We start from the raw sequence: 503,899 nt of genomic DNA on the forward strand, positions 1-503,899 counted from the left end.
GAGGGTTCAGTCTCTCAGGGCTGTCAATCTGTCATCTTACACACACAGAGAGAACAGGTTTTGCCTTTTAAAAGAAAGAACACTGTGAACAGAAACTCATCATTAATCAAGGCTTATTTCTCCATGTGAAGGAAAAAAAAGCAAAGTCAAGTCACCATCTCCACATTTGGAGCTCTATTCCACTTCACAAGCTGTGGATAAAGAATATAAAGTAGAACCAGAAAGTTTGTCCTTAGAGAGAGGAAAAAGAAACACTTAGGTCTCTGTGTGGGATATGCTGGTCTGTGGAAGTTGAATAAACTTGTACAATACACAATGCGATGACTCACAGAGCTTGATGGAGGAGCACTGTATGCTATCCATCAAACATTTGCTTCAAGACAATCCTTGAAACTTTGAACACAGCAGGGTGAGTAGATCACAAACCTCTCTGTAATCCCTGCATGCTGCTAGGCACTCTACCTGCCTTATAGCAACAGTGGTTATAAAAAACCCTCCATGTGCCAACCTGAAATAAATTAATGAGACTAGTTATAATTTATGACTGGATAGGTAGGCTTCCACTTTGCGATCCCAAAGAGTTGCTGGAGTAATCGTTGTAAGCATAAACCAATAGAAAAACCCATCTCCTCCAGGTGTTAGAATTGCAGATTTCATTGTAAATCAGGCATGACTCAAATCCCTGACAGTTGATGATTAAAAAATTACAGTAAAAATAATTTTAAGTCCTTTTTAACAATATACTCTTATTAGTTTTATTACTGACAACCCTCTCTGAGATCTATTGTACATAGATAAAACAGTAATTAGTGTAGGCAAAAGCAAAGACTAATTTAGAGAGAGATTAGCAAGAGCAATTTTTGGAACTTAAAGGTTGAAACATTTTCAAAATTAAGTTTATTAGTCAATGAAAACTATTACAAGGCAAAGTGTTGGTTAAAGACTTAGACTCCATGAAAAATAAAGACTGAATGCTTCTTCAGGCCTTTAACTTAGCTGAACACAAGTGTGGTCATTTAAAAGAGGGTATCATTGGATGACACCACTACTGATACTCTTACACATAAAGCACACAAATGATCCATTCTATTGGCCTTAAAAACTAAATTTTGAAATCTCAACAATTTTTACCATTTTTAGTGATTTAATATATATTTTTCTCTCGGTGTATTTTGAAAATGCCCTCAGGAAGGGTGCAGGGGAAAGCAGGGAGGCAGGGCAGAGAGTTATGAGATCTGGCCCAGTCTAGCAAACTATTATCATAAGGCATGATGAAGGAGGCTCTGGTTTCAGTGGGACTGTTCACAGTACCACGTGGAGAACCTCTGTTGCTGGACAGAGCTCTCATTGATTATATAACAACCAAATAACCAGACCTGAAGTGCTACAAAATGCATCATCTGAGTGCATTGAAAAATAAAGGGAACATATTCTCTAATCTTTATACTTGTAGATGTTACTTGCAACCTCAAATGCAAAAATGTAGGCAGAAGTGAGATTTTAAGCAGACTATACTGCTTAATAAATGAAATATTTAGCACTCTGGAATTAACAATTCTAATCCTAAATGCCAGGCAACCACTTTTGAACTGCTACCATAGCTAATTACTCCAGTGGGAAAGGAAACAGCAGAAAGGGCATTTCAGCTGTGCAAGGACAGGTTCTCTCTGAATTTATATTTTGTCCAAATAAAACCTGTAGTTAGATGGAGTTCATGGGAATCTTAACCCTTCCTTCTTAGGAACTGAAGGGTTTCTGATAACTGTCTTTTTCTTCCTACTGAATAAGCAAGTGATTTTCTCTAAGACTAAGATAATTTATATTTATAGTTTTCTTTTTTCATTTTATCATTGTCTATTATCTCCTCTGGGAAAATGATTTAATGATATTGTTGTCTCAGTGGTGTTATAACTAGTGCTATGATTATAGTGGTGCCACATGGTGAATAGTCATTAAGTGCTGGCACTCAGGTGGGCACTGGAAAAACAGTAAACAACCAGCTACCTCTTCTCACTGGTACACCAAATGAGAGAAACATGCCAAACTATTGTAAACAGGACCTTAGAGGTATTATGTCATTTCCTGGAGGCTGAAATATTCCTGACTGAGAAAACCTGAAGATGAGGTCCACTAGAAGTTACTATGAAACATTTTTTGGGGCTCAGATTCATTCATAATACCTCCTTTGAGGTGTCTGAGACTAACAGACTACTTCTTTGAGTATGAGCAGCCAAGAGGGGGGACAAATAGACTAGAATGTGGAGAAAACCAGGCTGAGATACTACAGACTCCCTCAGGTCTCCCAGACCGGTTTTGAGCTAGGAAGATAATAAACCACCCAAACCCAAGCTGAGGGTGAAAAATGGCCAATCCTTCATACAGAAACACCACCTTGCAAACTGTATCAGTGTTACTTCTGCCATCAGTACTGTAAAGATGTAAGATTCCTGTTTGCATCCTAAATGTCCCTGCCTAGAAGAGATGGCAGCTCGAGGACAGGATGGGATAATGCAGAGTGCAACAGTAAAATGTATTGATCCAGCTGTCGAACCTGGAGAAATGATTTTCGTGTAGGCCAAAGGAAGATCCACAAGCACATTTCAATCTGCAAATATTGCTGAGAACCTGAGGACTGTGTTTTTTTCAAGGGAAGGGGCATCTGCAAGGAGTTAGGTAAAACAAAGGATGTGGGCTTATTTACAACACATAAAAGGAAGGTAATGTAATACAGTATATTTGTCACAGAGGATGAAGGTTGACATGGCACTTGCCATAGGTATTCTTGAACTATTCTACTGTCCTCTAGTCTGTCATTGTTGAGATAAAACGGACAGTAATACAACTCAGCTGAGTAAGTGAAAGCCGTGATAATAAATAATCATCCCAGCACAGACAGGAAAAAAAGCATCCAAGTTCATTATAAAATCTGCCAGATTATTCTACATAAAGTGAAAAGTCATTTTCCTTTGATCTTCATTGAAAGGAAGAGAGTTCAGAATCCAGTGGAGGTACATTTTTAAAACTAAAATAATCAATTGGACCGGGTAAAATAATGCTCTCACAGAAATGCCTGAATGAACCTTTTTTTTAGAAAACAACAAATTCTATGACAAGCTTCCAGGTAAACCCTACTTTCTGTTCTACAAATTTTTTACTTTTCAACACTCTCCAGACTCAAATAAAATTATCATTAAATGTATTACAGTATCCTGTTTCAGGTAGCACTGTCTTCCTCAATGCTTTTCTCTCCAACTTCTCTGATTTGTTCCTATAAAGTTGTTCTAGAGAAGGGAGAAATCTTCCAGGTATTACACAACTAAAGCTGGATATAAGAAATGTAAGTTTTAAATTTAGGACTTAAAAAAAAAAGAAAAAAAAGAGAGAGAGAGAGAAGAATAGAACAACTTTACACACAGCTTCAACCTCCTGACATACAGTAATTCAGAGTGAGTCACCTTCCATCCAGCAAAGAGAGAGTATGGTAATTCAACTGCCGATAAACTCTTTGGGCAGAAGGTAGCCTATTTTGGATAAAATATATACACATCTATTCTTGGAGTAGATAGCCTTTTCCATTTTAGTAGCTTATTTTAAAAACTGAGAATTGAAAACTTCATCTCTAAAATGAAGGGATAAAAGTGGAAACTCAGGGCTTTATGGTAGATATCTGAAATCTCGGAGTTAAAGTACACAAAACTGAGGTAGTAATATTCTAAGAACAACCATAAAATAGCTGTCAGACCCCAGAGACAAAGTCTTTATGAGTTTGTGAGATTTATCTGATGAGACTTTCCACTTTTGAAGAGAAGTTTAGTAGCAGACTTATGAAAGACTATTCTAATAGGAAAGCTTTTGTGGAGTGACATGAACAATCACTATACCACATGTCAGTTATGACTTGTGAGTCTGCTGAGTATGTATTAATGTGGCTTGATTAATTTCCCTTGGGGATGAAATCTTCCTAAAACTATAGACAAGATGGCAACCATGATTTTTTGGCAATTCTTTCTGCAAAAGTATTTTCCGAGCATTAACATTTCCTCAGGTTTATATGAGATGAAGAAATAATTCAATATCTATTCCTCCTTCTTTGAGAGGTCGTATATCCCTACCCCAGCTGACAAACTTACATCATTGGCTGAAGAAGAGAGGGCTATATTTTGTTTAGCATCTTTCCCTTCCTAGGTCTCCTTTTCCCTGCAGGTAATATCAGTAAACCTCTACCAGGTATGAACTTTCCTTTTCTAGTGGGCTGTCACTGATCAGCAGTGTAGCCACAGATATGAAGTGCATATAGCTGGGACCCAGTTTAGCTTTCAATTGGAAGGCAGTGAGATTGCAAAAATAAATGTGAGTGTAGTCCTGGACTTTAAATATCTTTAATCATATTCCTGTTCCCTTGAGTACAGACTGAGTGATTGCAGATTCCAATTCTTATTTCTGGCTATCATTAAAATTTGTGAGGGTAAGGTTGAATCATATACTGGGCTCCTTCAGTCTCTTTCTTATTCAAATCATAGCCATCTTTTGGGTAACAGCAAGAACCTGAATACATTCCTTTATAATGGATAAATGTGCCAGAGCACTGGCTAATATTTTTTATATTGTCACTTACTCATGGTTGTTTATGCTCAGGGTTGTTTTCTTTAGACCATTTTATATTCAGGCAGACTTCTCAACACCCTCATATGTATCAATTTCCAATTAACAAGAAGACGTGGAAACAAAAATTTGGATCTCATGGAAGTTTGGGACACACCACTGTAACACCAACAGTTATTACAGGGGGACTAATTTTTCTCCTAAAAGTCAAGCCTAGTTTTCTTTCATTTTGGTAACAGGTTTTACAGTAGTCTACATAGGACATTTATGCCTGGATAAGCCAAACAAAGTCCCTACCTATCCCATCACACCTGCTCAACACTACTGAGTTCTGCATTACTTAAAAGTCATTTGTGATTGATAAGCTTTATTTATTTCACTTCAAAGTTTTCTGATACAGGTCTTCCTTCAGATAAGGGTCCTACAATATGTGCTGTTGAGGATCTAATGGTAATCTCAAGAACAGTATATCTGTTAAGGGAAGGAAGACTGAATTCTCAATCTATTGTACTTCTAAATAATTAATTTGCCTTCAAGCCCCCTTAATAAACTAATCACTGGATGTAGCACAACTGGACATAGCAGCACTGTGAGAGATCTTGAGGCTACAGATGACTTGCATGTCATTACTACCCCTAGATAAATCACACCATTCAAATGAAGTTGTTGAAATTTTGTCAGTAAAGGGGCCCATGGTTTGACATTTACAAATGCATTTCAGATGTCTCTTTTCTATGAGATGTCTCCTCTGCAACTTCTGAATCTTTTAAACTTTGGGGAAAAAAGCCTAGAAAAAGAGATATCATAGAATCATAGAAAGGATCTTCAAGATCATCCAGTTCCAACCACCCTCCCCCAGGCAGGGATGTCATCCACTAGACCAGGTTGATCAGGGCCCCATCCAACCTGGTCTTGAACACTTCCAGGGATGGGTCATCCACAGTTTCTCTGGGTGACCAGTTCCAGCACCTCATCACCATCACAGTAAAGAATTTCTTCCTAGTATCTAATTTAAACCTACTTTCCTTCAATTTAAAGCCATTCCTGTCACTACACGTTCTTGTAATTAGTCTCTCTTCATCTTTCATGTGTACTCTCCTCCCGTAATAGAAGGCCACAATTAGGTCACTCCAAAGCCTTCTCTTTTCCAGGCTGAACAAACACAATTTTTTTAGCTTGTCCTCATAGGAGAGTTCTTCAACCCTCTAAACAACTTGGTGACCTCCTCTGGATTTGCTCCAACAGGTCCATGTCCTTTCTGTGCTGGGGATCCAGAGCTGGATGCAGCACTGCAGGTTTCACAGGAGCAGAGCAGAGGGGCAAATCCCCTCCTTTGCCCTGCTGGCCACACTGTTTTGGATGCAGCCCAGGATACACTTGGCTTTCTGGGCTGTGAGTGCATGTTGCTAGGTTATGTACAGCCTCTCATCCACCAGCACCCCCAAAATAGTATTTAAGTGTTTCAAGGCCTATCATTTGACAATTCACAAACTGCATGCTCTTTACAGGTTCTCAAGACAAAATTATCCAGTTCTGCACTTCTTTATATGTACAAAATGTCTCCATGTTGCTTCTGCTAATCACAACATGCTAAGCCTGGGTTAAAGGTGGAGGAAAAGTGTAACTTTATTTTGCATCATGTTGATTTTAAGTTCATTTCTTTCACCCATTAACTTTTTACGAACATTTTACTCGCTGAATTTTAAGTGTTCATGTTTACTCAATTAAGCCACAAGTATATGCAGGTTTTCCTAATAAGGAAACAGAAGCAATACTGTGTGATTTATCCTTCTGATCACAGACAACCATTTAGCCCCCAAAAGCTGCTGCTAAAGTGGTAACTCTAGAAAACCCATTTTTGTGTTTTCCTTTTATATTAATTTTTCTATCAGCTTTTTGTTTTCACTGCATCACATTAACACCTGCAAGACCTCATTCAACTCAACCATTCTCTACTGTTGGATCTCTTGGTCTACTGCACTTCAGTGGCAACAATTGCTCTAAGGCCATCTGTCCATTTTTCTTCACAGTTTCTCATGAATCTTTGCAGAGCACATTGAGTGTCTTTTTGGAGTTGTTCCAAAACCTGAGCAAACACCTTCAACTGAGTTCAAGCTCAGCTTTAGTGCTGTGGACTTTAAAGCTGTACCTGCTTTCAAACCACTGCAAGCAGCAGGTGCAGGTACAGGTACAACAATCTAAAAAAAATTGGCCAATCAGTACAGCAGTGAAATGTACTTTTGCAAGTCCTCAGAAACTTTCAAAGTCTTTTTGGTGTCTTCCCCAATGGCACAAAATAATGTTTCCTCCTATGTTTCTGATGAGGAGTATGAGTATGAATCTGTGATGAATGGCATGGGGATAGAAGTCGACTGGTAAAAGGCTTGTAGGTAATGTGGAAAGGTGCATTTGCTTAAACACATACATACAGAAAATGTGTTGCGAGAACTTGTTCAAAACCAAGCAGTTCTGAGGAATTTAATGCCTTCATAATCACCAATCAATGAATCACTCAGTTATTCTGAGTTTCATCTGTTAGCTGTCTCCCAGAGACCAGCTCTCAGTGTCCCTTGCTTTAGCCAAAGAGTGCCTTACAGAACAAGACCCTACTAAAACAGAGACTTTTACAGAACTTGATATTTAGACAAACTCAGGGACCAGTTTCTTTCTGGGCTGGATCTCAGCATGAGGAATGCAGAGTACAATGTAATTTTGAAGAGATGAAATTCAGTAAAACAATTTATTTCAGAACAAGGCCATGCCTCACTCCTTCTTGAAGGCTATTGCCATGCTATATTTCAATTGTCAACTATTTTGTCTGCTCAAAGAAAAAATAGACAGTATTTGGTTAATAACAGGAAATGTGCTCTTTTTAAAAAATCACAGGCTATTTTATCAAAACTGCAGAAATGACAAGCAGAACCAAGTAATACCCCATCTCTGGATAGATGGTGGAAAGTTCTACCCTGGAAGGTGGACATTGCCGAGAATGGTGGTCAAGTGAGAATGGGAGGCTCAGGATGGGAAATTATAGGATGATAAAATAGACTAATAGAATCGTTAAGGTTGAAAAAGACTTCCAAAATCACAGCGCCCACCCTTTGACCGAACAAAATGCCACACAGTAATCTCTGTAGCCAGTCAAGCCTGTCACTAGCTTTGATGACAGGGGGCTGAAGAATGTGAGCAAGAGCTGCAGATACTCTGTCACCGGGCAGTTCGCCTGTCGCATGTCCTGGTCTCACCATGAACCACAAGTATCTCGGTGAATGTGGGCTGCTCATATTTGGAAGTTATTATCCAGGTCCACCTGTGCACACATGATATACATCAGTGAATCCTCATCCTTTTCAGAGCTTCTGACTGCCCCACATTTGCTTCCAAAAAGCAGCTGTATGAGGGGAAGCTGTTGAAAGGCATCAGTAAGACTCTCAGCATTGTCTCTTCCTCTTCAGTCCACGTGTTCATGGTTTCTTAAAACAAGAGTGTTGGCTGCTGATTCTCTGTGAAATTAGCATACTCTCAAAAAGTCTCTGTGAGTTCTAGGCATTAAAACAACACATGTAATTGAAATTTGAAGTATATTTCATAGAGGTATTCTTTTCAGAAGTCAAAATACAATGAAACCCCTGCCACAGGTATTGTTGGATAAGGAAACCTCAATCAATAGAATTCTCAATATTCTTTAGGATCTCCAACCTCGAAGAGCTGGAACTTCAAGGCCTTGGATCTTGCTAAGGCTCACAAAATAAATGAGCAGATTTTCTCAAAGGAAGCAAATGTGCAGAGGGGTGGAAAGTTGGATGGTAGCAGCAGGATAATGAGAATACTTGACTATCTTTTTTTTGAAAAATTTCATTTAAATCTCTCCAAATCCCCTTGTGCTCTAGGAGAATGGTTAAAGGTTTCTTTAAAAAAAAAAGAAGGAAGAGGGAAATATTTTTCCTGGTTAGGAATATGTAATTTACTATAAGATATCTAGACTTTACTTACTGTTCAAATACCATAGGAACATACCATGTTAGATGTGGATTCTATCTTAGAGCACTGGAGTATTGCTAATTTAAGATATTTTGCTGTGAGATGATATATTGTGCTAGACATCTGTCAGTCACTATAGATATAATTAAGTGATAGCCTGTGTTAAAAAATATGTTATGGTGGGCCTAGCAACACCCAGAAGTATAATGGGAAGGTTTTAAGCAGGAATGCAAAGAGGGTAGAGGCATCTAGTAGAGTTTCAGAACCAGTTTCTTGAAACTGACAGATTTATTTGACACTTTATTTAGGTGTTGTAATTATTAAGATAAAGACTGCACCTTCCCTAAGTTCCAAATAGCCCTCGGGCTGGAGGGAAGGGTGTTATTGTGGGGTGTCTCCATTTTTCTGGTATTACATTAGACTCGCATTTAGTATACAAGTTGTTAGTTCAGACACTTTTTAAAAGACCTGCAACAGGTAATATAGATTTGCTTGCTCGTAACTGAAACACAAAAATGGGTAAAACATTTAGAGCTCTAAAAATGTAAAAGCTGGAGAAAAATAAATCCATTCCTGTCATATAGCATAAAAAATACCTCAAACCTGAAGTGTAAGTATTTGTCAGGATGTCAAGTACGGTAGAAGGACACATAGAGCAAACTACACATAATAGTTCAACAGATGCAGACACACAGAGGGAAAAGTGGAATTGTATGCACACCTCACCTCTACCTCTCAAGCTTGAACTCACTAGTCACAGAAAGAATAGCAATCAAAATCCTTTTTGTTGCTTTTTAATAGCAATGGAATACTGAGAAAGGATGAAATCTCAGGGGACTCCTACTGGAACATATGTAAGCTATCTGGATAAAGCCCAGATGATTGTTCATCATCAGTAGGATCCATCAGCTCAGACCAATGAAATAAGCAGCAACCTGGAGCTGCACGTTCACCATCACCTAACCACCTCTCCCACTCCAGACAATCTGCAGTGCTGACCACTGGAGATAGCTGCAAGCCTGTCATGGAGGTAAAAGGGAAGGAAACATTGGTCTTCCTCTCCTCTGCCCTCCCAAACAACTCCCGAGTTATTTGGCTTGAAGCCACTTTTACAGTGTTAGTTGCATAGCTCCCAGCATGAAGGCAGGCATCAGATACCCACGTACTCCCTCACACCAATATGACTTGGTACATCTTTTTCATTAACAACAGAAATGGTGGTGTATCCCCAGGCATCAGAAGCTGGGCTGGCACATTTTTTTTGTTCACCTTCCTCAGAACAATTTCCCATCTGGTACGTGGCCCATCCTTCCTGAAATACTGGGTGTCATGAGATCATCTCACACAGCTCCCATTCTTCTTGAAGTTTGAACAAAGAGCCAGTGTTCACTGAAGCACATCATTTTATAGTTCATGGTAAGCATGCAATCTGATTTTCAGCCACTCCACCCAAATGAAGGACAGGGTTTTCCAGGTGTAGAGTTTTTTTAGTGTTGGGCATGTGTGAACTACACATTATTTTGTATAACACATTGTGGTTCACTTTTTTTTTTTTTTTGCTGTGAAAACTTGAGGGCTTGTGGGGCTTAAAGGCAAACCTATCAATTGCCAGACAACGGCTGGAAAGGATTTTGAATCACAGCAAACCTTTGATGAACCTGTATTGAATTTCGAATTTGCAATAAAACCTGTGAGTTTCCAGTGGTTTCAGGTTCAGTTGTAATCATTATACAACATCTCTAATTACAAATTGCCACGCAAAAAAAGAAAATCTAATAAAAAATAAGTTAAAATAATTGGAGTAAATTATGTTTATTTAAACATAAATTCCAGCACTGGTGACTTTATCTGTTATTCCAAATGATTTTTGGAGTACTAAGCTCTGGCAGTGTATGTACCTGCAGTGCTTTTAGAAACAGAGAATGAGGCCTTTATTATAGGGCATACCTGGGGTCTGGATCAGGAGAGAGTATCCTTTGTCGCAACCCCGGGTGTCAGAGTCGCACAGCTGCACACAGACCTGTCTGAAAGGTCAGATAGTGATCACACGTGGAAATGATAGGATAATGGCAATACTGTTTATTACCGTTCCAGTTGCGAACAATGAACCTTTACTGGCGTTAGGAGCCAGACAAGTGTTGCCAAAGAAAGCAAAAACACGAATTCTGACTCGAGGATACAGCCAGGCTGTTTGATGCGCGCTGATAATACCACGCTCGCCACCCGATCTATACCGCGTTTCCAAGAGCGGGATGAGCCAACAGATCCCACCCGAGGCGCAGGGACTTTCCCCCGCAACCAGCGCCCGAGACCCGCCGCCCCCGGCCGCGCTCCCTGCCCCGACCTCCCGCCCCGCCAGCTCAGCCGGCGCCCTCTCCCTTCCGCCCCTCTCCTCCTTCTCCTCTAGAAGCGGCAGGTTCCCCTCAGGCTGGAGGTTGAGAGCAGGGGGCTCGCACAGCCGCCTGTAGCAGCTCCGGTGCCGTGCTGAGTCGAGCCGAGCCGAGCGGAGCCGCACCGAGCCAGGCTGCGCCGTGCCGGAGAGGGCGGAGAAAAGCCGAGCCAGCCGATCCGAGCCGAGCCGTGCCGAGCCGCGCCGCGCCAGGGACGGCCGATCCGAGGGGAGCGGAGCCGATCCGGGCAGCGCCGATCCGAGACGGTGCTGCCCCCGCGCCTGCAGCAGGAGGCGCTGCCGGGCGCCGCTGCGCCCGCGCCGGGCTGCGGGCCGGAGTCCCACATTCCCCGTGCCAAGTGCCGGGGAGCGGGGGTTGGACGTGAGCGCTCGGCTCCTCCCTCCCGCCCCACTCGCCCAGCAGCAAAGTAACTCCGGAGTACGAGGGGAATCGGTGCCACCGCCGCCGCGTTCGTCGCGCCGCAGACGGCTGCCCCAGCGGGCGGCCCCAGGGCCAGCGGGCGCCCCTCGGCGCGGGGGTCTCCTGGCGAGGCGCCGCGGCGAGAGGGGAGGTCGAGCTGCGCTCCGCCCGCCGCCGCGGGCCGGGGCAGCCCCGGCCTCTTTCAGAAACTTCTCCGCAAGTCGGTATGGGCAGGGGGGCCGGCGCCGCCGCCTCGCTGCCGCTGCTGGCGGCGCTCGCCCTGCTGGCCGGCAGCTCGCCCGCCCTGCTCGGGGCGGCCCGGGCCCAGCTCTCGGCAGGTGAGTTCTTGCTCGGCGCCCAGGTAAGGGCGGGCGGCGCGCCGGGGTCTTGTCGTGCCCGGACTGCCTGCCGGGAAAGGGAGGGGAAGGAAGGGGAGAGGGTTGGGAAGGGTCGCACTGCTCCGGGGCCCGGCTCCCGCCCCGAGGACCGGCGGTGGGGCTGCAGAGGGGCTGCCCCACACCCCCACCGCCTCCGCTCTGCGGGGCGCGTTGGGCGACCCACGCGTGTGCGCAGGCTGCTGGTGCGGGGCTCGCAGGGGCGGGCGAGCGCGGGCTTCGAGCGCCTCACAAACTCCCTTTCCTCACCTCCTCCTCCTTCTCTCCCCCGGCCAGCCTCCCAGGTGCCGGCGGGGCTGGAGCTGTTGTCGCCCCTTCCCCCGCTCAAACTTTTCCCGGCGTTTCCCTGCCCGGCGCGGAGGGCGCAGCCCGGCCGCTCCCCTCGCCCCGAGGCGTGGGGCGGGGAGACACGGGGGCCACTGGGATCCCCCCTCCCCACACTAAAAAAAGAGTGGTGGGTGAGAAACAGGACGGAAAGCACCGATAGGGTCGGCGTCTGTTTTGTGTGAAAGATGCGAATTTCTCGCCCCTTCCTCCCCGGCCGCCCAACGCCACGGGGTTTTGCGGAATTAAAGCCCGCGGGGCCGGGCGGTGGGAGCTGCGGCCGGCGCGGTGGTGAGTTGTTGGCCCCGGGGGAGCCTCGGGGCAGAGAGTCCGGGGCTGGAGCGGCCGCTCCGGGAAGAGGGGGCAGCATCTCCCGTGCTGCGCCGGGGCGATGCGGGGCACTGGGGACTCTTGCGCCGGACCGTCACCCCCACCTGCTCCGCTATAGTTTATGAAGCACCCTTCGTTTGCTTGGGGTGAAGCTTTATCGTGAACGTGTTCTTATTTTTCGCGGCGTGAAGTGTTACGCGAAGGACTGGCTGAAATAGAATTAAGGCTCTTGTTTTTCTTTCTTCCCTCCCCCACTTTCTTTTGAATAGTACTTGCGAATGCATCGGGTGCATCAGTTGGACAGGCATTTGAGATCTTTATCATAGGCTACTGATTTGAAAACTGCCGTTAATAAAAGTATCTACACTCTTGAGACTTTAAAGGACTGATGTGTGATGTGACTTTAAAGGGGCTTTTCTTCTTTTCCTCCTGGTCCTCCTATAAATTAGTTTTTAATTGAGACATTTGAAATGTCATCGATTAAGAAATACGCTGAAGCAGTGCTGGTCTGAACAGATTATATCCATCCTTGTGTGTCTGACTTTGGTGTGTATAATTTAACGTCTCTGTGTCAGAATTGTAAAATTACATAAGCGCCTACGAGCCCTTTACCCGGGAAGGGAAATGTACCATATACACAGCTGGTAGGTTGTAGAAACAGCTAAAATAAAATATTCCCAAGCGTAATATCTTTTCATTCAAAACCATAGTTAAGTCAGACCAGTGATTTTGCTTTACTCTTAACTCATCAGACTAATGTTAACACCAAAGGTAACACTTACGTAAAGATTTTTTTATAAGCTCGTTCACTGGTGTAAGGAGAGTAGGAAGTTCTGATAACTTATATGGTCTGTGGTATTTTATGCTAAAAATGTGGCATGCAGCCCATTTTGGAATTGCAAGTTCAAGGAGTCGGGTTGGTACTGTAGGGTATGTGTTAGGTAAGTGGAAAAGAACGTTCAATATCCTTCTGACCAGAGTAGGTGAAGCTTGTCATGGAGTTGAACAATTGTATCTAGGAAACACAAGATTAATTTTTGTGTGTGTGTGTGTGTATAGCATGTCAGTAGCTAGAGACTTTAGTTTCTACTGCCAAGTATCAAGAATACTGATGTATTGAGCCAGCCGGAGGTTTATTAATCGGAGACACTCAGACTTTTTTGAAGGTTTAGCAAAATAGAGTTGTTAGTAGCTGGTTCTATCATTGTACTCAGTTTAAGGTATGGTTCTTAGGCTCTTATTAAATGCATTTGATATCCACAAGTAGAGCTATGCCCTACAGAATTTGGTAACTGCCACAAACTTTGTTTCGTTATTCTAAGTCAGTCCCTGGAGTGTGTGTGTGTGTGTTTGTGATTCTGTTGATGAGACTTCTTTATCCTGGTGTTAGTGGATGCACACGAAGGTTTGGGTTCGTATGGCTGTTCCAGTGAGAGCCTTTCTGTAGCTTATAACGAGAAGTTTCTCTGGTGCACACTGGAGCATCTGTTTTATACCTAGTCATCTCCACTGTTCAACATAGGTACTGTTTTACAATCATCTTTCATTGACTGCCTTCCACCGTCCTCACCATAATATAACAGCCTGTACTTTTCCAAGTTAAACTAAACCTAGCTGATTCTTAGCTCCCTTTTTATTAGTATTCTTCTTGTCTGAGCTGCAAGAATTGAAAACTGTTAATTTTCCTTTGTCATTAATGAAGGTATTAAATCAGTCTGGACCTTTCACAAATCTCTCTCTCATTGTAATTTGATTTTTATTTCCTTTTTATGATGCTCTGTACTACTCCTGAGCATGAACGATAGCAAGATCCAGAATTCTTCATAAAAACTTTGACGTGTTTATTAAGGGTCTAATCAAATTAGTATGAATTTTTTGAAAGTTGGCCTTCTTTGGGAACTGCGTGTGATGATTTGCCGTCTGTTCTTCCTCCTAACATATTCCATGAAAGCAAATGAGAAGGAGCAGCAGCAACTTAGGAAAAAGAACAAGATACATTTTGTAATTTGTTGCTGTCTTAGAAATTGTGTATATCTTCTCCGCCCCCTTCGTGCATAATCGAGACATTGTATCTTTTGTTTTTCTCCCCAGATTTCAAATGAAAAAGCCCCCAAGCAAACAAAACCCCAAGCAGCTTCTCTCTGCTCTTCTCCCCCGCCCCCTTCCCCCCAACACAGCCATAATCCGCAGTGTAATGTTTTCTGGTCTCTGTAGATTGTTTCTTTACACCGCTGCTTTCCATGACCCTTCAACTTGGGTGCGTGCCTGTCAGAATCTAGGCCAAAATGTTTTGGCAGTGTGTTCTCTGTTGAAGTCTAGCTATTCCTTATATAGCACCTCCTTTCATCTGCAACTCCTACAGTTTGATAAAGAACAAGTTCAGCTTGTTTTCACAACTCAATCACTTTAAACTTATATTTTTTGAATATTATTTTTAGCAATTTGCATATTTTCAAATTTGAAAAAAAAAGAGGAATATTTAAAAAAAAAATTTGGAAGAATGTTGCCAGCTTGTCAACTAGCTGATAGAAATATGCATTGCACTGCCTCTGATGGTGTCTGTGCAAGTGTGTGGGGTTTTTAATTACTAAATAAAAGATATGAGGATAAAAATTCTATGTGCATAAGCTTACCTGAAGGTATTTAACTGTGGTATTTCAGACCACAGGTTTTTTAAGCATAAAAAGCACTGAATGTTTTGTGAGTTCAAGTAATTTATTAAAATAGTTATTCCTTAGATTTTTGCATGCAAAATAGTTAGTGTCACAAATGAACATGCAAGAGTAAATATTTCTAAGTTAATCATTTTCCCTTCCCCTGATAAAATAGTTATAGTCTGTTTTTGGGAGTGAATCTAATTCAGAAATTTGATATGATAAAATAGAAGATATTATTTGTTTAATAACATTTTTTTCCATTAAATATACTTACAGAGAATAATATGAAGATTGTAACCAGCATATCTCTTGTTTGTAATCATATAGTAGAAGACACTGAGAGCTCTTTGAAAATGTTGAAAAATACTTTAAAGTAATCAAACTCAAATTAGCTCTTTGCCACCAGAACAGCAAAAGGTTCTTCAGTCACATTTTACCTTGAATGTGCTACAATTTGCATATATACGAGATATACAAGAGACACTGGTGCAGGTAGGCGTCTATGTATAAGAGACTTATCAGTAGCTTTTTTATTTCCCATCAAGCTGTTAAAATGTATTGACAAATTATATGGAAAATGAGTGAAATTGGAAGTGAAATTATTTTCTCGCTTTCATCACCTCCTTCTCAAATGTTTTCTTCTCTTTATATATTCAGTTCCTTCCATGGCACTGTTGGTTCACAGATTACTTGTCTATCTGTATTTTCAAGTGCCATATTACACTTATACAATGGATATAAATTTTCTAGTTGGAATTTAACTGATTCATGCGAAATTGAAAGCACCCACAACACAATGACCCCGGAAGTCCTGTTTAGTCCCTTTTTTCTGAGAAATTACAATACTGCTCGATTAGTGTGGTAGTGATGTACATAGTGCACCTTAAAACAAGGAAGAGGTCTTGCTCTTATTTAAGATCTAGTTATGATAATTAATAAAAATTTAAAAATCCCAAGGAGGGAGGATCTGCACACGATGGGGTGGGAGGTCCACCTAGTCCAGTCTCAGATGGTGGGCACTTGGGGAGAGGGATTTTTGTCAAGGTGAGTGACTTCCTCTGATTATTGTCTATCCACAGTGACAAAGTGTTAGTATTTTGTACTGTAAGTGGACTTTGTAACCATGATTGTGCCTGATGACATTTTCAGCCTGTATTGCTTTTAGCATTTGCCTTGCTTTCTGGTAAGGAATCTATGAGTTGTATGGGAAAAGCTGTGGTCCTTTGTTTTTTGAAATAGCTAGTTGTATTTCATATATCCTAGCTCTTGTATTAAAAGATGAATAATAATTTATCCCATTTTGCCTTCTTCATGCTACACAGAGTTTTTTCACTCTATCTCAACTGTTCTTTTTCTAGTCAGAAAAGTCCAGTTGTAGCCATCTTCTATGAAGCTACAATTCCATATCTTCTTTTTATCCTCTATCAGCCTTCTCTTTCTGTTCCAGTTCTACATTGCTCAGAGCATCTGTGAGACAGCTGCCCAATGGGTTTATACAGCCCTTAATAATGATTTCTGCTCTGTTTCTTATCTATAGTGTGATCATTCCTGTCATTTCCTTGGCTTTTTTGACCATTTGTCTCACTCCTGGTTGTGAGCTGAAACATCTGTGGAACTATTGCATTACTGAAGAGCTGAGATATTGCATTAAATGATGGTCTGTGATGTGGCTGTGACAGTGGACAGCAGAATTCTTGGGAAGGAGAGAGTCTTTAACCAGCCCTTTTGGAGGAAGGAGAGATTTTAAGCAAGGCTCTTGAAGGACCTGTGACATCATGTTGGGTGTTTGGGAGAGTTTAATGCTTACCGCAGTAGTTTGTCTCTTTCTCTTTCTTGAGATGCTCTTGTTAATACAAGTAAGTTAAAAAGAGTTTATCCTCTTACATGTAAAGATTCACAGTGTCTGGATTAACATGCAGAGAGATCTGCAGCCTTGCTGTGGTGCTGCTTCCTGCTCTTGAGTCCTTACGAGGTCTTTGTATGATCTCTGTTGGGTAGACCTCTAGGTCATCTCACCTCTCAGGAGATGGTATGTGACTGAGCGTCAGCATCTGTTTTGGTGAAATCTCTACTCTTTCTTTTGCAACACAGATCCTGTTGAATGTGTAATAAAAAAATTACTTCAGTTCTGTTAGCTGAGTCAGTTAGGATATACCTTGTGTTTTCAGGTGCTGATGGAATGCCTTCTGTCATAGCTTATCATGGTCATGAAAAGATGCCTTTGTAGTGCTGCTCTCAGAAGTGTGTGCTCAGATTTGGAGCTTCATTTGCAATCTGCCTATGCTGTTAAACTAATCTAAATTACTGCCGCCACAGAGGGGGGCATTTCTATCACTTGAGTAGCTCTCGGGTCTTTGCCTGTGCTAGGTCTGGCCATCAAGTGGCCTGTGGGTGAGTTGGTTTAGCTTTATGCCAATCTCCTTGAAGGGAGGATGGGGCTTGGAATTAGTTCCCTATTGGTTCACTGATGTTTGGGAGGATGAGGGCTGATGGTGGGAAGGCTCAGTTTGACAGCTGTAATTGCAGTGCAGCTCATGTGAGGTGAACCTGGAACTGTTTTGAGTCACACTGGATCTACACTCTACTCACCATGCCAGCTGAGGAAGTACAAGCAGGGGCCAGGAGGGCACAGACTGAGGTGGGAAGAGAGGCCTGGTGCTCCCTCTGGAGCTGGAGGGGTTAGACTGGGTAAAGGCGTTTGAGGCTGCGTTCTGGCTGACTGCACACCAACTGATGACAGCGTTATGCTAGTGTTTCTGACATGCAGCTCTGAGTAAAATGGGCTTAAATGTGTTCTTTTGTTCTAATAGGTAGCTAAGGCATTTATTATATAATTGTATAAGCAAGGAGTGGCCTATTCATGGCACTTAGTAGAGAGCAATTGTGATGTCAAGCAACAGAGGACTTGATGGAGCTGACACCTAGGTACAAGGCTAGAATTAAAGGATGTTGTGACACCCAGTTTGGGGCACAGCAGGAACTGGTTTACAGCTGTTTTCTGTGGTTCCCACATTTTTCCATGCATGATCTATCCTTGCCCATACTCTGGGGTTTTTAAATAGGATTGCTCATGAGATGTGGATGTGGGTAGAAGAGGAAAAATGGCCATGGTTTCTAAAGGCCAGAGTGAGCCATTTGGGCAGTGGTAAATGGCACTGGTGAAAAATTTGCATCATCTGGTTGAGCATAAAGTCCTTCTACACCTAATTTTGTAGGTCAGAGAGGTCATTACCTTGTGCTGTTTCCTGGTAAGCCTTGACTACAGGTGGCTTTAAACTAGTTGTTTAAAATTGTGCAAACTACCCAGCTGAAGTCACCTATAGTGCATACCTGCTATGTATTTGCAAGCCACTTAGTCTGCTCTTACTAGGAGGCCATGTAGTTGAAAGCTGTGTTTGCATTTTCAGTAAAAGATCTGAGGGATTAAATTTCTTGAGGATTGGTGCTGTGGAAAAGTTCAATTCTTTGTCCAGTACTAAGGTAATATGAGGTTATTTTTGTTAGCCAGTGTATGAAAGATTGGACCTTTCAGTTTGTCAGAAAGTCATTTACTTCTGTTGCCACTTACTAAAAACATGTGATTATATTTATTAATTGAGTAGGAAAAGAAGCCATTTCTCAACTACCGTGTCATGAAATTAATTCTACTGACTTATGAGACACTGTTGAATACTTTCAATCCAAGTTCTGTTGCAATGAAATTATGCTATGTTCATTCTAATTATTACACACTGGTTACTCAATTTATTTTGAGGTGGAGTTGTATGCTCTTCTTTTGTGTGTAAACACTTGTTCTGTAACAGTAAAAACGACTGATGAATATTAACCAGAAGAGAAAAATGCTATGAAGAAGAATTGTGGCTGTAATTCAAGTTAATTCAAAACTGCTCAGAGTTCAATTTTTGACTGGATAACTGACTTCTTGAACTGTTTTTTGTATTACTATTTCTGAATAGATGTTGTGCTTTGTGAGTACTATAGTGTGGTTTATGATATTTGTTGTTTTTAAATGATTTATGGTTTTAAGTAAAAAAGAAAAAAGACTATTAAAGCTCTGAAATTTTAGGCTGTTTTTGCCTTCTTCACTACAGTGAAAAATAAAAATACGAGACCTGGCAGAGAGTTGCCCTGTCGCTATTAATTAGAAAAATGCTCTGATTTTGTATTTTGACACCTCATTGTATCTGTATCACAGCTCTGTGACATTAGGCTAGAGTAAGATCAAAATTGTCTCGGTTCTCCTAGTGTCATCCTATTTGCCTGTTCTTTGTAAATGTGAAAGCACTTATCAGCCATGAGAGTGCTGAAGAAATGTGACTGAGTTCATGACTAGATAAGTTGTCAGTGCTGACTGCCGTCACTCTGTTTAAAATACTTTAAAGGGACACTTTCTTATAAAAATAAAGGCAGTATTATGTTTTGTTCAACTTCTGATTCCTTAGAAGAAATGCATTTTTACAATTGCAGAATGTACTTTCTCAGACATCTCTCCAATTAGTATGCTTGAGTCTGAGTGCTGCATGCATTGTAAGTAGACAATACATATCAAAACACTGTTGTGTTAACTTCAGTGCTATTTGTCATAAGTTTTACAGAGGAAATAATGGTGTTGGCTTAAGAATGTTAAGTAAACAGAAGACACCAGTCCAGTTTCGGAATTACTGAATGATTGGTCCCATAATCCCTTCCCCCATACCTGAAATAAGAAGTGGACTGTCATTTTCCCTGCTGGTCTCACACTCCTTGTCCCTGTGGTGGTGCATCTGCCTCCCACCTTCCCCAGGCCAGTGTTTTCTTTAAGTGACCTTAGACACTTGTGACAGCCCCCTCTGCCCCTTTTTTTTAACCTCCTTGGCTGTCCTTGTTTTTTGTTGGAAGAGTTTAATGTTTTGTGCCATAAGTGAAGGGAGGTAAGGTAGATGAGATTCCTTACTCAGAATGGTTAGGTATAAATAAATAGTTGAGTATAAATATAATTTGACTTTTCGTGAAATTTTTGTGTGCTCCTTTGCTTAACTGGTTAGCTGTATCTGTCTTTGTTTATGCGACAATGTGGTTTGGTGCATTCCATGTTCACTTTCCAGGCTAGAAAATTTCCAGTTAAAGAGGCTTTCCACTCTTGCACAGCAGAATTGTAATAAAATTATCTTTTCAGTCTTTTCCTTAGCCAATTCAGAAAAGCCAAACAAATATTCTCCTTGCAGTTAGTTTTTACCAGTAATCAGTCCTGACTCAATTTGTGAGTATATTAGAAATTGAAAACTCATTCCACAGGCTGGCCAACTCTTCAGCATATGAATACTTTGTGTGTGTGGTCTTGTTTAGTGCAAAAGGTCTGTTTATGTTAAGTTTCTTGCATTTGTAAATCTCTGAGGGGCTGGCTTTTCTTCCTTGCTACCTTTTCTTTCAGATAGCATAACAAACTATTCACAACCCCCACCACAAAGAAAACCCTTTGTCTCCTTGCTTTACTTACTTGTAAGAATGTAAGTAGATATGTAAGTGTGAATTAAAGAAAGATAATTTCCAGGTAAGAGCAAAACCCTTGGCCTGTAATGATTTGGATTTCTGAATCAGTTGAAACGAGGCTTGGTAATGAAAGGGATTATAATTTTCCTGGTAGACACAGGCTAAATAGATGGGTGTAATGTCACAGCATGTAAAGGTTTAAAGGTGGGGTTTTTTTCTGACTGAGGTGGCTGAAACCTGGAAGTGAGAAGTTGTTAATCAAATTGGTTTTTGTTTTAACTTTTAATATTTTTGAACCACTTCTGTTAGTAGTTACTGACTTTAGATGCTGTTATTGGCCACTGTGGCTGACTTTTTCCTTTGATAAAGTTAGTTTAATGGTTTAATGCTTTGATTCTTCTTACATAAGCGGGAAGGTGTTGCATTCCTAGGTGGTGTGTTATTCCCAGTACTTTTTTTCCTCTCCCGTTTTTTTTCCCCTTCTTTTTCCTTTCATTTGAAATACCTGTAAGCTGATTTGGTTAAGTACTGTAGGGTAGGTTAACAGCTCCTTCTGAGTCATGTTGAAGGCATGAAGTGCTTCCAGGTCTGTAGTTCTTTCCAGGGATGAGCAAGTTCCTGGCCAGTTTGTGTACCCTGTTGTCTGCACAGCAGCAGTTAACTACCAGACTCAGTTTATAGGTTGTTTTAAAGGCATTGAAATGGATATACTAAACAGCTTTTTGGGGGGTGGTGACTGTTCTCTCTGGCTCACTTATCTGCATTTTTTGAGCTTATACTCCAAATGCTCAACTCTTTTGGTGATTTATTGGTGTTTCTGTCAAATGTTGAACAAGGAGTTGCATTAAATGACCAGCATTTTGGAAGGGCAGGATTATGCTCTCATTTAGAGAGGCTGCACAGATGTTCTTTACGAGCATTCAAAAGAGGGGAGTCTGTACATTGCTTTAAGGTTGACAGAAACCATGTATTTTAAAATCCTTGGTCTGAGCTTTATGGGCTATGTGACAAGGCTGTGAACCTGAAAGAGTAGCATTTGTGATTAATAATGACATTTGCAGACCCTAGGAATACTGGAATATCTGTTGGATTGCTTTGCTTTCATAGTGATAGTATCCAGATGCTAAGCATAAACATCTCTCTCTGTTTGCTTAAGCATGGAAATGGAAATGAAAACAAGTACCAGATAATTTGAGTTTCTGGGAAATAATTTTGGCCATCCATCTCTTTAAACAGCTACTCTTGCCACCTGAAAGCAACCTTAAGTAATTAATGGGCCAGTCCTTTTCTATGATGAAGAAGTTGAAAGAATTAGAATAATTATCTTTTAGTGGAAGTGAATATGTGATTAAACAAACAACAAAAAAACCCCACTGCTCTTGAATGTGAAGCATTTGCATCGTGAACCTAAACCTAAACAAATACCATCATTAGCAAGTGAAGCAAAAGGCAAAGAAAATACTCAAATTTACTGAGTTTCTCTATTAGGCAGACCCCAGAGGACACAGGAACAAGTGAATGAAGTTGGTAAATGTTTATTTATTTCCCTAATAAAATAACAAATTTATTCACTTTTGAAGTGCACAACAGTACTGATGTCAATTACCTAATAGGCAGTTTATTAAGTTCTTACCAAGTACTGTTTCCTGGGCACTGCTTGTGTAGTACTTGCAACAAAGCTGTAGTGGAAAGTAGTTTTGGAGAATTTCTTGTCTTGAATAATACTTTGAAAACGGGTAAGCAACATAATCTTACTTTGATTTATGAAGAATAGGGGAGGCATAAGTGCACTACTCCTTTGTCTTTGAAGGAAAAGCAACTGGTTGCATATTTATTGGAGGACAAAATTAAGTATTGGGATCCCAATTTTGTAATAACTAAGTCCTTAAACCATAAAGATCCCAAGTCCCCTTACATGTTCTTCCACATCAGTTATTGTCTTGTGGTTGAGGATCAAGTCTTGTGATGGTGGCAGCATTTTAGCTGTGCTAACAAAATAGAAGATTTGAAAAAGAGTAGCGTAAAATTAAGAAGTGGTAGAAGGGATCTGTAAATCTATTGCAGAAATCTTGAAGCGGATGAATTTCTTCAGTACTGTGCCATGAATGAGAAGGATGCCTTTTTTTCTCTATAAGACACAAAATGTGGACTGAGAATGAAAGAAGTTAAGCCCATCATTGTTGCTGCTCTTCAGCTTTTGGTACTTTAGGAATAACTTGTATTTTATCATCATCTTGTTACACTGACAGGTTTGTGGGCAGTAATACATAAAATTCTAAACAGCTCTATTCGTGCTGTATGTTGAGTGTATTGCCAGGTGAAAGAGGTCAGAAAAACAAACTAGCCTACCAGCCTGTGGGATGAATACCTTCTTAGTTAAGACTGAACTACGGGTAGGTAGGGGGTTTTGATCACTTTCTTGATAATTCTCCAGTTTTTTCCATGTGTCTGCTCAGCTTTTGTTTTATTGGTGTGGGGTTTTTTAAACTCCCAGATTAGGGTACCTTTATCTTCCAGTTTACTATATTAAAAAGGCCTTGTCAAGGTGGAATCCAGGTAAAACTGGTTTCTATTTATTTCCTAATCCTTTTTTGAGACATTCTGCATTAAAGATGACTGTGTATGGTTTATCATGGTATTCTTCCTGTCCATCTTTTACATTCTCTCTTATCTGCTTGTTTACTGCATCTCTCAACTGTAGCAATTAAGTATCTGATTAAATTTACATTCCTTTGGGTAAGAATTAAGAAAGAGCAGGCAGTATTTGACCTCAGTATTTAAGCAAAATGGGTCCTTCTTATATAAAAGATTATTTTGTCTATGTTTAGGTCCAGAGAAGTTGCTATCTCCTTATACTTTTGCAGTTCAGAACACAACTTAGGAAAAGAGTGGGATTGAACTTTAGGATTTCTGTAATCTGTCAGGGGAAAAAGCAGAGAAAGTATAGCAACATTAAGAACATTAGAGTTGCACATATTAAAAACTTCTGTCTAAATAAGTTGTAATTAAGAGGATTTGCCTTTAGCAGTATAAAAGATAAACTACCAATGATTGTATCTTCTATGTAAATGTTCAGTAATTGATGTATAGCTCATAAATGGACCCAGTGGCTGTTTGATGAATGTGTTTATACATGATAAAATATATAAATACTTCTAAGTCCCTGGAGTATTTTTGCTTTCTTTCACATATGATTGATCAGTTTACCTAAGACACAGAGTAGTTTGTTCTCAGACGCAGTTTACAGATTCTGGCATGATGAAATGTTATAATAGCAAGAGATAAAATGCACGGGCAAAGAAGATATTCTTAATGGGGGACTGTAATCAGTGTTTGAAAACTGGCTAATGGATTGCAGAAGATAGCAGCCTAACAGACAGACAGCAATAAAGACCATGTATGAAAATGCAAATACATGGTAAAATTAAATGAAGTCAAAGCTTGGCTAAATGTTCTGTATTTCAGTTTGCTTTCCAAAAACTTTGGAATGAAAGGCTTGGATAACTAGGAAGTCATCCTTTTTTAATTTAAACTGTTAATGTTGAATGTCTGTGAATAGAAACATTAAAAAAAATAATTTCCAAAGGCAAAATAAAGTTATGTTTGGGTAGAGCTGTCTGCATACTTAGCTGCACTGTATTTTGGTCTTGGAAACTTATGAATTGCTCCAGAAAGAAATTAGAAGGATCTTGCCAGTTTTATCTGTGATGCTAGTACCTCTCAGGGCAATTCTTTTTTTGTGTCTTAGAAGGACTATGGCCGTATCTGCATTGGCAAGCAATCTAGTGCAACAGATGCTGGTTGCAGAATTGAAGCATTACAGAAAGTGAGGCACTTGGAACCATTGCATGTGGTGTAGTCAGGCAGGGTTACCTCAGATTTCACAGTCTCTTTCCTGTAGGCTCATTTTTTTCTGGTGTCTTGGATTCCTAAGGATCTCATGGTACATAGTCCACTAACTTTGAATCAAGCTTCCTTGAGAAGTCTTGGAGCATTTCAGATGTGGATCTTCTGGTGTGCTCGTCTCTGACTGTGGTGGTGAAGTTCACCCGTATGAGAACTGTGCTGAGAAACAAACTAATGGTAAATGGCAATCAAGGCATTTATTTTCCTTCTCTTTTGAACCAAATTCCCAACACAGGTACGACTTATTTTAAAAAACCAAACAAAATAACCCCCAAAACTATAGGACACTAGACAGGCTCCCTGCTAGAGAGTGTATAAAAATCAGCAGGACAAAAAACTGAAGAGGAACATGCTCTGAAAAAGTAACAATATTTTTGAAATTATGTCTCTTCCCCTTTTCACGAACATGCATCTCTACTGTGGTTTTAAGTGTTTGGCTAGTAGGCTTTTCAAGTGGTGAGCAAATAAGAGATGAAGATGATGATGTCTTAATTTAGTGATGAGTGTTTTCAAGGCCAAGAAGATAACCTGGCAGGAAAAACTGAAAGCTTGTTTAGATAGTGAAATTAAATACTGTATTCATACAATGATCTTTATTTGGGTGGGAAGAGCAAAGATTGGCCTCAAAATGTTTGAGGCAGATATCATGCAGGCTGTAGATCTCTGGTTCTGTTTTCCTCTCTGAGATTCTGTTGCCCCTTGCGATACTCATAGTTGAGAGACCTGAAGTACTTTAGTCTCATGTTCCTGTGATTTCTGTTGTACTATACCCCTCATTTAGCACCAAGACTTGACTCAATCAGAGTGTACAATGTGGCATTATGCTTTAATTTCTTATGTTCTAAATGATGTCCTAGTTTGTTACCTAGGTGCGGGGTTATCCCATCCTGCAACAGGTAAGTGAAATTTTATATGAAGCAAGACTGCACAAAATTATACCCCACTGAGAGAACTAGTCCTTAATAAGGCAAGCATGTCAGTGTGTTTGCAAGTAGCGTTGATGGTAATAACACTTATTTGTAAAGACACCAATAACGTCTCAGCCTGGCAATAACATCAGTAACACCTACAATGATTTTGAGGGAAATGGTTGGTAAATGGGGCCAAACTAGTAGTTTTCCTGTGAAAATCTCTGAAAAGAGGTAGGGGAGGGAGAGAGAAGAGTTGTTAATAAAAATGAAGTAGAATATATTAAACTTGAAAATGGAATATAAATCATAGGAAATTGGAGTTAAAATAAGAATTGACCAGGAGCAGGGGGGAAGCTGCATGCTAAGACCAGCTGAGATGTCTGCCCCTATAGAGTTTAATATCTCACTATGTGTGAAGAGTGTGATCTGGAAATGAGATTAAAACAGGAGTTGACCAGAACCAGGAGATGAACCATTGCAACTTCATGGAGGTGTCCACCCCCAAGGAAATTAATATCGCACAGACTAAGGAAAATGTGATTTGCAAAGAAGATATACATGCATTCTCTGTCTCAAGGAGATCATCTTATAGGACTTGGATAGGAAGTAACCTTGACTTTCTATCAGAGACTAATGTTCTGTTGTCAAATAGATTCTTCCAAGGCCATTTGAACATTTTACTTTAGCAGATTTAGCAACAAAACTACTATTGAATGTTTTATTAATGTTGCAAAGCATATTGTGGCAAGTTCACTCTTCTCATATTTAATCCTCTTCCTTGCACAGTAACTAATAAGCAGATCAGATTTCTGATTAAGCAATGGAGGATCAATGTCATTATTAACATACGAGACAGTTTTTTTTTCTACCTCTGTTAGTGCAACAGCTCCCAAAAGCATGGAGTGTCAGAGATGAGATTGTTCTTTAGAAGGAGGGAAATGCAAATTTTTCGTAGTTTATCTGTTAGAAAACAGTGGAATATGTTTTTTTTATTTTATGGTTTAGTTAAATGCTGTATTTAACACTTTAGTTGCCCTGCTTTTTCTTGAGTTCTCCTAGTAAATGTTTTCACAGAAGTCAGGGAAGTATATAAAACTAGTTATCTCAAAATACAATTCCAGATGAGATATATTTGGTTGCACACTGAGTATATCTGATGATAAAGAAAAATTTTCGAATCTTCCCCTGCATCCCCAAGTTTTAGCATCAAATCTTTCAGGCATATAAGTTTCCTTTGGCTAGAAGTCATGCGGATGTCAGCTATCAAAGTTGTGTGTTTCACTAGGCACTCAAAAGAAAAGCATAATTGTAATTCATGTTATAGTAACAATACCTACACTACCACTTATTGCTGTCTTTCCATTTTCAATGCTAGTTTTCTAATGGAGGGTGACCAGTGCTCCTGGTTCTGTTGGCTGTCGTTGAAATAGAATGATTTACGGAGTAAGTTGTGGTGTCTCTTTCTTCTGCTGTGTTAATCAGGACACATGGGATGTTACTGCGAGCCAGAACAGTTTGGGGTTGATGATTTAATTTTGAGTGGATTTGTGAACGGCGTCTGGACCAAGAACATTAGTGCATGGGCCAATCCTGGCAGCAGGAATACCTGTGGGTGCAGGCTGGATAGTGGCTGGGTGATGCCCTGCGAGAAAGGGGTCTGTGGTTCATTGCTGGCTGGGTATGCGTGTGAGGTTTTTTTGTTTGTTTGTTTGTTTGCTTCCGTGGGGCTTTTAGTTAATTTTTTATTTTAGTGAGCAAAATGAATTACATACTGGACTGCGCTGAGAGGATTGTAGCTGGCAGATTGTGGCAAGCTGCTGTCCCCCACTACTCAGTGCTGGTGACTTATGTCTGGAGTATTTTGTTGGGAACTGTGGCTCTTGCCCTCTCCCAGGTCACAAAGGATGTGGGGAAGCTGAAGCCTCTTGGGAAGTTACTGAGGTTGGGGCCTAGATGGTGTGACCTAGATGGTGTGATCTCCAAGGGGCACCTGAAGGGAGCTGGGCTTGTTTAGTCTCAAGATGAAGAGTAAGGGGATAATGTTAACAGGAGGTTGCAAGAACTTGAAGGGTGGTTATGAAGATGACAGAAACCATCTCTTTGATAGCAGCAAATAATACAGTAAGGGGCAGTAGACTCAAATTGCAGCTTGGGAGGCTCAGCTTGAGTACTATAAAACATTGCTCGTGTGTAGGAGGGTGGTAGAGCAGAACAGACTGCCCAGGGCAACCCCTGTCCATTGAGGCTTTCAGTCCTCAGCTAGACAAAGCTGTGGCTAATGTTATAGTCTTGGTGATAATTCTGCTTTGAAGGGGATATTTGGCCTAAATGGCCTCCAGAGGTGTCTTACAAGCAACACTTCTTTGATTCTAGTAGAACTGTACCCTGCAATTTCATGGGGCGTGGGAACAGGTCGATGCAGGTTGAAAGTGCAGGCTCCAGCCTGGCAGAATGGCTGGCTGGTCTCTGCTCCAGAGAGACATTTTGATAACCTTTGCTCCTTCGCTGAGCAGTCAGACTAGATTTTTCTTTTTTTTTATTTTTTTTTGTGAAATGATGATACATTCACATCTAACCCAGGAACGGGTTTGCAGAAACACATGGACTTCTTTGCTTTTTTTCTTCCCCCCCCCCCTCCCCCCCAACTCTGTGAGTTGGGCAAAATTTATGCTTCTTCATGCAAACTCATTTATAAACTTGATTCACTCTGCAAATCAAGCATGAAGACAGCAAGGGTTTGGAGTTTGACTTCTTGCTTCTGTTATATGGAAAGCATAGCTCTCCTAGTAAGAGGATGTCTGGAAGTTCTTCCATGTGATTTCCATTGTTCCACGAAAGAGGCACCTTACAGTTGTATTCAACACTTGCTGAGGTAAAACCTCTCATGCCTGTTTAACCCTTGGCTTTTTGAAGGAGGTGGTGGAATGAAAAACTCCCTTTCCAACACAGAGCACACCTTATGTGAAGTTTTCTGCCTGTCACAGACATGTGTGTAAATACACTTCTCTCTGTTGCCAGACCTTTTCTCAAAACATGCGTGAAGGTGATGTGTCCATATGTGACAATAAGGTCACATTCAAATTAAAAATTAATTTAAAACGTTTTAGTTGAATCATGTTAAAATTCTGTGTGGATTGCTTTCATTCAGTATTAAAATGTTGTATTAAAATTCAGTTTAGTGTAATTCACCTTAGGAATGGATTAGGTTAAATTGGATTAAAGTAGACTAGTTCTGGAAAAAGAGGCTCCACAAGTTTTTCAAAGTGAAGTAAAATGACTTTAGAGATAATTTAGACTAATTTTCATTGTTCCAATATGTCATCCTATGGTACATAAACACTTTTGTCAAGATTAAAATAAGGTAGGTATATGATTCAGCTCTTCCTTGCTCTGCTGAGGATAAATGTCAAATCTCTGTTTTTTTAATGTTGAGCCCTTGTTTTATCCTTCTCTTTTGGGAAGTCTCTGAAGGCCCTGTTGAGCCTTCTTCCTCAGTGTATCAGGAAGGTATATTTTTCAGGTTCTCCAACAAAGTTACTTGAGAAGAAGTGTGAACTCAGATGATATATTATGCTTATTCAAGTTGAGCTGTGCAAATTGCGTAGCTTTTAGTACAAGGCTATTTTTAAAGTTATCAATAAGGAAATGTGTAGGAAGGGGTGTCCCCTACAAAACACCAGGCACTTAACTAAAAGTATGGCATTAAGGTCTGTCAGCAAGACTGATTTATCATTTGTGTAGTGCTTTCTTTGAGACTTGGTTGGCTTTAGCCTCAGAAGTATTTCAGATAACTAAGGTCCCCGAGGCATCTAGTGATCTGTTTTGGGGCAATTTAAGGAATTGTGATCCATGACCATCTGCTCTAATAATCCCGGTCAGAGCTTGAAGATGCAGATCATGGAGAGGGAAGTGTGTTTACTCCTTTGTGACCACAGTGGATGGCCGTGCTTCTGCTTAGCAAAGGGGGCCTTAACTCCTTCAGCCGCTTTAACCAATCCAGTGGCAGTTCGAGCAGTGAGCACGCTGTGTTGGCAGATTCTGAAAGGGATTAAAGTCTCCTTGAAGCTGTGTGCTCTAAAGTTGTTACAGGCAACCTTCTCATGGTTAAAAATCAAGAAACAAGCTGCTGCTTACCAAGGAAAATGTGCCCCCTCTGCCAAACCCTCAAATTCAAACAGCCCACAGAATAACACCTTTGTGCATGATGTGTTTGATGTGATGTATACTAGTATTTGTGAAACAAGCTTTTTCATATTGTCAAAACTTTTTGAGCTAATATATTCAGGCTATTTTGTATTTGGGAAAAGTAGTTACCTCTTCGTATTTGTTTTAATATATGATAAATTAAGTGATGACTTTGTTGTGAATTTAGAATTTGAAATGGAAGCAGTCTTTCATTCCAGAAGTACAGACACTTTTGTTTTGTAGAAGATCAGTGCAAAATTTTGTAGTAATTTTCTGTAGGTTCAATGTAAATTATTAATATCCAAGTGAGTAATTTTGATTGGCTATTGTGCTTCTTGGTGCTTAACTACAAGATTAAAAGAGTGGATTGAGTTCTGTTTCGTTTAGCTAGCACAGAATTCTTCAGCCATTTCTGTGGGCAAAATGCCTTCTGTTATGGGATCTGTGCTACCTGCAAAGATCATTCGATGTCATTTAGTTAATACCACATTTGCTATATTTGAAGGAAGAGTCCTTCACTTAAAGTGCATTCAGTTTGGGGTTACATAACACTAACCTTGGAGACTGTTGTGATTGTAGGATTTTGCTTCCACTTCTATATCCCATGTATGTATTACTGAGTACTGTCCTGTCACTTCTGTTCCTCTTTTGCATGCTATAATTTCAGTAATTTGCATGCTGTAAATTCAGTCTGATGAAGAGTTTGATGCACACTCTGGAAAACTGCACATGGCTAGCAGCCTGTTGTCATGAAAATAGACACTGAGGGCAAATATGCAGATAATCAAAAAATGTTTGCTTTAAAATTCTGATTTGAGAAAGATCAGGAGCTTAAGTTGCTTTAGATGGGGGGAAAAACCCTCTCTCCCACTGGTTGCTGGTAACATTTCCCATTGGAATGATAGTGCTCTTGACCCACATATGTTTTTTTTTTTCTTTTTTTTTTCTTTTTTTTTTTTTTGGTACAGTACATCATTGTTGATGACTCCTTGCCATTCAGAAATTCAGCAATAATGATGATTCAAATGCTTTTTAAATAGGAAATCCCATAATATTGATGAAAATGAGAAAAAAATGAGAAGCTGACAAACAGTTGAAGCACCAAAACCAGAAGACTGTGTTTAATAGGATATTTGTCTTCATTTTTTTTTATTATTCTGTATTTTTCCCCACTCTGTGATTTAAAAGAAGTATGAAGAAAATGTTAAATCACTACTTATTGGCCTAGACTTTGGATCCCATTCTTAAATACTGCCAGTATTGCATCTTATTGAACGTCCTTGAAATATTTGGTATTATATGATTGGAATTTTAATTTCCTGGAATTTCTGGGAAAATGCTTAAACTCTAAAGGGTTTTTCTTGATTATTCTTTTTAAATTGACTGTGCTTAGGAAAGTTAAGCAACCCCATTCAGAGAATACTCCAGGACTGCCCAAAGCAATTAGCATAAACTTTGTGGTTTCCAGTTAAAACTTCTCATTCACAAGAAAAATCTATCCCATTTTTGGCTTGTTAGTTTGAATAAAAGAAAAACTTTTAGGCTTTCAAGCCTGCATTTGTAAAATAATTTCAAATCTAGTGTGTAGGCTTCCAAATTGCTAGTTGAAGACTGGTTTGTTTAAAATATGTCAACACCAATTAAATTTAAATTCTGTTTGGTTTCATGTATTGGAAGTTGTTCTTTGTATGATCTGGAGCTTTCCTTGGATTCCGTAGTGGTAATGTGTGCTGCTTGAATGAGTTAACACTGCTGGCAGTTCAAGTAGAAAGAAAAAACCTGAGGAGAAATTATGTTCAAGTGGGTAGCCACTTGCAATATGATACCAGTCTTGAAATTCCTAGAGCCAGATTAGTATGATCTGGTTTATTCCTACAAATACGGACCTTGGGGCTTTCTTCATTGTCAAGTGAGTACGTTGAAGTCACAGTTCACTGCGGAGCCATGTGTATTATGGATATTACATACTTCTAGCTTGAACAAGGAGGGAAAGAAATGAGAAGTGTGAATGTTTTTGTTTTCAGGCTAGTTTCTAATGTAGGGAGAGAGGCAATTTTATAGAGCATTTGGCATTCTTAGAAGAAAAACTAAAAAAAACCCCTAAAATCTGCTTACATTCAGGAAGATTGGTATTTTATTTATTTCCCCTTCTGTGTTTCTAAGAACATCTTAATTAAACAAGAAATCTTTCAAGCATTGCTGAAGCAATGCTACAAAATTGTTATACCTGTTTTCTCCAAAACTATGATGCCTGTAGCAAATTCGTGAATTAAAAATGTCTCACTCTCCACTTTTTACCTGAGACAAGGAACATTTAAAGGTTCTCAATAAGGTGCATGTATGCATCCTTATGTAATTTTAACTTTTCTGCATGTTAGTTTATTATTATTACCCCTCATCTGTTTTGTGTTCTAATTATTGAGCACTTGTTCCAATTGCTTTTACTAATGCAAACAGAAGGAAAACCAGGAGAGAAACCATGAGTCAACTGAAATAATTATTTTTCATGATGGCAAGTTGAAATTGATTTATTCAGGTGCTATGTTTCTGCATTTTTCTAGGATTATCAACTGCAAGTTTGATTCCATCATGGGGTTATAGATTTGTCTGGCCTAATGTATAATTTGGAGCTGATTTTTACAGTGCATTTTTGGGATTTGTTGGAGGGTTGCTTCCAGCCTGCCTCCAGCATCTGGAGGCAGGTGCTTAGGATCTTGGAGCTCCTCTGAAACAGAAACTTTGGCTGGTACGAGATTGCCCTGGCACCAGGATTTTGTCATTCAAATCTTTAGTATTTCTGTGACCTTTCTGCTCAGCCACCTCTGAGGATGGTAACAAACTTCCCTGTGAAGACACTGGAAGGAAAGCTGGAAGAGACTGGCTGAAGCCTGACTTGTCGGCTGTGGAAGTCAGTATTACTCATGGTAGCTTTAGGCTGTCATGAGACTTTGGGCTGAACTTTACATACAGGTTTTAGTGCTCTGGAAAGTAAGTGGTTATGGTAATTGTGTCTTCAATCCTACTTCATTTCTACGAATGGAGTGTGGAAGCAAGGGACTTTTTAACTTCTCCCCAAGCTTGAGTAGATTTTGACTGCTGTCTAAAAAACTTAAAAATGTTAATGCATCTAGGTTAACACGACAAGCAGTTTTTCTTTTCCTGGTTTTCCATGAGATAAGGTTAGGAGCAGGTTCCTTGGCAGCTGACCTGAATTGGTGCTTCTCTTGGTGCCTCTCTCTTCCTCTTTCCTTGGCATGAAACTCCCTGTTCCGGGTTTGCCAGTCCAGCCTGATAATCCAGCAGGAACCTATTCCTTGAGGTGCTACTTAGGTGGAAGGGTGGGCCAGGAGCAATGCTGTTGCCGCAGGGAGGCAGCGGGGCCAGCAGCGATCCTGGGAGTGCAGGGTCAATTCCCGATCTGAGAGAGCTCCAGATCCTTGGCTTTGTGGCTCAGGTGAGCATGAGTCCAGGCACAAAGGGTGGAGGCCATAGTTGGTGTGCCACTAGGTAAGAGTGATGAATATTAATCATGCCCCTAGGCGTTCCCTTCATCTGTTAACCTGTTTACTGGCAAACCTTTCAATTTTTTCCCCATCAGACATGTCTGGATAGCTTTCTAGGGCTTCAGAGTTAAGGCTGAGTGTTTTTCTTTAACTTGGGTTGACTGCCTGCTGTCGGCTAGGAAGGATGAAGTGCCCACTCCATTTCCCCGGGCTCCTCGCAGTTACAGCTGCAGCTAAAAGGTTGGAAATTCTCCAGAATTCTCCATCCACTTCTGGGAGAAGGATGCAATTTATTTCATTCTGAAGCACTGTGCAATGCTTGTTGCCGCTAGTCCTAGATGAAAACCAAAAAATTGTGCACTCTAATTTTCAGCCATATGTTGGTTTAACCAACTCAAATGCCAGTATTCTCTGTAAGCCTCCTCTATGTAAACCTCCTCATGCCTCCTGTGTTATGTCTCCTGTGGCCTCTTTGACACTTTATTAATATCTGTTTTCAACTGCTCGAAAAGGTTACAATGTTACTTTAAAGGGTTTTGCGTTTTTGTCATTGTGATGTTATTTTTCTCCTGCGATTTCAAGTGGTAAAAGGTCAGAATTGGTAATCAAATCTTACTGGACTGAACTTAGAATATATGCTTCCCCTTTTACCAATTATTTTGTGTCAGTCTGTTTGTAACTTTCCTCGGATAGCATGTGGAAAACTTTTATAAGCATGAGCGTGCTATAGTTAGTATGCCAGCATGGTGGAAACATTTTTCAGGTTGTATTTTTTTTTTCCTAAGTAGTCCTCCTTTAGGGTTAGACAAATAGGGAAGCAGTCTGTTAATGACATTACTAATTTCATATGGGAAGACTTGAAAAGGACAGGCTAATGAGAGAGTTGAAGTGAAACGATTTCATGTTTTTTATTCAAGGTAACTTTGCGATCCTTCTGGGTGACATTAGTCCTGTCTGAAGGTTTCTGTAGTGATTCATAAATTTGAAACCAGAGAGTATTTTTGTAAAAGCAAATATGTAGTTTGGCATAGTAGCTTAGTAAGTCCTTTTTCATAAAAGACTGAAAGTGCTACCTCTTCTAGATGAATCATCCTAATTATATCTTTCCACTGTAATTGCACGTGCAGTATTATTAGGTGGCATTAAAGATGTAAATGATAAACATTGCAGATTTATTCTTCAGATTGTGGTTTCAGGGCTCTCTTTCCTGCTTTCTTGGTCTTGACAATGTTGCATGGAGGTAAAGTCTGCTGCTTCTAATCACACTTTTATTTTATGAGTTCCATGTACCATTTGGTGCAAACCAGGTTGTAACTGTAACTCTTTGAACAGATGAATCTTTTTTCTTGGACTGATCGTGGAGGGATAGTGTTTTGCAGCTAAAACCCCAGAGTTTATTAATGGCACAGTACAGAAATTGCGACTCTCTCTAGGACTTTTGTATGTGGCTTTCTGGGTTTTTGAAGGTGTCTGAAGTGGACAAGTGATAGCAATTAAGGTAATTTTGATAGTCTGATTAACAGAAATATGTGGTCAGGGACTTCTCTGCTCAGCCACTCTGTGTTACCAGCACTGGTGTTACCATTAACCTGTTACCACATTTGCATTTACTACAGCTGAGGGTGTTTTGCTGTTAGTGATTCTATTTATATATTTATTTATTTATTAAATAAAAAAGAATCTTGCCAGTGACTGCTATGGTCTTAAAAGTTTACTTTGTAGAAAATTAGACAGGAAACTTGTGTCATACTCAGTACTGACCTTGAGCATGTAAATACACAAGCATCTGATTTTACAGACTCCTCTTAGAAAACATTACTTTTAAAAATATCTTTTCCTGGCTTAATGACCTGAATTTTTAGCATTGTGTTCTCCTAGGCCTAAACTTTGAGTCAGATTTTATAGTTCAGCAGCATTTAGGGCAGAATCCCTGTATTGAAACTCCATGATGATCACATTGTGAACAGGAAAAGTGGATTTGAATGTACAGATTTGAAACTCCTTGCTCTCTTTGGTTTTGTTTGAGTAGGTTTGGATATATCTAGGAGAAACGATAGAAAGATTTGTACTATCGTTCTCTATTGTGCAGGCAAACTAGAACCTGTGCTGTCGACTTAACTCATGGTTGAGTCATTCATGTCCAGTTTGGGAAGTAAAGGGGTTCTCTGGGAAGAGACAAACTTAACCTAGAGAGGTTGCTGTACTTGTCAGTACAGTCTGGATTTTGTCCCTCTTTATTGGAGGGACAGAGAGCACTGTGATGCATCTGAGAGGTGTTTGTTGAGTTTGTGACAACCTAATTAAAATTGGCAATATTCATTAATGTTAAATTCTGTTGTTAAATACCAAAGTTCATTTTGTTGTTAAATACCAAAATTCATTAATGTTAAATATGTAATGTTAAAAATTGTTTTGCCCATAATTGTTCAAATCAACATTTTTCTTATTTAGTCCTTATAATATGCACTGGAGACTAACTCAGAGTTAGCTATCTCAGTGTTAATTGGAGCATTAACTGTTCTACCAGTCAGACTCCTAAAAAAATGGAATCTCTGATCTTCAGCAGTGGATGTAAAGGGTCTGTGAAGAAGGTGAGGGTAATGCCTGGGTAGATATAGTAGCATGCCTTTTGAATATGGCATTCTTAACTAATAACTTTGCTACAAAATTACAATTTTAGACTGTCCTCATCTGGAATCTTGTTGTAAGGTTAAAGCTGGTCCAAGATCTTTTAAGAGACAGGTTTTACAATGTTGTCCACTAGTGCTAAGTAAGGCATTATTTTAATGCTTCTGGGACACGTCAGAATAGATGCTTCCATTTTCTCACCCGTCCTGTTTAATTAATTTTTGTTGGTCATTAATTCTATGTCAATCCCTTTGTTCAAGAGATGGAAGGAGGACAAGACCAGTAGGATTTATTTAAATTACTTATAATGTTCCCATGGCCATTAATATAATAGCTGAATGCTTTATGAAAGCTATGAAATTTGATGCAATAACTTCCCTGTTTTTAAAGATTGTGGGATTTAATACTTTCTCTCAGAGAATGTCTGCAAATGAGTAGCTGAATGCATGACAGAAAAAGAGGAATAGTGTTGAGAATAACGCAGAGTAATGCATTTTGCAATCTCTCATGTTACAAGTGCAAAGTGTCTGTTGGAGGTAATAGAAAACATGAAATTGTAGGTGCTTACAAGCTGTAGTTACAAACTTTGAAGTTTAGGGGAGTGGCAATTTATCTTTTTTTGAAAAGTAGCCACTTTAAAATACCTAATTCTGATTAATTGTCTGGTACTGTGCTTCATTGCAGACAGTTATTCTCTCTTTTGGGTCTGCAGTGGGAAAACCTCTAGCTGAGAGTGCTGAAGAAGTAATCTTCCTCTTCACTGACTGCTACATTTTATCTTTGGAAGAAACCCTTTGAGAACATGCTTTTATATGGTGCTCTTGATTTTTTTGTACCCTTTCACTCTTCCATTTGACTTTTGTTCTTGTTGGTAAGGAGTAAAGTTTGGAAGTTACCAAGTTTCATAACTTCTGAGCACCAGTACAAAGTCTGAGGACTTCTGCCGTGAGCGGTGGTCAAAGTAAAGAGTGAACCTTAACTATGTAACTATTAAGTTTTGGCACACATTTAAACCTGGAACTTGTTTGAACTTTCAAATATTTCTAACAGAGCATTTTGTGAGGGAGTTTGTGGGCATGCTTTTGTTGTTTCTGTAGAGCTGTAAATGTGAATAATATTTCCTGCACAAAAAAAAGTGTGTGATTTCCCTTCTCTAAAAAGCATATGAACTGAAACACCAGAGAAGCTGTGGAGCAGTAGCTTAAATCAAGGAGGTAAAAGAATGAGCAGGGAAAAAAAGTATAATCTGCATCTGAGTTGAGATGAAATTCCTTATTTTATTCTCAGATTTTAAAAGTACTTTTAATCAAAACTTAGTAGAAAACCTTTACCTGCCTATTTTAAGTAGCAATTTTTATGGGAAACAGGAAAGCTGGACATAGAGCAGGCTATGAGCACATAATTTACGATCCAGTGTGCAAGCACATATGAATGGGATAACATAAATTAGTAGAGGAGGCAAAAGTGCCATTTTTCATAGAGATTGAATCTACAGGACAGCATTAACGTTGTAAACATTTTAGAGGAGGTCAGTGTTAGCCCAGCAGTGATTTATAGAGAATGGCATAATTTTTTTTTTGGTCAACACACAAAGTAAAGTTTAATTTCCATCTGTATTTCCTTATTGCTTGCTGGTGTTTCTTCCACTCCCTCCTGGTCTCTCACCCCTCCCCTCACCAGACAAGCATTCCAAAGATAGCCCAGAAATACTCTTGGGTAAAATCAACTTGAAGGCTCTGGAGTGCTTGTTGTAAGGAAGAGATTAGATTTGTTTGGACAGGAATGTAGAGTTGAGTTGCTCATAGCATGGTGTCACGCAAGTGCATGTAAATTGTTCTAGCAAACAAAGTTGAATACATTTTATTTTACATGTGATGCTGTTACAAGATCTGTTTCTGTAAGTAGCCTATGTTGAAGACAGCAGGAAGCATCAATTTCAGATGCTTGTAAGCCAGTTTATAAATTATGAAAGTTGTGTGTGTGGCTTATTTTGTTTGTTTGTTTTCTTTTGGGTTTTTTCCCCCCTTTTATTTTTGTTTAGAGAATCGTGGTTAATTTTTAAAAAAAAAAAAATCTGTGTAATTATATGTGAACTAATTATAAATGCAACATTAACCTGACAACCACAAAATCAATATGTTTTGCCAGATGTTTAAGTAGTGTGATTTTTGCAGGCACTGCACATGTGAGCTCTATCTTTTTTTCTGTTGACATAGAGTCTTGGGTGGTAGTCTTGGGTACGACCACAAGAAATGCACCAAACCCAAGAAAATAATTTTTCTGATACATACACATACACTTTCATGTATTAATTTTCTGACTGGACTTTAATTTCTCTTGGAATTTCAAGCTTCATACATGCAGCAATTTCCTTTAAAGCTGCGTCCAACTTATTTGCAGAAGGAAATCCCTTTTGTCAGTAACAAGTAACCAGGAAGTAAAATGAAAAAAAAGCATTGGAAAAGAAACTTTAAGAAAAGATTTGAGATGAACGCTTTGTTTCTCCCTGTCTTGCACAAAAGTCTCTTTTTCTTCTCAAGCCATTTAATTGTGGGCATGAAGGGATTTTTGTTGTTCCCAGGTTGTTTTTCCAACTAGCTTGGAACTATCTGAATGTTGGATGGGGGACGCCTTGCCTGTTGCAGTGAGGTTTAAACTTTCTGCTGGAAGAGCTTCGTGTAGCCACGAAGCTGACTGAAAGCTGTAGGTGTTGGCTGTGTATGGTGTCTCCTTCTGGTACTGCAACCCAGGAAGACCCTCTTGGGCGGGGTCTCCAGGAAGACAGGTGACATGAAGAGAAAATGGATGGATAAATATCCAGGTGAGCTCTCCTCAGTTTTCAGGCTCTCAGGGTTGTTGTAGAGTAGGAATTTTGTAGGTACTTGATGGATTATTTTTTGACTGAGGCAGATCTGCTTAATTTTTTCCCATTTCAGTAAAAAACTAATACTCTCTGGGGGAAGCTGTTGTTGGGAGTCAGCTGGCTTGAGCCTGTCATACTCTGGTTTTGTGTCTCCTCAGTTATTTGGTTTCTCCTTCTGCCTTGATCCACCCTTTTTTTCCTCTTTTGGTTTGGGGGAAGCAATAGAAGCTTTAAAAAAAAAAAAACAAAGCTCGAATTCCCTTCCCCCTCTCTCCCCCCCACCCCCCCGGTTTGTTTTATTTGTAGATTTTTGGGGTATTTTTGTTTGTTTGTTTGTTTGTTTGTTTTGTTTTGTTTTCGTTTTCTCTGCCAGTGAGTTTCTCTCAAGACCACCTCTAGCAACTCCCCCTCTTCCCGCTTTCCGAGCATCTTCCCGGAGCCGTTCCGGGCTCTGCAGGCCGGGAGGGGCCAGGAGGTGGCGGTAGAGAACACGCCGGAGCCGCGGGCGCTGGCGCGGCTCGTCCCCCGCGGCCGCGGAGCGGCGGCCGGAGCGCGGTCCCCGGCCCTGTGCCAGCAGAGGGGTCCGCGCCCTCCCGCCCACTGTGGGAGCCCGTGTTGGAAACGCCGCGTGTAACGAGAGGTTTTTGGGTTGGCTGGCTTTTTGTTTGGTTTTTAATTTTTTTTTTTTATTTTTGAGATTTTACTAGCCCGAACTAGGGAGAAGAGAGGTAACATAGCAATGCGTGCATCTACATTTTAATAAACATGTTCCTCCAAACCCAGAGTACAGCATAGACAGTGACTGGCTTATTTAAGGTTGTGTGAACTTTTCCTCTCCTAAATTCCCGATCTGTCCTCATCTATTCCTTATCTTGCAAAATTGGAATATCTTGGATTTTGTTTAACCAGACGTCCTCTTTTCCCACAGGTTTGTAGAAATTCATGAGCTGGAGGTGTGAAACTGGAGGAATGTTAAAAGTTAAGGAAAGCCCATTAGCTTTATTGGAAAGCTGAAACAGTTGGGAGTTTGAATGAGCAATCGTAGCAGTGAAGTACCTCCTCTCCTCCCACTTCTGTCTTCATGCTGTCACGAAAATGTAAATTTTATTTGACCAATTTAGAAGCCTGTGCAACTAAGTTGTGCCATATGAGTACTAGTTCTCACACCCTGTCTTTCCCAAGCCCACAGCCTTCTTGGCAAGGGCCATTCTGCACGCTGTGGTGCAGGTTGACGTCCCTTGGCTGGTACATCAGGCGTGTGCCTGGTAACAGAGAGCACCACGCTGTCCTGCTGTTTTTGAGTTCTGTTGCCAGTCTAGAGATGGGGACAGGGAATGAGACATTGGTGGTGTAGGACTGCTGTTGTCTGCGGACAGGATGCCCACAGCCTTTCCAAGGGCTGGTGTGCCCCTACACCTCCGAAATGTGGGGAGGCTGGAGCTGACCTCCTCAGCTTTTGGTGGGTAAACTCCAAGGAGATCCCCTCTGGCTGTCCAGATGCTTATTAACTATCTTAACTCTATGGGGCCACCTACACTAAATTTTAGGACATTTTACTTATCAAATTGTATGATTCAGTATTTTACAGTCTATTCAAAAAACAGTGTAAACAAACAGTAACTTCAATGCTAACTTGAATAGAAGTGTTAGTTGTGTATGTTAAGCCATCTCCTGTTTCGCTCCTGAGACTTTGGAAATAGCTTCCTATTCAAAATTATAATTAGTGTAACTTGTTATTATTTAATAATTGTGATGCCTTATGTTTTCTGTCATCCATATCTAGTGTTGAATTGCTTCCACAGAAGAACAAAGAAGTTCCGTTTTTGTAGTTTCTCTTTTCTGCTCCCTTCCCTCCATTTTGAAGTTCTGAAATGCTCTAAAAGGCTCTCCTGGAAAATCAATTTGCTGTTTATGTTGGTTTAATGCTTAACACTCCCTGCATGTCCTTTGTACCCACAGCTGTGGAATGCTCTGCTGCAGTTGAATTTGTGCATTTTCTGACACGCAAAATACAGTGAGAAACTTCCTTATGAGAGGAAGGGCTTTAGGTTCATTTTCAGTGTTTAATTTTTTTAAAAGAACATCAGGAGTAACAATTCAGTGCACAAAGATTTATGTCCAATCTTGTACAAGTGTTCTGATATTGCAGTTTGATAATTAATTTTATATTCTGCTTAGTAAGCTTGTAACCACTTTGGATTTTAGAACAGGAGTGCTACTGCATTTAAACTGCTACCTGCCCCCTGTGTTAAGGGGAAATCTAAAGTAGGAAGGAATAGAAGTTGGAGTGTGCTAAGTATTGTAAAAGTTAAGTGATATAGTTTCTTTTCTTGTTATTTCTGCTGTTTGTTTTCCACACTGTAGGGAAGAGTGATTTATCATCCCAAAATCAGTTAATTAATACTTGTTGTACTTCGTGTGATATAGCAAGACTGGAAAGCCTTTTTGTGAACTTACTGTTTATCTCTAACACGTCTTTTTAGGTGACTTGCTCATGTAGAATTTACTTTGTCAGAAGGAGAAAAGGAAGCTCAGGGATGCAGTGGGATTATTGCATAGATATTTTGAGCTGCAGTCACTATTTAGGATAAAAAAATCTCCTAAGATTTTCTGGGGGCTTTTTTCCCCCCCATTAAACTTGTTTCAGAAAACAGAGAAATGATCTAACAGCTAACTTTTTTTTTTTTACTGTCGTTTCCAAACTTCCAAGTTTCTAGCAGTTTCTATATATGAACCTTGCTGATGATTTCACAAGGACCATCAGCTACTTTGAAGTAGTTACTGTCCTTTTGAAATCCATACCAGAAATAGCAATAAGCTAGGAGACAACAGGAGAAGGAAACCTTGTAGTTGTTTGCATGTATCTCGGGATTAGCTGAGTATGTAACTGTGAGGAACAAATGCCTAGTGGCAAGGCTTTGAAGAATATTGTAAGAGACGTTAGTTAATTTAAATTGGAATTTAATTTGGCAATTGATAAGGGACATTTGCAACATGTTTATAATGAAGAAAACAAGCTTTCTTTACAAGTATGCCAAATTGCAAGTGGGGAAATTAAAATTAGTTTAAAAAAAGTGAGAAAAAACAGAATACTAACCGTGATTCTAGTTGTAAATCCTTTAATGGATTTAGTGAAGTTGCTAAAAATGGGAGTCATGCATTTAAGCTATGGGAAAGAATTCTGTGGGTCAGAGAAAGTCTCCTGAGTGCTCCTAGGCACTATGAAACTTAGAGGGTAGAAGTGAAGTCCATGATGGCAATACTGCCTCGTAGAGAAGTCTTACCAGTGACAAATTTTGAACTGAGGACTGTTATCAGCTGCTAACAAAAAGGAAGAGTTTGCTTTTGAGATAAGACTGGAAAATTTCCAAAAACTCAGGTTGTGGAAGAGTGCGTGTGTGTGTCTGTGTATAAATGTACCGTAGACATTAGTTGGTTTCAGTACCAGCTGTTGTCATCAAAATGAGCAATTTATGAAATGATTTTTTTTCTCTTGATGCTGGTACTTACTGTCTTTTTCAAGGGTTATATCAGGAGAGGATTTCACCCAGTGCATGCAAGAGGTCGTAGGGTATAAACAGAACAAATGTGTGGTATTGAGACACAGAGCTGCATGCTAATCAGGGCAAGCCTGGACTTTGAAGGACTGTGTTTGTGACCTCTGATGTGCCTGCAGGGAGTCACTACACAGACTTGTGCAGTGTTTCGAACTAATCAGGTCTGTGCAATGATACCTCTAAAGCATTACATTGTTGGAGTGAGCCTGCCAGGATGTTTCAGTCCACAAATACCTCGTCAGCATTGTCTAGTGGTGCTCTGGAGAAAAACAGGTTCTGGCTGACAGCAATTATAATATAGTTAACGAGGAGGGTGCAGCTCAAACTCAGACCTTGAGGGTAGAGTCCACTGTAATAGGATTTTCAAAGTATGTCAGAAGATATGAGATAAAAAGATATGCTATTGATAGAGGCTTTCATAGCAGCTAATCAAAGGAGGTAGTTACCATGAAGAGCAGCTGCTTATCCAGAGTGCTTTCAAAGACAAATGGAGAGGTCGAACTGTGCAGTGAAGGGCAGTTCTGCACTACCCTTTAAGAGGGGGAGGTGACTCTAACACGATAACAGTCCTTCTGGGGTCAGAGAGTGAAGAAAAGGTATTAAACCAAGGATGGCCTACTTTAGTAATTTTCACTATATTCACATGCCACGCAGTTCTGAGACTTTGAGGTGTATTGGCTACCAGATAGCTGGGTAACATTGTACTGGAGACACACTCCATAAAGTGCAAGGAGCAAAATACTTACCATGTTTTCATTTATTCAGATTTGGAATACCCTTAGAAGTGCTTTGATAATATGGGGAGAGGAGAGAAGGAGCAACTCAGGTTATCTTTGTGTATTCAATCATTTTATTTTTTTGACATGACATGGATAACGTTTTGTTTTGTTTTTAAAAGGTTTTATGATAGGTCCCACCTTTTTGATTCCTGTAAGCTGACTTGACAGAGTCTCTCCTCATTATTAGTGAGATGCGTCTCAGTCTGACAACTGAATATGAGAAAGTTTTGTTTCCCATAAACCTGGGGACAGCGTGTAGTTATTAGACTCACACATCTGTGTGTTTCAAAGCCTTACCAGCAAAGTGACTGACTTCGAGGAGGGGGACACTGAAAGACTTTTAACCCCTGCAGGGAGATTTTGTGGCACCATTTGCTGTGCTGCTGGTCCTCTTGTAGTCACCAGTGCTATCTTCAAGTCTGCTGAAAACAGGTTGCACTAATTTTAATGAGACATAAGTTAAATGGGCCAAAGTTATACCTGAAACCAGTTGTGGAACACTTGTAGATCTGTCCCCAGTCTCCTAGAAAATTAAGTTTACAGCACTTGTAGAGCATTCTTTTACTGTGGTGCCTGCAGTCCCAAAGGAGTCATAGTTTGGAGCTACATTTTTAAGTGAAATATGGTTGCAGATCTTGTTAACCATTGGAGTTCAGCTGTGCAGCAACAATGAGAAGAAGCAATTGGTGATGGTGTCCAGAGCAATGATAACTTGACACCTCTGAGGAGAAAGGCCCAGAGCAGGGAGGTGCAGTGCAGTCCTAGAAGAGTTACCGTTTGTACATTTGATGGCAGGGTGTCCATATATCTGTCACTTCAACTACTCTTTCAGTACAAAAAAAGTAGTTTGTTGCTCTTGAGAAAATATTTTCAACCTAGCTACAAAATTATTGCCACTAGGATGACTCTGTAGGTGAAAGCCTTGACTGCCTAAATCAGGCTTTAATTTCTGGGGTATCTACTGTTTAACTCACCAAATATATCCAAGGGAGTGTATGTTGAAGTTTATAATGCAGTCTCCGTAACGCAGAATTAATCTATTCTGTGACTGGTCGTGTTGTGTCCTTCTGTGGTTAGGACAGTGTCTGCATTTGTGGAGTGTGCTGTCTAGTTGGTTTTCTTCAAAGGAGAAGAAAGCAATGGAATTAGGAGGGAAACGGTAGCCTTCTTCAGATAAGAATTTCTTACAAGAATTTCTTTCAGATGCTTGTTTAACATAGCAGAACATGTTAACAGATGGAAATACCAGGCCCATTTCAATGGTGGCTGATAGCATGCCTCAGCATAAGAAATTCTTGAAATTCTTCTGTTAGTCACTGTGAAAATATAAAAAAAGGTGGTGCTTAGTAGCCAAGAAACATAAAGTTGACCTTCTGTTATTTATACTTTGACGTGTTACATAAACCGCTTGATTGTACTAGGAAATGAAGTAAAGTTTTTTAAAAATTAATCCCAGAGAGACTAGACATGTTCCAAAGACAATCTTTAAGGACTGTCAGCAATATTTGTGTTTGTCACCTGATGTAGGAAGCAATATAATGAAATAGCTGAAAACTCTGTATCTTTTCTGTGATCTGTTATGTCTCAGACCATGGAAATATCAAGAGATTTGTGTTAATGTTACTACCCTTTGAAAAGGGCAAGTGATCTACTTAAACTTTAAAACATTGAGCCTACAATATTTTTGAACTTGGACCAAGAATCATGTGCAGTTGACACTCTAATGCATAGGAGATACTTTCCTGTCTACAAACTAATAGAAAATATGAATGATTGGTTTTTTTTTTTCAGTAAATAAAAATTTCGTATATTGCACAGTACAGCAAAACATGGTACAAACTAGGAAACATTTCATTGTGATTTACAGGAGATGATTTTTTTGTCCGTTTTAAGTATATGGAAATGTAGAGGTTTGCAATAAGCTGTATGCACCCTGGAATTGAAAGACCTTCGTTAGACAGTTCAGACACCAGTTACTTTTGCATTTGATAGGAGACCTTCCATTTGCAGCTTTTAACCATTTTTAAAATGCAAATGAAATGGGAATGAATAGAAAATTTGATGATTGACCGAATACTACTTTATAATATTATGGCGTGCTAATGTTAGGATCTTAGGTGCTCAGTTTTTGGGTACTGCAGAGATTGCTTGTTACCTGAGAGGTGAAACAGGTGACTGAATAACTAATGTAAGTGTCATGCTATATTTTCAAGGCAAGACAAAAAGAGGGGAGAAAGCTAATTAGCAAAATTTAAAAAAAAATTAACAGTTTGATTTCACAGCAAGCAAGCATACAAAGCCCAACAAACCTACTGTGGCCTTATTCAGTCACTTCCTCTGAACAATTTATTTTAGATTCATTATTCAAGAGCTGAAATCTGATATACCTCTAGATAGGGAAATTTGGGGTCATATTGGAAGACTCACTAAAAAGTTCATCCAACCTAGGAAAATTTTTGTCTTCGGGAAATAACTTTGTGTTCTGTATTTGAGTACTACTTATTATAACTTGTCATGTACTTTTCTACCCTGAATGTATCAGTCAAACATTTTTGGAAGTACATTGGAACAGACTGCAGCATTTTTTAAAGCTGAGCTTTAAATTGTTGATTTAAGTTTTATCTCTGAACAGATTTTGTTTTTTCTTCATCTTTAGAACAAAACAAAAAACTCCAAACCCTATATGAATTCAACCACCTCAACAATTATGTTTATCACCGTAGACTGTACATCTTTACCATCTTCAGATACGTAGATGTTAAGCTAGGAAAATGACATTCTCTTGGTACTTTTGTTTAGTAAAATCCCCTTTTTTCCCTCATGCTTACCCTTGCCCCTTGCTCGGCCCCTCCCCCAAATTGGTTTCTATTCATTAAGGTAATATGTAGAATTAGTCACTGTATGCAGATTTGCAGAGAGCATTCTGCTTGTGATGAAGCAGTGGACATTATTCATGTAGAAAAAAGCAAAGGAAGAGGACACCTGGAAAGAAATTTACTTTCGGTTTTAAAATCAAGTTTTATATTCAAGTCATCTTCAAACTGGGTTGATGTTCTTAATCGTTCTCTCTGAATTTTATTTAATTATGTTAATCAAGGAATAGCTGAAGAGTAGCTAACTATTAAGCTATTCCTAATGGCTATTCTATTAATAGATAAGGGCTAACATAGCAGTTAGCTCACTGATTTCTTTTTTCCTTGACAAACTATGTCTCTTTTCCCTTGCTTCTCTTGCACTGTACACAGCTGATCCCACTGACTGAAGACGGTAACAGGGAGTAAAGCATTCCCACCAGTTATTCATAACACTGGTATAATGATATATTTGTTTTATGCAATATGCTTCTAGCTATGTTTAACTTTCCCCTATTTTTAGAGATAGTGCTTAGAACATTTTAAATGAGCTTAGAATCAGATTTCTTCCTCTAACACTGTGTAACTGAACCCTTTAAAATTAGCAGAATATGTTCCAATAGAATTGAAACACCTGTGGCAATTGCCTGAGTGTGTAGACATATTTATCTCCCTCTAACTACAAAAGATGTGGGTTAGAAATGTACTTAAATACACCGTGTCCATGATTCATGTGCCTGTTATAAAATGGAGAAAACTGACAAATGTTGTTGCTTGTCCTCTCAAATAATGGATTTTCTCTTATTTTTCAGTCTTTTGTTACCTTGTTGTTTAGTGGGTCAGATTCTTTTTTTCTGCTCAAGCTAAAATCTTAGGAGGTTGAAGAATAATCTCTCAGTATGCCATTAATGGTCTTGTCCTTGGTAAGGATGCTTTAAAAATGCATTTTTAAAATTCATGGAATCTTAAATACAGCATTGCTGCTGTTGAACTCATCTTTAGCAGGAGTTAGGGAACTTCACACATTCTGTCACCTGTGCAGTTAAGCCTTTTTATACTTGGCTTATCTGAGCAAGGAAGTTGTCTGTTTCCATTTGTAAAATAGCTGTGACTAAAGGGGGTCTTTTGGGAAAAGGTTAGAAGTTCCTTGCATTACAAAGTGTGGCATCCTTCCACACAGATGTAATATTTGCTGAAAGGAATTAATATGTGCTTCTGGTGGAATCCTCAGCTAGGCTGGTCTACCTATTCTCATGATGGATTAAAAAAGAGCCAGGGAGACTAGCCTGGCTGTTACTTATCACAGTTGGGTGAATACAATCTCCAGCTGTTAGTTCCACCTTTCAACTCTCAAATCCTTTAGTTTTACCTGTCTGCTCTTTCACTAAGCCTGTATATATAGATTAAAAAAAATAGTTAGCCTGTTTTATTTTTTGAAAAGAAAATCTGGCATAGGGAGCACTCACACTTTTCTTGTTCTTGTTGCATAGATTTGGAAATGGGATTTAAGTGCTTTAAGGGCCAGTGATGAAAGCAGGATGGGCAGTCTACAATGCAGGTGTAGAGTATGGGGAGACAAGTATGCTGAGGTCAGGCCACCTTTCTCACTATCTCTTCTTCGAGACATCTACTCCCAGTGTTCATAATCTGGATGATTTTGCTGTTCCGTACTTGTCTCTACAGGACTTGTGTTTTTTCCTTAATGAAGAACATGAAAGAACTTGTAGGGCTACAAAAGGAAAGATTTGTATTGTTTTAAGTAGATCTTTCCTCTTTATGATGTCAACAAACCCAACACAGGAAGTTTTATGGGAGTAGGAAATTTACTGGGGACACGGTGGTACTGGTGGAGAGGGATCCTGAAGGATGTTTTCAGTTCTTGTTGTGTACTAAAAACTTGTTGTTTGTACATACTGTATATTGCTGCCAGAGGGGGAGGTTTTGACTTCTGTTCTACTCATTTGTGTAGTTTCTCTGATGCCAGTGGAAGGATGAGTGGGCCCTGTCCTCAGACAACTTTTCAGGGACAGCATCTGCTTATGCTCACTGACTTCACCAGAACTAATGCAGCTTTAGCATAGATCTTGACAGGCTTGAATGCTTGTCAGTGTTGTTTTCCTTTTATTCAAATTTGGCACCTAATGCATTCAAAGACATGCTGGCAGATCACCTAATTGAGAGTTTTGTATTTGCTTGGTTAGAAAGATTTGCTGAAATAGGATATGCTTGACAGATTGGTTGCAGACCTCCTAGGGGGAGAGATGCCATTATTAGTGGTTTAAGTGCCAAGTTGTAGGAGTGCATAGCATAGTTGTAAATATGGATATATTTCCATCACATCTCAGAATAAAACCAATTTAACCTGTGATCTCAGAAACTAAAAAATAAGATATTGGCACTTTTCTGATAAAATGGGCTACGTAATTATTTAGATGTGTAGTCATTGTTAAGTTTAACCTGTGTTATTTCCATTAGGGCATTTTGTGGTCTGGGTAAGTATTGTGAACTGTGAATCAGAAGTTATAGATGTAAGGATTCTAATGAGTTTATTCATGGTCTGCTGGCACACAAAATGTTATCTAAATTTATCTGATTGCTTCTTAGTTTTGTGGCTTCAAGGAAGTTGAGTTGATTGAGGAATAAGGCAAGTACTCTGGGAAAGTACCTTTGTAAGGTGAACCTGCTATTTGTGCAGACTGCAGGTATTTCACTTTTGCTACATAGTCTCAAAGGAGAATTGGTGTGTGATGCTCAGCTTGACAGCCAATTATATGCTCTTGTGTGACTGCTAAGTGAAACTGGCTAATTGATAATGAGTCTATTTATTCTTGCTTGTACTTCACAGTTTCTTTGTAATAACTATTGCAAGAGGTTTAGGACATGTCATAGTCTTAATGAATGTAGATAAATAAAAAAGTACTTGCAGTCTTGCCTTGGCTTCAGGAAGTAATTTTTCATCAGTCATGATGTAGGAACAGGGTGTAGAAAGCTACTTTGTAGAAGTCTGAGACATATTTTTAATAAACAAAAACAACTAGACAAAACTATTGTGAGTTTCTGTGAAATTTGCTTGCAGTAAATTATCATGAAGGCTTTATTTCTGTGATTCAGGTAATGAGATATTGGGCTTTTTAGTCTGAGGTCACAAGTGCTTTTATGGTCCTGGTTCAGTAGTCAGAACAGTGACACATGATGGGGAGAATGAGACAACGCAACATCCCGGAATGGTTAATCCAAGTTTATGTTCAATTGCAAAAGAATGAAAGAACAAATACACAAAGAGAGGCTGAATCATTATCTTGGTTTTGTAAATAACCCTTTCCCAGAAGCCATATTAACATGGTCACACATGAGGCTTTTGTGTTGGAGTTCCCATGTTGTTTTAGATTTTAAGGGATAAGTGAATGAATCTTGCTGTCACCTTCATGACTGGGAGTACTAAATTATAAATAAAAATGCTGCTTGCATGAACAAAACCATTTGCATGCTAGTGGATAATGAGATGTCCAACATTTATAATAAACTTTTATCATAGATTAAATCAATATTCAAATACATATTAGATTTTTCATATGCCACCTACCATGAACTATTAAAACCTGATGGTTCTCCTGTAGTTTTCTCCACTTTGAGCCTAGAAGGAGGAAACAATTAATGATCATGTGGTGTCAAAAAGTCCAAGGCAGTTGCAGAACAGTTATCTGTGCACATATTTAGAGAGTGAAGAGTAGCTAGTGTTGACTCACAGATAGCATAATTGCCTCACACATAGCATAATTTCCCTTCCTTTTTTATTCCCTCAGGCCTTGCGAAATTGTTTTGTATCCTGAAACATGTTTAATGGAGCTATTAAGAAGTAATGCCTTATGTTTAGGAGCTGCACTGCTATCATGGGGTACCACCAATGAACCAAAATCACTGAGATCACAGTACAGTTCTGAATATTTAAAAACAACTTCTAAGAGCATATTTTTTTTAATTGAGATGATTTAATATACAGGAGATCTTATTGTGACAAAATGTCAGTTTGAGACTTCCTGGATTTATTCAGGCTGTTGAAATCACAGATTTTTGAATTTTAAAGTATTCTGGCTGTCATCATTGAATTAATACTTCAGTTATTACAAGTGATTAGACCTAATAAACTGTGGTGGTAGTACTAGATACAGTGTCCTTCATTGTTTATGCCATTTTAGAAGATGAAAAGAAATCCTGAATATTTACGTCTTAAGAAAAAAAGGCTACAGTGGGATACATTTGATGTGCAACTGTTCCTCTAGAAATGACAGAATATGAGTGGGTTAGGCTGTGTGTGATATGTTTAAAATTTAATGGTGATTTCTGTTTTGGAGGGTTTGTGTTGTCCTGACTGAGTTTGCTTTCAGTACCCAGGCTGGGAAGTACAGGTCAGCAGAGTTTTTCTTTCTATGTAGGCTTGGATGAAAAACATGTAAGGCTTTCTACCCATTTTTTTTGTGGTCTGAAGGGCTAAGAGGTGGTGCAGTGCCAGAGGGCCATGACCCTGCATTCTTCTATGCTTTTCTCAGATGAAATGAGAAGTAAAGTAAGGGGTTTTATCCTCTTCCTTCTTAGCAGCGGTTTGTGTCCAACTTCCCTGTATAGCAGAAGGTGTAGGTATTTGAGCAAGTTGTCACAGGCTGAGGTAGGGCATGAACTTCAAGCCTGCTGTTGGCTGTAGCAATTTTATACCCTGTGTATCCTGTGGTGCATGTGGAAAGATACTAGTGCCTAAGTTATGTTGAAACAGGATTTAAGGGATAGTCAATGAAGCCGGAAGAGAAGGACTGGCAACTGTTTCTTTGTAATGTAGCACGAGGTTGAAGCAGACCTACTGAGTACCAGCAGCAGGGGGTGAGTGATTGTGCTTGTTGTTCCTGATTCTGAGTAGTGGGTAGTATCTGTACCCCCAATTACTTCTGCTGTGAGCTAAACTGCAGGTTATTTGAAATTTGTTTTAAAACCAGGACACTTTGGACCCTTCCATAATCAAATACAAAATGATATTGCCTTTGCAGTCTACTAAAGAAATGGTTTGGAGGTCTGTAATGCAGAAAAACCTGGATAAAATATCTTTAAAGTTCTCTGGGATGCATTGGATACAGGGGGAGAAAAATAGTTTGAATTTGTGATAGTTATAAGTGTCTATAAAAAGACTTATGACTGCGTTCTTGTACTGAAAATATGCAGACATGAGGTGTTTTTTAGATTACAAGAGTGACTTGCAGAACAGTGAGAAAAGAATCAAGAGATCACACATGTAGTTCCTAGATGCCTGTAATCTGCCCTGTAACTGGTCAATGTGTTTGGAAAAGCTAACTCTAGGAGCTCTGCTTCCTCATATGTAAGAAAATGCAAGTTGTGGAGAAATAAGCGTGGTGGTGGTAGCAGAAATGTGTGACTTAAAAAATAAAAACCAGACTCATGAGCAACCTGTAACATGTATGAAAAGTTTGGTGTTAGAGCCTCTTGGTACAGCTATATTTGTGATGTAAATTCAAACCTCTTAGAAGGTAATTTAAAATGGCCTCTATCTGGACAGTGTTTCATTTGGGGATCTGTTTTCAGCGTGTAAATTCAAATATTTTTGTCATGCTTCTCATGCTATTTTTCCATCAGGTTATTGAAAGATGATTTTTTTTCTTGGAAGAGTCTACACTGTGCTTAGCTGGCATGATTTTTTTTTCTTGTTTTGTTTTCCCCCCGATTGACAGTTTAATCTTTCAGAACAGTTAAAGACAAACTTTTCAGGGGACCTTTCTGAGCCATGATGAGTTACTAGATTAGTTTGACTGCCATCAGGTACCAAATCTGTTTCAGCAGGGTGTGTACACTTGAATGTTGTAAGAAAAATCCGGTTTATTTTCTTCAGAAGGTCTTTTAATACTTAGGAGTTATGGTAATGCTGCCAGTAGGAAAAGTTTAGAAAACGGTTTTTCTACATAGAAACCTAACCCAGCTTCAGAGAACAATAGCAAATTGAATGATTTTTTTATTGCCATTTGTTAACAATGTCATCCTCCCCTTCTTTACTGATCTCCAGTCAGTTTTATGTTGCCTATGTGAAGTCGGTGCCTTCTGCTTTGTCTTAGTTGACACTTTACTAGAACTAATGACTAGCAGCTGACTGTTGTTTTCCAGTCATGAAAATCTAATGGGATATGCATTTGTATAATAAGTGTTTGAATTCTGCTGAGGACTTGTGAAATTTGGAGAGTGTTCCCCTGTTTTTCCTTGAACCTACAGTTGATTATGGCATCTGTTGTGAAAGGACTATTTCTGAATGATTTGGGGACGTGCTAGCAGGCAGATAGTGAGTGAAAATTTGCCATTGAAATGGTCAGAAGTTTAGTTTATGTGCAGGATCCTGAAAAGCATCAAGACTTACAATGCTTTGACTTGCTGGTATACTTCTCTACTTTTCTGCTTTCTGGTTCTTTACAGTTGAAATATTTTGTGCGCTTTGAGTCTACATTTCTGTTTTAAAAAATTTCAAATGTTAGTGGATACTTTCACACTTCAGAAGTGCAACATTAGGTGCTGTATCTGATGCAATGGTACTATGTGCCAGAGAGGTAATGAAATACTAAAGAGGTGCTCAGCATTCCATATATATTTACCTAATCTGACTGTATGACTGCCAGATGTTTCAAGGGAGTCATCTGTCTGAAGTCTGACTCCCCCAGTGAGCTTTTGGGGTGAGGGAAATGGTCTATGTCATTAACCTTTGATTGTATGTATTGCACTTGACATAACAAGACAATTAAGTTATTGACAATGCTTTTTTAATGTCAAAGTTGTATGCTACTCAGAAACAAACCCTCTTTGTTTGGGGATATAGATATGTTTCTTTGCAAACTATTCAAGACTGGCAGTACACAGACCTATTCTGTCTGTGGGAACTTAGGGAAATCCTGGAGGGTGCATGCTGGCATTATTCTGCACTTGGCCAACAGGAGGTAAATAACAGTTAGAAGGAAGAGTGGTTTCATAGTCATAAAAAGCAGTGGTGGTAATTTTCATGCTATGTGTAACAGAAGGTGTTTAATTAGGTTGCAAGTTTGCAGTGGGGTTTTTTGGCCATTTGTTTCTCATCAAGTCATAAATCCCTTTCTTCACGTAAAACCAAAGCTATTTTTGTTTGTGGCTCAATGAGCTACAGTTTATGCAACAACAAACCCATCTTGGTTCACTTATATCTGAATGACAGTATAGAATTTTTTCCATCCACCCTGGATTACCAGTATTGGGATACCTGATTTATACCAGGTGTATATTGAGGTACAGGAGTTGTGTGTGGACTGTTTGTGTAAGCAGATAAGTGGCACATACCGGGAAGGTGCATTGTTGCAGGGACCTGCCTCTTAAGCAAACACAGCTCTTACTTTACTAGTAAAATACAGATATTTTGTTTACATTCACATTTTAAGCACAAAGATATGTGTTATAAATAAAGCTAAGGGAAGGTGATAGGTTGGTTAGTAGAATTTCTCTTATGTTATGGAACGCACTTGTTTTTGCAAAATTTATTGTCTTTCAGTTGGGGTTTTTCTGGCAAAATTTTCAGCTTTTTGGTATCAAAGTGACTTTGGAAAGGAAAAAGAATTGATGAAGTGCTTTTTTGCAGATTGTACTTTCTGTTTTATGACTTAAGTTAATGGATTACCTTGTTAATAAAGTTACCTAGTGACTTACCCTGGCCTTGCTGTTGACTGTGAGTGGGAAGGGAACTGGTTAAGTGACAGCCGTCGTTCGAGATCCTCTGCTCCATGGGCCAGTGTTGATGTTTGGTACTTTTCCATTAGCTGGAAGCACAGATACGGCTGTCATAGCACTGAATGCTTGACTCTACATTTTTATCTCCATGATAGTAAAGTGCCTGAGAGAATAGAAACAAGTACAGTGCTTCATGAAGTGTGTCTTGCACAGTGTATCCCTGACCTTATTGTGTAGGAGTCCCTGAATCTGAGCCAGCCCACTCCTGGGATGGTTTCCCTGAGCTGTGGCTGTACTAAGGTTTGCTCTGTATAAGGCGGGATTTGAGTGAGGCACTACTTAGTAGTGGGATGAAATCTGGATGGTTTTGACTAAGTGCTTAACATTTCTCTACTCACAGTTACCTGATTTAGGTAACTTTTTTTTGGAGTGGGTTTTTTCTTCTTTTAAATTTTGTATTATCTTGCTCCTCTTCTGAGTAGCTTTGTCACTAAAAAGGTCAGGAGAAATACAGTGATGAAAATTTTCTAATTTCTGTATGCAATGTGAAGAATAGCAGTGTACTTTGTTTCTAAGTTTGAAATTATAAGCAAAGATATAAGCTAGTATTTTAGGAAAGAAAGGATATGGTAGATTTATTTTGCTCAGTATCCTATTCACATCTCCTGGTGTTCATTTTTGTTGTGAGCCAAGGGCAGAGATATTGACTGTAATCAATTCCCCTTCTCTTATTTCTTCTCCTCTGTGTCACAGTTTTTTCCCTGTGACCTGTGCCTTTACAGTTCTATAGATGAATGTAAATATCTTATGGAGCAATCTCTGTAAGATGAAGTATTCCCATATTTCAGCTCTTTCCTTTACAGCTTCCACCATGCCTTGTTAAAAAAAGAGAAGAGATAAAACCCAAGCCTGTGACACAGAGCAGAAACATGAATCTATAAATAACTGTTAATAAATGTCTCTGGCTGAGAATGCAAAATTATGTTAAATGTCAAAGGATTTTTCCTTTCACCTTTGGTGTAATCTTAGTGCTTATCTGTAGCAAGCATTTTTTTTCCCATTGAAAACAGTTTCTAAACTGGAATGTGTCAGTTTATAGGGGCTTTGTATCACCTCATTAGAAAAGCAGGCATTCTTCTGAGGGGGAAAGGAAATATGAAGAATCCCAGATGCAGTCAAAGCTAGGAACAAGTTTTCTAACTTTAAGAGATATGGAAGAGAATGCTTACAAGTTGCAAGGATGCAGAGAAGTGTTCCCTTCCTGCTGAAGCTTTGCTGGCTGAAGAGGCTGATGCTTGTAGCTGCTTGTAACTGCTGCCATGCAGGGGTGATGCCCTTGTGACCTCTGCCTCCCCTCGCTGCACATTCACTCTTGCCCATTTGTCCAAATCAATTGTGTAAACGGGGTTTGCCCCTCAAAGTCACTGCTTTATTTTTAGTTGGTAACTCACTTATGTAAGGAATTCAAAACGGCATTTTTTCATAAATGGTCTGCCTTATTTAAAGGGTTGTGGGAAGGAAGAAAAAGAGAAGGATTTAGGGATCTTGTGATGATCAGCATGTCAGCATGTGTGGCCCATACTGGGTAGTGTGGAGTACAGCTGCCAGTTAATGTGCCGTCTCTAGTCCTGTTGGATGGGATAGGATGTAATTGCTTTGGAGAGGCGGAGGGGGTGTCGTTCTATTTTTCGAATATTGGAGAAATCCTTCTTTTTAGTGCAAGGCTGTGTATTTCCTGGTTTCCCAAGGAAGGCTCTAGCTTGAGATTTGGTGATTTCTGACCACTGTGAAGAGAGGCAGCTCACTTGATACCACGAGGAGTAGATGCATAGATTCTGCCTCCTTCTTTGTGTGTGCGCCTGTGATTGATGTTTTTCATTGCTGATCCTGACAAGTGGCACCATTGTACTGAGGTGAGGTAGAGAGAAATTGTCAGATTGCTTAAATCCCTGTGAAGGCTGACAGCAGAGCTGTGGTGGAGGAAGAGGGAATACAAATAACTGTGAGGCTGATTTCCACCCCCTCACCCCCTTCCTTCTGCCCAGCCCATGTCTTTTTGAGTATGAGGGTAACACAAGGCAGTTCCACGTGGGAAAGTTAAGGAATTAATGTGCCGTATCTCAGTGTTACTGTACTGGGGCTAAACAGATGGTGTAATTAGCCTACAGCGGTGAAGAGCTATTTTTCTGATAAGATAAAAGGAAGTAGTTGTAGGTGGTAGAAGAAGAGTCTCTTAAATTGGCAGGGCTCACAATGTTTTTATACAAATGTATGAAGTCTATGGGTCTTATAGGTCCTTTCCAACTGCAGTTATTTTTTCTTTATATTTTTGTTTGTTGAGTGGCTTATAAGGGAAAAATATTTTCAACACTTTTACCAAGCTCATCTGGAAGAGTGAAGGAATCAAAACCAGACGTTCTCTTCTCTTGGTTAATGGTGATTGTATATCTTTGAAGTGATGGTGAAAAAAATCTTCCTTCCTTGACGAGGGCTTGGGAGGCTGTTGGAGGATGACGAGGGTCTGTAGGAGGTCTGTTCTTGACTGACCCCCACGTGTTCTGGGTTTTGAACTTGTTTGCTTTTCATCTCTGTTTCTGGCTTATTTTTCTGGGATATTTTAAAAAGACAGGAGCAATTATAAATAAAATTTAGAAGAAATAAACAAGAATAAATATGGCTTGCACAATTTGAAAAAGAAAGCATCTAAATGAGAACAGTGGAAAAATGAAAAAATGGCATCAGGAAGAGAGGAAAAATGGCTATATTGGGAGAAATACATCCACAACTGGAACAAGATTCAGTTTTTTTTCATTAGTTTGTAAGTCCGTTGAATTACTTTTGCTTGCTTATGAAAAGAAAACAGGCATACTTGCTTTTTAATCCCAGGTCTTCATGTTTTAACCCTAAATCAGTAGGATCTCTTCTATCAATGACTTAGTCATTCTGATTTCTTGATAGTTTGGTTAAGAATGGCTTCTTAGATATATTTCATAAAAGACCTGGCATTGGTGAGTAGAAAAAATGGCAAAAACATTTGCATTGAAGTTTTTTTTTTTTTTTTCTGATATTTTTCTTGCTTTTTCCCAGGAAGCAGTTAGGCTTGGTACATTGGTTTTATTTGCCTTTGCTGATAGAGGCTGCTTTCTGTTGTGCAGTGGTAGCTTCTGCCTGTGTTCAGAGGATCTAATTTCTCTGTTTAGTTGAAGGGGAGAGTATATAAAGCTTCCCAATATGCTGGGATCTTTTCCTTTTCATCAAAAAGACTCCAAACATCCCTCAAATCTAAATTTGAGCCTTATTTCACAAACCTTGTTTTTGCATCCTCTTTCCTGGGAGAGGAGGTGTTTGGGGAGGGCTGTGTTTTGGTGGTTGTCTGTATTAAAATACTTCTTCAGGAATATCCACTGGACTCTGCCCCCCACTACTCTCCCCAACACCACCACCCTTGCCCCAGCTTGTATTTTGAAGGACACCAGAAGGTAACAATAATCTACAAGGTGACTTATACACTTCCTTCAAAGAATGTACCTACATCCAAAGGAAAGTGGAACAGGAGGGGGAGGATAAAAATATTAAAGGAATGCAAAAGGCTTATCCTAAACATTGTGTAGTTGTTAATGAAACCATTAGGGCACTAGTTTATACAGTGAGGCTTTTGGTTGTTTGTTTTTGGGTTTGTTTTTTTGGGGGTGGGGGGATGTTGGTTGCTTTTTCTAAAAAGATTTAGTAGATTTTCCATTAAAAGTGTTGAGAAAGCATGGTGATAAGTGATTTTCATGAAGTCCCTACATGATGAACATCAGTTGGGTGTCCATTTTGTGAATGTGGGTCATAATTTCTTTTAGGTGACTGATGCTGTTACAGAGCTTCCCACTGTCATAATCTCATTTCCTCTTGCAGCCATGGGGAATGAGCACACCTGAGTGGATACAACCTCTCAGCACCACTTACTAAGAATGTTTCATCTGGTCCTGAGTGCTCCCGAACAGGCAAAGGGGCCAAAGAATCCCAGCAGCAGCGTTCAGGTTGAACTGCAGCCCCTCGCTCTCACTGGTGCCAGCTGCCTACTTCCCTTGGCTTGGTTGTGTTCCCTGAGCACTTTGCTCCTTGGCAGGTGTGGCAGGTTAGAGCACTCAAAGGAAATGGAAGAAGATTTTTAAATTTACCATTTGTCTATACTTTGACTCCATTATTCCTTCAAAAAGGACTATGGATTAAACAAACTGAGGAGGGGAAAAGGATAAGAATGGTATTTCAGGAGGGGAAAAAAAAAGCACATTTTCAAGGAATTATATATAAGGTAATAGTATGTTAAGGATATTTTTGAAAGTTCACTTAATTCCTGCCTTTCAAAAAGGTTTTAACACTGTAGCTGACATTTAGGTACCTAGTTTTAATCAAAGGGAGAGATGGTTGGATTTAGATTAAATATCATTCCTGTCAGCTCCTCTTTTGGTTTAACAAGAATCCGTGTGTGTGCATAAATACAGATGTGGGTGCATATCTATTTTTTTAATATACATACTTGTGCTCTGTGTGTTGTATATATAAAAATAATTTTATGTGAATACAAATCAGGTGTGGGAGGATGTAAATTTCTTCTACCTTTCTTTTGTGAGGATAGAAACTTGAAATACAGTGATTATGTTCACTTTTATTTGTAAAAAGTCTACTGGAGGATTAAGAGATATATTTATTACATCTTGTTCTGGCATTGAGAAGGATGAATAGCAGAATTGTTCCCTGTCAGGTATTATCCTAAGAAGTTATGGTGAATTTCAGTCAGTTTATCTGTGCCCCCAACTTCATCAGTGTTGGAAACACTCTGTTCTTAAACTACGGAACAAATTCAGAATGTTTTTTTTTTTCCTGGATATGTATTAGTTTATAAAAATTTGTGTCCCTCTTTCAGCTATTGAATTTAATTTTCTACTGCTCAATGTGTGCAATTGTTTTGAGTGAAGATTTTTATGAATAAAAATGTGTTTTTAATTGACAAGACTGTCAGTTTTGAATCCCTTTTAGATTGGAGAAAGAAGGTATTTTTGAGTTTGAATTCTCCGATATTCAGATGTACAGGAAGATGCTTAATGGCATTGCTTTTCCTGCTTGAAAGTGTATTGACTAGAAGCTTACCTTGTTGCAGGCACATACACTTTGTGGACCAGAGTAGGTCCTCTGCAACTGTGTAGCACTCCTAATTTTGAATTATGGTGCTTTCCCCACCACTGCTTGTTGAACAAGGCCGAATAAGGTTATGGAAGTTGTTGTATGTGTTGAGTTAATGAGCTCAGTGAGAGGCAAAATGCATAGGCTGAAGAGATCACGAATCAATCCTTGGCTATTGATTAAACACACCTTGCAAACCCATCTGAACTTAATCGAATCTCTTGATTTAAACACTATATAACTATTGTATTTTTTTCTTAGTTCAGTAAAAGATCCAGATGTCTGCTTTGACAGACTGAAAAAAATTTAGGCAAATTTTCAAGGTTGAAGTGCTGTCCTGAAGTTGATCTGTTCTGCATTTTGTCATGCCATGATCTTTGCCCTGGCACAAATGTGAAACCAGCTTGTGGGGAACAAACACCCTGGCTGTCTTTTGCAAAAGACAAATCCATCACTTTGCAAATAAAACAATGTAACATGAGTTTAGAGATACTGAAGGGCAATTCCAGAGTCGTTTTTATTTAATCTCTTTTTTTATCTTTAAATACAGGGATTGTTTTGGGGAGCGTGTGTGTGAGATAACTACTGGAAGCATTCACTGAACCTCTGTATTAGCCCATTGCTTAAGACAATGCATTTCCTTTTTAGTAGCTATTGCTTGCTCTTAAATATGTGTACAAACTAGTTTGGGGCAAATATTTCTGTTTAATTAGTTTTGATGCATTCACTGTGCTTAGTTTCTCTACTTACTGTGTCTTCCCTCCCACTCCTCTTTATGTGAGGACAAAATTACAGTCACGATAGCAACTTTCTAGTTAAATTTATTTGCCTGTGGAGGAAGTGATTTAAATTAAGTGTGATGCTTGGCATAGTTCACAGAAATCGCTGTGTCCTTGTGCAGCTTTGCTCGGGTTAGCTAAGCTGTGTTTGAAGGCCAGGGCAGCCACAGAAAGTTGGAGGTCCTCTACTGCAGCTGGCAGGTTTGCACATGATTTTGCCAGTATTATACAGCATCCTTACATCAGCATATGAAGAGCTGAAAATGTTTAGGAGGCTTCAATTTACAGATGTCCTCATTCTAGAAATCCACCAGAATTATCCACTTTGGCAGAAATTCCTCAGTAGTCTGGGAATAACTGTACAAGAGATAATTTAAGGTGCTTTTAAGAGACTTGTGATAAATCTCTCATATCTTTAGAATGTAGTTCAGACTTAAAGTGAATGCTGATCTTTTAGGGGTATATAACTTACATTCTCATTTACTCTTAAAGGTGTATCTCAGAAGAAAAAACGGGGAAGCTTTGCTGCTATTATGTCTCAAATAAGCTGAAGACTCTGCTCTCTGTTGTCCTCCGACAAAATATTTTAGGAATTTTGAGTAGTCGGCTTTGATTCACTCAATATACTGTGCTTGTAAACTTCTGGGATTATTTTATTTCAAAAGGATAACAGGGATGGTGTTGTGTTAATGTGGAACCATTCCTTTTATCTAAAGCAATGCAGTAGTTCTCATTTTGGGGAGCTGTCAATGCTATGTGCTGTTCTCTTGTCTGGAGACCTACAACAATGCAAGAGAATGGGAAAGGGTAATAGAGTTCTTGCAAAAATGTGGAAGAGACCAGCTGCTTGTGATCTTAGGTAGAAGTCTGAAAAAACCTACAAGGTCCAAATAGCCAGAGCCACTTGATTTGTCCTGATTTTAAAACACAAAATAGGTTTAGGAGGTTGGGTTTCTTTTCTGTTTTAGAACTACTTCATGTTTTCTAAATAGAGTGTTCTTTTAATCCAAAATCCCTCTACTGTAGTCATTTTAGTACATCAGGGAAAAATCAAAACCAGAAAGCCAGACCAGGTGTGTTGATGCCCTTCTTTCATCCTTGGCATTGGCACTTTCTTTGGTACACAAATGTTACATAGCCTTTCAGTGCAACATCTGGCCTGTTTAAAAGATATGCAGTTGGGTCAGCTGTAGGGTAAAGAAATTAATTCTTAGTCATAGTTTAAAAACATTTTAATTACAATGATGATGATGATGATGGTGTAGTTTTTTAACTCTGCATGTACTGAAAGTAGTTGGGAGTGATCTCGTTCTTCATGAGTCATGTTGAATTCTTCTTTCTACCCCCATCTCTTTGTGCGTGACATGTTGAGAAACACTGCTGAGGGAGTGGGTTGGAGTGAATGGTTGTGCCACAGGACACCTGCATATCCCAATCCTTCATTCTAATTAGGTTTTAAAGTGTCCATACATTGAATTTCATAAATTAAAAACAACTGATGGATGGCAAGGAAAGTGTGTGATGAGGCAGTGCATGTACTTTTTTATGCCTTGAGGAAATGGAATGGGAATGTTACACTTTGGGCAGACCCCAGCTAGATTTGTGGACAACTGGGGTAAGAAAATTTTTTGAGACAGAAATAAAGAGAGAATGATTCATAGGCAAGGGTGTCTGGAATAGAGAACAAGGAAGGATGAGTCAGCAGGAAAAAGAAAAGCGATGAGGTTTACAGAGATCACAGCTTTAAAGTGAATATAAAAGGGATTACAAAGAAGTTTGGGCTGGGAGGGAGAAGTCATATAAAAATGTCAGGTATACAGCATTGACTGCCAAGTGAAACTGTAAGAAACCAATCTGGCCTTGCAAGCACTCAGGGTGAAGTACTGCCTAGTTTTCTAACACAGAAAAGTAAGTAAGCATTTCCCCCCACCTCTTGCTCTTGCTCCCCTCACTGCCCCTTCTCCCTTTGCACACTGAGCTTCCAGTCATCCTTAGTCACTGGCAGGATGTCAGTATTTCCTTAGGACCTTTAATAGCAATTTCATAGTGTCTTGAAAGTGGGTATATCTATTCATGGAAAACTTAAAATAGTCTCAGGTCTTGACAAAGGGAAGTTTGTCATTTAATTTATGTGTGTTAGCTTCAGGCTGAACAAACAATAAAGTACTTTAACCTTGCATGTGCTCACTTGGTACTAATAGGCTTTCTTGAACAACGGTTTAATGTGTGAACCAAGTCCACTTTAAACCTGTGGAAGTATCTGTGGAGATTAAATTTATTTAAGATTTGTCTTTGGAATTATGCATTTCTTTTTCCAAATGTTTTGTGTTGGAGCAGCTTGATGGGTGGGTAGAGTATAGTAATCATGGTTTGAATGGCTGTAGTTTACAGTGATGTTCTTGCTATTCTTGGCTGTAGGCAGATTTCTGTAAGAGTGGCTTAAAAGCACAACATTGCACATGTTCACATTTTGAATGCTTTTTTGCATTTTTCATATTCTTTTTATATCATATCCTATCTTGCAAAACCAAATGCTTTTGCCCTTTACCAGAGTACGTAAAAAACTATTTTTAAAACTTCTTTTCCATCTGTTGGTTTCACTTATTAACAGAGAAGAAAGACAGTGAAGGAGGTGGAAAGGAATACAGCAGTGCAATCTGGTATTTAACAAACCAGAGCACATTTAAAATTATATTTATGTAGCTGTTTCATTCAAAATTCTCCTTAAGAAAATCTTCCTTCTGTTTTGAAGGGCCTAAAATTGTCTAAGCACGTCAGTGGAGTAATCTTGACTTACATTAGTGTTTGTTAAAATAAGAGGTGAGACTACCCTACTGGTGATTCTTCCTCCCCTTCTCCCTCTCTGTGAGGAACATGGAAACAAAACTGTTCCTAAATCTTCAGGATTTTTCTTCTTAAAAAAGTGCTCTTAAACAACATTTCATAACAATTTAAATTGAATTAATAGCAAACATGTTGAATGTTCATCTCTATGCATTTCCTGGCAGAATTTCAGAGGACTGTTTAGAACCAGGGTGGAAGTAAGTCGCTAAACCTTTCCAGTCAGAATTGGTTCACACTGATTTCTCTACCTCTTAAGCCAACATGTGTGCTCATATAAGGAGGAAGCAGTATTTGTGTTTTCACTAGTTCTCTTCAGTGATGGACTTAATTAAGTGACTCAGATTTCAGTGAGCTCAGCCACTTCAGCCTTGTTTTAAATTTGAATTAATGGTGGAAAAAGGAATTGCGTGCTTGCAGCTGTATGCTTGTTTTCTCTGTGCCCCACCAACAGCGTTTCTTATCATTAATGCTAGTCTGCTGATTTTTTTGCCTACCCAGGGGGAGAAACAGTCTTCTTCACTATCTGGTTACCATTGTTTCCTGATATATTTGTGAGTCAATATGTTTGCTTATTTTTAGAGAAATGGAAGGAAACAGGGGAGGCCCAGGAAGTTGACAGAAACTGCAGGGAAAATAGTTTGCAGTGAGAGATTCACCTTTCCTGCAGTGGGTGGCAGTGGGTTAGCCTTTCCCCCCTCTCCTCTGCAGGGTTCAATGGCAGGAATCACATTGCTTGCTTTTGAGCTGCTGTAGACAAGGGGTATTATTGGCAGGCATGATGATGACTGAGGAAAATTCTTTGTGTGAAGATGGGGTAGGAAGGTGTTGGGTTTAAACGGCCTTGGGTCTAGCCAGGCCTTTTATCTCTGGTTACTGAAAGATTGTGTATCTCAGAGTACATCTGTGATGTGTTGCTAGTCAAGCAGTGTATATGAACTCCAATCCTTAAATTAGGGTAAGAAAATAATTATACATTTCGTAATAAATGATGCTAAATGGTAGAATTTGGCAAATTCCATTCTGTTTCGAGAGTCACTTAAAAATCATAGTGTTTTATTGCCCTTGTATAATGTCTGAGAACCTTGATAAGGAGGTCACAAGTGGGTGTGCAGTTGGGCATGTTTTCTTTTTTTCCCCCAGTGATGTGAACTTAGTCAAAATATTTGTTAGAAACACTGAGTTTAAAATTATATGGCTCTCTCCAAAGTGGTGAAGAAATGTTTACATGTGCTGCTATCAGGAACACATATAATTTTAATTATATTTCCTGCCTGCCCTCAATTTTGAATAGCACAGCTGGGAGGTAACTGGAAAGAGGACAGATGAGAGCAAGATGATTGTGTCAGAAAAGTTTGAGAACTCTGTCCTGAAACTCTTTTTTAGAATGCTTCACTTTAATAGCAGCAGTTGAAAACTTTTCTCGTGTTTGAGGTCCTGCACCCTTTATCCTTCCTATGGTAATGGAGAACAGATTCATGACTGAGGAAAGCTGCTTCCTAGGCAAGGGCTTCTTCCATGTTCAACTGTGTGCCCCCAGATATTCCTACTCCAAGTGGTATATATTCTGGCACCAGGCTAACCCCTACCCTAACAGAACTCTCTTCAGGCACTGCCAGAGCAGTGTTTTGTTGTGACTAAGCCATGGCACTATCAGCTTTCTTATTATCCCTTGAGCTTTATCTAATTCACTTTGGATGCCTTCATATGCCTTCATGTAATTCTGGATTACTAACTGTCCAACTCAGTCCTTGACAATAGGCCAAAACAGTGTATTTCTTCACACTGGAAAGACAATTTTATGAAATGATGAAGTCAAATGTCTTCATGCCAACCCCATGCCCACCATCCCAGTTTTGTTTCACTCTTTTTCTTTCTCATGTGTTTTTGAAAACAAAGTGTAAAAAAAGGACCAGCAGAGAGGATGTTCACAGAGTAGCAATATAGAGGCTGTGGAGGACGACTCATCCAGGTCAGGTCACTTTGCAGTACAGATTATGGAAGCAGAGTGAATCTGTTTGGGACCGTGTGCTCTCACAAACTTCAGGTTAGCGCAATATAACTAAAAGTGAATGTGTGATGAACCCCTTCATTTACAATACCGTGTAGCATTTTTTTGCATAGAGCATCACTTTAATGGGGTGAACAAGCTGAGTGAGAGATTAGTGTTCAGTGAAGATGAAGGTTGTGAAACACCTGCTCTCCTCTGCCAGCCCTGTTGATGCTTTTGTTGTCATTTGATCTATTCTGTCTGGCCTAAGATTGCTCTTCTAGAACTCTGTTTGGAAAGCATTTACATCACACAGCTTCCTCTTTTGCAGTCAGTATACTTGAAGTAAAAAATTTTGTAACAGCGATTGTGGAAGATGGAATGTGCAAATCTAGTAATTTGAAGTCATATGGAAAATCTTCCACCAAATTTGTGTGATTCAGATTCTACAATCTGAATGTAGAATAGATTCCTGTATGTTAAGTAAAACAAGGCTTCTCTTAAAGATCTTACTGGACTTCTTACCCTTGGTTTGCCTTTGCTCATTTACAAGTTGAGCCAAGTATTAAAGGTGATGGGGAGAAGTGAAGGCATAACTTGAGATCGTGAGATGTGGTTCATTTCAAACCATGTAATTCAGTTTAATTTGAAATTTTACCTCATTTAAATAGATGGGCTGCCAATTTATTTTCTAATGCAGGCATGCCAGCCTCCTGCTACTAATTGTCTGTATTAAAGCCTTCTCAATGCTTGAGTTCGTCAGATTGCGCATGACTGGCGTAGTGCAACATTGCATGGTTACAGCCTCTCTTCTCATTTGCAGCTCTGTAAAGTATTCTATGCACATTCAGTAACTTGGAATTTGGGCTTCTCTAGGATTAATCATCATAGATAAAATCCAGGCCTGCACATGATTTGCTTTCTCTGCCAGCTTGTGTAGGGTGGCAGTCCCTTGTGAAGGAAAGGCTACATAAGGATGGTGGAGGGTGCGGCTGAGGATAGGCCAGTGGCATGTTGCGCACTCACAGCTGCCTTCCCTGGTACAGAGGCATCTAGAAAGCCTTTGGGAAGTCCAGATTACAAATTGGTACTACAGCAGCAGAAGAGGCTGTTGAAACCTTCTGGCTTGGTTTTTCTGGGTAGTTAGGAATTGTGGATTCCCCTTTTCAGCTCAAGTCTGGTCTGGTCACCTGGCAAGACTATGGAGGGCTCTGTAGCTGTTACCAGCATTTCTGCATGAGTTTTTGTTGGCACAGCTCCAGCGCTTGCAACTTTAGACCAGGGTGTCTCCCCAAAAATGGTATTAAAAATTACAAGTGTCCAGTGGGTATTGGTGCTCACCCTCCGTAGAGCTCCATGGTCATTGGGAAGGAAATGTGAAGCAAACTGTTACCCTAGATCATGTTGATGTACAAGAAGCTCTCTGTAGGAGAGGGAGTGGTTCATCATGCAGAAAAACTGTTTTCTTAAGAGTCAATATGCTTAGATTCCACATAGTGTTTATCCTTGTTTCAGGGCTCCGTCCTCCCTTAAATTTAATCTCTTACTCTGTAAAGACAAATAGGAGGGCACTTTCAGAACAAAGGTGATTTACTAAATGAAGAAATATACTATTTAAATTTCTTAGTATAGAAAAACAATTTCTTTTCTTGTACTTAATATTCTCTCAAGAACACCTGCCTATTGCACTTTGGCAGTTCCTGTTCCTTCTAGTTGATTTTTGGATTAAAAAAATATATGTTCAGATATATTACAAATCAGAATGAAAAAATTCTTATGCCTTCTAGCTTAATATTTGAATTCACTGGAAGAGTGAAAATTACCTTTGCTGCCTCTGTGTTACACACTGTATTCTTGCAGTATTTTCTAATAGACATGAAGCTATGGTGAGCTTTTAAAATAATTTTGAGTGGCTAGTAATCTTGTCTAAAAATGCAAAAGTTTAGGTGTACCCTGTTGGTATGAATGTTCTAAGTGTTATTTTTTTTCCCCACATACAAAAATAAGGATGCCTTCTTTGGGCTTAGCTTGTGAGCTCTAAGATCCATATTAGGTATGTGGTTCTTTTTTTTCAATTGAGCATTTTTTTCAATTGAGCAGACTTGGACTAAACAACAGTCCTGATTTTACATAGACTGCAAACTTCTGAGATCCACCACCGCCCCCTTTCTCCCTTCCTTTGTCCAAATTGGCAATAATGGCTTCACTCTGCTCCCTGTAACGAAGATAGTCTTTTCAGTACTTTGTGCTGTTTCCCTGTATTTCCTCCCATTGCCTTCACACTTGTGTAATTTTTTCTGTCCCGTACTACTTTCTCAAATTATCCTCTTTGCTTGTCTGTTCCTATACTGTTTTATACTAGAGTAGCAACCTCTAATACGTCTCTCTTTTAGTCTGTTCTAAATGAAATACATTGTGTTACATAGTTGCACTTGCCATTTAATGGGGGTTATTTTTTATATTTATGTACAAAGAAAAACACTCCAAGGAATGTTATGTTCATTTGGATTGTGAGGGATGCAACCCTTGCATGGATGTGCTCATTTGCAGTTTATGGCTTGCCCCTTCTGACTTTAAAGACATTCTTCTCAGGTTTGAATAGGTGTAGGTGTTTAATGAATGTTAAACCTGTACAAATGAAAGATGAAGAAATGTGCCTGATGATATGAGTCCTTAATTCAAATTTCAGCTTAGGGGAGCTTTGTATAGGCCCTTGAGAAATTTGTTACTTGCTATTATGCCTAATGTGAGTACAACAGATTTTAAATAGCTTCCTTTGTCTGTTCTTCCATGACCTGCTCACTGCAATATGGAAAGCAGATACATAGCTGTCCAAGTCTGATTTGGAGTTAATCATATCTATCTTAACTTCATCCTGAGTCTTAAAGATAGGACTCTTTGTTTAACTGTCATGTGGACTCAGTTGTCTAACTGGAAAAGGGAGTCTGTCATGTCTTGTATCTTTTACCAGTGAGTTAAGGATGATGTTTTTCTAGGTGTGCTTCTAGTTCCTCTTTGCTTTTATCAACTGGGGACTTGCTTTTCTTCCCTAGTTAAACTTCTTTAATTGAGAATCGTGGCGCCTTCTTCAGTAAACAAGGCAGCAACTGTTATTAAGTCTTTTTTTCTCCAATAGTAAGCTCTCCCTTAATTGTTTTTGTAATTTATTTTTTAATGATTTCTACTGGATGGAGTCCTTTGACAGGGCTCTCTTTGCTGGTCTGCTGCAAAGAGACAGTCTAATCTGTGAGAACCTAGTTATGAACAGAAATTGTTGGGAAGGTTTCCATGCTTTTAAGGGGATTTGTGGATAGTCTTCCAACGAACTTTCAATTGACAGTTAATATTCTTAGAGACAATAGGCTGGCTTAAATGCACCTTCATTTTTCTTCATTGGTCTTCAGAGCTAAGTGTAAATGTTGAATGTTAATTATTCAACCACAGAAACAAATGATGTGGTTGATTGACTTCCAGGTGCAAATGCTATTATCAGGCTCATATGAGTGTATGTGAGGTGTTATTGTGTGGCCATGGTGGTGTCTTTTGGGTTAGAGTATTCCACAATGTCAATACTAAGTATGCTGCTGAGCTGCTGCCATCCTTGCTGGGTGAGGAGGCACTGGAAGTTGGGTTGAAAACGTGCCACAGGAAACCTTGAGGCTGTGGTAGGAATCCCTGTAAGGCTGTAAGGAATCTGCTGGGTTTTTTGCTTTATTTCCCATTCTAATGTAGTCTTCAGGCCCCTCACACAGCAAATGTCACCACTGGGACCATATGTACAGTGCCTGTACTTCAGAGCTTTTTCCAGAAAGGTGGACAGCAACCCTTACCCCCACACTGTGCTGTTCCTTGGGCCCAAAAGAGAAAGGACACAATCACAGCTGGGGGCCTGAGGGGCAGGGGTTTGAGAAAGCAGTGCTGTATGCAGCTGTGCAGCACTGCAAATCCTCATTATCCTCTACCTCCTGAATCACACTACTACTGTGGTATTGATGTATAATCACCCATAGCGCGGGAAGCAGTGTTAATGTTTATTGGCTTTGTCTTTACCCTGCTTGTTCATGCCAATTCTCATCTATAATAGAGCTTGCATAAAGACATATAAATGCATAATGAATACTGAACATCTGTACGTAGTACTGTTGAGCACTTTTTTGGTAAAAGTGTTTGGAATGCTGGCTGACTATTTAAACACCCACAAAGGAATCTTGTGATCTCACTGTGTTTTATAAAACTTGTCCTAAATATTTAAAGACAATTTTGGGATTTCAAAAATAGCTTTATCGGGTGTTAGTGCAGCTCTTGAGTTTGAATTGTGCTTTTTCAGTAGGCATGTGTTTAAAAGAGAAAAGTAACCCAAAATTATTAGATCTAAACTGTATGTAGTAAAATAAACCTTGACTATGTAACATGTTCAGTATTTTTCCTATTGATGCTCACTTGAATTTCAATACCCTCCACAAAAGTTCTTTTTTTTTTCCTTTTTTTTTTTTTTAAATTCCAGTTAGCCATTAGGCTTGCAGATCGTTATTTAATGGATAGTGTATTAATGGACTTCCCAACCTAATTACTAAAATGAGTGCATCACAAATGCACTAGTCAATCAATGACTGAATGTGTGTGTTGGATCTTGAACGCTCTTCTTTTTCACTCAATTGCCTCAGATATCCTGAGAGTTTGTCTTCTGAATTTTAGTCACACCTCAGTAATATTTAGAGATACAAGCTGTAAACATTTTGTCATTGAACTCAATGCTATTCATGAAGTGTTCTTTTTGACTGTAATTGGAGGTGGTGATTTTGTTGAATGAGTAGAACCTTGTTTGGTTCTGCCGCACAGCTCTTGGAGTTCTATTAGTGATGATAAAGCGTGAGTTGGAAATGTGAATGCGTGTTTATCGATACCCATCTGTCAGTTAGATACATATAAAGGCACTCATATATAGGCTTATGTATATTTAAGGCTCTGGCCCTTATTGTTCTTATGTTGCTTTAATGTAAAATACTTACTTTAGACTCAAGATATGCAACTCAGCAATAATACATTGGATTTATATGAAGGTTCAAACTGCAGAATGGTTTGTGAAGCTATTTTATTGAAACCAGTCAAAAGATGCATGCTATGAGCAGTAGCAATAAGACATGATCAGGGCTGTTTTCCATGTGCTGTTCTTCTCCTAATTACTTAGGATATATTCCAGAGACCAGGCTAAAAACTCTCTTCCAGGAATGGAAACCAAGAAAATGAAATCTCATTGAAGAACTTGAAATTCAGTAAGAGGATTAGTACTGTGACTGTGACTGTAAACAACAATAACCACAACAAAGTTACTTAAGCAACCTGTGCCATTTGACTCTATGAACCAAAGCTGTTTTCTTTTTCCAGGTGCATCCTAAGGTATGGGCAGTGGGAGGTGGTTGTTTACACACTGCCTGCTGTGAGCCTATTTGGCTCATTTGTCTTCTAGGTCAGGTGTCTGGCCAGAGAACCCCAGAGTGCTGAGGTGAATCAAAGAAAAAAATGATCTGTTTTAAGTTGAAATTATTCAGTGATAGAACACTGTGAATGTAATAAACTTGCTGTTGAAAATGCAGGGAGCTGGTAAAGCCTAGTTTTTACCTGCATCCTAACTGCTGGGCCAGTGGCCACACAGGCAGCTAAAGAGGTTTTGTGTAGAGAGTTGCATGTTAAGTTGCTGAACACTTGCTTGCTGCTTTTTTTTTTTTTCGGTCATTACTAAGAATGTTATGAATTGTTGCTAAGAGTTACGAAAAAAACCCTCAACAATTCCAGGTCAAATAGACTTGAAAGAAGATCGCTGGCTACAGTACAAGGCTCGATTGACAATAGTGCAGTAAGGCAGTATAATCCTATTTCAAAAGACATCTTTCAAAAGACATCCATTTTCTTCCCCTCTCATGTGGATTGTTCTGGAAGTGCTGAATAGCTTCTTAATGAGTCATAGGTTGCAACCCAGTCTGTGCCGTGTGTGTAACCCTCTTTCCCCCTTTGGTCAGTTTATCACAGAGCTGACACAACACAACTCTTTCAACATAGCTTCCAGTCAATTATTTTGAGGCCTTGGAGTCAGCCAGTATTAAGAGCTACTGATAAGAGTGCAGGTTTTGCAAAAATGTTAATGGAAGATAGGGAATGCATTTTTATCCCTCCAGGCAATCTGTCTCCTTGAACCACGGCTGTCCCCTGCTAGGAAGAGAAAATGACCTTCATAGTATGACAGCTTTTTGTTACTAAAGTTATACCTACTTCTATATTTCATTTTTTAGACAAGCCTTTGAATTCAGAAGTAAGCATTCTGGTGTTTCACAAGAAGACTTCAAAGAGTGTGTTGGTTTTAGAAATGAGGTTTTTCCAATGTTTGCATCTTCTGAATGAATCATTGAGTTTATTTGCTAAAATGAGAATAAACATTCTACCGTGGCCCAGCCATAGACAGACTAGATGCACCTATCAACAACTTCTGAATTTTTAATTTTTTTTTTTTTGAGGAAGACATTAAAGTAGATGTGTCACTCGTTTTTCGTGTGTTCTAAAGTTTTATTTTCAGAATGGCAATATCCAAGAGCACTGGAGACAGTGTTTGCTATCTCTTTAATATTACTGAGAAGTTATATCTCTGTAACCCTAAGTAAATGTGATAACCACTTTCAGTGACTTAGGCTAGTTAAAAAAAGCATGTTATGTTACAGACTAAAGAGATGATGCATATAGCTACACACCCCAAATAAGTATGAAAGGAACTGTTGGTGTTGTAGCAAGCAATCAGTTATTGGTTCACTGGCTTCTTGTAGTTTCAAAATCCAGAGTTTGTATATATGAACGCAGCAGATCTGCACTGAGGATTTGAAACTATTGTACAATCCATTGTGTATTTTGAAAAACCTGTAGGAGAAAATACCTAGTAAGTCAAGCTTTTGGACTTTATATGAATGTTGTCTTTCACTTAAATGATGTGAAACATGGATATAAATCTGAAATATGTTTGTGTATATATAAAGCAAGCAGATTAATTCAAGATGAATTTTGTGGAGGGAGATAAACTTCTGATGTGAATACAGAGAACGATGCCAGGATGAAGCAGAATTTGACAGAACTGTAGTACAAATCTGTTGTGATTCCAGGTTGAACGTTTTTTTTTTTTTGTGAACCTCTTTCCATGGCTGCTGACTTCTGCTGTAATTTTGCTTCTGGTCAGATTTTATGTTTGTGATACTGGCAATGCTGTTGTATGATCATTTAACTCTGAACTCCAACTGCTTTTGGAAGTAGTTTCATATACCACCAGCAATATAGTAGATGTTAATCATGTAAATGGTGCACAGCTAAAATGTAGAGACGTGCCATGCTAAAGTGATTATGGTTTCAGAATGTTACTTAACCTCTGAAGGCTACCTTTCCTAATTTTTTTCATGGCTTAATCTGAATCTTTCTCATTTGATTCCTTCACTTATATGAAGTAAGTCTGGTTTATGCAGAAATGGAAGTAGTAAGGAAGGGTTTCAACCTAGTAGAAGGCAATGTACTCGTATTTAGAAAAGTTTAGCCATGTAACTATGAAGACAAAGATGTAGTGGACCTTGATTATGGCCTAATGCACTAATTAAATATTTGAAGTGTGTTTTGATTTTCTGCATTCTTTTTTTTTTTTCTCTGTATCATTCAAGTGATGTCATGGCCATAAAAATGCTTCAGCTTTCTGAAATTTGATTAGCTGCTGTAAAAGTAGTCTTTAATTTGAAAGAATCTGCTGTGAGATACGTAGTGACAGTAAGTTGAACAAGAGACTGTGAGCTGTGCAGACTACACTCTAAAAACTGTTTCTTAGGTGCTGCAGTTCTAGGCATGTTATTTAAGACATGTTAGAAAAACTATGCAAAGGAAGTTTTTAAAACCATGGGGAAGTCCAAACATTGTATGTTTCAGAATTTTCTGTTGTCAACAGGGCATTATTACTCTGTTAATTAAAAGTTTCAGTGTAAAAAGCTGTCAATCATACCCTGCCCTATCTCTCCCCAACCCCACATCCCCACAGATAAATGCTTATTTTCACACATAGAAGTTACATTTACTGTTAAAAAATGAAATATATTTTTCCGGTGTTCAGGTATAGTTTTATTTCTCTATGCTTTATCTGTTTTATGGTAACTTTTCCAATGAAGTTTTACAGGTTCATTAATTTTTGTCATTGTTGGTTATTAAAATCTTTTGTCTCCTTATATTCATGGCATAAATCCAGCAGGGCTGGATTTAAGATTATCTGGCTGGTGCCAATAGAAGCAGCAGTTTGAATATCACTGTTTAATTTCCTCTTAAAATGCATCATGTTGCCTTTGGGGCTCTATACACTGGAAATATTCTAACCTGTTTTAAAACTGGTTGGAACACTTGTATAGATCATGGTCTCTTCTGCAAACAGCGCTGGTTTGTCTGACCTGTTTTCTCTTGAAATAACTCAATAAAATGACCCCAGACTGCAGTGTTAATATGCTGCTTATTGCTCTTTAAACACATTGGGAACCTCTTGTTCTACTTAGAACTGCTCCTATACAACTCTAGATTCAAAATCACTTTGCTTTTGTTTCTTCTTTTTTCAGGACTATGTTGTCAAGCTTGCCTTCTAAAAGGTCAAGAGGATTTGTAGATGTGAGCACAAATTTAAGAGTGCTAATTAGGGAAACCAATGTAGAAGATACCTATTTGAGGCTTTTATCTCCTACTAAATGGAGTTTGAATTGTCTTGATTTGTGCATAAATTTGGGTCAGACCTGGAAAACTGTTCTCACAAAAGATTTGTTCATAAATCCGCTATTTAGCTGATAGCACAGTGCTCTGTATTAGGACGTCAGGGTTCACTTCACTGTTATTATTGTTAATGTAAATCTGGCCATTTCTCTGTGTTATGTTGTCTTTTTGCTCCTGTGAGACTCATTTTTTTTCTGAAGTGGCAAACTACATCAGAATGCTTTATAACTGAACAAAATGTTTTAAGGTCTTTTCTCCTGCTGGTGTGGGGGAAAATGTACTATTAAGTCCTCACAGCAAGGAAGCATCACAGCTTTTTGTTTGGGGCTTCTCAACTTCTTCCCTATGGAAAACAAATCCCAAAAAAAAGTCACCACAAACAGAAACATTTTTGTCTGGACTGTGATATAAAACTATTGTTATTTACTGGCTTTACAACTTTATCTTAAGCACTGAAAGTTGTCTTGTTTTGATAAGAGTGTTTAAATTATTGAATCCCAACTGAACTTTTTTTCTTCTTTAATTTCTAGTATAAGCTGTTATGGCCTTTTTCCAGAAGCTCTCTGCTGCATTTTTTTCCACACAGATGACTAATACTGGGTATGACCATAGAGTGTTTTGCATCAGATATGTCTGAGCATGCTCCAAGCCTGAGGAGCATCATGTCAGCTCTTATCCAGGGGTTGTGTTGATCCAATGCAAAGCTCAGGCCAGGCTAGTGTGATTTTTTTTCCAGTCTGGGCTCTTTAGTTCAGGCTGGCCACCATGTTAACACAGCTTCAAAGCTTTCCAGTGGCTCAGAGTGCTGGCAGGGCAAACTTGCTTCTGCTGTAGAACTGGGGCAGAGCAAGTCCCTGTCTGCCCAGTGCTGACTGTATTTAGTGAGCCTAACAAATCACTGCTTTCCATAACCTGCTGTCCTGTGGTTGCACCAAATGGCAGACCTTGGAGGAGCACCTGCAGGGAGGCCTTAGGGCTGTGGGCACATGGCTGAAGTGACAACTGCACTTTCATCCCTTTAATAGGTAGGTAGTGAGGAGCCCACCTACTTTTGGAGCAGCATGGATTAATTTTGTGTGTGTTACTTAGGATGCTCTAACTGCAACACTTACTTGGTAATGGGAACACAGCTTTTGTTATTAGAAAAGGGAATCTTTTATGTTTGTGCTTGTTAAGGGAGATTTCACTGTTCCTCTTGGACTTGGCTTTGTCTCTTCAATAAAAAAAGACTGTGGATTTTGGTAATTAGTGAGATTTGCACATCTATACAAGAGTAGATGGTTTTCAGGTGGTGGTGACAAACCTTTAGTTGCATATACATTGTCTTTAATAAAGGACATAATTAGGCTTGGCATTCTTTACTCCATTAGCCAAGTTCCTAGCCTTAGAAACCAAAATGGCTAAGCTGTTCAAATGGTCTCATTCCCTAATCATTGACTGTCAGAGACAAAATGTAATAAACCATAGCTGCAGTTCTTGTACTGGGCACTTTTATTCTTGTTGCCTTTACATTTAGAATTTTTTTTTTTTCCTGGCAGATTTTTAGAACATCCCCTCCTCTCCTGCATACAACACCAAAAAATCCCCACTTCACTAAAACACTAAAATTGTTATACTTTACTTTTCCTGTTGTAAAGTACTAACATGATGTAGCTGAAAGACTGAACTTGGTTTTCATCACAGGACAAAGCACAAAAATATCTGCTGGAGAGGAGGGATAAACATGACCAAATATTTTTATAGCTCACAAGAAATCTTGAAAAACATCTTGTAGATCTTATTTTTTTTGTCATACATGAGAACTCTTGCACATTGCTATTTTTAACATTAGGTCAATATATCTTCACTTCTAGGTTGAATCTATACTGACCTTTTAATCAAAAGCTAGTGCTGCTGCTGATATCCTCTAGGATGAAAAACTGCTGTTCTGTGTGCCCATATTTTGCTTGCAGGGCAGAACATACCACTATTCTCTGTTTTGTACTTTTTGCATTTATTTGCTGCTATTTAAGAATGAATTATAGAAATAAAATTACAATTCTTAGTATGCAGACAGATAAGATGGAAGACAATCACACGAGCTACATTTGAAAGAAAAGCCAGACTGGAGAGAAATCTGTGAGAGGGATTTGTGTGCTATCAAAGCAATTTGGTCCCCTGTCAGCTCGTGCATTATGGAGGAAAAATTATGGAACCTTCATAGAAAGTAATTCTTATTCCCTGTAGCACAGTTCCCTTCTAAATTTTTGCTTTCCTCTCTCTGCTTTGTAAGCAAGAAGGAAGTGCTAAATATAGAGTAAATGGAGTTGGAGTCATTTAATGACCATTCAGTTGCTTTCATTTACTAACCAGAAGAGTGGGTGGTCAAGTAGGTGGTTCTATCAAAGCTCCTGTATGTAGTGGAAGCTTCATGTTCTTTCTCGCTTTCTTCCAATAAAGTTTTGTACTGGTGACAAAATAATGAAGCATACTAAGAATCTAGAATATATAAATGAATTTTGTATAGTTTGATGAACGTTTCAACAACAACAGCAAAAGGTCCTGTTTTCTGTCAATTTTCTGCTCTTTTCTCACTTAGCAAGTTGTGAAGCTATAATGAAGGACTGATGCATAGCCAAAAGCATGGTAGTGACCATCATCTCTGGAAGCTTCATGTTCTGACACTCTAGAAAAGCTAATTAGGAACAGCAGTGGCCCAGCAAGGAACTGTTGAAGTAGTTTGTTATCAAACCTCAAGATCTATTGTGGGCTCCGAGATGAACTGAAAAAAACCTGATTGTTTAGGAATTGTTAATCCACCCTGTCTTTAGAGATGCCTCAGAAAGCAGATACTACCTTCTAATCTCTCAAGAGATAATTTGAAAACAAATGAATCTGTAAGAATAACTTTGGATTTTTTAAGCACAGTGTTATATGTTTGCAGAAATACAAATGTGGTACAGGTAGTTCTTAATAAAAGCTAAAACTGTTCTAGTTTTTACAGGACTTGGTTCTCACAAAAATAGAGTAGAAATAATTGGAACAGAGTATTTCAAATGGGATAGGTGAAAACCTCCAAGCCTTTTACAATAAAGCTATATTGAGTAATGCTCTATTGAACCAAGGCAATAGCTGCCTCTGTCTGATCATCAGCCTTCTATGTCAGTGCAAGGGGAGTGAAACATAGAGCAAAAGTGTCTTACTGCCAGTGCCCCCTGGTAAATTCCATTTTATTAAGAATGTTAGTTGTAAGCATATTTTTGTTCATTCTGATATTACATATTTGATTGAAAGTAAAAATGCAGAAACTTTACCACTATTTGATCCCTGTTTATACTAAGAGGATATATAAAGCATTTTTTTTCTACACAACAGTACCTAAAGAATTACTTGTATAAACGAGTGGACCTAAACTTGACTAAAGCTACTTGTTACTTATGTAATTGGTATCTTTAGGCACTGACTGACTTAAGACTTGCTCATTTAATTGAGAGTTTGACATTTATTGTGATAATTTGTCATGAAGTAATTAACAACAGTGATTCTAAGTAGAAATATTTTTATTGAGTTTTCTTCCAATTATTCATTTTGTTTGAATTGTATTGATGACATATAAAAAGAATTCAGTATCAAGTATTTTTTTCTTGGAAAAAATAAAGCATAACATCTAATGCTTATTCACTGTTGACCTTCTCTTTCACATTTTAATACTTTGTTTCTTTCCTTTCACCTTACCCATTTAAAGTAAGATGCTGCTGATAAAGAGGAGCAACTCTCCTCCTACCCATTCCTGTCTATTTTTGACAGCCTGAGTTGAAGAAGGCTGCTATATCAGAAGCATTACCGTGTGTGTAAATAGCCCCTGTATGCATAACATCTCAACTCAAAATCTGTGTTAAAAAGTTCTTGTAAATTTAGCATCAATCTGCGCTTACGTACTCCTACTATATTTAATCCTGAGTACCAGCAAAGGCTTACTTCACATATACATATTTCAGGCACAGCTGACGAGAGGACTCTTTGGCAGGTTATGTCCTCGGGCAGAACCGTGTCACTCCAGTGCTGCTCCTCATCTTCTTTCTCTTCTTGAACTGACACTTTCTTCTTCTTGAATTCTTTACATCAGCAGCAATGTTCACTGGTCCCTCCCACAGGCCAACCAGTGTATTTGTATATCCAGTATATCCAAAACTCTGACTACTTTCTGTCAGCTAGTTGCTTGCAGATTAAAGCACCGGTGTTTGTATCTTGTAGAAATGTAAGAGCATTTAATTTTCATGATTTTACTCTTCAGAGGAAAGAAAGATGAATCTGAAGCAATTAGTCTAGCATATGAATTGGTAGCAGGAGGTTTAAAGGTGACCTGAAAATGTTGATTGAATAAACTCAATTCATTTATGGCTGTATAATTTAAAACTAATTCAAATTAGATCTTCCTCTGCTTGCTTTCTGAAATTAGAGTTGTGAATTTCTGGTTTGCAAGACCTAAAAGCAGCAAAGAATTAAATTACTGTATCTAAGAATGAAGACGTCCACTTGTTCCTGATGGCAAAAAAAGACAAGATTTTGAACCCTCTTCAGAGTAGCGTTCATATAAAAACTCTCTGGCCTAAGGAAAAAAGGTCTTTAGTTCTTCTTGTCTTCTGCTGTCTGAGCTGTTTCTAATTGTCTTTCAATATTTCTAAAGAAGTATGATTGGTTTTGGTGATGTAGAGTTCATGTATTCTTTTATATTTTCTCTCTACAATGTACAGATGCAAGGATGATGGGGTGAGGTGATGAAATTGCCTTGCTTTATCAGTGTGGTGAAAGATCCTTTTCTTAAAACCCACTGTATCCTGATAGTGCTATTCCTACTCTGGCAAAGGAGACTTGAGGAATAGGTAGGATCCTGGCTTTTCATGGTTTTTATTTGCTATTTAATTCAGAGTTAGTGAAGATTCTAGAAGTATTAATTGCAGAGCTATTATGTGGTAGGTAGTCATTTGTCTTGAATAATATTTGAGAACACTTATCTTGCCTAACGTTTTCTTCACGAAGTATGAGAAGGGATTTGGACCTGCATGCCTTTTTGTAACTGAATGCTGAAGGAATTAAATTTTTTTTTGACAGTCAGTCTCCTTCATGTTGGGTTGCCTGTTTGCTAAGAAATTAATTTATTTCTAGCACTTTTCCTCTTTAATATTTTCTAATTCTCTAATTTATAGATTGATTGTAGTAGTACTGAGTGGGTTGAAGTAGATGGATTAGAAGGGAGGTAGCAAAATATTTCTGGTAATCAACTTTCAGATTTCATTACTGCTGCTGTTGATGTATGTGTAAAAACCAAACTACAGCAGTTTTTGGTAATGGAATTTCTTGCATTAGCCTGTGACTGCTCTGGGTTAAAGCCTGTGCTCTGTGAGTTTGTTGCTCGCCATATTTGCATGCAGATGTGCTCCGCCCAGCTGTAATGCAGCTGGGTCCCACGCTGCCTGCTTGCACCGAGGGATTCTCTGGCCACCACACAGGTGCTTTGGAAGCATCCTGAAGTAGCAAGGCTGAGTGAAACCTTGTTCCTGTGTGGTTTCTTATCCTCTGCTAGTGAGCTGCCACTGACAAGCTGTGATGTGACAAAGCTGGCAGTAATAAAAAACGTGATGTTTGACACCAAAACAGATCTGAGTACAATAAGTCAGATGAGCTTTCAATCTTTGTGACTGTTTTAGCAAATGTGTATTCAAAGTGAGCAAATGGCAGAGCAGTGTGACTCAGTAGTGGCAGCTGGGGTAGTGATGCCATCTGTAGTCTGAAATGACACTCAGAGTAGCGTGGAGTTGCACGACAGCTACGTGTAAGGTAGGTGGGCCCAGACTGATACAGGATATTCAGGCTGTGGAGTAGCAGCACTGAAGAGCAGATGTCCAAAGAGTATGAGGGATCCCTGGGAAGATCCAATATTGCTGCTGTGTAGACTATTACTGTGATTTTTGGGCTTAGAGGGAGGGTGCTGCATCCAATTTTATCAGGTGGCCATAGGAAGTCAGAGACCTACTGAGAATGTTGCTGAAAGAGAACAGATGTGAATTGTTTTGTTAGAGCTCTTTTTTGGAAATGCTCTGCTACTGACTTGCAAAAGCATTACTAGAGATGGAAAATATGCCAACTGCAGTACCAAGCACTCTGCAATTGCCAATTTGCAATTCCTGCTTCCCTGAGGATTAAAAAGGATTGACAGTAGCTATCAACAGAAGTCATCAGCATAGATAACTACTTTATGGATTGAAGGGTAACACTGATTAGAGCTTTGAAAATGTGGGGCGCTACTCCTCATACCCACTCTTGTGGTCTGTTCAGTTGAGCTGTTCTTGTAGAGTCTGAAAACAGTTGCTGGTGTTGCAGAGTAGGAACAGATCACTTAGGGACTGTTCTGGGTAGGTTTGTTAGTGGACTGTCTCAGTGTACCTTCTCAATGGCATCAGTCATCAGCATTTTCTGCTATAAATCTACAAAATGGTGTGTCTAATTTACGACCTCAGAACACAGCCAATGCTAAAAATCAGCTCTGCCATCTTGACTAGTCTGTGAGATGGATTATTGGAGAGCCTTGCAGCAAATTCTGAGTGATGATTTAGTTCTACAAAATGTAACTCAATATAACTGATCTTGGGTGTCCCTGAAAATTAATTTTTAAAAATTTTTTTGTTATTTAAAGGGAAAGTGTTAAGAGAATGGAGCTAGTCTCTTCTCAGTAGTATTGCTCTCAGCTGAGCAATACAACCAGAGACAATGGCAGAAACTGATGAACAGTTTCTGAACTGAAAATGAGGAATGACTTCTTTACTTTGTGGGTGACCATGCATTGCAACAGGTTGCCCAGAGAGGTTGTGGACTCTCCCGCACGGGAGATATGGAAGAACTGTCTGGACAGAATTCTGAGTAAGGTGCTCTAGGATGATCCTACTTGAGCAGGGAGGTTGAACCAGATGACCCACTGTGGTCCCTTCCAACGTGCCCCATTCTGTGATTTATCCTGATTTGAAGGTGATACTTCTCTTTAGTGAGAGGGCTATAGACAAGCAAGATATTGAGCTAATGGGATCAAAATGGTGTTGATATGCCTCAGCTTTCTCCTAACCCCTGCAGCATACCTGCCTTCCCGGATCACAAAAATGAAGACTATATCTAAATGCTTGAAGCTGTAGTGATGAGTCTACCAAGTTAACTCTAGCTGATACTAATTTGGGCTGGAAAATGAGGAGTGTTTTCCATATAACTAGTCTGTATAAAGATCAAGACAAAAGCATAATGGTGTGTGGGTCACTAGTCACTACAGAAAAGGTGCTGACAATGTCTCTCTTTTCTTTGGCTAGTAAACAATGTGTTAGCAAAGTCAGTCATTTTCAATTCTCCTTGCTCTGTAGGTGGTATGAGATTCAAGCAGAATAATGCTATTGGCCTCTCAGTCTGGTTCTCAGCTTTGAGCTGCACTAGCACTTCTTCATTCTCAACTTCAGAGATGGTATCAGGGCAGCTATTACTACAATATCTTAAAAAAACTCTGAAAGCTTGCATTTTGTTAGCTGTCCACAACACATGTCCCTTTGCCAGGTTGACTATTCTGACTCTTAAACAGATGTTGTTGGCAACGTAGATGAGTAGGATGGTATGATTTCCTCTCACCCCTTTTGGACACCTGTGAGCAACTAAAAGGAGGAAACACAGCCAACCAAAGGGTTTGCTTGCCTAAGCCTCCATGCCTTCTCATCTCCCTCTAAACACAACTGCCTTATTTCTTATACTAGCAATGGAGTCTTGTAATCTTTTTTTTTTCTTTTGGTGCTTATTTAACCCCTCATACTCTCTTTCCCTCTAACCCTTTGGGTTGTTTTAACTGTCTAAACCAGTGGAAAGCAAATCCAAAAACAACAACAGAGGAATGGGTTTCCGCCAGTTGCTGCCATGAGTTTTGTTGAGTTGAATTGGCTGGCTTTCTGTAAGGGGGCATAAACAGTGAAAGGTAACAAAAATAAAGTTTGTTCTTTGAAAATGGAGAGAGAGGAAGTGAAAGTGGAATGCAGCCAAAGTGATGGGCTATAAAGAGAGTATTTTCAGCAGTGCTGTGAATAGATAAGAGTGGGAGAAGACTCATTTGTCAAGGGCAGAGAGGAGATGCCAAGGTGATTGGGTTAAGGGGAGATGAAGGCTGGAAGAGAGTGTGGCTCAGAGAAGCTTTTTAGTTATCCTTCAAAAACTGAGTATAGCAGGAGTGAGGACACATGAAGAGGCTTGAAGGAAGATGTGAGTGTTGAACGATGATACCTGTAATACTTGAGAAAAGAAGTGCTGACCTGAGATCAAGTGTGTAGTGAAAGAGTAAAAGGGTGGTAGTAACTTGTGCTGCCCTACTCCAAGGTTGTCCTAAAGGCAGGCTGAGGTTCAGTTTAGACAGAAGGAGACCACTTTAGATCAGTGTTATGATGAGGTCAACCCCACAGAAAAAGGGTTTGTAAATGCATTTGTAGATGAGGGCACCCAGAGATGAGATGCAAACAAAAAGACATGGAGTCTGTCTTTGTTCTTTCGAAGTGTATGCAAGGAGGGGACAGAACCTCACTGTGCTGGTGGGTGACATGGATTTGTACTTGAACTTAAAACAGCCATTTGTAATAGTCTGTACCTGTCACTTCTTTTTTCTTAACAAATTGTGATATGAACAAAACATATCTGTTTTTTCATTGTCTCATACTTTTTTGGGGTGGACTGTGATATGGCAAAAAATAAGGGAGGAAACTTCTGGTCACACTTTGATGCTGTTTTATTACAAATTTCTTATATTCCTCTGGTACTAAAGTGTTTCAATTCAAAATCAGCAAAATTTTTATTGTGCTTGCTGCTTTATTCATTGCATCCAGATTATGTGTTGGTTATTAAGTATTGATTTTTCTATTGCATAAAAATTGTTATGCTTTCTTGGGCTTTGGTCTCTATGAATTATTTTCTTCTGAATGTATTGCTCTGCATTATGTTCTGTATTTTAACCTTTAAATGATAACTTGGTAGTGCAGATCCAATTTTGAGCTTTCTTTAAATTATAATAGAGAAAAATTAGGAAACAGAGAACAATATTGGTTTTGTGGAGAAGCTAGAGTTTTTATTTTAATTTTTAATTTTTTAAAAAATTATTTATGGTGACAAGTGATGCAAGCATTAGGACACACATTGTCCACTGAAACAGTTCACATTTTTTCTTCAGGCTTTAAGAAAACAAAACAAACCCCAAATGCAAAGCTCTCCAAATATTTTCTCCTTATACAAGATTTTTGTTCTCAGATGAGATATAGTAGGAATTTTGAAAATTATTCTTTTTAGCAGCTTATCCTGCTGCAGCCTTTCTTTCCTTCCCCTAGAAAATTGCATGCTGTTTTAGGTAATGGCAGACCAAAAAATGAATGCTTTGTCGTATACACCTTTGTGAATATAGTTCCAAAGGATAACTGAAAAGATATTGTGAAAACATGGGCATGTAATACTGGTATAAGTTCTAGTTGAATATGTAAGTGCCTTGTCTAATTTGAAAAAAAGAGAAGCTAGTGCAAAAGCGAAGTGTGAGACTTTTATTCCTTTTTTTTCCCTTTTAAATGTTCTCTAAGCCTTTATTATTTCTATTATAACCCTTAGGAGATGGAAAACTAGAACCACACAGATTTCTGGGTGTGGCTTATAATTTTGTAAAGAAATGTTCAGTATTCTTTTATAAATTTTCTCCCTTTTAACTCTTGAATCACCTTTTGGCTATTATTTAGCATCAAGCTGATGTTTTCATGAGAATATTTAATTCAGTCTTAAACTCTAAAGGCTGAGTGGTGAATTTATGCTCTGACTAGTACTGGCACCCTATCAGTGCCTACCGGGACAGTTTTCAGCCACAGGTTTTTTTGCACTTAACTTCTGTGCAATGTGCAACATAAAGGGATATGTTTTCACTTGTGTGCTGGAGTGGTAAGATTGTCAGCATAGTGCTTCTCTGTTCTCCTTGCTGTGCTTTGGGCAGTCTGCCTTCAGGACACGGACGGATGATTGGCTTCAAAAAGCTACGACTTCAATGCACAGCATAAAGCAGGTTTTATCCAACCTTCAGGCTTACACTATTTTAAAAAGCCGACCCAGTGAGAATGTTTCTCCATTTAAGAAATGGAGAGATTAAACACAACTTGAATCTGCTTGAAAAATACTATAATATAGTTAAGTATTCTTGTAATAGTTAGTTTTAGTGAAACTCAAGCGCAGATTTTCAGATAAAAACACAAGTTTAAAGTTCTTGAGTTCAATTCCCTGGGAAGCCATAAAATAATGTTATCTTTGTTTTTTAAATGGTAGTATTACTACTGTTCTGATTGTAAATATTTTTAATCTAAAATAGTGATTTCTTGCTAGAAGTTTATACGCCTATTGCAATTTCTCTGTTGAGAGTTTTTTTAATTGCACAAGTAAAGCCAAGTTTGATGGCATATCAGTAAGTTTTGTGCAAAATGGTGTGCTGATTTGTGCTGTTTGTTCACCAGATGTCTTGCTGAGGACCAAATCTGATGAGAGAAGAGATACATTATTTTCTTACATGCACGATTTATATTTTAAATCAGTTCAACAGCAAGTAGTGATTTGGCTACAAGATGTAAAGGAAGAAAGTGAGTTGTTAGCATAATGTGGGTTTCTCTGAGCGTTAAAGAGCTTTGCTGTCAGATTACTCTCTCCCAATGTAATTTACCTAAAATATTTTCCTCATAGTTAGAAAATATTTTGATAAATCTTACTTTGCTGAAGAATGAAGTAACAACTGATACAAAGAGTAGTGTGTGAAATGAATCATCCATTTGACATTCATTTGATTCTGTAGGGCACATGTAAGGGAAGACTCAGATTTGTAAGTCCAAAAAGGAAAGGTAGAAGACAGAAGATAAAAGGCAAATCTCTTATTTCTTTGTGTTTGCTGTTCTCAGCTTGTTCAATATGAAAAGTTCTCATATAATTCTTGTTTTTATCTTAGATTTTCTGTGATACTTTAGTCCATCTTTAAGCATAACATCGCAAAGGACAATGTTATACTTGTCTTTGTGATTGAATAAAAGGTGTTAAAACCAGTAAGGAAGTGCAAAACTTCATTTTGATACCAGGGAATGTATGAAGCATTGCTGAGGAAAGCTTAAGATAAGACATCATTTTAATAGGAGATTATGCAAGGAGAGCCCAGGAAAGGATGGGCTGCTCCATATAACCTTGATTCTGGGAAGGTGATGGAACAGCTTGTGCTTGAAGCCATTTCCAGATATGTGAAGGACATCAGCAAATACTTTCTGCTTGGACATCAGTGGACACTGTCTTCCAAACAGGGAAGGTCCCACTGAGCACCAGGAAACACTAATACATTAACGTGGGGTTTTTTTGTTTTGGTGGTGTTTTTTTGTTTTGTGGTTTGTTGTTAGTTTTTGGTTTTTTGTTTGGTTGATTGGTGTTTTGGTTGTTTTTTCTTTTAACAGTGTGGATTACTGAGCACCGGCACAGGTTGCCTAGGGAAACTGTGGAATCTCCATCCGTGGAGATGTGGTCTGGACATGGTCCTAGGCACCTAGCCTCTAGATGGCTCTGCTTGAGCAGAGGGGTTGGACCAGATGGCCTGCAGTAGCCCTCCCACACTCAACCGTTCTCTGATTCTGTAGATTGGGGCCCAGTATATCTTGAATTTGTTATTTGTTGGTCTGTATCTCATCCAGTCTTTCACTAAATTTGGAAGTTTGGCTGTCTCCTGTTGGTGTAGAAACCTTCACTGCTTTCAAAATACTTTTATACTGTTCTTCTTTCTAACCTTCCTTTCATCTTGCTGGATTGTATGAAAAGATATGCAAGATATTAAAGTACTTACCACTTTTCTTACTACAAAATCAGAAACTAGAGCAGTATCTGCACTTCTGACACAAAAGTATTTGGCTCTTAGTTTGGCAGCGCCTGTGTGTGTGAAGGTATATTTTTAAACTCAGTATGTACTGCTCATGGCCCTCCTATTTATGTGCCAAGGTTTGGTGATTCACTGCTAACTCAATTCTTTGTGTACCTTGACGTTGTTTCTTGAAAGATCTCTTCTGAGAGGTTCTTGTCATCCTCTTGAGGCTCTGGATTTATACAATGACCGAACTCTTCAATCATCTCTCTACCTTCTTGTTCTTATCTCCTTCTGAGGCTTCAGAAATGATCTTTTGTTACAGCTTCTGTTATTTTCAACATCAGAGCTCTTCTATTTTCTTGCATTTAATTTGATCTTCCTTTTTGCATGACCATTTAATATTTTATGCACTATCTTATGCTCACTTCCCCTTAGGAAGTCCTCAGCTTTCATGTTGGCCACATTCATTTTGAGCTCTGTGCCCCCATGTACCTTGAGCTTCTTTTAAACTTCAGTCTGCATAACTTACGTAGTCTTGTTTCATTTACTCATTTGTCTGGCTTCTGCACTGATGCTGTGGGAATTTGTGTTTGTTGTTCTCAAAGAGGAAACTTTTTTTTTGTTGAATATTTGCTCCTATTGCCTAGCTGGAAGCTTTTGTTTTTGTCTTTTGAATGAAGTTTTAATAACTGATAGAAAAAGAGATGGGTTCTAGAACAAACTTTAAATAACTTATATTGTCCCCTGTCACCCTACTTTATGGCTAAACTGTCAAAATTGTAATAGGGTGGCACTGAAAAGCAGCGTCATGGAAAGGGACCTGGGGGTCCTGGTTGGCAGAATGCTGAATATAAGTCAGCAGTGCTCTGGCATCCAGGAGTGCCAGCCCTCTCCTGGGGTGCATCAGGCACAGCATCGCCAGCCGATCAAGGGAGGGGATTGTCCCACTCTGCTCTGCACTGGGGAGGCCTCACCTCAAGTGCTGGGGGCAGTTCTGGGTGCCACAATATAAAAAAGAGATGAAATTATTAGAAAGTGTCCAAAGGAGGGCCACAAGGATGGAGAATGACCTAGAGGGGAAGCTGTAAGAGGAGTGGCTGAGGTCACTTGGTCTGTTCAGCCTGAAGAAGAGGAGACTGAGGGGAGACCTCATTGCAGTTACAACTTCCTCGTGAGGGGAAGAGGAGGGGCAGGCACTGATCTCTTTTCTCTGGTGACCAGTAATAGGACCCAAGGGAATGGTCTGGAGTTGTGTCAGGCGAGGTTTAGGTTGGATATCAGGAAAAGGTTCTTCACCCTGGGGGTGGTTGGGCACTGGACAGGCTCCCCAGGGAAGTGGTCACAGCACCAAGCCTGACAGAGTTCAAGAAGCATTTGGACAATGCTCTCAGGCACATGGTGTGACTCTTGGGGATGTTCTGTGCCCAGGAGTTGGGCTCGATGATCCTGATGGGTCCCTTCCCACTCAGCATATTCTGTGATTTTGTGATGTGTAGTTGTTAGGCCTGCTTTTGCAGTTGAGTTGGTGGCATGATTAGTAGAGATAGAAGTTGAGCTGTGAACTTATTTCTTCCAAGTCCTTATTTAATCTTTTTTTTTTCCCTTAGAGAGTAGGTTACAAAATAACCTAGCAGTCAATCTGCAGAAAATTTTGTGATTTCATGTACTGTTAGTAGGGCTATCTTCATTTAACACTCCTGCTGAGTTTAATCTTATTCTTATCCATTGCTTTTTAACAGCATATTGTAAGAATGTTTAGGAGAAATGCCAGAGCCTGTGATATCTATATAAGATTTTTCTATAGATAAGCACTATCAGTGTCTTGGAAAAGGTATTGTTTTTAGAAGCCGCATTGTAAGACGGAATATCCATAAAAAATAATCAAAGTGAATAATTTATTTTTAGAACCCTCAATTGTGTTCTTGAAGTCAGAGAACTTGCTTGCTGTCATTTTATTATTGGTATAGGTATGAAAATATTTATTAATTTCAAGTACATGATTCCACCCCTCAATACCCCAATTTTTTATATTCAAATGGTATAACTTCTTGTCACCAGTGCAATTGGTCAGAAGTTTGCTCAGTGTACTGCAGGAATACTGAAGCTTGCAGCCTATAAGCTGAAATATTAAATAGCTTTGGTGTTCTGTGGATGTTTTAACTTACCTATTGATGAAAATCTACACATAATTTCATGAAACTGTTGATTCTTCTCATGGTTTCAGAAATGTCTTGTGAACTGAAATGGAAATGGTCTTGGTAGCTTCAGTTATAGAAAGTGATCTGCGTATGTAGGGCTGTTTGCTCTCCACTGCCTTTCCCATCCCAAGGAAGGATGAAAAAGACATTAAGCAACTGAGACTTTTCACAGCTACCTCCTATCACCTCTCCAGTAAAGAACAGAAGAACTTCTTTTCCCTGGAGAATAAGAGGAAATTTAAAGACACTTTTGTTTAGATTATGTTTTGTTTCGTTTGGAAACTGAAGGACAGAGAATGTAATAGAGGCTGATCTTTTGAAGAAAAAGAGACCTTTGTCTCTTTCCTTTTTCTATCCAGTTCACTGCTGGTAAAGCATGGAAAAGATTCTTCTTGGCAGTGAATGTGAAGATTTTTGAAATTCGAAATATACGAGGCTTTTCCAGGCTGGGTATAGAGAGAGAGAGAGAGGCTAATTTAATGGAAGAAATTTAATAAATGGCATGGCCAGGTAGACCACATCTAATTGTGAATCTTCATGCTCTGCCAATATTTGAGGTTAGGCTAAATGCTGCCATTAATAGTGATATGTTACTCTGAAGAGTACAGGAAAGGATGTCCACCTGAGGCTTCTTGCATTCTCAATAACTGGCACCTAATAATTATCAAGTTCCCATCTTTCCTTTCTAAAATTAGCTATGATTAAATTAGCTATTTATTAATAAGGAATATGGAAGGCAGAAAATGAAAAGAAATATGCATAGATCAGACTTGATTGTAAGCTGTTTAGCTTTTTTTCCCCCTACTCTTCTCCTTTGTTATTGCACTACTTAATGACTTTTGGAGGGTGGGATTGGTTCTAATTTCACAGTGATTTATAGCAAATACTGATTTAGGAGAGGTTTGTCCAATTCCTTGTCAGAAAAAAATGTATTTATAGGGATGTTTAGATTATTTGACTGTTACACAGCACCAACAAAAGCCCTACAACTAAAATATAATAACGTTAATTTAGGAATAAATTACAATATTTCCTATTTTGTTGTTGGAGTTTATATTCCATTGGTGCTATTGAATGAGACTTGGAGTCCCATGTTCAAGTTACTAAGCTAAGAGGGTGATTAAAACTTCCTGATATTAAGAACAAGTTTAGAAAAAATTAAAAAACTTTTGCAGGTAGTTGAATTTACTTGGCTTTTACTGCTGTTACTTGAAATCAGTTGTTTTGTATAATGAATTCTAGTACTACAGAATAAGATACCACTCTAAGGAAGATAAATATTCTTAGTATTTAGTATGACTTCTCCTTGTAACAGAGAATCTGTAATTCTCCTTAAGTGCAGCTCTTTTCATGGTTATTTTTTTAACATTAAATAGTGCCTCTGATCTTCTGCCTTTTTAGATGCCATAGGTTAATTAAGGTTGTTTCAGTGTTAATTTCAGTAGATAATACTTAACATAAGCATTTTAACACAAGTCATTAAAATTTATTCTCAAACTGCATTTACATCAATTCTTAGTATAGTCTCAATAGGTGTTTGAATGCTCTGCAGTCAAGGTGTTTTAAAATGCTCATTACAGAAATAATGTAGTGCCTTTAGGAGATGAAAACATCCTGTGCTTCAAGGTGTGCTATAATATGAACAGGTAAATTAATGTGGTAGGTGGGTGATTTTTAAAAGCAGAACTTGTACCTGTATGTATATGACTGAAAAGAGACCTGCTATAGCTCCTTTATACTCTTCAACCTTTGAATTCACCACTCAATGGGAGAAGAAAAAAGTAAATTTTCACAGGACTTTTACCTGACATCACAGATCAACATAATTTTGTACTGGGTTCTTGCCATGGAGCTATCTACTTTGATAGATTTAGAGCTATTCATTATGATTTTACATCAGGTGGTGGAGAAAAATAAAAGTGTGCTCTCAAACAGAAGGAGCAGATTGTTCCACTAGTCATTTGAGCTGAATGAGAAAAGAGTATTTCATCCCTGATGCGACACCTTCATACATGGAAGTCCCAAAAGAAACCATTGGTAACTGAGCCCTGTGTACAGGAGAAATTGTGCTGACAAAACTTTGTTTTGTGCCTCTAGTAGATCTCTTCTCTTATGCTGTTGGTTTGCTGTTTCCTTCTCCTCCTGGTCTGCTTGTTCCTAGTGGATGAGTTTCCTCGCTCACAACCAGCTCCTTAAAAGGGAGGGGCATGAACTTTGAGATATTACTAGTGTGTTTTGCATTCTGCATAACACCAGAAGTGGTTAGATGAAAAACAGATCTCAGAACTAAACTGTTAACTCGGATTCTTTCAACTGTCTTTCAATACATGCCATTCTGTGCCTGAAAAAAATCCTTTGCCATGCTGATAGGTTATAGTACTAAGTAACGGAGAACACTTCCAAAATCTAAATATTAAAACTGCCATACAGAATATTTACATGCTATTTGGGAATAGCATCTTTTAGCTAGAAGTCAGTAGATCTCCAGTGCACCATCCTTATAGTGCTATTAATAATAAATGTTATGAGTATCTTAAATTTAATTTAATGTTGTTGTGCAACTGCCTGTTTCTATTCTATATAGTAGAAGTGCATAATCTCTAGGAAGTGCAGTGAGAACATTGGAATTGTTAGATAAAGATCAGTTATTCAAATTCAGAATCAGTTTTTTCTTTTTGTCCTGAGCTGATGAGCTGGGAGGCCACAGTAAAGTTGTACTGGGCATCCATTTATCAGTGGGAGTTATTGACACGTCCTTCTTCTAGTCTTAAGCTTATTTTTATTTTAACCTGGTGGAAAAAAGATCTGTTTAGCTCTTCTTTCCTGGGTTGTGATAAGAGGAGGTAGGATAAATCCAAATCACAGGGCAATGTCAGTGCCAAGTGTTGCTGCTAAGGAATTATCATTATGATTTTAAAACTGTGCAATTGATTTTTAAATTTAAATAAATAAATAAGTATTTAAAAATAGCTTTTTATAGGTATTTTGGATTTGTGTGGCGAAGTTTTGGTGGCTGGGGGGGTTACAGGGGTGGCTTCTGTTAAGAACTGCCAGAAGCTTCCCCTGTATCTGTCAGAGCCAGTGCCAAGCTCCAAGACAGACCCTGGCTGAGCCTGTCAGAGACAGTGGTAATGCCTCTGGCATAACAGATTTAAGGGGAAAAATTTTCTGTGTGGCAAAAGGGTTTTTAAGATTTGATATTATTTTTCATTACCCTACTCTGATTTGATTGGTAATAAATTGAGTGTGGTTTGCCCATGATAGTAATTGGTGGGTGACCCACAGGTATTTCAAAATATTTTTCTCTCCCCTGAGGAGGGGATTGATAGAGCAGCTTTGGTGGGCACATGGTGTCTAGCCTGGGTCAATCCCCCAAAATAGATGATGCGTCAGTTTTGACTATAATGTCTTTACTAAAACTTCATTAAATTTTGGTTGATTTTGGATATTTTATGATTAATTTTGAGATTAAATTTAGGTTAATCTTGATGACCTTGTTATTAAGCAGAGCTTTAATTTATTTTCTGAGAGTTCAGTGTGGGATATTAATCTTTCTTTTTATAATGAACATTTAAGATTCTTTATCTTTCATAGATGAAAATGGACATGTAGGCAGGAAATTTTTTGAGGCTAGCATGATTTATCACTTATCTTTTAGAAGGACGTTGAAGGGGAGTGTGTGTTCTCGGTCTGTTTAAGCTGAAGTTGATAACGTAGTGAAGCTTACGAAAAAAGATAATGGATACAGTGAATTGTTGTTTTTCTTGGTTTCTGTGAAAGGTAAATGTTTCCCAAATACTTCACAAGCAACTGAGCAAATTTGATTGATCCAAAATACAATTAGTAGTTTGACAAAATAATCAGAGATATTTAAAATTCTGTCTTCTTATCTATCTATTCCAGCTGTTGGTGGGGTGTTTGTTCCCGATGGACAACCTGTGTTTTTCTTTTTGCTTGTCTTTGATTGTTGAGGGTGACTTGATTGCTGCTGCCACCTCCGCAGGTGTGGCAAGTCATGACTCTGGTTGATGCTGTCCCATCCAGCTCTTCTGGGCCACGTCCTGAGGGCAGTGTTGTTTGAAGAGAGGAGATTCTACTTATTGCCTTCCAACCCAGTCCCTTGACCCACATCAGGCTGCTGAGGTCAGACCAGTCTGGTGTATTACTCTGATCACTGCTGCTGCTGCCATCTTTTTCAGAAGCATGATAATAGAAATATAAGATAAATATGGATTTAGGTACTGCAAGATCCAAGAACATTTGAATGTCAGCACTGTGTACTTCCAGCTGGGAGATTGAGCAGATGTGCACAAATCACAGTGGTAGGATATGTGTGCTGGTAGGTATGGACAAATTCCAGTGGCAGGGTAGTATTGAAGAAAAATTGTAAGTTATGCATCAGTGGTAGCTAAAGGAATGTGGTGGTGATAGGTAATGGGACAGTGGTTGGTAGTGAAGTACCATTTTATTGAGTTTTGGAGGAAGTTACAAATGTCTTAGTAGGAGATTTCTGACTTATCTTCTGTAGGATATTAGCGGACTGTTGTCAAAGTGTTAGGCAACAAATGTGAATGGCTATTTGAGTTCAGCTGCTGAACTTCATTGGAAGGTAGTGAATGTTCATCAAGCTGATCCACTGTCTTCCCTGAGCAATGCTGTTGCATTATTGTGGACAGTGGCCCAGTAGCTGAATTAGGGTGCTAATAAGTCCTGGCCTACTGTGTGCTTTTGTCAGATGTGGTTTTATGTTTGAGTGGTTTAAGATTTGATTTAAAATGTATACAGTTTTGAACAAATGACTGGGAACAAAATATATCACTCCAGGTTTCACCCACCCACCACCTCTTCTCCCTGTGTTTTCCACACAGCATGTTGCACCAGGTTTGTCTCTTTCTGCCTGGAATTACTGAAATAGCGTGCAGGCAATTGACTGTTAAAAGAGAGAAGGAGAGGTCTATATTTGCTCATGTTTTAAATCTTAAGGAGTAGTCTGCAGGGGGTTTGAAATGCTTGGCCTGTCCTGTGTAGTACTGGATAAAACACTCCAGAATTAGTTGTTTACCTGCCTTGAAAAGTCTCAGTATGTTGGTAAGAGGTAAGGTGGCAGTGTGCTCCATGAGAGGAAGCCATTGGTTCAAGCAGTTGTTACAGGGTTGATTTTGTAGTGGGTTGATAATCTGCCCTGATAAACTTTGCTCATATGTATATGATAAACGCACACTTGCTTGTTCTGTGGGTGCAGCCATGAGGTTGGGATTGCTTGCTGTCTATTAAAAGGCGAGTTGTTATTGCTAATCAGAACCCTGATAACTAAAATTAATAGTGGGTACAAAGACAAGCAATTAAGGACATTCATCTTCTAAATGAGACTAAAAGATTCATTGGTGGTTTAAATTTATATACTGAGGGCACTTAAACCATTAAAAAGGGTAATGGGTGCCCTGCAGGCATGTGCTTCAAAGCCATATGTCATTTCAGTGCTGGGACAGGAGACTGATAACTTCCCTTTAAGGGAAACTGCTATTCATTTATCAATAAACTGTTGAAGGAAATGTACATTTTTTTGCTGTAGAGTGCTCATAGAGGTGTAATGTAAGTTAAATCAAAATGCAAGATTTATGTTCTAAGTATTTTTGGTGTTTTCATAATAGATTTTAATTAGAAAAGTCTCTCACTGGTAACAGAGGGCACTGGATTTGGGATTTTAAAAAGTATAAATATTTCTCTGACACACAAATATTTCTCTCGTGCCTTGCAGTCTTTGACAGTGACACTGATGTAGTAACCAACAGGGAATAAGATGTTGGGGCTTTTTTGTTGCTGCTGTTGATGCTCTGCTCATGTTTCACAGGGTGATGTTTGAGCAAGTTTTGTTAATACAGAGATGAATATGACATTTTAAGGGTTTATGGTACAAGGATTTAGCACAAATTTTGCTTCAGTGTAGAATTTTCTTTCTTTGTCCTCGCCAGCTGAAACATTGGTTAACAGGTAATTCTGGGGGTGCCTGGGTATGTATCTGGCAATGGGTTTTGGTGAGGTAGGATTATCTAAAACTTGGTTTTGTCATTCATTCAAAATTACAAATACTTTTGCAGATTTTTGGGAACTATTTGAGTTATCCCGCAAGATAAAAGATCTCTTGGTGTGGGACACAGTACAGATTTGTTTATGGAATTTAGTAAAAGGAAATTACTCTTCCCTAAATATGAACACTGTTTTTGCAAACTCTCTGCCTGTTACCTGATACTTGAATATTCTGTTTTGGGTAGGTTAAAAGCATTTTCATTCTCAATTTGGTGACATACATGCCCATTCCTCCTTTCCTTTTTCTCTGGCCTTTCTGAGTTCTATACCATGTATGTCTTGTACAGGGGGCAGGAATGAGCACAGGCTGTAGTTCTTGATGGTCCTGAATCTCCCCTTTCCCACCTCCAGCCCATTTGCCTCTGGGGTGTATGTGAGCTGGTGAGACCCAGGCAGGCATGGAAGAGTGTTGGCTGTTTGTGCTGTGATGGTGACTCATCAGAGGGCAACACTGGACTTTATTGTAATAACGGGTTTTTGTTTGTTCTCAAAGTACTTGTCCCATATTTTGTATTTAAAAGTCAGACAACAAAGTTAATACAAACACCCTGTTATTCTAGAAGTGTCTTAGCAAAAGGAACTTTTGTTGTGATAAGTGTTGTTATTTGGATTGATGTGCCTGAATTACTGAGGACAGGAAGAAGTGGATTCAAGAAATATCTCCACTGACTTCCAAAAATGGTCTATAGTCTAGTTCTTGGGTTCTTATATAAACTTCTCTGGATTAAAAAATACCGCCTAAATCATAACGAATGCAGTGTGTTTTCTCTTTCACTCTCTCCTGGTATTGCCTTTTGTTTTTGAGCAGGAGGAGCAAACTCTAGGGCTGTGTGCCATGAATAGAGAGAACAGCTCATGCAGAATTGTATGCATGACATCTGTATTTTCTTGCCTTTATGCTCTGCTTTTTCCTTTGACCAGGCTCTTTTGATTCCTTTGTTTCTTCCTTCTCAAACTTTGATCTTTTTCTGTGATTGTCATGCTTTCTTCTCTTTTTCCCAGACTATTTAATGGCCTTGAGTTAATAATGGACTAAAAAAGTTTCTGAATGAGACAGGGCAGATATTACTGTTCTGCATGGGAATTCTGTCCTTTTTTTTTGCCTCCCATCCTTTACATTCCTCCCATTTTTCTTTCTCTCTGTCACTTCTCCTCAGAACTTCTGTTGTAAGGTTTTGATATCTGTTGTTTTTGTGACCCTGAAAAAATGCCTTGCTATGTTATGCTAGACTGATTTAGTAAATCAAGATTACCAAATTCATTCTGCAGCAATTATTTAATTTCTAAGTAATTTTAATTAATTTTTCTGACTGTTTTGGGCGCAGTATTTATCCTTGTTGTCAGTGTTTGGACTGCTTATGTTTTCAATGCATCAGAGTTTTTGATTTTCGTCTTTGACCTTGGTCCATTATTTTCAGCTGCCCCTGTGGTTTAGATAGCATGTTGCTTTTTGTCATGCAGATAGGTTTCACTTGGATTGGTGACTTCAGGCTATGATTTGCTTGGAAAGAAGGTGCTCTTGGGGGAAATTGGTTGTGTGGAGTAGCGATGTTTTTACCAAAGAGAGTGGAACACTGATGGGTGAGTTGTTTGCAGGCTTTAGCTTTGTAAAAGCAAGCCTGTGAACTGTGGTACAAGGCTGTGCAGGCACTGCAGTTGTGGTGGGCCCCTGAGAAACACTTCTGCTTGACTCTTGAAAGATCTCTGCTTTTAAATAAACTAATAACAAGTTTCTTCTCTAGGAGGATGCACATTTGATGATGGTCCTGGGCCCTGTGACTACCACCAAGACCTGTATGATGATTTCGACTGGGTGCATGTCAGTGCTCAAGAGCCTCACTATTTGCCACCTGAAATGCCTCAAGGTGAGAAACCTCATAGATATTGAAGGATAAGTTTCTTTATAAATTTGGAGCCTCACTGAATATGGCCTCAAGGCCATGCTCTGAGATCCCCATTCTAACCTTGATAAGGGAGGTAATAAAAAGAAACAAAACTAATAAATGTAACAGTCTTGGTAATTGAGAAGCCTTCTTAGATCAAATCCCCCTGTAAAGCTGGAATGAGGCGTAGGGAAGGGAGAAAGGAAGCCACAATTTCCTCTTTATTCTGTGTGGAATTCCTCTTGACTTTAAGTCAAATTCTGTGTTTTATATGACAGCTAATGTATCGATTCAATTATTCAGGTAGGCACTAGAAGAAATGGTGAAAAAGGGATACATGCAAAAACCCTATACACTGATTCCTTCCCTCCCCTCCCCCCAACCTCCTATCATCCGAAGGTAATCAGAAAAGCTTTGATTTATGGAAATATTGCTGTTGTTAATTACTATTTAGGACAGGTAATGAATAACTGAAGAGGCACAGCCTACATGACCTTGCCTGCTCACCTTTGATGAACAGCTTAATCGGCGCTTCCCAGACAGCATGATATGCTGAGAGAATGAAGGCATTTGAAATTCAGCTACATTTTCCAATTAATAATACATTAAGTAATTAATCATGCAGAGGAGGAAAAAAGGTCATGGCTATTTTATTTGTATCTAAAAGGTTTTGTGAAGTGAGGTGTGTGTGGAGAAGGAGTGGGAAATGTTGCCACACAGAAGTAACCTCACCTCTGCACCATTCTTTCCCCTGCTTTTTCATACTGTTGTGAATTATTAATGGTGGTTGATCTATATAATTTTACTTAACTGCTACCTAGCTGGGTTACCCCTGCTTTGGAGTCATCAATACGAGCAGGTGTTACCATGCCCAATAACTTGCAAAATAGTTTAATTAAGCAAGACCCACAGTTTATTTAATGGACTTCTTGGTGCTTCAGTTTTGCATAAGGAAGAATAAATTTAAAGCCTGAAGCCTCAACATTTGTGATGGTCTTATATTAAAAAAAGCTCAAAACAATATCTCCCCTAGTAAGGCTGAAATTAATTACTATTCTGTTTGCATTTTTCAGAATCTACATGTTTTTTTTATAAAGGTTGGAGGTATCTTAATTGTGATGGAAGCACTATTTTGGGAAATTTTGGTATTTTCAGACTTTTGGCACACCTTGTCTAGGAAGAAGAGCAATTTGAGGAATTTTATTTTGAATGAACCTAAATGACGAGATAGCTTCTTGCTTACCCCAAATAACATACCTGTCATCCTTAGGCAGTTTTCAGTGTTAAATGACACAGTGCTCTCTGGTATGTGATTTCTGTTCAATTCTGCTACAGACTCTTTTTTTCTCTGAGTGTAGCACATGGATTCTTTCAGAGGAAGTTCTTATTTTTGCATCTGTATGCAAAATTGTGGCTGCTCAATAAAATCTATCAGAATAAAGGAATTTTTCAGGGATAGTCCAAAACAGATACAGCAGAAGCTCTGGTTATTATTATTTTCTTTCTTTGGTCAAAATGCTAGGCTTCTTGTTAAAATGCTAGGCCAAGCTTGATGTTTGGTGACTGAGATGTGGACTAAAACTAAGCCTCAAATCTGTTCTGGTCTGATGAGCTTTCCCTTAAGAAGTTCAGAGTCTTCAGATTCTGAAGATGCATGCCATATCTAAATATTTAAGTTCATTTGTGTTTGAAATAGCATAATTTTAAATTAAGTCTAAAAAGTTAGCCTGGTTCTAACATGAGTGCTGAATTCTTCTGATGGATCTGCAGGAAATGGAACAGCAAGAGGTTCAGGCAAAAGCAGAAGGAAAATAATTGTGCAGTCATCTGCTGTGCAGTGTTTTAACATTGGTGACCCTTCCTGATTACTGTTGAAACTGTAGGCTTGAAAGCATTCTACTATTCATGAAGAAGTTATCCAAGCAGAATAAGATATGCTAATGAAAGTATAGATAAAATTAAACTACTGCAGTTTTCAATTTGAAAAATGATATGTTTTCTAATCTGTAGAAGCTAGGAATCTCTTAGGCTCCACTGTTTCCTGTTCAGTCAGTGAAAGAGAGCAGAGAAGGGAAGGAGTACCTAGAAAAAACTAAGTAGCAAAGAAAACGAAGTCCTAGGGTAGGGGCTGTTTTCTTTCCATCTCTTCTTCTCAGGCTCTATAATCCTTCACCTCGGCACAAAGCTCCTTGATTGACACCTCCTCTGTATGGACACCCTTTGCAGTGTTTGGAAACCTTGACTTTCACATCTCTTTGGAATACAATAAAATGGGGGCTCCAGGCATAGATTTGTCTCAGGAGGAGCACTGTTTTACCACTGTGATAAGAAGGTAATACCCTTACAGTGAGTATGCAGCTTTCAGGGCTCTAACTTTACCAGGTTCACATGGAATCATTGTAGTTATAGAGGCTTTTACTCAATTTTCAAATGATAATTTTTAGTCTTCAGTGTCTTCAGTACTTCTTCAGAAAGACTTATTAAAAAAAACCCCAAAAAACAAAACTCCCCAAAATAAAGAGTGCAAGAGAGAATAGGATACGTAAAAAAATAGTAAAAGGGAAAAAACTGACAATTGTTAATGTTATAGCAATTGCTAAATTGACAAGGGCCAATGTTTTACTTTTGATTCAAGGGGGGTGGTGGTTTAAATCAATGTTGTGCTTTGGAGAGCGATGATGAATCATGAGAAATTTCAGACCTAATGGCATGTGCTTCAGAGTGCTATGAAAATATGAAAACTTCTCCTAATGGAAAACATTTTACAAGTGTAGCAATAGTAAATGCTATTGGTAAAGCAAGTATAATTACCTCTGACTAATTAATGCAACTTCAGATATTTTTTTAGACTGACCTACATTGTGTTTCTCAAGCTGTGAGCAGAGGCAAAAGCCACTTACCTCCTGTTATGGGAAAAATAAATGCAGCAATAATGATTAATTTAAAAATAAAGTGAGCACTTAAAGCAGGTGCTTGAGTACATGTTTAAATACCAACTTGTAAATTGTCCAAACTGCAGCTTACATGATAAAATCTTTGGATTACTTAGTAAGACCTGGAAAAACATCTGATTTCCAACATTAGCTTTCTGAGAGCAGTGAAAGCAACTGTGCTAGATCAAGCTAAAGACCTGCTGATGTTGAGTGTAGCCATTAGCAGTTGCCTAGGCAAGAAAGTAGAGGTAGGACAAATAAGTGCTGATCGACGCCCTGGCTGCTCTCCTACTTTCCAGCTGTTTGGCATTTAGGAATGTTCTCAACTAGAAACAGTCTTTATTAGTAATATTCTCAAGGAGTCTACTGTTTTGCCCTGTCAGCCTTGTCTTACTGTGTGCAGGCTCCTTGAAGGCTTCAGGTATCTGCTATGGGCTAAAACAGAGTGCCAGGTTTTGTTATGGAACATGGGGAAATGCAGCTCTTCTTGCTTGTTTTGGACTTGCACGTGACTTCTCTGCTAAATATGTTGGTCTTACATACAGGAAGTGTGCACAGCTGAGTACTAATCCTCACCTCCCACCCACTCATTTTTTTTTAAATACCTCTTTAATAAAATAGACACTTTTCTCTGGACCATAATTCCTAGGTCAAATGGTCCAAGACTACTGAAATGTTCCATAAGTGGAAATGGTTCTGCAACTGTACGTTTGCATTTTGTGGGAGGCAGGGCTGCTAAGCAGGTGTTGTATTTTTGTAGACATGGTGACAAAAAGTGAAGTCCAAGTATTTACCTTGTGGTCTTTGTCCCTCTAAAGAAAGATATCTTCTAGATGTTAAAGCAAACCCTTTAGAGCACATATTATGTTTTCATGTGTGTTATTTTTATACATCATGCTAAACAAGATAGAAATTGGAGAATGCTCTTAAGCTGAAATCCAATTTTGTCTGTGGATATTTTCCAGTTATTTTAGGGAATTATTCATTGTGTGTGGGTAACTTAATTTTGCAGAATACAAGAGTAAATAATAGTGCTTTCTTATACCACTGGAGATGTGCAAAGGGAGATTTTATCTATATTAATAATACATTTACTGATGGTTTTACTCCTAGATAGATAGTTTATTTACCCTGTTTGCTTTGCCTGTTAAAAGCAGCATTACTCTGGGGCTATGCAAGGTCAGGGCATGAGAGCCTGTAATGGGCTGTGCGATGGGAGCCCCTTAATGAAGTGCCTTTTTAATGTAAGAGCTATTACCCTCCTGGTTACAAATGCATTTTGAAGAATGTCTAAATTATAGTGGACAATACTGACGTGCTGAGATGGACATCTTTTTTCTGATCTCTCAGATGGATAATGTTCCTGGATTGGATGTGTGCTAATTTTTTAAAATTGGTTTTATAGAAATCTGAGAAAACTAAATTAACAGCAGTGGGGGTGGTCCTTAGCTGCACTTGTCATCTGCCATGACTAAAGAAAAACAAATTAAATCTTTAAAGGTATTCCTTAGTATTATAGAGTTTTGCAAATGCAAATGTTATTTGTTACAATGAAGAGTATTGCAGAAATAATTTTGTCACTTTACAGAAATTGTATATAACCTGTTATGCTGCCTTGTTAACGAATAAAACTAAATTCACTACTCTGAAAAAAAGGAAAAGAAACAAAACAATCCTGAAAAGTAAAACATTAACATATTCTGGTTTAGGTGGATATTTTGGGGGAAGATTACAGAGTTATTTCAGAATGGAGAATGTATATGGTGAAAGGTATTGGAGGAAATCTGTCGACAAATAATCTTAGGCTCTACTTTCATGGTTCTTTTTTATGGTTTTTAGGTAGAATGTCTGACTGCTCATTACCACATCCTGTCATGCCCAGAGGCATTCTCATGTTTCTGCCTTATCCCAGTTGTTTTGATGCGCATGTGGTTGTCTACTTGTGTGGATTGGAAATAAAAAAAGAAAGTATGGAGCATGGGTCAGTTTGTTAGCCCAGTTAGCTCATTGTGCATCTTTAAAAAGATTTGCCATGCTTGTGCAGCTGATGAGGAGCATATTAGCTCTTGGCATGAGTGGGTGCAGGGCTTGTGTAAACCTCTAGGGCACCTGAAAGAAATATGAAAATTACATCCTTAGATTTGCGTGCAACTTAAATATTACTGTACAAATAGTGTTGAATATTTGTTGTGATCCGAAAGGTCAGTTGTTCTCTATTTAAGTTCTGCCTTGTACAGAAAGGAAATAACTTTTGTGTCACCTGCATGACCCAAAATGAATTTCAGCGCAGGACCAATGTCAGTGTTTATGAAATGTATAACTGAGAGAGGGCAGCCAAAAGGTCATGAAATTTGTGTTTTAATATAGATTTCATATGGATGTAGCTCAGGAAGGAAAGCTGTAATGTGAATGTCATATAGATGAGACTTCTGGCCTTTTACTTCACTTAAACCTGAATTTTTCTCCTGTAAAAATGAATCCACCAACCCATGAATAAATTTAAATTATGTGGAAGTGTAAGGGTATAGTCAGACGAAAGCTAACTGGGAAGCAGTGTCTAGTGAAAAAAGATGCATTTCTTGAGGCATGGAAAAGATTGAGAGCTCGGCAGTGGGAGAACCCTCACCATGTCCTGGGTTACAGAGCTCTTGCACAGTGATGCTGCTCCACACGTGAAGTGGCAACTTGCTGTTTTGTGCTACAGAAGGGTGAACATCAAACAGGGTCTCTTTCTGGGTCTCTTTATTTTAAGAGAGGCGAAAAAAGTTTACTAGTCCACTGAGCAACTAAGAACTGAATTTTCAAGATCTTGCTGCTCTAGGACTTGCTTTGTTGGTGTAAAAATCAGAGAAACTGTGCGTGAAGGAATTTGTTGACTAGTCCATAGATTGGAAAATGCAATCCCAGAATGTAGTGGTTCTAAAATTTGATAATTGAAAGCTTATCTGGGTCACTCATAATGTTATGAAGTAAATTGCAAAAGCTTGGGTCATCTGTTTGGAGCTGGTAAGAAATTCTGGTTGTCTTTCCCCCCTTTTACATTTCTTTATGTGATAGGATGGATATGTTTTATTTAAGGTGGCTGAATTTTTTTCATTGGATGCTTAAGTCTTCATATTCTCCTTCACCCCAAAAGCTGACTGGCATTTATTTCCTGCTTAGCTTGTCAATGCACTGCAGAGCTGAATTTATTTGAAGTACTTCTTTGATCAGAAAAACATATTTTCCTGCCTTTCTTGTTCAGTAAACCTTGTGCTTTTTTTTTTTTTTTTTTTGTCTGTGTTATTTGGTAGTAGCATCTTTAACAGAAAGAAGCCTACCTTGTTAGTCCAGTGCAATTAATGTCTGCCTAAGGAATGTGTGTAAACATCCTGATCCTATTTGGCTCATTCAGTACAGTGCACTATCAATCTATTGACTAATTCCAAGGATTCCCTGTTGTTCTCAAATACATCTGACTTGGTATAAAGTGAACAGCAGAGGGGCACAGGGAAGGCTTTATAGATATTGCACAATGTATCAGTGCTTTTGTACAATTAGATAATCTGTTTTTTGTCAAGAAATTTAGGTGTGAGTTTAGTAAAATTTTTGTACTAATAGTAACAGCTTTGGCATATGAGTAACAAATGTCTTGGGTTTTTATTCATTGACACAGACTTCTTACTGAATTTGCACAAAATTACTTCACCTTCAAGGCCAGCTGCTACATCCGCTTATCTACACTGATTTGGTTGGTTTTGCTTTTTGTTTTCCTCTTCTAAGTTATAATACTATTTTGTTCAGCCTTATCCCTTCTATCCAGTGTAAGCTGTATAAAATGCAGCCTTCTGAGAAACTGCTCCTTTTTCCTTGTACTTTTTTTTTTTTTTCCTAGTTCAATATTTGAAGTATGTTTGTATGTTGTACTGAATCTGAAGTACTAAATTAAAACAAAGGGAGAAACCTGTTTGTTATAGATAGAGTTTCAAAGTAGTAGGTCAACCTTGGACAAATCCACCTTTGCCATCCTGATACCATCAGAGCATTTGTAACAGTATTCTTGCTTGTGACAGAGCCTTCTGTCGAGTGGTGCAGCTTTCTGGCTTCTGGTATCTGTATCTCAAGGAGTTCAAACGGTATTGGTCAGCACTGTGAGCAGGGAGAAATGACCAGTTCTGGTCAACTCTTGCCACTCTTGGTCAGAAGCCTGGGCTGTAAGTGGAAGTGTTTCATTGCTTGCATAAAGTCAGCTGCTGCTTCGGGAATTGTGAATGTCAGTAAGAGGCATTACCTGCAACTGCTATTTTGGTAGCATTGTGAAGGGTGAACAAAAAGCAAAATGGTGCTGTGCTGGCCTTTCAGAATTGAAGGGAAAACAGGGTTGAAAAGCACCTTGGTAGCCTGGAAGGTGTTACAGATTATTTGAGGCATTTAGAGGCATTCAGAGTGGGCAAGGCTAGAAGTCCAAAGCACAGCAAGGAGCAGTGTTTGTTTGGTTTCTCACAGTTTACCTGCATGGAGAGGAGCAAGCCAGCCTGGCTTTTGAGTAGTGTATCTGCCTGTTGTGCCATTGTCCTACCATCATTTTCACTCTCACTTTCTGCTTGTGTGTGTTTATATGTATTTATTATTTTCTCCTGAAGATAACAGTTGCCTTGCCTTCAAATTTTCTGGGCTATTTTGGAGTACACTGGAGGGTCAGACCTGAATTAATGTAGCGCTGCTTCTCACGTGGCTTCATTTGGCTCAGAGCACGGGCAGAGCTCGTGTCCTCCTGCTCACAGTGCAAGGCACAGGGTCAGCACATCTGGTAACCTGGAACCCTCTGTTTGGCACCCTTTGGCTGGACCCTCTCATAGAAAAGATCAAAAGCAGACAACTAGTGTATGTGAAGTTATTTTATGTTTGCATGGCTGCTTCAGCTTGCTGTAAGTGTAGGTGGCATTCTTCCCTGTCCCTGTCTACATCTGCTCCTACTCTTTAGCTTTACATTTCTGTAGGAAAACTCAGTGCTCTGCTTTCTGTTCCCACTCACCTGTGTGCAATTTTTAGCAGTAATAAAATCACATCTTGTCATGTAGGAGATGGAGAAGAAGTGAGATTAGAAGTAGGGGAAAAAAGTAAACTAATTTTACTATTTGGAAGAGGATAAATAAAAACAGCACCTAGGAACAATTTGGGGAGGAGAGTGAAGGAAAAATATTGTGATGTATGAAAAAGATTGGTGTTCAGACAAGATGGAAAAAAGCCCTGTAATAGAATGAGTAATGTATAGTGGTTGCTAATGCAGGTTATTGCTTCTGAAGCGGTAAACTTCAGAAAGATATGCCACGTATTTCTGTGGCTAGGGTGTTATGGTAACCCTTTGTGCATGGGTATGTCCCCTTCCCTGGGCTAACTTCTGACTTTGGCCACAGCAGATATGAAGCCTCTTAATGGAAGTGAAGCTGTGAGATACTTTGAATTCACTGCAGAGTAAAAGCATCCCCAATTTAGTACGGGACCTGTTATGCAACTGTAAACTAATATCTGAATTACCTACAAATCTATGGCCTGAGCAATGACAACCCCAACAACAGAAGCAGCAATGCCCATAAAAATAAAAACCTTTAAGTAAGATGAGATAAAATTCAGTAAGCCATATAATAGCAAAAAAACCAAAGGGAAGTGATGCTTTCCTTCATGTTTTCAATGTACAGTGCCTGAAATTTTCCTGTCTGCTTAAATATTGATTTCTGAGGTCTAACCCTTTTGCTGCTCAGCATGTAATTTATGTTCCCTTGTGCTTTTGCTGCAGATCTGTGCTGATGCAGCAGTCATTGATGTTTGTTAATAGTGACTACAGCTGCAGTATTAATAAAATTACTATTTTATAGAGCAGATTTTGAATCAGCTGAGAAGGTTCAAACTTTTCATAACTTGTGGTGAGCTAATGAAACAATTACAGTCAGAAAACTGCAAAATATTTAATTTGGGTGTTTTTATCATTACTTACTATTGCTATTTGTTCAATTTGTTTTTATTGAGCTAGTTAGTAAGGTTTATTTAATCTCTCTTTCCCTCTTTTCTTTCTTCCCTGTCACTTTCCTCCACACCCAAACCTCTTTGCTGGGATTATTTTGTTCCCTTTCCCACCTTGCTACACATAAATACTTTGAAAAGGCAAATCTGTCTTATGATGGTTACACAGATTTCATTTCTGAGCATGTAGGCTGTGAAGAGGCAACTGCCGAGGTGGTGCTTATTAGGGAAAGAGCAGGTTTGTGTCAGGTACAGGAACAGATTCAGTTCCTTTGCTTTGCTTTACCTTGTATGTGATGTTTGTGTTTGTTTCTGAATCTTGTTTAATCATTAGCATGTGTAATGTTATTTCCACACACACACTGACATTCGAAGATATCTTTTTTATTTTTTGTCTCATCTCCTCCTGGGCTTGAAAGAGTAACTTTGTTAAAGTCTGTTTTAGAGTAGATTTTAGAATATTATTAAGAAATTAAATGCATTGAGGACATGACCCACTAGAAAAATACTACTCTTAAAATGCAATACATTATTTCTCTCCAAAACATGTTGCTTCTGTCCAAAGGTGAGTGGGCTTTTATCAGATTTAAACTATAGTTAAAATTAGCAAACAGGAAAACCTGAATTAGATCATACATTTTAAATTTGTTTGGCATTTTACATACTGTCTATATTGCAGAGGAAAAAAGCATATTTTCCCCTACCCCTCTAGGGCCCCCCACCCCCATACTCTCAGCAGACTTGAAAAAGCACCAGTCTTCTATCAGGACCCTACTTTGTATGGAAAGGTATAATTAAGTAATACTCTGAACTAATAAAAGCCCAAGGGTGGGATTTTTTTTTTTTTTTTGGGGGGTTGAGTGATTATGCTTTTTATTTCCTGAAGAAAAGAGGCATTTGATACATATTTGTTTCAGGGGAAATAGCTTTTAGAGCTCCCAGTCTATTCTGCAGTATAATCACACAGAAAAAAAAAAGAATAAACATATGGAACTTAGAGGTAAACTTACAATGCACAGTGCTGGACTATCCAGAGGTACTCCAGTTAACCTCGTGTTCCTGAGGAGGGAGAGATGACCTAGCTCTCCACCCATTGCTGAGTTAGCAAAACCCCCAAACTTCCTTGTGTTCTTCTGTCTTTTTAAAGAACAGTTCTCAGGATTTAACAGCTATTTACTCTGTTTGGGATCAAACTATTTTTAGCTTCAAAAACCTAGCCTTGTATAAACATGAACCAGACATACTGTACTCTTTTAGAGAAAGTCAACAAACAGTATGAACTAAGCATCTTTCTCGTGCATTTGTGTTCTCTTAACTTATTCTCGTGAATGAGGGATCAGTAAGCACATGGCATACAAACAGAAGCAGCTGTTGTCATTAATTTTTCCTCTTTGGTATAGCTGACATCTGCTAACATAGCCTTTACCTTTCTCAGCTTCTCCACTGTGTGTGCCAGGCTCATGGCTGGCTTTGAAATCTCCCAACTTGTGGACTTTCTTAAAAGAAATAAAGAAAACATGCAGCTGAGTGAGATTTGCAGTGACATTAGGAAGTATCCCTTGCACTAGCAATAGAGACGGCTTCCTGCATCTGTTGGTTACAGTGCTTGGGAGCAGGTTGCCTTGGCTCCAGGCTTTGTAGGTGGTCTCTTATCACTTTCCTCCAGACTGACGGTAAGAGCTCTGCTTTCTAATTAGACTGCAGTTGCAGGTAGATATTAAGCCAGTATAAGTTTCCAATTAGGTTGCAGCTTCACAGGTCACAGTGAGCCAGCCTAATACCTTACTGTTGAGTAAAGGGATTATTCTGCTCATTTTACTCCCTCTCCTCCCTGGCCTTCATGTTTCATCTAACTTCCTTAGCTAGTTTTAGTCATCAGTGATCACTGAGAACTGATATAGCTCATTATCCCTGAGAAAATGTTGTTGTTTTTCTGGATTCATCTGACTTAGGAAATTGACTTGACTCGAGTCTGACAAGCATCATAGCTAGCAGCACAAGGGAACGAAGGAGCTGAAAGGACAAGGGGCATAAAAACAAGAGGAGAGGCAGGCACAGGGAGTTGTTAGGTCATGCCACCTGTAAGCTGGAAACAGCAGTTTGTGTTTTGAATTTTGTGATAAATATAATCTTAATTTCCACCCTGTCAGCCCCAGGTTTTTCATTGCATGGTCCTGCTAATGCCTTTGTATTGGATCTTGTCTGAAGCCAAGAGATGAGTCTGTTCATCTTGTGAGTAAGACAATGGATATTCACATTTGTGTGTAAGTTCTTTCTCCAAATGTGGAAAACCATGTAAGCAACTTATTTGGAGGATTCAGACAGGTATGTACTTTTGAGTATGTTGATTGCACATTGTTGGAAAACATTCTCCACTGGAACTCATTGAGTGTATAAGGAGGAGGAGGAGGTTACCACCAAGTGAAAAATGTTGGTCACCTGGAAGCAGGTGACTGCACAAAGACAGCTGCTGCATGAAGCAAATATGGCCTATTCGACAAATAGGTGTTTGTACAATGGCTTAAAGAAAACATGGGTAAAAGTGGACAATGAACTTCTTAGATAAAAATGTCTGGTGTTTTCCTCTAGACTAAATAAATTTCGCAATCCAACCAGCTGACCTAGTATGAAAAAACCTCAAAATTACTATGTAAATTTGCTTACATTGTATGAAATCCATGTTACTCACAAGGTACACAATTTATTTTTCATATATAATTTATATTTATATAAAATTATATTCATGTAATATTCATGTGGAATTTATATGAAGATTTTGATTAAGGAATGTGAAAGAAGCAAAGCGGCAAAGCAGTGTATATAGATTGTGGGTAAGGATCAGAGAATAAATCAGCACAGGTGATATTGCTGTGTGTGTCTGCTACAGCCTATCAAGAGCAGGAAACAGATGAAGCCTTCTTTATGCAGTTGGTGAAAGTGTCACAGCCAGAGACTCCCAGAGATGCTGCCTTCACAAACAAGGAAGAGCTGTTTGAGTATGGTTAAGGGCAGCATCAGCCGAAATGATCATGAGCCTTGAGTTTGAGATCCTGAGAAGAGTCCCCAAGGCTAACAGCAGAATTACAGACTTGAATTTTGAAGAGCAGATTTTGACCTCTTCAGGGACTTGCTTGGCAGGATCCCATTGGGAGGTACCCTGAAGGGCAAAGGGGTTCAAGAGACTTGGTGGATCAAGGACAGCCTCTTGGAGCACAGGGATGGACTGTTGCCTTGTGCAGAGAGTTAAGCAGGTGTGGCAGAGTGGCATTATGGATGAATAGAGCCTGTGCACTAAAAGAATTCACAGAGAGAGAAGCAGGGAGAGGCTACTTAGAAAGGTATGGAGACATTGCATGCTCATAATAGGGACAGAGTCAAGAAAGCCAAAGCTCACCTGGAATTCAAGGTAGAAAAGGAGCTGGAGTACAACAGGAAAGGTTTCCTCCATAAGTGCTCTGGCAGCAAGAGGGAGGCTAAGGAGAGAGTGAGCCCATTGCTTAGTGAGATTAGGGACCCAGGGACAAAGGAAAGAGGATGTACTTGATGCCTTCTTTGCTTCAGTTTTCAGAGGTAAGGACTTATCCCCAAACCTCTCAAGGGCTGTGAGAGTGAGACTACCTGAGGAGATGTGGACAGAGGGATCACTTAACCACTTGGGCATGCACTAGTCTGTGGGACTAGCTGGAATGCATCCAAGGGTTGGCAGATATTGTGAGGCTGCTTTCTCTATCTTCAAGTTCTTGGCACTTGGGGGAAGGTTTGCAGGACTGGGACTGTCAGGGGAAGGTTTGCAGGACTGTCACACCAGTTCTTAAAATGGATTAGAAAATGGGTACAGGGAAGTACAGATCATTATAGAAACAGTTTCCAAACACGTGAAAGGGAAGAAAGGGGTTGGTGGGAACAGCCAACATGGGTATGAAAAGGGTATGGGTATGAAAATCATACCTGATGACTCTTACTGCTTTCTGTAGTACGAGGTGAGCAAGGTATCATGTGTCCCATAACTTGGCTTTAGTAGGCCTGTAACACAGTTTTTCATAGCTTAGTTTTCACTGAACTGGGGAGATACGAGCTCTGCAAATAGATGATGAGAGGAAAATTGGCTGAACTCCCAGACTCAAAGCTGTGATCAGGGGTGCAAGTCCTGCTGGTGGTCAGTTTAATGTCTTTAGTGTGCTGGAGGGCAGGGCTGTGCTTGAAGGATCATGGACAGGTTGCAGAAGTAGACTGACAGGAACTTCAAGAAGATTAACAAAGGGAGATGGAAGGTCATGGCCCTGGGGAGGACCAGCAGCCTCATGCAGTAGCACAGGCTGGGGCCAGCTAGCTGAACAATGGTTTTGCAGAACCTGGGAGTCCTGGTGGAGCACGAACCAGCAGTGCTTCTTTGCAACAAGAGTGGCTGATAGCCTCTTGAGGCTGCTGGAGTACACACAGACCATCCTTCCTTCCTGCTTAGCACTGGAGAGACACATATGAAGTGATGTTCCTGGTTCTGGGCTCTCCACAACAAGAAAGGCACGGGCATGCTGGAATGAGTCCAGCAAAAGGCTGCCAAGCTGGTCTGAGAGTGGACCACAGGATATTCAAGGAGAGACTGAGAGAGCTAGGTGTGTTCAGCCTGCAGAAAAGAAGGCTCAAAGGAGACCTTATTTGTGGTCTAGAAATGCCTGATTGGAAGATACAGGAAAGATAGAGCCATGTGCTTTTCTCATGGTGGTGGGATGAGGGGCAGTGGACACAAATTGGAATATGGAAAATTTTGGTTTGTGTTTTTTTAATGAGTGGTAAAATCAGAGCAGATGCCCAGAGGCGTGATAGGCCTGCTGTGTGGTTTAACCTGATCTGAGTAATGTGTTGGACTAGAATGGCCTCCGGAAGTACCTTCTAACCTGAACCACTCTATGACTTCATTACAACAGGTATATGAGCATGTTGGCTAAGAATTAATATAAATTAAGGACTAGAAAATTAAGATGATGAAAACTAAATAGAAAAAATAGATTAGTGAGTTGAACAAGATGGAGAATGGTGTGGGTTTTTGCCTGCCACGAATTGGTATTAGGCAGTAGTAGTACAGATCTGAGGGAGCTGAGAGTTGTGCTCAGGAATAGACATTGTGCAATAATCCTTATTCTGGTAATAATGTATTGGCTTTGGGTAATGTACTTGCTTCTCCTACTGGTAATGATGATATCAAATGGCAACAGCTGAAAAAGAAATACATGTTAAATCTGTAGGACAGGGCACTATCCATGCAGGACCTTTTGAATGAAACCCTTGATTCCAGATTTTTTCAAGTCATTTAAGATGACCTAGATTTTTTTTCTTAAAGACTGTAGATTATTCTAAGTTTTTGTGCTTTTCTCATTTCAATGTGATGATGAACTTGTTGATGCGATGTTGTCATTGTATGAGCTGGGATTTTTTTGAAGACCAGAAATTATCCAAAACTTTTGGTTCTTTTTAAAATAATCCGCTTGGGTAACAGTTGATATGGTATTGACTGCAGAGCAGTATCAAGGGAAGAATGAGGCTTAAAGGTGGTAGCATAAGTAGATTTTTTTGTTGCTGTTTTATGAAGGTAGTGTTTTATTCACAGAGTATTCTTTGTTTTGGTACTTGTACTCAGTCAGCCCTTTATGACTACTTCTGTTTGTGGGACTGCAGCTCCAAAAGCAATGACTCAAGAGGTCTCAGGAGTGACAGGAGATTTTACAACCATGTATGGATATATGTACAGTTGGGATATAAATTGTTTGTGGGCAGATGTAATTGCATCTGCAGTGAGCATTTGCCCCTGTGATGTTGTCTATTTCAAAACCAGATGCTGAGAAATGGAAAAGAACAGAGAACAGAACAGTCAACCATGTTTAGTGTTTGGAAAGCACCTCTTGGTGAGACTGAAGAGTGACTGCCTCTTGAGTCAGTCTGGAGGAAATTTCAGCTCTTGTGAGAAGGGCCAGAGAATGGCTGCATAAGGAAAAGGTTTAATTGGTGATGACTATTTAACCTAGCCACCAAAGACACTGGGTATAGCAACTGCAAGCAGAAGTGATATAAAATCTTCGCTGCTCTATTTTAAACATTTCTGTTCTCAGTGAGGGAAGTTAACATTAAAACAATTCGGGTTACTTTAGATTTTTTGTTGCTTGTTTTGTCACTTTTTCATTTTCAGTGACTGTAACTGGCCTACTTCAGATCTTGGTTTTGTAGCTTGTTTATGTATTTATTAGTTTCCACAAGTGCAACTAAAAAAGAACTATTTATCCAGTCTGAAGTGGAAAGGTGATTGCATGGATGTGTGTTATGAAGGTGCAAAATGAGTATGAGCTGGAATGCAAACCCTTGAAGGCAGCTAGGCCTGTCTCTTGGGAAGAATGTAGTTTATTCAGCTGGGAAGTTGTTGGGTAGAAAGATTTATTTACTTATTAGGTTTTATAATTTCAGTGTGTGGCAGCATTTTAAAGTTTGTACCATGGATTGCCAAAATTTTCAGATTTGTAAATTGGGAAATTGTGGCATGTCCAAGAGTTCAGCACCTTCTCCCTGGATCAGGATCACCCCTCACCAGCCCAGAGATCCTTCAGTCTGCTAACCTGTTCACCCCATCTTCTAAAACCAACCATCTTCTCTGTCTTCTTCCCCCACTACCTTGAGACAGTTTCCTTTTGCTTCAAGCTCATTCAGGTCTGAGATCTCAGGGGGTGACCTCACCTGCTCTGTGTATCAGCAAGCAGGTCTGAGGAGTGGAGCTGGGACCTAGTACCATGGCTGTGGTCACTCTTGAAACCATGTGTATCTTGAAACTTTGTTCTTCTTTTGCCTCTTTCTCCTTGATCCAGCATAGGTGGATCCATTGATCCATTGCAGGTGCGATCCCCAGATGTGAGAGGTCACAGCACTGCTGGAGAGTCATATGAAAGCCTCCTTGAGGGACCTGCATTATTTGTATATTATTACATATTTTTTATATAACATTCATCTATTTAAAGAAGGCTTCAATAAGATTTTCCTAAATAAACATCACATACAAAGCTGTCCAAACCAAACCTCCAGCTCCTTGGTTGTGAAGCTTTGTGTACTATTTAGAGCTTGTTTTAGAGGTAGCAATATTTTACAATTTCAGGCTTTTAAGAAAGAGGAGCAAAAGAGTGTTTGTCATCATGACAGCTGTGGCAGGTGTGTATTTACTGAACAGGCCCTTGTTAAGCCAGCAATTTGAACAGATACCTCAGGTAGGCTCCCTGATGTCAGCTAATTGGTTACAAGATAGCAAGTGAAAATTAGAGATTAGTGAGAGTTTTAACTTTTCCTTGAGTAAATCCGAAATAGTGGTGTTTTGGGGGGAGAACACGTCCAAATACTTCATTCAATGTATTCTGCTTAACTTGAGCACCAAGTTCCCTTACCGAGAGGAGGAAAGTGGTATTCATCCAGATCTGTGCTAAGTGTTTCCTATTGACTTTTGGAAAGGGAATGCTTTGCTGCTCCTTTTTGAGTCATACGCTGACTGTTTCTGGATTGCTTGCAGACTTTAGCTGACTTTGCTTCTAGGAGAGACTTTCAAATATATCTGACTTAAATAGATGAACATTTATCTTCCATGTGCTTTGATAGCTTCTCCTAAAACATTTCCTGTTAACAAAGATATTTGCGTGTAAATGTTTATCTCTTGCATTCCATCTGCTCCATCTCTTTCATCCTTAACTCAAATCCTAATTATGGTAGCATTTATGATTTTTCCGCAAGGAAACTGTGATATCACTTATATAGGATGTAACATCTCTATAGCAATATTTGAAAAGATAAATTTGAAATTTTACTTGATTCTTATCTTAATAAAAATTTGATAAGTACAGGGAATCAAATCTCGTGGTTAAGAGTGTAAAAGGGGGAATCAAAAAGTGTTTTTCACCGTTACTCAGTAGTGTTTTACTGAACTGGAGAGAGACGCAACACAATTGATTGTTGCCATAATGCAGAGGCATTGAGTTTAACAGATGAATGATGTTTATTTACTATAAATCTCAATGTTGTTCAAGTGTGCAGTAGGCTTTATTGTTTTTTATTTTATTCAGGTGTCCTGCATTTAGCTTTTATTTAGACAGTTAAATAAAGCAGAAAAAAATTTGTTGTAAAAATAACAGAGAAAATAATTTGTGTCTTGGGCTAAATTAATGTCTGGATGCTGGAATCTTGTGGAACTAAAGCTTATGATACTCTTAAAATATCCTAGTAAATTCCTCTTTAAAGATTTGCATCAAGGTTTTTATTATTTACCTACCCATAATCCTGTAGATAACTGCTTAGGATACTGCAGTGTGTTTGCAGAAGAGATCATTATAAAACATAATTCACTGTGTTAGTCCAGTTGCAGATGGACAGTTATGAAGACAACCATCCCTAAGTTGCGAAACAGCTGCTTTGTGGGTGTGGAGAGCGCCACATCCCCATCACCTGTTTATCCTCCTTCACTTTGAGAGTCAGCATGACTTGTTGGAAATGTATTGAAATCTTTTGTGGGTAGCTGAGCATTACAATTGAGAAAACTGACTTAAAGGGAAAAAACCACTTAAGTGTCAGCTGAAAAAAAGATCTGTTGTGTCCTTCCATCCCTTCCTCCAAACATAAACTGTAAATGTGGGACTACAGACTCTGTCTCGTGATTTGATTCTCTTTAAAATTCTATAATTGTACAGTTACAGAGAAAAAGAAAATCCAGTATTAATATAAAGCTGAAAGTTGTAGTCAAGGAAGTTTATTGACCAAAGTATAAGGCTGTAAGCTAATGGACTTATTGCTTAAATTATTTGGCAGGTTTCATAAATATTTTATGATTTTGTCTAAATGTTCATATTTTGAAGTAAAGTTTGAGAAATAAAACAAAAGCATGATCTAATCTAAAATGTAAGTATTTTTTAATGTAGACTACTATACCAGTCTGCTTTCAGATAATTTCAAAAATATTATGGAATGTTTCATGGTAAACATAAACCTAATGTTGCTTTTAATTCATCATTTACCACAGCAAAGTCTCTGTTCCGTAATATCATCAGCATATTAGTTCTCCATAAGATCTAAACCACTATAGATCTTGGGAAAACAAACTTTGATCAAAGATCTGAACTTGAAATACATGTATTAATTCTTCCCTTAGGCTTGGTAGGATAGTGAATATTTTTTTGTGTTCAATAAGAAAGTTAATTTTAGTATTATTAAAAACCTACAGTAATCTGCATGGTTCCCTGATGCCTTTGTACTTGATTGAAATTTATAGCAGGAAGAAAAATTATACATAATGATATTTGTCTTTGACCTTACATGTTGATTAGAACCAGAGATAGTTACCATTTTATTTAATTGCCTAAAATGATGAAAAACATTGATTTTGTACTTTGTCATTTCATAGCTATCCCTTCCCCTTTTTGCTCTGACTTATCTTCATCCCTCTCCCACTCTCCTGAAATGCGCTTAGCTACCCTTTCATAGATAGGCACAAGGTCATACAATAAAAGGACATCTGAAGCTGCAGCAACATGACTTCGGTGTTTCACAATCAGTTTGTTTGCTTACATTAATACATATGCACAAAATGTTAAGGATTCTGCTATTCCTTTCATTTCTTTCCCTCCCCCAAGTACCTTCCTATGTGCTAAATGAGAGTAAGTGATGCACCAAGGAAGCCTGAGGCAAAAGAACTAGCATTTTTCATACATATTTGCACTGCTTATCAAAAAAAATTAATGACTCGAGTTTTAATCTTCTCTCAATCTGATGAGATGCAAGCTGTTTGCAGAATTCTTAATTGACCTTTGAAATATAATCACGGAGTTATTCACTAAATTAATTCTTCTGAAAAGAAGGTCTGAAGACTAAACCCTTCTAGAGTAGGTGGGTATATTGGAACGCAATGTAAACAAGGAGCAAGTAAAATGACCTGGGGTTTGCAGGATGATTTGTTTGCTTTTTATTTACAGAAGGCTGGCTTAACATATAATGTTTAGGGAATTGTTCTTTTTGCTTTACAAGCTAGGGTGTATAGAGAGTTAACATTGCCATAGTAAATGGCAAAATTTAGGTCAAATGTATTTGATTTGCAATTTGAGGTTCTGTCATAACGAGGGAGAAGAGACAGTGAATGGCTTTGATTTACATTTTGTTATGGTAAAATTGATGTGATGAAGGCCAAGTTATTGATGCTGTGAGCTTCATAAAATGACAGCCAATCTACTACTTCTGAAGGCAATAAAAGTCTAGATCACCAATGAGAATAATCAGGTATTTTTATGGAAAACTGATATTTTAAGCATTCCTTTGCCCAAGTGTTTTCTTTTGAAGACCTGCTTAAGTATACAGTTCTTACAGGATTCTTCATTTTCACTTGTGAGCTTGCTTTCATCCAGTGGGCTCCCTACCTGACACTAGCACAATGGCACTTATAAATCTGACCAAATGTGCAATCTTGCACACCAGATGCAGGAAACTGGGAAATCTTATCAACGTGACTGAGAGAGTGTAACGAAGACTGGGCCAGGCTATTCTCAGAGGTGCCCAGTGACAGGACAGGAGCCAATGGGCACAAACTGAAACAAAGGAGATTCCTTCTGAACATCCGGAAACACTGCTTTACTATGAGGGTGACTGAGCACTGGCACAGGTTGCTCAGGGAAGTTGTGGAGTCTCCAGCCTTGGAGATACTCAGAAACTGCTGTGCACATAGTCCTGGGTAAGCGCCTCTAAGTCACCCTGCTTGAGCAGGAAGTTTGAACTGAATGACCTGCAGAGGTCCCTTCCAACCTCAACCTTTTCTTTTTCTGTGAAATCTTTGAATTTTGTTTTCTTATTTTCTGTAAGTGTAAAATACTTCTATTAAGATTTAATGCTTCTGAATAGCAAGACAAAAGAGCTTTCTAGCTCTGAAAGTACTGTCCATCTCTTTTATTGTTGTGTTCTGTACACATGAAAGCAGATTTGATTTTGTCTACAGTTCTGTTAGGAGCAAACTAGAATTTCATTGGAAAAAACATTTCCTTTTGAGTGTTGCACCGCTCTTATGATTCCTCTGTTACTTTTTCCGTCTGATACTGGCACCGGTGCTCAGAGTAGGTTTTAACTTAAGCACAACATCTTCACCTTATGCTGCTTTAGTATTTTTAATAATAACAATTTTAGCTTGATTTTTCTGATGGATTTCTTGTGTTGGCAGTGTTAATTTATATACAGTTTCCTGGGGCAACACAGACAGTTTTATTACTGTTATGGCTTTTCATTATAATGAAAATTCCACAAATAAGTGACATGGATGTCAATATTAGAGATCTATGAGAGAGAGAGGAGGCAAGAGTAGATTTGCTCAAATTTTCATCAAGCTTTTTCTGAGTTTTTTTTTTAAATAAAAAAACCTATGTAAAATAAACAGTTTCGTTTTTTATTAATTCATTTTAATTAATATTTTTATAAATTATTAATTTAACAATAAATTTTATTAATTTCATAAATTTAATTTTTAATTAATAATTTATATTTTAAAAATAAACATTTAATCTACTTGGAGATAGTACAAGTTTGTAAAATTGCAGAAGGTAGTTATAATTTTCTTTTAATGTTTTTCAAGTTTGATGTTTATGACTTGCCATGTGGTATTAAGCGTATGCATAAATTGCAGTTCATTGTGCCCCTAACTGGTGCGATATAGTAATTTTAAATCTTTAACCACTCCATTAAAGGATAGAGATTTTGGAGATTTTTTGCTATCTAAGAGAAGAGAGCATAATTAAAGGAGGTGCAAACCCACATTTATAAGATATATGGCACATCTGGCAGCTTGTGTGAAGATGTTTGTTTGGCAGTGGGAATGCCTGCAATTTTATCTGCCAATATGACACAGTAGGAGTTTAGCTAATGAGGTTGCTTAGCAAAAAGTGCATCAGGAGGAAGTCAGGGTTAAAAATAAGCATACATATGAAGAGGGAGCAAAAGATTTATAATGGATATAGAACTGTTCCAAGTTGTTATGGCAACTAACATTTTAGACCCATAATTACCTGTTAACAATGCTGCCAATCCTACACAAGATTGCATTTTAGTTACGTGTTTTTCTTCAATATTTTTTTAAAATCTTGGCATATTGCCCAAAATAGTCAGTCTTTTAAAGATGTCAATGATGAAGGAAAGTCCGTATATTTTCATTTTTTTTGTACAGCTACATTGAATAAAACCCCAAAACTTAATGGAATAAACTAAAAGAAAACCAAGAAAAACCCAAGGAAACTCTGTCTGATTTTGTTACTGAAGCATTTTTTTCCCCCTAAAACCTGAAACACAGATGTTAAGATATAAATCCTAGTATTACTTGTTGCTCAGGCTTAAATAATGAACTTTTTGAACATTTTAAAATCAAGATAATAATGCTGTTTACTTTCTCTATGACGATTTGTGGGAAAAACATTGAAAATATATAGACATAATCAATTAACAACCAGAAGGCATAATTTAATTATTTGCCCTAATTGTCCCACAATGGTGAATAAATTTAATTTTTTTTTGCCACCCCTTGAAGTCAGCTTTTTTTCATCTGCGTAGTAGACGTTATGACAACACTTCATAAACTTAAGGGTGTAAGCTCTTCCAAGAGAGAAGAAGAATTTTAAGTACGGGCTTTTTACTTAGCAGGGTTTTCTTGTCTCTGAGGACTTACTGTGCCACAGCACTGTTGGAAGATTTGGTATAAACATAAGTTTGATCAAATCAAAATAAAATTATAGCGACATACACACATTTATTAGTTACAAGCTGCCTTGGAGTTGTCATAATGTGACATGTAGTTTGCCTTGAGATTGGTCTCATTTTAGGCTTTTTTTTTTTAATTTGAAGAGAGAAAAAGTCTACCTTTTTTTTTTTTTCTTTCCCTTTCCTGTACTTCCTGCATTATCTGTGCAAGAAGGATGAGACAAATAAGAAGAAATAGTTGTAATCTAGAACTTGCCATTTTTCTAATCAAGGGGGCCTGGAGTAACGTCAGTTTTTCGAAAAAAGTGTGAAATTTTGAAGACAACTCAAGGAAAATAGACTTCTCCAAAGATGTGTTTAGGTACAACCCTCTAAATTTCTTTCAGGTGGAGCTGTGGCAAGGCACTGGATATTTAAGGACTGTGTTTTTCTGCTCATCTCAAAAACTGAAATTGTCATCCCTATTAATTCAGTGTTTTTGTGAGCACCTCCTTGCTAACTGGCTGACAAGTTTTTCTTGACTAAGAAACAACCAATTCGAGTATAGTTGATTCTTCTTCCAGATCAGATAACTCCATGGTGAGGTGTCTTTAGCTTTTTAACCCTTCAGTTTTTCACATGTGTGCAAAGACTGTGTTGCTTAGGTAGCTTGGAAAACCAGTGTACCTTAAATTTGTCAGGTGTTGCATAAAGTTCTTGTAGTGTTGAAGAAGACTGGGTTGTGTTCTCCTATGTTTTTTGAAGGTCATCACTAATGTCACTGAATGGTTGGATTTGTATTCCTACTATGACAAGGATAAGCAATTGTTTAACACCCCTGAGTTCGAGTGTGTGAGTATTATTTAGCATAATGTAGTAGAACCTCTTTCCTCTTGTGCATTTCTAATAAGGGCATATTTGCAATAAAATGAAGACACTTGCTGTTGGTAAGTGCGGTGTTTGATATATTGATATATTGATATATTGATATATTGATATATTGATATTTGATGTGTGCACAAAACGGTGACATCACGTTTTCTGGCCATTTGGAAAGTAGGGAACTAAGCTCGAAAGAAAGCTGGCAGCCTGAGCTGGGAATGCAAGCTTTGTCAGCCATAATTAAAGAATGAGGTTCCCAGAAATGCTCAAGATTTTATTTTTTTTATCAAATGTATTGGGAGTGTGAACTATGTATCAATGAGGAAAACAGGAAAGAATACAAAGCCTGAAACATTAAATACAATTCTTCAAACACATCTGTCCATGACAGAATTTTAGTAGGAACTTGCTAAAAGCTTAGAATTTAGTTCAAACCCCAACCTTTTTGTGAGATGTTAGAAGCTAAGAGCTTGGAGGGGTCTGTTGAGGACAACAAATATTGAAGGATTAAAAAGAAAATTCCAGGTCATCTTATTACAGGGAAGATGAACGAGTTATTTTAAATGCATGTACACAGTAGAGGAGTTTTTGTATAAGAACATCTATGGCTGTGTTTACAGGAAGCCCTCAGGTACTGTCCACTGCAAGGAATCACTGGCAGCAGGGAATAATATTCCAGGAATTCAAAAGAAACTGGAGCTGTGAAATTGTGGAAGTATTATTCTGACCATTGCTGACACCTGAAAGTGCAAAAGCCTGGTGCCATCTTTTGCAAAGGGCTGGAGTAGGAAGGAGGACAAATAGAGTCATCACAGTGGGAAAAGTTACCAGTAGGATTTTCACAATATATTCTGTGACCTTTGCTGTTCCATGTCAGAAATGTTTTGTGAAAGGAGGTAAATTCTGGGACTAAAGGTTTCTATGTAAAATAAAATTAATTACGATGATTACACTTGCATCATATTCCAGAGAGCTGCAGAAAAATCTTATTGAGTTTCTGGATGACAGCAAAATATTAAAGTATGTGAAGCACAATGCACCAGTTGTGCTTCAATTTACTTATTCAAACTTTGGAGAAATTCTTTGCTTACTGCAAGAAGTGCCTGGCAAATAATCAAATACTGAGTTGCCGTGGAACTTATTGAATGGGAAAATGGAAAGCATTCATAGGCTGCAAGAAAACTGCACTCTTGTCCTGCATGTAGATGCTACAGAGAGACTGGTTTTATTAGGACTTACTTTGCTAAATTGAAGAGGGAAAACACCAACAATTAGTGGTGCTTCCTTGTCCTAGGCAATTTTAGGTAATTCTATGCAATCAACCTGCTGGTGGTTGATGCTTGTGCAGGTGACATAATCTTCCAGTCCAACTCAGTTTTAATAGCACTGCCTCTGCAGATCTACGTTGCCATTCTGGTACAAATATGTTAAATCTCTTTTCACTAATTTGTAGTGCTGTTGTAAGCACTCAGGAGGTGTATTATGTGGTTAAAGAGAGCGTGGTCAAATTGTGGGCTTGGGTTGATGGAATCTTCTTTACCAATGGTGCTTTCATGCCTTCACATGATCAGAGCTGGGCTGAGTATTATCAGAAAGGATATAGAAAATTTAAAAAGATAAAGAAGCAGAATAAAGAATAAGGGATAAAGAATGATGGCTCTTTTTACCTTTACTTGAAGATGATGAATTTTGAAAAACAGCATGTAGTGTAGAGGAGCTTGAGCAAGAGAAGTCAGACATTGTGTGCTTTCAGACATTACACATAACCATAAACCAAACAGTATATATGAATACAGAATAGTTTTTCTTAGAATACCTTTAGTAGGGTGAGACAATAAAAACAAACAGCACAACATAATGAAGGATGATATGTATGTTTGAGTGTAATAAATTGTTTTGACAGATGAAAGTGCTGGATGAACTAGTGAATGGTAGGACTTTTAGTATGAGAGTTTGGTAATACACAGTGGCTTATGACATTTCTGTCTTGCTTGCTGGAAGAATGAACACAGGAGAAAATTAGACCTTTTCTTGTGCTGTTCCTTAAACATCCCAAATGCCCAGGGCCACAAATATTATTATTTTAATATTTAGTGATATAATGTAACAGATTATTTCAGAAGCTCCTGCCTACTGCTTTCTCCAGCTCTATCCTGGCATGACTTGGAGAGAAAGTGGCTGCTTGTACACTACCTTTGAGAAGCAGGGACATTGGCATGACAGTTTAGTATTCAAATTTTGAAGGAGGTGGACCTGTTTTGAAGACGTCCACAAATAGATCCAAGGGTATTAAAAATAGCTATGAAGTGGCTTGTGAAGCTGGCCTTCTAAGTACCTTCCTGAAAGTCTGACCCTTTTCCAAACAATAGGGATGAAAATTACTGTAAAACTCAGATTGTTTCTGTGGTGGGTAATAACAGGACCTGGATATTCTCAGTTTCATGCTGCAAGACTTGGTGACAGCTGGAAGAGGTGTGCTGGGAACTAGCTTGTAGTCGTGGATGTTGCTTAAAAGATTGGCTTTTACATTTAAGCAAGGAGAATTGGCTCATATTCTCCTCTTTTGAGAAAACATGACTTTTTGCAGCACTGTTGTTGTTTGGTTACACTTTCTGAAAGGTGTGGGGCCTTTTTGCATTTAGTAACTCTTTAATTTATGTAACAACTTCAGCATCTTGGATTAGGGATTCTTGAAGCAGAGGCAGCTCAGGAGGAACTCTGAGTCTGCATTCATTTGATGGAACAACCTGGTTGTTTTGTTGTTGTTGTTTTTGAGTGGTATGTTATGTAGTTCTGTGGTGTCTTGAAGCTGGAAGAAGCCTTGTTGAGTAATCAGAAAAGTATGAATCACTGATTAGTTTATTTATATAGTCAAGAGTACTGTTTTCTGCCGAGAAGTGAATAAAAATATACTTTAATGGTAATAGAGTATAACTGAAACAAAAAATAATTAATTTTTAAAGTTAATTTAAAAGCCTTCTCTTTTCGCCTTTCCTTCCTTTTCTACACTGGAAAGCATGAAAGCAGCATTCAACTTTGGTTTTCATTCATTTAAGGTGTGAATTTTGGTTCAGATAAAAATATTCTATTAAAAATACCCAAACCAAACACAAGTGTTGACAAGCTGTGAACAGACAGCTGTTCCAGACAACCATGTTTTTGCATTCCTTTCTACTACACAGAAGATTTGATTTGATAATCTCATAAAGAGTTTATGCGGGAAAACTCTGGTTGTTGTTTTTTTGCCCATATCTTCTCCTTCTTGTTGAAAATTTAGACAGCAACAGACAGCTCCTGAAATTGGGAATGCCAGAGGGGGATGCATCTTCAGTCTCACCATTGTTAGTGGTAGAGTGGTAGCAAGGGAGATGAGTCTGATAGCCAGATTCTAGAAAGCTGTGCATGACAGTTGGCTCATTTATGTATCCTAGGCATCTGCCTTTCTTTATAAGCTTCCAAAAATGGTGAGGTCTTTTGTGTATATGGTACTTATTCTTTTGCACTGAGAAAATAAAAAAGGAAGCAAATAGTGTCTCCCTAAAGAATGTTTTTATCTCTTTGTTTCTGTGCATGTTTTTCCCATTACTGTGTTTCTCCTGAAATTTAGACTGTAGTTTTTTTAGGTTAAGGATCAAGTTTATCCATACCAAAGTAGCATATCCACTCAGTGTCTCATGTAATTCACTTTTGTAAATAAATATTTTTAAGCTGAGTTGCATGGACTGGACAGGATGTCTGATTGAAATGTGGGAAACTGCTAGTAAGTGTCTAAAGCGTAGAACTAGCGAGCTACACGTAACTCATTGGAGATGATTCTCTAGTAGGTCTCTGCAGGAACATCTAAATTCAAGCAGCTTTTAGATATGAGCATATATGTTAGAAGGACTTTTCTCATTTCTTAAGTTATTAAAACATATTGGTCAATGGGAAGTATTAAATTGTATGAAAAAGTGAAATAAAAAAACCAACATTGCTTTTTGCATTCAGTGAATACTTGAAAAACTTAAGCATTACCATTCCTTGCCATTTGTAGTAATCTAGAGGGTGTTCATGCTAGACAAGAATTGTTTTTTTACAAGTGTTCATTTCACAGGTTCTTAGTTTCTGCTGTTTTTGCAGGAAGATTTTATCCAGTAATAAAGTTAAGTGGTAATCTGTTCTCTATTAGATTCAAAGGTTTTATAGACTTGATCAATGGTGAGTGTCATGAAATACACACTGAAATTGTTTTCGGTGCATTGTCGCCAGCCCCTGTTGGTGTCATTCTGCTCCCACTTCCTAGGGAGGTGAAATTTCTTAGATATTCTTGAGATTAGTAAATTCTTAACTATTTTTCAGAAGGACTTGAAATTCAGAGGGGAGTCCAGGTTAGGAAAAACAGCTTAGTTTAATGTAAGTAGTCTTTTATACATTATATGGCTAGGAGGGACAGGGGATAATTTTTTTTTAGTTTTCTGTGAAACACATTTTCCCAGAGATTTTAGTGATTTGATTTATTTCAGGTTAATGTGTAGGGCCCAGTTTAGTGCCATGTTGCATTTGCCTGCCTAAGGGAAGCACTGCGTATTACGTAGGTTGAATTAGGGAAGCAGTGTGCATGGACAAAATGTTTCTGGGGGAGACCCAGAATTCATATGAACCAGAAAGAGCCTCTGGTAGGTTGAATCATTTCAACAGTGAGGCAAAACCTTGCTTGACAGAAGACACACCACAGTACACATGCTGGAGAGCAAGAAGATGAAAGATAAATCTGACACTTTGTCAGAGGTGGAAGAGATTACATCTTTGTCTCACAAAAAATTAGTCTGGGAGTAAGTGGGAGAGGTTGCATGAAGAGCCAGAGGTCTGATGACACACGGAATTAAGGGATCCAGGGCTGTGTTTGCTGCACTGTCCATTTCTCCAACTGTAGTTCTCAGGTATTGTGCTGTTAGTGCTGGTCTCATGGTTGCTGAGAATTGGGGTTTTTTTTTGGTAGGAGGTAAATAATATATTTTAAAAGGTTGGTAGTGGTTCAATATGACTGTTTGATGTTGGAGGAATGAAAAATGAGTTTTCATCACCTCCACCCTCATCCAGAGCTTGATATGGGGATTTGTTATGACTGTGGGTTAGGTATGAGGCATATTTTATTTGGAGAAGTTGGAACAAACAACCCCCATCGTTCCCCTAATACCCCTGCCCCCGAACGCAGTAAGTGAAAGTAGTTCCTCAGAATCTGATTTATTATAGGGTCTTATATCAAGAATTTAAAATTGCCTGGTTTTGAGGAAAATAGTCATCATAGAGAAGCATACAATTTTCTTTATACCATTTGCTTAATACTGAACATTACTGCTGCATCAAATATGTGAGAAAAGGGGGGTTTTGCTGGTGTTATTTTCCATTGGCACTTAGTCTTTCTGAAATCTGAAAATTATTATTAATCCCCCTAATAGGCAGAATTATTTTTGAACGAAGTAACAATTTAAACAATTTATCTTCAACTATCCAGTTAACTCTTGTTCTCTGTCCTCTCTTCTAGCCAGTTCTCCTTGCTAGACATAATTTTCTTTTCTCTGCCCCTCTACATTTTGAACTTACAGTTTTATTTTGTATGATTCTCATATATTAGTAAGGGAAATAAGACACTTAAGAGTGTCCTTGTGATTTTATTTCAACAATTTTAAACCCTTTATACTTCCCCTAGTCCTTTGAAAAATATCCATACCATCATTCATTTTTATACTCTATAGAATCATAGAATGATGGAATGGTGTGAGTTGGAAAATACTTTAGAAAAACTAAAGTTTTTTCCAGCTCTAGTTCCAAACTCCTCTACCATGGGCACGGACACCTTCACTAGACCAGGTTTTTCAAAGCCCTGTCCAACCTGGCCTTGAGCACTTCCAGGAATGGAGCATCCACAACTTCTCTGGGAAGTCTGGTCCAGTGTCTCACCATACCTGAGCCCTTTTAAGATATATATAACAACATCAATTAGTATGAAAGATAGAAAATTATTTGGGGTTTTTTTTCCTAAAACGGAGCTAGATGTGCAATAAGTAATAAAATTTTTCAGTTGCACTTGTGCCTCTGAAATAAATCTACATGGATGTTACAGACTTTACTTGTCTGTACCTGAACAAGCACATAAGAAAAAAAAACTAAAAAAAAAAAAGTCTTGAAATGAGATGTTTCAAAGCAGCCCTCTAGTAGTTGCCTCCACAGCCTTTTTGCAAAGACTCAGAGAGGGACAGAGCTTTAGAAAACCTGCATTGATCTCAATGTGTTCTTTCTGCTTCATTCAGTCCCTCTTTGGGAAAGGTTGAGGAGAGCCCTGAGCAGGCTTTGTTTGGGTGTTTTAAGGCTATTTTTATTGCTTACAAAATATTTGAAGTTTTTTGTAGTCTGGAGGACTAATTATCCAGCTATCCACAGACGAGGACTGGAAGAGTTCCCAGTTTAGGCTTCTCTGTTACTTGTGTGCCTATTTAGTTGAAACAAAACCCTTAAGTACTTTGTTTTTATTGTTTATTTGCTTAATCTTGTCTATGAAATTCAAATAATAGAGAGGTTTTTGTGAAGCAGATACTGGCCTTAAGCATACTGAAGTCACTAAATTCATGCTATCTTCTGAAGAATTGCGTTACCAGATATTTACTAACAGCAATCTTGTTTTTGAATTGGTAGCCTAAAAGTGGAAGGTTTTGCTTTTTAAACATGGGCAAGACCTGTGTACAAGAAAGGCATATCCTGGAACTCCTGAAATATAATATTACAAGAGAGTTGCTTTGGGAAAAAGATCCCCCCTGGTTTAATGTACAAAATAATTTAGTTAAAGCTCTGTTTTAAGAGGACTTTAAGAGGTTCATTTCTCAACCTCCCATACTGTGCTGCTGGACTTGGTCAGGCTGCACACTGCTTATCTTTATTTAACCTATTGCTATCTTTCTCTTGAACTCCTCTCCTCCTGCTTGTCTGTCTTTTCAGCTTTCAGTCTTGCATCTAAAGTCATTCTGTGTGTTACAATTGTGTTTCACCCTTTACCCTCCTTTCCTTTAATACTCCTTTGTTTGTAATCCCATTGTTTGCCATTACTTTGAGATGTCTCACAGCCTTGTATCACAAGCTGTGTTGCAGAACATTACTGCTTTTTTGTACTGCAATGTATTCTAGAGGTGGTCCTGTGGAACTCTGTCCTTAACTTTTCTGCAGCCTCGTGGTTGCCTTTTACCAAGTGTTTGTGTGTGTTCTTTTTTTTTTTTGTGTATGTCTAGCTATGCTTTCCTTTCACTTATATTAATTTTCATCTCTGCTGTTCCATCTGGTTTTGTGATATGTTTTTTCCACCAGCATATTTGATGTGATTATTTTTATGTGGAATTTCAGGGAGATGAAATCCATATATATATTGTATTCTATTGAATTTTCCCTTTGGTTTTTGTCTGTTTTTTGATTGTTTTGGGGGTTTTTTTGTGGGTTTTTCTTGGAGTTTTTTGTGTGTTTTTTTTTTTAAATTTCTTCCCCCTTATATTTAGTTTTTCCTGGACAATAAGGTTCTTGCCATAGGAGTATGAACTAGGCAGCGGAACAGAGCTTCAAAGTGAAGAAGAATGTTTTTGCCTACTTATCTCCTAGTGATGAGTGGTCTTGAGTAGAAATTAATAAACCTAAAAGAGAATTGTGTAGTATTAAATGTGTCTATTGGCTAACTCTCAGAAGTAATTCAGAGTAATATTGAGGTGTCTGACAATGTAATTAGGCTTGCATGTTATTGTCTTGTTCCTTCCTCAGCTTAATTATACACCACCCAAAATAATTAATGAAAGGCGAAGATGTTTTCTGTTGAATCCAATGGAACGATTACATTTCTGGAGGTGATGCAGGAGTACTCCAGTGCTTTTCACTACTTTGGGTACCACAGGTTCATGTGTGTCCAGTTTGAAATGAAAGGGTGGAATGGAAATTTTCCAGTATGTTGCTTAAAGTGAGTCTCTCTGGCACAGCAGCACTTTCAATAGTGTTATGATTTATCAGTATAGAATTCTCTTTCCATACCAATGTGATGCCCCTGTCAGTTTAGAGTAAGTTATCCAATTTTTAAGGCTTTGAATGGAGGTGAAACTTCATAACCATCCCTTCTTTGAAGACAGGAGCAATGTTTCTAATTGTTAGAAATGATAAATTGCTGTCTAAGTAATTGTGCCTTATAAAGACAGTGAGGCACTGATCACTCACAGTAGCAAATGTGCTTGCTGACCTTTGAATTAAAGGAGAAATTGTGGCAGATATTAAAAATTATGGCCTGTTGGTAGTTTTTCTTCCCAAAAGTTACACCTGTCTGAGATTTTGAACTTCAGCAGCATGGTTTACATAATACTGTCATTCTTTTTTTTCATGGAAACTATTGATTCATTGGATATCATATGATATGAAAGCATTAGCATTCTCAAGGAAATGCTAATTTGCAAAAAAATTAATATATACTCTGAATATAAATTGCAAAAAATAAACTGTGACAATTTGTTGCTATGATACAGAACTGAGTTCTGGCAAAAGAGAAGTGTAAAATTAAGGGCAGAGTGGAGTAATTGTTTTAGCTAGGCTACAGGTGTCTGGCATTACATAGATGTAAATATTATGTGTATTTGATACATGCTTTTATTTGCTTCTCTTGGCTTCACCCTCCTGTATCCCTGTACACCCACAATGTCTGAAGGTGCCTTTTGTGTAGAACAATTGAGCCTTGCAGGAGAGAGGCATTTCTCCTGATGATTCTAGCAATATGCATCATTCTATGTACTGATTTTATCACACACTGTTCAAATTAGTCCATTAAAATTAAACATCACTGAATACTTCCATAGCCACCTGCGCTGTCTTAATTCCTGTTTTGCTAAATAACTGAACCATATGGCTGCTTCAGGCCTTGCCTCGCCCTTGCTGTGTTGAATGTTACAAAAATGCTTGATAATATTAAAGGAAAAAAGTGCTTCTTTCAAAATAGGTCTTACATCTTTCAAGGTATTATTTTTATTCTGTTACCTTTCTTAGTAAATTTACAACTAAAATCATAATTTGTACCTGGCATTAAAAGAAATTAATGGGTTTTATTAGCTGTATAGACTTTAAAATTATTTTCAGCTTTTGAAGGTATTTATTTGGTTTTTTGTTTTGCATTTTCTTCAGATGAAACAGCAGCTTACTTGTTCCTGCGGGTCTGTGAATCCGTTTATTTAGATGTTTATGTGTCTTTTATGTAATAATGAGAACACTGGAGAAAGGAATGTGAGATGGCAGTGGTATAGAGCCAGAATGCCTTCTTGCAATGATAACTGATGGATTTCTTTTCCACCTTGCCACTATCTGCAATCAAGTACTTGGCTATTCACAGCTTTCCCAAAACCAGCAAGCCAAAAAAGCCCCCAACCCAAACAATTGATTCCTATGTAATTATGTGAACATGTCTAACTAATTTCTATTGTTAGTGTCTAATTTTTGCTTGATGAATTAATACTCAAAATGAAATTGCTGTGTCACGGGTAACTTTGCTTTAATAGGGGCAAAGATTTCCCAGAGCTGTGAGTTTCTTTGCTTGCACACCACTGTAGTTTAAGAAGGTGCATCTAAAGAAAGCCTGATATGTTTACTGGGTGATCTCATCATTCCCTCATGTCCCCTGGTTGTGCAGCCCCTCCATGCTGGCCTGGTGTTACCTGATGTCCAAGCTCTCGGGGTGCAGTTCTGGACACTGCTCGGCTGCCAGTACGCATGCTATGCTGTCTTCCAGTTTATGCCTTGTGTTGTCCACCAGTGTTCCAGCATGTCTTTTCCTTCCAAAAGTCTACCCTGTGGTAGCTGTCAATGGCCTTGTCATTGTACTGCAGAAGCTGCCGAACTGTGGTCCTCTCGCCCCCCCTTTCCCAGTTCCACCATTTTGAACTAAGAAAGGACGGAGGGTCATGTGAAAGGACAGTTTCAGAGCTGTGCAGGGGACACACAGGACTCAAGGGTGTGGGAGGCTGTGGGCCAGTCTGGATGGCCTGAATGGAGTTACCTGTGAGTGCCTGGGGCCAGGGAATAGCTGCTCTTGCTGCTGACCTGGCCATTTTAGGAGCAGGCATTGAAATGAAGTGTCTTCTGTCCGCCAGAACTGATGATCTTCAGCTCCATAACCATGTCTTGACAGTATATTTAAAGGGGTAGTGAGCCAAGGTACAGATACAGGAGAGTACCAAGAAGGAAGTTCTATAATGTTTAATGAAGTGCAAATTTATTTCTCTAAATATATAAGGAGAAGAGAGTGACGCAGTAGATACCACACCTCTTAGCCTGTGAGGCTTACTTCATTAAGCTTAGGAAAGAAACATTTGATGAAACTGAAAAGGTTTTATGGCAGATGAAAAGCTGCTTGGAAAACACTGATAGCATCCAGTCTTTCTTATTGTTTTTGTTAGTGCCATGGATGATGAAATAACAAATGTTCTTTGGCTGAGGCTATTCAGGTTATACCTGTGAGCCTATTTGAGGGTAATCTGGGGTTCAAAAATTATTATGGTGCACTGGGGTAGTACTCATCAAGAAGAATTGAAAAATAATGAAGAAGAAATTATTTGGTGAAACTGTGCAGGCTTATTACTCCATTGTGAAAAAGGCAGACAGAATTGGTTTGTAAGCAGTGTTCTGTGTAAACATATATTAAATAATCTTTTCAGGGTTTTTTTTTTCTTAGTGCAGTTAGAAGAATAGGTATTTTTATTCAGTTTGGAGTATGGAAGGAAAATGCCTGTTCTGGGAAATCTCAGAGGAAAGCAGCAGAAATGACAGAGGGATGAACAGCAGCCTTTCCTCTGTGCAAAGTCCAAAGAAAATTAGGATTGTTTCTTCTACTGGAGAGAAAAAGGAAATGGAAACTTTCAAAAAGTTAAGGGTTGGTGCAAAGACGGAGGTAACCTAAACTTCATTTTGGCTGGTGATAGGTTAAGCAGTAATAATCTTAAATTGCAGTAAGAGAGATTCAGGTTGATGATTAGAGATAATGTTAATTGAATTCTGGGATTGAGTGCTTAATAACTGTCTCTTACCAGAGTCATAAGTGTTCTGCTAACTACTGTCACAGTCTTTTGTCCTGAAGTGTTGCTATGTGCATAAATACCAGGAACAGTTTTGTCTTCTCTTTATGAGAAAAAAACATACACAGAATCTATTGCCTATTTTTATCTCTTTCTGTTGGAAAGAGTCAAAATCCCTTTTCTTTCCCCTAAGTGCTGTGCATTTCCATTCTGTATAGGGAAGATTCTGATTAGTCCTTGGTTAGTCTCAAGAGGGTTGATAGGTAAAACATAACAGGAAATAAATATTTGATCTTTTTTAAAAATAACCTATTTTAGTAACTACTCTCTCATTATTAACAGCTGTACTTGTTTTCTAAATTTGTTTGATATTCCCTTCACAGAGATTTTTCTTGTTTTTAGAATAGTTTAGTGTTAAAAGACAATACCATAATACTATCGCTCTTCTTTTCTGAGATGCTACTTGACTTCTGAGTATTTGATTTGGACATTCAACACATTTGAAGGCAGTGTTATGATTCATGGTTGTTAACAACTTTAGTTTTCCTCTATGGTTTCAGCAAATTCTAATTTTGAAAGGGAAGTTTCAGGGACTGAAATTATACTCTTAGTTCAGGATAAGTTATACATTCCCTTAGGAAGTACAGCTGCAAAACCTTTGTTTAAAAGCCTAATTGCAGCTGAAAAAAGAAAAGAAAATAGCTTCCTGGATGACTTGGTACTCTGATATCTGTATGGTTCCACTGGAGAAAACAAAAGTGGGAAATAAATCACAGAATATATTTGCATTAAATTACCTTTGGAACATGACTTCAATGTCCTAGTAGTCCTAATAATTAATTACAATGTTTGGCTAATGAATATTAGTGTTAAAAGTTCACAAATTGTCTGAAATGGAGGCAAGGTTCTCATCCTTCATATGGTACATATTTGGGTAGATTTATCAGGTTTTTTGTACTTTTCAGAAGTCTAGGTTAATCATATTACTTGCTGCCAAGAAATTGTTCCATGTGCATGAAGTTACCAGCTATATATTATGGGCTTGGATGCATATGTTTAGTATTTTGCTGGCATTGTGAACTTCAGTATTCAAAATAGAGGAGGTATTAAATAGGATTAGCATGTATAAACTCACTATTTGGAAGCAAAAAGCTGTTTCAAATGTTCATGAATTGGAAAATGTGGTATCAGGAGGAAAGACGCGAATCTTTATAAACTGAGATGTGTTCTGAGATGAAAACAAAACTCCCCCAAACAAGAAAAATGACCAAACCCCATTAATAGCTGTTGAACTTCAAGTTTTGTCTGAAACAGCAGTCCTAGTTCATATGCAGTCTTTCCCCTTGCTGTTCTCCTATTGCTGGACACTGAGTCCGATTATTTCTTTCAAAACACTATAAAAAATGCTACTGTGCTAGCATGAGTGGTTTTTATAATAAATATGGTTGTTTCCATCCATTTCAGAAGTATTTCCCTGTAGAAGAAAGATGGTGTGTACTAGAGTGTAAGACCAGTCGAGCTGCTAATATAATTTGAAGGGCAAGGGTTTTATAAGGAGAGTTTATTCATTTATTTTAAAACAACTAATTCGGATGGAAAACATAATGACCTCTCAGGCATCCTGGGCTCCATCATGGCTGATGGAGATGCAGCAGGCATCAAACTAGGTGTAGGTTATAGCCATGACTCTGGGTGTAATGTCTTAATGCTAATCAGTTAAAGTGTTTGGGAGAGAAGAGTTGATGTCTGGGAGTGGAGGGATGTTAGCAAGTGGTGAAGCATGACGAGAGTTGTCACACACCATATATCCCATGTCTCTGTCTTGACTGCGAGCTCCAGCATCTAGGAGAGCAAGGAATTCTAACTCCTGAACTTAGGGTTTTAATGTATTTTGTAAGCCTTCCTAGGTATCAAGACAAATGTTTTAACCGTGTTTTGGGTGGGGGGTTTTTGTCCATTTTTTAAAATTTTCACAGTCTGTATGAATTCTTTCTGGTGTGCAACATGTATTTGGGGTTTTTAATCTTGTTTCTGTGGTAATTAATATAGTGTTGTACGAATCTCCATACTCTTGGGGCAGTGCATTCCTTAGTGTGTTTTTTGCATATGCATGATTCATGGATTTTGACTGTTCTCTTTAGGTATTGTTAAATTATTTATTATAATTATCATAGAGATATGCACTATAGGATTGCTTGCACTTGCAAGATCAACATTACCATCAGTAACTGGAAAATCAAAATAAATTCCAGAACTAACTGTCTGTATATGATCCTTTTTTAAGCCTCTTCCTTTCCATCTATGTAATATTCAGCTCTTTATGGGGCATTCAGTGTCAACACACCACGCTTGTTAAATTGCTCAAGATTTTATTTTACAAATATGCATAACCATGTGTTGATGGTCTGGAAGACAGATGGAAGACTTCCTTGGAAGCTAATAAATTTCAAGGTTTCCAGCTTTTTTCCTTAAGCAAGTACTTGAGTTCATTAGAGAGTACTGCAGTTGTATTCTCAAAGGCTTGACTTCTGGTTGTTTCTCATCTTGAGCGTGAGTCACTACGAAGTGAAGTATGTACTTCAGAGGGGAGTTCAGATAATATTTTGAAGAACAGCAAAAAAATTGCTATTAAATCTGTCTTCTGAATGAATATTTTTTCCACTATTTAAGTATTGTTTTATATTGTTTTTCAGAACTCCTATCAGTGGTAGTCCTTCTCAGCAGTTGGTTCTTAATTCATGTTGTGCATTTAACCAAGGAATATACAACTCCTTAAGTGTAGGTCCTACACCTGTAAAAGCAACAAAACCTGGAAATAACAAAGACTCTTCAGGTCACTGTTGCATAAAACAATGTTCTGAGAAAAATTGATTTCATAACAGGAAACATAACTATTTGGTGCCAAGAAAAAGTGGTTGAAAATAAAGGAATGAATATTCTTCCTGTTACCAAAAAACCCCTAAAAAACCCAGTGAAAATATTTTACAAACCTCCCATGCTTTAAATAAATTCTTAGACTACTATAAAAAAAATAGGACGTTTAATTTCCTCTTCTGAAGGTCTGTAATAGCAGTTGTAATCCACTGTCACATATGACAATGAGCCTTTATTTAACTGTTGGTGATGCTTGGGAGTAGTATTCTCAGCAGATTGTTAATTCTTATTTTCTCCTGTCACGTGCTTATCCAGGGAATGACCAGTTTTGTTTCTGTTTTCAGTTTCAGTGTTTTAAGCTGATAGGAGTAAATATCTTCTCAATGCACTTTTAATACTGTTGCTTTTGGAAGAATGACTAGTGTGTTAAAGACGCTCTGAGTGTGAATGTGCATCCAAAAATTATATTTTCCTATTCAGTTAAAATCTAAATGCCACTTAGAAGGAGAAAAAAGCCTAGAGTGTTTGCAGAGTATTTTTTAGCTGGCAATGAAAAAAAAACAGTCCTAAAGACTCCTTTTGAGTCGCCTTTCTCTAAATAATTTCAAGATAATTGCAAGAAGTTACTTGTAACTATTTTTTTTAATGGGGAGTATCCCACTTGTCTATCTGTGTTACAACTTCTGTTTCCTCTCTTATCTTGATGTGGCTCTGGTTCTTGGGCTTTTCCAGGGGTCAGTTCATTTCCCTCACCTAGGAAGAAATCAAACTTTTCTGTCTCAAGAGGAGGGCACAGGAGACCTAGGTCATTTATTACTGGATTTGTGTGCTGCTTTGCAAGGGTCTGATGAACATAGATGGAGGAGGGCACAAGGTAGGAGTAAAAGTCCTGTGAATTTCAGTGGTTGTGAGCTTTTAGGTCACCTTGACTGACATTTGTGAATTTTTTGTGACCTTTTTTTGTGAAGTTTTTTTGTGCACTGCAGCAAACACACAGCAGCACACCAAAGACTTAAGCAAGCGCTCAGCACTGACATTTTCTATAAGACTGTCTGCCCTAGAATACTTTAATAGCTTCATATATCACTTTAATTTCTTTTCAAATAAATAATACTCCACAGAAATAGATAATTTGATCTCCATCTCTTGTAACATTCTCAGTAAAGCATGTCTCTTTTATCAGCATCTGAAAAATCTAAATGCTGAATGTTCAGTGGTGGTGGTGATATGGCGGCATCCTAGACCTGTAGGTGGATACAGAATGGCCAACACTGGTCTTTCATCCTGGAGGGTCTGTCAAAAAATGGGTGGAAAAAAGCCAACACAGAGGGAGATGTCTGTTTGTACCTTACTGACTGCATTATTCAGTCAAGTAATATCAGAGCAGCTTACAGGAATGGTGAAGTAAAATGGATTTAAGCACTTCCGTACATGTTTTTCACACAGTGAAGTTGTTGCAAGTGTTCGTAGGTGTTGGTGTCTTCATGGGACTGAAATTTTCCCAGGAGGTGCAGGAGTGCCTTGGGGTTTGGCAACTTTAGCTGCTGCTCTGGGAACTGCAGATTAAAACATCTGACTGGTGCTGGGCTGTGCAGGCACAAATGGTACCCAGTTATTTGATATCCCAAGTGGAAGGCTTCATCCTGAGTTGATAGTAATCTAGAGTTGGAAGTTTCTTGGAAATTTTGCATAGAAAAGACATTTTCTTCCAGAAGGAAAGCTGGCCAATGAATGAAGAAAAGCTGTCTCCTCTTTGGGCAGCCAGATCAGCCCCTGGGTGACTGAGAAGCATCCTGGAGTCACTGTGCCACCATGTCTGGGTTATTTGTGGGTTTGCAGCAGAAATTCAGACAGTTCAGAGCTGTTGTTACTTTTGTCTTAGCCATCCATTCACGGACTCCGATGTTAAAAATTCATGACAGAGTGCCTCGCTTAATCCCTAAATAAGTATGAAACTATTCCATGTGCCTTTTGGTTACTGAAATGCAGCTTACTGTTCCGTAACGCTGTCCTTCCATAAGCTTGCCTGATGCACTATATCAAATGTCATTTTCTGACTGCTTTGTTGGAAGAGGCAGTTCAGAGCAGCACAACACAACATGTATGCTCTCTTGTACAGACTCTACAAGATGCATTGCAAATTTCAGTTGCTGGAATTTTTCTGTCTCAAGTTTTGGAGTGCTTAAAGTCTACATATTAGCTAAAGGTCCATCACGTGAAAAAAGAGGGAGAAAATTATCATACCTCAGAAACTGGTATGTCATCATGGCCTATTTTCTCTGCATCAGTATGAACAAATCCATGGGATGTTGGTGTTATGTATGAGAAAACTACAAATTCCAACACTTCCAAAATGTGTATTTTTTGTATTTATTCATTTGTAAAATGTTAGTATGGAGAACAAAACTTTTGTAGCTACATCTAGCCCAAGGAACAACTTTTAGTCAGAAGTTCATAATGAACTTTGTTACAAATACTGCAGGCCTTTGAAACGTAGAGGTTTTTCCTTTCTCTTTTTCTCTTTTAATTGCAAACATTTTCCTGTTCTCATGGAATTGAACAAGTCATGAATGATATTAGTATCATGACAGTAGAATCATAGGTGTAAATACAGGTAAAGTGTTGTAGTGCCCATGATATTAATTCTGTGGCTGATCTGGTGCTGTTTTCATTTGTCTTGCCTGGGTCAGTCTTGTGCTGCGCTGTCTTGTCAGGCTGCGTCCCTGTTGCTTGACCTCCGTGGGTGTGGTTAATGGGGGAATCCCAGTTGCATGACCTTGCTGGTAGAGCAGGGCTTTTGGCATCAATGACTACAGCCTGGAGGGCAGGACACCTTTTCTCCTTCTGTGAAATTGCAATACCAGCGTGAAATTGATGAATTGATGAGCTCTTGCAGTCCATGAGGCTGAGTTTCTGTTCAAATTGAGAAAGTGCTCTGCTTTTATTTATACAATGTAGCTTAATAACCTGCCTTGGCTTGGTTCTTTTAATAATTCTCCTTCTCTGCAGGAAGTAGGAAACCCCAAAAAGATTTGCATTCTCCAGAAAAATTTCCCCTGCCTGTATGGTGTATTTTTGTTGTTATTTTAAATCTCTGTATTAAATTGAGTGTCTTATCTTGACTTGCATTTGACTTGTGGTGCTTTGAAACTGGGCTAGGTAATGAAGTTGAAATTCATGATCCTGAGTAACCCCCTACTTTCACTTTGACAATATATAAAGAAATTGAAACAAGCCTTCAACAATATGAGTCTTGCATAGGGAATGATATTGTAAACAAGTGAAGTAAATGGAAAAATACCTCTGAGTTATAGCCATCTAAAGAAATTTTGTAGAAATTTTGTGTTGTTTACACCAATAACATTATTTTTGAATTTTTTAAGACGAAAAGAGGTAAAATCAGGATATAATTATATTGAATGTTTCAAGTGTGTATCAAGTAATGTATCTTAAGTGGGACTATAGTGTTACAAAGTAACATTTTTCTCCAGACACACTCCTTAAGGAGTATCCTTAACTGATGGTGCAGGGCCCTAAAACTAAAAACCCTAACAATGTCTGTAGTTTTCTTCATAATTTCCTTGGGTTTTTTGCTTTTTTTTTCTTTTCCCCCTATCCTAGGGCTGCAGACATTTACTGTATGTTAGGTAATCAAGGGCAAAAGAGAACAAAAAGGCTATAATAGTTTGAGGTTTTATTAAACCCAAGCACATGGAGGTTTACCTGGAGTATATTTAACATATTCATAGGCTTTGTCTTTTTTCTTTTGAAAAGAATATGCTTCCTGCAGGAAGAAAAATTTAGGAGCTTTTGACTTTTTTCCATTAGCCTTTATTTTTTCCTTTCTTGCAAATTACAAAAAAGAAATACAAGTAGAGGACTTTCTCAAATTGTCACAGGGGAGACACTCTCCAAAGAACAAAATAGGCATAAATACTATTGGGTGTGAAATAATTCTGTGAATTAATATCGATGGTTTTGAACTTCTCTTCGCAGCCTGCTTCCAGTTGCAAGCCTATTTCTCTGTTTTAGTGCCTGTTCATTGCCTGCAGTCTCTCATAAATGTTGCGTAAAACATAATCAGGGACTATGTTACACAGTCATTATCAAAAGACAAAAAGGTCACGGAGTCTCGAGCTTTAGGATAAGGCACATAAGTGCCTGGACCCTCCATTTCATGTAGTTGACATTGCCATGAAGTGAAGAAAACCCATTCTTCTAATTTTATGGGGAAGACTTCTTTTCAGCTGATCTTTTTCTGTGAATCTATTTAAGCATCTTCACATTATGCTCTACCAAAAGGGGATGTATATAGTCAGGTTTTTTCTCCCCCACCAGCAAACCACAAAATTGAATCTACTTCTGTACTTTTAAATCTAGTTGCATATGAAATTTGTAATGTTCTGAACTATTTTTTTCCCACCTGAAGCTGAAAGTCCTAGTAACTGAAGGAGCACATTCACAGGCAGAGAAATTACCACAGTATGTCCCTAAAATGGAGATGGTTTGATGGTTAGTTCTTGTTTGGAGGAAAGCGGATTTGCAGGAGCTGAAGACCAGCCTGCTGAAAATTACAAGTTTCACACTTCAAATACAAACCCGTTTTTCAGGAAGCAAGGAAGTGAGAGAAAATAATTTGATTGGGAAACTGCTCTGTCACATTGGTACCTTACAGAAGGCAAATTTTATTTTATTTAAGGATTTTTTTTTTAATCTTAGCATGAGTTCTTACCTTCAGTTAACTGCTGGATGATAAGAGAGCTTGGTTTTCAGTAGGGGATAAAAACTAAGACTTTTCACAATCAATTAGTTAAAGAATTCATTTATTCTGAAATGATCTGTCCTTGCCACTGAACTAGGGCATCAAGTTTAGTGCTTATCAAAATAAATAAAAGACAGTGAAATCTATGAGGTATATACAGCTGTGTTTAATAACATGGCTCAGGGAAAGTCTAGTAGCTCTTATTCCATAGCCGTGTAGATGCCCTTTAGCAAGTTCATGAATTTAATGACGAATAGGCATCAAAATCTTCCTGAAAGACTGATCCTAAAGCTGAACTGTTTGCATGAACTGGATCAAAGCTTAGGAGGCAGTGCCATTTAGCTGTTTCATAGTCTGTTGTTTCCATTTTGTGTAGGAGAGAATTGGATTGACCTTTTACATCAGGAATAACATTAGAAGCTATTAACTGGCAAATAGATAGAAGGCACTTCAGAGAAGAAAAGCTAAATGAGAGGATTGAGTTTGATTTGGAGAAATCTAAACTACATTCAAGTAGGAAAAATTAACACTTGAGCTTCTTGGGAGAAAGAGAACATATAACTCTTAAAGATTGTACATTTGCAAGAATGAAGAAGATTCTTCTGGGAATTACTGAAAGAACAATGAAACAAAATCACTGTCAAACCACAAGAAAAAATTTCAAGAAAAATGTTACTGATGAGTTGTGTGCCTTTTGTAATGGCTCTAACTGCCAGAGGAACTAAAGACGACATACTGGAGCATGGTGAAATAATAGGGAGTGAAAGGAATATTTAAGAACGATGGGTATTTGTCCAGGCATAAATGATGACTTTGGATACTTCTTACATTTTTTTGCAGCATCATCCAAAGTTGAAATTCACCCTTTCTGTCTTGTAAGAAGAAACAATGAACTTCTGCTCTTTCATGTTAAGTTTTTCTTTCTCCATTGCCCCAAATATGTTGGTTTGGTTTTGTTTATTTTTTAAAATTTTCTTGAATTTTTCTTTTTTAACCGTTTTGGTATTTAATGGAGTAACTCACTTGCAACTGACTTTCTTCTTGTAAAACCTTAGTGGAAACAGAACACAGAGTAGTGTTTTTTCTTCCTTGTTTTCAAGGGAAATAGGTGTACGTAGCATTTTACATCTGCTTGTGCCTGACCTTGCTAGGCCAGTAACAACGGGGGAAAAAAAATCACAGAGCCTGGCTCTACTGGGATTTAATAACACACTTAGTACTAACACTAACTGCTGCTCTTTACCTTTCTGGCATTTGTGGTGTGTTGACCTTGGCTAGCCCCTCACCCTGCCCTTTTTTGGTCCTTTCCTCAGCAGCACAAGGGGGAAAATAGGGTGGGCAAGCTCATGGGTTGAGAAAACGACAGGGAGATCACATATTTTGTAAATCATCAGTTACTGTCACAGACAAAAACAGATTCACCTTGGGGGAAAACTAACCCCAGGCACAGGGGGATTGGAACTGGGGGCTGCAGTCAATCCATTGCACTTGGTGTCTGCTGCTCCTTCCTTCTCACCCTATGTCCCTGCTCCAGCCTGTAGCACCACCGTGAATAGTGAGCTGTAACATTTGCTCTAATCTCTCACTGAAAATCTCAAACAATTAGTTAATCTCAGGAATTAATGAGATTGTGAGCAGTTCCATTGTTTATACTTTGCATTTCTGCCAAGTCCAGTAATATCTTAAGATATCATGAAGATTTTACAATAATATAATTATTAATAATTAATATTATGGTATTGCAAGCATATATAAATGAGGCAAAACTACTAACTCTTTCAAACATATTGTATTTCTTTACAAGTAAAGAATGACTTTCTTATGAAAGGTGTAAGAAAGTATTTTGTATGTTTTCCAAAGATATCATTTTGCTGTATAGTTTGCTCTGGCATTGGCTTCTGATTTTCTTGGAGTAGGTAGATGACTGAGAAAGGAGCAGAATTCTGTACAGTTGCATAATACAGCTGCTTAAGTTTAAAAAAAGGAGGAGAAGGAAAGTAGTTTTTAAGATGCTGAACAGATGCCTTGGCTTTGTGATAAATGGTCTATGAGTGCTGTCTGGAGCATTTCATGAAGTGCTGTAGGACTAACATGTAGATAGATGTATGCAAATTCATTGCTAAGTATTTTTAAATGATGAAAAATGAGACTGAGAAAGTGGAGTACTATAAAATATGTTGATATGCTAAAAAATGTATGTTGAAGCTTCCAAAGGCTATAGCAGATTCCCCTACTTTAGAAACAAGATCTTTAAATACTTCTAGTTTATTTGTTATAATTTGAATTTGATTTTCTTTTCCTTCCAGTGGTTTTAAGAGAAGTTGGGAGAAACATTTTAAAAATCTGCAAAGGTTGATTCTGCAAAGGTTATATTCTGTTTCTTCCTTTCCCCCCCAGACTGACTTCAGAAAATGTTGGCGGGTTTATCTTCTTCTGTATCTTAGCTTTAGAAATATTAGAAGTAAATGGGGATTTTTTAGTGGTTTTTTTTTTTTTTTTGGGGTGGTTTTTTTTTTGGTAGGAAAGACTTGAGTTGCTTTTTGTGTATTGCTTTAAAATATTTGCAAAACACAAGTAAGAAAGGCAAAGAGGCAATTTAGATGTCCATGGATAATCAGTGCTAACAGTGTGGGAAGCAATCTGTCATTTTTCACCGACCCTTTTCAGTTTTCTAACTCTTATGTAGAAGGAAAAAACCCCAAATTACTGATGTACAGCCTCCCCCTGCCACATTCATAGTATTTAGTAACAAAACTTTTGAAAATCTTATTGTCTAGTCTGATGATCAGGTGCTTGTAAGAACATATATATTACTAAAATAGAGATTACAAACTAGCATATTACTAAGTTTATTCTAGAGGCAGGGGGCATAAAAATTACACACCAGTGGATGTGGTTTACAAACACTTTCTCAGGCAATCATCAACTGATTCTAGACCATAATCTTTAAAGATTTAAAGTAACAGCAAATCTAAATAATATAATATGATTCTTTTGTGTCTTTATAAATGGGTATTAATGATGAAGAAATAATCAGGAGTTGCTATTTTACCAAATTCTCTAACAAAAAATAAATAAAATAATGGATTCTGTATATAATTCTTAATATGAACTACTTGCTTATGTTACATTATAGTAATTTTCTTTAAACCCTTTCTTTAAGATGACTACTAAAAATATAGATTTCAATGCACTGTGCTTTAATAAGAGCAGCTTTCCTTCTAAAATATTTCTTTCTCACTTTTTTTCCTAAATTTTTTAGCACAGACTTGCTTTACAGGCTAGTAAAGATGCTAAATTAGCCCCTCACACAGATGATTTAATTCCATGTACATAAATTTTCATCTTTTCCTGAGCAACAGCTTGTGAACAATTTTCAGAATGCCTAATACAACTGTTTAGGACATACTAGAACACAATAGTTCCTTGTTGTCTAAAACTCAAAGGATAACATTTGACGTACAAAATGGTAATAATTTATATGACTATACTTCAGAGAAGATTTTTTACCAGTATTCATGCACATACTCCCAGGACTTCTGCAAGACTACTCATTTGGGCAAATGCTCACATATCCATTACTTTTTTAACTTTAGGTTAAATTTTTTCTCTATTTTTGATGGATTTAACCTGAACTTTCCTCACGAGGAAAGGCTCTTTATTGTGATGCCCTTTAGGACTGAAAAGAAAAGGAAAATCCATCAACAGGAAGGTTCTGGAATCATTAAGCAGATATGAAGGTAAATTTTGGTTAAGAAATTTTCCTGTAGCAATGATTTAGATCATATGTTGAATTGGATTTTCTCACTTGGTTGGAAAGTTTGGCCTGGCATGCCCTATCTAGCAAGTTTTTTTCTCTGAGGTTCATTAACCAGGTAGTGCCTGGTATGGAGCTGTCCCTCTTGAAGAAATGGATCAGCTCTGGGCTAGGTTAGATGGCAGCCTGTCTTTACCATCCATTCTGAAGGACAGCAGGACAGACTGATTCATCATTATTGCCTGTATAACCCGCTGAAACATATGATTTCCTCTTTCTGCCTTTGTAGCTAGACAGGCACAGCCTGTTTTACTTTGTGTATATTTGTAACACACATTTACAAGGTGGACACTCTTCTAGCTATAGAAACTTCTGTTATCCCCTTAAATCCGTTGGAAAATGGAGGAGCAAACAAAACTTTTCCAAACAAGTTCAGCTTGGTGTCCTAAGTCAGCTATTTCCACTGCTAATATATCTCAGATTCGAGTCTGCCTCTTTTTTGGGGGGTAGAAAAAGGTGTGATAAAGCTGCATTGAGGAATGTGAACCTTATTTTTCGTTTTATTTTCAGAAAATCTGCAGAGCAAGGTGAGAGTATTTTGGCCTCAATGACCTCAGAATAATGATTATGCTTTTCTTCTCTTGTTATTTTTTCCCCTGTCCATCTGTGATACTATTTCCAATTATCTGATCCTAAAACGAGAGAAAAGTTTGTAGGTGGAGGCATCTAGATAGGTACTCAGAGGTATGTGATATCTTCTGTAGATACTGCTTCAGTCATGTTTTAAGCCATTTTATAGCTTGCTGGATTTCATTTTGATGTTTCTGGGATAAGAAAACCTATGCATTTCATCATTTTTCACAGTGAATAATCAGTTTCTTAGTATTTATCTTTTTCCTTACTACCACCTTTATTTTCCCTCTTTCCCCCTCTCCCCTCCCTTAGGATCATATATGATAGTGATTTCCTCAGACCATGACCCTGGAGAAAAGACTCGACTTCAGCTTCCAACAATGAAAGAAAACGATACTCACTGCATCGATTTCAGCTACCTTCTGTACAGCAAGAATGGAGGAAACCCAGGCACTTTGAATATCCTCGTTAGGGTGAACAAAGGACCACTGGCTAATCCCATCTGGAATGTCACTGGCTCCACTGGCAAAGACTGGCTTCGAGCAGAGTTGGCTGTCAGCACTTTCTGGCCGAATGAGTATCAGGTAAACTTGCCATAAATTCACGCCACTTTATAATATTTACTGCAAGGTCCTATTCACTTTGTGTTGTTTTAGTCTGTTCTGATGGAGTATTCCCCCAATGTCCTGAAATGAAGTGTTCCATTCAGTATAAATAATTATGTGGGAATGGATATTTTTTATAGCGGGTGAATGTTCATAGTTATCTATTACTGTATAATAGGAAAAAAAAATAGCTGGAAAAAAGCCTTGTTAAAAGAAATGGTAAGGTTGAAGTCCAGGAGCATCAAAAATTATAAACTCCCAGAAATAAATTGCCTGTGCAACTGTAATTTGTACTTGTCGTCCCTCCTCTTTTGTATATGCCTGTGTTACCATGTCTAATTACATGACTGTAAACTATGGTTTTTTCCACATGACATTTGCTTCATTTGCTGTGCAGGCAGAATGGTGCTCACCTAATGAGCAGCTGTTCAGGATGTGGTTTTTTCCCTGTTTGTTTGCTATGGGACAAAACCACCCGCAGTGTAGACCTGTTGTTTGGAGGGAAAATTTGTTTTGTTATTACTAGATGCTGTTATTTGATTTGTTTGATTAACCTAAGAAAGTACCTGCAGCTGTTTTACTCAGTGGGTATTTGATGTGAAGGATAAATCTCATACATGGGCATTTTTGTTCTGGCGTGTAGGTGTGGGAAGAGTTGGATTACATGTGCTCATCTGAGTTGTTACACCATGAGGTGTTACACCACAATGTGCTTACAGGCCCCTATCTAAATATTCTTCATCAGTGCTCTTTCAAAGAGTTTGGATCTCCAGAGTAGTTATTAAATGACAGAAAGTGGCTGCTTTATTAATGGTTTTGTTGAATAGTGGTACTGTAGGATTGCTTCTTAAAAGTGCCTTTATCTAAAGTTTGTTGCAATTGCCCACTATCAAAATAACATCCATGAATAAGCTTCAGTGCAAGCAGCCTTACTTATACAGTGAAAATTATGTAACTTACTATCATTTTATGGGATTTTTTGGGGGTTTTGTTTCCGTGGTTTTAATGATTTTATTTATAAAGAAATTTCGTCTATAAAGAAATTTTATTGATAAAGAAATTTCAGTGGCATTGAAACTGGGTAAAATTTGATTTAAAGGTCTGAAGCCTGGTTCCAGAAAACTTGGCTTTTGAAGAGGTGTTTTATTAACCCTTTTTATGTTGCTAGAAAGTACCATTTGGTGTCCTTAAACAAACCTCGGGAGCCTTTTATAACAGTACAGTAGTGATCAAGTATAGCAGCATTATATGCAGTAAATCAGTTTTCTGCTCACAGATGGCCAGGCTTGACAATGAGATTGGTGGTTGGAGCCTTATCTTAGCAACACGGCCATTTTTCACTTACGTTACAGCCTCCACATTATCTCTCCACAGACTCTGCTTAAATTCATTCTTTCCTTTGCTTGGTCGTCCAACAGAATATTGAAATCATGTGTAACCCAGTTTATTTTTAAATTAAAAATAAGCCTGGAGTAGAACTGGAGGACTGTTAATGCAACCTGCTGTGATTTGTGTCCAACTTGCACAATTGCTTTTATGAACAGGAGGGGAAATCTGCATGCTATCTGTGCACAACTGCTTGTTTGCACGAACAGGGTTGGTATTTTTGTGGTTTTGGTTCTTTCAACTCTCAAGGTTCAGGTTCAACATTGCTCTTGGTAGATTTTAGTTTGTTTGTTTGTTTCTAGTTTGTTCCTTAGTTTTGAGTTGAGTTATGCTTTGGAATGGAAATATTTTTTTCATTTTGCTTGTTAGAGTTCCATGCTGTACAGTTGTACCTTGTGATTTTGGCACTTTTATCTACCTGTTGGTCAGTGAGTTTAGCTAGTACTGAGGAAAATAAGCACTGGTTTCTATAACAAGATGGAAGTGGTTCTTTACTAATCTGGGAATTGGATCCCTGCCTGTACAAGCAAGGTCACTGCTAAAGATCACTGCTGAGCACAATTGTTTGCATGTACTTTGTTACAATCAGGTCAACTTCACTGCCCTTTCCTTCACTTTTAAGTGAAGGAGGAGAGTAGAGATTATCAGGGGCTGAATAGCACAGGTTCACTCTAAGGAAGTCTCATGTGGTGACTTGGAATTTAGCAGCCTGGCCAAGTTAGTTGTAGTAACAGTGCTGCACCTTGGCTAATTAGCTCCTAAAGAGCATTTCTGTCCTCTGCTGTGCTCTGTTGAAGCTTCATTGCCTGCTGCTCAAACTAGCACAGTGTTTTTACATGTCACTCTAGTATAAAAAAGAAATTAGTCTTATGCATTTTTGGATGGATTTAACACCTCCTTTTACTCACAGGAATATATTTTTTAAAAAAATCAAATTCCTTAACTTTCTTTAACTATATTCTGCTGGGCAATTATTTATATATTTATTTTCTGACAAACACAGTACAGTTTATTATAGTAGCTTTACTGGATAAAACTTTTTACCTAGTTTTGTACCCTGTCTCTGCTGGCAGATAGGAGTGGAAGTTTGTAGAAGAGTTCAGGAACAGGACAAACTCATACCTCCCCCAGAACACACTTCCAGCCTTGAACATATATGTGTTTCAAGAACTTTGAGTTAAGAACATAAGTGGTGCTTTTCTGTATTCCTGTTAGTACTTTTTTTTTTTTTTTTTTTTTTTGGCAATGATTTAAGCTTCTAGTGTTTACAATATATATGACAAGGAATTCCAATGTTAATTCCATGTTAGGACTATTCCTGGGGGTTTCTCCAAGCCTGGGGCCTGTAATTCTTCACTTGTCGTATTTTGCACTCGCGGAGTTTCAGAAGTCCTGTAATGATCTGTCTTCTGTCTCCTGCTAGCAAGACATCTGCAGCTTCTATTCTGCTTGTTTAACATGAGGATGAACTCTTGAAGAAAAGGGCTTGATTAGAGAATCCCTTGGGATCAAGTTGATTTCATTTTGGTCCTTGCTGGTTCTGGAATCTTTTTTTTGTCACCCTGTTGGATATATGCCACATTTGACCTGACTCAAGTTTGCTTCAAAGGAAAAATATTTTGTGATTTTTATTGTTTAAACTTTGTAACTGACTAGGAGTTTTGTCACTTTGTTTTCTTTGTTGGTTATTACTGTAATTAATTTATTTTGGTTGAGATGTTTATTCCTGTCTGGATGAGTTGTTTTGTCTAGTGCTTCTGTTCAGTTCCCCAAGTTCTCTCCTCCTTTGCACAGTAGGGATTATCCCACTGCTGAGGCCTTTCTGCTTCTGCCACAGTCATTTTTCCACTTCCCTTGCTACCTATGTCATTCCTTTTTACTTTGATTTTGTTTGTTTGTGGTTTGTTAGTTTTTTTGTACGCAGTCTCCCAAAAGTCTCTGTTTTGCAAATTTGTTTTGCTTCCACAGGATCACGTCTGTGCTCGGTCACATATGAGGTCCATTTTGCAATGTGAACCATGGGCTTTCCATTTTTGGTTTTACAAACCTGATGTTTATATCAGAAACTGGTAAAGAAACTCTTGACTTGGAACCATAAATTTCAAACTTGTAAAAAACTAATTACTTTGTTTCTTTATGGTTCTTTAAAAATTCACTATACAGTAATGGCGTTCTGCAGTTTAGCAAACATGCTGGCTGGGATACTGACTTCATAGGCGTGATGTTGCACCTGGAAGTATAGCTAGCAAAGTAAAAATACTGAACTGCACTGAGCAAAAGGTCTTTTATCAGCTCAAAAATACTGCAGGAAAACTCTGGAAAGCCAAATAATTCTCTTGCAGGATTGTGAATCCTGATTTGGATAATTAATTTGTTCTTTATTATAGTACTGATGATTTATAGGATTTGCAAAAGTTTAAATTGCTCAAAGATCTTGGAAAATTACTTTCCTTCATCATCTTGAAAGGTCTCAAAACTGTAATAGAAGTATAACGGGGAATGGTAGACTGAAGATTAAGTAATGGTGTGTACTGTTGGGCCATATGCCACATAAGGTAGGAAACAGATTTCTTGTGAAATATGAGAATTTTTCCCTTTTGGATATCAGATCACTATTCCAAACTCGTAGACATGTGAGACTGTAAACAAGCTGTATGCAGAAAAGTTTGGGAAGACAGGGAGTTAGAAGAGATTTAGTCATTAATTATAGCTAAGGAAGGAAAGCCACAAGTGAAATGGAAAGCACCTGCGTGAACTGCATAGAACTGAGTTATAGGCTAACTTTAGAAGAAACCCACCCTCCCAAACTCCAACTTCCTATTTATAAGGCAAATGTCCTTTTTTATATATGGACTTTAACCTTGAGATACTCTCTAACATCAAGAAAATACAAAAATCATTAAAAAAAAAAATCAGCAACATTCTAAAAGACTGATGTATTCATAGGCCTTTATTTAAAATATTTTGGAACACAGAAAATTACTGATAATAATACCAAAGACAAACTTTATAAATAAACTTGGAGCTAGTGTAACTTTTTTGACTAGGTAGGAAAAAATAATGTAATGCAGAAAGCGCTTTATTTGAAAATTTTGAGCAACACTGATAAGCAGCCAGCCAGTTACTGTTACAGCTCTCTGTGTAAGTCTTGGATGTTGAGTTGCAAGACAGTGAAAATTGTCTGATGGAAATCTCAGCATGAGGAGGAGTTCAGGGGCAGAGGAGAGCAGTCTGTAACCATGTGTGAGAGGCAGTGCTGAAATACGCTAAGTTATCTGGCTTGGGAAAAGACCTAATTTAGACAAATATGATAGAGTTCTGCAAAACCCTCACTAATATAAAGGAGACTCCACTTGCAGTTCAAGAATTACGGGCCTTTTTGGTCTGGTGGGTAAACCAGACGGAAAAAAGTGAATGGAGGTTGGTCACACTGCAGGCTTTAGACCCATGAATGTGCCTGACAGCAATAGCTGTTGTGGATGCCCAGCCCCTTCCACCCCTCAAGAGTATGTGTGCTTAGCTTTTTCTCTGGATTCCTAAATGTAATTTATATTTTTTATTCTGTGGTTGTTTAAATCAGTTTGGTCATATTTTGTGTAAGTTTTTGCCTGGCTGTAGAAATAAAAGCTATCTTTGTCTGCCACTACTATTCCTACACCCATTTCTCTTGGCTCTTTTCCTCTGGGGTAACATAATATTTTAGACGTTTCTAAATTGAAATTTAAAATTAAGCCTTTTAAATTCTTCCAGTTTCTAAGGGTGCTCAGAAATAAAATATGAATTAGAACATTTTTGGAGGGGTGGTTGGTTTCATTCTAGCAGAGATATAAAAATTGTTTCCTAAAATATGTTAGTAAAATATGGGTTAGCTGTATAATTAAAGAAATCTAAGATAGTAGTTAATAAACTGAGAGATTTTTTTTTTCCTAAACTTGGAATAGCTCTTGTTTGTAGGTAGTATAAATCACTGAATTGTTCCTTGTATAGGTGCATCATTCTTTATCATTCCTTTTGAGGAATAACTCCCTTGAGAATACTTTGTGTCTTTTAAGAATTTAAGGTGATTGTCAATAAACTATTTTTTTCTAGTTCATTAATGCACAATGAAATGGCTTATACATTTGTTTGTCTCCTTTGTTTTCCTTCTTTCTTTTATAGTTTTCACCAAATGAAAGCACTTTTAACTGCCTCACTGCTTACCACTATCTCTAATGTTTGAAAATATCTCCAAAGAGGAATGATGTTGCTTTCTCATCAGAAATTTTCTAAACCCCTAAGTGTTCTCCTGACTATTACTTGCTAGGCAGCACTTAATCAGAAAACTTCTTCTTTATACAGTTAATTGAAGAGTTACTCAGAGGGAGACTTTTTAAATAATGAACTTTCTTATTGCTTTTCCAAGCCTTGCTAGTACAAAAACAACAGCAGCTTTTTTAACTGCTAGGATAAACATGAATACATGCAAGCAAATCTGTCACATTTCTGTCTCATTTCTTCCAAGATATTTATTGATTTGGTGAGGACAAAAAAAGGCGTAATTTCCAATAGAGTGATTACCAGAACCATTTTAATAATTTAGTTCTGCAGATCACAAAGCACTCACAGCCCTCAAAGGACTTGTACAAATACTGACTCATTCCAGTATTCAAACTGGGAAATCATAGTGCAGGGAGTGAAAGTGAGCATTGCCCAAACAAGCCTCATCACAGCTGAAGTGCCAGCATCTAGGTTTTCAATAACACCATAAGTATTGGAGACTTCTTGGAAACTCCTTATTTTTTCTTAGAAATGACCAGCAGGCTTTGACTGTTAGTTCAGGTCTGTGGCGTTGTTTCAGCAGGGTATGTTCTGCAGGCCAGCCACAACGTGCTTTCTTTCTGTCTAGAATTAGCTCATTTATGAGCACAGGAGCTTCCTGAGGGACAAGGGAATGACGGTAGTGGGAAAGCACATAAATAATGATAATATATGCTGTTGGCCTCTCCCCCACCTATTGTGTTGTCTCCTCCTGCCCACCACATTTTTTTTTTTTTATTTAGGAACTTTAAAATTGCCTTAAGGAGATGTATGTAATAGCTTTCCTAGCTTGGTGGGTTTGATTTTTGTTAGCCTATCAAAATAGATGAGACCTAATTTATTTTGGGGTCTGCTGCATTAAAAAAGGGCTAAGCTGATAAATTAGTATCAAAGAATTTTTACAATTAAAAATAGCAGAAATTATTGTTAATCAAGTGAAATGTGTCAGCCGTGTCTAAGTCACTGATCCAAGCTGTACTTCACCATTGCAAGCAGAGATGGCTCTGCCTCCACAAAACACCTAAAACTCCATTCCAGCAGGGGTGTAGAAGAAACTACTTTGGATAGGCTAAGGAACTGTGGAATCTGAGCAATTGCTTCTGTTACTCTATTCTTAGTCCTGAGTTGAAAAAAAATTGAATTTACAGAATTCTGAAGCTAAAGAGTTTATGTGCTGAAAAAAGAAACGTTAGCAGCTTACTGCCTCCCTTTTCCTTTGTTTAAAATTTTCAGTAGTCTTTTCCACTGCTTTTCTTTGTTATATTAAAATTTGTGTGTAGGTTTCTTTTGTTCTACTGTGCTCTGGGTTTCCTGTGCTATATGTATGATCTGAACTGAAAGGAGAGTAGAAATATTATACTTGGAGTACTGAAGTATTGTAAGGAATTGCATGGCTCTACATACAAGACTCTTCAATTCTCTTTCCATCAAATAATGCAGTGCCAATGAGGCTGATGAAGATTTTGACCTTTTTTCACCGTTCATGCAAAATAGTGATTATCTTCAGGGTGCAGTGATGAAAATTTAGTAGATGCTTGATGTTTTCCAAGGCAGTGAAAGATTTGGATGTTAGTATTACCTTGATAATTACCTAAAAATCTTAAGTGGAACACTACTGGTTGTAAACTCATGAGGGCTTACTTTGAGATAAATACATAATACTTTTAGCCAGTGCCTCATTTCTGGGGAGATATATGTGACTTTAACCTCAGCACTCTTCCAGGAAACATTCCTCGCATCTGCAAGGTGGTATGCAAATTTTGTTTTAACCTTGATTACCAAGATTATGAAAAGCCTGTAGCATTCTCCTCCCTATCGTACTGCAAGCACTGTCAGGCAGTGAAGTGGAAAACACACTATTGCTAATCAGCCATCTTGGAGTGCCTGATTAATTTTTTTCAGAAATACAAGATTGACTTAAATCATCATGTGTAAATAAAGAAGTTCTGGATATGGTTCCTTTTGTCGAGATCATTCTTTTTTAGGATTTTAGTCTGTAGTTGAAAAGCATAATTACTTGTTACATAAGAAGCTCAGATTTTGAAATATTTTTATCAGCTTCTGCAAGATCATATCCCTTTCTAAGAAAAATTGTGAATATCACACTATGAAGGAGCTGCAATGATATACTCTTCCACTTGGCTCTTTTATTCACATGAAAAGTGAAATGAATGAAAGGGGATTATGGCAGAAATCAGTGATATATGCTTGAAGTAGATGGTTAAAAGAAAGCAGAAACTGATAATACTTTCATTTCATTATATGGGTTCTGAAAAGATTGAGTAATGAATTGTGCTCTGCTAGGGGTTTCCAGTCTACCCCTAAGTGAAAGAGAATAAAAGAAAAAATATAATAGTGCAGTATTGAATCATTATCAAAAAGTTCACTAAAATCTCTGCACTTCAAAATTGGAAACCAATCAGTCTCCAAATTCATGGGCCTTGAAGTATCAGGGTTTTCAGTTTAAAAGTCTGAACTCATCAATTCAACACTGATAAGATACTGTGTTAGGTAATTTTTGCTATGAAGCATTGTATGCTGTCCGACGTCTGGATTTTGCCTGACCACCCCCAACCCCCAGTGCCTCTTTGGTGTTGTGGTTTAACCCCAGTTGGCAATGAAGCCTCACACAGTCCCTTCCTCACTTCCTTCCGCCTCCCTGGTGGGATGGGGAAGAGAATTGGAAGGGCAAAAGCAAGAAAATTTTTAAATTGAGATAAAGACAGATTAATAGGTAAAGCAAAAGCTGTGAGTGCAAGCAAAGCAAAACAAGGAATTAATTCACCACTGCCCATGGGCAGGCAGGTGTTCAGCTGTCTCCAGGACAGCAGGGCTCCATCACATGTAACAGGGCTTGGGAAGACAAATGCCATCAGTCCGAATGACTCCCCTTTTTCTTTCTTCTCCCATCTTGATATGCTGAGTATGATGCCATAAGGTGTGGGGTATCCCTTTGGTCACTGGTGTGCTTGTGGAGTCAGATGTCCTGGCTATGCCCCCTCTCAACCTGTGCATCCTCAGCCTACTCACTGGAGGGGTGGTGTGAGAAGCAGAACAGCCCTTGGCTCTGTGCAAGCATTGCCCAGCAGTAACAAAAACATCCCTGTGTTATCAACACTGTTTCCAGCACAAATCTAAAGCATTGCCACATGCCAGCTACTATGAAAAAAATGAACTCTACCCCAGCCAAAACCAATACAGCTGGAAAAAAAATTATACTGAGAATTATGCAGCTACTTAACTTTTCTTTTGTCCTTTTCTGACTTTTGTTATTAAGTGCAAGATGAAATGCTCAGGAAGAATTTTTTGAGTATGTGCACACCATGCTATAATGTATTGGTTGTTTTGATGGTTTTATTTAAAATATTTTCTCTTTTTCTGATGCTAAATGATGAACAAGCCCGAGGCTTGGAGTAAAGTCAAAAGCTGTTCTTCATCCAGACTAATACGTAATAGGAATCCCATGTTGACTGGTGATATGACCTCCTCAGAGAGAAATAAGTACCTCATATCTTTATAATTCTCTCTACCCTGTATGTGTTTCTTTTCTGAAGTTTAGACTTTGTTTGAGGTGACATTGAAAAAACAACTGAGATAGTTGCTCTGAAGGAGAAAATAATCAAAATTCAAAGATGAGGGGGCAGTGTATCAATTAATTTGCACTAGAATCAAATTCTGATCAAATGTACAAGGTCGGTGTATTTAAAGAAATAAACAAACAAGTATTGTTGAATTTTCTGCTTTGCCCAAAAGATATTACAAAGCATTTTAAAGTCACCCCCACCCTCCTTGCCCTATCTTACCAGAGTGAAGTAAATTATACCCCTATTCTGGAAGTTCTGAAACACTATCTGAAGTAGAACAATTTTCTGGTGCTAAGATAGTGATGGGAAGTTTGTGAACTGGTAATTGCCCAGTGGGAGATAAAGTGATGGCACAGTCAGGCAGATAGTTCTCTGGGCTCCAAGCCAGGGATAGTTGCATTGCTGTCTTTACAGACACGTTATTTTCCTCTTAGAGAGTTCTTCCCCTTTTCCTAGTCAGTTATGGAGCTCCTTCACTATTTTCTTTAAATGTCTTTATGTGCAGCTCCTAGAAGATTTAAAGAATTGGTATAAAACTTTTTGGAGTGGATTTCTTCTGTGAAGTACCTTGACTACATAAAAGTGCATCCTAAGCTGTTTTTTTCCTGATGTTTTTTCGTTTGATTTGTTTTATTGTGGTCTCGGTGTCTTCTGGAGCCTTTTGTATGTTATCCATGAGATCTTTGAATGTACTATTCATTTGCGGGAATGGGTCCTGTAACTGGAAACCTTTGTGATTTTGTTGATGCCCGTGCCAGGATTACTGCATCTCACCTTGAGTCGCAAACAAGCAACAGCAAACGGAAGCCCAACAGTGCTGCTAGTGCTAGACAACTGCAAGGCAGAGCAAAGACATGTTTTCCATGCTCATGGAAGGTACAGATTGTGTGGGCACCCCTGCTAATGCAGAGCAGGGGAGTTAATGGGGTTGTTGCAGTGTCACTTTACTGACCTGCTGTGGTGTGAACAGCATATTTACCGGGGGTGGTTGTGTGTGCCTGCTTGCTGCTTGTGTGTGACTTACCTTTAGAAATTTCATAATGTAGATTTTTAGTCTAGAGTCAACTTTTTGGCTTGGCTTACACTTTTGCCATAATTGTCAATTTTGCTCTCTTTACTATGTTCTCCAGGCAATGAATGTGTCTCACAGGTTGTGAATTATTCAGTAGGTGGTGTCCGTTGGAAGAAAATAACTCTCACCTGGAAATAGTAGTTGCAGTTTGCTGCTATTTATGGAATGAAATTACTTACAAGAAAGGAAAGCATATTTGTTCAATGTGAATAACTGTGATAAGCCTTTAAAAAAATTAAATAGCACAAGTCCTGTAATTCCAGTCTTCCTAGTGCATTGTTGAGTTACTGAAAGAGAAATCAAATATTAGGGAATTTCTGGTAGCATTCATCTTGAGGTACTAGACAGAACAAGAGGTATGGGTTTCTGGGGGTATCATCCTGCCACTGATTTTTTGTGGAAGGAAGAAGAAACAGCAGCTGTGCCAGATTCAACAGCAGACACCTAAAGGATGTGCTTGCCCAGGGCATTTCTAGTGCACTTTGCAAGGAATAGAAAACAAGGAGAATGGAATGAGTGATGATACTGCATCTTCCAGCTGTCAAGCTTCAGCAGTAAAACACTTTTTATCTAGTGTATGTGGCTGCCCTTTGGGTGTGCATTATGCTCATATCATGTAACTTTTCTAGGTTTGATCATTAGTTGATTTGGTTGTACCTGATTAGCTTCAGGTGTTGCAGTTGACTGGTTAACTTCACAAGTAGATTTCATCTGAAAATGAAAAAAAAAACTTCCCAGCAATAAACAAACAAACCCAACAACCAAAAGTTCAAAAATGAAAATCTGCTGTGGACTTCTAGGCAGGAATGGAGACAGATAATCTTCATTTAGTCTGATTTTTTTTTTTTTTTCTTCTATCTTTGTGAAATCTTAAAGGCACACATGCTCAGGTCCACACTCTCTCACTTGATTGAAGCCCTGTTTCTCACCCTCTTCTTTTCTACCATGCTTAAGGGATTACTGTAAACTTTCAAACCTCCAATAAATGAGTTAAGAAAGAGTTACAACCTGCACCATCTGTCTTTCCACCCCCCCTTCTTTCTTTTGTGTTAACTTTTGTATTCAGTATAAGTGTTTTGTTGTATGTCTGCACTTGCAACTTGTTCTTTCATTCAGAGGTTTAGTGGTTGAAAGAAAATCAGCCACTGATATCCCTGAAACGCCATGTTTAACTCTGATGAATTGAAAGTTGGTATTTCCCTAATTCTGTTCCCTTCTTCCCACTCCTGCTATACCCAGAGCTGTAGGCAAGAGGGTTGTAATGCTGTTTTTCCCCCTGCCACTGTCCATTTTCCAGCTTTCCTTGGAAAGGGCTGCTGCCCTTGGAAGGGATGTAGAGGAAGCTGGTGTTGGTCTTCCCTCTGCACTGCCATAGGTCCTGCTGTGAAATTACTTCCAGGATGCTATTTGGCCTTCTTTGATAGGGTGAATATGTGCTGCCCTTGATGCTATGCTTGTACTTGTAAAGAACACACAAACATAACGCCCACCATGTTTTTTTAAAAAATAAATAAAACAATACTTATTAATGGTGAATAATAATACCACCACCAAAGAAAACCCCTTTACCTAACCCTTCCCTTTTTCCATAATGGTAAACCAAGTGGATTACAAGTTCTTGTTACTATATTTCTAATGTTTTTTAATGTAAATCTTAAATGCAGAGAAACAATATGTTTTTCCATGGGAGAGAGACAAACCCTGCACATCGATCCAAATTTATTTCCTATATGAACTGAATTATTAAACTATTTGTACTGTACTGGAAGTTGTGATAAGTTATCAAAACATGGTTATGCTTTTTTGATACAGGTTGAAATATCAAGTAGCTTGCAATGCATTTCCAGGTTGCTAACCAATGTTTTCTGTCATAGCCAGATGACCAGTTGTTCATTGTGTGACAGAGAAATCAGAACAAAGCCAAAATTTGCTTGGTTAGCACATTTCTCTTTTAAATAAAAATGGTACATGCAATGGGACTTGTGCGTATATGAGCGAGCATGTGTTTGCATGTGCCTAGGTTTTTTACTTTTGTTTTTTATAAAGATAAAAATGAACCTTAAAGTAAAGCATCATCTTTGTCCCCGGACTTAATTACGAGGTCTTAACAGCATGTATTTGGACAATGACATGGAAATTAGCAGCAGCTGTCTGGTCTTCCAAAAAGAGCTGGAACATCAGATGTACTTATCTTGGTAGCATTGAATTCAATCTGAATTTCACTTCTGGGTGTTGATTTACTACTATTTGTCCAAAGTATAATGTGTAGCATAACCAATATTTTTCAAAACGCTATGCAAGTAGTTTCGGTTTTGTTTGTCTTGTTTCAGAAATCCTACTGAAATGGAACATGGCATGTGTTTTAATGTATTATTTGTTTACATACGTTAGATAAATGTGGCATAGCGCCTTGAAACAGAAAAATGTGTTAAGTGGGTATTTTGTCACAACAAAACAGTTAAATCAGACGCATAAGCTTTCTTTGGCTGTAGCTTTACAGAACCATTGGTTAGGTTCAACACATTGGATTAAAGAACTGCACCCCAAATTAGAAAGGTTTCCCCCCCCCCTCCCCCCCCTCCTTTTTTTTTTTTAAATCCCTTCCAACCCTGTAAGAGTTTAAACCTTTAATTTTTCTGGAACTCACTTCCCCCTCACCGCTTTCTTTTTTCCTTCCTCCCTTCTCCCCCTTGTTAAGGGTATTCTGTGTGATAAGATAGTACTGAAAAGTGTGGGTGCTTCAGAACCTTGTTGGTTGTGGTCAGATCTGTAATGGCAAAGAGTGATGAAATACAGGTGTCTTCACTTCTGAAGTTAGAGAGAATTTTATTTTGAGCAAGTGTATGTCTTATTCTGGAAAAGGGGTGACAGGATCAGTAGCAGAGACAATAAACTTAGTTTCATTTACGGATATTCTTAATAATCACAGAGAGGGTTATAATTTTGCTCAGAAGTGAAGTCATAACAAAGCTAAGTAATTTTATTATCCATCTTAGTTAGATTGTTAATTAAATTGGGAAAACTAATGTCTTCATTTTAAAATCCAGAATAGTCCAAAAGTCTACTGTAAAGTTAAACCGGTTCTGCGAGTGCTGCGTATGGCTGAAATTCAAGAGCAGTTTCCCTGCTGTGAAAGACCTTCAACCCAAACTCTGCAGAAAGTGGTCTTGGTAACTAATATATTCCAAATTCTTGTACTTTTTCAACAATCTTTTCTGACAAGTTTGAGGGGAGAATACTTTAATTTGGGCCAGGATGGGAGCAAAGCACAGCACATGAAAAACAAGTTAATTGTGCCATTTTGCAAATGCAGCCTCGTCCCCTCCATGCAATTTAGCTTCCTTTCTGAGCAGGTTTGTGCTGTATCAGTAAAAAATTAAATAAATTACATACTAAAAAATTGCAAGCTCTGCAAAGCAAAGCTTAAGTACACCACACAGCAAAAAACAAGTCTTTCCATTCTGGGCTTATAAGTAGCCTAAGTTTCCTGAAGAGTGTGATGCTTCTCTGCTGGGTGTAGTGGGCAGGGTTGCATAGCCAGAGCAGGAGGGGGATGCAAGGGAGTGGTTTGGGGATCAGGAGGCTCCTACACTTTTTAGCCTATGGCTCAGCACGGTACTGCTTTTGATGCTGAGACCTGTGTTTGCTTAACCTGGGCTGTGTCAAAACTACCTGGGACTTCTAACTTGCTGCACTGAGCAAACCAGTCCTTATTGATTTTTGGGAAAAAAAAGGTTGTATTTCCATTTAAGATCTGGGAGGTTGTTTTCTCAGGGCTGATTGGGACAAAAGCTTGCTCCAGTGCTGTTTGGAGACATGGATTTACTTTAGGCAGGTTTGTAGCCTTTGTGTTTGGGAAAGGAAGTTTCTGAACCCATGGCAAAAGCAAAATACTTGTAGGGCTTTTGTCTCAGAAATCTGCAGCTGATCAGGAAGGGATAAATCACAGGTAAGGCTCCAGAGCACAAGCTGCTGGAACAGTCAGCACCAGAGGGTAAAGGTGGGGAAGACAATGGAAAGTTGTCTCTTGAGCTTCAACTTCCTAGAACTGGGACATCAGTACAAGGCAAAAGATCTTTCTGGAGGCATCCTTTAAGGGCCAGTTAAGTTGCCTCTCGAGAACTGATGGTGACAAGAGTGAATGCCAGGAGTATTTCTAGGGAGATTTTATTTTTGACAAAAAATATCAATTATTGAATATTTGCTTTCAGAAAATACATGTCAAAGTGATAGTAGGATCTGCTTCCTTAAATGTAATCAACAGGTTTAATGTGTTTATTTGCAAAACAAAACAAAACCCAAAGTAATTAATATTTTTTTAAATTGGAAAAAAAAATCAAGCGCAGTTTTTGTAAAAATGTAAAACCAAAACCTGATCAATTTCAAGCCATATACACTGTGAACTGTAGTAATTCCAGTATTGTTTGGTAAAGTCAATTAATTCCAGAGTGAGAATAGGGATAGATACTTGATGCCTCCAAAGATCACACAGAGGAGGTGTGCCGCTGCAAATGGTACTCATTTGGGTAGAAACTCCAAGCTGAAATTACTTTTTTTATAACACTTCTCTGAAAGTGTTAGATGAAGCTAAATCTGTATCTGAAAAATGATCCAGGAAAATTTATCAAATCACAGAAACTGGACCTCTGATTTTTCATAGGTATCGTTCATGTAGTTTCAAATCGGATTAGTTAATTAAAGAAAATGGCACAGTTTGTGTTTACTCTAAAATGTGGTTTCATTTGACTGCTTCAGTTTTAACAGTTAAATTACTGTAATTTTAAATGTAGTGATTTTTCATGGTGTACAAAGGGACCCTATAGCAGATCTTAATTCCTTTTCTAAATTCTTTATTTTCATGTAAATATTATGAATTTGAGTTGATGAGTAATTTTTACCCTCACTTTTTAATGTTGAAATTTTTACAGGTGTGTCCTCCTCTAGTTCCAGAGTGATGATATTTAACGTATAATTAAACATTTAGAGCTATAGAACTTGTATCTCTGCTCTAATACAGTTACAAAGTTAAATTTGCTATGTAGAGAATAGGAATAAAATTTGGTTGCAAAACTGATAAACTGCAGAAATATGCTAAGTATTCAGGAAAGAAAGTTTTCTAGAGCTTTTTGTATACAATACATAAAAGAGTGCTAAATAAATCAGTATTCTACATGCTAGAATGGCGTAAAATTTTTCAGGGAGGGGTTGATATTCTTCTGAAATTCTCCAGGGAGAATTTTCACACACCCTAGTTGAAATAAAACTTGGATCTGTAGGTTTTACTGGTAAATCTGGATGTGGTTATTAGTGGTCTTTAGTATGTTTTTACTTATTGTTGTTTCTTGTGGTTGCTAATGTACCTAAGCTTTGGTTTTCTTAATATTAAGAAGATGTATCAGGTGGCTGCCATTGGAGACAAGTTCCCACATAATGGTGGGAATAGTGTTTCCTTTTTACTTGCTCTTATTGCCATGGCAGATAGCAGTAATTAAAGGCAACTTTAAATATGACGTTTTAGTTTCTCTTTCAGGTTTTCTTTCTCAAGCCAATTAAAATGAAAAATACCCCCCTATTCTCCATCCCCTGATTGTGTGTTGCTGTATTATCTCTTCATTTCCACAGAGTCTGTTGGCAGCTTCATATAGGCAGCATAAAGCACCAAATTACCTAAGATTCAAACCTCTGACAGCTTTTTTTCTCCCTTGTCTTCCATCATCACCTTCTACCTAATTTGCAAATTCATCACCCATATTACAGCATTTGGTATTTTAATTTTATAAATGAATCTTTGCTATTTTTCTCAGAGGAGTAATTTGCTCCTTCATGGTTGTTTCCTTTCCTGTAAATGAGTTGTTGGTATTGTGCTGGCTGTAAGCTGCCTTTTCTAAGGGTGATTGATGTTGAGCCGGCATGCTAAGGCATGGTGCAGGCCAAGGGAAACATTGGACCTGAAAACAAGTAACAACTCAGTTTGAACATGAATTGGTCCGTCTCTTCTGATTAGCTGCAACATCTCAGTACATGCATTTCCTGAAGTGGAATGTAAACAGTTTTTAAGAACTGATAATTGATACAGATATTTTGTGCACCACTAATCTTTGTCATGTCTTGCAGGCATGTATCCATCATTGAAATCAGCCTCTTCAGAGTTTTCGGTAATGCAGATTCAGTATCTATATGAGTCACTGTGTCAGCTCCAGGTTGTCAGTGTTATACAGAAAAGAGGCTGAGGTCTGTTAACTGAGCAGTGTACTATAGTTAAAGATGATTTGCATGGGGCATTTTAAAAAATGGTCTATTGGTTCATTGCCAGTGAAATCAAAGTGGGCAACTTAGGTGTGTAGAAGTCCAAATCAGCAATAAAACACAGCCAGAATACAGTACGGTGTGATCGCTGACAGACAACTAACACCATGCACTGGAACTACAAGTTCGAGAAATCCCCAAGGAAGGTCCACTGTGCTAACTGGCTTCAGCCTCTCACATTCAGATTTGTAACACAATCACCAGGTCCAGTTTGCCTGGCATTACAGTGGAGATGGAGGCACAGTACATGCTGGGCTCATCTTAGTCCTTCCAAGGACACAAATAAAGATGTAGTGAGAGCAATGTGCAGCTGGAGAATAAAGTGATTATTCATTTTACAGTCAGTCTGCATGAGGAAGATTTGTGATGAACACAATGTTAGCTTAGCATGCATTTTCATACAGTAAGTATTGAGAATTAAGGAGATGTCCTACTCGAAAATGGCACAATGACTATATTTTGTATGTTTAACTTCTATATGGACCTGGGGAACAAAGCCAATACTGCTGGATCTAATGTCAGTTAGCAGTCCTGAGGCTTAACATTTTTTGGTATCTTCAGTGATTATTTCTAATATAAGGATTAAAAAGGAAGTTCAATTATAAAAGCTTGTATTTCTCTACTACTATAATTTCTCCAGTTACAAACACTTGAGACAAATTTTATTCACACTTAACAGGTATATGCTGTAAACCAACATAGCCTCATATTCCTGTGTGTCTTTTGAACATGCACATGTTGAAAAGAGCCTCCTGGCCCAGGTAAGGCATTTCTGGGCTGCTCTCAGAAGAAGCTGATTTGGTGAGTCAGGCCCATATTGACTTGCTTCTACTTGTGGTGAGTCTGCCTTAGCAGTGCCCTGTGTCACGTTGGTTTTGTTGTTCTTGCAGAACAGTTCAATTTCAGGGGAAAACTGAAAACCAGGCAATTTCAGGGGAGAACTAAAAAATTCTCGCAAGGCTGCAATTGACCTCTTTTATCTTTAAATCACTTCCATCAGAAATAAAAGATGATTATTTCCCATGTATAGTTACTATCATGTCATCTTAGTTCAGGTTATTTTCACTTACTCAAGAGGCAAGGTGGGAAGAATCTGGGATGACAGTGGTGCTAAGCTGAGCTCATCAAAGCTTCCAAGGTTTTAGAGTTTGTGTGCCAAAGAGGCAACCGAACTGCAGTGAAAAAGCAGTTAAATTACTCAAGATAAAAGAACCTTTTGATAGATGTGTGGTTTAATTTAACTTCCTAAATTAATATGAAACATAACAGTAAAAAGCTTCTGCATCTGTCCATGTAGCTACACTTGCTCGACATGAAATTTCTTCCTCTCCCTCTGATTTCTGAAGGACAAGGCCATGCTGGCACATTCTGCACTGTGTAGATAGTGCTGTGCAAGTAAGTAGACCATATTGTGATGAATTGTGGGGATTGCTTTATCTTTAGTTATTCATATGCACCTGCTGTTGAATAGTTCTTTATTTGGCTATTCTTATTTTAAAATATTGTACTTCTGTTCACTCTTAGAGACTGGTTCTGCCAGTATGCCCTCACCTTGAACTTGTTCATGAACAGCTGTACTGAGTAACTGCATGTAGACAAGACTGTAATCTTTCGTGATGAGTACAAATACATGTTTATCCAAGTAGCTGAAACTGTTAACAGATGGCAGATGGAAGTAAAAACATATTGTGTGCACTGCTCCTTCTTTCTGTGTTCTTCTCCCTCCTGTATTTGGAGAAACCAGAGAGAGAATTATCATGTGTTCTTGAAAAGTTGTTGTAACTACTCTGCCAATGAACTTTCAAACACTCAGCTTCCAACAAAAGAGTTTTAATGTTCTCATGTCTTTGCAAAGTTGGAAAATGTCAAATACCAGTTCTGAGAAAAACATCACAGAAACTCCTTGTCATCTATTTAGAGCAGAACACAGATATTTGCAAGACAGAATGTCAGTCAGGATTTGAAGTGGTGGTTTTTTGTCCATTTGAATGGAGAAGTACTGAGTTCTGTTGAAGTTATAAAATCTTAAAATACTTAACTTACTGTTCAGAACACTGATTTTCAAAATGATTTGCAGGAACATACAGAATCTTGAACCTGTATTTTTTGTAAAAAGGGAAAACATTTCTTCCTCGAAGTGTATTGAGCAATATGACTTCTCCTTAGTCACGTTGATCAAAGGGTCACTTTTTTCTGTACCTTACAGCAGTTAAATAAAATCCCCTACAATTTTGGAAGCTTGCTTGCCTTTTTTTTCCCCCATTGTCATATCTATCCCAGAAAAGAACTAGGGAAATACTTTTTTTTTGTTTTTGAAGTATGTCTAAGGCTGTTGGTCATTTCGAAGTGTAAGTTCTTTTTTAATAAGAAACATTTGGAAGGGACTGATAGTGGCAGGAAGTTGAACGGACAAAGAGTTCTGATGTTTATTGCCATCTTGTTAAATTAGTTTTTGCTGCAGTTAATCAAGTTACATGGGTTAGCTGTCAGAAGTGAAGTTTGAGAACCCTGTGGCTTCCATGTGGTTTTTGTTTTTCTACTGCACTGAGGGATTTGTTTGCTTTCTCTGAAGTGTTTCAGTTTCATATTACCTTGTTATTCTCTCCCCATGATAACTTTTTCTTTTAACTTGAAGTTAAGCTTAACATTGGGTTTATGATACGATACTGGATAAAAATGGTAGGAAATATTCTGTGATTTCTCTGCTCATCTTGTTGCCTGAATTACAGCACCTTCAGAGAACTGACTATTTTTTCCATGGGAAGGCTTCATTCACCCACTTTTCCAATCTAAAGAGCAGGAAACCTGGTGGGCAGGTTTTACAAGCGAGCAGTACAGACAGATTAAAACTGTCAGAAGACTGACAGTTGAAAATTCGAGGAACTGCAGCTTGACTGTAGCTTTACTTACTGAAGGCGTAGGAACATCCTTGGGGCACGATTGTAAAAGGAGGCAGTTAAGTCTGACTGCATTTTCACATGAGATTAGGAACATATTTCTTTCCCCACCATCCCCAGTGTGGGTCAGCCAGTGTCTGCTTGACCCCACACAGCTTTCCAGGATTTAGTAGGGGAAGCACTACCTGGCCACAGGAAAGTATGGGGCTGCTTCATCTGTGATTTCAGTTTTTTTATTGAAAAATAAACAGAAAAGCTGTTACAATTCTAATATATTGAAATTGTTTCCTTCCTGTTTGTGGTAGTACAGCGCCACTGCTCCCACTCTTCATGCTTTGGGATTCGTTGGACCAACCCACTGGTTAAACCACTTAGCCTGGCAGAAAAACTAACCCTGAAATAAAAGTCAGCAGAATTTTTCTTTGGCCTGTGGAAGGAGGGGCTTTGATGCTGTTAAAAGGCAGCACTGAGCAGCCAGGAGCAGTGAGACTAAGAAGGAAACCAGCCCTTGCTGATAGGAAAGTGCTAATAATGTCAGCTGCTTGTTAAAATGTTGCCAAAATGATCCCAATTTCAGAAAAACAATTTTTTTTTTTATCTATTAAGTTTTTTTGTTTATGATTTATTAGTTCATTTAAGATGCTTACTTGTGTTTACATATCTGTGAATCCCTAGTGTTTCTTAATGTGCTCAAAAGCTGAAAATTACAAATTGCTGCAGTACAGACATTTGTTTGGGATCTGAAAGTAATCCTATGAATACCATCTCGATTTTAGTATTTTTTTACCCCTGTTTTCTGAACAAACAGGGATCTATTATTGAGGTTGTGAAATAAAAAGAAATTTTTATGTGTTTATATATAAAAATAGAGCATTCTGTGTTACCTTTGAAAAAAAAGTCACTTGTTATATGTGCTGTATTACAGAGATCCCTTTCATGAGTCAGAGTCAGTCACTATTTATCTCAGAGTGCTCACTTTTAAAATTTTGTTCACAGTTTAAATGGGCTTTATAAAGCAGTTTTGTTACTTAAAAAAAATTAAGTCTGCTGGGTCAAAATGTTACCAAATTATATTTATTGGTCTGAAATAGTAATTTTTGCTGTATCTTTCTAAACATAGTCTTCACTTTCTACTGTGACACTCAGATTATCATTACCCCCTAGTAGCTACTCTAATAGTAATCATGACTATCTAAATATTGTTATTTAAAAAATGATGTATGTAAAATTATTTTTAAGAACCTGAAAACCCTTAAGAGCATTTGAAAGTAGCAGTTGCAATGTAGTAAAGATGGGAAAGCTGATATGGAATAAGCTATAATTAACAGCTGCTTCTGTTTTCAAAAGACAGCTTTAAGTATGTTTTTCATATTAGAATTTAAAGAGATAACTCCCACTGCTGGAGCCAATTTGTTAAATATGGAGAAATTGAATCCTTTGAAGGCTACTGGAAAGATTGAAAACTGGAGTTTTGCACTAGACAGCTGTTTTGTCTGGCTTCTGGTAGATGAGATGTCAAGCCCATACTTTAGCTTAATCTTCACTTGTGATTCAAGGAATGTTAGAGAATAAAAAACTTAAAAGCAGCTTCTTTTGGGACCCTTCAGAGAAACTAATTATTATTAGTGACAGTATCTAATGACCTTTTCTCGTTGTGGCCTGTTATGATACCTTCTCCAGTGCACAGCAGTTTTTATTTTGCTTCCAATCATATTAATTATAATAATTTTTGTCATAGCAACCAAGTCTTACAATGTTTTGTTGCTAAGGGGTTTGTTAAAATGAAGATAAAGTATACTTAATTGGGGATTTTTTTTTATTGTTAAAATGAAAGCAAAGTACACTTAATTGGGTATTTTTTTAAAAATTAGTGTGATTTTAAATGAGAGTGGGTTTTTTCCAAGCCTTCTGACAAGCTTGGAATCTTCTATTCTGCTAAATATGTAGGTTCATTACTACTTTTTATTTCCTTTAATAAAGGGTAAGACATGCAGAAGAAAGAAGAAAAAAAAAATTAAATCTATGAGAAATACTCCACTATTATTCTCTCTATCATTATGGAGATATTGGAAGGATCCTTTGCTCCTAAGCAAACAGCTCATTTAAAGAGCCTCTTCAAAATAGAGTCAGCCCCACAAAAACATGGAAAATATGATTTTTCAGAGAAACCCTGTGAAAAAGTGGAATGCTGTGAACAGCTATGCTATGACGGTTAGGACTGTCCTTCAACTCTTATCCGAGAACTGTACTCCCAACCTGGCTGGGTTGGTTACTGTTAATGGGATGTACTAAGCCAGTAATATAGGTTGGTGGGGTAAATGTTAAGATGCAATGTGGAGAGTAAGGCTTCACTTCTCTGAATGGTTATTTCTTGAGGTAATTAGTTAGGAAACCTACCTAAGAGGAAACTTCTGTCTAGCCCCGGAAAAAAACAAATTATTATTATTATTATTATTATTATCTCTATAGCTATTTCTTAGGAATCATCCTGTTGCATTCCATAGGAGCAGTCTCACAGGAGTGAGATTTTTCTGTGGCAAAACCAAAAATACATCAAAAGGAACAGCTGAAAGGTTAAAGCACTTTCAGCTAACATGGACTGACCATCCTGCGTAAGAGGGGTCTGGAAGAATAAGTGTTAAGAGGGCCAAGAATATCCCAACAGCAATGAACCCAAAAGCCATTGTGATTTAAGACCAGAGAAAAGGTGACTATTACAAGGAGGAGGCAATCTTTTAAACAGTGCGAGTCATGCCCTAATGACAGTAATAAAAAAAGGGAGTTAGAATGTAAAAGAGTAACACACCAGGCCTAGAGCACTAATGGCTGAAATAAAAACAAAACCACTTCCCCCTGCCCCTATCCCATCCCCCCCACCCTGTTCTCTCCCTTCCTCCTTCTTTCCCCCAGCTTTTATTGATGAGCACAGCACAATATGACATGGGATGTCCCTCTGGCCAGTTGTGGCCGCAACTGTCCTGCTCGTGCCCCCTCCAAACCTGCTGCCCACCTGCAGCCTCCTTGCTGGTGGGGCAGCATGGAAGCAAAGCCTTGATGCTGCGCAAGCACTGCTCAGCAATAGCTAAAACATCCCTGTGTTGTCAGCACTGTTTTGGTCAAATCCAAAATGCAGCACCATATGAAGAAAATTACCTCCATCCTCTCTAAAACCAGCACAAATAGCTAATGCAGGAATAAATGTACAAAATGGAGTATAAAGAGATCTCCATCCTGTTCATGCAAATAAATTGTTCCTCTTAGACCTCTGAGCTAATGGAAAAGAATTATGTGAGGACAAGCATAAGGATGATTCAGTTGATATTTTTTAAGATTCAATAAGAAAAGTTTTGACTACAGGTTTAAATTTTCTTGTGAAAAATATCTATAAAAAGAAAACTTGCAGTTCATTTGCCTATAAAAAAAAAGAAATTATGGGTAGGAGTAAAATTTGTGGTCATAGATTAGGACGCTGAGAGAAAATCCAATACTGGATTTTCAAAAAGAAGTCTTCTGGAAGGTATGCATCCTCACAAATGAAATAAAAAATTGATGGTTAAGTGAGAGGTAATTTTTTCCAGATCATTCAAGATTGTTTTGGATAGCCAAAGCTAAAATTGCCTATGAAAGGATGCAAAAGCGATACAAGAGTGAGCCAAATAAATTTAATGATAAAAATATTACAGAATAAATGATGTGTTTGAGAAGAAATTTCAATTATTAATTTGTATCACATGGTGATCACAGATGATGGCAAAGAAACGGCTGCCAGGAGGAAAAAGCTATTGGAAAGATTCTGGATAATTCCGTGAAATATCATGGCTCAAAAAGGTAATCATAAAGAAAAATAGAACATTAAGACTTTCAAAGAGAGAATTAATACATAAAGAATGGAGGAGAAGAGTTCTAATAGCATTAGGTTTTGACTGTTCTAAAATGGTGCCTGCCATACAGCCAGGTAAACTGTGGTTAAATAAAAGAAAAAGGCAGTTTTAAAAAAGAAAAACAACTCCCTAAATTTTCAGGATAGGCAATGAGCCTTAAAGAGCAGGAAATGTGGTGAATATATGTTTTCATGACATATTTCACACCAAGTGGAGAAAAGGGTATTTTCTTGCCATTTATGGTACATCATGTAAATACTCCTGTAAATATTTTTCGGTGTAGTATTAAACAATGTAGAACAATCTGATTCAAGTTTTTTCTGTTTCATATCTGATAACTTTAACAGTGTCGTAGGTTTATGAATAAATGTAAAGTTGGTCAAAGTGTGAAGAGCAATTTTAGAGTTATATTTAATTTTGGAACTCACATTTTGGCAGTGAAAATGATGGTTTGGGTCAAGTAAAAAGTACAAGAATTTTGGAGCTTCTGCTTTGGAGAGTACATAATAGGATACCTTGTATAAACTTTTGGCATTCTTACAGAGGCAAGAGAGACCAATACTATTGGTGGTCAAATGGTACAAGTCAGATTAGTTTAGTGTACTTTTTTGGCTTTAAGACATTTAGAGGAAAGGTAAAATTGTCTACTCTCAACCTATTCAACTTTCATATACTTCAGAAGTTCTAATCGAAAGGGTCCTTCAGACATGAAATGCTATCCGTGTTGCTAAGTGTCATCTTCATTTCCTGATGTTTCTCTTTAGTACAATAAAGAAGATGTCTTCTTGAGGGCTATAGCTTTTGGTCTTCCATTTTAACCATCTTTGGTCCTGAAAGGGCAAACAATAAAATGGAAGTTCCTATTATTTAGTGTCCTGTAAGTCATCATTTCCAAGAAGGAAAAAAATATATAATTATAATCATCTTTCTCACCGTCCTCTTGTTGACAGCATTTTCTCACTAAGGAAACATACATCTCATCAGCTAGGAGATAAAAATCACTAAACTGCTGCTTAAAAGGGCACATGGCATTAAAGAATTTTTAGAGCTTGGGATCTCTCCTCCTAATAATCAGAAACCTCTGGATAAAAAGTTTCCTTTTCTGTATGGGTAGAATCAGATTCTGATGCTTTCCTCTGCTTTCTCTGACTGGCATTCACGAATTGTATGTGTATGTGAAGAAGCATATAGATATATAGCCTATTTTTCAAAAGTATGTGGAAAAGCAAAGCCAAAGAAATAAAACTATCTAAGTTCCTAGTGTGGACTTTGAATCTACTGCCTAGAAGATGTTCAAGAGAAGACAGAACTACTCATCTGAGGCATGTACAACAAAAAGATAAGAGGCAACAGTTACAAGTCTCTGACTTGATGTAGGGGGAAAAATGAGTAATTAAGCACCACTGTTATTATTCAGGCCAACATTTGTATATTTAGCTTTATTAATTTCCCTGTCTGCGCTTTGCACACCATCCTGACTATGGATGGAGTACATCACTGGTATGTATTTCATAAGCACTTGTCCTGTGAAATCAAGAGCCAACTCTTGACATGTGGGCAAAACCAGCTACTCTTAGTTGCAGAGGAAGGACTTGCAGCTTTCAAAGAAAAAGGAATTAATGCATTCCTCACTGGCATGATGGACTGAAATATAGTCAGGCAGGAGCAAAATAATGAAGGCTAAACCTCTCTCTATGTACAGAATGAAAAATTTGAAAAAGATGTGCAAAGCACTTGCTGACTCCTAAAAAGCAGAAGTTTACAATAAATATGTGTGAAATGATCACCATATGAGGTTGCATAGTATAAGCTGTGTGTGATCTTCATGGGTGGGCTGAAAACATAACTGCTAGGCTGTGCTCTGCACAGTCATTGACATATGATGGCTCTTTGATTTGTATAAAATATATTTATATTTTATTGATTCATAGCAAGCACATTGTTATAGCAGCAAGCAGCTTATTTACAAAGGCAAAATATGTAATGTAAATGACAGTGAATCAAAAGAGCGTTTCAGAAATGTGAGCAGTGTGATATGCCAGTAAAATAAACACTTGTTTGTTTGTTTTCAGTATGTGCTGAAGCATATGCATTGAACCTTCTTAGGTAAGGAGAAATAATTCTAGGTAAGTGGTACTCCAGACAGGTTATTAACTACTCTTTAAAGAAAACAGCAAGAGAAAAACCAGAAACTGAACGACTGAACGGACTTCAGTCACTTAACTGATAATGTTAATATACATTATATACTTTTGTGTATTTATAGCCCCGTAAAAAGTAGATCACTTACAAGTAAATGTTCCCAGGTAAAATAATTGCTCTCTTAGATGCAGGCATTTTGAATTCATTTATGATAAAAATATTCTTTGTTTTCAAGAATAATTATGGAGTTTTGGTAAGGCTCCATGGTCCATGAATACAGTAAGTTTCATGTTTCCTAGCATCGATCATGTACATTCTCTATATCTGGGGGCAAAGCAGCAGACCTGCTCCTTTCACAAGTCTTGCCCCACCTATCAGCAGCAGTGTAAGAGGCTACATTTTCAAACCTTAGCTTGCAAACTTCTTCCTGTCCTGCTGAGACAGTCAGATTTCAGACCTCTCTTAAGAAGCATTATCATATTTGTTGGATATAAGCGTGAAAAACAGATGCAAAATCAGAACAGGTAGAAAAGTCCTGTATGTACAAAACTGTGTAGTTCCAGAAGGTAGGACTAGGAAACAAACCAGTGATGGTTGCAGATCTACCCAGGACATGGGCAAAGGATCCTAAGATTTGACTGTAAATGGAGCTGTTCAATAAGTGACTGTGGAACACTGAGGATGAAGGGGAGAATGTGGCCATTTTTCTGTCATGTCAACAGGTGACACACAACAGGCAGAGTAAGGGAAGGATAAAACCTGATTTCAAATCCTTTGAGACTTTGCTGTAGTTGGACAAGATTTTTATGCTTAGCAAGAGGCTTCTATTAACTGCACAGAGAAATGGCTTGCCTGCTGTTCAGAAATACTGTGTGAACACGGCTTTTTGTTTCACATATGTTTTATTTTGTCTTTCAGAAGTTAATTTAGTGCTTTGTTCTTAGAGAAGTATGTAACTGCTGGATTTGCTGAAGTCAGTTATTGGATTGGTCAAATTTGCCCAGTAAACACTGAAGACTTTTTGTTTCTGTGGAGTATTTAGCCACATGTGTCTTTGAAAAGTGGCTTTCAGGTAAATTGGTCTTGCTGGTTGGATCAAAGCAAGCATATGCTTCGCTGGCAGAGACAACCACAAAATGAGATGAGTTAAAAGACTTTCCCCCCTCTCAGGGAGAAAATAGCATAGAGGAGTTAAGAAGCAAGATTTCAGGCTTCTTTTTTTAGCTAAGATGCTTAACTTTTATACACAGGTTCCTGCATGAGTGAATTAAAAGGACATCGACAGGTATTTTCAGATAAGCATGTGAATAAAGAGTGGTTGGACTTGATGACCTTAAGGTCTTTTCAATCCTAAATGATTCCATGATTCTATTAATTTATTTTTGCTTTAAGTAATTAAAATTTCTGTTCCAGACTTGAGCTGCCAGCTGTGGGACATTGTCAACTTCTGGCTTTATTTTTACTATACTACTTCACAAATGAAGATATTGTTTATGTAGGAAGCTTTCAGGTGTCTGTTTGAAAAATATATTAATATCCTTGAATAAAAGTCTCATGGGTTTGCATGAATGAAGTGGAGCACTTTAAATGAAAAGAATCAAATTACTATCCTTGAAACTCATTTCAGAGGATAGCAAAAGATACTTTATCCTTTGCAGAAAGGTCAAGAAAGAGTGAGAGAGGAGATGGTCAGGGAGATTGGAGGGGAAAAAATAAGGAAATGATGGTTTGGGAAGTAATTTTTTTTGAAAAAAAAAAAAAATTGTACATCTCTCTTTATGTGTACTCTGACTTGATGAATTGAGCAAACTTACAAATAAAGACATTATCTTTCATACAGTGGTTGGTTTCCTTTTGTTAATGGAATGTCTTTTCATGAAGTGACTTCCTACAACTGGTTTTGGCTACTAATCTATGAAAAGAAATGCCACTCTTTGGTTTGTCAGTGAAAAACATTTTGACTTGACCTGATTTTATTGTCAAATCTATTAATTAATGGCCTAGATGGGGAGGTTGGGGTTGGTTTGGGGATTTTTTTCCACTTTAGTCTTACTGATCAAAAAACCAGCTAAGTCAAAAGAGACAATAAATTAAGTATGGTATGAATTCAGTATAAAAAATGTTCATTTTTAAGTCTGTTAGATTTTATTTAAATTTCAAAGGAAATTTTTGTCGTTACTTTCATGTAGTTTAGGTATAAAAATACTTGTATTGGCCTGTGAAGGTAGCCCTTGTTATAAACAGGGCTGTTAAAATGGTGTTTTTCCCAACTTTTACATGGAAAGAAAAGTTTGTGTATGAAGTATGGCAAGTGCTTGTCTAGCTACTCCTGTGTGACACCTAAGTAACAGTCTTCCTCACATGCAAATATTGGAATACAGCCTTCACTGGTTAGTTTTCAGAGAGGACATGAGACTTTCTATAGGTACAGTATTCCATTCCTTATTTTCCCTTTCCTCAGGCTACGTGCACTAAGAAACTTGATTTCAGCCAACTGCTGTGAGCCTAATTTCACATTGCATCAATTTTAGGAACTGCAGCGACAATTTTTATTTAACCTCTTTTTTCTTTTCTTCAGTAAAAACATTGCTGGAAAATGGAAAAATGTAAAACCAACCAAACTCAAACCCCGATTTTTTTTTTCTGTCTTACCCTTTGATTGGTTCCTCCACTGTTCACTGGGTAGAAGAAGAGTTTGAAAGTAAATAAGAATTGAACAACTGAGACAACATAGTAAATATTTACAGTTTTTGATGTATGGATGTGTAAGTGCATGGAGGAAGTACCTCAAAGAGCATCTTCAGAATGAATGAGCTCGGTTTTTGTGTGGTAGTTAATGTAATGGTTTCTGTTAGAGCTCTGTAAGCTGGTAAAAGCATGAGGTGCTGTAGTGACTTAATCACACAGAGGCACAAGGGTCTGCTGAGGATAACTGCATGGAAATAAGCATGCTGTGTCATTCCCTTCAATGGTACTTCTGGCTTTCCCCCCTTGGAAATTAAAACGTTTGATAATTAAAAAGTAGTTGGTTTTGTATTTCATACGTATTTCTACTTCAGTTAAGGACTGTTCTACTATTGCAGACTTGTGGTGAGGATATGTTTGGTTATTTCTTTCAAAATTATCTAAAATAGCCTTTTAACCTATGTTCAGCTTATCTATTTTTGTATTCGTTTAACTCATAATGGTAGCAGGATGGTATTTGAGGCACAGTGAGAGATGCTGCTGAATGTCTGGGCTTTTTACTTCGTAGAATTGTGCTTTAAAGCTCTGGAACTTAATGACTTTTTTCCTTGTTATTAACTGTGTACCTCAGTCTTCTGGCACTCATCAAAAATTCACTTTGGATACAAGATATAAAGTTTTTTCTAAGTTGAAATCAGACATGTCTAAATATCTAAACTATAAATAAACCAGCTTGAATATTACATACCATCTGTTCCTGTTTCCCTATACTCAAAGTTAATCGTTATGATAATAGAATACTTTCTTTTCTCCTCTGGACCTTCATATAGTGTGTGGATGAAGTTTCTACAACAAACAGAAGTTTGTATTGAAGCTCTCTTACAGTGTCTTGAAATCTTTTATGCTTCTAGAGAGAGTGGCAATAAAACAGTAAGGGGAAAAAACCCCTGTGTGCAAATGCATGCATATGTTAATACCCTGACGTGTCCATAAAAAATTGCTTTGCTCACAATGAAAGCATTTTGTCCTCATAAGTCCATCCTGGATGTAAGACTTGAGGCATTCAACACTTTATGGTGAAATAATATAAGATGAAGAGGAAGGAGGAAAAGAAATCATGACTGTTAGTAAGGGATTGTTCTCCATATCTCTCAGACACAAGATGAATAGTACCTGAGTTCCCTAGATATTCTGACATCCACTGAATTTATTGTTCTACAAATACCTTGAATTTTTTCACATCCAGAGACCTGTTTACAGCGCAGAGATGGATCACACAGGTTTTTTTCTTTAGTTTGTATTGTCCTTATTCATCACTTATTTTTGTCAGGGCTGTGATGTTTGACTTTGGTTTTGTGCACAGGATTGACTAAGTTTATGCCAAGGATAGCCGGATATGCCAAAGGACAAAATGACTATTACTCAATTTGTCGTATTTGCCATTATTAAACAGTAATCACTGTAAGGGAGGGGAATAGAAATGCTTTGAATAGCCCTGTCCTGTCACTGCTAACCTTGATTGAAATGAAAGTCTGCTTTGCCAAGGTACACTGTTTATTTCCCATTCCGATTGCAGAGGAGAAGCCATCCGCTGCAATATCAGTCATTGTTGCTATCAGTAAATGCTGGTAAATTAAAGGTGATCTTTGAATATTTTGTAGTATTTTGGTGTGTCAGTTAATGAAACATTTTCTCTTTACTGCCTGTAAAGGAGCTAGCCGTAAAAGTTATGGAATCATATTTATGGTTCTCTAAGCAAGGTGTGCAAAAGTAATTTTAGCAAATGTTAAGAAATAAATTTAAAAGGATAGGTTTTGTGTGGTGTTTGTTTTAAAATAATTAAATCTGGGTAAAGCTTCTGTGCTCAAATGTCAGGAGTTGAGGTGTAAAGTAAACATGGGCATGGAGTTAAAGTTACTGTTCAGGTTTGCAGTTTCAGCTTGCTTTTCAGAAGTAATAGTCTTGCTGCTTTAGCTGATACACGACTGACTGAACCTCTCTGGGGCATTACACCACCATGAGACAAGATCTAATCACACCAGTTTTCTTAAATCTTGCAAGTGCTTCTTATTTAATATTGTATAAATATTTGGTTACTCTTCATATTATTTATGTGTCCTTAGCCAAAGTATAACTTACCTGACTGAGCAATTAAATACAGAATATAATGATTGTCATTTCAGGCCAGGATAGCTGACGAGAAAGTGCAGTGCAGGAGACAGCATACTTTTTATGTGTCTGTGTATGTTCTTGTATCTAGTTTCCAATAACAGAAACTTTATCAACTTCCTGCGATTGGCACATCTCAAGCTCTGGTTATTGACAGGATGGGGATTGCCTGAACGCGGCCGACACACTCCACTGAGAGACTATAATTGTTGGTGCTGTATGAACGCTTTGGGGAGATTAGATCTGTTTGAAACTCTGGAATCCAAAGAGCTGGGTGTTGTAACTGGAAAGCCTTGAAACTTCAGGCTGAGGTTGGGCTGACATGGTTGGCATATCTGGTTTGAAACTGTAAGGAGAGAGGGTCTGAAATGCATGGCTGAGGTACTTGGAAGCAAAGCAATATCCTGTTTATCAAATTGTTTTTACATATTTCTCTGTCATGTTAAGTTTTGCCTTCACAGACATATGGTCTGTTCATATCAAGCAAGAGTAGAATTTGCCTTTCCTATATACAGTGTGAAGTCTGTGTGTGTATGTGAGAGCACAATTTATACCTCTGTATGGAATGGAAACGGGCAGAATAACTCAGAAAGGTACTATCAGCTGAGAAACTGTTAGAGAAGCAGCAGCAAAAGAAAGTACAGCACTCCAATTTCCAAACTGATAAGAGACAGATTATTGGAATAAAATCTGAAGAATGTGAACAATACAAATAACTCATGAAATCTGTGACTATTTTATTTCCAAAATTCTTTAGGCACTGGCTCTTGTATTACTAGATGTTTTGGAAGTGAGGTAAAATCTAGGACTATCTGTAGGGTGATCTAGGAATATTATGTATGTGTTTTCTCCTCCCTATTTGGTGATGCCCATTTTCATGACAGCAGTGGGCACCAACAGACATGCCCATGACCCCAGATGTGCCAAAGTGATCAGCTGGAGTTTGGAATTGGTGCCAACTGAGTATTACTTTGGTCTCTTTGTTGTCTTGTGATGACTTGGTGTTTGTGTTTCCAGTCTCATTGTTTCATTTATTTTATTTGTGCACTGTCCTTTCACTCAGCTGTCTTAGATGGAAAAAGTTTGCTTACCTCAATGGAAGTTTCCCTACTATTTTAGCTTTGTATTTCAAAAGTAATAGAAATTAATTTTAATTTATAACTATTTTAGTGTTCAAGGGTGTCAGCAATGAGGAAGCAGAGAATGAGACTTAGGCTTAGTGTAAAGTTCCTGTGAAATCCCAGTGCTTACAGGAACAAGAGAAGCCTCAGATGACATCTAAATAGAAGACCTAAAAGAAAATTGTGCTATGGAAGCTAAGTGCACTCAATTTTTGGAGAGAGGACAGTAAGACAGCATGTCAGGCAAGGATGGAGATGAATCTTAGCTTTATTGAGGGATATATTTTGATGGTGGTACTTTTGTTTTGAAAGATGAACCAAGGAAATGGCGTAGTGAAATTATTTTTTTGGAGATGCCAGCATGGAAAAGAGAGACAGAGAATTAAGGAAGATGGAGCTGTAGCTGCAGGAAGCCTTGCTTTCACATTGCAAATTGAGTGTATTCTCTTGGGAAGGAGAGAGGGGAACAAGATAGGCAAGGTGGCAAATGAGGGAGAGTCTGGAACACACAAAGCTGTCAAGAAATGCCTGATAGAAGGGAATGTTGTGTTGAGGAAAGGAAAAATGAGGAGAAATGAAGTTTGCATACAGAGAATGTTACATGTTAATTTTCCCCTGAAATTATTTTTATTTTCTAAGAAGGGTGTTGCAAAGTCTGACATTGAACAAAAACATTGAAAGTTGTTTTAGGATCTCCATGTTTGTTTTGGTAGTGTTGTACAAGTTACCTTCAAGTTAAGGGACTGTTTCTTTTACAGAGTTAAGACAAGAGCTTATTCAGTGTTGTATGTCAGGTGCAGGTATCACACATTGCAATCAGTACCATGAATTCAAAGCTGCCAGGAGATGTGGGAAGGAGAACGTAAAAGTTACATGGAAAAGAGCTGGGTCTGTTTTAAGCAAAGGAAAGCGGAGAGGAATCTGGTAACTCCGCGTGGATCAGTTGGATTTATAAGAATATCTGAAAATGTTGCTAACTAAAAATGGCATCAAGAGTCTGACAGTTTATCAGCAATCTTTGGATAAACATCGTTCATATTTGCTGAGACTCAGTGCGCTGTTCATTGTGTGTAATCAATACCTTGTCCAAATTCAAAGTGTGTATTGTCACATGTAAACACATTCACGCATGCATCTCTATATCAATTAATAAATGCAGAAATATTTTAATATGCTATAATTGGATAGCTTGTTCTCCTCTAGTATCTCTAGTATCTCCTCTAGAAGTTGTGTGTATATATAACCAGATGTTAAAAATATATATAGTTGAACCTTGTGCTACATTTAGGCTTGAAATTTTATTTAAAAGATTTTTGAGAATTGATATCCAGAAGAAGTAGTGTAAACAGATCAAGGCCTATAGTTTTTAACACAGAAATGGATTTGGAATAATTTTTGTGGCTCAAAGAACTGTGAAAATAAATATTAATGCATTTAAAATGTGAACATAAAGTAAATGCATATTCTATGGTGAACTTTGCTAATTTAAATCTACATGGATTTTCCATTAGGAAACAATAGAGAAACTGACAGATACTGGCACTGCCTTCAGTATTTATTGTGGTGGAGCAATATAGTCTTGGCTTTTGCCCATATTCATCTGTGGTTGTTAAAGCTGTGTTTTAATGTTGGGAATTTCTTGTGGCCTGTGGTGTTTTGCAAACCTTTGTGAACTGAACATGATGATAATCACCTGTGACTACAGAAGCCTGAATCTGGTGAAGAGAGAAATCATCATTCCAATCTCAAACCCTAATTTGCTCCCACTTAAGAATTGCCTATGTCATCTCTTATAAAATGTCATGTAAGTGAAAAGCACTGTGTTGAACATAATGAGAAGTGCTGTGATACAGATATCAACTGGATCCACTGGTGGGATAATGCCCCTGCCCCCTCACTGGAAAAAAAGGGCAGTTTAAATATAGGTTTTGACTTTCCTTTAATAGCCAGTGGCACAATCTTTAATAACTTACAATGGCTTACAATAATGAACAATGAACCTTGAGAACAGAGATTGTAAAATGTGTTTGTCTTGGGCTTGAAGTTTATCTTAACCTATCTGCAGGTTACTAGTAAGGATGTCCTTCTCTCTTATCTGCTCATCATAGATAAAAATTGTCATTTTATGAGGTGAAAGGTTAGTACTCATTATGCAATCTTTTTCTGCCATTTAATAATCCATTTGTTCGAAAATTATTTTATAGGCACGCTAAAAATATGTTTCAAATTAAAAGAAGCTGTGGTAAGTTTGCTCTGCTCATTATAAAACCTAAGCTGTTTCAAGAACAGTAATTGCTTGGTGTTTCACAGCTATTTTTCTGAACAATTTCAAAAAACCAAGTTGGTGCATTATCCTGAAGAAGTTCAAAGGATGTGATTATGAATGGTTCTTGGTTATTTCTGTCTTTCAGGAGACAATATTCATTTGGAATTATTTTTGCCTTCCTTTTTCTGTGGAGAAAAATGATACATTTATGTGCAGTACCAGAGACCAGGAACATTACTCATTTTGAGGCAAAATTGCTGAAATAACTTACGTGGTACACCTATAGAAGAAACAAAAAAGGTCTGCTCAGTATTAATCTTCAGCACTTAAAAAAATGGATTGTTTTGAGAACAGAGAGACCCTTTTCTCTTGAATTTAGGATTCATCATTCCTTTGTTTGGTTTTTCAGTTTAGCTTGTTTGTTTAAAGGCTAGTCAAAGTATCAGATGTGTTTGCAGATTGATAATAGAGGGAAGGTGGAAAGGAAAACAACTAATAGGACTTTAGTGGATATATTAAAGTTAAGGGTTTTAAGGGGGGCAGAGGACGTTCTTTGCCCCCAAGTCTCTGTCTTGTTAATTTTTATCTTTGTGTGGTGTGCTTGACTTGACTTGTCAGTAACTTGTCCTCTCTGTTCTGATCCAGTTTCATTTGTTGAGCTCCTTAAGAACTCTTTCATAATTCTCCCTGCAAACTGAGAATATAAGCTGAATAGTGCTAGCCTTCTACTCCAAATAAATGGAAGAAACTACAAAGATTCTGTATTTAATTCTTTTACTGTTAATGATACAATTCCTGAAAGCTCTAAAATTATTCCAGAAAAATATACCTGGAGAATCCCTTCTGAGTTAACATATTGGTCATGGCCTGTGGTGGGGTAATCTAGATCTGGTATCATTCCTGCCTGATGTTTATCTACTTAATATCACAGACAGATTCCACAGCTATTACTTTTGCTGCTTCATCATCTTTACTACCTATTTCTGATGTAGAAGTGCCCTGAAAAATAGATATTTCACCGTGACAATCTGAAATGCAAGTTTCTGCTTTAAGTATGAAATTAGGGAATTAATCTGACTTGTCTGATTTCATTAAGCAAGGCATGTGATATTATGTGTAACCAAGTAGTAGTGACAGTTTAAATGGTTTCAATGTTACTGGTCTAATGCTTTCAGAAGTAGGAAGATAATTTTCAGAAAGACTTGTTGAAATTGCATCTTAGTATCTGGAGGCATGGCATATCTGGTGTGTTTAGGGACCTTTTCAAGGACTTTGTCTTTGTAGCTCACTGGGTAGTCTAACTGAAGGCAAAATCACCAAAACCTGGTCCTGAGTGTACACCCTAGACATGACATGTAAAAGGATGTCAGTTAATATACTTTGAAAGATTCGGTTAGTGCTTTTTGTTTGTTTGGGTTTTTTGGGGTGTTTCTGGTTTTGTGCTTGGTTTTTGTGTTTTGCTCTTTTTTTGTTTTACTTTACAAAATTAAATTTTAAGAGTGAAAAACTGTGGATACCATTGTGTATCTATGGAGGTGTATTCTGATTCTCTTTTTAAAGGTGTATCAGTTTATGGAGACAGAAGCAAAACTTTAAGCTCTTTCTTCTTTAATTTCATTTTTAATGCATCACGTTCTTGAGGACCACCTGGTTCTTTTGCTTTTTCATTCACAAATGTGAATTTGATAGGCTTTGCTGTCACTTTACCAGCCATGAGAAATTAATGTCTTTCAGTTGTAGCAGGAAAAGAAAAAGGGAGTTGAACCAGTTATTAGGTGTGGCTTGGGGTTGATCTTCTATCCTAACCCTATGTGGAAATTTTGCTGTTTACACTAAAGTAAGGGTGTAGCCTGTCAAACTGATTTGTTCAAAGCTACTGTGGAGCAATGAATTAATGGTTAACAAAGTTTAGCTTGCATTCCATTGCTTCACTGTGACAAAAGCCATTTTATACTTGATTTCTTTGCTGTAACGTGCTTCTGGAGAACTTGCTTGTGTTGCCTTTTCCATGCAATTGTTTTACCTGTAAATTAAGGCCCTATGATTATCTTTGATAAATATATGGATTTGCTGGGTCTGTAGTTACTGCTGATAAACTGTCATCACCAAAAAGGCAGTAATAACTGCCCTCTTAAACTTCTGGTTCATTAAACCAAAACACAGAAAAGCTTTGAGATGAAAAAAAAGAAAAAGAAGGAAAAATATGAAAAAAGCATACAAGATAAATTAGGAGTTACTGTGAGTCTGCTCCATAGTCCAGGGCAGTATGATCATTTAGGCTTGGATTCTCACATGGAAATACAGGAATTAGCACAATAGATTTGGGCTTTGGGTTATAAAAAACCTTGCTTATTCAGATGTCAGCATTTGACAATGATGTATCTGTGAGCTCACCCTACAAGAGCAGATGTAGGGCAAGGCTGCTGGAAGCACATTGCGTTGTCCCTTGAATGTGTCTGTGCTTCTCTGTGGCTATGGATAGCATTTTTCATGGCTAAAAATGATTGCTGGAGAACCTTTTATTGATGAATGATATTTTATATATATATATATAATATTATGTATATTATATTATTTTATACTATAAAATATTTTATATTTTTACTAGGTTTTTAGTGGAAGTGGATAGCAAACCTTTCCAGGTGACTTAAACAAATAGTGCTTCCATCATCCCACAAATGATTCATAGGCAGGAATCATCACAAAACAGGCAGGTGTTAGTTGGTAGCCAGCATTCTGGCGGGATACATCTAGTAAATATTAGTCGTTGTGAAATGCATACATGAAAATTTTCAATTAACACTTTCTAAAGTGAAAAGGATTATATTTAATCCAAGCCATAGTGAGTGTCTGGAAGATAGATAGTGAGAAGTGAACTTAAGCCCTTCTGTTTAGTATAAGTGAAATAAAACTATTTTGTGGGACAACAGTTTCAGAAAATCAGAATGGTCATAGCTGAAAGGCACCTTTGTGGGTTATCTGGTCCTGCTCAAAATTTTTCCACATGATAGGGAATTCCCAAAGGTCTTTGAAAGTCAAAAAGGACCTACCTCTATTCCAGATTTGGAGAAGTGGCATTATGCCAGGCTTTGTTTTGTATTGCTGCATTTTCAGGTAGCTACCCATGTTCAAAAGGACTGCTTCTGTGCCACTGGGAAGAGTTTCCTTAATATTTTAGTCTATCACAAAAACAAACAAAGCATAGAGTATTTCATATGGATTCTTAACTTTAACTGCTACTCTCCCAATTTTAGCCTTCCAATATCATGATTTACAGTGCTACCAATGTTTTGTTGCCCATGGTTAAAAGTCATGCCTTTGTATGTGGTGTTACTGTTATTTTTAAATCTCAATCATTTAAGAGATTTCACCTTTAAACAAATGTTTTGGTTTATTGAAGATCTGGTGTTCATAGGCTATATAAGGATATTTTTTCTTCAAGTTCTTCAGTCAGTTAAGAGCAGGGTGGGTTTTTATAAAACTGTAAGTGTTCCTGCATGACAAACTACTACTGCTCCAAAGCCAGAGCAGCTGTAACTCATCCGTGTGTGGTGCTCCATCCAGACATTTTCTAGGCAGAAGTCTGGAAACATTTGGCATAAGCAACTTAAGAGAAGTAAACAAAGATAAGTGCTGAGATGTAGAGATGTGGGGTTTTTTTTTTTTCTGATGTTCCTTATAACACAGTTGTTTCCAGGGTCAGTGGGTCTAATTTCTAGCTTTTCCTGCCATTGTGTGACTGTCATATATGTCCTTTCAGAGGCTTGTTGTGCTTCATATTAATTGTGTTTTGCTGGAACATGTATCTTGTTTGTGGAGGTAAAATATTGTTATTAACTGTCCTCATGTCTGAATTGTTTAACTCACCAAAACCTCACCTACAGTTCTTGCTTTCATGTGAAGAGATGATTTTATATTTGTGTCGTGGATTTGGTTTTTGTTTGTTTTGATTTTTTTCCCCAAAAAAACCTCCTACTGAGTAGGTAGCTAGGTCACTTACCACTAATAAATTGACTAAAAGATCACCCTTTATTACCCTTTGTAGGCATGTTTTTTGTGTATGATTCTTCACCAGAGAGCACGAACTGAGATGAATCTTGGAGTACAGATTTCCCTATGCCAAGTGAAGCTTAAATATAACGTTAGGGATGAGAGGAGATGTGATTCCCTTGAAGTCCTTGTCGGTGACTCTGAGATGGCTGGAGAATCTGACATGACAAGCTCAGCTAGATACCAGTGAGAAGATAGCCTTAACTCCTTTGGTTTTCAATGTCAGGAGGTGTTACTGAGGATAAAAGAAGTAGTAGGGTGTTAGCTGACTTGGCAGAGTTGAGATCCCAAAGTTTTCACCCAAGTGTTTGATTTGCTGTGCTGAAGTTCTCTTGGGTCACGTCAGCTGCAAAGGCTGCCTCACAGCATTACTTGAGCATTCAAATGGAATTAATTATGTTTTCATGATTTCTAGATTAGTTCAGCAAAATTGTCTGTAACTTTGGCAAGGGAAACACTTTTTATTATGTTAACAAAATTTTTTTATGTTAGATAAAATTTCTTTAGCTATCCCTTTCAACTAGTTTCCATTAAGTGTTTCTTTTGTAACATGACACTGTTTTAATGTTTATATTAATTTTTAGTTTCTTGGTAATGAAAACCTTTGATTCAGTGTTTTAAGATGCCTTTAACACTGTAAAAGCATTGAATAGGGCTAGAAACTTGTCAGTGAATAGGATTTGTTACTATTTTATATATAATCGGTCTTGCTGTGCATGGCTTTTCATCTGCAGAGATTATTTTACTGCAAGACAAACTTTCTTCTATGTGCTGTTTAACCTTTAACAATTTTATTGCAAGTACTAGGTTTAAGTATATTTGGAATCACCCTACCGTGCTGTTACAAAACTGAAAAGTAATCAATGAAAGAGGTGTGTACGAAGGAGGAAAAAAATAACATTTTCTTTTTATGTTCTTATGAAAGACTAAAGTTTCGTATCTGTGAGGCTAATATAACTCACATGTGGTGAAGTTAGTATAACTTCACTGCTTCTTTTGGTTTGAATTTTGCTTTGGTTTCTTCTTTGTTTGGTTTTGTGGGTTTTTTGTAGTTTGTTTTTCAGTGGTTTTGGTTTTTTTTTTTTTTTTTTTTTTTTTGTGTTGTACTGTGGTTTTACTGTGGGTTATCACAGACATGATAACTTCTGTCTGCACACAGGTCTCTAGTACCTTTCCATGAAGCACTGGAATTAATCTATGTACAAGTTTGATTTCAGATTATCCAGCTAGTAGAAGCCCTACAATGCCAGAACAAAAATATGTTGTAGGTTGAATGCTTCATGGAAATTACAGTACCTAGGTTTTTCCTTTTAAAATCTTTTTTATATTTTCATCTCCAATTCTTCACCTCTCTCTAATTATTAGATCCTAGGAGGAAAATATTGTCAATGAAACACTACATTTTTGCTGTAACTAAACCTTTTAATGCTCACTTTTATCTCACTGAGACATTGCTTTCTATATATGATGATGTGGCAGGACTGCTGCCAAAACTGAGAGATTGTGCCTCCTTCACTACCATGACTGGTCAGAACCAGTCAAGAGGAGAAAGGACAAGGAAGGTCTCCAAATTATACTGAAAATACCCTTCTTGGTAGTGGTGGTGTACTGCTTACAAGAAAACAGTTTTTACAAGACCTAGGAATAATTGTATCCTTGAAGGTAGGCTTTGGGCTACAGAGGTGTTTTCCCTCTTTCGTGAACTACATTTTGCACTTAATTGACTAGGTACGTTCTGGGAGTGCTTATTTTGATCAGTGCCTCAAATGAGCTAATGATGATGACACCTAAGCTTTTGGATCCTGGCAAGAGTTAAAAATTCAGTGAGGCCAGTCCTTAAGAAGCACATTTCTTATATTCCTGCTAGTGCAGACTTAGCCTTCGTGATGATTACAGGATGCATTGTTAAGGCTGTGAAGCAATATGACAGTTTGAGTATTTCTTAAGCATTAAACTTCAGTAACTAAACACCTGTAGGAGTCTCTGCTGTAATAATTACTACTTTTTCCATTGCATTCAAACACTGTTGAGTATTTAAATTGGTCAAAATATTTATTGCTGGAAGAATATTAGATGAATAGTGATTTTAGAGCTGTGATTTTGGATTTTAGAGCTGGGATGTGAAAAGGTATGTGGTATTTTACAGTGCCTAAATCAAAACAACTTTTTATTTATTTATTTATTTTATATTTTGCGGCACATCATACACCTAATTTTCATTTTGGAGCCCTTTGCAAGCTGACAAGTATATAGGTAAGAGTGATGAGATTGACAGAATCTAGTTAGGTTTCCAAATGTCCCTCTGCACAAGCTTAGAGTGAAGCTGAGCTGCCATTCAATGAAATACTTCCTTAGATACAGAATTGTTTCATCATGTTCATATGGGACCAGAGTGGGTGCCAAAAAACAGTGCAAGCACAGAAATTGTTAGGTAAAAGCTACATTGGAATAGCAAGGACAGTACATAATTGTGAGGTCCTGCAGAATGACTCATCAACTGTGAGTGATTGAGAAATAAAATGACAGGCAGATTTCAGTGTCGATAATGAGATATAAAATAATGCACACTACATAAAATCTAAGTTTCACACACAGAATGATGGACTCAGCTGAAGCTTGCCATTGCCACTCTGCAGCAAGATCATGAGGTTCATAAAAACATCAGCATATAGCCCTGGGATGGTCAAAAAAAGCAAATGAAGTGTTGAGAATGGTTGAAGAAGTTCAGTATAAATTAGGTAATGATGTTAGGCTGTTGAATAAATTATGACTCACCCATATTTTGATTACTGTGCGCCAGCTCTGCTCTCATTATCTTCAAAGAATATAGTGCTGTTAGAAAGAGCTTTAGAGAGAAGGATGAGCATAATCAAAGACAAGGGAATGGCTTTTATATGAGATTGGCTGAACAATCTGGGACTCTTCAAATTTGAGACAAAATTACTTTTACCTTTACATTTGGGACATATACTAGAGGTTTACAAAGTTGTGAATAATATAAAAGGATGGCTGGGATCAATCTGTCAGTGATTTGGGTCATTAAAGGAAGTCTGGTATAAACCATACAAATGGAAAGGTCTCTTAGTGCTGTCAATAGTAAACCCATGGATTTTTCCAAATGACACTGCATTCACTAAAAGCTTGCATGCTCATAGGGGAGAAAATGGCCCAATATATGGACAAGAGATACATTAAGAATGGCTAAATATGTAGGAGTGCATCCAGCTCAGGGAGTTCTGGCACTGGATCTTCATTTGTATCTGAATGTAGGTACTTCATAAACCAGGATATGGAATTTTATTTGGAGAAGTAAATGACTATTTGTGTATTACCTTGCAACCGTGCAGAAAATTCTGGGATCAAGTCTAACTCCCTTGAGTAGCATTTGAATTACCTGAAATATTCAGCACTTCCCATTCTCATTCATGGTGTCAGTTCTGGTACAAATGAGACAGGTTAGTTGTCTCTATAGCCCTGCTCTGTGCCAGTCCAATTCATCCCCTGGAAACAGTTTCTCTTCTCTATTAAAGAAAGTGAGCATCTCTCAGAAGTGCACTATATGAGCACGCAATTAAATTGTAATAAGTGGAAGGACATTTACAGTTGCACAGACAACTAATGTTTGCTGGCTGGAGTGATAATCTGAACTATTTTTCAGCTAAAATGAAAGTGTCGAAGCCATTCTTTCTAGGACTGTGAACTGAACAGCAGTGCAGAAGAAGTGCAGGATTCACTCCCAAAGCACTGATGTCTTATTAGGATAAGCTTTCTCTGGTGAAAGCAATGGCTCACCAGTCAGTTTTTTCTCAAGTACAGTGTGTGTATTTGAGGAAAAGAACTACCTCAGGTTCTTGTCTGACTTGTCAGCATTTTGAATTGCTGTTTCTGCCTATATATGCAACTCTCCTTTTCAATTTCCTATTGTAAATGTGAACAGATGTTATCAAATTAAAGCCTGATAATAATTTTTTAATTATTATTAAAAGAATTAATTTTTTAATTAATTGCTGCACTTTTTGCTATATTGTCTATAGTTATGAATGCTTCATGATTGTATTTGTACCAATTATGAATTTAAAAAATGGCACTATATAGATGAAATCTTGGCTCTCCAATATCTGTCTTTTTAATCACTGTATTTTTCTTTTGCTTACCTTGTAAACCTTGTTCCTTATACCTTTTTATAGACTTCTCAACTTTCCATATTTCTTCATATTTTCTCTCTTGTTTTGTTGTTATTTTTCTTCTCATGGATCTCTGTGTCTTTATCTTTCTATTTTCTGTGGTTTTCTCCTTTTCTGATAACTTCCTAATCCTGCTGGGTGGAGATTACTGGAACTAATCTGGCAGAGGTAGAAAATCCCAGTAAATTAATTCCCAGTAGTGTCCCAAGAAAAGTAACTTTCTCTCCTCTGACCTCCAGTGTAGGAAGGTATCAACATACAGGAGAAGGACACACTTATATGGGCGGAGCTTTCCTGAGAATTGGATCTAAATTATTTCCAAGTGAATTCATAACAACCCACTTAGAAGGAGGTGCAAATTTAGTTCAAATCTCAACAATGATGCTCAAATTTCTTAACTGGACTTTAAGAAACTATGTGCTTTCAGAGTTTGTGTATGTTATAGAACTGTATTTTGTTATAAAGAAACCAGTCTGTCAGGAGGACTTGAAATACAAAGATTATTTCTTACTGAGTTGTCTTCCATACCATGCAACCATTTAAATAAAAAAGATGATAATCCAAATTACTAAATAATTAAAGATAGATATATTGATGTTCGTTACCGGGAGCAAGTGCCAGCTCTCTGAAGCTGCCTGAAGAGTGGGTAGACATTGTCAAACAGTACTCTGGTCAGAGAGGTCATTGGACAAGGCACGTTGTGAAAGTAGGGCTCCCAGACACTAAATTAATTTCCATCAAGCTGTTGTTGGCCAAGACAAGAAGAAGAGGCAGAGAATGAAGTGGGTTTTGTAACTAAATTGAATTTGTGTGCAAATAAAATTAGAAGGAAAAAAAAAAGAAATTGGTTAGAAGTGCAGTCTTAGCAAGAATGTCTGGAAAAACTAGAAGAAGGATTGTAGTCCAGTGCTATCAAAATATACATGCCCTACAGGCATTCTCTCTCTGCAGTAAAAGCACAATTTTGGGAGCTCTGTGAACCACCACCAAACAATTCTTAGTTGTTAACTGCCCGCTAGGGGTGGGACAAGATATTGGATGTGAAGACAGTCTCTTCTTTCCCTTCATGCACAGGAATTTCCTCATTGCCTTGCAAGAATGAAGAATGAAGTTAATAACTACTGCATCAATCTCATGCTGCAGCCGTTCTTTTTGTTGCCACTGGGGAGTGCCGCACAATTTCTGTGTTTTCCTGTGCAACTGTGCTGCAGAAGGTTACAGGAGACTATATCGTGACCCCTAGGAAGAATACAAATTTTGTTAAAATTGGTTGAGCACTTGTGTGCTCTGATGCCTTACCTGTCTGAAAGTAATGGCAATTTTTTCAGAATTGAATCATGTTTGCACATTTAGTTGAGATAAAGCAGTATGCAGTTAAACATGTTTTTTCTGGCGTGTTATGAGCAGCAAATCCAAAGCAAACCATGTATATGAATGGTATGGAACCACAACACGCTGAGTAATAAATATTCCATTCAGTTGTCAAACCTTGTAGGAACTTCAACTAAATGAAAAAGGCAATGTGTCTTATATCTGCACGCTTGCCACCGGGGGAATTCTGTAGAAATGAGTGTTGTAAACATTTTTTCTTTCATTTTGACAGGTAATATTTGAAGCTGAAGTCTCAGATGGAAGAAATGGCTACATTGCCATTGATGACATCCAGGTCCTGAGTTACCCTTGTGGTAAGTAATGATTAAGAGCTGCATTTTTCTCTGTCTTTTCAGGACATATTTGATATTGCTGTGGACTGCTCAGTTTTCATCACTCGATCACTGATATTCTTTGTTCTTTCAATAGTATTTTTGTTGCAGCTTCCAGGAAGAAATGTGATTGCAATAGTGATTTACCTGGGTGAAATAATTTTCTGCCAGAAGTAAATTATACAAGGATGAAAAAGCAGGAATTCTTCAGTGTCTTTTTAGTCATACGCAGTTGGTGTGCATAATCAAAATGGGTTTTAATGTTAATGTGTTTACTCACTGATTAAAGAAGACTGAATTGGCAGATGCTTGTAGGAGGTTTATCAGATTTTATGCCCCTTTTCTTTTTTCTCTCTTTTTTTTTTTGTTCTGAAGAGACAAAATAGATTAGAAAAAAAAAGGAAAGAAAGGGCTTCTGGCTATTGAACTACTAAGGAATTGTATTTTGTTTATTTTTTTGTGGACAGACTTCAGGCATTTATGTTTGCCTTTCCCTGCTAATCCTGGGGAATAATTGCACACATGCAAACACAAGTTGTGAGATAGAGAATATTCTACTAATAAAAAATTGTGAGGAAGAAATTGTTACTGTGCATTTCTGGCACTTGTTATCAAAATTTTTTGACAATTTGTTTCTGATCAACTCTTCTCATCTGCCCCTACACATGCGCTTTCTAAAATATGATTTCCTTCTAATGTGCCACATGGCTGATAATTTAATTGCTTTCTGAAATGACCAGGATATAACAATATCCTGCTCCAACTTTGCAAAATTATGCCAAATAATAAAGTTTCAACGGCAACCTCACTTCTTTTTTTCTCATTTTACCCTAAACCTTTTAAAACCATAGCTCTTGGGGGCTACCAAGCTTACAGAGAATTTGAGTGAGTTATCTTTAATATTTCAGCCAGCCCAAATATCTGAAGTCTGTACTCAGCAAAGCTCTGCTTGGATTCAGAATCTGGCTTTCGTATTTATTTTCTTCCTCTTCTTTGTGTTTTGTTTTGAAGTGCCAAAACAAAAGGCACTTGGTTACAGTCATCCCAGCACATTATCAGTATGTTACAGTATTCAGACAAGCTCTTTTTGTTACTGATGTTTAAACCCTGTTTGTTCCAGCTTAATGTTTTTTTCCTGTGCATCATGTTTTTTTAGTAAGCACAACAAAAGAACAGTTCAGCTACTGTTTTCTTTAGTAGTTCTTGAGAAAGGGGTGGGTGAGCTGTGTGATGTGCCCATTCCTCAAATGTGTCTGTCAGCTTTTGTAGGTCTAGTAAATCCTTCAGGTGGTTGTGCCACTGAGGTTTCCTACAGGCTTTGTCAGTGTGGGAAATAGATTTTTCAATCCCTGAAATACTATATTCAATGTCACAAATGATTTTATTTTCCAAAACAAGAGCTCTGAGTTGCATTGCAAATAACATAAACAGTATCTATTTGCTTGAGCAGTATGATGCTAATTGGGTTTTTCTCAGTATGATGGATTTCATACAGTCAAAAGTCGTTGGGGTAATTCTTGTCAAGTGCTGCTGACATTTTGGCATCTGATCTCCTTCTTTTGGCTTCGATTTTAAAAAGACTTTATTATAACACACGTATAACATAAAGTTAGTAGAATCACCAGTGGAGAAGGGAAATGACTGAAAGCACTCCTCAAACACAGATGAGACAAATCATTTTCTCTCTTCTGTTTCTATTTTTTAGCCAAAGATTGTTAAAATATGGAGGTTGAGGGAGATAATAATGTTTCTGGTACCTTTACTTTTTTGTAATAACTTCTGTTTGTAATTTTTTTCCCTCTCTGCAGATAAATCTCCACATTTTTTGAGGCTGGGGGATGTAGAGGTCAATGCAGGGCAGAATGCTACCTTTCAGTGCATTGCTACAGGGAGAGATGCAGTGAATAACAAGTTATGGCTCCAGGTAAGGCTAAATCATGCAAGTCTATTTGGCTAGAGGACAAGCTACTTTCTGGAGATGAAATGTTTAAAATTCAAAGCCTTTTGTTCTTCTGCATGGAAAATATGTCATTTAAATGCAATTTTATCTCTGTTCAATCGAGAAACTTGTAATCAGTTTTGCAGTGTTGTAAAGCTTGGATTAAAAATTAGAACTGGTGAGGGCACTGCGGTAAGGTTGGCCCTTAAAGTCATTGTGGGCCTTCTCTCATGGTAAATCAACTCCTCTGTCACAAAATGTATTATTATTAAATGCAGATAATTGGCATTTGAGATCTAGTAAGAGACAGATGTAACACAGCTGTCAGGAATTTTGAGGATTTTTTTAGCATCTATAGTACCTGTCCTAGCAGGTGGCTGGAGGGATATGGCTGTACTTCTGTGTGTGTATCAGTTTTACTCAGCAGCGTATTTATGGAACAGCATAAATAAAAGGACTACATGTCCTTTTACTCTGTCTCCATAACAGGACGAACTTTAATTTTTACCTATGTATAATTGTGAACAGTATTATGTCGGAATTTAAGGGATTACTACAACCAGAATATAAACCTTCTTACTGTGAAAGAGGACAAAAAAGAAATAAACACCACCATCTCTCCAAAACACTAAGTCTCCTCTGTATTGTTGCCATGGGGTACTTATATTTAAGACCACTGGTTAAGTAGAAGGATGACAAAGTTTCCAGTTGCTCTTAAAAAAATTAATTTTTTCCACTTATAAAGGATTAAAAAAATCACTTAAGTGGTACACGTACAAGTTTTGTGCATTCTTTAATTTATATGTAAACTGTAAGTACCAACATTCCTTTAGAATGGTTTCTAAATATGTCCTCTAAAGCTTTATTTTTTTTTTAATGTATATTTATATTTATTTTCAGAACTAAAAATTATGTAATTTTTGGGAAACATACTCTTAAATTATCTACAGTCAGAACTTCAAAATACCTATTTTTTGTCACATTTTTGTTGTATTTTGAAGTGAACTATAATCAATTATTTCAGACTGTTTGATTTTTATTTTAATAGTGGATCTGAAAAACCTTGACTGTTGCATATAGGCATGTGATAAGCTTGAAATTTTAAAGAGATTTTTTAAAAAGATGATTAAAAAATCTGATATGCAAAATGTATTATTAGACAAATATGCTGCAACATTAAAAAAGGAACACAAGCAGTAACTTCATTGCATTTAGTGAAAAGGTAGCACAACAGTAGGAATGATTTGTACTCCATGTCTTTGAGCAGTAATTTGTTTAAATTGAGTACACATGTAATGCATTCATTCAGAAAAAGCAGCTTGATTTTAGAGACTTGCCAAGTAAAGCACACAAAGCACAAAAAATGAAACTGGCCTGGGTTTTGCTATATCCAAGGCAAGACAATAGTGATAGGAGCATTCCAGCAAACCTGTGAAGCGCCACTTTCAGTTGATCATGGGTCAGAAAGACCCAATAAAGAGAGCCAGCTGGAAACCTTCCCTATCGCTCAATCCTTGGAGTCAGATAACTCTGACAGATTATCCTACCTAACTTTCACTCCCCTGAGAAGCCCAGTTCATGGCCAGATCAACTCAGAAAACATATGTTTTGTCCCTCCATATGCTTCATGGGTAGTTTGTTTTTTTGTGTGTGTGTATGTGGATCACAGATGCGATAATTTCTCACAGTGTGATAGATAAAGAACTTTAGAGGTTATAACTCTGCTTGCCTGGGCTTGTGAAGTTCTCTGATACTCTTGAAGATACCTTGATACTTGAGCTTCTGTTCTCTTTCTTGTCTTCCTGTAAACAGTACTGAATTTTCACCAGTTTAAGGGTGAATTTTTTCACTCATCATTCCAGCTCTCAATTCTGCTTGCCCAATATAAGTGTGAATCGGCAACTTTCCCTATATGGATAATTTCCTTAGAACTCAGAGTAACTATTGTTGAGCACAGCTAAATGTGAATTTACTCCTTATCCTTAAAACCTGGCATGGATATGTATGGGCCTCATGAAACGCTGGAGTGTAACTTGGAAAAGGTTTGCTTTAACCTTTGACCAAACTCAAGATTAAAAAAGCCCGAATAGCCTGAAAGGAAGAACTGGCAGATCAAATCAAATGCCTAAGTAATTGTTTTTGAGAGCCTTGAGCTGAAACATCCCAGGAATGTATTTTTTTCATAACAAGAAAGGCCATTATAAAAAAAAAAATTGCAAAAATGAAAAATAAGTGGATGATGGTGAGGGAAAAGACACTTGCCAAGCACATTGTTTTAGAGAAAATAGCTTTTGGTTATGTCCTTATTGAAAGAGAAAAACTATTTCATTGAGGAGGAAAAAAAAAACAGCAAAAAATTTGCTATTAAAATACATTCTTTTATAAGGAAAGGTTAAAGGAGCAATCTGGGACATCGGGGCTTTTTGTATCTGAAGAGATCTAAGATTTCATTTGCTTGCACTGAAGTAGTAAATATGTGCAGGTAGAGATTTTGTTGAAGACTCTATCAGTACTGTGGCTCTTGCGACTGCAAGAGCCTGTTTTGAGAAGAATTTAAGTAAATTCAGCAGCACATGGAAAAAAATAGCAGCCAATCTGCTCCGCATTCAAAGTCCTGCAGTCCCATGGCTGCTTCAGCCAGGTTCAGTCTGAGCTGCCACAGTCTCAGCTTCACCCTCTTGGTCCCTCTCTGCACTGATCTGGAGCTTTTGCTGCTCTCCAGTAAGTCAGTTCAGGAAAGGGATCTGACTGGAAAAGATTTTGACTCCAATTGGATTTTTGTTGTTGCGGGGGGTTGGAGAGGACTGTTTGTTTCATTATTGTTTTTGTTTGGGTTTTGTTGATTTGTTCATTGTTTTGTTTTTGTGGGTTTTTTTGTAATTTGTTTGCTTGGTCTTTTGATTTTTTTTGTGTGTCTTTTTCCACAGCTTGATTCACATCTAAATTACCTATATAAATAATGCCAGCAGGTAGAAAAAGATTGAGATGTTTGATTAGAAGCAGGGAAGAGGAAAAGATTATAACCACATGATGTGAAAAGAGGATTTTGGTAGCTTGCATCCTTGTAGACCTATGTAAACTTCAATTTTGTTTTAGTTATTGGGCCCTGATCATATACTAGACGTTCTATCTGCAAGTACATTTCCATGCTTATGTTTTTCCCAGTGTATATATAATTAAGTGCACATATCTTTATGTGCCTAAAAATAAAAATGGATAAAAATAGGTGCGGCATTTCAATACACTGTTTCCTGTGTGTTTACTGCTGTAATGACAGTATTTTCATCAACACTATTTTCCATAAGTGTATGTCTGTAAACTTTTCAGACAAATAGGGATTAACATTGAATTGAACTTCTCCTGACTTTCACGGCTGCAGATTCTGCTTGTGTGTTTGTTTGTTCCTGGATTGTATCTGGTCTCTTGTCCCCTTTGATATCCCTTTCTTCCCACCTCTGTAGTTTGCAGCCTCAATGGACCAATGCTTGAGACAGTCAAAGCTCTGTCATTGAAAGATAAGCAGTAAAGATAACAGAAGTTTTCAAAAGTTGAAGCTGCATTAATACAGAACAAATATTTGCACAGAAAAAGAGATTTAACTGGTTGAACAAGATCTGAAACACACCTTTTGTGACAGTGTGAATAGTAGGTGTGGGAGCAGGGCAGAAATGCAGCTCAAATTCTTTTGTTCTTCACCTTTTCAGCCTGATCTGCTATCAAATCTTTTACAGTTGTGAGCTGAAGAATTGAGCTGAAGAATTCTATTTACGACCTGCAATTATTAGCAAATTCTGAAAGGGTTGCAAAGTCCTTAGTTTTTGTTTAAAAGTTAAACAACATTGATGTTGTTTCTGAAACACATTCAGTCCTTAACAGTGCCTAATATCTTTTTTGCCTGCCATTCTCTTCCAAATGTAATGCTGGGGAGCTTTTTTTCTCAGTATTTTCTGCCTTCTCTTTAAGCTTTCTGCTGTAATAAGTCACATACCAACAGCTGTAGTTTGATCTTACTGCCCACACTGAAGCAGTTGGGTTGTGTGACAGGAGTCCCTAAACCCAAGGTGGTAGACTAGGTTTTCTACCTGTTATGCTTTGGTATGCTCTGATTTATGAGCTTTAGGAATTAGCAGAAGTTCTTGTTGAAAAATGCTTTCCTGGAGGAGGTGAACTTAAGTGTGTGTGTAGTCTTAAAAAAATGAATATAGTGTGTATAGATATCATAATTAATCAGTTCTTGCCCACTTACTGATTTTGTTTCTTTCTAAAGCCTATGAATTTTCTTTCCTTGAAAAGACACTTAAAGAATATGGAATTTTTCTTTTATTAAAATTTGATGCACCTTGCTGCTTTGTGCACATTGATTTTCTAAATTAGTATAAAAAGAACCCCTGTTTTATTCTATTTATTTGCCTGTGAAATGCCATGCATTCCACTGGAGTTATGTCAGCAAATAAGCTTGCAAACAAGTCGCTTCTGCATGGTAATCCTATGCTCAGAATGGATACATGTTACGTATTAAATGTTTGAAAGAATAGTGCACAGAGGGCATTTCTAAATATGAAAATGCAAGAGTCAGGGGGGTGGGCTCTGTTTCTTATTTCATTTGAAGATTTCTGTTTGCAGAAAGCTTAATTTCTTTACTAAGATAGTAGAGAAACAGAGTTGACTGGGTAGATTAAATAACATTTGGGTACACCAAGATTCCAGAAAGCAGTGTATGTATTGTCCAGCATTTGTTCTGCTGATCTAATTGAGATATCAGAGCAATAGGGTTTTTTGCATAATCGGGCTGTGTTTAACAGCTTCCTGAGCTGGGAACAATTGTGGCTCCCAGAAGCCCAATACGATCTTCAGTGTCTTACCGATGTCCGGTTTAGCTGGACACTCGTACAGTGCAGAGCATAGAGCTTTTTGCTAGAACATCTGTTAAACCATATGTCTTGGCACCTGGTTCAGATGGCGATAACTGCGGCACTAATGAGTCCATCCATCATTGCTGAGCTTTGCATTAACATAGCATTGGATTAGGGAAAGCGGCTTGTTCTAGCTTTGCAGTCAGATGTGTTTTGCCACGGTCTGCGGTGATACCATTTGCCTTGGCGAATCTGAAATTCAAAGGGGTACCGGCTGCATGCATTTAAAGGTTTAATATGCGCCTTGTAATCCTGGGCAGATTTGCCATCTGAGCAGTGGTGAACGGGCCAATCTGTCAGCAATAGCTGTGGGTGCTGGCTAACCGCCCTCCACTTGGGCTGCCAAGGCTGGCGCGGCAGCCCCGTGCCCACCCGTGGAGACACTCGTCAGCGTTAATACGGTCTGATGCAGCCCTTCTCTCTGCCAGAGGAAAGTGTCTTTCCTTGTGGAATAACAGATAATTAAAGCAATTGCCTGAGAGTAATAATTGAAAAAGTGAAATTAAACAGCATTATGGAAAATAAAATGCAAATTGCTGTAAAAACAATGGAGTCGGGCTGACCTCCCAGCGGTACCAACTGTTAGTAGAGGATGAGCGAGCGTCTGTTCGGGCTCGAACAACTGGCTGCTTCTCTCTCCCTTTGTAGAGGAAACTGCCATAATCCTCAATGTCCTGTTCACCAGCATCTTGGGTTTTGGTGCTTATTGCCACAGAATGGCATGTGATATTTAGCATTCATTTTTCTTGCTAAGTACTGCATATATGCACTCTTTAACAAGTCTTTGGACTGGGCACATGCAGATGGTATCCTGCAATGATGCATTGTGCAGGACCAACATAGTATTCCAGGAATTTAGATTAGAAAGGGTATATAAGAACTCATGCCTCTGCCAAAGGGTTGAGGGACAAAACATTGACTATTTGGTTTTGCTTTCTGGAAGGCCTATTTCCTCTCAAAGGAAAGAAGCTATGCCACACAAGTGCCTTCCGCCTGCTGTGAAGACATGGATTAGTATTCAGCAGGAGGGTTGGAGTGTGGACCATGGGCCTTTGGGGTAAACCATTTAGCTAACCCAGCAGTGAATGCTGGGAGGCTTGCTTTTGGTCTTGGAATAAGTGCATCTATAATAGGAGAGTCACATCCAATTTAACTTTGTTTTACATCATTTGCGTGTTACCTTCTATGGGTTTTCTAATGTAACTTTTCCTTTCGAGATCCTACTGCATTTTGATACAGTTAATTAACTGGTTAAGACACCCTTTCTTTAGTTTGATGATAAAATATTTGCTGTTACAGTGCACCTGCCTAGTCACCATGTTCATTATATTGGAAGAATGTTTTTTGTTGGTTTGCACGAATTTTATGACCCCTGAAAGTTAAGAAGAGCTGAGTATGCTCTAAATGTTGGAAAGGCTTTGTTACTTTGCTTTTTTATTCAGTGCAGCCTAGAGAGAGTTCAGAGAAGATGCCTTGCTAGCATCCACCGGGTTTCAGCTGTGGAACTGTGATGAAGAGTTTTGATCCCCTTTATGGTTTTGGTCAACTGTCAAGTTTGATGTTTTTTGGTTTTGAACTGAAATAAGTCCGTCAGGCCTGCTTGCCCTAAGGAGGAGTGGGAGCTATGATGTTTTGTGGAGGCTGTGGGAGGAGAGAAGGCCTATGGCTCTGGTTTTGCTCTTTTCCCTGGGTGTCAGGAGAGGTGGATGAGCCTCTGAGGAGCCTCTGGGGAGACAGAAGATTTTTTTGGATTATCAGCATCATCTGCCTAAAGCAAGTACTAATTTGCACAGCAAGCTGGGCTGCTTGTGACAAACCTTCTTTCCTCAGCCAGTAAAATTGCACTCAAGTCAACATCATCTTACCTTTTTCTTGATTACTGACAGTGGCTAAGCAGGATATAAGTTCTTTTTTTTGTTGTTGTTTTGTTGAGGTTTGTACAGAAGCTTCACTTTCATCATTTGTCTCATATTGGTTGCTTTTACTTAGAGAAGATGTTTTTGAAAAGAAGACTCAGAATAGTGAGACATAAAAGACTTTTTTGCAATGACTTGTCTATTCTACCAGCACTTTCACCTTATCATATTTATGTTCTGTGATACATATTCTGGTTTTCCAAACCTTTTTTTCAAAGTTGTATGAAAAGCTGCCTTGAAGTGGTCTATGAGGCTCCTTGTAAATTACTTGACTTGTAGTTTATTCTGTATCACAGACTCCTGACTCAGACATGGTTAAAGAATATTCACCCATGAAAAATACAGTATTCAAACTTTGTTTCACAGAGGTTTTTTTCCTCTGTTTTTTCCCCCCCTCTATTCACCTTTGATGCTATCTATGTCATTTAACCCTGAATGAACCATTCTCCCTCTCGTCTGCCTCTGTTTATCAGCTTCATGGATAAATATGGCAGTTTCCCCTAAATGTCCGGTCATCCTAGGTTTCAGCAACATGAAATACTGTAATCCTCCTGGTCTTAATTTAATTCTGCCCCAGTTAGCTAAGTCCTCTGGTCTGCATAGCTAGCAGTCATTTAGTTTACACAGCAGCCTTTGGAGTTGCCCTGTAGGCCTTCCCTGGGGTCCTTTGGTGGCTGGAGTATCTGCTGCTGGGGGCTGTGCTGCTGAGCATGGCCCCAGTGGTGCTACCTTCCCCTCCTGCCATTTTGTACTTTACAGGTAGAACAGCTGCAGTGGAAGTTTGGTTATCCTGTGTAGTCCTGGTAGTAACTCCTCAGTCAGCCAGTGGCTGAAGCCCCCATGTAAGTGAGACACCTGAAATTAAGGTGATGTTTACAAAAATATATACTATTATAAATTCCTTGGCCGTTCTGTCCTGTGACTCTTGTCTGTTATTTCCTGCATTCAGGTTGTCTTCTCCTCAGTAGTGTGATGTGCGGTAGGTAGCCTAATACCCCCAGGCCCTAGTTTCCTCAAATAGCTGCAGGTCTTAATGAATTACAGAAGAATAAGAACAGCTGGTAGGCTTGGCTGCTTTTAGAAAAGGGTAAAATTGTCTGCTGAGAAATTTTTGAGGAGCTGTCTTGTGGTGGTCCTCAGTAGTAGGTTTTTGTGCAACTTTTTTCCTTCATTGTTTTCTACTTAAGCAGATTTTTTTGTTTTGTGCTGCAGGATAAATACTGTAGTTCAGCGTGAGCTGCTCAAGGTGATATAGACCTTAAAACACTGCGTCCGGAATCCATAATTTTGTGAATTATGTGGTTTTGGTTGTTTGTTGTTACTTTTTTTTAGTCAAGAGCACTGCATTCAAGAATCAAAGGTTTCTGGAAAGCTCCTTTATTTTGTTTTAAAATATACTTTTTTTGGTTTTTTTTGTATGTTCAACAAGTTTTCAATTAGGCTTAAACTAAGAGGCTTTAAAATGCTCAGAGAAAGTGAGTGTTGTGTTCACTTGTGTAGTGGCATGGCCAGGGACACAGTAGTTTGAATTTTGCTAGTTTGCCTCTGGTGGCTTTTATTATAATAAAATAAATTAGAATTTCCACCTCTAAAGGGCCAGATGGCTCTCAATTGAATTATTTCATCAGAGCCCTTGATTTCTTCAGTAGGAGGGTCAGTGCAGCATGATAGAAATTTGAGCTACTTCAAAGGGGACAAGTTTGACTAAGAGCAGTGCATATTACCAAGTGTCTTGGGGTGACATTTAAAGTAATTGTGGATTTCTGTACTGCAGTGCAGCATGCAGGATAAATCTTGGCTTGTCGCATTTGTTCATGATCTTCAGTGTATGTTTGCATGGGAAAAGCTGTGTGGTTTTTCTTGCTAATAAGTGAATGCACAGTTCATTGGAAAGTAGAATCTTATTCTGGTTTGCTATGCATGTAGGAGACCAGAAAGTTAAAGCAAGTCCTATTAATTTCCTACTTAAAAGATATTTAATACTTCCTCTTAATAATCAAACAAAAGAAATTGCTACTTCCCCTTCTTTTATACTAAGAATATAGGATTATTTAGGCATATTATTTAATCTATATTTCTAATTCATTATCTGTTTGAAAAAAAATGATTTCTTAATCTAAATTTTATAAATAAAATTGGAAAAATAATCCCACTATGTTCAGTAATTCTATGTTTTGTGAGGGAAAAAATTAAAATTCTATTTATAATTTCCTCTGATAAATGTATGTCATGCTTTATTATGTTCCTAGTATGTTAATAAATTTCAAAATGTCAAGAATATATTGAGACATTTGTGTAAAAGAAGAAAATATAATAATAATAACAACAACAACAACAGGAGCAAAAATAATAATATTTTAGCAATTTTTTCAGATTTTTCTCCATTTGGAAATTGTGTCCTAAGTGCTGTAAAAGAATATGTGTGTCTGTGGAAAAGTGACAGATAGGTGCATATAAGTAAAATTTAAACAGCAGAGTTATTTGTGTTGTTTATTCCACTCACTTTTTTTTTTTCTTTTTTAGTAACATGATCCGGCAGAAATTGTGCATTATTGCTGGCATTCAAACTATCCACAGGCAGCCCTCTTTCTTTTTTTCCCCTCATCAAAAAAAGACATTTCTGCCTTTTACATAATGAGTAAACCCAGGAATGTTTTGGAACATGTTGTTTACAAATTTCCCTTGCCTCAAGGCAGCAGAGATTTACTGCCCTGGGCTGCTGGGGGCATCTTTCCAGCCCTTGTGCTGCTGGGGAAGTTATGATTGCAGCTTTGGGGATTGAGTTGCTCAGACAAACTGTGGACTTGTGCCCTGCTCACCACATATAACTTGCCCTCTCCTCTACTCCCAGTGGCTGTGCAGTGAATCTGATCACAAGCTAATCCATTTGGTGATGATTATATATGCAGAGGGGGAATATTTTCAGGAAGGTTTTTTATATTCCAGGTTGGTTTTTTCGCGTGAGCACAGGAGGGAAGGTGAGGAGGGAGTGAGTGCAGGGCAGCTGATAGGGCACTGCTGCCAGCGTAGCGCGGTGTCACTGCAGCTGAAATGTTGACATCTTCTGATCTCTGGAGGCATCCCAGCATCCAGCTGAGAGCCCGAGAAGGCAACCAGAGTTGACTGTAATTATTAGCAGTAGAGCAGACTTATTTTAAGGTGTTTACAGTAAGAAAGGGATGGGGATGTGTAAGGTTGAACTGTCCAGGCTTATAAAAATCACTGGTGTGAAATAAAGGGTTCTGGAAAAATTTAGAGAGAACATTGCTGCAGACATGTATCTTACTGCTATAAAAAAGCAAAAAAAGCAAAACCCACCACTTTTCAGCCTGAAAAGTTGAGGGAGAAAGGCTGATAAATTTTAAATTTGTATAAGATATGCACTTAATTTCTACCAATTAAATAAGATGTTGGAGTTTAGGTTCTTCTGGTTGCACTCATGTTCTAAACGATCCACTAAAATTGCATTTCATATTTATTAAATGCTTGATTTCTTTCATGAGGCAAAAGAGAGATATTTAAGACTAATTGTTAATTTACCTAAGATTGTTTTCAAGCTGCATAGACTTTGCTGTTGACTTTATTTAAAATATAGATGATCTAATTTCATTGCCTGAAAAAGATTTAATAAAATCATGTTCCTATCATATTAAAAATAACTTTGAAGTTAGAGAGATTTATTTAAGACTCTAATTTTAAATGCCTGAAATGACAGAATTAAGGAGATTTTTTCACAGGCTAATATTTCTTTTAATCAAGTGTTTATAGAGGGTAGTTCTTTGTGAAGCCCAGAGTTATTCTCACAAAAGAGGAGAACTGCCTGGTGGTGACCTCTCTTAAATGAGCAATTCAGGGTTATCAAATCAGACAGCAAGGGACTGGAGGAACCAAGGATCACACAGGGTACAGCCATTACCCATTAGTATAACTCCACATTAATTTTAAATTGAATTTTTAAAACTTAATTGAGCAGCATTTTCAAGCTCTGTTCAGTGTGAGCAGGACATAAATTGAAACAGTATGTACCAGGAACCCTTAATAAGCGGAGAGCACTGCTGCCTTTCTTCCCTCTCTTTTAAAATCAGTAGTAATGCTCTGACATTAAAAAGAAGAATTTAATTAAGAGATCATGACAGTCCATCTGAACTCTGACTGGCTAATGGCTTACCAGTGTAAGGGATATGAGCTGAAATGAATGCAGGGTTTTTTCTTTAACATTCATTTTTGGATGAGAACTCTCTTCTGTTTGAACTTTTCATCATTTTAATGATGGAGAACTATTCTAATGGATAAGCTGTACATGAAGAAAGACTTTGAAAATGTAGTGGTACAGTTGAATTCCCAAGAAACAAATTCTAATACAGAGAAATTAGAGCAACTGCTCCAAGTCTTGTAAAATAATATGGTAGGAAATCACTGATGTAAATAAAAAAGAAAATCTGAGGTGGTGTTGTTCTAGAACTGTAAAGCTTGTACAATTTTATTTTGATTAATTTCTCTGAAATTGCATTAATATTTCATTTTAAGTGGAGTCAAATTCACTTTGCTTCTCAACTTAAAGCGTGCAGATGATCTTAAGTAAGCAAGCTCTGATCTTCAGAGCGTAAATTATTCTATATAGCAAGCTTGGATGTGCTTCTCTGCTGCAGACTAAGTGCTTGGTGTTCCAGTTTAAAGCACTGGACTGATTGAAATTAAGTCCTTCATTTTAGAAAACTCCCTAATATTTATTTTTCCCTTCATAGCAGAACAAGAATGACTGCATTACATGGTTTACTTGTCAAGTCTGCTATCATATAAGTTTTAAAAATACACCATCAGTTTATTATTGGCTGCTCGGTATTTTTGACAATCACGTGACAAATTTGTATTTAATGGGGGAGCTTGACTTCCCTTTGCTGGGTGGCTATGGTGTGGCAAGGTCATAAGGGTATGGGGCAAGCCTGAGAGGAAGAAAGTATCATGAGGTTTATTTTTTGGGTTACTTCAAGGCACTAGATCCAAAGGTTATATTAAGTTATCATTTCAGACAGTCCAAACCTTTGGTAAACACTGGGAGGAGTGAGGGGGGGAGGTAGGGGGTGGGGAGAGAAGGAGGGTGGGGAATGCAGGGCTTGAAAATTCTTCTTTCAAATTTAATATTTTCTATCAGGAGAAGCCAGCTGGAGGGGAAGGTGCTCCTACCACAAAATAATTTTACTCTTGTTTAAGCATCACCAAAATAAAGCCTTTAACATCATCCCTCATTTGCTTGATTTTGGAATCTAATAATTTCATTGACTCCTGAAGTTCAGTAAGGCCTTTCATTTGCAGGAGTATTTGCAGGCATCAGAAAACTTCCTTAATTTTTCTAAATGGGAGTCAGAGACCCACAGAGCTGAGGAGGGAGCCTGTGTCTGTCACTGGGTGACTTGGCTGCATCACAATTGGTCCAGGTATCCTAGTGCCCAACATCCATTGCTTTTGCCTGGGGAACACCCACTCAGAGATCACCCCTGTGATAACCAGGCTTGTGGTGGTTTTGGGATGATGACAGTTTTAGGGAAAAACAATGAGAGTACCTTTTGGGAGTGTGCCATTTTGCTCTGGAGATCTGTTTTCACTCTTGGCATCTTGCTGCTCTTTCTGGCTGTGCCCTGCAGACAGAGTTTATGCCTGAGGAATAGCTCCTTGTTGTTCCTGGGGAAATGACAAAGAGGGTGGCTGGGTGAGGGAAACTGGATGGTGTCTTCCTGCAGTGAGAAAATCACACCAGTAAACCTGTAGCTGGTAATGGTGATGGCATGGTCTTTTTAGTGGAATATGAGTGACTGAAATCTGCCTGCTTGGTGTAAATAGAATTAATCTGTTTAAATATATTAATAGTTACAGTGAATGCTTGCTTCAGTGAGTGTGAAGTAGTGATGGACCCCTGGTTAATCTACCACAAAACTGTTTAAAGTGACTAACCCATGCTAGGACGACAAAGGGTAGATGTAAAATGAAGCGTCTGAGTGTTATGAAGTACTCCTGCCTGTGACAGGAGGCTGGCTGATATACACATGCAACATTAAATCATCTCCTTTTTCTGCCCTTTGTGTTTTGCCACAGGCTTTCACGTTATTAAATTCCGTGGCTCAGCAGTAGCGCTTTTTGTGTTAGAAAGCTTGGAGTTTAAAACCTCAATGAAGTTTCTCATTCCTGGGGTTGATTAGAGCTAAAAATGTCCACAGAGGTCATGCTTTGCTATGCATTGAGCAGAATGGGTGGTTACAAGAAAATGCTGACATTTTTCTAGGGACTGAGCAATACTGAGTGCTCAGAAACTATATCCTGGTCAAGGAATAACATATAGTTGATCCATGGGATAGAGCAGTGACATTGCTTGTTCGCTTGGTGCATGTTTCTGGGAGTTTTTTAATGCTGACTTTTGGTGAAGGGTCTGTTTTTCAGTTGAAATCAAAATAGAGCATTTAATGTGAATGGTAATAAGGAAAAAGAATCCCACAAGAGCTCAAACTGTTTCTATCTTACTGACCTGTCACCTGGCCCCGCAGCTCCAGACAGATTAAATTTTTCAGTGATTTGTGGCAGCTATGATTTTTTAAGAACTCTCTAAGCTCCTTCCTTTAAATGAGATCTGTGTTATTCCTCTTTTAGTGGCTTCCTGCCCTCCACTTTTTATGTCAGCTAGCTTTAGACGGATAGGTGGTGCTTAGTATAACAAAGCTAAAATTTTAGAAGGTATTGAGCTTGGACAGATAAAAGGTAGCATTAAAAAGGAAACATTGGTTGGTTGGTGTAAAAGAGCTGTTGCAAACCTTTGAAATCCCTCAATGCCAGGTTTGTTTAAATATATCTTACAATACACCCAGTGTATGTGTCATAAATCTGCTTAAAGTTGAATGAATTTTCTTGGGAGTACAACTGCTACTGCTGGGCTGTCCTAGGATGATTTCAGCTATGAGGCAGTTGCAGCTTAGTATGTCATGGTCATGTTTCGTGCCAGTGCAAAATCCTGATGGTGCTTTTCACTGCCAAACTTGATTTTTAAATGCTATTGAGTACTGCTTGTTTCTTGATGCGACCCCAGCACTGAGCTCTTCTACCACGGAAATGGAACACGAGCTGAATGCATTTGAGTTGAGGTTTTGGTTTTTTTGTGTCTTCTTTATATGATGATAAGGATAAATGCCTTTTATATCTTTTGAGATAACTCTGCTGTGGTTACTCTTATTTTCAGAGAAGAAATGGAGAAGATATTCCAGTTGCTCAGACTAAAAATATCAATCACAGAAGATTTGCAGCTACCTTTAAGTTGCAAGAGGTGACAAAAACCGATCAGGATTTATACCGCTGTGTAACTCAGTCAGAGAGAGGTTCCGGAGTGTCAAACTTTGCTCAACTTATTGTTCGAGGTAAAGTTTTAATTTTTTTCATTTTATCCAGTTAAATGCTTGTAATACCAGTGCTTTCTGCTTACATTTTTTATTTAGCCTCCATTTGCCTTGATCTGAAATGATCATACAAATATAGCCCTGTGAAATTGTCAGAAGATGAAAGACTGATTTGTAAAGCTTCTTAAAATTGCTTTCCACAGAATGCATCTGTGTAAAACCCTGATCCCACAGCATGTGGAATGTGCCTGCATGCTCTTCTGTGGATGCTATGTATTGAACTTAAGGTCCAAATCAGATTCCACCTATACATAGTTACCATTCCCTTTTAAAATCTGTTGCCTTGAGCACACTGGTAGTAGAACAAATAATACATTTTTGTGCTACCTGCGAGACAGGTAGATAAAGAGTTGTAAACTTTCACCCACCCAAGGATGGGGAGCATTGTGGAGAGGTTCTGTGAGGATTTCCAACACTGAAGTAAAAGGAAAGAAAACTTGCTTTTCCCACTTGAAATATCTTTTTGGTTGAAATTAATTCAAAAGCCTGCTGGTGTGAAACCATAGCTTGTTTGTGGTGTGATTGAGTCGGTAATTTTTTTTTTTTTTTTTCATTTTATGCTCTGGAAACCTGTAATCTTGACTGGAAAAGGATATGGTTGAACATAGGAGTTCAGTTCTCACTTCCAAAATTGTGTGCTGTATGACCTGTAAGCTATTGAACCACTTCTTACCTCATTGTGTCACCTCCAAAACTGCCCATTTTATTATGAGTTGTGATGAGGCTTACTGGTTTGTAAAAGGGAGAGAGAAGTGGTGTACAAAATCTATTTGTGGGGCTGCTGCGTGGTGGAGGGGCTGTTTTGGCCAGGTAGGGGCAGGGGTCTGACACACAGTGGGTTCTTGCTCGGTTTGTTGGTGAAGCAGTGGGCTGTTTGCTCAGTTTGGCATCTTGTAGTCAGACACTGAATCTGGAATGGGGACAGGGAAAGCAAGTTTGTCCTCAGCCTGTAAAAATAAAAGTAGTGTAGGAAATGCCCTGACCTATTTTTTATCTGGTATTTGCTGGCAGAGGTCTTTTCCCTGGGAGACTAATTGATTGAGGTCAATCAGGTTTTATGGCTTCTATAAAACATCAATAAAAATGGGCCTTGATGACTACAAAGATTTAGACAACATGTTAAGAGCTTCTTTTTATTCTGTTAGATGTACTTTTTGTCTAGCAAACTGCAAGATGCTCTTCATCCTAATAAATTGAAATAAGTCCTTTTGAAGCAAGAAAACAAACTTTTGTTGTTAGAAAGGCAGGGAAAATCAATGTATTTATCCAATAAATGAAGTTTTCTATTTTTTTTCTAGTATAAAACAGCAATAAAATGATGTTAAGAACACTATTTGTCTCAAAAAAAACCTAAGGCAAGAATATAAAATTTCATAGAACCATCTTTTAAAATGCATAATCTTGTCCTGCTGAAAAAGTAGGTAATTTCATAGATAACACCATATTTATGGCTCAAGGCATAAATCTGATATTTAACTATATATATAGCAGCTATAGAATTGTTGGGGTTTTTTTTATTTTAAGGTTAATTTTACTCTTTGTGTGCTTTTTATTAGAATTTTAGCTGTTTTTAAAATATAGATATACACACACATACATATATATATATATATATATTTATAAAAAAGTATTTTAAAAACCCCCAAAAGATAAACCTTCCCAAACCATTTTCATCTATTTGACATCATGGTAGAGAACAAAGATATATGTTTTATAGTTGGATTTATTGCTTGCTGTTGTATTTGAAAAGCAATATACAGTAATATATTTTCTTGTTTGTCTGGATAACTGCTAAATAAATCTTGTTAGCCAAAAAAGCATACCCATACCCTTAGGGATCAGCTACCCTGGTGTTAAAACTGTACTGAAAATTAACCATAATGACAGGTCCTATATCTCAGTGGCACTTTAAAGCTGACATCCTGCTACATGGATACAAAAGATGATAATTTTAAAGGAAATTTTTGGGCCACTGATATGAATTGGCTTTAATAAGAGCTGGCATAGTATTGCCCATTGTCAAAGATGACCCAGGGGGAAGAGTTTATTAGTGAGTTTCCTTCTAAACTGGAAGTGACAGGGCATGCTTGGGGCCCTTTTGTTGCTGTTTGTAACAAATGAAAATTTCGCTGCAGAATTCTCATGCTGAAGAGTATTGATCTGTGTGTTCTCACAGCCAGAGGAGGGGAAAAAACCAATGAAACACAATTTACTTTGTCATGGCTTTAGTATTGCTTCCAGATAATTCTGAGTAACGATAGGGTCTTCGGTTTGTAGAAGCCAAACTTTATTGACAGCAGTGTTTATTAGAGAGCCAGGGATGAGGAACAGGAGTTGTTGCTCAGTAGCTCAAAACCTTGCTGTTTAGATACATGGCCAAAATATGGATATATCTTGGGATATGTTTATACAGACATGTGATACCATAACACAGGTGTAGAGGCATCTGACACTTTCCTGATGAGCAGACAATAAGTTAGTCTTGGTAATGAAAGTTTCCAGTTCTATAATGCATATTAAGTTGAAACATCTTTATTTCATTTTGAGCTTTAGCAGAAGAATTACTTTTAGTGGAGTTCTAAACTCTATTACAGATGTAGTTACCTGGGGGGGATGGTGTACATTTAAAGACCCTGAAAGGGATAACTCAATTGCTCTGATTAGTTTTTTGAAGAAAAAATTGAACTAGAATAGGATTTATAATTAAATTAAGAGATTTTACCAAAAGTAGTTCCAGTCAATGGTTTAACGTCTCACCTTTGTTTAGAGCTCGTCTTCAGCTCCCAGCTCAGTGGCTGCATTGTATTGATTTTTTACATTATTTCTATGGCATTGCTATTATTCTTGAATGCATGCAGAAGTTCTCCCTTTCCCCTTCCTTTTACAGGAAGTTTGGTGATGTCATTACTGTTAGTTGACTTACCCTCCTGAATATGTCCATCAGATTAATTGTCTATTTATATTTTCCCTGGTAAATTGGCAGTTTCTGGGAAGGGAGTTTCTTGAAGTCTTCAGGGTTGTCTGCACTGGAACTTGAGGGAGATGCTGGGAGGGAGGGAGGAACAGTACCTGTGATAGATAAGAGTGAACAAGAAGACACTGACGGTTTCTTTCTTTTTCCTTGTTTCTTGTTTGCTTTTGAGAACAAGTGTATCATGATCTCAAAGTCTTTCTGCTCCCTTTGCTGCTTAGTGTGGAATTTTAGAAATTAAGTGCCCAAAGTGCCCACACCTGTGCCCTGGCTCGTGTATATTTGATATATAAAACTGTGTAGCCTTTCCAAGTTACAGTATCAAATGTTCTGATCTTCAGTCAGTAGAGAACTTTGCCCCATAATCACTTCTTGCACTGTTTCATTGTTCTGAGCTCTTAAAAATGTACTGGAATGTTTCTCTGAAGTTGTCAGTATTCGCCAGAAAAGTTACCTTGTGCATCAAGAAAAAGGTAGTGCCCAACAAAGCTGTGATCAACTTCTTAGTTGATGTGGCATGTTAAAAGTGGCTGGGAGATGGGGATGAAGCTGATGTTACATGCTCATGTGGTTAGTTAGCAAAACTTTGTAAAATAACCCAAATTCAGTTTGTCCCCGTTTGGAATGTCTTACTCTTGGGCAGTGTTGCAGGGACTGTGAATAAAATCACCATTTTCTTTGGCTGCAGTACTTGGAAGATACAGGTGATAAGCCTCTATTTTCATTTTAATATATATTAATAACAGTTTGTTGCTCCGATTGTCAAAAAAAAAAAAAAAGAGCAAACCACTTTCTTAAATGGTATGATAATGAATTGTACTTTATATAAGGTGTTTGTATGTTTTCCCAAGTCTGTTTTCTTCTAAAGTAGCTGCACATTATTAGCAAAATAATTGTACAACACTTGATATTATGCTATTAAATGCTGCAAAATCAGCAGGAAATATGGTATATTTTATTTTATGTAGTGGATCTTGCACATATGAGTTGGAAGAAAATGTTTGTTAAAGATAAGTGATAAAAATATGTGAATCAAAATGTATGAATCAAATATAGTATTTGTTAACCTATGGATGGTTCTATCATGTCTGGTTCTACTGCTAAGTTTATAAGTTTATTTGAGTCATAAATTGCAGCAATTTTTAATGTTTTTATGATGTAAATTCTTTTTCTTTTCAACATTTCTTCATTCAACCAAAATGGCTCTTCTGTACTGGGTTCAAAGCAAGGGGAAGTCTCTGCCTTGATTTATAGTTCCAATATGGAATTGTCTTCATCTGCCTGGTAAATCCAAGTTAGTAATAGCAAACAAAGGCAGTGTTCCTCCACTGTCTTCTGAATGTTCTTCCAAAAGTTATAAGTTCTGATGAACTGACCTGTTTTATCAGTTTGTGGATATCATTGTTTCTTGTATTTGATTTGACATTGCAAGCAGTCTCTCTTCTGAGTCATCAGGTTCAAGTTTTGGTGGAGTTTGGTGGGGTTTTATTCTTCTTTGTTTGCCTTACTGGGCTGAGTTTGCTATCAGGAGCAGTTCTTGTTATGCAAGCCTGACAGTGATTTTTCTGCCTTTTTTGTCTGAATCTCTTTAGGGATTTTGTATAGGCAAACTAGTAATTTGGCTGGTTCCCGGTGATGCTAGAACACTGTGAAGATGGAGTTTGCCCCTGGAAAATAATGGGAGCACTATTTTTTTTTTTCTTACAAGAAAGCTTTGAAATATTTCCATTTGAGAAAGCTGTGGACTGAAACGCACTTTCCAAATTTCACTGGTAGTTGTTTTTTTCTGGAAAAAAAAGGTGAACTCTCTAAACTTGCTTCAGATGTGTGTACTCAATTTTGTGACTTGGCTTATTTGTTCAGTATAATAACAGACTTAAAAATATGCCAAGGAGAGCACTAGGTGGCAGGTAAAAGTAAATACATCAGGTAGCCTGAATTTATACTCCCTGCCTGCAAATAGACTGAAGTATTTTTATACCAATTTTGCAAAATGCCCCATATTTCTGTCCTCCATTATTAAGTTCTCTGATAAATAGGAAATTCATTAAAAAAAATTTTCCCCCCTTCTGGTGCTATTACCCAGCATCATAAGTATTAGACAGTTCAGGTTTTTGTGATGCTATGTAATGTGTTCAGAAATTCTCCAAGAGACAGAGGCTTTGGACTGTATTTTTGAAGACTCTTGAAGAGGGCCTTTGGAGTGTGTTTTTCTGAACGAACTCAATTTCACACCAGAGAGGAAATTAGGGAGAGAGATTTGCAGTGCAAGTCCATTTATTGAAATCTGTGGGCTTTACATCACTACCTTGTAAAAGTTTCCTTTTCAATCATCACCAGACCTCAACAGAGGTATGCAAATATTTTATTTGAGTCAGAAGACCCCTGTGGCTACCATTCTTGATTCATAAGATGCATTCCTGGAGTATTGATATTAATACTGCTACACTTTTGGATACTCAGCTCATCTTCAAAATTACTTTTTACTCTAAGTTTCCTCATTAGTTGTAGCCTAGTCCTCACATGGCTGTATCCCTGCAGGACGAGTAGATGACAATGTCATATTTACTTTGCAGTGTTTGGAAAAATAAGGAAATTATTTTGTGAAGTTTTCTAAACCTTGCTAATAAAACACAGGTTATATTTTGGGTGTATGTTTAGGTATAAGCATTCTTCAGAGAGTCCAGGATCCAATTAAGTTGATCTTTTTATGACATTCTCTGGTTTTAATTTCTCTACTGTATTAAGATCTTATCCTCTTTAAGTAGGTTTAACATGTGAATCTTCCTATTTTCAATCCTCTGTTTCTTACAGAAGGTAAAGAGGGTCTGTCACCCTGAAGTCAAATCCCAGCGTTCTTTACATAAAAAGAATGAAACAAGAATATAGGAAAATGCCTCAGAAAAACTTTACGTTCATAATGAATAAATTGAGCCAGATAGGAGTCTCAGTTTTGTCATTCATCTACATATCAGAAAGAATAGCAGCTTCACTTTCAGGCAACTCTTCTGTGGAAGTAACTCTGCTCAGCTCCTTTGCTGAGGCAACATTTGTCTCTGGTTTATATCATTAATAGGTACATTGCTCATTTTCTTTAGGAAGTGCAGGAAAGTTGCTTTTGCTGGAGAAGCAGGAGAAAACAGTTTTGGCTGGATTTTTCAAAGGAGCCAAAGAGACTTTGTTTCACATGAGGTAACAGAAATGCCAGGGATTTGGCATAGGCTCCATTCCATCTTTCTGCGTTGAGTAGTCTTGGCTGCACAGGTTTACATTTGAAATGACAGTCACAGAATGGCTGAGATTGAAAGGCACCTCTGGAGGTCATCTGGACCAAACTCCCCCTGCTCAAGCAGAATCACCTAGGGCCAGTTGCCCAGGATCATGTCCAGATGGCCTCTGAATATCTCCAAGGATGGAGATTCTGCAGCCTCCTTGGGCACCCTGTGTCAGTTCTCAGGCACCCTCACAGTAAAAAAAGTGTTCCCTGATGTTCAGAGGGACCTTTGTGTACTTCACTTTGTGCCCAGTGCCCCCTGTTCTGTCACTGGGCACCACTGAAAAGGCTCTGTCCTCTTTGCACACTCCCTTCAGGTGCTCATACACATTAGCAATATTCCCTGAGCCCTCTCATCTCCAGCTGACCAGTCTACTTGAAGTCTTTCTAATGTGAACTGGTGCTTTATTGTAGTTCTGATGTGTTCTTTAGGAAGACCTGAAACATTTAAGGTAAAGCACATGTTTTGCCTTTATTTCATAAGACATGAGTTTTGTACTGATTTTATAGGCTAAATTAATATTCTCATTAGGCAAAACCTAACATTTTCAGTGCTGCTATGCATCTTGTTAATGTATTGTCTGAACTTAGAGGTGACTGGTCTGGATCAGAGCAAAAACCCAAGTCCTGTAGCTCTGTGTCCTGCCCTGATAGCCAGTGTTTGGAGCAGAGTATCCGGGAAAAGTAGATGTAGAGGCATCCTTTGTTTACATAGAGTTTTTCTGTCCCAGGGGTCTGTGGTTCAGACATCTTCTAAGTAAAGGGCAATAACCTCTCAGCCTAGACAGAGGTGTTGTGCCTTAGTTTCTCACTCGTAAGCGTGCAGGAACCAAACAGATTCATGATTAACTAATTAACTTGGTGCAAGGGCCGTTTTCTATTTATAGTTTTCATTGCCTGGTGTATACTTTTTCCTGACATCTGTGATGGATGTTGATGCTTTGTGGCACTTTGATTCACAAGTTCAAGCAGCATGAGTTCCTCTTGTGTTTCCTGCAAGGCTTCAATACTGCCTGATGAGAGCACATGGGATAGGAAACTCTGTGAAAATCCTCTTATCTCTTCCCTGCTCGCTTCTCAGGGGCAAGAAGCATGATGGGAATGCTCTTTCCACAGGCTCCAGGTGGAAATCAGAACAAAAGGAAAAAGAGCAGGAGGAGGAAGGCTGGGGATGCTGACAATTTGCTGGATCTATGTTTGCATGGCTATTTTTACATCTTTTTGAGAGCTGCTTTTCTATATGTGAATATTGTTGCATTTCTAGGCATTTGATCACGTCTAGAACTACAGATAGCTTTTCTTCTGTCATTCCTAATTAGTAAGTGTGACACTATTTTGTGTGTCATTAGGTGTGACACTGTTCTGTGTCCAGGAATGAACACATAGCAGGCCTGACTGGTTTTGTGATGGCCGTCTTTGACCAAGTTACATAAACATTCAGACAGGAATGTGCTTTCAAAGCAAATCTCCAGAAAAGGGCCCTTCCCTGCTTGCCAAGCAGTGGACTGCTACTTGCTCCTGTCAGGTCTTGTGGAGACTTTGCCATGGCTTGGCAGTCAATGAAAATCAGTGGAGGCCTACAATGGGGGGTGACCTGGGATGAACTTGACCAAGTGGCTCACAGTGGCAGAGGAGTTAACTCTGTTCTGTCAGGCTTAGTGCTGGCTTTAGGTAATATTCCTCAGGGGTTTTCTGCTTCTGTGGCAGATCAGGTATCACCTGCTCTGCCTACCCCAGCAAAGACAAGATACGATGCAGCTTCACTCAGCCTGAATCAAAGTGGTATTGCTGGTGATACCCCACATGTGGCATCAGCGACTGCGTGAGTGAGGTCTCACTCTTTAGGTGCACTCCTATACCTCTGCCATTTCCTCATGTGCCTCCTTATTGTGAAAGTACTCGAGTGAATCCAAACACCAAATAAAGCATTTGGGAAATTAAAATGTGATCACATCGAATAGTGGGATTCTTGTTGGCCTTTAGGCTTGATAGGAGTCAGTGCAAAGGAAAAAAAAGAGGCACGGGAAAATCTTTTGACAGGTGTCACTTCAAGGAGGAAATAAGGGGGTTCTTTGTTTCTTATATCTGTGTTTTATCCAAGTGCAGTGGCATGAAGATCATTTCCAGTAATGTGATTCTTCTCATTTTAATTAGAGATGTCTCCAGACTGCCCTACCACATCACTGCTGTATTTCACTTGGATAATTTCCCTTCCAGTATCTGGTCTGTCTCTACATTTATTTAAATCAAATATTTCATTTGAATACTGCAGCTCGGAATGGTCTCTCTCAGTTTAAATGCCACAGACATTAGTGTGGAGGTTAAAATATTTACTTAAGTATGGACAAAGTTCCCTTACCTGCCATCATATTCCAGTTTGGGGGAGGGGAAAACCCCTCTAGATTTGACATCTCTGTATTGTGCAGAGTTGTTAAAAAGGGTGCCAATGAGTAGATGCATGGTAATGATGAAAAGGAGTGCATTTGGAATTCAACATAGATGGCAGAAATGCAGGGTGTCAGAGAAGCCGTATATTAAAGGGAATTTGAATTGGAAACTGAATCCCAACCTGCCACTGGGGGCATTTTGATCATTTTGATTTATTAAACTTTTATAACAGCATTCAGATGAAGCTGAATTAAAACGCTTAGTCTTGGGTGGTTTATGATACACAAGTCATCATGCTAGTGAAGTCTCACCGTGATCAATGTAGAGTTAATTTAAGTCGCTTTTTGAATGCAGGTGTACCTGTGTGCTTTAGTATGTATTTAAAAATCTAACAGTGTTCTAATACTGAATCACTTAACAAAAATACAGAATGAAGCCATACTGACATTTATTTTCAGCTGCATTTGAGTGAATCTTGCTATTAAATTGTAGTTGAACTGCAGGAAAACAAACTGTGTATATATTCTTATACCAATTTTAAATATTGATAAATATACATGCATTATAAAATAGCTAGCTGTGAAAATACAACTATTTCCTTGAGAATGGGTCATACTGCTAAGGACATAGATGCTTGTATTGTACTGTTCTGACCATCTCCCAGCCTCAGCAGCTGGACGTAGTCTCAGTGTGCACCATCCCTGCAATAAAAAGAAATCAATTACTATTAGAGTGGCACCGTAGGTTAAAGGCATTACAGGTTCACACTCAGTTTTGCAGCAAGGAGATGATACTTCGCTGCAAATGGGGAATGATGCAAAAGATGGATGAGACAGAGTTCAAGGAGCAGTACTGTGAGGGTCTGGCACTATCATTCCAAGCTGTCTCAGAGACATGATGGATGATTCAATGGCAAGAAGCAATAATACCCGATGATGAGAGATTCGTCTCCAGATCTTGAGCCCACTGCATGCTGTCTACCCGTTAGTGTTCTAGTGGCATAATGGTTCCTGATGTGTTATAAAGAACTAAACTACTGTACTTAAGCAGCTAAATTGGTATGTTGAATTTAGTAACCTAGATTTTTTTGGCAGCTTCTATGAAAGCAAGTAGCATATCAAATGTTCCTGCACATGGTAAATTTAATTACCTCTTATTTATGCATGGTACCTGTTGACAGGATCTTGTAAGCTATGCTAATATGATAGGTAATTTGTTACCTCAAGAAATCACTTTCTATGTGCCCTCTGATCATTATCATGAAACATGATAAGTGATCTAGCACATGAGGTGTAAATGAAAATGAAGTACATACTTTGATTCTATGTATAAATTGTCGCTCGAAAAGTTGTTGCAATTATAATGGAATTTATCTCATAAAAATATGCTCTGCAATGTATCAATGACGTTTAATCATCTTGGTTGGGGAGTTATTTGAAGATAATTTTAAAGAGATTATAAAAAGTTCACTCAGAGTAGTTTGCATAGAAGATTTTTTTCTTTCCTAAATAGTTTTAAATATTTGTCTGTTTAATAATTCATACTGCAGGATTTTTCTGCAGTGTTAACTGCTGGAATATTTGCAGAATTATATAGAAAGGAGTGAGAAACAGATCTGCCTCTCCTGAAGAGGGAAACTTAGCTGCATGCAGAAAGATAGATTTCTTCCTGCTGAGATGCAGTGTTGAATTCAGATGTGCTGGTTTACTAGAGAGCTTGTCATTGAGATTGATATGAAACTGCTAACAGGCATGTCCTGGAGAACATTTAAGGAGTGTTATAAGGAAAATGAATGTGTTTCTGTCCCCTGTTCCCCAGATATGTTCACATTGCTAATGGCAGAGTCTGTGTCCCACCTCCTTCATGAGGAAGGATGACAGTGTTGCATTAGGACTGATGTTTGAATTTTCATCTCTTCCCTAAATTTTTTGTGATTTTTATTTTGTTTCATTTTAAACTTCTTTGTTTCCAGGATCTCATCTACAACATTTCATGTAGTTATTCTGCGTCCATTTTCTTAGCCTTTTAGCATATCTTGTAGTGGCAAACATTTTGAGTGTACCATCCCAGTTGATGTCTATATGTGGTATCAAGTGCAATTTTTCACTTTCCTGAATTCTTTATTAGTAAACCAAAGAGAAAATTTCTGTAGATGAGTTTGGGGACTAAACAGAGAAAAAACACAGTGAACAGTGTTAGAAAAAAGTGAGAGCACCTTCTTAGGAATCAAAACTTGCTTAGGAATTTACTTATATTAGAAACCTTACAGACTAATAAGAATGATCAGTAGGGATGGTAGGGAAAAGCCTCTCAACAGTCAAATTTACAAGAGTTACCTTTTTCCTTCAAGAAAGGAGGATGAAAGTACAAAATAACACAGAATGATAGAATTGTCAAGGTTGGAAGAGACCTTTAAGATCATCAAGTCCAACCGTCAACTTGGCAGTACCATTGTAACCCCTAAACCACCAAACCATCACCCAGTGCAAGATCCAGACACCTCTTAAACACCTCCAGGGATGGTGACTCCACCTCCTTCCCAGGCAACCTATTCCAATGCCTGACCACCTGAACAGTGAAAAAATTTTTTTGAATATCTAATCTGAACCTCCCCTATCTCAGCTTAAGGCCTTTCTCTTTGATTGTCTCACTGCAGACACAGCAGGAGAGATCAGTCCCCACCTCACTGCAACCTCCTTTCAGGGCATTGTAGAGAGTGATGAGGTTTCCCATGAGCTTCCTCTTCTCCAGCCTAAACAAACCCAGCTCCCTCAGCTGATCCTTATAAGACACGTTTTCTTGACCTTTCATGAACCTGGTTGCCCTTCTCTGATCACAATCCTTAATGAGTGTGATCTGAAAGACATAGATACTGCATAGTGTTAGTTATAAAGCAGGGAGAACTTTTGATAGGTTCCAGGTTTATTAAGAATGATAGTCCTAACTTTGTGTGAATTACTTAATTCGAATGAATAAATACCAGCAAAAATACTTTGCTCAATTTAGAGTTTTTCTCTGGATATTTCCATAAATAAATGGATCATAAGGCAAATGAATTTGAACTTTATTTGAATGTACCAAGCATCTTATAGTTTGTGGAACCTAGATTAATCTTTTATTAACTTTTTTGATATTTGTAGTAGCTCTTTGCTCCTTGTGCCTGTCTTGTAGTAGATCCTGTAAGCCATATGGAACTGTACCTGTTTGTGGACACAAGGAAGAATACTACAAAGTGTCAATGCCATATGTGTTTTTAGTAAAGCTGTCTTACGTTAGTAAGCTGGCTTGCTCATTTCCTGAGAAAATCAAGAATATTATATTGATTTCCTGATCTTTTTCACCATCCAGTAAAGATTAAGTCTAAAAATATTTTTTTTCTTTTTCTTTTTTTTACCTGAAATTGGAGTTCTGAGTTTATGTGAAAATCTCAGCTTTATTCTTATGTTGACATCCTCATGGTAATGTAAGTTGTATTTTTAAACAACTGGAGATATAAAGGCTACTGATTTTGAAGGGAGAGGGGGTAAACTAGATGTTTTTCTATGGCTTAAAAATTGAGATTGAAGTCTCATGACTTTTAATGCTTGCTTTCAACTTTACTCTGACTTTGAATGATGTTGACAGCAGTTGGAAATGTCTTGACTAATGATTTATTCTTCAACTTTCCACTTCTCTTAGACTGGATGACTTGCATAGCCTAGAAAAAACAAGCTACATTTAGTGTGATCAAGTTTGTGATCTATGGGCTGCATCACCAGCCATGGGAATATTTTCCCCTTCTTTTTATTGGAGATAGAAAGGAGCAGCTGTTTGGCAGTGTATGAAGCTTGGCAGCTGGATACTTTCAGGGTACGGTTGCAGGGTGGTTTGTTGTTTTGTTTTGTTTTTTTAATATGTGATGTTGAGGCACAGTTCCTTCTTTGAATGTGTACAGCATGGCACTTGGCCCCCTTAGTGCACTGAAGAGATCTGCAAGTTTGCACAAGTATGGCATGCTGCAATCCTCACTTTTGCCAATGCCTTTTCTGTTTTGGTCTTTTTCCCTATTTTGCACCTCTGGACTTTCTGCAATGTGATTTAAGTCTGCCATTTTTGTCCTCTACCTGTTGGTTGCTACTTCTATCAGTGGAACAGAGAAAATGCTGTCAGGTTGAATGTGGCAATAAATGACAATGATGTAATTGAAAGGTGATAAAAAAAGTCTGTTTTACTAGAAAGAATAGCTCCTTTTCCAAAAGGTTTTGTAAAGGTAATATAATTGGACACTTCAAGAAAAAGATTGGACTGTGTCTATTTTCTGGCTGGCTGCAGACATGTTTAAGATGTATTTTGAGTTTAGGCTTACAGACATCTTTCTTGAGATTTGTCTTTGTTTTATGTGAGAAATTGCCTCCACCTTTTAATATTTACTTTTTGTTGCTAAAGTTCTTTACCTTCAGCCACCTCCTAATGCCATTTCAGGAATCTGTTTGACCTTCCTCTTGCATTTTTCCTTCAACACGGCTGCCTAAAGAAATATTTAATGAGTTTTATTTTTCCTGGGAACACCTCCAATACCTACTTGACCTCTAATTAGGTATGTGGACTATGCAACACAAAGAATTGTGCCCTAGGGACACTTTTTTTCCCTCCAAATTACTGTCATTATCAGTGACATTTTCACAATTAGAAACAAAATTATCCTTGTTTTTTTACTTTCAATTGTTCCAGGAACAGCTTTAGTATACAGCTTTGAATAATATTATAAGAGGTCAAAGAACTGATAGAGAGAACACAGGCTGGCTTTTCATTCAGGCCAAATCAAGTGATGGTTTCAAGAAGTTCACCAAGCAACTTTCTGGAGTTGCAGACAGATAAGAGCGGTTTAATTGATGTTTTGTTTTGTCCAGATTTTGCTGCCCTTTACGTAAAACCAAAAGAAGCCCTAAATTAGGAATTGAATGGTATGTCAGTACTTCCAGGCTGTAACAAAGAATTTTTAAGACGTGTCGTGGAAGGAAGACAATGTTCTTGCTCTGAAGCAGAATGTTTTGTATGGGTGCTATTGCTTACATTATAAAAAATGGAGGGGACAGGCACGGGAACATGTGTGCCGAACAGTACGTGCAAACAGTCACCTTATTAAGGAGACTATCCCCCAAGACATTTGCATCATTAGGACTTCTGATAATTAAGATAAACTATACTTCAGTATGGAGAAAGCCTTCTGGCCAACTGACTAAGCAGATGCCAAGTGGAAGCAAATGAAGCTAAGTAGAGTTCTCAGGCAATTAACAGAAATTAATGGACCAGGTACATACAGTCTGTTTCCTGTGGGTGTCAGTTCAGTGTCCTTGCCCTTCCTGCACTTTCAGCTCAGATGACTTTCAGGGGTTTAGCACCTGAGGTTTCCTTATTGAAATTTGCTGGGATTTATCACCTGCTTAGCAAAGCTCACAGGATTCCTGTGGGGGATTAGAAATTTCACAGGATTCTAGAATTTTAATCGATTGAGTGGGAATAATTGAAGCAATTCTTTCATGACAAGAAACCAGTTTTGACTCACAGCATAGTGTTACAGAGGGAGACTTCCAGAGGGACTTTCACTGAGTAAAGAGCTGAAACCTGTCACTTACTGTTTGGTCTGATTTCAGCCTCATTTCTGAAAAAGCCATCTCCATATTGCCATAATTTATGAAGCTTCCTAATCTGTGAGGGAATTTCTTGCATACTCTGTTTTTGACTGATTCTGTGCCCCATGAACAGATTTATACACCAATTATTTATTTGTTTATTTATTTGTTAGACCCTTCCTTAAAGATATATATGTAGGCATGGGCAATGTCTGTTTGTGCATCAGTATCTGATATTACAGTAGAGGCAACAAAAGGCATGGTCCTACCTCTCTTTTCTCTCCGACTCCCCATTTCTGCTTCTTTTACATCAGAAGCATGCTTGTCCCTCTGTCCAGTGAGCTGACTGGGGAGCTAAATTTGAAAAACTCCTGACACTGCAGAAAGAAGTGGATGTTTTTGTGTCAGACTAGTTTACTTGTAGTAGAACCACTAGTCTGGAAAAGATGGAAAGACCAGAAAAGAGGTGGTAGTTCACTCCCCACAATGATGTTGTTGTTTTGGGTTGGCTTAGATATAATGTTAAACTGCATCCTCAGCCTGCTTTGTGGGTGGATTACGCTGTGCTGCAAAAATCTTGGTGCCCACAGAGAATTGTGGTGTGGGAATTGTTCCTGAGATAAACACTGTTGTCTTGGGGGTTTTATTTGGTAGCAGCTTCCTTGTATGAACATGCCCTTAGAGAAGCTGATATAGCAGAAGGGGGCTGACAAGAGATGCAAGTATGTTCCCTCAAGCCCACACTATCTTGTCATAGCTGCAGAGATAACCAGATACCAGAATGACAGGCCTTAATGTAATGGGCCTGAATAGAAAAACCCCATAGTAAACCTCATCTTTGTGTTGTTACGGAAAAGAACTGGTGGAGTTGCTATGGAAGAGGAAGAAATTGACCAGGAAAAGAAACGGTAAATAAAAAGGAAAAGAAAGATAAGTAAAATATTTCTCTTGAACTGGACATTCAGTTTAATTTCAGAATGCTCTTCAGACCATTTAAATACATAAATACAATAACATTTGGAGAGGCTTTTCAACAATATACTAATGAAGTAAGCTATTATGGTTTGTATAGATGTAATTAAAGCATAGAAAAGCAAACATAACTGTGTAGTTGTTTTATCAGTAGTATTCAATGAATAATAAGATAGACAACTATGCACATATCACTGTGCTGCTCTGAAACATATTTGAAATTTTCACCCAAAGGAAAAAAATGGGGGAAAAATGCATTCTAGTCAAAGGATTTGTTGAATCTAAATTAAAAATATTCTTCCACTGAAGAAAAAGTGACTGATTGCAATATTAGAAGTAATTCAAATTTCTCAAAAGGATATTTAAAAAGAGGGAGGGCACTGTAAGGTGTTCATAATTCATAGAAGAGAGAAGGCAATACAAAGGCAAAAATAGTATGCTGAAGAGTAAAGGATTATGAACTTGGGTGAGAAAAATGCCATGAAGACTCATAGGTGGAATAACAGGTGTTTTGTGGCTTTTTAATAATTGACTAATATATGATGTAAACGGGGCATGAACAGAAATGCTTCATTGAATAACTTGAGAAAAATTAGGCAACATATCAAAGGGAAAATGTTTTGGTCTCTTTAGTGCTTTCAAAGGGTATTTTGAGCTTCAGCAGTGTTACTGGCCTGCTTCTGTTACCCATTTTTTGTGTTGTAGAGAAAGAAATGATAAATAATTCAGGCCAAGAAAAGTATAAATATCACCGAGTTAGAATACTCACCTACACGGGAACTACTTAAACTACCTGTGAAACAATGGTGGACAGCAGGGCAAAACATTTTGCTTTGGCAGGACAGGCTGTGTAGACAAGTGGTAGTTTTATGTTCTTTTAAGGTCTTTTAGCAGTTATAAGCCCCAGTATTGCTCATGGATGGGCCTGCAGGGGAGTTCAAGCAAGCTATTTTACTTGCTGACTTTGTTTACCTTTGTTGTTCATTTTCCCCACACGTTGAAGCGATGATGGGATAGGAAAAAAAACGTCCTAAGATGTATGTGGAATGACTTAGCGAAGGTACAACATAATTATGGTCGTCTTACTACGTCTATATTACGTTAACCATTCAGGGATGTAAATCAACAGAAAACTGATCTCTTTTCAGTTGGCTAGCTTATATTGCTTTGGCTCTGCAAAGTAGCTTTTGTTTTAAAATCTAGAGCTCTCCATTCAAGCATCAGAACAAAAAAAAAGAAACTTTGATAATTTATAATTAAATGTGAAGGAAATGTGACCACACAGTCATGGGCTATCCACACTCTGAAGGAAGAGGATAGTTGGATCATTAGTAGATGTATGGAGAGGGCACTCACCTATAATGCATTACATGGATTGAAGCCTATGGGTTATTTCCAGTATTGTCCAATAGTCAATGAGTAGCTTGACAGCTAGCAGCAGTTTGGTAGCTTTTTTTGCTTCTAGAGAGCATGATAGTGAGTTCAGAAAATATTGCTACTGGGCCAAGATCTTCTTAGTTCAGTGTATAGGCTTAGGGAAAGATGCAAGAATGAGAGAGGCACACAGTGATCCACTCCCTTCATACATCATTGAGCATCTAGCAATCTATAGCTTAAGACTTACCAAGCCAGGGACTATATCAATGTATCATGTGTGTAATATCAATGACAAGCCTTCTACAAATTTGTCAAATAATTTCTGAACTTGTGTTTTTGCCCAGTTGGGAGCAATAAGTTCCCACAATTAGCTCAAGTTACCCACAGAAGAAAGTACTTCCCTGCAAAGTTGCCATCTATTTTCACTCAAGAAATAGCAAGTCTTTCCATATTAATCAGTTTCATGCCACTTGTCATTTCATAAACATCTAGCATGTATTCCTTCAATCATCATTCTTTCCTGTTGAGTGTTGCAGATTGATTAAATGTCTCCACATAGGAAGCTGTACTACATCTTCAATAACTTCTATTTGGCCTTTTCTACATCTTGTCTTCTAGCTCATCTGGCAGGAGGTAGGAAGACCAGATCTATATAATTTATTTTAGATAACATTATGAGTTTACACAGTAGCACAAGATATTATGCTTTCTTTGTGTTTGGTTCCTAATAATCACTGATCTCTTATCTTTTTGTCTGAATTGAAGTGACGTGGTCTTGAAATTCCCAACAGAAATTTTATTCCTGTGTGATTATACTGATTTAGAGTCCATAAGGGACTCATAAATCTCACTGCACTGCTTTGTATTTATCAGCTTTGACTTTATTTTACATTTTATTTCTTAATTCTTCAGTATCTCAAGGAAAACAAGAAAAGCTGGGTGTGGCTATTCACAAAATACCAGCAGCTGTAAGATAAGGCTGAAGATAAGGCTGTTGCTGCTTTAATTGGAGCCGTGACTAAAATCTATGTTTTCTTACTGACATTGTAGGTAGACATATGACTTAATGAATGTGTCGAGGAAAATGGTTCAGCCTCAAAAGGAGGGTTGTAGAGACTCCTCTGGGAATCTCTGAACCTGTAAGGTAAGGTGCTATCATTGGAAATGGAAAGTCTCTGCACAAATTCTGACTCCAGTCAGACAAGAGGAATGTATGTGGAATGCCCTTATGCTGAGAGATTGAATAAGTGACTTCTCTATAAGTCTGCACTATGTTCTGAATGCCCCTTTTTATTATCTAGTGCCTCACCTGCAACTAGGCTGAAAAATCAAAACGTCATTTTGGAAATGCTAATGTAAATGTTTTTCTTGCAGCTATTTTCTGAATTTGGATGAACTCTTTTATCTTAACCCTCTCATCTTTTATTGTTTTGCTGCACACATACACACCCACTCTTTCCTCCTCACTAAGAAATGCAACCCCAACTTCAGCCTCTCTAGCCCATTGCATTCCAAAGGAGAAAGTTGGGGTTTTTTGGTGTGTATGGAGTTATTCTGTTTTCAATTTCTAAGTCACTGCACTTAGGAAGGTATAAAAAATATGTGCATGAGACTAGTTTGTGGTACCTCTATATTCTTGACTGTAACCAAAGTTAACTATAAAACAGGTTTCCTGTACTTGTGTGGCCCTGATAAAGGGATTATTTGAAGACTGGAAAAATGCCAGAATCAGCTTCGTGCTCAGATTGCCTAGCCCCTGAGTTTTCACTGCCTGAATGTGGGTACTAAGGAGAAGGATTTGCACCCTGAGAATGTGCCACAGAATTTGGGAAAAGAGGCTATGCCAAGTGGGGAGAACTTAGATATACAAATCTTGCTGATTGCTGACTTCTCTGTCCAGTGACCAAGAACTTCTTAAAGTAAAACTCTAGTGAATTTTGGAAAGAAAAAAACTATGTTAAATGAAAAGAGGAAGGTTTAAGGGATTTTTTAAAATGTCAAAATGCTGTGTTGTGGCTTCTTATGCTTGGAAAAAAGTTATGTGCATCTATTCTGAATGTTTCTGTGAGTCCAGTTTGCCTTTCCCATTACACATTGGGGAGGAAGGTGAATAACAGGTGAAGGCTTTCTAGAGAGCAGGAAAGATGATGTGTATTGAGAGGTAGAAGCCTAAATAGAGTTAAGTGGGGCAGCTTCACCAGCCCTCTGACAGTGTTGACAAAACTGCTTTTTTTATGCCCCAAACTCACATTTATCAGAAGGATAGAAAGTCCCATGAGAGAAGTTTCCTGGTGCTTGCAGTTATTTAGAAGGAAACAAACCAGCCAAATTCTTCAAAGAACACTCATACATTAAAAGTTTGAGGCAGAACTTTGGAATTTGTCAGGAAGAGTTGTGATTTTCCTTGTCTTCATGAAAAGCAGTACTTAAAATTTCTGAAAAAGTACTCCTAGCTTTGTGTACTGGGGACAACAGAGCTTGCTGGTAAAATTGCACAAATCTTTTTCCCCATGATGGCATGTTTTTGTTACCAGCACTCATGTAAAATGTAAGGGCTGCTTTAAAGTATTGTTACTGTCTGTTTAACTGGTAATATGGTGACAATCGATTTATTTTTGTCTCTGAGTCTTTTTTAATGTGCTCTTAGGTGCTTGGTTCAACATGCAGAACCAAAAAAATCCAGTCTTCAACAAAATGCCCATTACACACAGGCCATTTAAATTTTGGGGCATAAATAAACAAAGTAGTTTGCTTGTGCAATCTTTGAAAGTAGCAATTACCACGATGGTGCATATTATTACCAGTGGATCTTGTATTTGAAGAGGAAAGCTGTACTGTACAATTTCTACCCTAATAATTTCTTCTCTTATTATTTCTGTAGAGTTGTTGATTTTGTTTGCCTTTCATATGTGAATACACGAGGCTGGTTACAGAACTTTCAGTGTACCAGCCCAGGTTCAGTAGATGTTGATTAGTATCATATTCAAAAATTAAAACATGCAGTAATAGAATAATGTATTCTTAAGTTTGCTCATCAAAAAATTAATAAGATAACTTAGAATGGTTAAAATGATATAGAAAAAATAATTTTTTTATTATTAAAAAAGCATTATTTATTTCAGATTTTAAAGCTGTGATGAGGTCGGAATTGGCTCAGTTGCCTGAATTAGGGCAGTGTATAAGAATTTCATTTATCTTGCCCCATTTGATATCCCTGTCTTCAGTTTAACCATTAAATATCAAAACTCCAGAATTTAAATAGAGAGAGATTAACAGAATTCAGGAGCACAACAGGCAGCAATCACAAACCAAGGATCCAGCACAATCAGGATTCTTAAGCAGTGACTGGAGAAGGACTTCTGGAGAGGGGGAAGAGCTTAATAAACATTCATGACATTTCCCCTGATACCATCTCAACATCAGATTCCTTCCATCAGTGGTGGTGAGCCTGGTGGTTGTCTGATTAGTTGGTGGTCCACCATCATGTGGTTCTGAGGGAACATTTTTACAAATTTGAGTGCAAAAGCTGCTGCCTCTCAGGTGAGTGGCACTGTGGATTAGTCGTGCTGTAGATCTCGGTACAATTGAGCTAGCTTTTACTGACTGTCCAGTTGGACTATGATTGGATGGGTCTATTTCTTGTGAGACCAGAAAGACAGTTGGTGACTTCCTAGTCGGATTTCTCCCAGTGTAAGCAGTCACATTAACCATGTAAATAATACTACATAACAGTAAATGTTTGTGTCAGCTGAAATCAGATGCAAAATTTAGACTCTTTTACTGTACTCTGGGAATTTCTATTCCAGAGTCATATTGATACGTTGAACCCTTTTTGCAACAAAACAAAGGCAACATGTTTTTATCAACTCATCTAAAATCATAATATCTCATAAAAAATTCATTAGTATGCAGAACTGGTGGGGTTTTCTGTTCTGATTTGTTTTTCTAGAAAGTTCTTTCAGGCTTTTCATCACACTCAGAATCCATTTGGCAGTGGGGTGGATGGCAGCTGCTTTGTTACCTTCATTTCATAGGTATTTCTTAACACCTGTCCAGGTGCTGTGGCAAGGATGGTGGCTCCTTTTGGCCGCTTCTATCCCCCTACCCCTTTCTGAGGGTGGCTTTCATGGTGAAAACAGATGTACTAGCCAGCACCTTCTTAAAAGGCAGTCTCAATCTTTGCCTTCTCTTTTCCCCTGTCTCGAGAACCTGAACTTGTGCTTCTGTTTCTGTACTGACACTGGCTCTTGTCTGAAACCACTGTAAGTTTCTGCAGGGGCCCAGGAAAGCAGGGAACTTCCATGTACACCTCTGCAAGAGCAGTTTTAAACCTAAACCATCATGAATGTAGTGTAGATGAGTGACACTGCAAGCAACATTGATGGTGGGAAGTGAAGGAGTAGGGTTGCCCTGTGAGGTGCATGTTAGATGATGTGTATTTCACATCTGTGATGTAAAACTGTGGTGTAAAAACCATTTTGGTTTCTGTTGGTTCATTGCATAGATTGAGGGAAGTGTCTCAGTGCTTCCTAAAATTAGTCCCCTTCTCTGTCATTCCAGTGGGCTGCCTTCTGGCATTTTTGGCAAGAAATATTTGGACACACTGTAATAAGACATGTGAAGACATTGCTGGTGGGAACATCTATATGCGTCTTAGAAAAGATTATGAATAGAAATAGAGGGATTTGAGCAAGAAAACAGCCCCTCAAAAATAAATTTGCTCAAAAGTGGCAATGGATTCTGTCATTTCCCCCCCATAGATTTGCATAGGCTGAGCACACACGAAATCTCTCTAGATATTCATTAATGTGTAACCCTTATATTGCCTTGTATCATTTTTTCCTTTGGTGGTAGTATTAAAGTGCTGACAGAAAGCCTTTAACATCAGTGAAATGGGATACCTTAGGAAGAACTTTGCAGAATGCCTTGCAAGTCCAAAGGGGAAGGTTTTCTGTTAATCTCTGCCCCCTGTGCATTTGTAAGGTCTTGCCTTAATAATAAGTGTGTGACCTGCTTGCCTTTCTTCCTTCCTCCACCTCTGTGCATCCATGATTTAACCCATGGTTTAGGTTAATAGTTACAGTAAAATCAGTCTCACCTCTTACATGGTTAAATTTCTGTAATTGTTATTAAATACAGATGTAAATGCTTGGAAGCTAAAGCCATGCCAGCTATTCCTGTCATCTGCAGGTACTTTAGAGTTCAGTAACCTTCTGGTACAAGGATGTGTACAGCTCGCTGCATTTATAGAGCATGATACTGTTTTGAATTCTACCTCACGATGATACTGTTCCAACAGCACATGGCACATTTTTCTCCATCATTCAAAAGGCATGCAGGAGAGCTGGTGATAAAAATTTGTGTTAGTGTTGGCAGGTTATCATGTGACTTCCAAAATATGGCATACAGGAGAATTCCAGGACAGGCAGGAGTGCTATCTGGGTGAATTTTTTTAGCTTTCAAGTTTTATAGTTAGGTAGAGCTAGTGAGGTATAAATCTCTATTAGATTTGGGGTTTTGTTTGTTTGTTTTTCGGGGTTTTTTTGTTTTGTTTTGGGGTTTTCTGTTTGTTTTTTTTTTCTTTTTTTGTTTTTGTTTTTGCTTGGGTTTTTTTGTTTGGTTGGTTTTGGTTTTTTTTTTTCTTTTCCCCCCCCCCTTCTTATTTTATTTATTTATTTATTTATTTATTTATTTATTTTTGTTTAACTGAATTCTATTGAAATGCTCTGATTTTGTTGCAGGTGTTTGAATTTTTTGAGTTTGATTATAAATATGTCACTGTAACTTCTGTCCATGAGAACGTTTCTATATTTGGGTTGTTTAGGCAGTAAACTGAGTGTGTGAGTGACTACTGACTACATGACTACTCAGCATCAACAGATATAAGAATAATGGAAAAATCTTCACAATCTCATTTTACTGGACCAGTTCGGACTTAAAATGAAATAAAAACAAAAATAATGAAAGTACTTAGAAAATAAATATATTCCCATCACACATTGCATGTAAAAAACATGCATTACATAAGCATGTAAAAGAAAATTCTGGAGTCTCTAAAGCAATATTCTGTTCTTTTTCAGGCATTCTTTCTGTAATCTTTAGTTTTATTCCTTTTCATCATTGACAGCATGTGGATGTGCATGCAGAATGCAGTATCGTCAAATTGCAGAGCCTTGTAGAGTTGAGGGTAATCCTTTCTTGGGAAGTACCAATTTTGAAGAAGGCATTCAATTTTCTTCTCAACCTGCTGGTTCCTGACAATGAAGCAGATAAAACATTTCTTTCCAACAGTAATCTCAACATTGACATCTCAAGGGCATTACTGATACATGTGGATAATGAAGTCATTGTGATCAAGTCTTTGCTGGAGACATTTCTATAACTGACTCATTTATGCTGACTGATTTTTTTATTTTTTTTATTTAAAATTTGAATGACTTCTCATTACAGGCACCTCCTTTTCTTACATTTATTCATTTTTCCTCTAGGATTGTGCTGCATAAATGCCTTTAACACAATGCAATCTTTTTGACAAAATGTGTCATAATCTTCTAATTGATTCCCATAGTAACATAGCCTACTATCATTCAAAAAATAAGCATGTGTACTGATCATAAATTGTGTAGAGAGATGACATAGTCCAATTTTTATTTAGACTTTTTTTTTACATGTAAGCTGGGCATGTTCTTAACCTTGTTTACAGTTTCTGCTGACAATGCTAAAGCTGCACGCTGTTCCTTTATTTTAAAGGAAGATAATAAAATGAACATAGTGGTGTTTCAAATCAAGGTGAATAAAATGCCACGGTGATGCATAGGATATAACATCACTATGCAGAAGTTAGCAGTTTTCACTGTTGAAATAATTCCTATTTCAGCATTTTAGGTGGTCAGTAACTGCCACGTCACCTAAATTAAATACGTTTTAGCTGCATGAGCTTGCAGACTTTTTTGTACCTATGACACAAACTTTATGTATTAGCTGCTCAAAGCTAAAACAGTAGCTTGAAGTGAGCTTGTGACTTACTATTCCTGTTGGCAGACCCCAAATTAGAGACATTATGGTGAAATATGTCAGTACCCTACCTAAGCCAGTATCGTGATCTCACTGTTCAATTTGCCATTTCTGTTTGTTGCTGTTTTCTCTCCAGTGACTGATTCTCTAGGTAGTTACCTGAATTTCACTGTTATAGATATTTATTTTTAATGTTTATTTAAAATTGATTCTTTCCGTTTTTCCATTTCAAGTAATAAAAGACAATGAAAATGGTCTTGCAAACTCTCTGAAGAGAGTTGGATAAATCACTTGACACCACCTGGTCACTAATCCATTACTTACAATGAGTTCTTTTGTTCCAGACAACTAACTCTCTTAATTAAAATATAACATTTTGTAAGTATTCTGTCTCAACCTCTGGACTAGCAGCTAGTGCCAGATACTGTGCAGTTGTGATAAATTCTTTTTTATAGTCACAGAAACAATTTTCTGAAGTCACAGAAATAAAGTCTGCGTAAGTGGAATTGAAAAGAAAAAACAGGTTTGAGAAAAACCTTTGTAGCAGAATTGTAGATCATGAGCTGTTCAAGTTTCTCCATGCAGCCATCATCACTTATGGTCACAGGACAGCAGTTGAGATAAGTCAGAATTAGTTTTTGATTGTGTTGGAGTTTTGTTTGGTTTTGGCTTTGGGGGTTTTTTTTTGTTGTTTTGTTTTGGATTTTTTTTTTTAAATAAAAGTAGGCTTGTAGCTATATGGAATATTTAACTTTAAAAGCCTACTGATTTCTACATGAAGAAGTCATTCTATGGTATGATATGTCAAAGTTAGTTATTTTTATGAAAACATCTTTGCTGCCTTCTCATCAGTACAGTGCCTTCCCCAAGCTACCTGTAGAAGACAAAGATGAGATCAACAGAAACTTTCCCATCAGAAAAAAAAATTAAAAATGTACAATTGTTAACAACGTAGAAAAATTAAGCACCTGTTAAAATGAGTTAAACTTGACAAGCAGAGAGACATTTTTGTCCATTGGGAGAAAAAAAAAAAAAAAGATGAAACAAATTTATTAAGAAAATGGTAAATGAGTTTATGAACAAATAGAAAAGCCAAGCAATAGCTTGGGGAATTATTAATTAAGTGGCCAAGGCTTGTGAGAGCTCCAAAGGACTTGCAGCTGGTTGGGTTTTTATTGTGTTAATTTCTCAGTAGCATTTGGTCTTGCGGTAGTGGACATAATTGTAAAATTTCTCTGAGGGGAGTTATTTTGAGCATTGCAGCTGGTTTAAGCAAGTGTGCCTTCCTGCAGCCTCTGCAATGTGCCCTGCCCTGCAGTCAAGCTCATCCTCCTTTATTCTGACATTTTTCAGATGCATTGTGTCTTTTGGGCAGGAGTAATCTGTGTAGCTGATGTATAGTATGTCTGGCTAAGAATAAGCTTGCACTTGTTCTTCTCCTTTGTGACAAGAATAAGGTGGGCAGCTCAGGTGAGAAAAGCAAGTACCACTATGTGGTGTGCAAGCAAGAATCCCATGAGCTAAATCCATAATGGCAGCATTTCTCACTTGAGACTGGGTGTGTGTCTGCACCTATGAACTGGGTAGTTAATATTGTCCTGATGTAATTTTATTGGACTTCCCATGTGAAGTCTGATTAGTGGTTGGAAGGTCTTGGAGCAACCTAGACCTAGAGGTATGTTTTTAATAATGCTGAAAAGGAAAATATGCCATGTTCTTGTAGGTTTTTTGGTTTGGGGTTTTTTTTCAGTCTTTTTGCATTTCCTTGTTTTCAGAAGCCAAGGAGAGTGCTCAGTTCCCATTACTGAACTGCCCTCAATGTGCTGCACAATCTATTTGATGCATAGGCTTTTGGGATTTTTTTATTCATCTTCCATGTGTTATTCAGCAAAACCACTAAGGACCAAACTACTCACTAGAGATGGAGCATATAGGGTGACAGACTCAGCTGTGAGTGTAGTCTGACATGCACAGAAAGAGAAAACTTGAGACCTTGTTGGAAATTTAAAAATAAACTGCAGAGGCTTCCTGTGACTTCAAGGTTCATGATACCTCTGCTGTTCATCAGGTCTGTGCTTTCAGCTTGGCATCCCTCAGTCCTCTGCATTAACTTGCTTTTTGACTGAGTAGAAGAATTTCTCATTAGGCAAGTTCTGTTTTCTGTAATGCTTCCCCCTTAGCTGGCAAAGTCCCCTGTTTGTGTTAATACACCTTGTATTGGTGCTGAGGTGTGGCAGGTCTTGTCAGAGTAGAAGACAGCCAGGTGTCCTTGCAGACAGGCCGAGTCCAAAATAAACTTATTTGTCTTAAAATCTGATTGATTTTTTTTTTCCTCTCAGAGCAGTACTTCCTATTAAAGATATGCCACATGCAGAATGATTTTTGCAAAAATTAAAAAAAAAAAAACAGTGTTTGGAAAGCCTCCATGGTTTGTTTTTATTTTCAAACTGTTCATAATTCATTTTGTCATCACCTTCATGACCACTTAATTTCTTTCATTTATACTTCTTTGGAGCTGTAGGTATTCCCCCAACTTACAATTAAGGAAATGCAGAATTTCTTACTGTTATTGTCGTTCACTTAATATTCTCATTGTTACATTTGTAGCTTAATACTCTATCTGCATTTAAGTTTTCAGTCACTACTTCTGGTTAATTCTTTTTTTCCACGGGATTGACTAGCTTTTAAGACCAAGAATTTTTCATGTTTTTTGAATGTTTCCCTGCTAGTACTTGACTGCCATAACTTTTTCTTCTAAATGTCATTCATGTTCTCCAAATTTCAAACAATATTTCTACCTCTTCTGGTTTTCAATACTTTTTAAAACTAGAATCTCTAGAGCAGTATGTAATCTTCCAGTACACGAGGAGTACTGAAGTAGTGTAACTCTTGCCCCTATACGCCTTGGGTATCTCAGACTGCATAGCCAGTGTGGTCAGGCACTGAACCTCAACTGAATTCAACTAGAAAACCAGAGAGCTTGTAAGAAATATGCAGACATACTTAAACAGCTTTGCGAGAAATTTCCCTAGAAGAGGAAATGAGTTTGATGTAAGTGGGAGCTGAGTCAGTCTTGAATCATTTGTGGAGGCATCTTTGCTATACTCCCTAGAACATCCAGTATTAGCTGTATTTACATGACTTTATATTTTTGTTTCTTTGAATTATGACAAATTTTAAAGGAACTTTGTATTCTTTTGGTTGACCTACTTTCTTGATAGTGTATGGTGTAATTAAAACATCCACTTTAATTTCTGGGGAGGTGAGGCTGATGTTGGGCATTCTTTTAATAAATGAATGTTTTGTTATACTTGTAAAAATTAGGATTTTTATGATTGCCCCTCTTGTGTGTATTGGGTTAAATAGTTAATACTCAGCATATCAAGTGTATGGCTTGGTGTGAGATATTTCACAGAACAAGCTGACCATGCTGTCACCAGAGGGAAGGCACAGTGTGTGCGTGAGTGGAGGGGACTCGCAGGCTATTACTGCACAGTGTTAATGTGTGCAGGGGCTGTACAAGGCACGAGTGGGATAGAGTGGATGAAGGCATGCACCTGCTCTGTGTGCTCAGGCTCTGTGGTGACCAGCCCTCTCCTCCCCGGCTCTTCAAACCCTTCTGCTGTGTAGGAAGAGTCTCTTGTGTCTGGTACATGTTATGCTCAGAAAAACATGACTCTTGTATATAAGTAATATTTTATCAGGCACGTATCATCCAGTATCAGCTTTTCCTCCAAAATGGAACAATATGTAGAATTCTGCTTTAGTTTTATTTTTATTTTTTCTTTGAACTGATCATTAACAGTATGATTGCCAGTAAGATACTAATTAAACCACCTTCCTTTGCTTTAAACTTAGGAAGTATTTAATCTTGGAAGGCAACATGGTATAGTATGCATATATTACTTGAGAATATTGGAAGTTTTATGCATATTAGTTACTATAATAATAACACTAATGACCTTTTCTGGTTGTTTTTTTCTGTCTGTGAAAGCATAATTATTTGCATACAATGTTTAATATTGAAGATATGACACAACCACTTAACTGTAGGAAGACTGGTAGTGGAGGTTGATGCTGCATGCTTATTCTAGTCATTGGTGCCTAAATATAATACTACATTTAATATACAATGTCATATACATACTGATGTGAGCATAATGTACTGCTAGTAGCTCAGCAGAATGGGAACTTAGTACTGATGAAATGTCAGTCTTAATTTTTTATTACCTTAGCTGTGGGCATTTTATGTCAAAACCAGAGCTGACCAAATACTGCAAAATGCAATGCATGAAAACACTTTCATTTATTTAATGTCTTGAAGATGTACAAGTGGTCTTTTAATATAGTCTTTCTGAGATGTTAGTGGCCATGAAAATAGTAAGGGATTTCATCAGATTTAACACCTTTAAGCACTAGCTAAAAATACAGGCAGAAAATGAGTCAGTAATTAAACTAGTTACATTGGAAAAGGAATCTTAAATTTTGTGCTTAGCAAAGGAAGAAACGAAACTCATCATTCAGGGTCTTTGATCAAATTGTTAAGTGTATCTCAAATATCTATCAAAGTCCATTCTACTGATGAGTTAAACTGTCCATGGGTTGAAATATTTTTTCATAAATTATTGTTTGTAACTTTATGGCTCTTCACAGAGGGCTCATGGCTGAGAAAAAGGGAACGAAGCTCAAGGAAAATTGACTGCTAGGAATACTGTGTGTCTTAGCCATATCTCCTCATAATATTTGGGGAAGGTGGGTTCTTTTTGGCAGAAATAAAGGGCACAGTTCTCCAGTTGGGTTGCAGTGATCAGGGCAGTGAGAAGGTGGAGGGAGGTCACCGTGCTGCCCCACATGGCTTTGGGTCTGGTGAGCCTCAGTTTCCTGCAATTCTCTAACCCAGGCTCTGAACACCTAAACCATCACCTGGCTTGGCTGAAGCTGAGTTTTTATGTTGTTTAAAAGCCAGAACAAACTTCTGAGAGGCTGATTTTCTTTAGGGTACTTTTTCACATATCTCCTTTTATTTTTCGTGCCTTATGTAAGAGGTTTTTCATTTTTGGCAGACTGTCTTCTCAGGGCACTCTGCAAGTGGATTATTTACTACAGGTGGACCCAGATTGCTGGGGTAAAAAACCAGCAATATACACTTCCTTGAAGGATGTAAATTGTGTTTTAAAACTCACTGAAAGAAAAGTATTGTTAATATGTGTGATATTTGCTATGGGAATAGCAACCAAAACATTAATGATGGCTTTGTTCTGTCTTTTTAGCTATCAATGGCAATTTTTAAACTGTAAAAGTTCCAGGTTGCTGTATATACAAAAGGAAATTGTGATTTCAAATTATAAATGTGGATGTGGTTATAGAATAATGAATGGGAATAATTAATAGAAAGTTAATTGGGTAACATCAGAAAAGTTTATTCTGGTATATTGGGATTGCATGCTTCAGTTGATACTTAGTGTACTTTTGGGATTTCTGGTTGCACCTCACCTCTGGTTCTGATAGTATATTGTATTATGAAGAATATTAATAATGCTGCAGAACAATTACTTGTTCATTTGCTAACTGATTAAAATTCATGCATAATTTATTGGAACTGGGAGAGACTTTATAAATAAGTCTCCTTGGCCTCAAGAGCTTAAAAACAAAATGCGTATGCTAATATAAGAATGTGCTTTACTTCTTAACATAAAAACTTAATAGGCAATGGTATGTTAGTCTCATTAATGTGAGGTTTTATTTGTGATAATCATGCTCTTAATCAAAGTGTATACTTCTAAACATAGCCATATGTTTTAGAAGTTTATAACTTGGAGTTGGCAGTGCATCATGATCATCAGTGAGGATGTTTTCTGCTATAATATACACTGACCTTAGCATACATTAGTTTGACATTTAAAATGTTAGCTCCAAAGCAAACAAACTGCCCTCATTATGCCCAGCTGCATTTCTGAGCTTTGATGCAGGTAAGGGATCTAAATTAATTCATATGCACATTTATTGCCAAAACATGGTAAAATGTTAATAATTGCTTGAGATATTTTCTATAGTTTTGTATATCCCGAAGCAGAAATGGAAACACTTTGGAGCATTCACCTTTTCACTCTGGGAGGAAAAAATCAGCTCCCATTACAGCCACTATGACAAGGCTACAGACTCCCCGGTCTGCAAACTGAGTGTCTTGAGAAGCAGTTAATTTAGAAAAAGGTCTGCAAGATAAGTGCCAAAATCTGGGAAACCTGGTTGCTTATAGAGCTGGTGAATATACTGTTTGGAACAAGCTGTGGTATCTGGAAGGGAAGCTTTGCTGCTGGAAATAGAGAAGCAGACAGAACCAGGGAGTCATTAGCTGAACGTCAGCATGCAGGGAAGATGGGACATCAAAGGAAGTCCACCACTCCCCATCACATTTTCTGTCACTGACACTGATGGGATCATCCCTGGGTGGCAGAACACGTGGAATGCATCTGTGTCTTAACTTGGTTGTGTGGAATGTGGGGGAAGTGGTGCAAGGGTCCCCTGTAGGGAAATCTTATGGTCTGGGGTCAAAAGTTATTTTTAATGTACTGGCCATGAGATCCCCTCTACCTGCTCAGAGTTGCTGATTTGTAAGTTCTGCATCGCTGCTGTGTGAAACCCCTGTGTGCACTGAATCTAGCATCGTTGCCTAATTAACTGAAACAAATTAGTTGAAATATAAGCCATCTGGAATGAAAATGAACCCTCCATGTTTATCAGTGAATTCATTTTATTAGAAAAATACCTGTTGCTTGTGATTTGTTTCTTAAAATAAATCATGTTGAGGCAATGTTTCTATGTTAACATTTCTCAGAGTAAGGAGGACCACCCCTTCCTGTTTGGTCTGTCATTACCTTTTTCACTGTGCAGCTGCATTGAAATATTTAGGCAGGCAAAAGCTGATGAGAAGAGGGGATGACAAAAGGCAACACACATCCTATTGTTCAAGTTTCAAAATCAGTTAATAACTTACTAAAGAATAAAATACTGTATGTTGTTGCCATATGTCTTTATTTTGTCATTCTCCTGGCAGCTTTGCTCAGTTCTGAATATTCTGAATGCCTGTAATAGGCATCTATATCCTTTCCCCTAACTACATCCGGTGGGTTTCAGATTAGCTGCAGTGATACTCATTTTTAAGAATATTCTGTGCAGGGGTAGTGTATCATCTCTTGCAGCTCTTTCTATAAGGAAAGTACAAACATGGTTTCAGTCAATAAAAAAAACCTCAAGTTATTGGTATAGTAAATTATATAAATGAGCATAGTTTTTTTCAGAAAAAAATCTCAAGCAGCAGCAATATATAAATCAGGATTTTGTGGTCTCCAGCTGAGCTTTTTAACAGGAAAAAATAGCATTGAGCAGATGCCAGTAGTGCACCACTCACTCCCATCAGCTGAAATTCTCCTCAGCTCTTCTTCATTGATGTCAGTTTGAATTTGCTTCTGAGGTTTGGAATTTTCGCTGACCAAACTCTGACAACTTTCTGTGTAGAGAGCCCTCCTCTTAGTGGGAGGAGGGCTTTTTCCAGCTTTTGTTTTACCGCTGGCTTATTTTTTGTCTCCCCTGCAGAGCCACCTCGGCCAATAGCACCCCCGCAGCTGCTGGGCGTTGGGCCTACATACTTGCTCATCCAGCTGAATGCCAACTCGATCATTGGCGACGGCCCCATTATCCTGAAAGAAGTGGAGTACCGGATGACGTCCGGGACCTGGACTGAGACCCATGCAGTCAACGCACCAACGTACAAGCTCTGGCACCTGGACCCTGACACCGAATATGAGATTCGGGTCCTGCTCACCAGACCGGGCGAAGGTGGGACAGGGCAGCCAGGACCACCACTCATCACCAGGACCAAGTGTGCTGGTGAGTGTTGCTCTGGAAAATTAACAAAAACCCAAAATCTTTTACTTTATGGTTTAATTGATTGGCAGGTGTGTTGGCTCCAATTAACTTCTATCAGGACTTAAGGATTCACTTCACGCCCACAGGATCCCCAAGTTTCTGGATCAGTAAGGTTTTGCTTCGTCCTCTTCTTTCCCTGGTCATTGTCTAGGTTGGTAACCCTTGGAGGCTAGGTTAGGAGGCGGGAAGTTAGAAATCCAAGAAAACATTTTACTCTTCCTCAGGCAAGGAATGGAACTTGATTTCTGGAAAGTACTGACCTCCTTGCTTCTTCACCTTGATATTTTCAAATGCATTTTAAGTAAACTTGCACATAGAGGAAATTGCATGAGAAAAAAGGATATGTTTAAGAAATAGAGCCTTGCAAAAAAAAGTGTAGTGTACTTCTGCATAATTTGTCTTTTCCCAAGCAGTTACGCATGGCCTGAACAGAGTCTCCAAGAACTAAAATATGAATACTAAAATCTCCAGCTATGACTGTTCCCAAGGGAAGTGATCACAGAACCAAGCTTGCCAGAGTTCAAGAAGCGTTTGGACTGCGGTCTCAGGCACATGGTGTGACTCTTGGGTCTCTCCTGTGCAGGATGGGGAATAAAACTCAATGATTCTTGTGGGTCCCTTACAACTCAGAATATTGTATGATTCTCTAAATTGTAAAATACAATTGAAAATATTAATGGAGTGTTTTCTCCAATTTTGACTGCTATCACCAAAATCATGTGCTGCTGAGCCCTGCAGTCTGCTTCCTGTTTCTTAGAGTGCCCCTGCGTGGCCAGCACCATGAAGACAAAGCACTGCCAACTTGTGTTATATGCTGTTCCTTCTAAAGCTTCTTAAAGTTATTTTAATCTCAGCTTTCTCAAGAAGAAAGATAATGCCTATGTCTCATAGTTGCAGGGGAAAATAATTATAGATTTGAATCTCAGACTGTGAGGAAAATAAGCAAAACTAAATTGTGGGTTTTCCTCTCCTAGTCTCAGGACTTCTAGGGCCTGATGGTATTTTAAAGTTGGCACAGTATTAGATTTAGCAAAGTGTGCTGATAACCATCTATTCAAAATTGCAGTAAAGTAATCAGAACAACAAACCAGAGTGTCAGGTTTCCATGTGTCATGTATATACGTGCATATGAGAATCAGAAATATGAATAGTTTTTTCACAAGTTGGTGACATCTCTGATGGATGACCACTCATTTTGTTTACTTGAGGAAGACTGTCAGGGTCTGGATCAGAAGCCAGGAATTCTAGCAGATTAGCTCAGTGGGTATGAAATCCAGAAAATTAGAGAATTATTTTTAAAATTGGGAATGGTATGGTCAGAAGCTGAGGCACAAATCTGGAGTAAGACTAAACTGAAGGCATCTTTTGGAGTTTGTGATCATTTTTATAATTTAGTCTTTCTTTCCAGTGAAGCAAAAAGATCTATGTGTCTATCTCAGTTAAGATGTCAGTCTTTGAGATCTAAGTAAGGTTAAAGTATTGGTTTATTGCACGGAATTGGTTTAGACATTCTTCTGAAAAAGTAGGAATTGGAAAACAGCTTCTGTTTTAAAGCCGAGACTAAGAAATCCAAATGTTCAGGCTGTTTTCCTAGCATTTGAAAAAAATGTAACTTTAATTTACTCAGGTTGTGACAGAGTAAAGATTTTTAATGGGAAAGGAAAAGAAAGTAAGTAATGATTTATGTGACATGTTTTTAGAAGCCAGTTAGGGAAAACAATGTTATTTTGAGTGTGGGTTTATTTTTAAATTTTTTTAAGCATAGCACTCACATGTAAGGCTCCAAAATCTAGTCTGGCTTGAGAAAAAATTTCAACTCAATTTAATCCACTATGAAATTAAGCAGATTAAAGAAACACTTGAGAAGAAAGTTCTGAACTTCTGTGACAGTATTATTTTAATAATTATAAAAGTTCAAGCTGTTTATCTTGTAGCAAGACTGATTCTTCCTATTCCATGAAAATGAAGGCAAATAATTTTTACCATTAGCTAGTTTCAGTTAGAAGAAGGTGTGTCAGCAAGGGTTTGTGAAGACTGAAATATGGTCCCCAGCACCAGGGATGAGTCAGAACAGAACCAGCTTGAACAGCAGGTTGCCCTGCTGCCTCCTCACCTGTCTGGAAAATGAGACAGACCTTCCTTTTCTGCAGTGTTCTCCCAAGGCTTCTGATAGATAACTGCAAGTCCAAGTCAATATGATTTTTTTGTCTGGATATACATATATTTTGCTTGTAAAAAGCAAATTATAAACATAAAAATTAGTCTCTTCCAAAGAGAAGATTTGTAAGAAAAGGTAAAGGTAATAATGGAATATCTCACCCTGCAGTCCCTGCTGCTGTTTGTATTGTACAGGCGACTGGCAGGTGATTGACTGTGCTATATTAGATTATATCTCTGCAGCAGTATCTTCTTTCTGGATTTTCTTCAATTATTCCCAATTCTCATTTCTGACAAGATCACTTTTTTTTTCAGCCAGATACTCTCTTTTCTGTCAATGTTCTTTGTCAATTTTGTCTTTCCCTAAGTTTCATACATATTAGTTCGAATCCTGAAACTAGTTCTAATTGATTATCTGCTCGATATCAGATGGAATGGTGGGAAATAAATGAATTTTTAACATGAAGTTTGACTACTCTCTATACAGATTAAAAAGTGTGCATTAGAGAATGTTGATCTGATGAGATTGTAAGGATTGAAGTTTACATTCCAAGTAGCAGCAACAGCAAACTCACTGAAAAATAATGAGAATAAGCTAGGGTTCTGCTCTTTGTTTATTTAGTGCTTAAGCAAATATCAGCATTATTTTCAAATGAAGTTTAAAGTATTTTTTCCCCATAATTCATTCAGTATTTATAATTTCATGCTATTTTTAAATAATGTATTATTAATCAGTTGTTCTCTGCTTTGCTGGAGATATACTCTACTCTTTAGCGATTTGAGTGATGATCGTACTTTCCTCATAGTCATATGTGCACTTTTATTATTAAGTATTTAGATCAATTTATGTCTTCCTCATAGCAAAACTACTGTCTGGTGACTCATTTACTAAATGTTTCCACTAATGCTAAACAAAATTGTTCTTTAATGAAGAAATAATTCTTCCACTAGTTAAGTCCTCTGACAGCCTATTTGTCCACCCGGCATTTCCCAGGTAATCTTTCCTGTGCTGAAGTGAAGGCATTTTGCTAGATATGTTGTTTTATCAGTCTCTGATTAAAGATAGTGCTGAGCAATCAAATATATGAAACCACTGAGTGTTTTTAAGTGGCTGAAGTCTGAAACATCTGAAGAAAACACTATTTTCTGACATTATCCTCTGTAAGAGCCAGGTGTATGCTTTGTTATTTCTTTTTCTAAGCACCGCTGATGATGACATGATCACGGCATTGTGTTCCCAGCTGCTGATGCTGAAGGGTACTGCCTCCCCCTCAGTCCTCACAGGGCACTTGAGCTTTATTTCATTATGACTTCACCTCTTGCCTGGTGTCATTGCTCAGATTATTCGCTTCTCTGGGTTTTAACACCAAAACAAAAGGTAGAGGGTAACACTTCATCCAGAAGTAATCCTCAGGGCTGTTTTCTGTGGCTTTGGAGTGTGTTGTCCTTCTGAGTGTATCCTCTGAGTTGTGATTGCCTTTCTTTCCTTGGGGGAGTGGAGGGAGAGGGACAGGGTGTAGAAAATACGTGATAATCTAAACTTGTCCACTTAGCCTGCCTTTTCAACTGCAAATTAGAAGTTGTTCTCTTATATTGGCTGCTGCTTCTGAGTAACAGCTCACAGCTCAGTTTTATGATTAACTGATTTTTTAGCAGCAAAGGAGGTCAATAGTTCAGCCTGTCCAGAGCTTAATATATGTACATGGTGGAATTGCTCGCTTCTACTTTACTGAAGTCTAGCACAAGGGTGTGATTTTTCAGAAAAGCATGAAGAATTGTAAAGCAGTTGGAGAAAACAGTCCTGTGTGTCTTCATTTTTTTTTTTTTTCTTTGTTTTGATAATGAAATGAACAAGGGCAGGGGGGAAAGCTTTATAGCTTTAGCAGAGCTGAGAAACAAAAAATATTTATCAATGATATTATTATTATTACTATTGTTATTACTGTTATTTCATTGTTCAAAAGCATTATCCATCACAGAGACCTGCTATTGATAACAGTCAGCCTCAAGGCATAAGAGCAGGAGATGCTGGTTCAGTGATGCAGTGCTGGCACATGATCCCCTGCAATTGAAGGCTTGGGAGCTGGGCTGCTTTCTGCTGCCTTTTTGAAGTGCAGAATATTTATGTACAGTTTCCATGTATGTTAATTTCGAAAACAATATACACGGAGTACAGGATACTGCTGAATTCTCCTCTAACGAACAAAAAAAGCAGCACATGGGAAATATTGAAAAACAAAAGCAAGCTCAAAGGCTTTTGATCATTGTCTTGGGGTTTATAACAGAGGGACCCCAGTGATGTTGCCATCAAGAAAGTGACCCTGCATGACTGTCTGGGGAACTAAAATGTTGTTGTGGTTACATAAAAATTGTAAATGATTTTTCAAATGAGTGGAGTGAGGGGGACATTGCAGTATGGAATCTGCATGCGCTGATGTGGGACGTGTACAGTGCTACTGCACGCAGCGTTTGTTGCCTTTTACACTTGCAGAGTGATGGCAGGGGACCTGGGTTTACAGGTTTTACTTTGTGCTGTACATGAGAATTTAGGATGTTGATATATGAGACAAAGGTTTTATAAAATTGGGTAGAGTCAACATCACAGGAGGCTCCTGGAATATACAGCACTGAATGGATAAGTTGTGGTCTTCATTTGTGTCCCTTGCAGTAGTGCAACTGCAATTGTTTAAAACTTTGAAAACTAATAAAAATACAGATAAATGCGTAATTTTCAACTGTTATTTTTTTTTAAAGGGGACAGAGAGAAATATTTACCTTTAAAGAAAAAGAGCTGTCTTCATGTTTCAAGCAGAATTTTACCTTGTTTCCCTCAAAGTAGATATTATTATGAACTTAGACTATAGCTTCAAGGGGAACATGAATACATTTTGAGTGCTTAAATTACATGTTTTTATTGCTCATATTTTTGTTATTTACAGTTTGAACACATTTTAAGAATCAACTAAAGATGAACAACTTGAAATGAAATGAATATGATACTTCTAAAAATTACTTTACATTTGTCATTCTGGAAGAGGACTCATTACACCAATATTTATAAGTTGCTGTTGTTTCTACAAATGTGTTTGGCACTTGTGACTGTTTCTGGGCTTTTGGCCAGGTTCTAATTGGAACCATTTAAGATCTCGATATCTGATTCCAAATGCGCCAGAGCCTTGTTCCATATAGGTTTACCGGTTGGTTATGATACAGGGGGGGGTGGAGATATTAAGACAATGGAAGAAGTCTGGACTAAGGAACTTCATCATATTCCCTTTAAGACTGAATACTAAAATTGTTATTGAGAAGGCATCCTGTAGAAGAGCCACCTGATTTGGACCATCATCTGGCACCCACAACCATGCTCTGTTTATTGTGCTGCTTGCCATTGCTGAGATACCCATACCACATATAGAATCCTAATGATGCTTATATCCATAAGAAAGGACTGTAGTGCAGCTGACTTACCTAGCAAGAGACCAGGCAGACTGCCCAGCCAAGTTCTTGTCAGATTGTGTAAATTAGGCATGGTATCCTCTTTTTCAAAGGAGCGTGATGCTGATGACTCAGTTGAATTGGCAGTAAACTGCAAGTTCAGACACTGACCTCCCCTAAATTAGTTTTCAACTTTTTTTTGTTCGCTGTATTCAGGCAAGCTTAGTATCATTTATATGGTACTTGCAGCTGCAAGTTCCCTCTGCACTAACTGGAAACTTTCTTCCTGCAACATTGCGAGTGCCATGTTATACAATGAGGCATGGGTGCCCTGAATTCTCTCATGCTTTATTTTTCAGAAGAGTTTTGTTTGTGGCTAGTTTTTTATAGTAGAGTGTCATAATCAGCAGTAAGTCACTGTGATGCTCTTCACTTAGAATTAGGGTAGCAGACCTAGGCACGTGGGCTCCTCTAGCATGGCCACCCACATTTCAAAGCCTCTGTTGTGTGCAGTGGCCTCTTCTGCCTTCTTTCTGAAGTGTCTACCAGTGGGCAGGGGGGGATGAGTTACCTGCAGCAAGACATGGTTGTGGTCATTGGCACTTGACACGCTGGTCAGTCAAGGTTTTGGTGCAAAGACTTTGGTTAGAGTTACTGGTTCTCTTTCTGATGAAGGACACTAGGTCAGGATACGCCTTCACTGTGTGGCAGAGGCAGGGGGAGGAAAGGGAACAGCTGCCAACATCACACAGATCTCCCCTGTGTCTCAGCAATTTCTCCATCTCATCTCAGCTTGGTTTGTTTGGCGGCTTTTCCCAGGGCAGAGCATGCCACAGCACACTGAGACTGTCATGATTTATCCAAAGTGCATGTAACTAGTCAATAGATCACACTTCTGAGAGGAGCACTGTCTGTGGCAAGAAAATATATTGCAGTGCATTAATCCATGGTGCCCATTCCAGCTGTAAAAGAATGGATGTGGACAATAATTCATATTGCAGCGCTTGAAAGTGCTGTGGGTGCACCCAGGCCAGATAACTCACAGCCTGATTAGAGCTTCTCCAAAGTTGGGGGACTGATGTTCACAGATTTTTGGTCTGTGTCTGCTTCTTAAAAACATGGCTGCAGGTTGAGATAATCTTTCCCTTTTAGAAGACTGGAGCTCTTTTTTTGAACAGAGACTTCTATTTTTAATTTCAGCTGAAATAAATTTTTTTTAGCATGATTGATTAGTGTGTTTGATGCTTTAGTTTGGTTTCATAATTAAGGTCTCTCAACTGTTCAGGAATGCAATATTAATTTTATGGCGTTTGAGAATTGGTAAGTACGTAAATAAAACAAATTTTTAAAGGACTGACTTTTATTGTATTTTCATTTATCAGTCTATTAAAAATTAATCAGGGAAAATTTTAATAAGGTTTTTTAAGTTGCTCTGATCATTGCAGCACTAAAATGTTTTGGCAGCATACTAATTTTTCAGTTATTTTGGTGCTTCTGGCAGAGTAGTGTGGATTAGATACGGAGGGCTGTGAGTAGCAGGAGTGGAAGGGCAGAAGAGGAAAGCAGTACCAGCAGCGTGTGCTGGGGTAGGAGATGTTGATGAGATTTACCAAATGCATTCAATATTTTTTCTCTCACCCCAATATGTCTTTCTCCAAAGCCATTACAAAGAGATATCATGTCTTCCCAAAAGCACTGGTTCTGACAGGCATCAATTCTTTGGACTTTCTTCTGCTAGATAAATATTTGGTTTTCATTTAATTCTTGTTTGCTTTTTAATTATTTTAACCTTGTTTCATTTTAATAGTGAGCAGCATAATTCTTTCACCTAATTTGAATGTAGACTGTATGAAGCAGAACTGAGTGAATTTCACTCTCTTCACCTTATTTCTCAGTAAATCCTCCTGCTGGTGCTTAGAGGGGGAATGGACCATGTGGTGCTTTTGTATGGAATGATAATGAAATAGCCTCCTTTTTAACAATGAGTTGAGGAGCATATTAAGTAGCAACTGATGTCAAGTTGCACCTCAGGTAATCAGTAGGTCTAGAAACCTAAGAATGACTTGTCAAGGCTCTTAATGTTACCTGGTTTTGCTTGCTGTTTTCAAACAAAAATCTGGAGTAGTCCTGGAAAGCTCCAGATCACTTGAAAAACAAATGTTAAAAATAGTGACATGAAGGCGCAGGATCACCCAATTAATTAAAAGCTTGTCATCTTGACTTTAATTCTGAACAGAATAATGGAAGAGCCAATAGCAAGCTTGATTAATAAAGAATTAAGGAAGTAATATAATTAGAGACAATCAACAGATTTATAGAATGCTCTTGTCAGAATAACTTGATTTTTTAAAAATTAAATTACAGATTTGGTTAATAAAGCTGATATTGTTCTTCTCTAATGCATTTAATTTTATATAAGGCATTTTGATTAAGAAACCAGAATAAAATCAAGTCAAATGGAGAAGAACTGGTTTATATAGCTAAAACTGGTTTTATGGATTAATTGAATAAACATTTCTGTTTGGGCCCTATCAGGAACAGTTCCATGCAAATTTATAAAGAAAATGTAACTATGATAAAGCTGGCAAGTTACAGAATATTATGAAACTGGTAGAAAAAGAAGCCTCTTGAATAAAGACTTGAGTTCTAATTCACAGTGGTTTTAATTGGGTGATTCTAATCTATGTTTCAAGTATAACATTTGCAGTATAATAAAAACAAAGTAGGCCATATATACAGAGTGGGAAAAGAGACCTGAGAGTGATGGACCATTAGGGATGATGCCTAGGCACTGGAACTAGAAGAAGTCCTGTAGTCCTTGGCTTGTAAACCAGAGCAAAATTTCTCACTCTTTCCTTAGTATAGGAGAATGTTTTAAAGCTTTTGAAGGTGTATTCTTGAAATTGCATACCAAATTAGTTTTCTTCTAACCCGAGTCTTTTATCCCCATCTCTCCAACCGCTCTCCAAATCTGTATAGCATCCTTTTCTACAGAATTAAAGGTATGGCATTGTGCAAGAGTTTGTTGTCAGGAGGATTAGGATACCAAAATAAAAAAAAAAATCTTGCAGAAAGTTGGAATCTGGAAACAAAATCTTGTTGTTTATGCGTGATGTGACCAGAATTAATACTGAGTTTAGAGATACAGACATGATTTAGACAGTGATTTCTCATGGGGTAAGAACTTATTTTCCACGTTTCACATCTCCACCTCAACTGCATAAGCCTTTTATTCCTTTGTATACTAGTATTTTTCATTTCAGGTTACCTTTGAGAACTATTTCATTTTATGCATTTTGTTTTTCAGGTCATTAATTGCTAAAAGCTATTTCATTACCCTTGGAAGTATCAACATGCTAAATTATCATTCAGATAATTAAACATTTCAGATACTATATCGGTACCATAAGTACATATTTTGCAGTTTATTACCTTTATTTTAGAGAAATTGTGCTCAACAAGAGGGACTGGTGAAAATATATTTGACAATGTACCTTCTTTTGTCTGCAAAATGAACTCTAACAATTAGGCTGAAATTTCAGAGCATGAGCACCCACTGGGAATATGATGTGCTCTATTCACAATTCACAACCTGTAGCAGCTTAGATGATTAGAAATAAATAAGCTGGTTGAGTAGTACCGTGTTTCCTTAAAGTAATGGCCTTTGAAGACAGCACAGAACTGCAATTCAAGAAACCTGCTCTCTGCTTATGGCCTTTGGCATCACCTTTGACAAATCACTTCACTTTGGTGTCTCATTGCTATTTGGAAAGCAGGGGTGACTATGAGTGTTTCCCCAGCAATTTTTCTCAAATTTATTTACCTCGCATGACTTTATTATTTATTTTTTTCAGAGCAAGCGCTTTTCTTACTTTTGTTGTGCTGGCTGCAATGAGATCTTGGATTTATTTGTCTGAATGCTAAATATTTTGCAATGAGAATCTTATACAATGAAGATCATATATAAGGGGTGAAATTTTAATTCATTCAGTGACAGGTTTTATAACTGATGTAAATTTTGTGGTCTTGTAGACAGACCCTCTCCATGAAAATAAAGACGCACAACCGCTCTGCATTCAGCTCTCAGTGTGACCAAGAGTTCTTTGTATTTGTCCATGTAGAGTTGACTTTTGGTGTTAACTTGATATAATAAGGGGTGGATGGGGAGTGCAGGAAGAATGCAGCTAACATACTGCATAGAAATCAGTGGAGATTAATTTATTCCTGAACGTTTCTTTTTTTTGGGGGGCTTAGCCCTTGCCTATTATCTTCCGAATAGCCATAATTAAGGATCATGCAAGTTGAGCTGTTCTTCTTTTCTTTGTATGTCTGCGACTTCACCTCGAAGACTTCTTAGGTTGCCATTACCAAGTTTTCTGATGCTCAGTTTTTTGTGTTTGATTTTTCTTTTTCCTTTTTTTATTTTAACACAACCATATGTCCCCCTTCAATCCCAGCTATTCCTTCCATTCAGCCTAGAAATAGAATTTAAAAGTTTAAAGCAAATATGGATGCTTCTGTCTAAACAATGGATGAGGGAACAAATAATATGTTGTAGAAATAATTCATATTGCATAATATGCTTGTAGGTTTGCAGTTCATATGGTGATGAATATAGTATAAGAACCTCTAGAGAAAAAAAAAAATAAAAAGTTTTAGAGATGTGGCTTATCTTGCCTAGCAGTAATTGGAAAAGGTGAGGGATGTGGACTTGAAAGGCAAGTTAAGATGGTAAACATTTTTCATTGTCACTTTACTGATGGGCATTTTCAGAGCATATGAGCATACTCTATACAACGAGAAAAAAATAGATGTAACAATCGGATTGTGTAGAAATCAATAAATCGTGATGCTTATGCCTTACTGTGAATTATTTAGTCCTGAATTTACTAGTTGTCATGTGCATTAAATTAAGGCAGTTCACAAATATAGGGTTTTTTTCTCCTGTGTTAATTTGCTCTGGTCCCACAGTGAGGAAAAATGTGCTATCACTCTTCAATATTGCTTTCACAAATCAGCTTTCTGTCTCTGTGTTTAAGAAAGAATTTGCACGTTTAAGGTTTTATGGTTTAAGGTGGGAATTCTGAGTCTGTACAATAATTTCTGTGATGACTCTAAGTGATTTAAAGATCTTTTAGAAATAGATATGCTGTGGGTTCCCATGAGTGAGGCTTCAGCTGGGCTGCTGCATCCCAGGGTGCGGGTTCTGCGGCAGCCATAACCTTTCAGCGCACTCTGAAAGTCTACCTTGTGGGCAGACTTAAACTAGAAAATATCAGATGCTCCTGTTATGCATTTTGTTGTCCTAAAACAAATCTCTTGGACACTTTACATTATTTTCTCAGTAGACACATGTGCCAATGTGTGTTTTATCCACCTCGAGAGCAGCCATCCTGTACGGGTAATTCTGTATAAGGTGCTGAGATATGATGGGCAGGCTTCTTTCTGCCTGTCTAGACCATCACACATGCTAGGAAACAAATGTGCAGCAACTGTAGTAAAGAACAAGTGCAAAAAAAAAAAAAAACCAGTAGTATTTACAATCTGTTTTTTACAGTCTTGAATTGCAAAAAATCTGCCTTTAAATTTCCTACTGATATTCTCACCATCCTTCTTTCTCTGTTTCGTGCTATGCCTTACTCCATCTGATATGGACTTGTAGTGGGGGTTAAATATAGCACTGACAGCTCATGAAGAAACTCTTTTGTCTCTGGTGCTAAAGGTCTGTTTTTTGGAGCAGGGTTTGCAGAGCTGTTTTCCACACAGATCAATTGCTGGTGTGAAAAAATGGGGTACTGGAAGCACTGCATCTTCCAGTGAACCTCTCAGTGAACATGATTGCATTTAAAAAATGTGAAAGTCATTGTATATACCTTTTTGTTGTTTGAAAATTTAATAATTGAATCCATTTCTTTGAATTTAGCAACATTAGGAGTAGTCTGCTTTATGATGAATAAGATCATAAAGGAGGACATGGGCCTGGGCACAATAAGATGCCTTGATACTGAGGTCTGAGCATCCTTGCAAACAGGCAGCATTGGGAAGCAGAGCTCTATTATAGTGTCCAGCCTCTAATATTTTAATTTCTGCAAGTAAAGTGTGACTTTTCATCCTTGGTAAAGCAAGTGTCTAGCAATTTAGCAAGGGACAAAGCATAATGCCATCATTGGAGAGATGCATTGTCAACTTGGACAGGTGATATTTAAGGAGCCTGAAGAGAGAAATGACCTGGCAGTGCAACAAGACATATCACAAGTGACTGTCTCAGAAAGAATGAGAACAAGACAGACAATTTCCATTACTTCTCAGTGTTAAGGTACTACCATTATCCCCTAAACAACCACACGCTCCAAGCAATAATCATGCACTGTCTTCTTCTGTACAAATATGAAAGTGGAATTCAATCTCTTTGACACATATTGCTTCAGCTTGTCTTGTCAAGTTGTTTCTCTTCTGGAGCTCAGCTGATGTATAGTGAATGGGCTTTGTATACTGACTGAAATGGGGAAATAGTTATCAAGATTCCTTTGATGCTGGCTGCAGAGGTGCTGAGGATGTGCTAGAAGAGAGAGGCTTTGTTTCTTGTACCCTGTAAGTTATTGCCAGTTAGAAAATCAGTGAAACCACAAGCAGTTCTTCAAATTGGTTCCTCTTTTGCAGTCCCTTTCCAGTCTGATCCAAGTACACTGTTAGCTGTGTATTAATTCCCATAATACCTGGGAGAGAGGCAATCATTCTTTTTCCACTGTCTTCCCAGTAGTGTGGAACTCTGGTGCATGCTGGGTTTTATGGCAGGATTTTGTGCTTCTTTTTCTTTGTTTCTTTTTTCTCAGTGGGAACCTGCATTTGCAGTAGGAGATAGAGTCTCTACATTTTTTGTTTCAGTCAGCTCCTGCCTGTCAATGACAGTATCCACTGTCATTATGGTATTCTGCACATTGGTGAAATATATTTTATGGTAAACTTGTTTTAATTCTGAATGGATAAATACTATGTTGCAACTGTTAGAATTCTTATAAGGAGAAATTAAGCGATTATGTATAAAAATGAGGGAACTATATAACATCCTCCATTAATAGTCAGTACCATCCTGGAATCTACTGGTTTATCTTACCCTGTGGTGTAGTGGACAACCCACTAATTCCATATTTGAAATATTTTAAAATTTAAAATACTCGATTTGAGTCAGATAAAAGAAAATTTTAAATATTCAATTTTTTATGCATATTCAGAATAACTTTCCAAATAACCCAATATCTATTTAGTATGCCTCTGTTTCTGTTTTTCTAATTTTAAAGCAATCAAGTATGTTTTTTCTTAGCTGACTGCATCAGTACAGAAAAGTGATAAACTTCCCTACCATATTCTGGATCATATGGTAGGTTGTTAAACTCATATTCTGACAAATATGAGTAGCTTACAGGCCAGGCAAACCTTTCAAGATGTTCTCTGATGAATGCCTGGTGGACCATGTGCTTCTGTGTACAAAATATGTGTGAGGGCTCGTGCACCAGTGCTGCAGAACTTACTTGTGCTGACAGCTGTCAGTAAGGTGTATTCTTTGTTACACCTTTTGCAATCTAGTTGATTATTTAAAAGCTGTATGCAAGGAATACAGGAAAAACATATACACCATTGTGTTTATTGCTTTTTTTAGCCTACGCCATCTACATTAGTTGACATTGTATTTTTATGTATAGATTTTTCCATCTTGCCTCAAGGACAATAATAATATAATGCATATGCATAAGGAAACTGAATGAAGGTTGTTACTGATATCTCAAAGGTGGCATTTCTTAACTTTTAAATACTTTATTTTGCTCTTTTACTGCAATATAGCTTTTGTGCATATAATTTGCTGTGAACAACTACAGCAGATATGAAGATCCTTCAAGTTCTTTCACTTGAAAGTTTCTTCTGGCAGAGAGAAAAAGAAAATTAATAAAAAATGTGGTTTGACATTTAAAAGAGAATTATTTCCCTTAAAATGCATGAAAGATGCAAACTCTTAAATTGCTTGAGTTTGCACATTTTAGAGCATTACTCTGACGTTCCTTAAACCTGCATGTGTAGCAGGTTTCTCTGTAGCAAGCTTCACCTTTGTTTCCCAAGCTAATTGCAATAGAAGAAATAGCCTTTCATCCCTTCAGAAGGCTACAGAATTTTGTTTGTCATCTAATGTCTTTCCCCTTCCATTTAAGATCTTGGCTGTAAAGCCAGACATGACCAAGTTTGTTTCCCTGGGGCTTCTTATCTTTTGGGCTTGTGTAGTCACTGTCCATTTCACTGATCCCTACATTTTTTGTTGCTGTTTTTGTGGTGTTCATGGAACATCTGTAAATCAATTTCTTTCTAACACTCTGTAACTTCTGGATTTGTATTTGTGGTACTGCTCTGTGTGTGCCTAGAGTTAACTGACTGAGTCCTCTCTAGCTGCTGGCCCTCAGGCCTTTTGGTTTTTCTGAAGGATTCTTCTGCTCCCTTGACAGTTACACAGTGACAGAGAAAATCCCAGAAGTGGTGAAGCCAGCATTTGCTTACCAAAGCCCCTTTACCCCATCCTCTACTGCAGAGAATCAGCTGAAGTCCTTATGCAAGAGGACAGCATTTCCTATTTTAAAATAAAATGTAGGGGAGAGCAAGAGAGGTCTTGAAATGCTCTCTGCTGCCTTAGATTTTCTTAGGAATGAACTAGTTGATGAACTTTACCATCACAATAGCTACTGGTGCTCTAGTTTCCCAGCTGTCTCTAGGCCACGCGGTTCAGCTCACTTTGCCTGGAAGGTGGTGCACTCTCTTTCTTTCTTCCTCCATGAGGCTGCTAACCTGCAGAGGCAGTTCCTGGCTTCCTGTGTCCCCCAGGATGCATAGGGTACATTCTCCCATGGGTTTGAGGGACCAGAGGAGATGGAAATGGTAAGACACCAATTTAGCAGTTTAGATCTAATGTACTGTAAAAGAAGAAGGGAAGAGATCGAGGCACTGCAGGACATGAGGACCAACCTGTCCCTTGCAAATCCCTGCTGCACTTCTGCTGTTGAAAGTCTGGCATGCACCGCTGTAACTAAGGGGCCGAAGTAGGCAAGGGACCCATCCTTGAAGTCTGGGGTCAGAGAACAGCATGGGACAATGAGGGATGGCATGTCTTCTCATCTACCTTTTGTAGGGAAATTATTCAAGGCATAGATGAAGAACCAACGTCAACAGTTCCTGAAAGAGTCATGGTGAAATACATGCTTCAAAATCCATCTGTCTTGCTTGCCTTACAAAGGAAAAAAGAAAAAAGAAAGAAACAAAAAAAAAAGGAAAAAGAAGAAAAGCAGACTGATATTCTCTGTTGTGTTCAAGGACAGGAAAAGATCTAGCTTGTTTGGACTACAGCACTGAATTGAAACCTTGCAGTCCCTGATTGCTTCCAGAAATTGCTTGTGAATGTCCATCACCATTCATAGGTGTTGCTGGCAGTATTTTCAGAAAAAGTATTTCAAAGAAATAGAGAAGCCTTTGTTCTGAGATATGAAAGTGTGTATATGCACCTAAACACATAGATGTGTTGAAATAAATATCAATTTCAAGAAAAATATTCTGATAGCTTTGTAAAAAAAAAGGTTTCAACATACTGAAACATTTTTCTGTAAGTTGTTGTAACATCTTTAATAACTAGGCAGATGGTTAGAAGTATTTTTCTCTCCCCCAGTGTATTACAATAGATATGAAGGAGAAAAAATCCATACCTCTTGTATTTTCTGAATTTGAAAAAATAGACAAAACTGTATGTTCCTGCCCGCTGTCATTTGCAAAGAAGCAGCCACTTATTTTCAGTACATTTTTCTACATTGTCATCATAGTAGTTTTTTATCTCAATCAGTCATTTAAGAGGTGTACATAAATGATACCAGCTACCTGGATGTCTGCAGCAACTGGAATTCACCATACCATTTGGAACTCCCTGCATTGTAAGGATGGGTTATGATGAGAGAAAGCACTACTTAATCTTAACAGTTGTGTCAAGGAATTAAGTTGGGGTAAAGAGAAAATAATGATAAAAAAGCAATATAAATTATAAATAAAGGCAGTTTGAAAGTTGGAAAAAAATTACAAACAGCCGAGAAGTAAAAAGATTTGTTTTTCCAGTTGAAGATGGTGAGGGAAACTTATTACGGATTTTTTGTTGTTGGGGGTTTTGGGTGGGTTTTTTAAGATATTGTTAAAGTTAGGACTTTGGAGAAAACATAGAAGAATTGTTAGAAATGGAAATTTTACTTGCGGCATGAATGTTTGAGTATCCCAGCCACTGATATTGAAGAGGTTGGACTTCCTTGTGTGATGCATGCAGTGTAGTAATCTTGTGTGTCAAGATTGCTGCTGATCTCTGCTGGGGCCAAGAGCGACTGCTCTTTCTTTTCCCTCCAGCCCCCTTGGTGCATAATTTGCCTCTAAGGTGTTCTACTTTTAACCCTTCCTGAAAGTATTGGTCACTGGTTTTGTGTTTTCATCTGGTATCATCGCGACTGGACCAGTCTTTGGATCTGTGGTCAGGTCAAACTCTTTGTAAGGGTAGACTCAGGTATTCCATCAGAGGTAAATATCTGTCAGCTCATGAATGCTTGCTGAAAGACACCTGTTTCTCTCTGGAGGGTAAATGGGTCAAGGCAGGGTAGAAGAGTTTTTCAGCTGTTGCTATTGCAAGTGATTTCACTTTTCCAAGTACATGTTTAATGATGTTTCCCTTGCGAGCAGTGTTTAGTGATCTCAAAACCAAGCTCCCACTGAGGCATGGCCAATGAAACCTGACCTTGAAATGATAATGCAAGCCAGGCCGAAAATTAATTGCTGGTATCATTTTCTCTGCCGTTTGATTTTTAATGAATAAAGAATTGCTGCAAATTTTAAAGTTCTTATAGATGTGATGCAAATTTCCCCTTTTAATTTTTTTTTATTTCAAATTGATAGCTCAGTTGCGATTTATTGAAGGTATCTGTTAAGAACTATTTTGATTTTTAAAGTTCCATTATAGAATATAAAGGAAATACAATGGTTTAATGGAATTTGGAAGCTTAATTCATTGGTTTAATATTATACTTGCAAAGCACATAATTTAATTTAACAGTGTTAGAAAAAATTGTTTAAGTCTAATTTATGTTGACAAAAGCAGTACAAAAGTATTTTGCAATAAGCAAGGCACTCATACAGTGCACAAGAAATCGATTTTATATTACGCATTTGTATAATTAAGTAAAGTGCTAACTTCGAGGTATTTCTTATGACAGCCCATAAGGATGCATTTTTTTACACTCTTGCAGTTACTGTTTAAGTTGAAAAGCTCATTTAATTTAAAAATGTTGGCTACCAAGCATGCCAATATAATTGACACTAAAAAAAAATTTAGCTTTACATGTTTTATTATTAAGCAGAAGTAATTCTGTATAGATTTTTTCCTTGTTGCTGTAATTTTAATTACAATATTGTGGATATCCACATTTGAAACAGTTCTCAACTTCAGCTGGTCCAAAGTGAAAGGATGTAAGATAAAACCATCTGTGCTTTGTTTCACCCTATACTCCTCTCAAGCATTTATGTTACCACTCAGCCTTTTCCTCATACTCAATTGTCCTTTTTCTTTTAGTAGTAATTTTATTCACTTCATAAATTTAGCTTTGAGATTTAGAAGTAAGTTATGGAAGTATGTCAAGGTCTTTTCTCCAGCTTCCAGTCATTTGTCTCTTTTTTTTTCTGAAAGATATAAGTTAAGGTGTTTTGTGATGGATGGATTGGTGGATTTTGGAGGGAAGTTGTATATTTAGTATTGTTCAGAAAATATAAAACATGGCAGAGGATGCAAGGAGACTTTCCTGATTTTATTCCTTTCAACCATTTTCCCTAGTGTTGATGGCAATGAATTGGATGTGCTTTACCACTTCACTTGTTTTTCTCATCAACTCTCCAACCCCTGGGTATTCACTTTCCACCTTTCTGTTGTATCAGGATTTCAATTTCCAGTTAAGTATCAGATACTGGACTTGGAAATTTAAATACGTCTATAGATGTGAACTACTGTGAATCAAAGGAAGGCTGTACTTCTGTCCTGTAAGCATCAGTGTCTGCTTTTATTCCTCTTGTAGTCACTCTTCTCTGTAACACTAATCCCAAACTGCCTTAGCAATACCTAAAATCATACGGGCTTGGTTTTTTTGGTTTTATATGGTTTTTGCCCTCTGATCACAAGGCAGAAAGAACCAAACTGTTGGAAGAAGATGGGAATTCAACCCTTTCATTTCTTGTTCATGAATTCTTGATGCAAAAGAAACACAGAAATTGCCATATCCAAAGTAAAACAATGAGCAGTGATTTACTGTTTCAGTTTATTATGGAATGTTGTTAAGTCGTGCCTGATTTTTAAAGGACGTGTTCAGCACTTGTTGAAACTAAAGAGAAGGGGCTTCCCAAGTCACAAGTTTCCGAGCTTTTGGCAGGTTTTTTTTTTTAATTTTCATCCTTTGCTTTAAACATTGATAGAATGAAACAACATGCTCACCTTAAAATTTGACACAAGCCTGTTAGACACTTTATGCTCTGCAGTGGCCACAGAATTCTTGGTGTAACCAAAGCTCTAGCTGATTGGGATGACCTCAGTGCATAAGAGTGCCATCGGGTATGACCCACTGGTATTTATAAATAAAGTTTAAACACATTCTCATTTTATTTGGACTAGCTAGAAAACTCAGTATTTGCAGAATATTGCATTCCTTAGGTAGAAGATTCAGCTGATACTTTGAGTTTACTACTTAGTATTGAAAAATGTTCAGCAGTTCAGCTTTCAGCATGCAAACCTGAGGTCAGGAAATTGCATACATTCTTAAAACACAGAGTCTGCACCACCAGCATTATTCTAGAATGGTATTATCCTATGTTTTCTGTTAGAAAGAAGATACTCTGTAGTGGTATGAATTTTACTTCTGCGTTGTTTCCATATAAACACTACGACAAAGTTTTCTTCTGAAAAAACATTGGCTCTGCTGCTTATAATTGTAAAATCTTTGTGTAAAGTTGATGAGTTCCAAAAAGCTATTTTTGCCTTTCTAAATAGCTCAGTTCAGGTAGTTGAAGGAAAATCACGAAGCTAGGTAGTTTGTTTTTTCTTAATTTCCTATAGCTACAGTGCAATTCCCACAGAAAATAAGAACTAAAACAAGAGTATAGAACAAAATTAAAGCTCAGTTATCTCAAGAAACTAACAATGCAGATTGATTGAAAGAGAACAGGTTGAGTTACGATAAATGTGATATAGCTAATAAATGAATGCAATCATTTCCCATGTAATAAATCTTCCTTTTGAAAGACAGAGTTTGCTCATTCTACTGAAATGTGAAAATAGCAAAAATTAAATAACATCTTTGATTCTTACTCCTTTTTTTGTCAAAAATGAAAAAAAATTATACTATCAAGAATCATAAAAATAAATTAATTGGAATAATCAACTTGCAAGGAGGTATTACCACCGTGTAAGAAATAATGATAATATTTGATGCCCTAGAATGAGTGGGAAATCAGCAATATACTGCATTGTATTATTATACCAATGTATCTGATGTCTGAAAACTTAAATAGTCTAATATTCTGAGTTTTCTAATCAACAGTATTTTCTTTTTATTTTCTCCATTTCCAATCCCAAAAAAGCTAGAGCGCTTGCAAAGCTTTATGACAGCAGAGTGATCTATGTCACCTAAAATGGTCCCTGAGTTTTCTAATGCAAGAAGTAATGTGGGATTTGTCACACGAGTGCTTGAGAAAGACTAACTCAGAAGAACAAGAAAATACAATCATTCTAGATGCCTCCAGATGATTTTTTTCCCCAGAAATCTGAAGGTACATCAGTTGTATGGACATGATTAGAATTATCTGTCTTAAAACTTCAGAAAATACCATTGCATCCCTATACATGTTTTTATCGCAGAATATTGTTCCAAGTACTGGCGAGTTCATTCCTTAAAACCAAACCAGGTTTTGCATTACTTAGCATCCTTCCAATAATTCTTCCTAATTTTTTTTGTATGTGCTGGCTGCAAACATTGCTTTACATATAGATGGCTTGAGGCATTGTTGTCCTTTGTCTTCTTATTGCGTATCTCCTGGATGTTACCATCTTGGCTTCCCTTTACCAGGCAGAGTGGAAAAGATCACACAAGGCCCCTCTGCCTATTGCCACACAAAGCCAGCCGTGCACATAACTGTGAGTCCCCCTTGTTGCCAATTTAATTGGAGCTGCTTGACTTTTCCACTATAGAAAATGTACTGGTGGAGATTTTGGGGGAGAGAAGTGCTGGCAGACAGGCATTAATTAACTAACTGCTGCACTGCTAGCGCTTTCAGGGCAGGACCAGGATTTTGATTATCTCTCTGTCCTTTCTTTGGACATATATCTGCAAAAGTCTATTCTGCCTAGATCATGAAATGTGAGTACTTTAAGATGCCTCTGATTAAAATGTCTAGAGAGAGTGACATAGGCCAGCTGGCACAATCACTAAAACTGGAGTTATAAGTCAAGCTACCTGTTTCCAGTTTCATGCTGAATTCCTCAGTAAAGATAGTGCTATTACTGTTAATATAAGGCAGTAGGTCAAACTCTTTCAAAACAATTAACTAACGTGTTGGGGTCTTGATGTGTTATGGTGAGGTCTCCCACCTTCAGGTAACTGCTCAGTCTTCCCAGGGGAGCTGGTGTCTTGACATGCACTGCAAAGCCCAGAGAATTGACTGAGTAAAGAAATGCCATATTTATGTAATGTCTAATCTGATGTGTAAGTTGTAGACATCAGGCTCATATTAACCCATCTGATTTAGTCTGTAAACCAGCTACTGACCCCAAAGTGCTCAAAGTTAATTATTGTCTGTAATTATTTTACTGCTCATTTAAAAATAATGAATGTACAGTGCTTAGAAACAATCAACTATGTAATACTGAACTTTATTACTTTCATTTTCTAGCATGTAAGGAATTATTTGGCTTTTTCTTGGGTTGAAATATGCTTTACCATAAAGAACTGTAACAGTACTAATTTGCTTGAAATGTGGTTGAATTTATCGCAGCCAGCACAAACTTGCATGCAGGTTTATTTTCTGTCTGATTTCACAAACAGAAAATAAAATAAAAATTAATTTTCCCCTCTGATCTTGCAGTCTCCACCTCCCCAACCAATATGAATGAGTATGTTTAGAAGACACATCAGTAATACAACTTTAAAGTATTTTTTTCTTAAAAACACTATACTAAAAATGTGAGGCTCTGTGTATGCCTTGCAGGGTTCTGTGTTTATTTTATTTAACTATAAGTGAAACTAAAAAAGCATTTTTTGAGTGGGTGTCATATGAAGAAAGAATGTTGGTGAAAGCCGGTGTCCTCACTGTCTATCTGAGCTGTCTGTGACAGCTGCTATTGTTTAACCATCTAACCTACTTCCCCTTCTCACTGTAGATATTAACCTTATAAGCACAAAGTCTTTAGAAGTTAATGGCCTGTTATACAAGTCTACTCATGGTGATGGGATATTAAGTTATAAAATGTATTTTGCTATGTAACTAAACCTCGAGTTGTTCTCATAAATAATCGCTTAATTTGTTAGTTTAAATTGAGCGCATCTATTTTTCTGCCTCTGTAGTCCTTGTTATGTTAGGAGTGGTATTAAAATGTGAGTCTGGTAAACATAATCATAAATCTCTTGCCTACCCTGAGACAGTAAAAGAAGTGCTGCTCATCAGGGTTTTTTCCTTTGAAAATAGAAATTTCAAAATTAACAGATTAAGGAAGACAAATTCAGTGTCAGTATGTTCTGTCAAGACCCTTACATGTCCCTGACAAGCCTCGCTGAATTTCATTTTACATTTTGAAATCTTTGAAGAGTTAAATTTGAATTGAAGCTAATGTTACTGACAAGAGGAAAATAGAAGCAATTGCTTTGCACTAAACAAGTTTGAATGGTTGTTAATGTGAATGACTTTCAGGCAGCAAATGTCAGAGAACAGTAGATTACTTTCTTTACCTCGGGCATTTTAAACCATCTCCTGTGGAAGGCCTGACATAATTTTTTTTTCTTTCTCTTGAACATGGGAAGCAAAGTAATTGGAGTCTGGTAATTTCAGCCTATGGCTGATGAGATGAAGATAAATCATAACGAGCTACTGGAATGCACACTGACAGTGCACATAGGGCTACAAGAATGTGAACTCTCCCTAATGCAATATTCAAATTTTGCTTCCTTCCGATTAATATTCTAGAAGGCCCCTGAAATTTTTAATTATGAGGCCAACCTCCATTTGTTATTCTGCAGAAATTTTAAGCCAGAAACCAAATGATTCAAAACAATTTCACTTGGTCCAGGACTCAGGCACCTGAGCACCACACCTCTTGCTTGCCATGCCGGGGCAGGTGCACAGGATCCTCTCGCATGTCTGCGGGGAGCAAGAGCTCGTTGTGTTACTTTCAAGTGAAGTCGTTTTCCACGTGAAATGGAATTACTTCTCATGGCAAGTGGTCACATAGTTGCATCCCAGCATTTGTTTCCATTAAGCTGTGGCTGACTGGCTGCAGAAACTCAACCCATGTGGTGCAGCTGGCAAACAACCCTGCTGCCTCACCAGGCTTCATCTGGATTCACGTGGTCCCTTGGGGTTAATGCTTTTCCCAAGGGAAGGAATGCAAAACTGACCATGGGACAGGAAAGTAATGATGCAGTTTTAGGTTGGGTTATACTTCCAGGGATTTGCACACATTGTGGCTTTGTGCCTTTTCAACCCTTCCTAGCTGACAATGTGCTCCTATCCTTGATCCTCATGACTAGTCTGAGCAGTCTTCAGTAACAGGACCATCCACCCATATGTGATGGTTCTAGCTCTGTCCTTGTCTGGGAAGGAAAAGTAGATACATCCCAAATATTTTATCATAAAAACTCTCCTGCTGTTTCAGCAGACATGTGGCAGTGCCACATCACTGGTTGAGCAAAGGTGTGGGGGAACCTGTGGGAATACAATTTTCTCTTTGGCTACTCCATCTACTGGCCTTGACTGTAAGCAATGGCATAGCTTGCATCCCACAGCAATTTACCCAGTAGGTAGGTTGACTTATTTCTGTGGTCCCAATTGCACTTGTGGTAATACCTGATGAAATTGTTTATGCAAATAGTATATTAACTGGAAGACATGGCGTGGTATTGATCAAAGCTATTTTCTTCTTTTGATGCAATTCATCCAGTAGTTTCTGCTGAGGAGAAGTATTGGGAGCTTAAATATTTCATTTCAGTGGTTTCAAAATGAAATGGCTCCTCTTCTTTGATTTTGACACAGTGCTTTTTTTCAAATTGAGCTAAGCTGGTTTGTAAAAAGGAAAAAAACTACCTGGCAACAATTATATTGAGACAACCAGAGAAAAAGTTTTCTTCAGTTTTACTGAAATAATTTTTCCTTTTTCTATTTTCCTTCCCATCTTTTTTCTTTTTCTTCTTTTTCCTTACTATATTTGTTCTGAACTGAAAATACCTTACAGCTCTGTATGTAAGCATTCCTTGGGGTCATAGAAAGAATTGTTTCATTTTACATTTCAGTACCTTGTTTCCTTCCCTTGTGTTTCACAGCCAGGGAACAGTTTACTGCCACTGATAATTTTCAGGGGACCTGAAAATACAGAGGAGGAGAATGAGCACTTTTCTCTGGGGTAAGCCTTCTCCTCTCATTCAGGACCCAGACCTCCATGTTTCTGATTGAAGATGTCACCTGACACTTGCTGTCAAAGGCCCTACATAGATCAAATGCAGATATTTGTATGAAGAAGGGCTTTTTGGTTTTTTTTGAAAGGAAACAGAGAAATCACCTATTGTGTTTCCAAAAAAAATCGAATGGAATGCTACGCAAGTCTGTTGGCTTCCACCTCAGATTCAACATTTTGCTTGTGCCTGAATAATTTCGCCATGAGCTCTGTGAGGTTTATTCTCCTGGGAAACCTTGCCAGTGAAGAACAGCTCTTCCAGTTAGTCGGTCCCTCTTGAACACCTTTTTTTTGTGGCTGGGAAATTGAGATTTGGCCTTGAACTCTTGAGCTTGCCTGTGGAGTCACATGACGTTTGCCTCTGCTGTTGCCATGTGCTCCAGGGCACTGCTTGTACCTATATGAAACTGAATTTTGAGGCTTGTGGTGGGAAAAGAAAGACCCTGGGGCAGCAGGAAGGGGAAATTTTGGGGATTCTATAGCTTAAAAGGTTTTTCAGCACCAGAGGCCCTGTACCCAGAGGAAAGGTGCATACAGACTGAGGCATTCAGCTTATGCATTTAAAATGTTACTCAACCAACCCATTTTCCTCACTGTTCTATGTTTGTAAAGCTTACTGCAGTCCCAGACATTGCATGCAGGCCAGCTCGGTGGAGATGCTCCATCAGTGGCTTCTGACTACCAAACCACTCTTTAGCTGGTAGTATAAAGTTGGTGCTTCCACAAAGATCTAGTATCACTTTCTCCATGATAATTAATTGGTAGCTTCATCCGACATCCTCTGAGTATGAATTAATTTCTCTGAAGTTTTACAACTTTAAATTGTTTGAAGGACTGTTGCCTGCTAGAAAGAAGCCATATTTTTAAGTGCTATTATTTTAACAGATTCTAAAAAAAGTCATGTGAACCTAGAACAGTCGAAGCCCATTTTCAGAGTTGTAGTCATCTGAAATGAAATTTGTGCCATAAGTCTCAAATCTGCTTTTGCCTAGTCATTGATTTCTTCAAAAATTGCCACTGCGTCAAATTGAAAAAAAAAAAATTCTGTGTTTTTAAGCAGTATGTATCACATTATTGACTACTTCTTGAAGGCTTCTAAAGGCCTATTAAAAAAGTGCTTTCTAGTATGTTCATTTAAAGCTTTTTGTTATGTGAAGTTATGAAAGTTTGGGGAAATCTGCTTATTATCTAGGAAGACATACATTAATGTGAATTATAGTGCCAGGCTCCTCAGTCTGTATTGTTTGGTGCTTAGACAAACACTTTGGTGTTTGAGAGCAATACGACAGTGAGCACGAAAACAAACAAAAAAGGAAGTTAGAAACAGTATTTAACAAACAAACATCTGTCTCATGTCATTCAATAAGTGATAGATCTACTTTTTTAATGGCTGGTACTAAGCTAAATAATTATAACACACCCCAGTAAGCAATGAGGACACGATATAATTTTAAATAAAAATTCAAGTATAGTTGTGTTTTAAATTACTTCCTGCTATAATCATAAAACACATAATTATCTCGTAGGCATACGTGGAGAAGTAGGGTGAGTGAGAACTGTGAAAAATATTTTTTGCTTGCATTTCTTTACTAACTGGGACTTTCTAAAATATATCATACCAATTGTCAGCCTTCAAAAGAAAGCTTTTATCATAAGACCTACTGCTCATGCACACAGAAAAGGAAAATCAGAAGTTGATTAGATTATCATAGTCTTTGTGGTTTTATCCTGCTTTTCCACAATGCAGAATCTGAGTAAGGGGACTTGTGGATTAGTTTTAAATTATTTTTGTGTGTTTTTGTTTGGTTTGGGGTTTTTGAGTACTCTGGTCTCTTCTACTGTATAAATTTTGCTGGTAATTGAAAGTCTTGTGTTTGATCTCTCAATCTATTGCTATGGAAATGAAGGTTATTCCAGAAATTCTTGCTTTATGCATTTGTTGACAGATTCAGAAGGGAGAAAAGGTGAAAAAAAACCCCAAAACATCCTTGATAAAGAAGGAGGGAAAAAGACATTGTCAAAAGTGTTGGTTTAGGATGGCTATTTTTAATTCTTAAAAAGTTCATTGCATTTGGATTCTACATTTGATTTTTGTGTTCCGTATAATACCAGTTCTAACTATTTTAAAATATATTCTTAACATGAGCTGATAGAGGAATTTCAGCATTAAATGTGGATCCCTTTGTGACTTCTAATACATGATTAACTACTTTGCTAGTGCATTTGACTGCTATTCAGCATTTGAGTCAGCAGAATCATTAATGGCTTGTAATGATGTTTGGCTTTTAAGATAACTAGCTAGAACTAGTCATGTTATAAAATGTCATATGTTAGACAGGTCTTCAGTTAAACTTCAGCATTAAATGATGCCTATTTCTCCCCCATTGTTTGACTAGAATGGGAAATATGAATGAACTAATCCAGTGCTAGGAACAGAAGAATTCAAATCTTAGAAATCCAGCCCAGGGGAAAGCTAATGGAAATGGGGACATCTCCAGAATTTTGTTTAACTGCAGTAAAGAACTGCAGGAGAAAATGGTTGTAAAAATGCCAGAGAATTATGGAGGAAATATGAACTACACAGCACTCACGTCAAAATGTTGCATCTCCAAAAGAGAGCTCAGGAGAGAGGTAAAAGCATGGTGAATTTGGCTGTACTTGGCTGTTTACTTTTTCTTTTCCTGTGGAAAGGAATATCGCAGGTGGAAAAAGGGCTTTGAATAGAAACCACAGACCACGGACAGTTTACATGGGTAAACTATTGCAAGACTTGCAATTAACTCCAGATAAAACAGCAAATGTGTCAAATAAAATAGGATACTGTGAGTGGACCCAAAACTTGCAGAGAATAAAGCTCTGGTGGTGAGTGCTAGAAAAAAACTAAGGCAGTTAAACTCCAGAGAAAGGCAGACAGACAGGCTCTCAAATAGTTGCTGATCATTTCTTCAGGCCATGTCCACAGTCAGGAATTTCTGGGATAATCTGTATGTTGTGGGAAGCTGCTTTTGGTGTGATATCCTCACAAGATGTATGTTAGCACTAACTTCTAAAGAGATAAATAAATCCTTAGCAGCTACCTTCACTGGGATATTAGTATTGTGTAGAAGACATCTGGGTGGTGATTTTTTGGATGCACATATTCCTGAGCCAGCACCTGTTCCCAAGCTGATTTCATTCAGTAAGCTGTTTCATTCCTAGCCAGTGCTTGTCTTGTGCTGTTTGTGAGGTCTCTTTCCCTCCCTGTTCTTTTTGTCATTGTGTATCCTGCTTGCTATCCAGAGAGGGAATTGCTGTGAACAAAAGATCATAAGAGAAGAGAACCTAATTTGCTCTGCCCACAAGAGATGCTCTGTGTAAATAAAGAGAGATAATGGAAAACTACCTTCTGTCCTGAAAAGTGAATGTGAATGACATGTGGGTGGAGGCACAACCAGTATTTGAAGGAGAATTTTGTGACAATGACTTATCCTTTTCTTGAGTAAGAAGGCAGGGTTGCCATACAGAATGCTGAGGCTGCCTCAGATTATTTTTTATTATTTCATTTTAATCTTTTATTTTTCTCCTTTATTTCCTTTGGGGTTTGGGGATGGTTTTTTTTCTTCTTTTCTTTTTTAAATTTTTTTTTCTTTCCTTTATTGCTCAGTTCTAAAACTGAGTAGGACTGGAATATAGCCCTTCTGTAAACTACCATTACTAAGTCTTGGAAAAGTGCTATTTTGACTATGCTGTTGCTTCTTCTTTCCAACACTGAATGTATTGGGTTTCAGAGCTCTACTCTAAATGTCTGCCCTGAGGAATAAGATATATGTAGGGAACTTGCAAGGTCAGAGATGATACAGTGTAGAAATCTGCTGCTTTTTTTTAGAAATCTCAAGTATGTATTTCCTGCCTCTTTCCTTATTCAGTGAAGATACATAAAGGCTAAATGTAGAAGAAATTGAGCTTCAAGCAAGTTTCTAACATAAAAACACAGACTCAAAATAGAACTTGGCAAGTGGATGTTATCTTTCATCCATAGATCACAATCTACAATGGGTACTTTGGGAATTGCAGCCATGCCTGGCTGGACAGGGGAATTTGGAGTCCTTTGCCTTTCCTCTTTCTAAAAAAAAGTCCTCATAGGTTTGATTGCTTTTGACCAAAGCATATGTGTATGAAAACTTTTCCTCATTTGGAGGGAAAAAAGGGCACTTGAAGGTTAGGGACTAAATTAGTTGTATTTGGTGGGGGGTGGGGGGTTGCAGGGGGTGGGAGGGGGAAGGAGGGAAATTAAATTCACTTGCTGCAAAATATGTATCAGCCAGACATAGAATACAGTTTCTTTTCCTAGTCCTGCCACAAACATTTGGCACACTGTGTATTTCATATGCATATGAACAACATATTTGATGGAGCAGCAGCAAGCAGCCATTCTTCAAATCAGTTAAGACCAGAGTGCCGCTATTAAAATTGTTTTATAGCTAGCAGGCACCCCATATTGTTTGCAGAAGAGCAATTACTGTAACCCATATTTCTGGGAGGGAGGGCGAGGTTGTGTCTTTCCTGCAGCTTAATATTTTTGGTTCTGAGGTTCCCTTGTGGAACTGAGAGGTTTATTAATAAATAGTATGTATCATATTTGGAAGGCTGCTGATTTTGAGCTGAGCAAAGGAAAGCTTGTGGTGAGTTTCTGGCTCCCAGCCATAGTCATTTGAAGTGGCTTTGTAATTTCTGAATAGGCATGTGCTGTTCCCTTAACTGATTATTCTGAAGTTTTCAGCTTAACTGCTTCCAACAGATTCTTGAGATGTAGATAATTATTTGAATGGTCTGATAGGTGTCCCCTCCATGGGTAGTTGCCCCTGAAATCCCTGACTTTCAGCAGGAGGAAAGCAACTTGCCTAAGCATCAGCCAGGATCAAAGGCATGTCAGTTGCTCAGGGCTTCGTGTGCTTGTCCAAGAGGAATTGGCTTGAGGTCTTCCAGGGCTCATCCCTCCTCTGAGGGGAAGGGGGACCTGCATATTCAGTTGGTTTCTTTTAAAGCAGATGAAGTTTTATGAAACTGATTTGTGTTAGTAGCATGTACTGGGACCAGTTACGGCACAGCTAAATAATTAACAATTTAAAGTTGTCAACACAGTCTATTTTCAATGTTTGTCACTAAATTTCATTGGAATTCTGCCCCTGCCAAAGGAGATTGGACTTCAAACCAGTTGGTACTCACTTTATATTGTTGCAAGCTGCTGAAGAAATCAGAAGTAGAAAATTTGTTTCCTTTACCATACATTGCAGTTACATCTTCAGTGATTATTTTCTTGATAGAGTGATCCAAGCATTTATTGACAAGTCTGCAAAATGTTGATGGCGTTCTGTTTTTCAGGAAACAAGATTTCTAGGAACAGAATTTAGGGACCAGCCAGTGGTTTAAATACCATTTTGACTGGCAACATTATAAAAGTATTCTTTATTTTTAGAGACTTTTCAGCCCATGTTGTACAATATCAGATATGTTGGATGGAACATAAGTGCTGCAGTAAGTCTTGTACATTTAGTCCATAAAGCATACTATTGTGACTTTTTTTTGAGAAATCTTCTATATTTGCAAGGCATTAGTCCCCTTAGATGGTGGTTGTGAAGGGTTTTTAAGCTTGGAAACCATTCTACAAACACAGGTAAACTTTGTTGGGGGATGATGAGAGTGTGAAGGCTGAAGCAGTAGGAATAGGACAGCCGAGGGGGAGGTAAAACTAGTGCTGCTTTCAGGCCCCTGTGATATCTGTGCAAATTTCCACCCAACAGAACTGAAGCTATTTCTCCATTATCCTGACTGTAATACTCTGTCCTGAGATTGAAATGGAGTCCTGTATTTCTGCTGTAGAATAGGCAAACTCAGGTGGAGAGCTATAAGTCAACAGATAGGTCTTTCTTGTGAGCAAATAAAGAATCAGTTTTTCCACCTATAGCTTGTTGTGATGTCTGGTGTGTTTTAAGGGGTCCATCACCTATTCTGGAAGCAGTGCTCCTGGAGTGGATATCTCTTGGTGCCTTTTTCAGGAGAGTGAAGACTTCAGAGTGAGCTGCACAATGAACTGTTAGTACCTCCCTGCAGAGCAATTATTTACCAAAATGCTAGTGAAACTGTATACAAAACTATTTTCTTTTCTTGTTTTATTCAGAGGTCCTTTTTCTGAGAGCAGTGTGATCTCACTTACAAGCATGTTTTCAACTGTTGTTGCACTGTTGCTGCTGCTTGATCTCAGTTTGCTTAGAAGTTACTTTTCTCAAGGAAGATGCCAGAGCTATGAAAGCTTAAATCTAAATTGCAACACGCAGAGTAACAACTTTACAGATGAATATAAACTGGTTGAGTTATAATGAAAAATTGCTCCTCACTAGTAACAAATGAAGCTCCAAGGCATAACACTGAGCACACTTTAGGAAGAAAAGATCTTACTGTTTTCATCTTTAAAGTTAGACCTATAGAGAAAACACTGGTATTTTTCCCTGTGTGTGGCATGGTCAGCTGGCCATCTGCTATTAGGAGAATAACAAAATGATTACAGGCTGGGACAGAGGACTTCTCCACCATAAAAGTGTGCCAGCACATGCTAAGGTTAACTTTTATCACCCATAGCACTTAATAAAAGGATTACAGGGATCTCAGCAGAGAAGATTCTGCCTTTTGTATTGTCTTCAGAAGTGGCCTTGATTTATAAATAAGAAGTAATTAAGGATTTATAAGACATGATCGGACACAGTTTCATGGGTCTGTGCAGCAGAGTGAATATATACATTGTGCATGCCGAGTGCAGCAGTAGGAAAGCTGCACAAACTGTGATAAGTAACAAGTAAACTGTGGGGGTTTTTTGCTTTGGTTTGTTTTTTGGTTTTTTTTCACTGGAATCTATAGTGTTTTCTGACTGCTCAGAAGCTTATGCCTGGCATGTGTTATTGCTTAATTATATCCTGTTGTGTGATTTGCAATACACGCAATCTGATCCTAGAAACAAATGGTCTTTCAAAATTATAATGTGTTCTCCATCCTTATTAAGTCTTTGGATTTTGTTGGAATGTGAGTATGGGCTGCTTTCACTCTCTTCAATTTCTCCTTGTAAAAATTAAAAAGTTGTTTTTTACTTTTAAATCTTGACCTATTGATAGATTCTTCCATCAGGTTGTCAGCTATTTCAAACCCTTAAAATCCCTGAACAAATTAAATTACAAATCTTTCTGTGACTGTTCATTTTCTAACAGGCTTCTGTTGCCTTTCCATCAGTAACTTTGTTAAGGGTGATTGCCCTGTAACTCCTTGCTTCTGGCTCCCCTTCTGGCTGAGCAGTCAAACTTTTAGAGGTACAAAGATGTGTAACACCTTTCTGTTGAACCTTTTGAGGAGACATTGAAAAACCATGACATAAGGCAGAATACATAAATAGTTTTTAATTAAAAAAAAAAAAAAAGAGATAGAGAATGCCCCAAAAACCCACACCAAAAAAAAACCCCAGCAAAACCAAAAAGATATTACTGAAGTGTCAAAAGTTGTAATGCCTTTAGCAGGATTTTGAATGGGATTTTAAGACCTCTTCGTAATTTATTTGGCTCTCATGGGCAGCTTCTAAGGCTACTAACAGTAAGGCTTGAGTGTGTTTTGAATGCCTGCTGATATTAGAGAAACTAGGATAGCTGATGTATTTCACAAGCTATTTTACTCCATGTTTCTTAATTATGAACAGTTAGCTTGAGTGGGTGGTGTTTTTGACAGCCTTCTGAAGAATATTGCAAAAAAGTCATTGCAAATCCTCTATTAGAATGTGATACAGACTACAGGGATGTGACATCTCTCTTGTGTTGTTTGTTACTGAATACCTCAGCCGTCGCTAACTGATCCTGTTTTTCACGGTGCGGGCAACTTTGATGTGGTCTTTGTCATATAAAAAAAAAGTACAGAATTTAATACAAAAGCTGTAGGATAGCTGAAAAAAACCCTTAGTGACTCCAAAGCCCAAAATGTCTGAACTGCTTTTGAAATATTTTTTCACGTTTGTCAGAATTTCTCTGGTGTTGGCTCTGATCACTCTAAAAATTCAGGTGGCATTATCATTCCATTCTAGCCCTGCAAATAAAAATGTCTTTAACTATTGACTTGACTAGTCCCAGCAGAATTAGAGCAATTTGGCTGAACTGTGTTTGCATGCAAGGTTAAGACCAAAGAGGCCAAAGATGTTTCTAGTCGTATTGAAGGGAGGTTTTTATGGACTGAGAAATGGATTCTGAAAGGGTAAACCTCCTTTTAGGATCCTGTCAGGATTGTCTGAATGACAACCTGGATAAAGAAGAATAAAATATGGACATGGTTAACAAGAGAAAAGAAGAAAGGGTAGATACTAGTAGTTAGCTCCTAATCTGTTTTTCATGCTGCAGCATTACCTTTTTGTTCTGTTCCGTGGGCACCCCTACATGCCAAACAGACAAGTTTATTCACCGTTCTGCTTTGCACATGAAATGATGACTGAAGTTACCTAAAATGGTGACTAACCAAGATCATCTTCCACCAGATGTGTTTTGTGATGCTACTTTCTTAAAGTACCCCAACAATCTTCATTACAGTGGGTTGTATTTGAGAGACAGGGCAGTCTGCCTCAGAGGGTCAGGAGCAGCCTACGGGAATTCTCCCTTGCATTTTCTCCTGTGCTGCTACTACCAGAGGACAGAACATGTCTACTGAGGTTTTCATGGGAAAAGGAGATGAGGGGATTTTCTGAGCTTGCCAATATTTTCATGGTATTAATTTCATTTTTGTGGTATTTCAGTATTATCTTTAAACCCTCTAAGGGATAAAATAAAGTTTTGAAAGTATAAAAGATGCAAAGTATAATATTATGCATAGCTTGTCAGAAGTGAAAATTAGAGCATGCTCCCTTCTTTCCCCTCTACCCCAAATTACATGGCTTGTTGGTGCTTTAAAATGTCTTTTGAGCTGTTATTCTTAAATTGGTTGAAGTAGCCCAGGTAAATTTGAAGTATCAGTGTCAGGCTTTGCAGGGACTGTACTGAGTGTGGGGTTGGGAGGGAAACTCCCCTCTGGTCTGTTCAGCCTGTCCAGAATCCATTCCACAGTGCCCCTTGTCCTTTCCACTGGATATTTGGAAAAGCTGTGCTGCAGGGCTACTGCCAGGGACAAGGTGAAACCATATCTCCCTGCTTCAGAGTGCCCTTGGCTTTTTCATAGTTTTGGAGCCTGCTTCTCAGATCCAGGTTAATAGGCTAATGAGTCTGTGAAGTGAGTCAAGAGAATGAGCAAGCTGCTTCTGTTGTGGCAAGAGGGGAGGAAATGAGACCCAAGGGAAGTCTGAGCTTCCTGTGCTGGAGTCATGCCTGAGCTGGGTTACACGTTACAGTTTAACAGTCCTGTAGATCAGGCTTAAGGTTCAGCAGGCTTGCTAGTTTCTGGTCCAGTAGAGTTCAAAACAGAATGAATTTTCTTGTTATGGGGGGTTGGATGATCCATAAAGGATTGAATTATAGTTTTCCAGAAACCTAAACTAGCTTTTTAATATGTACAGTTGTTACTGAGTATGCCATTTGGGTGAATTCAGATACCACTGGGCACAGAAAAATACATTATACAAAGGATTTTAACATTATGTTTTACATCTACTTTTCTGATTTGTCTGCTAAGAGAGCAAAAATAATAAGAGGGAAAGAAGTATGGAACTTAATGAATATTTACATTATTTAACCTATTTTGTTGATTGACTGCTGAGAATATTCTCTGTCTTAATCAGAGATCTGTAATTTGATTGCCTCTTCCCTCCTGCACTTTGCTGTCTTGGAATACAGTTTATGGTCATGCTTCGGACTGCAGTTGCAAACAGGTCCACAGGGAGGAATCAGGCATAGTCTTTGTTCAGAAGTGTTGATGTTTTTCATTATGATTATTACAACTGCAAAAGATCTGAGATGGGGTAGGCTCTCCTTTTTTCCTCACATTATCCCTTGCAAAATACAGCCTTTCCACAGCAGAAGCCTATGTTCTCCTCTTTTGTTAAGTTTATAACATTTGGGGAGCAACTAAATAATTATGGGATGGCTAGCATCCTTTCTTTTTCCTTCCTAAATTGTAAACTACAGTTTTCTGCATGGCTGTGTATAAGTAACCTCAGCCAGTTATGCATGGCAGCTCAGAGCACCACATAGCCCAGCTTTGGCCAAGGCTTCCATGGTCTGTTGCTGTTGGCCAACACAGATTTCCAATCACCTTAGTCTCTGAAATGCCTATGTCTTGCCTCACACCCAGGGCTGGTGACTCTGCTAGTTTTGTGTCACCTGAGTCTCAGGTTTACATTTTAAGATATTTTATCAGTACCTTCATATTTGGACTCTTCAGGGAAATCAGAAACCAAGACTGGGGTTACTTTAGGGAGAATGAGGTGTCACATACAGGCAGCCGGTGCAAAGCAGAGCTTATGGCTGCGAGTAGTATTTGGGATATCCTGACCCCCATGTAGTATGTGGAGGTAGGAGTCCAGAGCTGTCCTGCAAGGAAAGGGCATGATGGATCTCTGTTCTCAGAAATCAGGGAGAAATGCTGCCAGGTTGTCAGCACAACCCCAATGCCCCTCTGCAGAATACAGGCACCTGCAAGTCATCTGCTTTGCCAAAGGGGATGGATGTGCTTGCTGAGTGAGCTGCAGAGCTGTATTCACCATGACTAAAGCTATTAGTTAAGCCAAAATTTTATGGAGGAAAAAACCCCCAAAAATTAGAGCACTGAACTCACTGGGAGAGAAGAGAAAGGGTAGGGCTGGATCCAAGGCAGAGTATGTGCCCCTACTGACCACACCATATTTCAGGGTAACTTAAGCATTCCCAAACCTTCAGGCTCTCTTAGAGACTGTTAAGTAGAGGGAAGTTCTTAACCTTCATAGTAAAGGTATCTATAACATGCTAAAATGAATGCTTTGCTAAAGCATGATTAAGTAATAACATACTTAAGTGGAAGTCAGGGATTTACTTCCAACTTCCTAATCAGGCTCTATCTGCCTGGCACACATGCAAGTCATGTAGTCAAATCTTGAAACGTGTGTAAACCTGGACAAGTTTTAAACTAACCATCTTAAGCTACTGGTAGGAGTATTGCTAAGGGAGCAGAGAGCACTGCAAAAGCCAAAAAAACTACCTAGATACCTGAACAAGCTCAGAGAGCCCCTGTCTGTCTCTGAGATCAGTGCTGCCTCATCTCTGGCCCTACATAGGTGCCTGTGCTGCTGACACAAAACAGGATGTAGCCAAGCAGCATCACATGGTTTACTGTGGCATGGATGTCATCTGAGCTTTCAAATAAAAGTGAGTACTCATCAGTGCTTTATGTGAAAACAGATTAGATAACTTAAGACCCTGAAAGAAATTTCACCACCTTAATCTTTCATCCACAACTTCAAATTCTGAAACTGTCTCTTCTATAATATTCACCAACATTTTGCTTTCCAATACCAGTATTATCTTGGTATTTATTGCTGTTTTGTTTTTTTTTTTTCCGTATTTAGTATTTGGCCTTTGAATCTTGTAATTGGCTGTTCTTAATGTAGGGTTTTTAATATTAGAACAGGTATTTTTAAATATCATCAATACCTTTCCAATAAATTATGTTTAATCTGGAGTGGGGAGTTGATGAGGGGAATGAAAATTGTGAATATATGATAAAACAGAATTAGTTCAGAGCTGAGAGTCTGAAAACCAAATCTTTCAGTGATCTCCTGGTGTGTTTGCTCATTTGTATGCAAGAGTTAAAATTCGGTTTAGATGGAAGGAATGTAGATGCTATGTCTCAAAAGTTAACAATGGTACTGACCTAAAGTAAATGATTTGCTAATTATAACAAACCAGGGAGAATGTTTCCACTGTGCCCCTGTGGTGTATGCTTTTTAGGCTGTTCATTTATATTGGAAAAATGTTCATATTTGAAGCAATTGTGCACTGTGTGTAGAGTTTGCAAACAAGATATGAAACTAAGAAAAAAAACGCTCAAGAAAGAATATTAAAGTATTAATTCTACAACTTGTCACTGCCCCAGTACACATTTGCAAATGGAGCAGTAAAGAAGCACTCTTTTTCTGAGAGTTTGCCCACATGTAGTGAGCCCAAACTAACAAATTAAATGGAACAGAATTACAGCCAATACTAATTTGCGCTCTGGCTCACTTACCATGTAATTTTTTCCTGAAATATATTCCTATTTTCGAAATGGTTTGAGTATCAAAATGCTTTAGAATATTTGCTAATAGGCTGTGAATTACCACGGTGAACAACATTCACTAATGTTTATTCCAAGTAGTTATACACTTTTCTGTTTTTTTAACTCATTTACTTCCAGTGTTAGGAAATTTAAAAATTATCTCTGCTGCAGAAGATCATCCATTTTCCTCTGAAATAGCATAAGGTTCTTCTCTGATAGACCCAGTACATGTCTGAAGGGAAAAAAATTGGTCCTTGCTGTAAATAAGTTAGAAGAAAAAGTTAAAACAGGAGACTGACAGAAACAAGGCTCAAGGAAACATGGGGCATTATTGGCTTAGCCACTTCACATTAATGGGTTTGTTTTGTTGTTTTGGTTTTTTGGGGTTTTTGGTTTGGTTTGGTTTTTTGGGGTTTTTTTGAGGCATTGTTATCAGGAGAGATTTTAGATAAGGAATAAGGAGGAAAGGAAACTGGCCCAGACCCAGCAGAAGAAAGCACCCACGAACTTGGGTAACACTTACCTGCTTCACAGCTGTGGCCCCATCAGAGATGGAGGTGAACATGAAAGACAGTGAATAACAACCTTCAATACGTACATGAGTTGAAATAAATAAGCATTTATTCAAGCGAGAGTGGGATGAAGTCTTTTTGTTAGCTTGAAGGAAACTCCTTTTAAAAATTTCCTTTCTGCTTCTGACCACTCTTTGTTAACCCAACAGTTGAAGAAGAAAGCTCCCTACCTTCTGCTTTATCTTCACCTAAAAATATAATGTGTACCATGGAAGTTCACTTTACTGGAAAGCCCAAGGCACATTTTAGTAAATGTAACATTTATATACTCTTCTAGATATTTGTATTCATAACTCTGGCTGCATTTTGTGCTTTGTTTTGCTTGCATGGATAACGGTTGTGATGGATTTGTTCACCCTAGATGATATTTATTCCTTTTACTTCATTACACATAATCCACCTGTGCTGGATCTTAAGGTCTGTGTACACTTTATACTCTACTAGAGAGCTTATCAGCTTCTCTGCAGGCAGCTCAATTTGAATTTTAAAACTGAAAATGAATGAATTTGTGCTGCTTCTTCAGCTTCTCACAGAGATACCCTTGCACCCTCCTAGTGGTGTGATAACTGGGGGATATCAAGCTTGCAGGGTGTTGTTGATTTTGACTGAAGGGTTTATGACTTCATTCTGATCAGAAGCTACTTCTACTATTATTATTTCTGCACTTCTCCAGCTCTTTCTCCTTATGAGAATGTCTGAGATTTGTTGGCTAGGATAAAGACATCAGGGAGAACAAGAACAACTGGTACTTTTTATTTTAGATAGACTCAAAGTCCAGGCCCAAGTGTATAAATAATGTTCATATAAATGATTCAACTTCATCATCCTGTAAGACAAATTGTTAACTCACACATGGATTCCAAGGCAGGTAGGTGTTTAAGAAGTTGTTGAATATCATTGAAATGCCTATTGATACCTGAGTTACTGAATCTTCTTTATGATGCACACCTAAAGTCTTGATAATGTCAGATTTTTTAAATTGAGTCTATTTCAACTTACAAATGCATTAATTTCTTTTAACTTGTCAGTGTACCACAATACACTCAAGCTAATAATCATCAAAATATGGAATCATGGAATGGTTTACGTGGGAAGGGACCTTATAGATTACCTGTCATGGGCAGCGACAACTTCCACTAGACCAGGTTGCTTGGGGCCCCATCCAACCTGGCCTTGAACACTTCCAGGGATGGGACACTTGTCTGGGTGACCTGTGCTAGTGCCCTACCATCTTCACAGGAATGAATTTCTTCCTGGCGTCTAATCTAGACCCACCCTCTTTCAGTTTAAAGTTCTTATTCCTTGTTCTATCACTATTCTCCACCCAGCCTGTGTTTGTGCTTGGAATTGTCCTGATCCAGGGGCAGGACCCTGCACTTGGCCATCTTGAACTTCATAAGGTTCGCACAGACCACCCCTCAAGCCTGTGAATCCCTTCCCTCCAGTGTGTTGTCTACATCGCTCAGGCTGCTGTCAGCAGCAAAATTTTTGAGCAAGTGCTCAATCCCACTGTTCATATCACCAACAAAGATGTTAAACAACACTGGTCCCAACACCAACCCCTGAGGAATGCCATCAGACAATGGGGTCTACTTGGATATCGAGCCCTTGACCCCAATTCTTTGAGTGCAACTGTCCAGCCAATTCCTTGTCTACCAAGTGGTTCACACATCTGATTTGGAGATCAACCGATCAATTCTGTGATACGATTCTGTGGTATGTCAGGTTGCTCGGAGCTCCAGCCAACCTGAACTTTAAGACTTCCAGGGCTGGGGCCTCTACAGTTTCTCTGGGGAACTTGTGCCAATGTCCCACCACACTTTCAATATCAAAAGAAGTATTTTCAAACTTCTGTTCCTCATGTGGACTAGAGGATGCCTTTCTTCCTACAAAAATTGTGAGTCATGTAAAGCAGGATGATGTTGAAGTAGAAAATTTTCTTTAGCCCCTTCTTTTGATTTCTCTTGTCATAAAATACATTTTTATAATCTCTCTTTAAGAGTCACTCTATAAAACGATGGGCAGAGTGAAGCAGGGAGAATATATACAATGAAAATCAAATGTGTGTAGTTATCATCCTGTTCTTTTAATGGGGAATTGATGAAACACAGAGGAAGAGATAATTGCTTCTCCATTTAAGCAGAAGTGATTTTTATCTTCAAATATTCTGTCCAGTATGTTTTAACACTGAAAAATTTATGGCTTCATATTTCCAGTATCATCAAACAGCATATCCTGTATTTTGAAATATATTTTTGTTTTTATATTACCTATATTTATTTCTTAATACATCTAAAACTCTTATTAAATACAGATCTGACTATGACCTAAGGTATTTTTCATGAAGTGTAACTTTACTGTATTTTTATTGGAATTAATGTAATTAATGCTACTTGTTCTTGCTGGAAATGCAGAAGAAAGGCATTTCTTGATAATTATTAGAAATTCTAACACAGTGCTTTTGTTTCTTGACCCCAGATTTTATCTGTTATGGATGTAGCCTTGGGTTTTCCATCTAAATTTCATATGTTTTCCTTCTTTTTCATTATAGTGCTCAAATGATGTCTCTTTCAGTGATTTAAAATGGTTTAGAGTCATGGATACACTTACATATGATACCAGTGATATTCTTCCTTTTTTTGGTATGTAAAGATGAAAGCCAATGATATTAATGAAATGTTAACCCATTTGATGTTGCCCTTTTAAATTTTACTTCTTGAAAGTTTATGTATATTTCTTGTTGTTTTAACCCTGATCCTAATAATTTGTTCAGAGGTGTGATTGGATTTCTTTATTTTCCTTCACATTTGAAACCCATACCATTCTATTTGAGGTGCGAGGAAGAGCTATCTTGTTCTAGGTTTTCCTTTTTCAATGCAGAAAATAAAAAGAAAAATATCATAGTATAGTGATTAGCTGGACTCTATTCGTGTTAATATCTAAAAGAATCTATGTGTATGGCATCTGTTTCATCTTAGCTGGCTAGGGATTTGGAGCAATCTGCAGACAGTGAAGAAACTTCATTAGCCATTTAGTGCACCAGTACCGAGTTAAGTGATGGAATACCTTCTCTTCTGTACAGTGTAATTTTGTTGAGGAGATAAATTGCAGGGTGCATTTTGTCGTGTTGTGTTTTCATGTTAGTTGATTGTAATTATTGTTCATGGGGTTACTGAAGTTAATTTCTATATGGGAGAGATATGTAATTTTCCTAGCTATATAATGCAAAACATGTTCAACTGTCACTAATATATTTAAGTTTCATTAGAGTGAATTGTTTATCCTGATTAGACAGAATTGTAGCATGCCTGAAAGAAAAGTAGAGTGGTTATAGGATTTGCTTACAGTTATGCACTCTGCATTTAAACATGTTTATAAAAGGAAACACTCTCCAAAGTAAGTTAAACAAATTAAGTGGGCAGAATTGCGATTTTCCCAGCTGTCCACAGTGATGGTGTGACTTCACTGATACTTTCTTTTCCCTTCTATTTTCATTTTGGCTGCTGGCTGCTAGTTGCATCCCATGCCTTACATTACTAGGAAGAAAATGTATTAGGTCTTAATTTCTGAGCCCTGTGACTTGCACTTTCTAATAAATCTGTAGAATTTGAGGATTAAATTGCACAGCTGTTTGTAAAATAAATTGGATGTGACACAAACTGCAGGTAAGATGTCTCAGAGGTTTTTTTCTAGACTGAAAAGAAATCTAAAATACTTGTGGCCTTCAAGAAAAATCAAAAGCACCTTTTTGGGAATACAATGCTTTTGAGAGAGTGAACTTAAAATCAGCAAACCCAAGTCAGGTAGGCCAGTGCTAGATGGCAGCTGCAGGCAGGTGTGTAGCATTTGCACAGGCACGACATTCAAGAATCCTGATCAGAGGTTATCTGCCCTCTGACCTGCTGCAAAACACTGTGCATAAGTGAAGGGCCAGGCTGATTTCTGCTTTTCCCAAGGCACTCATGTTGATCCCCTGAAGAGACAAGATGTTTTCTCTCAGGAAAGCAAACATACTTAGGCGGCAGGTATTTGAATAAAATGGGACTAATTTTGGAACATATATGGAAATCTGTCCAACATTAGACTTTTTTAGAAGCCTAGCATTTACCTAGATTTTATAGACTGCTTTGTGAGGAGTCAGTTTTATATTGAAAGAGATCTTTCTGCCTGGTGAGACGAAAGCTAATAAAGGAAACATTGTTTCTCTCTCTGTGTTGTCACATTTTCCCTAAAAAGAGCTGTATTTGTATCATTCTGTTACAAGACCTTTGAAGGCTGCATTTCACCTTCACAAAGTGTAGCAGAGCTGTATAGTTTGTTGATATTTTCTGTCATAAGGGAAAGCTCCACAGGCACTTTGGATGTTAATGCTACACTGGCCTCTTAAACAGCAGGGAGAGGGAGGGGTTCAAATCTTACCATCTTTCTTATGACCTGTTGCTTAATATCCCTGTATCCTAGCTCTATATTATTTTAGTAGTAATGCAGTTTGTTGGCTGAGTAGTGGAAGTCCAAGGTGAAAAATCAAATAGCCCCTTTAAAAAAAAAAACAACCAACCAACCAACCAAAAAAAAAAAAAAAAAAAAAACCCGAAAAACTTGCCCTTTTTTTCCTCAAGAATGTTGAGGTAATGAATAGCAAGTTCACTCTGGTCAGAATAATTAGGAATACTATTTTTACATATCCATCATCCCTGGACTCCTTATACTTGCACTGTATATATCAACAAGAGGCTTTTCAGGCATTTCACTGCACACTCTTGTTGTGTTGGCTCCCCATCTTGGTGTCCACATCTAGACTTGTTTCTTCTTCATTAGTCATAAAGTGGTCTGGTATCAAATATTAACTTCCAGGAAAACCACATTTATAGAGTGTAACCAATAGGTGAACATAAAAATTAACCCGCATTCCTTTCTGTCTTCCCTTACCCATATTCAAAACCATGCAGTCTTGACTTTGAGAGCAACAGTTTAAGACTGTCAGATGTTAAACCTCTGTCATAAAATTCAGTTACTTTCATGCATATTTCTTATGTATACACTGTATAGGAGTTTTCAATCACACAACAGTACCTAAGGGATTCCATTGTGTTCCCTGTCAATTTTTTTTTTTTTTTTTTAAATCTCTCAGTAACTGGAAGCTCTTCAACTACAGCTTCCATGAGATGGAAATGCTATTGTTATGATCTATTACAGAGGTCAGTGTTGGAAGAAGATTTCTGGAGAAAACCAGTGAATTTCAATTTCTAATTACTTCATTTTGTGCATCTAAATGTCTCTCCACCCTGTCCAGGCTCAGAGCACAATGCATGCCTAATCTGCCAAAGTTTCCTATTGATCTCCTTTAGGTCAGATTTCCTTTCAAAGCACCACCATTAGCAGTTCGTGTTTAGTTACCAAGGCAAGGAGTTTCTCCTGTCATGCACATCTTGGATTTGGAAAACTGCCACAATTACAAACACTTACTTGTTTTCCAGCGCTTGACAGAATGCCAGAATAGAACTGCTTTTAATTATACAAAGGCTGCTGTAATTGCCTCATCCTTTGCATGGCATATCCATTGTAGATTCTACTTTCAAGTATCGTGGACTTTCTCCAAAGAGGAGGAGGTCTTACTCATCATTGTACTTCCTAATTTATCCATGCAGAGTAGCAATCTGTCCTTCCCTCTGAGCAAAGATTTAAAGGAGAATGACTGACATTAAAGTTTCCATTTTTGCAAGGTTTCCTGCCTCTTCTAAAATATGCCACAAACTTTCTTAGGAATTTAAAGCTATGCTATATCTGTCCAGTGAGAACAGTATATTTTATGATGAATTTCCTCTGCTGTTTCATTATTTTTAGGACTGAATCCCCAAAAATGTAGCTTGAGTGAGTAAGATTCTACTGAGATCCATTTTAGTGAAAAGTATAAATGGATTTATTTATGCAAGTTTGAAAGAAGTTGATAAATGAAAGTTACTTTAGCATCTATTCTTAAACACTGCTTCAACCCACAGTCCTGTGAATAACACAGATTACGAATCTGTGAGATTATATAAGAGGACAAACATTCATAAATACCTTTTATATCTTAAGCATATATTCTCACACTTCTGAATTTCTTCCATTCCCTTGCTTGCTGTTTATTCTGACACTAAATTAAGAAAGTGACTTGTGGAATAATTCATTCTGCACTTTCTTAAATGGGGATATTGGAAAGAACCTTCCCACTGATCAGATTATACTCAGAAAGAAGTGTTCTAGGCTATGATGTGAGTTAGTTAGAAATGGATCCTTAATGGCAATGAAAAACAGACAAAAAAAGTTCCCATCCTAAATATACTCTAGAAACCTATTGCCTAAAATTAAGTTAAAAACTTCACTATGATGAAAAATAAGTACTGAATTGTTGCAAATTCTTACAGTGCAGTTGGTGTCATGCTATATATTCAGGATTGGCATGACAATTTTCTGGACGTGGAGTTGTCTGATGACATTCAGTAAACTCTTACACATAAAATGATATGAAGAAATACTTCATTGGTTCCCTTGAATGGTGGTTTTTTTCCTCCTTTCAGAGTGTGAACTTTATTAACATGTTTGACTAACTTGTCTTGCATCAGAAAACATAAATACCAAAGGGAAGAGAGGTGGGGGCAAAAGAGGTGTAAGAGATTCTAAAAAAAAAAAAAGCAGATTTTTCCTAGCATTTCAGTCTTTTATTAAAGATAATGAAATTTAATTTATGACTGGTTTTGGTAATATCCATGCCCAAAACGCCCATAAGTCTTGTCAGAACTAGATAAAACTCAATTTTATAAGTGGAAACGGTTTCCTTAACAAGATTAAAACTGTGGAGGAGAAGTTCTGTGGGATTTGCTGTGTTTACCAAGCTGGCTGCCACTAACCATTAGTTACAGAATTGTTTATTGCTTGCCCTGTTCTGAGTTGCCAGGAGTTTTAGTTGTCTCTTGCATGGGAAAAAAATATCAGCCGGAAGACTTTGGAGATTTCTGGATGCAAGGACTAAGTGCTATATGTTTGTTTGCATCAAAAATACAGAAGCAATATGATATGCCTAAGCTTTCAAGCAAGGACTTGACTCTTCACAAGGAATTTCTGTCAAGGGAGGAGTAGCTTCTTCTATTCCTGTGAGAATGCCACTGGAGTTGTAAGCCTTTGAAAAAATCACATCTCAGCAGAGACTTGTTAAGGTTTCAAAGACTAACCCCCCATAGATTCTGACTATTTAGAACACGACTGACCAGTACTGTTAGAGGTTGAGAACATCTTTACTGCTGTTGTGCTGGACTGCTAAAAGTCGTTTCCATCTAGACAACAGAACAGAGTAGGACACAAGAGTGTGTCCCTGTGCTCTTCATAGTCTGGTAATTTCCTGGCATCACAGGGAGGGAATGAAAAAAAGGAAAGAGAGGTGAACCTGCAAAATGGGAAAAACCTTGGCAGAAAGTCTGTGTGAGAGAACAGAGATAGAAGGTCAGTTCAATAGAGTGTAGGTTGAATAGGAGCTGAAAAGCTGCAATACTGAGGAGACAAGGATTGAGGCTCGAAATAGCTGGGCAGAAGTCAGGGGGAGCAGGGTCTACTAGGAGAAAAAGGGCTTCTAGATCTGGGGCAGACAGCAAAGATGGGACTTGAAAGGGGAAGCTTGTGGGATGACTAGTGCCACAAAGACTGGCATATCTGCCGTAAGAGGAGAGACTGAGAGAGCTGGCACTGTTTAGTCTGGAGAAGAGAAGGTTTAGAGGGAAATTATCCATATGTACAAATACCTATTGAAAGCAGAAGAGGCAGTGGGCACAACTGAAATATGTGAAATACATAAGAAGAAACTTTACTGAGAAGGTGGTCAAACATTGCATAAGGTTGCCCAAGGGACTCTGGAATTACCCTCAATGGAAATATTCAGCACCTGACTGGACTGTACCCTCAGCAGCCTGCTGTAGTTGCTGACCCCACTTTAGCCAGAGAGGTTGGTCCAGACTATCTCCAGATGTGCCTTCTGACCTGAGCTGTTGTGTAATTCTGTGACAAAACAAAAGAGTCTATATGTGAGAAGTAATACTGGCAAGGGGAGTTAAGTAAGGGGAAAATTACATGTGGGTCATGGTTAGCCTACAGGATAGATAAGAAAGGATCAGATTTAGAGAAAGCTGAGAAGTGAGCCTGAAATGTAGTCTGCATCTTACTATTTATTAAGTACCAGCATAAAGCTGCAGAGCTGACAACAAAGTCATCCCTGCAAAATGATGTCCCATGTCACTAGGTTGTCAATCCCTCCCTGTTGCCCCATTGCCTCAAAGCTGCAGTTGTCTCCACTGGGGACTTGAAAGCTCAAAAGCTATTGATGATTCTGGTAGATATCTGCATAATAGCACAAAATGTTCTGTGAAGCAAGTTGCACACAGGTGTCAAAGTCAAGCCTTCATTAGTTAGGAAATGCCAGATTTTGACTGCCAGTGCAGTCTCTTATTTATTCTTCTTCAGGGTGTGTGCCGAGACAATGTGCAATTGTCTCATTAGCAGTAATTTTTAGCTCATTCAGTGAAGAGGATGATTGTGCTCTGGGGTGTCTCATAAAGAATCAGGTGTTTTATAAAGGGGTTTCTTGGCAGTAAGACCCTTACTGGATTTCCAGAAAGTTGGAACTCATTGTCAAACATGGCAAAAGACTTCAGGAAGAGAAAGAAACCTTTTTTTGATGGAAGAAATTGAGCTCTACTCTCAAAAACCTGGATTCTCATGAAATTTTTGAGCAATTCTAGGTAGGTCTTATTAAACCAACTCTTTCACAAATGGCTATTGATAGAATTTAATCTGGGTCTCTGCACTGGGGTCCTGGAGAACAACCCACAGAACTGCTCATTTTTTTCAGCTACAACTGGATTCAGTGGTAATTTACCCTGCAAAATATTTAGGAATAGTAGCACTGCTGTATTTGTGACAGGCAATGATACAAGAAGGTAGCTGTATGGGGGAAAATGATATAATTTATTAGACCCAGTGGTACACCTGAAAAATAAGCAAGCAAACTTTAGGGCATATGGGCTCGTGCTGAGAATGAATGACTCTGTTTGCTGAACAGTCCCTGGACTGTGTGTGCAGCTTGCCAGGCTGAGTAAGAGGCATACCCCTGTGTGAGGGGTGAGGGAGGCCTCTGCTAGGGAAAAGGGAGTTTTTGACTGAGAAAATTAATATTTTTTGCTCCAGTCTGTTTAATGCACTATTGATATGGTTAGTTTTGTGCCTGTGATGTGGTTAAGTTTTGTGCCTGTGTGACTGGAAAATGTGAAAATAATGCATAGTTATCTGCTTTGGCATATGGAAATAAATAATAGGCAATAAGAAGTTTAGCATCAAATTTAGCTATTAATTACTAAGGTGTCTAAGCAGAGAATGCAGTTCAATTCAAAATTTGATAACTTTGCCTGAATTCATTTACTGTTTTATTGTTTTTAACAATATGAAATATTGCCATGGTGATTGGTAAGGAAAACTCGTCTGCTTTCACTTGATCTGGTTGTGTGTACTGTAAATGTATTTAAGTAGATTCTTTGGCTCTACCCATGCCACACTGAGTTTTGCCAATTTCTTCCCTGAATCTCCAGTTTTGGACTAGTTTTCTTTTTTCTCCTTTTGAATCATAGTTCAGACCATTAGCTTTTTCTCTTTCTCAGCTGCCTCTGAGCATTCATAGCCCTTGGCAGAGTGCCCAGCAGTGCTTGTCCTCACCAAATACTGTTCACATGCTTTTAAAGTGACACTTGATGGAGAAAAAGGGAAAACTAGTATCAAAATAAATGGCGAGGTCAATACAGGCATAGCTAGAACATTAGATCTTGAGCCCATAGCTCTTTGTGATATATTTGTGATACCTGATGAAATCCACTTAATTTTTCTAATCCTTGCTGGAAAGTCACAGCATGTGATTTCAATTTATTTATTTCTCCAGAGAAATTTTGATGTTCGAGCAAGTTTTCTTTACATAAGGAAACTCTGAGCAGTGGGGAGAGACAACTATGGTCTAGGGCTTTGTTTTGCATATTACTTAAATATTTTTTAAGTTATTTGCTGGCCTCTTTATTAATTGCAACCTTTGAGTTAACCATAAGTGATTCAAATAAAGCATACTTGATTTTCTCCTAATTCCTATAGAGACATGGTTTGCATATCTGAAGAAGTTTCTGGAGGTGTCTGAGGTCTGTATGGTGTATGCAGAAGGATAGTATTCACTTACTTAGGGGATCCAAGCGGTGAGGCTCTGCCCAGCCCTCCCCAGAAGTTCCCTCCTGCTCCCAGACCCAAGACAGCCCCCAAACCCCATAACACTCTGATGGGATTACTGGTAGCTTTTTGTTGACTTTTTTTAAAGAGAACATCTGCCATCCTGCCTTTTCTAGTCCTTTTCCTTTTCCTGGAGCAGGGTTGGATGTGTGTTTCAACTGACCCTTGGCTCCAGCCCCAGGTGTGCATTTCTGCCTGGAAAGCACAATGGTGAATTGCTTCCCAGGGGAAGCAGGGACAGCTTGATAGATGCAGGATCTTCACTAGAAATGAAAGGGGCACTGCATGCTTTTGCCTGTCCATTTACAGTTCTGATCTAAGCAAAGTTCTGGATTTTGTAGCCCAGTTCTGGGTACTAGGGACAATAAAGTTACTCACTGTGGTTTCTCTTCAGAGGATTCAATAGATGTAATTTGTCAACCAGCAGATATGCAAAGTAGCTGCAAATTAGAGAGCAAATTTCTCTGAATTCATTTATTTGGATTTGGAATTGAATTGTTACAAAAAACTACTTTTATGTTATAAGAACACCTCAGTTATTTCACTATTTCCCTGTTAGGCAGAGATGCAATTTTATAGGGTAGGGATGACCACAAGTTCCACCATTCCCAGCATTTCCCAGGCTTCTGTGGCCAACCAGGTTATATTCCCTGTGCAGCTGCCATCCTGCCACCACCACGTTGGGCTGGAAACATCGTTACAGCTATTTGAACTTGGTCACCAGCAGGGCTCGACTGTGAGTTCTGGATTAATGTTCAAGCAGCAGAGGAAGTTTTTGGCATCTTTAGGAAAGGTCAGCAGTTCTGAGCAATGTGGAATACAACAAACTGTGAAGGTGGAGAGATAAGATGAGGCTTGCTTTATTGTACCAGGTAATAAATTGATTTCTATGAGATGACAGCTACCCCTTTCTATGAATTTTTATGCATGCTTCTTACCCACTGTTAGTTTTAAATGTATACTGATACAAAGGGGTTTTATTTCAAAAAGTTAAATTTTCCCTAATTAGAATTCAGGTTTTTTTCTCCACGATAGAAAGAAGTGAGAGTATGTCCAGATGCATGAAATAGCCATTTAAATATGCAAATGATAAGAACCTGCCCTAAATTTTGGTCTTTTTTTTTAACCTGGGGACATCTTTTCTTGCAATGCTGGGTTAGCAGCCCTGTTTTGTTTTGCATTTTGATGGCTCTGTATTTGCAATACAAACTCAGAGACGTAATCTTGGAGACACTGAAATTTTCGTCAAAAGTTTCAGAGTTGTTTAGGCTGCTGACCTCCAAAATATGCATGCACAGCACCATTTAATACCATTGCTGTTATTAAAGCAATTTCCAAGAAAACCATGCTACATGTTTCAGTAAGTTGTTTTATTTTCCTTATCTCACTTTTCCTAGATTGGCTGCAGCTGGGCAGAACTTGCTAGCAACCAGGCGGCTGCAGCTGCAGGCAGTGGGAAGCTGGGTAAAAGGTCTGCAAACCTGGTGTGGTTGTGGATTTACTGTCTTCGTTCTCACCTTTGGTCCAGCTACCTTCCAAGGCTGAGAGTTTGGGTGGATTAATGAGGGGAAATTCTTGTCCTTTCTCCCTCTTAGACTAAGGGAGACAGGTCACAGTTTAATTTTCCTTTCTGCTACCCTGCTCATGCTCTTAGTACCGTTGGGATTCAGAAGGCAGCAGGATGGAGCTAATTTGGGCTGGGGAATGTACGTGTCAGTAAGGTCTAGGAGGGCTAAGGGGCTTAGCACTGAGGTGGGGGAGAGGTTCTCATCACAGATCGCCTCCAAATGCCCCCTCCACCACTACAGCAAGAGTAACGCAAGTTGTAAGTCCTCTTATCCTTGGAGAACAGCAAAAGTCAATTCTGCCTGCAGTTCTGTGATGGTTTAAAGCAACCTTAGCTGAATGTAGGTGCTTTAGGATGTACTAGTGGAAACAGAGCGAGCTCAGTGCCAAAGCTGTGGTGTGGTAGCACGGATTCCTTGTCTTTAGATGTTCAGAAGCAGCATTCATTAACCTGAGGAACATTTGCGCAGCTTTCTTAGTAAATCAGGTTGTACTGTCACTCCCTCCACATCCTGACCCACCGTCTTCCTCCCCTCTCCCCTCGGTCTTCAATCCAGTCATTCTTGTTGCTGGCAAACAATGAGCCTGCCTCAAGTAGTAATATCCCCCCTTGGTCCCTGAGGCTGTTAGCCAGCATGAACAGGCTGGGGAGATGCCTGGCACTAATGCCTTCTCATCTTGCTGAGCTGCTGCAAAATCTGGTCTTTTGTATAATGGTGTCATTTCCTTGTGGGACACATAAATGGTGCCTTAGTTCTGCCTGAGAGCCAGGTTAGCATTTGTGAAAGCTATTAAAAAGTTTGTAGATGTCAAGTAAATGTATATGATTAAATAAGTGATTCAGCTAGTATAATTAACAGATGGCAGGAACAATTACATATTCATATTTCAGGCCAACAACATTTGGTAGATATAATTGCCTTACAGGTGTTAACTGTCCTTTATCACGAAATAAGGTGTCTCTAAACACTGAAGGTACTCAGCAAAGTGACTTGTGGTTATGAACTCACAAGGAGGTTAATGGCTCTCCTTTTGCACGTGATGTTGGAAAGCTAAATTCAGCTCTTAAGTCTGATACCAAACCTAAGAAAGTGGAAGGAAAGAGACAAGCAGCTGTTACATAATCTGATTTGTGAAAAAAGTCACTGAGCAATACAATGGGTTTAAATTCAGTTTGATGCTTGAGAAATGCAAAGTCCAAATATGCATTCAGGGAGGAAAAGACATCTGCTGGAATAACTCCTTGGTTGGTTTTTCTTTCCAAATTACTTTTTCTTCCCCTTATGAATTGCATGTCATTTGGATTAGATTTTAGTAAAGATTGTGATAACCTGTGGCCAGAAGAGCAAAAATGAATAAGTAGGTGGTAAGTTTATTCTCATTTTGTAACTGTTTTTTTTTAATAGAACCCAAAAGGGATTATTCGCTGTAAGTCTTATACAGTAAGGTTGCCAAAGATGATAACTTGCATATATAAAATACAGACACTGTTATTTTGAAGGTTCTTTGTTTTATGCCTTACATTTGGCACTTGATTTAAACAAAAAGAGCTAAAAGAATTGATGGAAAATTAAATAATTTTCATTGGTAGATAAATAGGACATTAATAAAATTTCCATTACCATTTCCATAGATGCAGGAGATAAGGTATACAATCAAGAGCAAAGGCTGATATTTAGTTTTCACCTTTCTTCATAATTGTTATCTAGAGCTATCAACACATTAGACTTGTTTCACTATTATTATTTCAGCATTGCATTATTTTGATTTAGGCTGTTCAGTAGGTAGTCTAGTTTACTCCTGTTTGGCATCAAGGATTGCTATTTATTAAACAATTTAGGCAGCTTAAACACTAGATTCCACTAAATATGTCCATATTGAGAGTCATATTTATACACAATGGTGGTTCCTGCACTGATTCTAGTCACGGTTTTCAGCTGTGTTTGTCAGGGAACACAGCAATTGTCCTCTTCAGACGTATGTTAGGGGCGAGGGAGCAGAAAGAAATGAGTCTAGAGACTTCTCTCAGATACAAACTTAAAGAGAACAGAAAACATTAATGTTTGTAAGCACTGCTGGCTGACTGCTGAAGCACAGGTTATACACCTTTGAGCTGCATCAAAGCCTGTTAGGATGCTTGGAAGAGTTGGGAGGGCCTGGGTGGAGTGCAGCGCTTCAGCAGTGGGCTCCACAGCCTGTGCTAGGCATGGCATGGGTCATGCCCTTCTTGATAGGTTCTCAAACACTGAGACCTGAAGCACAAAGAAATATTCCTCATCATTAAAATGTTTATCTCTTTTGTAAGTTTTCCTGTAGTAAAAATGTCACACGCATTATTCTTGTTATGCAAAATAGCAGCAAATGGCAAAAGGTCAATGGTAGCTGTCAAGATTATCAGAGAATAATTGTAGCAGCTTCATGGCATATCAAATGTGAAGGCTTTTATTTAATAATAGTTCAATGGAGTGGCTGGGAAGTAAATATCAAATGCAAAACAAATGCTATGTGAAAGGAATGCAAGGGGTTTAATTTTTTTTTCACTTTTCTTTTGCTCACTCAATCATTTTGAGACCCTCTATTGCCACAGCAGATGTTTCATCTCCTCCATCTCTGATTATGTATATCTGACAGTTTGGAAGTCTCTGCAAGTATGACTTGATTATATCATAATTTCTTTCTTTTATAACCTTCAAAATTTTTTTTCAATTTTTATTCTGATGGAAGAGTATGGAAATGTACCATTTCAGTGAAAAGAAGTTCTAGGCTGAGATGGTTTTATAATGTGACATACTTTGAAACTGAATGTCTGTCCTGAGAATAGAGAATTAGATCTTCTGGGAGCAGTTTTGACAAATGCTGCTTGACTTACCAGTTGTGCATTAGAGGCAAACAGGATTGTTGAGATTTTGCTGTTTTCTTACAGAAATGTCATATATGTGAAAATAGCATGATGCTGTGGTAGCAGTCCCATATGTTTGAGAAAAAGGAAGGAATTGTGTGTTATGTACTGCAAATCTTGAAAGTATAAGGAAATGTTAAATAGAAGAAAAGACTGAAGAGATTAATTTAAAACGAAATATATTAGATGTATTCCAAAGTCCAGGAAAAGACACCCACCCTTTTCCTCTTTTTTAATCTGTTTTCTGTTAGGAGGGTATGAAATTAAATATTTGGATTTTTTTTATTTTATTCATTTTTTATCACAAGTGATAAACTGAAAGGGCAGGTGGTTCAGTATGCAGTAGGTACATAGGAGAGCTAACCACTTAAATCTTAGTTTAAACCACTTGGATTGTTGTGTATTTCAGTGCTAAGTGACAGTAGTTTCCCCTAGTTTGAATATTGAGTCAGTTTAATGAACCCATTTTAAGGGTTAGAAAGCTAATTTTGAATTCTGTGTATCCTGAATTGGAGCATTTTTCACATATGGACTGTAGTTTTCAATTATTTAAAAAAAAAAAAAAATCAGGTAGGGATTCCTTGCAATTGAAAATAGCATTCACCGTTTTACTCGTTTGGGTTTACTGGGCTGGTATGGAAAGACAGAGTTGCCTAGCAAAACATAATCAGTTTTGAAATGCTATATCAGGGTTTTAACAGTGATTTATTAATTCTGGCACTATTGCAAAGAAATAATTAATTTTCTGTAAAAATTATTTAATATGGATTGCTATGTCTATGCTGTGCATTGTTGATTTTAGAACACCTCTAACCTTGCTTGCTTTTTTGAAAAAATCGATAATTGCTTTTACACTATTTTACAAGGCATTATTTAGTTCTGTGTGATTGCGGCGGGGGGGTGGGAAGTAATTCTGATATGTTCCTTATTTGCTGAGTTACCCTGTGTATAGCACAGCTGAGAAGGAAGAAAACTGCGTAATATTTGTACACAAAACAGTGGGGGATGTTGCCAGTGACATACAAAGTGTGCTGGAGGAGGCTTTCCAGGACATTTGATAATTTTGACAGGAGACACATCTATTCAATAGATGAAAGATACAGATGGAAATACATACCTCAGCTAAATCTGAAATGTGATAATTAATAAATGTGATAATAAGTGTTGGATATACTGATTATTTACACAAGAATTATAAAAGCTGCTTTAAAGGTTAGTTGTTTATCAGTATATCAGCTAATGAAGTTCTAATGTTGGGGTGGGGGGAATAAAGTACAAGGAATAGTTTAAAATATGTGTTTGCTGTGTTATGAATAGCCATAACCATAACTTAAAGGATTTTCCCTGAGGTGTTTGGAAAGTTTTTAGTGTGCTGTTATTACAGATGTTGTATTGATTTTCCTGGACTCCATCTCCTAGAGTAAAGTCGAAGAGGGTGAAAATTCAGGGACTTTTTTGACTGTGTTAATTCAATACAGATGTGAAATTTCCTCTGCTAGAATTCTGTTTTATTTAAGGCTTAGTTAATTCAGCATCTAATGTCTTGACCAAAAAAAAAATTAATTTAACAGCTTGTTTATTGATTTATAGTATTCAACTGCAAGACAGAAGAAAAATGGATGAGAAGGTAATCCCCTCCTTCACACAGCATAGGCCTAAGTTTGTCTGAACCTAAGATGTTTCCTCTCTGTTAGTGTGACTTGATATGATGTGGAAGAGAGGTGGGAGAGGGAAATGGGAAGCTGGCAGCCCAGTTGTAACTTTGGTGGTGTTGCATCCCATCTGTTTTTGTCCATACAAAACCTGAGCTCTTCAGAGATGCCCCATTTAGGTCAAAGCCCAGGAAAAACAGCAGGTAGTACAGGTTCTGGCACTGGTGTAGTGAAGGTTAATCCGGACTTTTAAAATGCTTTTCTGATTTGAAGACTATAAACACATTTTGTGACACTTTTATGTTCAGAGTGAGTGCCCTAGTTTTGGATCTCTTGTTTGCCAGTAATAAAATGCAAAATATCTTGTGTTTTTCCCTGGGTGCTGGAATCAAGTATCTGATGTTGCTGTATCTGAATTTGGAGTTGCCGATGACATTGTTAGATCAAACAAAGAGCAGGAAAATATTTTTCCAAGCTGTGGCAGGAGTATCCAACACACCTGAGGCTTTCAAATAGAGTGGTTTGGAGTTTAAAGGTCTAAGGGAGCCAGGTGGGATGGGGGAAGAGGAGTGTCTATGGAGAAAGCAAAGAGATGTCAGTTCATAAAGCCTGCTGGAGACCTTGGTGAGCTGTCAGATCTGTCAAGAGAGACCTTGAGGAGTTCTTGTTCTGTGACAGACAAAAACTCTAGTAAAAAAGTTTCCTGAATGAAGAAATTTTTTTTTATTTTATCCAGATAACATACAAACGCTTGCTTTGCTCTTATTACTTACTGCTTAAATTTTTCTTTGTAGCTAATTTATGAACGACTTTGCCTTTTTGAAGGGGTACCAGTGTCAACAAATGTGCTATGCTTTCAGGCTCATCCTAAGACTGAAAAGACACAGGCATCATTCTTGTACCTAAATCTGTGTCTGTACAGGAACATCTTGAAAGGACAGTGGAAAAGCAATCAACTTTCATATAAATTGACAGAAGTAACACTAAAATTTCAAATGCCTACGTGTTTTTTATACATCCTTATGTTGCTAATGCCAGAAGATAGTATTTCGGAAGGGGAGGAACAATCTGACATTGAGTGGCAGAAGGAGAAGGTTATCTGCTTTTATTTTAGTTGTGTTGATACTTGTTCAGGTATTTGAATTATTTGTTGAAAACACTAAAGAAAAACAAGTAAAACTGACAGTGCAACCCCAGTGGTGTGTTTTTCTGACCAGAAGCTGCAGGAGCATTTTAAATGGGCAAGAGGATTAGGTTTCAGAGAGGTGTCTTTATGTTTGGCCTCTGACTAATTCAAGTTCTCCTTGGGGAATCTTCAGTGACTTTCAGCAAGGCACTGGTCTTTAAGAAAAAATTGTATCATTGTATTTTGCAGTCAAGCATGACTGCATTTCTTGAGGTGTTTATACAGGGAGAAGGCATAACCCTCTTTCTCCCTGTATTGGCATTCTTTTCTGGTTCTGTTTTCTTTTTCTCTGCAGCTGATAATATGAAATAATTGTCATATTTTAATTCAGACTAATGTGTGTATACATAGTCTTTATTTTGAGTGATGAGAAAAGTGAATTAGTAAATATGTTTGCAGATAAAGTTGTATTTATCTCTAATTTTCTTGCATCTTTTGATTCCAAAATCCAATCAAAATTTTGAGCTGTGAAGAGAGAATCTGCAAAGGCAAGATAGCTCACTATAAATTTATGATGTTATACTTGTAGAATTTTGTACTTGCTTTGAGATTTGCATTTGAAGCTTCATTTTTACCTTTTTGCCTCCTCTGATAGTTTAGAGACAGAATAGATAGTATAGTTTACTGTCTACACAGGAATGTAAATAAATACATGCATTTGGAAGAAGTAGTACAGAAACACAAAAAGAGTTTTGGGGGATGGAGCCCAGCAGTCACCAAAAGTTCTTTGTGTAGTGGTGACAAAATGACAAAAAAGCAGGGTCAGAGCTAGGAGGAAAGATGTGATTTTCTGAGTATGACCAGTATTGATAACTGAATGCACATCTAGTGTCCATGCTTTCAACACACAAATGCAGATTTGGGAGGAATGGAGAAAAGGACCACAAAGAGAGTCAGGGCTTAAGATGTTGTATTGAAAAAGGTGACTTAAAGATCTCAATCATATATGTCTATCAGAGAGAAGGAGGTAATTATACAGTATTTGTATGGGGAATAATACTACGGGTACAAAAGACCTCTTTCCTCTAGAGGAGGTAAAATGTAAGAACCTCAAATGGCTGCATGCTGAGATCAGGCTCATTTAAATTAGAAGTAAGGCACAATTATTTGTCTTTAACAGTGGAGCTATTAATCATTGGAACAAATTACTGAGAAAAGTGGTGGGAACAGACAATTGCCATAAATTATAACTCCCTGAGGAACTACCACAGGATTCAGTTATTGGTTTCACCAAAGAGGCATATTATGGAACCCAAATACATTAGCTGAAGGAAATTGAACTCAAGCAGTAACACGAGTGACGTAAGGCTGGGATATTATCAGTCGTGTGATGCCAAAGCAGAGTCATAATTGTAATCATAGCTACAGCTCCATCATTTGTTTTTACTTCATAACAGTATCATTAAAGTGGTTTCTCATCCCCTTGTCTTTTTTCAAGGAAGGTAAGGAAATGAAAGTTGTTGGATTTTCATACTCAGACGGAAATGAGGATAACAAAAATTTTACAGCTTTACTTACTTTTGCAAAGAGTCAGTATCATTTTGCTGTCAATATAATCTGGTGTCTTTTGGCTTTATTAAATGTCCTTCTCAAATGCCAAATGCTGATTATTATAATGAGGCTTGTAAAACAGTAGGTTGCATAAAACTTTTTTTCCAACCAGTTCTATTAATGACAAAGCTGGTTTTTTTTGTGGACAATATAATTTAAATTAATTTCTTATGAATCTATACATAACTTCCTCTTCCAATATTTTATATTTAGGTAGGATCTATTAATCATGCTAAAAACAATTAAAACCAACTCAGAGTATTGTAGATCTTTTCTAAGACAGATAGCAGTTTTCCTAGCAAGCTACTCAGTCATGGCCTGATCAAAACAGCTGAGCAAGAATGAGGTTTCAGAGCCAGCAACAACAAAGAAATCAACCAGACATTTCAAATAAATTTCCTTGAGAATCTTTGTGTCAAGAAACAAAATATCTGAATTTAAATGGAGAGCAGCTTGAAAAAAAACACACTTGCCAAACTCCCCAGCAACTGAAGGAAACTTCATTTTATACACACTGCTTAATTAGGCAGTAGTGTTTGTGTCCAAAAGAAGACAAGCAGTCTGTTGTCCTTTGGGTTGAATGCTTACTGGAACTGTTTCTTGAGGGATGCATTCCTGAGGAGCCAAGCTTCAAGTAGAGCATGGATTACATTCTTTGCTTGGAAATTCCTATGGCTGTGGTGACTTTTTCCTCTGAAACCATTCAGAATTTGTGCTTGAAATTCTCTCTTTTCAGAGTATATGGCCTCCTTTCCTGCAGACTATGTGTCACTTGGATAAGCCAGTCTTGCAGCCATGGCAAAAATACCCCATGGCAGATAGATTTCACTATTAAATAAACTAGTTCACCCTCCCAGTAAATGGCTTGATTTAGATGCTTAGCTGTGAAAATCATATATTCTGTTTCTCTCTTCAGTCTCTGTATAAAGCCTTTGCTCAAAACCAACTAATACAGATTAGTCACTTTGTTGTAATGTTGAAAAAGCACTGCACTACCATGGTAGTAGTGAGAAAAGACAGAAAGCATAAATTTCATTAATCATACTGGTGATTGCAGTCAGCACAGCTTGCAAAACTATACTAGCTAGCCAGTTTCTTCCATGACTCCGACATACCTGATTTTTTTCTAGGTGTTAAAATGGGCCTCTATGCCATGTACATTCATATAACTATTGGCCTTTTCTCTTTGCTATAATTTCATTAAGAAGTAAAGGCAATGTACTTAGATGCATCACTGCACACTTATGATGATTGACTTCTGATCTTGGGTTTTATTATAATGTTCAATAGAAGTAAAATCTGACCCAAACCCTCTAAACAAATGAAACAAAACACTCATCAACAAATTTCTAGTAGATATGTATGACAACCTAAGGTTTATTAAACAGGACAACCCCAACCCATTTTGTTTAGATGTCTGCCCCTTGCCAAGTATCTTTAAATAGTGGTGTAAAATATGCAGATTAAAGTACAGTGAATTTCTCAGTCTTGTTCTCTAGTATAAAATCATAGAATCATTTAGGTTGAAAAAGAGCTTTAAGATCCTTGAGTCCAACCATAAACCTAACACTGTCTACCATAAAAGTCTACCATAAAAACCACAGCCCAAAGTGCCACATTCACATGGTTTGCAAAGACGAGACCTGAATTCTTCCGTTCAACTTTATTTTGCACATTTGTCTTAAATACTTCAGTTAAAAATAGTATTTTTAATAGGAAAAAATGCTTCTGGTATCTGTGAACTGCAAAGTTGCATGTCAAACAAAGCGAAGCTTGGTGAAATTTGAGTGAAGAGCCTTGCCATCTAACAGAGATCAGTGCCAGATGCTGTGAAGCAAGACAAAAAAAAAAAAATCTTGTTCTTTCTTAGGGAATTCTTTGCTTTTCACCATATATTTGGAAATCAGATCAAGCCTTGAAGTCACATTTATATCTCCTATGTATCTGCCATGACTATTCCTGAGAGGTGTAGAATTTATGTTGTTGGGAATATCCAGAAATAGACTGGACAAGTTCCTGAGCAGTCTGATACAATTGCTTTGAGGAGGCGATGGTGTTATATGACCTTCAGAGGTCCCCCCCATGCTGAATTTTCTATGATGCTGTAATTTAATCTGCCTTCCAGATAGCCAAGTCAAAAGCAACAAGTGAAGAGTTGCTGGGAAAAGCAAATGTGCTTGGGGGGTTTTTGGTGGTTGGTTTTTTTGACTGTCAGCACATGCCCTTGTTACAGCTCAAGTTAATAGTAATACTGTAATTTTGTGTAAATATTAAAGTAGCAAGTGAAATTTGGAAGGCAAGAGCTGCCATAACTTCAAGGTTCAAATCAAGGAGAGGGGGAGAAGGTGGTTATGGAGAATATGGCCAGCTGGAGAATAAGGCTGGCATTACAAGCTGGTATTAATGGATACGGGTACGAATAAAATTAGCTCAAAAAGTAGTGCAGAAGCTGTCAATAATTAGATAGATTTGGAATGTAAATTAAAAAGAAAACTCCACTGCTAGTATATAAAAGCCTTCAAAACAATTCTGAAGAATTTTATATTTTTAGGCATTCTACTGTAGATTCTTAATTCTGCAAATTATCATGATTGTTGATTAAGGCTATGAGCTAGTGGCTTGATTCTGGTGACAAGAGGGGATGGTAGTAGATTGGATGTGTGCTCTTTGTGTTGATCTCCAAAAGGTTAGCAGCAAGATGGGGTGCCAAAAAAAAAAAAGTCTGCAGACACCCAGGAGAATTTTTAAGTCTTTCAGTAATAAGGTGGGACAAAGGGATTGTTCTTCTATTTATTTTTAAACATTTATTAGACTCAGCAATAAATCTGATTTAAGTGACATAATGCTGGTGTCCAGCAATTAGCCTGCACTTCCAAATTAATACCGCATTCGCCTGTGTGGCCTTGACTTGACTAATTGGCTGCTTTTCCTTCTTTGCATTCTGTTGTGAGGGTATGATGACAGTGATTCAGCATGTACAACACAGGCATAAAAAAATAATTTAATGCTCCACTTACTCAGCAGGCGTGATTGACACTCTCTTGGGTGACTGCTGCAGCAGAGCTGGTCGGGGTAGCACATTGGCACTTGCTTTGCGCTAACAGCGAAGCCAAGACAACTGTTCTAGCACAATATCTTTTTGAAAGCCACAATGTGGTAAAATTATTGAATATGATTGACAGCTTGAACTAGATAGCTCTCTAGATGGGTATCTAGAACAAGAAAGCACATTATAAAAGTTGATGATTCCTGCAAGCAAAGAGCTTATACTTTACATATGCATGTGAGTGAAAAGTAGGTTTGTTTGCTTTGCATTTAGAAGCACCATCAGTTCTTTATAAAGTAAAATTGTTTGCTCATTAATTAATAAATTTTTATAAAAACAACTGATTTTGAAAGGAGGATAAGTTATTATCCACAGCATCTAGGATTGTTTTTCGTTTGCTGGATTTGCCACCTTTTCCTGTTGTCACTCATCCAGTGTTACTGTCGACAGAAAATACTCTAGGATAATTTTTCGTGAACAGTTTTATGTCTCTGGGATCATGGAATAAACCAGAAGAGTTCAGACCAAGTTTGCGAAGAGAAAATTGTTTCTAAAATACATTACCTTCTTTTACTGTAGGTGAATTATTTTATGTTTTTCAAGTTTCTGCTTAGGAAAGAATAGCTTGGCAGAGCACTAGATGGCTGAAAGTGAAGCAGCAGGGCAATTTCTTGAGAGTATTTTATGCAGCTAAATGGAAAAGTATTATTTGAATTTCATGGCCTATTTTAGAAAACACTTTCCCAGCTTGCTAGTGCCTCTCAACAAGGCTTTTTTGTTGCTTTTGTGTTCTTTTTGCAAGGACCTTCTTTCACAGTGGCTAAGAGGAGCTTGGGAGCTCACTTCTGCAGAGCCCTGCTTATGCTGAGGGAGCTCCAGGAACAAAAGTTTTGCAGGATTAGGTCCAATTTCCTAAAATAGCCTTGCAAATTTTGCAGCCACATGGTATTAGGAAAGAGAGTTGATACCATATCAATTTTGTCCAGACAGCAAATCAATATCAAAAACAAATATTCCATATCATCCTTTTCTTTTTGAAAACAAAGTTTTGAAGAACTTTTCAGAAAAAGAAAAAGTTCCTCTCTGGAAATTATCAATTTAGGGCTGTACATTCTAAAGAAAATTTCATGACCATTCCATTAACAATTCATAGACAGTGCTTTGCCTGCTGACACAGGAATGCAATTTTTTCTCACAGGTGCATCACATCAAGGAACAGTTGAATTGAAATTGGAATACCTAAAATGCACAGAAAGTTGTTTAAAATATCTGTAAAGAAATATCAAATTAAGGTGTTAAGAAGATTATTCATGCAGGTACAAGTATTAGATTGTGATAATCACTTGGCAGTGGTGATTGACCAATGGATTGAGGAGTTTTCTTATTCATGTTTAGTCAAACTTTGGCAGGTGACTGTGTGACTTAAGTAAGAAAATTTCATTGAAATTCAAAAATGGTAAAATTTCATAGTTAACAATTATCCACCTTAGAATATCATTTTCCCCTTGTCTGCTTACCAGCATTTTAAGAATTCTACATACCATTGAAAATGGTTTCTGATCTTATTCAAGATTTTAATGTTAGAGGAATTCTTTGCTTCTGTATTTCTTTTGCCTGAAGAAAACGAGCTTGCTTGTACTATCAGTTTGTGTTCTTAAATTTGTATGAACCAATGAAGAAAATTAAGACAATTTGTTAAATAAATTTCCAACTGCTTAGAGAAAACTCTTCTGTACAGCTACAGGTTTGGTCATTCAACATTTGAAAATAAATTACCTGGATTGTTTCACTGATGGGACAAAATACATACAGCAGAGACATTGTATGATACAGTGTCACTTCTGGTTTTAAACCACTTAATGAATCTGTGTTTCATCCAAGGTTTATCATATGCATTATATAAAGATATCTGTCACTATGCAACATATATATTGTGTGATAAGTAGTTTTGTGTTATTTATTTTGTGAAAGGGGCTAGAATAAGGTGCAACACACAGTTGTTATTGGGTTTTGCCATACAAACACAACATTGGATATGTTAGTTCGTAGGCTGTGACCAAGGCAGAAATTCAAGGCTTTGTGTGTTGCAGGTAGTGGGATGGAGGGTGGGTGGTTTCAACTGAGGCCCCAGGGGCAGCAGGAGCCAAATGGAGCAAAAGGGAAACAGAAGAAAATCTTATTGAGACAATTTCAGTAGGTGTGTGGCGACAGACAGGATGAATTTTGATGGATGTTTTATCTGCATGTGGGGAAGTGAACATATCTGCACAGGTCTATCAGTGTACATGCACACACATATATGTATGTACAGGTTTTAAGTGGATATCAAAAGTACTGCCTGCAATTTTCAATTCTTAGTTATCAGAAGTGAATGTGGCCTTTTTTCACAGTCTACATCTGCACTTAGTCTGCACTTTGTACTGTGCTTACGATTTATTTATTATAGACTGCATTCTACATTTTTTCATTTATTTCATGTGATGATATTTATGCTTCCTAACTTGCAGGACTGAAAGTTTTATATACACGAGAAAGGAACTGAAGCATTAATGATACCCATAGAAAATTCTTGTTTAGCTTATTCACACTACTCCAACTTAGTCATTTTGCTTAATAATCATTACATCCTCAGCTCCCAAATATATAGTTTGTAAACAAAACCATAAAAACATGTTTATGAATGTGTATTAGAGAGAAATGAACAATATATCACCTAAGCAATAATGGTGATTTATGTTCAAATAAATGTTTGTAAATGCTTTCTTCATAGCATTGAATAGTTAGGTTCACTGTTAAGGTGGGTAAAAAGTGTATACATGTGTGTGTAAATGCACACTACATATTCTTTATAATTGTTATTGTTTTAGATGATATCTTCCATTCTGCTTTAACATAACCAGGCCACTAATATTTAAAGTCAAAGGTTCACTTTTTTTCCTATCCCTAATAGTTTTGTAAATGACTTTACAGAATTAAACTGCACAACTGTAGTCTTGAACAGGCTTCCTAGGCATTTTGTAATGTCAGGCTTCCCCTGTGTTTACTCTTGCAGTCGGATGCTTGTTGACATGCTGATTTGTGTTTTACACCACTAGATAGGTTTTGTTCATTTGGAGGAATGAGATTAAAGAGGTCATGCCAGCTTTTCCCCTCCTTTGCTAGATCATATAGTTCCTTTTGATTTAAACTCAGATTTAAAAAGAAAAAAAAAGTGGATTTTTGCAGCTAAGCTAAACTGGAGAAATCAATAGAATTTATTATCAAGGGATGTCTAATCTCTCAAGCTAATACAAGACTTTGCAGCTATTGATTACATGCTACGGATGCATAAACTGTTAATCATGTTGGAGGCAACAGAATAAACGTACTATCAAGACAAAATGGGCAAATAATTGTCGGCGGTGCAGTTATAGTTATCTGTTCACTACACCTAGGATGCAGGGAGAGCTGTATTTTGCATCCAAAAAATACGTCCTAAGATATATTGAATATCCCCTTGTTGCTACTGGAACTAGTGTAGTAGAGCTGATTATCTATGTAATAATTCAAATGCTTTTTTCAGCTCCCTGAGGTATGTGGTCAATAAGAAATTTGTAAGCTGGTCTAATAAATCAGTCACTAGATGAAGTGAAAAGAGAAAAACTCATAGATTTTCATGCAATAGCATTATAGCCTTTGTTTGCACCAAAATAAATCGGTAGTGTTAACACAGTATAAATACCATAGTTTCATTTATTCTGGGTTCATATTTCACATGGCAAACAGATGGATATACTAATGCATAAGAAGTTCATTCTTTTTGTTTGCATCCATATTTGTTTTGTATTCTGTATGTGTCACACATTTGAGAAGGGAGGTGCACAGCAATCCCTATGATTTTTATTGTGGGAATATGTACCTGTTAATATTTTCTTTCTTGTCAGACTGCAGAGAAGACTTCAAATTGCACTACTTCTGTCAACTTCATTTAGCTTTTGTTCCTTTGGTCTTCACTATTTCTCAATGCTTCTAGGTTTAAAAAGGTTGAAGGCTTGAGTTTTCAAATGTGGCCACCTAAAATCAGGCCTCTTAACTGCTGACATGAAACAAGATTAAAAATAAATCAAACCAACACTAAAAACAAAAACTCCAAAACAAACCAACCCAACCAAACAAAAACCCTACCACCAAGTACCTCAATTAGACTTTCCAGTTTGCATTTACCTACATGGCAGGTGTCCTGGTTTTTGTAGATTCTGAGAATGAGGGAGTTCAGGTACTCCAACAGTGGAGTAATATTTTATTCCAATAACATATGAGAAGGACATATCGATCCAGTTGGTAATGTAATGTGGTGTGCTTTTGGCTTGGAATACACATTTAGTAGGTAAAAGAGAGTCCCTGACTGAAGATAAGTAGTTCATGAGCTATCACTATGTAGCTGTTAAAGAATTGGGGCCGATGCTGATAATTGATTAATGCCTTTACTTTAAAGCTGTCTTTAACTCTACTTGGAAATGGTAAAAAATCTACCAGTTACAGACAAGAAACTTGAATAGAATTGGCAAGAATTATTCTGTCATAAAGACAGGCTGGTCATAAAGACAGACTGAAATGCATGGCATTTTTGGGATGTCTGAAGGATCTTCCTGTAATATCATCATATTGTTAAATAATGGAGTTATTGGGAATTAATCTGAACTAAATTCTTTTGGATTTGTAGGTTAATAATCCTTGGAACACAGGAGCTTCATCATGGATATACTAATACAGCTCACCTTATCCAGGGATTTTTGTTAGCTTTGTTCATAACATGACTTAATTACAGTTTGCTCCTTTGACAATAGCATGCCACCCCCAAAAGTACAGAAGTAATCACAGTTGATGTGTATAGGTCTTAGACTGTGGCTGTCTCTTGAAAAGTTTAATTCTAGCTTGGTCCTTTTTAATGAGTCATACACTTCTGTATTCAGCAGTCCTAACTAAGTTCATGATCTGAGGAACTTAGTATCTATATAAAAAACCTTTATGCTTGATTCATTATTCACTAATAGCAAAATAACTGAGAGTAATGCAGCTGAAATAAGCAACCAAGAAACCTTTGCAGTTTTCTTACTGCACTTCTGACAGCTTTGGGCTGTGCTTCCTTTGGCTTTCTTCACTCTTACCTTTCTTCCAGCTTCTTATCAGGGGTCTTTCAGAAGAGTTCTTTATAGCAACAGGACTGTAACTTTTGGGAACATTTTGTTTTTGTAGGACCTCACATGAACCAAGAAAGCAGCAACAACCACAGTGACATCTTAGAATAATCCTCCTTTATTTCCCACATGCCAAGCAAGGAGTTACCCTGGAAAGGTCAGGAGAAGACACAGGACAAGGAGATTTATGCTCTTGTAAAAGAAAAGTCTGTGAAATTCCAGTGGCTGTTCAGACTGAGAATATTAACAGAAATATAAAGACTTATTTTTTTCTATGTAGTTTTTGTTTTAAAAGGCAAGACAATCAAAGGAGCCTCTTTGAGAAACACTGTGCTTTAAGTTATGGGGTTATTACCTGTACTTTTTAAATAGTGGTCATACATTTGCTTTTCTATGTGAGAGTTTATATTTAACATAAGCCCCACATCTCTCTGCAGTTCCCTCAAGTACACAAATTTGTGCATTATCACGCCTTCCAAGTCCAGTTTGTTTTCACCTCCTGTGTCACCAATGAAGGCTACCTGGGTTACTCTTAAACTTGATATGAATTTCAGTCAATGTAGTTAAAGCAGAAATTGGAAGTCAGCTCCTCCGTATAATGACAGACTAGAAAGAGTTCAAGGGGGAGGAAGGATCCAAACAGCAACCCAAATTAAAGAATTGAATGCATAGACAGTGTGTAGACAGGATATGCTGGTTTTTGAGAAGCACTATCTTTATCTGAAATGCTTGTGCTTTAAAATTTGTCTGTTTTTCATTTCATGTGAACAAATGTGCATTCTGGTTTCTTGTCAGAAGATCTAATTCTCCCACCTCTGCCAGGTACATGGAAATTAAACTGTCTTGCAGTCAATATTTAGGATTTCTGAGGAAAGGCAGCAAAAGCACAGCACATGTCACACTTTGCTAGCCTCATTGTATGGGGTTTTTTTCACAGCTTTTGGGACATCTGCTTCTCTCTGATTGACAGCAGGCTAATAAGTATTATCATTAAAAATAGGTTCTGAGGAAATGCGTGCTCTCACCTTGCTGCTTTGGCAGCTGTGAAGGCTTTTGTTTTCACTCCCATCTCTGTGTAAGTGAAGATAATCTCTACAAAGAGGCTTGATATTGACCTGTCATATCACATGTTGCTTATAAAGCACAAAGAAATTGAATTTCATTTTATCTGTTATCTGGAGTGTCTTATTAAATCATCCTGCAGTTGAGAGGTTGTATGGGGTCAACAGGTTCTGTCTCTTTTGCCATATATCCCTCAATTGTTAACCTTTGGAGAATTACTAAAATGTTCTTTATTTTACCCCATAAGGTTGGGTTAAATCTTCTTGATCCAGAAATTGTTGTGATTGAGTGGCACATGCATGTATTTTACATGGTTTCTGGATAAGGATTGAGGATTTAGTATTATTTCTTTTGATATTCTCCCAATGCTTCTGTTTTTAATTGGTTCAACGAGGCTAAAAACAGTCAGATTGGACAATAGATCTGAGTCAGCAAGCACTTGGTAGTATTTGTGTGCCAAGACAGAAAGCAGAGGCGAAGAGGAGGGAGATAACAGAGATGGGTATTGCCAGGTATTAGAAGCAAAGGGCAGAGAGAGAGGCTGGCCATAAATAGAAGTGGAAGTGGGGTGGAGGTCATAGCAGCAGCCCATGGGCAGGCAAGGTCTGGCAGAAGGGAGCCTGTCATCATTAGTGATGTTCACAAGAATCTAAAGGTCAACCCTGCCACCACCACCACCAAATCCTCCATATGCCTTGTTGCTGGGTTCCTGTTTGAAGATCTAACTCTGCCAGTCAGGATGTTCATGTCTAAGAGCTTGACGCAGTCACAGGATATTGAATTTCCTGCAACAACAGAAGTCCTGCATACTTTCTGCTGTCACCACAAAGGACTCCCTCCAGCATTTTATCCGATGGAGAAAAAGGCTTGAAAAAAATAAATTATGAATACCTTCTCCCCAAAAATTTAAATTTTAAATACAAGATTTAATGCAAAACAACAACAAAAAAAGCTGTTTCATTCAAATGTGAAGCTCTCAATCAAGAAATCTTTCTAAAAGAACAAGCCAAATTGTTGTTTTTCAAATAGCATGTCCTCGTGCTCAGATATTCAGTTGATGTCTGGGCACTGTTATGCTTTTTCAAACTTGTTCTAAGAAAACCTTAAGAAAAGCCTACCAAACCTCTTTTTAAAAAAAGACTAGAGTGTAGGATTGGAGTTAGAATTTGGGTAGAAGCACTGGCATGTACATTATAAAGGATCTCTCTGAATTGCTGCGACTAGGTGTCTGATGGCCACCAGTGACCTGGGAGCTGGGAACCATTCAGTGTTCTTGTGCCCCTGGCAGTAATTCACTTAGTAGCTTTGAATAAGCCATTGACCTTTGTTGTACCTCTTTCTCTTCACAGAAAAGATTTAACACCACTTACGTGTCTCACAGGGGTAATTGGTAAATTAATGTTTGAAAAATATTAAGTGCCTTCTGACATTATTATTGAAACTCCAGCAGACAGGTTAAGGATTGAACAGGTATTTTGAGAGCATCTTATTTCTTCCCTCTTTGTCATAGGCTGCCACTTTGACATGGGTAATGAAACAGAGAAGTGTGAACTCATGTGCTTGAAAGTCCATGTATTTTGGATAAAAGTTCTAGATGTGACTTAGAGAGGAAAGATGGGAAAACAACTGGGAAGACAAGATGTGAATTGAATTATTTGGATTAGCAGTACTCAAAGAGCGTCAAGAGATCAGAAGGTAATTCATAAATTGAAATTAAATCCCAATAGGGTTAAAGAAATGTTCCAGTGAAATGCAAACCCTAAATTGTGATGGGGAAATGGAAAAAAAAAGAGATGAACAATTTTTCTCCCATCAAGATCAAAGCTGTTCTTAATGAGATGGTTGAGATCTTTGGGAAGCCTACTCAAAAATTCAGTAGCGTTTTATCTGAGAAAAGTAATTATTCGAAGATTGCTTTCTACTGAGGTGTTACAGATGGAGACTTTGTGGTGTGGTAGTTTAAAACAATTGGTCTTTACCTCTAGAGATTCCCAAGATGAACATTGCCCAGAAGAAAGAGTGAAATTGTGTTTTTAAAGCATCGTTTTAGGAGCAGTGGGACAGTTGGCAGAGTTTACTGAAGCTGTTGAGAGACTCTGCAGACTTTAATTACCATCTCAATATTGCAGAAGTTGTTTAATTTCTGCCAAAGAAGGGAATAGTTGTGAGAAAGTGAGATCACACTCTGTCTTTCATTCTTTCCTTTTTGACAGGTGAATAAAGGATGCTTTTCAGTATCTCCTCTGATGCTGTGACACATTTGTAAAATTTGCATAGAATTGTAAAATAATTTTTCTTTAAGATTAACAAAGCTTTTATTTTTTTTTTCTTCTCTCTTGAAAGTGCTGTGCAGCATAGTGTAAATGCAGTTTAAGTCTTGTCATGAGAGATGCAAGATGAAAATGGTGCGGATTTTCTGTTACTGATTAGTCAGCCTCAAACACTAATAGTTTCAGACTTCATGGTCAGACGCCAGGTGTTATGTTGTGTTAATTCCAAAAAATTTTGAATTCAGGTTTGAATTCCATCTCTAGTGGGAGTGGTTGGAGGCACAAACTGGATTAGGAACAAAGAGGAAATTATTAAAATGAGAAAAATCATTCCATTTCAGAAGGAAAACTTAGCCTATAACACATTTCCTTGGTGAATGATATGTTTACTCTTTTAGGCCTCAAACTCTAAATCAGGGTGTGTATAAGTAAGTTTTGCACTGTCATTCATGTGAGAAAAAGGCTGATTATACATATCTGTATGTATTTATATATATATATGTATGTATGTATGTATGTATGTATGTATGTATGTATTTGTCTTAACAGTTCTCTTCCTCCATGGCACTTGAGTGTGTTCAGTTTTTTCCCAAATGCTTGAAGTAGCCAAGTGAATACTAATTCCTTGAAGACCCTTGCCAGCTCCTTCAGTAGATCTACTACATTGCTATTTTTTTTTTTCCATGACTGCCTCACACCTCTCTGTACTTGCTAATGCCCCAGCTATTGTTTCCTCTATAAGGCCCTGTTTTTTCTCCTTCTCTTCAAGTCTCTTATCTCTCAAGGACCTTTTCAATGCTATCTTTCAGTTTCAAATCTCTATTATTAGAGTACACAGTGTGTTCAGACAGCTACTGTCCAGGAAGTCAACTTGCTAATTTGTATTTTTCACTGTATATATGATGAATCAGTATTTAAGGGCAAAGTTAATATATGTGCTTGTTCAAAATGAAGAAAGAAAAGGATAGATCATGGAAACAAATAGGTGTAATTTTTAATCCTTAACACTCATCCTGTTACTAGGAATACCTTTATGTTATATTTAGAATTCAGTTGTTTTGATGTTTGAAACTAAATGTTTGCAGTTTGTCTGGCAAACTGCATGCTGAATAGATTAGACTGATTCACGTTTCCTTATTTCAATATACCATCTGTGCTTTTGGCTGGTTTTTGCCTCACTGGAACTCATATAAGCTAGTTACAAAGTTTATGCTCAGAAAGAGAAATCGTATACTTCACTTCCTTCAACAATCTTGACTGTTTTGACCTTAAACCAGAAAGGACACAAGGCTGAAGCTGTATCAACAACAGGCTTTATTTTCTCTGGTGAGGAAGCATGGTGTATTTTCAGTGAAGATCTAGTATATACAGTCATAATTTTCATTGTGTAATCATTTTAATTAAGTTCAATGATAAAAGTTAGCCTTGCATGAGGAATGAATAGAGAGACAGTGAAAGACTGATGACCACTTGGGGAGCATCATGTACCCTGCTGGTGGAAACACAAGTGTGGAGAGCAGCCGAGCTCAGGGAGCAGGTCAGAGGTTACCTGCTCATAGTAATGTCCAATCATGGTTTTAGGGATTTGAAGGAATCAGGATGCAATGGGAATATCCAAAAGCACTTTTTGTGCCGTTTCTGAGGGGTTTTGCTTGAATGAATAGCTTCATTACTCAAATAATAAACACTAATTAATATCTGCATCATTTTTGTAACTGCTAGTTTAGTAAGGTAATTTGTATAATTAGTATACAGTATTGCTTGGTGGCATGATAAATCATAATGTATTATATGTTCACTCTTTACCATTATGATGTATTATCTAATTTACACAGGTAAAAAAAAAGGAAAAGGGCAAGGGGGAAAATCAGGAAGGGAAGCCAGCAGTGACAGCTGGGTGGCCTTTTGGTCACTCTTCTTGCATCTGTTGCCTGTATTCTCAATTGCTTTGAATTGCTCCACTGATAATTAACAATTCTTTTTCTCACTGTTGCTAAGTCTCCATCACTGAATAAAGCCTGCAAAGAGAGGACAGAGAGGAATGAAGTAAAAAAAATTAAAGACTGGCAGCTTTTTTTCCTCCAGGGTACCTGTGCAAAGGATGATATTTTCCTGTTTGTTAGGTGCTTCCTTTACTTTTACATTCACATCTACCAGCTACAGTTCAGTGCAAGGATGAAGAATGTTAACAGTGTTTTCTTCATTATGCTCTGTTTTCTAGAACCTATGAGAACACCAAAAACACTGAAGATTGCTGAGATACAGGCCAGACACATCGCCGTGGATTGGGAATCTCTGGGCTACAACATCACTCGTTGCCATACTTTCAACGTCACTATATGCTACCACTACTTCTGTGGACACAATGAGAGCAAAGCAGATTGCTTGGACATGGACCCCAAAGCACCTCAGCACGTTGTGGATCGTTTGCCTCCCTACACAAATGTCAGCCTCAAAATGATCTTAACCAACCCAGAAGGGAGGAAGGAAAGCGAGGAAACCATTATCCAGACAGATGAAGATGGTATGTTAAATGCTCTTATGGAAATTACATCCAAGTCCAGTCTAGGCAGGTGGAAGGAAATTACTTTGTGTGTTACAATATGTATCCCGAAGGATGGAAGTTCTTTTCTATTAATGTATTAATTAGCCCCCAAATGGTAGCTATGAAGGTGTTATAGCTGTCACCCTGCATATGTAGCTAAAACCGTCCATGCAGCACAAGTCAAACTGGATCTCTCTCTCTCTCTCTCACCAGAAAAAGGAGGATGGCTTCCCAGTCATTCAAAAAATGTGTTAATGCAGGTGATGAGAAACACATGCTGGTGTTAGACTTCTTCACAGTATTAGGTGTGGTATTTGAAAATTAATTCTGTAAATCATATTTAAATATTGAGTTCAGTGGTTAAAGACTTTATTCAAGATTTAAAACCTCTACAGCAAATATATTTGAGCAGTAATTTATGTTGCAGGTCACAGAATATAGTATCTGCTAACTATTTGAAAGCCCACAATCAAATTAAAGTATTATTTTGACAACTTGAGAATTAGACTCAATGATTCTTATGGGTCCCTTCCAACTTCAGATATTTGAACATTCTTCTTTAAAATGCTTTCAGCAAAGTTTCATTGACAAGACAGTTGAATTTACCTCAGCTGTGAAAAAATAAAGAATAGATTTAGACATGTTAATGGTGATCCATTCAGAGGCTGGGCTATGAATCTTAGTATCAAGGATATGAAAATAAAAATCGATATTTTTCCTTAATAATATTTAAAATGTTGTAGCAAAAAGCAGTTTCAGTTTCTTTTTCTTATGTTTAGATTTTGTGAAAGTACTGACAACAGCAAAATGAAAATAGATACTTCCATAGGTAACAAAAAGAGAATACTTGGACTAATATAAGACTGTAGATAAATAAAAAGGTAAAATTGAAAAAAGTAATGTGTTTACTTGCCTGCAAAATAAATGAATGGGAAATATAGCTTTATATAACAGTCAGTGTTAGTGTCTGGTAGTGCTGTTTTTCCATATATTTTCAATTTGATGAGAAATAGAAGAGGAATATATTTACTGTTGCAATAAATAGAGAACAATTTATTACATAGGTAGAATATGAGAATATGAGCTGCAGAAAACTATAGACACAGATGCATCATATGAAGATTTACTGACAAGTACAGAATTAGAATATTTCATGGAATTCAAATTAATTTTTTATTTATTTTAAACATAATTAATGATGAATTACTTCTGTGTTTGTGTTTACATTGTAGATATGTATGGTTGCTATTTTCCTTGAGGTTAAAAGAGTAGTAGTGATATTGTTAAGCTCATGGAAAATGGATTTCTTTTCCTTTTAACTGGATTTTCAAGAGAGATTATGGTTTCCAATGGCCTTTGCCTTGCTAGATGTGTGGAGATGGCAGATGGTCACTGTGTCCGTACTTGTCAGGAGCAGAGTCAAATGCATTTTTATACTTTGTCTCCTGGTTTTGTTGTTGATTTTTCTTGGAAGATGGTGCACACAAGGCAGGTTTTGGTCTCAAGCTAGCACACCAGCATACTGTCAGTGAACTTGAGTTGAATTGGCTTTGGTGTCACAAGTGGTGTAGTGTAGAAGAAGCCTCACCCAGTGAACTAAAGTTGCCAAGGTAAACTGTTTGAAACAGATGTTGTTTTCACAGAGGGACTGATAAATTTTAAAAGGTACCTATATTTAGGTGTGCTGGTGGTAATAATGCTTGTGACCTGAAAATAGCCTCCTGTGGGCTTGACTCTGTGAAACTATTGGGATTAGAATCAGATTTTAATTTTGTGTTACTGATTGATTGGAAGTCTATGTCTTGCCATGACTACAAACTACTGGGCTTGCAGACAATGTACAATACTGAGAGGTTCACACCTGAGTCTTTCCTTGAGCTCTCACAGCAACAGTAAACTAAATCCCGTAGCTGACTGCTTATGTGTACAATGCTAATTTAGTTCCAGTCTGAGTGATCAAGTATCTGAAACTATTTCCAAGCAGAGTTTGCAGCTTAAAGCAGGACTTGGACTAAGAAGATGAGAGGTCCAATTATGTATGTGATTCTGTGCCCTACATTTAACACATGGTCAGATGAAGCTGCATTGTCTTCATGGTTTTTGCAGGTTTTAGAGTAACCATGATTTTAATTAGATCATGGAGGCATTATCAGTGATTCATTTTGGAGAAGGAAAGTAGAAGAAATAGGGTGTTGTCCTACATTTTCGCAAATAACATTAGTTAGAAATAGCCCTGATTATGATTATCTGAAACCGCCCTATGTTTTATATTTTTCATAAATAGAAATTTTGAAAACTCCAGATGACAACTGATAATTAAATTTTTGTAAGCTTTTCTGAAGGGTGGGATTCTTTACAATGCTGCTTTTTTTCACAAGGTACTGCTAAACAAGCAAAAACTTTATAGACTGTTGGAGTTAGAGATGCCTACCTCATGTTTTCTTGTCTCTCTTCCTCTCTACCATCTTGCCCTCATTTTCTGTTTTTCCTCATACTTTCCCATGCTTCCAAGCTGCCCCTTTCGTATCTTCAGTTGTTGTTTTGTTTTAACCTTTCCCTTCATCTCACTGCGTCTTTCAGGTCATTTCTTTCCTTCTGCCAGGAGCTTTACACTTTCCTGAACTTCTAGGATTTCCTAAAAGCAGAGGACTTTAGATTTTTATGAAGCTCTTCTGTGAGACAGGGAGGATCTCTGGTTGTCTTTCACATAGGTTCACATTTATGTAAGGCTGTACAGCTGGGCTGGGGGTCTTTCAGAAATGGCTGGACCTGTCAGAGTGCTGAGTGGTAACTGAGTTGCATATGATACCTGGAGCAGAATTAACTCATGAAACAATTAGTAGAAGAATGAGGTAAGATTCAAAAGCTGTGCTTCAGATCTCTTGAGCTGTGGCTGACAAACGAGGAAGGTTTTAATAGCTTGTAAATCAATATCTGCAAAAGAGTAAAGCCCAGGAATATCAAGACAGTCTGAAAACAGTCTTTCTTCTGACCAGAGCTAGATGTGAATACTTGGTAGTTTCAGTATTTCTGTTTAGCACCAGAAGATGGAATTAATCTTAAAAGTATGTTTTAGTACTTCCAGAAAGTTGTATTCCGTGTAAAAATAAAACCCCTGAATGAGACACTGATAAACAAACTTTGCAAAAAGACAATGAAAACAGGGAAATTTGTGAGTCTTTTAAAAGTGAAACAACATCTTTTGCTTTGGGGAGAAACCACACAGCTACTAAGGTTTGGAAGAAAGCTCTTCTGAGTACACAGGCACTTGGCATTATCTGTGCTATGACAGGGACTCTGCTTTTCCTGGCTTGTACAGAAGATGGACAATGTTTGAAGCATTTGATAAAGGAAGTAGAGGAAGGCTCATGCAACCTGTGGCTGCATACATGCTGGGCAAAGACCATGTTTGGCACTTTGAGACAAAGTACAAAAACCAGCAGTGAATTTATCACTTAGCATGAATCATCAGCATGCACATGTTCTTGGAGCTGCCTGTTGACCAGAGCACTGCCAACGCAGGGGGACCCTTTGTAAAAGCAGTGGATGAATGGGATTAAAGCAGATAAATGCTTCCTTAATTTTTAATTGGAAACAGATGCAAAAGGCAGTGGATTAACAGGAGTAGTGACTTTAGCCCTGAGAGAGCAGCTATAGAGAAAGCAAATTGTGAAGCTCAAAGTGTTCAATGGTGATTTTATAACCAGTAAGTGAGTGTGTCATTGAACAGTAGGTAAACAACTAATTGAAAAGGATCACTTGGATTAGGAGAAGTATCCATTTTGGGGCTCGAAGTATACCAGAACTTTGGTCTGGGCCAAAGCACATGCTCATTGGACACAAATGATGTCCCCTGATCTTTCAGGGGCTCATTCAGCTCCATGCAGAGATATTGAGAGCTATGATGCAGGGTTAATACATCAGCTGTCCAATCATTACTCGTGCTCCTGGAGAAACTCCAACAGGCTTGCCACTCTGGGGAACTGCAGAGGAAGAGGAAATGTTATAATTAGAAGACAAAAAAAAAAGAGAAAGAGTGAAATGCTTTGTATACTGTCTAGATGTGTGTCCTGACATCAGCTGGGATAGAGTTAATTTTCTTCCTAGTAACTGGTACAACACTGAGGTTTGGATTTAGGATGATAATGATGTTGATAGCACACTGATATTTTAGCTGTTCCTAAGTAGTGTTTATACTAAGTTGAGGGCTTTTCAGCCTCTCATGTCCTGCCAGCAAGAAGGCTGGAGGGGCACAAGAGGCTGGGAGGGGATGCAGCCGGCGTACTGACCTAAACAGGCCAAAGGGACATTCCATACCATGGAACATCATGTTCAGTTTATAGAATGGGGAGAAACTTGGCCAGGGTTCACTGCTGGGAAAACAGCTGGGCATCAGCCTGTGAGCGGTGAGCAATTGCAATGCCCGTAATTTGTTACATATATTCTAATTCTTTTATCATTGCTATTCTTGTTATTTTCTTCATTTTTTCTCCCCCATCCAGCTGCTGAGGGAGGAGTGAGCAACTGGCTAGGTGGAGCCCAGTTGCTGGCTGGGGTTAGACTATGACACTGTGTGTAGAGGAAATATCTTTCACCAGCTTCAAGAGGGAGGATTTTATGGCAATAGTTGATATTTAGTATTCTTCTATGATTGATAGTAGTAAGTTTTGTAAGTTGCCTTTACAAAAAACCGAACTGAACAAACAAAAAAACCCCATTTGCTATGAGAAGCATCTTCTTCCTTCCTGCCTTCCCAGTTGTTCTGGCACCCTAGGAAAATGATGGAGGAAAGAAGAAAATATGCTTTGATCAAAGTAAAAAAACAATGCTTCAAGGAGCTTTGAAAAAAACATGGACATAAATCTTTACTGGTAGCACTTTAAAAGTTGCAAAAACAGCCCACCTGGGAGAAAAGGTTAATAAACTATGTCCATTACAGCAAAGCAGGGCTGCAAAGATTGTTTGAAATGGAAAACTCTCTCAAAAAATGTATAACTCACATAGCTGAGTGACACATGCATAGATGTCAAGGGAACCAGGTATGCTAATCCTAATGGGGGAAAAGTTGGCAAATAGTTGCTCTTAGCAAAGAGAACCCCATGACTAAGAGATAAAAATTTCAATGCGAAGTTGTCCGTAAATGTCACTGCTAAAGGTATTGACCTCAGTTCTTGCTATAAATGAGACACTAGTTATATACATGTCATAAACATTGACAAAATTTAGTGTCAAGATAGTCAAATACAGGAGGAATTTTTGTCTTTAGCAATAGTGAACTGAAACAGAGTATAACCAACCTACTATCATTGATGAAAGGAGCCTGGAATAACTTACCTGTCCTACATCTTGTGAAAATAACCTCCATTCTTTTTTTCAGATGGTAAGCAAGTTTTGCTATTGGCATGTCATTGAGAGAGAAAAAGTGCTTGCAGGACATGTGAGCACTTTTTGTGAAAGGCATCAGAAAAGCTGATTTGTGAGAAAGAAAAAAAAATATTTAAAATAAAAAAAATTTTAAAATATTAGCACAGATTTATTTTAAGCTTACACTGAACAAATGATGAGTGAAGTAAGCTGTTTTAAGATATTGTGGAGACTAGAAATGCAAGCTGGGTTTTATATGAATAGCTAAGGAAAAATTGGCCCTGAAATGCAGAATTATTTACCCTGGCTCAAACAACTTCCTACTTTCATTTCCATTAGGTACCTATATTAGAAATGTTATAGCTAAAAAAGTGATACTGCGTATACAGTTATTTTGTTGAAATGCTGTGTTCAACATAATGATGCTTGCATGTAGGCCAGAATTAGTGGCTCTTTTAGCAGTTTTTGTGGTGGAATGAGGGCTTGCACGTGGCCCCACAAGTTTCTGTGTTCCTAAGCCATGTGCTAGCTGAAAGCAGTCTCCAAATATTGAATTGCATACTTTCAGAAAGTTGTAAAGCTTGTATGTGATGTTAATTCATCCTGAAATTGAGAAACATTTCCAAATCCCAGGAATAAGGTGTACTGAAGTCAGCACTTGATGTGAAAAGTCTTTAAACAAATTCTGCCTTAGGTGTCCAAGCGCCCAAATTTAGCACAACCAGAACTTGTGCATTTGGATATTGGAACAAGCTGGCCACAGAAGTAGTGGAATCACCATCCCCGGAAGTACCTCAGCTCCAGGCTTTCATAGAGTTAGGGTTAGGGTTCAGGGAGCCAGAAAGCCTTCAGCTCCAGGGGCACTGGATCTGCAAAAGGAATGCCCAAGGGATCAAGGCAAGGCATCAACATTGCTGCCTCCACATCCATTGGAGTCTGGGCCACCCATGGTGATGGGGACCTCAGCCTCAGCACCAAGCTTCCATTAGGGTAAGGCTGGAGTTTAGAGAGCCAGGAAACCTACAGCTCCAGGGACACTGGGGCTGGAAAAGGAATGCCCAGTGAAACGTGCACCAGACAAGACTCAATATAAAATCTTTTTTTTTTTCTCAGTAACATTCAATAGTATTTTGTTCTTTGCTGCAAATAGTCCAACTTGAATGATTTCCAAAGAGGTAATTTTTGTCACCACATATTGTGTAAATGCTCTTATGGTAAAGACTAGCAACAGGAGTTCTGGTTTTGTTTTTCCTTTTTAATATATAAAATTTGCTTCTATTTAAAACTTAGTCTTCAGTTGTAGTAAAGCGTAAAGTAAAAATGGCAAATCCTTCAGAAAAAGCCAATGGAAAGGTGGACCATTTTAGTTTCTTGTAACGTTTAAACAGTGGGAGAGATTAACTGTCACCATCTCCTGAAAATGAGCATCTGCTTTGAGAGAAAAGCTGTAAGTTTGCTGCTGATCTGCTGCCCTTTTGATTACAACAAAACAATTTCTCCCAGTATAACCCTGCATATTCCTGCACATAACTTTTACCACAGAGCATAGTAATACTGTGCATGACTTTCAAAGAGTATAATAATAATAAAAATACTCTGTTTACATGCACTTTCATTATTTTGTAGCAGGAAAACTGAAGTAATATAAATTCATTTTTATAGTGGTCGGTGTCAGTTAATACATTGTTTTCCCAGAAGTAATGTATTGTAATATAAATTTCCTGTTAAGTCAGTGTAGAACAACATTTAAGTGACACTATTTGTGAATAACAATTTATTTGTGACTGTGACATAATTTAATGCAAATATATTGGTCTAAAATGAATTGGTGTGATGTCAGATTGATGGTTTGTACATACATTATGCATAGTATTTATAAAGTCCACCACCCCACATGCATATAGAAGAAAAGATTATCATCTATTCACTATATGAATAAATAGCTTTATTAAAAGAGCTCTGGAGTTGCATGTAAATTATGAAAGAAGAGCTTGTGTTGTTTGCACTATAAAACCTTGCTGAGATTCCCTTCAAAATTGTTTTATCTTACTTTTATATATATGTGCATTTTATGTTTGTCTACTTTTTTACTGTTGTTTATTTTTCTTAAGTTCAAACTCTCTACTGATATCCATATAGTTAAACCCACTTGAATTATTTCACTTCTTCAGATAAGTGTAAATCTTGACTTGTTGGAAGTTTAACACAGAATAATGCGTGGCAAAGAAAGTGTGTTTAATGCTGTTGTCACTGAGAGATGGTGGGGTCACACTTCACAAGGTCAGCAGATGGAAAGAAAATCAATGAGACCATAATCTTTTTCAAAAGTGGGTGCAGAGGCCAAAAGGTCTGAGTTCAACTCCTCTAGCAGCTACTTATACTTTTAGAATTATTCAGATGATAATGTTAAGTAACATACTTCACCTTAATATGCTTGTAATAGTCTTGAGTGTTTTGACTTAAGTGTAAACTGTCTGTAAGTTCAAGGGAAAGAGTGAGAGCTCGTGTTGAAAAAGAATGGGAGCTGAGAAGTCAGCAAAAATGTGCTGTGGTGAGTGGTGGATCTTCTGGAGCTGCTCACACAAGCCTGAAGAAAGCCTTTGCTGTCTGTGAGGAGTTCTCCAAAAGCTATTATCAACACAAGGATGACATTTACCTGGCTAGTTTTCACCCAAGTCCTTGCTAAATATCATACAAGGGTGTACTGGGTCTGGCTCAGATGGAGCTCATTTTCCCTCAGCAGCCCTCACGGTGCTGTGCTTTGCATTGGTACTCAGAAAGGTGCTGATAACACCCCAGTGCTATGGCTACTGCTCTGGAACTGCATCAGCGCTGGCTCTCAACATTCTCCCCCCAGCAAGAGACTGGTGGTGGGCAAGATCCTGGGAAGGGACACAGCCGGGCCAGTTGACCCAAATTTACCAAAGGGATATTCCATGCCATATGACATCAGCTCAGATGTAAAAGCTGAGGGAGGGAGAAGGAATGGGGGGCAATTCTTTTACAATTTTTTGCCTTCTGGAGCAACCCCTGCATACGCTGGAGCCCTGCTTCTCTGAAAGTGGCTGAACATTGCCCACTCATGGGAATTAAAAATTAAATTTTCCCCTTTGCTTATGCACGTGCAAACTTTTGGGGTTTTTTGTTTTTCTTTTTGCCTCTTTAGTAATCTGCCTTATCTCAGCCCACTAATTGTTTTCCATCTTATTTTATCTCCTCTGCCCTGCTGGGAAGGGGAGAGAGCAGCTTGGTGAGCACCTTGGCATACAGCCAAAGTCAACCCACTACAAAAGGGAAGGCTCTTGACACTGTTTTGGAAAGGTGAAGTTTAAGATATTGCTGAAGTCCTTAGTGTCTTGCTGGGAGTCACAGGAAATAGGCAGCGGTGGCTGCCTCCATGGAGAAATGATGTTTGAGTCCTCTGGGTAGTGTTACCAACAGGCTGCCTTGCTGTTGTTCTGTTACTTTGCTGTTGTTCTTTTGGTGGTGTTTTTTTGTTTGTTTAGGGATTTTTTTTGCTAATTTTAGCCTTTTAAAAATTTCTGTTTGTAACAAATACTGAAGAACAAAGACACAAAAGAGCAAATGAGGATGTTAAGGTATTATTTTGACTAACCTGAAGATATTCTGTTCTTTAAGCAAATTCTCTTAATCCTGCTTTTCTCTTTCTTCACTCTCTTTACCCTTTTGGTAAAACAGTGCAACTGAGACATTTTTACTGTGGCTGAACTGGAAAATGGAAAGGAAAAAATAACTTCAGACCATCAAAATGTGTCCTTCAAACTAATATTAATTTATATTCCTTTTTCTGGGCACTTGAACTTTTATTTGTTTCTTTGCTTTAATTCCAGTTGAGTTGTCAAATTATTTAAGTTAATCCCAACATTCATTTTTATGAATTTGTGGGAGTGGATGAAGTTTGTGGGAATTACTGTTCTCTTTCTCTAAATGCTTGTTGTCTTTTTCTTTCTGACTCTTTTGAACTGGGATTCCAAGCAAGCTGCTCATTGCTGTGCTAGCTTCTGTTCTTGTGCCCTTCCCATGCCAGGGGGAAGAGAAGCATGAAACTAACTTGGATCACATAATTCCAGTCACTTTAACATTGCTACTGCTGCCTTAAGCATCAAATTTTATATTGCAGGAGAAGAAAACAGTCATGGAATGAGATGAGCCTAGACACTTCTCCCACCTTGGTATTTAAACAAAAGGTGTAGGAGGATTTATGCAACCCTCAAATGCAGAGCCCTGCACCCAGTTTCAACTGAATATGAAGCATTTCTTTTTAAAGGCACCATACAAAAAGCATTTTGCATGTTTTTGAGCAATCGTGTCTGTTTTCTTTTTACCTCACATACTTTGATGTGGTTTAATGTCAAATTTCATACACTGTGTACATGCCCTGGTGAATATCCATGTCCTTTCCCAGACACAGATGTACATGCACACACACAAAAATGTGCATGCATCGTCCAAGGAAAATTTCATGTGCAGCAGGGTATATTCATACCTCTTTTGAGATCAGGGAAATACTGTAGGGCATTCCCATGAAAAATGAAGTGTTGCCTACAGGAAGTCTCTCAATGACACAAACAGCACAGAGGGGCTGTCATTGCATGTCAGCCTTCATCCACTGCCTGGTCTGTCCCTGAAGAAAAGCACCAGCCTGTGATTTTAGTTAACTTCTCCTAAGCCTTCATATGACAATTAGATGAAAGGGTTATGTGAAGCTCTCACCTATTTACTTCTGGGCTTTTTTGACGTCATGAATTTATTATTAATGTGCCAAATTGTGTTGTGTCAAGGGTCAGATCGTCATTTATAGCTTGCGTGTAGACTGAAATAAATTCCACTGATGGGAGAGACCACTCACTCTTTCCTGCTGCTAGCACAGACCTGGTGCTTCCTTTGATCCATCGGATTTTAATTTATTTTTGCTCTTCGTAAAACTTCAGTCTGCTTTGATAATGAATATCCAAGGAGTGTCATGCATAAGGCTCACTGAAAGCTGCACTGAAGAAAATGGGCTTATTAGAAAGAGACAGAAATATATGTCAATATATTACATAGAAATAACATTTTTGATTGAAAGACTGTAAATCTGAACAACTTTGTCTCTTTGAGGAGGGAAGGTGTTTCTTTGGGTTCAGAGTTTTTCTAGGCGGTCACTTAACCTCACCCCCTTCTTTCAAAATGTGTGTGTTCAAATCTAGGTGAGCTGCTCTGATAAAAAGGAATTGTATATGTAGGCAAAAGTATCTTGTAAGCTGTAATGGAAGATAACTAAGTGCTTCTGGCTGGTGTTGATGGGATTACCAGGTGCTGTGAATCACTTCAGGCAAAGAGGCCTGAGGTGACATTTCAGACTTGTTATTACACCAGGGATATTGGCTCCATTTGAAATAAGAAAGTAGGATCATCTTAGTGAGGTTTAGTTCAAAGCTTTGAAAACATCTCTTATTGGAAGGAATTGAAGTGAGCAGTCTTGATCCTTCTGCACATGAGAAGGTCAAAGGCTGAAAGAAATGGCAGCTGAGCTGGTGTGTTTCCGCATGTTCAGCCCTCCCTTTTAAATAAGGATTTATTTTAAAACAACAGATCATAAGAAGATGTGATTTAGAGCTATTTTGTTAAAAATTTCTCTCATTTGACACTGTCTGTGCCATAATTATGCCTCCCCTGATGGGGGAGAATTTTAGAGTCTTTGCCAGGAGTCCAAGAGACGAACGGGACCTTCAGCCTTCTCTGCTTTCAGATAGTTGTTTATTAAGTCTTATCAGAGAAATAGGGCCACTAATGTGACCCAGACATAGCACAGGGCAGAGAATGGAGGAGAATGCCAAATAATCAAGATTACACAGCCTTTTTAAAGGTAAATTAACCAACGGTCACTAAAAGCGTACATTATTTTTACTTTTCCACCAATGTATAAGAAATCATCTAGTCACATAGACTGGAACTACGGAATTCTTTATCCAATCATCCCAAACTACTTCTACTGCAGAATATGGAGTAGCAGAAGAAGAAGAAGGTCTAGAGAACAATAACAATCCTCCATTTTGAAGTTTTTTGCTTTTATCTATTTACTATATTAACAAACCCAAATCCTCTAAATTTTTCACCCTGTGACAATCTTTCATAATATTCCATCACCTAGTTCACACCAGTGTAGATTCTAATTCTTCCCAGAGGGCAGGCAATTTTCTCCAAGGATGAAGGTCAAAACCAGTGTTGTTCAGGGGGGTAGAACCCTTCAAAACAGGCAGAGAAATATTCTCTGCACTCTGGGTTCCCACACTCTCCTTTGGAAGAAGCTGTATAACAGAGGCTCTTCCTTGCCTTTGATTTTTCCTTTTAAAAGAATTTTAGAACCATGTAGTCCTTGTCCTAAGATACGCTTATTACAGAGTTCAGTGATGTTCCCTGAAGTTGTAATCTAGCTTGAACTGTTTCCCCTGGCTATACTATGAGACAATTTGACTTTGCATGGAGTTTTGAAAACCGTATGTGTGGATAACGTTAACGTTTCAACTTCGTGCTCTCTCTGCACTGCAAATGACAAAATAGACTTTGAAGTGCTTTTTCACACACTCTACCATTGCCTTTTGCATGCAAATGAATTCTAATAAAAATAGACCCATGCTCACTTTTGGTTTTAATAGCATGTTCTGTCATCTCTTTAGTTTTTCTGTCTCTTGAATTTCCTATTTTTAAAACTTTCATTTTGTTTGTAGTGCCAGGCCCTATACCTGCCAAATCAGTGAAAGGAACTCCTTTTGAAGATAAGATCTTCCTCAACTGGAAGGAACCTGTGGATCCAAATGGCATCATTACTCAGTATGAGGTAATCATTAAACACCTAACTAGTATAGGATGGGGCTAGGGAGGTGCACCAAGAGTGACAGCGCGTGTTTATGCTCTGTAGGCAGCTATTCAATAGTATACTTCTTTCATTTACTGAATACATGATTTTCTGTAGTGATTAGATATTCAAAATTTGTAATTATGGTGCATATGGCTGTCCATCCCTGTCAAGTGGCTTTGCCACATAAGTGCCTTAAAAATCTTGTATTGTTGCTATACACCGTTCCAAAGCCATGACAGCCATGATCTGGAAAATTTTCTTCATTTGAAGAGAAGGTTACATGAAAAGTAAGATTGTTATTAAATTTGGAGCAATGTTTTTTAGCTTTGTTAGATCTTTAGATATCACCCTTAAAAGAAAACCTCCATACAAATTCTGTTTAAAGTGTATTTAATTTATGAGCCTTCTGGGGAGCTTCACAGGAGGTTAGCAGGTAACACCAGCTGATTCGAGCAACACATACCACAGTTTCCAGCACTCCTCTTTTAAAGGAACAGAAGATAAAACTTTGTGTATTAGTGAAGTATAGGAAGGCAAAACAACGAATCAAACAAAACCCCTTAAAAATCTATTTATTTATTTATTTATTGCTTACAAAATTTGCTAAATAGTGTGGGTTAAACCAGGCAGGCAGGCAGTTCAGCCCCACTCAGCCATTTGCTCACTTCCTCTCAGTGGAATGTATCAGTGAAATTTTCCATACATGAACTGATATGTAAAAGCAGTTGATGAATGGGATTAAAGCAGATAAATGCTTCCTTGATTTTTAATTGGAAACAGATGCAAAAGGCAGTGGATTAATAGGAGTAGTGGCTTTAGCTCTGAGAGAGCAGCTATAGAGAAAGCAAATTGTGAAGCTCAAAGTGTTCAATGGTGATTTTATAACCAGCAAGGGACCGTGTCATATAACAGTAATGATGAAGGATGCCTGCATAGCCTTTCAAATAAGGCAGAATCTTCAATAGCACACATCAAGCCCCCACTGGTTTAGTGCTGGACTTGGCATTGGTGGGTTAATTGTTGGAATCCATGATCTTAACGTTCTTTTCCAACCTAAATGATTCTGTGATTCTGTGGTATCCTCAAGACAGATGGGTAGCTAGAGGAGCATCTCTCTTTTGTTTACTTTCCAGCCAAGCTAACCTAAATCCCTTGTGACCAAACTTTTAAGAGTCACAAAAAAATTGTTTTCCCAGGTCAGCTATAGCAGTATACAGTCGTTTGATCCTGCAGTTCCAGTGGCAGGACCTCCACAAACAGTGTCGAAGCTGTGGAACAGCACACACCACGTCTTCTCCCACCTGCACCCTGGTACTACTTACCAGTTCTTCATACGTGCAAGCACTGTCAAAGGGTTTGGACCAGCAACTACGATCAATGTAACAACCAACATCTCAGGTAAAAGCAAACAACAGCATAAAGAAAAAACAGGGAAGGGGAGGGTGGAAATGTATTTTGAATATCCTTGTAAGACTTGAGAAATTGTGAAATGCTAAAGAAAACCCCCACAAAAAATCCTACCATGTTATGAAATTACGTTACTAAAAATGTTTTTGGGTGTATTCACCACAGGGAAGCATAAGTTCAGGGATAAATCCTTGCATGAGATGGAAATTGCACAGCTGTAGTTGATAACAGTTTTTTCTGTGTACTTTCATCCAAAGATTTTGAAGTGCTGTATAAACCTTAACTAATTGGGCCTTTCAACACTCATAGGTCACTAAGAACTGCATCTGTTTTGCAGGTCAGTAAAGTCAGGTGCAGAAAATTACTGACTTACTGAAGGTGACACCACTTAGCAACACACAGCTATAACAGAGTCAGGGTAGTTGGGACAAAGTGTGAATTTATTTTGCCAGATTCATATAAGTCTGCTTCCTTATGCCTTTATTCATTTATTGCAGTGCACCAGCTTCAACACTGTTGGTCTTAATAATGCACTGTAAACTCTAGAAGACAGTAATGCCAAATGAAGTGCTTTAGTACTTTTATAATTTCCTAAATTTCAGTGTTATTCTCAAAAAATAAGATAGTGGGTTATGCAGTTGATAGTGGAAGATAAGTCAATGCTACATTTAGAGAAACTCTTTTTTTTGTGACATGGTGACTTCAGAGCTTGGCAGAGATCAAAGAAGTCAGTCATTTAGAAATTTAAACATCACAAAGCAGGCTATTTTCCTTATATCTGTCATAATGTAACTCAGATTGTCCTGTAAAGAGAAGTTAATAATGTAGTGGAATGCACCTATGATTTTTGTGGGAAACTATTCACGTAGTCTCCTCACAATACATGAGAACACACACATAAATCAAAATGGGACAAAATTCAAGGCAGAGCTCCTTGAATTATGTAGCAAGTGAAATGCTGTATTTGTCATAGCTAACTGGAGCAGTTTGTTGAATTCCACCCCAGCACGTAAGCACTAGCAGTCCTATCCCTATCCCTTTGAAACACCCAAACAATGCACCAAAAAACCCCAAATGATGTGTTCTGTTCTGTTTATGTAGCTATTAGGTTGTTTTGAAGTCTGATATTTTACTCAGGTTGTTTTAAGGTCCTTGCGTTTCTTCACAACCAATTCTAATTCATAAATTTTCAGATATAATGGTGGTGTGGTACTTGCATACTTGTCTTCTAACCTCTTTGTAGAAGGGAAAGAAAAGAGGTGTGTATCTTGCTAGCATGTCTGGTATTTCAGTATTTTGAGGAAAAAAGTGCCTCAATGTGTTTGGATTATTTAGGACTACAACGAATTCAGGCTTCTTCAGGTATGCCCTCTTTTCCACACAGAAATTTTGGGAATTTTGTCCAGAATCCAGTATAGCACAACTTTCTAGACAGAGTATGGATCTGTTAGTTGGCAAGACATGGTTAATGCTAAGAAAGCTCAAAGGCAGGCTGTGACACTGCTTGTATCTGAACTCCAGCCTGTTCTCCTTTCTATCCTGCTTTACGCTGAGCTGTTTTCCAGTTTCACTCTGCATGACTGATACTTCATATGCAGCAATGCATGTTTCAGAAAATGCTAATTTTAGCTTACTGAGGAGTGAAATTATTCCTTTTAACTAAGCTTACAAGTGGTTACTCTGATTCTAGTGAACATGGTGTAAGCAGTAATTTTAAAATTAACATTAAATGAACATTAATTCTATCAAATAATATTTCCTGAAATAAGAGCAGGTTTTGTGTTCATCTAGGATCTAGGACTAATGAAGCAAGGCTTTTAATCTTTCAGAGCTCTTCTATCTATTGATATAGTATTGTTAAATTATTATGACTTAAATGATTGACATCCTGCTAGGAGACATTTTTTTGTGAAAGTTCATTTTGAAATATACAGGCTTCATTCATGATTTTGTAATGATACAGCCACGTACTTTAAAAAACCCCAAACATGCAGATAGTTTTCAAACTAGTGAAGAATTAACAGTGATTAGAAATCTATCATTTTCTAATTCACAGAAAATCCTGTTTCTTTCCTTGCACCAGGGCTGAAATCAGCAATAGTATTACTGATGAGGACTGTAACAGGCAGCAGATTAAAGCTGGATGGTTGACATAATTGCCAACACTAGCGATCCCACCCACAACAAATATTGCTGCCATGAAGGCATGACAGTCTGACAGTCCTTCAGTGAAGCAGTTCCTGAACTACTTCTGGTTTTGACTTCCATTTTGTTTTTTCATAGCGGTTCTGAAGCTGATTAATGAGCAGCTTGGCCGCCCATTGATAGGAATGGGCATGGGAATAGACTCCCCGAACCAGTTCTAGTCCACACATGCATGTCTATATAAGTCCCAGTTTTCCTGGACGCTGGTTGGCATTAGCATTGTTTCCCATGACATTCAAGAGGAAATGTGAAAGGTTCTTAAACTGTTGGCGGAGGATGGTAGAAGTTGGGTCTTTGACATGATGACTGTAGTTATTTGAAGGGTAGAAAAATTGAGGCCAAAATGGTTTTTTTTGTAGTTTAGTGTTTTTTGTCAGTCACCTCCTCCCTCTATTTCTGTCCTTCTTGAATAAACCTGTTTTAAGTGTAGAGGTGTCGTGATTTGATGGGAAGCAGTTAAGGATAGAGTTATCAATTGTTGATGAGGTCCCATTCATGCTGTAGTAACAGATTATGCCTGATTGGAGAAACTGTCTAAAAATACTCACATGGCTGATAATGACTGTGGTTTTGTTCTATACTCCAAACAGCCAAAACCTCATAAAAATTCCAAATGTTTTCACTGATTTGTTTCTTGTTCTTTTCCTTCCCTCTCAACATTAATCAGCTCCCACTTTACCAGACTATGAAGGAGTCGATGCATCTCTCAATGAAACTGCTACTACAATAACTGTACTCTTGAGACCTGCACAGGCCAAAGGTGCACCTATCAGGTAAAAATTAAAAAAATATATATTTTTAAAAAAATAAAATCAAGAAGAGTTTCTTTTTATAGTTGAATATTTGTTGTGTCACAATGCATAGAGCTGTTCATTTCTGAGTGATAGTAATTTTACACCACTATTGTTTTTCTTACCTACACCTAGCTTGTCAATAGACGTGTAACTAAAAAAATCTGGGTTTGGCAGGTTTTTTTTTTTAAAGGTAGTCATGACCTGAATCATTCAGCTACCTGACCTGTTTGATATAGGGTCCCCAGACCACCTTCTAGCCATTATAATTTCATTTTACTTTCTCACAGTGCCTCTGAAATATGACACTGAAAGGTGTTTGTGAGAAAGTAGATTTGAAAATAACACTTCCTCTCCAGTGCTTCAAAGTCAGCTACTCTATAGCATATGTGTATGATTGGAAAATTGGAAGCCGTGGGGAAATGGGAGAATAATAGTGATGAATACAAACTATTTGACCTTTTTCTTCTGAGAGTGCTTCTTACTAGGAATCATGTAGCAAGCCATTAAATTTTATTTGGCGTGTCCTCTAATCATATTAAAATGTTTCATTTATGTTAACTTTGAGGGGCCTTTCCATTTCTGCTCTCTGTTGAGAGATAATTTAATTTTATTTGCAAAGATTAGTCCACATCCTGCTCTTTACTTCTACTTGTTAGTGTAAAAATTTTATGATATTATTTGATTCCATTTGTGATTTACTGATGTGGCAGCATCAGCAATATTCAGGGGCAGGGTTGACTAATTGGGGGTTAATTAGCTGCTGAGCATCAGGAGGTTTTCATGCTATTACCCTTGTGACATTTTAGAGAAACAGGGGCTAATCATTCTGTGTTACATTAAGTCAGCTATCAAGGCTCAGCTGATGTTGAGTAACATGCCCAAATCCTAAAAGTAGAGGAAAATTAATTGTTTCCTAAGTCTATTTCCATTAAGGGGAATATAAGTTCTACATGAATGTAGTGGGGATGAGTCACATAACTATATGCATTTTTATGTGCTTATCATGTAGTCACTCTTATGATTTATATTATCAAGTTATTTATTTATATTCTGTCAGAGAAGAAAATCCGGATTCATCCCCTTTAAAGGAGGTTTTGATGTGTTATATTTAAAATTGTATTCCCATGGATCATTCATTTCTGAGAAATTGCCTTGGGGCAAACCTGGGATTTTTGTGGAACAGGACTGCTTTCAGTAAGGAACTTGGATTCTTAAAATTGAGATTTTTTAAATTAATACCTTGGAAAACAGACTTGTGGTCTGAAAATGCTCTCAAATCTGAAGGTGCTTAAACTCACTTTCCTCTAGGGCTTTGTAGGTGCTTTTAAAGACTTTTAAGTGTCCTGGTGCTGGCCCTAATGAAAGCTGTCCTTGTTTGGGTAATGTGATACCTATTCTCTCATGTAATCCATGCAACATCCTTTCAGTCTTGTGTCTGGCCACCTGAGGGAGCTGAGGCAAATTCTTGCCCAGAGCATCCCTGCCGGACACCACTGGGATCTACTGATAGTGGTGCATATCTTCTTTACAGCAACTGCTCCGGGGCAATCCTGGGCTGACAGCAGCAGGGTTCCACCTTCAATCCCACCATGCAGCTTCAGGGTGTCAGTCTTGGGTCCTGGGTTTCTCTCCTGGGTGGGTGCTTCTTTTGTGAACTGGTAGCATGATGGGATGTGGCTAGAGAGTTACTCACGGGGCTAGAAAATTACCTAGATCAAGAAGTTCTGGTTTCTCTGCTCTGTACTTGTAGATGAGAACTTGCTGCAGAGTAAACCTGAAGCACACAAACTCACATATATTCCATCAGTTTTCCTCACAACATCCTCAGTTCAATGGCATGAGCTTGTCACTGTGGCCTATGAAGATGGCAGGAAGGATCTATGTGCTAAATGTTAATAGACAGTTTGATAGTCATAGTTTCATAGAGTATTAATCGCTGTTGTTTGACTGTGTTCTCAAAAAGCATACTTCTTTCTTCCTTTCTGTCATCCTCCCTCTCCACTTGAGTTAATTTCTAAAATCTAAGATATAACATCAAGTTTCTAACATCAAGAGGCCAAGGAAATAAGTCCTTTACCATAACTGGAGACTTGGGCTTTATTCTTAAAATCAACCAGGTGTTTTATTCCTTACTTGGAATGAGAAGCATTCTCTGGTGGAATGCAGAAGGAATGGTATTATTCCCTTTTCTGAAGGTATGCGTATTTCTGACGTATGCAGTCAGGTACTTTTCAGCAGCTTCTTAATAAGGAGATAAATGTAGCACACTCAAATTCTGAATTGATTCAATGCATTTGCTAAACTTTATGATATATTTCAGTGAAGCTTCACTCCATCCACACTGCAGTTTTGTTTCCTCTAGAAGCTGGCTTACTGCCACAATGAGTGTTACTAGGAAGGTGGGGAAAAAATGGATCACTGTGCCTGCAGCTGTGATGGAGTAGAAGCGACTCAGATGCTGTTATTTAGCCTGACCCTGAAGAATACAACTGGCTTTTTGAAAAGTTTTGTTTCTACCCAGTCCTGTAATCTCGGGATCTGTAGATGGTCATTTCATTTAATATCAGTAGGTTCATGTTTAAAATTTTTTTTAAAAAATAGGAAAAGAAAAAAGAAGTAAACGGAAAACAAGTTTAGTCTGATACTCTTTTGCTTTTACAAACAGAATTATGCTATGGTCAGATTTCCATCATAGCCTCCCCATCAGCACAGCCACTCAGCAAACAGATTAACCTTATCATAACCTATGAGTGGTGTTTCTTTAAGACACTGCCTAGCTGCCCTAGTCACCACAGTTTAAACATGACTCTAATCATACCTTCCTTGTCAGGTTTTATTGTGCAATCTCTAGCATTCTTTATGGCCTCCTGAAGTTTTAAAACAAAATTACAAACTAGAAATGCAAAGGGAGACAAAGCTGGATGGCTCAGGCTCACTTTGAAGTGTGTATTGTTTCACCATTAATCTTGTGGATGAGATTCCAGTCAGTAGAATCAATGGTGCTTCGGTGATTCATTTGAAGATGTGATTTGTTGCTGTAGTTTTTCTGAAGGTTCCTAACTGAGTACCAGAAAAACAATTTTTTGTTTTCAAATCCTACTGCAGGTCAGGGTTACAAAGAGTGTGCATCAGAATCAGAGTAAATTTTTAATGATTAAATTTATTTTATTTGATTAAGTGCTTTTCTTGTACTTCCATGTGAAAAATTAGTTTGTTTTCATTTTGCAGCAAGATTAATTAAGGGGACCATGGCAGGGAGCAACTAAAACAATCATTGTCAATTAGAATTACAAGAGCTGGGGCTGAAACTTGGGCTCGTCAGTCAGTCTGGTGCTTGACAAAGGAGAGGAAGATGTGCCTCCACTGGACACATAGAAAGAAATGTCTAGCAGGTATTTAAAGTCTACTCAGAATAGGGCTGAAGTATGAACAACATTCACCACTGCCATATCTCTTTGGGAGCCTAAATTTTTAGGGAGGGATGAAAAGGAAGATCTTTTGTCAGAGACCTACACCTGTTTGCAATTGTCTTGGTCAATAGGGAGGTACTGTACAGGTTTTCTTAAATTACCAAAAAAAAAAAAAAAAAGATTTTGTCATGAAAAATAATTTCTTCATGGAAAATTTCAGCTGAGGAGTTCTTCAGCTGATGTATCTTCAAAATTTCTCTGCTTACCTGGCTGTCTCAGATAACTGTTTGGCCTTTATGATTCTGATGACTTATGTAGCAGGTTCTGAAATTTTTATTACTCTTCAGAATATCTCAGAATTTATTTTATTCATCAAGAAGAAGGAATATTGTCATCTAAGCTTCCCACTCCTCTATTTCCCTTTTTTAATCCTTCTCTGCTCTGTGGAAAGACTGGGAAAAAATGCTGTTATAGGAATTCCCCCAGCTTCTGTCACAAGAAAGCTCTTTCAATAACTGAATTCTCATCAGCACAAAAAAATGTATAGAAAACCTAAGATAATTGAAGCTAAGATTAGTTATATGTAAAGACACAAGGATAAGCAGCGTACATAGCTAAATTTTCACTAGTACCTGATACCAAAACATATTTGAAGCCAGTGAACACCCCACTTTTCAAGTTGCAAATTTAGCTTTGACTTGTTTCATCACATGTTACAGCAGGGTGTCCTTTCTGACCATTATTATGTGCACATAGAGTAACAGTGCTGCTCTGGAACCACTGCAGTGTTTAGTAAATGGGTTTAAACAGATGGTATCACAAAGGGCCCAGAGGTAAATGACTGTATTCCTCCATGTCTTGTTAGCCTATAATGTTGCATGAAAAATACTGTCAGATCCCCCTTCTAAAGAGGATAGGAAAATCTTTTATTTAAATGTACTTTGTGAAAACGCATCTAAAAAAATAATTTAAAATAAAGCTTTTTTGGAGACTTAAAACAGTTTCTGTTATTTGCTATTTTTTCTCTTGAGTAAGTGTAGATGACTACAATATGTATAGCTGTGTCCTATTTTCCACATATTGTATATTTTTGTACGTAGGGGTCCAAAAAGCATTTTTTGGAAGATATTTTATATAAATTAATTTATTTGAAAGTTTTTCAGAACTTTCAGATTTTATTGTGGTCTCACGCTTAAAATTTTTCTATACCTTTTACATCCTATTCAAAAATTACAGTGTTCTTTTAAAGAATGCTATAAAAAGAGACTTTTAAACAATGATTGTCATGCTGTTTGATTATTTGTTTTGATCTCCAAAGAGACTTGACCCTAAAAAAGGAGATGTGCCTTAAAATGAAGATACCCCATTTATGCCTTATTCTATAAAATCGATGGGGAAAGAGGGGTTGACATGGTAACTGTGGTGCGTCTCCTCTTGGGAGCTGTGTGACAAACCAGACTGTTCCAGGGCACCGTTGACTCCGTCACGTGCAGACATTGCACTCTCCTTCCTCTGTCCCTGCTGGCTCTCTCCTTTGAAGTTGCCAGGGTGTCACAGACAAGCTTCCTGCTCTTCTGTCACTTCTGAGAGCAGAATTTCTGTCTGTCCCCATCCACTGGCAGCTGATGAGAGAAGACGGCATAATTCAGGCAGCAGAGACGTGGTGTCTGTGTCCCAGTGCTCTCCAGTTGGTGTCTGGCCAATTCTGAAACGCTTTTTTACCCTGCCTGGGTCCAGGGTCAGCCCAGGGAGGGAATGAATGCCAGTAGTAATTTCTTATCTTGGGACATTATAAATAAAAATTTTAAAAATATTTTTTATCCTGTCAAGCTTTTAAAATATCAGTGCTTTTAGGAATTTTTGCTAGTACATTTGTTTTGAGGCATAAAGAAATATGCTGGATATACAGGGGTTTTGTGCAAGTGATTTGGTGGTACAGTCCTCATTAACTGGAGATGGTTGATATGTAGAGTTTACCACAGAAGGTGATGTATAACTGAGCTCAGTTCGTGGACAGTTTATGAGAAATAGATATCCCCAGATCTAACTTTTTTTTTTTTTTTTTACATTCTTTTTTCTACCTGGAGTTTCAAAACTGACATGACTTTGTACATTCTTTTTGGACACATTGAAATGGAAGAAAGACGCATTCCTGCTTAATTTTTAGGTGCTAGGTAAAGGGGATGCTAACATTTTCTTTCAGCTCAAGAAAGACATGAAACTAATTTTCCAGTTTATTTCTTCTCCTCTTTCTTCCATTCGCCAGTATCATACTTTATCTCTGCCACTGCAGTTATTGGGTTTTCTGGGCAGCAGTAGCAGAGAAAATTGACAAAATAATTTAATGCTGCCCCATAAGTTCTGAAAGGAAGAGGACTGTCTTTGCCTTTCAGAGTCCTTGCAGCAACGCAGTGACACTTCAAGAATTTGGTTCAATTTTACCTTTTCTGTTTAGAAAGCTTTATAACAAACCCAAGACAGACAAATATGCCAGTTTAATTCAAAAGCTTCAGGTTTCTTGTCTACATGCCTTAAAACCTCCAAACCTCCTTTTTTCTTATAAAATGAAGGACTACCTTCTGCTCTCAGTACGTAAATTCTGTACTTCTGAAAGGCAGAGGAAGCTGATAATGAGTTGGTAACATCCTGCAGTCAGGTAGTTCCCCTAAAGGAGAAAGAAGAATTATAATTACTTGTTCTATTTTGAGCAGGTGATTTTGAAAAGTGACCAAACCATGATCCATTTAAAGAGAGGTATTGGGAGATTGAGGTGGTGTTTTGATGGGCTGAATACTCTCTGCTTCAGCAATTTGTAACATTTTATCATTGACAACTGTAGAGGAATGAGGCAGTCTATTTCAGTGGAATGGACAGATTTCTGTCCATCTGTGCTTGTATTACAGCATGTCACTTGTACTTTGGATCTGCATAGCTCTGAGCCAAGATACAAGCCACAGCAAGGTCAAGAGGTGGAGAAGCCTGTCAGCACATTCTGTCTCTAATGATATGACAACTGCAAATTGGTGCTTCGAGCACAGCCTGGAGGCAGCCATTATGTTGGGTCTTGAAGCTCAGCTTTCTCTAATACTGTTTCAAAGGAAAATGCTAACTTCAGATTGCTTCTGATCAGCCAAGAGTTTAATCTGTTGTAGTTTAACACAGTTGTTCCTGTGTTTCTTCTAAAGAAATAAGGGTTAAAAGAAAGTAAAAATAAGAGGTCTTGTATCGTTGTTTTTCATGAAAAAAATGGATGCTGCTTCTTTCCAACAGCTGAAATAAATAGCTTTGCTGTATTTCCAGCTTTTGGTTCTTCTCTGCATCCATCTCCTGTCTTGTCCTTTTTTCCCCTGTCTCACCAGTGCCTACCAGATTGTTGTTGAAGAGCTGCACCCGCACCGAACAAAGCGAGAAACTGGTGCCATGGAGTGCTACCAAATCCCTGTCACCTATCAGACTGCTCTTAGTGGAGGGTCACCGTATTACTTTGCTGCTCAGCTTCCCCCAGGAAACCTGCCAGAGCCAGCCCCCTTTACTGTGGGTGACAACAGGACTTACCAGGGTTTCTGGAACCCCCCGCTGGCTCCTCGGAAAGGCTACAACATCTATTTCCAGGCCATGAGCAGCGTCGAGAAGGCAAGTGCCAACAACACCTTTCTGCTGGAAGGAGTCAAAGACATGCCTGTGGTGACAGTTGGGACTGTTGGAGTTGGATGTGGGAGGTGTTGGCAGTGGCATGACTGAAATACCCTCGGTGCTGTGACAGCATGACAGTGTGGCATTCACATTTCACATCAGCCTCGTGTCATAGTAACTGCTACTAGATGAGAGTTTAATACATCTCACAGTAATTGTCTGAGGGAAGTAATTTCAGGGCTGTGACTCCGTGTCCTCGGTAAATAACATCCACAGTCCTTTCCCCAATTCTCAGTACCTGCACTCCTCTGAAGATTAAATTACTGCAGGATAAACAGTGTGGGCTGCACAGTGGGCTAGCAAAATATTGCAAACTTTTTAAGGCTCTCACACTGGACATCAAATAAAAAGTAAAAATTTTCTTAAGCGAAAGTAACCCCTGGCCCACCATGAGTTTGAGAGTCTTTCTGAGAAGATGTACATCAGGTTTGCACCACTGCTGTGCTGTAGAATTATGGCTATCACTCACCTTCATTACCTCCTTGATGTTTCTTTTTAACTCTGCTGCTGAGTACTGCTACTGGCTCTGTATGCATATGGAAGGAAGAAAAGTGTCAGGGAGAGAGTTTCTGAGATTCCAGGTGGGAAGAAAAACTGTGGCTCTGCAAGCCCCAGGCTGTTCCTCTTGAATGGTTTTTCCTCTTGTAAATGAAAAATGGGGGAGAGGAAAGGTATTGGTGAGAAGGGAAAATGTGGTAGACAGAGAACCTTGCAATATTTAAAAACTAATATTTTGATATGCGGTTTAGAGAACTGAAGTATCCAGACAGTTCAGACAGGAACTAGAAAGGACAACTAGACTGATAGTCACTGATATCCACCAGAACCATTGGAAATCCACCACGCCTTCCTTATGCTTGGGTCTCTCTGGTGACTAAACAAATCCTTGCTAACAGACAGCCTTGCCTCGGAGTCTTTTGAAGAAAATCTCACCTTTTACCTCTGATTATGAAAATTGGATATGCATCAAGTCAGAATGGGAGCAAAGGTGTTTGAAAACTAGATTTTTTTTCTGATTCAATAGACCACTCCCTTTCTTTAGTTCTTATTTAAAGACCTGAATGAAGTAAACAAAGTAAAATAAAAGGTGGCTTCTAGACGCCCCTCCTTATTTCCCTCACCTGCTAAAAATAATTCTCTTTGTTTTTGTGGACTACCAGTAGACTGCACTGTAAGGAAATTTGTTTCATTCCCTAAAGTAAAAAAAAAAAAAAAAAAAAAAAAAAAAAGGGAGGGAAAAGTAAAAGTACTAAATAAAAACATAAATATTTATTTTAGCTTTTGTATTTTGACAGATAAGTAGAAAATGAGGAAGAACAGAGAATTTTTTACTTCAACTTGATTTCAGTTTGTGAGAGATTTTAATCCTAAAATGGATTTCTTATGTTTGAAACTTTGGATTGAATTTCTGTTCCTACAGGGATTTAGGGGGAGGTTTTGAGGGGAACTGCAGTGCATTCTGCCAGGACAGAGATCTAGTGGTTGTATGATAACCTCTGAGCTGCAGAATATTTAAACAGAAGCTTTGCTGTAAACCAGTGGGATCACCAAAATAGGCAGAGGGAAGTAAAGTAGGCTCTGAAATACATGGTAGGGTTGAGAAGAGGTGATCCTTGTAGGCATAACAGAAATAGACAAGTAAATCCAGTAACTAGGGAGAACAGGTAAGATTATATTAGTAAACTTTGCGGGGCTTTAATTTAGATTGAAAAATTGTCCTTATTGAACACTTACAGTGCCTCACTTTAGAGTTTTGCTAGCTCTTTACAAGCTGTGCTTACAAACCAGCATCAACATATTTTACCTGTTGCTTTCAAATCTTCAAGAGGAGACAGATCCCAGGGGTGTATTTGGGGAGGGAATAGAGTAAGCATATTTTGTAGAGTGAAACTGTCATTATTATATTTTCAAATTATATGCCAATATTGTTTAGAGTGATCTAATACAACAGCAGCTGCATCCTCTCACACAACCTTATGCTATTTCAGTATGTTTGCCTTTAAAATAGTTGCACATTCTACAGTAAGGTCAGAAAACTCATTTATGATTGACCCTCATCTGTTCAGGTTGTCCAAACTATGCATAAACAAGTAATTTCTCTGTTCATTTGTTTTAATTGTTGACCAAACTTCTGAGGGAAAAGGGGAGACTGGTAAATTACACGCAAGTTGTCTTTGCATGTGCAACATCTTCTGAAGCACATTTCTGTCAGATCACTCTCTCCTGGGCAGATTGTATAGGTTATAGATTAACTGTGGAGGGACACCCAGGCTGCACCTGTGCTCAGTCCACACCCAGAAGCATGAGGGAGCATGTTGCTTATGAGCTTCAGGCAACTCTTTAATAGTGTCAGGATGTAGCAAGACATAATTTTGGAGGCAGTGGTGAGCAAATGTATCTTTTCTGCTGTACAGTGCTGCTGGAGGTCAACACTGGCTCAGGATTTTTGTGCCGAGACATAAATAGGAGTGCCACTCCTCCTCTTTTTTACTGCTGCACCCTCTCTTTATATTCTTATGGCACAATTTCCATTTGATTTGAATAACCTGAAATTTTGCTATATTTGGGCTGTCCTGCACCTTTTCTCCCCATTGTTATCCTGGAAAGTATAGTCCAATAAAGGCAAATTCCCCAGCCTCCTCCCCTGCTAAGTCCCGAGCCTTACAACAACCAGCAACCTTGTTGGGTTGTACCAGCTGATCAGTAGATCTAAGATGAATTTATGGAGTGGGTAGGGCAAGAAAAAGCCCTTGATCTGACTGTTTGCTTTTCTTTCCTTAACAGGAAACCAAAACTCAGTGTGTTCGAATAGCTACAAAAGGTAAGAGGTTTGTCCCCAGACACAAAGTAACTTTTTAAATGAAATGTGGTGCTGCTATTAAAGGATCAAAGCAAAGCCAGTACTATCCCTCTATTTTGAACCACTTGATTGTGTTAAAATGTAATGGTCTGCTGCTTTTTATCTTTTGGTATTGAGCCAAGAGAGTACTGTTCTAGCAATACTCACAATTTAGACAAAATAGGGACACCTCTTTTTTCCCCCTCCTGTCTGTGTTTTTCGAGATCTACTTTTAGAGTGCTGAAGCATTGCAGGCAGTAAATAGATGGACAGGGGAGTAGAAAGTCCACGTGGGTAAACTGTCTGTTAAACTAACAATTATTTCCAAGCAGGGGTGGAAATAACTTAAATGAAGGACATGGCAGTTAATTTTCCTAAGTAAGAGCTCCAAGTGTTAGCGAGACATAGGGGAGGGTTGATTTGAGAAAGGCTTGTCTCTTTGACAGCGAGTTCCAGGGCTAAGGCTGACTGCATAGCTGTGAGAATAAATCATGTTGACCCCATACACAGCAGGTTAATCACATACTGCTCACTCAAAAATGCTGTTTCATCTTCAAATGAGGACTTAGTTGTTCTGCTTATTGTTATCTCTTGCTTTGACTGTATTTATAGCCATTTGTTTTGGTGGCTTGATTGTGCCGACATGAGAGTTGTTTGATAGACTCTGGCAGCATAAACAAGAAAGGAGCTTACAAATGCCCAAAGAGTCCTCTGCAGAGGCCCAGTACTTATGTTGTCTCTTTCTAAATGGATATTGATATTCAGCATAAAAACAACTTTAGATATGAGCAACTGGGTATTAAAGTACTGTGGAGGCACAGCAGCCCCATTTTTTCAATAACTTCCTTCAATTTAAATCTTGTTCCAATGAAAAGCTGATGCCTCTAATGAGATGGTAGAAATCAAACATTTTCTTGAGAAACCAGAAAATAAAATGTACTTCTTAGGATGTGTTAATATTTTCATCAAGTGAGGTAAGCTAATAAAAACAGGAAATTAAAACCATGAGCTAAGCCTTCTGTAAAAAGTATATCAGCATTATTTTTCTTATGTTTACCTGGCAAGATGAAATGTTTTAATTAAAATATATTTGCATAAACAAATATTTATGTACCACAAGCATGTATTGCTAGGATTTGAGTCTAGGGAGGGTTTTGAAAGCCTCAGAAATAACTTAAAACATTTCAGGGCTGTGGAATGGGAAAGCGATGGTCTCTCTCATAATAAATTTTCTGGATAGTAATAATAAAACAGGAAGGGAATTCACCTGTCATATGAGGAAATTATTTTTTGCTTAACCACATGCAGTCCCCCAATCTCAAAGCAATGTTCATGATAGCAATAGACCTCTTGGTGGTTGCTTGTACACCTTCCTCTGCTGCAATAGTCACATTCCCCCTAATGGCTGTAGACTGAAAGAAAGGGAAAATAAGAATGAGGTTTCTTACCGTTGTGTCTTATATATTGTGTTTGCCACTCTGACTGAAGACAAGTTTTCCTGAAGTAAATGCATTACCTGATATATCAGTGCTAAACTCCTTGAAAGTAGAGCTAAAAATCAGTGTTTTATCTGACTTATATTAATTGGTAGATGTGAATTGCAAGGGGAGGCAACATTAGGAGCAAATGCTTTCTTTTCCTCTGCAGGAATGCATTTAATATGGAATCATCACTTCAGAGTCATGTACATTCATATTTCTCAAATGAGTTATACTGGTATTCTAAAGTATTTACATTTTTTAAAAGCTTGTACTGATTTTTTTCCCATGTTTTCATCATAATAGTAATAACATGATATGTCTGCTCGAAGAAAAGTATACTTAATATACTGGTTTATGTATATGCTCATCTGATTACCCTGATTTGTTTGTTGATTTGTTTGTTTGATTTTTTGTAGTGTGCAAGATCACTTTGAATCATTGGCAATAGGAGATGCCTGGTTACATTTGTAGCATTTTCATAGGGAAAAGAGTCCTGTCTCACCTTACCCACCTTACCTAATGCGCTCTAGTAAAGCCAGCATACCTGTGTAAAATCCAGAAAATTGTCTAAACTATGTATTCCATTATTAATGTAGTGTGTAGTTCTGTGTCATCTCCTGTGACTTGAAGCAGCCTACAGGTGGCCAAACTGCATTTTGCCTTGAACATGTTGAAAAGGCATTAAAAATTATAAAAAGCTATGGTGGAAGGGAGCAGGGAGGAACAACATAAAAGGTGCATGTTAAGACAAAATCTCCCTGGTAGTGAAGTTCACTGTTACCAGCAAAGTTACTTTCTTATTTCTATCTTGTTCAAGGATCTGGTGTTATCTACTGTGTATATTCACACCAATAAGATGTAAAGAGGGAAAAAAATATGACAGTAACATCATGGTTTGGTGCTGGAGAAGTTCATTCTTAACAATTTTTTTTTTTTTTTTGAGAGCTCCCTAGCAACATACTTTACACGTATGTTAACATGTTATGGGTTTCACACGTCATTCCCAGGGTTGCCTTCTACCTTTGGGAATTGATGGAATGCTTTCTTGATTGGTGTCAAACTAATGAAAGTCAACAAATTTAAATTGAAGCACTTGTACTTTTTTTAGTCGGTATATTCCAGGTGCTGTGCTCTCATGTGCTTCAATAACAAATGCCCTGAAGTGTCAAGTCATCTAAAAGATGGTGCCAAATCATGACTAAAATATGTTGCTGCTCTTTCCTGGTGTGTCTTCAAAAAACGTTTTGGAGTAAACAGAGAAACGTACTAGTGTTGGGTGTATTGTAATACACTGAGTTAATTTTTCATAGTAAAAAAAATTGGAGCAGCACCTGTTTAAAAAGTAGCCTCCTGAGCAGTTCCTGTATACTTGCAGCTGAAGGATGAATGCCAGTGATTCTTTGATGGCCCTTAATTAGGCTAATAGTAGGATTCCCCCTTTTTCTAGACACCTACTTCCATGGCACTTTTAAGAGCTAACTTTTGCCCTTCTGCAGAATGGAGTGAATTGGCCCAGCCAGTTATCAGAAGTGATGAGAGAGTGTGAAAAGTTACAGACAGTACACAGCCTGTTCACGTAAGCTTTCATTCTTGAGGAAATCAAGTTGAAACAATGTTAAAAATAACTCCTTGTATCACAGGTGATGAGTACAACATACCTAAAGCACCATTTCCAATTACAAATATAGTCCAGAATATATATTAACTGTGAACAACTTTAATTCCTTGGACACTTTTAGCTGATACTGCCTTCCTCTGTTAAGCTGAATCCTCTTCTCATCCAGAAACTCTTACTAACCCATGATCAGTGTAATTTTTTTTTTCCAACAACATTTAATTGTTCTCTACCTTATTATTTTTTGAATCTATATAGTAAGATTACCCAGTCACGAATAACTTTCCCGCACATAGTAACTGAAGAAAGAGAAAAAATAACAAACCTTGTTTTCTGAAGAGCAGAGAAGAGTGCAGAGACTGAGAGTGCAGGTCAGATATTCATTAGGAATGGAAAGATGGAGTAATGCTAGGAAATATGTATTATTTGATAAAAACCTTGGTATATATCATTTCCTAAAGAAAGTTCTTGAACTTCCTAATACTAGCTTATTAAGGCAGATTTCAACTACAGAATCCTGCAATTGTTGAGGTTGGAAAAGACCTCTAAGAACACCAAGTCTGACCATCAACCTAGACACCATGTTCACCACCAAACCACGTCCACAGGTGCTGTATCCACATGTTTTTTGAATACTTCTAGGGATGGTGACTCCACCACTTCCCTGGGCAGTCTGTTCCAATGCTTTACAACCCTTTCCATGAAGAAATCTTTCCTAATATCTAATTTAGACCTCCTGGCAAAACTTGACACCACTGAGTAGTTCATAAGATGCACATATCAGAATGAATACATGATAACCAAACCTGCCTAACCAAACTGTTGATAAACTTAAGTAAATAGAAGGTGTGTGCACTTCAAAGTAATAGATGATGTTGATCTGTCACAACCTGGAGTTGAGTTTGACTGTGTAAAACTTTGAACAGGTTTCTACTTGCACACAACATCAGCATTTCATTTTACAGTCTAAAATGTTACTGACTGCTAAGGGAATGAAACTAGATTAACATGGTCAGAGAAGAGTGATGCTTCAAATTATTTAGCATGTAAATAGACATTTAAGAGGACAGAAGGGACAGCAGAGCTGTTATTAAGCAGAGTATATGAAGTTGACATTTGTGACAGTTTTCAGGCTGCCAAGTTTGAGGCTAACACTGATTTATGTGTATTCTTTTGTTTTGCTTAGTGGGCTAGAGAAAAATATTGAAAATTTAATTAGAAGAAATCTACTGTGGCAGTAAATAAAGAAGTGGTGTGCCTGGCAGCTCTATCACAGAGTAGTTAGAGGGAATAAATGAAGTCCAGGGTTTCTCATTCCACATTTAAAACAAGAACTTCATCAATTCCAACATTATTTTCCCTTGTGGTTTTCATTTGTGTTATTAGTTCAGGCAGCATAGAACTTCTCTATCTCTATGCATGTTTGGTTCATACAGATGGATGAAAATGCCATTTGAGATGATGCGCATCTGGAAGTAATTGTGAAAGGGCAGAAAATGACTTTTTAATCTGATTTGAGGAATAAAGAGGTCTGGGTGGTAACATTTCAACTGCAAGTGTGCATTTAGTCCACCATCATTACTGCTCTGAATTCATTCCCACAGCAGTTGGGGATTGATCCAAAGGCCTTTGATGTCAATGGGAGTCCTTCCACTGACATTAATGTGCTTTGGATTAGGTCTTTAGAAGTCATAAATCTGTCTAGACCATAATTATTTCCTTGAAATTGTTCCTGATGATGTTTCTGCTCTTAGGGAAATTTGTGAAAGTCAAATCACCTCCTGTTGCAGGATGCTCAGAAATGTCTGTTACCGACTAATGCACAAATGAAGGGAATATGGTAAATGTATCTGAAAGGAATTTTCTCGCACTGTTGTTGATACGTTTTGATCAATGCTGCTACAATGACTTTGAGCTGTACCATCACAATAGGAGCTGGAGACCCAAGTGGCAATATAAATATAGAGAAGAATGCAGGTGTTTCCTAAGTCACGTCTTTTTTTTTTCACTCATTCATAGGAAAAGCATTTAATATGTTTAAACTTCAGAGGTCTTTTGCATAATGTCTTTTATCACACAAAGAGGAGAATTTAGTTGACTTGCTGAGTTTTCCAAAGATGGAAAGAGAACATTAGCATGGCATATTTTTCTCTTTTGTATATGAAATTGCAGTAGCTCACCAAGGAACCACATCTGCTAGTTCTGATAAGTAATACCTTTGGTTGTAAACAAAAAATTGCATGATCCCTTGATGGAGTATTTGATGATGGTTATTAAAAAAACAGTTAAGGGAGGGACACCTCCAGATATCCAGACACAAAACCTATAATGTGAATATTTTCATGTATGTACAAAGATTGAAATCTTAGCAATATAAAGATTTCCTAAAGAATAAGAATTTTAGAAGTAAGAACTCAGGTAGAGTATTCAATTTTGTATTTAAATATTAGAGAAGGAATGTTGATACGTCGCAAGGGTCACCATCTTAGCATATATGCTCTTTTAGTAGATGCTTGGATTATTAGGTCTCTTCAGCTATTATGTATATTATTTCATGAATCAGACTATGGGCATTCAGTGTTTTGCATCCATTGCTAGAATGTATGGAGACATAAAGGTAGAAATATAAAGTTTTCAAAAAACTCGTTAGATTTTTAACTGCAATTGAAAATCCTTCATTCTCCTTATAATAAATGTGCATTTAAAAGTACCCTTTGATAATACTTCTGGGTGCAGGGGTGTATTTCAGCTCCTCTTTTCTTACTGTTCTTTCTCAATTTCTCATTTGTCTTTCCTTAGGTGTTTATCTTCTTTGTGTCATTGTAAAATTACAAGTGTTTAGAGAAGGCAAACTCTATCATCCCCTGATTGGACTGGTCTCAGCCCCTTTTCACACAGGCAGCCTATGTACACTTTCCTTTGCTATTGTGATTAACTGTACCATTGACTAAAATGGCCTCTTGCAATGCCTGGGGTTGAAGAGTGTGTGAGGTAGATCAGGCAGAGATTGCTGCCTCTAACAGCCTGTCACAGGCATTTCATGTGCACGTTCAGCCTTGGAGCAACAAGAATTTGGCTCGTGTACTGCAGTGAAGTTTTAGAGCAGCCCTGGGACAGCTCTGTTTTCAAGAAAGAAGGAAAAACGGGTCTTTAGGAATTATAAATTGTGTTTATATGCAGCCAGTACTCTTCAGCCAGGATGACACTTGCTCTGCACTGGCAAGCGTGACAGCACAGTCAGCCCAGAGTAGGTTTTGCCACACACATAATTTACACATAAGCTGAATATCAAACCAAATAAAGCCACAAATTGCTGATGCTGGAAATATCCCTACATTCAGGTATCTTACCACCCTTGTTAGTTCCAGTAGAGAAGCTACAGTTCAAACTGATGAGGTCAAAATCAGTCATACCTGAGATCAGTTCTGTTGAAAGGTTCTTTGGATTGGGAGATTTTAATATAGACACATTTACTGAATTTGGAATTTTATAGGAAAGTCCCAGATTGCTTTGGAATTGGTTATGAAAACTTGAATGACACTCCAGTAGTAATGATATGCTCCAATCCCTAACTGGTCATTGCTGTCCTTAGTTCTGATGTGCTGTTGTTGCAGAAGATGTCATGAATGCATTCAGTGTTGGACTAGTAATAGCTTCCTTCCTGCACTACAAAAATCATTTATGTGGCTGATTGATGATATGATCATTAATAATGAGGAGTCGATGTTAGCAGATCATACATAAGCCAACACAAAAAATCAGATTCTTAAGGAGTATGTATGGCTGGTGGTCACAAAGCTGGTGGAAAAAAGTGCTTGTCTAGCTCTTTGTTATCCCTGTTACAAATGACTGACGTCACTCAAATTTGCCGAAATTAATTAACCTAAGTCAAAATAATTTAAATGTTTTCTAGGTTAAAACAATTGCATAAGCAGTTCTGAAAGCACAGTAGAAATGACAGTATATGATGGAGTGGTTGTGAAAGGCAACGGGGAGGTAGTCTTCACCGTACTCAGCTGCATCCAAAAGGTCATGTTTAAAACTGCTAGAAGAAATGAAACCTCAAGGTCAAACCTGCTTGAATCCAACTGAAAAAAACCCAAACATAAAATGTTGCATCAGTAGGCAACACCTTACCACAGAGGAAGTAATCTTTGCAATTATTCATTCTTGTATTAACAGCTGCCTAATGCCAAGATATTTTTAATAGAAGACAAAATATATTTGAGCAGTAAGGCTGCTCACTGTGCACCTGGACAGGAAGGACACAAGGAGGACATCAGAAAAGAATGGTGCCCAAAGAACTAAGAAGAAATTCAGCAACATCTAAATCAGAAATGTGCTCATTCATTTTTATGAAAACAGTTTAAGACCGTGAAATTAGCGTCACCATGTTTCTCTGTATCTGATTGAACACTTTTAACTACATGAAAATAAGTCCCACCTTATTGTCATGAACTTTACAAGGGTTTATTAAACTATTTGCATGTCATCTCTGACAGAGCGCTAAGTTCTACAGATAGTCATCTAGAAACAAGGAGCAGCATTGCCAAGTGTAGTAGCACTTCCTAAACACTCCAATGTGTTGCAGAGCAAGTCAGTATGGTAGATTGGCACTGCTGCCAAGTTACTCGAATACAGAGACTGGGACTTTGTCAGCTGCATAAGGAGAGGATGGCTCTGAAGTTCAGGAGCTCATGCTGCTTTCTGGTCTGGTGTGAAGTTGTGTACTAACCAGGCTGCTTTTGGAAAGATGCCACCTGGAAGGGCTTGCAGATGGACCTTGTAGGCAGGGTGATCTTTCTAGAAACAACGTGGTTATCACACATCTGTCTGTCACAGCAGGAGGTATCTACAGGCACTGTTAAAACAATTTTTGTGGCCAGGTGAATTCAAAGCATAGGGAACAGAATTACAACCCTGTGTGGTGTTTTCAATGCTGTGAACTTAGGAAGTGTCTGGAGACTTTTGTGTGAGTTCAGCAGTCTGGAAAGGACTGTGAATATACTCCATGCTGCACAGCGATGAAGGTTCTTGATCAGGAGGGACTTCCAGCACCCTTTACTGTCAAAGAGGTCATGAAATATATTACATGCTTTGACGCTTTTGTTTAACATCTGCTTTGTTAAATCAACAGGAAAGGTAACCACATTCAGTACCATATAGATGCCAGAATATTTAACCTGAACATTAAATCAGAGGTTCCAAATCTGCTGACTTGTGTTCCTTGCTCTTTGCTGATGACTGAGTATTGGTTATTCAAACATATGTAAGCAGACTACGTATTATTGACTGTTTCAGCACCTCTCCCAAGAAGTTTGGCCAGGCCATTTTTCCCACAGGGAAAAAGAGGTCCTGCTCTAACCTTACTGTGGTGGAAAATATCCTGAGGCAGTAGTCTGTGCTGATGCTACACAACTGAAATTTGTGAGAATAGCAATGCTACTTCACCAATATACTTTTTTCAGAACACCCGAGTTAATAGCAAAGGCATGCAGGGAGCAGCAAAAGCCAATATAGTATTTAGGATGTTAAAGCAGCATGTCTGAAATAAGAGGCATCTGGCTTCAAATAAAACTAAATATCTATTGTATGTTAGTTGTTGTCACTCTGTGTATGGCTACAAAACTTGGATGTTTTATCGTCTCCATATCTAGCATCCAAACCATTTCCAGCTCATTGCTTTCATGCCCTTGCTGCCATAAAACTGCAGGATATTGCCCTGAATGATGCATTCCTAAATTGCTGTCACATTGTTAGCACTGAAGCAAGATTACAGGACATCCAGTTATGCCAGACCTGCTTATCATGCTAGACAACAGATTGCCCAAAACTGGCTTCTATGGGCAGTTGAATTGAAGAGTATAGCTCAGAGGCAGCATAATGAGGTGGTTAATGGATAAGTTTAAGGCAAATCCTCACTTATGTGTCATCAGTTTCACAGTGTAGGAAATTAAATCTGAAGATTTCCTGCTCTGGTGAAGAATAGGTACTTATGCCATCATAACATTCAAATAAAATTTGAATGGCACTGTATGGTAAAAGTGAATATAGTAGTGAAAACGTTGTATCTGCACACTTCACAGAATCATGAAAATGTTGAGTCTTCCTGGGACAATGAAACCAAGTCCTTATGTACTGATGGAAAACAGGAATCACAATCACTCTTTCCATCCCTCATTCTGCTGTGTTTCTGAATTTGCCATTTCTCCAGGCTCAAGAACGATGCATCCTAATGAAAAAGAAATCTGTCAAAGGGAGCAAGAGACCTGCATGGATGAACAAAGAACTCCTGTCATTACTCAAACATAAGCAGGAAATACACAGGAAATGAAAAAGGGTCAGGCCACTTGGAATGAATACAGAGAGATTGTCAGAGTAAGCTGAAATGAAACAAGGAAGGCCAAGGCCAAGGAGTTAAATCTGGTCAAGGGTGTTAAGGACAACAAGAAGGGCTAAGCCACTCATGATCATCTTTAAAAGGTCATGGAGATCAGAAGAGATAACTGAGGACTGGAAGAAAGCAAACGTCCCAGTCTTCAAAAAGGGCAAGGAGGAGGACCCAGGGAACTACCATCTAGTCAGCTTGACCTCAATATCCCTGGAAAGTCAATGGAACATCTCATTCTGGAGGCCACCTCTATCCACATGAGTGTCCAGTAGTAAATATGGATTCACTAAAGGGAAATCATGCTTGACCAATCTGACTGCCTTCTATGACGAAGCAACTACCTTGATGGTTAAGGGGAGAGCAGCAGGTATTGTCTATCCTGACACAGTCTCACAATATCCTCATAGGCAAACTCAGGAAGTGTGGCCTTAATGAGTGGACAGTGATGTGGATTGAGAACTGGGTGAATGGCAGATCCCAGAGGGTCGTAGTCAGTGGCACAGAGTCTAGTTGGAGGCCCCAAGGTTCAGTAGTGGGCCCAGATTGCACTAGATGACAATGTTCCTTCCAACCCAAACTATTCTATGATATGAAGATGTGTATTCTGGTTGTACAACTTATTCTTGGGACCATTAGGTAATGACAGAAAAATCAAATTGCTGACTCTTTGCCAGAACAGTTAAAAGAGGTTTTAATACTATATCCATGTTTTTAACAACAGATGAGCCTTTTTCCATATCAGAGAGAGAAGGGACAGGATTCTACAGATACTGTAATTGGCATTCAAATTGCCTCAACATATGGAAGGCATTGATTTACACAAGTACAGGCATTTTTTAATGTGAATCTTAATTTTTATGTACACTAACACCATCCGGATGGTGTGAATTTGCTTTTTTTGTTGACCCATTACAATAGAAAACATGTAGCCAAGCAAATCTCAAATTGACCATTGATCTGTTTCTAATTTCACAGATTTTGCAGAATTGAGTCTGTCATTTCTTTTTTGAAATGATGTTGCTGCATCCCCTAGAATTTTGTACCAACTTTTATAAGGACTGGTAATTCAACATGCTGTAATTATTTTCTGCAAATGCAAACGGATTTTCTCACAATTCTTTAGCGTTTCTCATTTCTGGTAGTTCATAAAGATTTAATCCTGAAGGGTCAGTTATCTGATAATATTCCAAAATTTAGAAAGTTTGTAAGGTAGTTCCCATTCTGACACCACCGCTAGGGCTGCCCGAGACCGCACGGTGTCCAGCTGCAGACATCCTTGGTTTCTGCTGCAGCAAGCGGAGAGGGCCAGCTCCTTCACAAGGAGCGAGCCTCAAACAAGGATATTGAAGAGGTGTTGGAGGAGGCAAAGGAAGAGAGAGGGGTCTCTTGTATGGGTTCCAGCTGGTTTATTGCAAGTGGAGGGTCCAGGGACAAAACACAATGGAATGAGAGGGTCCAAGGTTCTTACTCTCAGGAAAAAAAGGGGGCAGTATAAGGGGAAACAACCAATGGGGATTGACTAAGGGGGAGGAGCCAATAGGGGGGGCTATCCCATAGGGATAACTTATGGGAGGAGATTACATGAGTCAACCAATGGGGCGTCAAAGATGGGAGAACTTTCTAGAACTAATACATAGGCAATTAAGGGAAATACATAAACATGAACTCATACATAAAACTGGGTGGAGAACTCCTAAGCCAATAAACTTGAAACATGTAAACTAAGAACCATTAGGAACGTGGGAACTCGCCGTAACCACAGGGAGAGAATCAGACCTCTGTGTTCTGGAGGCCTCTTCACCATTCCTCTGAATGTTCTGTTGCAGTGGTCATCCCCCCCATGCACCGCAACACCATTCTTCTTGAAATCATTGAACCATAATATTTATACAGGGATTTGCATCCATGTGTTCACCTCTCTTAGCATTTACTTTTGTACACGTCTAATAAAAAGGTTATCGTTCCTTGTCCTGGTGTAAAGGCTTTTAAGATACTACACTGTGAAAACTGAGTACTGTGTGCTTCATCTGCTCAGTGAAACATCCAGAAGGAGCCTCTGTCCTCTATATCTCAAATGGGATCAAAGATTAAAATTGCTGTATGTAATAGTGTATTTCCTTTCCTACTTGCACATTTACAGAAAATTCTATACATATCAGATAAGAAGGCTGATTTTTCAGACTACTCCGTCTTTTGAGGAATATATGTCCCAAGTGTCCATGAACAGCAGTCAGATATTAACCATCATGGTTACAAAGGACTTTTGATCAGTAACTTGAACTGTGGAGTGTTCCCTGCTTACGTGTTTCAGCCTAGATTGTGCTGTACACTGAGATGGGAAAAGCTGCTGTCTATTTGCAGCAGTCACTACATATTTGTAAATCTACCAAATTCTTATTTTGCTTTTGAACTTCATTTAGAAATCCTCCTTCTATGATAGGTCATTGGCAGTTTAGTGACTGAGAGATCATAGAATCATGTTAAGGCTGTAAAAGATGTCTAAGATCTTGACCCACTGAACTGTGTCCCCAGGTGCCATATCTGCAATTTTTTGAACACTTTCAGGCATGGTGATTCCACCATTTCTCCCTGGGCACCCTGTTCCAGTGCCTAACCACCTTTTCAGTGAATAAATGTTTCCTAATGCCCAATTTAAACCTCCCCTGGCACAGATAGAGGCTGTTTTCTGTCATTTTGCCACCTGTTACCTGGGGGAGACCAACCCCCACCTCACTACAACCTCCTTTTAGGTAGTTGTAGAGAGTGATGGAGGCCCCCTGCGCCTTCTTATCTGCAGCCTAGAGAACCACAGCTCACTCAGCTGCTGCTCATGGAAAACTGAATTGCATTATATGCTTGTCCAAATACGAAAGCTGGTAATTTGGTTGCCTTTGTATTAAAAGCACGTTGCTTACTCAGCATAAGCTCTGAGACATCATCTTACTTAGTCAAATCAAATAGCTTTACTAGTGTAGATTGAATTCAAACAGAACTGTAGAGTTTTCTCAGAGTTAGAAAGTGAAATCAATTTATTGCATGCACAGTATTGAGCAACAGAAATCACAACTTCCTGGATGTCCCTTCAGTAGTGGTGAAATTTAGGCAGTGAAATTTTATACCCATGAAACAGAACCATCTGGAAGTATTTTTCCAATTTTTTTCGGGAAGTACAAATCTTTTATGCTTTATTTTTGATTAACCCATTCAATGAACTGTTTAGATGAATGCAAACACAAACTTAGAACAATTTCCTTTGCTAGCAGAGGGATCTGTGGTGCTTGCACAGATCAAAACATAATGTGATAGATGGTAAGCACAGGGTGCTGTTGGGTTGGACCTGAACCAGACAGACTTTTGTATGAACTAATGCCTATAGCTTGGAGGAGAAGAGGAAAGCTATGCAGGTACTGTAGCTGCCTGAGCTTACAGCTAGAGTGTAGTGCCTTGCTTGCCTCCAGCCAGCCCACAGAGGGGATGAGCTTGGTAAGTAGCACATGGTGCACAGCTGGGCCCACACAGCGAACCTGGCAGGGACGTGACTGCAGCATGTAGCCCATGGCACTGCTGAGGTGGGGTCATACTGCCAGAACAAGAGAGCCCCCCCCAATTGTTACCATAACGCATTCTGAGATTTGGGAAAATGAGGATGCGTCCAACATCTCATGCTAAACAACACTTGGCTAGATTTTCAAAACTCTTAAGATCAAGTGACAGCTGCTTTGTATCTAATGGCAAAATTTCTTAAAATAAAACTCCTTCCACATTTGAGTTGCTTGCTCAATGTCTTGTCAAAGCAAAACACATCAGCTGTACTGCATACTCCATTCAGCCATGTATGGAGGCTTCTTGAGTCCTACCCAATGCTGAAGTATTTCATGAAGCCAAATTTTGTTATTGCCATAGCTGGAGCTGATGACATAAGAAAAAATGTAGGATTTCCAACAAATTGTCGTAACCTTCGCTAGGCTAAAGGCGAAATACAATCACACAGGAAAAGCTGACTGTAAGTCTTTCATCTTTTCCTTCTCAGGATGTAGCTACTTAAGGTAGTTAGAAGCAAATTATACTGTGGTATAAATGTTTGAGATAGAAGCATAAATAAAACATCCCTAAACTGGAAGCTAAGTACAGATATAATATATATTTCTTTTGTCAGCTTTGAAAATGGCTATTGTATGTTAAATTCAGTTTTTTATGAGAACAGATACTCAGTTATTTTCGTATTCTGCTGGGTTTTGTGCCACATTAGTTTTGCTAACTATGTAATTTTTGAGTCTAAATTAATTGTCTAACTAGGTGTTTTACAGCAAAGAGAAAAAAGTTATCACCCTAATGAAAAATATGCAATCCTCTATCTGTAAGCATAATGGGTGCCTTGTGATATTTACAGTCCCACAACTTATTTTTATCTTGGTTAAGCAACTTGGAGGACTTGCTTCTGGTTTGGGGTAGGGCATACGAACTAATGTATGGTTTTATGTTTCTGCTGAGGTCTTTCCACTCTCTCTTCCATTTTATTATTACTACTGTCCAGTTTAATGTAAGGTATTTCAACTTTTCTGATGGGAGTTCTCTATTGAAGAGAAAGATCTTGCTTACATTGGGATATACAGCATTGCCTAACCATGCCTGTGCTGTCTGCACAGTGTATCAGAGCAGCTTTTCTGCAAACTGAGTAATTAATTTCTTAAACAGCATACTCTAATAAAAAATAGTATTGTAACTTCATTTTCAGCAAATAAACCATGGTGAATCAAAAAGTGTCAGGAGGCAAAAGAGAATGTGTGTTCTTGTACCTGAACAATTTGCTGTGTTTTTTGAGGTGTCTCGTCAATTCAAGGCTGGGTGCTGGATCTTGCCCCATCTCTCTGTGTACGTGTAGATTTCTCTCTTGGAACTGTAAGTCTCATTAGGATCAGAGCATGAGGTCTTGGCTGGGGGATTGCTCTCCTCTGATTTGTAACTATGGAATAAAGAGGAAGAACACAGATACTTTGCCTGTGTAGAGTGAATATGGTTATTGCAGTCATGTATGTGTTGAGAAAAAATTTGCTCTATAACAATAACTGACAATTTTTCCTGTTCTCCGAGGATATTTTTCATTTTAAAGTTTGGCTTTTATTTCACGTACTCAATTTCTCCACTCACATCTAACAATGTAATTATTAGGAAATTCCCATGAGCAGTATTGAAGAAAGATGCTGTCTTAGGGATATTTTAAGTTTTTCAAGACAAAAAGGGCTTGGTATCAGAATTATTATTGATTTCCAGTCACTGTAAAGTACACACACATCACAATAAAAGTTAACTGCCTAGAAGAATGTAAAAGAGCAGTGACTTTAAGTAAAAAGAAATTCCAGATTAAAAAGAAACCAGACTAAAGTAAATGCAGTGAACTGCTTTCTTTGTGTCTGGAGTGTTTTCTTCATACGGTTACTGTAAAAACAATGTTTTCTTTTGTTCTTTTTAACACAGGCAGGAACACATCAATATTTAATTTGACCATAAGTAGCATATGTATTCCATTTAACCCCAAATATATTTTGGACTTCGTATATTTTTATAATGATGATGTGAATTTATAAGTCCTTAATGCCCTTAATGCTGCCCATATGTTGTGTTGAAATCTGTAAAAATAAAAGTCAAGAAGATAGTTATGGGCTCCAAAAGCTGCAACCAACCTAAGCCAGTCTAACAGCTAAAGATTTATCAGCTGGATCCTAATGCTCCTAAACCTTTGGCAAAACAAATGTTGCCCTTGAGAACTTATCTCATTATATCTGGGCATCTTAAATCACTCTACAGAAATAATACAAAATAAAATAAAATGCTCTACTTCTAAATAGAAGGCATGATCCTGGCATCTGTGCTTCTGCCCCAAGTGCTGTCCTTCTGTGCCACAATCAGCATGAGCTTTTCTTAGATTTATGCTTGTGGGTATATGGACAACTGGAAGTCATTTGGATATGCCAGTTGTCCTCATTATTTTTATTTTTTTTTCTCCTTATCCACTATCAGTTGCTAAGGATAGTACTAGTTTTACTTTGAATCGGTATGCAGCCAAGATTACTTCATGTACATTTTTGAATCTCAGAAGGAAAGGACAAGAAAAGCCATTATAAGGACCAACATGAATGTATTTTCCACCAACAGAAGATGACGGTGATTCTTCAGCATGTGGAAAAGCTCTGCCTCAGGTTTCTACACACACTTGCCCAGTACCTGCTGAAGACTAGTCAGATTGAAGCAATCAGGTGTTCTCATCAATTTACAAACTTTTCATACCTATTTGAAACCCAAGACTTCTAAAAGCTACAAGTCATTAGTAGTTTGGAGGCTATCTTGCCCATGGGACTTAGAATTTCTTCTTGTCATCCTAGCTTTTGTTGGTAGCCTTTTGTTAGCTGACAGTTCCTTTCTTCCTTTCACACCAGCTATTCATTTTGCTATATTTTTTCCCATCCACTCATAGTAAACTGATGAAGCAGCACAGCATTATAATGAATTCCTATTTGGTTAGGCAAAAGTTGGATTGTCGTGAGTAATCGAATTACTCCTCTGGAGACAGGATTTCTAAGTAAAGTGATGAGGTGAGGCGATTACAGCTGTAACCCTTACAAGCATAAAAAGATGTGTTATGCTAATCCTTTGTGAATGGGCTGAATTGAAAGTGAGGGAAATAAAAAAGAATGCTCTTGAAAGAAGAAGGGGGGTATGAAAGGACTACTGTGTCATTTATTCCCTTTTCATTCATCCTCTCTTGCTACAGATAAAAAAATAGTGGTAAACTGGAGTACTTTACCTTTCAAGTTTGACATTCAAATAATTTAATCTTTAACTGCCTTAAATACTGTGTAAAAAAATGAGGGGGTGGGAGGATAGGTATAGCAAAAAAAAAAAAGTGAAAAAGTGCCAGTTAGTATAGGCTGCTTTTTGTTAAGGTTGCTAAATGCTGTATGACCTTATCTTACCTTGTTGTAAAAGCAGCAGAGCGAGGAAGGGAAAAAGAGACACTGTGGAAAGTAAGAGTTATGCCAAACATTACCTTTATCTGAAAACACTTATAGCTCAAGTGCGAGATCCTTGTAGCCCCCAGGCTTGTTTGTTTTCTGTTTCCACTCTTTCAGCTCTCAAATAAGAGTGCTGTGTCTCAAGTTAACACCTAAAAGGACTTTTAGAGGTTCAACTAGAAGGAGAGATGGCATGCAAATTACAATAAAGTAACTAACTGAATAGAGCATTATAAATATGTCTTATTAATTGGATAAGAAGAAGCAGCTTGTTTGTTTTTAGACGACCAAACTGGATATAAATGGCCAATGGTATTAGTAGCTTTTGGTTTTCTTCTGTTGAGTTGGTTTTCTTTAAGATTTGGAACAATTTTCATTGTTGCTTTTATTTCTTCCTTTCTGTGTGCTTTTTGGAGGGTGGGACAGTTGACCCCGACCAGCAATTAAGCACCCATTCAGCTGCTCTGCTCACCAGCAAAATGGGGAAGAGAATCAGAGGAGGGAAAGTAAGAAAACCTGTGAGCTAAGAATGGTTTAATAAGTGAAGAAAGGATTAATTTTTTTTTTTTTTAAGGGATACAAAGGCAGTCGCTCACTACCTCCCACAGCCAGTCCAATGCCCAGACAGTCTCCAAGCTTTGGAAAAATAGAATTCCCAGGTTTTATTTAAGCATGACATCATATGACATGGGATACCCCTTGGGGCCAGCTGTCCTGATCATGCCCCCTCCCAGCCCCTTGCTGGTGGGGCAGTGTGAGAAATGAGGAAGCCTTGATGCTGTGCAAGCACTGCTCAACAATAGCTAAAACAGTGTTATCAACACTGTTTGGGTCACAAATTGAAAACACAGCACCCTAACAAGTGCAGTGATGAAGATTTACTCCACCTCAGCCAGAGTTATCCTTATTCCGCCCTCAGACAGACAGATTCCTTAACAATGCTTAGACTTTAAGGTAATGCTTTTCAACATACTATATTTCCAGTGAGAATGGAGGAAGTTTCAGTAAAATTTCTTCCCCTACATAGGTTTACAGTGATGATTCAAATTTGGTGTTCTGAAGTTTCATATTAATGAAAGTCTCCATTAGCTCTAAATTTGGAAAAAAGATACCAATGGGCACAGGGGAATGAACTGCTTATTTTTCCCTGTCAGATACCTGAAACGAGCTAGAATTTGAGAACAGGGACTTTGAAAAATTATAATTCCCAGAATGTACACTTTACACTTATATTTCCCCCGAATTCCTTGAGTTCAGCTTCCCTGTAAAGTCTCTCTTTACTACTCTCTTACTGTTTTGCCCACATCCCTCTTGAAATATTTAATGTATTAGCTAAGGCAAAAAGACTTTTTTTAACCTCAGAAATTATTCTCAAGCCATTTCTGTTCATTTCATTGTGGCTGGGACAGACCCTTGTGCACAAGGAGCCCTGCTTGAAGTGGGAGGGATAGCCCGGCGCTGAAACTAACTCAGCTTAATCTCAGCTGTAATCTTCCCTGATCCAATGTTGAAGACAGGAATGAAATCCAAGATGACATATTCTGTTACTAGAGTATTTGATGGGCCAAGAATGTGAGAAAGGTCTCTACAAAACTCTGAGCAGGAGTTCCTTAGAGTTGTTACCCTCCTGCAGCAGCACAGGCATAGTGGAAGTGCTGTGGGGGAAGGATATTTGGGTTTAATGGGGAAGTACATACCAGTTATAGAAAGCTATTTCCTCTGGACTTATGGGATGAGGACTATTTGCCTTTTTCAGAAAAATTTGTTTGAATTTGGCTGTTGCTGTCACTGGGTTTCCAATCAGCATTTGTAATTAAAAGTTCTTAAATATTAATGGTACTTTTTATCCTTGCCAGAAGTCGAGATTAGTGTAAGATGGTTCTATGTAATGAAACTTGGTTTGAATTCACATTCACTAAGTGAACATTGTTAAGTCAATGAGCTGAGTGAGAATGAAATTTAGTGTATTGTTACTAAGTAAAAGATTTCATGTTTCTTGAAAGAGGCTTTGCAAGTGTTCAATAAACAGAGTGAAATTGATATTATATTAAAAATATCTTCTGGTGATAAAACTGATTTAATAAATACCTGCAATGTCTATGAATGCTTAATAAGGCATTTTTTTGTTAGTGGGCATAAATACATTTTTCTGTAAGTGTCTGAAATAAGATTTTTTGCATATGATTCTGCTGGAAGCTTAGAGCAAATACATCTAACTAATTGTTGAAAAATGTTTAAGTATTGCGTTTATGTAAACTGATAGTCCTTAAATTGGCATCTTTGTTCACGACATTTCATGAAGTAAAAGACAGAATCTTGAAATCAGACTTTTCTTTCAGTAGTTTCCGTTAAGAGTGGTTGAACCACTCCTTTTTTGTCCATCCTGGTGTAACCCTCTTGATTTCAGTAGAAGTCCTGCTCTCAAATGCATATGGAGATATTCAGTTTGCCAGGTCTCAAGAGAGTAACTGAATGTAAAGAATATTTAAAATATTTGAAGTAGACTGAACATTTTTTAGTTTAAAAACCTGTTCAGACTAGTTCACAATACAAATAAAAGTTTTTTGAAAAATAAATAGACAATGAAATTTAGTCATTGCTTTTCTTATCTTTAGACTTAACCTGATTTGGATTCATTTGGTCAGCAAAGGTTACTTTTATGAATAATTTCTTTATGCTCGGGAAGAAAGTACTCAGGCTTAAAAGCCTTAAAAGAAACATCAAGGGTAAAAGCAGTGCAATACTTTGAGACAGGAATTGTATGATTGTGGAGCGGGGGCAAAGGTAAGGGAAGGTTAAATGACAGGATCTTTGTTGATATTTTCTGTTAAGTGGAAGGTGACATCACTTCCCTCATTTGAGTGATGTTGTTTGGTTGTTTCTATCTGCACAGTAAGAAATAGGAAGGGATGTATTTGCTCCGACTAAAGGTGAAGGCTTACTAGCAGTGACCCAAGGTGTATATCACAAGGAGGTTCATCTGTAAATGACTCCATGCAGGTTTGATAGTGCCTTCCAGTGCTTCTGCCTTTCAGATTCCTAACACTATTTGCATTCCTGTTCTGCCCATCTCACAAAAAAGCAGAGAATTTATGCAGACCAAATGGTAGTTTTCTGGGGTGGCTGCATATGTAGTTGCATCTGGAGTTCCCATTGCTAACTAACACAAGGCATGGACTTTCTGGATTGTACAAAGTAATGTCTGTAATAGGTCTGGATTGTGCCTTTAGAAAGAAGGAAAGAAATAGGCCACCTCTCTCACTCACAGAGATCCACATTTGGATTTGCTTCTCTTTTTATTGGCATATATCTCTCAGATTCATGTAGTGAGGGATAAAATCCCCATCCAATTTAAACTGATATTTTACAATCACAAATCACTGATTTCATTTACATTTCTTACTTTTCTTTTTCAGCATTTTTTCCTGTGTTCTAGTGATAAAAAAAGGCTTTTATAGTTTTCTTATGAAGTTTAATGTAGTCCCAAGTTATTTAATATTTGCTTCAGAAATACATTATTATTCTCCACTTTCTGTTTCTTAAATGCTTGAAGTATGCAAACAGTTTTGAATTTAATTTTATTTTTTGAGTATTTGGTAAATAGCAGGCATGATCATATTGGATTGCACTATGTTTTCATGTAGTACTTACTAGTCTTATCATTATACCAGAATCAGGCAAGAGAAGGTCTATCAGATATTCCATTCATTGGCTAATATATTTCCCGGGTGTACATTTCTTTTCAGACATTCGTTGAAATATGACAATTCATCTGATTTATGACAGCTGTTCAAGCAATCTGAAAGTCATCTCCTGTGTTGGTGCTGTCTGAATATATGAGGTTGAATCCATCAGCCCAAGTTTGAAAATTTTGGCCAGCTGTCTCTAAGAAAGCTGATAGATAACATTGCTTGGGTTTTAAGGAATGAGAAGTTGAAGTGAACCATTCATTAAAGTCGTATCAAGTTAGTCAGTGAATAAATCCATTTTTCCTGCCCTTGAAAAGATGAAAGGCTGTTTTTGCCGTGAATGGCCAGGAATACCTGCTTATAAATGGGAACTCACAGTGTGGAGTGGCCTGGGTGTTTCAAATTGCAGTTCACATTTGCCAAAGAGACAATGGAAATGAGGTATATACAGGTGTGTTTTAGCTTGTGTCTCTGAACACTAGAGCACATTGTTTTAATGTCAGTTCTTGTTTAATACAATCTTTGTTGTCATTTTAAGATGTAAATTTGGTTTTGATCATTGTTAGACATAACTCAGGGCCTCAGTATAGATATTTTTGCCACCTCATCTGCAAGAGTTCTTGGCACTCCATCAGTTTAAGGTGATTTTCTCCTCCAAATCAGTCACATTTTAATCAGATCACAACTGAAAACCCTAAAACTAGATTTAAAATATAAATACCAGAACAGTAATCTTCTTTGCTGACAATCCGTTACATAAATCATAATACAATATTTGCATGTTATAGTTGGCTTCATTTATTTTGACTTTTATGTGAATTTGAAGCTTTTGTTAAATATATGGTTGGGGTTTTTTCCTTTGATACAGCTGTATTTTCCTGGAGAAACTAGCTGAGAAAGCAGCAGCCCAAGGCATATCCAATACAGAGCAGGCCGTTCCATCCTCTGGATAAAAACAGCCAAACACTCTACTACCTATGTAAAACGCGCACTGAGGGGGCACCAAAGTCATTTTCAAACTGATACCTTTTAGTTCTGCATACTGTACAGCCATTACTACCTTTCCTACATCCTCACTGTCTTTTGCCAGAGTGTGTGCTTTGTGAAATTAAAAACTGGTTCATCTTTACCTTTTATGAACCAGTATAATAACAGATACAAAAAGTTCATCTAACTTTAATCATAGAAGTTCTCTATTACACCTGGTTCCCTTTCACAGTCTTGTGTGAATATTTCCTCAAGTAATGGAAATAACAAAAAATCTCTTTATTTTTTTCAGATGAGGGAGATTATTAGAGTTTAAGATTTGAAGATAACTTCAGTATTAAAAGAAAAAAATGCGAAAAAGTAGAGTCAAAGGTTCAGAAAGTGAACCCTTGACAGTCTTTTTTCTTGCAGACCTGTGTTGTCCTGTAGTCTGCAGGACTGCCATCTCTTCTTCGTGGTTGAAAGTTTCTTTGACATATTAATAATGTAGGCATATATAGAAAGAGAGGCAATGACACAGTGTGAAAGGCTTTTAATATCATTACAGGTCCTGATCTGAACTCAATAATCAATGGCAATCAACCCAGAGCTGTGGTTATTGATGTGTTTTTCATACAGTTGTCATTGCATTAGCTGCAGGTTGTTGCAGTGTCATTATGTCTGTGTTTTTAGATGTCAAATGTGGTAAACAAGCCTACAGACAGGCTCATGACTTCTTACACAGGGTTTAAGGCTTAGGTAACATATTTGGGTTGGAAATGGCGGTGTAGCAGAATATGACAAAGCTTTTAGCCAGCTAAAGGCTGCTGCCCTCACATCACAGCTGGTAGACTAGCACAGATAAGCACCATGGCTTTGATATTTCAGTCCAAAATCAGGTGGCAGAGCTTAAAGTGCTGGCATAAGACCTTTCAGATGTATTTGGATAAGCAGATTTGGGAGCAACTGCATAATTAGGGTAATGGCTGAGATAGTACTTGCAGCCTGCTGTGATGTGCAGCTGGGTGATATCCCCCACTGGTTTGGAAGAGGATATTTGCCTTTCCCTCATGCTCCCAGACATCCAGCTGCTTAAGACAGGTGTCTTAAGCAGTAGTGCTAAAAAGTTCAGGAGAACCTCAAGAGTTTTGACCCATGTAACTTTCTGGGAGCAGATGCTCTTCCAATAGGAAGGGTTTACATGGGAAAAAAGGGTTCTCTGCCATGGCTGTTGCACTCCAGTGCAGTTGTTTCCCAGCCAGCCCAGTGGACTCCTACAAACACTACACCATGTTATTAAGGTATTATAGAACTGAAGAAGATGCAAAAAAATTCTCTAAATGGAAGAATATAGCTCTTGTGAAAAAAAACATCTTTGCTTCTTTCAGAGTATATCTATTTACTCTTTCACTCTATGTGAAAACGTACCAAATTTTACAAGAAACAAAATACCAAAGGCTATCAGTCATAACAGTAATAATCTGGGATACTAATAACAGATGGGTTATTAAAGATTATATATAAACCATACATATATGCTATATATAAAATTTAATCTATGCATGTTCGGAAAAACTAGGACCTACCTCCAAAGGAAGAATTAACCGCTTGTTTTCTTGGAGGGTTCTATGTATTTTCTCACCTTCCACCATTCTGAATGGCACATAACAACTATCATAACTGCTATCAAAGGCTACTAAATTTAGCACTATACAAACTTTAATTTGTGTGGGTTTGGTTTTTTGGAAAGGACAAAGGAAAGATGATTTCTGTTCTTCCTCCTTGCCTCAGTCTTTTGATTCCATCTGCAATGTTATTAGCACCACATTTGGTATAAGAAAATTTTTCATCTTGGGAATTTCTGTATTTTGAGCTAACATTCACAATGAGAGTTTGCACTTTTCTGGTGGAGGAGAGTCAAGCTGTCCTTACTTCTTTCAGTGTAATTACGCAGGTCTGCAATAACTCTGCAATTCCTGCACTACCAGTAAATTCTCACTTGTGATTTTTTAGTTGCTTAAATTAGCAGAAATTATTCACAGAATATTATTTTCAATAAATATAGCAAAATGGAACTTCAGACATTTGAGAGTAATATTTTTCCCCATAAACCATGTCATGTGCCTAGATAAGTGATAATGATCATTATAATGTACTTTCTCTGCTAAACTTCTTAAATGCTATCTGGTGGAAAGGCACATAAAGATGAGGCATTGTGTATATTTGTTATCAAACATTGCTTTTTTTAGTAATTTTAAGAATTAATTCTGAGCTAACAAGCTGTATAGGACTCATTGTCAACACCAGGTAACTTCTCAGTGCGGTGTCTTGCGCAGTTGAAATTTTAAAACATCAAGAGAGATTTTATCTTTAAAAACACATGTTTTTGAAGGCAGTTTGTTTAGAGTAAAACTTGAAAGTTGATGGATTTATAATGTGGCCAAACACTAACTTAACAAATTATCTCATTAGCAAGAGGCTGACTGCTTTTATATGTTCCCAGGAAATAATGCTGCAACAGGTCTAACAGGTCCATTGCGCTTATAAGGGGAGTGATCACAATGACCTTAAGAAATGGTAACATTCCATCCAACAAGCAATTTTTAAATCGGGTAGATCAGAGGATCATTCTTAGCCAATACCCCTTTCCAGAAAATCAGAGAGAAATAGTGGTTTATATTTCATTGTTTCAGCCTGATGACCATGAATATTATGTATTTATACATCCATTTTTTTAGGTACCCTTTTCAAGATCTGTTAATACACATGCCATGAAAAAATTTGGTTTGAATTTTTAGATCTCTACTTCCATATTGGCTACTGAAAGAAGTACATCAAGTGGCTCAAGAAAGCCTTATTTTGAAATTCTTTTTTGGCAAGACAGAGAACATTAACCAGATTCCCAAAAAAAAAGTCACATTAGGTGTTTCCCTGAATTTTTCCAACATTTCAAATATGCAGCTGTTACAGGATGAGATCTGGTATTTTATAACAAGCCCTTAATATTGTCCACAACCTATATTTTAGAACATCGTATAGATTTCTAAAACCTGAGTTCTCACAGAGATTAGGATTTTTTCAGCTAAATCTCCAGCCTTTGCATTGTTAATGACAATTTTGAAATTATGACCTGAAAGGGAACTTCAAAGATTGAAAAACACACTGTAGTAGACCCCTGGAAATATGGTATCCTGATTCCTTTCAAATATTTATTGTCATTTGTTTTGAAGGTAAGGCTGTCCAGAATGGGATGGGAGAAAAAAAGGTTGCATCATGGATTTTCTGGTGTCAAATAGACTAACCAATAGACTCAAATTTATCCACATGTAAAACTCAACAACATAATTTATTCTTAGTGTTTTGGAGCTGAAGGTTCCAAAGGCACCTTAACCACCTGGACTCCATCATGGGCTGTGTCCAGGAGGAGTCTCCCCTCTCTTGGGCAATGCTGCCGCAAGATGGAGACAGGCCATGTTCCTCTGACCTTGGCATTTGCTCTTTGCTTTGAGAGGTGCCATTTCAGAAGCCTTAGCCCACATTTTTATCTCGTGTCCTGTCCCATTTAAGACAACTGAACTAGAAACTGACAGTGTTACTCCAACTTACACCCCTGTATAAAATGCCTTGTCACAGTTGCCATCTGTATTTGCCCAGAGCTTTTTGTGTCCTGGGGGCACAGTTGCATCACTGAGCCAGCTCCCTTAAAGCTAACTTAGTTATTTCTGCATAAACAGCTGTTTTCTTGCATGAGGATAGCAGCTTGCAATTCAAAAGCTTTAAAACCTGTGGATATATATAACATTCACTGAACATCCTAATTCCCTGTAACCAAATCCTATCCTTGCCATAGTTTTAAAGATGGTAAAGTGCCTGCAAAGTGCATGGGCTCCAGAAGTATGTCTTAGTGGCAAAAGTTGTAGAAATGCATTGATGGCACTAATTTTCCCTTTCAATGTGACCCAGGGACAGCAGGGCAGAGTGTTGCAGGAACACTGTCTCCTCAGCATTGTTCTTGCTCTGGCTCTCTTCATCTGCTCATGTTCAAGGTTTCTCAGCTAGTGAGGCAAACAGATTCAGCACTTTCTTCACCTGATACTTCTGAATCTATTAAGGTAAACTCTTTTCTAATTGGTCATAAATTCACGGACATTACTGATCTCAGAGCCCTCATTAATTTTCTTTTCAGGCCCTTATAGCAGCAGAGTCTTGGTTCACATGATTCTGTTTTCCTTAGAGTTTCCTACCAAAGTAGTACCATCAGTGAAGTGATCTGAAGGTCCTGGAGAATTGTAGAGAAGTGTTTGATTTTTTTTTTTTATTGTATATTACTTACCAAAGCAACATTTATCAACATTTGAGAGGGCTTAACAGCACTACTCAGGAACTGGTCTTTTATACATAAATGTATGTATTATACTGGAATTCCAGGTAGCATTATCATTATTGTGGGGTAGTATAAGATATGCTGTGCTAGATGGTTTAATTAATTAAAATGTATATAAATATTTATAAGCTATGTGTTCGTAATTTTAAAAGCATCCAGTGGCATAATATCAGGCTATTTTTCTGCATTATCTGGAAGCAGGATGTGTAAGCAGGTGGTCACCTGTTTACTTGATACCATATTTGTATGCACAGCCAACTGTGGGACTCCCTGTGCTTAACTTCTACAGCTCCTTACACCACCACAAACCTGACTAAATAGAGGTTAGCCTGAAGCTGTATTTATTTCAGTTTTGCATGTAAACAATCAGAAGGGGCCCATAAATAGTGTCTGTATCCATTTCTGCAGCAATGACCTCTTACGTAGAGAACATAGTCATATTTAATTTTGTCCATATGAAGGCTTTACTTATCACAAAGATTTTGGGCCTTGAGGGCTCCGTCTGTTAGGCTCAGCATCTGGACCTGGTGATACCTCCCCCTTTCCCCCAGTGAGGGACACTCATGAGGATAAATTTGGCACATTATGTTGCAACACAAATGTGAGACAGCAGATTTAATCTAAGCATCACCTCACTACCCTCCCCTTTCAGGACAAGTTCAGAGAAGAGGCTGGTGGTGCCTGTAATCCCCCTTTCCACTGGCAGAGCCTGTTAAATGCTCTTGCTTGGGACAGTCATGAACCTGGTTACCATGGTGACAGGGATGAACCTGACACTTCAGAGCACAGCTCAGGGAATCACACTCTGTGTTCACAATCACATGCAATTTTTCTTTCTAATAAAGCTACCCTAAAAATCTGTAATTTAGAATCCTGGAAGCAAAGCTTAAATGGATCCAAACCCCAGTGAATTTCTGGCATGCCTTCATCTCCCAGAAGCTGTACTCCAAGAGAGGAATTCTTTAGGAGCTATAGGGAAGGGATAATTGTGGAGATTCCCACTAAATATATCTTCAGCTTTCAACTTGAGAAAGCAAAATCAGTAGTGCTGTACCAAAGTGACCCATGTGAGGATATCTTTAAGACCTCACGATTCATGTGTGTAGTTTGCTAGAAAAAGTTGCACATCCTGTCTCCTGATCCCTACAAATATACATTAAAATGTTTTCAGCAAATAGAATCATCTCAGACTTTTTTTAAAACTTTTAATAAAGCTAAAAGGGATCTTCTCTCACTGAACTTGAATTTATTAATTAAATTTCAGACTTATAAAAATTTCCTTAATTGCACAATGATTATCACTGTAGCAAAGCAGTAACAAAACAAGACTGATGCAGGCAGAACAGTCTTTCTGGGCAGATGATTAAAACACAGGGCAGGCCAGTCTTAAAGAAAATATTTGTCATAGACTGTCAGTTTCTCAACAAGCCCTTTTCTCAGCTGGTAGACTGACATCTCCAGAGCTACCTTCAGTTTCATTTGATGTTATCATGATGTTGCCTTGTTGAACTCATTCAGATATCATTCCTGGATTTAATTAAAGGTTTCCAAATGCCACATAACAAAAGTGCAGAACAGATTATCTTGAGCAGAGCTGTTTTGAATATCAAGCTATGCAGCAATAACACCTGTTTGTGAGAATTCAAAGATCTGCCATAAACAGAAATTAACATTCAAAGAAAATGCAGTATAATAGAATAGCAGCTTTAATCATACATAAAACTAAGTTTCTTTCCTTGCTCACACAAAGGAAACCCAGCATAAAATGCTGTGAATGTTAAGAGAGTCAAATCATATGGTGAGAAGGTTGCATATAAAAATGTTGTCAAAACATCTGATTTAAAGCTGTCTTTTAGAAGGCTGGCTGTTCTCTTAGTGGTACCATGCAAACAGTCCTGCCAAATCCTACCAGAATTTTCTGCTTGAATAATTGTATCTGGATGAGTGAGTAGAATATCATTATCTTGATTCCTACACCATCTTCTTGGGAAGGTATAGGTGAATAGATTTTGTGCTGCGTGTCATAAATTCTCTGAGAATTTTTCAAGGCTGTGTGTAAATTTTGAACCACAGAAGGAAGGAGAAGACAGTAAAGAAATATGTGCCATGACTGGATTCCTTATGCCACAGTATACTTCAAAACTTAACTGTAAATATTATACATGTGCTCAATTTTAGAAGTGGGTATTGGATATCGTGGTGTTTGATTAAAAATGCAGTTAAAAAATTTAGAGTAATAAGGTACATCAGGAAATTGTGAAAAGATGGATCCTACCTCACCAGCTGTTAGAGTTTTATTGTCCCTGAGTTAGCAATGCTAGTCTAATTTAGTGCTGTTAACAGTTGAACTTCATGGTATTGATCATGGAAGTTGACTGATTGAATATTCTCCTTTAGTATCTATGAAAACAAGGAGAACAACTTCTTATATGGTGACTATTACTGGCTATGTTCAGACTCAGAATAACTGGATCGAGTTATTTTATGAACTTTGTGAGTGAGACTGTGGAATATGATTGTTGTTACCGTTCATTAGTTCAGGAGAACTAGATAAATTGCTAAAATCCAGTGCTCTCCTCCCAGTCTAGCTCATAAATCTTCAGTGTAGGCAGCTATTTTTGTACAGGGGGAAAATGTAGTTAATGCTCTATTTCAGATCAGAAACTCTTCTTGCAAATTTTATGGAAGATGAATTTGCATGTGTTGAAAACTGTAGGATTAGTTCTTTTTAGGATCAAAATGCAGAAAACATTGTGAGATATGCAAGGCAAAGACATCATAAAAATTAACACTTATTTAATGGTCTGTTAGAGTCAGGCTGGCCAAAGGAATTAGTAGTCAATAGAGAGTCCATTTTTATATGATCATCATTCTGTTACCACACGAGATTCTTTCTCAGATCAATAAATTAGCTTTTAATAGAGTGTGATGTTCAAGATATAAGAGGATTGCAGGACTACAGTACTAAAAACGAACATTAAAAATTTGCAAAGCAGGTGTTTTTATAACTAAGTATATATAACTAAGTATAAGTAATTTAGAGCATTTTTGCCCTTTTTAGAAACATACAGTAGTTAACTCCAAGTATCAGAATAATTGTCTCTCCAATTTAGAGATGTCCTGTTAGGATCGTGTCATGGACAATGTCAAAGGCTTACAGAAGTCCAGAGAGATGATGTCTGTAACTCTTCCCTTGTCCTCTGATGTAGTCACTCCATCATAGAAGACCACTTGGTTGGTTAGGCAAGATTGTCCTTGGTGAAGCCTTGGTTACTTGGGTTACCTTGCTTGACAAAACCAGCAGTTCAGCTAACAGAAGAGCCACTTCTGTAGGGAACTAAATCCTGATTGTCTTGTAGAGGGTAGAGAAAGCAAGTTCTCAGGGTAACCAGAAGTTTACTTGCTGCTGTAGTCCTTGTGCAAGCAGCAGCCAGGAGACACTCACTTATATGTACGTGTAGGTTCAACATATGAACAGAAGTTTTCTCTGTTTTTCTCTTTGGTTATGTTTGGTTAAGCTTGCACATAGTTATTACAATACACTTTGAGCTATCAAAGTTAAAACACAAGTAATATGAAATGCTTTCAAATGCATAAGTTTCATTAAATTATTCTATGCTACCTTCAAGAGATTCCTCAAAATAATCATTGCATGCAATACACATAGATTACAGTATGATTTATGTCTATGATTGCTTTCATATAGTCCCCAAATGTAGCAGTCTGGAGAATGCATATATTATCTGTTGCTGGAAATATATGTATAATAATCCTGGCTTCATTTAAGTGCCAAAGAAATTTTTCTGCTGATATTGGTGAGACAGGTATCGTTTTGCCAGTAGATTTTAGCTTTTTGGGTTTAGGAGGCTCATGCACTAGATTAAACACTTGGTTAATGTATGACTATTCAATGACATTTTTCTCAACTAATTTAGGACTCTGTGGTACCTTTCTAGTGAACACCAGCTTTATCTCATAAGTAGCCTTAAAGTTCATGGAATGAGTTACTGTCCCTTACTTCAAAAACCTTAATGTGAGGAAACAAGAACAAATGGTAAAGCAGTCGATATCCTCCTGGCTTTCCACTGCTGTTCAAAAATCTTGACAGAGAGCTTCATTTTGAAGTTACTGATGATCCAAACCAATCATTTCCTGGAGAGTATATAATAAAACACCTGTCCCTAAGTTAGCCAAATAAGTAAACACCCTTAGTAACCTTTCCATCAGATTTTCTGAGATGTGGGTGGTTGTTTCTCTAAAGTAACCTTTATGAATGAAACAACTGTATGTGTGGCCATGAAATAATTTTAAACGTCACTCTGGGAAACACGTATATTTTAGTTTGCTCTATCAAATTATAAGGGTCCTATCTTGCTCCAGGGAAATGTGAAACTGTTCTGTCACTCTTTCTCCTTTACTCTCTCATCACTAGTACTCCTTTGAAAATAACCACTGTTCCAATCAAAGCTCAAAACCTGTACTGTTGCATGTATTTTTGAGCCTTCAAGTTTTGAAGTGCATCTCCAGGTCACATCCAATCCCTGTGATTGTATTTTGAAATCTCTCAGAGACTTCACCTTAAATCTCCATCCACACAGCTAAATCTCTTTGCTCTCGCCTTAGTTATTTTGCAGATTGAGTATTTCTTCCTTTTGCTAGGTCAGAGCTGCCCAGCTGCATTCATATTGTACAATTCCAGACACAACAACTATCCCAGTCCTGCACACTTCCTCTTTACCCTTCCCATGTCCTTGCTGTTTTTCAGTACTCCATAGAGCAAACATGATTTTTTTTTTCCCCATTGGCATATTAAGCCATTTATATTTAGCTTAGATTTGTCTTTTGACTCTACTGATTGGCCTTTTGGCTCTACTGCTTATCAAATGTTCATTCACATTTGTCACATCCAGCCCAGCTAATCCTGGACTGGGAGTTGATTCATTTTAAGCATGGAGAATGTTGAATATCTTTATCTTCCAGTTCTGCCTCAAAAGTCATGCCCCTCATTTCCTTTGTTAGACAGCATCATTTGTGTTTCCAACATTAATTCTAGCTCATATGTGTTGTACCTGCACACACCACTTGTCTGATCCCCACTTTTACCCCTTGACACCTCAACAACACACAATACAAACAAAAGATATTCAGTCCTCACAGGTTATGTATTCAAGTGTGCATGCAGGCGTGTATTTACATAGAGAAGGAAGCATTTAGTGTTTCTGAGTAGACAGAGTTCAAGCTGTAGGTGAGAGAGATGATTATAATGATGAATTCTTATGATGATGATTAAGTTTTACGATTAAAGCACTGCCAGATCTCTCACTGTCTGTCTACCTCTCATGTGGGTGTCTGGAAGAGAGTATGTTCCTAACTCAGAAGGTTTTTCTGAGGGTAAGTTGTTACTACATGGTTCAAATACTGCTGAGATGAAGGTTACAGAAACAAGTAATAAAGAGAAATTTTAAACAACAGCATTATCCTTCCCTCGAAAGGTCCTATGGGTTCCCGCACATGGAATCTGAATAGAAATGATCTGTGTAATATGGTTAAACCCAGAAAGTGTTAGATACAATTATCCCTGATAATGACTGCCTTGGCTTTCTGACAGGAGTAGATTTTCAAGGGAGCAGTAGCCTTTCTCTCTTATGACTTCACCTTGGTTTTCATTCTGCTGCTTTTGGTGATCTGTTGAGAAGCATCCTAGTTTCAGACTAAAGGACACTTTCTGCGTAATGACATAGGCATGACGATACCAGCAGTTTGTAACTATTCCACGTGAAGCTGCTGCGAGGGGAGAGTTTAAGTGGCATCTGCTGCACACTGGGTGGAGAGTGAGAGAAGAAGGGCCAGAGGGAGAGCAAGCACATGGACCCCTTCATGCCAGTGAGTGGAGGAAAGGCCACAGCCTTAGAAAGCAGGAACTAGAGAACTGGAAACCATTTTCTATTCTACAAGTAAACATCTCATGGGATTTTACCCCTGGCTGAAACCTATTTATATTTTTCGTATTTTTACCAGGCTGGAAAAGCTCACATCCCTGATCCATTGCACACCAGGCTGTTATGCAAAGAGGTGCAGACTGAATTGCTTTGCGCTTTCCTGTATATTCTATTTTTCTCTCTGCTGTAACCTGTAGCCTCAGCCTACTCAGCTGTGTTACACAGTGGTTTCATCTCTCTGTAGAACACTGGTTTGTGGGTTTTTTTCCAGGGCCTATAAACAGAAATAAAACTCCTGCTGACTTTAGGCTTGACTTTGTGGATGACCTTATTTAGAGAATCAAAATTCCCAGTAGAATGCAGATCTCAGACCAGATGCTGTAAGGTGAATTAATGTCCAAAGGTGGACTGAAACTGGATGGAGAAGCACTGCAGCTTAAGGTTCAGATTGTGGCTTGGAAAAAAGTGTTTTACTATTTGTGTGTTAATGTTTTCTTACTATTCAGTGTTAAATATTCCATATTTAATATCTGAAAAAATATCAGGAAATAAGGTAATGGTGGTAAGTTGATGGATTGTCTCTCCTTTGTCTTCTGCTTTTTAATGCTGTAACTTATTTGGAAATCCAGGTGCATAAACACTTCTGCATGTGTGGAGGTGTATATACACATATGTATTTATTCACCTGTATATGTACACATATACTTGCTTTTGCAAGGAGGGCAACAAAGATGGTGAAGGGCCTTGAGAAGAAGCCACATGAGGAGCAGCTGAGGTCACTTGGTCTCTTCAGGCTGGAGAAGAGGAGGCTGAGGGGACACCTCATTGAAGTTACAACTTCCTTGTGAGGGGAAGAGGAGGGGCAGGCACTGATCTCTGCTCTGGGGTGCCCACTGACAGGACCTGAGGGAATGGCCTGGAGTTGTGTCAGGGGAGGTTTAGGTTGGGTATTAGTAAAAGATTCTTCACCCAGACAGAGGTTGGGCACTGGAACAGGCTCCCCAGGGAAGTGGTCACAACACCAAGCCTGACAGAGTTCAATTATTTGGACAATGCTCTGAGGCCCATGGTGTGACTTTTGGGGATGGTGCTGTGCAGGACCAGGAGTTGGACTTGATGATCCTTGTAGGTCCATTTCAACTATGCTTATTCTATGGTTCTGTTAAGTTTATACTGTGTCTATGTACATATGTGTAGATATTTAAACACGTGATGCCTCTGTCTATATTTTGACTACTGTTTGTAGTCAAATTGTATTGACACACACATATTTGAAAATTATCACCAAAAATTATTTCCTTGTCTCTCATGCTTACACATTTAAGTAACTTCTATTTTTGATTCATTTAGCAGCAGCAACAGAAGAACCTGAGGTGATTCCGGATCCAGCTAAACAAACAGATCGAGTGGTGAAAATAGCAGGAATAAGTGCTGGAATTCTGGTATTCATCCTACTTCTCCTTGTTGTCATATTGATCGTCAAAAAAAGGTAAGAGAATTATCTGTGCTGATTGATCTTTTTTTTCTCCCCTCCCTATCAAACAATAAAAAAGGGTGTTTTTTACAGGTCTTTAGAAAAAAAGTTTTAGGACTGGTAGGTCACACTGGTTTTTGGACTAGTTCTTTGTGTTTTCTTTTGGTTTTGCTGTGATTCTTAGGATGTCTTTAAAGAGAGGATTTCTTTATATTTAAAATCTGATAACTATACATTTTCTCATACCTATTTATTTCCAAGGGTTTTTAAGTTGGAGATGGAAGAATGTACAGAATATTAAAGTGGGTGGAATTGAAATTCATGGAGCCTTTTTTATTTTTTAAAGCAAAGAAAAAATAGTAACTTATTATTAATACACTTTTCATGCTTTAACCACTTAATATTATTTTCTCTATGCAGTTCTAATGAGTTATTTGTATCTGTATGTTACCCAGCTTGCAAAATAATGTAATTTTATACCTCTATTTATGCTCTTGTAAACCTGGAGTTTTTTCTTAAAAGACATACCACATCACTGTAAAATTATCTAGTGAGTCCTTAGTGCATGCAATTGTTTAAAAGTGTATTAATTTGAGTGAACTTACATTTTTTTCAGTGCTTTCTTAGACAGTAAGCAATATCGCCATCTTCTGGCACTGTTCAATGCTAACCCTGCATCCCAATCCTCCTCCCTGTAGTAACTTGTGCTATCCTATTGCTTGGTCAGTGTTTCAAAGCCTAGCCTTCCCAGTAGTTGCAAGTCTTTTCACCCGGCTTAAAATTCCATAATATGTCCCTGTAACTCCGTAGTTATAGTACAGAAACTAATTCCTCTCTCTCTGTGCACTCCCTCCCTGGCGGGTCCCCTTCACGTGGCACAAGCTGGTTTCTCTTGGATAGAACGAGCCCTTTGCCTTCCCATGGTGTGTGCGTTGCGTTCCCTTGCCTTTTGCAGGAGTTATAATAAAAAGTATTTTTGTAATTGTTGCGTATATTCCTCTGAAATGCAGCTTGCTATTAATTTTAAAGATTAAGATCATTCTCTATGTTATAATTACTGGTTTGCATTAGATTTTTTTAATTTATTGCCTTTTTACAATTATCCCTGGAGATATATAACTTGGAGAAGAAACGTCTGCATTAGAAACATTAGGTATGCTTATAGTGTTCTGTGTTAGTTAGCTACATATGTGATTTTTCCCAAAAGTGCTTTTACTTTTCTCTGTTGTTTACCTCTGTGGTTGAGAATTAACACATATGCAAAACGTCCAACTCATCATATGCTAAAAAAGACATACCAGTATTCCTTATTTACACAACTTTTGAAAAACAAAAAAATAAGTTGTTTTTCAGCTTTTAGGAGGAAATCTCTATATTGTAGCTTTGTAGCAAGGTATGTGCTGGGAAGTATGATCTTAGTGCGTGTTACAGTGGTCCCCTTACGTTTAATAGAAAATTCTGTGTGTGCATGTGTGTTTGTGTGTGAGAGAGAGACCATCTAACACTACAGTGTCAGTCACTTCCAGATGTGATTGACTAGTTTTGCAAGTAACAAACAAACAAACAAATCCATGTGTTTATTTTTCCTATCCTTTTTGCCTCTTCCTTTCAGAGTCCTTTTAGGCTCAAATTTTCACTATTGAATTGTTTGACCAAAGTCAGTTAATTATATCTGTGAAGTGATATTTTTAAATTTCCACTTTTGCCCCCTTCCCTCCTCTGAACCTGTGAAGGCAATATCCTTTTAGGAATTATCATCACTTTAAGCACATAATATTTCTAAACTCCTGTACTATTTTGTATTCTAAATAGGTGAGAAATTAACCTGCTTAATGAATCTTTAATGTTTGGCAATTTTTCATCATGATAGTTTAATTGGTTGGCTATTGCGTATGTTGTAGGTGTGTCATTCTTCTCCCCCTCTGCCTTTAGTGAAAATGGGCACTTATTTAATACCAGCTTTAGTCAAGTCTCTTAGAAAAGGCATAGGAAAACTGTGTTCCTGAGTTAAATCAGTCCATCTAGTGAATCAGGGCAATTCATATCATGAAGCCAGAAACAGCTTTAAAAACTCTGACACATTCACATATACACAAACACACTTCACTTAGTTTTGGTGGGACTGAAAACCAATCTGTCTGAATCATCCTCTGTAGTGTACCTATTCAGTGATCCATTATGTAGTATCCCTTTTGGTACCTGAATTGACCACAGCTTTTTAGATGGAAAAGTCAATAAAACAATGGTTTCTGCATTTTTATTAGTTTATTAAGTTGTATGCACAGCCACCACTATCTCAAACTGATTAAATGCAGCATTACATTTTATTGAAAAATGGAGTACTAAGCAGTTTTGTTCATGAGCTTGAGATGTTTTAGACTTTGCCTGATCATTTTATACAAATTGGTTTGAAGTTTTCCTGAATGAAGCTCTTAACAGCTTTTACAGACTTTTACTGGAGTAATCAAACCAGCTAAGAAAAGGGATACTGCATCTTTAACAAGCAATGCCATTTTTATTTTCGAAATCATTGTTGGACTATTTCCAAATGTCCTTCATTTCCTTCCATTTGTTTACCTTCCATATTTTTGACGCTTAGCATGTCTACATCGGCATTTCCAATTGTAAGATTTTAAAATAGAAAGCATATGTTTGCATCCAGGAAATGTGTGGTGTATATGCCAGTACACACATGTCTGCTGGAAATGTGCAGTTTTCTTTAAAATGTGTGTACTCATATAGCTACACATACTACGCATACAAACATATATGTATACAACTGTGTACTGATAAAGATGTTAACAGGAATGACAAGAAATTGTTTTCTGATTAAATGTATTTATAATGGAACCTTTATTTTTTGTGATGGAAAAGTAAAAAGCATATCTGCTGCACAAGATTTGTACACAGCTGTTCATTTGTCATGACATCTAGGCGGTAATCATTATATTATGCTGAACTGCATGTTGAAATTACACAATCCATTTAATTTTCAAAATATTTGGCAATAAGTGAAATCTCAGCATGTAATTTTCTCAAGTGGTCTTTCTAAAAAAACAAATCATTTTTATACGCTAGGGGTTTTTTGGTTTTGGTTTTTTTTTTGTTTGTTTTTAACTGCATGGCAAAGTAAGGCTAGTTTGTGCATGAGCAAGTTGAAATGCTAACCAAAGAAACATGAATTTTTCAACTTTTTTTTAAACGCACATTTCTCTGCTTTATTGGATGTGACAGAGTCACGCTTTTCATTCACCATTGCTTCTCTTTTTCCACTGTCTGTGATTTGCTTGCCAGGAGGAGCTACTATTCTTACTCCTACTATCTGTAAGTAGAATATGGGTGACGTACTATTTTACGTGTTTTAAAGATGCAGTATCCCTTTTTAAAAAAGAAAAACAGTCTCTATAATTTTTCCAAAGTTCTATTGATTGTTACTTTTTGTTGTTCTCAGGCTTGAAAAATTGCTTGTATCATTGTTCCTTTTATTCTTACCCTGTTGTTTCTTTTTTTTAAAGGGATATTGTATTTCTGACTGTATATTGAGACTTTAGCTTTTGCTACAGATTTTTCCTTAACTATCATTTTAGTTTATTATAATCATAATTTAATTTGCATTATGGTTCACAGCAACACATCAGACTGAGGAAAAAAGCTCTTTTCCCATTTCCTAGTTAGTGAACTGTGCCTGTAAATCACAAACTGAACTTTCTTCAAGTGTCAGTTCAGGAGTGATCTTGTGCACCGCCTCTCCTGTGCAGGTTGTAGGCAGATGCCAAACTTTTATAAATGGTTTATGGTCTGCCTCTTTTGCTTTTGAGGTGCTTTGCATACACATCTTTAAGTGTGGATCTTATTTTATGGCATTGGTTTGTATAAAGTTTTGCTTCACTGAAGAAAAACTGACTTTTTTTATACTTGTTGACCAAATGAGTTTTTGTGAGGACTGTGACAGTTTTGTCTGTGATTGAGCAAGCAGTTACACACCTCCTTCATTTTAAATAAATGCACAAAGCCCTTGACTTCAGAGGAGTTCTAGGCATGCACTTGAGTGCTTTGATGAAGTGGTGGTGTCCGATAATGATGCTCTTCCACATTTTTAGGCAAAATTAGTGGACTTCTTTAAACAAACTTAAAAAAAAAGATAAGCTAGTTTAGGTAACTGCCATTCTCTGATGTATTGTGACAAATTATAATTTCCTTGTTAAATAACAATTGCTTCAACTCAAGATAATTAACCACACAGTTTCATCCTATGATGAAGCACATTTCCCCTCCAACCACTGTAACACCCACCTGTGCAGATTCATCCAACTGAATCCTTTAGCAGATAATGAGAATCATTTACACTTTCTGTCAGCTTCAAGTCCTTTAACCTAATGATTCGCCTAACTATCACGAAGCATAGATTGCATGTGCCTTTAACTGAGTGAGGGAAGGAAAAAAAAGGAAAGGAAAGGAAAAAGAAGTCATCAAACTGCAAGGGAGCCAGGAGCTGTTGAACAATAAAGCTGTCCTCCCACTTCCCAGCAGCTTTGGGTTGCAGTAATACAACACAATAGGCCTTTTTAGGCATTGAAGCAGAGCCTAAGAATTAGAAAGTAGCTACTGTAATAAGCTAATAACATGAAAGCCTTAATAGCTGTTGATTTATTTAGCTTAGCTAGCAGGTTTTGTTACAAAGTGATGCTTCAAAGAAAAGCTTAATATCGTCGAGAGATGAGATGTAATAGTCTTTTTGTTCTGTTTCTGTTAGGAAAAGGTGCTCTTCAGTGTACAGAGACTATTTGAAAGGCTTTGAAACTTAAAAAACTACTTTGAACTAGAAATGCTAGTTTTGTGAAGGCTTTGATACTATTGGGAACCAGTTATAAAGCTCAAGCAGTTTCACTCTTGGAAGTTCTTATGGTCTTCATTTGTTCAACCAGAGTGTCATTTAAACCAGTTCCTCTTAAGTGGAAAGGAATGTGTGGAGTAAATGTATAAAATAAAGCATTTTAGGGGGGACATTCAACATTTTTTTTTTTTTTTTCATTTAACAACTGCTACAGAACTCCATCAAACAACAGTTTGATGAAAAAAATGATAGGTTTATAGACCACCTTTGGGATTTTTGTAGCGAGAATATTACTGAGTGGTAATTTTCCAACTATTCCATCCGTAGATGGAGAAAAAGAAGGGGGGAGGTGTTGTGGGAAATGTGACAAAATAAGGACCTGAGTCTGATTGGTGGAAGAATATATTATTCACAGGAGGGCTTTGTCCATCCATATTCTACATTGTGGTCCCTCATCATGAACCAAGACTCTTTACTTAAGAAACAGCCCTATGACTTTTTCTTAAATATGCACAAGCATGAAGTACTTTTGCCCTAGAGAACAGTGTAGGTCCTTTCTGGTGAACATTCCCAGGACTCAACAAGTAAATGGATGGATAATTTGCACTAATAGTCTTCATAGAATCCCAGAATTTTTTGTGTTGGAATGGACCCTAAAGATCATCTACTTCCAAGCCCCCTGCTGTGGGCAGGGACATCTTCCACCAGATCAGATTCCTCAGAGCCCCATCCAGCATGGCCTTGAAAATGTCCAGAGAGGGGAAGTCCACAACCTCTTTGGGCAACTAGTGTCAATGTCTCACCACCTTGATAGCAAGGAATATCTTCCTAATATCTAGTATTCTAATATGTAATAAGTGTCTAATATTATCCTTGTCTGCTCTTAGAATGTGAATGGCATATTTAAAGTTGGCAGTCCTTTTAGTCAAGAGAAATGTAAGATAAACACTGTCTAAACAATTACCAGAGCATTTGATGGTATTCTGTGCAGAAAAAGCTTATGAAGATAAGCAGTGTTTTAAATATACATTTTCAAGAACTCAGTGTCTTAAGTGATTGTGTCTCTCCCATGTGGCGTCAGATTTATCCAACTAAACAGGTCTGTTATCTGTTGTATTGTAGTCATGGTTTCAGCTGAAAACAGGGAGATTTCAGAACAGTGTAATGCATGTTACAGGTTTCTGCAGAACCAAGGTGCACCTCATGCTGCTCTGCATAGTTCCTGCTACTTGAGATATATGCTTTAAGTGCTGTAGGCTTTAAGTTATAATTAAAATATATTACCTTCTTCCATCTGACTCCTGGAGACAGTGAAAATCACTTCCAATTCTTTATCAAAAGGGGGGAATTGAGAGATATTTCTGAAATGTGTACTTTAAGAGCATTGGCTGTTAATTTGAGGGGTTTAGTTGTACAGATTAGGTTGGTCTTTAACTGTGATACAGAGTGTAAGACTGTTAATGTCAAGATTGCGATGTTCCCAAACTGCATGAAAGGGTAGAATGATGAGGGTGGTTTAGTTTTTCAAAGAACCAAAGTTCAGTATCAGGAACATAGTGTGGTATTCTCTTGTATCTTGTATATTGAACGGGCAGCACAACCTTTTACATAAAACGTAATATAAATATGTATTGAATAATTATGTTTCTTTTGTTACTTCATAGGTTTTTTGACTAACAAAGTAATTTAGAAGGTTACATGACTCTTTTTCCCAACAAGGCAAGCAAGGGGAATGAATTATCCATTTATAAAATCAAAACAGATATTTAAATGGAGATGGTTGATAAAACTGCATGCACAGATGCTTCTTATTTGTCATTTCAGTTAAAATGTAATTATATTCTCTAATTTGTTTATATTAGTGTAATTACTCCACAGGAAAAAAAATTACTACCAGGCTACAGAAGTAAGCACTTCTGTGCTTACAGCATTTTTGTGTGTGTACAGAAAACACAAGACCATGACTGTTTCATAGCAGGGTGCACAGTTTTACCAATTACATGCTGAAAAAATTGTACAAAGGGAAATAAGTCAAACTTTTCAGTCACTCAGGATTATAGAGAATGATTACTGTAGACACAAATGTTCATCAAATATTAAGGTAGTTTACGTTTTGTCTTTTTTTGGCTGGGCAGCAAACTTGCAAAGAAGCGCAAGGATGCCATGGGAACCACCCGCCAGGAGATGACCCACATGGTGAATGCCATGGACAGGAGTTACGCCGACCAGAGCACTCTGCATGCAGAGGATCCCCTGTCAATCACATTTATGGACTCTCATAACTTCAGCCCCAGATGTAAGTAGAGAGTGATAGATACTCCAGAGTGTAGGTGAATATGGAAACGCAGAAAACAATTCTGCTGTTAAGGAAAATTGTTTTGAGCTCCAGCTTTTCCAGGAACACTGGTAAAGCAAAAGGCTGAGTAGGGATATTTGTGTGTTATCCTTATTGGAATGCGGGAAGTTATTTAATTAAATATTTGCATGTGCTTTCACTATGCAATGATATTTGTTTTAGGGAAAGCATTATACCTATTCTAGAATAACTCAGTTAAAACTTGAAATTGAGTTTTCCCTCATGAGACTATTTAATGCCAGCACATAAAATATTACTGCATAACACCGTGTCTGTCATGAAAAATAATAATATGAGGTCCAAATTAATTTCTATTTTTTTGGCAGCAAGGACATTACAACAGAAGGAAACATTGACAATTTTTATTGCTGTTTGTGAAGTTTAGGAACAAGCTTATTAATATATCTGCAAATTTGTTCTATATTTGTATTCATATTTTATAGAGATGCCAACTGTCTGGTTTTGAAAAAGTTTGGGCTTCTGACTGTTAAGGGTTATAGCTGCCACTGTTCAGCACTCTTGCCTCCCAACATCTGCTCTATACCTTGCCAAAAGCAAGATACTCCACTGGCAGACTGAATATTTCAAAACTAGTGTATAAGTTACAAAGGGATACAGTTCTGCCATGGAGCTGGTAGGAACCTGAGCTTCGCACAGCTCCATGGACTTGTGGCTTGGCTTTAAATAGATCTGAGCTGCCTGAGCTGCTTCTGAAGTGCCATCTTCTGGGAATGGCACTCCATATCCCTTCTTGTCTCCAATACCGCTTACCATGCTTGAGCAAAATACATCCCTTAAGGCTCTTAAGATCTTTCCTGGTTGTTTTAAGGGAAATGGGTTTTGGAGTAGGGTTTGTTGCTTGGTTTATTGAAGCTTACCAAACTGCAAAATGCTAACATTTTAAGTGTCTCATAACCAATTATAAATGGGAGTTTAGTATCAGCCTGGTGGTTTTTCTACACAGTTTTGGCTGGAACAGTTTGAAAAGTCTCCAAAGTTTGATGTCTTATTGGCATTGAAATTTGTGGAGGCAGGATTGCAGAGACATTTTGATATGGACTGTGATGGTGGATCCCAGGCTAAGTATTCATCAGGAATTTACATGGCTATTAGTGAACCAGGGCTGCCAGGCACACAGGCAGCCTTTCAGATGGACTGATATGATGCCAAGGCCATGAGCTCCAGCCACCACAGCTGTCCTGGTTGGTTGGCAAAGAAGTCCAACATCACCGATTTCTAACATCCTAGGTATGTGATTTTTTGTGTATTGGAGGATTTGTTTCTCCTGACCATTGTCTGTGCTAATACGAGTGTTCCAAGCTTTCAGGGTTTCCTGAAAGTAACAAACTTTTCAGGCAGATTGTTTGAGAACTGGAGCTTAATTCTGTCACAGACACGTTGAAATTATAATTTTTTGTTCCAGACTGGAACAAAAACAAATCCTGGATTCTGCCATTTCTGTCCGAAACAGTGCATTTATCTCTGCATGGTTCTTGTGATAATGAAAGATAAAATTCTATGAATTTTATTCAGACATCTGCATCTGTGTATCTGTGATTTTCCTGTACTCATTATGAGCAATCTCTTTGGTACTGCACATTAAAAAAGCTATTAACAGTAAGAATGTATATAATTTTTTTTAATTACCTGGAAAACTTTATAGAAATACCATTTTATTTTGAGATTAGCTATTCAACTATTACATGAGAGGATAGGTTTAAAAGGAAAGAAGTGAGTTCTATGAAAGTGAACCTTTATTGTGAAGTGAAAAAACAATAGTGAAGGAGGAGCCCTTTCAAAAACTAAATTGCATGCAATGTCTTCTTTATTTCATTTCAGTAAGGATCTCTTTGCTCTGATCATTACATTTCTGAAGTGTGAAATCACTGCCTTTCATTCCTCTTTTTATTCAGGATGCTTTCTGGAACTGTATTTGTTCTGGTTTTCTCTTGTAATAAAATTAATGGAGTTTAGTTAACACTTGGTTATACTCTGAAGTATATTGTTTTTATTCTTAAAAATACATAAATTAAGGGTAATGTATTTCTTCATGGGCTTTGTTTTCCTACAGTGCCCAATGATCCACTTGTGCCGACAGCTGTGTTAGGTGAGGACCCTAGTCCATCATTATCCATTCCTGCATGAGTTTTGTCTCCTTGCATGGTTGAACGTTGAAACAGCTTGTTTTATGTAAAACTATGCTGTTGCCAGAAAATAATTCTACTCTCAGTTCATCAATTCAGACAACTGACAACAATTTCAGAATAAAAATTATTTTATATACTCATTAAGAAGTTATTCCTAGCCACTGCTAACTGAAGAGTAAATGAGGAAATATGTAAATGGAAAATACTAAAATTTTTCTCCCCAGAGCTTTGAAACTGAGTTCCAATAAACTGATATGTGAAACTAGAGCTCTATTAAGATATCTTTACAAATAAAATGCAGGTCCACATTAGCATTTTTTGGCACCCAAAGCTCAATTTTCTAAGTAAAGAGAATGAGAAGAAAAATAGAAAAGGGAAAAACTTTCAGAATATCTAAGAGGAAACAACAACTTTCTTTGCATGTTCTGAGCAGGTACTTCTGTATACTTGTATTAATTACATAATTTAGTTGGCAATAACTAGTAAATTTTTCAGCTTTATACTTACTTTAACAAGAAGAACATACATTGAAATGGACAGACTGCCTATGTCAATGCTGCATCTAACACTGAATGCAGGTTTTAGTGTTGGTTTTTTTTTTTTTTTTTAAATAAGATAAAGATATAATTTATACTCACATTTTCGGTTGGATAAACACAATGTGCAGTATTGGGTTTCAGTCAGTTGCTGAGGTTATTTTAGGATAAAAGACAAATATCAGGAAGTGGATGTGAATGTAGACAAGTTGAAAATTAGATTCCTAGAAGTAAAGCTTAAAGGGACCTGGGGGCAATTAAATCCCTTCACTGCTTTGAAGACGGACATTATACATATAATACAGATTCTTTATGGAAATCGTCTCATTATGTTTTAAAAATCTGTAGCAGTTTTGCTCTTGCACTGGAATGTTCCAGTGCCTCAGTCCTTCTTAGTAAAAATAAATTCCAATTCATATTAGTATTATTTGGGACCCAAAGGTCAATTTTTTGAGTATTAATTACTACTAACTGTTACTACTAAGTATTATTAATGCTCACCCCTAGTTTTTCCTAACTAGGCTTATCTAGACTAAATCTTCATTGCTGTGGATTGAGCCATTTCCTTTTGAGAGACTCCTAGAAAATATGGAAAACTGGCACATTTCTGTCCTTTCAAAACAGTCTTTTACACATTAAAAGGCTCTTGTGTCCTCAATTATTTCTCTTTTAGTTGAGTTTAACCCCATCATTTCACTTGTAGCTGATGTTTTCTAAATTTGTTGTCATTATTTTCCTCTGAATGCTTTCCAACTTTCCAAGTCATAGGCTGAATTTTAAATTGCAGTGCCCCAAATCAGGCACAGTTCTTGGAAGAAGTCTTAAAGCTGAGCTGAGTGGAATAGGTACCCCAATGCCCCACTTTTACTGTTTCTGCTAAATGAACTGTATTTTCTCCTTTTTATTGTGCTCACGTTACTGACTTGCATTGAGTTATCTGTAAAATCACAGTTATCATTTTCCAGTCTATGACTCCATTCTGCAGTTATATATTTCACTTCCCTTTCCAACACACACTATTGTTGCATTCACCATTCAATTCACCTTGTTGATTTTCACATTGTCTCCCAAATAATCAAGAGAACTTTGAAGTCTGATCCTGTGAGGTACCTTCCCATACTGCCATGGTATTTGCTGCTGTGGTAGGCACAGTTACAGACAGCTGTGAATACCAAGGGCAAGGAACTAACTGAAGAACAGCTTAATAGTTCCTGTCTGCATTTCCATTTGCTAGTAATTCTATTCTGGGCATGATAATCTCTTCCTATAAGCAAACCATTGATAGCTGGAAGAGATAATATTTTTCATTGAGTGGACTGAAATAGTGGAGAGAAGTGTACAAACTTTTGGGCACACCATGTAGTAGAGGCTGGGTACCTGTAATCTTGTTCTTTGGAACTGCATAATTTGGCCTACTCCATTTTCATATAGCCTTTGTTTGGCCCAGCATGACAAAACAGTTTTCTTCTGCCTTATTTAGAGAAAAGGAATATTTTATGGGTTCTAAATCATAGCACATGTTTTTTTATATGAAACTCTTACTACTTTGTAGCTATGCTAGTTTTCTTTTTCTTCATGTATCAGTTATTAATGCTGCTCTCCATTCTGTGTACATTAGCACTAAGTTAGTATGACAATTTTGCTTTTCCCAAGTCCCTATTATTACACTGATAGTATAATAATGTGGCCCTTATATTTTTTAAACGGCTTTCATTGTTACATATTGTGAAGATTTAACAACTTTGAATGTCGCTTTCTTTTAGCCATTTTCTAATATAGTCCTGAAATAAATTTCTCATGTTCTGTTCACTCATTGTTTTTTGCTGCTTCAATGGGTTAAAGTGCCTATTACTGGTAAGTATTCTGTGAGGAATGGGGAGAACTACAAATCCTGAGGTGGTTTGAAATGTGTGTAATTTAGTAGGGGTAACACTACAATAAAAAGTGACTGCTGCATATCACTCATATTGTTAGGCAGGTTAGTGAGGCATAAATGTACTGAAATTAGCAACTTGGGTGCTAATTTTGAAGAGTTGGATTTCTCAGGAGATTTAATTTCAGAAGGCATTAATGGTGTTTGCATTGTGGTGTAATTGTACAAAATTCAACCCTTGGGGCATTCATTTTTTTCCCAGAGTGTTTTGTCTCCTAATCTGGATCCTTTGCAAGGAAAACGGTAAACTGATTTCAAAGAAGTTTAGGAGGGGTTGACTACCCACTTCTCATTCCAATAGCTACTTAGATTAGAATTTTTCTTCCTGTGCAGATTCATTTGATCTGATAATTAATAATTTGAATAAAATAACTATTTCACAGAAGGGATTGACAAAATGTGATCACGTCATGCAGCTTTGACATTTGGTTTTGATATGAGAATTGGTGTAGCACAGAGCATTACAAGAAACTTCTTTGCTTATACAGGGCAAAAATTGTGACTGAAATTAGCACACTCAACTCAAGTTTCATTTTTCTACTAAAAGACCTGACTTAAAATGACCACTCTGTAGTGCTGATTCATCTTCCTAAGTGGAGGTGGTGTTCTGAAGTGGTGGCATAATTGCTTCTCTTTTTTACTGGGTTCTCAATTCACTCTTTGTTGGCTTTAGACAAATTATGTGCTTATACCACTATGGAATTATTCTAATTTATTGTTTAAGGTATAATATTGCTGCTGATACATATTAGCCCTTAAAAAGTTACTTTGGTTGATAGAGTCTGGAGTTTCCAAGTACATTAATGTCATGAAGTTTTGTAGCTTCAAATAAAATGCCCCTCAGACATCTTTATTGCTGGATGAAGGACTGCAAAATTTTGTATGTGTTTGCTGTTAAATTCTTTTATGTGCTTCACAGTATTCATGTGCTGGAAAGTAAGTGCTTTGCCTTCTCAGAAATTAGAGATGTTTTTGAAGGAAGAGGTTCAAAATAGGTATCAATATGTATAGCAGCAGGTGTTACTGCTCTGTGGGTACGTAATGCACCAATTTCTTGTGAATACAGATGAAAATCACAGTGCAACAGCAGAGTCCAGCCGACTCCTGGATGTCCCTCGTTATCTCTGCGAAGGCACAGAATCCCCGTACCAGACTGGGCAGCTGCACCCTGCCATCAGGGTGGCTGATCTCCTGCAGCATATTAACCTAATGAAGACCTCTGACAGCTATGGATTTAAAGAGGAGTATGAGGTGAGATCTCCAGTGGTGGGGCTTTGCTAGGAAAAATCCCTTTGAAATGGGCAGCCTTTTGTTTGCATTGTACTGCAAAAGGATGGAACCAAATGTCATGGGCTTAAGTGAAAAACAGATTAACAGGCATAAGATTCTTATATATGTAACCCAAAAGTGAAGTAGTAAATGGAGTCCAGTGATTTGAGCCTTTGCAACTGCCTGGTAGAAAATCCCTGTGTGTTCCCTAGGGTATAAAAAGAATCTTTTTAACATATTGTAAGAAGTTGCCACTCTTTTGTTGCTGCTCTTTAGTGGAAATGCTATAATTAGTTATGTGAGCTATTTTTAGTGCAGATCTCCTGGATTAGGTTAAAGTAAAGAGTTTAACCTGCCTGGTTTTGCAAGAAACATTGACTGGAAGCACTCTCCTGATTTATTTTAGCATCTCAGTAGGGCAATACCGGGACATAACTCCAGCTGAGAAGCAGTAAAGATATGATAAGAGTAGTAACATCTTGAAGTTCTAATTAAACCTGCCTGAGCATGTCTACTTACAGCTTTATTGTTAAAATGGAAGCAAGAAATTCCCAGCACTGGAGGTAGAAGATGAGCACAGATTCATTTCGCTTCTGGTCTCTGAATCTGTTGTGATTCTTTGGGATTAGAATATCAGGCAGGACACAGAGTAAAGATGGGAGTGGGACTGCCAAGTTTGCTCAAAATACAGCTAGGTTTACAATGAGTTTTCTCTGAGTAAGTAATCTCTTCTGACACAGTTTTCAACCTTCTCTCCTTTCTGCAGCTGTCTCTACTGTAAACATAAGAACTGGAATAAATAAATGTGTGGTTTTTAAAAGAATATTATGCTCTTTTCCTCTCTTTTACTTGCTTTGTTATGCTCTGCCTAACTTCAAGGCTAAGCCCAAGTGTTAGCCACTGCTGGGGGGGAGGGTGGTCCCTGATGCCATATCAGGGGTTTTCCTGCTTGCTACTTCTTCTATCACTATACATGACATCTATTCCCTGCTTTGGGCTTCTGACTGTGCATTAAAGTTCTGATTCCATGGCTACTGTGTATTTTCTGGAGAGAACTTACCCAGGATTAAGAGAACATCTGGAAGGAAGGAGTAGCATAGACCTACAACAGCTGTAAAATATCTACAGGCAATGAAGAGAAAGCCAAGGAGAAATAAAAGCTGCTTCTATCAGTAGTGAGAGATCAAACTCTTAAGAATTCAAAAATGTAGAATAATTTTGCTAGTGGCTAGAGGGAGGGATATGATGAAAGGCAACAAGAACAATGAACATTGACAGAGGAGAGTTCCTGATGGCTCTGTAGGAAGGAAAGCTGTTTTACTAAATAATATGTGGAAAGCAATGTAATGCTGTAGTAAACAGGCTGTGTATTACACTGTCTTGTAAGAAGAGTGATCAGTCTCTCTGTGCTTTCTCAGTTTACTGTCATTCCTCCATAGCAAGAATGTAGAAGCAAGTTTAGCCTTCCGGCAATTACAGGATTTGAAATCCCTCTGGAGTTCCTCAGTGAGTTGCCTATTTACCGGTAGCAGTCAGAGGGAGAGAGGCTCCCTTCTTCTCTAGATATTTCTGTACCATGGTACTGCCTGGGTGACCAGGGCAGGCGAGCAAAGCTGAACTTACTTTATGGTGGGGCAGTTCTTTTAAGCTGTTATTTTTGGAGATAAATTAATGGTCAGAATGTTTTCTTTCGGAACATTTTTATTTATAGAGTTTCTTTGAGGGGCAGTCAGCTTCTTGGGATGTCGCTAAGAAGGATCAAAACAGAACAAAGAACCGCTATGGAAACATTATAGCATGTGAGTATCGGTGTCCTCGGTTTGAGCGATAGCTCTACTCGTGTGTTACTCGGGCCATGCTCTCTCTTCCTTTGCAAGTCTCCGGTGGCACAGCTGCTTAATACCTGCAGTGGAGAAGCAGGACAGTGCCTTTTTCAGCTTTTTTTGTTGTTGTTGTTGTTGTTCTTCTTCACAGTTCAACTTTCTTCCTTTTATAACTCAGGCTGAATTTCGCATTTGCATCTCTGTTGTGCAAGCTGTGGTAAGCATATACGGGCAACAAACTGGCACTCATTTGGACGCTGATTCTGTTTATTCGCAACTTGTATTGTTTGACCCTTGCAATTGAACATGCAGGAATCACGGTGCCGGACAAGTCCCTGAAGAGTTACCTCTTCATCGAATCCCAAGTGCATTGCTAACTCCTTTGTCTTGATTTCATTAATGTCTCAATATGAACTTGAGCAGGCTTGGGTTGGAAGTGAGGAAAGAGTAATCAGCATTTTTGGTTTTCTAGATTACCAGCAGTGGAGCTGATGTTGAAAGGGACTTTGAGCAAGTAACCTGGTTTCTTTGTGTCTTTTTAACCACATGTAACAGTGCCAATACCTTTCAGCTACACTTAATGAAATGTAGTGAATGTTTTTTGAAGTAATTGCAGACCTCAGACAAAATGGTTCTTTGTAATTCTGTGTAAACACTTCATATTTAAGGATTGTAAATTTTGAGGCACTTATGACAGCTGATTTTGGTTTTCTAGATGACTTACCATTAATATCTTACTTAAAAATCACACTTCAAAAAGGCTCCGTAACCACTTGGTTTTTACAGATGACCACTCCAGGGTGATTTTGCAACCTGTTGAAGATGATCCATCTTCAGATTACATTAATGCCAACTACATAGATGTGAGTGGAATGCACAGCTTTCTCCCTCTCAATTTGCCATCTTCTCTATGTGAAATTATTGCATGTTATGCTACAAAATTATTGAAAGCTTTCTTTTATTAAGAACAAATGTACACTTTCCTTGTTCTACGTCCTAGTACTCACTGACATTGTTGTGCTTTCTTTCACATCTGACTTTGGTTTGGGCTGTAGATTTGGCTGTACAGGGATGTAAGTACCACTATATGTGAATAACAGCATCCTATTGTAAATATTTAATATAGATATTGTTATTAATTACTTTCCTCTTCTATTTTTATCAGTTGATAACTATGCATGCCTCATCTAATTTATCTCATCTGTTCTTTTAAAAAATTTATTTTTTGTGTGAATATTTTTTGTACCTGTTTTAAAAAGATAATTTAGCCTTTTAGATTAGCTCTGAATATTACTGGATGTTAGGTAACTCAGGTGAGCCTATCTGTTAAAGAGAATTTGCTGTTCCCAATTTTTAGTGGATTTTGGCCACTAGTTTTTCTTTTCCCCTTCCCATGAGCATGTGAGAAGCTAGATAGTATGCTGCACCGTAGTTGTTTGAAAATATACCTGTGTAGTAGTCGTAATATATGTTTGGCAGAAAAAGGAGGGATGATGACATTTGTAGGTTGGGTTTGGGTTTTTTTGTTAGTTTGTTTTTAACAATTTTTTTTAGACAAGCAATATTTAGCTGACATTTGTTTTAAGGTGCTAATTTAGGTATTACAAAGTATATACACAAACACATATATATATATTTCAACAGGGAAACTTCCTTACTTCTGCAAAAAATCTCTAAAATTTGAAATTCCATAATCAGAATACAAATTATATTACAATTTTTAAAAACAAATCCAAATTTTGCCAGGTGTTTTTGTTAACAAAATATGGTTTTTCTCTAATTAACACCTTAGGAATAAACTAGTTGTTGTATTCAAATTAATTCCAAAGCAATTTGAAAGGTAGTGGAATTGCTATGACAACTGTTTTTAAAATACATGGCTTTGATCGCTTTCCTTTATAATCGTACTTTAGTAGTTTTTCCTGACCACTTTTAGTTGATAAGTTATTTAAGACCCTTTTGAATTTCCAGGATACAAATATTTAGCTTCAGATATATTTCTGTCTTTTTATTTGGATATTTTAACATGGCAATTTCTGTGAAGTAATAGGGCCATGATACTTTGCCTGGGGCCTTAAACAAGAAAACTTTCTCAGATTTTTAATAATTTCAGTTCCTTGAGGATGTTGTTTTTCTTATTTAGGAGTGAATTGAACCTCACCAGAAGCAGACAGGAAAGCTACAAGTTAAAACTGGCACTTTACAATTTTTAAGTGACACTTTTCTTCTCGAAAGCATTACTGAGTGTAAATGCATGTTGCACATGTTCCACTTCCATAATTTGAAGCTGTAGCTTGATATTAAGGACTTCAGGAGAAATTCTTTTGTCATTGGATGCAATTTTGGTCTCTTGTAAAGCCAAGAGTAAGATTCTCAAAAGTGTTTCCAGAAGCCCCAGAGGAAGCTTCTAGACAGGATAATGAAGCAGTCTGTAGAAAAGAATATAATTTCCTTGGGTACACGGAAATCCTTCACTTTATTAGCAACTTGTGAATACCAAGAATCCAAGGGCTTGTATTCCACTGTAATGCAATACTTCCAGCAAGTGGCCTAATAAAACTTAACCTAGAGAATAATTGGAGTTATTAACATTTGCACATTGTGAAATTCAGCATTGTCTTCTCACGAGCAACATGAAACTTTCCTTCCTCTTTGTAGCTGAATTGCTGGGACTAGTCAAAATATACTCTGAATTATTTCCTCAAGAGCAGTAGCTCTTTGTCTTGTAGTTTTTATGTGAACAATTAGTGCTGTATAGTGCTGCAAGCACTGGCATAGATCCAGCTATCTGGAAAGGCTTAGTTGTGTAGGGCTATCTATTTACATATATATATATGTGTGTGTGTGTGTGCAAGAATGTGTATATACTTGTGTGTATCATGCCCACTATAACTGATGCACACTTTGTGCAGTCAAGAGCATTTCACTGCAGTAGGACCTTGACTCTGTGCACACACCAGTGTCTCTGTCCCCATTAGTTAGGACTGGGGCACATATCTCTTTGTGCTTTATAGTGATTCTCTGTTTAGAAGAAGACAAAAGGTGTGTATTTTTTCATATTGGCTAAGCTGGGAACACAGATCAACTGTGAGATAATAGGGTGGCAGAGAATTTTTATTAAATTTTAAATAAAAGCCCCAGTGTATCCAGCTAGGGAAATAATGTCAATAGAGGACCCATTTTTAGATGCAAGGGACCAATCTAGAGTACTCCTTCTTGGTACACTGCAATGTCTGTTCAAGTCAGATGTTCTTATTTTCATTTTATCTGTTGTCATTCAAACCTTTTCAATATTAACTGGTTTTTTAGGTTTTGAGCTTCATGCTGCTCTTAAATATTGGTTTGTTCTGAAAATGTTGTCTAGAGCTAAGGATTCTGTAGTATCCTTATGCTTTTATTTTCCACTCTCTGTTAGTAATATGGTACTCAAACCAACTTATATTGCTGTTTTAGGGATATCAGAGACCAAGTCACTACATTGCAACCCAAGGTAAGAATCTGCCAGCTTTAATCAAATTGAACAATTGTTCTCTGTAGTGTTCTACACTGTTTTGGTAAAATAGAAGTAGATGAAAATAAAGCATACCCAGTATTGTGAGTTGTCATCTTGTGTTATGGTAAATTAACGTAGTATGTTCGGGTGGAACGTGAATAAATTCAAAAATTGCACTAATTTATCATGTTAATTAGCTATTGAGCAAATCTGTCAGTGATAAATTCAGCTGATAAAGTCAGAACCTACTACCATGATTTCCAATTATGAAGATGAATAGAGAAAAGAGACATGGACAGAGAAGAGAACAGTTTCATCCTGTCTTGAGGCATTTTTCTTTCCATATTGCAATGTTTTATTTTACTGTCTACAACTTAGTCCAGGATGCAGTGAAGACAGTAATGATAAATTAAACTGTCTCAGAAAATCTGGGTAAAGTAAGGCCAGAGGACAAAGATTCTTTGTACAAAGGAGTGAGGGAAATCTTTATCATGTAACACCCTACTAATAAAAAGAGGTGCTAGAGAAAAAACCTGAATTTCTATGGAAATTTTTTGGTTTGTATTTCTGATAAAACTCCTCACAATGAGGAAAATCAAATAGATTAGTCTAAGATTGCACTGAAATATCAGAGGCTATGATTTAAAATGAAAATAATTAGATTTAGGTATGCCATTATTTGATCTGTGAGCATAAGCAGATAGCTGTCTGGAAATATCCTGTTATTTGTCTCTCAGTTGATTGTAGGTGCACACAGGAAAGTTGAAGTAAAGACTTATTTTAAAGCAGGATGCTCAAAGTTTTGTCCACATTTGTTTTTCATTTTTGCGTAAGTGCTGCCTAAATAAGTTTCTATATGGCATTAAGTCTACATTTGTATTTTATTTATGTTTTAGTATGCAAATCATTGCACATAACAGTGAGTAAAGCAGAGAAAAATTTATTGCTGCTTTTGTGTGCAGCCTTTGATCTAACATATGAAGGAATATGTTTGAGTCTTCAAATGTGGCTCTTAGATTTAGTGGTGTGCTTGGCAGTGTTTACAGTTGGACTAGTCTTTTCCAGATAATTCTGTGATTCTATATCTGTTATATACAGTAATATTTATAGTACTGGTGGATGGTGGTAAAGGAGCTGTTTCGGAGATTATTGTAACAGGGTAAATGCCTCTCACTCACCTGAACATGTCTCTGCAGCAGAGCAGGAGGCAAAGCTTAAACATGTGCTTCTCATTTGCCTCACAGAAAAGCAGTTAAGTTAGTTTAAATACACTTCAGTGGGAAGTTTCTGGCTCAGTGCCTACTTGTGCTTCCATGCTTTGCCAGGAACCAGATAGCAAGTGCACAATATCTGTACCAGCAGCCCTCCTGCCTGATACTTCACTCTGGCATGGGCATTTCCTTGGTGAACATCTGAAGAAACTCACTCTCAACACTATTTTAACAAATGTAAAACAAAACTGGAAGTGTAACTATAGATGCAGTCACACATTGCTGTGCCTTGTAGTTGTCAAGCGACTTCTGCCATTTTGCTACATGAAACACCTGCCATTAATTTCTTTCAAGTGAATTCAGTTGAAGTGAGAATATTCAGCATTGGATAGAAGTAACGATACAATCTGGAAACCGGCACAATGGTATGATGTGGTTTCACAAAGCTCTATTCTCTGAGCAAGTGTGCTCACATGCATCAGCTCTGAAAAGCACTGGATTTTATTTTTAGCATTCACTTTGACTGTTATTTCTTTGCAGAATATTACCTGGAATTTTTTCTTGCAGGTCCAGTTCATGAGACTGTGTATGACTTTTGGAGAATGATATGGCAGGAGCAGTCAGCTTGTGTTGTGATGGTCACAAATTTAGTGGAAGTTGGAAGAGTAAGTTTTTGGGCTTGTTTTTCTTTTAATGCTGCAAGCTTAAAGAAAAACCTGCTGAAAAGACATACTATTGACAGAATGTAGAAGGGTCTTGTGAAGGACAACCCTGCACCCTGAGGGGCCAAGGGGGAGGAGTCCAGGAAATGTTGCAGTTACGGTATTGTCTAAAAGCAACTTCTGAAAACTGATGCTGTCTTGCTTTCATGAGTAGTGGAAAATTGTCTGAATCCAAATTCATATGTCAGCAGAATAGATTTGTATATTGTCACTCAAATGAGAAGAGTAGTGGAAGAAATGTGCTTCTATATCAGTGGCTAGAAATCAGCAAATTATTTACAGTTTAGGAGCAACACATACCTCAGGGAGGTCTATAAAGTAGCTGGGATTACTTGCAACAGTTTGATTATGAGTACAAAATGCATCACAGTTTAGCATAAGTGGAAATATATTCCATAGCTCAGCACTAAAGAAAATACAAATGCTCCTTTGGAAGTGAATTTGGCACCTAAGTACAGCTGTGTAAAGCAGTGGAAACTCCTTGTAGCTAGTGCTTAACTTGACATAACAGCCACTAGCCATGACAAACCACATGAATCCATGGTCATTTTGGAAATAAATGCGGTGTAATGCAATACATGCAGTACTGTATCCTCAAGCTTTTCTTTTCCCTTGGTGTGAAATCATACCCATTTTTTATTTAGGTCAAGTGTTACAAGTACTGGCCTGACGACACTGAAGTTTATGGCGACTTCAAAGTGACTTGTGTAGAGATGGAGCCCCTCGCGGAATATGTTGTCAGGACCTTCACTCTGGGAAGGGTGAGTGCATTTTGAAAGGGCTTAGCAAAATACTGTTTCCTGGTAGCAAGGAGGATGAAAGAGGCTATGCTGATGTTTCTGTGGAATACCAAATCTCTCCAGCTTGTTAGCAGGGCCACAGTGTAGGCAGCCTTACCTTACCATGGCAGTTATGCATTGCGTCAGCACTACACAAGCATGCATCTCACTGTGGGACTTTGAATTTCCCCAGAAATGTCAACTGCTGCCATCCCCTCTCTGACAGTCACCTTTTCTCCACAGCCACACTTCTGAGTTAAACTCAAGTACCACATTATGAGTCATGCCTGCAGTTCATCCCTACACACAGTGTCCTGACCGCCACTGAGTCAATCTCAATCAAAGGACAAATTCTGTGAATACTCTATGTGATAGAGTTGTGGTCCTATGCTAAATTATTATACTTGCCTTTAAATGTAGCGGGCCCTTGTCCTAGTTAGCAGAACTTCTGAAAATCAGTGTGAAATGCATCAAAGTCTATTTAAAAAAAAAAATCTTCAGTGCAGTAAAACTAGCATACTTAATGTCTAAAGTAAAAATTACAAACTTCAAAATTAAAGTAACCCAGTGACATCTCTAAGATTCCTATGGATCTTTGCTTTAAATAATTGGTGAAATGATGAAAACTGCATGTAGATTCTATCAGTATGTGTGATCATTATTTGAGTCAGATAATATCTAGTCTGTGAAATACTTGGAATTTCATAACCTTTTTTTGCCTTTTACAGAGGGGCTACAATGAAATCCGTGAAGTTAAACAGTTTCATTTCACTGGCTGGCCAGATCATGGAGTTCCTTACAATGCCACAGGCCTGCTTTCCTTTATACGGAGAGTCAAATTATCTAACCCTCCTAGTGCAGGGCCTATTGTTGTCCATTGCAGGTGTGTACAGAAGGAGTAGATTGGTATTTTTCACAACTGTTTATATGATTATTTGCAGTAATCTTTGTGAAGCATCCATCATTTTGAAGTGCTCTGGTTTTGTTCCCTTTTTGAATTGCCTAATTCACACTGCAGTAGGATTTGGAGGTCTACAGCAATGTTTGAAAATAACGAGATTCTAGTACACTTTTCCTAAATAGAATAGTCTGAGATTTTCCTTTTCCTGCAACAGCTGCACCAGCTAAATCATGATACTCCAGGCCATCATTTTAGGTAGCCTTCAACAATTTTGTGACAGTGTTCATGAATGAGTGTAGATACATCTGCTTTGATAGCTTGGTGTTGTATATAATGTCCAAACAGATTATTAATTCAAAGCAAAGTAAGCAAATAGATGAAGAAAGATGGAATGAGGTTAGTGGCAACAAATACAGAATGTTTCTCCTGTGCAGCTTTTGCAAGGTTATGTTGTTGGGACACAGTCCTTTGACAAGTAGAATTTGCTTTCTACAAATGTTTGATTTACTAAAACATTTTAGTCAAACGTTTAATTACATTTTGTAGATAAAGTTACTCAGCCGTTACAGATTTTAATAATTCACTGTGCAAAAACTCTCCATAGCTTTATGTAAAGCCAAAATAAATCATGAGTGAATCTTCTGGATATTGTTAAATGTGCTGTCTGAACTAGCTTGGAACTTGGCTGCTAAAACATACATTTGAGTTTCTTATTATAATAGATCACTTAAAAATCGTTCTTACTCTTATTAAAGAAAAACAAGATCTATAATATTCTGAAGTGCATAAGTTTAAGCATTCTTCAGATTTCAGTTAAACTAACTTCTTTTTTAATGTAAGTATTGATCTGGGTGATAAAAGGAGGAAACTTCTTTTTTTTGCTGTTACTTAGTGAATCAAATGTGAAGGAAAAGTGTTGTTTTGAACACATCAAAAGATTTTAAGGACGTTGTGATGAGAAGGAGAGAAGATAAAAATTAGATAGTGGCTGTGATGAAAAACTGAATGACTTTATAAAAATGCTCTCGATAATGGTTATAAAGTTTGTAGATGTTTTTCTGGGTCCATTCCTAACAGTATTTACTGATTCTTTTTAGTGCTGGTGCTGGACGGACAGGTTGTTATATCGTGATCGATATCATGTTAGATATGGCAGAAAGAGAAGGTGTGGTGGATATCTACAACTGTGTCAAAGCTTTACGGTCCCGGCGCATCAACATGGTACAAACTGAGGTACAGCAGTTTGCCTTCGAAGCACCTGATGCTTTTTGAAATGTTCTAGATCAGAATTTCACTGTGAGTCTGAAAAGAGCATGCAGTGACCTTCTCAAGGGTGTATCTCCACTGGGGACCATTGCTCAGTGTAAAAGCTCCCAGAACCAGGATGGTGCAACAAACCTGCCAACTCTTGCAGTCTTCACAGAAACAAGTGCCCGCCTAACTTGGTAACAAAAGGAAAGAAAGGAGGATCTTTTCAGGGAAGACCTTCTATTAGGCCTGTCTGGGATGTCTCTCCCCAGCTCTGGTATCAGCAATCCCAGGATCCCGAAGGTGGAATTTCAGCAGGCTGCCACTTGACTTAGACAATCTCCAATCACTTTATCTATAAATTGACTGGTGAACTTTATTGTTGCGTTGCTTGGTTTGGTTCAAGCCGTAGCCTTCTCAGAAAGCGCTGAGAGGCTGCTTAGGACAGAGAGGCAGTTCTGCTCTCCCGTAGTCCTTCCAGACGGCCCCATGCTCCTGCTCTGGCCAGCTGTCGGCCCTGCAATACGGTGACAGTAAAGGAGGCAGAAGGGTCTCTCGTGGCGGCCTCAGAGGAACTTTTATTGTTACGTGTTGACCAGCGGGTTCCCAGAGGCAGAAAGACATGTGGTTCGAGAGCCGGGAGGGCTTTCTCAGATCGCAGGGGCGGTACATGGGCGGGGTTGGGGTACAGGAACCAATAGGGAGGGCCCGAGGGAGTGGCCAGGGCTAGGGGCAGGGGAAGGGGGGGAAACCATGTGAAATAAGAAAAGAAGTGGGTAAATAGTGCGCCACACTTTATGTCCATTTTACACTCTTTTCAACTCTGTTTTTGTTTGTTTTATTAACCTTGCTGCCAAGCTTTTTCCATTTTTTACTCTTTTGGTCTTTCAACATGCCTTCAGCAGCTTTACAATAAAACTCCTTAGGAATTAAGTTCTAACAGCTCTCATTCTGCCACCAGAGTACCACTGAGCTTCCAAAGAAACACAGGTTATTGGTTTATATTGGCATATTACCTGAAGTGGTTCACCATTTCTCTCTGCTGCCCTCCGTAGGGACATCTACCTGTGACCACATGGAAATCTCTGCAGTTGGCAGCCAAACATATCAGTGTAATTTGGTGCAGTTTTTATTCCATGCTGCAACACGTGGCAGTTGAACAATAGATGTTCCTGGTCAACTACGCCTGCCACAGGGCCATTAATCTTTGGGAAGTGCATGGGGTGCATTGTTTCGGTGTGACTGCTTTAACCATCCCAGTTTAATCTGCACTTGCATGTGAATTGTTCCTTTCTCTCCCTTTTGCCTCTTACCCCTCACCTTCTCTCAGAGGTTCACATACAGCAAAATAAAGCTGTCATTGCAGCAAGTTCTTGTGATGGTTATATAGTCCACAGAGATGCCAATAGCTCCATAGTTGTGTGGGTAAGGCACACAGGCTGTAGAGCCAGAAGATGACCGTGGTCCCCAGACATGTGCTGGTTTTACAGGCACAGGTTAAAGTTTGTGCTCTTAAGAACCTCGTTGGTATTCATAATAGCTACGTGAGGCTGGCACAGTTCTAGACATGGTTTACATCTATTATTCTTGGGGTGAGTAAATATAATGGGCATTTTGTGTAAAAATTGACAGGAGGCCGAACTGAAATAGTAATGCAGTTATCTAGGACTCAGTCTATGTCAAGGCAAGTTGAGAAAAAATGGGAAGAAATGGTTCTTCCGCTGGAAGAACACTGGAATTTATTACTGGCCTAGAGCCAACTATGAGGCAACTGATGCACTAGCTTGCACATGCATAAGGAGAATGCAGCATGCCAAATACTGGCTAATCATTACTAGTGCTTGAGGCAATTTACACTTTCTGCTAACATCAGAAGGTTGAAAGCTATTTAAAAAAAAATTGGTAAAGCCAACAAGTCTTTGGCATATGTGCAGAAACCCACAAGCACTGCAAGAAAACTGAAAATCTCCTGTTACTATCCCTGTTCTGTTGTTTTACTGAATTTAAATTGCTCCTGAAGAAAACATCTGTGTGCACTACACCCCTATAAGAACAAGACTGTATTAAAGCATTATTTAGTGTATTGATGGACAGTACTTTGAATGAGTTTAAGAGTGTGCAGTAGGCCTGTTTATCCTAAAAGAAAGAAAGATCTGTTGGTTTTAAATGGCTAAATTTTTTGTTTCTTTTCCTACTTTGATAGGAGCAGTACATCTTTATTCACGATGCCATTCTAGAAGCTTGCCTGTGTGGAGAAACTGCTATTCCTGTCTGCGAATTCAAAGCTGCTTATTTTGATATGATTAGAATAGACTCTCAGACAAACTCTTCACATCTCAAAGATGAGTTTCAGGTATTCACAGTTCCTACTAACTCTTGATGTGACAACAATTTTTTGCCTCTAGATAGATTTAAATTCTTTTAAGGAGAAGGTTTTTCATATCACTTTTATAGCACTTGGTCCCTAACTTTTTTGTCTACAAAATAAAGCACCCATGTTTATGTGCTTTGCAAAGTTGTTTTAAATACAGAATATCCTCCTTTTAATAAAATTGCAGTAAATATCTGTCTGAAATAAAAACCAGTGAGTAAGAGGCAGAGAGAGTTTTGTCTTGCATTTGCACAGCGAAGGCATAGCTTTTTAGGGCTCCAAAGGACGCTCTTTGTTTTATTCCTTTCAGAAGGGATGGTGTCAGGCGGAATGTGTTCAGTGGTACACAGAGTGCCTTTAATACCTGCAGCTTAACCCCCTTGCAAAGCCCCATCATGTCCAACAAACAGATAGGAGCTTGTATTTGCTAATGTCTTCTTGCTAATGCCTCATGTTTTCTCATATTGCAATATCTTACAGTAAAACTTGGGGAATCTCGAGTCCAATGTGTGTTAGCTCAGCGTGCTAAAACAAACGTCCTCTTTCCCTTAGACCCTGAATTCTGTGACCCCTCGCCTGCAGGCAGAGGACTGCAGCATCGCCTGCTTGCCAAGGAACCACGACAAGAACCGCTTCATGGATATGCTGCCACCTGACAGATGTCTGCCTTTCTTAATTACTATTGATGGGGAGAGCAGCAACTACATCAATGCTGCTCTTATGGACGTAAGAGACTACCTTCTTTGTCTGCATAGCGTGCCATGGAAAGCTCTGTAATGTGAGAGAGAGCACTTGCTGGTTTAAGAAAGGGTAATTCTTTGTTACTGCAGTGCCCAGTAAAACAGTCCTAATGAAGAAGGGTGAGGGGGAAAGGGTAAGAAACCCCACCAGCTTGTATTTTTTGTTCAGGAGGTTTGTTATCTTTAGTCTTTGGCATCCTTGTGGGACCCACTGGAAATCTCACATTTTAACAGCATTATATAAAGCTCTAGTCTCCAGACCTCCAAATCTCAAATCTCAGCAGGATCTCAAAAATCTGCTGTTTGTTAGGAAGTTAATGTTATCTCTCTGAGCATGAGGTTACTATCACTATTTCATAAAAAAATCTTTCTATATTGAGGCATGAGCAACAGAGGAAGAGAAAAATTGTTTTCTTGGCATGTTTGGGTATAGAGTATAGAGCTGGGGGTTTTGTTGTTCATATTTTGAGTTGCAGCTCTTTAAAGTTGAAGTCTGAGTGACAGAAGTACTGTCAGGGGAAAAGGTGAATTAATGGGAAAAATGGAGTTGAACGTGCTTATACGTGCCTGATCGATAAAGCAGTTCACATGCTGCCAGGTACCTGCCTGTGCCTCCATTAGCATTTCTAAAGTTAGTCCCCTAAAGGCACTTCTACAGTAAATACTTATATAAGTGGCCTGATTTCCAGGAGCATCTCCCCTTCCTCAAAAATGAAGTGCTGTCAGAAACTGCCATGTCAAGGAGAGATGCTGAGATAAAATGGCAAATAGCAGCAGAAATCATCAACACTGATTAGTATAGTCATCCTTGAGTTCTGCCTGAGCTAGTGCAGAAAACAAACTGATAGCAAAATGCAGTCCCTAATCTCATGACTACCTTATTGTGTCAAAAAAATAGAGGAGTAGCATGTGTAAGACCAATGTATTAGGGTGTCACAGAAGCTGAACAGATGAATTAGAGCAGTGAACAGAATTCTGGTAGCAAAAATTGTTTAGAATTGCAGTTAAAATTGCATTAAGCACCTGGATAAAATGGATGTGCTATGAACCAACCAACAGACCTTCATAGAGGAGTGTGGTTTGGTGTCAGAGGAAGACAGCACAGGCTGTGGGGGGCAGGAGGACTCTGAGTGTGCAACAGCATGTGGCAGGTAGGGGCATGAACCAAGCAATGTATTAATGGATCAGTAATCAGAAAGTTAGAAAAGGCAGAAGTGGTAGTAATAAAAGGAAAAAAAACAGCAGAAAAGAAAAGGTAATATTATATTGCAGTGAAGGCATATAACAAGATTATAAGTAAAGAGTTAAAATTTTGAGTAATGCAAGCTTTTTTTTTTCTTGCATTTTGCCTTCTGGTTGTTTCTTTTAAGACTGATTTATTCAGAGAAGATGAACTCCTGGACAAGAAAAAGGGACTTTCAATAACAAAGCAGAAAGAGAAACTTACCCCTTATCTTTCTCTTATCTTGAGAAACATTAGAAATTATGGGGAAGTGAGGTAGGAAAACACCAGCTAGGACATGTTTTATTTCTTAAAAGTACAGGGGAAGAATCAAAATTGGTTGGCCCTGTGCTGTCCATGGGCAGATCTAGGAAGTACTACATGGATTGCCAGTACCTCAACATCCTTCCTGCATTAGAAAAGGTAACAAAAATCTAGATTAAAAGTGTCAGCAACCTCCTTAATCTCTTGTCAAACAAGTACTGATGCTAAAGACATTAACAACAAGTTGTTGGAAGGTATGTCAATATATTGCACATGAAGATCCCTTAGATCAATTTTCAAATAACAAAGCTTCCATAGCAAAAGTGGTTTATCTACCCTACCAGGTCTTTCGCCGAGGTTAATTTAGTCTTCCATGGATGGTTACAAATTGCCTGCAAAAAACTTCTGTTCTATCCTCTTCTGCTTGCTGCTTGTAATACATCTGCCCCTCAGCTGTTAGTTGCATCTCAGTCACTGTGCAAGGCTGGAAATCCCTGTTGGCAGCTGTGTGTAACACAGCATATAGAAAATGGAACCTGCAGTTATGGCAGGAAGTAGTATTTTGCTGTTTAACTTATGCTTTCTGCTGGAAATGGGCCCAGTGATCCTGAAAGTCAGTTCTGTGGGTGTCCCTGTGGCTGTGCACTGTGAAATAGAGTTTGGGATTGAGTTTAGTCCCTGGTTTGGTCACAGAGTTCATGTACAACCTGCTGTGGATAGGGTGATCTTCTGAGACCTCTGCACCCCTCTCTGCATCATGGGGTGAAGGTTTCCTACTTGGCTCCTGGACACAGTGCCTAGAGCAGAGTTGCCTGATCCTCAGCTCAACAAGGCCACGTAGAACATCTTCAGTGCCCGGAGCATATCTGAGTGTAAATACAGGGCTTGTTCTGTAACCAACCACAAGGCAGAGTAACCTCTGAGCAGAGTAACCTCTTTGTTCTTATTGGAGATGATAATATATTTTTAACTTTGACATCTTCGGTGAAATATGAAGTAATTGATGTCACAGCTTTGTTCTATTTTTATGTTTTTTTCTGTTGCAGTGTTTCAGTAGAAATTAAGTACTTACTTCCCATTACTAATAAAATTGTTTGCCTTTACAGAGCTACAGGCAGCCAGCAGCTTTTATTGTCACACAACACCCTTTACCAAACACTGTGAAAGATTTCTGGAGATTAGTGTATGACTATGGCTGTACTTCTCTTGTGATGCTAAATGAAGTCGACTTAGCACAGGTTAGTTTGGAGCTCAAGTTTTCCATGTACCATCGCATGCTTTAATCCCTCTGGATTTACTACATGATGAAAATGTAGAGCAGTGCAGTGACTACAATTATTCTCTGCTTTACAGCAACTAACCAACACTTAGTAAAGGTTAGGTGAGATGTCTGCAGTGGAATAAGGCAATACTCAAGTAGTAAGTTACCATTTAATGATGCCTGTTTTGCTCTGGCACAGGGCTGCCCACAATACTGGCCTGAGGAAGGGATACTGCGGTACGGCCCCATCCAAGTGGAATGCATGTCGTGTTCAATGGACTGTGACGTCATAAACCGAATTTTCAGGATATGCAATTTAACAAGAGTAAGTGTTATTCTAACAATATGTGACAGAAAAATGTGTCACTTTTAATGCTCTCTAGGCTTTTGTGCTTTTTAATTTTGAATTATAGTAAAATACTAATGTTCATAAGACATTACCCAGGAAGGATCAGCCAAGCATCAATATCTAATACTAATTTCTAGTACTTTCCTACATCTACAGTCCTTTCCTACAGTACTTTTCTACACTAAGCAGACAGAGCTTTAAGGTGAAGGGACATTGTTCTGAGGCATTCTCACTGATGAGTGAGAAGCATTCTGTACTCTGTTTGTTTGGTGTACAGTAAAAGAAATATCCCTGTAATTAACATGTACTGACAGATATTTAGTTCATAGCTTTGGTAAGAGGTTTTCTGTGGTGAATCAGGAACAGGAACACTGAGGCTGATTGTACAACCAGCACCTTCTCAGCCTAAAATGTGAAAACCACAACATGAAAGGCAGATTGCGGCACCCTGCAAAGCAGGGTGTGAAAAAACTCTGAAAGTTCCTCTGCTTCTAAAGGGTTCTGCCACCACTGTGCCTCGACCTACATTTATCTTTTTCTCAACTTCAGTAGCAGTGCCAGTCTTGCATTCTTGTCAGCTCTTTGATACCTTGCACCATCTTGTCTTTTTGCTGTCCCATAGTGTTTCACACTCTTGCAGCACCTTCTCAAACCCTACTCGCCACACAGTGTTTCCTCTTTTGCTCACCTCTATGAATTGCTTATTTAAGTTGCCTGCCACAAATGCTTGTGACACTGTTCTATATACAATTAACCAGCAATCCTTATTTTACTTACCACAACTGTTTTTTCTCTTCCATCCAGTACTGAGCTTATCACCAGCTGCTAGTGTATCTTGAGTATATGTTTAACTCTCATTTATCTTGAAAGACAACTGTGGGGAAAATTGATTACTGTGTACACTAAGATTTTTCTTGTATTTTATTTTATTTTATTTTATTTTATTTTATTTTATTTTTGTTTTATTTTGTCACATTTTCATTTTTCTGAGGGCAAATATCAGTTTTCATGTGGCCAGTATGTTGCTCAAATTTTTATTTTGCTTATATTCAGAAATGCAAAAAGCATTTTCAGCTCTTCTTGAAAACTACAGGAAACTAAAGTGTGGGCACACAGGCAAATATTACACCATAGTGCTTTTTTCTTGTATTTTGAACTTCCTCTTTTTTTTTTTTTTTTCCATTTCTTCTTTTTTTTATGATGCTTTGCTTTTCTTCTCCTCTCCTTGCTTCTGTCTCCCATGCCCTTTTGCTCATAAATCTTGCTTTTAAAAATCTCTCTGCTCTGTTCTTCCTTTTCTAAAATCCACATTCCTACTCGTCATCTTCAGCTTCAAGAAACTAGATAGACTATTTATTCTTCCTCTTATTGGGGCCTTTCTTGTGACAGTCTAATTCTGTTCAAAGATCTCCCTGTGTCACATCTACCACATGCGAGGCTCAGAGACTGGCAGCAAGGCTGTCATGACAGTCTGGCACAAAGGGAAGATTTCAAGGACAGTAGTCATGTTTGTGCACCAATATTACTTGTTGTTCATTTATAATGGGGTTAGTTCATGCATAGGAGCCAAAGGTTTCTCTCTTTATTTCTGAGGGTCTAAGGATTTAATAGTGATATTGTAAATTGATTATTGGTGTTAAGCAACCTTGGCACATAGAATCTATGGAATCTAGGGAATTTGTTGATTTAAAATTCAGGATAGGTTATATTTGTGATTGATAAACTGTAGTGTTGTCTTCAGTATAGTTCCCTTTTTTACCTCTTCTGACATCTTCCTTTAGCTGAAGTGGTAGAAATTACTGGAAGCCCTACCATGCAATGTATACTATGTTAGAATCTGTACATAATATAAACACCTAGGTTTCATGTTAGTTTTATATTTTGTTTTTCTAAACCAAGATGTAAAGGTGCCATTTTGACCTAAAGCTCTTGGATTTCCCTCAGCCACAAGAAGGCTATCTGATGGTCCAGCAATTCCAGTATTTGGGATGGGCTTCTCACAGAGATGTACCAGCTTCCAAGAGATCCTTCTTGAAGTTAATTCTTCAAGTTGAAAAATGGCAAGAGGAATGTGAAGAAGGGGAGGGCCGGACCATCATCCATTGCCTGTGAGTAACTTGGAGAAAGTCAATTGCTGCTCTTCAAATAAATTCTTAAAAATTAATTCTTAGTTTAAATTTGAGCAGTATTCTTATGGATACCTTCTTTTGCACATGTGCCTGCTACTTTTCTAATATATAAAAAGAAAGAAGTACCACTGCCTACCACTCTAGGTTGGTTTTTTGTCAACTTTTGGATTTTTCTGTGTCAGGTCAAGGAATGAATATTTTGGGGGTGGTACTATAATGATACTGTGTATATTGTCATCTTCTGTACATAATAGCATGTTTTTCAGGTGCAAGAGTTGTACAGATCTGTTTCTTCTGCCTGGTTTCAGTAAGGAAGTCTTTTATACTGAGTGCCAAATAGGGGTTTCTTGTGTCTCTTTTGGATAGTGTGCTACATTTTTCCCCAAAAGGAAGGCCTACAGTATTTTGATAGATTTAAACTATGGATAGATGAAATCAGAAAAAAAAGCTCTATTACACTACATGATACTAAAACTATTGTTGGTAAATGACCACTGGCTGCTTACCTGATACTGAAATGGGAGCTGGTTTGGGAGTTTTGAAAAGACAGCATCTTTTTCTTCCTAAGCAGAGAATAATCAATCTGTCTCCTACCTTATTTAAATAAAACATTTAAAACCTAGGAACTGAAATATGTGTATCTCCTTACTCTGCAAAAAAGTCTTCTGTTTAAAAGTTCAGAATTAACTAGTGACCCGTGTCTCCCTGCACCACCTCAAACTTAATAAGAAGAAATACCTACCTTAATTTCTTTGAAATTAAGATTAAAATAGTTCAGAAGTGTCCCCAAAGGTCAACAAGTTATTAAATCAGTGATGCCTTAACATATCTGGTTGAATAATCCTCATATCATAGGTGAATTTCAGTGAGTGTCTTTCCAGAACTAAGTGCAAAATGTACTTGGCATTGAACTTGTTTTTATTATTTCTAATGTTCTACTTGCCATTGAACTTGGGTATTTTTTTTTTTTAATTTCTGATGCATATGTAATTTAGACTTCTAGCATGGTTGGGCAGCATGATGGGCTGTAAGGGCAGAATTCAAAAGCAGTAATTGAGAGGAAGGTCAGAAAAAGCAAATGTCTTATACCAAACCCACTGGAGCTGCAAAGAAATTGCTAAAGTCTGGTGTCCCTCTGGGACTCAGGAATCACTTGTGCTTACAGAGTGAAAGAACAGAAGTGTGTTTTGGATGCTCTCTTAGGCCACAGTGACATTTAACTCTCTCCTTTCCTTTCCACAGAAACGGCGGTGGCCGGAGCGGGATGTTCTGTGCCATTGGCATTGTGGTTGAGATGGTGAAAAGGCAGAATGTGGTGGACGTTTTCCATGCTGTGAAGACCTTGCGGAACAGTAAGCCCAACATGGTAGAAACTCCGGTAAGCCCCGCAGGGTTACTGCAAACAGCCAGGGAGACAGAGGCTGTCTCATTGTGTGAGCTGCGTTTTCAGTCCCGTGCCCAAAAACCAGTGCAAACCTACCTTGGGCCACAAGAAGAAAGGACAGATATTGAGTGTAAACGCAAGTCAGCATCATGAGAGGACAGGCTTAGCATTTTACATTACTTTTCTTGTAGTGGTTGCATGCTTTTCACAGAAAGCATTCTGAGTTAACAGAATGCACTTTAATTTCCCAAAATAACTCGGTCCGTTTGAAAGGAAGTTGCAGCAGGCTGTGCTCACACAGGTCGTCTTGAAATTGTACAGAGCAAGGTATTTCTCCTTGGTAGGAGCAAGTTGTGAAGTACAGATTTGTAGCTGGATATGTGAATATATTGCTCCTTAGTAACAACTGCTGCTTTGAAAGTTGCACTGAATAATGATAATCTTTTTTACTCAGATTTGTAGTACTCAAAATGATACCTCAGAACTTTAAAATTGAACACTTGGATCTAGTATGTTGCAAGTGAATATATAAAATCATTTAGGTTGGAAAAGATCCTTAAGATCATTGAGTCTGACAGTTCTATAATAAACGATAAACTAATATAAACAATATGAGCCTGAATTAGCAAAACTGCAAGACTAAATATCTGCATGTACATTGCCAGTACTCAACCTTGAATTTTCTGGTTAATCTTTATGCATGCAGTATGAGTGCCTGTCTATTCAAACATTTGCTTCAGTCACAAAACCCAAATATTAAGGACTGGAAGGTCCTTAAAAAAATTCTCCCACATGGTTGTTTTTCCTTTTTGTAGGTGAATGAAAGCAGGTTATGTAGTGTTTGGGAGTTCCTGCCATTTGAGTCTCACACTGCCAGCTGCCAGTGTCACTTTTCAGCCAGATGGCTGCCTACAGCATAAAAATCAGGGATGCCAATTGAAATTAAAAACATTTTGTAGTTTACGCATAGTGGAAATTGCTTCTGACCCTGTGAACTTGCATATTGTGCAAAATGGCTGTAGCTGCCTCTTCTCATATTCCCCTTTTTCCAGGTGCCAGTGTTTGCTTAATATCAAATAGCTTCTGTGGCATGATTCTCTTAATCATTGTGCATCACTTCTATCCCTTGCCACCACACAAATTAAGATGGCTAACATGTTAACAAATAGAACACCCTGTAGCAGCAGTGACACTGGGCTAGGTATTGCTGCTTTTGCTGCAAATGCTTTGCATTCTCCTGTGCCACAGACATCTGAGACACAACACATTGAATTGCTGCCTGGATTTCAGTACACTGCTGTCAAGAAAACAGGTCAGATCACATGGAAAATTATTTGTGTCTCTGTAAAGGGAGGCCAAGGTAGATTGTGTTTGTTTCTGATAAGTGCCCTTGCAAACTTATATTGCATTTCAAAATAGTCCTGAATTCCAGTGCAGCTTTACACTGAAGTTGCTACATTTTTTTAGTTATGTATTTGTGTAGTGTGGATTTTTATTCAGAACAGTTGAACAGCAGAAGTTGTTGAGTCGTTAGTTAGAAAACAAAGCAGGGAAACCACTATACAGCACTGTCATGTGCCCTACATACAGCAACAGGATCAGATAACAGCAGTGAGCAGTGTAATAGAGCCTTTACGATATCCCCGCAATTTCCTGTTAATGCATCACACTATCTTCCTTTGCAAACAAAAATAAATCACAAAGGTAGATTTGTTTTTTTAAATCATAAGGACAATAGACATCAAATTAATTTCCTTGGCTTTATTTCTTCTTCCCCTCTCCTCTCTCCTTCCTCTTCCCCATCTCACAGTATCAGCTCAACAGCAGCATTGTTGAGGAGAAATAATAACCACAGTGAGGTTTTATGCTTTAACTTCTCTTTTAAATGTGCATCTGATATTTTGGATGCTACATCAACAGGACTGTACCAATGGGCTCTGGACCCCAAGCAGTTCCATGTCATGGCTCAGTATTCCCCATCCATTCTCTGGCTGCCCAAGCAGCAGGTACCAGTTACTGCCCAATATCTGCTAACTCAAATAGAAGTTTGACAAACAGAGTCGAGATGCTTTCACTGCAAGAATGTTCTGACTGAGAGGAGAGCTTTTCACATTTGATAAAAGAGTTCAGAAGCTGAAAAGATCAGAGAAGCACATCATTGCTTTCCATGGTCAGGGTCCTTTTTCACTTCACTGGTTAGGGTGAGTTTTTAAATCAGGGCTGGTAATATACTTGTGTAATAGGGGGGAAAAGTAGAAAATCCAATCCTGTCTGGCTTACTAGTTAGCAAAGGATGTTCTTAGTTACAGATATTACTGCTAAGATTTTAGATTTTAATGTACCTTCTGTTTCTGTACCTTCTCCCCTTAAAGGAGCAATATCGTTTCTGCTACGATGTTGCGCTGGAGTACCTGGAATCCTCTTAGTCGGAAGGGATGTGGCGAAGTTCACCAAATATATGAATCTCAGTAAGCTGTTTTGACAACAGTTCTTGATCCTGTGAAGAAAGATTTTAGGGGAAGAAGGGGGTGGGAGGGATTTTAAATTTTAAATGCAAAGTATTTTTCTTATGAAGTTGTGTATCTTAATAAAAGAACTCAATCTGTTTCTATGCTTGTATACAGTATCAACATTTAGTGCCACATAAATACTATTTAATGAAACCCAGAGTCAGAAGAGATTTGCGCAAATTAGACCTTCTCGTGTGTGTATATGCAGCCGTCTCTCAAATGCAGTAGAGCGACCATCTGTTGCATGTATCAATATTTCCTATATGGTATTAATTTTTTTCTTTTGATACATTGTTAAAGTACAATAACGGTGCAGATTGATAGTAAGGTTCATTCTTTATACGTTTCAAGTGTTGCATATATATATATTATGTATAGTAAAAGAAAAACTGGCTTATTTTGTTTTAATGTGCAATGATGGCTGGATCACATAAAGATCTTTATAAAGAAACTTAAATATAAGCCAAAGACTCAAGTGTAAATATGTCTATATGGAGAAAGCACATGTATTTATTGTTTACTTGCATTCCTTTTTTGATGGCTGAAAAAAAGAAGAACCATTTTTCTTGAAGAAAGCTTTTTTTGCTGAAATCAAGTGTAAACAATTTTTGTAGTTTATTTTTTGTATGTTTTAGTGTAAGTAGAAGACATACTTTTTATGCATAGACCAAGAAACATTGGTATAGTGGTTTTGTTGTGTACATGCTTGTGATTCAAATTCATGTAAACAACTTGATTATAGAAGGTCTTTAAGTACAGGACCAAAATCTAAACATTTTCCTGAAAGTGTATAGTTTTTCACAGTTGCATTAGTTAAGTACTGATCAAAAAACTATGTAAGGAAGTGCACACTTCAAAATGGCCCTGCCTGTGACTTGCACAATATTGGAAGAAATTTTTAAGATCCATTAAAATTGTACAGGAACTAATTGTTTAAAAAATATTGAAGCACAGATCAACAGAACTGTGACACAAATAGATGGGTCTGCATATGCCCTTCAGGGTAAAAAAGTATTTGTTTAGCAAATTGTAAAATTAAGCAATGTTAATTTGATGTCTATGAACATGTAAGCTTTGCTTCCAAGAAAGCAAAATTTTAATAAACCAATGCCAGATTCTGATTATTATAGTTGTGGTGTACAAAATATTACTTTGCTTTTGCTTAGCTTGCATCCATTTCTTCACAAAGTTTCCTCTATATTAACAGCTGAAATCATTCCAGTCTCTTCTTGGTCATTTTTAGAAATGACAGTAAAATGCTATGGTGCTTTTAAATATTCTGTAAAGTAAGAGTGAACTAAATTTTTATTTAAAGATTGGTTTATATTTTTTTCCTACTTTGATAGCCTCTCACTTACTGTCCTTGTTAAGGAGTCATTCTTGTCTGGAAGACCAATGTATTTGGATAAGGAAAATCTCAAAAGGAAATAGTATTATTTTTCACCCTGGTGTTTCAGGGAGTATGTCATAAGACTCCATGTGTCTCATGGAAGTGAGGGGACTGAAAACCTGACCCAGAGAGAGCACAAAAAGAGTGCGCAGTGGAAGAATAGAAGTGTTCCTAACCTTGGACACTTGAAGAGGGAAACGTTTCACTCCCTGAGGCAATGGAGTATGTCCTAAGTGTCTTCCTTCAGATACATGGAATTATCCATTCAACACTAGAAACAGCAGAGAAATGTTTAGCGAAACACTGCTTCTCAGATTTTTTTAGTGCCTCCATCTATACTGCAGAGCTCCACCTGTTTCAGATCTAAACCACTTATTTTTTTTTGTCACCACTGTTAATTTCTACTTATAAACAGCAAGATAAATAAATAAGGTTTGAAAATGTTCACCGGGTCTGGTTTCTTAATACTCAAATTGCCCTATTTTTTCTTCTGCCACACTGGAAAGTGGATTACAAGTTACGTGCTTTGTAACATTCTTAACTTTCCCTATGAGAAAATGGCATTCAGCTAACTTTGGCAGTCAAAGTGCTGGGTCTGTTACCTAGAGCTGACTGTCTGGTCACCACATTTTGTGGAAACAACATGCCTGATGCATCCTGCCTGTTAGACATCTGTCTGGCACTAAATGATTTTGACTGTGGAAAAATCTTCCTCTGTTGTCTGTAAAGGATGTTGAGAAGATTAGAAGTCTAGATGAATTTTGTGACAGATGAGATGAGTAGCTCTTAGGATTGTGGAATTCAAAAGCCACATTGTTTACTGTCCAGAATGATATTTATGTTTTGGGTGGAGTTTTTCTCATGGACAGCTGCTGTGTTTGGGACAGTGGGGTCCCCATCAGAATTTCATAATCCTGGGTAAGATCTTTGAGTACAGCTTCCCCTGGACATTAAGCATGACTGGTGCAAGTGCCAGTATAAATGCTGGCACTGAAGCACACTGAGCCTGCAAAAGAGTCTTCCCTGGGAGCATCCCCCTTGGCTAGAAGATATAGCTGCCACTGGTTATTCTGCAGAGGGGAATTCCACCAGTGTTCAAGTACTCCGAGAGTCATGTAATTTCTGTAACTGTTGCTGACTGTGGTGATCTAAAGAGCTTTTGCCATACCTCGTGATTGAAAAATTTCTGGGAAATTCTTCCTGGCAAGGTCAGGGAAAAGTATGCAGAAGGAATATGGTATGTGAGATGCAGATCAGAAATATCATTCTCCAGTAATAGTACCTCTTGAGGTCTCTTAGGCAAAAGATAATATTAGAATGTTCTTTTTAGTATAAAATCAGAAGGGACAGATTGTGCAGCTCTTCATTGTGAAGCTCTTTCCCCTCTCTTATCTCACCCAGTGTCAGCAAATGCCAGCTTTGTTTTCTGAGGGTACCAGCTCTGTTACCCCAGATAAATGCTTCTCCAGTATCGTTTTCTTACACCCGTACAAGACAAGAAAGGGAAGTGAGGGGACTGAAAACCTGACCCAGAGAGAGAGCACAAAATAGTGCGCAGTGGAAGAATAGAAGTATTCCTAACCTTGGTACACTTGAAGAGGGAAATGTTTCACTCCCTGAGGTGGTGAAAAGCCACCAGCACCAGTATCGCAATGTGCCAGCAGCTCCTAACCTGGAGTGGTCCATTCAAGATTCCTCAAAATCTTTTTGCTTGCTATTATCCTTGCTGAAATACTAGCACAGACTCAGCCAAGTGGCCAAAGCCTGCAGAGTGCATTGGCTCTGCTTTCCTCAGCAGCACGAAGAGAAGGCTGGACTCACATATGCGGTAAATACAGAAAGCAAAAGGGCATCAAGGCAGAGTACAAAAGGCTTCATCCATGGAGGTATGTGAGATGATTCAAATTTGAAATGAATGAAGTTGAAACTGGTTCAACGTCACATGATGAAAGTAACCAAAAGGATGTACAAGGTCCCAAAAACATGGTAGCTATGTACAAGAAGTTATTCTTTGCTCTAAAGCTGAGAAGTGATGACTCCAGCGTCCTGCTCTGTGTAATTGTTAGTGGAAGGAGTTCTGTGAGCCACTTGGATGGTTTTGGTTCATTTTCTATAGGCCAGTAATCAAAAAGGTAACTTAGGAATGTGTTGAATTTATCTTAATTTTCCCACGATAACCAGATCTTAGGATCCAACACTGAAGAACCACAAAAGGCGTCAAACGCCTTGGAAGTGTTTAAAGCAGTGTCATTGAGATGGAATAGCCACTAAACCTCAACACCCTGTATAGTGAGAGGCTTTCTCTTTTTTTTTTTCTTTTAGCCTTCTGAATCTGCCTTCCCTGTTCATAGGGACCTAATTCCAGCAGAAGGAGGTGTGAGGAAACTCAGATTTTGACCTTTTATCTGGGTCCTGGGAGATCAGACCCCAGCTGGTCGATGAGATCCTAGTATTTACATTTCCTGCTTCCTGGGTAAATTATGCCATCAGGAAACAACTTGGAAAGAGGTTTCGCCTTCCTGGAAAACAGTCACTGGCATATGAATTTGAAGCTTGAAGCTTAGTATCTTCAGTACATGCAAACAGTTACTGGGATTTATTTCAGTTGGGAAGTTGCTCAGTTAATATATTTACTTCATTTATGCAATGTCCTATATACTACATTAAGAAACAGAATATTCCTTGGAGAAACATGAAAGGCAAAGCTACTGCAGGAGTGTGCTCTTTCAAACCGATTAACAATTTCCAAAATCAAAGGTCTAAAAAAAGCAGACTGGGGAAGCAATGGTAGGCAAGTACTTTGTCACTGAGCCTCAAGTGTGAATTGAAATGTTAAAGTACAAGGAAGGGACAGCCTGAGAAAAAACGTTGCAGAATCATTGCATGGCCAGGCCACCTGGACTGACAAATGACTCTATAAAGGACCTCTTTTAAACTTCACTCTGCTGCAGTGTCAGAAGAAACCCTGAGATCTTGAAATAAATGTAAAAGCTGCTTTTATAGTGCTCTGCTCTGTACTGAAAAGAAAAGTAACTCATTTTCTGCTGTACTTTCCTGTGTCACGTAGAGGTCTGAATTGAGTAAAGTGATCCCAATCTCACAAAAAAACCTTTGTGGTGCTTTATTGCTAGTGGTCTTTGTTAAACAGTCAAAGATCTTGTAACCTCTGCAAATCCAAGATAGTCAAGGGTATCTGTGAATATTCACCTATGTCATTAGTTTCTGGGGCTGAATAATCTGCTGGGATCAGATTGTGTGTACTGAGGGTGAGACTTGCAGAATATGCAGAGGTTTAGTCCCATAAATTTTCCTGCAACTTTATGCAGAAAAACTTTTGTTATTTTTTTAACTAGGGGCTCTGTTTGAGCAAACATTGAGATACTGAGAATAGAGAAGTGTTTCTAAATTATTTTAAGCTTCCTGGACATTTTTGCTTTAAGCCTGAGTAAAAAGATGGTGTGAGGTTTAGGTAGTGGTTGACAGGCATAAACGTTATTTTGGCCCATGCTTCTCAGAGATTAATTCTTTCCCTGCTGTTGGGTTTAGAGTCCTAATTTATGCAGAGATTGACATGTATGATGACAGGCACAATAGGATGCTTACCTAATAATAATGTTTATTAACTGTGTCTTGGCCAACAAAGAACAGATGTTTTTGTGCCATGTTGAGATACAACAGCTTGATTTCAATAGTCTTTTGTAACGCCTTCTAGCTTCCATCTGGATCAGAAAATAGTCCCTTACTTCACAAATTACATCAAGATAAATTTGAATCCCCATATGCTCAGAGATTTTTGTCGAATCTCCTCTAAGTAAAAGAGAAAAAAAGAAGTGTATGTTAAAAAAAAAAAGCAGCAAAAAAGTCTGTCTACTGGACACGGAAGCAAAACATGATCTTTCTTGCGAGCTTGGGAGTATCCTGGAGCTTTTTGGTAATGAGCACGGAAATGGCATCTGGCAAAACACAGTACCTCCAGACTGTGATAATATCTCTACATTTTCCTGCCAGGTGCAAACCAGTGTGAGCACTTTTCATTTCTCAGTGCAAAACTTTTGTCTTTCTTTTGCGTATCTAATCTTCTAGAGTAGTATCTGAAACAACACAGTATTTTGAAGAGTCCTGAAATATTGAAGAAAGTGACTGTCTTTTTGCATTCCGATAACAAACACAAAACCAAAGGTTTCAGTATCTTTGGGGTTTCTCTCTCAAGATAACCAGAGAGAGTTGTTTTTTGTAGTAGCCATAAAGTCAAACTATAAGTTTCAGAAAAGTTTTGGGAGACATTTGCTTTGCTTAAGTCCCAGCAGGTGAAATCATAGTGTGTTAGTGATCAAGGATGTTAAACTACTTAATATTCTGTTAGTCTTTCTGACCCACTGGCTGTATCCACAAATGGGCACAATAAATATCCCATCTGGACCCATGATCTGAGCTATCTTCAGCACAGAACCTGGTGCTGTAGCCTTTTTCCTCACTTTCAGGGTGAAGTCGTTATGAAACTCACTGATAATCCAGATTAACATTGCAAAATTGCCTCTGTGTACTGAAAATGCTTGAAAACCCCTGCTCAAGGGGTATATGTGTTCATTTTAAATGAAGTGAAAATCATAGGAAGCTGTGATAATGCTGCAACCTTTTCTGTTGTACAAAATCTATCATTGAAGCTTCGGTTGGTGTGGTTTAAACTGTATAAATAAATTGCTGCTTGGTTTCATCTCCTGAAATGATCAAGGTTTCCAGCTTGCCTTGCAGTTAGAAATACGTCAGCAGTTCTCATAGGTCAGACTTCTTCAGGGGTGAGGATAAAATAGAGAATAAAAGCACTAGGCATATTATAGGTTCTTCTAATATTTCTCCTCCAGCCAGACGAGGTGGTTCAACTAGTGTGAGAGTGAGCTGTAATTACAGCTGTGAGAAAATAACTGTGTGGTTTTGTCTGTGGCAAAGGCTTTAAAAAATTTCTTTAAGAAAACAGGGAAGAAGTGAAGGCTTTGTTTCTACTTCAACGTGCCTTCCTTTCAGTCACTTGTTTACTTCAAATTATAGCCTTGCCTTACACAGACCTTTCTAAGATGATAGTCCTTTAAGTAGTCAGAACCACAGCCTGCAGCAATCTCTGTCCTTAAATACAAGCAAAGTGTTGGTATATGGATTAAAGGTAGCAGGGACGGGTATGATGAGTCCTGTAGTGTATTCAGGGGGTGACTACAATGGGCCTAAGGAATAGGCCTTTAGCTTTTGCACTGAGGGATTTATAAACTTTGTGCAAGAGACAGAGAATAAAGTAGTCAGTGAACTGACTGGGATCAGCACAAAGAAAGGAATCTTGCTCACCAGTTATTTGGCAACAGCATAGAAAGCACTGGCTTTGGATGTAAGAATAAGCAGGATGGAAAGTATAAAAATCTAGACAAGTTTGGAACTTCCCCAAAAGCATGCAGTTATGAAATATATGGAAGGATATAAAAATTCTGACTGCTTCAGTCAGTGAAAAAGTTTCAAATATTGAGTAAATGTCATGTTTCTGGTCAAGGAAGGTTGAACAATTGATTTAAACCACTGAGGATAAAAGATGCTGAGCAAGGGACAGTGCCAAGGAAAGAAATAGGCAATTTAAGTGAGCAGATCCTTCAAAAAAGGACATTTCTGCAGAGGTATTGTGAAATATTAAAAAAATAATAATGCCACAAAACCAGGCTTAGCACAGGCAAGAAATTTGAGGATCTGATCACATGCCTCATTCCATGACCTAGGAACTCCAGTAGGTTTCTGGAGTCAGTCTGCCTTGAAGCCCACAAGGTACAATTTTGGTGATACCATATTGGTTGATGCCAATCAAGAAAAGGAGAACAATGCTGCAACATTGAACGTGGTCACTCCTCTTGGTTCTGAGGACAAGCAACAAATGAGAAGTAAAGTAAATGTGACAGGAAGTTATAGCTCAAGTGAGATTTCACAGGGGTGGTCTCAGCCCCTACTTCACTGCTAAGTGAGAGCCAAGTGCTACTGTGCAGGCTTCTTTTTGATGCTTTTTTTTTAGCATAATTATATATATATGTATGTAAAATTTTCATTTCTTAGAAGAAGAAATTTTAAACTGAGCCAAGCAACATCGGAGATTGGGGTTGAGACGGGAGAGCATTTTTTGGGAGAGCACTCTGAGAGGCAGGTGCTTTACTGTGTCCTCCAGGGAGCCACAGTAAAGGAAGATTTCAAAGAGTGAGAAGAATTCTGAGTGTCCTGAAAAACAGAAGCAAACTTGATAAAGGAATAGCTTCAGAGCCCTACATGATTTAGCATTTGGGGAAAATTACAAAAATTGTACTGGGGAGGGGCACATGCTGTGCAAGTTGGTCTGAGTTTAACAGTCCAGCATGTCAAAATAAAAATTAAATTATCAGATAACCCTGGGAAAAACAGAGACTAGAATGTGACAATTATTTTATCGATATACACATATAAGTCTGCATTTTCCAAATCTTCACTTTTAAGAATTTAAATAACACACCTGCATGGTCATGCAAAGACTCCTCACAGTACCATGATGTCCTGATCTTGCTCATTGAGTTTGTCAGGAGATGTCTATTCTGAACTTGTCACAGGCACACAAACATTTAAGGAAGACAGATACTCATCTCTTTTCAAGCCTGTGTTCTTTTCAGACTAGATTCTATACTCTTACCTGGCCATTTTTTTCTTCTTCCAATGGCATATGTAAATTGACTGGGATCCAGCAAAAGGATCAATTTCAGTCAATTACAAAAAAAATATACAAAACATTGTATATGTTGCTCAATTTTGTTGTTTCAGTTTGGTTTTTTTCATTCTTGTTTTCACAGATGTTTTTTTGCTCAGCACAGGCTGAAGCAAACCAAGCGTGAATGGAACATAGTATTATTTCTGTAACACATTTCAACTTTTCATCAGAGACAATTTCAACAGGTAGCTCCAAATTTACACTGAATACCTGGACCAACACATCCCACTCTCTAAATTCATCGGAGGTCAGCCTGCACCTCCGAAAGCAAACTTCTTGCTCCTGAGTCTTTTAAGCAAGATGAAAATGACTTAATTCCAAAGTGAAACCTCTGCAACTGATCTTTTGCTCCTTCCAGTGCTTCTTTGTGGTGGGGAGGAGGTGAAAAAGCCTTCACCCTTACAATTCTTTAAAGGTATCTCCAAGTCTTTAAAGGTCTGCGGGCTTTAAAACAATATGAAACAATGAAGGAAGAACTTTGGTAAGTGATATATTTAGGTGTGTTTGATTTAAAAAAGATTCACCCATCAATGTATGGGGGCAGGTTGGTTAACTCTACAGAAGATCCTATGTCTTAAGGGAAAGGAAACAGGAATATCTGGATGCATGTACTCCAGCATGTATGGTGTAACTGGCTTCCTGTCATGGGAGATCTTGATGTGCTACTGTGAAGTGATTTTTAAATGAAACTAAAATTGACTAGTCAAAGGAGTATGGCAAAAATAGTTTTCCCACATGCACCTTCCAATAACATTACCGTTGCTGGTGTCCACCTGGAAGCTGGGAGACATGCTGCTGTCTCTTTGCCATGGGGCTGGGTTAGAACACACAGTCTGGGCACAGAAAATAGTATTTTATGTATTTAAATTTATTTTAATATTCAGAAATACAATGTTCTGGGAAAACCATAACTGCCTGAAACGAGGTGATGCACCCCAAGTTACAAGCATCTTTTGAGCTAATTGCTCTTTTTGCTCCTGTCCAAGTCAGGAGAGAGGACAGTCCCAGGGCATAGCTCATGAAAAGTGCCTATCATAGGGCAGGCTTGGATGGACAAGGGGCTCTGATTATGTGCTAGTTTTAGGAAGCAACCTCAGCTGTGTGCTAAAACTGAAAGCAAATTTTCTTTAGCAGTTTTTTTCAATCTTGGGGCTGGTTTGTTTTGGGATTTGTTATTGGTTTTGGGTTTTTTTGGAGTTTTTTTGCTGTGACTTCTTCCTTTGATTTCATGTTATTTTCTCTTCTAGGAAGAGTCTGAGGTTTTGGATTGGATTTTTTTCCCCCTTTTATAAGAACCTTCTCTCATATGATATATTAAATCTTCCTTGGCTCATCTTCAGTTGTACTGCACTGGTGGATTTTGTTGGTGAGCAGAGAGCAGAATTCAGAAAAAGAAATTAACAAAATACATTGTTTGTAAAATGGACTTCAGTGAAGTGATGGCTTTGTAGATTTCATCCTTTAGCCTTGGCAAGCCTGAATTAATTTGTTAACGTAATTCTACAAGAACATTTACAGATACTTTCCTCAGAGAGATGTGGAAGGAGTTGCAGACTTTAATTTTTCAAAATGGGTCTATCTATTCATGCTGGCTGTGTGTTAAATCTCACATCATGCTCAGCACCAAAAGGTCCAGGATGCTGTAGTGCCCCACAGGCTCTCAGCAACCCCTGGCTCAGGGGTCTCTGGCAGTATGGTGAAGGGAAGAAAGGAAGAAAGGAGAAGGGTCCAACTGCTGTGCTGTATGCTTCATCCAGGAGAACATGTGCTAGGAACACATTGAAGGAGATGCCCAAGGGTCACAAATGCTCTTGGATGTCAAATAAATGTACATGCAACTAACTGAAATCAAGATGAAAGGCTGGCAGAAGGACTTATACTCCAAAGTGAGAGCCCCGGGATGTTTCCTTACAGACCGTTTGAAATCTTAGATAATTTACCCGTAGTTCATGGAGAAGGACAAGGTGAAAGGGCTTTGGCTGCATCACAACATATGTTCCATACTGCAAAGCTGCCTACAAGAAGAAATGGATGCAGTGTGTGCTACTCAATAAGTTACTATTTTGCATGAGAAGTAATGAGATTTATTTGGCTTGGTGAACCTTCACATGGAGAACATTCTGGACTGAGTATTTTAATAGGAGAGGGCTAAAATAAACACAAAAAAAGGTTAAAATAAATGCTACCTATGGGTTCTTCCAGAAAAAAAAATTTTTTGTGGTATTTTTATAGATTGTTTTGGAGAAGAACCCCTGTGCTCTTTCCTCTTTCCCAGGTGGGAAGACAGGCTTATTGACCAATTTGATAAGGAAAACACATTTGTTTTCCAGCAGTTTTCCCAAACGAGTCTCTAAAGGCTTGACTTCTCACAATGGGAAGTGCACTGCATGCTGTTAGTGATTTCCCTGCTAGTCACAGGCTACCACAAGGATGATGACTCTACAGGACTGGGAAAGATGTTGGCCAGCAGCCATCCCTTGGGTGAGGTAGAGGATGCAACCTGTGCCACCACTGAGGGCATTAGAGGGGTTTTGGAGACAACCCTACTTATGTTAATGGTACCAGGAATGGCAGAAAAAGCAGCATTCTGCTCTTGGAGAGGGAGAAACAGGACTGGAAGAGAAAAAGAAGGGGATGCTTATGTTTGCCTGTCCATTGTTTATGGTGCTCTCAGATTTTTTTAATGACCAAATGTACTGGATTCTGCATTAGTTTAGAAACGAACTGAGACCCTTCCCTGAAACCAAAAACTTTTATTTCATGTTTGTGTCATGGTTTTTTTGTTTACTTATCATCCATAAAGCACTTCTTGGATCTGTGCTTGTGACGAAATGCAGACAAACCTCATCTCAGCTGGACCAAATACAGCCTTCAGTCAACCATCCCTAGGGATAAGGAGTCATGAGGGCAGACTCAGAACTCCCTCGACAGTCTCTTCTCCCATGGGCTGAAACTCTGGCAGGTGCCAGCCCAAGAGTCTGGCTGCCTCCTCAAATAAAAGCAACCTATAACCTCTTTATTTCAGGTCTTTGTTATCCCACAGCTTTCTTAGACTTTTCCAAATTCCTTCATCTATGTTCAATTTGCCTGTGTATTTAATTAAAAAGATAAAAACCAACAAAACCTGAAACAAAAAAAAAACCATAACAAAACAAACAAACAAAACAAAAAGATAAACCAAAAACCTCCGAGAAAGAAGTCCACCAATCACTGATACCTTTATACTGCTTCTCCTTAAGAAAGAGCAAGGGACACCTGGAACAAGACCATAGATGCAGAACACTGAGGCAGCAAATACAGCTGAGTTTTCATATGGTAAATTATAATGACAACTAAAATGCCTCGCAGCTGGGTAATATCAATGCCTTGGAAGAGGTAGGAAATTAAAATCAATTTCACTGATATGTTGGCAAGTGTTAACTGCATTTTATATGAAGCCTTTATTCTTTAATGAAACACAGTTTTCCTGTAGAAACAATTTGCTTTTAGATTCAGCTTCATACACAGAAAGGAAGTAATTACAATTAAGTTTGTTCTTCAGCTTTCTGAAGCTGTTTCTAAAATAGAGCAAATAAAATTGTGTGCTTGACAGACTATCTTTCTGTGGACCTTTTAGAAAGGCTCCCATTAATGATGAAAAAAAGAAAAAAATAGAAAAGTAGAAAAATAGAAAAAAAAGAAAAAAAAGAAAAGAAAAAAGAAAAGAAAAGAAAAGAAAAGAAAAGAAAAGAAAAGAAAAGAAAAGAAAAGAAAAGAAGAAAAGAAAAGAAAAGAAAAGAAAAGAAAAGAAAAGAAAAGAAAAAAAGAAAAGAAAAAAAAGAAAAGAAAAGAAAAGAAAAGAAAAGAAAAGAAAAGAAAAGAAAAAGAAAAGAAAAGAAAAGAAAAGAAAAGAAAAAAGAAAAAGAAAAGAAAAGAAAAGAAAGAAAAGAAAAGAAAAGAAAAGAAAAGAAAAGAAAAGAAAAGAAAAGAAAAGAAAAAAAGAAAAGAAAAGAAAAGAAAAGAAAAGAAAAGAAAAAAGAAAAGAAAAGAAAAAAGAAAAAAGAGAAAGCAGTTTGGGGTCTGTATGCATTTTAAAATGATAGCTAGTATTTCAGTTCCAATAAAAATGAGCAAACACATGTGCTACCAATTCATCATTAGCTGAAAGTCAGAAAAGTCTGTCATTTAAGATAAATATTAAGGATGAAAAAATATTAAAGGTAACCATTATTAAACTAAATGTTTTGTTGATTTCTTTTACCAGCTGTTTAGGCTAAACTGAGGTTTTTAATGCTCCCATAAAGAGGAGTTATTAGTGCTCTTTCTTCTGGCAGTGTAGACATTAAGGGTAAGGCATGTGAGACACCAGTTTTCATTATAGTTCTGTTAAAGCTTTTTGCTTTCAGGAAACGTCAGACTGTTTTGCTTTCCTTCTGTGGAAAATTGACAGTCGATAGGTGAAACTTCAGCAATAATTAGTGAAAGTAGCTATGTAAATTCCATTGGGGGAATCAATCTTTCACAAATATATTTAAATTAATACAGGGTCTTTTTCTTTGAACAGTGACAGGGTGCAACAAGATTATTTTGGATTCCTTTACCAGCATCTTGAAACCTACATTGCCTCTTTAAAAATGAATTACAGCCCACCCCACTCAAGAAATCACAAAGGGAGAAAATGATATTTGAAATTAATTCAAAAATTTCTCCTACGTGTCTCCAGCTGTCAAAAATGAATTGAAGATATGCCAAATATATTTCAAAATGCTTTCTGTAATTTGAAGATATCTCAAGTAATTTTTACTCCCAAATTTTTTACTCCATCTTTAATGGACCCATGCTTCTCCTGAAAGCTGCAGGATGTCTTATTTTTATTTGCCCCTCCTTTTTCTTTCCCCACAAAAAAAAAAAAAAAAAAAAAAAAAAAAAAAAAAAAATAGCCAACAATCCATAGAAACCAGATAGATATTGGGTGTTGAGTTGGGAGTATGTGTTTGACATATTTTTTTTTTTACAGGGAGTAAAATTCTTTATTTTTTAGAAAGAGTAAATATTGGTGCTGTGGTGAGAGGACTCAGGCTGGGTTTTAGGTATCAGAACTCGTGACCATGGCTTTGCCATAGCTTTTCCGTGCAGCCCTGGTTATGTTGTAAGTTCTCTGCTTTGAGTCTACTCAAGCAAAATGATATCCCCAAACTGAGTATGGAAGATAGAACCCAAATATGTTTAATATCTGCTTATTAACTTATAAACTGGAACACTGAGAGTGCCTGAATAGATTTTGTAGTGTGATGCCATGCACAGATCGATAAATATTTCCATTAGAAGAGTGAGTTCATGTTCTGTGCTGTCAAATAAAAAGTGGTAGCACTGGCTGAAGATGGCCTGGATGGCTCATTTTCTATAAACAGTAATTTTGGCAGGTGCTTCTTTGTATTGGAACTCCTACTGTATTAAACATTTGCATTCTGCTTTATCTTCAAAATACTTTATAAACACTTCAGTATCAATCATCTTAATACATTTATAAAGACAGGTAGCATTAATACCTGCCAATAGATGGTGGAATTTTTAGCTTGAGACTTTATACTCTCAAGGCTATTTTTAGCTTTGAGTCTATACTGGCGTAGAGCTTAGAAATCTCAAATAGTGTCCTTTTCTCTGTGGTTGAACAAAGCATTGGCAGAGTTGCCTGCCTTTGCAGCACTTGAACCTTTCAGGGGGCTGAGTGTTCAATACACACCTGGTGCTAACACTTTAAATGCATTAAGACCATTATTCTAATCCCACTTACCAACAGTTGGGGAGAGATTTCTGGAGATATATTTTCTATAATTTACTGATGTAAACAGAGCTATTACTCTTTGTTGAAGAAACTTTGGAAAACTTCATGTCAATATTCTTCATAAGACTGTAACTTGAAATGCTGTTATAAGCAAGGCGTTTCTATGGGAAGCCACAACCAGCTGAAAGCCATAACTCTTCCTTATTAAGAATCTACTCCAACTTCTATTAAAATCAATGAAAAGATCTTTCTGACTCCAGCAGGTACAGAATTGCTCAATAAAATGTAGAAAATACCCACAGGTTATTATTGTTCAGTTCATAAAACGTCAGCCAAAAACTTACTGTTTTTCACAATGTAACGTGTGTACATGTGCTTCAATTCTTTTTAAAGCACTGGGGTATCCTGGTTCTTCAATAGACTATTCACTGGAGTCAAACATTGGTGAACAACCCTGTGGGCTCAGGCACTTTTACTAACAGTTTTTTGTTCATACCTGCTAAGCCATTTAAATTTCATATGAAGAGCACGTCTGAGATCTTTCTGTCAAACTGTAAGGAAATGTCAAAGAACTCAAAACGTAGTTCCTGAAAATATAAAGGAAAGCTCACAATAAAATCACAGGACATTAAAATGTTCCAAGATTTTAGAGCCAGGAACCACCACAATTCACAAGGGTGACCACCCGCTTTGTGGAGGTGTTAGGATTTTCAACAGAATCATTTTTATACCAAGTGCAAAAACTTGGAACAGAGCAAGATTATATTTTTAGAAAGGCACATTTTATCTTTATCTGTGGACTTCAACTGATGGTGAAGCAGTATAAAATTCTGTGGGTAATGATCCTTGCTTTTGAACATGGCTCTTAATTTTAATTTCCAGCAGGATTTTTCTGTGCCTCTGTCCGCAGATTTGAAAAGTCCTCTACCCGAATTGACTCATCCTAGGGGGAGTGTGAGCAATGGCTGTCCATGGAAGAAAGAATGTTTAAAAAAAAGCTAAAAAAACCAAAACAGCTTTCTGGGGTTGGTGAAATATTCCGTGCAATGAGTGCTTTATATTTTCAGGTAAAGTTGGAAGCAATTGTTGCAGGTTCTGGAGGACAAGTAACCTAAATATTAGGCTAAAAAAGTTAGGTTTCTTTGGCTGGAATTATTTCAGTGCTTAAGAGCTGATCACCTTTGGCTTTGTTGGGCAATTAATCCTATCCACCTATACATACTGAAGTGGCAGAAAAAGCTTGTACACAAAGACCCACCCATCACGTAGTAACGCATGTTACAGCAGTTCATGTTTCAGTCAGGTCTTTAGCCAATTCTGCCTTTGTATCTCTGGGACTAATCTAGGTATAGCATTGTAGGCATTAGATTTTTTCTCATTGGGGACAGTTTGTTCAAGCTGCTGAGACCATCATTTTATGTCACAAGGGCCATTGGAAGGGCATGACTGTCAGTTTAGTGTTGTGCTTCTTGGGTGGGTTGTGCGAAACGAGTGATATTACCAGAACCAGTGTGGGTTAGGAGAGGAAGACCACAGCTCCTGAAAGTCTCTGTAGCTTCTTTTAACGCTCAGTTCACCTCTGGCACAGTTGAATATGATGCTGTTCACCTGACTTAGTTATTCAGACCATAGATTCCGATAAATGAAGGGTGACACTACAGTTAATCACCCACAGGAATAGATGACCTCTCTCCCTTTCTTTATCAGAATTGTTCTTGATGATGTCGTAGAGTCCTTTATTTATTCAAGGCCTAAACATTCCAGGAGTCCACTTGTTCCCTTGGGAGATTATTTCACCGCTCAATGCACCTGTGTCAGGGAGGATTCCCTACAGCTTAGACTGACTCTATTTTTAATGACAGGTGGAGTTTCTACATTTTTACTGCTTCTGGTCAGGACAGGGTTCATTTTTTTACAGTAGTCAGGAAGGACCATGGCCAGGACACTGAGGTTATTCTATATCACCTCACATCATTGCTGGGGGAGGGGAAAAGGGGCTCCTGTTTCCAAGGAGAAGGGGTTCCTTCTGGCTGAAATAAACATGCCAGGGAGACCATCTGGTATTGTTTATTGTTGCAGGATCTGTGGTGAGCATTTTTACATGTGAATTACTCTCTCTTTTATATACTTTTATTAATAATTTTGTTGTTGTTACTGTTAATTTTCTTCTCTAATTGCTGTTTCCAGTACATTGTTCTTATCTCAGCCTGTGATATTTGCCTTTTGTGCCTCCAGTTGGAGGGCGGGGAGGGGAAGCATTGCGTGTTTTTTTTAGTGGGAGTACTAAACTGGAGAATATAATTCCTAAACCATGACAACCTTACACTGGAAAAAATTATGTAAGTGTATTGAACTTCCTGCAGTATCTTGAGTTTGATTCAAAAGGTGGCATTACTATTCCATATCAGCCTCACTCACACCTGCCTCCCAGGTCCTGGCTGTTCTGAGTTTCCCTAAATCATTTTCCTCTTTGGAATTACTGTTCTGCCAGCTATATCAAATACATTGCCCTTATGTTTATAAGCTCAATAAATGGTGTGTATCTTCCTGTATCTTAGTTTATCTTCGTTTCATATTTACAGGATTGTTTTAAAATTTCCCTTCAAGCAGCTCAACTAATGGCCGCATTTATCTAAAGAATGGCCTGAGCTTGAAAAATATTGCAATCCTTCACAGGTTTAGAACTGATTTTCTTTGGAAACTTGGAACAGTTTATTGACTTTCTGAAAAACAATAATTAAACCCACCAGCAAGGTAGGAAAATATTCCTGGATATAGTTTTCAGAATTCTGTGTTTTGCCCATGTGCCCATCCTTCTGAATTAGCTGACCACTATTTTTCAGGTACATTCCCCTACAGCTGGTTCTTGGCCACCTCCTCAGGGAGTAAGCAGGGCTTTTCCACCTGGAGAGATGTGTGTCCCTGCTTGTGTGCACCTTCCAGAGAAGCTGGAGCTGCCAATACCGTGGCTGCATGAGGACTCATGGTCACTTTGGGTGGTGTTGGTTTGGCTGTGCAACTTGACTTCACCCCATTGCTAGCAGTAGAGACGGAGTCGCCAAGCTGATGCTACCTGCAGGTTCACACAGGGCAGAGGTAACGCTGAGGTCCTGACAGGCTCTTTGTGAAGAATGCCATAACTTAGAGCTGAAGATGGGGTAAAGAGAGGCTTGTGAACTCTGTTCTTTCCGTATGGGAAGAATGGGTTCAGATATTGCCTCCTCTCAGTACAGTATACATACATTTTTTCAGCAGCTTGTCCTAATCTTCCATACTGGAACTTGGACAAAACAAAAGGAATTTTTCTTAGTCAAGTTCCTCCTAAGAATTTAGCCTGCAATATGAAAACCTCCTCAAAGACTACCTTATTACCAGCAGTCCATGATGACAATGTGATGATATCCCACTCTGAGATCAAGGATGGTTTGGAGATAGCAAATTGTTTTCCTCTGCTCTTGGCATTACGCATCAAACTGGAAAAAGCTCCTGCAGAGCATTTGGAAGAACAGGTCAATGATTCTCATTTACCAGTCACTGTGTTAGCAGAGCTGGGTACTCTTTTGATAACACATGACCAGTGGATAGCATTCCTGATTTAAACTGCAGTTTCAGACAAATGCCTTTCTAGTTCCTTCATTGCAGCTAAAATGATTGGTTTTGTTAGGTTATGTGATAAACACAGAAGCACAGAGGAATAACAGTGGGTAGAGGAAACCCAAAAGTATTTCTGGGGTATTTCCAGGCACATTACAGAGGCTCTGGACCTCCAGAGCCACTTGCACATCCCAGTGGCAGCAGGATCAGAGGCCACTGGATGGACTGTGCCTAAGTTCAGCTGCTGGAGGGATCCTCACTGCATGAATACATATGTGTGTATTTCCCACTAATACATCAATCAGCCAGAAAGCAGAACAGGATGAGGCCATTGGGGCTTGCTACGGTTTCTCTCTAGGTTGATTTGTGTGTGTGGCAGTGTATTTATGTGTGTGGGTGCTGTATATATCCGTGTGTCTGTGCCTATTGGAAGTGCATGCTGCTTGCTGGCTGTGGGATCACAGAGTTGTATCTGCCTTCTCTTCTGCTGTTGGGCTGCTGGATTCAGCAGCATAAACCAGGTTTTGTTCTGAATTTTTATTGTGTGAGATCCATGTCTTTTTGTGCATTTGCTTTGTTGGATTCAAGCAATTTTGGAAATATTTATTAATTTGTGTGTGTGTTTGCCATTCATGTTAAATGTTCTTTTGTGGTGTTGTTCCTGGCAGGCTTACCAAAGCGAAGAGCCAAATACAAGAGAATTGAGGAACTGTACAAATGGCCTTAGGGGCTCTTTATCCATTGATCAAAACAATGTGTACAGGTAAAGCCCAGCTGCTGGCATTGGCAAAATACCTCACAGCCTTGGGGCTGGTACCAAGAAACTTGGCCTTGAGTTGATAGAGCTGCACACATAATATTTAAAAATACAAAGGTGTCCCACTGAAATAACTGAAACCACTCACACATTTCACTGCTTTGTGCTTGTAAGAACCAGCTTTTTACAATATGGGTCTTTTGATTACCACTGAATATATGTGCTTTCCCCAGCTCTCTCACAAACCAATTACATTTGCTTAATTTCAAATGTTTTTTTCTAGAGAGGGTAGTATAAGTGATGTCTTGCATTAAAATAGTTGATGAGTTGTTGGCTGTGCATGTTCTTTAGTTTGGCTTTTACTAATATCTGTGACTCCTAGATCCAAAGTCCTGTTACTCCTCTTTCCTGTAGCACCTGCAGCATTAACGACTGGCAATAGTGAGCTCTGCACCTGCAGACTCCCCACTAATAAAACCTATTTCATATTCTCTGGAGAAATATTTGTTAAGAGTTAACAAACTCTTAATAAATTTAAGGTAACAAACTTTTCAAACTCTGTAGGTAGCCTGGCACCTCAATGGCCAGTGCACCCACTCTGAGAGTTTAATATGTGAAGTTTCTAATACGTCTCCTGCAAAATATTACATATAGATGAAATGAAGCTAGCAAGCTTTTTGAAAATAAATGGTTGATTTTCTTACTGTTTTGACACAATATCATGCTTTCTACTTTCCCTGACCCCTCAGGGAGCCAGGAGAGCAGTGTAAACAAACATGAAATCACAGTCACTTCTGTTTTCCTCATGATCTGAGTCTGCTGCTTATTTACTATGGCCTTGTTCTTCACAAGAGTCCTTCTGAAACAACAGTGCTTGATCAAGCTCAGAATGGCAGAGCTGGGACCAGTGCTGGGGGTTTGTCTTCAGTGCAGTCTGATTTTCACCTGGTACTGGACAGTAGTCTCTTAAAATTCCTTCCCAATTGCAGCATCTCAAAATCAAATTACCACAAATCATTGGTGGTATTAAAAATGTTGGCCATTTTGCCTAGCAGCATCGTGTTTAAATGTCCATTTACAGGATGAAGTAATTTGTATTCTATTTGTATGTCTTAAATCAAGATGAAATATTTAAGACATCAAAGTGGTTAATTTCTTTTCTTCAAAGGGTATTTATGGTTTTGAAGCAAAAAAACACCAAACTATTTTGCTGTGTTCCAAGAGGAAAAATAAACCAACAAACTGACAAAACCCTACCCAGACATGGTGGGTTTTTCCCCCACTCTAGGCAGGGCTGATATTCATTATCTTCTTTTCACAGGGTCAATAACCATCACTGACAAAATGGAGTTTTGTAGCAGATCCCCCTTCCCCCTCTGGAGCTCAGTACCCACAGCAACCTCCCATGTCTCCCAGCCTGGCACAGACCCTTGCTGGGTGTGGGTACCGGAGCCAGCCAACGGGGTCACCAGTTGCCTCACCCCACTCCAGCTGCACCCAGGGGAGGAAGCAGCCAGAGAGGGAAGGAAGCAGAAGCACCTCCCCATACTACTCCTCCCCTCTGCTGCGGTGCTCCCAAGCACAGCATGCACCAGGTTGAGAGTGTTGCTGCCTCCAGAGCTTTTCACTGGTCTTTACGTGCCAAACCCACATGCTACAGTGCTGCGGACCATGGCCATTTCCCTGGAGAAGTTCATTCATTCTCTGGACCTCAGAGCCCTTCCCAGGGTCCTCCAAATCCAGTCAGGCATCTATTGTCAAGGTGAGCATCAAGTGCTTTCTGGCAGGGTTTGCGAGCCTGTGTTTGACATCAGGTCCCCCTTTGGACTGGATTGTGGGGAAGGCAGAGGGGAGGATGCTCATGGAGTTGTCTCCTAGCAGTTTCCTCCCAGCTGAAGAATGTTTTTTCAATGGCTTTGGAACTGTCTTTGCTGCAGTGTGCATTCGGTCTTCTCACTGGCAGTGAAAATGAAAATGCAGTTAGTACTCATCATATCCTGGAAAGAGTACTGGAATAAGACATGAATTTGCTTTGCACTTACACAGAGCCATCAATCCAGCAACTGCAAATCACTTCACAGAGGTTAATTGATTAAATCCAGCTTGCACTTCTGGGGCTGCCATGGGGAGTTACCTTCTGTCTCAGAAATAAAGAACCAGGGAGTCTGGAAAGTGACCATGAGGGTCCATAAGGTTTTCCTGAAATTCTGTCCTGTACTTGGGGGTACTTCAGGCGTGCAACAATGCAAAGGGGTCAGTATGAGCTGGACAGGAGCAACACAGGGGTAATATTTCACTGGGTTTTCCTGCTGCAGATCTATTTTTATGATGCTTTTAGTGCTCTGCTTGTGCACAAAATACACTCAAAAGGTGGTAAAGAGGCTTGCATTGGAGGGGAAAATCTGCTCTTGGTTTGGGTATGGACTTTGTTCAATGATAGTGAAGATATCATGTCAAGCCCATGTATCAGCCTAGAAAAAGAAAGTTACCTCCATACCACCGAAAGGGAAAAATTGGGGTCCAACTGATAAAACAGAGAGGGCTTCATGAAATGAGCTGAAGTCTGCTTCAGCTTCAGCCAAACAGCCTCTTCAGGATCCACAACATCTATCTTTACATCAATCTAAATATTTCCGTGCTGCTCCATATTAGAAGGAGAGAGGAGGTACCCATGGAAATTCTGACTGGCAATCAGTAGCTGTGGCCAGAGTGGGTGATTTTTCCCTCCATGACAACAGTCTCTTTGGGCAGAGAGGAAATGGGAAAGGGCACACTGAATCTGTGATGACAGTGTACTGTCCATGTACTCCAGTTTGCCCATCCTGGCTGTTCTGGAAACTACCTATGAATAATACTGTTACATAGAAAAGCATTCTGGGAAATAAAATTAGCTAAAATTACCAGAAACCTTTGAAAATACTCTTTTTCTGAACTTTGATATTGGCCTGTTTAAGTTTTATCTTCTAAACTGGTCCAACAGCTGTGGCTGAAATAGGTTCTTGGTAAGAAAGCTACCACCTAAGTGATGAAGAGTAGAATTAAAACTAAAAAATGGAAGATCACCTCCTTAAGCTGGAGTAGTCTCTGTATATGTCTCTTTTCACACAGCTAGGAAGCAGAAGAGATATGACAACAAGTTGTATGCATACATACATGTAGGCATGCATACGTATACATATGTATATGTATATATGTAAGTATATGTGTACACAAAATACTGTGAGATGTATATATATATATACACAAAATTCTATGATAAAGTGACCCAGCTGTCTGCAGGTTTCTGAGTACCTACAGTCTGCATCCTGTTGCTCATGGATGGTAAAACTCATACCAGTACATTTTTGTAGCCAGAGTATTTCAGTTTGTGCTTCTGTTTACTGTCTAAACCCTTCCACATGAGGAGGAAAACAGTGGTGAGTCCACAGACCATTCTGCAGCAATTCCTCACATGTGAAAGGAAAAGGCTATTAACTGATGACTACCCTTGGGAGGGGATGGTATGTGCTCTAGAGACCTGAGAATACTAGCATTAAAAAGTGACAGCCCTTGTGCTGCTCTCATGCTTTTTTGGTCTTCAGCAGCACCACCTCTTCCTGTCCTTTGTTCCTGGTGTCTTCTCAGCTGTTCTCATCCGTGTAGAACTGACAGCTGTGTATGAGTCTCTGGTTTATACAACAAGCAAGACTGATACATTCTACTCGGCTCCTTGCCCCTCACAGCTAGCATATCCCAAGAATACTTGCAAGTACCTAGAGAAACCAATGTCCTGTAGTAGGCTTCTGTGGGTTCCTCTTCTTCCTTGCTTCAGAGGAAGCTTGAGATTCTTGAAACATTCGGTTCCTGATAGGCTTGCAGGGTCTAGGGCTACAAAAGGTCTTCTCAGGCCAGGCCCTCCCTTCCTTTCTCTCCCTCCTTCCCTGAGCTCTCTGTCTGTGTCAGATCTCTCCTGAATATTTTGCTCCCTTCTGTACCTGGCAGCTGGGGTGAACACATTTTTCTGTGCTTGCATTATGATTTATATTACATCTTCTGTTGCAAGACTAGTGCTTCAAAGAGAGTCTGAAGTAACTCCTGTTATATTGCTAAACAGGAGATTGGGCCACTTTGAGTACTTCAAGTTTCCATTAGGACAGCCACTCTTTAGTCCTTCCTCAGGCAGATCCCTCTGCCCATGCAACAATCTTTTTGATCTCTCTTACCCCATGCAGCACACCAGCAATCACGGCGTGGGTAATGGCAAGTGTATCGGCAGGGAACATGGGTTTATTGCTGTGGCTGCGGGGACCAAATCTGAGCACTTGTGCACTGATTGTAATAGCTCCCAAATGGCTACAGCTAAGTGGCCAGCTAAGTGGTTTTGTGGAATGGGATTTCATAGGAATCTGTAACCATTCTCAGCACAACATGCAGATAGTGAGGGAGAAGATCGATTGGTAAAGTGTTACATGTGATTGTTTGTAACTGATCCATCACCAGGGATAATTAATTTTCCTCTGTAAGGATTTAAAATAGGAAGAATTTTTATATATGTAAATGTTAATGTATATTCCCCTTTCCACAACCTCCCCCAAAAAGGGCAAAGTTTCTTAATATCAGCTTAGCCAGGTACATAGAATGGCTAACAGAGTAAGTTATGGTCTACTGCACCCATTAGAGCTGCCACATCAAAGCTGTAGCAGCCAACCAAAGATTACAGCAAGCCCCGTGATAAGACGACAGCACAGTGTAATTGATTCACTGTTCTCCGGTGCTCTGTGGGGATGAAACTCTCCATTTACTCTATCTGGAAGCAACATTTTTCACACACTGCACTTAGGTCTAATGATTTTGCAAATATAGGACTTGCAAACTAGCCTTACAGTTCTTGACAGATTTTCAGTACTTCTGGAAGCATAAGGAAAGTGTAATGCTTTGTGAGGATGGATGTTTTCCATGTGGTGAGGTATTTTTATTAGAAGCTGCAAAGTCAAGCTCCAGGGAGAGAGTAGGAATTTACTTGCCTTTGGCAAGGTAACATCTCTGAAAGAATCCATTCTATATCCATGTTACACCAAACACAATCTGGGTCTCTCTTTGCAGACCCAAGCCTGCCTGCTACTGTTCCCAGTGGAGAGCAAGTAGAAAACATATGCCGTGTGCACTCATTCTACCATTAGTCTCTCTACTGGCCTATAAAAAATTATGTTCCTGCTGATATTAATGGATGTGATGTATTTAACTGTAGTTCCCCAAACTGCAAATAGACACAACTTTATAGACCATGCTTCCATGTGGAGTACTTTCAGCTAGAAAAGCTATGGACAGTTGCATTTTTGCTGTTGGTAGTGAATACTATGATAGACACCTTTCTGAGGAAGTTTATATCTCTGTTCTCGGCATGAAGAAGAGGAAAGCATATCCTTGAGTGATATCAGTGATTTTCATGCTACACCTGGACCTCAGGGTTGGTTGAAGCCTTACCAGTTTGCCTCTAGGCAGGATAGTCAAGGTTTGAGGAGCTTGTTCACACTCCCATGCTCCTATTCCCTTTGTTCCTCAAGCTGTGTGTGGCTTCATTGTCGGAGACCCAACCTGCAGCCATCACCTACCACTGCCTGATGCTTTGCAGTCAGAAATGTGGGGTGTTAGTAACAGCCCTGAGTTCTTCTGAAATGCTTCTCATCATCATATTTGAAAGACCATACAGAAGTAGAGAAATTATTGTCATCCCTGATTTGAAAATAGAAACACAGAAGAAAGGAGATGGTAGTTCTCCAAATGCCAGGGATACCTCTCAGGGCAGCTGCTTTGGACTCTGCAGACATAATGTCCTTGCTACAGAAGCTAGACTGTACTGTTGAATCTCTGAAGGGAATAGGAAGGATGATTATAAAACGAAAGCAAGTCTGCCAGATACAAATAACTTGGTAATCAGCACTGATTAGAAAGGAACTACAGTGCAGACTGAAGTACATGACAATTTAATAGCTCATTAGAATAAGTTATTAAAAAATTAAATTGCTGAATCTCCATTGGGAACCAATTTGATTGATCAAATATCTTTCTTTGAACATTTTAATAAATATTGATACTTAGTAAGGTAAGTACTGTCTGACCACTGTTTTTTACAGATAGCATGCAAGTGTGGGCTTTCATCTTTATTCTTTATTTCTTGAAAAAATTATGTCTTTTTTAATACTGATATAATTACTTTATGGGTATTTGAATTAATATTTTGCAAGCTTAATTTAACCAGTGGCAGAACAGTAAAAAGTGCCAACTTTAATTGTGAAAAATGAAGAACCGCTCAAGGCACCTATTCTGTTGCTGTTTCTTGTCATTAGGCTACCCACAGTCTTCCCATTCTTGCTCCAGCTAAACACACATACATCAGTAGTGGTATTCCCCATTTCTTCAGGGGTTAGGACTTGCCAGAGTGCAGGGAGAGTTTGTAGCTCTGCTGTGCAGTTCAGTTGTTTGCAAACAGCATGTGTGTTGTGTAAATTGCAATTCCAGGACATCCCCTCTTTTACAGCAGGCCTGTGAAACATATTAGGAAATTCTGCACTCCCCTGAGGAGAAGTGAACGCTAAGCCAGCAGCCTCCACATCTTCAGGCTGGGTGTGCAGTGAAGCAGCGTTCTGTAGCTGTGGTACTCCTGTCTCTGGAGTGCAGGAAAAGTGCCAGGTCTGTGCAGGGAAAAAATGTTGGGAAGAGGCAACTATGGGGTCACATGTACATCCTTGGTTAATGTCCTTCCAGACCTAAAGGATCTAAAGATTCTTAGAATTGACAAGTGGGGATTCCTCCTCTGGGCAGATGTTTAGTGCTCTCTGACTGTTGCGTGAGAGGCAATGCCAAACAAAACCCTTTGGGTGAATAGTTCCATTTCAAAACTCACTTTGGTGAACTAAAACCAACATGACTCATAGTTCCTCTTGCTGGCTGCTTATCCACCGTCACTTGCTGTCTCTGCAGTTTCAGTTTCACTCTCTCTGCTTCGGTGACTGGGAAACGGCATCTTTCCAGCGTGCATTTCTACAAGCATTTCAGGGAAGTGATGGGTTCTGCTGGCCATCAACAGAATCCAAAAAGTCTTGTTAACCCTGTTACTGTAGCTAGGCAAACTGAACACAAAAGGAATTCTTATCTACCCAATCTCAGCTGCCAAAAGTCCTAATTTAGACAAGAAATATCTCTCAACACTAAGGGTTAGAAAATGATCACATAGGGTAGATTTTTTACTGTTTCTAAGCCTAGAGAGAACAAATCCTGCTCCCTTATCAAGTGTGATAAGTCAATGAGTTGATGAAGGCTAGGATATGCAGTCTGTAATATGTACAAACAGAACAAGCAAACTGCCTCTTCAGGATTAATAAAGCTACTTTTTCTTACAAAAAGTAACAAGTAATTTAAACAGAGGCCAAGCATAGACAGCTTTGATGAAGATAGCTAGGGCTGTATTTCTCAGAGGTGAAATATCATTAAAAATGGTCTCTACATTTACTGGGTGGACTTTCCATGGAGTGCATGCCAAGGGAGAACTGCACACAAAATTGGTAAAACCTGTGGTACAGTTGTTTCACTTACTAATTTGTGTCCTTTTTTTAAAGATAGAGAAGCCAAACCTATCAAAAAATGGAAGGATGTTTTCCTTTGAATACAGTTGTTTCTGTTCCTCTTGATTGAGCAAGTAGGAGCAAGAGCCTTAAGTACAGCCAGAGTAACAGATAGTTTGGATTGTCTTTTGTGGTCAGTAGCTGGATCATGTTGGTAAGTTTTCTCTATTAATACAAACCACTGAAACTCTCCTGCACTTGTTCAAGATGCTTCAAAAGCCTGTTTTATTCTAAACAAGAAAGAAAGTGTTCTTCAGTGAATGCGAGAACAAACCCTGACTTTTATGGGTCAAGTATTGCTCATTTTATTCATACTGCTGCCCTCAATGGAATGAGTCATCCAGACACAGTGAGAAAAATCTGACCCTGGGTAGCTGGCACTCAGGATGAAGCTGATTTGAGGATCTCCTTTGAGGGGATTTTCTTTCTGTGACATTCAGTTTTGGGCCTCCCTATGGATGGCTCAGGAGGTAGGCAGAATGCCCAAATTGCCTGGTTTGTCTCAATGCAGGGGTCAACTGCTTATCTTGGCTTGCTGAAGCTCCTTGATGTGATGGTTTCCTCTAGCAGACAGCTCCCCTGCTGTCATTGCACTTGGGCTCCAGGGATGTGAGGAGGAGGTCTGCAGCAGGAGAGGCCCTGTTTTCTTTCCCATGAACCTATAAAAAGCCTATAAAAGAACCCAGACAATTTTCACAAACTCAGGCTCTGGAAAGATGAAGGGACAACTATGTTAAATTGCATAGGAGGGAAGATCCTGGGATAAACATCCCAGGACACACAAGTCCATACCACACACTGGTTTTGAGTTACAGGACTTTCGTGACAAAACTTTTTCTTCAAGAACCTGGTAATCTGTTCATGAAGGAACATGACATTTGTCCAGGTCCACTGTTTCTGGTTAGCTCCCTTGGACACACATTAGTGGCACAAGGAGCATCGTGCTCTGATCTCAGCAGGGGAAGATGCTTAAACATGTTTCCGGTTCTGGACTGCACCTGTGAAGTGCTCTGCACTCTGACCTGATCCTGCAACTCAATTTGAGCAGCCTTCCTAAGCCTAGTCCAACAAAATGTAGTTTTTCTGTTGAACATATATGTGAAAAAACATACTTTAATTCAAAGTAATTAACACTGTAAAGAAAATTAATAAGACTAAATAAATCATGAACAGCTATAACAGTGACTAATGCTGTTCAAAATCAGGTTTGGGCATTGTCTTCACTGCTGTAGAAATTCTGACTCATTTGTGTAAACCCAAATAAAAGGCCAAAGGTGTTTCATTGGGAGCTGTGGTTTCACTTGCTCTTTCCATTTTAGTGGGTGCTGCACGCATAAAGCTCTGCTGCCACATGCAGTGCATGAGACTCTGGATAGATGAGAATCAGAAGAATGCATTTATAAAGAAAAAAGGGCCATAAACCTATCAGGAAAGGAATAAATCAGAAACTGCAGAAGTAATTTTTTTTAAAAGTCCATTGTGATTGAAATGGCTTAAAGCGCTTGACATTTAAAGTTTGACTTTATATGGCAAAAGATAAATCTTAATGGCTTTTGTTTTTTGATGGTTTTGTGCTGGCAAAAATCAGATCCTTTGCAGCCTAAGTAGGTATGATCTAGATAAGATGCATCTTTGCATAAAGTCTTTTGGAAGATTTGTGTCCCAAACTGATCAAAGTTAAAGATTTTTGTTGCTTGGGACCTGTTAAAGAGAGAAGAGTTTTTAGAAAGCCCAGTAAGTTTCTCTGCCACTGGACAAAGGATCTTCCACTCAAATTCACACTGCCTTCATGACCACTGCTATCCTCAGGCATCTGGAGCACCATCTGGGCACTGGGAAGCTGGGCTCTGCCATTCTCAATGGGGGCACCTTCTTCTGTTGGAAGAGAGGGGTGGATTAAAGCCATACAGGTGTTTTATCCTGTTTGCAGCCTCTCTCACAGCCTGGGGTTAGAGAGAGAAGCTGGGGCATGCTTCTTCCTTTGCCTGTCATTGTGCATGATTTCCAGCCTCTTCCCTACAAGATGTTAGATTATTTGAGTTTAGTGGGGGAAATCCATCAGGCTGCTGAGCATCTTTGGTTCTCAGGAGGTATGTGACTGGGAAGAAAAGCCGCCTAACGTCTCCACATCAGAAATTGTTGGCTTTTCCTTCTGCTTAATCAGAGTATACAATTATTAAAATGACTAAGCAAAACTCTCCTCCCTAAAACTTTAAAATAGCTCTCTCTTCTTGCCAAAGAGCATAAACTGAACAATTGGCTAACCCCCAAATAATGCCCATAAAGAATGATATCTTTTTTATTGGCACTAATTATAGATCAATTATGCCCTTCATATTACTTTGAGAGCCTGCAGAAGCCTTAAAAAAACTGTGATTTCAGCTGAGCTATGTTGTAGGGGAAAATGGGCTATTGTGAGCCTTTACGTGAAAGCAGAACCATTTCACCCGCCCCTGAAACAAGAGTCACCTCTGATAGTGAAGACAGCACCCATATGGGCAACCGATGACAACTTAATAGTGGAGAAAGGAGCACTGGGAAAAGGACATGGGGACAAAGTTCTACTCTTTCAGGAGATGTAGGGAGATCTTTCATCTCCCTGCTAAGCAGCCAGGTTCACGGTTCTTTGGATCTCCTTTCAAAGACTGCTCAGTCTGCCAGCTGCAATGAATTCAATGAGTGTTACTGGGACATGAAAGGGAGAATATTTTCCTTCAAGGATTCAAACTCATGGGACTAGGGAGTCAATGCCTAGTGTTTGGCCTCCAAAGTAATTTGGTTTTGTTAGGAAAAAAGCTTGGTCTTTGTCAAAAAAAGTAAAAAAAAGAAAGAAAAAGGAGAAAAAGAATGGGGGATACTTGGAAGTGCTTAGCAGCACCCTGTAGCAGACAGGCTGTGAGACTGGGAGTCAGCCAGCCTGGGCCTGAGCTTCACCCCTGCTGAATAATCCTCTGTGCCACCATAGTCAAGTCTTGGAGGCATTAGGCAAAAGGGAGCTCCACCCCAGTGATGTACTGCTGCTGTTTACTCACGGGCCTGATGGTGAGCCATACTTTCTGTCAGCAGCAGTGAAGCGTTCACTCTGAGAGTAGTCACCAAATGCAGCTCCAAGCTGCTGGGAAGAAAAAGGAATGTATTACTGAGATATTTTATTGTTCCACCTTGTGTTATAAAATATTTATCTCGGTGGTACTGTCACGTGCCCTGACATGAAGAATGACATCCTCCATCTCAGGCATTCACTGTATTTATAGTTCATATTGCTGTTTTTAATATGAAAATGCTCTTATTGTACCTATAATGAGAAATAAATCAAATAAAGGGCTTATGTTAGGGAGGATGGTGGTGTGGCTGCTTAACATTTTAGGAAAGGTGGAGGGAAAAGATATTGAACCAGTTGTGGTGCTTGCTTTGATCTGATCATGGCAGTTACTAACACAGATTGGCAAACTAGAGATGAGCTTATGAAAGGATATAAATGTGATTTTTATTGAACAAAGTAGCATTCCAGAAAAGGTGGTTTCAAAGACACAAGCTCTTTAATTACAGCCTTCAGGAGCATTGTTTGATCACTGTAAATAAGCTGCTTTATTCTGGGCTCTGCTAAAATGTTTGGGGTTTTTTGCATTATATTGCATACATCTTTCTCAAATCAAAAGATTCTGTTCTCAAGGTTACTTGATTTACATTTTCAAAGAGTTGCATTTTCTTTGTGACTTGAGTGGGAAAACCAAAGTTATTGTTGTGCAACAACAAATAAATGTTAAAAAAGTGCATTTTAATTTTAATTTTATTTTTCAATATATTGTGTGAGGGGGTCCACATTACACAGCTGAAGTAAAATCTCTCAGGGTCACATTGTCAAAAAGTGGGAACATTCAAAATGTTTTAAGATTAATTATCATGGCTTTTAAAGGAGAAAGAACTTTTATTTTCCTTTTTGAAAGCTATGCAGTTTCTTCAGCTCCCTTTTATCAGCACAAATATTTGCAGCAAATGCCTAGGTAACATTTTTCTTGTCTGAATGTAATCTTCGTTGTATTATTCCAGGCAAACTGCCAAGGAAGGGCTAAAATCAGGACCAAAGCAATCTAGTTGCAGACAAATATGTAATTAAAATCAATACTTTCTGTGCAATTGCACCCCCAAAAATGTGGCTGGCAGATTTTAATTTTTAAATTTTTTTTATTTATTTTTTTTAATACTAGTACCAATAAAAATGAGGTTTCTGCAGTCATGGTCTCAGTCTGTGAGCCATCATCCACCCAACTACTCACCCTCATAATCTTTCAACCTCTTGGCCTATTTCAAATACATCTGGTAATATACATTTTACTACTGATAAGCTGTTGAAGGTTGGTCTCTGATGTCTCTAACTGGATGGAAAATGTGGTGGCATACCTCCATAACTTCATGGTTATATGATCTATCTATCCAACCTCTACAAATGAAAAGTACCATCCTATGGTTTTCACTGGTAGTATTACAAAGCATTTTGTTTGCCAGTGGATTATGTACCCATGTTTATTTCTTTGATGGTAAGACAATGAGCTACCTTGATTTTAATTTTCTTGGGGGCTTTTGTGGTATCACTCTGTTGCAGATATAGATTGAAATAGGGGTTAAATATTTTTCAATAACCATTTTTTTAAGAACTTTAGCCCCTTAACTGCTCCATTTAGTGGATGAGGGAAAGGCTGTGGATGTTGTCTACTCAGATTTCATTAAGCCTTTGGCACTGTCTCCGACAGCATTCTCTTGGAAAAGTTGGCAGCCCACAGCTTGGACAGGTGTACTGGTTGCATGGCCGAGCCCTGAGAGAGGCGGTGAAAGAACGACAAGAAAGACATTGAGGTGCTGGAGTGTGCCCAGCGAAGTAAAATGGGGCTGGTGAAGGGGATTGAACATAAATCCTCTGAGGAGCAGCTGAGGGAGCTGGGGAAATTTAGCCTGGAAAAGAAGGCTAAGGGAAGACCTCATCACTCTCTAAAACTACCTGAAAGAAGGTTGTGGTGAGGTGAGGGTTTTTCTCCTCCTCCAGGCAACCAACTGACATAACAAGGGAAAATGGCCTCAAGTTGTGTCAGGGTAGGCTCATCTTGAATATTGGGAACAAAAATTCTTCACCAAAAGAGTGGTTAAGCATTGGAACAGGCTGCCCAGGGAAGTGGTGGAGTCACTATCCCTAGAGGCATTAAAAAAGTGAGTAGACATGGCACTTCATGATCTGTATTAGCAGCAGCCAGCCTCCTGATGGGAGCTGTAGCAATATCCAGAGACAACTGCGTTAGTCTGTGTTGGATTGCTCAGGGACTGAAGAGAGCAAACAACTATGTACTATTTTTACAATAAGAAAACCGGATTGTTCTTTTTTTGTTAAAGGGCAGCAGCTCTCTTGGTCTTCTGCTCAGTACCAGAATTGTTGAAATTGTGCTTAAACAGCATGTTTCTTCACCTGGCACTGTCTGATATATGTGTGGCACTATAATCCAGAATGTCTCTGAGTTAGTCATCATCCTGGTGTGCAGCAGAAAGCCTGCTGTGTTACTTTGGAACCTAAGTACAGCAGAACCCTTAAGGCTGTATATGGCCCTCAGCAAGAGAAACCAGGGAATGTTGCCCCATCCAGCCTGCAAAAAGCATCTTCCAGATGGTTTTTTACTTTTTTTTTTTTAAATCAAAATTCCTTCTCCAGAGGGTTAAAACACTGTATCTTCTTCAGGGAAGCTGAGGATTTTCTGGTGTCCATCTCAACTGTTGAAAACATTGCACAGGTTTGTCTGGACATGTATCCACGACAGAGCACACTTAACCAGTTGCTCAGCATTACTCCCAGTCATTCTCCTGTTGTTTTTGGTGCTCTATTGAGGCTTTGGGTAGCTTTAGGCTAAAACAAGAGTAAGTTATGCTCAGACTGAGCTCCCAGTGACTTCGGCTGAGGTCCGGGTGATAGGCAAGTGCTTGTCATTTGCAAGTGCTTCAGCAGAGTTAATAAATAGATCCCAGACTCAGATGCTTATCAGCCCAGGCTATGTTCAGGACTGAATTGTTCTTGAATGATCACTAGGAAGATCAGTCAGCTAATAACTGGGGTTTTTTGGTGCGACACCTGGGTGGAAAAAAAAAAAGCACTAAGCATTTTTTTTCTTTTCTTTTCTCCCCACCATCCCCCCCAACTGCAAGGAGAACTGTGGAGTAAAGAGTGTTGCTCTCCTAGGGAAGGGAGTTCTGCTGGCAATGATGTTATTTCAGTACAGGCGTTACAATTATTGATTGCAACTATGTAGCCAAAGGTCAGGTTTTAAATATCTCTCATTGCCTGATACCATTCTGCTCACCCAGCTTAAAATAAAAAAAAGACGAGACTTTAAACTGAACAGGATGCAAGTAAGGGCTTAGAGCAATTGTGTGCAGGAAACTCTGTCTTCTCAGAAGAGGTAAAGCAAAGGGCAAAATTAACCCTGAGAACCCTTTGGGGAAGGGAAAAATGGAAATGAGAAAAACAGTATTTTAAGTAGCTGAACGGTATTAGTAGGAGAGCAAATTAATACACTCACCAATGCATTGGGAGTTGAAATTAGAACAATGTTTCTCACCACAAGGGAAATAAAACTTTGAGATGAGACTTCAGAAGGGGCTCCTCCACATCACTTCAGGACAGATCTTGGTGAGTTCTTGGGAGGAAATGCACAGAAGAATGGAAGCTAGTATTAGAGTTGACATTTCTGATGTTCTGTGTTCAATGCAATTCTATCTACAAATGGAACACTGTCTCTTCACTGCATCATCTTTATATATAGTTAATTGATCCCATGACCCAAAGCTTCTGCTAATCCCCTGCAGAGACCAAGAGGAATTTTCCTTCTTCTGCAAAGCTTGGCTTTTCAGTTTTTTGGTTTTACTCTTCTCCCTGTGCACCTGCTTCTGAAACAGTAAAGGCTGACCACAACTAGAATGGAGAAGGGGGAGATGATTTTGGCAGGACAAGATACAGTTCCAGGTTTTGTTGAGGAAGTGCTGAAATGCTTGGCTGGATTGCCTTGTTCCTGTTCTCAATGTTCTGAACATCACAGATAAAAAAGGAATTTTCTGCTGCCAGGTCAGAATCAGTATGCTCATTTCAACATGAGACAGGGATTGCCGTTGTTAATTTGCCAGTTTCCCAATTTCTTGTACTTTCTTCAGGTCTTGTGTTACTACAAGAAGCTCAAATGGTGGTTGCACTTTGACGTCTCCTGTCCTCTCCCTGGGCACCTTCCAGGGTCTGTGGGTTTTTGTCTCCTGCTGTAGTCTGTTGCTTCCTATGGGATATGCTAGACCCTGTGCTGTGCAGAGGCACCTTTAGTGCCTGAGCTCCACTGCCTGCTGGTTTCAGGAGACACCTCCTGACAACCCAGGTGATCCTATGCCCTACCTTGCTCCATTTTGGTCTAATAATTTGGAAATGTAGGTTCTTCAGACCTTGTTCTCTTTGCATGCATTTAAGAACAGTGTACACATAGAGCTGATAGAGAGGTCACTGAAGCCACAAGATGGTTTTTATCATGAACCTGAGAAAGTAAATAAAAATTAGGTTAACTATTACAAGATAAGTATTATTTCACATAGTTTAAGTATTATTTTTTTTTCACTCAAAGATGTAAGGACACTTGACAAAGTGAGAAAAAGCTAAATAATGCTTTTCTTTCCTTTTGTGTTTCTTTTCAGGCTCCATCTATGAGATGTTTGGTAATGAATGCTCCCTCTCAACAGGAGAAGTCATTAAAGTTATTGGCTTCAAAATTAATAAGCTCATAGCAAGTACCTGTGAGAACAATGAAGGCAGCCAGTTTTCAGCCAAAGTGGAATTACCACTAAATTTTCCTGGTAAAGTATTTCATGCATACATGTTTTTGAGGAATTATAACCTGAGTAATCACCTTTATTCATTTTATTGATTTGCTGTCTTGATTGATATTTGAGGTTACAACTCAGCTGTCAAGAATACAGTTTTATCAGATGATACAAGACACAGTCAACTAATTTTTAAATTTCAACTCTTACAGTCCTTTCTCAAACCTGGATAGAAATTATTAATATTATAAAGTTTTGTAGTAATGCTTTCTACACTTGGGATCCCTTGGTGAAAGAAGTACTAAAAAGTATTCTTCATTTACTTATGATTGTGCCAAAACCTGTCTGAGCTGAAATCTTCCTTGTTGTGTTATTAAACGATAATTTATTTACCATTACTACATCTGTATTTTATTATTTTGGGCACAAAATATTTTCAATACTTTGTTATAGTCTGTTTCTATTTTAATGATTTAGTTTATCTGTGGTGGCCAGAGTGGCTGCTCCATGCCTGGAAACGGGTAGAGGGTAATGGATGTATTTTTCTGCTTAAGAAAACACTTTAACTGTTCTACAGAGAAATCCAAATATATCCATATTTTGGAGGATGGACCTGAAATTTGGCATGTGGTGACTTGTTATTTGAACCATATCTTCCTCTCTTCACACTGTCGTGTTAAGGAGAGCCGGCCAAGTACTGAACCCAGTACTAGTTCATCACATGTCATATTTATTAATTTTTGAGTTCTGCTCTCATCTCAGTTCCTGTACTGTTAGCGTCCAGCAGTGTTGAACAGGGAAGTGAATGGAGCACAGAGGGAGAAGTGTGTATCCCATGTGAGTATCCCACATGTGGGAGGTGGAGGAGGCAAACTATATTAGGAGAAAAATAGAAAATTTTGGACCTCAGAGCAGGACAGAAGAATGAAGACTTTCCATGCAAAGATCAAAGACTGGAGACAGGTGCAGGTGGTTTCAGCAGCAGAGGAAGACCCCACCCCAAAGTTTTTAAGTAGGGCATTTCCTATGCTCGAGTCTTGCAGGCAGCAGGGGTAATGGGAGCCCCTTGGGGAGAGGAGATGAGCAAGCTGGAAAACTGCATGAGGAGGGCAGTGGGAGTGGGAGGGAGGAGAAGTTATGGGACACCTGCAGATAGAAGCACTGGTACAGAGGACACATAGGACACAGCAGAACTGAAGAGTCTGAGATCATGCCCAGGACTCGCTCTGGCCATCAGTTTAGCTAATGCACTGAATGACACTACAGTTTTGTAGGAAAAAATAGCAAATATTTAATTAGTGTTGTATTGTACTGCAAGCACATGGGAAATTAAATGGATGCTTCATGGGAAACAGAATATGAGTGTTTTCGAGTGTTTGAGTGCTTGACTTAATAACCTTATTGATGCTCTTCTGAAGTCTTGCTGAGTATGACAGAGTGTGTGCACGTGCATGTATAGGGTTTAGGTTATGCCAGTGTCTAGACTGGGATGTGCTTTTTTTTACAGAGGGAGACAAGACACACTTCTTGACGCAAATAAATTGTAAAAGTCTGTGGGAACACAGTGTTTCATCTGAATTCTATGAAAAATATCTTCCACCATGCCTTTATTTGCCATCTCTAAAATACAGATTTCTCTCTGAAATAGTTGTGCATATATAACTCCCCCTTCCCCCCCAGTAGATCCTCAATTTAATTTCACTTTTTTTTACCCCATGAATCAGAAGGATTTGTATGACCACTTATTAAAAGACTCCTTTTGGAATGTCATTTTCAAGCACTAGTAGGGCCCAGATATAGTGATCAAAGACCTTTTAATCATCTGTGGCTATCTAGAGATACTGAAATATGACTCTCCTATGAACTCTCAAGATACTTGGTATTTTTCTTTTAATCCAAGTTTCTCTGATATTATTAAAATTTCTTCTATCTCTAAAATACATATACCAATAGAAAGTCACATTCTAAATCTTGATTTAGATCCTAAAATATCCAACACAACAGAGTGATAAAAGTAATCCTAAATTTATTAATATCAAAAGTCCTGATTTTTAGAACAGAATGACTTGTAATTTCAAATGCTTGAACCTGATGAATCGGGATTTATTTGCATTCAAGTGGTCAGTTTTACATCTTGGCATTTGGATGCTGTTGCCCTACTGAGCACATTTTCAAATTCGATCTAATCACTACAATTTTCATGCATAGTTATGAACTCTCCCAACCAGTGTTCTAGAAAACTGGGTTATTTCACTTGAAAAATAAATTCAGAGTTCATTTTGCTGAAATTTATCATTATTATCCTTCACATGACAGGTATTACTGAACAGCAGCACTGAAGAGGGGCATAATGACACTTCTTATTAGCCCAACAGGGAGCCTCTTTCCTGTTTTTCTCTGTGTATGTACTCTTATGCATTCAAGAGCTATTTGGTAAGATGTAAATTTGTCATTTCTCTAATTTAGTTCTTAGCTGAAGAATGATTCTGCTCTGCAGAGTCAAGATTTCCCAGTCTCTTGCTCTTTCTTGACCTTTTTCCTTTTCACTTTATTACATACATGTGCTAAGCACTAGCTGAAACATTGTACATGAAACATGGCTTGCCCCCACCTCCTGAAAGAAGCACAGAACTGAATTGCAGATGTTGTTTTTCACGCTGCCTTTGACTTAATTCAGTAAAAATATCCGCAGGTCTCCAGGAGGCTGACCCTGTATTTACATTGTACGTATGGTGCTCTCTTGCCAGTGTTGATGCAAAGAAATCTTTTGCTTTGATGCTCTTTTCCATTTCCTTTGCCATGAGCTCTTTTGCGTGGCAGGGTCTCACGTATCCTTTCACTGTCTGCATGCTGGCACAAATGAGCAATGCTCCTATTTAGGTTACTCTGGGGATAGTGGCTCTGAGAGTGAAGAACTGGGCTCATTGGCTTTAAACGAGCCTTACTCTTTGTCTTACTGAGCGTATTTGCAGTCTTCAGAATTCCTTTTTTCTGCTCTGGCAAATCAGATCCTTGATAAAGGCCTAATCTGCCCTTTGCATTAGAGAAACCGCTGCAACCCCAAGTTCACTATCTGTGTTATTTCGTTTTATCCTCATTCTAATTTGTTCTTTTTCATGCCTCAGAGGGCCAGGCTATTCTTTCTGTGCTCATATATTGGGTAAAAAATAGAAGTCTGCTGTTACTCTAGACACTTCAATGGCTACATCTAACCACATTTTGGACTACAATTTTCACTTCTAGCAAATTAGCAGACAGGTAATTTGCACAACAGCCGAACTGTGTGCCGGCACAAATGATTACGTTTCATTCTGTCGTATTCCTTCTTCTGCAAAAAATATTACCGGACTGCCCCCGTTCTCATGAGGTCCCTAGCTGTTGCTGCTGCTCATTCCTACATGGTCTGACAGACACATAGGTGAGCACGACTGCCCCTTTAAGTGGTCATCTTCTGCAAATTAAAAGACAGTAGACTTGTCAGTGACCACACAACACACCCATGGAAGAACAGGCATTAGCCATTAGAAGGCTCATCTCAATAGGAGGTGAGGGAGAGGTGGCCTTTGCAATAGGATGGGGAGAGGAGGATGCTGAAGCAGAAGAAGTAGACAGTAGGTGTTGGACATGGGGGAAAAGAGGAATAGCAATTAAGTCAGCTCAAGAGAGGTTAGAAACTGTGCTCTTCCCAATCTTTTGCCTTATTGGGGAACAGAAATTGCTAGTCTGGGAGAGATTATTTTTCTGCTCTTCTTTTTTCTTGGAGGCTGCCTGCTACTCTACTAGGCAAGCCTAACTACTGGTTTTCTCAGCTTTCCGTGGGGGAAAGAGAGTAAAAAGGATACTCCTTTCCTTCAGGACTCTAATTAAGACTGAAAATAGGAAGTCTATAAAGCTCCAGGGTGGTACATTTTACACTACAGCCAGTAAAAGAGAGCTGCATATACTGTTCTGTAAAAAGGTAGTAAAAATATCCATCTATCAAAACATGCTTTCCCATAGCACATTCATTCTTGTGATCCTCTGGCTATGTTTTCTCTCTCATACCAGTGAAAATAATTTTCTCAGATTCTCAAACTCTCTCTCTATCAACTTGGGCACCAATTAGTAAAATTTCTTGAAAAGATGGGCCAATGATATTTGGGGCGTACTAATCATCATATTATGTCTAGGTAGGCACTTTAGCTAGTGAAATGTCACTAGGTACAGAAGCTCCATGGAGTGGAATGGTTATATTTTCCTGTAGTGTTATTATGTATGTGTAGTTTTCTTGTCTGAATGTTTTATTTTCCCCCAAACCATTGGGCATCAGTGCACTTTGGTTGTAGACCAGATTGCATTTAGAAAGTATATCTATAGGAGCAATAATGCCAGATCTTGATGAACCAGATGGACTTTTTTCCAAATTTGTTATTTCCATCTGTCTTTCCCCCTAACGGTCCACCCAGATCTCTTGGGAAGCTCTAAGTGAATGTGATTCAGTCGTTTTATGGTTTATGGAAAAGTACAAAAATATTTTTGCTTGACCTCAAAATGTCCAAATTTTAGCATCTGAAACTTGCCATATGTCTCCTCCTCCTAGAGATTTCCTTGTTATCTTAGATTTGGAGAAGATTTGTTTTTGCAATTTGATTCAAAGTGATTTCAATAAGGTTCTGAATGGTTCCAGCTAATATTGTTTCTGTGTTTTTGTGGTTTTGTTTTTTGCATATGTATAGTATCAAGGAGAGCACTTACGAGAGGACACCATGGCAGATTATGGCAGTTAGATAGGAACTACAGTGACTTCCACCCAACATATCAAAAGAGCCTTTTATATATTTACTTATTTTCTATATAGAGAGAAACATACGGAACTTTGCCTGTTCATAGCCACTCAGAAGCGGCTGTTAGGTGCCTTCACTTCAGGATTCTCATCACTACAGAAACTAAGTATTCAAGGCCATGTGGCTCTTCTCACTTGCCTAAGCAAGCATTCTCTCACCAAAATTAAGAAAACCAGCAGAACAGAAGGCAAACATTTCTCTGCTCCCATCCTTGGCAAAGCCAGTCTGCAAGGGGATAATCAGGTGTCTACTTTTCTATGAAATCTGGTAATTATCCTTCCATATGAAGCCCGCTTTCCAACCTAGGATGTTCATCAGTTTGTTACTGAAATAGTTGCCTTCCAAATAACTTTGTAGTCCCAGCAAAACTATTGTCAAACTCATAGAAGAGCAGAATGTTTCTCATACCTCTATGTTGCTAAATGTTTTCAACTGGAAGTGCTTTTTGGCACAGTTTATGGAGGCTTTTCAATGCAGTTCTGGGGGGTTTGTGGGGGGCATACACTTACTCCTGTATCACAGATGGGTAAGCATATTTACTGCCTTTGGGACACATTGTAAGTATTTTGAATATACTTTTTAATGAAAACTATTTCTATTTGCTTTCTCCCAGCACTGCCAGGCAGTAATACCCATCTTGTGCTTGTGAAGCTTGATACTAGAACACTGTTCTTCTTTTCCACAGTTTCAGTTTGTCACTGGTGACCTGACACAGTGATACTTTCTAAATGCTGATGAACCTGTTTGTGTTGATCTGCTCTGACAGCTCCAGTAGTGATCAGGACTGCGATAGATAACTTCCTTGTTAATAATTGTGTTAAAAATGGCTTTGAGAAACATTACAGATATCAGTGGGAAAGAAAAGTGTGTTGAAGCTGTACTTTGTACGTTCATGCATGTGGTTTCCTTCCAGCCCAGGAAAAAGCCTGCAGGTTTTCCTGCAGTGAGGACATATATGTAGAGGATGTATTGACACAAGAGTACTGATTTCACACAGGAAAAGCTGGCTGTCATACAGACAACTGTGAAGGCACAGAACTGCAGAAAGAAGTGACATTGGCACAACTGGTGACTTTTTCTGCAGCACATCGAATAGGCTATTACTGCTTAGGCTGCTGACAGGCCCTCAGAGATGTTAGTTCCCAGAGTTACTAGTGGCCACATCGGACACCCAGAGCCAAACACGGCCAATCTGGTGATGAATTCAGTTAAAAGATACTCAACAGACAGAATCTTAATTATGTCTCCTTTAACAAGAGTGGTGCTAAAGTTACAAAGTGAAAGTATGGCACTTTGTTACAGTAAAGCCAGAATCACAACAATCATGTAGCCACAAAAAAAACCCAAAAAAATTTTTAAAAGGCTGTTGTGATGGAAGTAATTGTTTGATACATCCTTTTAAAGAAATACAGTCTCAGGGACACCCTGCTACCATGAAGGGCCTTCAGTTGTGTTTATTATGGTCAGCAGTGAAAGTCAGTAAGGGAAAAGTGTGGAAGAAAATAAACACATTGCTTATTTTTAACAGAAGCAATACCCCCTGATCTAATTTGTTAAATTATCCCACAATGAGGGGAGGTCTAGAGAAGGAAATGGGTGTCTTCCCAAGATCCAACAGCAACTGTGTGTTCTGGCATCATCCCACCTTGCTGAAGTCAAGGTATCTGCTGGGATATCCTGCACTTTTCTCACATTCTGGTTCCCACAAGAAGGGAGTGATGATCAGTGTGGATGCAGTTCCCACACTAAATGGCTGGGGACAGCTGGATAGGACATTTAAAACCTTGCAGACATGGCTTAAACTACTCACGGGCCTTGAAGCTGCCATGAAAATATCCTTAGTGCTACCAACCAGGCTCCTTGGTTCCCCATCCCATGCTTCCTCCTTAACAGCCAAAATGAGAGTATACCTTTACCACAAAGTGCCCTCTCTGTGGTCCAGAGGAGTCAAAAGTGTGGAGGAGCGAGACCATAGGATTTTTGCTGATTGGCTTGGCAGATAAAGGGAGAAAAGGCACAGTATTTCCCAGGGAGCTTGGCTTCTTTGTCACTGTAGCTGTAGCTATTGGTTAATTTGTGGCTAGCAAACTTGGCCTAGAAATAACCTCTATTCTCAGTTATATTCACTTGAAAGCAAGTCTTTGTCAATGCCTGTCTCAGGAAGCTGCACTGCAATTCCATAAGACAGCATTCACAATGCTGCCACACCTTGTGAAGAAGACAGCTGAATCACACTGTTCAGCTAAGCCCTGATTTTTAGTCCTCTCAACCCTCCAGTTCATCTTCCTTTACGAAAACCCCCACACAAATATAGAAATGTACACATTTTTCTTGCAACGCAAACTCCTAATGAGACAGATCCAAAGGGCATGATTAACATGAAGTAATAATGTCCCTAGGGGTTAGGAAAGCTCAGATACAGCTTCTGCCTTGCAGAACTTCAGCATTTTAATTGCCTCGTGATGGCTGGAGTGCTACAACACCCAGACTTTGAATTAATCCAGCTGGTGGACTGGGCTATCAGATACGCTAAAATCTATTTGCTCTTTCTTATCTGCAGGTGCTATTCTTTCATTTGTGATGAATCTTTAAACATACCTGGTCTAGGAATTCCCAGTCTTTGTTTGGAAGGTTACATAGTGTTGATGTTGAGACAGAAACTTATCCTGCATGAACTGATCACATTAATGTTGTGTTTCCTCATACCTCATCTGCATTTAGCTCTTAAAGGTTGGTTTGCTGATGTTCCAGTTTGGCCAAATTTAGAAATACATCCTCTGAGAGAAGGCAGGCTACAACCATCCCTCCCCCACCAGGTTCAGGAAAAAATAAATTTCCTTTGAAGGAAAGTGGAAGAGATAAAAACTATTTATTAAACAAACAAATAGGAAAAGGATGATAATGCTAAATAATAAAACCTCCTGCTCTGCTTAGAGAAACTTGGGAGAAAAATCAGAGTCCTTTTGTAGATCTCTCTCTCCCTCCTTGGAGCTGGGACGGGGTGGTGGGCCCACCTCCAGGGCCAAGGCTTTGGTGGAAAGTCCTCCCAATGTATTCTGATGTTGAAACAGTCCAGCAGAGAGAAATGGAAAAAAAATGAAGTCCCAGGAAAACAAAAGTTCAAATCTCCAAAGGAAAAGGAGCTGAGAAAAAAAACTGCCGAAAGCCGACTGGAAAGAAAAGCCGGGTGCTTCCCTTCCCTCTCGCTCTCCTGCCACAGCTGAAAAAAACCTCTCTATCTCTGTGTGACCTTGAACAAGCTGCAAACTGCTTTGAAAAAGTTTTGCTCAGTTTTTCCTCCTCCCTCTAGCTCAGTTTAAAGGCATAGAAAGGCAAAAAAATTAGTTTCTGGGCATAGGGCAGCGATAGGGGATACACATCATGAAGTCACCCCAAGACAGCTGAGAAGACAGATAGGAATTTAGGATGATTTTTCTTTTGTCTGTGGCAAAGAAATATTTTATTCTGGACTAAGAATGCTGGATGTCAGAAATTAGATACACAGTAGAAAGGGTTAATTGCAGCTGCCCATACATTGTACTTGCAGCTGGTATTATCTCTGTAGAGTCTTATTTCTAGCAATCAAACTACCATCTGTGAATTATTTGATGTGCTTTACTCCCCATTTTTATAACATTCACAGTCTAAAATTTGGCATGACTTGCTTTGTATATTTCCGCTTTCATAATGTAAGTTTTCTTTTCTTAGGTCTTTATAAGGTTGTGGCAGATAAGACTCCATACGTCAGCATTGAAGAAATTGCAAGAAAAGTCTCTATAGGGCCAACAAGGTTTGGCCATCCTTGTTTCTACAGCGCCGAGGATATAAAATTGGCAAACTTCACTATCAAACATGGTGAGCAGATCACCTTCAACTCAGTAGAAGAGGTCAATGGAACGATGGCTGTGAACTGTGTGGTGGTCAGAAATAACCAGACTCATTCCTTTACTTTGCCCCTTTCGCACGAAGGAGAATTCTACGAGTGTGAAGATGACCAGATATACACCCTAAAAGAGATTGCAGAATGGAAAATCCCTAAGTGCAGGAACCGGATTGTTAAACTTTCCAATACTTTACATATGTGGGACTCCTCTAGTCCATTTCCCAAGAATTTTGATGGCCGTTTGATTCTCATGCCTGTCTATGAAGTTCAGGCAGTAATGAAATGTAAGTAAGAATTAAAATCAATGTTCTGTTAAACTTGGTGTAGCAAAGTAAAAAAGCACCCTTAAATACACAGCATTTGCTTAAAACAGCCATGAAAGAGTCAGTATGTCAAAAATTCCTTATCCACATTTTCCACTAATGTTAGTTTCAAGAGGAAAACAGATAAAAATAATATTTGCTTTGTATTTCTTTATCATCCTTTAATTCAGATTATTAGCTTGCATTTCTTTCTGTTGCCATTTTGTTGATCACTACAATTAAATCCTCACTGAAAATTTATTGCTTAGTGAAAAGGTTGAGCTTAGGAATTCTGTTCAGTTTCCAGATTCTCTGTGTCTTAGACTTTGGCCATGGAGAAGCCACTTGATCAATTATGGCTGTGGCTAGGAGGTAGAAAAAGAATAAGGACATACATGTTGCAATACACTTACTTATTTATTTTTCAGAATGAGTGTGTCACAGAAAGAAAAATCATATTATTTTATTCTATTGCAGAAACAAATATCAACTGAACATAAACACAAAAAACTCATGGATGGTTTCTGAAACCAGTAGGTTGACGAAGCAGAAAGATTAGAAAACCAGTATCTTTACAAGTTTGTGCTCTGAGTTTTTATTTAATGAACCCCAAAATATTTATGGCACTAGTTGTTCTAGTTGTTCCATCCAAACATTGAAACAGCTGGGTTCTGATTGCAGGATAGTAGCTTAGCTTTTGGGAAGGTTTTGCTGCTTATTGCATTTACTAGAAGCAAACCAATGAGCTCCATAGAAATTTAATCCTAACAGAAATATGCCATTCATGAGGATATTAAGCGGGAAATCTTTTCACAATTGAGCATTTCTCTGTTGAATGATGTAAACAAATGGATAAAAGAGACAGAAATAAAAGTGGGCAGAGACTGTTAACACAATATATATATGCTTATCATAAGACATTCAGCTGTGCTTGCTATTTGATTTAATGTGTGAGTTTGGAAAATACAACTTCACAAGATAACTTCACTTTGTCTGCTATAACTCTATCTAGATTCAGGAATGCAGCTCATGTCCTGAAGCTGGATTGACTCAGATGTATTGCTATATCCACTTAGATATATGTGCAGAATCAATAGGAATTTGATCTCCCTAAAAACATTCAGAAGATTCAGAAATATTTTGTATTCACTTGTCTTCCAATCAGTTATTCCAGTGAGGATTGAATTTATTGTTTTTATTTTAAGTTTCATGGTGTTCTCAACATTTAAGGAGCATTACATATGTCCTAAATAACTATTTAATACAAACTTGAAAAGTAGGCTTCATGGTACATGTTTAACTACTTTTTTGTGGACCATGAAAAATAGATTTTCACCATTTTTAGGAGAACTATAAATAGAGACAAGATAAAGGATGAGAAATACTATCCACTATAAAAAAAATATTCCTGATAACTGGGATAACTGATTACATTTTTACAGGCTGTGAGCAGGAATCCTCTATACTTCTCATTATTAATAATGAACAAGTTATGTGTGTGGTACTCTCCCAAATGCTCATAGAAAGTTTCATTTTCATTAGTAATTTTCCTTTGTTGTCTTTCCCTTGTGGTGCTTGGATGTTTATCACCTCAAGGCGTCCATGTGACAAAAGCAGAGTTGAAACAAGCAGATCCTGAATCACTGTTATAGAACTGTGTCATATAAAATAAATCTGATACCAACTTTGCAGTATAAAATATTGGTATGTCCTGCTGCAAGGAAGTGTGAATCCGGAATATACTATCCCTTTGTGCAGGTCTATGCAGAATAAGTCTTATTGAAGAGAGTCATTAAATATTATTTGCTTGTTAAATTTTACTGCCTTGGTCAGCGATCTGTGTTGTCACTGACTTGGAGCCAAATTCTTAAACAAGCCTTAGTTACACAGTCAGCTTTGTTCTTGGAAGTTTTGCATTCAAAATTTTGCAAGTTCAGTTGTGGTAAAAGAACTGTTGTTCCCTCTCAGGTTGTTAAACTCAATGGCTCAATTCTGATAGGGAATAAAACCAGGTGATGCAGAAAAAGATGCAACAGTTCCAGAGAGGGACATTATAGTAAAATGTCTTAATTCATAAACAATAACCTTAGACTTAGTTATATAAAGGCTTTGCCATTTTGTTAAGTGATACTATTTCCTAATAAGTACAGATGTTTTAATTATTATAAATATCAAAATACCTTCTTTCTCCCAGTCTGCCCATAGCAGCAACATGTTGTTAATGGACTCAAATGCTATTTATTTGTTAAAAATGTTTTCCCACTCATTTCTTTAGAGAAGCCCTAAGTCCCTATGAAATAAAAGAATAAAAATATGGCTCACACCTAAGAGTTTGAGAAGATAAACAACTGATTAAACTTGGAGGTGCTGTGGGGAAAATAGTGAACTACACTTTTCTTAAACTTTTTGTTCACTTGCACACCTTATTCTCTCCCTTCGTGTGGTCTCCTGCATATCTGCTAACCATATCTGTCAAATTACAACAGTTAGACCTTGGCTGGCCCTATTAACGGTGCACATTTGCACATGGATGCGTACACCTCAGGGAAGGTACCTTTAGTATCTTGCCAACAGGACGTGTATTTTATTTCAATGTCAGTGAAAACAAAACCCAATATATTTCTTTTTCTTTTCAGTTCGAAAGGACATAGTTCATATCCTCTCAGATCTGGATGTTGAGGTCAAGGATATAACAGACTGTTATGATATTGGCTCTTTCCTTCAGCCACTTTCTTTGGAAGATATATTTGAGAGAACAAGCAAAGAATTTCCTATGGTTGCTGAGATAATGGAAGGGCCTTCAGCAAGCCAAAAACCTTATAACTTATTGTCTACAGGGAAAGAGATTGTCATCTATAAAAAGTACCAGGCAGCAAGAGTGCTAGCCTCTGAGATGAGAAGTGATTCCTCCAAAAGACATTTTTTAATCCCTATGAGCTACAAAGGAAAGTTCAAGAGAAGACCTCGGGAGTTTCCAACTGCCTATGACTTAGAGATAGCAAGAAGTGAAAAAGAACAGCTTCATGTGGTAGCAACCAAACCTTTTGTTTCCCTTCATAAAGAACTTTTTTCTGTTTCAGTTGGAGATCAATTTCTAGTTCAGCAGTGCCAGACTAGCGAAGTTCTGTATGAGGGAAGAAAGAAACACATAGATGTTTTAGCTTGTGAGCAAATACTAAGTGATTCATATAAAAAAGTGCTTCTTCCCATGTACATGGAAGGTGGCTTTGTGGAAGTGATTCATGACAAGAAACAGTACCACCTTTCTGAGATTTGCAAAGAATTCCATTTGCCTTTTAATGTCAAAGTGTCCGTGAGGGACCTTTCCATTGAGAAAGATGTCTTGGCTAACGCACCTGGTCTGCAGTTTGAAGAAGAAATCACAGACTCTTACTTGCTGATCAGTAGCGTCAGCAGTCCGATGGAGAGCTGGGAGATTCCAGTGTATCGCTTAAACATGTTGGTCCATTTGCTGAGCAAAGATGTCCAGACAGTTGTACCACCTGTGACTAGGACAATGGTGGAAGAGGTCAGCAAAGAGGAATACTATATGTTACGAAGATATGAAAACCTAACCCTTCATCCACCACCCAGGCCTCCCAAAAAGCCAACAACAGCAGCACCACCCACTTCTGCAGTGCTTAAGCAAGATGTGTCTGATGTACTACAGGCTCCAAAGGTAAGGCATCATGTCTTGTCTTTGTCTTACAATCACAGGTCATGTTCTGTGGGTTTAAAGTCTGCATTTCACTGTTGTATCCTTATGGTATGTACACAGATGGCTCTCACCTCCCTGTAATAGGCAAATTAGCCATTACAGACAAGAATGGCTAGAATCTCCAGTGTGTGTTAATTGATCCATGAAAAACAACGGAACCATGCTGACTCACAGCAGAAATCTTGGCTGTATAATTTTGCATGGATAATCCTTTACTGCACCATTCTAAAAGTGAAGGGAAAGACTTGAAGTGCCTCTATTTAAGTCTTTATTAAGGGGAAGCATATGTTTTCATGAAGTAAAGATAATTTTGCTCAGCTGGAAATGGCAGAATTAAGTTCACAGAGAAACAAGTTGTATAGAAATTTTTGAATTTTGAATTGTTTTGCACTTACCCAAGTGGGAAATAGGTTTGCAATGAAATTTTTTTAAAAGGCATGTCTTTTAGAATAGCACTTGATGTTAAGAAAGAAGTGTCCCTTCTAGGCTGATTTTCTTCATATTTAACCTAAGACAATGCATTTGTTCATTAATGTTTGTGTTGGGTCTGGTTAAAGTGGAGTTGATTTTCTTCACACCAGCCAGTAAGGTATTTTTTTGATTTTTCACTTAATCAGGGTTCATAACCAATCTGTCTTTTGGCTATTTCACAACCAGGCACTCACAGTGTCAAGGCCATCTTGATTTCCCAGGCTTCCCCAAGGAAGTTGGCTGGGGTTGGGTAAGAGATTGGGAAGGGGCACAGATGGGGGAGCTGACCCCAGCTGACCAAAGGGATATTCCATGACACAATACCATGTTCAGCAATAAAAACTGAGGGGGTGATTTTCCTAGGAAGGCAGCCATAACTCAGAGACTGGGCAGATATCAGTCTGCTTGTGGGAAATGGTGAGTGGGCACCTTTGCATCACTGTTTTGGGTTTTTTTCCCTCTTTCCTTAATTTTTTAAACCATCTTTATCTGAACCCATGAGTTTTCTGGCTTTTGCTCTTACTATTCTCTCTCCTGATGAGATCATCATCCTGATGTCAGGATGGAGTGAGCAAGTACCTGGATGGGTGCTCAGCTTCTGGCTGGGGTCAACCCACCACTATCTTCTTGCACATATTGAAAGAATTGAAGGTCCATTGATGGACTTTAATGAGAGAGACAGTTTAGGAGATTTTTAACTTAGGTTGCAGTTGTCCTCACGTGCAAATACAAATTCTCTGCAGGTGAAGAGGGAAAATATCAGAAATACTTCCAGATCTCTGTGTTGTGGTTGCTATGCTATGTGCTATGCTTTAAATGCAACATAACTCATATAATTGTATCTTGGGGGATTCAGAGGAAGTCCTTTTTTTGTGCATTGGTATGAGACTAAAGTTGAATTGTAGTCACTCTGAAAGGGCAGCATTTGTGAGTACCTCTCTTTGCCTGCTGGAGGTGTTCCTCCTCTCATTCTCCAATTCCAAGACCACATGCAGGTCCGAAGCTCCATATAGATCCTGGGAGATGGTTACAACAGACTATAGGAGAAGTGAATAGATGAGGTTGTTCGCTCAGATAAAGGTACTACAACAAAATATGTGACATTTTCTTCGGTCCTTACTACAGAAATGTCTTTTTTTCTAATTTTTATGATGAACGTTGTTGCAGCTTAAACAAGACATCCTGTTGTGCAAGGCAGGATACATGAGAAACTTGTCCATGGAGCTACCAGGCAAGCAATCACCCTGGTACTGGCCCGGGCTACAGACCTAGGGGAAAATTCCCTAAAGCTGTGTTTCTGGTCAACCTGTACCCTTGTCAGGAGGACTCAGACCTCCTGCAGTTACTGATGGCTGTGTATGAAGAAAAGCAGATGGATGCCAGATCAGGTTCATGCAGAAGTTAATGTTTTCCTAAAGTGAGGTGAGAGCCGTAAAGGCACAAGTGGGATGAGCTGAGGTTCCTTTGCACATTCATGAGTGAGAACTACCTTAGACTGCAGCTGTTCAGACAAAGGAGATCATTTAAACACTGTTCCAGAAGATCCTTTTAAATTTTGGGGTGGCGGGGGGTAGTTGCTTGTTATAAATAAGTAATAAACTGCAGTCAGAATGCTTGGAGTTATGCATATTTGTTAATCTCCTCCCCTGGGAAGGTGAAAAAAGTAGAGATCCCTTATTCACTAGATTAAACATCCTGAGGTGAAACATATTGTGTTTAAAGTCACACAGAATGCATTATCTTTTCTATCCTGAGCACCACGAGTCCTCTGAGCAGACGTGGATGCTAGCAGTGCCTTGGCCCCTCTACAGTGCTAGGGGAGATTGTGTTTCCTTTGACATGTATCAGGAGTGTCTAAGGGTTCAGAAAATTGGAAACTGTGCCAAACTGATAAATAGCCATAAATTGCATATTTTCTGACTATGCATAGGCTTATTTGCATAAATAACAGATGAGCATCCTAATGAGCTGAACTTAAGCCTGACAAGGTGGCAGCCTGGGATAAGCTTTAGTGCTGCATGAGTTGCCACGCTCCTCCTGCATGCAGCTCCCTGCCTGGTGCTTAGAGAGCTCTGGCTGCTTGCTGGAGGGTGGTGAATGGCTTCCACGCACAGCAGTTGGGAAACTCTTCTTGGTTTGGAGCCCCAGGATAAAATGCTGCTGCTGCATAAGATCTGTCTGGCTTTTGCCAGTACCTGAGGATTATCTGCAAGGGTGGGTCACCTTTAGCTACAACTTGTGCTTTGATCACCTCAGCTCGCAGCAAGGCTGTGATGGCAGAGAGGCTCCAGCTGTCTCTTCCTGCTGTTCTCTGACCTTGGTAAGGGAACACTGGGCCCAGGGAGCAGGACTGCATGCTTCACTGCGTGCTTTTGGTCATGTGAGTCACTGGATTGTATGAGATTGGCATCCAGCATGAACTGGAACCTCAGATGAGTGTGAGAACTGCCTCTGCTTGTGTGCAAGGTGTAATGTTGCAGAGACATGGATGTTTGCACAGTTCAGCAAAGTCCAGAGACAGCAAATGAATTCTCAAACATGGTACAGCTGCATTAACCAAGCACTCTGCCCAGTCTCTTCACGGGGCTAATTAAGTTGGCTTGACTCCTGCTGATACAGCTTTCACTTCCAGAACCTGGGGATCGCTCCTTTCCCCTCCACAGTACAGCCTAGACTTTCCCTTTCCCTCTCATATGAACATTTTGTTTGGGTAAGAAACATGCAGACCACATATGTTTGCAATTTTGTATTACTTGCTAATTCAATTTAAAAAGACAAACCCCAAGACGATAAGTGTGAACTAAACAAATGAAAAAAAATAGCTTGTATTGAATAATGACATTAATCTGATACTTCATACAGCAGATATCTATCTAATATTAATAGCAGATAGCAGATATTTATTCAATAGCCAATACCTCTACCCACAAGCACCCCAGCTGAGGACAGGAATGACATAACAACTTGTACTGTTTGTCTCATGGTAAAATGTATTATAAAATTCACCAGAAATCTAGATTTTCTTTGCTAGAATAATTGGAATGAATTTCAGAAGGGGTTCTAACTGATATATAGAATTAAATGGTCACGCAGTTTCTGATTTGTGAGCTTATCTAGAAAGTGAGAATGACCTAATAAAACCCTAGAAGTTAATGCTACTGATTTGAGAATGGAGCATCTCACCCTCTTGCTTAGTTGTTCCTGGAGAGAGGTTCCTGTGGGAGTACTCAGTCAGGACCTCACCTTCTTGAAATGAAATTTCATTTAAAGGGAACAACCCAGATGTGTCTGTTCTTTCCATGCCTTAGAAATACCACTGCAAATATAACAAACCAAATTTTAACTTAGTAACTCCCTTAAAAATAGTTTTCTAAAATTTCCTTTTTTACCTGCTAGGAAACCTTCTGTTTCCTCCCCTTCAAGAGGATTCAGGAAGCAAGAGTTTTCCAGCTTTCTTTTTGCCTATCAGTTCAAGGAGTAAATATCCTACACATTTAAGAATGTGCTAATCTATGTCCCTCAATTTTCAATTGCATTCAATTGAAACAAACAAAGAGTCCACACCAAATATTGCTAAATGCGATCTTAATCAATGGATGGAAAGCCACAATTTTTTCCTCGTACTCCTAACACCATAAGGGCACTAGAGGCACAGCTTAAGGGACAAAAAAGGCAGCGTTTCATTCCTGATAGGTAGTAAGAGAGGTTAGCTCCATCCAATGCTATTTTCAGTGGTCTGTTTAGTCGTGTATCTAACCTGAACAGTAGAATCAGCAAAATACTCACAAGCTGGATTGATGCTAAATACCATTATGACTGTGGAACTGGAAAAGTAGTCACAGCCTCATCTCACATCTCACATCTGCTCATCTCTGGCAAGAAAGCTGAGAGAATTCCAGCCAGGGAAACTGGAATTTAATAAAGTGGGAGCATCGGGGCGTGATAGTTTAACGTCATTTTGTGCTAAGGTCCATTATCCTTTCAGAAGTCATTACAGTGTTAAGATATCAGGAACTTTCTTGCTTTCTTGCTTTTTATTTCAAAATTAAAATGAGAGAAAAATTATCACTTCCATCTGGCTTTGCAGTTCTACAAACTGAGCTATCGAAATCTGCCATTAACATATTTATCGCATCTGTCTTCACAGCAAAATGAAGACTTATCTGGAATTAAGTTGATAAGACATAAGCTGCATTTCTCAGCAAATGAGTTTTCCTGTATTGTCTCCTTTCCTTCTTCATAACTATTTCTTTTCTGCTTCCAGAGCATTTTTCACATTTTTGGGTCCATTATAGAGTAGATTTAACACAAATATTTCTGCTGTGTAGCAAGAAACTAACCTTCCTAAACAAAAGCATATTAGAAAATACACACTAGGCAGCCAGGAAGGAATAGGTAAGAACAGACTTCAGGAATTAACAATCTTTTGGCTCTGGAAATGAGGAAGAAAAAAGAGGTTCATTAGCAGATGCAGAAATGTGCATATGCAAATGTAAGGAGGAGGGTTTCTCTCTGACAGGTGTGGCATTGTGGCTGCTGATGCTGCACCTGTGCTTCCTCTTCCTCTCTTTTTTCTCTGTCCCTACTGAAGAGGATGTTTCCCACTCCCTGGAATCTCATTTTTCGTCATCTATTTCCCCTTCCTTCCCCACATTTTATCTATTGTTTCTCCCTGCATTTTCCAGTAGCTCTGTAAGTCTCCAATAAATAACATGTGAAGGCTGAAAGTACAGCTCTACAAACTGAGGACCACCCCACACTGTCATTGTGGCCAATTTCATAAAGTGTCTCAAAATCCCATCCCCACCACAGCCTCACTTGGTGAATCAGGCCCCAATTCCCTCCAAGTCCTTGTGCTGCAGCTTCTTGCTTCTCTGAGCATCTTTTATGCACTGTGCCATGGGTTCCTTTTCCTCCTAAAACCCATCCTGTGACACACATGCCTGATTTCCCCCAGACCCATGTGTTTGGGTCCCCCCAAGCCACATTTTTCTTGTGCCCTTCACCCCCCCAACCTATATGACATTGTTCCCCAGTCCCCTGTACTGCTTCCAACAAGCTTGCCTTTTCCTATTCCTTGTTTCTTCCCAACATGTCTCCACTGCTTGCTCTTCTCTCATGCAGTGAGCTGAAGCCAAGGTCACAGGCATTAAGGAGTGGGAGCTCCAGGGACATCTAAAGCTACACACAGGCTTTTGTTGCCTTTCCCAGCAGCACGTATTCCAAACCTCAGCACAGCATCAGTCTCCAGCTAGGATCTTAGGGGAAGGCTGGAGCAGGGTGTAGGTGCTGACAAGAGTCAAGGAGTTTAATTTTCTTGTTGTCTGGACAGTCCAAGTTGAAGGATTTTGTATTGATGCTCTGTTGCAGAGATCCTTATGGCTGTGTTCAGATCTGGGGGCCTGTGACCATTTTCTGGAAAGCCTATCCTCATCCTGATACCATGCTGGGGTGAAGTCTACACATGTGCCACCCCACTTCACACCCTGGGTTTCTCCGCAGAAGAAACCAAGCAATGCTGGCTGGAGACCAGGACTGCTCAGTACCCTATGGGCTCTGCATGAGCCAATAGGAAGGAGTTAGAGGAAATGGAAACCCTAAAGTCCCAGCTAATAAATGGCTGGAGTTTTCCTGATATTCTCCATATCCTCTTTTTCTTTTAAACAATACTAAAAGCTTAAAATTTCCACAGAGAATCATCAAGTCAGCAGTAGGCACTTATTGTGGTTTGATGTTCGTCTCAAAACCGAAATACAGTAGGGAAGATAGCAGTGTGCCTGCCAGAAGGACACGCAGTACATAATTGCCTGCAGAAACAGCAGGGCAATCTGAGGTCTGAGTCTCATTGCAGAAAGGCATTAATGCTACAGGAAATGCTGATATAGCACGTGGAATTAAGGAAGGTACAGGTGAACATTTGGATATGCTGACTGATGAAAATGCCAACTTGTTAAAAGCAAATTGCTTAATTTAGAGCTATAAATGAATTACTTGGAGAACAAAGGGAAAAGAAATATAAAAATAAAGAGGATGCCCAGAAGAAATAAAAAATTGAACCACATGAAAATATAGAACCCTTGATAAGAAGGAAAATCCTGAACAGAGTGTGTGACCAAAAGCCATTGATGTCAGTAAGGCAAGAATTGGCTGGCACATTTTTTTCCTGTCTCACAAAAAGTACATAACATGATAAAACACGTAGCATAACAAAATCATATAATTATGTATAATTATGAAGCAGGACAAACAAAGTAGAATAAATCTAAAATTCAAGGAACAACTGCAGCAGAATAACTCTCCAAAAATAGAATTTGGGGAGTGGGGACACAGAAATGTCTTTTTTTCTCAACTGCCATTCCAAGAAGCCTGTCTTCCCACAAAGCTGTTCTGCAGGCTGAATTTTACTATTTGCCCGTCTCCTCACAGCAAGAAAATTGGAAAATTAAGTTTGTGGATAGGTAGCTGTTGAAGCACTACCTGTTATGGACTGTATTTTGATCTGTTTGGAAGTCACTAAAGAGTTTTCCAGTTTAAAATGGCCAGAGATAATCTCTACCACAGCGAATTTCCAGCAGGAAGCACAGTCCTCATACTCCTGCCATGCCCGTCTGCAGCAGTGGCAGTGACCCGCCAGGCAGCTCCCAAGGATCCCACAGAACCTGCTGCCAGAACTCAGGGCAGCTCCCAGGCTCTCTGACTCCATCCCTGCCCAAACACCTTCAGGAACTTTTCTGGGCTCTGAAGGCCACCTGGCATGGGGTGGCTGGTGTCCCTGCTAGTAACCCTTCCAGTCTCCTCATTTGTGGGAGTGGACCTTGGTGTGCTCTGACCCCCAAATCATGCTGTGGAACTGTGTGGGAAAGAGCTAATTGGCACAGGTTGAAATCAAAGTCCAGGGTTGTTTTCCAGGCACTGTGTAATCAACTAGTGTTGATATAGTCACTGCTAAAAAAAGATGGGAAAAAAAAAGAAAAATAAGGAGCTTTGCCAAAATCACTTAAGTGTTATATGTGGTCAGTGTAAGAGACAGCACTGACATTGCCCATTCACATTATGCATTCTTTCATATAGTTCAAGCTTTGGCAGTCCTGTCAGCTGAGCATTATGCAAGTGAAAACATCCCAGAAGGTTGGGATTATGCTTTGAAATATATGCCCCACGAAAAGAAATGAGAAAGTTGCTGTCAGTGTGACAGCCAGGTCACATCCTTAAAGACCTGTAGCCATGGTTCATGGTTTCCAGAGAGTCCTTGCAGTGAGGAATTGAGTGATTATCAAGAAACAGAGAGCTGTGGAGAGACTCATCAAATCTATTAAAACTTGTGATGACCATCCAAGCCCTGGGCTTTCCCTCTTTACTTTTTGAATATGACAGTCCATAGACATGGCATAAAAAACCATTATGAGGGAGCTTTTAAGGGCTAAAAACCAATGTACTTATTGTTTCTACCACAAAAAATTAATTTTTCTTCTTTATGCATAGAGGTGTATAATTTATGAGTTTTTCAAGGTATTTAAAACATTATGGTCTTGTTTTGCCTCAGAACATGAAAGAATTTTACTAGTAAATGATTGTCATGGCAGTATATTTTGATGCAGTGGTTCAGTTTTTCTTTTCTTTTATCTCTTTTTAATACAGAATAACAAGGGGATTGAAGAGCTACTGGGTATCCAAGCCTGTTGTTATTCCTGTAGTGCCACTGAAAAACCAGAGCAGTGATCCCAGGCTTGCAGTGACTGTAGGCAGTGGCTTGTGCCAGTGATCCACCTGAACTAGTGTGATGGAGTCTAAGTAGAGGGTCACTTAATAAGAGTCACTAACAAAAAAAAAGGGAAAAAACGCTCTTTGCTAGTTTGTGGCATGCCGTAGACCACCCTGATGGACAACATTGGTGACGAACTCTGCTTAGACTCCGCTCTAGTTTGGATTCTCAATTACCTAGAATTGAAATCTGGTTAATAAACCAGGATAAAGCTATTCCCAAAGCATCACTTTTAAACTTTAAATTTAAGAGTCTTTGAAAAAGTAAATAATATTTTATGTGTGGAATGAAGAAACTGTATCTGGAAGCTACTTTTAGGGACCCATCCATCTGTTTTGCATAAGTGGTGAATGCATGTTCTGGAGTATTAATTAGGAAAAAGTGGTTGAGTTTGCTTGTGAATTACCGTCATTTGAAGGGAAATGTGCCAAGCAATTGAACAGTAGCTCTACAAGAAAATTCTGGCCATGAGGAGTGGGGTTCACAGGAGCTCAGGAGGTTTGGTTTACACTGCCACTTCTGTCAAATGCTACTTCAGTGACTACAGGCAAATCACATAAATATCATTGCTTCCAAATACATGAAGAAACTGCAAGGTGTGAAGAGGGAGTGTGGATTTACAGCTCATTAGTTACTTTATATGGATGCTTAAAGCTCAGGTAAATGCAAGATACATTGCCTCACTTTCAATAAGGGTCAGAGCTAGCTCACATTTACTCTGGAGCAATAACCACACAGACAGTTGCCATGGAGTGTTAAATGAGCTGTAAATCCATGCTCATTTACTAGGTGGCAACTTGTTCACGTAGCTGTCTCCTCTGTCTGTGAAATGGGACACGATGCTTCATTTTCCCATCTTGGATATTTGTACACACAAGCATGATTTTTCTGTGTATGCAGCATTTTGTGCATTGGCTACTGCAATAGGAACAACAGTAACAACATAAAAATAGTATCAGCAATGTGATTACTGGACATTAGCACACTTTAGCCTTGTTTAAAAGTTTTTAGCTAGAAGTTAATCTACAAAAGAGGTGAAAAAAGCAAGTGACAGTTGTCTAGGATAGATGGATTCTGAAGTGTGTGTATTTGAAAGAGGAAGAAACAAGGAAGAATAACTTAAGAACTTATACCATAGGAAGGTGTTAACCCTGAGGCTCACTAACACCTTTGAGAGATCAGTATTTTGTTAACCACTTCACAGTTTATTCTAATAGTAGACATTGGTCTTAGTGCTTGTCTTCTGCATCTGCTGTGGTATATCTGGTGTCTTTACCCTTGTCTTCACCTGTTGGCTTCCAGAAGGCAGCAGTTAGTTTTAAGACATAAAGCATTATGGATGGAAAGTCAGACATTTCTTATAATGCCTGCATAAATTTCCCCAGCTTGTGGGACTTTGACAGATGATAACATTAAACTAAGAGCTGCATATTAAAGGTTAGTTTGTGCAAGTACAAATGGTGTCAGCAAGGGAAGAAAATTAGGAAAGAGACCACTACAATACAGGTTAATATATCTATATCTATATCTATATCTTATATTGATACATCATACTTGTATAAAAAGTAGTGGGACATTACTGATGATGTACAAATAAATGCTGGACTAAAAAGTAATTTTTTGAAGTCAACCTGACACATCATTTATACTACTTGCAATGATGGAGCAGCACCTCCGTTTGGGTGGAAGAGCGGATTAAGGAGCTAAGCTAGGAAGGTGAAATTGAGAGCTAGTGAAACAGAAAAACAGAATATCCAGCTACATTCTATCAGCCTGTGAAATGGGATGGGAAAGTAGAATTTATATAGGATGGAGGGAACTGCATTTTTGTTACAAAAGGCTTTTTTGAGGGTGAGGACTTTTCTTTCTAAATATGTTCTTTCCCCCTTGTGAATATCTTAATTCGTAACTGTCCTGCCCTCGTTGTCTCTCATATAAAAATGAAAAGCAGTGTAATGGAAAAAATTCTGCTCTGTTTGAGCCAGCCACACACATACATACATGGAGGTTAACACAAAATATCTGCTCTTTATCTGTTCTTTGCACATCGCTGAATACACAGACCAGAGAGGTCTTGGCTTGCCTCCTACTTTAATTCCATATCATCAACATTTTGTGGTGTGAACACCCAGGCTATCAACCTCCTACACTACTCCCTCTCTGTTCTCATGGTTCCAGCAATAGGAATATGGATGCAAAAACATGGGAGCTAGAAGAAAAACAGAAACCAAATCCTCAGACAGCAGGCTTAGATTTTGCATAAGGCTTTTCATTAGTTTGCATCTTCAGAAAAGACAGAGATAAAATCATCTCATGAAATATTGAAACCACTTCTGCCCATATGAATAGCTGAATGTGAAACATCTTGGTCTACCCTCTGAAACGGAAAATAAACCTTCTTATGAATGTTATGAGTTATTGAATAATAATACGGCAGTAGTCTAATGCTGCTATTGTTGAACCTAAATGAAAAACCTTATTAATCATGGATTTGACAGCTCATTCAGTTATAATAATGTTTCCTGTCAATCCAAGCTCTCATTATAATTGGATCTTACTTAGAAAGGAAGATGCTCCATTGACTGCTCAGATGGAGAAAAATACAGATTTGAAAATGAAAATATCAGCCTGAATTCTGTTTCCAGGGAGCCTGCTTATGCATTTACAAGTTGGATAACACTTTAATCCTTGCTGTGTGTCACATTTGGATGTTACTATAATAAGATTCTCTCACTGACTAGACACCAGCTCTACAGTCATGACAGTGAAAGTGAAAGCAGGAAGAGCAAATGAAACTTCTTGGGGATGCTGGTGTATCATCACCACGACCTAGTTGCAAAGAATTAACTGAAATAGATGGCTTTTCTACATAAAGTAGTGTGTTCAGCTGTGAATTTACAGCTAATTTGGTTTCCTGCATGCCCTCTTTATTGGTTACACAGTTTGCAGAAAGTATTAGATATTTCATGTGGAATTGAGAGGAGATTAAGTTGCTTCAAACCAAGGCAATTTAGTGTGCTGTAGGGGTGTTTACAGAGAGAGTTAGTGGCAAGGAGCTGTAAATTCATTCCCTAACTTACTGCACAATATCTTTACAAACAAAGCCAGAGACAGAACACGCAAAAGCAGATGAGATGGCTATCAAAGCAGATGAATATTCAGGCTGAGACTGAAAGCACTTGGAAAAGCATTTCAGATAAATGTCATTTGGAAGACACTCCGTCTTCTAAAAATCTGTAAATTGCATATTGGAGGTCCCAATTTTGTGGGTGCAACAGAGAGAGGTGCTGCATTCTGAGCAGGTCACAACTCATTGAGGACACAGAAGCCACAGGGTAAGTAAAACTTAGACACAAACTTAAAAAATAAAGGCTTTATAGAAATCCCTTTTCTAGGGCAGCTGAAACATTAACTCCCAGAAGGTGTTCTTGTTCACTGGTAAAGTGGTATGGTTACAATAAATGGGGACTTAGAGTAGCTTTCTAATGATGAATGTGATGTTAACCAGCATAGAGACACCAGACTCTTTTCACTGCTTTGCAGGGCAAGGAGTAAAAAATCTGGTAACATCAGGAATTCCTTTCATGACTGTAAGGGCTTGCTGGTTGTGTGCTTGATCCTACAGCAGACATGCACACTGAAAAACAGCTAAGTAATATTTTAGCCCTGCATGGCTCAACCAGATAAGGCACAGATGGGAGAATATGTTGTAACCCACACCAGAATTTAGTAGCTGTATTGGGACTATATGTTTTCTTCTATTATTTGTCTTTGATCATTGCAACTTAGCACTATCTTTTATTTTGCTTTGTGCCAAGTGGAGACAACTCAAGTCTTCACTGAGATTGCGGTTCCTGAGAGAAATAAGGGCAAGACATGAAAGTGTTACAAATGTAAACAGGAATAAAAATCCAAGGAAAAGTTGAAACTGCTTGTTTTGGGTTTGCTGTTGTGCATTCCTTTTCTATTCACAATAACTGACTGATTTCTCTTCACTGAATGAATAAATAGGAGTCAAGATTTGTTTCAGGTGAAGAGTTGATGTCAGAGAAGATTTCTTGTATTGTTATAAAGCAAAGATCACCCAGTTACAAACAAGCATATATCTCTACAACAACTCATGTAGTGTGAGTTTGTGGAGGTTATGCAAAGGTATGCAAAGTGCCTATTAACATAAAAAGCCCATAAAATTTATCCTGGAACTACGTAATTTGAATGGCGGAATAATAATTCAAAGAATACTTTTCAAAATATATAACTTGATCAGCAGCTGTTGAATCCATAAAATAAATATTTATATTCATGGGATAGTTCTGAAAAGGTCAAGTAGGAGACATTTTAATCCATGTTTTCAATTTGTTGCTATATGTTTAGAGTAATAAATCATAGCAGCTTTCAAAAATAACAAAGGCAACAGTAACATATGGCTCTCAAATGTCTGTGGACTGTAGATTAAACTAATTTGTTTTTCCTGAGCACCTAAACACAATTTCTTTATTTGTTGGTTGTGATCTCTTCCGTAATTACAAAAAGAGATTTGATACCTAATGGCATAAACCATTATGCTAACAACTTCATATTAATGGGACCTTCCAGCTTATTTCAAAAGACACATTGCCAAGTGCTGCCGTCGTATTTTTCATAACTTTATCAAATGTAAATACATTTTCAGATGCACGAATGTAATTTGTATTTGCAATTTTCAGATGCAACTGCAACTTCTCACCCTGTTTGCAGGTACAGCACAATTGTAATAACATGACAGTCTGAGACGCTAATTTGTTGACTTAAAAAATACTTTACAACTGTTTTATGTGCTTATACATTGTATGCACCCCTAACCAAAATGTCGTGCCTGGGTTTCTCTCAGTGCATTGTGTCACTCAGATATAACCACAAAACCTCCTCTCTGGTATGAAGACTCCTGACAGAGCATTTGGATTTTCTAGCTGATGTCAGTCATTAGGCAGTGCTAAACAGTTTCTGAAACCCATCCTATGAGCACACTTTTGACTGCTCTTCTGTTTGCCCAGATCCTCTGCTGCATCTATATTTTGATGCCTGTGTCCTGTCTTAAAATGTCTGGACTGGGATAGATGGACCTCATGGGACATGTGCGGGTGTGGTTCAGGAAATAGAGCTCCATTTGCTTTAATGGAATTGAAATGTCTTCCAAGAAGCGTGAACTTGGAATATTTGTTTGGGAAGAGCAAAACGGCATGCGTGTCTCTCTGGAGCTGGGCCAGCATGCTGCAGTGATGGATGGCCTGGCACAGCACAGCTACCGAGAGGGGTGCCTTTGCTTAGGTAGCCACACTTTAGAAATGTGAGCTACGCCTTTGTGTATAAGTTTCCACTCTGGTCTCTATTCTCAGTGGTGCCTAGAGAGCCAAATAGACACTTTGTGGTTAGCTGAACCACTTTAACTGCATTGTGGAGGTTTCCTGACTGTAATCAGAGCAAGAACATGTGGAGCATGTAGATAGGTACACGTAGTAATGTACATTTTTGTGCCTTGATCTGGAGCTGAACTCCACTGGTGGCATAGCAATTAACCCAAAGTGAATGATAGACATGTTTTTCACAAAAACACTGTGATTAGTGCATTGTGTAAGGAAAGGTTCACCACATTATGGCTGCTCTTACACACAGTGCCCATCAACAGCTCCAGTGAAACCCTGGGGCCATGGATGTGTTGACTTGGTCTCTGCAAATTGTGCAGGTACAAGGTCTGAGGGATGAGGCGCACCCCTGGTCCAGAAGGAAGTGCTTTGGCAAGGAAGGCTGAGGCTTAGGTGTCATCCAGAAACCTACAGCCTAGAGGAAAACCAATATTCTCAGGCAATTGTTTCAGCCCCAGCCTACAAGCTGCTCTAATGTTGGCTTTTTTGGGATCTCCCAGGTATGTAGCATGTGCCAGTCTCTCAGCCTTGTTCAGGAATCTCATAGAGTCTGGAAGTTTGGCTATATGCATATCAAGGATGAAGTTCATTCCTTCATAGGAACAGGCATAAACATAATTTAATATATGAGTCAATCCCCAAGACGGAGGTCTGGGAATCCATACTTTTCTGTTGTGCACATTTCATTCCTACTGAAGCAGAAATATGTTCAGGAAAAAATGTGTAAGTAAACAGGTAATGGAATTTCTTAGTATGGCAGGGAAAATTTTGTTTTTCTCCAACGTGCTTTTCTTTGTAAAACTAAATATTGTCATGCAAATTCCTTCTGGACAAAGAGACAAAGTAAGAATTCAAATGTAAGCTAGTCCTCCTGTTTCCACAGCTCTTGCAATGCCAGTAATTGAAGGGCGCACTCGATTCTGGGATCTGTAACAGAGCCCTGTTTTCATCCACCGCTTTGCTTTTGTAGCATTTTTTTGTAACAGAAACTAGAGGCACAGGTGAGAAGATCCATACATGGTTCAAAGACATAAGAAACACTGACCCCCAAAGGCAACAGTTGCAGCTTTTTTTCTTTTAACCCTTATTTAAAACAGGTTGTGGTTGTTCTGTGGTCGATTCTTTGTTTGATATCTTGAAATTGTGGAAGACTGTCTTTTGCCCTCTGCAAACACACATACACACAATAAGTCACAAAGACAAAAACTGCTTATTTTGACAGTCTAATCCCACAGCATGCCCCATGCCTTTCTTACAAAAAGATGAATAAAGGGGATTTCTGAAGACTTCATCTTTACTGTTGATGAAGATGTGAAGTACCAGCTTGAGTTTTAGAAAAATAAACAATTTCAGTAAGGTTTTAATACCTTTGTTGTGACAAAGAAAAGCTTAATTACATTTGCATGTGGAAAATCCATACACATTTTCAGAAAAGTGTATGATTCGTAGTCCTGCCATAAATTTCGATTCCTATATACTGAAACACTGCAAACATTAATGTGTCTGTTCAGCTTCCATTTCAGGTAAAAAACATATACATGTGTTGTGGTTTTCCTTTCCTTAGTGATACATAAACTGTAAAAATGTGCTAAAATCCTACCCCCCCTACACAAAGTAGTTTAATCAAATATGCGCTCTCCCTCTCCCTCTGCCTCTCCCTTTCCCTCCTTACTGTATGTTGCTAATGTAGCATGACAGAACGACATAATTTTTTAGATTTCCTCCTTTTTTTGAATTTTATGAATCCATTTCACTCACGCTTATTACACAAGCATCTCACTATATTAAACTTCTGTTCTAGACAATTTTCAATGGCAGATAAATGAAATCATCCACAGAACAATTTTGTACTGAAATTCTTTTTATTTCATCGGTATTTAATAAATGTGTCCCCACCCACTTATCTCACAGGGTTTATATTTTCATTAATAGGTGCAATAAAGTAAATTTATTTCTCTTTCATGTTACCTTTTGATTTTTAGTTCGCTAACATTTCTCTTTCATCTGGCAGATATATGTGAATAGATTGAGTTTATAGACAATTATGTTTTAAGATACACCATACCAATATAGGGAGCCCTTGCCTAAAACATAGTAAATGGTTTTTCTATTAATATACCTGATGTAGTCATAGCTTAAAGACAGATAATCTTGGACAAGAAATTTTTTTTTTGAAATCTAAGAAAACTATCAACTGATATACAACCACTAAGAGCATTTTTGTGCAGCTATGTTCATTATATTTAGAAGCTTGTTCAGTTAAGGAAAGAAACCATTTCTATGCTTCCAAAGAAAGAAACCAAAACCATAAAAGGCACAGTTTTTCACATTAGAATTTTATTTACTACACCTAATCTAATAATAAATGCCTTATTCATCGGTAACATTTTTTTTGGCTCCTTAGGTTATGTTCTACTCTTTATAATGAAAGGGATGATGTAAAATCCCCATTTAATAAATTGATCATTCTGGATAAACATGACTCTCCTACTTGCAGAACGTAACTGATGAGTAAAATGTTCCTAGTAAAGCATATCCAGTAGAAGTTCAGATGACAAAGTCCTTGCTAATACCTCTGTTCAGAGCCTAGACTCCTACTATCACAAATCTTTTTCTCTTTAAATAATCTAATGTGTATTTTTAACATCACCTTCTGTAGCAGGTTCAGTTTGTAACCGGGCAGAAACACCAATTAAAGTGTAGTGGTTTGGTCCAAAATACTCATTACTTACTTATTTACCTTCTGTGAGATAAGAATTAGGAGAAAGCAAAGCAGGCCACAAAACTTGAAAGAATATAAAGAAATTTATTAACAGACCTAAAAGAAAGGAAAAAAATAAAATCAGACCACACCTTCAGAACTCTTCTCCTCCCCCCACCTTTCTCCATTCTCCCTTCTGACAATGTAAAAAGACAACCCTTGAGATGTCCAGTCCGTTTACCACTTCCATAATAACCTTGTTCAGTTCACTTAGGGAGAGGAGTCTCTCTTGCTCATGCTATGGAGACATTTCCACAAGAAGTTCTCTCATGGCTTCAGTATCACAACGAGACAGCCACCCAGGTGGGTTCTCTGCTTGCATGTGAGAGTTCCTTCCCCCAACTTGCAGCTTTCCCCACAACTGCTTTCGAGGGTCCAATCTTGAGCTACTGGGGTACCATTTTAAGGTTGAGCTGTTCAGAAACAAAGGTTCTCTTCACCCATCTCTGGGAGCATCTTCATCTCTAAGAATAGAGGCCCTCCTCCTTCCCTGGGAGCAAACAGTTCCTCATCATCTTCATCTCTAGGACTATCTCTGGGAGCATCTCTAGGAACAAAGGTCTTCTCCTTCCAATTTGGAGCAAGAGTCCTCATCACTTCCATCTCTCCCTGTTCAAACTTGTCATCAAATTACAGCTGCTTCAGCATTTGCGTATTTCAGCCCAGGTGCTTTTCCTCACAAGTACAGTTTGAACGCTCCACTCCCCATGCTTTCGTGAAATTACAGTAGGTACTCTGATATATCATAGCCCATCACCACCATAGCTTTACAACACAATTTCAGCTTTTAAGCATCTCCTCTTTCTCCTCCCTCAGGGTTTCAGCTCTTCTTTCTTTACTTAATGTCTGCAGGCTTCATCTGTTCTGGAGGAAACTTACAGCACTAATAGGATTAATCTCACTGGGGCCCCGCAGCTGGAATTCGCTTATCGCTGTTGGTCACATGATCTTTGCCGGACAGCGGGGCAGCTTTGGCTGAATCTTTGGCCGGACTGGACAGGGGTGGGAGGGAGCCGGGCTGTGCCGTCTGCACGTAACAGGGCTGTGGGGGGGCCGCGGGTGGAACAGGGCCCGGGGGTGGAACAGGGGCCGCGGGTGGAACAGGGCCCGGGGGTGGAACAGGGCCTGGGGGTGGAACAGGGCCCGCGGGTGGAACAGGGCCCAGGGGTGGAACAGGGCCCGCGGGTGGAACAGGGCCTGGGGGTGGAACAGGGGCCGCGGGTGGAACAGAGGCCGCAGGTGGAACAGGGCCCGCGGGTGGAACAGGGGCCGCGGGTGGAACAGGGGCCGCGGGTGGAACAGGGCCCGGGGGTGGAACAGGGGCCGCGGGTGGAACAGGGCCTGGGGGTGGAACAGGGGCCGCGGGTGGAACAGGGCCCGGGGTGGAACAGGGGCCGCGGGTGGAACAGGGCCCAGGGGTGGAACAGGGCCCGTGGGTGGAACAGGGGCCGCAGGTGGAACAGGGCCGCACGGCTCCAGGATGGATGTGGCCCGGCCCGGCCCGGGCTGAGCGGGGCCTGGCCTGGGCCCACTGGGCCCTGCACGGGTCTCCCCCCAGTTACCTGTCCCGAGGCCGGAAGCAAGAAAGAGCTCTCCGGGGGTTTGTCCATTCTTAAATGTGGACCACAGAGGCGGTCAAAATTTTAAGTGGCTTAAAAAATTGTCAATATTCAAACTAGACAGTTGATAGGTTCTGTTAGGTCATAGAGGAAGCTGTAAGCACCTCTTTGCAAGAAAATCACTTCTGGAGCTATGCTAACCTATGACACCTTCTTGTTTGTTTTATTTGCTTTTGGGGGGTCCATTTGGATAAAGTCTTTGAGAAGAGAGAATGCATCAACACTACTTTGAAATAAATGGAATTAGAGGTGCGAAAATAGGAGCACAGTTGTTGGCTTTCCAACATTCCCAAGAACATTTCACAAGAGTACTGTCTTGATACACATCAGCAGGTAAAAGTACCATTACCTAATGTGTCCTGAGAAGAAAAAGAAAAGATAAAAATCCCAAACCTACAAACCAGTATTGTACCACCTTTGAAGCACCATCAGTGTACCACAGAAAGTTGAATAACCCAGTTGTAATCCCTCTGTTTGAAGGGAACATAGACAATCGCAATAAGGTACAAATGCTGTGGCTCCAAGGCAATGCTGAAAGCAGCCATGTGATTGAGACCAGTGATCTTGATGTGCAGCGTATTGGGTTCTCTTCTCTGAGAGTTCAGAGGCTTGATTCCTTCTACGTGCAACTTGCACTGTTGTTGGTTTGGGTTTTTATTGGACAAGGATTTAAATCCTATTACAAGAAGAAGTCGAATTTTTGCTACTGTTTTGTGACTGATATGCATTCAGGCAGAAGATTACATCCTGTCTGTAGATACTACCAGCCCATACCAGTGGTGTGAGGAACATGCTCCACTGTTTGTCACTTGTCTTTAGAAAGGTTTAAGTTCTCCACCAAGGGAACAGAAAGCTCAGAGAATACACTGGCTCTGACAATAACTAATAGTAAAGGAATTTTTTTTTCACTAAGTGTGAGGGTATCTATTTTTTATGACCCTTTTCCCTTGCAATTGTTGCATTTAAGGCCAAAATTGCAGGAGTTTTGCATAAGCAGCCTAGAAACCTTGGTTGTAGAATTCCCTTGTCCTACACGGTTCAGCCCTGTGCTTCATCTTTTTGAGAGTTAAAAGGCTTGTCCTATCAATTCATGAATCTATGTATGCATTCTCCAGATCTACAAGTGTTGTAAAATTTATTCACTGGAGATGCCCAGAGGATTAATAATTTAAATAAAAACAATCAAGACTGAGCTAGTGTTTTATAGTCAAAAAATGTCTTTTCCCCATACTATTTCCCCTTCTGGTGCATAAATAATTCCTCTAGCATTAGTGGAGCTATGCTAATTTATACCCACAGAGGACTTGGTCTCAAAAGTCTAATTTAGATGACAACACTGAAGTGCAAGGACTTGCCATTTTTATTTGTATGTAAAGTACCAGCACTCAAGTAGTTGTGTGTCATTAAATTATTTCTAGAAAATAAATTGCCATTTGGAAGGTTTGCTCTTGGGTGAAATTATATCGTTTTGTATGACTTTAGACAGATGCAATGAGTTAATTTGAACAGCTGCTCTTCAGTTCCCTAATCTTGTTCTCTCTTCTACCTCCCATCTCTCCTCTACTGAGCATGCCTTCTTCACTCCATCTGACTGAAATAAATACATCCTTGGACAGTAGGTCTTGTACATCATTGCAATGTTCCTTCTGTTCTGAAGGGCCTTGGTAAAAAATGAGGTGGTAGGGCATAAAACAGGTCGATGCCAGCTATAGCATCTGGGACAGCTAAAGCTTGGATGATAAGAAGGCTGTTTTAAGCCATCAAAGCTCCCTCCTCCTCAGCTGTAATTTTTTTGTTGTGCAGCACAAAATTTCACCCTGGGGTTTTTGACTGAATAGTGATGGATTTGATAACAGTCTCACCTGCACACTGGACATGTAACCATTAATGGGGCACTTAATTTCAGAGGAACCATGCGATTAAGACAGCTCATATGCTTCTACTTTTCAAGTCTCCTGTTAGTACTTTAATAAAGGCTGTGTTCTGTATTCAGCAGTCAGTTTTCTCTGCATTAATTGCTGGAGTATTTGCCTTAGTGGTATCTGAGGCATGCTTCCATGTAACTCTGCTCCAGCTCTGATGCCACATTAACATTTCCTTGTGACAAAATTAATTTGAAGTCAGCAAGACAGCCATGAACATACATAAATGTTGCTAAACATGAGAGGGCTGCCTTGTTTGCAAACAGTGAAGAAGAGATGAACCTTGCTGAACAAGCTTGCCGTCTGGGAAGGAAAAAATAAACCTGCAAAAATAGCCTGTATCAAGGTTAAGGCTGGTGTTATAGTTGATGTAACTGAAACAGAAAGCTTATGTGGCCTGAAAAGACATTATGGGCAGTGAGGCAAGCTATGAACTGATCCTATTGCTTACTAGCATTTGTTTCAGTGCCTGTTATTTAATCTCAATATTCATGGATGCTCTCTGCCTTATGGCCCTGTGGAATACTCTTGACTGCATTCTGCTTCCTATTTCATGCAAGTCAGGTCCCCTTGGTGCCTCAGATATAACGCTGTGAGCAGGTTGGTAATTATTGTTGTGGTGACCAGAATACAGGGTGAACCTTCACAAAAGGCAGCTTTTTGTTTTGAGGAATCAGGTTTTCCATTCTTTCAGTGGGTTTAAGATACTGGGGTTCTGATGAGCACATTTATGTAAGGATAACATTTTTTAAGATAAACAAGTTGGCAGTTGGAGATGATTTTCTTTATTGGCCGACTATATGCAAATCAACTCAACTTCTCACCCTTAATCATAATTTAAGGGAAGTTTTCTGACCTCAGACCTCTGCTTCATTTAGAACATCATTCTATGTTCAAAATACATATTTTATAAATATATCAATATTTGTGATGTGTGCATGTGCCTGTTTTGTCAAGACTAAAGCAAGCTTGATTTTTTTCCAAATTTTTCATGTTGCTATCAGCAGTACAAGAGAACTATATAAGGGTAATATGAAAAGAGATGGGAACAAAAGGCTACTGCTAGCTATAAGGATCCTGGGGAGGTATTTAATACTTGCAGCTATCCACAGCTTCAATTTTTAGGCAGCTGGAGAGCTTCTCGCACCTGGGGACTTGCCTTGGCTGATCGCTGGAAAATAAGAGTAGGATATTTGGATGAGATAAAATTCCACTAGGAAATGGCATGATGGTAAAAATCCATTGCACAGATATTTATAGTCATCATATCACCTACAGGCCCACGTGGAGTGAGGGTCTTGAGGCCTCTGAGCCCTGCAGAAACACGCAGTGAGTGGCAATCCCAGCAGATATCCTTATGTTCTAAATAGATGGAGAACGCATGTCAGAGGGAATAGACAGCAGATGACTTGCCTGCAGTCACTCAGCAGGTTAGTGGCAAGGTTTCTTGGCTAGCAGACCTGTTTTGTCCTGAACTAAATCTCTGAGCAGAACTTTTTCTCTGCAGTTTTTGATGAAAAAAATAGACTGAGATCCCAGATACAAAGTTCGTCAAACTGTCAGCCTACAAAACAAATTTGCAGCAACCACAGTATTTTTCAAGGATGTAGCCATCATGAATTTGTAATGTGCTCCACCAAGCCTTAGGAAGAAGTTCTGTGTTAAAATAGCCTTGTGAAATAATATTAGGTATGAATTTTGCAAAATAATAATAGTGAAGTAGTTGGAGATCATCACCAGGCAGCTCTTTCTTGAATGATGTCCACTTTTGTACTGACAACCAGAATAAATTTGCCACCTTACTCTCCTGGAAGTCCCTCCTCTTCCTCCCTTTATGAGAAATGAAATTTATGCAGGTAAGAAGAAATGCTATGTCAGTTAACTACTGTACTTAGCTCTCCTCTGGAGCAAAATCCTTGGCATTCTTTAGTACCAATATGTGTTACTGTTTCCCTGGCCCAAAACATTGAATGCTACCATGGCTATGAGAGAACTGAAGTCAGGGAACTGCCTGAAGTGAAGAATTTTGGCCAGGTATGAAAGAAATGCTTTTAAACAGGTAATTTTGAAAGGAAAAATTTGAGATGGGCAAAAGAAGATATTTTAACAAAGAGTAAAGCCTACTCTTCTGTACTACTGCTTTGAAGGTTTACATTATTTTGCAGCCATTGATAAATTGATTTTCATTGATAAAGCCATGTTCACAGAAGTGAAAAAGCGTGTGGCTCCACTCCTGCCTCTACGCATTTGTTAACTGTTAAAATCCGATCAATTGTTGAAGACTGGGATTTGACTGGGCTCTTGATTTTATGCCTCTGTAAAGCTACCATGCTCAGTAGAGGAGCACCTGCCTACATTGGAAATCTGCTACAGACCTTCAGTTTAGCTTTGTCTTCCACTTAGGGCTGTGACCTAATAATTACCAAACAAAAGAAAGATACATCCTGATTTTATTAAGTGTCCCTGTGGTGCATTTCTAGCAAATAACAAACAACTAAATAAGCCTTTTGGTCCATAAGGGGAAAGGCAATATTGACCCTGATGTATTCACTTGAACCTGGGCTGACTTCCCTACTTTTATCACAAGCAAGAGAAAAGTAGCCATTGGGAGTAAGGGATGTGCAAGACTGTAAGAAAACAGAGTATACTAATGAAAAGTACTCAACAGAGAGCCTACTTCAGTATCTGTCCTCTCCCCTGTGCCACTGCAGAGCTAAAAGTGATTGATAAAACCTTGTAGTTACTGTACAATTTTCCTACAATTTTATCGTTGCAGTCATGGCATTGATCTACAGTTAAATGTGATAATTCCTGTGTGCTGTCTTGCCAGTCTGCCAGGAGCAATGTACCAATTGTACCTGTACAGTCACAAAAAAAAATGAATACCTGCTTGAATCCAGGGCTTAATATAGAAGTTTTAGATAGCTACATTATGAAATTGCTATAAAGAATATTCTTAAGTTTGTAAGAGAAATGCGATGAGGACTATTTTAACCTGGAAATTTCTATCAGTAATACTGCTTTTATCAGAAGAATATTTAATAGTCTCTGCTTTTATCCTTTCACTTTTTGAATGTTGCAAAGCCTTTTTTGGGGGGAAAAAATGTATGAAACTTTGTAACTGCAATCTTACCTATATTAAGTTCTATGACATCAGAAAATATTTATGCAACGAACGTTAATCTGCAAAAGTTAAACTACTAAAAATAGTGAAATAAGGTGGTTCAAAATACAAGATCTTTTATTTCTGCTTTATTTCTGATGGATCAAAATTCAAGCTCTTAGAAATTTTACTGGAAAATTCCAGTGAAATCCTACTTTGAACTAGAAACCATGCAGTTCAGTGAAAACTTTTTGAAGCTTTCAAAGATATGTGTAAATCTTTCACCCAGTTTCTTTCCAAATGTCTTCTTTTACCCCACCCTCTAAACCTAAAATGAAACTTTTGGGTCACAAAACCACACAGACCACCTCCTGCAAAGGTTTGCTAAAACCAGAACACAGTAAAACTCACTGAATTCAAAAAGATCTGCACTGTAAGTGTAGCTTCCTACTCCTCCCTGGGTCTAACTCTCACTTGTATTAAAGCTTCTTTTCAGTTTGCCAGTGCAAAATGGGGCCTCAAAAGGGAGCCAGTTACTGTCACACGAGGTATGTTTCCCTGTTGCTAACATGCTGGCTGTAGAGGTGGCCAAATGGGCTAGGAGGAGTCAGAACTTGCTGACCCAATAAATTCTGTCTTGAAAGGATGCATCGGGGGTGCCCTCAGGTTGCCTATGACACAGGTTTTTAATTCACAGTCAGGATTGAATAATTTGGGAGTTTATGTCTTAGGAAATGAGTAGTGCTGAAGGGAAGGCTTCTGCTGGCAAGCAGGGTTGTGCCATCCACAGACTGTTGCTACCTCGCAGATGCTCTTTGATAATCCATGTGAAATTAATGAGAGATTTCAGTCCAGCTCCAGGTAGACTTGAGAATTTTCTCCCTAGAGCCATTGTCACATGCAGTGTCACCTGCTGTTGATCTTATTAGCTATCTAAGAAGCTGAAGTAAGTGAAGAAGGGTGAGATTAACCTGAGATCTGCAATACTTTTACAAGCTTTCAGATGTCACCAGGCACCCAGAAAACATAGATGAATTGGTTGGTTTTGAATCACACCACAACCGGGCCAGGAGACCCTTCAGAGACAGAGTCAGAGAAGTGGGTATTTGCTTTATTCGGCGCGCCGGGTGTGTGGGGATCGCTCCTCCAAACACACACACCTGGTGCTCTCTACAACACAGTATGAAGGGTTAAATGATGAATATTCATCACATTCCTTGGGACAGGTGTGGTTATACAAATTATTTCTCGGAAGTCATTAGCATATGGGCCACGCATGCGCTGTGTGTCCTGGTGGTTGCACTGAGGAAGACCTCTCCTCTTCCTCAGGGGTCTTTTCTGATGAAGGCCGGTAGTCATCCTCCCGGAGAACTTTTCACCTTTCTCCCTGGGCATGCGTAGTCCTTTGAGGAATGATTCAGCGGTCTCTGAGATGATCCTTGTCCCCTCTATCTTGATAAGATTAGGGTGAATTCGGCTTCTCAGGCTTTGTAATTAACATCTTCTGTCTGAACTAACATTTGCTGTCTCCCAATAGTTAACTTGTGCTTACATGAGTTAGTTATTGACTGCCCTTTCTTCAGTTTGAAGTTTTGTACACCTAAGTAAATAAAAGACTATTAAACCAGAGAATTAATGACAACAAACTGTACATTCCTTTATTCTTGTCAGTCTTCTTATATATTTGCAAAGAAGCAAATAAATAAATGATGTCAGGTTATTTTCTCTGTTTTTTATTTGAATTTTGGTAGCACCCACAATATGTTAAACACTGTCCTCATCTGTGAGAAAATACAGTTTCTTCCCTGAATATCTTTTGGTCTAAGACATACAAGATTTATATACATTATTCTGATACATTATTCAGTTTCCTTCGTGCCAGAAAACACACACTGCTGTAGAAAACATTGTTTCCAAGGTCCTGACTTTGCCAGCTGTTAGGCTTGTACAAGACCACGGTGAGATTTTCCTCTTGCCAAAGGGGATTGTTCACCATAATAAACTTACGTATGTGTGAATGTGTTGGCCTCTGAGGCTCTGCTTCCATAAACAATGAAACGTGCATAGCTGTACTCACACAAGGATGCACACTCATTTTAACAGACTAATTTCTTCAGCCGGGTAGATATTTTTCTTTAATCTGTTTCACACTGGGTCAAGAAGACAGCAACAGCCAAAACCAGCCAAATGATTTTGAGAATTTGTGTTGCTTTCACTAAACTCTCAACAAGCCATTTTTTAACCATCTTGAAACAAGCACCAGCCACCTCATCTTTCTGCAACTTGGCCAGGCTAATCTCAGGTTTGACGTTTTATTTCAGCTGGGACAACCTCACTTCTGCCACTTGCCTCTTTGCTTGCATGATCCACAGCAGTCCTGATGTGCTCGTGGTAGCTGGCTAAAGGCACAGCCTTGTTTTCCCGGAGCTGGAACACTTTACACCTGCTCTTACTGTGCCCCTACACCGCACTGCCACAAGCTGAGATTTTGGTAAAATCATAGAAAATAACAGCTCTGGAGAGAGAAATATCTTCTCACATCGGGCTTGGTGAGTCTTTCTTCCCAAAGCTCTTTGTTTCTGGTTGGCAGTGCCAGGCAGTTTCTGGAGGCAACAATGACCAACTCCTGTCACTGCAACCAAGAACCCAGATTCTTCCTCTCCTGCCTGCCCCCATTTCACAAACCAGATGAAGGAAATGATAGGAGGTTGGAGGTCAGCAGTCATTTCATCTGAGGAAAAAAGTCCTGCTGTTGCCAACCCTCCCAGTTTGATTTAACATGTTTGCTTTTTTGCTCCTGGAGCCAGAGCATGAGAACCAAGTCGGTAGATCTGGGAGAGCAGCCTGCAAGATCGCTTGCAAACTTTTCTGCAATGAGGGGCATAATTATTTGTTGATAATCTGACACGTAACACATGTTGTTGAGGGGAGGCCTTGCCTGCATGTTTGGATTATTTACTGTTAGTTATAGTGAGAAAATTGTCCTTCTTGTGCAATTAATAGAACTGCAAATATTACCTCTCAAGACTGGCATAAGATTGAGGTAACAATAATCTCTTTTAAAACCTTCTTTGAACTCATTTAGAGGCATCTCAATTTCCACCTCCTGAGAAGAAAATATTCACATCAGAAAAGAAGACCCAGCTGACCATCTGAATGTTGAGCACTAAAACTCAGGAGAAGAAAACATTATATTTTTAAAGGCTGGCTGCTGAACTGAAAAGCAAATGGAGAGTTAAGCTTGGCTCAAAGACTGACTGAGATGAAATTTTAGGCTGCAGAAATAAAATATTTTCTAAATCCTCCAGGTAATTCAGTGGACTGAGGAAACCAAAGCGGTCTTATTGATTAAACTCATGAGAGATACACAGCTCTTTGCCCTGTGTTAATAGCTTAAAGAGTTGTCCACCAAGCAAGTATTTATTTGCTCAAGGAATCTTCTGTCTGGTGTATATATGTGGTCATTGTGGAAAAGCCCCCTGGAAATTATTTGCGGATGCCCTGACAGGTCAGAATTTAACAGCAGAACTATCCATGTCAATAACTGTTTAATGTTCCAGTCAGCTGCAATGGTGCTTAAAACCCCACCAACCTGGATGTCTTCTTGTGTTCTGTAAATGTGTAAATGTAGTATGGGAATTATTTACTTCATTCTTTTGGTTAGGACATGCAGATACTTACCATTTAGAATGTCTTCTGCACATAGAGTCTTTCAGAAAGGTTTTAAACCTTTCAACCACCTTTAAAGGTGGTGTAAAAGGACTGGTTCAGTACATTAGACTACCTGCCAAGTTCAGACACTATTTCATGAAGCTGGACATGTATTGAACATGAATGAACATGAACTGGGGATGAGCAACATCTACTTTTAAGATTGTGCAGTCCTTAGAGTCATCTACAGAATGGCGGAAATAACAACCAAGATTTTATCAGGGTATTTTTGGTGTGAAGTAAAATGACTGAATATGAACCTTCTTCTGCTATTTGACATTTCCTAGTGTATGAGTGAAGTACCACCATCAGTGTTTTCCATGCTGCTTATGAGGATGACTTTTCAGTTGTTTTTTTTTTCAGTAAGTCAGGAAATAATGGGTTTAGATTTATACAGATCCTCTCTTCTCAGCTGTCTCTTTTTGAATGGGCTTAAAAGGCCTTATAAACACCTCTGAGGCATATCTCTGAACACTGTTGAAGTGCCAGGCCTGTCCTACAACCCAGCTCTCTGGAGAGAACCTAGAAAGGGAGTGGATGTAACAAAAGCAATGGAAAGCAGTTATGAGCAAAGGAGGCTATTTAATTCTCATTCTCTCCTCTTGGTATTGGGGTAGATCAGGCTACAGCCTCCCTCTGGGAGAGAATTCCAACCTCCAGTAGAGTCAGTGCCTAGGAGAAAGGGTGGTTCAGGCCAGGGTGGGGGCAGGAGGCAGAAGTGGGCAGAAGTGGTATCACAAAGTTTCATTTTGATACCCTGGAAGTAAATGGTCTTGAAAGCCTTTCCTTCCCTTCATTTTTTCTCCCTGTAATGAATTGAGGAAATTCAAAATCTAAAGTTCCAACAGCCAGAAACAGACCAAAAAGTTTTCTTTTAATAGTTTTGGTAAGTATGTGTAATCAGAAGTGAATTTTTTTTCTAGTGGGTGGGCACTTCCCAATTTGCCAAAAATATCAGGATGTGAGCATCCCTTCTGATGAGGAAAAATTCTGATCCTTTACAGGACGTGGTTCAGTGTTGCCAACAAACCAAAGGCCCCTGTGACTTGGCAGGGTTTGCTAATCACCGGTGTGCAGTTCAGCACAGCTGCAAGGGAATTAATTGTCAGAACTTTGAAATCGTGTCGGAGAATAAAGAATAAAAAGGGAAGTGAAAAATGGGGCAGAATAGTTTCTTTTGGACAAAACAGGCTGGCTTCTAGTGGGCAAGATGAAATATTTATAAACTCATATCTCTGTGTACATTTATACGTGTATATGCGTATGAGAAGGCAAAATTCTTGAAGGAATTGAAACGTTGCAGAAATACCTTTAGAATAGGAATGCATTTTGCTAATAAAATAACCCATTTCCTGTCACTCCTGCTGTTACATTCCCTGCTACAGGCTGGAAACCAGATGATTTTGAAAAACAAGAAGCCTGATGCTGAATTCAGCCATGACTGAATAAATCCAGAATAACGTTTTCAAATTACAGGGAGTGATGGCAGATTTAGACCCAGTATTGGAGGACTGAATCCAGTCTGAAGTATTTAATTCCTACCAACTCAGTGTCCTGCTGCTTTCTCAAGGCTGCTGTCTGCTGCGCACAGTGTTTTCTGTCATGCAGTAGGAGGAAATAGAGGGTGAGCTCTGCAGCTGGACTTGCAGACTCATGCTAGGAAGGCCAGCAAAGCAATAAGAGCCTGAAAACAATTTATTTTAAAAATCTCACTCCTCCCCTCCCTCCCCTCCCCACTCTCTGCAGGACCACAATTAGAGGAAATAGGGCAGGATACATCCAGACTAAGGGGAGTCAGAACAAGGCTGGAAGCAGATCAGGAGTTCAAGGGAAGACTGGACAAATATGTGGAAGAGAGACCCTTTGAGGGTTACTAATAGACAAACCACGACAAACTCAGGAAATTCCCTGAGCTGGAAATAGTAAGAGGCTGAGAGTGTACTTGGATGTAACAGATCCTGACTTGCTCTGTTCTTACTCTCCCTTGGTGTCTGCTTAAGGCAAGGGTGAAATAAAAATACTCTGTGAGATGCATTTTGACCTGAACCAGTGTGGATGTTATTTAATTTTTTGTGGGCAGAGAAGATCTGAGGACTGAGGTAGAGACAGATGGGACAACAGCGCAGTGAGAGCTGCCTCCTTTGGAGTCCTGTGTCAAGAGTTACAGGAAATTTCGTTCTTCTTTTCATTTAGCTTCAATTCAAATTTTCCACCCACTAAACTGCACTTGCTCACATCAGTTCCAGCATTCAGATTTCACTCTGTTGAGTAGATTCCATCTGCAGTTTGGCAAACCTGCAGGTAATTAGCTCTGCCTTGTAATTATATTTCCAGTTAATGTTCCATTAAAGACAAATGAAAAGAATTCGCATCTTCTGCTTAAGTGGTGATAGCACAAAATACAACATTCCATAGCCTTTGAACAAACAAGCAGTTCCATTTGCCAAGGTGAGGCGCATTCGTAGTACAGAAGTAGACCTCAATAACTTAGGTCTTCAGGTGTATCCTTTTTTTCCTTCCAAGAACTTCAGTGCTTAGTGGGTGGGGAGCCCAGGAGAAGAACAAAGCCAGCCTTGGGGTTAAGGCATCAGACTCATTATGAAACTATGGGGTCCTCTTCTTGCTTCCTTTCACGGCTGTTGTGAGTGCCATGGAAACCAGGATTTCCACAGTTTCCTTGCCTAATCTGAAACTTTTACTGAGTTTCTTTGCCCAGTCTGAAACAGCTCGGGCCTAATTTCTTTAGCTGAGAGCTCGCAAGTGTGGCTGCAATTGCTGCGTCTGCTGGCAGGGAAGGCAGGCCAGTGAAGAGCCAGGGTGTGTAGAAAGGTGACAGCTGGTGGCACCTCACCAGTTCCTGCCCACTTTTGGAAGTAATGTCGAAAAGAGCACATTTCAATTTGCCAGCATGTAAAATGCAGGAAACAATACTTTTCTTTCACTGCATGGTGTGTTGAAGAGAGAAAGTGATGTTTAAAGCTAAGCACTTAGAAAAAAAGCCAAGCTCTAACATAAAGACATCACTGCAAAAATAAATGTAATATTATCATCACACTGCAGCAAAGATGAAAAAACTGTTCTCTGCTCTGAGGCACGGGGGATCAAGCACTTCCCCCTTTACGTATTTAGCAGAGAAAGGAGAGGGAAGAAATGGAGCTGGGAGGGCATTATGCAGCTCTGTATTTTGCATTTGAACTATTGCTAAAAGATTTTTAAATACCCCTTCTGATTTTTAACACAAAGCTGAAGGTGTAAGCCTGGTGATTTTGTGCTGGCTAATACAGCATTGTTTCATCCCAGGCTGCTCAAGGGTGCCCAGCATCATTTTCTGTTCTCTTTTGCTTGTACACACACAGAGCAGGGGAAAGAATATCTGGGAAAAAGAGGCTGACAGCTTCAGTTACCCAGAGATATAAAAGATCTTTGGTAGCAAAACTTCATTCTAAAGACTCTTGAGACATAATCAGTACTATTCTGGGAACTTTTTTGAGGGAGAAAAAGATTCGTTCAACAAATGATTAAACAAATCTGTGAACAGTGAATGAGTACATGAAAGTCACTGGATTAAGAATTAAAATCTTGGGGCTCTAAATTTCTGAACTAAGCAAAGAGTTTCAGTAGAATGCAATAGCAGTACACTCTTGTGTGGTTTTTTTATTGATGACAACTTATTTTGTTTCCATCAGCTGCAGAAAATTTACCTGAACTGTGGGACCTGTCAGTGAAGAGTGGCAGTATTTCATTACCTCCTTAAAGCCCTCGCAAAATTTCCTAAGAAAGCATGTACTGTTCACAGCCCTTTTTAAAGGTCATCCTATCAGCTGGATCCCTTTTTTCACTGTTTGCTACTCCCCCTGCAATTATTAAGCCTCAGCCCGTTAAATTACAAGATCTTAACGTTTCACCACATTTCATCCCAAACATTAATCAAATCTGATCAAGCGTATTTTCTTTCTCCGTAGTCCCAGACGCAACCACGAAATTTGTTGTGCGCAGTTTCAAACGGGCGGAGAGGGGTGGACCAGAAGGAGAAGTCTGTGGGAGGAGAGTTGGGATGGCAGGTTTTCGGTTTCACAGCTAAGCAGCGGTCCCGGCAGCCCGTGCCGGGGGGAGAGCTCGGCGGAGCGCCGGGATGCGGGGGGATGAGGCGGGATGCGGGGGGATGCGGGCGGGATGAGGCGGGATGAGGCGGGACGAGGAAGAATGCGGCGGGATGAGGCGGGACGAGGAGGGATGAGGCGGGATGAGGCGGGATGAGGCGGGACGAGGAGGGATGAGGCGGGACGAGGAAGAATGCGGCGGGATGAGGCGGGACGAGGAGGGATGAGGCGGGATGCGGAGCCCCCTAGCGGTGCCCGTCTCCCGCTTCCATGCTTATTCCTTTTTGCCTGGATATCATTCACTGCCCCAGCTCCCAAACTGCGCGTCGGGCAGGGTGCGGTGCCGGTGGTTTCTCCAAGACCATTCGTCTTGGTACATTATTTTCTTTTATTTTTGTCGAAATGGATCTGGCTGGGACATGACTTTCTGCTCTGGTTTGTTTTGGTTTTAAATCCAAATGTTCTTATTCAAACTCTGGAGAGGGCTTAACTGATCTTGTCCCTACTATTAGGAAAACGTAAGAGTTTAAATACAGTGTTAGAACCCTTAGAGTGTGCTTACAGTAGCATTAGCCTACAATCGAGAATGATTTTATTTATTATTTCCCCCTTTTTAACCTCTGGGAAAAGAAGCAGGAGCAACCTGGTCTCGTGGAAGGTGTCCCTGCCCATGACAGTGGGGGTGGAACTAGATGATCTTTAAGGTCTTTTCCATCCCAAACCATTCTATGATTCTATGATAAAACCCAGACTACTGACAATAAAAATCAAATTAATTGTGATATTTTTTGTATGTACAGAAAGTACCTTGTGAGGAAGAAAATTATTAAGCACTTGAATCTGGATCACAAAATTTAATTTGGTCTTGTGTTTTTTCTCTTTTAAGCAGAGAATAACTCACAAATGAATACAATTTGTTTCTGTCTTTGAAACCATATAACCTTGACCCCTTCTTTGTCAAAATAGTTAATCTTCAGTTTATAGTATCTTATGAGTCCTGCAGGCAAATAATAATTCTCCAAAGAACTCTCGTTCTGTATATTAATAAGGCTAAATGAGGATCCTCCTTATTGCCCATGGCCTTTCTGAAGTATCTTCTAACAAGCTCTTCTCCTTTTCCACACTCCAGTGGACCGTGGAAAATGAAGACTTGATATCATGTACTGGAATCAGTGCAATGGGGAAGACGGTTAAAATTCTTAGCTACAAGATCATAGACCCTTGTCAGTACCCTTTGCTATGGGTACACTGTGTCCTTGTAAAAATTACCTTGATGTGCAAGGTAAGTTGGCTTGCCAATAGATCATTCAAGAAGGCTACCTTGGGACACAAGTGAATAATAATCCAAAGGTAATTGTTTCTTTTCAAGTGAAATAAATCAATCCTAATTGTCTACCATAATAATACAGATTTTGAGATGTGTCAGCAGTTCCCATATGTGTGTTCCCATTATTCAAATTTGTGTTTCCCACCTATTAGGTAAGAGCACGCATTCAGATTTCTAGTCATACAGTAGGTGAAATATATTCTCATAGAATCACAGAATGCTTTGGAAGTAGCTTTAAAGATCATCTAGTTCCAACCCCCTGCCATGGGCAGGGACACCTACCCTTGAACCATGCTGCTCAAACCCCATTCCAACCTGGCCTTGAACACTTCCAGGGATGGAGCACCCACAACTTTCCTGGGTAACCTGTGCCAGTGCCTCACCACCCTCACAGGAAATAATTTCTTCCTAATATCTAATCTAAACCTACTCACTGTCAGTTTAAAACCATTCCCCCTGTCCTATCACTTCACTACCTGATAAAGAGCCCTTCCTCATCTTTACTGTAAGCTCCCTTTGAGTACTGGAAGGCTGCCAGAAGGTCTCCCCAGAGCCTTCTCTTTTCCGGGCTGAACAACCCCAGTTCTCTCAGTCTGTTTTCATAGGAAAGGTGATCCAGATCATGTTTGCGGCCCTCCTCTGGACCTGCTCCAGCAGATCCACGTTCTTCTTATGTTGGGGGCCCCAGAGCTAGGTGCAGTACTCTGGGTGGGGTTCTGCCAGATGGGAATAGAAGGGGGATCCCCTGATGATGAGCATTGGTGCAAATCTGACCAATGTAGTTACTCCAGAATGTACTCCAGTGTATGCTCTTGCAATTCAGAAAGTAATTCACATCTGTGTCTCAGGATGGTCTAAGGCTCTGAATGTGATAGCATTTACTCTGGCTGATACTACATGGGAAACAAAATCTGACATTCTTTTCTGATCCACTGTAGTTCCAAACTGTCCCTGCAGAAAGTCATGCAAAATGAATGTGGGCGCAAAATTATGTAGGTAGGTTGTAATTCTGTAGGTACAGAAGCTCATTAAGTCTTCTCTATAAATCAGCAACTATGAATACTGATATGTCTCTCTCTACCACTCCCTCTCACAATTTCCTTAAAATATTCTGCAAAATATTTTAAACTTCATCCAGCCTGGTTTAGGCTTCCCAGTGAATACAGTGCTGTGTGATGCTCTTGCAGAACTGTCGTATGCAGCTTGTGGGGATAAATTGACTTTTTTGTCTGTGTTTGGACAGTGAAATCATTCATCACACTTTCAATCTATGTATACACCTTTTTCTTCTGGTGGAAAGGTGCATGCAGCAATTAAGCATTTTAGAGATAAATATACCCATGCAGTATATGCCAAAGCAAAAAATGTGTATCCAGAGCTTTGGCTTGGTTTCCTGATGGTTGTAAAGATTGCCACTCCAAGCTGTCTTTAAAAACTGCAGTAAAAGGTTTATGATCTGTATCTACTAGCATGGGTGACTTGTAATAATGTACTCCAAAGGTGTCATGCCATGTCCGGCACTGATTGCTCCAGCAAATGAGTACTCCTCTTCACTAGAGTCATTTGTAATCACATAACAGCTTGACTTTCAGTCTGGAAAAGCATCATTTTGTCGGATTGGTTTATGCCACTACATCTCTCACTGCATTTTCAGAGACTATGACAGCTGTTGGTTTCATATTTACTCCCACATTTTTCTGTACTTTAAACAAATGTTGTTTCCTTCTTTACTCTGAATGTTCTAGATGCTGTTGAGGCATTCTTTCCTTTAAAAAAATGCAACCAAACAATAATGTGAATTATGAACACACGTATTATTTTCTTTTTTTGTAACCAGATTTAAAAGCCTTTCTTCTTACTTGCGCTTCGCTTCTCTTTCTTCTGTTCTATCTCAGTGGCTACAACAATTTTGCTGGGCACCTCCAGAGTTGATGGGGGGTTTATGTTGTTTGTTTGTTTGTTTGTTTGTTTGTTTTGTGGTTTTGTTGTTGTTGGGTTTTGTGGGAGATTTTTGTGGGTTTTTTGGTTGGTTGGTTGGGGTTTTTGGGGTTTTAATTTATATGTTTTTTTTAAGAACTTCCCTGTTATTTTATGGGCATTTTGAGTAGTTGTGACCAACTACTGCTGTCTGAAGCATGTGTGGAATAGGGATTGCCTTCAGTATTTTTGGGTTTTATCTTGCAAAGGAGTAGGAATTTCCAGAGTCAGTATATCATGAGTTATAATTTGACGCTTGTAAGGGGAAAGATTAAAGACCAGAAACTCTTCTACCTAAAGAAAAGGAGACTCAAGAAAAGGAGTAAAAATCTGAATGATGGAAGAAAATTGATGGGGAGGGATTAGAGCAGCAGCATGAAATTATGAGTTACGGCAGTAAAAAGAAACTTCACAACCCAAAGTAAATTTCAGTGCAGAAATAAACTCTGGAACTCCTTGCCACATGATATGGATAACAGAAATGTAAATGAGTTTTTAAAAAAATTAGACACAGTAATGAAAAAAAATATTCACATGGATACAATTGTTCATAGCCCAAATTTTTTGAGTCAGAGGAGAGCACAGATTGGAACTGTGAGAAGAGGATAAGAGCAGACATTTATATTGCAGGGGAAATGGGCATTTTGGGAAGAGGTTTTGTGCAACTGTGGCTGTAGATAGGAAAAGCATTACTGTTTGTCCATTGCCACTCATAAGAATGAGAACTATTGTCAGATTTCACTGTTCCTGAAGCAGACAAGCAGAGGGAAGCCTTGCTTGCAGAAGAGAGCTGACATACACACACAGAGATGCAGTGCATTAAACTCCTCAGATACTCAAGGGAAACAAATTCAAACTGCTTGCTCTGATCCTCAGTTTGCTACTGCAATGTTTTCAGTACCTGTACCTTCGGCAAACACTGCACTCATTTACAGCTTCTGCTGAATTCTGAAACTTCTGTTCTTACTAAAGTGATGCATCTCCAGCCCTTTAGTTCTCACCTTACCTCTCACACTTTTTTGTATTTATCCTGTTTGACATAACACCTCCTATTTCCTGAGAGGGACTGTGCACACATGGACTCATTTACCTTTACGGCTTTGTGATCTGACTCCTGAGTTGTTCCTGGACCACAAGCTAACCTGAAGACGTAATGGGCAATTCTTAGCCACTGCTGTAAAATTTTTAGGTCATGCGCCTGTAGCTGTTGGTTTTATTTTCCAGATGCTGAGATTTGGGGTTTCCCCTGAGTAGTCTAACAAATGACTGCAGCCCAGATTATGAGGTTTTAATTGAATTAGTGTTTTTTCTGGCAGTAACTATTGAAAATCATGGCTGATATCCTGACTTCTTTAAATTAGTGGAATAATGACTCTGCCTAGATAGAAATTCTGTGCTGCCAAGTATTTGAAAGACAACTGTAAGACTTCACTGTTATAGTTTTAAAAAAGCAACTTATCTTTGTTGGTCTCCAGTATAATTGTTACCTATAGTGCTATTAAGGATGTTAAAACACTACCAGATTTCAGCATAAAGTGATGTGACATTAATTTTCTGTAATCCTATTTGTTTTTCAATGTTTGCATTTTGCATATTTTAATTTGCTTGCAAGGTGCCCCAGGTAACTATTTTTCACAGTGTGTGATTTTGCTGATGAATTATAAGATTAGCACAAAATCCAACTACATTTTTCTTAATGAGGGGATCTTTCTATTTTGATACCAAGCCCTGTTTTTAATTAGTTAAGGCAATGCAAAATAAATAAACTCAACATACTCATACATTATATTGATTGTGAGTATTAATAGGGTAAATAAGGAGCTGACTAGAAAATAAGAGATTTCATGTTTTATTAAAAAAAACCCAACTTTTTTTAATATCTACTATTTAAATTAAAGTTCCATTCTTCCCTGAAAGTTGACCATTAAGTGAAAGCTTTCTATGTGCTAAGTATGCCAAACAGCTGGAACACAGGTATAATCTGCCTGTGAATAATAAATCTACCCTACCCTTCCCAAGACCTTTAATTTGTGATAAACAGGTATGAATGATACCAAGGATGGGACTAATTTAGTGACAGCTCTGAAACATGGTTATTTAGCCATTTATTTTCCCCAAGCCAAAAGTGGACATTTCCCAATAACTGCCTAAAAAGTGAGTGTTCATATAATTGGGGCAGTCTGGCAACAAAGAGGTGGGGTATACATGCATGTTTAGGTCCAGAGGATCAAGAAAAGGAGATGAAAGAAAGGCCATGATGTGCTTGTGAAAGAAAGTTAAAGATCCTGCAGCCTCAGTGTACGTATTCCACAACACACTGAGCCTAGTCCTAGTTTGAACAGTGCCTTTTCCATTGGGTTAACTCCCTGCTGTGAAGAATTTCTTCTGACTTTTCTGTCCTCTTTGCAAAATATTTCTTAGCTGTATTTCTTTTTTACAGGTCCCTGAGTTTTTTGTGAATTACATCATGGCTTAAAACTTTGCTGGGGCTCAGAGGCTCTCTTTCAACCAAGGAAAGAATTACCCAGCATTGCATGACCTGTAGACCGCAAACATGCTTTGAATACTGTAACTCAACTGACCCCTGTATCTTGAGCTTGCACAGGGTTTTTTTAGAAAAAGGAGAAAAATACTACAGATTCCTCTAACTGGAAAATAAGGGTATTCCACTTGTGTAATGCTGTGACCCACACACTGGGGAAAATCATCCCTACATTTTATGGATTTCATCCTCATCTTTTTCCTTAATATACTCTTCCAAATTTTCTATTTCAATTACCAGTGACTTCTTTTGTTGCTAGCTGATATATTTTTTCAAAAAGGGCAAATTGTCATAAAATGTGGGCTCGTGTTGTGCTTTCGCAAATTGTGGGTTGATTCTGAAAAGATCAGATTCTATTACTGTGTAGCTACTGTCAGATTTACCAACATGACCTTATCTCTTTGAATAGGGTGGGCTTTGTCATAGCTAAGGAAAAAATCTGCATTTGATTTTGAATGGAAAATCTATACTGATTATTTCTTAAAATATATAACCCGGTATAATGATTGCAATTGGTCTGTACCTACACTGCAGCTACTGTAGAGCTTCACCAAAGATATATTTTTGACACTTTTAATTGACTGTTACTTACACAGCTAAAATATACATATTTGACTGAAAGTATTTGTGACATAAATACCTTAGAATTAAAAATAAAGCAACATAATTATGGAAAGGTGTTTATGAAGCTTGAATTTCAAGGGATGCAAGTATTGCAGCCATATAACATACTTTTTCCAATGTAATAAAATTATAATTAATAACTCCATAATTGTCAGTTCCCATCATCTAACTATACTATGCTATGAATGTTACTGGGTAAGTGTAATTGAAATGTCAGACTTTATATGAATTTGTGATGTAATATATAACAGAACACATTAAATGAAGAATCGATACAATAAAAATAGTTAATCAGAAAGTAATCTGAATCAACCAAAAAGGGATTCATAAATCTCCTTTGCTTGTGTGACTCCATATAGCCAAAAATAAAAAGGAAAAGAAAGACTGGAAATGTGTTTTAGAGGTAATCTCTTCACCTAGAGTGCCTCCTGGTCATGTTATTTTGTGATGTACATGCCTGAAAGACAAGCTGTGTGGTAAATGTCATTGTTGATTTTGACAAACAGAAAGATCTGTAGTTAAAACTCACAGAAATAAGCCAAAGAATGTTGCTCTTGCATGTCACATCAGTTTGGAATAAGAATTTACATGGAAAGTTAATGTGCTGTTCTATGTAATTTCAGAATTTCTGCATAGACACCACCAAGAAATTGTGCTCAGACCAAGCTGCTGATGTTTTGGAATTGCAAGTTAGTTGTCAAAATGATTTGGTGCATCGTGAGAATCAGAAGGACATGACTGGGAAAGCTACACTGGTGGAAACCACTGTGATTAAAGGTCAGTTAAGCTTTATGGTTTGAGCTATTAACATAACAAAGCTTAACCCCAGCCCTGATGAAAACTTGACATACAGGAGTATCTTGTGTGATTTCACTTGGAATCTGTGGCTTAGTCAAAAAGGAATGAAAAGTGAACCTTTCTGTTCTTCCTGTATAAATGCAGTAAGGCAAATTCATCCAAGCTCTCAGCAGCAGCATGGTTATTAAACTCTGTTTGACACTGCAGCATGAATATTCAGTGGTTTTTAGGAACAGACGATTGGGAAACATGTGCCTTCCTTTTGCTTTAGAGTGATGCTTACACATAATCTCTTATTAAAAAAATACCAATCCCAAAATGTTTTAAGATGAGAATGCCATTTACATTACAGATATGGAGATGTCTTCGACTCATATTTTTGTATTTTGAAGAAAAAAATAGTTCTGAGCAGATTACTTGACTGATAATTGTTTTTAAAGTCTCCATTTGTTTGTGTTTCCCTTAATTTTGATAGATGGGTAGTTTTTCTACTTATCTTCCAAGTTTTTCCTTTTTTAGAAATGAACAGTACTGAAGTTGAAAAGCTAGATGATAAGAGGGCAAATCCAAACTCCATTTATGCTATATATTTCAACTTTGCAATTAATATATTAAAAAATTATTTCATTAATCTCTCAGTCACAGGTTATATTTGAAATATGAACACATCATATTAATTACAACACTGGAACATTTGGAAGACTAAACCACAAATATTCATCCTCACATCATTTGTTAACTGATAATTGATATCAATAGAAGAACTTCCTACAAAGTTTCTTTTTTTTTATCTTGTCATTCAGTGTGTAAGACACTTTAAAAGGATTGTTTATTTGAAACTATGTGTATTGAAACTTCTAAAAGCAACATAAACCACTTCTGTGGAGAAGAATTACAGTGTCGTGTTGAATACTCATTAATCCTTATTGCTGTGGAAATTGATTATTTGGGGACTAATTATTGAAAGTGATGTGGTTTAACCCCAGTCAGCAACCAAGCCTCAGACAGCTGCTTGTTCACTCCCCCACCAGCAGGATTAGGGAGAGAATTGGAAGGGCAAAAGCCAGAAACATTGTGGGTTGAGATAAAGACAGGGAAAACAAAATCCACTCCTACAAGCAAAGCAAAACAAGGAATTAATTCACTGCTTCCCATGGGCAGGCAGGTGTTCAGCCATCTCCAGGACAGCAGGGCCCTATCACGTGTAATGGTGATTTGGGAAGACAAATTCCATCAATCCAAATGCCCCCCCTTTCCTCCTTCTATGCTTTTAGTCAATTGGGGTCGCCTGTCCTGGCTGTGTCTCCTCCCAGCCTCCAGTGCACGTCCAGCTTCCTTTGCCAGCCATGGCAGTATGAGAAGCAGAAGAGGCTTTGGCTCTGTGCAAGCCCTGCTCAGCAATAACAAAAATATCTCTATATCAACCCTGTCTTCAGCACAAATCCAAACCAGCCCTGTACTAGTCACTGTGAATACAATTAATTCTGCCCCAGCAAAAACCAGCATGGTATTTTGGTATTAGGAAGCTTTGAAATAAAATCCTAAATTTGTTATTTTTTAGCTTTGAAAAATCTCTTTTCAGGCTCTGTTTTGTCACTGTTTAATGATTTGATTAGATTTTATAGGGGTAAATAGTGAAGCTTACATGTTGGCAGCTACAAAGGACAGTATCAGTTTAAACCCCACAAAAAAAAAGAAGTACCAACATAGGTTAATGGGGTACTAATTTTTGTCAAGGGCACTTCCTGTAAATCACTGAGGCTTGACTTTAAAAACCATTGTCCATGCTACAGGGATTAATTAGATCACTTGCATGGGTTAGTCTCTGTGGCGTGAGGCAGACATGGGAAGCAGGGGGAACAAACTTGAAGGAAACATGACCAGAGCTTCTTTGATGGACAAGGCAGACCTAAAGCTTATGCTGAGCACTGGCTTATTCACAAGAACAGAAGTCCATGCTTGAGGAGGTGCTTAACTTTGTTGGCCTATACTATTCATAGACAGACAAAGTCATCCAGGCTAAAGTCTCATAATGCCTTTATGGTGAAGAATCTTCAAATATTTTTCTGAACACAGCTGCTCAGTTTGTGTAGCAAGAAGTGATGCCATACAGTCACTTCCTGTGCCTTTTACGGGAACTGTACAGTAGTTTCTAAACTGAGATCTGTTGGCTGAGAAAAGAAGTATGGAGCCACTGTTACTGAGGCTTCAGCTCAATAACAGGACTGGGAGGTCACTTAGTCTTTCCATTTTCCTATTGTGAGAGTATTTGTTACTGCTCGTGTTTCTTTTGTACCTGGGCACCACTGAGAAATGTCTGTCTCCATCTTCTTCATATCTTCCCATCAGGTATTGATACCCAGTGATAAGATCTCCCTGACCTGTCTCTTGACCAGGTTGAAGAGTCACAGCCCTCTCAGCCTCCCCTTCTATTTCAGATGCTGTTTCAGGCACTTGATCACATTCATGACCCTCTGCTGGACTTGCTCCAGAACATCCATGTCTCTCTTGTACAGGGAGCCAGCACTCCAGGTGTGCTCTCACCAGTACTGATCAGGGGCACAAGGACCTCTGCTGGCACCACTATGCCTAATGGAGCCCAGAATGTTGTTGGACTACCCTGCCACAAGGACACATTGCTGGTGCATGGTCAGCTTGTCTTCCAGGGCCCCAGTGTCTTTCTCAGAAAAGCTGCTTTCCAGTTATTCAGCCTCTGCCTGTGTTGGTGCATGGGGTTATTCTTTCCCAGGTGCAGGGCCTTGCATTTTCCTTCACTGAACTTCATGAATGTCCTCTCTGCCCAGTTCTCCAGCCTGTTCAGGTCCCTTTGATGGCAGCACAACCTTCTCAGCTGCTTCTCCCAATGCAAACTTACTAAGGGGAGCTCGTTCCCATCGACTGTTCTGTTAATGAATCACCATGTCTGTTGCAGACACCCAAACATCACTCATGTTGGTCTCTCCGTTAAATCCTGACCCAGAAAACTCTCAGAGGTCTCTTCAGCTGTCCCTAGGCAAAGGGCTGACTCTGTTACCATGGTACCAGCAAAATTTCTTCCTTCTCTTTCACTCTGCTTGCTAGCTCATGCAGTTTGTGGTTCTGGACACCAGAAAACAGACTTGGACTTTTTGCAACAGTTCCTGATTTGGACCTTCTTCTGAATATGTTTCAACACCATGGTGAAATGATGCAATATTGCTGACTGTCTCATCTGCTCTGCTGGAAGTCTGTCTGCCTTCTCTCTCTTTATTCACTCAGAGATAGTAGCATGAGTCTTTTGTCCACCGCATTAAGCCTTATTTATAAAACATTGATAAACCTTTTTCAGAATCTCAAAAAGTGCTTGATTTTTATTGCAATTTCTCAGTTTCTAGCACAACTCTTGTTTTTCTTAGCCAATTCTTCATTTGTTTTTAATTCCAAAACAATCTAATTGAGAAAAACACTTTTTCTAGGGACTAATTCAATTTTGAAAATATCTTTTCTTAATTCTTCTTACTCTATTTCCTTTGGCCCTCATTGCATCAAGATCCTACTGTTTGCTGTAACAACCCTTCTGAGAAAGCAGAGTTTATTTTTCTCCTAGTTGAGACTCACATGTCAGTAGTCAGTGTAGGCTGATGACTTAACTCCTCCTGCTTCCAGTAGACATACTTTTTTTAAACTTTAGCTCTCAATTAGGCTTATTTTCTTCCTATCTATTTCCATGAATTTATGGCTGGAGACCTGTGCTTTGCAGGTAGCTTTGGGTATATGACCAAGAGTATTAGAGGAAAGAAAATGGTGTTAGGACTGCTGAAGGCTTGCATGACCCTGGTACTGCAAGGATTCACAGCACTAACTCTTCCCACCTAGCTCAGTTCTTAGCCTGTATCTGATTCAAAAGCTCATCAATCACGTGTCTCCTGCCTCATTTCTCATGAATATTGCAATTAGTTAACTTGAAGTTCATCCTATTAACTGTATTGGCTTAGACTACTCACAGAACACCAGATAAAGAATAGATTTTGTTACTGAGGATTCCAAACAAACTCCTAGTAGCTCTCTTTAGTATGCACATAGAAAATCACAGACTAGTATCATAATGATCCTTCTTTTGCAAGACTAGGGAATTGCTTCTTGTTTAATTGCCTTGGAGTATATCCCTTTACCAACTCTGTCCAAATTGGAGTGTAGTATGAGTTTGAGCTAGGCAGATGTAACCTAGTCCAAAGAACAGTGATGGATTGTACCCTGACATACCCTAATGAATGTTAAAGGTTTTTCTGAAAGTTCTGTGTTAGTATAGTCCAAAATTATTTGGCTTGATTAAAAGATAACTGCAGAATTTTACAGGAGATTGGATTAGATTGGATAACAGTTCTTCCTGGCCAGCCAAGGAATCCCCATGAGTCCACTGCTGCGGGCATCAAGCTTGCCTGTTCCAGAGGGTGTACTCTGCTCTGCTAATTCACAAGATAATGGATTAGAAAATATGTCAAGACTAATAACACAGACACACTCCTGTGGGTTTTGAGTGGGAGGAAATGCACCATTCACTGACTAATCTTTAAACTTCTACTGATGAATGTTAAGGCACCCTCCAAAACACCAACCTGTTTCAAATTCCTAATAAGGATGTTGAATCTGTACTCTCAAAAACCCCTCTACTTACAGAGACAATTGCTATTTCTTACCAAAGGCCAGATAGTTCCGAAAAGAAAAGCAACGTTTTTCGCTCCATTTTAGAGCCTCTATTGTCTTTCCTTACGGAGCTCGTGTTAATAAAGATAGGATTTATTATCCTTGTTTCTAAGAAATGGAACCTTTTTCATCTGTTGCAATTAAACCTGAAGAGGCCACTAAAGATATTATCTTATTTTCTTATATTTGACTGACTTTGAATTAATTAAAATGGTAGCAATACCTTCAGGATAATAACTCTCAACAGAAATCTGCTGTATCAGTTTTCATTTATCCTTGAAATTTGTTCTAAGAGGGGGTTCTATAACATTATGTAATCTTGTTGTTCATGGCATAGGTTTCTGGAATAGTTACAATCCGCAGCAAAACAGTGTTTATGCTGATTTTGTTTATTGATGTCAGGATATTTTAGGGAAGGTATTTATATATTCTGTCTTTAGGCACTTGATTTAGGAGGCTAGTGGGCTGGAGAAAGAAAAAGAGGGATGGGCCTTCTGTTTGTACTTTAGGATGTACATATGTCTACCAAATTTTCAAAGATGGTTTAAGAAATTTCTGCCCCTGGAGCTTGCTGTCCCATTAGTAAAGACAATACATTTGACCATGGCACTGTGCTCTAAAACAAATATTAAAATGAATTAGACATAATAACCCAAAAAACTTAAAGAAAAACCTAGAATTCTGAATTATTTTGAAAAAAGAGAAAAACTGCTTTTTTTTTTGGATGACATCTCAGGGATTTTGTATTAGTGTTCTGAACTAGGTGCATGGGAATAAGCAGTATGAATTAGGAATCCTTTCCTGTAGGCATGTGAGACAACTCCCTCCAGCTTCCCCCCTCAGTTCAGCCTTTGACTAGGGCAAAACTGGTATTAGATTCTTTGGCTCCCATGGTCTTGTAATTTTCTTAAAAATAGAAAACAAAAAACTCTTTGTGTTTTTGGCTATAAACACAAAACTTATCCTTGGCTGACACATCTTCTGAGGTAAGTTTAAAAAAAGGCAAGAAAATTACTTAAAATACATGGAGATCATACTATTTCATAGGATGTGAGTACGCTCTTAGTAAATGATATTGAAATATTTTCAATCACCTTTGCCCTCAACCAAACTCTAACCTGTTTAATAGCAGGGGGAAGAAAGCATAGGCTCTGAATCCTTCTGATTTCACTGGTTTATTAGATATGACTGATTTAAATTGCAGTAATATTCAGAGGTTTCAGGCAGGAGCTTAGGTGGCTGCAAGGAGGAGGTATGACAGTGTTATGTGTAGTTAAACTAAAGGGTACTTCATGTCAGTGCCCTCTCCCACTCTCCAGCAGTGCTGCCTGGCTCTGCTCCCCCAGTCCTGTGCAGAGCAACGCTTGAACATTTCTGATGGTGCCCTGAGCCCTGCTCTGCATCCTCTTGCAGGAATTTATGATGAGGTAAGAAATATGAGATTGTTTAAAACTTGTGGAAACCATTTCTGATCTGCAAGAGCTGCTGTTACACTGGGGATTTATTTTATATGAGGCAGTAGTGAAACAGTGGAAACTAGGTCTCAAAAAGTTCAATAAAACCAGCAAGATAGACTAGAAGAAAATATGATGAAGAAAAAAATTTAAAAGGACAGTGAAAGAGGTCAACAGTTGTCTCTTTCAAGAAAATTAAGATTTTTTTTAAAACATTAAGGTTGATCTTTTCCAAACAATAGGTTAGTAGATTCCAGAAGGAGATAAATATTACCCTTACATTAAATGCAACTCTACAGTTTACGTAAAATATTTTGATCATGGCACTTAACAGTTTTTGAAGATATGCTACATCATGAAATAATGGTTGATGGATATCAGCTCAAGGAATAGTCCATTAGTTTTATGGGCTCTAATTCTTCTATCACTGATTGGCTTTCAGCAGCACTCCCTAAGGAATTAGTTCTCATTAGCACTGGGGAACATCAGAACCAGTCTCACAGCTAATAAAATGCTGCTGTTCATAAAAATGCTTTTGTTTATGCATATACCTTCAGTTCTGTGCATTTTCACTAAGTGATGTGCAGAAATAAGGATGTGGCTCTACCATGTTGAGCTCATAATATTGTTATGCAGAATATTTCACAGCTACTTTTTTTGAGTTAGGCATAAATAAACAATAAATGCTGTGTGGTTGAGTGTTAATTTATGCAGCTTTAAAACTGATCTGAAATATTTACCAAAGCTATAAACCTGTGTTATGATCACACAGACAGAGGTATTTAGGTGTACAGCCTTGTATGTACATGAGTTGGGCCCTCCAGCAGTTGTTTCATTCAAGCAAGGGTCTCGATGGGTTGGGTCTCTTCTGTTGCCTACCTTTTGAAGAAGGGCAAAATGAAGAGTTATGACAAACATTTCTGACCTTGAAATTTGTGAAAAACAGCAAGTATATTCCGAGAAAAAGCCAACATATCTTACTCACTCAAGGATACTAGTGAAATTAATGGAAATTTTTAGTCTGTAGAGCACTATCCTTCCACTATAAAGGCAAATATAATTATACAAATTGTTCCAGGAAGAGCAGAATTAATGAAATTTGGTTTAATAAGTATTTAGGCCTGTTGTCCCCTACTGCTCCTCTCTGCCTTTCCTGATAATAACCAAAACTCTCCTTGTGATGTTCCTGTCAAAAGAAAAAGAGCAGGTCTGGAGCTATGTGTGTGTTGAGTGGCCAACAAATATGCACACACTGATTTATGCTGCTGTCTGCTGCCAAATGGAGTGGATAACAGCTGTGTTCTGCATGCTTCTCTTTCAATAGAGGAACTAATTCAACTCCAGCTTTTGTAACCACGGTGAGACTTCTGTCCCCTTTTCAAATCTGACTGAAATTGGCAGAAATAAACTTGTAAAAGTACTGAAAAGATTGATGGATGGATGGACAGCACGATGACATAAGCATTATTTTCTTGGCAGGCTGAGATGGCCTATCCTATTCGGGAATTCAATGTTGAGGCTAATAGATTTTTTTTTCAAATAGGGAAGAAAATTGCATTGATTTCAATGTTCAGAATTCCCCTGGGATTTTTCAGCTTGTCTCATTCATTACTTAATGCTTTACTGAAGTGTATATATATACATTTCAAAAGGCACCCTGAACAGGTTTGGGACTGAGGACAGCTGTGATTTAGTCGGGCCTGATGACATCAACATTCTTTCTCCTTGAGCTGTCTTGCTTAGAAGCATATCATTTTGTTTACATGTGTTTGGGAAAGAAGAAAACCTGGCTATGCCATCCATGAGCAATCTGTACCTTATATCCCTATTAGCAAGTCTAAAGTGCACAAACAATATTTCCCTTGCTGAATCACGGGGATTAGCTTATTCTTGCAGTGCCTGTTTTATTCATTAGTTTACTTTTACTGATATCAAGCACAGCCAAATTGCAAATGAACTACAAACCAGGAAATGTTTATTAACAAGATAGTGGCCACATGTGCAAGTGAGACCTTCAATGCATTTCTAATCATATCCTTGGGGTTTTGGTTTTGCTTTTTTTTTTCCTTTTGATGCTCAGATCTGGAAATACTTTGCTAATTCAGTAGTGGGGGACTTGTGGGTATGTGGGTTTAGGATAGACTCTACACTGGTGTGATCAGACAGATACTTGATTAACTTAATATTTATTTCCAGCCTTAGAAAACCTATAAAGGAAAGGATCACACCCTCACAAAGAAATTATTACTACCCAGTTTTCAGGGAGAGACACCTCAGTCATGGAGAGCCTTAGGAGGAACACAAGTGGGATTTGGAGACTGCAGAGAAATGATAGAATTATTCTCTTGGTGAAGGGGCATGTGGTGGTTGCAATAGTAAGTCTGGGAGGATTCTTTTTTGAGAAATTTGGCCTCATAAAGAAGAACCTTTTTGACAAACATGGCTTGCTGGGAGGTCAGAGAGTACACTGTAGTAGGTTGTTTCAAGTTGTGTCCTAGAAAATTAATCAACCAGGAACAGCTGTACCCACAGCAGTGTTTCACACTGGTTTGCAATTTCAGGTGAAAGTTTTGGCTTTAAAAACACAGTATCTTCTTAGCTCCATTACCTATGAGCCTTCCTGATAAACTCTAAGGGTGATTTGCTCTTGGCAGGGAACTTGTGATGATATCACTACCATCATCTCAGGTCTAGCTGATCCTATTGTGACCTGGCTCTTGCCCACCACAGGCTGGGCTAAGGGATGGGGCAGCTCTGAAGCGGTGAAACGGGGCGCTCACTGAACAATCCTTTTGGGGTTCAGTTCCATGAGACCAATGGTCCTATGTGTCTTGCAGAGCTTCCTCTAACCTCAGGGAAGTGGTGAACCACCCAAGGAGGGGAGGAGACCCTGGGGCCTCTTGGCAGCAGCCTGAGTCATGGTGAGATCTAAAGTGAAGATGTTACTGTGCCCAGATGCAGAGCAGAGCCTGCCCCAGCTCTTGAGCTGCTAAGAGGCCTCCAGTGAGGGTGTCTGCTCTTGTGGGAAAACACTGCTGCTTTCTGAAAGGTTTGTCCTCAGTGCTGCTTCAGGCTAGTCTAGGTGGATGTAAAGAAATGCACTTCAAAAATTTTTCATTTTAACCTCATGTCATTCTCAAGTCTGTGTCTCTGTTATATCACCTTTTAAAGTAGAAGCAACTGGAGGTTCTGAGTCTAGGAAATCCCAAGGTAACACCATGATTTCCTAACTGCAGGGGCTCCTCTTGTCAGGCAATGGAACACAAAAGCATGGGAGCACATCTGTAATAAGGATGGTACGTGCAACTCATGGCAAGTAGATTGCTCTTCTCTTGATATGGTCAGATAATTTTATCTGCCTGCTTTTATGCTGTTAGTGATTGCACCATTTAAACCTTTTAACAAACTCTGAAGTTATCCGTGCATAGACAGCAAGGAGTGGTCAACTTAGAGGTACAAGCCTGTGCAAAAACTGAAATAGGAATTCTTGAGTGAAGACTCTCTTGCAAAATGCTCAGCTCATTTTCATTCCATCACAGATACTGTTCAGGAACTTAAGTCATTTAAGATCTCTGAAAAACATAAAAGTGAGGAGAACATTAGGTTTTTTTGCTTTTATGGTTGTCTTTTTGAATTGTACTATTTTATCTTTTCCAGGACAAGGGGAGAATCTTCCATTTCCTTACAGTTAATTTTTGCTAATTTTTCAGATCTAGCAAGAAACTATGAGGCAGAAGACGAAGAAGAGCATGACTACAGCTATATTGATGAAAAGATAATTGAAAACATAAGAGAAGTATTTCATGACACCAGCATTAGAAATAAGCACGCCCTCTCCAGAGGAAGAAGGTGAGTGTAAACTATGATCACTTGTGGATGCAAACAAGTGCAGGGAGAGTGATTTTTCAGACTGGCTGGTAACCTTCACTTCCCAAAACAAGAGAGGTTTTCCCCTGGGAGCTGCTGCTGTTGCTGCAAATGTCCTGTGAGTAAGGCAGGAAAGGTTCCCCTGAGCTGCCACCCATGACCCCCAGTCACTCTTAGCTGTGTCACCTTTGTTAAAGGAGTACCTATCATTGTTCTGGGGATAGAAGTGCACAGGCATTTTCCCAGTTTGTGGCAGTTTGCTCTAAAACTATAGTACTCTGAATGCAGCCCTTTTCCTCTTTTTGAAAGTGGATGCTTTGTTGTGCATGACTAAGATTTGTTGCTTTAAAAGCTTTCAGGCATTATCTGTGTTTTCATTAAATCTGCAAGGTTCTGCTCTGGCAGTCTGCAGTGACTTTAAGTGCCAGTGAAGACGGCTTTGCTTGTAAAAATCTCTACGTCTCATTTCCAGCTAAAAACAGATGAGAATTTTTCTAGATATGAGTGAAACTGTGGTCCCAGTTCTTTTCGCTCATAGCTGAACCGTCTACGGATTTCACTTGATTCTCTTAAATTGCTTCTTTTGTGAAGAGAAACCCATGAAAACACAAAAAAAAAAGTGAAATGTTGTGTTTCAGAGATTTAAAAAAATATTTTATTATTAAATATTTTATTTTAAAATGTACTTTGTGTTTATTTTTAAATTATGTGTAGTGTTCATACTGTATTTGAGTTCAGCAACATAGTGAATCTGAAATAAGCTGTTATTTTTTCTGAAATGCTCAAACCCCTCAGAAAAATGATATCCAGGGCAGTGTGTGGATGGATAAGGCCATCTCTTCTCCTGCTCACAGACACAAAGACTCCAAAGTTACAGAAAAGACTAAAAATGAAACTAAGTAGGACATTTCACATAACAGATTGCTTCCTCAGTTCACATGCTTTTGAGGGTGGGGTCTTGCTCTATCGTGTCAAGAAGATGGGAAAGAGAGAACTGAGCTCTCTTCCGACTAAAATATCCCCTCTGACCACAGGCATTAAGGGAAAAGTGTGCTTTCAAGAAACACCAGCTTAGAGGATCAGCATCTCTTTATACTACTTACTGTTGTAACATCGGTTCCCCTGAGTCTTTATCCACCTGCCCTTTAAATTCCCTGTCAATGGAGGCAACGTTTCACTTTATTAGTGTCCTCTTGGAGGGTTCTAGCAAAACGTGAAAGAAAAGGGCCATTGCTACCTTGAGGGAGATCACTCTCTTTGGATAATCTTTGGTTTATAAGCAATGACATAAATTTTCATCCTTAATGGCTGACAGATGTATCCACTCTCTGCAATCATTAGCTAGCCAAGGAGCATGTGTCCCCTCCAGCCTGCTGGTCTCCCCCAGCTATCAGAAATCTCCATTGTGGCTTTTTTCTAGCATGTAAAGTTTCTATCAAGATTCCACAGTTGCACTTGTGAGCATTTTGAGAAATATGGATTTGACATGGGCATATGCAATTAACCTTTAATACAGGCAAAAGTCTTATAAAATACGTAGCCAGATAAAATAACCAAATTAGCTGGTTTAGGCTTATATATAGGATAATATTGCACCAAAATATGTTGTCTCTTTCACCTGTGTCAAATACCTAACATCTGATCATTATTGTTCTTGAAGAATTCCTCAGTTAACCATTTCCCACCCACAGTCTCTCCTTTCCTCAGGATATTTGTGCCATTTATTAATATCTACTTTTAATTATTTGGTATATATGACTTATCAAAATTAAGTCTATTGATCCAAATTACTTTTAAATATAATTTTTAGGAGGAAAAGTAGTTTTAATGAAATACAGAAGTAAGCCTCAGCAGTCAGGCCTACCTTAAAAAAAGCAATATTTATTATTTGCAGTGTTTCAGCAGTGTCCCCCTCAAAATCTTTCCACAATCAGGGCTGAAGCATGCCAGGATGACACTAATAAAGAGCTAGTCCTCACCCTAAGCAGGAGGCAGAAAGAAAGAACAGAGAGTTGTCTCCGGTCATTGCTATGTTAATTTTGATAGAATAAATGTGCCCAGAGGGTCAATGATGTTAACATGACCTCATCACTCCAGAACAGTAAGCAATTAAGCAAGGGACTTCACTACAGATGCCTGAGCTTGCTGTAGCAACAATCATTATTAACATATTTTAACCTTCCATTAAATATTCAAGAGAAAGTTAGAAAAAAACCCCACACCACCCTGGAAGCATTTAAAATGTGTGGCTTTCTTTTCAGCAAGACAAGTTTCTCTCCTTTTACTGCCATGAGTTGTTTCTGCTTTTTCAATGATGAAAGCCCTCAGTTTGACAGTCTTTTGGATGGTATTACAAATGTCAACAGTGGCTTTTCTTGGTGTGAGAAAATGGGAAAATAGAAGGTCCATTGCAACCACTGAATTGGAATAACTCTGGTGCTGCTGTAATGTTTCCTCCTACATCCCTGCAAACAAAAATGAGACGGAGGCATGCAGGAACAGGAACAGCAACAAAAACAAAACTTCAGCAAAACCAGAGAAGGCAGATTCTGTCTCCAGTACTGATAGCTGCGTGTAACTCGTGGCTGGAAAAGGACAGAAACAACATGGTCCAGCCACCTGGAGAGCTGAAAATGAGTACTGCTGTCAGGCTGTTCCAGGAGGTTGCTTCCTGGACTTGAACTGCGCACAAGTGCCTGAAAAGGAATGGTCTCAGCTGACTAAGCTTCTGTGCTTATTAAATAGGACACAAAAAAAGGGAAAAATAGAAAAGAGAGAGAAATGCAGCAATGAATGAAAAAGCTACACGGATATGTTTTCCTCTTCTCATTAACTCAACAGTTAAGGCAGTTTTGTTTGGACAAAGTAGTTTTCTTTATTTTCAATTTGTACCGATTTTTTTTTGAGTAATTGTATGAAACAGATTAAGCCGCAAGTTTTTTCTTTATTTTTACCTTGGTTATGCTGAGGTGCAGGTTCCCTCATATTCGAAATGTAGAGACAGTACTTCAAATGAAAATCACCCTTTCTGACCCCAGCACATGTTCATTAATCCTTTTGTACCATTTTTCTAGGACATTTCTCTGGCATTGTCATGCCACTGACCCTCTGAGCGAGCAGTTTCTTTCATAGAAAAGCCTCTGGGTGAAAGGCTGAGGCAAACTTTGTAACCTTGGGTATACTGGAGTGAGGAACCCAAATCCATGACTGTAGCTGTGTGTTCTCAGCAGTTCTGAAAGTCCTCTTCCTAATTGACTTCCAATGCCCCCTTTGGGGGGCATCATCTACCTTGCTAATTTTCATGGTTAGATAATTTTTCAGCTGCCTGCTTTTTTCACTTTTCTCTAATATGAGAAGTGAAGCTTTTTTCCAGGTTGCAATCAATGGTGATTACAGAAAGAAGAAAGAGTCGAGAGGGGGCAAATAAATAGTGCACTGCTCTAAGAGCTGCAAACCTTGGCTTTGACTCAGACAGGGCTTCAAAGAACCTGTCTCAAAGCACTGGTAGGTTCAGAGACCCTAAGGCCAGGGAGGACTACCGTGATTATCTAGATGTTCTTACTCAAACAAGCCCTACCATTCCTCCACAGGGCAGATTCAAACGTTTTTATAGTTGGCAGAGCTGGGAACACAGCCCACTGGTGATGTCTGGTACACTGGCATATTGCCATTAAATATTAATTAAATTATTAATTAACTTCGCTTCAGGCCAGCAGCTCTGTTACATCAGTTACAGGTCACATCCCTTGGAAAACCTCTCCCCAAGAGGAAGGTATCTCTTCTCCTTGTCTGCCAGACCAGAATATGATGCAGGAGGCATGATGGTTGTAATCCCACTGGAGATACACTGGGAAAACTTTTTGCTGGAGTCACAGTTTATACTGACTAAATGTGCTCTTCTGCCTGGCGTAGGTTAAATATTTCCCTAAACTGCATAAGCTATACCAGTAAAAGAAAAATTTACTGGTATGAGTTTCACATACTTAAGCAAAGTTGCTGGCATAGCTGTGTTGGAGTCATATATTAGCTTTATTTTTGTTGTAGTCTTTGGATTGCTGGTGTAATTGTACTGACAAACCATTTTATGGTACAGACAAGCCCTAACTTGCAGCCATTAATTTGACTCAGGAGCTCATTCACCTGTACTCCCTGTGCAATTTTTAAATCCAAATGTAAATTTTCCCATTTCACCCTGTCATTTTGTTTTGTTTGTTTTCAGAGACATCTGAAGGAAAAAAATTCTGAGATTAACTGGATGCAAGTAGGAAGCTGTGTCCTTCCACTTCAAGATTGACCGCAACTGTATGAAAAAGCTGCTCATGAAAGTGTCCTTCTTGTCTCATGAAGAGCATACAAGGCTGTAATTTAGCTATAATAATCCCCTGTGAAACTAAACTGCTTACTTGTCCTAAATAAGAAGTCAAAGCAGCTAATGCCTCATGACCCTTTGAAGGGACAAATTTCTTCTGTACATATTTATTAATGAATTCAGAGAACGATGCCAAGTCCAGTCCTTCATTCTTATTGCACCTGAAATTCTGGTTATTTCCTGAACCTCTGTAGGGCATATACAAAAGGAACATCCCTAACTGAAACAGCTGCATGGTTGTTTCCTTTAGGTTTTGGTTGTGGGGGTTTTCTTTGAGAAGGAAATGGTAATTTCCTTCTCAAAGAAATCCTTCAAAATCAAAGGATTGTCTAAGGTGAACATTCATTTCTTTTAGCCAGTCTTACCTGCTTCAGTTTAAGGCTCAAAACTGGAAATGAGCAGATTCTGCCACTTTTTCACATGATGAAAAAGGTAAGTAGTATGGTTGCACAACATGTAATTTGCCCTGGAAAGCAATGCCACTCCTCTCACAAGGCCCAGGAGTGCCATCTCCATAACCCCTTGCACAGCTAATATCTAGAATCACTCTAAAGCTATTATATTCAGCAGCTTGCTGAAAAAGTGGCCAGGAAGGGTAGACAGAAGCTGGATCTGAAAGATTGGTGTCCATGCCAGCCCTCCAAACTGAGAAAAAGGCACATGCTGCCCTCTTTAAGAGGTCTGAGAAAAGCAGTGCTGAAGAACTTCACCTACACCTTGTGGTACCTTGTGTTCTCACACAAGATTTGGGGAAGAGGCAGAGGCCTCTCTGTACCACCAGTGGATGGCCAATGCCACCCCACCAAAAAGAGGGCACAGAAAGGGCAGCACGGTCTCTTCTCCTGTCTTAAACTAAAAAAGTGCTTGTTTTGAATAATTTTCTTTTACTTTATACTTTGGAAAATGAAAAATGAGAGCCAAAAGTTTACATGGTATCTGAAAGGATCCAAAACCTTCTTGGGTCAGATGGAGAGAACTCCTTTTGTATCCTGCCCCTGGCATGTGAGGACAGAGCAGGGACAGGGAGAGCCTCTGTTTACATGGATGAGCATCTCACTGGCTTGGTAGTGAGCATGTAATTGATGCTGACATTAGACCTCCTGTATTTCTGTCTAGGACAGATGTGTGCAAACATGTAAGTTGCACAGTTAGGGTGTGCTTAACATCTTTGGGTGGCACTGGACCTAGTCCTTGTGCTCTGCCAAAGTGAGTCTGATATCCATAACTTGTGGCATTTAAGAACTGGGCAGCTCATGCATAGTGAGTGCTGTGTACTCAAAAGTGTTCGATCTAGGACAGGTACACTGCCCTCTGGCAGTGATTTGACTTTCAGGGAAAACTGTCAAGAACTGATGTGTAAACACACAGTTGATGTGCCAAGGGTTTCCAGACTCAACAGCAGCTTGATCAGAGTGGCATATCCAGAATTCAGCAGGGTGGAGAAAGGGAATGTGTTTAGAAAGCCTGGACCATACCCTGGTTTTAGTTCTATTGAGGAGTCAATAAGCAAAAACCCCAAAAATGCGTTAGTATACTTCAAAGCAAAACTCTTTTCAAGCAGACAGTAGTGTCTTCAGTTTTGTCTATTAAAATTCTACTGAATGATTAATTTCACTAATGCAAATTAATTTAGGATTTCTTAATATTGTCTCACATCAATTTATTCAAGATAAATGTTCATCCTCATTAAAATCAGTTACAATTTAAGTATTAAGAATATCACTCAGAGTACTTTGATTCCATGCATATGTAGCATACAATGTTTTGCATATCACTGGTTAATATGGCTTGCAGGTGTGTACAAAAATGGCTGGCACATCACTTGTGGGTATTTTAAATACATATTGAGCATTTTTTAAAAACACCAACCCTGTATTTATCTTTTGGCAGCTCAAAAGAGCCCCATTTGTTTTGGCACAATTGCAGCCTGGCATTTGAATAAAATAAATTTGTTGTGTATTTTACTGATTTTTTTTCTCTTTTTTTTTTACTACTGAATGTGATGTTGTGATCTGCTGGATTTCTGAAAGGTATGATATGTTACTACCATGATTTCCTTCACTGAAGTACCAGGTTTCTACAGAAGAAAGGAGGAGAGGAAAGCCAACAGCCTTCTGGGCTGCAGTGGCAGACCGTGCCAGCAGGTTGAGGGAGGTGACTCCTCTCTCTGCTCAACATTGGTGAGGCCACATCTGGCCTACTGTGTCAGCTCTGGGCTCCCTGGTGCAAGAAAGGTGTGGACATACTGCAGTGAGTCCAACAAACGCCCATGAGGATGACTGAGGACATGAAATGTCTGACACACAAGGAGAAGCTGAGACAGCCTAGAAAAAACAAGGTGCTCTCTAGTTTCCCTAAGTGCTAGAATGGGTGTGAACAAAGTGAGATGCAGTAATTTTCCCAACAAACCTAGGATTCTTTCAGATATTCTACATCAGCATTTGGGATCTAGTGAAAAAAAACCAAAGGTTTATCAGCCCTTTTTGAAAATTCTTCCATTTAAAATACTTCCAAAGAAGCAATTTCTCTTCTTTGCATAGATCCTGTCACATAAGGAGTCTGGTTCTGACACCCTTGTCATGTGCTGCAATCCTGTCTTCTATATTCAGCCTCACTGAGTTGATTGAGTTAGTTTCATTCTTCTGAGTAAAGGTGGCAGTTTATGAACTCTGTAAATATATTAGTAGCAGAGATGTCTCCCACATCTTTTCCTCTGGCACATGAGCCAACACCATGTCCTATGACAGAAATGGGAACTATCCTGTCTGTTCAGTTTTCACAACACAGCAGGACAGTGCCATTTGCATTCAGTTCTGGATGGAAGAGAGGATGTGTGCTGTCTTGTGCTGTGATGAAAGGACATCCAGCCTCGCTAGGGAAAGCAGAGGGGAAGGAGGAAGCATGAAGTAAGATCCTAATAAAAGGTTTGTGTTCAATATTAAAGACTTAATAAGTATTCTGATTCCCTTATGGCATACAGATGACCACAGTGATTTCATACTGTTTGCTAACACATGTTTGACAAAGCTATAATGTCATGGCAATCCTTGAGGGACATGATTATCACCCCCAGACATTAATGCTCAAGAAGACTGCATTCAGGAAGGAAAAGCCATTTTTAGCTGAACACAGACCACAATTGCTATGCCTGAAGAGAATACAAGTGTATTTAAATAATAAGATATTTGCTTTGCAAAAGATTGGCATAAGCTTTTGCACAGGCTTGTTAGCTTAAAGGCTTATCTCTTTTAATGTTAAGAAGTATTTCTAGTGTGTTCTCACTGAGGGCCTGATCAGAAGCAGCTGCTTCCACAGCACTCCATGTGTGCATAAGCCCTTAGTGAGACAGCATTTTCTGTTTGGATGATCAACATGCACATTTTTTTATATAGCCAGCCTTTGTGCCTGGGAAGATAGAAAGAATCTTCTCCCTGCATTCTCCTTTAAATGCCAAAAGCTCTTTTGTTTAAATGACAGGTGTCACAGGAACTCTTACCTACCACAAAGCTCCCAATAAAAAGCCACTTGTTATCTCTTCACTTAACACGTATATCTTTCCTAGTCCTCCTAAGACTGTCCAAGTGTTTTCCTTACATTTTTACACTTTGATGCACCTTTACCTTGTTAACGTCCATCTTCCTGACACCATGTTAAAACTGATAGTCTACGAAGAGAAGGTTCTCTTGCTTCTACTTCATATATTAGTCACAGGTTTTGCTGTTTGTTTTATTAATTTTCCTCCCTTGTTTTCTTAATGTATCAGTGTGCTGGGAGTGTTCTTGTGCTTTGCAGTAATAGATCTCTTTGATAAACTTAATCTGTATTTTTTCTTCTGTTTTTGTACTTTCCAAGACAACCTTTCACAACTCTTTCTCTGGGACTGATAAACCGTGTGGGCTTGATGTAAGTGCAGACTGCCAGCTGCTGGCAGACTGAGTAGGAAGAGAGATTACCCTGCCGTTGCCTTGCTTTTGCTGCACTTGCCCCAACCCATTGCTCCCAGCTCTGTCCAGAGTGGTGGTACCAGGACAGATAGCTCAGTCTGACCATTTTAATTTTCTCATGTAACTTTAAATTCCTCATATTTGTTAATATTTGTGCGTATGTGGAAATGGTTACATGGTGTCTCAAGGGGCTGATGCCACCAGGATCTAAGAAATGCCTGTACATCCATGTGCCTTATCCTCATGTCCTCTGTGACACTGTCTGCAACAGTGCTGGCAGCCAGAGGCTCAGGCAAACCTCAGAAAACAATAAGTCTTCCCAGGGCAGCCTCAGATGTTATAATCTTCCTTTCTTGCAAATACACCACTCCTTTGTAATTCCTCTGGTCCTCATGGTGCAGAGGAAGGGTCTGAGTGGGGCTCAGGATTGCCCCACTTGGGGCACTGCAGCTACTTTGCCAGCAAAAAGACTGTTTTCCTTTTTCCCTCTTATTTCAGTTGCCTGCTCTCCTAGGTTCGGTGATCACATCTGTTCATATTCTGGGACCTAATGTCACACAAAAGAAGAGGTAGAAAGAGCCTTTCTTTCTGAAATGACTTTGCTAGTCCAGGAGACTTGTTTATACTGCCACTATCTGTCCACCATACCTGCTGCAGCCATTTCCTGCAAACACACACACAAACAGTTCATGCAAATTTTCCCACAGCTACAAACAGTTTGCAGAAGGAAGTGAGAGACATTAAGGATTTTATTTTATTGCTCTTTCTGTCCTGGAGAGTTAGGCATGAATCAGTTAAAAACTATTTTTAAATTATCATGTTTTTCTAGTCATATTTTAAGTGGGTATAAATGCCTTTTAACAAATCTTTACGTGATTCTGCCTCCATTCCTCATCCTCTGAACCCCATTTTGAGTGACTGTCAATGCTTCCCAACAGAGCAGCCCTTTCTAGCTGGTGCAGTTAGGCAGGTCTGCAGCCCCAGGCTCTCCTACACCCTCCTAGGGATCCTTGGCAGCCCCTGCCTGGGGCAGCACAGCAATTCATGCCACACACATTGTTCTTAAAACACCTCATGGCCCATTGTGTCTCATTGTAGAAAAGAGAATTAAATATAAACTGAGCATAAGACTCAGATCTACAAGCATATTCATTTTCTTAAATTATATCAAAACCAGAGAGGCAACGTGCTCCTCCTGGAGTCACTGAGGTTAGGGTGAGGGAAATGTTATAACAGGTCTCAATCATCTTGAATCTCACTGCATTTGGTAGCAGGAGCTGAAGGTCCACAGCTTCCAACACCCTGCAGAGAGAGTCAGGCAAAATGCCTTGGTCAAGAAAAGTAACTGAACAGTTTATGTTTGGGAAATGCAGGGTGTTTTTAATGTTGTACACAACATTTAGAGAATTTACATTACGTTAGTTTTGTTCCCTATCTGTCAGAGTCCAAATCTACATCTTCTGCTTCCCAACAAAACCTCCTATCTGCCACATTAGAGGCTGCCCTGGGCAAGAAGGTTTTTGCTCTTCCCTCCACACCTGGCAGGTGTGCTTTTTCCCACCAGAAAAAAAAGCACTTTGTTATTCATTAGAGAGCATAGGTTAGAAAAGAATGCCTAATTCTGTACAGATTAGGGATTAAAGGGAAGGGAAAATGTAGAAGTCCAATTCCTGCTTGAAAGATAAAAGAGCCTTTTAGCATCTTTGCTAATTACTTCTTTGGGTATTGGCCCCATAATCTCCATGTCTTGATGTCTAAGAAAGCTAAAGAAGTCCCTGCTGATATCTGTTAGCAGTTCTGTGAAGACACAGGTACCTTTCCTAGAGAAGGACAAGGTTGCCATTCCACTTACGGAAGAAAAGGTGGAGAGGTAAGCCCTTACATATTTCTGTGATGTAAGTTTAGGACAGTATTTGGTAAGGCACAGGTCCATTTTGCAAGAGCAGCTGTATGCCCAGTTGCAAATACGTAGACAAGGAGAAGAACCTCACTTCTGACCATTCCTCAGAAATGTGATCACTCCCATAGCAAAGGCACTGAAAACTGCACAGCTCTCAGAAACAAGGAACTGACCTGCCTAAAATGAGCTGTGGAGGGGGGACTGCACAGTATTTGGAACTATTGTCCAATTTTGAGGATGGACAGGCTCTTTTCTGGTGGGTTTTCATTCTCCCAAGTTCTCCCTTTTTCATGTATTACATTTCATTTCTAAACTTCCCTTCTTCACTCCCAAATGTTGTTTGTTCCAATCCCCTCAGGCTTGCTATTTGCAAGTGTGTACATAAGTTTAACTCCCTGGCTTTCCGGAGCCAGCTGTGGTTTGATTTTTTTAATAGCACCTCTGTCAAACAGGGGCTAGCCCTGTTTAATGCCAGGCATTCCTCAGTAAAGAGACCATATGTGTAAAAGTCATGAGAACAGAGCAGCAAACACCAGACTAATGCCTAATAGGAAGAACTCTTATGCTTCGGGAGTCCTTCTTGCTGGGCAAATCCCTGCTTAGGTAGCTGTCAGCTTTTGCTAGCTCTTACCAGCAAGCAGGCTCCTTCAATGCTCTGCCATTCCTCTCCAGAGACATCCTACCACACCTCTACAGCTTTCTCTTGATGTTTTTCTCTCTGTTTAGTTTCTGATACTCAGATGTTTTCCTGCGAGAATGCATCTATTCTATTTCAAGATAACTGGCTCTGCTCTACTTGTAAGAATCTCCCATCCCATATTTTGTCTAAACTTTTATACATTCTTCAGCTTTGAAAGAGCAATCACTGGCCAATTTCTAAAGTCTTTACCTGACTGGTTGTCCTGTTGGATTAGGACAAAGTGTATGAAATACATACATGCTTGATTCTGTATTAAGAAAGATAACTCTTCTATAAAATTCTGAAGTATTTCCTAATGTTGTTATAAATTCAGGCAAGGAGTTGCTTGCTTTTTAAAAATGTGTTTTACAAATACTCCCTCAAGTGGAGCACTTTTCAGTTTATAAGTTTGTATTAACGGCTCTTTTCATTTTCTCAAAGCAAACCTTAAGTTAAATCTAAGTTAACCACAGAAAAGGTCAAAAATTTTTTTCAAACTTTTCTGGAGCACAAGGAATTTAATATTTTAGCAGCTGGCAGCTGTGGAGATTACTTTTGGATTATATCTAAAGTCTACTGGAATCTAATTACTCTGATCTATGAACCAGGTAATTAAGGTAAAAACTTCCACATTTTCTCATACCTCATTAATGTATTTCCTTTGAAAATTGTTAGCTAATGATGGTACATTAAGAGTTTATCCATTAAATGACAATGAATAATTAACACCTTTGTCCTGGGACATTAAAGGACAAAATGGCTGCTCAATGTGATGATAATTATTTATTAATTTACAGTGCAAATATTGTGCAAGTTTGGGGAGAAAGGACAAATCAAACTGGGCAAATAGAATGGAAAGAAATAATTTTCTTTTCATAGAATTGAAGAAGGGTTTTGATTGGAATGGACCTTAAAGGTCATCTAGTTCCAAGCCTACTGCTGTGGGCAAGGAAATATTTCATTCATTTCCTTCTTTCCCAAGAAACTTCAAGCCCTGTCTGCGTGCAGGACCCCTGTCCCACTTCTCTACAACTTCTGTTGCCAGTTATAACTGATTCCAAATAGGTGTTATCACCCCAAAGACTGAGATCAACACTTGGGTCTGAGTGTGCCAGGCACTGTGAGTACAAACACCGCAAATACATCTCTTCCTCAGTAATCAAATCCAACATGTGACACAGTGCAGCAAGTAAATTAGACATGGGGGAATGGAAAAGCAACCTGTGGTTGGAACATTATCACTTAAATCGATATATAGATCAAATACAGGGAACGTTATCACATAAATCGATATA

At 38.4% G+C, this 503,899-nt stretch overlaps 2 protein-coding genes across 20 annotated transcripts; both read left to right on the forward strand.

The window, feature by feature from the left end:
- The first annotated feature begins 11,498 nt into the window (after positions 1 to 11,498).
- PTPRK (protein tyrosine phosphatase receptor type K) lies at positions 11,499 to 399,004 on the forward strand. 17 transcript variants are annotated; one of them, XM_039568293.1, is made up of 35 exons: positions 11,499 to 11,731; positions 94,952 to 95,074; positions 141,014 to 141,285; positions 184,949 to 185,030; positions 186,857 to 186,972; positions 201,039 to 201,213; positions 232,454 to 232,747; positions 301,839 to 302,141; positions 314,258 to 314,367; positions 315,585 to 315,786; positions 318,668 to 318,773; positions 325,564 to 325,837; positions 328,682 to 328,718; positions 361,562 to 361,700; positions 362,797 to 362,838; positions 364,980 to 365,009; positions 368,646 to 368,815; positions 370,947 to 370,982; positions 373,401 to 373,412; positions 374,558 to 374,742; positions 376,472 to 376,559; positions 377,370 to 377,446; positions 377,639 to 377,656; positions 380,037 to 380,073; positions 381,855 to 381,952; positions 382,654 to 382,770; positions 383,517 to 383,671; positions 384,787 to 384,922; positions 387,141 to 387,290; positions 387,861 to 388,034; positions 390,641 to 390,772; positions 390,995 to 391,120; positions 393,089 to 393,252; positions 394,516 to 394,651; positions 397,030 to 399,004. In XM_039568293.1, exons 1-35 carry the CDS (start codon positions 11,620 to 11,622, stop codon positions 397,081 to 397,083), a joined length of 4,482 nt encoding a protein of 1,493 aa, XP_039424227.1. In that variant the 5' UTR covers positions 11,499 to 11,619; the 3' UTR covers positions 397,084 to 399,004. The 17 variants fall into 17 exon arrangements, with proteins under 17 accessions (XP_039424227.1, XP_039424229.1, XP_039424228.1 ...); XM_039568295.1 differs by having other exon boundaries at positions 368,655 to 368,815; XM_039568294.1 differs by having other exon boundaries at positions 361,565 to 361,700.
- Positions 399,005 to 416,979: 17,975 nt separating this feature from the next.
- Positions 416,980 to 498,049, forward strand: THEMIS (thymocyte selection associated). Of its 3 annotated transcripts, XM_019286064.3 has the most exons (8): positions 416,980 to 417,191; positions 430,738 to 430,896; positions 439,395 to 439,541; positions 439,656 to 439,853; positions 442,508 to 443,550; positions 481,534 to 481,687; positions 491,556 to 491,694; positions 495,932 to 498,049. In XM_019286064.3, the coding sequence occupies exons 1-8, from the start codon at positions 417,101 to 417,103 to the stop codon at positions 495,939 to 495,941; spliced, it is 1,941 nt and encodes a 646-aa protein (XP_019141609.2). In that variant the 5' UTR covers positions 416,980 to 417,100; the 3' UTR covers positions 495,942 to 498,049. The 3 variants fall into 3 exon arrangements, with proteins under 3 accessions (XP_019141609.2, XP_010400304.2, XP_039423866.1); XM_010402002.4 differs by having other exon boundaries at positions 439,395 to 439,853; XM_039567932.1 differs by lacking the exon at positions 495,932 to 498,049 and having other exon boundaries at positions 439,395 to 439,853; positions 491,556 to 491,698.
- The last annotated feature ends 5,850 nt before the right edge of the window (positions 498,050 to 503,899 follow it).

This window comes from Corvus cornix, chromosome 3 (assembly GCF_000738735.6).
Source record: "Corvus cornix cornix isolate S_Up_H32 chromosome 3, ASM73873v5, whole genome shotgun sequence".
Taxonomy (NCBI): Eukaryota; Metazoa; Chordata; class Aves; order Passeriformes; family Corvidae; genus Corvus; species Corvus cornix.

Excerpts from the sequence above, each read along its gene's own strand:
- THEMIS (XM_010402002.4), top strand. The coding sequence starts at position 417,101 with ATGGCCATTTCCCTGGAGAAGTTCATTCATTCTCTGGACCTCAGAGCC. Across the intron at positions 417,192-430,737 it reads GTCAGGCATCTATTGTCAAG|GCTCCATCTATGAGATGTTT; the intron begins GTGAGCATCAAG and ends GTTTCTTTTCAG. Across the intron at positions 439,854-442,507 it reads AGTTCAGGCAGTAATGAAAT|TTCGAAAGGACATAGTTCAT; the intron begins GTAAGTAAGAAT and ends TTTTCTTTTCAG.
- PTPRK (XM_039568293.1), top strand. The coding sequence starts at position 11,620 with ATGGGCAGGGGGGCCGGCGCCGCCGCCTCGCTGCCGCTGCTGGCGGCG. Across the intron at positions 318,774-325,563 it reads GCCAAAGGTGCACCTATCAG|TGCCTACCAGATTGTTGTTG; the intron begins GTAAAAATTAAA and ends CTGTCTCACCAG. Across the intron at positions 393,253-394,515 it reads CGGACCATCATCCATTGCCT|AAACGGCGGTGGCCGGAGCG; the intron begins GTGAGTAACTTG and ends TCCTTTCCACAG.